At 34.3% G+C, this 416,884-nt stretch overlaps 4 protein-coding genes and 3 long non-coding RNA genes across 11 annotated transcripts; 3 read left to right on the top strand and 4 right to left on the bottom strand.

The window, feature by feature from the left end:
• Positions 1–44,070: 44,070 nt before the first annotated feature.
• On the bottom strand, positions 44,071–58,566 carry LOC113004440. Its single transcript, XR_005575355.1, has 4 exons — positions 58,349–58,566; positions 55,677–55,985; positions 52,036–52,153; positions 44,071–44,111 (listed from the first exon to the last, which is right to left on the bottom strand). It is a non-coding gene; the product is annotated as an uncharacterized LOC113004440 (long non-coding RNA).
• LOC113004441 lies at positions 46,508–56,791 on the top strand. 2 transcript variants are annotated; one of them, XR_005575354.1, is made up of 4 exons: positions 46,548–46,646; positions 54,662–54,803; positions 55,828–56,091; positions 56,552–56,791. It is a non-coding gene; the product is annotated as an uncharacterized LOC113004441 (long non-coding RNA). The 2 variants fall into 2 exon arrangements; XR_003269040.2 differs by lacking the exon at positions 54,662–54,803 and having other exon boundaries at positions 46,508–46,646.
• A 3,422-nt stretch (positions 58,567–61,988) lies between the features above and the next one.
• Positions 61,989–67,684, bottom strand: LOC105200672 (protein yellow). Of its 3 annotated transcripts, XM_026137715.2 has the most exons (4): positions 67,530–67,680; positions 65,454–65,575; positions 63,030–63,898; positions 61,989–62,701 (listed from the first exon to the last, which is right to left on the bottom strand). In XM_026137715.2, the coding sequence occupies exons 3-4, from the start codon at positions 63,797–63,799 to the stop codon at positions 62,182–62,184; spliced, it is 1,290 nt and encodes a 429-aa protein (XP_025993500.1). In that variant the 5' UTR covers positions 63,800–63,898; positions 65,454–65,575; positions 67,530–67,680; the 3' UTR covers positions 61,989–62,181. The 3 variants fall into 3 exon arrangements, with proteins under 3 accessions (XP_025993500.1, XP_025993499.1, XP_025993501.1); XM_026137714.2 differs by lacking the exon at positions 65,454–65,575 and having other exon boundaries at positions 67,530–67,684; XM_026137716.2 differs by lacking the exons at positions 65,454–65,575; positions 67,530–67,680 and adding an exon at positions 65,212–65,427.
• Positions 67,685–69,498: 1,814 nt separating this feature from the next.
• LOC105200673 (TBC1 domain family member 14) lies at positions 69,499–77,553 on the top strand. Its single transcript, XM_011168325.3, has one exon. It carries the CDS (start codon positions 70,059–70,061, stop codon positions 71,946–71,948), a length of 1,890 nt encoding a protein of 629 aa, XP_011166627.1. The 5' UTR covers positions 69,499–70,058; the 3' UTR covers positions 71,949–77,553.
• Positions 77,554–78,147: 594 nt separating this feature from the next.
• LOC120358522 lies at positions 78,148–85,840 on the top strand. The gene is made up of 2 exons (XR_005575465.1): positions 78,148–78,481; positions 83,872–85,840. It is a non-coding gene; the product is annotated as an uncharacterized LOC120358522 (long non-coding RNA).
• A 4,450-nt stretch (positions 85,841–90,290) lies between these two features.
• On the bottom strand, positions 90,291–399,636 carry LOC105200681 (netrin-1). Its single transcript, XM_026137706.2, is given in 8 exon segments — positions 90,291–91,463; positions 92,116–92,326; positions 98,449–98,517; positions 162,472–162,567; positions 163,815–163,964; positions 251,473–251,661; positions 397,444–398,113; positions 398,116–399,636. Coding segments are annotated over 8 exon segments (2,247 nt in total). The 5' UTR covers positions 398,833–399,636; the 3' UTR covers positions 90,291–91,318.
• Positions 201,661–206,361, bottom strand: LOC105200674. 2 transcript variants are annotated; one of them, XM_011168327.3, is made up of 3 exons: positions 205,663–206,361; positions 205,236–205,586; positions 201,661–205,020 (listed from the first exon to the last, which is right to left on the bottom strand). In XM_011168327.3, the coding sequence occupies exon 3, from the start codon at positions 204,930–204,932 to the stop codon at positions 203,088–203,090; it is 1,845 nt and encodes a 614-aa protein (XP_011166629.2). In that variant the 5' UTR covers positions 204,933–205,020; positions 205,236–205,586; positions 205,663–206,361; the 3' UTR covers positions 201,661–203,087. The 2 variants fall into 2 exon arrangements, with proteins under 2 accessions (XP_011166629.2, XP_011166628.2); XM_011168326.3 differs by having other exon boundaries at positions 201,661–205,586.
• Positions 399,637–416,884: the final 17,248 nt, after the last annotated feature.

The following is a 416,884-nucleotide window of genomic DNA, read 5'->3' as shown; positions in this document are numbered from 1 at the left end:
AAAAAAAACAATTTCACTCAAAAATTTCGAACTTTGACTGATATAACTCTTTCGTCTTGCACTTTAACGATTCGATCTATTATGATAAAAGGTAGAACTCTTCTGGGGGCTATAAAAACACAGAGTTATTTGAGAAATTCGCAAAATAGTTTTACTCAAAAGTTTCGTACTTTGATATAACTCTTTCGTGTTTATCTTTAACGATTTGATCTATAATGATAAAAGTTAGAACTCTTCACGGGGCTATGAGAACACAGAGACATTAAAGAAATTCGCAAAAAAAATTTCACTCAAAAATTTCGAAATTTGACTGATATAAGTCTTCCCTTTTTCACTTCAAAAATTCGATACATCGTGATAAAAGTTACAACTCTTCTGTGGGCAATCAGAACACAGAGATATTGGAGAAATTCGGAAAAAAACCAATTTTACTCAAAAATTTCAAACTTTGACAGATCTAACCCTTTCGTCTTGCACTTTAGCGATTCGATCTATTATGATAAAAGTTAGAACTCTTCTGGGGGCTATAAAAACACAGAGATATTTGAGAAATTTGCAAAATAGTTTTACTCAAAAATTTCGTACTTCGATATAACTCTTTCGTGTTTCACTTTAACGATTTGATCTATAATGATAAAAGTTAGAACTCTTCTCGGGGCTATGAGAACACAGAGATATTAAAGAAATTCGCAAAAAAATTTTACTCAAAAATTTCGAATTTTGACTGATATAAGTCTTCCCTTTTTCACTTCAACAATTCGATACATCGTGATAAAAGTTACAACTCTTCTGTGGGCTATCAGAACACAGAGATATTTGAGAAATTCGCAAAATAGATTTTACTCAAATATTTCGTACTTTGATTGATATAACTCTTTCGTTTCTCACTTTAGCGATTTGATCCATAATGATAAAAGTTAGAACTCTTCTCGGTGCAATGAGAACACAGAGATATTAGAGAAATTCGCAAAAAAGTTTCACTCAAAAATTTCGAAATTTGACTGATATAAGTCTTCCCTTTTTCACTTCAAAAATTCGATACATCGTGATAAAAGTTACAACTCTTCTGTGGGCAATCAGAACACAGAGATATTGGAGAAATTCGGAAAAAAACCAATTTAACTCAAAAATTTCAAACTTTGACAGATCTAACTCTTTCGTCTTGCACTTTAGCGATTCGATCTATTATGATAAAAGTTAGAACTCTTCTGGGGGCTTTAAAAACACAGAGATATTTGAGAAATTCGCAAAATAGATTTACTCAAATATTTCGTACTTTGATTGATATAACTCCTTCGTTTCTCACTTTAGCGATTAGATCCATAATGATAAAAGATAGAACTCTTCTCGGGGCTATGAGAAAACAGAGATATTAAAGAATATCGCAAAAAAAATTTCACTCAAAAATTTCGAAATTTGACTGATATAAGTCTTCCCTTTTTCACTTCAACAATTCGATACATCGTGATAAAAGTTACAACTCTTCTGCGGGCTATCAGAACACAGAGATATTGGAGTAATTCGGAAAAAAACCAATTTCACTCAAAAATTTCGAACTTTGATTGATATAACTCTTTCGTCTTGCACTTTAGCGATTCGATCTATTATGATAAAAGTTAGAACTCTTCTGGGGGCTATAAAAACACAGAGTTATTTGAGAAATCCACAAAAAAGTTTTACTCAAAACTTTAGTACTTTGATTGATATAACTCTTTGGTTTTTCAATTTAACAATTTGATCCATAATGATAAAAGTTAGAACTCTTCTCGGGGCTATGAGAACACAGAGATATTAAAGAAATACGCAAAAAAAATTTTACTCAATATTTCGTAATTTGACTGATATAAGTCTTCCCTTTTTCACTTCAACAATTCGATACATCGTGATAAATGTTACAACTCTTCTGTGGGCTATCAGAACACAGAGATATTGGAGAAATTCGGAAAAAAACCAATTTTACTCAAAAATTTCGAACTTTGACTGATATAACTCTTTCGTCTTGCACTTTAGCTATTCGATCTATTATGATAAAAGTTAGAACTCTTCTGGGGGCTATAAAAACACAGAGATATTTGAGAAATTCGCAAAATAGTTTTACTCAAAAATTTCGTACTTTGATATAACTCTTTCGTGTTTCACTTTAACGAATTGATCTATAATGATAAAAGTTAGAACTCTTCTCGGGGCTATGAGAACACAGAGATATTAAAGAAATTCGCAAAAAAATTTTACTCAAATATTTCGAAATTTGACTGATATAAGTCTTCCCTTTTTCACTTCAACAATTCGATACATCGTGATAAAAGTTACAACTCTTCTGTGGGTTATCAGAACACAGAGATATTTGAGAAATTCGCAAAATAGTTTTACTCAAATATTTCGTACTTTGATTGATATAACTCTTTTGTTTCTCACTGTAGCGATTTGATCCATAATGATAAAAGTTAGAACTCTTCTCGGTGCTATGAGAACACAGAGATATTAAAGAAATTCGCAAAAAAATTTCACTCAAAAATTTCGAAATTTGACTGATATAAGTCTTCCCTTTTTCACTTCAAAAATTCGATACATCGTGATAAATGTTACAACTCTTCTGTGGGCAATCAGAACACAGAGATATTGGAGAAATTCGGAAAAAACCAATTTTACTCAAAAATTTCAAACTTTGACAGATCTAACTCTTTCGTCTTGCACTTTAGCGATTCGATCTATTATGATAAAAGTTAGAACTCTTCTGGGGGCTTTAAAAACACAGAGATATTTGAGAAATTCGCAAAATAGGTTTACTCAAAAATTTCAAACTTTGATTGAAATAACTCTTTCATTTTTCACTTTAACGATTTGATCCATAATGATAAAAGTTAGAACTCTCCTCGGGGCTATGAGAACACAGAGATGATAAAGAAATTCGCAAAAAAAATTTTAATCAAAAATTTCGAAATTTGACTGATATAAGTCTTCCCTTTTTCACTTCAACAATTCGATACATCGTGATAAAAGTTCCAACTCTTCTGTGGGCTATCAGAACACAGAGATATTGGAGAAATTCGGAAAAAAACCAATTTTACACAAAAATTTCAAACTTTGACTCATATAACTCATTCGTCTTGCACTTTAGCGATTCGATCTATTATGATAAAAGTTAGAACTCTTCTGGGGGCTATAAAAACACAGAGATATTTGAGAAATTCGCAAAAAAGTTTTACTCAAAAATTCCGTACTTTGATTGTTATTACTCTTTCGTTTTTCACTTTAGCGATTCGATCGATTATAATAAAAGTTAGAACTCTTCTGGGGGCTATAAAAACACAGAGATATTTGAGAAATTCGCAAAATAGTTTTACTCAAAACTTTCGTACTTTGATATAACTCTTTCGTGTTTCACTTTAACGATTTGATCTATAATGATAAAAGTTAGAACTCTTCTCGGGGCTATGAGAACACAGAGATATTAAAGAAATTCGCAAAAAAAATTTTACTCAAAAATTTCGAAATTTGACTGATATAAGTCTTAGCCTTTTTCACTTCAACAATTCGATACATCGTGATAAAAGTTACAACTCATCTGTGGGTTATCAGAACACAGAGATATTGGAGAAATTCGGAAAAAAACCAATTTTACACAACAATTTCAAACTTTGACTCATATAACTCATTCGTCTTGCACTTTAGCGATTCGATCTATTATGATAAAAGTTAGAACTCTTCTGGGGGCTATAAAAACACAGAGATATTTGAGACATTCGCAAAAAAGTTTTACTCAAAAATTTCGTACTTTGATTGATATAACTCTTTCGTTTTTCACTTTAGCGATTCGATCGATTATGATAAAAGTTTGAACTCTTCTGGGGGCTATAAAAACACAGAGATATTTGAGAAATTCGCAAAATAGTTTTACCTAAATATTTCGTACTTTGATTGATATAACTCTTTCGTGTTTCACTTTAACGATTTGATACATAATGATAAAAGTTAGAACTCTTCTCGGGGCTATGAGAACACAGAGATATTAAAGAAATTCGCAAAAAAAATTTCACTGAAAAATTTCGAAATTTGACTGATATAAGTCTTCCCTTTTTCACTTCAAAAATTCGATACATCGTGATAAAAGTTACAACTCTTCTGTGGGCAATAAGAACACAGAGATATTGGAGTAATTCGGAAAAAAACCAATTTCACTCAAAAATTTCGAACTTTAACTGATATAACTCTTTCGTCTTGCACTTTAGCGATTCGATCTATTATGATAAAAGTTAGAACTCTTCTGGGGGCTATAAAAACACAGAGTTATTTGAGAAATCCACAAAAAAGTTTTATTCAAAGCTTTAGTACTTTGATTGATATAACTCTTTGGTTTTTCACTTTAACAATTTGATCCATAATGATAAAAGTTAGAACTCTTCTCGGGGCTATGAGAACACAGAGATATTAAAGAAATTCGCAAAAAAGATTTTACTAAAAAATTTCGAAATTTGACTGATATAAGTATTCCCTTTTTCACTTCAACAATTCGATACATCGTGATAAATGTTACAACTCTTCTGTGGGCTATCAGAACACAGAGATATTGGAGAAATTCGGAAAAAAACCAATTTTACTCAAAAATTTCGAACTTTGACTGATATAACACTTTCGTCTTGCACTTTAGCGATTCGATCTATTATGATAAAAGTTAGAACTCTTCTGGGGGCTATAAAAACACAGAGATATTTGAGAAATTCGCAAAATAGTTTTACTCAAAAATTTCGTACTTTGATATAACTCTTTCGTGTTTCACTTTAACGATTTGATCTATAATGATAAAAGTTAGAACTCATCTCGGGGCTATGAGAACACAGAGATATTAAAGAAATTCGCAAAAAAAATTTTACTCAAAAATTTCGAAATTTGATTGATATAAGTCTTCCCTTTTTCACTTCAACAATTCGATACATCGTGATAAAAGTTACAACTCTTCTGTGGGTTATCAGAACACAGAGATATTTGAGAAATTTCCAAAATAGTTTTACTCAAATATTTCGTACTTTGATTGATATAACTCTTTCGTTTCTCACTTTAGCGATTTGATCCATAATGATAAAAGTTAGAACTCTTCTCGGTGCTATGAGAACACAGAGATATTAAAGAAATTCGCAAAAAAAATTTCACTCAAAAATTTCGAAATTTGACAGATATAAGTCTTCCCTTTTTCACTTCAAAAATTCGATACATCGTGATAAAAGTTACAACTCTTCTGTGGGCAATCAGAACACAGAGATATTGGAGAAATTCGGAAAAAAACCAATTTTACTCAAAAATTTCAAACTTTGACAGATCTAACTCTTTCGTCTTGCACTTTAGCGATTCGATCTATTATGATAAAAGTTAGAACTCTTCTGGGGGCTTTAAAAACACAGAGATATTTGAGAAATTCGCAAAATAGATTTACTCAAAAATTTCAAACTTTGATTGAAATAACTCTTTCGTTTTTCACTTTAACGATTTGATCCATAATGATAAAAGTTAGAACTCTCCTCGGGGCTATGAGAACACAGAGATGATAAAGAAAATCGCAAAAAAAATTTTAATCAAAAATTTCGAAATTTGACTGATATAAGTCTTCCCTTTTTCACTTCAACAATTCGATACATCGTGATAAAAGGTACAACTCTTCTGTGGGCTATCAGAACACAGAGATATTGGAGAAATTCGGAAAAAAACCAATTTTACTAAAAAATTTCGAACTTTGACTGATATAATTCTTTCGTCTTGCACTTTAGCGATTCGATATATTATGGTAAAAGTTAGAACTCTTCTGGGGGCTATAAAAACACAGAGATATTTGAGAAATTTGCAAAATAGTTTTACTCAAAAATTTCGTACTTTGATATAACTCTTTCGTGTTTCACTTTAGCGATTTGATCCATAATGATAAAAGTTAGAACTCTTCTCGGGACTATGAGAACACAGAGTTATTAAAGAAATTCGCAAAAAAAATTTTACTAAAAAATTTCGAAATTTGATTGATATAAGTCTTCCCTTTTTCACTTCAACAATTCGATACATCGTGATAAAAGTTACAACTCTTCTGTGCGCTATCAGAACACAGAGATATTGGAGTAATTCGGAAAAAAACCAATTTCACTCAAAAATTTCGAACTATGACTGATATAACTCTTTCGTCTTGCACTTTAGCGATTCGATCTATTATGATAAAAGTTAGAACTCTTATGGGGGCTATAAAAACACAGAGCTACTTGAGAAATCCACAAAAAAGTTTTACTCAAAACTTTAGTACTATGATTGATATAACTCTTTGGTTTTTCACTTTAACAATTTGATCCATAATGATAAAAGTTAGAACTCTTCTCGGGGCTATGAGAACACAGAGATATTAAAGAAATTCGCAAAAAAAATTTTACTCAAAAATTTCGTAATTTGACTGATATAAGTCTTCCCTTTTTCACTTCAACAATTCGATACATCGTGATAAATGTTACAACTCTTCTGTGGGCTATCAGAACACAGAGATATTGGAGAAATTCGGAAAAAAACCAATTTTACTCAAAAATTTCGAACTTTGACTGATATAACTCTTTCGTCTTGCAGTTTAGCTATTCGATCTATTATGATAAAAGTTAGAACTCTTCTGGGGGCTATAAAAACACAGAGAAATTTGAGAAATTCGCAAAAAAGTTTTACTCAAAAATTTCGTACTTTGATATAACTCTTTCGTGTTTCACTTTAACGATTTGATCTATAATGATAAAAGTTAGAACTCATCTCGGGGCTATGAGAACACAGAGATATTAAAGAAATTCGCAAAAAAAATTTCACTCAAAAATTTCGAAATTTGACTGATATAAGTCTTCCCTTTTTCACTTCAAAAATTCGATACATCGTGATAAAAGTTACAACTCTTCTGTGGGCAATCAGAACACAGAGATATTGGAGAAATTCGGAAAAAAACCAATTTTACTCAAAAATTTCAAACTTTGACAGATCTAAATCTTTCGTCTTGCACTTTAGCGATTCGATCTATTATGATAAAAGTTAGAACTCTTCTGGGGGCTTTAAAAACACAGAGATATTTGAGAAATTCGCAAAATAGGTTTACTCAAAAATTTCAAACTTTGATTGAAATAACTCTTTCGTTTTTCACTTTAACGATTTGATCCATAATGATAAAAGTTAGAACTCTCCTCGGGGCTATGAGAACACAGAGATGATAAAGAAATTCGCAAAAAAAATTTTAATCAAAAATTTCGAAATTTGACTGATATAAGTCTTCCCTTTTTCACTTCAACAATTCGATACATCGTGATAAAAGGTACAACTCTTCTGTGGGCTATCAGAACACAGAGATATTGGAGAAATTCGGAAAAAAACCAATTTTACTAAAAAATTTCGAACTTTGACTGATATAATTCTTTCGTCTTGCACTTTAGCGATTCGATATATTATGATAAAAGTTAGAACTCTTCTGGGGTCTATAAAAACACAGAGATATTTGAGAAATTTGCAAAATAGTTTTACTCAAAAATTTCGTACTTTGATATAACTCTTTCGTGTTTCACTTTAACGATTTGATCCATAATGATAAAAGTTAGAACTCTTCTCGGGACTATGAGAACACAGAGATATTAAAGAAATTCGCAAAAAAAATTTTACTCAAAAATTTCGGATATTGACTGATATAAGTCTTCCCTTTTTCACTTCAACAATTCGATACATCGTGATAAAAGTTCCAACTCTTCTGTGGGCTATCAGAACACAGAGATATTGGAGAAATTCGGAAAAAAACCAATTTTACACAAAAATTTCAAACTTTGACTCATATAACTCATTCGTCTTGCACTTTAGCGATTCGATCTATTATGATAAAAGTTAGAACTATTCTGGGGGCTACAAAAACACAGAGATATTTGAGAAATTCTCAAAAAAGTTGTACTCAAAAGTTTAGTACTTTGATTGATATAACTCTTTGGTTTTTCACTTTAACAATTTGATCCATAATGATAAAAGTTAGAACTCTTCTCGGGGCTATGAGAACACAGAGATATTAAAGAAATTCGCAAAAAAAATTTTACTCAAAAATTTCGAAATTTGACTGATATAAGTCTTCCCTTTTTCACTTCAACAATTCGATACATCGTGATAAATGTTACAACTCTTCTGTGGGCTATCAGAACACAGAGATATTGGAGTTATTCGGAAAAAAACCAATTTTACTCAAAAATTTCGAACTTTGACTGATATAACTCTTTCGTCTTGCACTTTAGCGATTCGATCTATTATGATAAAAGTTAGAACTCTTCTGGGGGCTATAAAAACACAGAGATATTTGAGAAATTCGCAAAAAAGTTTTACTCAAAAAACCGTACTTTGATTGTTATTACTCTTTCGTTTTTCACTTTAGCGATTCGATCGATTATGATAAAAGTTAGAACTCTTCTGGGGGCTATAAAAACACAGAGATATTTGAGAAATTCGCAAAAAATTTTACTCAAAAATTTAGTACTTTGATTGATATAAATCTTTGGTTTTTCATTTTAACGATTTGATCCATAATGATAAAAGTTAGAACTCTTCTCGGGGCTATGAGAACACAGAGATATTAAAGAAATTCGCAAAAAAAATTTTACACAAAAATTTCGAAATTTGACTGATATAAGTCTTACCTTTTTCACTTCAACAATTCGATACACCGTAATAAAAGTTACAACTCTTCTGTGGGCTATCAGAACACAGAGATATTGAAGAAATTCGGAAAAAAACCAATTTTACTCAAAAATTTCGAACTTTGACTGATATAATTCTTTCGTCTTGCACTTTAGCGATTCGATCTATTATGATAAAAGTTAGGACTCTTCTGGGGGCTATAAAAACACAGAGATATTTGAGAAATTTGCAAAACAGTTTTACTCAAAAATTTCGTACTTTGATATAAATCTTTCGCGTTTCACTTTAACGATTTGATCCATAATGATAAAAGTTAGAACTCCTCTCGGGACTATGAGAACACAGAGATATTAAAGAAATTCGCAAAAAAAATTTTACTCAAAAATTTCGGATATTGACTGATATAAGTCTTCCCTTTTTCACTTCAACAATTCGATACATCGTGATAAAAGTTACAACTCTTCTGTGGGTTATCAGAACACAGAGATATTGGAGAAGTTCGGAAAAAAACCAATTTTACACAAAAATTTCAAACTTTGACTCATATAACTCATTCGTCTTGCACTTTAGCGATTCGATCTATTATGATAAAAGTTAGAACTCTTCTGGGGGCTATAAAAACACAGAGATATTTGAGAAATTCGCAAAAAAGTTTTACTCAAAAATTTCGTACTTTGATTGATATAACACTTTCGTTTTTCACTTTAGCGATTCGATCGATTATGATAAAAGTTTGAACTCTTCTGGGGGCTTTAAAAACACAGAGATATTTGAGAAATTCGCAAAATAGTTTTACTCAAATATTTCGTACTTTGATTGATATAACACTTTCGTTTCTCACTTTAGCGATTTGATCCATAATGATAAAAGTTAGAACTCTTCTCGGGGCTATGAGAACACAGAGATATTAAAGAAATTCGCAAAAAAAATTTCACTCAAAAATTTCGAAATTTGACTGATATAAGTCTTCCCTTTTTCACTTCAAAAATTCGATACATCGTGATAAAAGTTACAACTCTTCTGTGGGCAATCAGAACACAGAGATATTGGAGAAATTCGGAAAAAAACCAATTTTACTCAAAAATTTCAAACTTTGACAGATCTAACCCTTTCGTCTTGCACTTTAGCGATTCGATCTATTATGATAAAAGTTAGAACTCTTCTGGGGGCTTTAAAAACACAGAGATATTTGAGAAATTCGCAAAATAGTTTTACTCAAAAATTTCGTACTTCGATATAACTCTTTCGTGTTTCACTTTAACGATTTGATCTATAATGATAAAAGTTAGAACTCTTCTCGGGGCTATGAGAACACAGAGACATTAAAGAAATTCGCAAAAAAAATTTTACTCAAAAATTTCGAATTTCGACTGATATAAGTCTTCCCTTTTTCACTTCAACAATTCGATACATCGTGATAAAAGTTACAACTCTTCTGTGGGTTATCAGAACACAGAGATATTTGAGAAATTCGCAAAATAGTTTTACTCAAATATTTCGTACTTTGATTGATATAACTCTTTCGTTTCTCACTTTAGCGATTTGATCCATAATGATAAAAGTTAGAACTCTTCTCGGTGCTATGAGAACACAGATATTAGAGAAATTCGCAAAAAAAATTTCACTCAAAAATTTCGAAATTTGACTTATATAAGTCTTCCCTTTTTCACTTCAAAAATTCGATACATCGTGATAAAAGTTACAACTCTTCTGTGGGCAATCAGAACACAGAGATATTGGAGAAATTCGGAAAAAAACCAATTTTACACAAAAATTTCAAACTTTGACTCATATAACTCATTCGTCTTGCACTTTAGCGATTCGATCTATTATGATAAAAGTTAGAACTCTTCTGGGGGCTATAAAAACACAGAAATATTTGAGAAATTCGCAAAAAAGTTTTACTCAAAACTTCCGTACTCTGATTTTTATTACTCTTTAGTTTTTCACTTTAGCGATTCTATCGATTATAATAAAAGTTAGAACTCTTCTGGGGGCTATAAAAACACAGAGATATTTGAGAAATTCGCAAAATAGTTTTACTCAAAAATTTCGTACTTTGATATAACTCTTTCGTGTTTCACTTTAACGATTTGATCTATAATGATAAAAGTTAGAACTCTTCTCGGGGCTATGAGAACACAGAGATATTAAAGAAATTAGAAAAAAAAATTTTACTCAAAAATTTCGAAATTTGACTGATATAAGTCTTACCCTTTTTCACTTCAACAATTCGATACTTCGTGATAAAAGTTACAACTCTTCTGTGGGTTATCAGAACACAGAGATATTGGAGAAATTCGGAAAAAAACCAATTTTACACAACAATTTCAAACTTTGACTCATATAACTCATTCGTCTTGCACTTTAGCGATTCGATCTATTATGATAAAAGTTAGAACTCTTCTGGGGGCTATAAAAACACAGAGATATTTGAGACATTCGCAAAAAAGTTTTATTCAAAAATTTCGTACTTTGATTGATATAACTCTTTCGTTTTTCACTTTAGCGATTCGATCGATTATGATAAAAGTTTGAACTCTTCTGGGGGCTATAAAAACACAGAGATATTTGAGAAATTCGCAAAATAGTTTTACCTAAATATTTCGTACTTTGATTGATATAACTCTTTCGTTTCTCACTTTAGCGATTTGATCCATAATGATAAAAGTTAGAACTCTTCTCGGGGCTATGAGAACACAGAGATATTAAAGAAATTCGCAAAAAAAATTTCACTGAAAAATTTCGAAATTTGACTGATATAAGTCTTCCCTCTTTCACTTCAAAAATTCGATTCATCGTGATAAAAGTTACAACTCTTCTGTGGGCAATAAGAACACAGAGATATTGGAGTAATTCGGAAAAAAACCAATTTTACTAAAAAATTTCGAACTTTGACTGATATAATTCTTTCGTCTTGCACTTTAGCGATTCGATATATTATGATAAAAGTTAGAACTCTTCTGGGGGCTATAAAAACACAGAGATATTTGAGAAATTCGCAAAATAGTTTTACTCAAATATTTCGTACTTCGATATAACTCTTTCGTGTTTCACTTTAACGAATTGATCTATAATGATAAAAGTTAGAACTCTTCTCGGGGCTATGAGAACACAGAGATATTAAAGAAATTCGCAAAAAAAATTTTACTCAAAAATTTCGAATCTTGACTGATATAAGTCTTCCCTTTTTCACTTCAACAATTCGATACATCGTGATAAAAGTTACAACTCTTCTGTGGGTTATCAGAACACAGAGATATTTGAGAAATTCGCAAAATAGTTTTACTCAAATATTTCGTACTTTGATTGATATAACTCTTTCGTTTCTCACTTTAGCGATTTGATCCATAATGATAAAAGTTAGAACTCTTCTCGGTGCTATGAGAACACAGAGATATTAGAGAAATTCGCAAAAAAAATTTCACTCAAAAATTTCGAAATTTGACTGATATAAGTCTTCCCTTTTTCACTTCAAAAATTCGATACATCGTGATAAAAGTTACAACTCTTCTGTGGGCAATCAGAACACAGAGATATTGGAGAAATTCGGAAAAAAACCAATTTTACTCAAAAATTTCAAACTTTGACAGATCTAACTCTTTCGTCTTGCACTTTAGCGATTCGATCTATCTTGATAAAAGTTAGAACTCTTCTGGGGACTGTAAAAACACAGAGTTATTTGAGAAATCCACAAAAAAGTTTTACTCAAAACTTTAGTACTATGATTGATATAACTCTTTGGTTTTTCACTTTAACAATTTGATCCATAATGATAAAAGTTAGAACTCTTCTCGGGGCTATGAGAACACAGAGATATTAAAGAAATTCGCAAAAAAAATTTTACTCAAAAATTTCGTAATTTGACTGATATAAGTCTTCCCTTTTTCACTTCAACAATTCGATACATCGTGATAAAAGTTACAACTCTTCTGTGGGCTATCAGAACACAGAGATATTGGAGTAATTCGGAAAAAAACCAATTTCACTCAAAAATTTCGAACTTTGACTGATATAACTCTTTCGTCTTGCACTTTAGCGATTCGATCTATTATGATAAAAGTTAGAACTCTTCTGGGGGCTATAAAAACACAGAGATATTTGAGAAATTCGCAAAAAAGTTTTACTCAAAAATTCCGTACTTTGATTGTTATAACTCTTTCTTTTTCACTTTAGCGATTCGATCGATTATAATAAAAGTTAGAACTCTTCTGGGGGCTATAAAAACACAGAGATATTTGAGAAATTCGCAAAATAGTTTTACTCAAAAATTTCGTACTTTGATATAACTCTTTCGTGTTTCACTTTAACGATTTGATCTATAATGATAAAAGTTAGAACTCTTCTCGGGGCTATGAGAACACAGAGATATTAAAGAAATTCGCAAAAAAAGTTTTACTCAAAAATTTCGAAATTTGACTGATATAAGTCTTAGCCTTTTTCACTTCAACAATTCGATACATCGTGATAAAAGTTACAACTCTTCTGTGGGTTATCAGAACACAGAGATATTGGAGAAGTTCGGAAAAAAACCAATTTTACACAAAAATTTCAAACTTTGACTCATATAACTCATTCGTCTTGCACTTTAGCGATTCGATCTATTATGATAAAAGTTAGAACTCTTCTGGGGGCTATAAAAACACAGAGATATTTGAGACATTCGCAAAAAAGTTTTATTCAAAAATTTCGTACTTTGATTGATATAACTCATTCGTTTTTCACTTTAGCGATTCGATCGATTATGATAAAAGTTTGAACTCTTCTGGGGGCTATAAAAACACAGAGATATTTGAGAAATTCGCAAAATAGTTTTACCTAAATATTTCGTACTTTGATTGATATAACTCTTTCGTTTCTCACTTTAGCGATTTGATCCATAATGATAAAAGTTAGAACTCTTCTCGGGGCTATGAGAACACAGAGATATTAAAGAAATTCGCAAAAAAAATTTCACTGAAAAATTTCGAAATTTGTCTGATATAAGTCTTCCCTCTTTCACTTCAAAAATTCGATACATCGTGATAAAAGTTACAACTCTTCTGTGGGCAATAAGAACACAGAGATATTGGAGTAATTCGGAAAAAAACCAATTTTACTAAAAAATTTCGAACTTTGACTGATATAATTCTTTCGTCTTGCACTTTAGCGATTCGATATATTATGATAAAAGTTAGAACTCTTCTGGGGTCTATAAAAACACAGAGATATTTGAGAAATTTGCAAAATAGTTTTACTCAAAAATTTCGTACTTTGATATAACTCTTTCGTGTTTCACTTTAACGATTTGATCCATAATGATAAAAGTTAGAACTCTTCTCGGGACTATGAGAACACAGAGATATTAAAGAAATTCGCAAAAAAAATTTTACTCAAAAATTTCGGATATTGACTGATATAAGTCTTCCCTTTTTCACTTCAACAATTCGATACATCGTGATAAAAGTTCCAACTCTTCTGTGGGCTATCAGAACACAGAGATATTGGAGAAATTCGGAAAAAAACCAATTTTACACAAAAATTTCAAACTTTGACTCATATAACTCATTCGTCTTGCACTTTAGCGATTCGATCTATTATGACAAAAGTTAGAACTATTATGGGGGTTACAAAAACACAGAGATATTTGAGAAATTCTCAAAAATGTTGTACTCAAATGTTTAGTACTTTGATTGATATAACTCTTTGGTTTTTCACTTTAACAATTTGATCCATAATGATAAAAGTTAGAACTCTTCTCGGGGCTATGAGAACACAGAGATATTAAAGAAATTCGCAAAAAAAATTTTACTAAAAAATTTCGAAATTTGATTGATATAAGTCTTCCCTTTTTCACTTCAACAATTCGATACATCGTGATAAAAGTTACAACTCTTCTGTGCGCTATCAGAACACAGAGATATTGGAGTAATTCGGAAAAAAACCAATTTCACTCAAAAATTTCGAACTTTGACTGATATAACTCTTTCGTCATGCACTTTAGCGATTCGATCTATTATGATAAAAGTTAGAACTCTTCTGGGGGCTATAAAAACACAGAGTTATTTGAGAAATCCACAAAAAAGTTTTACTCAAAACTTTAGTACTATGATTGATATAACTCTTTGGTTTTTCACTTTAACAATTTGATCCATAATGATAAAAGTTAGAACTCTTCTCGGGGCTATGAGAACACAGAGATATTAAAGAAATTCGCAAAAAAAATTTTACTCAAAAATTTCGTAATTTGACTGATATAAGTCTTCCCTTTTTCACTTCAACAATTCGATACATCGTGATAAATGTTACAACTCTTCTGTGGGCTATCAGAACACAGAGATATTAGAGTAATTCGGAAAAAAACCAATTTCACTCAAAAATTTCGAACTTTGACAGATATAACTCATTCGTCTTGCACTTTAGCGATTCGATCTATTATGATAAAAGTTAGAACTCTTCTGGGGGCTATAAAAACACAGAAATATTTGAGAAATTCGCAAAAAAGTTTTACTCAAAAATTCCGTACTTTGATTGTTATTACTCTTTCGTTTTTCACTTTAGCGATTCGATCGATTATAATAAAAGTTAGAACTCTTCTGGGGGCTATTAAAACACAGAGATATTTGAGAAATTCGCAAAATAGTTTTACTCAAAAATTTCGTAATTTGATATAACTCTTTCGTGTTTCAGTTTAACGATTTGATCTATAATGATAAAAGTTAGAACTCTTCTCGGGGCTATGAGAACACAGAGATATTAAAGAAATTCGCAAAAAAAATTTTACTCAAAAATTTCGAAATTTGACTGATATAAGTCTTAGCCTTTTTCACTTCAACAATTCGATACATCGTGATAAAAGTTACAACTCATCTGTGGGTTATCGGAACACAGAGATATTGGAGAAATTCGGAAAAAGACCAATTTTACACAACAATTTCAAACTTTGACTCATATAACTCATTCGTCTTGCACTTTAGCGATTCGATCTATTATGATAAAAGTTAGAACTCTTCTGGGGGCTATAAAAACACAGAGATATTTGAGACATTCGCAAAAAAGTTTTACTCAAAAATTTCGTACTTTGATTGATATAACTCTTTCGTTTTTCACTTTAGCGATTCGATCTATTATGATAAAAGTTAGAACTCTTCTGGGGGCTTTAAAAACACAGAGATATTTGAGAAATTCGCAAAATAGTTTTACTCAAAAATTTAGTACTTTGATTGATATAACTCTTTGGTTTTTCATTTTAACGATTTGATCCATAATGATAAAAGTTAAAACTCTTCTCGGGGCTATGAGAACACAGAGATATTAAAGAAATTCGCAAAAAAAATTTTACGCAAAAATTTCGAAATTTGACTGATATAAGTCTTACCATTTTACTTCAACAATTCGATACATCGTAATAAAAGTTACAACTCTTCTGTGGGCTATCAGAACACAGAGATATTGAAGAAATTCGGAAAAAAACCAATTTTACTCAAAAATTTCGAACTTTGACGGATATAATTCTTTCGTCTTGCACTTTAGCGATTCGATCTATTATGATAAAAGTTAGAACTCTTCTGGGGGGTATAGAAACACAGAGATATTTGAGAAATTTGCAAAATAGTTTTACTCAAAAATTTCGTACTTTGATATAACTCTTTCGTGTTTCACTTTAACGATTTGGTCCATAATGATAAAAGTTAGAACTCTTCTCGGGACTATGAGAACACAGATATATTAAAGAAATTCGCAAAAAAAATTTTACTCAAAAATTTCGGATATTGACTGATATAAGTCTTCCCTTTTTCACTTCAACAATTCGATACATCGTGATAAAAGTTCCAACTCTTCTGTGGGTTATCAGAACACAGAGATATTGGAGAAATTCGGAAAAAAACCAATTTTACAGAAAAATTTCAAACTCTGACTCATATAACTCATTCGTCTTGCACTTTAGCGATTCGATCTATTATTATAAAAGTTAGAACTCTTCTGGGGGCTATAAAAACACAGAGATATTTGAGAAATTCGCAAAAAAGTTTTACTCAAAAATTCCGTACTTTGATTGTTATAACTCTTTAGTTTTTCACTTTAGCGATTCTATCGATTATAATAAAAGTTAGAACTCTTCTGGGGGCTATAAAAACACAGAGATATTTGAGAAATTCGCAAAATAGTTTTATTCAAAAATTTCGTACTTTGATATAACTCTTTCGTGTTTCATTTTAACGATTTGATCTATAATGATAAAAGTTAGAACTCTTCTCGGGGCTATGAGAACACAGAGATATTAAAGAAATTCGCAAAAAAAATTTTACTCAAAAATTTCGAAATTTGACTGATATAAGTCTTCCCTTTTTCACTTCAACAATTCGATACATCGTGATAAAAGTTACAACTCTTCTGTGGGTTATCAGAACACAGAGATATTGGAGAAATTCGGAAAAAAACCAATTTTACGCAAATATTTAAACTTTGACTCATATAACTCATTCGTCTTGCACTTTAGCGATTCGATCTATTATGATAAAAGTTAGAACTCTTCTGGCGGCTATAAAAACACAGACATATTTGAGAAATTCGCAAAAAAGTTTTACTCAAAAATTTCGTACTTTGATTGATATAACTCTTTCGTTTTTCACTTTAGCGATTCGATCGATTATGATAAAAGTTTGAACTCTTCTGGGGGCTTTAAAAACACAGAGATATTTGAGAAATTCGCAAAATAGTTTTACTCAAATATTTCGTACTTTGATTGATATAACACTTTCGTTTCTCACTTTAGCGATTTGATCCATAATGATAAAAGTTAGAACTCTTCTCGGGGCAATGAGAACACAGAGATATTAAAGAAATTCGCAAAAAAAATTTCACTCAAAAATTTCGAAATTTGACTGATATAAGTCTTCCCTTTTTCACTTCAAAAATTCGATACATCGTGATAAAAGTTACAACTCTTCTGTGGGCAATCAGAACACAGAGATATTGGAGAAATTCGCAAAAAAACCAATTTTACTCAAAAATTACAAACTTTGACAGATCTAACCCTTTCGTCTTGCACTTTAGCGATTCGATCTATTATGATAAAAGTTAGAACTATTCTGGGGGCTACAAAAACACAGAGATATTTGAGAAATTCGCAAAAAAGTTGTACTCAAAAATTTAGTACTTTCATTGATATAACTCTTTGGTTTTTCACTTTAACAATTTGATCCGTAATGATAAAAGTTAGAACTCATCTCGGGGCTATGAGAACACAGAGATATTAAAGAAATTCGCAAAAAAAATTTTACTCAAAAATTTCGGATATTGACTGATATAAGTCTTCCCTTTTTCATTTCAACAATTCGATACATCGTGATAAAAGTTCCAACTCTTCTGTGGGCTATCAGAATACAGAGATATTGGAGAAATTCGGAAAAAAACCAATTTTACACAAAAATTTCAAACTTTGACTCATATAACTCATTCGTCTTGCACTTTAGCGATTCGATCTATTATGATAAAAGTTAGAACTCTTCTGGGGGCTATAAAAACACAGAGTTATTTGAGAAATTCGCAAAAAAGTTTTACTCAAAAATTTCGTACTTTGATTTATATAACCCTTTCGTTTTTCACTTTAGCGATTCGATCGATTATGATAAAAGTTCGAACTCTTCTGGGGGCTATAAAAACACAGAGATATTTGAGAAATTCGCAAAATAGTTTTACTCAAATATTTCGTACTTTGATTGATATAACACTTTCGTTTCTCACTTTAGCGATTTGATCCATAATGATAAAAGTTAGAACTCTTCACGGGGCTATGAGAACACAGAGATATTAAAGAAATTCGCAAAAAAAATTTCACTCAAAAATTACGAAATTTGACTGATATAAGTCTTCCCTTTTTCACTTCAAAAATTCGATACATCGTGATAAAAGTTACAACTCTTCTGTGGGCAATCAGAACACAGAGATATTGGAAAAATTCGGAAACAAACCAATTTTACTCAAAAATTTCAAACTTTGACAGATCTAACCCTTTCGTCTTGCACTTTAGCGATTCGATCTATTATGATCTATTATGATAAAAGTTAGAACTCTTCTGGGGGCTTTAAAAACACAGAGATATTTGAGAAATTCGCAAAATAGTTTTACTCAAAAATTTCAAACTTTGATTGATATAACTCTTTCGTTTTTCACTTTAACGATTTGATCCATAATGATAAAATTAGAACTCTCCTCGGGGCTATGAGAACACAGAGATGATAAAGAAATTCGCAAAAAAAATTTTACTCAAATATTTCGAAATTTGACTGATATAAGTCTTCCCTTTTTCACTTCAACAATTCGATACATCGTGATAAAAGTTACAACTCTTCTGTGGGCAATCAGAACACAGAGATATTGGAAAAATTCGGAAAAAAACCTATTTTACTCAAAAATTTCAAACTTTGACAGATCTAACCCTTTCGTCTTGCACTTTAGCGATTCGATCTATTATGATAAAAGTTAGAACTCTTCTGGTGGCTTTAAAAACACAGAGATATTTGAGAAATTCGCAAAATAGTTTTACTCAAAAATTTCAAACTTTGATTGATATAACTCTTTCGTTTTTCACTTTAACGATTTGATCCATAATGATAAAATTAGAACTCTCCTCGGGGCTATGAGAACACAGAGATGATAAAGAAATTCGCAAAAAAAATTTTACTCAAATATTTCGAAATTTGACTGATATAAGTCTTCCCTTTTTCACTTCAACAATTCGATACATCGTGATAAAAGTTACAACTCTTCTGTGGGCAATCAGAACACAGAGATATTGGAGAAATTCGTAAAAAAACCAATTTTACTCAAAAATTTCAAACTTTGTCTAATCTAACACTTTCGTCTTGCACTTTAGCGATTCGATCTATTATGATAAAAGTTAGAACTATTCTGGGGGCTACAAAAACACAGAGATATTTGAGAAATTCGCAAAAAAGTTGTACTCAAAAATTTAGTACTTTCATTGATATAACTCTTTGGTTTTTCACTTTAACAATTTGATCCATAATGATAAAAGTTAGAACTCTTCTCGGGGCTATGAGAACACAGAGATATTAAAGAAATTCGCAAAAAAAATTTTACTCAATAATTTCATAATTTGACTGATATAAGTCTTCCCTTTTTCATTTCAACAATTCGATACATCGTGATAAAAGTTACAACTCTTCTGTGGGCTATGAGAACACAGAGATATTGGAGAAATTCGGAAAAAAACCAATTTTACTCAAAAATTTCGAACTTTGACTGATATAATTCTTTCGTCTTGCACTTTAGCGATTCGATCTATTATGATAAAAGTTAGAACTCTTCTGGGGGCTATAAAAACACAGAGATAATTGAGAAATTTGCAAAATAGTTTTACTCAAAAATTTCGTAATTTGATATAACTCTTTCGTGTTTCACTTTAACGATTTGATCCATAATGATAAAAGTTAGAACTCTTCTCGGGACTATGAGAACACAGAGATATTAAAGAAATTCGCAAAAAAAATTTTACTCAAAAATTTCGGATATTGACTGATATAAGTCTTCCCTTTTTCACTTCAACAATTCGATACATCGTGATAAAAGTTACAACTCTTCTGTGGGTTATCAGAACACAGAGATATTGGAGAAATTCGGAAAAAAACAAATTTTACACAAAAATTTCAAACTTTGACTCATATAACTCATACGTCTTGCACTTTAGCGATTCGATCTATTATGATAAAAGTTAGAACTCTTCTGGGGGCTATAAAAACACAGAGATATTTGAGAAATTCGCAAAAAAGTTGTACTTAGAAATTTAGTACTTTGATTGATATAACTCTATGGTTTTTCACTTTAACAATTTGATCCACAATGATAAAAGTTAGAACTCTTCTCGGGGCTATGAGAACACAGAGATATTAAAGAAATTCGCAAAAAAAATTTTACTCAAAAATTTCGAAATTTGACTGATATAAGTCTTCCCTTTTTCACTTCAACAATTCGATACATCGTGATAAAAGTTACAACTCTTCTGTGGGCTATCAGAACACAGAGATATTGGAGTAATTCGGAAAAAAACCAATTTCACTCAAAAATTTCGAACTTTGACTGATATAACTCTTTCGTCTTGCACTTTAGCGATTCGATCTATTATGATAAAAGTTAGAACTCTTCTGGGGGCTATAAAAACACAGAGATATTTGAGAAATTCGCAAAAGGTTTTACTCAAAAATTTCGTACTTTGTTTATTATAACTCTTTCGTGTTTCACTTTAACGATTTGATCTATAATGATAAAAGTTAGAACTCTTCTCGGGGCTATGAGAACACAGAGATATTAAAGAAATTCGCAAAAAAAATTTTACTAAAAAATTTCGAAATTTGATTGATATAAGTCTTCCCTTTTTCACTTCAACAATTCGATACATCGTGATAAAAGTTACAACTCTTCTGTGCGCTATCAGAACACAGAGATATTGGAGTAATTCGGAAAAAAACCAATTTCACTCAAAAATTTCGAACTTTGACTGATATAACTCTTTCGTCTTGCACTTTAGCGATTCAATCTATTATGATAAAAGTTAGAACTCTTCTGGGGGCTATAAAAACACAGAGTTATTTGAGAAATCCACAAAAAAGTTTTACTCAAAACTTTAGTACTCTGATTGATATAACTCTTTGGTTTTTCACTTTAACAATTTGATCCATAATGATAAAAGTTAAAACTCTTCTCGGGGCTATGAGAACACAGAGATATTAAAGAAATTCGCAAAAATAATTTTACTCAAAAATTTCGTAATTTGACTGATATAAGTCTTCCCTTTTTCACTTCAACAATTCGATACATCGTGATAAATGTTACAACTCTTCTGTGGGCTATCAGAACACAGAGATATTAGAGTAATTCGGAAAAAAACCAATTTCACTCAAAAATTTCGAACTTTGACAGATATAACTCATTCGTCTTGCACTTTAGCGATTCGATCTATTATGATAAAAGTTAGAACTCTTCTGGGGGCTATAAAAACACAGAAATATTTGAGAAATTCGCAAAAAAGTTTTACTCAAAAATTCCGTACTTTGATTGTTATTACTCTTTCGTTTTTCACTTTAGCGATTCGATCGATTATAATAAAAGTTAGAACTCTTCTGGGGGCTATTAAAACACAGAGATATTTGAGAAATTCGCAAAATAGTTTTACTCAAAAATTTCGTAATTTGATATAACTCTTTCGTGTTTCAGTTTAACGATTTGATCTATAATGATAAAAGTTAGAACTCTTCTCGGGGCTATGAGAACACAGAGATATTAAAGAAATTCGCAAAAAAAATTTTACTCAAAAATTTCGAAATTTGACTGATATAAGTCTTAGCCTTTTTCACTTCAACAATTCGATACATCGTGATAAAAGTTACAACTCTTCTGTGGGTTATCGGAACACAGAGATATTGGAGAAATTCGGAAAAAGACCAATTTTACACAACAATTTCAAACTTTGACTCATATAACTCATTCGTCTTGCACTTTAGCGATTCGATCTATTATGATAAAAGTTAGAACTCTTCTGGGGGCTATAAAAACACAGAGATATTTGAGACATTCGCAAAAAAGTTTTACTCAAAAATTTCGTACTTTGATTGATATAACTCTTTCGTTTTTCACTTTAGCGATTCGATCTATTATGATAAAAGTTAGAACTCTTCTGGGGGCTTTAAAAACACAGAGATATTTGAGAAATTCGCAAAATAGTTTTACTCAAAAATTTAGTACTTTGATTGATATAACTCTTTGGTTTTTCATTTTAACGATTTGATCCATAATGATAAAAGTTAAAACTCTTCTCGGGGCTATGAGAACACAGAGATATTAAAGAAATTCGCAAAAAAAATTTTACGCAAAAATTTCGAAATTTGACTGATATAAGTCTTACCATTTTACTTCAACAATTCGATACATCGTAATAAAAGTTACAACTCTTCTGTGGGCTATCAGAACACAGAGATATTGAAGAAATTCGGAAAAAAACCAATTTTACTCAAAAATTTCGAACTTTGACTGATATAATTCTTTCGTTTTGCACTTTAGCGATTCGATCTATTATGATAAAAGTTAGAACTCTTCTGGGGGGTATAGAAACACAGAGATATTTGAGAAATTTGCAAAATAGTTTTACTCAAAAATTTCGTACTTTGATATAACTCTTTCGTGTTTCACTTTAACGATTTGGTCCATAATGATAAAAGTTAGAACTCTTCTCGGGACTATGAGAACACAGATATATTAAAGAAATTCGCAAAAAAAATTTTACTCAAAAATTTCGGATATTGACTGATATAAGTCTTCCCTTTTTCACTTCAACAATTCGATACATCGTGATAAAAGTTCCAACTCTTCTGTGGGTTATCAGAACACAGAGATATTTGAGAAATTCGCAAAATAGTTTTACTCAAATATTTCGTACTTTGATTGATATAACTCTTTCATTTCTCACTTTAGCGATTTGATCCATAATGATAAAAGTTAGAACTCTTCTCGGTGCTATGAGAACACAGAGATATTAAAGAAATTCGCAAAAAAAATTTCACTCAAAAATTTCGAAATTTGACTGATATAAGTCTTCCCTTTTTCACTTCAAAAATTCGATACATCGTGATAAAAGTTACAACTCTTCTGTGGGCAATCAGAACACAGAGATATTGGAGAAATTCGGAAAAAAACCAATTTTACACAACAATTTCAAACTTTGACTCATATAACTCATTCGTCTTGCACTTTAGCGATTCGATCTATTATGATAAAAGTTAGAACTATTCTGGGGGCTATAAAAACACAGAGATATTTGAGAAATTCGCAAAAAGTTTTACTCAAAAATTTCGTACTTTGATTGATATAACTCTTTCGTTTTTCACTTTAGCGATTCGATCGATTGTGATAAAAGTTTGAACTCTTCTGGGGGCTATAAAAACACAGAGATAATTGAGAAATTCGCAAAACAGTTTTACCTAAATATTTCGTACTTTGATTGATATAACTCTTTCGTTTCTCACTTTAGCGATTTAATCCAAAATGATAAAAGTTAGAACTCTTCTCGGGGCTATGAGAACACAGAGATATTAAAGAAATTGGGAAAAGAAATTTCACTGAAAAATTTCGAAATTTGACGGATATAAGTCTTCCCTTTTTCACTTCAAAAATTCGATACATCGTGATAAAAGTTACAACTCTTCTGTGGGCAATCAGAACACAGAAATATTGGAGAAATTCGGAGAAAAACCAATTTTACTCAAAAATTTCAAACTTTGACAGATCTAACCCTTTCGTCTTGCACTTTAGCGATTCGATCTATTATGATAAAAGTTAGAACTCTTCTGGGGGCTATAAAAACACAGAGTTATTTGAGAAATCCACAGAAAAGTTTTACTCAAAGCTTTAGTACTTTGATTGATATAACTCTTTGGTTTTTCACTTTAACAATTTGATCCATAATGTTAAAAGTTAGAACTCTTCTCGGGGCTATGAGAACACAGAGATATTAAAGAAATTCGCAAAAAAAATTTTACTAAAAAATTTCGAAATTTGACTGATATAAGTAATCCCTTTTTCACTTCAACAATTCGATACATCGTGATAAAAGTTACAACTCTTCTGTGGGTTATCAGAACACAGAGATATTGGAGAAATTCGGAAAAAAACAAATTTTACACAAAAATTTCAAACTTTGACTCATATAACTCATACGTCTTGCACTTTAGCGATTCGATCTATTATGATAAAAGTTAGAACTCTTCTGGGGGCTATAAAAACACAGAGATATTTGAGAAATTCGCAAAAAAGTTGTACTTAGAAATTTAGTACTTTGATTGATATAACTCTATGGTTTTTCACTTTAACAATTTGATACATAATGATAAAAGTTAGAACTCTTCTCGGGGCTATGAGAACACAGAGATATTAAAGAAATTCGTAAAAAAAATTTTACTCAAAAATTTCGAAATTTGACTGATATAAGTCTTCCCTTTTTCACTTCAACAATTCGATATATCGTGATAAAAGTTACAACTCTTCTGTGGGCTATCAGAACACAGAGATATTGGAGTAATTCGGAAAAAAACCAATTTCACTCAAAAATTTCGAACTTTGACTGATATAACTCTTTCGTCTTGCACTTTAGCGATTCGATCTATTATGATAAAAGTTAGAACTCTTCTGGGGGCTATAAAAACACAGAGATATTTGAGAAATTCGCAAAAAGTTTTACTCAAAAATTTCGTACTTTGATTATTATAACTCTTTCGTTTTTCACTTTAGCGATTCGATCTATTATGATAAAAGTTAGAACTCTTCTGGGGGCTATAAAAACACAGAGATATTTGAGAAATTCGCAAAATAGTTTTACTCAAAAATTTCGTACTTTGATATAACTCTTTCGTGTTTCACTTTAACGATTTGATCTATAATGATAAAAGTTAGATCTCTTCTCGGGGCTATGAGAACACAGAGATATTAAAGAAATTCGAAAAAAAATTTTAGTCAAAAATTTCGAAATTTGACTGATGTAAGTCTTCCCTTTTTCACTTCAACAATTCGATACATCGTGATAAAAGTTACAACTCTTCTGTGGGTTATCAGAACACAGAGATATTTGAGAAATTCGCAAAATAGTTTTACTCAAATATTTAGTACTTTGATTGATATAACTCTTTGGTTTTTCACTTTAACAATTTGATCCATAATGATAAAAGTTAGAACTCTTCTCGGGGCTATGAGAACACAGAGATATTAAAGAAATTCGCAAAAAAAATTTTACTCAAAAATTTTGTAATTTGACTGATATAAGTATTCCCTTTTTCACTTCAACATTCGATACATCGTGATAAAAGTTACAACTCTTCTGTGGGCTATCAGAACACAGAGATATTGGAGAAATTCGGAAAAAAACCAATTTTACTCAAAAATTTCAAACTTTGACTGATCTAACACTTTCGTCTTGCACTTTAGCGATTCGATCTATTATGATAAAAGTTAGAACTATTATGGGGGCTACAAAAACACAGAGATATTTGAGAAATTCTCAAAAAAGTTGTACTCAAAAATTTAGTACTTTGATTGATATAACTCTTTGGTTTATCACTTTAACAATTTGATCCATAATGATAAAAGTTAGAACTCTTCTCGGGACTATGAGAACACAGAGATATTAAAGAAATTCGCAAAAAAAATTTTACTCAAAAATTTCGGATATTGACTGATATAAGTCTTCCCTTTTTAACTTCAACAATTCGATACATCGTGATAAAAGTTCCAACTCTTCTGTGGGCTATCAGAACACAGAGATATTGGAGAAATTCGGAAAAAAACCAATTTTACACAAAAATTTCAAACTTTGACTCATATAACTCATTCGTCTTGCACTTTAGCGATTCGATCTATTATGATAAAAGTTAGAACTCTTCTGGGGGCTATAAAAACACAGAGATATTTGAGAAATTCGCAAAAAAGTTTTACTCAAAAATTCCGTACTTTGATTGTTATTACTCTTTCGTTTTTCACTTTAGCGATTCGATCGATTATAATAAAAGTTAGAACTCTTCTGGGGGCTATAAAAACACAGAGATATTTGAGAAATTCGCAAAATAGTTTTACTCAAAAATTTCGTACTTTGATATAACTCTTTCGTGTTTCACTTTAACGATTTGATCTATAATGATAAAAGTTAGAACTCTTCACGGGGCTATGAGAACACAGAGATATTTGAGAAATTCGCAAAAAAGTTTTACTCAAAAATTTCGTACTTTGATTGTTATAAAACTTTCGTTTTTCACTTTAGCGATTCGATCGATTGTGATAAAAGTTTGAACTCTTCTGGGGGCTATAAAAACACAGAGATATTTGAGAAATTCGCAAAACAGTTTTACCTAAATATTTCGTACTTTGATTGATATAACTCTTTCGTTTCTCAATTTAGCGATTTGATCCATAATGATAAAAGTTAGAACTCTTCTCGGGGCTATGAGAACACAGAGATATTAAAGAAATTCGCAAAAAAAATTTCACTGAAAAATTTCGAAATTTGACTGATATAAGTCTTCCCTTCTTCACTTCAAAAATTCGATACATCGTGATAAAAGTTACAACTCTTCTGTGGGCAATCAGAACACAGAGATATTGGAGAAATTCGGAAAAAAACCAATTTCACTCAAAAATTTCGAACTATGACTGATATAACTCTTTCGTCTTGCACTTTAGCGATTCGATCTATTATGATAAAAGTTAGCACTCTTCTGGGGGCTACAAAAACACAGAGATATTTGAGAAATTCTCAAAAAAGTTGTACTCAAAAATTTAGTACTTTGATTGATATAACTCTTTGGTTTTTCACTTTAACAATTTGATCCATAGTGATAAAAGTTAGAACTCTTCTCGGGGCTATGAGAACACAGAGATATTAAAGAAATTCGCAAAAAAAATTTCACTCAAAAATTTCGAAATTTGACTGATATAAGTCTTCCATTTTTCACTTCAAAAATTCGATACATCGTGATAAAAGTTACATCTCTTCTGTGGGCAATCAGAACACAGAGATATTGGAGAAATTCGGAAAAAAACAATTTTACTCAAAAATTTCAAACTTTGACTGATATAACCCTTTCGTCTTGCACTTTAGCGATTAGATCTATTATGATAAAAGTTAGAACTCTTCTGGGGGCTATAAAAAGACAGAGATATTTGAGAAATTCGCAGAAAAGTTTTACTCAAAAATTTATTACTTTAATCGATATAACTCTTTGGTTTTTCACTTTAACGATTTGATCGATAATGATAAAAGTTAGAACTCTTCTCGGGGCTATGAGAACACAGAGATACTAAATTAATTCGCAAAAAAAATTTTACTCAAAAATTTCGAAATTTGACTGATATAAGTCTTCCCTTTTTCACTTCAACAATTCGATACATCGTGATAAAAGTTACAACTCTTCTGTGGGCTATCAGAACACAGAGATATTGGAGAAATTGGGAAAAAAACCAATTTTACTCAAACTTTCGAACTTTGACTGATATAATTCTTTCGTCTTGCACTTTAGCGATTCGATCTATTATGATAAAAGTTAGAATTCTTCTGGGGGCTATAAAAACACAGAGTTATTTGAGAAATCCACAAAAAAGTTTTACTCAAAAATTTCGTACTTTGATATAACTCTTTCGTGTTTCACTTTAACGATTTGATCCATAATGATAAAAGTTAGAACTCTTCTCGGGACTATGAGAACACAGAGATATTAAAGAAATTCGCAAAAAAAATTTTACTCAAAAATTTCGGACATTGACTGATATAAGTCTTCCCTTTTTCACTTAAACAATTCGATACATCGTGATAAAAGTTCCAACTCTTCTGTGGGCTATCAGAACACAGAGATATTGGAGAAATTCGGAAAAAAACCAATTTTACACAAAAATTTCAAACTTTGACTCATATAACTCATTCGTCTTGCACTTTAGCGGTTCGATCTATTATGATAAAAGTTAGAACTCTTCTGGGGGCTATAAAAACACAGAGATATTTGAGAAATTCGCAAAAAAGTTGTACTTAGAAATTTAGTACTTTGATTGATATAACTCTATGGTTTTTCACTTTAACGATTTGATCTATAATGATAAAAGTTAGATCTCTTCTCGGGGCTATGAGAACACAGAGATATTAAAGAAATTCGAAAAAAAATTTTAGTCAAAAATTTCGAAATTTGACTGATGTAAGTCTTCCCTTTTTCACTTTAACAATTCGATACATCGTGATAAAAGTTACAACTCTTCTGTGGGTTATCAGAACACAGAGATATTTGAGAAATTTCCAAAATAGTTTTACTCAAATATTTCGTACTTTGATTGATATAACTCTTTCATTTCTCACTTTAGCGATTTGATCCATAATGATAAAAGTTAGAACTCTTCTCGGTGCTATGAGAACACAGAGATATTAAAGAAATTCGCAAAAAAAATTTCACTCAAAAATTTCGAAATTTGACTGATATAAGTCTTCCCTTTTTCACTTCAAAAATTCGATACATCGTGATAAAAGTTACAACTCTTCTGTGGGCAATCAGAACACAGAGATATTGGAGAAATTCGGAAAAAAACCAATTTTACACAACAATTTCAAACTTTGACTCATATAACTCATTCGTCTTGCACTTTAGCGATTCGATCTATTATGATAAAAGTTAGAACACTTCTGGGGGCTTTAAAAACACAGAGATATTTGAGAAATTCGCAAAATAGTTTTACTCAAATATTTCAAACTTTGATTGATATAACTCTTTCGTTTTTCACTTTAACGATTTGATCCATAATGATAAAAGTTAGAACTCTCCTCGGGGCTATGAGAACACAGAGATGATAAAGAAATTCGCAAAAAAAATTTTACTCAAATATTTCGAAATTTGACTGATATAAGTCTTCCCTTTTTCACTTCAACAATTCGATACATCGTGATAAAAGTTACAACTCTTCTGTGGGCTATCAGAACGCAGAGATATTGGAGAAATTCGGAAAAAAACCAATTTTACACAACAATTTCAAACTTTGACTCATATAACTCTTTCGTTTTTCACTTTAGCGATTCGATCGATTGTGATAAAAGTTTGAACTCTTCTGGGGGCTATAAAAACACAGAGATATTTGAGAAATTCGCAAAACAGTTTTACCTAAATATTTCGTACTTTGATTGATATAACTCTTTCGTTTCTCACTTTAGCGATTTAATCCAAAATGATAAAAGTTAGAACTCTTCTCGGGGCTATGAGAACACAGAGATATTAAAGAAATTCGGAAAAAAAATTTCACTGAAAAATTTCGAAATTTGACTGATATAAGTCTTCCCTTTTTCACTTCAAAAATTCGATACATCGTGATAAAAGTTACAACTCTTCTGTGGGCAATCAGAACACAGAGATATTGGAGAAATTCGGAAAAAAACCAATTTTACTCAAAAATTTCAAACTTTGACAGATCTAACCCTTTCGTCTTGCACTTTAGCGATTCGATCTATTATGATAAAAGTTAGAACTCTTCTGGGGGCTATAAAAACACAGAGTTATTTGAGAAATCCACAGAAAAGTTTTACTCAAAGCTTTAGAACTTTGATTGATATAACTCTTTGGTTTTTCACTTTAACAATTTGATCCATAATGTTAAAAGTTAGAACTCTTCTCGGGGCTATGAGAACACAGAGATATTAAAGAAATTCGCAAAAAAAATTTTACTAAAAAATTTCGAAATTTGACTGATATAAGTAATCCCTTTTTCACTTCAACAATTCGATACATCGTGATAAAAGTTACAACTCTTCTGTGGGCTATCAGAACACAGAGATATTGGAGTAATTCGGAAAAAAACCAATTTCACTCAAAAATTTCGAACTATGACTGATATAACTCTTTCGTCTTGCACTTTAGCGATTCGATCTATTATGATAAAAGTTAGAACTCTTCTGGGGGCTACAAAAACACAGAGATATTTGAGAAATTCTCAAAAAAGTTTTACTCAAATATTTAGTACTTTGATTGATATAACTCTTTGGTTTTTCACTTTAACAATTTGATCCATAGTGATAAAAGTTAGAACTCTTCTCGGGGCTATGAGAACACAGAGATATTAAAGAAATTCGCAAAAAAAATTTTACTCAAAAATTTCGGACATTGACTGATATAAGTCTTCCCTTTTTCACTTCAACAATTCGATACATCGTGATAAAATTTCCAACTCTTCTGTGGGCTATCAGAACACAGAGATATTGGAGAAATTCGGAAAAAAACCAATTTTACACAAAAATTTCAAACTTTGACTCATATAACTCATTCGTCTTGCACTTTAGCGATTCGATCTATTATGATAAAAGTTAGAACTCTTCTGGGGGCTATAAAAACACAGAGATATTTGAGAAATTCGCAAAAAAGTTTTACTCAAAAATATCGTACTTTGATTGTTATAACTCTTTCGTTTTTCACTTTAGCGATTCGATCGATTATAATAAAAGTTAGAACTCTTCTGGGGGCTATAAAAACACAGAGATATTTGAGAAATTCGCAAAATAGTTTTACTCAAAAATTTCGTACTTTGATATAACTCTTTCGTGTTTCACTTTAACGATTTGATCTATAATGATAAAAGTTAGAACTCTTCACGGGGCTATGAGAACACAGAGATATTTGAGAAATTCGCAAAAAAGTTTTACTCAAAAATTTCGTACTTTGATTGTTATAACACTTTCGTTTTTCACTTTAGCAATTCGATCGATTGTGATAAAAGTTTGAACTCTTCTGGGGGCTATAAAAACACAGAGATATTTGAGAAATTCGCAAAACAGTTTTACCTAAATATTTCGTACTTTGATTGATATAACTCTTTCGTTTCTCAATTTAGCGATTTGATCCATAATGATAAAAGTTAGAACTCTTCTCGGGGCTATGAGAACACAGAGATATTAAAGAAATTCGCAAAAAAAATTTCACTGAAAAATTTCGAAATTTGACTGATATAAGTCTTCCCTTCTTCACTTCAAAAATTCGATACATCGTGATAAAAGTTACAACTCTTCTGTGGGCAATCAGAACACAGAGATATTGGAGAAATTCGGAAAAAAACCAATTTAACTCAAAAATTTCAAACTTTGAGAGATCTAACCCTTTCGTCTTGCACTTTAGCGATTCGATCTATTATGATAAAAGTTAGAACTCTTCTGGGGGCTACAAAAACACAGAGATATTTGAGAAATTCTCAAAAAAGTTTTACTCAAATATTTAGTACTTTGATTGATATAACACTTTGGTTTTTCACTTTAACAATTTGATCCATAATGATAAAAGTTAGAACTCTTCTCGGGGCTATGAGAACACAGAGATATTAAAGAAATTCGCAAAATAAATTTTACTCAAAAATTTCGAAATTTGACTGATATAAGTCTTCCCTTTTTCACTTCAACAATTCGATACATCGTGATAAAAGTTCCAACTCTTCTGTGGGCTATCAGAACACAGAGATATTGGAGAAATTCGGAAAAAAACCAATTTGACACAAAAATTTCGAACTTTAACTGATATAACTCTTTCGTCTTGCACTTTAGCGATTCGATCTATTATGATAAAAGTTAGAACTCTTCTGGGGGCTATAAAAACACAGAGTTATTTGAGAAATCCACAAAAAAGTTTTACTCAAAGCTTTAGTACTTTGATTGATATAACTCTTTGGTTTTTCACTTTAACAATTTGATCCATAATGATGAAAGTTAGAACTCTTCTCGGGGCTATGAGAACACAGAGATATTAAAGAAATTCGCAAAAAAAATTTTACTAAAAAATTTCGAAATTTGACTGATATAAGTATTCCTTTTTTCACTTCAACAATTCGATACATCGTGATAAAAGTTACAACTCTTCTGTGGGCTATCAGAACACAGAGATATTGGAGTAATTCGGAAAAAAACCAATTTCACTCAAAAATTTCGAACAATGACTGATATAACTCTTTCGTGTTTCACTTTAACGATTTGATCTATAATGATAAAAGTTAGAACTCTTCTCGGGGCTATAAAAACACAGAGATATTTGAGAAATTCTCAAAAAAGTTTTACTCAAAAATTTAGTACTTTGATTGATATAACTCTTTGGTTTTTCACTTTAACAATTTGATCCATAGTGATAAAAGTTAGAACTCTTCTCGGGGCTATGGGAACACAGAGATATTAAAGAAATTCGCAAAAAAAATTTCACTCAAAAATTTCGAAATTTGACTGATATAAGTCTTCCCTTTTTCACTTCAAAAATTCGATACATCGTGATAAAAGTTACATCTCTTCTGTGGGCAATCAGAACACAGAGATATTGGAGAAATTCGGAAAAAAACAATTTTACTCAAAAATTTCAAACTTTGACTGATATAACCCTTTCGTCTTGCACTTTAGCGATTGGATCTATTATGATAAAAGTTAGAACTCTTCTGGGGGCTATAAAAAGACAGAGATATTTGAGAAATTCGCAGAAAAGTTTTACTCAAAAATTTAGTACTTTAATCGATATATCTCTTTGGTTTTTCACTTTAACGATTTGATCGATAATGATAAAGGTTAGAACTCTACTCGGGGCTATGAGAACACAGAGATACTAAATTAATTCGCAAAAAAAATTTTACTCAAAAATTTCGAAATTTGACTGATATAAGTCTTCCCTTTTTCACTTCAACAATTCGATACATCGTGATAAAAGTTACAACTCTTCTGTGGGCTATCAGAACACAGAGATATTGGAGAAATTGGGAAAAAAACCAATTTTACTCAAACTTTCGAACTTTGACTGATATAATTCTTTCGTCTTGCACTTTAGCGATTCGATCTATTATGATAAAAGTTAGAACTCTTCTGGGGGCTATAAAAACACAGAGTTATTTGAGAAATCCACAAAAAAGTTTTACTCAAAAATTTCGTACTTTGATATAAATCTTTCGTGTTTCACTTTAACGATTTGATCCATAATGATAAAAGTTAGAACTCCTCTCGGGACTATGAGAACACAGAGATATTAAAGAAATTCGCAAAAAAAATTTTACTCAAAAATTTCGGATATTGACTGATATAAGTCTTCCCTTTTTCACTTCAACAATTCGATACATCGTGATAAAAGTTCCAACTCTTCTGTGGGCTATCAGAACACAGAGATATTGGAGAAATTCGGAAAAAAACCAATTTTACACAAAAATTTCAAACTTTGACTCATATAACTCATTCGTCTTGCACTTTAGCGATTCGATCTATTATGATAAAAGTTAGAACTCTTCTGGGGGCTATAAAAACACAGAGATATTTGAGAAATTCGCAAAAAAGTTTTACTCAAAAATTCCGTACTTTGATTGTTATTACTCTTTCGTTTTTCACTTTAGCGATTCGATCGATTATAATAAAAGTTAGAACTCTTCTGGGAGCTATAAAAACACAGAGATATTTGAAAAATTCGCAAAATAGTTTTACTCAAAAATTTCGTACTTTGATATAACTCTTTCGTGTTTCACTTTAACGATTTGATCTATAATGATAAAAGTTAGAACTCTTCACGGGGCTATGAGAACACAGAGATATTAAAGAAATTCGCCAAAAAAATTTTACTCAAAAATTTCGAAATTTGACTGATATAAGTCTTCCCTTTTTCACTTCAACAATTCGATACATCGTGATAAAAGTTACAACTCTTCTGTGGTTTATCAGAACACAGAGATATTAGAGAAATTCGGAATAAAACCAATTTTACTCAAAAATTTCGAACTTTGACAGATATAACTCTATCGTCTTTCACTTTAGCGATTCGATCCATTATTATAAAAGTTAGAACTCTTCTGGGGGCTATCAAAACGCAGAGATATTTGAGAAATTTGTAAAATAAATTTTACTCAAAAATTTCGTACTTTGACTGATATAACTCTTTCGTTTTTCACTTTAACGATTTGATCCATTATGATAAAAGTTAGAACTCGTCTCGGGGCTATCAGAACACAGAGATATTGGAGAAATTCGCAAAAAAATTTTACTTAAAAATTTCGAAATTTGACTGATATAAGTCTTTCCTTTTTCACTTCAGCGATTCGATACGTCATGATAAAAGTTATAACTCTTCTGTGGGCTATCAGAACACAGAGATATTGTAAAAAATCGGAAAAAAATCAATTTTACTCAAATATTTCGAACTTTGACTGATATAACTTTTTCGTCTTTCACTTTAGCGATTCGATCCATTATGATAAAAGTTAGAACTCTTCTGTGGGCTATCAAAACGCAGAGATATTTAAGAAATTCGCAAAAAAAATTTTACTCATAAATTTCGTACTTTGACTGAAAAACTCTTTCGTTTTTCACTTTAACGATTTGATCCATTATGATAAAATTTAGAACTCGTCTCGGGGCTATCAGAACACAGAGATATTGGAGAAATTCGCAAAAAAAATTTTATTCAAAAATTTCGAACTTTGACTGATATAAGTCTTTCCTTTTTCACTTCAACGATTCGATACATCATGATAAAAGTTATAACTCATCTGTGGGCTATCAGAACACAGAGATATTGGAAAAAAAAGGAAAAAAACCAATTTTACTCAAAAATTTCGAACTTTGACTGATATAACTCTTTCGTCTTTCACTTCAGCGATTCGATTCATTATGATAAAAGTTAGAACTCTTCTGGGGGCTATCAAAACGCAGAGATATTGGAGAAATTCGCAAAAAAAATTTCACTCAAAAATTTCGAACTTTGACTGATATAACTCTTTCGTCTTTCACTTCAGCGATTCGATATATCATGATAAAAGTTATAACTCTTCTGTGGGCTATCAGAACACAGAGATATTAGAGAAATTCGGAAATAAACCAATTTTACTCAAAAATTTCGAACTTTGACAGATATAACTCTATCGTCTTTCACTTTAGCGATTCGATCCATTATGATAAAAGTTAGAACTCTTCTGGGGGCTATCAAAACGCAGAGATATTTGAGAAATTCGCAAAAAAAGTTTTACTCATAAATTTCGTACTTTGACTGATATAACCCTTTCGTTTTTCACTTTAACAATTTGATCCATTATGATAAAAGTTAGAACTCTTCTCGGGGCTATCAGAACACAGAGATATTGGAGATATTCGCAAAAAAAATTTTACTCAAAAATTTCGAAATTTGACTGATATAAGTCTTTCCTTTTTCACTTCAGCGATTCGATACATCATGATAAAGGTTATAACTCTTCTGTGGGCTATCAGAACACAGAGATATTGGAAAAAATCGGAAAAAAATCAATTTTACTCAAATATTTCGAACTTTGACTGATATAACTTTTTCGTCTTTCACTTTAGCGATTCGATCCATTATGATAAAAGTTAGAACTCTTCTGGGGGCTATCAAAACGCAGAGATATTTAAGAAATTCGCAAAAAAAATTGTACTCATAAATTTCGTACTTTGACTGATATATATCTTTCGTTTTTCACTTTAACGATTTGATCCATTATGATAAAAATTAGAACTCGTCTCGGGGCTATCAGAACACAGAGATATTGGAGAAATTCGCAAAAAAAATATTACTTAAAAATTTCGAACTTTGACTGATATAAGTCTTTTTTTTTTTTTTTTTGTAACGGAGAGGAAATGCGTTACCGCATACCCCAGGCCCCGGGGGAGGCATGGTGGTTATGTGGGGCTCTTCCCCGCCGACGACGTGTCGGCGGGGACATACAACCTCTCCGGGTGTCCTGCCCTGGTCCGTGACTGGGGGGCTCCGGGAACGCGTGCAGCATGCTTCCGGAGCCCACCGGTCCCAGGCTAAGCCGATTCGACACGCCGGGTGTACCCTAACGTGGGCACACCCGGCAGGGCTTGTGGGCCTGATTTGCCCTAGGTCGGGGGAGGGGGACACCACCCCCCCCGCCTCTTACCCTGATGGTTTGGTTGTAAAGCCCGGGATATCCGGCCCCCGCCGCAGCCCCGGGCCTCTTCGCGCCGCGCTGACGGCGGCGCGGTCATGCTAACTACCCTGGGGGCGGAGAGGTAGAAACTTCCCTCGCCCCATCTCCGGCGCGGCAGGGGTGGGGGGTACGGCTCCGCTTAACATCGCAGAATCGTCCCCCCCGGACCGTCAGGTCGGGTCTGCCTCGCCGTGTTCACCGTTATAGCGATGGGCCACTCACCTCACGCGACTGCGCGTCATGAAGGCGTGGCCGGCAGCCGCTGGGGAGGAGGGTCGCCCCCTCTCTGTGTTAGCGCCGTCGCTCTCCTCCTCCTCCCTAATTGTGGGAAGGGAGCGGGCGACGGCAGCTGATCGCCCGCACCCCCGCCGCCTTTTGGCTGACGGGCCACTGGCTAATGATGGTCCGCAGGGAGAGATCGTAACCGATTTCTCTTCTTAGGACTCCGCGCAGCTCCTCCCACGCTGGACAGTGTTCCAGCGTGTGCTGCGCGGAGTCCCTTTCGGCGTCGCAATGGTGGCACTGCGTCGTCGACTCCTTCTTTATTCTGCACAGATACTCACCGAAGCAGCCATGCCCGGTAAGCACTTGTGTCGTCCGGTAGGACAAGCCGCCCCAAGGGCGGCCCACCCATTCGTCCAAGTGGGGCAGGACGGCCTCCAAGACCCAAGATCCCGCCGCCGGCGGGTCATTGGCGAGACTCTCCCGCCAAGACCTCATGGCCCGACGGCGAGCCCTTTCTCGCAATAGCGCGGCGACCCTGGGGGTAACCAGTCCGCCCTGCAGGCGGACGGCCTTAGCCCTGGCATATGACCATGCCAGGGCTTCGGCCGTGAATTCCGTCGGGGGGTGATATATGTCTTTCGTTTTTCACTTTAGAGATTTGATCCATCATGATAAAAGTAAAAACTCTTCTGGGGGCTATCAGAACACAAAAATATTGGAGAAATTGGCAAAAAAAAAAAATTTTACTAAAAAATTTCATACTTTGACTGATATAAGGTTTTCGATTTTCGAAAAGAGAATTTCACAAAAAAATTTTACTCAAAATTTCGAACTTTGACTGATATAAGTCTTTTGTTTTTCATTTTAGCGATTCGATCCATCATGATAAAAGATAGAACTCTTCTGGGGGCTATCACAACACAGAGATATTAGAGAAATTCGCAAAAAAAGTTTTACTCAAAAATTTCGAACTTTGACTGAAATAAGTCTTTCGTTTTTCACTTTAGCGATTCGATCCATCATGATAAAAGTTAGAACTCTTCTGGAGGCTATCAGAACTCAAAGATATTGGAGAAATTCGCAAAAAAATTTTACTCAAAAATTATGAACTTTGACTGATATAAGTCTTTCGATTTTCACTTTAGCGATTCGATCCATCACGATAAAAGTTAGAAATCTTCTGTGGGCTATCGGAACACAGAAATATTAGAGAAATTGGCAAAAAAAATTTTACTCAAAAATTTCGAAATTTGACTGATATAAGTCTTTCGATTTTCACTTTAGCGATTCGATCCATCATGATAACAGTTAGAACTCTTCTGTGGGCTATCAGAACTCAGAGATATTGGAGAAATTCGCAAAAAAATTTTACTCAAAAATTATCAACTTTGACTGATATAAGTCTTTCGTTTTTCACTTTAGCGATTCGATCCATCATGATAAAAGTTAGAACTCTTCTGGGGGCTATCACAACACAGAGATATTGGAGAAATTCGCAAAAAAAATTTTACTCAAATATTACGAACTTTGACTGATATATCTCTTCCGTTTTTCACTTTAGCGATTCGATCCATTATGATAAAAGTTAGAAATCTTTGGGGGGCTTTCAGAACACAGAAATTTTGGAGAAATTCGCAAAAAAAATATTACTTAAAAATTTCGAACTTTGACTGATATAAAACTATCGTTTTTTACTTTAGCGATTCGATCCATCATTATAAAAGTTAGAACTCTTCTGGGGGCTCTCAGAACACAAAGATATTGGAGAAATTCGCAAAAATAATTTTACTAAAAAATTTCGAACTTTGACTGATATAACTGTTTCGTTTTTCACTTTAGCAATTCGATCTATCATGATAAAAGTCAGAAATCTTTTGGGGGCTATCAGAACACAAAAATATTGGAGAAATTTCCAAAAAAAATTTTACTCAAAAATTTCGAACTTTGACTGATATAAGTCTTTCGATTTTCACTTTAGCGATTCGATCCATTATGATAAAAGTTAGAACTCTTCTGGGGGCTATCAGAACACAAAAATATTGGAGAAATTTGCAAAAAAAATTTTATTCAAAAATTTCGCACTTTGACTGATATATGTCTTTCGGTTTTTATTTTAGCGATTCGATCCATCATGATAAAAGTTAGAACTCTTGTGGGGACTATAAGAACCCAGAAATATTGGAGAAATTGGCAAAAAAAGTTTTACTGAAAAATTTCGAAATTTGACTGATATAAGTTTTTCGTTTTTCACTTTAGCGATTCGATCCATCATGATAAAAGTTAGAACTCTTCTGGGGGCTACCAGAACACATAGATATTGTAGAAATTCGCAAAAAAAATTTTACTCAAAAATTTCGAACTTTGACTGATATAACTCTTTCGTTTTTTACTTTAGCGATTCCATCCGTCATTATAAAAGTTAGAACTCTTCTGGGGGCCTCAGAACACAAAGATATTGGAGAAAATCACAAAAAAAATATTACTCAAAAATTTCGAACTTTGACTGATATAAGTCTTTCGTTTTTCACTTTAGCGATTCGATCCATCATGATAAAAGTTAGAACTCTTCTGGGGGCTATCAGAACACAGAGATATTGGAGAAATTCGCAAAAAAAGTTTTACTCAAAAATTTCGAACTTTGACTGATATAACTCCTTCGTTTTTCACTTTAACGAATCGATCCATCATGATAAAAGTTAGAAATCTTCTGGGGGCTATCAGAACACAGAAATATTGGAGAAACTGGCAAAAAAATTTTACTCAAAAATTTTGAACTTTGACTGATATAAGCCTTTCGATTTTCGAAAAGAGAAATTCACAAAAAAAATTTTTTTCAAAATTTCGAACTTTGACTGATATAAGTCTTTCGATTTTCACTTTAGCGATTCGGTCCATTATGATAAAAGTTAGAACTCTTTTGGGGGCTATCAGAACACAGAAATATTGGAGAAATTTGCAAAAAAAATATTACTCAAAAATTTCGAAATTTGACTGATATAAGTTTTTCGTTTTTCACTTTAGCGATTCGATCCATCTTGATAAAAGTTAGAATTCCTCTGGTGGCTATCAGAACACAGAGATATTGGAGCAATTCGCAAAAAATTTTACTCAAAAATTTCGAACTTTGACTGATATAAGTCTTTCGATTTTCACTTTAACTCAATGATCCATCACGATAAAAGTTAGAATTCCTCCGGGGGCTATCAGAACACAGAGATATAGGAGAAATTCGGAATAAAATTTTACTCAAAAATTTCGAACTTTGACTGATATAAGTCTTTCGATTTTCACTTTAGCGATTCGATCCATCATGATAATAGTTAGAACTCTTCTGGGGGCTATCATAACACAGAGATATTGGAGAAATTCGCAAAAAAATTTTACTCAAAAATTATGAACTTTGATTGATATAAGTCTTTCGTTTTTCACTTTAGCGATTCGATCCATCATGATAAAAGTTAGAACTCTTTTTGGGGCTATCACAACACAGAGATATTGGAGAAATTCGCAAAAAAAGTTTTACTCAAAAATTTCGAACTTTGACTGATATAACTCTTTCGTTTTTCACTTTAGCGATTCGATCCATCATGATAACAGTTAGAACTCTTCTGTGGGCTATCGGAACACAGAAATATTGGAGAAATTGGCAAAAAAAATTTTACTCAAAAATTTCGAACTTTGACTGATATATGTCTTTCGTTTTTTACTTTAGCGATTCGATCCATCATGATAAAAGTTAGAACTCTTCTGAGGGCTATCAGAACCCAGAAATATTGGAGAAATTGGCAAAAAAAATTTTACTCAAAAATTTCGAACTTCGACTGATATAAGTCTTTCGTTTTTTACTTTAGCGATTCGATCCATCATTATAAAGGTTAGAACTCTTCTGGGGGCTCTCAGAACATAAAGATATGGGAGAAAATCGCAAAAAAAATATTACTCAAAAATTTCGAACTTTGACTGATATAAGTCTTTCGTTTTTCACTTTAGCGATTCGATCCATCATGATAACAGTTAGAACTCTTCTGTGGGCTATCGGAACACAGAAATATTGGAGAAATTGGCAAAAAAAATTTTACTCAAAAATTTCGAACTTTGACTGATATAAGTCTTTCGATTTTCGAAAAGAGAAATTCACAAAAAGATTTTACTCAAAGATTTCGAACTTTGATTGATATATGTCTTTCGTTTTTTACTTTAGCGATTCGATCCATCATGATGAAAGTTAGAACTCTTCTGGGAGCTATCAGTACGAAGAAATATTGGAGAAATTGGCAAAAAAAATTTTACTCAAAAATTTCGAAATTTGACTGATATTAGTTTTTCGTTTTTCACTTTAGCAATTCGATCCATCATGATAAAAGTTAGAACTCTTCGGGTGGCTATCAGAACGCAGAGATATTGGAGAAATTCACAAAAAAAATTTTACTCAAAAATTTCGAACTTTGACTGATATAAGTCTTTTGGCGTTAACGGCAATGATAGCGATGAGGATGGCGATGATGGTGGCGATGATGGCAATAATGGCGATGATGGCGATGATGGCGATTATGGCGATGATGGCGATGATAGCGATATTGGCGATGATGGCAATAATGGCGATGATGGCGATGATTTCGATGATGGCGATGATGGCTATGATGTCGATGATGGCGATGATGGCGATTTTGGCGATGATGGCGATGATTATGACGATGATGGCGATTATGGCGATGTTGGCAATGATGGCGATGGTGGCGATGATGGCGATGATGATCGGGCAATCGTATTGTCACTACTATGACGGCTATGGAAATGGCAATGATAGAAATGATAACAATAGTGGGAATGATGGCAATTGTGGCGTTAGTGATTCAGAATTCCCTTGAATTTCTGAAAAATTATAAAGAACTTGAAAAAGATTCACTTCTGACATCTATTCTTGTCAAAAAATTGACCAAAGTTGGACTATCTTTCACCGTTTTTCCGCTAAAGATTATTCATGTCATTATAGTGGCAAAATATCGGTCACGACGTATGCAAGACTTACGAGCGTTGAATGGGTACCAGAAAATCTCGAGCAAGCCTACCAAAAACAAGTTACGTATTATAATCAGCGTCGGCGTGGTACAGTTTTTGTAGTGGGAGATCGTTTTGAAGAGATACCACGTCCTATCGTCCGCGGCTCAAAGCTTTACGGCAAAATTGTTACCGAAATTTTATGGACCATTCCGCGTTTTAATAACCCTTTCGCCTGTCGTATACGAAATGTCAGAAGTTAATTTTTTCCAAGTTTTTTTTAATTTTGAAAAATTCATCATTTTTCGTCAAGTTTTTGTCAAAAAATCGACTAAAGATCTCTGGTTGATTTTATCACCATTTGTCCGCTAAAGATTAATCCCAAGCAGAACAGTAAGTGAAAATGACATCAAATCTTAATTGATCGAAAAGTGACTTATAATAATCATTTTGATATTATTTTGATGTAGTGGTGACTCCCTGTTCTGCTTGTAATATGTGAGATAGTCTCTCATTCACAGCATTCCCATTATTGCCATCATTACCACTATTGCATTCATTTCAACATTTCAACAATGCACATGATTGACATCAGTGCCATTAGTCAGCCTATAGCCTTACAATCTTTGGGCAATGTTCTCGATAATTTTAATGATGGCAATGAAATGGCAATATGGAAATGGAATGGCACATTATGGAATAAATGCTTGGTAACGTTATCAAAAAGATGGCAATGATAGCAGTAGCAGAAATGGTGGCATTTGTGACAATAATAGCAATGATGGCAATTGTGATAATGACGGCAATCGTGGCAATGATGGCATTGATGGCAACGGCTTAGTTTACACCGGTTGTTTGATACGCGTACTAAGTACAATATACGTACTAAATTAATTTAATTCGATGGTGTTAACGATGACGTATAGTCTGGTACGATACAAATCAAACATACGTATCGTATCAAAATAGTACGCATTTTCAGCACACTTGTAACGGTGTAAACATTTCCGTATTATGTAATAGGCGATTTAGGTTTTCTCAAGTTTTCTTCAGTTAATAGTTAATAATGTCTTCGTCTTGTGAGAATAAATCTGCGATAATTAATATAATGTGTTAAAAAAGACAAAATTGGGAAGAAGAGACGCGTGTTTTTTTTTTTTAGAATTATGCACGGAAAAACAAATATTATCAATAATGGATGGAAAAAGACATAAACATGTTGAAATTTTCCGGCTACTTGTTTCAGAAATGGAACAAAGAGGTTACAATAAAACTGCAGAGCAGATGAAGCTAAAATTAAAAAATTTAAAACTTGCATACTTTAAGTGCTAAAGAGATCGGCCGCCGCCCTGGCACGTCCTCTCCCAACCTGACGAACTGGCGCGTCGGGGGGCTCACGCTCTGACCCCCGGGGGAAGGCTACTGATGAAATAGCGTATTGCTGGCCGGGGCCTTCCTTCGATCTGGGGCGAGGTGGATCGGTGAGGTTTTTAGTTGTTGGGCGGGTTAGGGCGAGCCTGGTCGCTGAAACTACGTGGCCGGGTTAGCACCGTCCTGACTCGAGTCCAACACTATCAGGTCTAGCCAACCTGTCGTGCCATGAGCATTTCCCTCATCGTACAAAAAAAAAAAAAAAAAAAAAGTGCTAAAGAGATAATAATGTTAGTGGAGCTGCAACTAAACGTTGTCCATTCTATGATGAAATGGAAATATTATATGGCTGCAGTACAAATACAGCAGCAAGCTCATGTCATTCAGGAATCGATAATTGCATTCCATAATTGCATTCTTTCCATCATTGCCATCCAATGGGATGGCCTACTTTTCATCTTTTCCATCATTGTCATTATTGCCATCGTTGCCATCATTGTCATCCCATTTTCATCATTGCCATTATTATTACGCCATTGCCGCCACTGCCGACATTGCCATCATTTTTATTATTGCCATCATTGCCATTTTTTTGATAACATTTCCATCATTGCATTCATTTCATTATGCCATTCTATTTCCATATTGCCATTCCATTGCCATCATTAACATCGAGAACATTGTCATAATTGCCATCATTTCCACCATTGCCGTCATTGCCGTCAGGCTATATATATTGTCATTGTCATCATTTCCATTATTGCCATTCCATTAACATCATTGCATTCATTCCAATATTTCCATCCCATTGCCATCCCATTTCCATCATTTCCACACTTGCCATCGATTAATATCGAGAAGAATTTGATTAAAATCCGTTACTTTACTGATTAACACTTTAATACCTTATATCGTATATTATTATATAATTCTTAATTAATTTTTTTTGTAAAGTTTTGATTAATCTTTACGTGATATTTCGTAAAAACTGTTGAAAGGTTGTATTAAAATCAGATCAATAATCTTCACGTTTGTAAGTTAGAGAATAAAAATAATACTCAAGTATCCATATATTTCATTGATTTTTATTACATTATTATTATTATTATTATTATTATTTATTGTGCCATATTAATCGCGCGTATTGTCATTTGTAAATCATGCGTATGCATGTATATGCCATTGTAACATAATAAAAAAAGAGTGGGCGCTTTCTAGTCTCTCTACGTCCCTGCGCAGAAATCGTCCGAAATCCTCTTTCTGAATTTTACGGCCTAAACGTAGCACGGAAAACGTGAAGGGTCGAGAGGGGAGTGAAGAGGAGGGTATCCATAGAGATAACATCGCCGCTTGCTCCATGTTTATCACCGCGATGCTTTCTCTCTCTAACTGAAGGCCTAAACAATTAAAGGACAATCACGTTAAAAGAGAAAGAGAGAAAGAGTGAGAGAGAGAGAGAGAGAGAGTTGTGTCAAGATTTAAAAAAATTAAAAAAGCTAATTTTTTCAAAAGTATAATTTGAAGACATTTAAATAATAAAGAATTATGTAAAAATAAAAAGATAGTATATTTATTCATGGAAAGACATTCATTTCTTCTTCATCATATGATGCGATGTTAATTACAATTATTTTTTAAGTACTGCGTAAAATGAATGTTTCTTTATTAAAGAACCAAATTCTCTCTGTTACTATTAAACATCTTTTTTAAGTAAAAATATGATTGTGCAAAATATGGGCATATACGTATTGATATGTATTAATATCAATGTTAATGTAAATAATTCAGACTATAATAAATAAAAAATTACGCGAAAGTAGACGTAATTAATCATTTGTGCACATTCTCGACCCCTGTTCTGGTTGCAACATACGTGATACGCGACAGATTTTATTTGCAGCAAAATGGATGTTAGTACGGACAACAACCTACACCCAAGGACTTTGATTCTGTCCATGGTGAAATTTTCCAAACTGAGAAGTCACCACTTTCTACATACTCGCAGTTCATGATTAATAAAATGACTAGAGCTTATTGGTCGTTGCGTTAATCATGAACTGTAAGTATGTAGAAAAATAGCGACTTCTTAATTTGGAAAATTTTCCCATGGACAGAATCAAAGTCCTTGGGTGTACATCCATTTCTCGAGAGATGGATGTGGGTTGTTGTCTGTGCTAACATCCACACTGTTTTTAACGGCGGGTTGCAAAATGGATGTGACACGTAGTTCCCATTCTGACCAGAATAGATGTGCGTCACTAGTGTACGGGAGTTTCGAAGCGTTATAGGAAAAAGGCCGCCGTGGCCGCTCTCAGGTTCCTCTCTGTATATATCTATTTCATTTTAAGTACACACTAATTCAGGGAGTTCAGGAACAGAAAACAAACGGCATGTATTGGTAACACATGTATTACTTAAATAAGCAGAACAAAATTGAAAGATAGATAATGATATCAGGGTAAATTAAGAAACAGTTTTATATCAAATTTATTATTTATAATAGCTATTCTGTAATAACATTCTGTCATATCCAACCTTCTTACGATATGTTGATACAAAATTTTAAGGTTATAGTTGTACATTAATAGATACGTCCGTGTAGCTTGAATTTCTTGCATGTAAAATGCTTTCTTTTTCTTAAACGCCTAACATATATTTATTTTGTTTTAAATATATAAATTTTTGAAAATTACAAGTTAGTACGCGTATCAAGTGCTCGGTGTAAACAAGGTATGTATGTACATACAATGAGATGCATTAATGAGATTCTTTTTCGGTGTAGGAATTCTAGCAATTTAACCAATCTTGTGTTGTTATCGGCTTAATGAGTTCATCTGATTGGCTAAGATTGTTATGACTTTTGCACTAGTTACACCAAAAAAGGATCTCATTAATGAACCTCATTGTACATACATACAGCGAATTTTTAAATTGAACTAGATAGTTCGACAAGTTGTATAGAAAAACGTACACGTTTAGATTAGTATTTAATTGTTTAAGTAAGATATTTTAAAGAAAGAATAAAAATAAACAAAATCTTTATCATAACTTAAACGTAAGGCAGATTAAAATAATAACTGTTTTATAAAATTACATAAAGCAAAAAGTTTAAATCTGTTTCTACTTATCATAGTTTTTTAAACATTCTTCTAATTTCATGTATCGCTTTTTACGACGAGATTTCGCACTCTCGTATACTAAATACTGAAAGAGGAAAATGTATTTACGAATAATACATTTATACGTCATGCTTCCAGACTGTTTTGAAGTTTTCTCGAGAGAACATTCCCGAAAACTTTGTCGTAAAATCAACAATTTGAATATACGTTGTAACTACAGTTTTTACATGCAAGTTACTCTCACATTAACATTAAATAATTTATTTACACGAAATATTTACAGTTATTTACACAAACAAGTGTTATAAATAAATGCATACAGAATTTACAGGTTTGTGAATATTACAAACTTGGAGTGAGAAACTCCGACTTTGAATCCGTGAACAACATAGTTCCATGGTCAGAATAAGCGATTCTGACTTACAATTAGTTTCGCAAACGCCGGGTAAAATTCAGCAACAAGCGATTTCTTGACTTATGAACGAAAAACTAATAAAATAAGGCAAATGTTCCACCATGCAGTATTTTTATAAATTGTACTTTCAGATTATTTCCGAAACTCTGTGAGTTTTCATTAGATTGCATAATTCTAAATTGTTGCAACATTAGCAGTTCCACATAAATTGGACAACTGTAGTTATCTCTTCTTTTTTTAGAATTTTTAACCTTTGGATGTCCCACAAGGTTTAAATGACTCACTTTGATTTTGGAGAAGTTTTTTAAAATAAAACCTCACGAGATGATGGAGCCAGTCGATCTAAAGAGAAACGTTCTCTAGCATATTTTATATACTTTGCAATAATTAACAAGATGGTAATTATGGAAAATCGCCATATGCTGGAATTATCTAATTAGAACCTAAAATAGAGCATGTGACATTATTATATTAATCTGCTTCAATTCGATAGCCCTTCAATAGTATATCAATAGTTTATTTGTATTCTTGTATTTTTTTTCGTAAGGATATCAGATAGTGTATCGCTTAATCCTGACTAGAAGTGTAGAAAGGTCTTTATAGGAAAAGATAAGGGTTGCTGTCTATTACGCTTTTATATAAAAAATCATAAAATCAAGTATTAATATTCTTCTTGTTTATGCCAGATATGTGACACTCATCACCTTTATTTATGTAATAATTGCGGCGAATTAAAATACATTTGCAAAATTTTATTTTTTAAAATTTTCAAAACCATTTGAGACTAAAAAAAAAGTTATCTTTGTACTGATTTTTGCTTAATAAATTCAATTTCTTTATATAAACGCAATTTTTCTTTCCAAAAATGGCCAACATTCTATATGTAAAATAAATCCATTTTCTTAAAGATTTACTAGAAAATTATTTTTAATTAAAGTAGCATATTTCAAAAGTATTACCATAAACTTTTAGTAAAAATATTGGAAAATTTATTATTATTTTGTGAAAAAATGTAATTTTTTCGGGACTTATATTTTTAAAAAATGTTATCATAATGTAAGTATAATTTTATTTGTTAATTTTTCATGAAGAGAATGCATTCCATGATGTTTAAACTTTACATAAAAGTTTTTCCGATCTAATTACACTGTCTGGTTTTATACGGCAATTATTTGAAAATTGATGTGGAATAAAATACTTAACTTTCGAAAGTTACTCAGGGGCTAAATTGATCCACTGTGACCACCAAATTTTAAATATGGTGTCATATTTCCTTCTTTATCGAACCACAGATCATATAAGTCTTTGAATGCTTGAGAAGCTTTAGAACCTGATGAACTTAAAATACTGGACACATTAGTAAGAGTTATTTTATTTTCCTCTAGAGATTTTAAATATTTTGTTTTATGTCCTTTTTCATCAAACCACAGATCATATAGATCTTTGAATGCTTTAGGAGCTTTAGCGCCCGATCCATTTAAAATACTGGAGACATTAGCAAGATTTATTTCTTCTTCCTCTAAAGATTTTAAATATATTGTTTTATGTCCTTTTTCATCAAACCACAGATCATATAAGTCTTTGAATGCTTTAGAAGCTTCAGCGCCTGCTGTATGTAAAATGCTGGACACATTAGCTAGATTTACTGCATTTTCCTCTAGAGATTTTAAATATTGTGTTTTCTGTCCTTCGTCATCAAACCACACATCATGTAAGTCTTTGAATGCTTTAGGAGCTTTAGCGCCTGATCCATTTAAAATACTGGAGACATTAGCTAGATTTACTCCATTTTCCTCTAGAGATTTTAAATATTGTGTTTTATGTCCTTTTTCATCAAACCATAGATCATATAAGTCTTTGAATGCTTTAGAAGCTTTAGCGCCTGATCCATTTAAAATACTAGAAACGTTAGCTAGATTTATATCTTCTTTCTCTAGAAATTTTAAATATTGTGTTTTATGTCCTTTTTCATCAAACCACAAATCATATAAGTCTTTGTATGCTTTAGGAGCTTTAGCGCCTGATCCATTTAAAATACTGGAGATATTAGCTAGATTTACTTCCTTTTCCTCTAGAGATTTTAAATATTTTGTTTTATGTCCTTCAGCATCAAACCACAGATTATATAAGTCTTTGAATGCTTTAGAAGCATTAGAACCTGATCGATTTAAAACACTGGACACATTAGTAAGAGGTATTACATTTTCTTCTAAAGATTTTAAATATTTTGTTTTATGTCCATTTTCATCAAACCATAGATCATATAAGTCTTTGAACGCTTTAGGAGCTTTAGCGCCTGATTTTTTTAAAATACTGGACACATTAGCTAGATTTACTCCCTTTTCCTCTAGAGATTTTAAATATTGTGTTTTATGTCCTTTGTCATCGAACCATAGATCATATAAGTCTTTGAATGCTTTAGGAGCTTTAGCGCCTGATCCACATAAAATACTCGACACATTAGTTAGATTTACTCCATTTTCCTCTAGAGATTTTAAATATTGTGTTTTATGTCCTTTGTCATCAAACCACAAATCATATAAGTCTTCAAATGCTTTAGGAGCTTTAACGCCTGATCCACTTAAAATACTGGACACATTAGCTAAATTTACTCCCTTTTCCTCTAAAGATTTTAAATATTGTGTTTTATGTCCTTCAAAATCAAACCACAGATCATACAAGTTTTTGAATGCTTTAGGAGCTTTAACGCCTGATCCACTTAAAATACTGGATACATTAGCTAGATTTACTCCCTTTTCCTCTAAAGATTTTAAATATTGTGTTTTATGTCCTTCGACATCAAACCACAGATCATACAAATCTTTGAATGATTTAGAAGCTTTAGCACCTGCTCTATTTAAAATACTCGACATATTAGTTAAATTTATTTTTTCTTTTCTTAGATTTCTTAAATATTGTGTTTCATTTCCTTCTTTATCAAACCACAGACCACATAAATCTTTAAATGCTTTAATACCTTTAGTGCCTGATCCACATAAAATACTCGACACATTAGTTAGATTTATTCTTTTTCTTTTCAGCACCGTTAGATAGTTTAGCCCTTCCCCTTTAATTAAAAAGTCTAGGAATTTATTAAATTCAGATGTTCCTGCTGTGTCAATGATACTTTTAGCAAGTTTAATTTCATTATTGATGTGTTTACTTTGAAATGTTTGATAACTAAATTTATTATTTTTTATTTCTTCAAGAAGCTTTTTCATTATTCCTTTTGTAAGACAACCGAATTCATGAGATTCTGACCAACGTAACGCTATTTCACATAATTCTTCATAGGTGTATGGGTAATTGTGTAATTTAGTTATCGCAGATCTAATATAAGTATTTAATGTTTCCTTATCTGGCTGGTTAACTGCAAATATCAATTTATCTAAAAACTTTTCTTTTTTTTCTTTTTCATTTTCATTAGAAAGTTTTCCTTTTTCTTTTTCTTTTTGCAATGAAGGTGGCAGCTGTAACAGATTTATGACCTTCTCTCGTGTTACTTTTTCCGAAAATTGATAAAGACCATTTTTATTTATAGATAAACTGTACGTTAAAGTTCTATATTTTTCCTCACAAATATTTACACTATCAAATTTTAAAAGACAGGAATCATTAGATAGCCTTCCTTTTAACCTCTTATTCTTTGTGAGATCTAAATTTGCATTAGTATAAATAATCAAATATTCTATATCCTCACCAAATTCTTCTATAAATAATGTAAAATACTTATTAATACAAAACACATTTTCTTTCTGTTTGAAGGAAAACAAGTGATTACTATCTATATTACCATCTGCGTTATAAACGTATAAGTAAGAAATTTTATTTTTGTTACAAATAGTAATGCAATTATCATTTTTTCCCAAGTTTACGGAAAATACATTTTTGTGCACAAACATATCATGCAGGAAGTGTATTAATAAATTGAATTGATATGTAATTCCGGATACATCAACTCCACATTTCATATAGTAGTCTGAAGTTTTTAAGTCACGTAATACTCTTTCTTGTAATGCTACATAATCATCTTGATCTTTACCATTTTTTTTCATTTCAATTTTTACAATGCTATTCAGTTTTTCTCTGTTGGGCTGATTAACTGCAAATACTAATTTGTCTAAAAATGCTTCTTTTACTTTTTTCTCACATTCCTGAGTAAGTTTTCTTTTCTGTAATATTTTCTTCGTAGAAGACAAAAATTCCAACTTCTTTAAAAGCTTTTCTCTTGTTGTTTTATCTTGCGAAAACCGATAAAAACCATCCTCTTGTGTATTATCATTTGTAAATAAAAAATTCTTTAAAATCTCACTTTCTTTAATGTGTATGTTATTAAATTTAAAAGGATAAAAAGTTTTAGATCGTCTTATTTTAAATGTTTTCTCTTTTGTAAGATCCAATTTCGAATTAGTATAAATAATGAGATATTCTAAATCTGTTAATGAATTATCTGTTTTTAATATACGTTTAACAAAAATGTTGAAATAACTATTAATTAAAGATTTATGTCTTTTTAAAAATAATTTGCTATAGGTAATACTATTTTCTGTATAATATTCATCTACATATTCAATTCGTATATGAATTGATTTCTTTTCATGACGAATAACAATATTATTAAATTTATCAATTTCAGAATCTTCAAACGTTAATGATAATGAAGGATATTTATGTTCATACGTAAACTTTCTAAGCAAACAAAGTACTGACAAGTCTAATTGATACATAAGTTTAATTAAGTGATTAGAAGAATGATGTCTATGGTGTTGAGTATGATGATCTGTACATAATATGTCCTGTCCAGACTCATCTTGTAAATCACTAAGAAATCCTAAACTCTCTCGTTTATTTAAGTCTATGCGTATTAATTCTATGCGCAGTCTCTTTAATACTATATCATTTTTGTCTGTAAGAGGACGTTTCCTTTTTTTAGTGTTTACACTCATTTTACAATTTTTCTTTCTTAAACTCTTTCTTTAAATGACCCTTTTATTTGTATGAAGCACTTCTAATATCTTGCAATAGATTGTACAAATTTTCTATTTGATATAAATGTCTCAACAGTTGTTTTCGTTATCGCTATGTTATTGACTGCATCATAATAGAAATAGTCAATAAAGTAAGTTATTTTTGTGACTAATTGTATAATTCCAACATGTTGCCCTTATATTAATTAATTTTATATATAAAAAAAGTGAAAGAAAAGAACATTTTTTTTTAGAAAAAAGTAATGAATCAAAATATTTAGAAATACAATAGAGTTAATAGAGGAATATCTACATTGTTATAAAAAAGTTTAGACATTATGAATTTTATATACTATTTAAAGTATTTAGAAATAACTATTGATAATTTTTTAAGGATCTAAAGAAGCTATCTAAAAAGCTTTTTCAAAATATGCGTAATTTTTCTTCAAATATTCACTTGAAGAGCAGTTTTTCTTTTTCTTGTTCCTTTCTTCACGTTACTAATATAAATTTTCTCTGTCTGTATGTCTCACGTATTATATTTATAGATACAATACATGTGTTTAGCCATATACGCATCCATTTATAAAATATATGTTAGTTTTTATAATTGGCGCTTTTTTCTTTTGCTATAAATTGACAACATTTGCTACACTTTAGATATTTTTATTTATGTTGGTACTCGCCACGTTTGGTGTTCCTGTTTTCTTCTTCTCTATCTGCTTTTGCGTGTCTCACGCTTTACGCATAATGTGACTTGCGATATACTTCTATCTTTCACTTTTGTAATACCAGTACCAAATAAAGTGTTAAAACTCACAATATATGTATTATATCCCGGCTGAATAATCATGTCTTGTGTCTTGTCTCCTTTTGTTTATTTTCTTCTTTTTCCTTCTTTTTTCTTCTTCCTTCTTATTCCTTTCAGCTAGAAATACCTTAAATAATTTTAATAATTTAATTAATATTTAATGTACTATTTAATATTTAATATACTTTTATATTATTAAAAATATTTTTAAAAACTAATATACATATTTGTACATTAATTAAAAATACTTTATAACAATAATTTAAAAACAAATAATTTAAAACATTTTTTTAAATTATTAATAATTAATAATTAAAATAATTCTTTTAATGAAGTGTCTTCCCATGTCAAATTTTTTGAACAAGTAGGGGAAAGGGCTACAACAGTCGTTCAATAAATCCTTAGAAAAAGATAGAAAAACAAATTATTTTGGGTTAATTTTTTTTAATTTTTTAACATAATCTTCTTTTAGCTCGATACATTTTTCCCAGTAATTCTCCAACTTTTTTAAGTCGTCCAAAAAATAGAATTTCGGGAGATCCTTAAAATAGGCATCTGTTTAGGGTGGGTGACACCCTTTTGGACACAGAGCGATTGGACACCGCCACTCACAGCACTTGACCAGTGGAAAAACTCTAGACATCGGCCGCTATGAGTGGTGGTGTCCAATCGTGCGCACCCCGTTTAGGGCGATGACCTAGCTCCTCATTCGACGTGAATCGTTTTCCATATTCACCAGATTTGGTCCCCAGTAACTTTTTTTTTATTTTCCTCAAAAAAATGGCTCGGCGGAAAACGACTTACGTCGAACGAAGTCATCGCCCAAACAGATGCTTATTTTGAGGACCTTCAGAAATCCTATTTTTCGGACGGCTTAAAAAAACGCTGAGAAAAGTGTATCGAGCTAAAAAAAAAATTATGTTAAAAAATAAAAAAATTTACTCAAAGTAATTTGTTTTTCTATCTTTTTCTAAGGACTTATTAAACGACCCTCGTACCAAAAATTCAACAATCCCAATCTATTTGATTTTCTAAAACAATCATTACCAAGAAACTCAAAAGTGTTTGATGCTCTTGCTCTACCTATCCATTAGACTGAGGATGAAATAGAGTAGTTCGAATCTTCTTTATAAAGAGAAGTATTTTGAATATACCAAGCAAGAAAAAATGTTTTTAAATTTATTTAAAAAACGTTTTGTAGTATATAGTTTGTAGTGAGCATCAAATTCGGAAATTAATATATTTCAATTCTGCGATGACTAAGAAATATTTTAGTATAAAAGTTTTGCAAGCACCAAATTCTGTGACGGTTTGACAATTGATTTTATGCGCTATCGGATGGGATAAATTAATAATTGTTATTGTGTTAGTAACAACTTTGAATCCTGTTATATTTCGATTAATTGTATTTTCTATGTTATATTAGTATCAAAAATATATAACTATAATAGATTCTAAGTAATGTTTTCTTAGATTGCAATGCAGCGGTGGATATATAGTAATATCTTTTAAACGAGTAGAGGAGAGGGGGGGGGTACAATACGACCTTAAGGTTTGTCGATTTTTGCTATTATAATTTCTGTGATTGTGTAAAAATAACAATCTATTTTTTTTAGATTCACTAAAACCTTGTTTATTATCAGTAAAAATTAGAAATTGTTAAATAAACTAAAATTTTTAAAAATTTAAATTATTTTAGGACATGTCAATTTTGTTATTTTACTCCCATATGCGGGTAAGATGACTTTTAATACCGAATAAAGTAAAAAACAGTTAAATAAAGTTAAAAATGTACTCTTATAAATAAAAAAAATTTATTATAATATATTAATCTTATACTATTTTGATATAACAACGTAGTTAAAGAAAAACGTAAATAAAACAAAAAAATATTTATGTAATCTACAAAAAAATCAGTAAAATTGTGATATACATTACTATATATATATATATTGCGATTAAAATTGCGTTATATATAATCAGAATGCTTAAGACCGAAAAAACTAATGCACAAATGCATTACCTTGTCTATGCACAACTTTCGTCATTTTACCCCCAGTTACCGTGTTTATTTGTTTATGAAATATAAAATATTGCATCATAAAAAATGAAAAATATAAATACATTATTGTATACGTTTTTAGCTATACAATATTGTGATTTTATAGAGAAAATAAAAAATATTTATTATAATTAAGTATGTTATTCCTTATAAACGAACACTAAAAAGTTATGGATAGGTACTTCCAAAACATATTTCCCATTATATTATCTCTTTTTATGGATAGATTGAAATCAAACTACCACAGATTATTTGTTATCGTCTAAAGTCTCTAATAAATTAAGCAACGGTTTGTTATTTGTTATTAACTTAAAAAAATTAATAATTCGTCATCTTATTTACTTCGTCATTTTAACTCCCTCGTTCCTACATTTTTAATTTATTTTAAAGCTTTCTTTGTGCACTAAATTAGCACTAACTTTTAGTGTACTTGTTTCGTGTTTGTGACTACTATATATCTTTTTTTTCATGTTAAACTGAATTTCTCGCATTTTGCCAAACTTTCTGTTAAAAGATTTGAGCATCAATATTTGGATTGTGGTACAAAATTATCATTTAAATAAATTTAATTAGGTGAGAACTTAATTTTCTTGATGGTGTGAGATTCATCTTAATAGAGGTTTAATAATGAGAGAGAGAGAGAGAGAGAGAGAGAGAGAGAGACAGAGGAATAAAATGCAGGTACCTCAGATGTTGCCGGAAGCTCATCGATAAAGTAAGCTACGCTCTGATTAACCTGGCTAAGTCGGGAGAATTAAAATTTTTACTGCTTAGATTTATTTTTAGCAGGCTTGGGTAGTAACTAGTTAAAAGATAAACGAAAAGTTAAAAAATTATTAACTTTTAACTTAATTTAGTTAATTTTAAATGCATTAATTTTTAACTTTAATTAGTCATTTTTGAACATTAACTTATTAACTGTTTTTATGTTAATTTTTTGTACTGTATAAATGACAGTTTAATACATCGGTACCATTCTCAGCACATGTAGAACGAATAATTAGTGCAGGTGGTTTACTATTGGTACGAATATTGATTGATAACTTACAAGGAAAATTAACTGATTATTTTGAAATAATGCTCTTATTAAAATTTAATAATTACTCTAATAATGAAAAATTTATTTAATAAGATTATATTTTATCGATATATATATATATATATATATATATATATATATATATATATATATATATATACACATATGTTATATTTTACGTTATATACTTAAAATATAATATTTTTAATAATTTAATCATAAAATGTGAAAATTGTAAAAGAATACGTGTCTATAAAAAAAAACATTTTTTTCATTTCATACAAACTTAAATTATGAGACAAAAAATTTATTTGATAATTTATGTTTCAATTATTTTATTATTTAGAATAATGCAATTTTAAAAAATTGCGATATTCTAATTTTATATAAATACTGATTTTCGAAATTAAATTTTATTTTAATTTATGTTAATTTAATCTTAACTTTAATTGAATTAATTTTTTATACATATAACTTTTAACGTAACTAAATTAATTTTATGTGCCATCAACTTTAATTTAATTTAGTTAAAAAAATTTATTAACTTACCCAACCCTGATTTTCAATCTTCCCTCTTTTCGGAGTTTTATTTTCCAAAACTCTCGGATCGTTTAAGTTCCCCGTCCAATAAATTCACAATCTGCTGATAGGCTTTGATCAACCGCTTCAAAACATGATTTGATCAATGGAAGGATTTCAGATGCACACAACCAGTCGGACACCGCAAGGTTTTCAAACGAAGGCAGCAGTCCCAAATCCCAAGGCCAAAATCCCGAAAAAATGGCCAAAATATGAAAGCGTTTTTTGATTTACATGAAATTTGATATCCTGGAGTTTTGGAGGTCGCTAATTACAAATCTGAAATCAAAATTGCAAAAAACAAAATGGCGGATTTAATATAGCGGATACATGTATTTTAAATATATTTAATGTAGTCAAAATTTGATATCCTGGGATTTTTGAGGTCGGTAATAAAGAAAAGAAATAAAATATATTAAATCGGTTAAACAGTATCTTTATTGCTGCAAAATAATATTTTTTTACTTAAAATATTTTAAAAAAGTTTTATTTGTTTATTTCCTAACAATAACAAAATTTTGGAAATATTTATTTTAATAATTATTATTTTAATAATTATTTAATATTAGAAATTTATTATATTTTAATAATTATTAAATATTAAACATTAAAATAATTATAATTAATTAATGTTTTTAAAATTATTATTTTATTGTTTTTATTTAAAAAACTGGCAATATATTTGAATTTTTTAAATATTTTTTATGCATTTGTAGAATTTTTTGTTCGACGTTATAGCATTTTTTAAAATTCGGCCATTAATCATATGAAAGTCAGAATTAATTTTTACTTAACTTTTCGACAATACTGTACCTGACTCTTTTATCTAAAATATTTCTTTACAGTACTGTACAATCGTATAATAACAAAAGCTCCACAAACAGAACGACTATCTGAATGCCGCGGCATGATCTGTTTATTCCATGGACTTAGAAATAGAGGGACGATGCATAACTTACAAGGATGAGCCACGTTCGCGGCCGGGGGGACCGCCATGTTGGTTTCAAAGATTGCACACATTAAAACATGTACAGTGCATGTGTGAAATAAACAGTACAGAATAATAAAGTTTAAAATTTTGTTAATCTTTTACATTAAATTTTTCTTTAATTATTTAATAACATACAATACATTTAGCAATGTAATAAGCTAGTATAACAAACATATTAAATAATATTTTGCATATAGAAACAAACTAAAAAATAAACTATGATAAAATAAAAAATAATAATTTAAAATAATTTTTTTCTTTTTTGCTTTAAATAAATAAAGCAAAACACATACATCAATTGTATCAACAAAAAAAAATAGTTTTTTATATTAATAAAAATAAAATATTACGTATTAATAAAATTAATATAATTTTTTACCTGTGGAAACTAATTTTTATATTTTATTCCAATACTTTCTGAAATTTATTTTTATATCTGTCTAAAGAATTTCTCGTGAAACATTCTTGTACTATGCATTTTACCATTTTTATTTTTAAAGAGTGAATTAACGTTGATGAATAAGACGAATGAGTTTGAGTATCTAACCTAACTTTATAGCTGTCACACTAACACAGTGCAAACGAGATGTCACTGACACATATCTATGTATAAGTTTTTTGAAACCAAGATGGCGGAGAACGGTTCCCCCTGCATGCCTGAGAGAACACCCCCTCTTGCCTAAAGTAGGGCTCCGTCCCTCTATTCCTAAGTCCGTGGTTTGTTTTCTGTTGAACTCCCTGAATTAGCGTGCACTTAAAATGAAATAGATATATATTTGAAAGTAAGTAAAAGCAAGAAGAAACGTTCTAATGCACTCTAGTGCAGGAACAGAAAACAAGCCAAATGTAGGGGAAAGTAGGTAAATTGCACGCACCTAAGGGAAATTTATCGCAGTGAAGTGATTTTTAAAGTTGAAATCGATACAAATACAGAATAGAAACTTTAAACATTTTTTTATCATTATGTGTTGTCATATTGAAGAATTTTTTATTTGGTAATGCTATATTCCGCAAAAAGAAGCAAGTGGATAAACAAAAAAATGTCTCGGGCCTTGGGTAATTGTACGTGCGGTTGGATAAATGGACGCGGAGGAAAAATGAGGTTATAGCCCATTCTTTTAACTACACTACACTGCACTACACTGTACTAGTGGAACTATAGTTGACCTCACGTGGTCTCACGCTTTTCAAGATGAATGCGTAAAATTGTTGATGACGGACTTGATTTGATAAGAAAACAATTACTTGATGACTATTTAATTAAATTTAATAAACAATAGCTCAAAGAACGCAGGAAAAAATGTACTTTTGTTAGGTATAACAAGATTAAATAAATAAAGTAAAAATACGGACTTATTGCCTTATTTTCTGAACGCCAAAATCGCAACAAAAATCGTGATTTTACTTTTTCTTCTTTTTTCAATTAATTACGTTTTTAAATGATATAATGTATGGTTATATATTAAAAAAATACCTTTAGCTTACAAATATCGTTGTGATATAATATGTATTTATCGGGAAGATGCCAAACTACGAAGCGTACAATTACCCAGTGCGTACAATAACTCTACTTTCCCCTAAAGCGAGTTCTAGGACCGTTGAATCCCGCTAGAGAGTGAGAGAGAAAAGAGACTTCAGGAGGATGCTTTACCAGAGATGCTTTACTCTTCTCATAGACAGGAAGGCTTGACGTTCAATGAATGCACGGGCAGTCAGTTCAATCCACTTTATTGTAGATTGTGCAATCACAGACGACCGCATGAACGGTTGCGGAAGGCAGAACCGGGACAACGAGCGCCAACACGCGCTTACCGGCTTACTTGAGATCACTTGAGATACAACTTATATCGAAATAGCCCGTATGGGTGCATTAGTGTCGCTGATCGCAGCCTTAAGGGCCTCGCACATGAAATGCATAACATAACATAAGCACAACATAAGACCAATGGACCAATGAGCATCCAGCATAAAGTCGCCATATTGATTTACATAAGATTTCTATTGGTCCAGAGGCCTTATGCTACGCTTATGCTCGGTTATGCATTTCATGTACAAGGCCCTTTAAAACATGAGAAAGGCAACTATGATTTTTTTTCTCACTTTCTTCGGACACATTTTAGTCTGTTATTCTGCTTCCATGTCTATATGTTCTAAGATCGCAGCAAACAGAACGCTCACAGAACATATACTATGAGAACGCTAGGCAAGAAAGGGCCACGGTGAGCGCTAGGTTAGGTTAGGTTAGGCTCGAGCGCCACTGTCGCCATGCTTGAACAAGTTTAAATTGGACAAAAAATTTACAGTAAAATTTTTCAGAAGGAGCTTGGGATATACGTCAGGATATAAGGAGATAGTTAACACAGTAGGCTTGTTTTCTATTCCTGCACGTTCCTTCTTGCTTTCACTAACTTTCAAATATATATCTATTTCATATTAAGTGTACACTAATTCAGGGAGTTCAGGAATAGAAAACAAACGGAGTATACTGTGTAGTTACCAGGTGTATGCATAAGTTTTTTCCGGTTTTTGATATAAAAAAAACACGTAATTTTCAAGGGAAATTAATTTTTTTTTATTCAAAATATTGGCCATCGGTTTCTACACATTTCGCCCATCTTTCAGGTAATTTATGAATACCATGCCAGAAAAACTGCTTGTCTTTTGCGGCAAACCATTTGTCGAGCCATTTTCCAACTTCCTCGAAATTGCTGAAGTGCTACTCTGCGAGCGCGTGCCCCATTGATGCGAAGAGGTGATAGTCAGATGGCGCCAGGTCTGGGGAGTACGGCGGGTGCGGAAGGATGTCCCATCCAAGAGATTTTAAGGTGTCTTTCACTGGTTTTGCTGTGTGAGACGGCGCATTGTCATGTAACAAAATCACTTTGCCATGTCTTCTGGCCCATTCCGGTCGTCTTTCGATTAATGCGTGGTTTAAATTAATCATTTGTTGGCGATAGCGTTGTGTATTAACGGTTTCGCCGGGCTTCAAGAGTTCATAATACACAATACCGCTCTGGTCCCACCAGACACAGAGCATGGTCTTCTTGCCGAAGCGATTTGGCCTTGGAGTTGATGGATTGGCTTCGTCAGGTGAAAGCCACGATTTTTTCCGCTTCGGGTTTTCAAAATAAATCCATTTTTCGTCACCCGTCACAATTCGATACAAAAATTATTTCCTTTCGTGGCGTTGAAGCAGCATTTCACAAGTGACTTTGTGATTTTCCATTTGACGTTTATTCAAATTGTGTGAGACCCATTTACCGAATTTATTGATCTTTCCCATTGCTCATAAACGTCTGCTAATTGTTTCTTGTGATACATGTAATGCTTCTGCTAATTGCCGTTGAGTTTGAGTTGGGTCATCATCCAATAATTCCTGCAATTGCTCGTCTTCGCATTTTTGTGATCTACCAGAGCGCTCACTGTCTTTCACATTGAAATCACCACTTTTAAATTGTCGAAACCATGTCTCACATGTTCTAATCGATGGAGCGTGTTCACTATATGTTTCTCCAAGCAAACGATGACTTTCAACAGCCTTTTTCTTTTGATTAAATAAAAAAAGCAATGCGTGCCGCAAATGTTGTTTTTCAGGCACAAAACTCGACATGATCACTGAACAATAAAACAAAGACGCTAGTTTTTGGCAGACTCAACTTGTGTGTGTTTGTAGTTCTATGTCAGACGAACAAAATGACGTATGTGTCAAATTAATACGCTGCATATTTTTCGCTGGCACCATCTCTTAGTGAAATCGGAAAAAACTTATGCATACACCTGGTAATTTAGCTACTGTGTTCAGTATTTTAAAAGAATCATGCGCTAAATGTTCTAACTAAAGCATTCAAAGACTTATATAATTTGTGGTTTGATGAAAAAAGAAATAAAACACAATATTTAATCTCCGAAGATCATAATACTGGATTAATTTAATTCTCATCAATTTTCATTAGCTGCCGTTTAAAAAAATTCTAGATAGAATTATGCATTTTAGAATATATATTCTCATTATAAAAGAATAACAGTTAAACCGACGTCATGTTTAAAAAAGTTCTTAAAGGATATAAATATCGGAAAAAACACGTTTCGCATAAATGTCTCCAATTTTTTATTTTTCAAAATTTTAAACTAAAAATTTATGTTAATACCTTTAAAATATGTTACTATATTTAATAAAAAAAATTTCATAGTAAATTTTTGAAAAAAGGTTTTATTTTACAGGTATTTATCTTATTAAAAATTGGCAATTTTTGAGTAGAAAAAATAGTACATTTATCTAGAGAAATTGAATTTATTATTAAAAAACTAATACAAAAAATTTGTTTAATGTTAAATGATAATGGAAGTTAAAAAAAGTAAAATTTTATAAATTTATTTGGATTTGCGGCAATTGTTACATAAATGTGATAAGCATTGCACATCGAGCGTAAACAGGAGGAACATGAACTATAATAAACGTCTAAATACAATAAGATTGTAAAATACAATAGTTATAGTAATTAAAAAAGTTTTAATGACTTACAGTGTTACTTAAATGTTAAAGAAACGTTTGGACGTTTCAACCTCAATTTTCTCAAAAATCTGAGATAGAACATTTTTATTTATGGATTCGGATTTAGCGTATCAAAATTTACAGGAAACTATTTTTTTTCCTAACAGTAGAAAAAAAAGTAATTTTGTAGAACTGTGTAATGTGTACTTAATACATTTTGTAGCGATTTCTTATAAAAATGATTCATAGCAGATTGTTACAAGTTTTTATTACATTAAATAGACGCGCTGCTGCCAATAATTCTTCAGATCCTCTTTACTCATTTCTTCTGATATTTCTTTTAAGAATATACTTTGGGTGTAAACCATGTTTTTAATAAGTGGTAATTTCAAAAGTAAACTTTATTTAATGCTGGGCCTTATTCGGTTCAGATATCTTCTATGTAATTTATATCAGATAATAGTACAAAAATATATCTAAAATTTAACTTTTTAAATCATATAAAAAAAATTTGATCTTGAAGCAATGGTATCCCAGCAAACACAGTTGTATAACAGCAATGTTAATAGAATAAAATCGGAAGTAACACGCAATATAACATGCGCGTTACATAATAGTTGTATCATATTTGTTATACAGGAGTCATATTAATAATTCAGTTTCATAACAGTTATATTATTAAAATAAAATGTTTGTTAAACTTAATAAATAGCAGTTATATGACTGTTATAAGTTATGATGTTGCAATATCAAGAATTCAATTTTACATAACTATAATATTGCTAGAATGTAAAAATTCGTTATATAACGTGACACACAAATTATATAACTATTATTTTCTGTGTTTACTGGGATGAGAGTAATTATTTACATTTATAAATAAACCGTAAAAACACATTTAAAAGTTAATGTGATCGATTGTTTTAACGTAGATTCGTAAATTCTTTGTATACGTAACGTATATAACTTTAATTGGATTTTAGTATAAACAATTACTTTGCGATAAGTATTAAAATGGTAGGCAACAGCGTGGCGAAAGCAATTCTAACAGAATCAGCACCGGCGGGATTAGGTAATTCAGGCGCCGTGCCATTTTCGTAATATTGATAACTTTTAACACCTACGTGTAATCGAATGAGACGATAGTTGGGCTCGTTGATATCAACATGACCGTTTAAGAAGTTTTGCAGCATATTGCTAACGCACCAAAAATATCCGTCTTCATCAAAAGCGAAGCTATCGGGCCACTGTGTCAGTTCATGATCGCGCCATATAACTCGTTGACCAATGGTAAAGGATGTTGTATTCTTGGTATCCCACATGGCAATGGCATCGTCAGCTAATAGACCGAAGTAAAGCACGCCAGTGGACGACATTGCCATGCCATCCGTTTGAGAAGACTTCCGTCCAAGTTCCCATACGTATCCATCAATAGTCGTCGCGTTGTACTTCAGAGCGGATGTCGAAATTGAATACAGATGGAAAGAAGACAAAGGCGAATAATAGACTTGCCTAAAACAAAAAAATTGTTTGTTAAATCTTACATAAAATTTTGTCATAGGAGAATGTTGAGTTTGAATATACAACGCCAATGATAGAGCATTTTAAATAATTTGAATTGTACTACAAGAACTTTTTTCATAAAGTGTATACAGAACGTAAATTAAGTTTATCATTTAATTATGAGTGAGAGAGTGATTTCATTTGTAAATGTGCTCTTAAAACAAAAACAGAAAATATGAAGAAACTTTATAATAAAAAGGATATTTGGTACCGATAGTTTTGGAAAAGGAAATCGATTTTATCTTGTACAGAAAAAAAAACATTAATCTGAGAATACCTGTTGCTACTGCTTGCTGGAGAAAGTGCTATGCCGTCCACGTGTATTGGTTTGATTACGTACTTATTTCCTACCATGAATTTAACTGCCTCTGATTTGGCTTTCATAGAGTTGTGTCGAACTTTCCAGGAATTGTTATCCTTTAAGGAGTATACAATGATGCCAGGATCGGTGTCGCTAGTGTCAGTGATATATGCCATACCGCCGTCCTCATGATCAAGAACAATATCATTGAGATACACATTTTTGCGACTAGTTACATTCTCAGGAAATTCATAAGTACGAAGAATCTTGCCATTATCCTCAAGGTCGAGAATAACAAGGCGCGGCGAGCAATCGGCTTTGGATTTTCTCAAAGACGTGGGGCGACCAGTATCGAGTACCCACATGCGACCCTTAGGATCAATCTCTATGCTATGCACTAATTGGAATGCGTCACAATTACCCAATTTTTGCATGTCCCAGTTGGGGAAGGCTTCCAACTTGGGCGCTATTATCCCGTTGATCGGTTTTGACGATGTAACGCCCAGCGTTACCGGTATGCCGTCATCCCATCGTGGTAATGTTAGATACATTTTACCCTTCCAAAATTTTACAGTGGTAATGAAGATGTTTGCCGGTATGTAACCGTTGTTCTTTAAATCAAATTCGTGTTCTTCTTCCGTCGGCCATTGGAAGTCAATCGACTTCCATTCAAATATCTTTAGAAACTGCTCATGGCATAACGTTACAGTGATTAGAAAGGCTAATAGCATCAATCGTTCCACCATTATTTAAATCGATGATCTTTGATATGGAGCGAATATCACTAAAGTTATCTTTCCTCTCTTCCTTGTTCACAGATCCAATGTTAAGCACCGCGCTTGTTTCTAAAAATGTAATAAGATGAATTGACATATAAAAACTTCGGCAATATACATATACATATATGGAGCATTCCCTGTGAAAGGGGTCCACCTAATTATATCCATTTTTTAAAATCTGAATAAATTCTCAAAAATATTTCAATACATGTAGAATATCGTACCATAAAGCAAATTTTGGGATCGCAATGGAATTTTCTCGAAAACTAATGTTTTTTCCAATACAAAATTATAATTTCAGCCAAAAGCTAGATAATATCAATTTTTATTGGTCAATTATTTAATACTACGTAAATAATATATTTTTAATAAATAACTATAGAATAAATAAATAGTTAAGTAAATTCTCTTTATATTCTTTAGACTTATTTATTTCGTAACAAAACGCAAAAATTTCACAACTATTTTTGATTTTATAGTTATTTGTTAAAAATATATTATTTATGGAGTATTAAATAATTGACCAATACAAACTGATATTAGGTATCTAGCTTTTGGCTGAAATTATAATTTTACATTGAAAGAATATTCCTTGAGAAGTTCCCATTGCAATCCCAAAATTTGCTTTATGGTACGATATTCTACATGTATTAAAGTATTTTTGAGAACTTTTTTAGATTTTTTAAAATAAATATAATTGTTCATTTCTTTATTTAAAACTATAAAATTAATTTTTTTAATACTATTAAATTTTTCTCATTAAAATTAACGTTTTTATCTGAAAGTATGGGAAAAATCCTAAAAATGTCATCATGTTTCTCAATCATGTTTCTAAAAATTTTAGCTACAAATGTTAAAAAACGAAAACTTTCTTGTTTTCATTTAAACGATAGCCATTAATATCTTTGATGCAAAATATATAATACTTATTTTTTTATCATCAATTTTATACAATATGTCCACTGACATGTTTTCATTATCATTTTAAAAATCCCAAATAGTTTATTTTTAGGTGGACCCTTTTCATGTGGAATACCCCATGTATGTGTATATATATATATATACACATACATGGGGTATTCCACATGAAAAGGGTCCACCTATATATATATATATATATTGCCGACGTTTTTATTAGTACATACAGAATGTACACTTGCAAGTTAATACATTCTTATGTATTATATGTATTAATTTCATTTAATTTCTTTTATGAATACAGGACTCAGGTCGAGACGCAGAAGAAAAAAAGTGTTCCAAATAGTGCCGGTCTCTCCTGAGTCTTCTATGTCTCTTGAGTCCTGTATAAAAGAAATTAAATGAAATTAGTAATTATAGAAATTAAGTGTAAAATATATAATTAACAAGAAACGGCATACCGGTCGAAAGCAGTTCTTAATGCTCAACATTTTTCTATGTGAATTTACAAACATTTACAATATTCTTCAAACTGCGCACCGAATTGTTTTTTTTGGACTGAAAACACAGACTTTTAAGAAGAACCTCGAATGTAATATCACAAAATTGCTAATCAATTTAATTATTTTTTATGCTTGTACGCGTCTCTGCTGTCTCCCTTAATCCAGAAAAACTAAAAAGAAATTATTGCAAAAAATATTACCTTGATTAAGATAGTTGGGTGATCCAGGTTCAAACCCTGGTTGCGTATGTCGTCAGGATATGCTCAAAATATTCGTATAACATCTTTATAAAATATCATTTTTTGTATGTTTCTAGGATAAGCTAAAAATATTATAAATACACTTTGCTACCTATGCTTATTTTTTAATAAAAATTTTTTTTAATTTAATTAAATTATTGTATCATATTGACCTTTTTTTATTTGTTATTTAAACGAATAACAGAAAAGTTATTCCAGATGCTATTTGGCATTTGTAAAAATCATTAATAAATGATAATTATATATATATATATATTTTATATAAATAATATGTTTCAATTATATGTTTTATCTTTTCAGTACCAGATATTTGATACTCATATTCTTAATCTAGCAGTAATATACATGTGTTAACACAAAGTGTTCTCAGATTACTGAGAATCAGAAGTTACAAAAGTCAAGCAAAGATTACGACTTAAATGGGTGACTGCTTCAAAATTAACGAAAAAAGTTCCTGAGAGAGGAATGTATTTTCATTACAAAAATTTTTTTTTAAATGTTACAAAAATAAGGTACTTGAGCCAAATAAGGCCCAGTACTAATTAAGGCAAATTTACCATTTAAAACGCGCTTTATGTTTGAAATATATGCTTAAAAGATATGTCATAGGAAGTAGATAAAGAGAGACTAGGGAATTAATACCGGTAGCAACACGTTTATTCAGTGCAACAAAAGCTTGTAATGAAGTGGGTAAATCAAACGTTTTTATATAAAAAATTTTTTGTAAATTTAATAAGTATACATTGCATTATTTTATAATTTATTACAACATATTACAATATTATTCAATTTTATAATTATAGAAAAAAAACAAATATATATGTATATATCAATTTTTTGGAATAAGTATACTTTTTTATAAATAAAGTATTATTAATTAAGGCCCATTTATACATTTATTGTTATAACCATTGCTATTTGTTTATTGTATATGTGGCTAGCAACAGAGAATAACATTTTTCAATGACGCTGACTTTTCATAAGCTAAAATTGCACTAAAATAGCCAGAATTTCTTAAAGTTAAAATATTAATTATAGACAAAATTAAAAATAATTATGATGTTTTACATTAAAATAGATCTTACAGGATTTCATATTTGTGATTAATAATCGTATTTGTAAATAATAATTTTAACAGTGAGTTGGAAAGTAATATTTAATTCTTTTGTTACTTTTAATTTATTTTTAATTCAGAACTTATTAAAAGCACAAGAATTTAATAACGCCCAATTTCAGGGTTTATAAACATTTCTTTTTTGTTTATTTAAAAATGTTTTATATAGATGATAATTTTATTTTAGCGAGTGGTTGAAATAAACATTTTATTCTTATTTAGTTTATTTCAATATCTTTGTAAATAAAATTTATAAAAAATAAAATAAGTTAGGTGGGCCTTATTTGGCTCGGGTATCTCGGGTATTGTTTTTGCTGTGAATGAAGATTCTGTACGTATGATATTCAGCGAGTTTTTAAATTTATCAATTGATCAATCGATCATGCGCAAATGCTTTACAAAACAAAATTTACACATAATGCAATTGATCAATCGATGAATTAAAAAACTCGCTTTTACTATAGATGTTATACGTATTATATACTGCAAGGTATTTTCAGTGTATATTTCAAATCACTGTAGAGCGCAAATAGGAACTTGTACAGTACATGTGAAGTATATCATAGCATATCAAATGTTTTAAAAATATCAGTTATCCACTTTTATGATATTCTTAAAACATTCTTAGAATATTGTTCTGTTACGAAAATGTAATTTTTTATTTCAATCTACGATAATTTAAAATTTTGTTTTTTTAATATATAAAACAATGCATAAAAAAATAAATGCGACTTCATGTAATGCTAAACAAATATCAGTTTATAAAGTTTGTTAATTACGAGTTAAATCTTTATTCTTTGTATTTCTTTTTGTATAGGAATCTATGAAAAAGAATTATAAAATCGTAGAGAATATTACAAAGAGCAGCGCATAATCGGAACAAGTTGCCAGGCTTTGCTTACATCTCAATGAAGTTTATTTTCGTACGCAGGTCGACCGCGTGTGCCAAGATTCGTATATATAAGTGCAATGTGTTAACGAATGATCACGCAACGACGATCGTGATTTGACTGAAGAGAGACGCGCGACGCAACGACATCGTTACTACCATCTCTACTACCATCATCGCCGCTACTGCTGCCGCTGCGCGTCGCCTCCACCGACGACGATGTTTTGAGAAATGTCGCTTCCACTCTCACTCATTTAAAAACTATAATCAAAGTCTGGCAAACGCGTAAATGCGATTGTCCATTTTTCGTTAAAATTATGTGAAAGAGAAAGACATAGGTATGCCATCTCATAGCTGTAAAGCAAGATAGCATATGCCTTTCTCTCTCGCATAATTTTGACGAAAAATATCGGACAATCGCGTTTGCCAGACTTTGATTAGGGTCATTACACTCATTCATTCAAAGTGTATTTATACGGCCGAAGGCGAGGGGAAGATATCTAACATCGAGCTTATGCAAATGATAAGTGATAAACAGTAATTAATTTATATATATATATATATATATAAATTTTGTCCCAGTCAAAGGATTCCAACCGCTACTATATATAACGCTGCAATAAGCCAATCAAGGAAGAGAACGTACGGTCTTCTTTGATTGGGTGAGAGTCTTTTGACCACGTTGCGATTAACCACCAGCCACTCACAGAGCTTGAACCGTAGAAAAACTCTAGGCACCAGTTGCTGTGAATGGCTCAATTGTAACGTGTCAAACGGGACGCTCTCATTCGCATAGAGATTTTTAGATATAGGCTCAATGCACATAAGCCTGTTCTACAATAGCATAAACACAAGACCGTAAGGTTGTAAGGCATGGTTTTAAGAGCTCGTAAGCAAATGAAAAATTTTCATTTCTTACGTTACGACCTTACGGTCTTGTGTTTACTGCTATTGTAGAACAGGCTATAGAACGCGTCAACGCGTTACGCGTGGCGAATAGCCAATCATTCTTTCGCTTTCTTATTTCTTGTCATAAAACCTTAAAATGATTGGCTACCTCGCCACGCGTAACGCGTTGACGCGTCCTGTGTGCATTGAGCCATATCCTATGGCTTATAATACGCAATATTACTTTTATATTAAATAATATTCATGAAATATTATTAAAAAATAGTTATATGTCTACTCCTGGCAATATATATGAATATTATATGAAGAAATAAATAATATTCTTTTTAATATTTCAGTATTTCAATATTTTAAATTATCAGAAATATTAGCACTTTTAAATGTAATAATTATAAAGTTTGTAAATATTTTATGCATAATTATTTACATTAATTTTTGACCACAATAATATTTGTAGAACATTTTCATAATATATTTCATGAATATTGAAATAATATAATATTCTAAAAATATTCTATGCTATGGGATATGTTTGAGACAAAAGTTTCATATCTTTTTAATCTAAATTAGCAATAGAAAGTATTATGCTTTCTTCATTTCAAAAAAGGTGTATGGATAATCTAGGATACTGCGTAATAAAGAATTCTAGAAAAGATTATTTTCACTTTCACATAATGTAGATTACTTTAATCTTAAATTTAAATTATTTTTTATCTTTTTCTAACTCTTAGAACTAAAAGAGAAAAACAAAAAATGAAGTTAATTTTGGTAGAAATGGAGAGTAGACTTTTTTGACATTTTTGTAAAGATTTATTTGAGCAAATAGTGTATAAACAATTTGAAAAGTTTTCTAAAAAATTAAACAGAACTTGTAAATATTTTAAAATTTATGTACAAATTCTGAGAAATTAGATGAAGAATTTAAAGACAAATTTCTTTTCTCTACAAAGAATGTGAAGAATTCGAAGAAGGTGACTAATGTACTTTATCGATGAATCACGTTGTGCCGTGCGTTTACATGTGTAGCGGCCTTTAGTGCGCAAGTAACATATACAACTAGATTTGTCGTGGAGTCAGTGGAGTGTGCTGTTGTGTGCTGTCAGAGTGTCAGACGTCAGTGGTCAGTGCCGTGCATGCTGGTGCACGTGAGTGCACGCGGTTCTTTGATCTCACGACTGATTTCAAAGAATGTGACCTTCCGTCGTCGATTCCGGGACTCTCGTTTAGGTTTTCTATCGTGCGCCGTATTTTTAGACGCGATTGATCAGTCTTGTCCAGCGGATATTGGCGACTCGATTACGATTTTACGAGGCGAGGCGTCTAGCGACGCGAGACCATTCAACATATCGCACGACATGATGCGCCTGTGACGCGGAGAACATCACCGTCTGGCACCGTCTTGAAGAGGCTGTACGGGATTGTCCGCGGTCACCGTTCGACGTGTCGTCGGATCGAGAGGGGTGGTTTCTACATGCCAGCCCGTTCTAAGTTCTCGACAATCGATAGGGAAACATGCATGTGCACGGACTCGTGAGCCTCGCTCGTCGAGGGACTCGGCGTTCGGGGAACGGTTATCCTCGACGCTCGGAGGCGACTTGGACGCGCCGGCAAGGTTAGGCGGCCGCGACCAGTCATGAAGAGCCCTGTGAACGGGACCAGCGCGCATCCCGTCTCGTCGCCGAGCCCGCAGACGTCGGGAAGCGGTGCGAAGTCCCGTCACAACAACATCGCCAGCAGCTTCCAAGTGGTGAAGATCGCCGGGCGCGAGTCTGGATGCTACATCGCCAGCAATATCGCGCCGAAGGTCGGCAAGCAGCAGTTGGTGTCTCTGAACGGCGACACGGTGCGCTGCGACAGCGTCAACGTCGACGAGGCGCTGGCGTGCGACGTAGCGCCCATACCGGCGGCAAAGACCAAGGCTCTGTGCGTGCACATCAGGGAGAACAAGTGGTACGACGCCGGTAACGTGGTCTCCGTCGGGGTGGCGGGCACCAGCCTAAATCATGCCCTCGAGAGCATGTCCTTGGCTTACAATCCCTCCACAAAGCAACTGTACTCCGTGGAGGAGCCCAGGATACCCAGCAACGCACAAATCGACTGTAATACTCTTCAGTATCTAGAATCTCCGTGTAACGGTAAGGAACGGACGTCAGGTGTGAAGCTTGACGGGGACAAATATATGAAGCTTGATGGGGATAAGTATATGAAACTTGAAAATATTAGCGCAAACAGTAGTCCAAGAAATAGTCTGCCACGTTCGTGTAGCAGCACAGTGTCTTCCCTTAGCGAAATATCACCTTCAGGCAGCTTTTTAGGATCCGACGAGCAGCACGTCGTAGAGAAAAGTGATAAGATAACTAAACGTTGGGGTCTAAACACACTTTTTACAAAGAATGTGTTCTCATGGAAGAGCAGGAGCTCTCAACATTCGACACCTACCAGTAGCCCATCTAGAAATATTGACAAGATAGGAGGTAGCACAGCTTTAATTCAGCAACCGAGACCAGCAAATTTACCAGCCAAAAACGTCCTGGAGGAGGAGCGCCACCGTAAGCAATACGATGCTATTTTAGAGGCAGCAAGGAAGAGGGAACTACGCGAGGAGAAAGAGCGTAAGCAACAACGAGAGTGTCAGCTGAGAGAAGAGAAGAGATTGGCCGAGGATTCCAACACATGGAATGTGCATGTTCTACCCAAGTTCGAGAGTGTTAGAAATACGAAAAGAGTAAGGGAATTGTGGTGGCGCGGTGTACCGCCGAGTGTCCGCGGTAGGGTATGGAAATTAGCAATCTCAAATAATTTAAATATAACACTGCACCTCTATAATCTCTGCTTAGAGAGGGCAATGTCGTGCCCTAACAATGAGTCATTAGCTGCAATCAGATTAGACGTATCTCGTACCTTTCCTACCTTATGTGTCTTTCAAGAGGGTGGACCATTATTTGATAGCCTTCAGGGTATTTTGGCAGCGTATGCCGTATACAGACCGGATGTGGGCTATGTGCAAGGTATGAGTTTTGTGGGTGCTGTCTTATCGTTGAATATGGAGCCGCCGGACGCCTTTGCCTGCTTCGCGAATTTGCTAAACCATCCTTGCCACAGAGCCGCCTTTACATTGGACCAAAAAAGAATGAATACTTACTACAAAGTATATTCTAGTGCTCTTGCGCATAAGCTGCCAAAAGTCTTTTCCCATTTTACCATAGCTGGATTAAGCCCTGACTTGTATCTGTTAGATTGGTTGTATACCATATATGCTAAAGCAATGCCTCTCGATGTTGCATGTAGAATCTGGGATGTCTTTCTCAGAGACGGAGATGAGTTTCTCTTCAGAACCGCATTGGGGGTGTTGCACTTATATCAGGAAGAATTATTGAAAATGGACTTTGTACACGGCGCACAATTTCTTACTAGATTGCCAGAGAATCTACAAGTAGAATCCTTATTTAACAGTATTAGTCAGATGTCTACTACTGTTGGGACGACAACGTTTCAGCAGATGTTGGTTCAATATTCTTCATAATTTAGTATATCAAAATGTATAGTAAAATTGAGAGAAGAAAAGTTTTCTTCTTGTGATAACTAAATCTGAGTCTTTGTGCAAAAAAATTTATACATTATTTAAAATTATTTGAATTATTATTTGAATTATGTGAAAATTTTGTTACAATAACAAAATTTTTGTAACAAAACATAATTCTACCTCGTGTTTGTTTGAGAATAACTTATGTTAAATATTTCAGAGATGTATGTAGAAATATAATCTCTGATCTTATAAAAATAATAATGTATCTATTATTTTATTATTGAGATAAAAGTATAATGTAGATATTAATTGCACAACAAATCAGAGAAGGATAATTTTCAAAAATTTATGATAAATATATTTTTGTTATAAATTTTTGGAAATTATATGTAAATGAATAAATTTGTTATGGAAATATTTTCCATGTAAATAATTAACTGTACTGTTCAGTTATAAATGTTTTCTTACAACGAATGAAATTAGGAAAAATGATCTGCAATTTACATAACATGAATGCTGTGTTAATAGATTTGTATTCGTTTTACATTTTCATTTAATATTTTTTTGAAACGTGATATATCTTATATCTTGATATCTTTTGAAAAGTAAATCAGAAAAAATATTATTAAGCTACATATCCATATATGTTGTTTTAGTTTTCATCAATTTTTATTATAGATATTTATGCCAGCTTATAATTTGTGATATTCGAATATCCGAAATATCCATCTTGCTTCACATACCATGTATATTACTATATATGCAATATTGTATTTCAGCTTTGAGAGATATATTGATCTATTCTTTGTGTATTCTCTCGATTTTTACATTCTCTTCAAGACTGAAGGGAGATAAGTATATACTCAAATGCAACAATATTATCCACCTGCAAAACTGGTATTATCCTCATAAATATACGTCACGAATATAGAATTAGCCGAAATTAAAAAGAGAAAAAATTCTTGATATGCATAATATTCAATTGCTACTTACATTTTGGACATGCTGACGATATATTATAATAAGTATCCAACAATAAATACTGAAACAGTTGAGATTACACACCGAGAAATATATTTTGTCCAAAATTTTATTTAATATTAGGTTAGCGAAGTTAAATAATGCAAACATATATGTAATGTATGATTAACACTAGAAATACCATTTTTCACTCACTAAAAAAAATCAAGTGAATAAATAATTATTATAAAGGAAATAAAGGAAAATAAATGAAAAAAATATTTCATCAAGATAAAAAAAAATTGATAAGTCAAAAAATTTTAGAATCTTGTTTTTAATACACAAGCAATAGGATATTTATTTAAAAAATAGTAATGGTTAATAAGCGCGATACTCTTGGTATTAAAAATTAAGAAATTTCTATAATATTGAAGGAGATCTTTAATATTTTAATATTTTACGTACTTGCTAAAAGTATATATTATTTATAATATTACATTTTTTGCTAAATAAATTTTTCTCAAATACGTACAGTGGAAGTTTTAACGCAAATCGATGCACGCCGTTTGCATTATTTTGCTTCGTTATTTTTAGTCTTTGGAAATTATAAATGTATTGAGTACGAGATTACTAAAGTGAAGCGCGTAATAAAATGTTGTTATGCAATAGAAGTTTTACTAATTTATACGTTTTAAATTAAGATATTTTTTATAATTACTATTGTCACAGTGTGTGATAATTTATTTAGTTTCAAATAGCGAGATCTTATCATGTCCCGTCTTTTGAGTGGCCTTCATAATGAAGATAAGATAAATTCGAGATTTAAGAATGTGCGAATTATGCAATTATTGAACTTTATTCTCTAAAGGGAAGTAATCTCACAAATGTATTTTCATACAACATAAATGCAATATGCTTATTGAGTGTGCTTGTCATACCGTATGTTTAATGAATGTGAGAACGAAAAGATTTTAGGGGTGTCCTACAGGGTGTTTACTAATGGAAAAACCTAGAAATTTTAGGAAAATTATTTCTTATTCTTGAAAATTAGGGATATTCATTGAATTTTATTAATGTTCAGAAAATTTTTGAGTTTTTACTTTTAAATTTAAATTTTATTGACAAAGTTTATTATTATTTTTTTATAAAATTTGATTTTTTAATGTTATGTAACTCACAAGTTTTTATAAAAATTAATGACAATATAAGACAATATATCATTCTAATGTGACGGTGCGTGTTTGGAGCGTCCCGTTGGACCACGTTGCAATTTACCACAGCCACTCGCAACGCAATTTTTCTCTTGAGACACAGTCAATTAGAAAATTTTATATTAAATTAACCAATTAGCGACGTGAGCAATCGAAATGTCACCCTGTGTGTTTAATCATTATAAGTTAGAGCCATGTATTGGTCAGATTATCACATGGTACATTTAGTTCACATTGTTTTTTTTTTAAATATTTTTTTGAATTTAATATTTAAAACTTAAATGACTTCTTTATGATTTTGTGATAAAGAATATTACAAAGAATAATAAAATAATTTTATTTCAAAGTATTAAAAATTCTGTGATCCTACCTGGAATTTTAGATAAAATTCCTGGAATATCAGAGAATTTTCAAAGAATTCTTTTATAAAATTTGAGTAAACACCTTGTCCTAACATTTTGAATAGATGATATCATCGATCGATCGGTCGGTTTTGAGGTTGCCAACGATATTTCAGGATGATTACATCAGGATGAGTACATTGCATTAGCTTCATACGTATGACACAGCTTAGGAGCTTGAAAATTATACAAAAGATATAGAATATTATCATATCTACCGATATTATATTCAAATATGTATCTCTTTTATATAATATGGACAAGTCTTAGAGCAGAATGGCGAAGGTGGAAGCATTTGCCGAAATGTGTACTAGTCGCTGAAATAAACAATAATATCACGGCTCGTTAAATTCGCATTTATTTTTACGAGACGAGATTATCCACGGTATAACGGTATACTACGACGTTTTGGTTGTACCTATGTGTTTTATACCTGTGCGTTTTTACAAAATGTTATGCGATAATTTGCGCGACCAGTGTGCAACCAATGGATGTGCTTCTCAATGACTATATACATATGTTTTATAGGAAATATATGTGATTCTCTCATATATTATGATAAGAATACGAAAATACGTCTTGAGATACGAGGCATAAGTGAACTCACGAGTGTAATATATATCCTAGTTTTTAATCGACAATACTCTCATTCCATCCATTATTCCAAACTACTACTTAGCGTTCATGAACAATACATAACGAATAAGTTTATAGATGTATATAAAGAGAGCACAAATGAATAAGACGTAATTAGAGAACACAATAAATTAAATTATTTGGAAACTTTTAATATAAAATTGTGTATCTACGTACATTGATTAACAGTTGCGTTTGTACATTTAAGTATCTGCAATAGATTTTCTTTTTTGTTTCTTAAAATGAAATTACTCAATCTTGCATATGGCAATTGCTAATAAAATATTAATAAGATTTTTAATTTACTCGATTGTACGATGTACTTACGTGAAATTATATTTTATATTGATTATTTTATGTTATTAAAATTTTTGTTTATTAAATGGTCAAAACATTTAAAAGTTTAAATACATATAACAATTTAAATACATGCGTTCTATATTTACTCCTGTTATCTCGTACTTTTTTATCTTTTGCATAGGAGATAAATTTTATAAAGAACCTTGCAAATTTTATTTCATGATGGTAATATATTGTAATAATTGTAATATAACTTAGCTTTATTTTCTGATCAGGTTTTTTTTAAATTAATTTTGTTCGTGTCTACGCTATGTAACATCATGTCTTGATTAATTAAATTGTTTTAATACGTATGACTATGTATAAATCGTATATGTGTGTATACCTTCTACTTTCGACATGACATAATTTCATAAAATGATTGACGATGATGTGCCAACCGTGTCGAAGTTGTAAAATATGTATGGGAAGACCTTTTATAAAAGATGTCTCCGTGCTATAAGCGCAAATCGATTATCAAGTTTTTTAATTATTAGCGTCACGTTATGCGGTTGGCTAATGTACTGAATACAATGCAATACAGTTATCTCATTTTTTACTGATGGATGGTAATGTGATTGAAACATGCAACACACGAAAATGCGACGTATATGTCCAAAAATAACTGTAACCGTCACACAATCGAAGTGGAACGCGAGGATCTTATAATTTGTCCGCCTTATCGATTTAATGATCGCGTTATAATGAATGCGAGTTACTACAACCAGAAATGTATGTATGTGTAATTGAGTACACGTGGCGTATGCTTGTGCATGTATTGATTGCATCGAATACTTATAGGTATATCTACGTTCTGCTTAGAAATTCTACAAGAAAAACATGTTTTAAATACAATTCTATTTTTTCCGATTACTGTAATTATATATATATATATATTTTTTTTTTTTTTTTATACAGTAATAACTCTGCTGTTCTGTTCGAGTTTATTTAATCTAAAATGTACTTTATTTTCCTATTAATATTTTATAAAAAATTTTTTTTTCTTTAACGATTTCGTCTGGTAATGTAACATTTTTTTCTATGAAAATTTTTTTATTTTTGTTTATTTCTTTAAAATCATATTGACGGCTAAATAATACAATAATATAGTAAATTTAAAAACAGCAGGACAAAAGAGATTTATTGTCTTCAAATTTACAAAAGACACTCCCATAAATAATAGATTTACTGAAGTTATATACAATATATACATAATTTTGAAATGTTTTGGAATACGTGATGCAGCAAATAATATTTGGTCTTGTGGATATACCTATGTTACTTGAATTTTTAAGTTCCCTCTACTTAAGGTTGAATAGATACGATGCCTAAAGGACATGATAAAATCGTGTAAATGCAAACGTAAAAAAATCTGTGCACAAACAACCATGCATCATGCACTATGTGACACTTCTGTGTTCCTTGTCATTAGTGCCTCGATAGAGGAACTCATTGTATATTTTATACGCGTTTTATCGTGTGTACATTTACCTTAAGTGCAATATTGTAATATATATTTTTTAAAGAATCGATCCCACAATATTTATTTTGTCAGATCTACCTAGATCAGTAAAACATGTAAAGTATACATAGAGATGTTAGCGAATTAGAAGAAAAAAAAAGGAAAGGGAAAAGACGATCTTCATATTTTTTAATACGAAATTTGAAAAGGAACTGGTTTTCTCTGGAAAAGATGTGAAGTTGTAAAGTAGCTAGTTTGCGTTACGAATTCCAAAAAAATCCCGGACGATTGCGATAAAATGTGATGCACAACCACGTCTCTATGACGCTTTTTATTAGAGGAGATCTCACGGCACCACGTGAGGACTATTATGTATATAACTACACGCTTGCTTCCTAATTTAATCGAAACATAAGGGTTAACGATATCTACCGCAATAGTGTAATGACCATTTTTATATTATGTAATGGATTACGAACGCAATTGTAAGCGTGCTAAAACGTGCGTGTAAGGAACATTGTAAATGACACCGGCAACATATCTCTATGACTTTTTTTCCTATACGAATAAAAATTATGCTCTATGACATCGAACTTCTGAGTTTTCTTCATTTATTTCGCAAAAATAAGAAAATTATTTTTGTTTCACGATGCATTACGCGTTGAATTTTGCAATTTTTTTTGACTATTTTACTTTTCGCGCATGACGTAGTCATACAAAATAATATTTAATCAATTTTAATTATTAATTAAAATGTTAATTTTTAATAAGTCAATAAGTTTTTAAATTATTGTAAGTTGCTATTTCAATTATTTCGTATTTATTGAAGCTCCTGTTTATTTATCTAATTTTAAATAATGAAGCGAATACGTCAAAAGCAAAAATAATAAAATTTCTTGCAAATTATAAAATAAAATATGTTTCAATAAAACAATAGTTACAATTGAGAGAATTAATTTATAAAATATACCGAAAATTTTTCTTTTGTTTCATTAATTTTAATAAACAATCATATTTGCAAAATTATAAATTATGTATAATTAAAAATAAAATAAAATAATTTCATAGATATGACAACTATCAAATTAATATTTCGAAATAAATGTAATAATTTTATTCCTTCCCAAAACAAAATAATTATTAATATATTTTATAAGTTTTATTGATTGTAAATTTTGTTTTACTTTTTGTTTTAAAATATTTCTATTTGAATATATTTTGTGTTGGCGAGTGAAAAATACAATTTAAACTTAGCGCTAGAAGCCATGTTCTTTTGATATCGATTCAATATCGATCTATCTCGACTCTATTACAGGCGACTCTCGCCGCTCTTGCGTTAGTTTCTGGTTCTCTGTTACTAACACTGTCATGTCTAACTTACAATAAAAGCTTTTGTATGTTCGTCGCAAGAGATTTCAATTTCTGAAATCTCCCAGATTTCTGTCTATCCCAGACCCAAGATTTTGCAAGAATCTTTTGTGTATTTTCTCGTTTCTGACGTGACAATCTGAGATTGTTGGGGTGAGTAAACAGAAACCTTAAAACACATGAAATTGTTATAAACGTTAGTTCTATTACGTTAGTTCTATTACGTGTGTCTATTTTATTGAATTATTGAAATCCCTGGATTATACTTATTACATTGTTAGAGGAGACTGGCTCGGTGGCACAAGAGGCAAGTATTGTTAGTTAAATTAGTTTAATTTTAACCGAGTTTAATTTACACGGATTTTTAATGTGCGCGTACGATCTCGTGTAAACATTGTTTGTGCATATTTTTTTGACCTTAAAGGTATCGGAAGCATCGAAAAGTACGAATAAAGCATTCGCTAAAAGCGAAAAAAAATTTGCCTTACGGCGCGGGATAGTGCGATTTAAACAATTCAGCCCCGTACGCTAACGCCCTCTTGGCGTTGCGGTTAAGTCACGAAACAGTAAGCTAAGCATGCATGGATAAAAAAGTTACGTTCGTTATTTACTGTTAATGTTGAAAATCTGTAGTACAAGAAACGTGTGTTATATTTATAGATTTTCAGCATTGATAGTGAATATCGAAAACAAGATTGGAGATTTACGCATAAATAATCCACATTGCGTGCATATAAATGTAAGCTGTTTTGTTTTTACGTATCATCCATCTAAACTATAGTCTATGAATCTCATAGAAGATTCAGATTTTATTAGGAATAGTGAAAATTATATTCGATTATTTTATTTTTAATATTATATATTTTTATTTTATATCATTACTAAGTCAGATATATTAACAACTTTGTAACTTAATTACTTTTTCCTGTGTTGTTCTATTCCGTTTATAATAATTTACATTACTTGTGTTGTTTACATAAAAAAGATTTGTGTAAACATAACGTAATAATCCATGCAGACGTAATAAAAAAAAATTATGGTACAACCCTGATCGGAACGCAACCATAATTGCGATAACAGAATCCATACATATCTATGATGTAATAATTGTAAAATTAATAGCGAGTTAATTAGGCTAATTTTGCACATTACTGCATTTTATATTAATTATAAATTTCATTTGTTTTTAAATTTTAACTGTATTAAACGATTAGAAGTGCCGAAAAGCAACGTATTGTTTTTACCCCAAAAAAAAAAAAAACAAGATGCATAAAAATGAACAATTGTACTGTATATAGATTAAATAAATAGAGCTTTTATACATTGATAATCTTTTTTTATTACCATGGATCTCATGGTAATAGAAAAAGAATGTTGATAACAAATTTCCGGAAATGTTATACACAGTTGAGAGGACAGGTAGTTCTTACGGATTGTATTTTTTTCTCGTACAACTAATCACATTTATTACACCACAATACACGACGGTACACTTAATAATTTAATCGAGTCTAAGTGATAATCGGTACAGTAGCAATCGATTAATACGGAGGTATAAATAGCATACTCTTACTGCGTAACATCGCGTACAACTATACGATATATGTACTTGCCGTTCGTGAATTCCGAATAAAAGTCGCACTTCTCTCGGCGACGATTCTCGGGAGGGAGAAACTCATACGTAATACACTTTTTAATCGTGATAAAGTTATTTTGTTACATCGAATTACGTACAGGGGCGTGGATAAGTTGCCCGTTAACATTATATCATGTCTATACGTGACAGTCAGGGATTAAAGTCAGCGAATTAATTTATGTGAAATCGAGCATGTGTAATAATATCGACCCTCTTGCTTCTTCTACTGTCAATCGCAATATAATTAATAATTGGCGACTTACACCGCACGTGAACGATATAAGTTAATAAGCAATGTCGTGAAGAGATTATTTTACGTTAATTTTCTTAGAGACTCTTTATTCGTTGAAAATAGCTACAAATTATTATTAAAAAGACTTTAGCAAGAATTTTAATAAAATTTTAATAAAAATCTTAATTTTTTTAAAATTGAAATTTCTTTAAATATATAAGGTTGTCTTATTTTAATTTATACGCCTAACTCAAAAAAAGATATTGTTCTATTAACAAATTTAAAGATTAAAATCTCAAAGACCATCTTCATCAAGAAAAAAATATGTGTTCATTAGAAACTGTCTCTCTTGAGACACAATATACTTGAAACATTTTTTTGAGTAACGAATTGTTTGAGAGATAATTACAATAGGTCACCCTATATAGATATATACTGTTATAACAACTTTCACACTCTAGATAGAGTCAGTCATAAATAATTTCTTATATTCAAAAACATATAAACAATATTATTTACGATACACAATAATTTCTCGCCGGAGAACTAAACCGGAGAAAGTTAAATTTAAAAAAAAAAAAAAAAAATTTACACAAGTGTGACTTGTTCACTAATAAATTAAAACAAACATAAATTGTTGTCAGGTAAACGTAAAACTGAACAGATAAGCTCGATTTTTTTTCATTTTTTTCTTGATCATGCAGTCGAAATAAAATGGGTGAACTTCTTTAATTTTCAAATTCCGAATTGTGCATAAATCAGGATTGCCATTCCAAATATAGTAAAATACTGAAATATTGGTTAATAGTAATTCTGACAATTGTTGTATGTGTCTAAAAGAAATTATTTTTTAATTTCTTTCTCTAAGAATCTCAAAGAATCATTCATATATTACTTTACATATATAACTACTATCTTTTTATCTGGATAATGTTCTACTAAAACCATCATTACCTTATATTATACACTGAGAAAAAAAAGTTGTTGATTTAAAAAGATATTAGTTTATTCAACTAAATGCGGCGGTCACGGGCTGTCAAGCAAACATTTGTTGATTCAAAGAAATGCGTATTGAGATAAGTACAGATATTTATTCCAATTATTACCATGTATTTGACTCAAATAAATAATATTTGAATCAAATAATTCATAAACAACTAAACGCATTTAGTTCAGTTAACAACTTTTTTTTCTCAGTGTATGTAATAACTTTAAATTTGCGTTTACATCCTATTTTAACGATCTTTACTTGTTTTAAGTAATTATTTCAATTAGCACACTGAGCATTTGAACTATGTTCATAATTCATTTGATTTTGATTGAAATTGTTTATGTCTGACTGCATCTAATGTAAAAAATGACATAACAAATACCTGTACAGAATAACCTATTATCTTTCCAAGCGATTACTGCATCTGCTGAAGTAGTTGTTATTCGAAAAAATGTTTCAAGTAAAACTTACTCTGTTTCAAGGGGGATATCTTATGATGGACACTCTTTTTCTTTAGATAAAGATGCCCTTGACATTTCAACCTTTTTATTTTAAATGAAAATTTTGTTTTTTAAAATTAGATGTATAAATTAAAATGGAATACTTTATACACATAAAAATGCTTATGCAATTATATATTGCAAATTGTATAATATTAATGCAAATATGTATTTTTTCATATCTGTTGATTTATCTCATCAAATTGTGCATAAAAATACGAGGGTTATTCGGAAAGTAAGATCCGATTTCTACATAGTTTCCATATTTGTTTTCGGACCTTACTTTGTGAATAACTCTCGTATAAAGATGCTATTATCAAAAATTCAAAATTTAATTTACAAGATGTTTTATATTTCATGTAAAAATATATTAGAATAAAATATAAAATATCTCATAAACTATAGATTTTTCAATAACTTAACCTAATATACTTTTATATGCAGAATAATTAGAAAAATCATTTTATGTAAAAAAACAATATAATTGCATTTAAAAAAAAATGGCAATGAGATTTTTAAAAAACTGATTTTGTTTGAAAAGATTGATATTATCATTATTTATCTTTCTCCAGATTATAACAACTTTTGTTTGAAACATGTTCTTTTATAAAATGGAATGCATATAAAATTTTAAGAGATGATAGATTAAAATGAGGTATCTAATATATATATATATATATATATATATATATATATATATATATATATATATATATGTGCGATTATTTTATTTTGGGAAAAAGAATCATTTTGCATCGCAAAATATATACCAAAATTTTATAAAAATTTGGAAACGTGTGATAATGCAAAAATGTCTCGAAATATGTTTTTCGATGCACTAATTAAATTGAAATAAAATCAGAGATTATTTATTTTGACATTTAATTTGAGTATAATGCCAAAATTTTACGTAAATTTTAATAATTTAGCGTATATATTAAAGTTAATAAAATTTATATTAATATTTTTAGTGACTTATTTGGACTTCACTTATAAGTAAATTTCAATTTCGATATTTAACACATGTTGCACGTGTCACTTTAAAAAGAGTTGTTAAAAATCTAAATCATGTCGGTATAAATGTATTCGATGTATATGCTTAACTTGTCGAGAAACATTCAGTAAGATTGAATATTCAATCCTCGAGAGATTGAATATTCGATCAAAGTGCCTTCGCACTTGAGAGTGCCTTCGGGTGCGCGATGGAATTCGAGTGGCGAGTTTATTGACTCTGAATTCTTCTCAAGCTCGTTTTGCTTTTTCTTTAATTCCTTCAACGATAAGCTGAAAATTGATTCCTTTCCTTACGGATGCGATAATAAATGATTTTATTCATGCATGTTTGATCTATTGGTTCCAATTGCATGCGAATAGTCCTCTTTAATCCCCGACTGTACGTATTATTCGCGAATAGATGATATAGTCTTTTAATCTTAATCTAAAGCTATCTTGAGTTGGTACATTTTATACATGTAATTATAGCGTAGATGGTGGAGACGACAGATCTCATTTCGAGTTAAATAAAGACGCTAGATCGATTAATATAAATATGTGCAATTTTGAAAAATTATTTTATGTAAATTTCAATTTAATTTTTAAGAAATCAAAAATAAACTTCTGTGTTTTGCAAAAATTTAAATCCAAATTTAATAAACTACAAAAAAACTCGAGAATGCAGTTATAGTTTAAAGCAAAATTTTATATGCAATGTATATTTGTGAAAAAATTAACATTTAATACTTATTCTTTGAGGAAAAAAATTTGTTTTTTTTTCTATTTTTCGAAAAAAATAATTTGATAATTCTGAATTTTTATAAAGTTATATATACATATATATGTATGTATAACTTTACAAAAATATATATAGCTTTATTATATATATACACACACACGTCATGTTCAGAATGACAAAAGCTTTATATTTTCATATAAATAAAATATATTAATAGATACTTTACAAAATTATATATTACTTAAAATATAAAGATTTTTAATATTTCCGCTTCGGTAAAATATTGTAGATTTAACATAATTCTCGAGTTTTTATAACAATTTGTAATTATGCAATTGAGAACACCTTTATCATAATTCATCTTGAAATAAGTAATTGCAACTCTGCGTTGTAAGAATTTCGATGCAAAACTCGGAATGCGAAAGTTCAATCGCCGCGATCTATGATTTCAGGGCGCATCGTGTTGTAACGTGAAGATCGATCGAGGATCGAGATCGATCGTCTCCGTAGTACGTGGTATTATTGGCTCGCGGTCGCAACGACGTGAACGTCCATCTGTGATGTTATCGATCGCCCGTCAGAATCGTTTCTACCGACATCACGTTCAACCATCGTTAAAATCGTAAGTACATACATACATTGTCAACTACGGCACACACGAAAGAGCGTACGACTGTTTTCTCCTCGTTCAAGAACAAGAGCGATCACATCCGATCTGTTTCCCGCGGGATTCTCTTCCGGAAAAGAAACGCTCGCACGTGATTAGCGCGGCTACAGTTCAAACATGACTTAATATCCAATATGTGTGTTTAAATCTATCAAGTGAAACATACATCCAAACATGCACACAAATAAAATTTCAATATTTTTTCATATTCAGCGTTTTTCTTTCTTTGTAATTTTGTTCATTTAGATGCAAACCGTAACATCCACAATTAAAATCGAATAAAATTGCTCTATAAATGTATGTAAGGTATTTCAGGTTTTCCGCCCATTTTTCTCCGTGTTTATAAATTATAAATTTTTTCAATTTATTGTGCATTGCTTAAAACATTTTTCTTTTAATATACATAAATGTATAAATAATTTTTAATTGTTGAAGGGATTGACAACGGGAAATTTATCGTTACGATTTATATTGATATCGATATGGTAGAAATTAAAGTCTTATTAATCACGCGGAGACTCGATATGCACTTTGCAATTAGCATATAATCGAATGAATGTCGATGCTGTGTCGTCGCGCTAATCCGATACGAGCGTCGATGATTAGTTCCTCCTCAGACATGCGACACGTGCGCTTTGCATTTTCCCCCCTTGTTCTGATTCTCTTGTTCTTCGTTCGTCGTGCTGGAAGGAAGAAGGTTTACATCGATCGTGTAATGAAAAAGGAGGCGGACGCATTCGGCGCAATTTAGGAACTTGGCTCGAAACGCGATGCGGATGACCCGCTTAAAGGCGATGCTGGAGTCTGTATTATAGACAAAAATACCATTTTTTTAAAAACAAGTTATACTTCGTATTGGTTTTACAGAAATAAAATTTTTTTACAAAACTAAAATACACATGCTAATGTATACGGCTTTGGTCCATTTTTTTGCCATCGACTTTTACTTTAATATGGCGACCAACACCGTTAATTCAGATACGTTTATTTCGTGGAAACGTTATGCAGGTTATTTATGCGAAATAAAGACAGAGCCAGGTGTAGATTAAATGAATGAATAATGTCGAATCGTTGGAATTAAGTCGGGAAGCCTAATTTAAGAAAATAGAACGTTTGATAAATTGTGCATGTATACGTGAGATCTCGGTGTAGTGGTACGTGGGATCTGTTGATGTTTCGTAAATCGCGTGTGAGTCGAGTTTATCGGTAAAACTGGCGACTCTAGCATCGCCTTAAACCTTAAACGTTATCGCAATCGCGTGGAACAACGTGTTCGCACTACGCGATTTTGCAGTGACATCCACATGCAATTTTCCATCGTGTCGCATCATTTTTTCATAGTATCGTAGCGTTGTAGCTATTATATGTACGACATTATGGCGCAACAATCATATATAATAGTTCGCATTTTGGTTAGCACAATTCAATACACTTTGTAGCGTAGAGAAACGATTTTATCGTAACATGATAAAATTGAGTAGCGTAAATTACGCTCCCGTTCCCTTCGGAGGATCCAATTAGTTTGAAAAAATTTCTCTTATCGAACCACAAAGCACGTGGTTACAAATATATATATAAACGTTTCTACAGATTATTTTATTACCTCTCTAAATAATGCGCTTGTGCCGTTTGATCGCGAATCCTCTTATCGTGCTGTCGCGAGAAAGACTTAACTCCGAAAGAATAAGTCTTCTTGCTCTGATGTTGATATCAGGAGTTCGGAAAGGATCAGGTGGGACGTAACAGGTGGGCTCCTTAATCGCAGCTGAGTCATCGGTTTACGTCGAGTAACACGCGTGATAATTCTCAAACAATCCTCTCACTGATCTTTATTGTACGCTAATGATCTTTATCGATATCTCGCGTCGCGCTCAATCCGTACTTACATCGTAGAAGTGTACATATTTTATGCTATAAAGATCAGTGATTTTCACGATCGACGATTAACCGAACGACGCCGCCAGCCGTCGCCGCCGTCACCGCTTGGAATCCGTGACGCAAACGATCCGGGAGAGTGTCAGCATTGATCGATAAACCCGCGACTCACGTCGCGACACGTGTCAGTGTGCTTAGCCTCTACTGTGTTTCTCTCCTCTTTTTCTCCACTACGTAATATAATATACCAGCTAGAAAAGGATCTTAATAATTTATATAGAAAATGTACAAGAAAATCTACATTCAACGAACGCGTGTGATATTTCTATATGAGTACGGTACGACGCGCGATGATCGAGCGAGCGAAGAATAAATAAATTAAAACAGAAGTCGCGAGAGAGGGAGGGGAAGCCCGGAGACGAGTTTTGTGCCATTTTCGATCGAGTAATCCGCCGTGTCGCAAAAAAGAACGACGCGCAATGCACCATTTGAGACTCTAATTTTTTTTTATCTTATGACACGCAGACAGCGTTGCGCTTAAATAATTTAAAATTGTTTAGATAAAGATGAGATAATTTACATGTGAACATATCTTAGATAAGATAAGGATTTAACTATAAATTTATTTAGACGAAAACAAAATTATATCTTTTTATATAATTTTGAAGTAATGTTGCTACTGAGCGAAAACAATTTATAAGAATAATATATGTTTATATTTTTATTTGTAAGTTCTTAAATCACTTGAAGGTTTGCAGCAACTTTTACACATTATTTAAAAAAATTCTCTCAGGATAAATGATGAACTTGGAAGTTGAAGCTAAGGATAATACTTCACTCGTTGTGGTTCACATTAATTTAGATTATATGAAAAAAAAAACCTCTTATCTACGATAAAGATGAAAATATTATACATTCTTATAATCTAGATAAAGATAAGATAAAGCCATTTCTTCATTCAGATGATTATCTAGATAATTTTATACAGATAACGGCACACACTGCGTACTTTAAGACGAGAGTTGAAGAAAACATTTATATCTACCTCGTCGAATAGATCATTTAACAAAGACACTCGTTGTTCGGTTTCTCCTCACGCCTGCTCAATCGAAAGAACGATTTGCGAAACGCGTGGTCCTGCGCGCATCACTTTCAATTAAATACGACATGCGTATCCGTCTCTCGGCGCGAATGCCATACGTTCCAATTTTAGATGAGCGCATCTTGCTCACGCTGGAAGTACCTAGCGTTTAAGCTGAGCAAAACGGATGCCCGTCGACGACTTAAATCCGTACGCCTCAAATTCCTAATAGCCACCCTAAGAACCAAATACGCGTTGAGGTCGATTTATCTCACGGACGAACCGACGTTGTACAAGATATGCTCCAACATGATCACTAAATTCATCCAATTCAAACAAATCAACATACCTAAACATTTCAAATGTCATTGATAAATCGAGTTTGCAAAAGTAGAGTGATATTCACGCTTTTGCGTTGATATGTACAAATCTTGGAAAATGTTCGCATGCGGAAGCTCTCTCTTGGTAAAGAGCCAAATAAAACAATAAAAGATTCTAGGTGTTTAAAGATCTCTTGTCACAGCAAACGTTTACTCAGCATTACTAAAATACGATCTTATCTTTACGACGGGAGAGGTTGTTGAAAGAGATTACAATAGAAAGTATATAAAGATTGTGCTAGTTTTTAACCCAGGATTATGTAATCCTAGAATGCTGTTACAGGTAAATTCTCCCAGGCACTTATCAACACGGAAAGAACAATTTTACTGTAATATCTCAAAATTTAGCTGGATCAGAAAAAAATGTTATATTGAATTATTAAAATATTCAAGCGTGATGATCCTGCTGCAAAAATTGCTTTTGACATTCTAGCAACTAGTTTAAATGTCTAATATAAATTTTTTAATGGTTCAGCATAATTATTTTCAAATCTGTATTTCAGTAAAAAATTGTTCTTTCTGTGAAGATATTTATAATATTTCGTCAAAAATTTATAACAAATAATCGCTTTCAATAACGGTCTGTTTCGGTACTTTTACTAAAGAAAAATGAAATGATTAAAGAGAGGTGAAACGTGATTCACTATATTCTGTGCCTTCGATGATGTTTAACGCCAGATAAACGAGAGTCACATTGGCTTTCTAGCAAGGCGATCAAAACGATAACGCTTCTCTGAGATTCCGAGGTGTGATATACCCTAAATGATAATATATAACGGTTAAATATATATATATTTTATGCTCGTATCTTCGTTTATCTACTTGCTTTACGTCCGTTTTGATTTCCCCTTTTTTGTCTCTCTCATGGTTTCATTGGATTCTCGCGCTGTTTCCCTCTTACGCCCACTTTCTCCGAGTGCACCGGCTCTCAAGACACAAGGCGGCCGCGAATAAATCAGATTTGAAATGGCTAGACGTGGTACATGTACGCACGCATTTTGCGCTTGTCTACTCGAGAGAGACTAGCCTTTTAGTACCGACGGCGATACGAGCCCTCCAGTGCTGGACGCGGTTGAATCATGCTTCCGTAGCAGGTGTGCCGCGGTTTTCTCAGGAATAGTTGAGGCGTACACATTATCACACGTACCTTCATCTCGCCATTACTACTCCGCGACATCGAAAGATCGCTGTGATGCATAATTTGCGGTCATACATTGAGTAATTTTATTACACGTAACTGTTCTTCATATATGTGCTGCATACATGTAACGTTTGAGGTAACTTTTGAAGAAAAGGATTAAATAATTAAATATAAAGCAATAATGAAATAAAGTTGCATGAAAGGTAATCAGCGATTTGTTACCGAGGAAATAAAATTTAGGATCGTAAAATTGAGATGAGTTTTACGGAGAAAAAGTTCACTGTTAAATTCGTAGTGCCGAATTTTACTCAATCCGAATTATTTTTGAACATTCTTGTAGGTCGTCATTGCTCCTATTTAATATGTCGTTAATTTAGACTAAAATAAAGAAGTCAAATAAGTTAACTATAAAAATGTTACATTTAACTCAACTTTAATTTATTATTTACTAAGTGCATACGTTAATACGAACATTACTTTCTTTGAAACTAAGGAATTTAACCACAGAAAAGGAGTGATTAGATGAGATTGTTTTTTTGACGTATTTTACGTTAAAATAATAAATTTCGACACACATAGAAGTTTAAAAATAACAAAATGTTATTTGACTCAGGGAATTTGATTGTTCAATATTTAACAGTGTTTATATAAGTAAAGATTACGTTTCGAGAAATGATTTTTACCCTATATTGTAGAATACTTTAGGTACAATTACAGTTCCACTAGTGAGCTGAACGCACGAAGAAACAAAAGGAGAAATTGAATTTTTCTTCAAAGAGTTGCTTGTGTGTCCCTTTTCCAGTCATCACTTCAATTTCTATTCACGAACAAAATAAAAGGGTACGAACAAGATGAAAGACATCGTGCATCAGCGACACGTGCGATTTTTGAAATTGATTTCGCTTTGCCGAATCTATTAAGCTTTAATGATAGTGCCTTCTATAATATAGATGCATTAACGCGCGCGCTCCGTTCGTACGTATCGCGCTCGCATCATATCGCGTACGATCTGTACATGTCCATGTTTTGTGTACAGCAAATTGATGTTGATGAATATGAATTACCATCGAAGCGTCGGAGAAGCGTTTTGAAAGAGCTCGATTATTTTATATGTTATAGCGATATTAATACCACGTTCTCTCGCCATCCACGTTGAATATCGTTGCACGCAACTTAATTAAAACCATCAATTTCTATTGATCGCGACAGTGACTGCGCTACGAACATTATGACGCGCGGAAATGAATATCTTCCATTTAAATCTGGTTTGGGCGTAGTATTTAACGGTACAGAAACGACGACATATTCGGGCGATTATTTGCCATTGAATAACGGGTGTACCGCCAGGAACACCGTACCGGCGGCGATTTGCGGTATTCCAGAGTAATTGAATCTGTCGCGTAAATTCGACCCGGCATTTATCCAGCGACATTTCTCACGGACACGCGATTTATCGGGTGCGAACGGGTACGACGGCGAGCCCTCAAAGATTCATGCCGTTCGATAAATCGCTTGTCACGGAGAAATGTCGCGCAACAAATGTCAGGAGTGAATCGACACCGAGGAATGCGCCTGCTCTACAGAGATGTTAGATGTTCAACCGAACAGCGAATTGCGGTGTTAAAATGAAGAAACTTGGACCAGTTTGCATTTCGCTCAGAGAACGTATTCTTGATGAAAGTCAGGGCAAATTCTGGTGAAAATGTTTTCCAGAATTTTTATACGCCTTTTTTTTTTGGAACACTTTTCAAGAGTACCGAGAAAATATATATCTTTTCTCAAAGTTTTTCATACATGTGAATTTGTATGAAAATGTGGAGAAATTTTCTAAAATGTCTTAAAATTATGCAAAAATTCTCTGAAAAAATTTCGAAATTTACATAAAAATTGAGTCTGTAAAAATTGTAAGGAAACTTTTATAATCCTGAAAATTTTTTCATTTCTTTTTCAAAACTTTTCAAAATTTCTATATGATTTTATATTTTTTTCTCAGATCTTTTATACAAATCTTAGAATATTTCAGATTTTATATTTATGAAAGAAATTTTCTTTCTCAATATTTCTGAAAAATCTCCCAATTCGTACAAAAATTCTAAGAAAAACTTTCACCAGTGAAGTTCTACTAGGGTTCTTTAAATCGACACAAAAAGAAGAAGACTAAAAAATGTATCGATTAATAATCGTCGGATCGTCTGAGATGTTGTTCATTCATCAGCATATGTCTGATCGATCGCGCCTGCAAATTGCTTCGAGATTTTATCTCGCGACGGAACGATCGTCTTCGCACTTCCTACAAACGTGCATTGCTCGCGTTGTATCGCGGGGCGGACGTGCTCGTCTTGGAAAAATCGCTGCTTCCCCTTTCGTCCTCCTTCCTCGTATCTTGCTTTCGACGTAGGATCGCTACGATGAGTACCGCGCGCAAAACAAAATCGGCACCCCGATACCGGTATTCGCGGTCGGGAAATCAAGATATGCAGGTTCCTACGAACACGGATGGGAGGGGATTGACTTCTCTCTCTCTCTCTTTTCCACTCTGTTTCTCTCCCTCTTTCTTTCTCTCTTTCTCTCTCTATCTCTCACTCATTCACACTCTTTCTTTTTTCCCTCTCATTCTCACATACACACGACGCATGCATGCACGCACATGCTTCCTCTTTCTCTCTCACTTTTTCTCTCGTTCTTTCATTTGCGCTCTTCTTTCTCTTCATCTTGCTTCCTATCTCTTCCTCTCTTTCCGCGACGTACGAGCATCTCAATGGCACGATCTCGCCCTTCGTTGGAAACGGCGCATTCGGCGGTGCCATTCGTCGCGCCACTCGATGACGATTGACCTCTGTGTCACCGTGAGTCCACCTTGACCACTGCCGTCGCTCTCTTGGCCAAGGATCAAGTACGACCTGCGAACATAACACAGCCGCATGAGTACAGCCGTTAACTGTGTACTGCCGACTATTCCGCAATTTCTGACAGGCAATTCACGGTCGTTGCAGCCGTGCCCGTCTTCATATTACCAGAGTTGCCCTTTTGGAAACCTCGACCACTTATTGTTAGATTGGCCTTTTAGATCTCTAGATGAAGACAAGTAGAAAGTCAAAGCATTGGCTATTCGTTACTTTAAGAATATGAAAGATTAGTGGCTTTATGTGTGTGTCTTTATTACTATTTTCTTTTAATATATTATCCAAGCAATAACGAGATCAACGAATAATGATAGTGATAAAATAATGATAATTGTGATTCACGAAGAATGTCGAAGAGCGAATTTAAATTTAGATGTATATAGAATTTTATAAAGAAATTTATTGCATTTCTACTTTTAAAAAAAATTTTGTATTTGGGAAAATACTTCTAAAAATTCGCTTAAACCTTAGTCTTATTATATTGGTTCGCGTATAAATATAGTATGTTTTTTTTGTTTTTTTAAAGTTGCGGAATTTTGAATTATTGAGTTTTTCCAACTTAATGATATATTCACAAAAAAAAATGAAATAATTTTGATTTTTTAAAGTTAAATAACTCGATTGTTTGATGAAGATGTAAAATACTTACTTATTAGGCTTGATTTTGGGGCATCTGCAAGCCAGATCAGCCGAATGAACATAAAGGGACACGTCGCCACGTCGAATCCTCGAGTTAGGGTTTTTCTTGTAGATAAAGTCGACGTTTAGAGTGAAACGGATCCAGGATGTGCCTGATACGCTTGTGCCGGCTTGCGAGCCGTCGCTTTTCTTGTGTCTGTCTGTTATTCTGCCCAGAATAGCTGCGGTGAAAAAGAACATATTGAACATTGTGTTTCAAGCGCATATATCTTATATGTACGTGTAATATTACAAAATTATATATATAATTGTGCTAGAAACAAAATATGCATCTTTTCATATATTTTTAATGTTTCATAAATTACTGCGAATAATTATTTGTAAATTTACGTCTAGAATAGCAATAATAATGCTATATGTAATCTTACATGAGTCAACAAAAACGGATTTGCAAAACTAAAAAAAAAATTTAAGGATTTCGTGTATTAAGGGTTAGTTCACAAATTATCAATGCAACAGTTAATAGATGAATTAATTTTGTATGTAACATGAATTTTTTGTTCTTAAAAAGGTCAGTGGTTAATTGGAAAAGAAGAGAAGACATGGATGTCTTATTAGATGTCTTATGTAGAATGCTTAATGTTCTTCCGTATCTCGATGGGAAAGTTCTGCCTTTCCCATAACATGATCGGATAATCTTGAAGCGCTCAAATCCATAACGTAGCTAGTTAATTTTAAAGTGCTCAAATCCAGAACATATTCAGTTAATTTTGAAGTGCTTAAATCCAAAAGATAATCAGTTAGGCTGCTGGCTAACGTTGGCTAAAGCTGCTGTTGGCTGCTTTATTATTAAACCTGCATAAATACACAAAGTAATTAAAGAAGAGGAAAAGTGTTAATACAATTAAATGCATTCATTTTTTTAAATGTAAACTAATAATTATTCTTTAAAAACACCTGTTTCTTTCTGTCATCTCATATAAATTGTTAGATGAAACTGAAGTTTGATTTGCTACTTTTATCATTTGGACTGGTTATCCTACATTTTTGTATAAGAATGATTAAAAAAAAGACAAAGTGCAAAATGTGACAGAAAAGTTATTTTAATTAGAGCTATATAAAACTATTACTTTTAAGAGCAATCTTATTAATCGGACATTTAGAAACGATCAAGTGTTAGCAATCAAGGTTCAAATACAATTTTGCGTTTGAAATTTATGTTAATTAAAATAAAAGTTAAAATTAAATTTTATACTTTCGCGTAATAGTTTTGCTCTCATGTAACAGTGTACGTTTAATAATAAATTAAAACTTTGTTTTACATAGATAAATTTTTAACTTAGAAAAAAGTTAATAAATTAAAGTTCATGTGTTTCAAAAATAACTAGTTAAAATTAAAAATTAAATCATTTAAAATTAACTTGTAAGATAGAAATTATTAATTTGTTAATTTTATTATTTAACTTTTAAATAGTTACTGCCGAACCCTGTAGAGAGATAAGTGTAGAGGGATAGTAAGGATGGAGTATAACAAAGTAGAAGTGTTTCCCTTTTGTATTCTTTGTTCTCGATATCTTGTATGTACATCTCATCTGTTTGGCACTTTTAGAGCATGGAATTAATGCCACAATCACCGACGCTTTGTGATTGGGAGGCAGCATTTGCGCCTACGCAAAGCACACAAAGTGCACATATTTCCATTCTACTGCTATCTACATAACTTCTTCAATATTATTTAGTATATTTATCGTTCTTATTCCCTAATAAACTTTGTAAACACATTTTATAAATTATTATGTCATTTTACATCATATTTATAAGCATCATTTGTAAATTATCTACGCGTCGTACGCGGTATATCCCCATGAATGGTCGCATATCTCATCCCAATGGAACACATAATAAAAATGTAAAGGTTTTTCAATTTTTTTTTTCAATATAAAAAATAAATCGTATATCCAATTTCTTTATAGTAGTAGACGGTGTGAAGTTTTCGTTGGTAGTTCATTTTCTTTTGATATAATACCAGATAAATTAAGTTTTGATTAGGTGCGACATATCGAAATTACTCTTCGTTCTTAGCGAAAGACATACGGAGGCACGTGCACCAGGCGTCGCCGTTTTCGATCGGTTTCGCTTTCGCGACGCGGCTATGGGATGCGCAGTCGTTTCGGCCGCTATTCTAAGTCGGAGACAGCTAAGTGCAGACCTGTTGAAGATTTATCTGCGCTGAATCAAACGAGCGGACAGGAGAGAGGAAGCAGAGAGCAGCGAAGCCGCTCTGCCCGGCCAAACCCGCGCCGGACCACGGCTCAAAGGCATACCATTCTATTATTGAAAGCCCCGGCACCGTTAAAACGCGAGTCTTTCATTTTTGAACGAGCCGTTATACACGTCACCGCGAGAGGAGAGAGCAATCGCGGCCGTACGCAAACAACCCTTTCCTTTCTTTCTCGTTCTCCTCAATGACGGGTTCAGCAAACTACGAGCCTTAAATACAAACCGGCACAAATAAGAAAATGGTTCAGAATTTTTTTGTATAGAGAAAGAAAGATTTGAGATGAGAGAGATGTCATTAATGTTTCACTTTTATTTATTACAAAGAACGATAATTGCAGCACACGAAACATCAGTTAACACACAAGTATCGTGAAAAATGTAGAAGCTAGAATAAGAAAGATTCTTTATGAAAGTTTTATTTTTTATTATTTTCTACTTAATAAATATCTGTTTTGATTTCGTGTAATTTCTTTTAAATCTTTTTCATTTCTTTCGCTAATCTTTATGCAACAAATGCAGGACTTTTTCTAAAGCAAAATCCGTTATTGCCTCTTCTCTTACTGTCTCTTTGTTTCTCGCTCTCCGTGTCCCTCCCTTTCCCGTGCGTACATTTATGCTCGACTTTTTCGAGGACTTTCGAGAGAGAGAACGGCACTCTAGCATAAATCGTTGTTTCACATGCGCCCTCCACACATTATTGGGGCGGGCGCACATCTATCCCCGATAAAAGCCGAAACAATTCCGGTGACTTTGTGCCGCGCAATGTTTTTTCACATCGGCCAGCCGGAAATTGACGATTGTCAACTACATCGCTACGTTTATCGTCGCTTTCGAGCATTGTCGTTTAACTAACCGTTGTATAACAATATTAGAAGTCATATGTTACCTGTCGATTGGGAAAATAACGCAACCACAGAAAAAATTTCTGGGTTCCATGCTATTAGTCTTCTAGGGGTAACCACTAGCTAAAATGTTGCCCCACAGATTTCATGATTTCATATGATTTCACCTAATTGCAAATGATTTTATTTAATTACATAATAATTTTTCGTGATTACATATGTAATTATCAGATTTCTTGTGGTTAAAAATGATTTTATTTGACTAAAAGCACCATTATTTGCTAATTTCTTTCAAATAAAATTAAATTGAGGGTTAACCACTCAGAAAATAGATATATTCAAGACTTTATTGGGATTTATTATGATTGATAAAAGATTTTTCTAATAAAAAGATCATAAAAATTTTTATGATAACCTTTTTTTTAAAGACAATATAAAAAAATGATTACAAAAGCCAAAAGCTTGTACTGATTTCATCACATTTTATGATAGTCATACATGATTTCATCACAAATTTCACGATAATTACACATGATTTCGAATGATTACACAGAAATCCAAAATGATTTCTTTTGATTTACATAATTTCTGGTGATTTTATTATAATTTCTGATTATAATTTCATCTGACTTTATGATTATATTTAATTGCAAAATGATTATACGAGAATTTCGTAAAGATTTCATGACTTCGGAGATACTGTCCCACGATTACATTTAAGTGGTTACCTCCTCGGTCTTCTGTGTCATAAAATAGGATTAACATAGCAACAATTATAATTATTATTGAATAACAATTATAATTCTTACAAGGAAGAAAATATTTTGTTCTTAAGTGGACAAATTCTTAAATCTGAAATGAAATAATCTTGACGCTGTTCCATTAATTTTTTCAGACAGATTAGATTAGAAAATAGAAAATAAATTTGTGATAAATATTTTTAATTTAACAATAGATTAATTTTAAGAAAATTTGAAGAATTTTTTTTTTAAATAAAATATCACGAAAACCACCTAAGAGAGCTCATTTCGTAGATATACCAAAAATATCTCATTTCAAAGCATAAAGGCTTGTAAAGACTCGTTTTACGCGTGGGCAAAGACTGCTAAGCTTTCTGCAGATGCGTTAATTATAATGCATTGCATCGCATTTTTCTTACGAAAGAGAACGTTTATCTGCACGGTCCTTTATAGATAATATCTCTGTGTAGTAGTTAAGAATTCTTAGTACTTATTTTTAAAATATTAGAAAATTAACAAAAATTTTACAGATTGTTTTCATATATGTTCAGAGGTTCATAAAAAATTCAGAGTCGATTCACTGAAACAAATAAACAAAATTTACAAGGATTTGAATTTGCAACAAATCTACCCGTGACTTTATGAAAAGCGTATGACGGCGTTGATTCAAATGACTTAAATAAATAGAAAAGATGAGAGAAATTAATTAAAAATTTGGAAGTATACAGTTTAGATACAGAAGAAATATTTGATAAATAAATTTTAACCAAATACTGTATGATTCAAAATGTATAAAAGAAATACTGTAACAAAATAGAGCCATTTTCGCTGCAAAAACCATTTTTCGTTATTTTCGTCTTTGCAGCTGGTTCCAAGATCAAAATTCAGACATTGGCGACCAAAACTTTTTTCTTATTAATTAGGAAAAAAAAACCTAAAAAGCCTTTAGTTTTTAAACTTCAATAACTTTTAGCTTGTTTAGTCAAAACATTCTTAATCATCGTACGTTATAACATCAAATAAATTTTTATTCTAAATATAAGAATATATCATTTGAAATTTATATATATGATTCTTGTCTCAAGACAATAAATCAATCTTATTTAATTCGATCGAGAAGAATAGAAGTTATAAATCTTATCTTTTTTTTTGTTTTATTTTTATACTGCGTAAGATTGCAAAGATTAAATACGTCAATAATATGTTTAGCCTTGTTATTAGAAATCTTTTCTGAAGAAGCGCAGCTAACAAGTAATATTGGATATAACATTAACTATTTATTTTTGGATACACTTCTGGTTAACATAGTTCGATTTTTTTAATAAGAATCAAAAAATATTTCTCTCAATATTACCTTTAGCTTTAAACATTTACCAAAATTACTCTTAATTATTACGGAATCGTAAAAACATATTAGGCTTTTATTATTAAACCCACTTTATACCATCTATAATTTGCGACAGAATTCAAGATAGATTTCTATTTATAATTTTGTATCAAATTATGTCTAGAATATTCAATTGTTGCTTTTTTTTGATATAGTTGGGTTATTAAAGAATATGACTTGGTTTTTAAGAAATACATGTAAATATAAAAAATTGTATTATGGAGTATTCTTTAATAATAACATTAGTTTCAATAGTATCCATAATTATAGCAATATCCGCTCGTAGAAACAAATTTCGTAAACATAAAAGTAATATTTAGTGTAAGTTACAACATATCAGAACAGAGCAGAGTATATTTAATATCTTACATAACTTTTAATCGAAGATTTTGTAGCATATAAAAATTTTTTAATATTAAATAAAAAAAAATTTTTTAATTAATTTAAGTAACATTTTTATTTTTATTCAGAAAGAATCTTTTCTAATGCATCGACACGAGCATATTTATTTTTATTTTTGTAATTGATAGATTTTACTATTGGCAAGGATATTTCTTATGTTGCGTTAATAAACAAGAAACTTGCTTCCGCGACATTGTCACATAGATGATCGGATATGACAGTAGGTTAAGTTGTAGTTTATGTTATTTACAATTCACGGATATTTATAGACTGCGCACATTTTATGCGTCTCGTTTGCTCACATAATTTTCTGTATAAAATTATGAATAAAATTCTGTTTCGAATTCTGTCACAAATTATAAATCGTGTAAAGTGGGCTTTAGGGAATTTTATTAGAGAATTAATGAATTTTTCATAATTACGTAGAGATAATTACATGATAGTTCTGAGTGTGTGTGATTTGATAAATCTCAAAGAAATTGTGGTGTACCTTTTTACACGATGAGCTTTTTATTTTTAGATAGGATTGTAATAGCCGATATATATAGATATAAGAGCACGAGTTAATTATAGAATTTTGTGATGGCGGGATCTGTGTTGTTTGGGTTTGGGTTCCATTATATCAGAAAGACGCGAGTGCGATTAATACGCTGTTCTTTGTCCAGAATATTGTTTCGTTCGGGAACACTTACCGTAGTCTCTTTTGCAGTACTTGTTGAGATTTAGCCTCTTCGTGCTGGCGCGACACTTTCCGCACTGATCTGCAACAAAACGAAATGGAAGACAAATTACGACGCTTTCAGTGGCTTAATCAATTTATGGCGGTGCGGGTTAACCCGCGCTAGTTAATTCCCTTGGTCGCAGACGTTAGCGAACGAGGAAACGCATCGTTAGCAGAGCATTCTTTAAATTGAACGTAGAATAGAATTCGGTCGGGTCGAGCAATTGTCGGAATTGATCCTTGTGCAGAGGTTATCGAAATGGCTGTTATTACAGTAATTGTGGTACACTACGCTAAAACCACATTAAGGTTCTCACGTACGAATTATTAATGAATAATCGTATTATTTATCCAGGAGTGATCGATATTATTGTTGTTACCGGCTTACAATATAAATCCAATTGCATTAAAATATTTATGTCTGCATTTATGAGAGACTTAACGCTTTATTAAAGTTCTCAAAACAACTATTTATTGTTCCGCACCCCCCTTTGAGGTAATCGTGTACCATTTGGGAATGAAAATATACATGTAGAGAAAGACCGTTGGAATACTTTGAAAACAAGGGATCAAAGGATCGACTAGCTGGATTTTTTTTCCTCGCGGCCAGTCGTAATCCGCAATGGTTTCCAAACAATACAGTGTTCAGGCAAAATGGTCTGCAAACTCAATCTACTATACATGCAATTTGTGTTATTATTTTTAAAATAAACAATCGCAATAAAATATTGAACGAGATTTTCGATAATAAAAAATAAACGATTTTTTCAGAAATTAAGTTTTAGAGCTGTTGAGATTTTACTTTAATAAAATGATATTCTCGATTTCTTTTCAAGTAAATGTAATTTTAAAATAATTGTAAATTAAGTCCTGCGCATAAGGGAGAAATATTAAATATTAGGTGTAAGAATTAAAATTGTAGAACCAGTTTCGTCATTGAATATTGAATGCAACGCATAATGGATATTAATAAGATATATCAATGTGTCGTATGAAACGTAATTTATTATTTATTTACAATGTTTATTGAGAAAACTGATTTTAAAATTTTAATTCCTATTCCTAACATCTAATATTCCTTCATTGTACGCAGGAATTAAAGCTGTGAATAGAAAAGCGATCATTAAAGTTATTTAAGATTAAAAGTATAAGCATATAGCTATGTCAACTTTCATATTCTAGATGGAGTTAGACATAAACAGTATTCAAAAGTATACCAACAACTGTTTATAAACTCGGAAGAAACTTTGGTAAATATACATATACGTAGTAACATTTTTTTCTGAATACGAATTTTTGAAATGTGGAATTTTACACGGAGTGTATTGTACCCACCAATAAACTGAGCCAAACATGAATTATCAAGCGAAAGTAACTGAATGTAGATTCAAATAAAAATATATAAACAAATTTGTGTATATCTTTATTTGAATCTGTAACACGTTGTCTACAATGGCAGTAGGAGTAATTTGATGAAGCTGTAACGTCACAGTAAGCAAAATGATAGAAATCCATTTTCATCTACTCTTATTCTAAGCCAATGAAAATTCAATAGTAATACGAAAACGCGCGCGATTGACTCATTATAACCTTTACTACATGCCATTATAGACACTCAAGCATAAAAGAATCTTAATTCTATAGCTTATGTCTAATGTTTACTCCTTAATCCAACATTACTACTATTATTGTAGACAATGTGTTAGTTTTGCTGCACTCAGATTTCCAAAAATTAATGATTTATAAAAATTATATATGTATATGTAATATTAATAAATGATAAATTAAAATAAAATATTAGTATTGGTATGTTAATACTGGTAAAAACATGACTTGTTTAGATAACACTAGTAATTTACAAAAAATATTTTAAGTAATTATTTTGCAGCAATTGTTTTACAAAAATTGTTTTACACTAGACAAAGTTTCTTATAGATTTTTGAATGCTAAAATGAGATGTTGCAAACAAAATTTCATCAGCACAGCAGGTTTCCATAATAATTGAGATTTAATGTATTAAAAAATGGCTTTTTTGCGATATTTGATACATATAAAATATTAGGAGACATAGTGTCTCGCGCAAAGCGCTCGTGCAGCGCGAGATCGCCTTTGTATTTGAACGCGTTAAAGTAAATACATTGCTATGTCAACGTTCATACTCTAGATGGAGTCAGACATGAATAGTTTCTTTTATTCAAAAGTATACCAATAACTTATAAATTCGGGAGAAACATTGATAAGTATATATACTTTGATAAGTATATATGTGTAATGTAAAATTTACTGTTGCAGTTGGAATCTGCTATCGTTTTCAAATAAGAATTTTAGAAAGGTGGGATTATACAGGGAGTGTATTATATCCAAACTGAGCCAAACATAAATTATCAAGCAAAAGTATTATAATTGAATAATATGCTCGAGTTTTTCAAAAATCAAAGTTAATAAAAGAATTGACTATTTGAGCTGATATTCATCGTATTCTTTCTAATATACATATTAAAAATTAGAAAAATTATAAATTAATAAAATAAAGTTATAAAGTCAAACGTTTCGATTTTAAATACAGTTATCCTTAGTATGCTAATTGAAATAATCTGAACTGTTCATGTTGTTATCATTATTAATACAGTGCAATGTTTAATTTGCGAGAAATAAGAGGCTGCCGCTTTACACCAAAAGATTTACACCAATCAGTACAAAATTATTTTTTTAAAAAAAGGTAAAAAAGACGTTAAGTACGTTTCCATACGTGCGCGCGGGTGCGTGAGTGTGTGTACGTGCGTGCGCGTTTCCGATCTTTTTTTTTTATAAAACTCAAGTAGCTTTAATTTTTTTTCAAACTTAAATGTTATTATCTTTGTATTCCTGTTGAAAGATCTTATTCCAATCCAAGTGGTACTATTTTTGTACTCCTATTGAAAATTTTTCCTATTCTAAATCAAGTGGTAACATCTTCATTTATTTTTTTAATCAAACCCAAACGACATGTATTTTTTTCTCAAAATATATAAAATTTTAAACTTAAATAATCTTTTTTAAACAAAATAATCTTCTTCTATTTTCACGAAAAACGAGTTGCTTCTCTATATGTTAATAATTCACTGATAAAAGATAGTTCAGCTTGGGATAATCTATGACTATATAGACGTAGCTCTGATGTCAGACGAGACAACGAGTATAGTGACGTCATGGACGGGGAGCCTTCGACCCTGTGTCGCGTACATATCGTTGGCACTTGGGTTACTTCAGCTCGTCTCGTCTCGTCTCGCACTTGACACGACCCATTATCATTCACCGGCGTATCCATCCATCTATTATCTAGCCACGACTATCCATCCATTATATCCCATACGGTCAGCGCGTCGTTCAATTAATTCCCCGGGCAATATGTTACAGTCCCGACTGGAGACCAAGAGAGGTGAGAGCCGGCACTCTAAAGTAAACTTTAAAACACTTATCCCCCAGAAGTTGAAGGAAGATAGCTGTACGACTATCTTTTAGCACAAAGAAACACAAAAATGAAAAGAACAATTTTATCGTAGTATCTAAAAATTTAGCTAGATACACATCAGAAAATGATTTTATGTTGGATTATCAAAATAATTATGTAAAACGTTCAAACATGATGATACTGCTCCAAAAAAGTTTCGATATTCTAATGACCAGCTTAAACGTTCAATAAAATTTTTTTAATGATTCAACATAATTATTTTCAGATCTGTATTTCAGCAAAATTGTTCTTTCGGTGCAAATATCAGAAAATCACGAAACTAAGAATTTTTATGTTTTTCCGTGAATTAGAAATACATGATAAATACGTTACATATTTATCGTATTGTTTCAATTATTTTCTACGCATAATATTTCCGTATTACGTCTTCTGCAAGTGTTATTTAACTACAATGATGCGATAAAGTTATATTCAATTTGGAATTTTAAAGTTTTAATGAACCAAGATGCTAAATAGGATAGAGCTAATTTTCATTCTACATATATCTCTACGAGAAAATGGAGTAAACTTGGGTGAATTTTCCAAACCCGGACATCAGAAAAGAAGGACGTATGACTTCAAATTTGATTTGTCTGCCAGTCGGTTTTGCTTTATATTCTCTTAACATTACGGCGGGGGTCCGATCTGTTCCAAGAGCGAGCGTGGGTAGGCAGATGCAAATCGACGACGAATGCCGGCCGCATGGGGCTAACTGGTGAATTAGCGAGAGCTGCCCACCTGGTGCTGATTCGCGATACCACGCTGATGTTCATTCGTTCGTTCGTACGCTGCGACGTTCGCCGGATCGCGCACGTGTCGGGGATTGAAAGCGCGTGATTGATCGGCTGGCCGGCCGGCCGGCCGGCGATCGAGGATTGCCTGCGAGATCGCCCGACTGTTGCGTTGATTTATCGGCAACGACGTGCTTGGATTTCATAACGCGACAGAGATATGGTAGCGACGAGGGGGTTTTCTTGTGTCGGAACTGAATATGTCCTACGAGCGGCAAACATGAGCGACATTCTTGGCTCGTGACGAACCAACAATAAGTTCCAAATATATGTACGTGTATACTGAATTAAAAGTAAAGTATATCATACTGACGCTTGAAATGACATTTAAATCGAGATCTTTAAATCAAATCGATAACGGGAAGATTATCGTAGAAATTACTCAAGGATATATGTGTCACATAAGCATTACCAAAGCATTACCAAAAATTTTAAAATTACCTAGATTATTCTATTATTTGAGTACCAGCATAAAATTCGTAAATAATTTTGTCATTGGTTGATTTTTTAATATTTCGTTTACTCTTGAGTTTTATATAAAGTCGCATTTTGTAGTATTTATTATTTTCAAATAGGGAAGTATTTATTAATCAAATTCATTAAATCAAATTTTTTACATATAGGAGAGAGTTGTCAAATGCGTACTACTTAAGTTATTTTTATTATTTTATTAATAATTTATCAAAAAAAGCAATCAAATATTTAATAATTAATAAATAACAATAATGCAAAGATAAGAACACGAAATAAAATTGGCTTGAAAATGTGGTGAAAAGCTCTATCAGTGCGGCTGTTGAAGATCGTAGATTTCTGCAGGATTTTATTAATGCTCAGGGAAAATTTTGGAATTTTATTTTTAATTTTAAATTAATTCTGTTTCACTTTTTGCAAAATTATTTCTTTGATCATTTTTTTTAATAATGCAAAATCAATTAGCAAGTAGTACAGTATATCCATTTATGTACATTTTCGCCTAAATCGCGAATTTTTATCAAAAAATTAGCAAAGGACAATGCGTCCTTTTAAATTGCCATCGTATATTTAATCACCTTTCGAATTCTGTTCAGTGAATTAGATTTGCATTTTGCGTACAGATCTGTCATATTTAGTTCATATTATTTCATTTTAATACTGTCTCTTTAGTATTTAAAATTTAAAAAGCTTTTCCTTGCGATTGTTTGCTTAGAAAACATTAGAAGGTATAATAAAGTAAATTTATTTCGAAGCTGCATTTGAAAAGTTCTCTAATTTTACCTGGAATTGTGAATAAAATTCCTGGAAAATTCAGGAATTTTTATGGAATTTTTTAATAAAATTTCAGTAAACACTTAACAATAAATATTCGTGCAAAAGTTTATTTGTATCGACTTACTCGTTTAAAAGTTACTTATAGTAGAGTTATTTTCGAACGTAGCCATTATAAGATAAATTTTTCATTGTTTCCTTTTTTATAGCTGGTTTCATAGCCAAAATTCGGATAGGCATAATCAAAATTTCTTGTCGTTGATTAGGAAAAAGAGAATCTAAGAAGCCTGTAGTTTTTAAATTTCGATAACTTTTAGCTTTAGTATTACATAGCTAAAGCATTCTTAAATATATTATCTTAAATGTACGTAGCATCAATGTTTAAACAACACCAGTTTATATGTATACCATATAATGTGCTTATATAGTACAAGTTATTAAATTATAACTTTATCTAGGTTAATTTCTGTGCAAATTTTCTGGGTATTTGCACCAGCGCACGTTAAGTGCCCCCAGCGAAATTCATTATTATATTTGTTTACACATTGCGAAGCGCGTCGATAAGAATGAGCGACATTGAGCAGGAAGTTAGTGCGAGAGAAACATGCGCCGGACGAAATATTTAAAGCTGCTGGATAGGCAACGAAAAATATTTGGTTTCCGATACGCGCGCGTGCGAGAGAGAAAGAGAGAGATAAAGAGAGAGCAACCGGTTCTCTCGCATGCGCGATGGTGGTATTTTACGACTTTGAGCGTTGCGCATCCGGCTCGCGAGAATGGTCGATGTACGGCAAAAAAAAGAACAGGATAAAAATGTGCTACAAGAGCAAAAACATTTTTTTTAGACCGGGTAACATCCGCGCGTTGCGAGACTGTTGCGCGGCGCGGCGTCTTTTGCATTCCGCTCGCGTGTTCAGAGTACAGCATCACTATTATATGAGCGCTAAGCCTTTCCTTATTTCTACAGTAAAACACCTAAGGATGTTTTGGTTCTACAATACCAGATAACAATTATCGAAATTGAAAAAAAGCTGAAGGCTTCTTGGGTTTGTTCTTCTTTTTGTTAATCAACGGCAAAAGCTTTGGTCGCGAATATTCGAATTTTGGTTCTGAAATCAGCTGCAAAGAAAAAAAAAAACAACAAAAAAGTAGCTTGTAGTAGCTTATGCAGCGAAAATGACTCTATTAAATCTTTTGCTGCAGTTTTACGATTAGTTAAATACTTTTATTGTAAATGAGTAAGAGAATCCAAGTAAACTTTTATATAAATATTTATTAAAATTTTCTTATTACATATAACTTTGAATTAATTCGTAATGCTGTTTTCTCAAATTTACAAATAAGTATTTATACGCGCAATTTTATACATATAAGAATCCAGAGTAATCAAAAAATGAAAAAAAAAAAAAAAATAATAAAACTTTTTAAATCAATGAGAGAATTATGTTCAAATTTTACATAAATGCTCAAATATAATAATTGAATAATCTACAAAATTTAAAAATTTCTGGGATGTTACTTTGAAACGTGACACTTACTTACGTCCTTAAATCAAATAATCTCATCATTTTAATGTTCTCTATTTACATTAAATGAATATAAAATAATTTTCTTCTGACGCAAAACCGATATATTTGAAATATTAAATCGTATACTACATATACTTACGCGAAGGGGTAATATTTTAGCTCGAGAAAGATATTCAGCTATTTAATAAGATTTCCCAGCTGGTTATTCATTGGACAGGACAACTCGCATACATCTATGCTATGTCTCGTTCGCGTGTCGTTTATCGAAGTGTACCGCGGAGTGGCCGCAAGAAGCGCGCCTGATAAATGTGAGAGAGCACGAGAGAGATACTTTGCACTCACGAGCGAGATGAGAGAGATGAGAGCTACGAGATCTTTGACCTTGGGAGTGTCGGACTTTTTGCCGGACATTATCATAGACTCCTATAATATACATCGAACAGCTAAGCTGGTGAGATATGATTGAGGCAGTACCACAGTACCACTCCACGCAATACAAGAAACAGAAGTTGTACAAACGACGAGATATATTATCTGCAGATATCTGCAGAGATTTTCCTCGTCACATTTAAATGTCGGAATTTTTTTTTTCTTATTAAAACTTGATTTAATAATCTTCGATTTTCTTACGTCGAGTTCCATAAATGAGAAAAAAGGTGAAAAAGTTAGCAATCAAATGTTACTTGTGACGATTGTTTTCAGTATCTATTGATTATAAATATTTGATTGACGAAATGTATTATATATTTCTGTAAAATATATCTTACTTTTCTTATTAATTAGTTTATTTGCTAGGAATAAAATTTTATTTTGCCATATTTAAATGAAGATTTATTTGAATAAAGTTATACATTTCATAAATAATCTTCATCTTTTTTTTTTTCTATTTTCAAGAATTAAAAAATGATAATAGTAAATTAAACCGAGGTCAAAGTTAATTTAAACTAACAATGAGAAAAAAATACTTAAGATTTTATTTGTAAGATATATGAATTTATTTCACTAAAATTACTTATTCTTAGAATCAATCTACTAATTCTTAGAATTAGAAAAAGATAAAGCGTAAATTAAATCGAAATCAAAATCAATCTAATTGGTGGAAATGGGTATTAACTCTGGAGTGCTAGTTATATTTTTCTTACATTTTACCCTGTATTTTCAACACTACTTTAGGTGAAAACTCATCCACGTTTTTAAGATTTTCTGCACTTAAAAAAATCTTTTTATTTTATTGCAAGGTTGCAAGGTGTTAGAATAACTAAATTAATTTTAATGTAGATAGAATCTTGAATATTATTTTAGCTCATTGATTAAAAATTTTAATAACAAGAATTTGAATTAAACTTGAATTCATACTTTGGAGAAAATTGACTCACAGTAGCGCTGCACAAGACTGATGAAACAAAGGTTAAATCCAAGATGAAATCGAGTAAATTTTATAAAATGAAATGCATTTCCGTGTTTTTGGAGGCGGAAGAGATCACATGTGACGATTATAATTCTATTTTATCCAAAAGTATTTTAATAAATTATTACATTATTTTCTTTAGTTTAACCCGTTGTGGTTACACTGGGTCTAGATGACTAAGGCCATTTTTAAGTTGCTGTAGCTTCCAAAATACGATAAATACTATTATAATACTAATAATACTATTAATACTATTTTTTCCTTAAAAGTATACTACTTCTGGAGTAGAACCCCGGTAATAACTTTGATTCTACTAAAAAATTAGAATTTTCAGGAATTTTTTAGTACAAAATGGCACATTTTTCAAAATTTTTTTTCTCGTGTCGTTTCAATATTAAAAAATTTAATAAAGGATACATAAACGATTTGATTACGAAGAAGAAGTCTTAAACTTCATTTTCGTGAAGGATTTGAGTCGATTCATCAAAAGGAACGCAAATGGCAACTGTTTTTTTGCGTCGGGTCAACTGGACCCAGTGTAACCATTACGTTATTTTTTGGAGGTGTAACCACAACGGGTTAATCTGGAAGTGCACTGAATGTTTTTCACCTCTAATGAAATGAGCTCTTGACTTTGCGTCGTTCTGCTCTTCTCAGGTGCGCCAGTCGCGTACGTACGCGCGCGTCGCGGTACCCACCCCGATCGCGTGCGCGAGAGCGGTCTATGTCGATCCCATAATCACGGTTAAACGCCTTCGAAGAAACTAATCTCTTTCTCGTGGCCGGTGCCCGTTTTAATGCTCAGTGTGGTTAGAGAGGTTTAGCGGTTACGCGCTGCCGGAGCCAACAAGATGCGCACGCTTTTCTTATTTGTCTCGTTCTTACCGCGATAATTCCACCTCTGTCGATCCCTGCCTCTCGGCTGCTCGACTCTTAACTTAATTCTAATTATTAGCAGCGATCTTCTCTCCCGTGAAAAGTCGAACGCATCCGTGATACTCGAGCGCGAAAAAAAAAAATAGTCAAACGAAAATAAGGAAACTGAAAAAGAGATGATTAGCGAGCGCGATTACACGAGCGAAAATGCACAAACGAACGTACGCAAATTTCAATTGCTCCCGGCTGTCGATTTTAACTGGATTCTCTTTTTGAGACACTTAACAGCGGAAAAGGGAAATGTAATTTTGATTTATCTGTTGTTACATATTAATGTTGTGTACAGTGGCGAAAGGAAATAATTATGCAAAATTATTATAATATGTATAAAGGCATCGGAAATGTATAGAAATTTCGTGAAAGGGATAAAGACTCTTTGTTAAATTAAATTAAAGGATAAAATAATAAATTGCAAGAGTAATTTAATATCCGGATATTGAAGTTTAATTCCAAAAATCCTATAGGTAATTTCCAATATTAAATATCATTGCAATTAGGTCATTCGTTTTTATAAAAAACCGAATTGGTATTATATTTTCCAATAGCAATCAGTTGCTTTATCAACAAAACACTCGAAAGTTTCATATTATACGAAAATAACTAGTTTTTAATAGAAAGGTTGATTGTCTATTTGAAGATACTATTGGTATAAAATATAATGGCTCACTTTTTTTTGTTTTTTGAAAATATTATCAACTTTATTTCATTTTTTTAAATAAATAAATATGTATATATATTTTGTATCTTGGGTTCAAATTGTTTTAAGATTATTAATTAATCATTTCTAAATTCCAATAGTTTGTTTCATAAAACAAGCTAAAAAATAGATAAGCTAAAAAATAGAAAATTTTGAATATTTCAATTTCGAACAGATTCCAATATACATAAGAAAATAATAGTAAACTTTCTTGATTATTTAGTGACATGTAAATATACAATATCGAAGAATGAATGATACTTATTAAATTATCGGATTTGTTGACAACTCGGTTATAAATCAGAAACTTAAAAAAAAGTGACATTGTTGTGAGAGAAAAGTGTTTATGGCTGTAATTGCATGGTAAAGTAATTATAGTTAGATCTATTTTATAGTTTTATAGTTTTATTACTGCTATAGTGTTAATACCTAATAATAATCTTAGTTCTACCTTCATAATTCTACCAATTATGAACAAATTTTACCATAAATTATGATAATTATCACTATTAACATCAAGATAAAAATAAAATTTGAATTTTTTGTAGTAAATGCAAGTACAATTATGCAACTATTTATTCAACATTCACTTACTGTTTGTATAGTAAAAATGGCTAAAAATTATAATTTGCATAATTAAAACAACTATAAATGTAGTTCCTAACTATATTTATTATTTGATATATACTAATTATTTTATATATAATAATAATGACTAAAAATTATTATTAAATACAAAATACATCATTACTATATATAAAACTAGTTAGCACCGAAAATAACTACAAATTGTAGTTAAATTGTGGTGATTGTAACAATGTTTCTTACTGGGGGTGGTACCTTACTATCTTGGTAAAGAAAATTTGATTTGAATCGAGTCAGGAAGCAGTCGCAATATCGAGCTTTCTTTGTGTTCTTGTATTTTCTCTGCTGCTTTTATCTTAATGCGTAGACATATGCTTTCGACACAGTTTGCGGGATCGCGTGTACGCGCGCGGTACAACCGCTGATACGCGTCATTCACAAACGTCCTTTACAGTCGCCATTCATCCTGGCCCATTCATCGGTCGACCGTCCCCGAGCACGGCGGCAATGCCACACGGAGGCAGTCGGAAGTTGTGCGATTTAGAACGCTGATATTCGCGTGTGCGCGCGCTTGTAATCCTCTTACATTCAATAGCTGGGTATCGTTAATTCGAAGCGTTCGATCGGAACTTCCTTTGTGCCTTAATCGTCGTCAATTTGTAATCACATGCGGCGCGAAGAATGCTTTGAGGTTTAGTATTAGCGTAAGACGGAGATATTGATTTACTTTCATTATTATGATTTTTTTAGGATACCCTTTTAATCTTTGTAATAATGAAATTTAATAAATTGATAAGATTATTTTTACAAATAGTTTCTAACTCGTTTTTTTTTATTAAAAGGAAATAGGTAAACTCTCTTAGAAATTTATGATTCGAAAACAAATTAAATTGAGTACGAGCGATTATTACACATTAACAATTTTAGGCGTTGTAATTTTTTGTAAAAAATATAAATTGTAAATTACACGCGAAAGGAAGATTTCTTTATTTAGTCTATTACAATTTTAGAACCGCAGGTACGATCTAACTTTATAACGTAGCAATGGGATTTATCCGATGTTAATTTGAGAAACTGACGTCTCGGAATCCGTTTGGACCAAGATAAATTTCAGAAGTTATTTTAACCTTGACTGTGCGCATATTTTTAGTCATCTATATTCTCGGCGCATTAATCGTTACTAGGAATGGTTACGCAAAGTGACGTAGAATTTTATGACACTTGTTTTTATTAAGCTGACCTAATACTATTTCCGTTTTATGAGAGCCATATTGCTGTCAGCGTGTCGTGTTAAACACGGACGTAAAGAATAGGGGAAAGATATATATTTATTCACATCTTTTAATATGGGAACATAAATAATGTTAATTAGTTTGAGTATAAGCAATTGTAAATGCTTAAAACTTTTTAAAAGTTATGTATAATACATATGTATTGTAATACTTTCGCACTGTTTCCAAAATATCATAAATAAAAGAGAAAAAATTGAGTAAAAAGTGAGATAGAAAAATAGAGAGAGAGAGAGAGATTATTATTATTTAAACAATTTAAAAATAAATAATGTATTGTAAAAGTGCAACAAGCGTGAATCATAAAAAACTTTGCATGTTTAAAGTAAAAAGGTTTTGTGATTTATATTAAAAAGTTATATCTTGGAAGATTAAATTTTAAGATTCAATTTTACACGGTAAAAATATGTCACAATGTTCTTTACTCGCAAAATGAGAAGATATAACAAAATATCTATGTTTATGAATATTGTACGTTTCTTGTTACATAAAAAACATTCTTTCAAACTTCATAATTCTATTGCAACTTCTTGTATATGTTAGAAACTTTATATTTGCTTGTTACGCAAAAATTGTAGGCGATACTACTTTTATTTTCTAAATCTTTATTGTGAGAGAAAAGTGAATTTAATCTTGTCTGTTCCTATGAAAATTCAATAGAGTGCACTTTATTCACTTAGCCTTACGGCGCCTATGGTGTGCGGATTCTTCCCAGGCGACGTCGTTCCTAGCAGCGGTAGATTAATCTTCCGCAACGTGGCAGTGTTTTCCTTGGCAGAAGGGTTACGCGCGCAAGAACGTGCCCGAGCTTTAAAGATGAATTTCGCAAATTCCCGTCGTAGCTGCGGCACTTTTAAAGCCGCCAAGGAAAACATCAATACTGGCGCGACGTTATTGCCTTCTCGCCGTAACAGTGGTGCACCCATAGGCGAATAAAATTTGAAATTTTTTTAAATCTTTCTGTAATACTTAGAACGAGAATACGATTTATTGAAAGAAACACTTTCTTTTAGCGCAACAATTAGTCAATGCTCTGTGAAAGTTTGTCTTACACTGAGAGAAAAAAATTGCAATTATCATAATTAAATAATTATAATTCATAATCATTTTCGATGGCAATTATATATTTATAATTATTTTAACCACGCAAATTACAGCTATTATTACAACGTAAATAGTAAAAGAATGTTAAAAATGTAATTATATTCACTACATTGAGAAGAAAAATTACTAAATTTTAATAAATATTTGTTTAAATATTTGCAATAAAATAGTTACTTACGGTACATAAATATTTATTCAATAAAAGAAATGATAATTAAATTATATTAGTGATTTTTGTATTAAATAAATATTTATTTATATTTAGTAAATATATCATTGCAAGTATTCAAGCAAATGTTTATTAAAATTGTCTCTCAGTGTATAATTAATTGTGAATTCATTACAATGTAAAAATGTTTATTTTACTTTTATCCTTTATATCTTAATATTTTATAGTGTTAATATTTGAATTTATATTTAAAACTTTGCAATAGTTAATAAAATAATAAAATAAGGTTTATTATTAACATTATAGCAATAACAATTATAAAAATAAAGTTTCTCAATCATATTTATTTTGTTACGCAGTTATAGTCACAAATATTAAATACCTTTTTCACAATACAAACTCGCAGTTTTCATTAAACAGTACATAGTTAAAAAATAATTTAATATGTTTCAAGCTTTTTAAATAATTTACTTTATTTTTTAAATATATAAAAAATATATATTTGTTTTGTCGAATTATAAAACAAATTGAAAACACAAATAAATATTGAAGAAAGAAAATGTATTTAAAATTATTTAAAAATTACAATTAAATTTTAATATTATAATAAAAGTTTGTTTGTGTCCGGATTTAGGTACATGTCCAGTCGTTCAGCAATTTTTGAAGCTAATGTGCAACTTTTTGAATTTCAATGCTGTATCCAAGATTTTTTATTTTTTTAAATAACAATAATTTAAGCTTGATCTCTCTCTTTCAATATATGGTAGTCTCATCGTCCAGAACATAGTAAAAGATTGTTTCTTTCGCAAAATCCTTCTTAGATACTCATGTGCTGCTTTACTTTACACTGGATATACGTGCACGCAATACGCCACGTTCGTGTGCGCGCGCGACTGATCCTTCTGCATTTCACGCTCAATCTGGCCGAGCACATGTAGGCGTCTGAAGGTATTTGCGGTGCGAGATGTGTACCGGTGTTCGTCAACTAAAATCCAGAAGTTCGCGAGGAAAGATTTCCTGGAAGCCACCGGGATAAGGAAAGAAAGCGCTGGCGGTTGGAAAAGAGAGGCGGCGCGAGATCCGCGCGAGAGATGCGAACCAGTATATTTCTCTCCACGTCCGCCTCATTCAGGTATTCGCGGAATAATGAGATTATATTGCGGCAGCCGTTTTAAAATAAACTGCAAGTGCAAGGCGCTGCCGCGGAAACTGGGACGCGCGCACAATACTCACTCGTGGAATATTTTAATACCTTCGCATTTGGCTAGACACGGCAAAGGATAGCTACGGGGGAAACTCTGGGATTAAATTGGAGAAAAGGGCATGCAATATACGCGTATGTACGTACGTGAACATATCTTATAATTCAACCAACCTTTGTCTCTTGCCGTATATTAATTTATTTTCAAATGGAGTATTTCAGGTTGGTCAAGTTCTTCTTTTGTTTTTCTTTTGTGTTTAAAAAATATAATCTTTAAGCCACACGTGTTAAGACTCCTTTCACGTTGAAGTTGAGACGTCCGTACACGTATAGACGGCAGGATATATAATACTTTTGAATAACGTCCAGAATCTTGGAGCTTTTCTCATAAATCCGACATCGCCTTCCGCCCGCAGGAAGCAGAACAGGAGATTGCTTCGAAATCAATTTACTTTGACGTAATTCATCTCCGCGGTCCGTTTGAAAGGGTCAGAACCATCCCTTGTCTCGAAACTAAAAGCTGGCCGGCTATCGCGCTTAATAACGTTTAATAAAATAGAAGTATATTAAAATTAACGATTTCGAGAAAAGCTCGAATGGAAACACGTGCGAGCTGGACGCTGAACAAAATGTCAAAATATGAAATGCGAAATTCAAAGTGGTGAGCAAATTCACTTTATTTATATATCAGATACGTTTACCATCCAAATTAATAATTAAAGATCACAAGAATTGGTTTTCACTGCATCGAGAGCGATTCGGGTCGTGTGAAAATTGTGTAAAATACGCAGAATGGAGAAAATGTATTATACGTTCGCGATCATAACACGAGCGAGAAAAGGACACCTAATATCGCGATTATATATAACGCAACAGCGAATTTTCCGCGAAACAGCCGAGTTGCGCGAGAAATCAAATATTTTCCGGATACGTTGCCTGGATCGCGCTTGCATATATTGCGACGCGCGACGCGACGCGCACGTAGCACCACCCTGGAAAATCCAATTTTCATGGGCCGAAATAAACCTTTATCGAATATCGCGGTCACGCGTGGAAATGCGCGATGTGGCTCGCCGTTTCGACATTTGCGGCGAAATTTCTGACGTACTATATTCCCCGCTCGTCCACACTCGCCGTATTATTGCATAATTACACGATCCTCATGGGTGTGGAAGCACGAGTGGCGGTAACAATATAAACGCGGAATTTGCGCCGGGCATGCACTCCCGTCTGGGTATAATAAGACGATTGTAACGCGCACATGGCATGAAAGGCACCATAATATCTCGTAAAGCTTATATAGTGGTACATTCCAGTACTTAAGCTTATTAACAGTCGAGAGACTACCAGTCCAGAATTCCAGAGAATTAATGATTCCTACATAAATTCGCGTTTGTTAACTGAGTTAAGTTTCGTTTCTTTTTTTTTTTCATCTTCGAGGACGAGAAATAAATTCATCAACATGAATTAGTGTGCTGCGCTTTAAAACTTGTTGTTAAACTTATCTAGAGAAAAATAAGAAAAATTACATGTAAACATATCTTAGATAAGAGAGATAATTTCATTTTAAATTTATCAAAATAATTTGAAAATGATATCGCACTAACATTGAGCAAAACAATTTAGGACATAAAAACAATATATTCATATCTTTATTTATCTTAAAAACAAGATTTCTTTAAATAATTCAATTGAACACAAAATGTTCCTTTGATTTGGATCAATACGCTAATAAAAATTAAGAAAAATATAGAGGGAATACAATGCCTAACAAAGTTCTTTTTGCAAAACTTTTCAACTTATAATTTTTACAATACTCTATTTTCTGAACTGTACATTCTATTGTCATCATTAAAAAAAATTCTCTTGTTAGAATAAATGATAACTTGAAGCTAGGGACAATACTTCATGTTCGTTAATATTCACATTGATTTAGATAATTTGAAAAGAACAATATTTTTTAAATCAATAAGATAGAAATAGATAACAATAATATTTATTCTAATAATCTAGATAAAGATGAAACCATTTCTTCATTTAGATTATGAATAACAGCGTATTGCAACCGCAGCAAAAGTCCGCGAGAAACGTTGCAATTGATCTTTCTCATAATCGAGTTTTCTCTTTTTTTTCACAAAAGATTACGAGATCAGTCCCATACATCAGTCAAATTTTATAGAAATTTCTTGCATGCACCGTAATATCAAGTCAGGATCACGTAACCTCCTTCTTCATCTTTCCTTTCCTTTTTTCCTCTCTTCGCCTTTCCCTCCCCCCACCCCTCCGCATGCAGTTGATAAGCTGAGTTCAAAAACATATCCAGATCTGAATTCTCTGAATGCAACCACATCACGCTTGCATGCGGTGCAATACGCGAGCGTGCTACATACATAGCAATAGACATGAAAACGTCGATTCCTGTGACGACGAATTTTATAGTTTATATTATATACGCCATACCACCGGGAATCACGTGCGAACGTGAACAGCAAAGAAGCACAAAAGCCATGGAAGGTGAAGTAGCGAATATATTTTTTCGAAATTTATCTTTTCTTGTTTCGATATATTATATTTATGTAGCTATAATTTAAAAGATTTATTTAAAAAATTCCACGAACCAGAAATACGTTATATTAATGTTTGATTGTACGATAAATTGAAATAGTATAGTAAGTTTATGTTAAAATAAAATTAAAATGTCCAATGATCTTTGTATTAATATATGATAGTCATTAAAGCAAGTAAAAAATGTCAAACCTATTGACAGATTAAAAAAAGGCAAAACAAACAGTTTTGCTTAATAATAATTTTTTGCAATAATAATTTATTAATATTATTATTGCAAAAAATTATTATTAAGCAAAACTGTTTGTTTTGCCTTTAATAATTAAACTTATTAACTTCGTGTTAATCTAAAAAAATTAATTTCTTGATCTCAGTCTTCTTAAATTTCATTATTTAAGAAGTTACAAGGAGAACCCTAAATCATCAGGATAGACAATATTTTTCAATAATGTATTTTTGCTTTGAAAATATGTATATTTGCTTTAAAAAAAGTGTGGTTAAAGCATGGAAAGCTTACAAAGCATTTTTCTCAAAATATTATTTTTCAGAGCGGTAGCCACGATAACTCAAACATGGTTTATCCGATTTGAAATTTTAAAACTTTTATCCAGTTTGAAATTTTAAAACAACGCTTTTAATGTTATAACATTCGGCATCAAAAACTTCTTTTGATTTTTTTTTTTAAAGTTATAACAAGTAGGAGAAAAAAGAATTTTTCGGAAAAAAACGCAATTTTCAAATTCAAATGTGCGCAGTTTCGCGAAAAATAAAATTAAAAAAATTTCCGCCTCCTCGATCCGAAAAATGACAAGTGTACAAAAAATTGTTTGCTTTTTAATTTCAAATAATTTATCGAGACTACTGTAATTACGTTCGCTTTGGCGCTCACAGCGCCTGTGAACATCATTTATCCTTGTTTACTATTTGTAAACAAGAAAGATGAAATAATGCTTACAGCGCTGTGAGCGTCAAAGCGAACGCAGCCTATGCAGGCCCGCGCATTTATTGCATTTAGACCGCTTCATTATTTATTTTCATATTTATTCTACTTTTGTATCTTACTCCTTTAAATAAAAATATACATATCTCTAAACCAGAAATACATTATTCATCTATCACTTTACGTTAAAGCTTTACATGGTGTTGAAAATATCCCTATTTGTCGATTCGCCAAGATCCTTAATTGATACGAGTAATTGATGACGAATAATGCGTGAATTGTTTTAGCTACATAACTGTATTATAACTGTCGCACTTCGCTCCCTCGTGACGCGTCTCTCAGTTAACCCCCTTTGTTGATGTCAACGACGGCATTGACGCCGGTTATCCGGAACATGACATTGGATTTACTTTGCCCGGATTGCTGATTGGGATATTCTCGATGCGTCGCGCGGGATGTAACGGTGGGGAACGATTGCGCGTGGTCGATTTCTCCGGAGCGCGTTTCGGCCGATCGATGAGACCGCTTGATCGGAAAGCTCGACCTTACGCCACGGTCGCGGTCGATCCGGCGGAGCGAATGGCTCGGGCGGATTGGCGTGGGTTAATCGACACAAAGGACGTTTCGTTAGTCGGGAATTAAACGGATTAGGGTCCTCCATCGCCCGCCATCGCGATCGATCCGCATTTGCGAACGCGGTCAGCCGTTCCGTCCCGTGCCATTTCAATCCCGTCCGGTTTCCGTGTCGTGCCGCTTCCGTAATAGTGCTGCTCGATAGCTCGATACATCCCGTCTCGGCGAGGAAATCCCCGCGAGCGAACTGTCCGACCGAGTGCGCAAACTTCACCGCAAAGATCGGGAGATTTGCCGCGAACTTGCAAGCGGCTTTATTCGGCTTTAGCCATCTCACTTCTCTCGAAGCGGGAAGTCCCAGGTCTATTCGTACGTTCCGTGAGTTCTCAAGCGCGAATCGTGATTCGAGATCTAAACTACAAGCAAGTAACGTCATTTTGGATCACTTGTTACGGCGGATATACTACATATATGTCGTGCATCGAATTTTAAATTCTCGCGCGTTCAATTTTTGCTAATAAGCTCGGTTCCCTGCCCAAATGAAATTGGTGTGTTCCTTTTCCTTCCAGAAAATAATTGCAGCAAAACTAAAGTATTAAATTATTAATATTTTATGATTACTTAAGTTAATGACATATTTCATTATAAAAATATGATACCAGAAATAAAAGTTTTGGGGCTCAACATCGTTTGAAGTTTCGAAATTACTCATACATTTCAGGGTCATTTTGAGGCTTCTTTTGAAGATTTTTTTTTTATAAGGATATAGAAAGTATTCTCTAAATTTTTTGGAGTAGAATTTCATCTAAAAGAGTGGAATTCCACTCTAAAAGTGTGAAAATCCTGCCACTCTTTATCAAGACTGGCAGGATTTTCACACTTTTAGAGTGGGATTCCACTCCAAAGATTTTAGAGAGTAACAGAGACTATTCGAAGATTAAAAAATATTTCAAAAATTAAAAAATTATTTGATTTTTTAAAATAAATAATATATTTTCAAAACAATAAAACAAGGGTTATTTTATTTTAATATATTTTCTTTAGAAAGATCGATAAGTAAATTGTACACCTAATATATAAACTTTAAAATTAAAAACATTTACGATAATTTTACGATGATTTTATCACGTAGTTTGAATTTGGCAAAATTTTTTTAGAAGAAGTGGTTATCTTTATTTTTTTTAGTAGAAGCTAAGAATTTTTGAAGGTTTGGTACATACACGTCCCATTTTTAATTTTTATAATTAATGGCATGCTGATTGTAAATTTGAAAATTCTTAAATCGAAATAATCAAAAAATTCACAAATAGAAGAATATATTTGTTATAATTGAATAATAATGTTAAGAAACGTTGGATGACAAAGCAAATAGAAACGTGTCGATTTTTATTCTAACGACGAGTGAAGTTTTTACTGTAGTTTCAATTCTACATCATTATCGAACTGTCGCCGGCGTTACTCATCTTGCGGCTATCTTCGTGTTCCACGTAGTATCTGAACTTCGTAATTTGGTCGATTCGATGGCTCCGATCAATAGCGCACAAGTTTCTCACTTTAATTGTCCGATGCGCGTTCAATTGTTTTATAAAGTTCGCTGGCGATTCGACAAATGACAAATTGCTTTTGGAACAGTATTGTCACCGTTAGCGAAGAGTGAGAAATATAGTCATGTTACGCTTAAAACGCATAATAGTTAAAGGAGTCTCGATTAAAACATAAAGATTAATATTTATTTAATATTTAATAATATTAATACTTTTAGATTAATCCATATCGCTTTCATTACACACCGGTTCTCCTTTAAAGTAATTTACGTTTAGAGCGAGTGATTCCATCAGTTACCGCAAAGCAACGGATAAGCTCGCTCAGCAGATAAGCAATAAAAAGATAATATTCGCGAATTGAGTTTCGTGTATGCGGAAATCGCGTGCTTCGGTTGTGAAACTAAAAAGTGAGAGGAGAAGATTGGGAGCTACGTCAAACAAAAACCCACTCTATTCCGCCTCGCGTCTGTCCGGCTTGATTTCTCTGTTTCTTTCTTCCGATGTACCACTCCATTAATCCGTCTCCCTCCGATCGCATCCGGAATTTCGGAAATTCCGTTCGGTAGCTTTGGCGGACGTGACCGTTGTGCCGTTGCGCGCGCGGAATTTTCGATATTTTTATTCGATAACGCCCGCCGGCGGGCGGGGCGGCCCGTCACGGGGCATCTCGATTGAATTTCAAACGATATTCAAATTACGTTTAATTTGGTTAGCTACCGGTGGATGCGCGCGCGCGTGTGTGTGTGTGTGTGAAAGAGAAGAAGGAAAGAGGGAGAGAAAAAGAGAGAAAACTGATCGAGACAGCCCGCGCGTGCATGCTCTCGACGCCGATGTTCGCGTGCGGTTCCAGGTTGGTTCGAAGCCGGGGGTGAGATATACGGATTCTATTATCGACCATACGGTTCATTAAAACGGCACGACATTTACAAACAGAGCATCGTCTGTTTCGCTCGATCGACGGCGGCGCGCGGAAAAACGGAAGCGCGATACAACAATCGTGTTTCACTGGTCTGCAAACAAAACTATCGGCCCTGTGTTGCAAACGTTACACAACATCAATTTTTTTTTTTTCGGGGAAGGAAGGAAGAAGAGGAGAAGAGTTACAGGTGGTAACGATTGTTTGACACCTGCCGAAATCTGTTGTTAAAACAAATTCTTTTTTTTTTCATCAATTTTCAAATATTTTCAAAGAAGTATGCGCTAGATGTGAAAAGAATGAGAACGTTATTATTTGCATTGGACAAACAGAATTCTTTTGCATAATTTTAATTACAATTTAAAAATTCCTGTAGAGGCTCCAACATACAGAAATAAAACTTTAAGAGCATATTCTGTTCATTGTAAGAATGAAAAAAAAAAGATTATATAAGCGTGGATTCAAAATCACTTCCTTTTCAAATTACAAATATTTTTCATTTACGGAAAAATTTTTCAAGTTACATATCGATCACTGGAGATAAGGACTAATTGCATGGTTTCTCTCAGTCAAAATTCCTTAAATTTTTAGTTATGGAAACATCTTAAGACTCTCGTTTGCGATACTTCTGTGAAAGTACTCCGAAATTGTATTATTGCTTTGTGTGACAAAATACGAAATATTTTTGGAATTTTTGAACGTCTTTGACAATGCAAGAAATATCAATGTGAGGCATGCTTTGGTGCGAAAGGAAATCATTTCAAGCAATTTCTTTAATAAAATGTTTTCGTCAAAGTCGGTGAATAAAAAATATTTATATCATGAAAAGGAAGCGTTTGCATGATTATATGACCTTTTTCACCTGATTTGCTCTTTCGCAGAAAGAAAAACCGAAATATTAGCAAGCAAATGTCATTCGTGACGTTTTGATATTTATTGATTATAAAAAATTTTATGTACATTTCTGTAAAATATAACTTATTTTTTGAATTAATTATTTTTTGTTAGGAATAAAATTTTATTTCTTCGTATTTAAATAAAGATTTATTTCAATGAAGTAAATTTATATTTTACAAATAAACTTTCAAGTATCTTTTTTTAGTGTTTGTGAGTACAATGTTTATCCAATTATTTCTGAAACAGTCTGCATGATATATATTCTAATTCTAAGATATTAAAGAAGCATGAATAATTAGAAATGATGTAAATGATAACACAAATTTACTTACAATACTATCGATTCTTTCTGGAAAATAAATTGTAAAAATGCGATCTGATTAAAGAGGCATGCTTGACAACATAATACGACGTGCAAGGGGATGAATTCACGTGATGTAGTAGTCTAGAGTAGTTCGTTTTTTGTTTTAATTCGGGACGTGAAAATGCGTAACGCTTCAATTTTTCAGCGGTACGAGTTCGAGGCCCGCGCCGCGGTTCGCGATAGCGCGGCTTTTAAAATTATTTACCTCTTCGATATTCGATAACGCGTTATCGGCAGCCGCCAGGAGCGTCCGATGGAGCCCGGAATCGCCAAACGCGGCGAGAGCTGTCGCTGTCGGAACAGTACGGGGTAAAAACTCAGGCGGGGGTGTGGGGTTGGCGAGAGGACCGCTCCTCGTTTATTGCACCACGGCACCCGGGGTGCCCGGAAACGAGTGCCGGGGTGCCATCGGGTTCATCGCGAAGCCGAGATAAAAACGTAAACGGCGGACGAGTCGATCGCGAATCGACGTTCCCGCCTGGCGGCGCGGCGCGACGCGCGGAGGATGAATATTTGACGATGTTTGCGGGAATTGTATAACGGGTGCTCCCGCGGGCGTTGTTAGCCGGGGTTAATCAACGTGGCTGTCTCGAAATGCAATCTCGCGGTCGCGTCGGACGGAGGGAGAAAGAGGGAGGGAAAGAGATCCCCGACCTGCAACTTAAAAATTTGTTTTATCGCCCGCCGCGGCGAGGATTAATCGTGAGATCTATATACGTCACAGTGCGTTCACTGCACGCTTTTTAAATCATATCATGATATCGATACTTGTGAAAACTTTAGCGTAGCTCTTTTTAACTCTTTTAATACGAAAAATTTAATTAATATAAATAATATTTTAATTGATATGATAATAATCATAAATTAAATTATGTTATATATTAGATGTATGTAATGAAGCTGTATTGCATATTTTTATCCAAAATGTGACGACTTTAATATAAAGTTCAATAGAACTTTTCATTAGAGACCAAGTTATTCATAATTAAAATATTTAATTCGTGAACTTTACAAATACCGTTTGTTCTTTTTCCACACCTCAGAAGTGAACTTCTTGCACGGTTTGCCTTTCCTCTTTTTTTTTGTTTCACGTTGGAGAAAAAAGAAGAAAATATCTTATGCAGAAAATATAACGTCCAATCAAAGTTTCATTGTAAAGTTTTATTTTTCCATAAAAAACACATTATCCTTTTATTTATGTAATATTAAAAAAAATTTTGCGTCTCAAATTTAGTTTATAGGTTAATAAGTTTGATCGAGTTTTCAAAGACACCGTGTAGAACGGTCCATGAAATCAGGACCGAGAGGCGTAAAAAGTTGAAATCTTATCGCGGACCTCTCTATTAGACACTGTCGTAATATTGCTGGCATCATCATAGATGTTGCAGACGCTGCCACCGCGTGTCAGTTGGCATCTCTTGCAATTTTGATAGTGGTTTTCGTTAGATATCTCAAGACACTCGCACATTAAATTATATATTATTAAGATTCTCATGCAGAATATTCAAAAATCTAGAAGCGTTTTTATCTGGGAATGATACAAATATGAAATGTATCGTAAATTGTTTTAAAGTGTGCAAATATATCTAATCGAATAAAAAAATTTTTATGTAAATTTACTTAAAGGACCAAGTGGGCTAATTGAATAAATTTTTGATTAGCCCATTTGGTTTCAATTAAATTTGTTTCATTTCCATTTTCAATTAAATTATTCTGACGCACATTGAAAAAGAGTTTGATAATGATAATCAAGCCTGGATGATAATTTTTAAGCTTTGGTGAATTAATTATAATTAAATGTTCAATTAATGTAGCCAAATATTTAGTAATATTTAATTTAAACATTTGGCAATCGTTTAATAATCAATTAATTACTATTGTTTGATTACACTTAATATAATTATTAAATATTATTAAATATTTGATCATATTATAATTAAGACATTTAATTAAAATTGTTTCACCAAAATTTGATTATTGTTAGCAAATTCTTTTTTTTTTTTAGTGTACATAACCTTTACATTAAATTACTATTAGTTTTTAATTCATTTAATTTTAAAAGAAATTCTAAGAAAATCTGTAACTATTAACGCTTTTCCGTTCTGTTATAATTATTAATATTTTTGAGAGATTACTTTTTGCCTTTGTTTGAAAAGAAATCAGCATGATTCGAGATTTTGAGACACCCTGTTGTGTAAGCACGCAAACAGGCGTATCGAGACGAGGCACTTCCGTCCGTTATTTGTACATCGCACCTCCCAGGTCTCTCATTAAAATCTACCACTTGAAGACCTGCGGACAGGCAACCCTGAAAATGAGCCCTCGGAGCGAAACTGCTGTCTCCGTTGTCAACGATTAACGATCTCTGCCCGTGCCTCGTTTAATTTTCGCCGTCCCAACGGACGAAGTTTCTTACAACCGTGGCGACATGGCGCAAAAATACTTTTTATTTTTTAATATTTAAACGAGATAAATTAGCTATTTTGTAAGCATCACGGGAAAACTTCAGAAATGTACTCTTTAATGAGACTGGAGTTAATTTTACCTTAGTGAAAATTTAAACAGTGACCTAATTACACAAAGTTACTTAATATTTAGGATCTCAAAGGCACTTTGCTAAAATAAAGATATTATATATATATATCTTACTTAAGTTTAAGAGAAGATGGGAGAGATAATCGCGGACACGGCATTTAATAATTATAATAAAAAGAACTTGCGAAACATATACTTTTTGTGTAACGTAGCTATAAAGAAAGTATCTCGGTACTATTTTATTGTCTCTTTTTTAATGTAATAAAAGTGTATGTTTAATTGAAAAAAAGTAAAAAAAAGCGAACAAACTTATGTAACAACGTAATATATATCTTTAAAATGCACTTTGCAGTTTATAATTGTAAATGATAAATGTTTCGCAAAAAATATTGCTGTCCATTAAACAAACTTTTTTTTCACCCGATCAGAATCTTATGTTTACTACAAATCTCTCTTATTTTATTAGAATTTTTTTTTAAATATTCCGCATAGGAAAGAAGTTGTTTAAGATTTTATAAAATGTTGAATTTTTTCCGCAGTCACGTTAAAAAGATTTCTTATTCTTGAGCTACTTCACGTTTGCGCTACGAAATACGAAAGTCTTGCTCGACAATCTAATACCTAATACATTATTCCACGATCTGGTCTAGGTATCGCGTCGTCGGGCAACTTCGGGAAATTAGTAAATTGCGTTCCGCGCAGCATCGTGAGTAAAGCCGAGGGCGAGTCTCACGAATCGACAGATAATCGTTTCCGCAATCTAGTTTCTACGATCGCGGAGCTACATACATCGTCCCGCCCACCCTTTCCCCCCTGCCGACTGATAAACTCCGAGAGTTTCTCCCATTCCGGCGAGGATTGTCCCGCGGGATCAGTTGGGAAGATTTAAGCTGCCGCGCCGAAATCCCCCGGAACTCGAGACAAATAGCCTGAAATAAGGATGCGAATGCAAACAGAAGGACCGGTCGATTTATCGGCTCGGTACAGTGTCGCCGATACTATCCTTCGGCAGAGAGACCTACGACGGCGCCTAAGGTCGCTCGTTTTTCTCGGGAAGCACTTGGATAAAATTCGCTTGATACCGTCGCAGTGGAGAGCGAAGATCTGTGACGCAGACAAATGCGTGATATTTTACCCACAACTTACGTGTTGGGGAAATATATTTTAAAGTAGAGTCTACAATTTTTTACAACAGCAATATACATTATTTTGTTGGAAAGCATTGATGCCAATAAGATGGAAAGGTATCAATAATATAAGACATGTTTTTTTATCTTATAGAAAGAGGAAAGTCACCAATACTATCACACTACATTAAATGAATTTTTATTAATTATATTATTTGATAAGTAGATAAATAAAATAATATGGATGAGTCACTTGGATACCCAAATTACAAATTGTGCTATGATAAATTGGAATTGCTATTTCAAATCAATAATAAGATATTAAAATAATAGCAATTCGGACAATTATTATGTATATCCAAAAAAGCTACTTCTTAGTGTAAGTACATATTTAAGAAAATTTATCCATGTTACTTTACATGTACAATCATAGATTATTTCTTAAAATTCTCGAGCTATTCAAATTCACAGCATTTAGACGCGAAACAATTAAATTAAATCGGATCCACTCTGTTCGATTCGAATTCGAACTACTCGCACACCTTTAGTACCTACATGTACATATATTTGCAGATTATAAATTTATGCAAGATTTTGTTATATATAATTTAATACAAAATGTTAAAATTAATACAAATTATATTATACACATTAAAATATTTGTTTAGAACATTTTACAGAATTTTATAATATGTACATTTAATTAATTTGTTTATAAATTACTGAATTAAAATACTAAATGTATAATTTTTATAAATTTTTCATTAAATATGCTTGGACGGTATATCAACATTAAACATTTTGTTTGTGGCAAATTACTTTTTGTGATTCTGCTTATTACTACATAATATGAATATCTTCCGTTTATTTTGTGAATTTATTTTTATATCACAAATATACAGTTCTCTTAATTATTACATTTAATTATTAGAACAAACATATAATTGATGCATTTGTTTGTATTTTTAATGCTTATTAAGTCTTATCACTCTTTAAAAAATGTCAGCGAGTACGTAGTGGATAGTTGTAATTTTCACTAATGCATATTATCGCTGATGTTTTCTTTAGGCTAACATAATTGAAACCAGGTATTCTGCCGAATGTCATACGCTAAAACCACAAGTTTGCGATCTTATAGAGGAATATAGATATCTGTGGATTCTTCTTATTTTCAAAGTATTTTTAAAATTATTTAAAGGTCAAAACAATTACGATTCTTAAGTATTAAAAATTGATATTGTTTATTAATTTTATTAATATACGAGTATTTTTGAGATTTTAGTCATGCATTTATGTTCTTACCTTTACTACTATCATAAGTAAATTTTTATAAGTCATAAATTTTTCAATATCTTTATCTGAATCTGTAAGTTCTGCAGCCTTTATACTGATAAAAATTAATGACTTATCAAATCATATATCATATATATATATATACATACATACATACATTTTATAATATTAATAATGGTAAATTAAAATAAAATATTAATACTATTAAAAACATAATTTGTTAGGATAATACTAGTAACTTACAAAAATTATTTTAAACCAGACGAAGTGTTCTTATAGTTTTTGAATGGTAAAACGATGACGTAAACGAAATTTCATCAACACATTAGGTTTCTAAAATAATTGAGTTTTACTGTATAAAAAATGGCTTTTTGCGATATTTGATACGTATAAAATATTAGGAGACATAGTGCTATCTCGCGCAAAGTGCTCGCGCAGCGCGGAATCGCCTTTGTATTTGAACGCGTTGAAGTAAATACATTGCTATGTCAATTTTCATACTCTAGATGGAGTCAGACATGAATAGTTTCTCGTATTTGAAAATATAACAATTGCTTATAAGTTTCACAGAAAGTACCTTACTTTGGTTAATAATATATATAATTTGTAAGTTTTTCTGTTTCAGAATTTGTTAATTAATGTCGTAATACTGTAAATTTTGAATTTTTGAAAGGTGGGATTATATTATACCCACTGACAAACTAAGCCAAACATAAATTATCAAGCAAAAGTAATTGAATAATAAGCTCGAGTTTTGATAAAATCGAAGATAATAAAAGAGCTAATTATTTTAGCTAATATCGTATTCTTTCTAATATACACATTAGAAAAATTAGAAAAATTATAAATTCATAAAATAAAGTTATAAAGTCAAATGTTTTGATTTTAAATGCAGCCATCCTCAGTATGCTAATTAAAATAATCTAAGCTGTTCATGTTGTTATCATTATTAATACAATGCAATGTTTCATTTGCGAGAAAGCATTTAAATAAATAGTTTGCATTTAAATAAATAGTGAAAATAAAAGCACAAATTATAAGACATGTTACAATTTAGGTTCCTTTATTATATACGTAATGTTGATTACGATAGCTTAACAATTTATTTAACGTTATAGCAGCTTTTAGAGGACATATGAAAAACTTTGCAGGTAGTCAAAAGTAAAAGTATTATATAATATTTAGAATAAGATTGTTTCGAATAGTGTACGCATATAAACTGATGTAAATATTGATTATCTTTCAGAATGACTATAAAAATGCTCTATTTAGCAATTACTGGAGAATTACAGACTATGGCCATCTTTTCCGTATGGCCATAATACCCCAATTTACCCTATATGATTTGTTTTTTAAATCACATAATTTCTCTAATTATTCTGTTTATGAAAGTATTGCAACAAATTTATCGAAAAATCAAGTTTATACGAATAGTGAAATATTTTATATTTTATGTTGAAATATACCAGAAATAAGCATAAAATATTTTGTAATACTTTCATATGCAGGATAATTAGAAAAATTATATCATGTAAAAAAATCATAATTCTATTTTTAAAAACGCGATAATCTTCATATGACCTTAAATGGATTTCTTAAAAAATTGATTTTATTATAATATTATTTACCCTTCAGATCATACAACTTTTATTTCAAATACTTTTCTCGGTAATGCTTTATTTTCGAAATATTTGATCATACCTGGATTTTTGGAACACTGTATATGTAGCTTTATGCAAATATTTGCCGTCATATTTATGCCTCGGTTGGCCAGTATAAAAGTCTAAATACGAAACTCTTTTCGCTCTATATACCTGCAGAAAAGGCTACTCGGAAACGTACGTACGTCGTTTGCATTTTATTCTAGCCTCGTCCACCGTCCTGGACGTCGCACGCGGAACGATTTAATTAATTATGCGCAAAATGCACGCCTCCATTTACCTGTCACATGCCCTCTTTTGTCCCTCTCGTCTCGTCTCGGGACAAGGCGGGGGGACGCACACGCGTGCGCTCGTGCGCGCTCGTAAAGTAACGTCTTAATTATAAAAGGGTCGACACGGTGTGTGTATGCCTCACGAGGCACCTTACGCACCTTATAGCGGACCGTGCGGGATTTTAATAGCGGCGTGGGTGACTGTCAGCCGAATGACGGCGCGGAGCGGCGGAGAAGAATCTACGGTTTTTCGCGCGGTCGCTCTCGAGACAGGAGACCGCCCCCTGCGGGGGTTTAAGGGAGCGCGGGCGCGCGCACCCTCTCTTTTAATGCGAGACACATTCGCCTCGAAATTAAACGGGCGCGATTAAGCGCCCGGTTGGCTTAAGGTCGGAATTTACGCGGCGAGACGCGGAACCGTTACGGTGGTGCTAACGCTGCCAGACGAGCGTTAACCGCAACGCTCGGTGCAATTTTGTAAACATTCCGAAAACCTCGTGCATTCCCTACGTTCTTGACTCTGTAACTTGGAGCTGTGTACCCTGTAAGATATACGTGTCTCTTTCGTTTCCGAGCGAAACTTTTATTTTTTTTTTGGCGGTATCACGTAAATTGATACTTTACCTTGCCGGTGTTATAAATTTTTATGAAGTTGTCTCTTTTTTTTTAACATTAGAAGCGATTATTATTTTTCGTTACCATTTTTTCCACTTAGCAATGACAAATGCTTCGAAGCATTCTTTGATTGGTCCATTTGTAAGATTCTTTTTTCTTTTTTTTCGATTAGTCAATCAAACGTTTCGAAGCATTTGTAGTGTCAAGTGGATTGCAATTAATGTTTCTGTAGGTGTATTCTGTAACTCTAGAGTCCCTAGAAGTAGAGGGTCTGGACATTTCGGGATTCCACGTGATTGGATGCACGTGATTGTGCACCTAAAATGGCAGCATCAATACGGATCCCTGTTTAATCCTCTTTAGCCAATGCGATAACAGCATACAACACGTTCAAGTGCACACAATGATAAACATACACACACACACACACAAAGCTCACGTACATACACTGACATATTCATCACCGACATTTTAGGGGCAGATGTCCAGACTCTCTACTTCTAGGGACTCTATGTAACTCTTAACGACAACTCGGTATCGTTACAGTGTCGTTGTGCAGCTTTTCTATCATATATTATATCTGCGCAACGACGGATTGAACGACACCGAATTGTCGCTAAGAGTTACAGAATAGGCCTTCTATCGAGTTTATAAGCAATCGTTCGTATCTTTTTGAATACGAAAAATTATTCATGTCCAATGCCATCTAGAGTATGAAAGTTGATATAGCAATATATTATACTTATTTGCGTTCAAATACAAAGGCGGTCGCGCAAGCGCTTGGCGCGAGACAGTACTGTATCTCTTGATATTTTATATATATCAAATATAATAAGAAAAAGCCATCTCTTATATATTAAATCTTAATTGTTTTGGAAACCTGAATATTGAATTAAAGAAGAATTAATGAAGTTCTAGCATTCAAAAATCATTTTAACATACAAAAATCTATAAGAAACACTCTGTCTGGTTAAATTTTTGTAAATTGCTAGTGTTATTTAAACAAATCATGTTTTTACTAATATTAATATGCCAGTACTAATACTTTATTTAAATTTAAATTTATTAATATTATACACACACACACACACATGTATACATATAAATAATTTTTATAAGTCTGAATATAGCAACGATTATAGATTCGGATAAAGATATACAAAAAAATTTCTCATCAGCATACCAAAGATGATTGCATTTAAAATCAAAACATTTTCATAACTTATTTTATCAAGTATTCTAACAAATAGGTTTAACTTATTTCTATAAAAGGATCAATAAAAGAAAGATGAGATCAACTAAGCTAAGCGTAATTATTACATAATTTTTGTTAATTTATAATGTCGTTAGTGTGCAATATTTGCAAAATATGCCTATCGGGATAGTAATTTATTTAATTGGTTCTTTTGATTAGCAAGGAAAGTTATATTTCTAATGTTAATGAATGGTATGTGTGCAATTTAATTCCTGCTAACATTATTTTAGTACATAAATATTATATGTATAATATAATATCAACTCAATTTTAAAATTAATATGGGATTAAGAAAGGTATGGTTTGCTAATTTTGGAGTCTAAAGAAAATTTATCTTAGCAAGAAACTATCATTAGCGAAATGAGAGAGTTGGGATACTGTATAAATCGCTATCTAATCTAATTTCACGCGTGAGGTAGTTCGTGTGCGACTACAGAAATAGTCCCGTGGGCTACCAAAAACACACCCCAATGTTCCCTACCTAACTACAGGGACAAATTGCGTTTACACGAAACTGTTCGCTGTTTACTTATACTGGGCTGACTGAACTCCAGAACACGAGTGACTTACTTTCCGCAACTATGCTAGTTTGCCTCCAAGCGATCTCCATGGACTAGCTACGGATGTTAATTGATCGTAGTTTCTTTTGTTTCTTTCATGTAATATAATCTTTTCTACTTTTAAATTATTGTAATCCAGTAATCTCTGAATGTCAATTCGATAAATCAACACGCATTATTATACATATCAATATTGTAAATAGAAATTTCGATGAACTTTTTGCTGATTGACAAATTTAATTTGAAATATTAGTAATTATGCACTATAGGAAACCTAGCTCCAATCATATTGACCTTGACATATGTTATAGAGGCTAGGATACTAAACTTTTCCTTATTAATTAATTGGCGTTCTACAGTTTTCGAGATATACTTGGAGAAAGAAAAAAGTTTTTCTTAATTATTTCCGAAAATATTCATTTTACATAAAAATGTATCAAACAAAAAATGAAGCTCATAGTGCACAATTACTGAAATATTCTAATAACAATTCTAATAACTATTCATATAAATATTACAATAAATATTCTATTTAAAAAAAACAATTATTTAAATATGTTTAATAATGTTTGTTATATTATTATATTTGTATTCTTCGAAATTAAATAATAGTTAATAATTTAAATGCATATTTTATTTTGATCTTTAAAAATTACGAATTTGTTACTTCTCGGCTGGTCTGACCGAGACCTCTTTTCAATTCGCAAAGTGTTTTCTCTTGGTTATCATGTTTCGACATGGTTTGATAGCTGCGGCAACATCATTAACGTGAGATTCTTGGAAGCCTCAGAGTTCCCAGAAATTCTCAAATGCAAATTTTCCTGCTTTTCGCATGAGAATACCTAGAGATAAAAATAATCGAAAAAAAATATAAACTTTGAATTAAAAAGCTCAGTAGAAAACAACTTTTTATTTTACCAATCTTGAAAGTCTTTTATTTGGATATGTATTTTCGTTCGACATTTGATGCTGTATTGTTGTTCTAGAATTTAATTTTTGCATTTATCATAAAGATTTCTTATATGTAAAGATCATGGTAAACAATTAAAATGTAACATAATAATGACTAAATGGCAATGGTCATGGCTATATAAAGAGACACGGTAGTGTCTCGTTACAAGTCTATTAAAAACATCACCTTATTTTACCTTTTTTTAAAAATATGATTTTGTACTGAGATCATTATTGGAAATAAAAATTGAATTCATGTTATTTAAACAAACGCATCTTTTTTATGTTTACTTAATCACTAATTAATATAAAAAGACACGATAAAAGAATATAAAAATCCTTTTATTTATTATTTATTTATTGATTTATATTTATTAACAAAAAAGATTTATCAATTTATTAGGTACCGCAGCAATGTAAGGACATTTTCGATTTTTCTCGATTTAAAATTATAAATAAAAAAAAATTGAATAATATCGAAGTAATATATCAATTATTTTAACGGTATATAGCAAGAAAAGTAAATTATATATTTTTTCTCAATACACTTTGATAAAAAGTTTTTTTTATAAAATACTAGATTTTTATTCAAATTTTTTTTTTGAAAAATTCTTGTTTTATCTCTGAAGATACCAATTTGTTCGTAACAAATTGTTAGACTCTTTACATAACATGATACATCTTTAGCTGCCATAGGTATCTGCAATTTATTTTCATCACATTAGGTAACGTTTTATGTAACGTTACATTTTATATAAACAGTTAAAAGAAACATAAGCTGCAAAAAAATATTTTTCGAGGTTATCTTCGTATTTGCATATTGCCCGTTATTGCAGAATAACAGAAATGTCCAAGTTTAGAAGTGGACCTAGAACGGACTTGAAATTCATTGTCACTTTTACGAAATTATACAATTGAGAGAAAGAGATGATAGTAATTATCATAATTTGACTTAGATTTAATGTATAAAAAATAACTTTTTTGTGATATTTGATATTAGGAGTATAAAATATTAGGAGACATATTCTTATACTCGCGCAGCGCGAGATCGCTTTTGTATTTGAACGCGTTGAAGTAAATACATTGCTATGTCAACTTTCATACTCTAGATGGAGTTAGACATGAATAGTGTCTCGTATTCAAAAGTATACCAACAACTGCTTATAAACTCGGAAGAAACTTTGGTAAGTATTATATAACTTTACTTCTTTTGTCTAATTATTAGACTTCTATTTTATATAATTTTTGAAAGGTGGTATTTTACACGAAGTGTATTCTACTCACCAACAAACTGAGCCAAACATAAATTGTCAAGCAAAAGTAATTAAATAATAAGTTCAAATTTAAAAAAAATCGAAGATAATAAAAACGACTGATTATCTGTGTAGATATTCATAGTATTCTTTCTAATATACAAATTAAAAGTGAGAAAAATTATGAATTGATAAAATAAAGTTATAAAGTCAAACGTTTCGATTTTAAATAGTCATCCTCAGTGTGTTAATTGAAATAATCATCTAAGTTGCTCATGTTGTTATCATTATTAATACAGTGCAACGTTTAGAAGATCTATACCAATCAGTGCAAAATTACCAAAAAAGGTAAAAAAGGCGTCAAGTGCATTCGCGTGCGTGTTCGCATTTTTGTGTGTGTGTGCCTTTCCAATCTTTATTTCTTTTATAAAATTCAAATAATAGTATGTTTAGTTTTTTTAGAAAACTTAAATGATATTACAATATCTTTGTACACCTGTCGAAAGCTCTTCTTATTCGAACCCAAGTGGTATCTATTTTTGTACTCTTATTGAAAATTTTTCCTATTCTAAACCAAGTAGTAATATGTTTATTTTTTTTAAATCAAATCCAAGTGATATGTATTTTTTCCCAAAATATATAATCTTTAAATTGCACCAATTACAAAGAAGATATATTGTTCTTTGAAATATATATGTTGTGCTACTTTTAACAAATAAAAACCAAGTGGTAGTATCTTTGCATTTTCATTCAAGAATTTTCCTTTACTTTACAAAAGTATATATTGAGAGAAACAGATGATAGCAATTATCATAATTTGACTATAATTTACGATTATTTTCGATGCCAATTATATATTTAACCAAATATATAGTTGTTTTAACCAAATGCCAATGATAGCTGTTAGTTATCATTACAACGTAAACGAATATTTAAAGAATAATTATATTCACTATGATTGTGATTGCATTTACTACATAAAAATTCTTTTATTTTTATCATCCATACATTTTGATATTTTACATATTAATATTTTAAATTATCATAACTTATAATAAAATTTTTTTATAGTTGATAGAACTAAAAGTACGAGAAGTTTTTATTATTAATACATTATAATAGTATAATAACTAAAAATGCAAAACGCCTAATTATAACTATTTACCATTCATTTATAATCGTAAATAGCAAACATTTTTTTTAGTATATCAGATAAAGTGTGCGTGTACGTGCATATGTGTGAGTGTAAGAGAGAGAGAGAGAGAGAGAGAGAGAGAGAGAGAGACTGGTCCAAGAGGTTTCGCCATATATAATATAACTTCGGCGAAACTTTCGTAATGCGAGAGAGCAGAGCGTGAGCGCAGTAATGACGACGGGGTGAGGCTCAGGGGACGGGTCAATTAGTCTTGATTTAAATTAGCCACGGCGGCTGGTAATTAACTTTGGTTTAGGGCGCTCGACTGGTAAGCCAGCGCGGTAATAATGACGATAATTATTATTGTAGGTTCGCCACGTGCTTGCGCGCGCGCACGTAACCACCGGGCGCTGCAGAAATTTTCGAAGAAGCCCGACGACGCGCGATAAAGTTCGAGAGCTGCAACGATAACGGATATTAGATTAAGCCGCTGATGGATTCCACCGGTGGTGAGTAAAATTTCCATACACTAGCTTATGCGAGGATCGGCAGGGTGGTAAGCGCCACGCCGAGCGGGGACATTCATAAATTTCTCGAGTCACGGTAAAAATCGAAGTTTCGGGTGAAGTAGAGGCACATTTTTAAACTTCGGGAACTCTACGAATTCTTCGGATCAACGAGAGTGAGTTACGTACTCGATTTCATTGGCATGCATCCCCGAAACTATTTGAGATATCGGAAAATTTTCTCGGATCCTCTGTATTTCATGCAGAAGTCTAAACCAGGCTAAGATGAGGAGACTGAAAAGTGCGGTCCAAGATCTTTTTCAAAAGCGTTAAGTATTTGAAATGGATCTTCGCTAGATTATCGGGTAACTTCCTTCTCCGATTAAACGCTCCCGTTCTCCGTCAAACAACCGCTGGGAGGTAATAAGTAATGATGGAACGACCTGTATAGGACGAGCGAGAACGAACAAGTGATAGCAGCGCAAAGCGTCAGCGGAGTAATTAGGCTTTTACAGTGATTGAGAATCTCAGCGTCGTCGGCGTCGCGTCGCGAATAAGTGTCGTTAAACCGTGTCGTCCGCCGAGCGAGGCATTAATCAAACGGAGTCGGTGGTTATCGATCCCAGTGATTTGTACTGTCGCGCGCGCTCGCGTCGATTCACGGTCGCTGGATCGGCCGAGAAAACGCGAGCAAATCGAACGTAAACGGTAGTTAATTTTGACACCGGCGATTATTCGTCGCGGCTGCTTAAACGCGCGAACTGGCGAAACTCGTTATTTCTGCAAGTTAACATCGATGTCCGATACCTTTGCGTTTAATGGCTCGTATTTGTCCTGCGACGTGAATGAATTGATAAGTACTTTCAAGTTAAAATTTCGAGTTGAAAGCGTTTGAAACATTTTTGGATATCTGTTGGAAATATTTTTTTATGAAAAGAACTATAAGTTTACACTAGTCTGTTTGAGGTTCCTGAGTAGTCGGCCGGGAACTCCGCGTTGACAGTGGCGACATAGTATCGCGGAAAAAATTAGAACTAATAAGTGTGAAAAATGACGTGTTGACAATGAAATTTGTCTTGTATGACATTTTGTTATTATGTGCTTTATTGTGAAAATGTGACTTATTTCAGGTTTACCAAATTCGTAAAAGTGGGCCGCAAGTAAAGTTATATCTTTGAATCTTATACGTAAAAGCATATTTTTCACCCTTTTGACGCTGTCCGTGTGTCTTCCTGCCTGAATAAGTTTTACTTTACATGCTTTCTACGACTATTAACTGATTGTCAGGTGAAAAAGGAGAGTTGAGGTCCATTTTTATAACTATTTCATAGTAATTTCATTATTTTATTTCATCCAAATTCCTTTTTATTTACCAATGGCACGCAAGAAACTTCAGCTTAACCACATGTTTTTCTGTCTGAATAGATAGGCTTTATTTCACATGCTTTTTATTATGACTATTGATTGTCAAGGGAGAATAAAATAGTTGAGATCTATTTTACAAGTGTTTTAAAGCAATTTCGTTATTTTGTTTCATCCAAATTTTTTTTAACTTACGAGTGGCACGAAAGAAATTTTTATGTGTGACAATATAGTTGCGGCGGTTATTTAGAACTTAAGCGAGACGTTGTCGAGATAAAAATTCTGGCATTTTGTCGCCACTTCTTTTATGAGAGATTGCTGAAATTACAAGAAAAAATTCTTTCTCTTTTATAGCATTTCACGAGTTAACGAAACGGATTTTTACATATGAATACACTTCGCGAATTAAGAGAGACGCGCGTCCTATTTCACGTTATCCGCCGTTTCATTCGCCGTCGATCGTTTGTGTCCTTTCAGCTGCCCGCATCAGCGGCAAAAGCTATGCGGGCGCAAAATTTCAATTATCTGAGAAAAATCTCCATTGATCCTTGGCGCGAGATTGAACGAGCGTCTATGAAATACGGACGAAAAAAGAAGATCCGGACGGTTTGCCGGGGGGAGGTGAAGGGGGGAGGCGAGAAAAGCACTAGAGAGCGGTAAAAACCTTTATCGGACGATATCAATTTTTCTCAAAGAACCCGCGTTGATGTACATCCTCGAAGCGGCTTTAACGGGTAAGCGAGAGAGATGCGCCGCCTTCGGGAATGCAACATCGTGAGCCGCTCGAATACATCGAATGGTGTTAGTTAACTCTTGAATGCAGTCAGCGTGAAGATTATGAGATGCATTTAATATGCGGAAATCTACATATAGCTAGACGAGCGGATAGGCGGAGAGATTTTTCCCGTCCTGAGCTCAAATCCCCCGGGGATGCTGAGGGATTACATAGAATAATAACTGACAGTTTAATACAATGATAAACATGTGATTTTGGGTTAATGCTTGATTGATGGAACGCATAACTGTTTTAGGATATGAAAGTTCCGTGCTTATAGCAACAAATTAATCGTGTAAGTGTCAGAGACTGATGATAAATTGATTGATGTATATCGGTTAATTTCAACCTATTTCGGTGAAGAGTCGCGCAAACTATAATTAAAATTATTATTATTATATAAATATTCATGATTTTTTTTCTCACAACATTTTCTTGAACATGAATTTTTTTCTTGTACGAACATTTATTAAATATACCGTTAGAAGGCAAGTAAAAGGACATTCATTGACAATTTAATCATTTCCAGTAAAATTTTAATATAATAATGCAATCTCCAAATATAAATATAAAACATAATTTTAATTCTTCAATAATTGATCTCGAATTTTACACCAGAATTTAGACTTTGATTGTTTGCCATTGTCCTCAATTCTTTTCTTTTAATTAATTCGATAAATAATTACTAAACGTATTATAAATGCATTATGTTTTTTTTACAAAAGTCACTGTGAAACTTTCAACGTGTTTTCTAAGAAAAGGGAGTTTCCATTGAGTTTCAATACGATATTCTTAAGGAGTCGAATTCAAGGCTGCATTCGCTTCGAGACGCGAATAATTTAATATACGGGAAAAATCGCGCGACGGTTGGCGGCAGTAAGTCTCCAAAGTTCCCTCGTTACGCGCAAATCGCTCCTATAAAGCTGTGCGTTCGAGTATCGCGTTGCTAATTGAGGGTAAGGAAGCGTAAGAGCAGGCTGCGGGGATTTTTGAATAATGCCGACTAGCCGATTCACTCGACCGGAATAAATTGCCCTAGGCAATTCTCCATTTTCATGTAGGCGCGCGAGCTGCGAGAGATTCTTTTTTCGCGGGGTGAATTTACATCGCGCCGAGCCGCGGGCGATGCGTATACGCGCATCACGACGTATACGATATGCGTAATTAGGTCGTGATTGGCCGCGACGCGCAGAAGATTGTCTCGTATCCGTCGATGAGGTCGTCGCTCGGAAATTTTCGCCGAACTCCTCGGTTTTACGGCCTGTACGAAGGATCTTTTAACACTTGCTTGCGATTAAGCTTAAATATTAGTTTGTTTTACGAATAAAGCCACTGTCTTGAGACGGCTCTTTACGCGCTCGCGGATAGCATGATAAAATCTGTTTTAATTTAGTGACGATGGTATCTAATTACAATATTTATTTAAAAATCGTTTTATAAACAAAACATTTACATTTAATAGTAATTAATCCACTATTTTCGGATGTTTAAAGATACGTGTATCGTACATATTAGAAGAGATTTGCTAAATGTGTACACTGACAATGACAGAAAAAAATAGTTACAATTATCGTAATTTTATTGTAATTTATAGTTATTTTCGGTGCCAATTATATCTTTATAGATGTTGTAATCATTCAAATTATACTTATTACCGTTACACAAATAAATGCAATTTTTTGTTAACATATGTTTATTATACGTAAACATACATTTTAATTAAAGATAATAAAAAAGAGCAGTAGCGAGATTTTGTAACTCTTAAGGATAATGTCGATGTTGTAATATTCGTTGCATATCTGTGCATAGTATAACGATACCGATAATGACGTTAAGAGTTACAGAATTTCGGTGCTGATTAACAAAGTCGATAATCATCGTGTTCTGAATAGTACGAAATCTGTTTTAATTTAGTGAAATGTTAAAAATTAGACAAATTACAAATTGATAAAATAAAGTTATGAAGTCAAATATTTCGATTTTAAGCGTAATCATCATCAGTGTGCTGATTGAAACAATGATTATATGAAACAAGTAAGAAACGTTAAAACAAGATTAAAATGTAAATTCAAAATTACACGTATGAAATAATAATAATTTTGCTAGGAAATTATCTGGACATAAAAAGACAGCGGTGGTTTATATTAAAGTAATACGAAGTGAATCTCTAAAGATTTAAATTAAAAAGTAACTTTGTTTGGTCAGATCGTACGATAATTTTCAGAATTATTCAAGTGTTCAATGTTTCAGCATTTTATTTGGAATGCCGATCTCGATTTATGATAGCACAATTCGGAACAGCACAATTTTGAATATCTAAGCCTCCTAAGTCTCCTGAGTCCTAAAAAAAAAAAAAAAAAAAAAAACGGAACAGTTTGAAAGGTTGAATTGTGCTATCATAAAACATAGGATTGTCATTCTAAATTGATAATAAAATTTTGAAATATCAATAATGAGAATTTCAACGATTAATATCTGTGTTCAAGGAAAATTATACATATATAAGATTTTAATCTGTAGGCTTAAGTGAAAACGATACTGTGTTTATAAAAATTGAAATCTCAGGAATATCGCTAACTAGAATAGTCTCCCTAGATACAAATAGTTTAAACAATAATCACGTGAAAAGATTATGATAGATCACCCTGCACAAGTATATACTATTATTCAACTTTCTGCACAATCTAGATGAAGTTGAAGAATAATTTTTCGTATTCGAAAATACACGAATAATGTTATTTAAAAGGTAATTTCGTACGATTCCTTTTTCTTTATATCCGACAATATTTTGATGATTATCATAATCGTATGCGTACAATAATTTTAAATTGAATAATTGTTTTAACGATCTTTATTTGCGTTGTATTATTACTTCAATCAGCACACTGAGGATATCTATAATTACAATCAATACATTTAACTCATATATATATATATATATATGTAGTTATGTCAACTTTCACACACTAGATGGAGTTGAATAATAATTTCTCGTATTTAAAAGTATACAAATTTCTTATATAACTGACAGAATTTTTTATTGTTTATTGGCTGTAGCTTTATTGGATTTAACTTAACTTTTTGGAAGGTGGGATTTTACAGAGAGTGTATTCTACCCACCCACAAATTGAAACGAACATAAATTATTAAGTGAAAATAACAGATATGTAATTGTGCTATCGTAAATCACAGGATTGCCATTCTAAATTGATAATAAAATATTGAAATAACAATTTTGACGATTATTATCTGTTTTCAAAGAAAACTACTTCTTGGTTTAAGAATTCAAATGTCTCACCCATGTTACACGGTATACAATCAAAGATAATTCAAAATGTTCAAACTATCGAAACTAAACTGATAAACTTGAATTCTTTATTTTTCGGATATCTCGATTATGTAATTAACGTAATGTGGTTGAGTTGCTTGGGTGCTCAAATTCTGAATTGTAATTCTGTATCGTAAATCAGAATTGGCATTCCAAATTGATATTAAAATATTAAAATATCATATAATAATAATTCTTACAATTATTAGGATGTTCAAAGGAAGCTATTTCTTAGTATTCGAATTCAAGAGACTCATCTATATTACTTAAAAGGTACAATCAAAGGTGAATTGCAATTATCGAACTATTTGTATTCGAATTTTTCAGATTTGAATTCCAATCATTCGCACACTTTTATTATGAGTTTAATTATAAACTTTTTCGTCACGCGTATTTGTAGATCTCTTAAAACATATCGCCTGTAATAACATCGACTTTATGAATAAAAATATAAGGAATCATTAATTGATACTTATTTTAAGTTTATCGAAAAAAAAATTAAATATAATATAACAAATAATAATAATGAAAATGGATGCGGAACAAACTGTCTTGAATTTTTTTTACATTTGGTATATTTTTATTTATATCAATTATTAGTTTTGCTCTATATTATTATTATTTATCAGTTTTACTAATAATATAATTTATTATAATAAAATTTGCGGTAGTAATGAAACTTAATGGATGTTAAAAAAATTTTGTTTTAATTTTTATAATAATTGCAAATCTGTATATATATATATATATATATTCAGAGAAGAGTTTCTTCAGTAAAAACAAATTTGTTTAAAATAAAAAAATTTGTGCGTTGCTATACGCTTAAAAAAGTTTTTTTTTATTTAAAAAAAATATTTTGGTTTCTTTTATTAGAATTAAGAAAATAATTTAATTATACAACGCAGATCTTTTTTTAAATAAAAGAAATATAATTATAAATCTGGAACAAATTATTTCTTACATTTCTGTCAGTAATTTCTTTGAATTAAAATTATTCGTTAAAATTAAACAATATATTTAAGTTAAATAACATATAATTAAAAAATATATAATAGTTTAAACAAAGAATGTATTTAATGTAAAAAAAGATTAATAATGTCATTTCTTAAAATAAAAAAAAATTTTTTTTTCTTAAAGGTATTTTCCATTCAATTAAAAAAAAAAACGTGTTAAAGAAACAATATCATTAATTTAAACTATTTTAAACACAGCTTTTCTCTGGGTGTATATGTCGTAGGCAAATAGTTATTTTAGGAAAATAATATCTGACTAGGCAAATGCTATCAGCCTTGTCAAATGTAGTTTATTTTTTTGTGTTTAAATGCTATTTTCCGAGTCAGATGCTATTTTCCTAAAATAACTATTTACCTACGACATATATAATATGTTCCACAATAAATCTTTTATGGAAATATAAATATTCAGTGGTATAAAATTGATTACATTATCGGCTAAATAATCTGATGAGAGAATAACATCAGTTGTGCCTGATTTTTTAAAAGTGTTAAGCGATTTAGCTGATCGGTTCACACACATACAACAATTCTCTCGTACATATAAAACGTTTTAACAAACGAAATGAGAAAAAATTTGTCGAGCAATTTTCTAATCAAAAGTAATGTGCCTGTTTTTTCTTCATTCAGCTTCTCTCGAATCTCTCCTGCTCGCTAATCCAATACTACATTTTATAGTCTGCCGAGGGCAATTTCTCGAGCTTAACGTAATTCCTTTTACGCCGAGTCTATCCGCCGCGCCGTAAAATTTTGCAAGGTTTCTTCCACCTCGTTTGGAAGTATCGATAGTGCGATCGGTCATTCCACCGCGTCGGCGTTGCTTTTATCGTCGACGTCGCGACGACGAAATCCTCGTTCGGCTTTAACAGTCCGCGAAAAACAGATCGATCGCCCGCTCGTTCTCGGCACGTCATCTCAACGAATGGAAAGGTCATTTCCTGCGAAAGTTACTTCCTTTCGTTGGCGTGGCCAACAATACGTGGTCGCCGGTGCATCGTATTGTTCGCATTGTAAGAAACGCGAGGCGGGTCGTCCTATCGCGATCGACGAGACGACGGCGAAATTGCTGGAAGAAATCGAGAGAACTGTTTCGCTTCAACTGTATCCTCGCGATATGCCGTCTCCTCCTACGTTCCGTCTCTCGAATCATCGAAATGAAGGTTCTCTGTTGCACGTTAAGTTTATTTTACATTCGCATGTCGCGTTGCACGAGCAAAAAATTTATATGGGGAGTTCCGCGATACTAGATTAGCCGGCTCTTTCGAAGAAAAGCCCACACCTTGCGTCGTCGCAGCCGGTGTTGTAACTCGCTCGAGGAGTCTCTCTCATTGCGACGTCTAAATTACACGCAAGAGCCGTATTCGCAAATACGCTCGTAAATACACGCGATACGTGTCGGGCGAGAGGGAAGCGCATCGCCGCTTTAAGGTGCGTCCGTGGAAAAGGAAGAAAACGAACCGGGAAAGAGAACGAACCGATGTAGTGTGCAAACAGTGCTCGGGGTATGTTTCCCGAAACGGAAAGACCCTCGGTGGCTCGGTTTATCCGAGCGCATACGCGCACGCAACACGTTTACGCGGCGGTACAGTCGTCGAGGTATACTTAAACGGCGACGCGCCACGCCATTAAAATCTCAAACTCCGCAGGATGTAATGCCTCGTGACAGAACTCTATTTCCAGACATATTTTGGAAATCTGCATAACTTTCACAATAGAATCGCTATCCTCAGCGTGTCAAAAATATATATTTTTATACTTTATTAAAACACTTTTATTATTCCCACGATCGTTTTAGAATGACATTTGTAAATTTAAATATAATTTATATTTGTAAATGTAAACAATTGTGTATGGAAATTTAAAAAAAAAACATTAGAATTACATATATATTTAACATAATTTTTTTATACATTTAGGATGATCCGCTGTTATATTTAAATGATGCTGTCAAAAACAGCAAAAAATATTTAAATAAGAAATATAGGATTTCTCAATATTAAAATTAGGACAGCTGTATTAAAATTACGAGATAAAATGCGCACAGAAAATTTAATTCAAGATATTTTCTAAAATAATTTTGTTTTATCAAGAATTAATGTGACGGACATATAAATTTCTTTATTACTTCTTGCTCAAAAAATATTTCTTATATTCTCCAAATTATGTTACACATAAAATATACAGATGAAGTAAACAATATATATAGATCTACATAAATTAATGTATAGATAAGTTTACATTTGTACATGCAATTAAATAAGTGCAAATCTTGAGGGTACTGAATCATATTAATATTTGCATGTGATTTTACACTGAATAATTTGGCACATTACCGTCTACCGTGTATTTCCAAAGATTATTACCAAAACGTTATTACAAATATTTGTGTACCGTGTATGCAATAATACTGTAATAATAGATTGTTATACTGTATATACAAGCATTATATGTTTGCGCAATACAGTATTCCCGTCATTTGAGCAGTTAGATGCTTGAATATCATCGTGTTCATCATATTCTCTATAAAATACATTTAAAAATCAGAACTTTAGAAACAATAACAAATACCCGTAAAAAAAGAACTGACAAGCGTTTCAATAAACCGATTATTGTATCAGTAACTGATAATTACTATTCAGTTAACTGATGAAATATTATTAGTAATTGATACACGAGTATAATATAATAATTAGTTTATTGAAACTTTATCAATTTTTTTTCAATGTATTGGTAAGCTGTAAAAAAAGCAATATATAAACAATGAATTGAAAGATACCTAAATAATTTAAAATTTAAATTATTTAATCGTCGCAAATTTTTTGGATCTTTGTAAGCACTTACATTATGATTTCTTAATAAATAACTATTATATTTTCTGCATTTTTACTTAAACAGGTCGTAGGCCAATAAATTTTTCTTCAAACCTATAAATTGCTCTTGTAAATCTTATTTCGTTATAAATGATGGTTGTGTGCATTTTTGAGTATGCCATAATTCACATATAACTCTGCCGGTTGTATTTAAATGCGTATTGCAAATTTCATTCGTGCCACTGCGATTATCGTAACGTATTGCTCGAAAATTATTGCGTCGATATCAGGAAGCAACGATACCGTTCACCATTTCTTTGCATCTTTGCGTCTTTTTGTGGAACATAAGTCCCTTAATCCAGTGAAAGGACAAACTGAGGTAAAAAAACGACCGTAACGCGAGCCGCAGTAGTGTATTATTACTCGCGTTGCTCCATCAGGAAATATCAAAATACACGACGACGATTATAAAGAGCCGGGTAATTATAATTAATCGAAATACTCGTTATTCGAATTAAACGAGCTGCAGAAATTTACGACCTCGGGATCCTTTCGCCTCAACAAATCACGTTAATCGGTAAATCAAACGTGTTGAGAAACATCGGCGGAAAAGCGATTCAGCGAAATTGCTGCGCGAAGAGAATTCGCATACCATCCGTGAATAATGAGGCGAGAGATCTACTTAGCTCCACATTTAAATAAAGTTACAGGATATAAACACGATTATATATGTATCAACCGGTAAATCGGGATGCGAATGAAAATGTTAAGACGTAAAAGTTACGACGACGTCGCGCTCCGACACGACGCGGCGACGACGCGACGTATCGCTTCGCTAGTGATCGACGAAGCGCGCGTACTTCGACAGTCGTTACACGGCCATGGAATTTACATCACGAGCAAAGTAGACGCGAGACGACTTTGTCCGCGCGCGGCGCGGCGCTTTCCGCGCTTCCCTACGATAACTCGCAGAAATAAACCAAACTGGTTTCCGCGGACGGTCTTAACCGCCGTCATTACCCATCCGCCCGTAACCCTTTACAGCGTTTACATCGCTCTTTTTTCCCCGGTCCATCGGCGTCGTCGATAAAACTATGTACTGTGCGAGAGCGATACGCGGAAAGAGCCACGTAAACACGTCTACGCGCGTAGAAGAAAGTTGCTAAATGCGTATTGGTCTGCTAAAACGTGCCTATTTAATATTTTGCATTTTTACTTGATATAAGCAATATTTAGTGACAAAAAAAGTAAATAAGTAACAAGTAATATAGACACATATTTAACAAATTCCATTTTGTTTTGTGAATGCTGTCAGCATTTTAGAAAATCAGGTACAGCTGATGTAAATTTTTCATCAACTTATATAGCTTATATAATAACGTAATTATGTATTTTTATTTTAAATTGTTATATTTTCATGAAAGAAGGGTTGTTAAATATTTTATATTCATTATATATACATGTTTATTGTAAAAATTAAATTGATATTTTTACAAGCTTTATCAAGTTTCTTAATTCGTTTTGTACCGCCACAAATTTCACTAGAAAGAAATAATATTAATATAAGATTGATAAGTGATAGTAAAATTAGTAATTGCTGTAAATAAAAATATGTCAATTACAAAAATAAATTTAAATCAGTTCTATTTCGGTACTCTTACCTTTTTATCATTGTTATTTAATAATTATTGAATATTCAATCGCTTTTTCGATAAATTATTAATAAAATTAATATTAATAGTTTCTTACATTCTTAATTACTTTAATTAATAAATTTGATATTATTAAATACAATCGATAAGAGATCACGGGTACACTCATTTTAGGCAATCGATTTTTTAAATCACACCTTTCGCAGTATGTTACAAAAAAACTTATAATAAATTATTTTGTTATTATTGAAAGATTTAGCATGTAATGATAAATGACTGAAACGTCGAACTACACTTTCGAACTTTAATTTGCAACCAAAATAGCACCAAATGCGAAATATAATAAAAAATATCTTATGTGATACGACAAAAGTATACGAATTTTTTATATAAGTAATTGAGGGAATTCTCTATTATTGGTACCTACATTTAAATTAATTTTTGTAATTGACATATTTTTATATTTTCGTCTATGTCGTAAAGGATTATTATACTAAAGCCTAGTATTATTATACTAAAGCCTAACTATATGTTATGATACTAAAGCACTTGTAACTTGAATTAAGTTTTAGTCTTAACTTTTTGGAAGGTGGGATTTTACACAAAGTGTATTCTCCCACACATAAATTGAAACAAACATAAATCATCAGGTGAAAATAACAGACATTTAATTGTGCTATCGTAAATCACAGGATTGTCATTCTAAATTGATAATAAAATATTGAAATATCAGATAATAACAATTTTGCCGATTATTATCTATATATAAAAAAAACTACTTCTTAGTTTAATAATAGACGACTGAAACATCGAGCTACATTTTCGAATTTTGATTTGCATCCAAAGTAGCACCAAATGCGAAATATAATAAAAAATATCTTGTGTGATACGCGTTCGGTATCTCTTCTCTATACGTAAATGAACACGCGCGTACTTGGCGACGACTCTCCCTCTCTCTTTCTTTCCCTTTCCCGTTTTGAAGTTGTGCCTCCCACGTCCCTTACGCCCATCTCGTGCTTTTCTCCCTCTGCACAAGGGAGGCCCGAAAGGAGGGTTCGCCCTCGAGTTATTATTATTTTGCCGCAGATATACATTCGCGTGGCTTCGCTTTAATGGTCTGACGTTTATTTCCTACCAGGGGCGGTTTTATCGCGAAACTGTGTGCTGCAGCAATTTATCTCGGAGAAAAGTCACGAGAGTAAGATCCATCATAAAATAGTGTATTACGTGTCGAATCGAAAAACAGGCGCGATTCATCGATTTCATTAAATAACGTAATATGATTCAACACTTTTCACAATGACACTGTGAGTGTGTTGCAATGTGCAAAGTACGTATTTTGAAACGTAAAGGAAACAGAGCTTGCTTACATTCTGCTTACATTGATCATAAAATTATCTATTATTAACTGCGCTGCACGTACGCGATCGCTGGAAGCTTAATTTAATAACAGGTCTTGAAGGATAATTTAATAACAGGCTAGTGCCTCTCTCTCTTTCTCTCGGATTCGCCAATGTACTCGTATAATACCCGATATTATCAAATTAGTAAACGCGTCTCAAAATCTCATTCCTGACACTCGTTTCAAAGTCCAAAAGTCAGTATTTGAGAAGCAGAATACAAATTTTAAAAAATCAATTTTCGAGATGAAACCTGCCTTTATGCATGCATGTGAATGGATTTTAAAATAAATTAAATGATGATAAATTCAATCAAATTGAAATTTATACGCTCGTACTTTAACAATCTTTAATTTAAGAAATGATAGAATTAATAAAAGACAGGTCAAAAAGGAGTAAAAATGACGTAAATTATTGTAATTAAACAATCAGAATTAATATTTAATGTTATAAAATTAAAACGAGATGGATGTTTTGGGCTCACTTGCCCTTCTCCAGTATTTTAAAATTCACCTTCAAAAACAATGTAAATGATACAACATATCTTTTCAAAAATTAACAAAAATCAAATATACAGAATGCTTGTCTATGAAAAATGGTAAAAAACAAAGTTTGGCTATGGTCAAGTCGCTTACACAAATGCATTAAAACTCTATATCTTTTCAAAACGATTTTTCAATGTCTTCGTTCAGTTATTTGCAGTATTGTGATTGACAATTTGTGTGGAAAGTAGCATCTTAAAATTTCTATCAATAGTATTAATTTATTAAAAGATGATGATAAAAGCAAATATACAAATATTCTCACGTTAATTACAGTTGCAACTTTATTTGAAATATTATTAAATAGACACACATTGTTATTAATTAGCAAAAATTACACGAGCTTCAGTTATTATTAAAGCTCTTATTAATTAACAGATTGAATCTTGGACAACTTGTTTCTTTGATGGAACATATAAGACTACTTTATAATTTACATCATTATATTTTTGCTTATTTTTTATCTGTCTCTTATAACACGAATTGCAATTGATTGAGTCAAAATTCTTTTAGAATTAATAAATTTATATAAAATTATATTAAATTTGTTGTTAGAACAGGACTTCCTGCGATATGAACGTTTCAATAATCGCGTTAAATATCACGTCATTATTCATTCTGTAATTATTGGAATTCGTTTGCTCGAATTTTCCGAATTGCAATCTGAATTTTGTATTTGATCACTTTGAACTTATCAAGCTTTAATTCTCGGACATAGAATCGTTGATCCGACTCTGTGACTTCCCATTCTGAGCACACAAGCGGAGAAAGAAAATTCTCAGAGCACTCGAATGCGTCACGAATGCCTGAGAGCGTGGCTTCTGTTAAGGGTGGAATCACACGCACAACCACGAGAAGGCACTTCGTCGACGGCAAAACGAGATTTTTCGGCTCCGCGTTGCCCGCGTATAGTCTCCTTTGTTCCCGTGAATACCAGTCGAGTGCTCGATGGTGGATCATGAATATCAGGGTAAAGAAAAGCACCCTCGATTTGGCAGATGATGATAAACTGTTCAAGATACTATCAGCTTTTACCCGATATTCGTTCTCGTGATTCAGGGAAATGGAAAATTGTTTTGACAAAGTTACATTTCACACATAGACAAATAATAATGTCGAATTGTCGGTTAAACGTCAGTTTGTAAAATCAATCAGCTTTTGTCGTTTATTGAGTGCACTGCGTCATGTAAAATTCTCTTTTTTATTAGAATAATTTATTTTACTTTCTTTTGATAGAAATTTTTAAAATACACAAAATATTTTAAATTGTTTCATAAAAATTATCATGCAACACACATTGTAAAATTTTTATATCTTTAAGTCAAATTTTTTTTACATATAATCGTACACTAAATTTATCTTTGATAATATATTAAGAAATGTTGAATCTAATACAAAATATTCAAATAACATTCACATTATATTAAATTAACACTTTGATATGTTAACGATTCAACACAAAATTTTAGCAAGGGTCGGTTTTAATATACAAATATTTCCTTCTGTGCATATTTTAAAACCCTTGAATTTTATAACTTTACAATGTAGTAAAAATAATTAAACACTATTTTACTGTGTTAAAATATAAAGTATATGTAATATAAATAATAAATCGCAGAGAATCACATAAAATTCTTCGAAATGCAATATGTTGTCTTACGATTACGATCCATGATATATTTTTAGGGTAAATTTTATGAGAAGATTTTCTCCGCGAGATAGGTATAGAGCAAACGCTTTACGTTCACCTTTACGACGGCCTCCCTGGAAGACGATTTGTCAAGGGATAATCTAACGTCATCGATTTGAAGTCATACGGATGTAATTTGCATCGTCTTACGATAATGGTAGGATTAGATCAAGTAAAAAAACTCAACGGATTATATCGAGTAGTAAAACTTAACGGACTCGAATAACGTCGTGGCGTATACCTATGATGATGATTAACAGCTAGTTCGTTGCTGATTGTTGACTACATTTCGTAGAAAGTTATTTGCAGATAGCTGTTTTGCAAATGGTGAAATATGTATGAACGTGTTTATGATGAATTATTCGGCTGAATAATTTATCGGTATAATCGCCTCCTTTCGATCTCATCATCGGCTTGCAATTTGCATCGCGGCGCCTTCTTGTCGTGCCAGAGAGATTGCACCCCGACCTGCTATTTATAGTTGCGTAAGAATACGCCGGCGAATTAAAACAGGAGCCGCGTAACAGATCGGCGTTTGACATAAGCCAAATAATTAAGATGAAATTTATCAGGGGTGTAACGCGTAGAAAGACATCTTGCACCTGTCCGCTTCGTAGAAATAGAGCAAAGCTTTCCGCGCGTGTTTATGGTAATCCCGACTGAATAATTTATCAAGATATACGTAATCACTCTTTTATCCCTGCCGCACCGCGCTCGTGATTTGCATCGACAAGTCGCGCGAGTCGCGCGGCTTGTTTAAAACTCGATCGAATAAAGATACATCGGTTTTCCTGCAATTGAAATGATAAATCAACCCTAATAATTTGCTTATCCCCCTGTGATTGCTCCACCTGTGTATTGCTCGATGCCTCCTAGGCCTTTTCCTCCATCACTTCTCCCTTCTCATAGATTCGTTCATTGCACAGACGAAGACATTACGTTTGCGCTCACTAATCACTGGAATAAAATAATTGCACGGCATTCCCGACTTCCGACGTTAGTTGTAATTAACATTGTGACGAAAGAATAACGCGGAAAAAGTACAGTGTGGTACAATAATTCGGAGAGCTTAATAGATGGCTGACTTACCGACGCCACAGTCTAGCTTATAATGTTAGACTGTGGCGTCGATAAGTCAGCCATCTACTAGGCTCTTCGAATCATTGCACCGCACTGTACGAAGCTTTGTGACTCGCTCGACAATCGTGAATCAAAATTTCAAATGGTGAAAGATTTTAATATAATCCTAAACACGATACAGAAATGTCAAATTTAGATTACGCAACTGACAAATATTAAATTATGATTAATAAAGTTGGGTTAATGAAAAAGTAATTAAAATATAATCGTATAGAAATGTACAATTAAAATTCAGCATGTAAATCCGAAAATATTGTAATAAGTAACTCGTATTTTTAACTCAGCGAGAAATTAAAAGCGCGACATAAAGTTCGAATCTAACCGTTAAAAAAAATCATTATCGATTATTATCACAAAGAAATATCGTAGTAAAACGATAATTTCTAGTTTCCATTCTCTATTGTTTCAATAAGTAGAACGAAATAAATCGCGCGAAACATTTACTTCGATGAACGATCGATACGTTAGGTTAATCCCTGGAATTAATTCGTCGTGAAGGTTAAGCGTTGCCAATTGTGAGAAATAATTGAATGCAATGATACTCGACATCATTGTGTCTCGGTAACGCGAAATATTGGAGCAACACGTGGCGAGTCTCACTGCGCGCAGTCGACTTTGCTTATACCGTGTCAAAACAGATACCGAGATGGCACGCTCTCTTCCGCGAAATATTTTATACTTTGAAATACGTAATTGACTAGCGTCAGTCGGACAGATCTTGTATTTTACATTAATTTCAATAACTGAAATGTTATTAAATTTTAACGTTTTGTTTTGTGGACTATTATTGACTTCTTAACTTGATTTTATCAAGTTTTATATTTTCTAATTTGTAATATTTATACTAGTAAGAGTACGATGAATCAGCTCGGCTAATCAGCTCTCTTTTATCAACTTCGATTTCTGAAAAATTCAAGTTTATCGATTTAGTTACTTTCGCCTGATAATTTATGTTTGTCTTAATTTATGGGCGGGTATATTACACTTCCGTGTAAAATCCCATCTTCCAAAAATTCAAAATAATAAATGGTACAGAAGGTGGACATGGATACAGATACTTACCCATGACACATTAAATATATTGATGTTTCTGTCACGTATATAAGCAGTTGAATACGAGAAAATATTTATCTCCGACTCCATCTACAGTGTGAAAGTTGACACATCAATATATTGTGCTTTCGTATACGAAAACGAGCGGCGCGGCGGTCTTTTTATATACCAGTACAATGATCACCAAAACCTTCACTGAACTCTTGTGCGATTTGATAAAATAATTTTTTCAAAAATTGTGTCTTTACCATCAATTAACCACCTTTAGACCACGGCTCAGCAAAAAATGCACATTTCGGCAGAGTTTCAACTAGCGCTATTGCCCTTATCACACCACCTGCACGCAGTCCAAATGTTAATCGTCATTTGGATTGCGCAGGAGGTAGTAAGGTAAGAGGAAAGCTATTGTTGAATTTTTTATTCAGCTCTGCTTTAGACCGTATAATTTTTGTCTGCATCATCTTGTCACTTGTTTCGTCGTGGAGACATTTTACTGTCCATTAAAATAGAATACCTTGTACATATGTATATGTGTGGCGCATTTAAAACAAAGATTTATCAATGATCAATCATCAATAATGAAATGATATAAATCATACGTGATCTATATCATTTCATTGCGTGTACCTAATATTATTGCTTGGTCATACGATATTTTAACGAGATTCAGATTACACAGAAATAATTGTTTCACGTTTCACACTCGGTTTAATACGCTCTCAATTTATTTCTAATCAAAATACGAATTATCCATATCTGAAATGCGATACTTTATCTCTTCCGCTACGCTTATTAAAACTAAAAGATATATGTAACGATCACGCAAATACAAATCTCCAAATGATTTTTTCATCTTCGACCAGTTCTGCTGGAAATCGAGGAACACTTGATTGTCTTATCCATCGATATCGTACGTCAAAGCCAGATCGATTTGCGCGCTTTTCGCGAGACTCCCGAGGCGCGCGCGATGCACACACGCACGCGTGGGTGCAGCGCGATGCGCGTTGCGCCGCGCGAGAATTACGACGCGCGCTCGCGGTTGCGCGGCGCGGCGGAGCATTAACATATAGATGCGATCCGTGACGCGGAATGCGTACGCCGGATATGCGCGCTTACGTTACCGCGCGATAATACGCGAACCGAGGGGAGTGGGCCGCCTCGGACGAGAAACACACGGGGGTAAGGTAGCCGAGGGCTACCAGTTCGTCGTAATTACCGCGCTGCTTATGAATAACGGCGGGGGCGGACACGTGAGATCGCGCGCGGGTCCATCCCCGCGGCGGCGGAAGGCCGCGCGCGAGAGAGAGATCGCGGGGCCCCGGTAACGAGCAGACCGCGTATCCGACCACGATCGCGCCGGTTCGCGGCGGGCCCCGCGATTTGCGGGCCCGCGTGGGTGGATCGCGTCAAGTGGACCTTCACGGCGATACGAGACTCGCCTTATATTGTAATAATATGTAGACGTTAGGCCTGGAACACACCTACGGTCCGCTTCGCCGACTTATAGCATCGCCGGCGAACGTGTTATCTAAGATTTTTTTCTTCTCGACTTGTACACGGTCTTTTTACCCCCCCGACTAGTTTTGTAAAAGTCGGCTCATTAACGTAGCTCGTTCCTCTTGCTCGTTTTCCACGGCTTTTAATATTGAGCAAATAAAGCAGCTTTATGTTGATGTGTCAACTTTCACACTCTAGATGAAGTCAGACATACAATCTGTTAGGTAAGGGCCTAAGCAGAATGGTTGACTTATAATATTAAGACAAGTTTCATGACTTAAAATTTTGTTTTTAGTAACGCACAATAACTGCCTCGTGTCTTAAGTTTTAAACTAAAAAGAGATTCTGTTCGTAACTTGAGACATAAGATAGTTATTGTGCGTTATTAAAGACAAAGACTTAAGTCGTAAAACTTGTCTTAAAATTATAAGTCAATCATTCTACTTAGGCCCTAACAGCGTGGTCGGGTTAATTTATAAAAAAATTTTCCAACATATACAGGATGATTATTAATGACTGTTCTCACTTTTTACCATAGGAGCACGCATTTGTAATTTCTAATATAATATGTTAGAAATACGTATTCGTCGGTAAATTATGCTCCTATGGTAAAACATGAAAACAGTCATTAATAATCACCCTGTATACATTCAACTTGACGAGGACTGCGATGCAATTACCTTAATGATGCGTCCAGTCACCGGCGTCAATAATCGCCCATCTTCGAGGCGTACTTTCAATTAAATTGACGGCGTACTCTAGCAAGGCCCTCCAGATTCAATGAATCTCGCGAGATAACTGCTTTAGTGTACATGTGCGTTTTCCTCAAAGTCTGTGCTTGATGTATGCATACATTTTTGATCGGATTGGCATTGGGCGATTGCGGCTAATCCAATGTAATGATGCTAATTTAATTGAAAATATGCCTCGAAGATGCCAGGCGATTATCGATCTCTAAAATATTCTAACAGTAAATATTTTCTAGAACTAAAAGAAAAAAATCATTAAAAATTATTCTTTATTTATTTACATAAATATTTCAGTTAAGCAATTTTTTTTTACTTTACTGTAAGTAAATAAGTATTAGGATCCATCGAGTAAATAATATTTCTATGTCAAGTAAAATTTTTTTTGTTTTGAGATATTTCTTCTTTCAGTGTAGCAATTTCTTTAATAAGATGTATCAAAGTCTGTGATAAATAAAAAAAAAATGTAACATAGAAATTTGTAACATAGAAAAGAAACGTTTGCAGATATTTAATACATGTTTACAACTTTTTCAGCCTTACAGCAAGTAGAATATGCTCTTAAAGTTTTCCACCTATTTCTGAAACACTTTGTATAATTATTATAATGTTATTTTATTATTCTGCAAGTCAATAAAGTAATTCTCATTACTTTCCAGATATCAAGCAAAAACTTCTTTACGAATATCTTTGCAAGTTTTGATATTTTCTGACATTCTCTTATCTCTCTTTCTACGCTCGCCGACTTTCTACGATAGTACGATAACGTAATATAAGATAGTTATGTAGCAGTACAGATTCCCTGTAGATCGAACTGCGCTAAATTGAGAAGTTAAAGTAGCAGGAATATTGGAAAAATAAAAAGATCAGCCCCACTTTGCCGTCGGGCGAGGTAACGAGAGAAGAAGTGCGCGAGAATGAAACTGGTAATGAAGTCTGAAACCTGCACGCGACGAGAGCGAAGCGTGATCGGCGAAGTTCTCGACTCCTAATGAAATTTCGAAGACGTGAAAATCAAGAATCGGCTTAATCTTGATCGTTCGTTTTTTTTTTTTTTTGAGATACAAACGGATATAAGCGCGAGTCGGCTGATGACCGGTTCGGCCCAGCGTTTTTTAACATTCTGCCGTCCAACGCGATTTAATCTAAAATCGGCTCGTTACACAAGATGCCCCAGATCTACCAGATGATTCCCACCATCGTCAAACAGACTTGTTAAAGCTTCATTTTTCTTTAGCAAAAACTCGATTTGAAACTAGTCTTCTTCACATCTTTCTATTTTCATAAAATCTTGTGGCAATTAAGCCAAAACTTAATTTTTTATCAAAATATAAATCCCACTTAAAAATGTTACAACAATAAACTGAAAAATAGGTCAATTCACGATATTAACTAATTATGACAATTAGAAGCCAATACATCGGCTTTAGACGACGTAAATGAATTGTATTTTTTATTTTGTATTCATATGCAATTATACATTATTTATTACAAAATAAATTGTCGTAACTTCATATAATATTTTTTATTATTATACATCTCACATTTCGGTATAATAATTTTACAATTCTTTTTTATTGCACACGCTATTAAATAGTTATTCTAGAAATATATATAATAATATTTAGTTTGAATACAAAAAAAAAATGTGTACACCCTTCCGAATCGGAAGCCGATATATCGGTTTTGGAGCGGCGCTGTCTTTTTCGTAGATCGATGCAATGACATGGTCAACAAAATTCCAAGTCTAAAACTGTAAAAGTCGTCGAAAAATTTGCCGGTCCTCAGGAGGTTAATCTACGATGCCAAACACCTACGTAACTATCAAAGTTTCTTCATTAAAGTGACCATCATTTTCTCAGTTATCTCTCTCCTTGCGTTATCTGCGTTCGAGACACCCGCTATACAAGAACGTTGACTTGCGGCGACTTATCGCGACGTTATCGAAATGTAGAGTCATGAGATCGTGATTTCGCGAGAGGGGAGGAGGAGAAAGAGAGAAGGAAGGGTATTTCCAGGAGGCCTATTACGGCAGATAATTTACGCGGGCCGTCCCCGCGGCAGTTTCCCCGCAAGAATTTACAGCGACAGTGCCACTCGACGCGACACTCGCCAGGTGTAAATTCGATTACGAATACTACTTGCCTTGCCGCGTCGATATTTCACTCCTGCGCGAGCGGGGTAGGTGACGTCGCCGCGTAATCTACAAGCGAAATTATGCGCGCCGCGTAGGCGGCGAAACTTCTATGCGTCTCGTAAAGAAACCACGAACGTAATAGCAAAAATCAAGCGAACAAAGTCGAACCCGAGCGCGATAATTCCGCCCCAATATGTAGACCAGTTAGCGCGAGAGTTTGGATCACCGAATGTCCCAGGATTGGCGAAAAGTGAGCACCTAACGTCGATCGAAGCATTTTATTAACCTGGATGTAGTATTTACCGTTATTTGTATGCGTAATTATCTAGAAATCTTAGCTTTATGGAGACTATGCTATTAGAATGTATATCTCTATCTTTATTTTACAAGGAATGGTACAAAAGTGTCTTTCAATTTTGACGAACCTTCAATATGTTGTAGTACGGATCAAAATAAGGAACACATATTTTTTTAGACGTGTCCGTTTTCACTTTTAAGGGATGAAATACCCGATTTTGAAGAAAATCGATATTTTTTTTCAAAGCAAATATCGTTGAAAAAATGTTCTAAATGAAAGTTGAATGACTCTTGAAGAGTACTTTATAATAGTAATAAAACAATTTTGTTTAATTAAAAACATTTTTTATTACTGATATAAAGTACTTTTCAAGCCATTCAATTTTTATTTGAAACATTTTTCTCTATCTCTTACAGTTTCAACGATATTCGCTTTGAAAGAAAAATATCGATTTCCTTCAAAAGAGGAGTTTCATCCTTAAAAATGAAAATAAACCCGTATAAAAAGATACGTGTCCCTTATTTTAATCTGTACTACTTACGACGTAATAAAAGCTCAAAATTGAAGGACAACACTTCCGTATTTTTCCTTGACGAAAGTAATGTTAACTTTGTCACATTATCTAAGTTAATAGAACGAGTATGAAGTATTATTCTTCGCGAGACCTCAGTTACCATTTATCCTAATAAGAAAATGTGTTTTAAATGATAACAACGGATTGCAAATCAAAAAATAGTGCAGTATAAAAATGTTTTCAAAATTATAAGTCCAAAAGCTTACGAGGAGTTTACGAGTCACTATAATATAACTTATACATTCATTCTAAATTTTTCAATTCTGATCTTTATTTATATATTGATTCAAATCAAAAGAGGGACATTTTTTGTCAAATTAAATTATTCGAAAAATTCTTATTTTTAAGAGATAACGATTTAAAAATAAATATTTAAATATTTTGTTCTCTTATATTTTAAATTGTTTTGCTCAATAGCGACATAAGCTTAAAATTAGATAAAATGATACATAATTTTATCTTTTATCTAGATAGATTTAAAATTAAATTATTTTTATTTTATCTAAGATACGTTCAATTTGTGTTATCTGTATCCAAATAATTTATTTAAGCTTAACACGGTTTGCAATAAAGTGTTGAGAATGAAGAACATTTACGAATTATGTGATGAATATCTCTTTTAACATCTTAATCTTCGAACTTAGAGCTTATGCAATATCAATACTGAAAAATGTTGCTTGCCTTCACGATAAAGAGACAAATTGTCGCCTATAAATTCTTAATTGTATCAAACGCTCTTATCTTCAATTCAAAGATCATAAAGCAAAGATTGTTTAAACAAGAATCATTTTCTCGGCGATCGCAATATCTGATAATTAGTATCATACCGTCCGCGGGGTGTATTTGGCTCCGGGTGCAAACTCGAGATCGCGCCTCTTCGCGCGTCAATATTTCACTCGCGTTCAAAATGCAGGGAGCGTCGAGGCGTAATCTGCGCTCTGCATATGGAGCACGCGTGGGTAGAAACGCGTGCATTCGATGCAACGAGAGAGCTTGAGAGGGACGACAACTACAAGAGCCTCTCGCTTTTCATGCCGCCAGTTTTCAACCTGGAAAAATCGCTCGATCCGCCATGAACGCGAGACGCATTGTCACTACAGTTTTACAAGTATAAAATCAACATCTTATCTGATTATTGTAACAGCGTTGTCGAGTGAAAGCCTGTTTACTCTGATTTCTATCGCACTGTATACAAATGGACTCTACGTCATTGAATTCTATATAATCGTGACATTGAGGTGCTAAAATCTTTCCGAACGACAAATTTAATACGATTATAAGATATAAAAAAAAAAAAATTATAAGGGATATTTAAAGAAGATGAAAATAATCTACATACAAATGTTTATCAATAAATTTTTTTAACTCTGATCTGAAAATAATCCAGAATAGTTAAATCAGGAAAACTAATTATATCCAAAATTTTTCATATTTTGGTCAAGGAATGTATTATTTCGAACTCTACATTTTTATCTAAGAGCTACAATCAGTGACATAAGAAACTAATTTGAATGCAAATTAAACCAGTTTTAAACGTAGGTAGAAACCATTTTTTTTTTAATATAAGATCGAAAGATACTCTCTGTAACGTCTTTAAGACAGTGTCAGATGGGGAGGACACTAAATTAGGAGATTAAGCTATCTCGTTAAAGTTCCAGAACAGTAACTACGTTAGTGTACGTCGACGGCATCTAGGGTTTAAGCTAGTATTTAATTTTTCCTTCTCCTTAAATATACGTATCTTTAATACTGATACTTTTTAAACATTCATTCCGAGCAACTCCTCATAATATATTAAAATAGAATTTAAAGCTTATAATAAATTTTTAGTTTTATCAGGTACTGTGTAATTTTTAAATAAGACATCTAAATATATATATTTTTATGCACACTAGAATTAAAAAAAATAGATTAAAATGTAAATGTTTTTTTTATAAGTAAAGTAAGTTTACAAGTTTACAATGCAAAACTAAGTTGTTTGGATAGAAATTAGATATATAAGATAAGGTTGCCGAAATTGCACTAGTTTTCGTATAAAGGTTTATAATTCAAAAATTTTTAATTTGAAAAATATTTTTAAGTTTTTATATCATAACAAAGTATAATTTCCTTTTCTTTTATATATATATATTTATTCATAATTGTTTGCCTCATTATAATTCTTTTAAATAAGGAATATTAATAAATACATTAGAAGACACTTATGTTCAAAAATTTGTGCCCCCGTCTATAATCAATTCCAAATAATTTTTTATCTCCACTTGTAATAGTTCTACTAGTTCTTAAATTAGTTACAAAATAACTATATCATGATTTTTCTATGAACGTAAATAACAAAAATACTATAGTGTTGAACATCCAGAATGTAATAGAGCAACTCATGATATAGATCTTAAATATAGATCTTAAATCCCATAAAAACTGTATAAGTACATCAGTCGAATTTTTAAGGGAGTTTCGCCAATCTTCTGTTATTGTTTAGAAGCTTGAGTAAAGTATATTTTATACGCATCGATATAAAAATTCGTGAGTTCCGTATTGCTTTCTCTGTTCGATTTCAATATTTGAGAAAATATCGCGAGTCTTGGGAACCAAATTTATCGAGATTGATCGACATCTGAAGCAAAGGATTCGCTCACTTGTTCGAGCGATTAAGAACAGCTCGCCGCTGAAAATCGTGCATCGTCTACGCGAGTGAAAATGCCGTAGTAAACGGACGGGCCGCAAGCAAGGGTAGTTTTAATTAAGCCATTAGGGGTGGTTGAGAGGCTGCGACCGAGCGGCTAGACGTTGCCAACCCTCTTTCTCCCTCTTGCTCACTCTGTCGGCTTAAATTAATATAGCGGTCCGCATTCCGTTCTACCACGTGGCGACGAAGCTCGTATCCAGATCGACTTCCTTCCACCCTGATCTCTGTTAAATTTGCGGAAATAATAACGCGAGCACGCGCAGACTCAGTCTCGATCGTAAGTCTACTCGGATGCGGTGCGTGTCGAAAGTTCAGCAGTTTGTCATTACAAACTCAAATTTCGAAGACAAATTCTAAATCTTTTTGCTGACGATTTCTCGCGAAGATATTACTATAAAGTTACGAAATAGAAGCTCTATCTTCTCTTCAACATATCGACATGTAACTTCGATATTGATGCTACTCGTAAAGTCAAAAACTTTCGAGTAAGAGCTTTATTTTTTATTTCGATAAGAATTTTTCACTTTACTTTGGACATGTTTCTAATAATACTGAATAAAATATCGTAGAATTTTGTATAATATATTTGCTTTTCAGTTTTTTTCGAAAAGTAATGTTTAATTCTTAAAGTCATGAAAATGATACAGATATGAAATACTAATGCAACGAGAACGTGGATTGCATTTGAAGAGTATCATTAGCAACCTATTTTAAAATATAACAAATACTCACTGTTTAGTTGTTTCTATTTTGTTTATAATAACTCTCAATTACAAAGTGCAAATTTCTCATAGTTGCACTTACCTTGAAAAGTGCATGTAAATTAATTTTAGAATATTTTGATATCGTAACATATATTTTCATTGTTTTGTAACAAAACGAATTTTACGTATATCTGTCTACGAGTAAATTGAAATAAACAAATTCTTATCTAAGCGAAAGAGACTGAACCAATAAGAACGACTTTTTCATTTTTTAGATTTCTTCTTGACTATGCAATTAAAGTGGCATAGATGAGATTTCCTGGATGCCAAAATTTCGAATTGTGCTGTCATAAATCAGGATCGGTGTTACAAATTGATAGTAAGGTACTAAAACATCGGATATTGGACAGACACAGTAATTTTGAAAATTATTCTGTCTGTCCGAAGAAAATTACCTTTTAAAAATCTTAGAGACTCACTCATATTATCATACTTTAACATGTACTACACTGTCTTTTTATATCCAAATATTGTTCTGGCAATATTATTACTATCTCTACGTACGATAACTTTAAATTTGCATTTGAATTTTGTTCCAACGTTCATTACTTGTGATAATTATTTCAATCAGCACACTGAGAATGACTGCATTTAAAATCAAAACGTTTCGATTTCATAACTTCATTTTATCAATTTGTAATTTTTCTAATTTTTAATATATATACTAGAGAGAAAGTGCGATGTATATTAGCTCGGCTAATCTCGGCTATTTCTTATTATTTTGAAAATAAACTTAAGTTTATCGGAATTACTTTTTGCCTGATAATTTATGTTTATTTCAACTTGTGGGTGAGTAAAATACAATCTCTGTAAATTCCCACCTTCCAAAAATAAGAAGTTGAGATATTTAATAGCAGAACATACTTAAAGTTATTTATAATTTAATAATATAATTATGATAGATGTTATATGAGAAAGATATCGTACCAAGCTACCTTTAAAATACCATTATTCGTGTATTTTCAAATACGAGAAATTTATTATCCAACTCCATCTAGTGTGTGAAAGTTGACATAATAGGATTCATTTACAAGATGTAAACATAACAGTACATACATATACCTATTACAATCTTTCTATGTGGTTATCTACTCAACTATTTGTTTTTAGCGAGACGTTTTATTTAAAGTAAAAATATCCCTAAAATTTTAACTTTTAACTTTTATTTTTTATAAATAAATCAGTCTTTTTTAGGTAAACGTACAGATTAAAATAAAGTATATTAAATAGTTTTCAATTTAGAAAATATTTAATTTCATTAAATATAAATATATAATTAAAATTTTCAAAATTAAATTTTATTTAATAATACTCTGCAGTTTTTTCAACTGATAGAGAGTATCTAAAAAATAAATGCAATACACTCTCTTCTTCACAGCATTTCTTATTCACTTATATCTCATACATGTGCGGTTGACCGCCAACTACTAATTACATTGTAATTGATAATAGAGGTGAGAGAAAAATTGATATTATTATAACATATGCTGTTATTATAGCATACATTGTTTATGACGTATATATATATATATATATAATATGTATTATATCTAGGTATAATATATATTGTTATGTCAATTTTCACACTCTAAATCAAGTCAGACATAAATAATTGTTATATTTAAAAAAATATACAAAGTATTTTATTATAATTGACAGAAACAATTACATTTATTATTATTGTATCACACTAGGGAATAAAATGTAACATATGAATAACACAATATAAACGTAAATAAATTTTTGGGTGGAATTTCATATGAAGTAAAATAATTATTTTTAAAATATTTTATTTAAAAATATGCAAAATACTTTTTTAAAATAAGGTAGTTATTTATATAAATATTTGTTTTATATTATTGACGTGGATGAATAGAGGTAATATTATTGGAAAACTTTTGTACAGAACGTTTTCTGATATCTTGAATGGTTTTGGTGATATAACAAAAAAAACCTGAAAACTGCTTCACATTAAGAATGATTTTGTGTCTGTGTGTGTGTGTGTGTGTGTGTGTGTGTGTGTGTGTGTGTACACACACAAAATTTTATTAAAGTTAGAATTTGACACTTCACAAAATTCCTTTGTCAGAATAGGACAAGGACATTTAGTGTTGAATACGTGACATTAGAATGCCGACCTACGTTAACATTGCTTGCCTCTCGAGACACGAGATGTTATTACTTCTTCCTTGCTCACCCATTCATCTTATATTCTTACGTTCCGTCGTTCGCCAGTGATTTTTATATCGCCCAGTGTGTCACTAGACGTGGCATCATAGTATAATGCTCGGAATGCCAAGTAGTTGGAAGCATATTTAAACGTAAACATAGTCGCGTGTGGAAGTGCGTATACACTGAACAAACTTGTCACGAACCAAAACGATTTATTGCGATTAAAGTTGCGATTAAAGGGATATGTGTGTAAAAGATATACATATACATAATAGTTGGAAATTTTAATACTTGTACACAGAAAGAACAATTTTATTGAAATACAGATCTGAAAATAATTTAGTAAGATTTCACAATAATAAATTGCAAATTAATTGATATTCCTTAGTTTTAGTTTTCAGACAGACCTGATTGAAATATTACTTTGTGCTCAAAAAATGTCACTGCATTAAGTTGCTCCATTTTTTATTTGTTCACTGATTGGTGCAGTGGTTCTATATTCTTCTAAATTATCACAGTTACAATAATTAATGCATCCTTCGGAAAAGCGCATCTTAAAATTTATTATTTAAAGAGAAAGATAATCAAGAAAGATTTCGCAAAACGCGAAAATTTCTCTGAAGGAATATTTTTTACAGCTTCCACTTTGCAAGATACTATTAATTAATTACTAATTACAATTAAGTGAATAATTTAATTCTATCCACTTGAAAAGGCCACGTGATACGGCCAATAGCTGCACTCCACTTCACAAAGCCACATGTAATTGAATCCGTAGAAGGTATGCAACGAATACGCGAAATCTAGCCGAAGGCAGCGAAGGCACGGTGCCAACTCGAGCGAAAACGCATGAACAAAATGAACGTCTGAAGATTCGCGTACGCTGTTCGTTGTTCATTTGCTCAGTGTATAACGCACCTCCTGAGTTTACTTTGCACTTACTTACCAGCTCGTCCATCGTATCCACGCTCGTCGTCGTCGTCCTCATGCTCGCCGCTCTCCTCGCCAGCCGTGCCCTGCGTCTGCACGACCCTGGGTATCTCTGCAGAAATACGCGAGATAAATGATAGGAACGAGCCTGAATGGGAAGGCTGAGTTAATCCCGCAGGTGTTCGTGCCAAGAACTTCGCGGCCGGATCGATAATTGTTACTCTCTCTTGCGCAGAAATTACGAAAAGTATTTACTCTTCCCGGAACCATGTAAATTATTAACAAACAGATTAAGGGAAGATCCTCTAATGGAGGATCCTCTTGAGCACATTTTAAAAACGCTCGTTACTTTATATCCGTGATATTTTTAATTGGAGGCAAGACCACGGAATCCGAGTGCTTCGCTCGCAGCGCAAACAACCGCGGTATTATTTTAATTCGTCTTATATTTATCGCGTGAGGCTTTTACGCGTGATGAAATTCCCAAGCGCCGTGTCTTCGAGGTACTCAGAGGCGGGCAACGATGTAATCTTTCGTGACACGAACACAGGTTCTTGATTGAAACTCGATTTGAAACTAAAAGCCGTCCGCGGCGGCGGAAGCGGAGGGTGGGCCCCGATCCGATGGTCGCACACACGTTTTCGCAAATTTCGCCTAATTGGACAAGCGCGAGGAGATCCGGCGTCGAGATCGTCGCGTGTTCCTCCCGATCGATCGATCGATCATTCTCGAGGGCAGTACGGGTGTGGTCGAGCGGCTCCGGTGTCTCCTTTTTTTTATTTTCCCCGACCTTCTTGCCACCCTGGTAGCGAGCTGAAAGATCGAACGTGAAGTGAAATCGGCTTGGCGAGAGACTTTTTGCACTCTCTTGCCGGTCAAACAACGTTGCGCGTTTTTGTAGCGCGGAGTGCACGCGAATATACCGATAACGATAAATCGCGTCGACGTCTGAAGACTTGCGATACTTTTCTCTTGCATTTTTTTTTTTTTTTTAGTCGTCCCCCGTAGTTCGCGCTCCCAGTAAGTTTCTGAAATATTGCGATAGAATCCAGACGGTTTCCAGAAATGTAAGAAATTCGCACAAAATCCGCTTCCTACGACGATCTATCGTTTCTCAAAATTTGTCTGAATTCATTACAACATTATCTTACGGAAAGATGCATTTCTCTTATTATCTCTGCAGTCGGAATCTTCGTCTTCCCCGTTGTGCCGGCGTGCCTGGCGTAGCTCGTACAAAACGAGCTCGGTTGCTCGAGGGGGGTGACGAGCGCCGGCGGAAACGAAATCGAAATAAAAGGTGAACGCGGCAATGAAACCGGGTATCAAGCACGGTGAACGCACGCGTGGGCGTGTACTTACTGATGCAAGGCGCAATATGCGATCTGCTCTGTTGGTAGCCTCTGGCGCATCTGTTGCAAGTAATACCGGTTACGCCGTCTTTGCAGGGACACTGGCCGCTGCTCTGGTTACAGGTCTTTCCAGAAGCTCCGATAGGATGACAGTCACACGCTGTAAATGCAACAAACAGGCGTTAGTTAACGGAACCAAGCGTAACTTTGTTGAAATGGATTTGTGAGAAAATTGAAAATGGACGCAGGGGAGAATTGCAAAATTCTCACCGAAAAACTTTGTGCCATTTTGCAAAATTTAGAAGCGATTATCGGATACCTTATATATACAATAATAATGTAAACTATTCTACAGTAAACCTTTTATGAAAATATAAAAAGTCAAAATATAAAATTGTACGATTATATTATTGTCAGTCACATAAGTTAATAAAAAATTAACATCAGGTGTCCGACATTTCAATATCTTATCACCAATTTATGCAATCAATACCGATCCTGATTTATGATAGCACAATTCGTAATTTGGGTATCCAAACTCACCCATCCTACTTTAGTTGCAAGATCAGAAAGAAAAATAAAAAAATTCAAGTTTATCGGTTCAGTTTTTTTTTGCTTGATAATAATTTACGTTTATTTCAATTTATTAGTGAACAAATACACGCTGTGTAAAATTCTTTCTAAAAATTTATTTATATTATATTATCTATGTTTGTGTTACATTTATCCCTATATTATATTTTATATATTTTTTAGAGATTCTATCAGCCAAAAATATTTGAAGATTAGTATTGAAGAGAATTTTATACATTGAGAATTTTAATAAAATTAAATAATTTTTAAATTGACAATTTTATAAATATGTAAGATATTTTATTTTAATCTATACATTTTATTTAAAAAGCTATCAATCTGTATAAAGAAAATAAAAGTTGAAATCTCAGGGATATTTCTATCTGTAATAGAAAAAAACCTCCCTATATCTTAGTATAAACGAACAGTTAAGGAGATAGTCGCATAGAAAAATTATAAGAGGTTACCCTGTTTAGATATATTAGATACAGTTATGTCAACTTTCACATACTAGATGAAGTTGGACAATAATTTCTCGTATTCGAAAATATATGAATGTTATTTAAAGAGTAATTTTGTACAATTTCTTTATTCATGGCACTTACGCGATACCCCAACATAGCATAAAATTGAAATTTTTGGAAGGTGGGCTTTTACCTGAGAGTATAATCTGGCCACGCACAATTTGAAGCAAACATAAATTTAGGTGAAATTTAACAGATAAATTCGAGTTCTTCATTTTTTTTTTTTTTTTATTTCTTTCTTAATCATGCAACGAAAGTAATAGAATCTAGTCTATATATACTTGATAGTCTATATATAAAAAACAATATTTCTTCTATATTTCACATAAACTTAAATTATGAAAAAAATAGAAAAATTATTTCATAATTTATATTATAATTGTTTTGTTATTTAGAATAATGCAAATTAACCGAGTTAATTTTTTATTGAAATAACTTTTAATGTGAGTCAATTAATTATAAATAACATCAACTTTAACTCAATTTAGTTAAAAAAATTTATTAATTTATCACGATACTATCATGTCTTAAATATCATTATTGGTATACTTTTGAATACGAGAAATTATTGTCCAACTCCATCGAGCGTGTGAAAGTTGACATAACTGTATATATCTATACAAGGTGACCTATTATAATCTTTCTACGCGATTATCTCCTTAACTGTTTGTTTATAGGAAAACATTTTCTCTAACTGGAGATATCCCTAAGATTTTAATCTTTATTTTCTTTAAATAGATCGTTAGCTTTTTTTAATTAAGCGTATAAATTAAAATGAGATATCTTATATACTTATAGAGTTTTCAATATAAAAATTATTTAATTCATATAAATGGTATGACTAATTAATTAATGGAGAAAATGTCACGTCAAAGCATAACTAGAGATCGGATGAATGAGAACTTTAATCAAGTTGGCCGTGTCAGATCCGCTCGCGTCAATCCGCTCGCATTAGTGCATAGTGTTCGAATTTACTGTCGACTGCATATCTTGTTATGCCGTTCCGTGCCTTAGAGATATGCTCATTCTATTAAGAAACAACGTAGATAGGCGACCCGGAAAATGATGGAGATAGCCAAACAGGCGTGACGATCCGCTACCTGAAATTAAGATAAAACGCCGACTTTACATGGCGCCTATAAAAGGACCTTGGCCATTGACTGCAACTCGATAAACGGAAGATCTTGAGCGGGATAAAAGCGGTTCATTCCCACGAGCGAGACACGAGGAGTATACTAATGCAGCGGAAGTGCACGCGATTATCAGCAAATTGAAAATAAGCGAAATTTTTGGACGACCTTAATTATAGGAATTAAAAAACTGATTTTTCGAATTTAATCATTTAAGATCAAATCGCCAAAACATATTATCATAATTATGTTCAACTCGTTTGTGCTTGTATCTCATTTAATTGAAAATTTTATCATTTTATCAGACGATAAGTATCGAGAAATGTGAATAATTGAGAAATATCTTGCGTAAAATATATAATTAATAAAATCAGACGTACAGTGTGTCCCATTTTTATCAAATTAAATTAAATTTTTGCTTAAAATTCTGTCTTAATTAATTTAAAATTTTTTCTATAGAAAAAGTATCAAGAAAAATCAATAAATTTTATAATTATAAATAAAAATAAAAGATTTTCATAAACTAAATTTCAGTGATGCAGATAGACGGTGGAATTATTCTTTTATCAGATTTAAACAAATTTGTGCACAGAATTTTAATTTGCGAGTTGATTACAAAAATATTATACATGAAAAAGTTGCAAAGGATGATGACACGCATTGAAATTTCCTCTGTGAGAGAAATTAATTTTAACATATATTAAAAATTTCATTAAAAATAAATTTGATAGTAGGACAGATTGCACGTATGTGATGTGTATTATACACACTGCAAAAAAACTTTCTCAAAATTACCCACTATAATAGATGTAAAATTTCACGCGTTCTGTAAATTTGCAGCATAAAAGAATAAAATTAATTTTGTAATTTGTAATTAAGCAGATTGCAGAAGTAAATTTACACTATGTATGGAAAATTATAGAAATGACGTAACAATGCGTCTTGCAGTTTATTATTATAATTCAAATAATGATTATTATTATACTTTTTAAATAAGAGAATGACTACTGTGCCTGCAGTGAAACTAAGCAGAGTTTTGACGCACGGTGAATGCTGATCGCATTACACAGCGATTGTATGGGATATTGTTATATTATGTAAAAAAGTTTGAATAATACATATAATATTTAAAATATTCTGTCATATACGTTTTCCATATAAAATGAGATATATTTACTCGATAAAAGCAAATCTAGATATATTTTGTGGAACTACATAAATTCTATAAAATTACATGACTTTTTTTATATTTACGAGACTATTGGTGTAATTTTTACATCTATTACATGTAAAATTTACCAAATCTTTTTACAGTGTATCGTAAAAGAAGACTGTGGCATCGAGATGAATGCATTCCAGTCTTATCCCAAGTTTACGGCCTAATCTTGCGTAAGGTATGCGCGTGCGAGATATTAAAGAGCCCTCCGCGATTGCCACACGTAGGACGGAGAGAATCTTCATAGGTCATTTCGGAGGATTTATAAAATCAATCAAACGCGCCTCGACAAATGGATTGCCATCGAGGTATACTTTCAAGAAAGTATACCTTAAGCCTCCCTTGAGAACTGATGAGAATAAATTTTTTTTTGAAGCTAGAGAGAAGAGCTAATAAATACTCACGCGACCGCACGTTTAGTTAGGTTATCCGGGATACTTAGCATAGGCACATGAATAAACAACAATACGATTATCTTTACGAGTTTCCACTTTCTCAAATGAAGGCCATTAATTTCTCTTTAATTTATATCAAGGGTTTATTGAAAATTGAGGGTGATGTCACTGCTGGTGCAGTTATTATACCTTGAGCTTAACAATTAATATCCCGAAAATTGCAGGACAAAAGGGAAGTAATAAATAAAATTGATTTATTATTACATATTGAAGATAACAGGTATTACTTGAATACTACGGGAATGACACCTTCTCTGCGCGTGGTTTTCCTGTGCAAATCATAAAACGCAAATAACTTGTGAAGATAAAAGGAGCAACATAAAACCATGGTACATGTTATCATAATTATACGAGCATTAACATTCCGTCTCTCGAGAGTCGCGCGTCGCCGGCTGCAATTTACAACCAATAATCGCAACAAAATTACGCTCATCGTAAAATAATAACCCGCGTGATTTACGACAACCATGTGTAATCAATTGTAGTCATATATCCTTCTCGTAAATCGTATCGTGTGTTGATAATACCGAGCAACGAAAAACTTATGTCATGCACAAAGGGCTGAAATTAACAGTAATGTGCGCAAAACGAATCTCATTATTCAAAATGCGAAACATGCGACGATTAAAATGTAAATATCTCAACGGATTTAAATTATTTTCGAGCGCGTTCAGAGGAAAACGTAGAATTTGTTGAATTAACAATTTAACTCGAATGATAAATTTCGTGGTATTATTTTCGGTTCACTTTGCGCAGTCATTCTAACGATATAGATTGAGGCGCATGAATTATGGATTCGTGATTCTGGTATTTTAAAAACAATGCACCTCAATCTATCACTAAAATGACAACGCGAAATGAAACAAAAATAACGCAATTAAGGAATCCTAATTATTTTACGTTGAGATTCGCCGATTAAAGTATATTAATTAAATGAGACTGACGTTTCATTGTTTTCCAGAGTTGATGAGTAGCCATGGGACAAAGTTGATCCTTATCCCCTTTCACAACTCGCTCGCCGAGAGCTAATTGTATCGCCGGTGGTGTATGTACGAGGCAACGTCTCGTTTAAATTTCCGTTCCCAGCATAAATTACCATCTGCTTCGCGGGACGGTCCACGAAAATTAACGGGGGACACGATTCACATAATTCTTAATCGTCGACACTGTCGTCGGCACAGCACATTGACGCGAATCGCTTGTTCGATCGTTCTCGAGCGAGCCCGTTGCTTAGATTCATGGCGCGCAATTAAAATACAATCGCCCAATAAAAATTTTATTGCTGCGGATACATATCTTCATGATTAGCGTTTGACTTAAATTGGACTCGCCAATATTTCGTGCAAGCTAATGCTGACGATGCTCATGTATTTTATTTAGCTATTCGTTAGCAAGGCGAATACAGCTTTGTTAAATGTCAAAGGATCAAATTTAAACTAATCCTTGGAGTTGAATAACAATTTTGTTATGTTTAAGTTTTATATGTGTCGAAATTTATTGTTTTAACATAAAATGTGTGATTAAACAATTGCATTTAATCAACCCATTTCTGTGGTTGAATTATTTATTTTCAAAACGGTGATAATAAATGTATGTTGTGTACGCTTCTAATAGATAAACTAAATTTAAGCAAAATTAATATATTTTTTGAGTTAAATTGTATAACACCATTGTTTGATTTAAATAAACGTATTTAATTATTTCTAAATAGGAATAATTAAAAAATAACTCAAACTGGACAATTCGAATTTAACAGTGAACTTAGGAATAATTTTATATCTACATATCGTACCGGGTCTTTTTTAAATAATAAAATTATAATTTTTTAATAATTCCGTAAATGAGAGACAATTACTGTCAGCCAATAAACCGATCTGGAAGGAATGAGAATATCTTCCAGTTTGTTTACAAGAGTTAGAAAAAAAGGAAACATTTTCGATAAAGAAATCGTAAAGAAACCACATTATCAAAATTTTGAAAAAAATGTCTTATCCTCTCGTTATCCACCAGATCTTATCATTTAGCACCGTTTAACTTGAACTGCGCGACGAATGGCTTAATCAACCGCGAACGTGCGCGAGCCAGTTCGATCGGCAGTGCCAGATTACAATTCCGCGGACGTGTGTCACGGAGAGGCCGCGACACGGTTTATTGGTCACGCGGCGTTGTCATTAGAAATGTCATAAACAGTGATTAGAGGCATCACGGCGGCGTGGTTCAAGGATTACCGCGTTTCTTGTTGCGACGACCGCCGTCGTCGCCGCCGGGTATATGAATTGCCGCCGTCTCCGCGGCTGACGTTGGTTGGAAACGACGTCCGACTTTCGACACCTAAATCGCCGTAACGGTTGTTTCGTATCCGCGCGACTTGTCTCCGGAGACAAGGAGTCGTTTGTTCCCTCGTTACCGGCCCTTTCGTTACCTATAAATTCGTTATGCAACTCTCGCCGCGAGACGCCGGACGTCGGAGATGAAAGCGGCAATCGCGCGGCAGTCACGATACCGCGTGGAAATCGTTCGAGCTAGGATTCTTGGATATACCATTGTAAAATCGATCGTCACCGTTATTGCAACGGTATTGCGCGCTGGAAACTAACTTTTCACAAAATTAGTGCCACCTGTTTTTGCTTCCGCAGCTAATTTACATGTACGAATCGCGACCTAACGCAACTTTATTATTAGACAGTCTCGATCAACTTGAATATTATTCAAGTTTTAGTATCATTACGTTATAATTTTCACAGTCAAGCTCAAAATAAATGTCTGTGGAAGAAGAGTCCATAGCTGAGAATAGAACCTCGAATTGCAAATTTTAATTTAGGTCTGCATTATATTAAAAATTATATTGTTACGTTATTAAAATATTATTAAAAATTATATTGTGTTACGTTAATAAAATATTTTTACTTTCTACAATATTTAAATATTTGTATAACGTTTTAAAATACAGCGAATATGCAGCGTGCAGTTCACGTGAGCTGAATGTGATAAAAATTCACCTAAAAATTATTAGGCAAGATTCGTATTGATTTTCTCATATGTTTGATATATTTTTAATGAAATACGTATACATGTGTAAAAATAAATAAGGATTAATTTAATAATCGTATTTTAATAGATTATAGTCGTGCAAAGCAAATAGATTTAATGATTTGTGATTTCTATATTAAAGAAAAGCCTTGAGCAATCTTCGCAGTTCTAAGAATAAACATGCAATGATGAAATAAAGGTTGTTTGAAAGTTGGACAATTAAATATAATACTCGTTAAATAAGGTCGTCAACTATGTTTTTTAGTACCACATATTATTATCTTGTTACACAACAAATTACGTAAGACAAGTACCTGAAAGATACTTCTTGCACGCGATTCTGTAAAGTTAATGTTACATTGGTTTGATAATGATTTTAGTAGAATAGGAACGAAACGTAGAAAAAAAAAACATAAACGCTGTAATGTTCTAATTTTTCTTATACATATAAATGAGGTGATCCCTAAATAAATGTAAAAGAATTTAAAGAAATATCCCTTGACTTATTTTATGAAAAAAAGATTCTATGAACATGTAAGGAAGATTCTTAAAAACGACTTCATAACAGAGTGATAATATCATTCTGTCTTATGAGGTTCTGTCTTTTACGAATCTTCGGACATTTAGAAACGACTAAGTGTAGCAATCAAAATAGACTCAAATATAATTTTGCCCTTAAAGTTTACTATAATAAAAATAAAAAATTAAATTAAATTAATTTTACACTTTTGCTTAATAATTTTATTTTCGTATATGTTTAATAATGAATTAAAACTTTGTTTTACATTAACTTTTGTGCCTAATACAATTTTAATCTTATCCGTATTTCTATGTAAGATTTATATTATAATAATTTCAAAATGTGGACATAATTGCGATCAAATACAATTTCGATTGTAAATACACTGTTACGAATATACCTTGATGAATGTTTACAACTGCTACATGTTTTTTGATTATTAATTATTTCGACACTGTCAATTTTATCTTTTTAATTAATCTTTTTATGTGTACTTACCTATGAACATTTTTCAAGTAAGAAATTAATGTCATTATATATATGTTTATTTTGCAATAGATTTATTACATTGTATTGTTTGCTCCTGTACAGTACAGTATAGTATAGTATAATTTAATCTATTTTTCGTAACTTTGAATGGTACAATTTAAATTCTAAAAATGTTAGAATTATAGGAAAAAGAAGTACACGAAGACGCGTTTGTTGTAAGACATTCTACATGTAGAATTTGCATTAATAACGACTACAATTTCTCTTGACAATCCTTCACTGGCACGCAAGTGTCTCATATCTCATTCGCCATCTCTTGGCATATTCCTTTAGATTGTAATGCTAAGAAACCAATTCGTTTGTCTCCTATCTCTGGCTCACTGGTAAGATCTAAGCTGGAAAAGACACTGCATGCGCATGGCTGCGCGGTGAAATCCATGTTAAGCGGAGGGAGAACGAAGAAAACAGCTATATGATGTCCGCGTACAATAGATCTCTCCCTATCTTTAGACAGCTATTCTAGGGGCTCGCTATTCTGGTGAATATTCTACGTTAACCTGATCGCCAGAATCGGAAACGAGAATTGTCGGATTATCGCGTTGGCGGTACAGGAGCTGTGCCGCTTGCGCCGTTTTCACGCGGAATCTAATCCAGGATTAAGAGTCTATTCAGAATTGTCTGTCAACTTAAACTATACTCTTATTCTTTCTCGTTGCTGCCGCCGGAATAAGATTTCTATTGTTAACACGTTTGTCGTGAGTAATAATTCATATTACTGTTAAATAAAGAAAAGGTTTTCACTTAATAATTACTTTCAGTGTCTTAAAAAATTATTTAGATAAATATATTCTCGATTGCATTCACACAACATATAAAACCGCATAAATAATAAATGCATACTTCAGTATGATTTGTCTTATATGCTGCATTTCACTGTTATAGAGTCATCGATGTTTTCTCTAAAAATTGAAAATCAACGACATGCGACACACCACACTGGATCAAAACGTAAAAAGAGCTAAAATTAAATGTTTATTCACATATAATCGAAACAAGTATTTTGTAACTTAATAGATTATTTTTGTTTACTTTTTGTTATTAATTTTTTACATTTTTATTATTTTTGTTTATTATTAATGTATTATATATTTGAATTTAATTTCTTATAAATGTTGGGTTTTAATTTCGTTTATTATAGTTCTCTTATTCTTTAATGCAGCGATTTTTAATATGTTTCATTAAAATTAAATCACAATTAGAATTATATTTCATACCTTTTATTGTATTTATGGAGATAAACAAGCCAAGATATAATAATTTCAGTTCTTGTAAACTTTCCTTAATAATTCCTTTAATTTTTTTATTTGTCTAATTAAACAATAGCAGAAACAAATCGTTTTGTAAAATGTAATGTTCATTCAATGATTTACAATGAAAAACTTTGACAACAATAGCTAATAAATGTTCCATTGCCAATTATCTAGCGAACATTGTATATTCCGCAAAACGAGTTACCACCATCTACCGCTTTGTTAGATAAATAACAAGTTTACAAAATAAATCATAAAGGAAAGTTTATGAGAACTGAAACTCGACACGCATTTCTTTACCAAATATTTTTCTACGTACATAGTTCGACTATGCGCCGTATCGAAAAAATTAAAACAATACACGGAATAATCATCTTTAATCATTCGTGCATGACTCTCTCTCTCTCTCTCTCCCTTTATTTCCGTCTCTCATGCAACAAGCCTGCTCGGAACTCAGAATGGGGCTCGTTCCCGGTGCGTGTACGGCCACGATAAGTATCTAGGGTGGCCGGTATTCAGATACGTTCTCGAAAGGTCAGTGCGCGAATGATCGGCGTGCGCTCAGGAAGCACGGCGAAGCGCCGTAACTCACGTTTACGCCTGCAAAATGAGCGGGCATACCGGCGTGTCACTTATCACCAGCTAATATAAACATGACTCTCCGAGACACCATATAGGTAGAGGAAAGTGCGCGAGAGGCCCGTAAATCATGGTCATTTTACATTTTGCCAGCGCGCCCGCGCCGGACGCGTCACGCCGCGCGGGTCGATTTTGGAAACTATTAACGTGAACTATCGTCTTCCGCCTCGTCGGTTGTGTACGGCCGTTCCGCTTCAGAGAAATCGCACTGCGCGATCTCTAATGGTTCCACTTGTTGTAACGAGCCGGGCCATACATACAGTAATGTCCGGCACGGTCAACCGTTCTGCTCGTTCCACATCAACATTCGCTCACGTTGCTTCTTGTTCACCTACGAATACCTTTTGAATCTTCGAATCTGAGATCACGCTCGTTGCATTTGGAGCATTTGGATTCATACGAATGATGGACTATTGTAGCAGTCGAATTAGTTTAGAAAAAAAAAAATTGATAAAATGTTTCAATAAATTAATTATTACATCAGTAACTGCTCAGCAAATGAAAGTGAATTGAAGTTAGAAATAATTAGAAATAAATTCATTTCGATATTTTCAAATTGACGCTTCAAATTTTTCGAATCCATTTGAATCCAAAAATAATATAATCGCGCATGAATCTACTCAAATTCAAAATAATGAAAAGCTCATTTCTTACTTCAATTCATTTGAATCCAAAAATAGTATCATGGGACGTGAATCCATTCGAGTTCACAGTGGCGAATTGCACATTTCAATCCATTTGAGTTCATTTGAATCCAAAAATACTCCGGGACTCTAAAACGCGAATTCGGATTAAAATAAATTGCAATTTTTAATTCATTTAAATTTATTTTCGTTTGCTAAATTTAAAATGATGAATAGCGCACGTCATCTTTCAATCCATTTGAGTCCATTCGAATCCAAAAATACTGCGGAACTTGAAAGTGCAAAATCGAATAAGTTAAAATAAATTGCAATTTTTAATTTATTAGAATTTATTTTCATTCGCTGGGTGATGTTTTTTTTTCGGAAATATCACTAGTTACTGATGCAGTAAACTGATGAAATAATTAATTGATGAAATATCACCAGTTACTGACACAATAATCAGTTTATTGAAACACATTAGCAGTTCACGTTTTCAAAGGTTTGCAAATGCTTTTTGCGTTACTAGTATTTTTTAAATATTTCTACTCAACTAGCTTACAAGTCGCTTTTTTTTCGTGAAGAATTCTCGTCTAGAAAATAAAGAACGTTTATCTTGACATTTGTATTCTACGGATTGTTACATTTATCTCTAATGCAACCGCGCACTAAGTCTCACAAATGTTTCAGATTCATTCGACATTAACCAACCCTATAACTGTCTCTAATTTTTTTTTTTTCGAAAGACGTAACTTTATATTTAAGGCGCAGCTTTCCGCGCGTTTCGCATTGAAAACCTACACGTAATCGTATTTTCTTTCATCCCTGCTTTTTCGTAATGTAATTTTCCCGCCGCCCTCCAGCGAGACGGAGCCGGTCGGATCACGAGTATCCGCTAAAATGAGACTTCAGAGAGACGAGCAAGCGAGCTCGCCGGCTCTTCAAGTCATTCCGCTCCTCGGCTGCTTCGTTCCCTGCTCTAGCGATTAGCATACCGACATTCATGGAAATGCTGTGTTGGAAAGGTTATCTCATGTCCGCAACCTATAATAGTGATGTTATTTTAATCAATAAAACTTTCGTTGACGTACCAATAACCCGCGTGTGAAGCTCCATCTGATCCATCTTCGCGATAAATGGATGAAGTCTAGTGCCAAGGAATTAATTGTACCGTTAGCGAATGATAGACTCATCGCGTGATTTGTTCGTTTTATCATAGAAAGTACAAGAATATATAAATTTTTATTTTATTTATTTGTACGTTTGAAATGGGAGATTGTATAAAAATTAACAATAAAAGGTGATCCAAACTAAAAAAATATAAAATATTTTGTAAATAATTAGTTCCACGTATTTAACATTAAAGATTTTTCGAAAGTAAATATTTTTTAGAATTTTGTTTGAACACATTCTTTAATTACTAACGTTTCAAAAAAATTTTTTTTAATTAAAAAAAAACATTTATAATATTACAAATTTATATTTAATAATATTTAACAATATTTATCTAGGTGGGTAGCAAAAATGCAGGTAGCAAATTTGCAGGATTTAATATAAATTTGTAAAAATACAAGGCTTATACTAAACGATCGCTAACAAAGGTATCAAGTTTCATATAGAACATCTGTCAGAGTCTTACTTTCTGTAGAACATAATAGAAAGTGCGATATCATGCAAAATAAAATAGAAATATGACGTTAAATCGTACAACACTTTACGAAGTCATCAATTGCCATAATACCACTCTTTCGCGTCGTCTGCCATAACATCTTGCGCTTCCGGCTCGGTTCAGGGTCTCCCCCATTCATGCTATTGATGTCGTGAAAGCGTGAACCGGTCCCTTCGACAACGTCTTCAAGATTAATCCGTTTCGCGGAAGTGCAAATGGCCCCGTCGTGCTTCTACTATCGAGGCTATGGATTTAGTCCTGCGGAACCATCATCCTCAATGTTATCCCAGAGCACCGTTGAATTCACAACGGTGTGCTTAAGCTTCCTCTTTATTTTCATTAGTAATATGATAACGCTAATAACTTGACGTTTAATAGCAGCGAGCAAACATATAAAATTAAAGTTTACAAAATCTTTGGCAATTAAAATGTCAATGAAACTGTAAAAGAAGATGCGAGAAGCCAGATAAAAAAGGATATATTTTAGAAAAGATATATTTCGTGCAAGATGCTATCGCGTCTTTTGATTTAAAATTTAAAAATAACTGAAATTAAATCAGGACTCTCAAAATTTGAAATTAGTAATTGAGAATTAGGTTAACGAGAGTTAGCGCGGGTAAAAGTGCGTAATCGTGTTAATATTATACAAATTATTTATTTATCTACGAATTACAAATGAACACAGTAAACAATTCTAGCCGTCATCAAAATCGTTTACTCTTTCAGCGTATATTTCTACGCTGAAAATGACCCCAAAACGAGTCGAAATGTTCGTTTGTAATTCGAAGATAAATAAATAATTCGTATAATATTATAATACGATTGCGCACTTTTATCCGCGCTGACTCTCATTAACCTAATTCCCAATTACTAATTATTTAAAATTTAATTGCAAAGATTAAATACATTTAATAAAAATTCTGAAAAAGTAAGATATTTATTTTTTATATAAATAGATTTTTTTTTAATTTAGAAAATTAGTATTTGATTATATAATTTGTCTCTAATATCATTATTATATTAAATACTTGATATCTTTATTAGTGATTGTTTAGCATAAGCCTAAATTTTTTTCCACCCAGACAAATATTGTTAAATATTATTAAATACCAATTCGTAATAATATAAATGTTTTTTTAAACCTTTCAAACGTTTTTCAAGGGTATAGTTACATGAAATGTTTCACGCAACAGGTAAATTGTTCCTCACAAACTGCTATGATAAACGTCACAAATTCGATTTTGACAAACTTCTCTCAAATTGAAGTAAAAACTAGTAAAGTTTTCTCTTTAAGATTATCCCCCTCATCATCCTATCTGCCGACGTTCTCAGATGGTGCGTTCGCTAACGTCGGTTTATGCAGCTTCCTTCGAGATTTCCATCCGGGAGATTTAGTCGATAAGTTGCGAGAAGCTCGGCTTTATATTACGAGCTTAAATCGTAAAAGCGACGCGATCGCGCGCCGCTTAGCGATAATCTCCTTCAGATTAAATCCTTCGATGGCAGCACGAACGATCGTCGCGTTCCTCTTTTGGAGAGGATTCCTCCTTATCGCGACAGACACACCGCTTTCACGGAGGAGACACCTCGAGAACCTTGAACGGTTCTTCGTCTCTCCCCGTGATACTGTTATCGTCGCGTCGATCGATCGACCTTGGTGCGTGAACGATCGTACGTTGGTGTGCATTCCTGGATAGTCTCGTACTTCGGAATCCAGCTGGATGTGTCTCTCGCTCGCGACGTCCAGACTGAGTAATCAGCCGTGGTCAATGACGTTGGAAAGTTTACCCTTGGCATTCTCATTTACCTTTCTTTTCTCTCATCTCTCTTTCTCCCTCGTTATTTCTTTCTCTTTCTCCCCGTCGCGACGAGGGATTAAGTATTTTTTGCATTAAATATGCATTGAGTCGTCAACATCATCGACAAATATGCTGCGAATAGATATTTATGAAATTCCTTATTTTCTACGTGGGCACAGAGCAGATTTTTCGCGACGTTGAAGCTGTAAAAGAAATAATCGATATTCCTGTCTCCGGATTAAAATCCAATCGGTATAAACGATCGCAGGCGCCGCTCTGCCAAAGCTCGTTTTACATAATGAAATTCCAAACCTGCTTTCGACAGCTCTTCGTTCTTTGGGATTGACTGTATCGGCAAGCGACACCAAAGTCGTTTTTTCTCTTTTTAAAATTTGATAGTATTTACTTCTTCAAGTTAGAATTGTGAAGCGGCTCCACACAATGCCACAAGTATCCGATTAAAAAGGGAATAGAAATAGAGAAAGACTTCCTCATTTTAGAATGAATTATCGTGCCGCAAAATGCGTCCTTTCTAATACGCGAGACATAATTTGTTCCTTATTTTTTCTCTCTAAAATATTTTAAATAAATTATATAGTTTATACAAAAAAATTTTAATTTAACACATTTCACATATTCCACAAATGGCCCACCCAAAGTTCAATTTAACACAAGACAAGTATGTTAGAAAATGTCACAAATATCAAAAGATACAAAGAATATAATGCAACATAATTGTAATTTAACATAATTTGGAAACAATGTGAAAGCATATTTCTTTAGTAAAATTAACATTTATATTGACACGTACATTTTATTCATTTATCGTAGAGTTTACGTTTCAAAATTCTAAATTTTTATGTTATCTGTTTATTTACCTATAAATTGTGATATTTAAATAAGAAATGTTGAAATTCATTTAATACAAAATATGCAAGTAATACAATCGCATTAACACTTGGATATGTAAAAAATGCAATACAAAAATTATAACAATGACCATTTTTAACACAAAATGTTTTCTATTGTATACACAGCAAAAAATTAGTATCAAATCAACAATTCATTGTTTCATATATAAGCAAGAATATAAAATCTTGGAAGAATTTATCTCTCTAAATTCTTTAGAATGGAAATCCAACCGACTGGTCGGATTTTTACTTTTTTAGAGTGAAATTTTACTCTAAATGAGATTTCATTCTAAATAATTCAGAGAAATAATATTTAAAAAATTTTCTTTATGTAAGTAAATTAGATCTGTTTAAGATTACAAATTCTTCCAAGAAGATTTTATATTCTTGCTTCTGTATGAAATAATAAATTGTTGATTTGATACTAATAATTTTTTTTCTGTGTCAGACAGCGAAAGAGAAAAATCTATCCGAAAAGGAATTGTACTCGTCTCCTCAAGCTATAAAAACAATTTGCATAGTGCATGCAAATCACTGAAGAAATCGCGTTCTCAATATCCTGATTACTTCGTTAATCAAATTCAACGTCAGTTTCCAAATAATCGTTTTGCATAATGAAATTCAGACGCAGCCTTTGACAATTTTTCGCTGCTCGTCGTGGTCGACAGACCGGCGCTCCGTAAGGACCACGAAAGGAGAGAAGGCTCGAAAGAAACGTGACATGTTCCTCTCGCCCACTTGCTTATGCACGCTCGTATTTTTCATGCGAGGGGACGTTGAAAAGCGGTTAATTACGATTGCATTCAGAAGCGAGCGCATATCTTGGTAAAAAATTAGAAGAGAAACTCCTCATTATGTGTGCCGTTCGTTTTCAAATTCTTCTTCGGTCTTAGAGCGTTTAAAAAGCTCGCTTCATATTGAATACTTTAAAATATATCATATCAAATGTGATTTTCGCGATACAAAAGCAATTTGAATAGAATTGATCGTACTTCCAGAATTATTAAAAAAATTGAAGCCTCATTAAAATGAAAGAATACTTCATTACATTTATTTATTTTAGTAAGAATTAAATCATACAGTTCCCTTTGATTAATGAATATAATTATTACTTCTTCTCATAATCGCATGTTAATTAATATTCTTTTCAAATTGTTCAGACGATTTAATCGTCTGCTATTTCTTGTATTTTTTATCTTACGTTTCTCATCCGTGTAATTGCATCTACCAATCTGCCATATACTGTTCCATCACAAAGTCTCTCTGTCGTGGCACGAGTCACTTAATTAATCCATTGCAAACGCACAGTAACCATAGACTGGTGGTTGTATCCTTTTAAGAATCGTGCAGCGCGAAATGCAATTGAAAGGTAAACGCAGCGTTCTGGATGGTGTCCCGACTTTGTGCGAAACATGCCCGGGTATTCCCTTCTAAAAGTATTTACGGCAGAACGCATGTCAAAACAATAGCCAACTAACAATTCGTTTATTTTCCATTGGCAGGATATCCTACGTCGTTGCACATGAAACGCGGTCTTTGAAAAATTTGCGTTGCATACAACGTATTTCGTGCTAGTTTAAATTCAATTTTAACCTTCCGTTGAAGATAAACATTGATACCAATTTCATATCGTTAGTTAATTTAATTTTTGACACTACATTGGAATAAGACTTGTTTGTATAAATTGGAAATTTGGTAAATTCTGCTAGTACGTCAATTACAGAACGGATAAAAATTCTTTTACAAATTAAATGAGCATCATATCAATTCTCTCTTTCCTGTTAAATATACAAAAATTTTTAATAATAATACTAAATTTATATTGAGTTAAATCATCATGATTTTTTAGTGACAGAAATGTCTACTGAATATAATTAAGTTTTATAGAGCCAATCGAAAATGTGCGCGCGTTTATATCTTATTTTAATGTTCTTTACTTGCTGTTTTAAAATTCTTGCTACTAATTTTCTCTATTAAAAATTGCAATACTTTATTACCTATGTTTTAATTAACATGTACTTAATGCAAATCTGAAAAAATTTAATTCAAATTTGATTCATATTCGAATCAAAGAGATTCGATTCGATTCTACTCCATAAATGATTGATTCGCACAACCAACGTATTTAAATTATTTTTCTTAGTATATTACTTCAATTATTGAGAATAATGCAGAAAAATCTAATACTATAATAAGTTTCTTTAAGTAATATTTAAAAAAAAAATTGAAAATTATTTTTTTTGCATTTATAATATGTTTCTTCATATATAACAAATATAACTTACTATTTATTATTTAGGGTAAGTCTTATTTAATCGTGAACGCAAAGAAGAGCCAGTTTCTTATATTTATCTGTATTCTTAATTTTGATCCCAACCTGAAGATCATTGTACATAAAATTCGCATAACGTGTCTGTGTGATTTACGAAGTTGGCGCTTCCACTACTAAAGCATTTCTCAGACTAAAAAGTCAAGCTCACTGATCGTGATGCACTCCTGAAGATACCGCATGGACTCGCATAATTGTGTCGTGTGGGAGAAGGAAACTGATTTTGGAAATAGGGAGCGGTTGCGTCCATCTAGATTATCACGGCCCAAATGCTCCGAGGTAGAGGAAAGCGCGAGAAAGAGAGACTGAATAAAAGAGATGAAGGCGAAGCTCTCTTCGGTGCGTCATAAATTCGACTTATCGGGTCAGTCTCACGAGCATACACATATTTATATTCCTATACCTATATGAAATTGTTAAGGCGCCCTAAGCCGATTATCGAGGAGGGTCAAACTGACCTTGAGAGGTTTCTTCGCCATCTTCTTATTCGCTCCTCTGTTCATTCTCCCCGGGTGTGTTAAAAGAGTTACATTTCATTGATCGTGTCTCTTTTTACCTAATTGTAAGAATTTATTGCAATCGCGATTGTTTTTCATTTTCGAGCAGAACATCTTTGTTATTTCGATCCATACTAATTATCTATTATCGAATAGAAACGTAGCAATTGTACATTGAGAAAAAATACTCAAATATTTATTTGTTTATAAATTTATTTCGCTGAAATAAATCTTGATTTAAATACGGCGAAATAAAATTTTGTTTTTAGCAAATAAGTCAGTTAATAAGAAAAAAGAGAGATATATTTAACAAAAATGTATTTCGTAATTTAATCAGCAATAAAATTAACCAAGTAATAAATATCGAAAGAAACATTTGTGAAGCAACATTTGTTTGCTAATATTTCGACTTCGTTTTCTCAGTTCATTAATATTAAATAATGCAACTTATCTATTTTACGTTTTTCGACTATTAATTAATTAAACATTTAATTTAAAAAATTCTATAAATTTAAGTTTTATTAAATTAACTTTAACGTAATACAGTTTTAATTTACAAGAATTTATTTCAATTTCAATTTTATTATAAATTGTCCCTACATATGATTTATCTATCTGTTTACTAATCGGCTTTATTTTACGCATCATTACCTATTACTAATGCATTAATGGATTGCGCGTGCGTACATAAATTTGAAGATTTAAACAGATAACGAGCGATGTAAGGAAAATTTCGACATCCAAATCGAAAAACAAAGAGTTATCGCGGCAATAATCTCAATATAAATAACCGTTGAATTTAATTCGATAGACATAATCCGATTATAAACGTGTAACCCCTTCCTCATTTCGAAAAGCTCTGCCGCGGCACGTCATCGCGTGGCTTTCGACTTCGCATGGTGTGTCTCGGATACAACCAGTTAAAGCAGATTCGGAGATGGGTGGCCAGATAAGGATCTTTATGGACCACGGACGTCCTCTTACAGATGGCATAAATCCCGCGCGACTAATTAGAATTTTATAATGGAACGAAAATGGGTATCAGATTACACGGCCGGCGCGCCGTCTGGGGGTCATAATTACAAAATGCTGGCGCATGTGCCGAATTCACGTTCTACACCCGGCCCAAGATGAAATCACGATGAAACTGTGATGACACGACATATGTACTAACATGTACTATCTAAAAAAATAATAAAAAAAAAAGAAAAAACAAACACGCAAAATCAAACTTTATTGAAAACTTTATGAAAAACTTCATTAACGAATAATGATGCACAAACGAAACTGCTATGTAATTTCAAAAACAACGGAACTATTTGCTGAAATACAAAATTTGATAGAGTACTTTAACACAATTAAATATTTATATATGTGTCTCGCCAAAGACAACAGTTGCGGTACTTTTGTGTTACGTAAGTTACCCGCGAATAAACATCTATGTACACTGCGGAATTACGGCGACGTAAATTGAGAGCGGCGCGGAAATTAAGGTACAAGCAAACGGTGAAGATCCAAGAGCCCTCGACTTGGTGCCAATGACTCTTCGTTTTCTTTTTCCTCGCGGATAAGTCGAGTCCCGCTTCCACGTAATTATTTCAGCGACGTCCATTTAACCGTTATGATTTATTATACGTTTCCGGCCGCTCGGCAAGTTGAAGTGCGAGCATTATAAAATTATGCAACATAATTTCGCGGACGTTAAAAGCTCTCGTTGAAAGCTATTTCCAAAATGTAGAAAGCGCCAAAATTTTTAAAAAGAAGAGACAACCATACATTTTTTAAATAAAATAATGAAAAATACACATTTGGTACATTTTATAATATTGTAATCTCTTTCTAATTAAAGCTTCTTAATTTCTACATCGAGACGCGTTACAAGTTCCAATTTAATTGTACCTCATATTGCCGATGGTTAGGAAAAAAAAAACACAAAATATATTTATTATTAAACATGTGAAAGAATAAAAAGTAATAAAGCAAAATTTAGATTTATAAATTAATAGCTGCTAATGTGCAATGAATACTATATTGTATCAATTTTCGATTCTGTTAGAAAAACTATTCATTGTAGATATAATAGCTTTCGCTGAAATATATATAAATCAATAGCAATTATCACGCTGACAAAATCATTCCTATGATTTCCAGTATAATGGATTTTAATATTTCAAAAAACATGTGGCATTTTTATATCAATATCCAATTTATAAAAAATCATATGTAATCGTTTGATTTAACGATAATGTAATTCTGATATGCTTTTAATTGCATTTAACGCTTATTTTATAAAGAAATAAACGCAAAATTATTATTAGACGTTTTCGGTTGCTTGGAAAGTGGAAGTGCGAGCATTATGAAATTATGCAACGTAATTCTGCGGAGCGCTATCGTTAAAAGCTAGCTAGAAAATTTAAAAAAACATCAAATTTAAAAAAAAGACAAACATTTTTTAATACATTTTTGATATACTTTAACATCGTAACATTTTCTTTTAATTTGAAACGTTTTTAATTTTTATGTCAAGAGCTGTTATAAGTTCCAATTTGATTGCATTTCATATTGCTACAGTAGTCAGAAAGAAAAACAGAAAATGTATTTATTATTAAACACGTAACAGAGTAGTAAAATAATAAAACTAACTACGTATTATATAAGTTAATAGTTATTAATACACGACAAATACAATATTATATGAATTTTCGATTTGTCAGAAAAACTATTCATTGCAAACGTAATAGCTTTCGTTGAAATAGATTTTATAAATCGATAACAATTATCGTTGACAGAATTATTTCTGTGAATTTCGATATAATGGATTCCAATATTTAAAGAAAACATGTGACATTTTTACATCGATATCGAATTTATAAAAACAGCAAAATGTTATCGTTCGATCTATAACGATAATCTAATATAATTCTGTAAGTATAATATGTTTTCAACTATTTTTAACGCTTTTTTCATAAAAAATAAACATAAAATGAGGAAAGTGATAATGTAAAGATAATATAATAATAAAAATAAATGCTGTATAAATTTAATTATACATATTATCGAATTTCAAGTCTCATTGAATGAAGCAATAGAAATTTACAAATACAAAGTTATGCCAATCTCACAATCATTTTACGGGAGTCAGCAAGCTATTATATCTCGCTTATTACGTAAGTAACTTCTCGTTTTTTTTTCACGTACGTGAATGATAAGCAAATTTTTATCAAAGCTCGATCATCGTGTGTCTGTTCGTGATCGCGAAGAGCATGCGAGGCGGATCCGGAGGCTGCATTTGCATGTCGAAATTCGCCCACTTGTTTCTTCTCGCAGCGGGTAGCTCATGGGCCATTTTGATGGTCACTTTCGGCCCACGTCCACGATCTTGCTGCAGGTTCCCGCCACCCTCTCTTCCCGTTTCGATAAACTGCCGTGCATCACGGGCGTCCGGTCTCAGAGATGCGCTGTCCCGCTGATGTGCTCAACGTGCCGAAAATAACGAAAAGAAAGACCTTCCCTACCTCCGTCCGGTGAAAAGTTTTTAATACGTAAGCGCTCAATTATGTCCGCGAGACGAGAAATGACTAACGTGCTATTAAAATGATAATGAAGAACAACGTGACGCTATGATACGAAGTTCAACAGCAACGAAAGGTTTGCACATCTCTGTAATCGAGTTGGATTAATACATTAAAGAGTTTAAAGTATGTGTTTATTAGATAAACGGGCTATAATTTCCGCGACAACAAAAATTCATTATTTTTTAATGAACATATTATTTCTATAAGAACTGTAATATTTTTAATCCTTACACTGTAACGTTCAAGCAAATCACACTATTGGCAAATAGCGGTCTGTAATCATGTTTTCGCTAATTTTATAAGTTTCTTAATGAAAAATGTATATTTTCAATTACTCTGAATACTTGTAAATAGGGGAGGTGCAGAAAAATGTTTTAATTTGAGGATTAGCAAAAAAATCTCATATACATATGTTTCCAAAGTCTGCAGAACTTTACGCGCTATATTTTGGAAATGGTTTAAACTTATGAAAAATCACTAAGTGTTTAATCATTTCGGGTGGCAACTATTTTAAGAGGATTACGGAGGTTAGGAACCCTCCCTTCTCCCTCGAGGGATGCACTAGGGCGGCGCCAAATTCAAATAAATATTTTAAATGGAATCTTCTATATTGTAATATATCATTTAAAAGAACATAAAAATAATTGTTGATAAAAAGCGGAGGTTGATACGTTGATCTGTTCGGGAATTATTTAGAGTTCAAAAATTTTAAAAATTCCAAAAGATCCGAAGAAAGTTCAATAAAAAATGTCCCTAACATTAAAATATAATGTAACATCAGTAAATAATATTTGAAATGTAAATAAAATGTGGCTGAAGAAATACATAGATGTCTTATACTGTGAGAAAGTAACGTAAACGGTAAAACCTCGGTCTATGGGACCGCTACAATTTTTCAACCGTTATATTACGCCTTCCCAGCGAATAATAATGGGATCACTGCAGTATTTGGTGGAAACAGATAGCATATAATATTCCTTATAATATTCCTGAGCATTTTAAGGGAATAATTTGTGCCTTTTAATTAAACAAACTTGTCGCTCAGTTCGCGTTGTTTGCTTTCAAACGGTTCATTAAGAATATAATTCACCCGCTTATTCTGGAATCAAGAGTCGTCGTGAAATACGTAGATGCACTACGGCGAACGAACATTAAACCGTGAGCCATGCAACGAAGGCGATCAATTAAATCGAGAACAACGAGAGCGATGTGCGTATAGATGCGGACCAATTTATTAATCGGATTATCTGCTTGATTTCCCTCGAGTAAACCTTCCCCAATCGGGCTGGTGGGGGCTCTACGACGATAAAGTCAATCCACCGAAGCCCGAATAGTTCCCCTCTCGTTCACGACGTTTCGTCCAGGTTCCTCGAGGATTCTCCTTTTCGTGCCGTTCCTCCGTCGCGTCGCGTCGCGGCGCGATGCCTCTTCTTCATCTTTTTTATCTCGTGTAAGGGGAAGGGAAGGAGGGAGGGGAAGAAAAGAAAATCGAGGGTTTCTTGGCGCGTCTTTGATCGAGAGAGCCGGATAGATTGACGGGATCGGGAACGTGCGGGGGTCAAAGCACTGGAAGTGAATCGAGGCTTTTTTTCCACTCTCACCTCCGAGATCAAAGCTGGCCGCATCACGGTGGCTCTTGACGCGCGGCGGCCACAAAGCGTTTATTCCCACCTTTCGGTGTGTCTGTGAACGTGACTCGTTTCGGATTTATCGCCGACGAGGATAAGAAAAGAGCGAGCGAGCGAATGAATGCTCTTCGCTAGCGAAGAGTGGAGATGAAATTAGGAGCGGAAGGCCGTTCGCGAACGAAGCGCGGGATACGACGGGGAAGTAGAGATCTTATCATCTTACCATGATATAAATTTCCACGGATTCTCCTTCTTTTGCCGCGGATCGCCTCGGGATCTCGCGATAACGCCGCGTACGAGCGGCACTTATTTTTTTTCGTCAGACGGAATTTAACTACCACCCGCGCTATTTTCGCGCAAAATTTAAGCGCGATCCTAATCTCCCTACAAAAGAAGTAATGAGTAAGACATACATGTATAAGGGCCAACGAGTCGAACACGCGCGCAACACATACACGCGCCTGATACAAATTTAATTAAAATATATAGGGTGAATCAAAATGATTGAATCAACTTTTTATTTTATAAGATAAATTATCGACTGCGTATCAAATCGAAATTGGGCATATATATAAAAAAAATATATATATCTCCTTTTATATTTAACAACATATTTCACAATTTCAAATTCGTGTTGAAGCAAATCATTCATATTACTTTAGTTGTATGACAAAGAAAGAAGTCCAAAAGTAAAATGAAGAACTCGGTTCAATATTTTTTGCCTCATAATTTATGTTTGTTTCAATTTATGTGTGGGTAGAATACACTCTCTGTAAAATCCCACGTTCCAAAAATTTAGATAATTAGAATTTCAAGACAATAATAGAAAAGATTAGTAAAACAGAATTTAAGGAAGTATGAAACTACCTTTTAAATAATATTGTTTGTGTATTTTCGAATACGAGAAATTATTGTCCAACTCCATCTAGAATGTGAAAGTTGACGTAACAATATGTACCTATACAAAGTGACCTATTATAATCTTTCTATATGATTATCTCCACAACTATTCGTTTCTACGGAGGTATTTGTTGTAGGTGGAGATCTCTTTGAGATTCCAATTTTTATTTTTAAAATAGATCTTTTTTTTTAATTAAGCGTACAAATTAAAATGAGATCCTATACATATATTTAAAAAGTTTCAACTTAAAAAATTTAAAGTAGAGAGATTTGACCGTTACTATGACAATACAAATTAAACAAGAATGTCTTCTACGGTCATAGCTAGATCTTAGTGCTTGTATTTATTCGTGTGATTTTATATACTTTCCTCAAATTTATTTAATTTTTTAAAATGATCAAGGTTGAATAATCTCTGATAATAATCTGCAGTTATTTTCAATTAATGGAGAGTCTCTAAAAAATATATAAAATAAAATATAGGTATTAATAACGTAAATATAAATAATTGGATATATAATGAAGAATAAATTTCTAGATAGAATTTTATACAAGAGTGAATCTGTTTATCATTAATTTGAAATAAACATTAATTGTTATCAAACAAAAAAGACTAAACCGATATTCAAGGAAAATCGAATTAATTCCAAATATTTGTGATAGGTTTTTAAGAAATATAGTAATCATACGTCCTTTATTGTTTAAATGAGCTATATTTGAGGGAGTTCTTTAAATATTTATTTTTTTAAAACTTAATTCTATCCTTTATTTTAATAATTACGAGAAACTTTTCTTATTAGCGTCCCAATGGCAATGTTTAATAGAAATTTTTCTAAAATTTATTTTTATATAATATAAATTGTCTTTTGTTAATCATATTTTTTAATTTTTTGAAATTAAAATTATTCAGATTAAATCCGTTTTCATTTCTGACTATTTCGTTACCTATTTCAGATTATTTCAAATTTAAATCAAAAGTTTATTCCAACACAGCCGAATTAGTTTTAAGCTATTAGACAAGTGCGCAAAATAATTTCGTAATGTGCAGATTCCTGACAGTTATAAATTAATTGGAAAGAACAAAACTCTAAAGTTTTTAGATTTGTCCTTTTTTCATATTCTCTAAAAAAATATAGCCACATGAGTGAGAATGCCACATTTTCTCGGTACATAAAAAAGTTAACTGCAAATCAAATACAATTCTTTTTAATAAAATCGATGTGAATCAGCCAATGGGACAAAACATTAATATTGACGTTTCGTTTCGAATTCTTCTATTAAAATAGGTTTCAGAACTTTCGACTAACTTCAAAACTTTTCATTGTGATTACATACTTATGCTTTTTACATTCATCAGCGACAAGTTTAGGAACAAATGTTAAGAATAATTTGAAAAATCATGTAAGAAACGAAGTAAAATGTTGACCTATACTGTATTATCGATTTTTATAAGTATATTAATTTTACAGATATTAATATAAGCTTCGAGAAAAACAGGAAAGTTTGATCCATTCTGGTGGATATATCTTGCGAACTGACACGATGTAAACCAAGCAACCAGTCGGAGAACGTGGCAACATAAAAACTGTCAACTGATACATTTTTATGTTGCCACGTTCTCTCTCGCGTTGATCGACTTGTTTGCGTCGACTGAATCCTCAACGAGACAGCTACATGGAACTTTTTCTGCCTTAGGTCTTGGAGAGAGCGCTTTGTAAATTCACATTGATTCAGTCATATTGATTTACGATTTCTTTTGCTAAATAACAATTATTGAATCTTTCTTGAAATTTTTTAAAAATTCATTACATTTATTGATATAAAAATGATTATTGAAAAAAGGATTTAAATATGTTCGCATTTTAACAGTCACAAATTCGGAATTGACATTTTATTAATAAAATATTCATTTTTGATGTTTTATTATTGAAATACGAGACAAGCTCAATATACGCTATATTCTTTAATTAAAACAATTTAACACATATTATTTCGCATCAGATATTCCCAACAGTATTGCGCAAACAGTTGATTAAATAAGACAAACGAACGTAAAGGCAATTTATCACGAAGAGACGCAATGTTAATTCAACATGAGCAAAGTTAGATCAATATCTCGACGTCAATCTTCCACGAAGGGAAGGCTTGATTTAAATCACAACGTGCAATCCTCTTACCTCTCATTTCATTAAGAACTTATTCTCGAGAGTCGATTCGTGGCGAATTAATTCCGTTATAATTCCGAGCGGCTAAAGCGCGCGGATTGTCTACGCCAAATTGCCAATATATTATAAAATCCAACTTTCCCGCCATGGCGCGAGGTCGATTTGATTTCCGGCCCGTCTTCGCGACTCGAGAAAAAAAGCACTCGCTCACGAAACGCTTAAACTTTGCGCGGCGGGGAGACGGGAGGGTATCTCATTTCGCTCATCGTCTCGGGAAGCGCACTCCGGGTGGATCGAATTATCCTCCGTCACCGTTCTCGCGGATAAACTTTTTTCCGATCGATGAAGCCGCGCGGCAATACCGTTTGGAAGGAGCACCCCCGCTTCGACATATCCTCGAGGATTCACGGCTCATTTGGCAGCCGCGTTTCGCGAAAATTCCCCGTGGCGTGACGGGCCCTGCCGTAGATTGGTTATTGAATAAAGCAATCACCATGAGATCCCATGGAATCGCCCGTTATTCGCCGGCCGCCTTCATAAATGAATGATCGAGTGATATCGGGCCGCGCGACCCGACGCGCGAGATAGGGGATGGAAAAATAATCTACCGCCCTTTGACACGTGGAATGCGGAGCGTGGGCGCGCTCGCGAACGAATTTGTTGGGATTAAACGGCAGGTTATCGAACTGCACGGGGCGTTATGGACCCACCGAAAAAATAATTCGGGGATGGATTCTTTTTGCGGGAGGCAATATCTCTCCCGGCAAAATTCTTTTCAAAGGAACCTAATTACGGGAAAAAATTCGTATTGGAAATAAAAAGCTGTTGTTAACTTTATCCGAGGTTTTAATTGAGGTTCACAAACGCTAAAAAATTTCTCTGGTAATTCCGGTTATTTTTACGCAGCGCGAGGGTTGAAAAAAATAAAGCTTTTTTTGAGTGATATTTTAATTAAAGTCTCGTTAATGTCATTGACGTCATGTTACACAATCAATTTGCGTCACAGGTATAAGGAAAAGTATGTTGCACATCACTCTCCCTTCGCTAATTTTAATAATTATAAACTTGCACTTTAGAGTTAGTTGCGTAGAGATGCTGTTGTCGTAAACTGCTCACCATTTGCATAAACTCTAGCAATTCAAGTTTTCCTAATTATTATATTGCCTGCATCTCGTGTCGCGCAATTATACCTTTATATGTAAACTTATGAAAATAAACCTTGCGATTTACGAACCACTCTTAACTTTTAATTACATTTATCGGATGAAGTTATCGAATGAAGAAAATATAACGGACAATAAAATAATGAAGATAGAGTTGACCTTAATTATTTTTTATTAACGAAACTTTCATCGAAGTGAATTTGGGTAATATATGTATCTGTAGAGAAACTTGTTAAGAATTCATTCATTCTTTTGCACAAACTGAATCCTTTCTCAACTTCTCAATAAATTTTAAAATAAATTTATTTATTAAAGCATTTTTAAATATTTCTGAAAACGCATAAACATTTTTCATAATATTATTTTCATAATGATACTTAATATTAGACATCTATGTTTAATAATTATTCAATATCTGTATACTTTACGCCCCAATCCAACTTTTCCTCTTATCAATAAATAGTAAATAATAATGATATTTTATTTTATATTTATAAAATTATTAAAACATTTTTAGGCACAAAATCAAACAATTAAAAAATAGAACACATTTTTTTTAAATAAAAAGCGCCTCTAGTGTGTTCCGATTGTCTAAAACTTCAACCAAAGACTCACTGCAAATTCAAGTATATAAAAAATGCCTTATTTAAATTTTAATTACTTTACCGTGCAAAAATAACATATATATTATAAATAAGACATTATTTTTATAAATTTGGATTTGCAATAAACCATAGACAAACGCATTGCATTAACAAAACAAGGATGAGTGAAATAAGATACTTAACTAATTTTTTCTTCAATTTTATTCATTGTAATATAAAAAAAAACAAATAAAATTATAAATATTTTTTTTAGTAATTAACTTTTATTTTACAAAATTCAAAGATTTCCACAAATGGTGAAATAATGTTTTCTGTCCTTTTTTATCTTTCGAAATTATAAGATAAACACGAAAACAAAAAATGCTTTAGTTATCTCAAAATTTCACGAGCTACACAGACAAACATCTCTTTAGGATGTATTCAATGGAAGAAATATAAAACATTTTCATGGAATATATTATATTTTATTGATAGACCTTTTGTCACCCACAATCATCCCTGTCTCAAGTCTCAGATGCGACACGAAAACCGCGAATCCTGTTTCGAGACATGCTCGGCGAGCGAGCGACTGATGTATTCGCGTCACGACGAAAGCCCGGCGTTGTCGACTTGTCGTGACTCGCCCCATGCGACTCGCCCCGTTTTTCTTTTCTCTTTTTTTACGCTTCCACCCCCGTAATCAGGCAGCTCGCGAAAGAAATTCGCATTCATAACTGAAACCGGTTCTCGGATCCTTCCCTGCCATCTCGTTTTTGGTCCCTCCTTCTTCAGACGACACGTGCGCGTCAGCAAATTGTTATCCCTCCGTGTACATAGGGTTGATTGAACCGCCGTCGATCCTCTCGCGATCCCTCGGTGTCGTACGTGCCGTGATCGACTAGAAACTTCACGCGGACGCTGCCGGAATCTATGACGGCTCAAGTATCTTACGTCCATTTTCACCAATCTAGATTCACCAATCTAATTTTTAAAATTAGAATAAGATAATGAGTAAATAAAACCGAAATCAAAGTTAATTTACATTGGTGAAAATGGACATTAGCCGTGTGAAACAAATGGATGAATTCGATAACGATCGATTCTTTTCAATAAATCTGCTTCCCAAACAGCACACTTTATCCATAGAATGTCCCAAAGGAGGTCTTTCGAACGTGCCACGGACATCCCACGGATATCCCATGGACATCCCACGAACATCCCACGGACGTCCCTAGGAAATCTGAGTTATATGGGGTTGAGTAATAATAAATTACTCGCATTTCTTATACGTTTACATAACTAATTATTAAAGAAGAGCCTTATTCGGTAATAGCTGTATCTTAGAGCTGATATTTCTTGTGTAACGCTAATTGTAAGAACAAGTTATATACACCGTTAAATTCGCAATGTCAAATTATTATCCAATTTGAGTTACTTTTAATCATTCTTATAGGGCGCTATTGCTTCTACTCAATATGTTGTTCAATTAAGTAAAACAAGGAAACTTAAACAATTTAACCATAAAAATATAGCATTTGATTCAGATTTATTTATTAGGTGAATACGATTAATACGGACGCTTACTTCGAAAGCAGTTTAATCACAGAAATGAGTTGATCGGATGAGATTGTTTTTTTAACTACATATGTGTTAAAATATTGAGTTTCGATACATATACAAATGAAAAATAACAAAATGTTACTTAACTCAAAGAATTGATTGAAATTTGAATTATTAATATTTAACAGTGCAAGACTCATCTTTAATTAGTTATGTTTTTACATGTATCTGTCTGTATTCTCCTATTATTTATTCGTATATTAAATTGTTTAAAATATGCAAGTGTGTCGAGCCGGTGGAGAAGAAATAAAAAGGATTAATCTTCTCTACGATATACATTCACTGGACGACGTGCGAACGAGTATGACCTCGTGGAACTCGCGGGGAAATAAAGCGTTTTCCCATACGATCCCGGAATTTTCTCGACACCTTGACGAGATGGGCCACCAGCGACGAGGTGTAGGAGTGAAGCTAGATCATCGGGCACCGAGGATCTCGTAAAACGACACGGCGGCGCGGCGGCAGGGCGAACGGCGCTGTAAAGTCTGGATGCGGCGCGCGTAATGTGGTGTCGGGTCGTGAAACCTGCCGAGATAAAGCGCTCGTAAAAGATGGACGGCCGAGGCGCTCTCTGGTCTAGTTTAAATACCGCGTTTATACGCATAACGTGTACACACTTCGGGCCGTAATGCTGTGTATCCTTAGACATGAGGTTCATCTCAAAGCCGCTTCGTGAACGCGCTCGTAACATTAATGAGATCCGTTTGCCGCGGCAGCTCTTGCACCCCGCCGATTTATCTGGTTCCATCGAAATCATCTATTTTAAGTGGAGGAATATTTTCTCGCGATTATGCCTTTTCTGATACTGATGGTGATTTAAAATTACTACTTGTCTTAATTAATATACAATTAAATTGGTAGATTTAAAGTGTTAAGTGTAAGCGTCGTTGATGAGTTCTCGTGATAAGCGAAATAATTCAAAAAGAAAAAGACATCAAATTTGAGACAATTTCTTATTATGTTAATGATACTATTTTGAGCTATAACTGAAAATAATTAAAGGATTTCTCCTACAAAAGTTGATTTTCAGGAAACAAAACTTTTCATCTTTAAACCGTTTATTGCATAAATATGATAATTTTTCTTTAAAAAAAAAACAATTAAAAAAATCTCTGGACTTTATTTAATTCTTCTCTCTACAAAAATTTCATATTTACTATCTATTTATCCCATAATATTCACTTTTTTAATAATATTAATAATGATAAAGACAAAGAAAGAAATATTATTTAAAGTAGAAAGCAATAATTTATCATTTCTATTTACAAAATTTTACAAATAGTTCTTACAACAAAAACATTCTTTTATATTTCTCTTTGTTTAAATATGGCAATTTTTCTCCAAACATATAATAGGTCTTAGAACAAAGTTAGACTTTGATTAAAATATCTTGAAGTTCCTTTTAAAAAAAGAAATAAATCTTTAGGCTCCATTAGTTTTTGCGGAAATTTTATTTATTTATTGACCATTTATATTTTCCGTTTTCTGTTTAATTTTTGTCAAAGCAAAATTGTTTATAATGTTACGATACAAATAAAAAATGATTTATAATAGCCATAATTAAAATTAGAAAAATGAATTTGGTTAGTCATTGCAGAAAATGCTTTCATTAAAATATTAAATTTATCATACATAATATTATATTATATAAATGAATGTTATAATAAAGCACAAAATAAGCAGTAACAATAACAATAAATTAACGTTAAAATATAAATCAAAAATATAAAATTAACAATTCATATTTATATTAAAACTATTGACCGATAACTACGTATTTAAAAAAACTTTTTTTAAGTAACATTTTTTTATTTCTAAGCCAATACATTTTACAAATGTGATTTTATTAATAATCGCTGTCGATATTTTTCGATTGATATAATTTGACTATTTTTTAGCTCAAGATTTGAAATCGTATATAACAGCTACGTTTAGCTCTGCGTAACATGCAGCGAATCGAGACAATGCAAATGTTCTGTGAAAAACGATCACAACATCGTGATCACCGTTGACTGTGAAAAAGAAGATATTTCGCGAAAGTTTCGTGTCTGCTATCTTCGATAAAACAAAGGCAATTCGCAAATCCTTGCGAAATGTCTGGCGGGATAAACTGTTCGGGAAGTATTTCGAACTTTCCACCATCAAACGAAACCTATCTAAAACTTGTAGTATAAGACATGTAAACCTGTCATGAATTCAGTGTTTTTGTGCGTATTCTCGAAGGCACAACGTACTTTAAAACTAAACCTTTCCTTTTTCAGTTTTGTAGGACAAATTCGAAACAGAACAAGTCCCTATTGGACGTGTAAAAAGAACGGTATAAATTCGCCATAATAATGCGATGGTTTGGCACAAAAGAATTGTTTTTTGAAATTTCAAAATTCGTTTAAAATCATAAAAAATTTCAAGTTTTGTAATAATTTCATGCAATTGAATTTGTATGTATTAGCAAACAGCAACTCATTTGTTCGTCAATTACCGCACGAAATAGTTCACTTTAATTCATGTTACTGATTTTCCATTTTCACATCTATTGACACTAGCGGATTTATCGACGTCAGCAGAATTTTTTAAATATTTTTTTACGTTGTTATAATAAATACTTTTTAGCAAACGCGGTGAGTTATCTCTGTATGTTCTTTTAGTAATTCATTAATTCACATTCATAACATTTTATATAAATAGAATAATAATTGAATTTTTAGTTCTCGTTCATTGTCACTCGATGTGTCGACGTAACTGAATAAATATCAAAGAGAGATCCTAACTGCTCTTTGCTATGGAAACTTAAAAGATCAACTGTTCTGTACTTGGTATATCAAAAATTGCGAAACGGTGTTGAAACGTTCAAGATCATTTAGGATTTGAAATAAAACTGGTAATTCTGAATAAAAAGAAACTTGCGCACTGAATACCGCGCGAACGTTCTCACTAGCACTTTAATTAATTATCCTTGGGAATCTTGAGTTTAATTTTCTTTATTCAATACTTTCGCTTCTAAAAAAGTCTTTAAATGACATAGATACCATTACAAAATAAATAATACAAATTAAAGGAATCATAATTAACAATTGTTGAAAGTAACAAGGATTGTCATTAAATTAATGCGTTTTAAAATTAATTTACTTTCTTAGATAAAAAAAGATAAAAAATTTTCTTCCGGATTTCTTTAGACCTTCATCCCCCGTCGACTTGACTAACGAAGCTCTTTCTTGTACAATTTCAGGTCCATCCTCGTCGAGAGTTTTCTTTACACGAAGATGTAAATACTCCAACAATATCGTCGCTATCTCGTATAGCGGCGGCCGTGCGGTTAGGTGCATGTGCTACATAAAATACTATAAGTCCTTCTGTTTGCTCCACCTCACACAAAACTTTGGATTTACCGGAGACATCGCCGTCGTTCACCAGAGGCTGATGGATGTCTGTAGCGGACAGAGCTGTAGCTGGAGAGCCCTCGAGTCTTCGTAGCGGCTCGTTTCCCGTTGGACATGCGTTTTAAAAAGCCACGTCAAAGATTGAAGTGGCGCCGTGTTTCCCTTCATTCTCCGGCACTTTCCTTCCTCCGCGGAGATCCGGGATTCGTGAATATTTCATACGACCGCGACAAGATTGTTATCCGAACAAACTACTTGAAGACATCTCGTTTCCTTTTCACCTCTTGATTCGACTCGAAGGCTTCCCGTCTTTGAAATCAACTTTACCCTTGGCTTTATAAATTCGTACAATCCGACGAGCTCTCGTTTCCACAGCGAACCCCGTCGTGATGTGTGATAACGACATATGTGTGTAACAAATAACTAAGAGTCATTTTGAAAGAATAAATATTACAAATGTCCATCCGCGATGAGAACGTAAAAGTGTTGAGCTTTCTCCGTGTAAGCTCTCCGCGTCTCGCTCACAGGGTCCCATTATCGGTGCCATCGAAGAGCCGAGCTCGAGAGAGCAAGGATAATTCAGTGTCTCGTATCGCGCATACCTATTCTCGTCCTCCGCATTCTCTCTCACTAGAGCATCGTGGTCGTCGTCGTCGTCGTCGTCGTCGTCGTCGTCCTCGTAGGGTTCCCTCCCCTCCCGGAGACTTTTCGAGTGTCCTCCGCTGTCGAGAGCGCGCGCACTCCGCAGATGACCCCCGCGAGATACACACATACCTGGGTGGACCCCGGAGGGAACAGGTTCTCCGATTCGCTCTTCGGCGTAGCTATACGTAAACGGGACATGGTGCGTGAAACGCGTGCGCGCGCGCGTATGTGGGATGCCCACCTGTGGCCGCGTGGAGATGTGTAGAGAACGACGACGACGACGACGACGACGCCCGGAGCCCGGAGCCCAGGTCGGACTTATGTAAACAGGCTTGCGTGAGGAGAGCCCCGCTGGCTGCCGTACGGCCGCGCGAGATACCGACACATTATGCGCTCGACGCTTTCCGCACGCTCGCACGCACATGCACGCGCGAGCGAGCGTTGTATCTCCCGTCTCTTTCGTACCTCGCACCATTGTGCGCATCGCGCACGAGACGCGAGGATACCACTCCTCGTTACCTCCTAAATGCAGGACTGTACTGTATAATGAGTCTTTTACGTGCGACGCTGCGAAGTGGCGAAGTCATATCTCGACTTCATAATTCTTCCACGAAGAAAAAATTTCAAAGCACAGTTTCATATGAAATAAGGTGAAGAACAGGCACAGTTTCATATATTATTCAACATTCGCGAACATAATTGCGTCTTTTTCTATAATTATATAATCACGATCGTGACTTGTGTACCATGTCGAAGTAACACAAGCCTATTTGGTCTCAAACAAGAAAAATAGATACGTCAAGAAAATGTCAATTAGAATTTCTCCAGAATTTACATCATATATAAAAATTATCATATCACAAAATGATAAATTAAGAAAAGGTATGTAGTGTCTGAGATTAACAAAAATCACTTAATTTTATTTTTTTACTCTATTTATGAGAACATTGAAATACACTGTATATTTTATTATAGGGAGCGGTAGTATTTAAAATAATATTATTTTAAATAAGTATTTAAAATAAAATAGTTATTTAGCATATATTTTAAATAACTTCTTGTAATCTATTTCCCATTTTAAATAGAGAAAAGAAAGCAATTATTTAATTCTAAATAAATATTTTAAATAAGTTTTTATTGCTGGTTAATTTCGTTTAAATTTGGCTTTTTTTATTAAAATCAAAAAACAAAAACTAATGTTGTAAACAGAAGTTAATCGTATTTCAAATAATATTATTTAAAATATGTATGTAAAGTAAAATAAAATAGTTATTTAGTATTTATTTCTTAAATAACTTCTTACGACCTATTTCTTACTTTATATTTTAAATAAGTTTCTGGGATCTTTTTTATATTTTTTATTTGAAATAAGAATCATATCAGTTATTTTACCGATTCTTATTTCATTATCTTCATAGAATTTTTTAAAAATAAAATAAATTAGAAACTAATCAATTTCTCAAGGTAGGCCAAGAATGAATAATAAATTGCGAATAGTTTAAAATATTTAATCTGTAGCTAGAAATATCATAAATAATATTAAAACGAGTTTCAACTTTACTTAGTTTTCTTTAGTAGTAAAAACATCTTTGTTATAAATCTTTGCAACTGTTCAAGTTTTTCCGATATTTGATTGTGGGATATTGATTTATATCATAAAACTTCTTTAGTTTCAAGTCGATGTAATTGACGACTGCATTATTCATTTTGATCAAAAGATACAGAAAGAAATCTCCGAGACGAGAAATTATTAGATTTAATTGTTACCAAGCGTACATTGTATAAATATTAATATGTATGTGAATCCGATCTATTTATATTTATTACTTATGTTTTTTGCGTTTAATTTTTTTTATTATTCGTCAACAGTTAAATTTTATTATTATGTTTTTGCGATTGAAGAAGACTAATTGTAAGTAAAGTTGAAACTCGTTTCTCTCGCTATATTATTTCTAGCTGCAGATTAAATATTTTTAACTAACACCCGCTAATTTGTTGCTCGTTCTTCGCCTACTTTAACAAATCAATTAATTTTATTTAAAATAACGAGCAAGATACAAGTATTTTGATTTTTAAAATAATCGGGCTTTACTCAGCTTACGTACTTTAATAATAAAACTTTAAATGTTATTATTTAGTTGCAATCTCAATATATTCGTAACAAAAGATAATATATTATACACGCGAAAATAGATTATTAAATATTAGAATTTTATGTAAATATATAAATATTGCATACAAATGTTTTGTACATTAAAGAAAAACTCATAATTGTTTACGTTGAGCACGATCGTTTTCGCAGAATATCCAATTATCATGTGTTATTATCATTTTTAATTCAAATATATGTACATTGGAACGTATTGTATGCAAAATCTTATTAGTGTCACGTGGTATCGATTAATGCCGCTAGAATGGCGAGATTCCATTTCAACCGGCAAACTGCATTAGCGAACTTTGTTAACGAGCAGTCGCGATACTCGAAGACCTTCATATTCCAAATTACGACGATAGTAACGATAGATTTCCCGCGGTGTGTGTACACACGTCTCATTATGCGAACCCGTGCGCGAGAATTCACTGTTAGGATTTGCGCACATTCGAACCCGCTTTAACCTGCGTTTCCGACCGACTTGATAGCGCAAGCGAGCACTGGAGCACGAGAATGCGTGCTCGTGCAAAGTTGCCCCGAGGCGAGCTCTGTTTGTGATAACTCTTGCCGGATACTGAACGGGAGAGCTCTCCCTTCGACCAGTTCTCACCGCTACACGAGACACATTTGAAACAACGCGAGAGCGATCGCGGCGGCGTTGGGTTTTCGCAGGTGGACAATGCGAAAATTTCTCGTGAAATAGAAAACAGATCGTTTTATTTCACCCTCGTAAAATTCTCGTAAAATCCATTTCGCGCGGAGACGTTCAATTAGTACGCTCGATCGAGAACGGCCGCGATGATCGTCGCGATTCATTCAAAGTTACTCGTGACGTGGTTGAAAAGCAGAAATCGGGTAATGGTTGAAATTTATTGCAAATCACGTTTCACACACGTTCCTCACAATTCACAAAATTAAATTACACGATACCATCGGAAAGTTTTATTTTTACCTCAAAAAAAATTTTTCATTTTATTCTGCCACCTAAATTTTACCGTGTGCGATGATAAGCTTCGAACAACTTGACAAATATGAGAAACAATAGAAATTTTTGAAATATTTATACAAAAGACATTTTATAAATTGCTTAATAAAAACTATGCAGCAATGTAAACCAGGCAACATTGTAAAATGTTCTGGCAACATTTTTATAATTCGAGAAAAAATTTTCTTATATTATGTCATATACGATATATATGATTACGCATATCACATATGAAATTTGTCCCCAGAAAAAAAATTTATATATAAATTATACATAATTATATACGAAATATGTCTATACATATTAAAATATATATAATATATAATTATGCATTATTTTATATATGTATAATTGTACATGTATATAAAAATGTTTTTCCTGGTCTTTATATGATTATATATTTAAACTTATCAATAAAGTTTTAAACAGTTTAAATGAATGTAAATTATTTACAAGTTTAGAAAGGCATACATCTGACCAAAAAGTGCATTTGACAATCACATTGTTAACTGAAAAGATAATTTTTCAAATTTTTCGATAAAAATTCAAGGGTAGATTCTTAAGAGTATGTAATTGCATAAAATACAACTTAAAAAAATTGATTTGTTTTTACCTTCCAAAGAGTCCTGCCCTCTTAATCGCGAGAGGTTGACGCAATTACGCACATGCGAATGAAAATCTGAGTGACTTCGCGATGCGCAAAATCGGACGACAGAGATGACGAGGAGAGCGGAATGACGCAAGAGGGATAAGACGACTTTTGCCTAAGGCTGTCGTTTATGCTTGACATTTATCGGGAACGACATTTCTATCCGATATTCTTTCATGCATTGCTTAGGCCCCTTGTTACTCAAAGCCGCGCACAAATTGGCGATCCCGAGATAACGCGGTCGTTAACCGCTGTATTGCACAAGCGCTCGTTCGCTAGGTAGGTATAGGTAACGACGGGGAGAGTGGACAGAGTATAAAAACCGCGAAAACACATGGGAAGATCCGCGCGCATCCCTTTCCTTCGTTTCTTTTTCCACCGGGCTTTCCTTCGCCCGCGCGCTGTCATCATTAACCTTCCCGTATCGCTGAAGGGTAATTTTGCGAGGGATCACTTAGACGTTTTTGCAACATTTCCTCGTACGAAATTAAAGCTTGGTAATAAACGTAATTTATAGTTTCGGATATCGTCAATTTCCTCGATATCTTTTCTTTTTCATAATTCCCTTTTTATTCAATTCTCAGTAGAATTATGCATCTTTTAAAAGACCTCGGTTAATTATATAGAAAATTAAGTCCAGAATGACTTGATTTTCGCATATGATGTATGTTTGGGATTGAAAGTATCTAAAAGCGATGCTTTGATGCTCTTACGGTTTATTAAAAGAGAGCTCTCATCTGAACGAACAAAGTTAAGCGTACATATATATTAAGACTGCTTGCGAAAATCAAAAGATCAAGAAATCGATTTTTCGACCGACGTGCGGTTGCTCGCTACTCGACTCAATGCGGCTCTAACATCCTGGCCGCCTTGAAATCTAAATTTTCAAACTAAATGGAATGATCAAAACGAAGAAAGATATTATATTGAGTTATGAATATAAGAATAAACTCTGGTTTAGGTAAACCAAACTAACTTAAAGTAATAAACTAAATTAAAATAATAAACAAAATTAGACCTTATCTTCCTAGATCGCTTCCTAGACATTAAACTCTCGCATGAACAATGTACTATAACAAACAACAAAGAAAGGAGACTCTCGGTAATTAATCGTCACATGGTAAAGTGCAAAGTTTTTTTAACTTTTTCGAAATTGTCCGTGCGATGTTTTGACATCTGCGACTCGCACCACGCCGTCCGTTCCTGGATAGACCTTCACAACTCGGCCCAAGATCCACTGCAGAGGAGTCTGGTTTTCTTCTGCTAATAATACGACTGTGTCAGTCTTTAAATTTTCCACCTCCGTGGTCCACTTGGTTTGGTTTTGAAGATGATGGAGATACTCTTTCTGCCATCTGTGCCAAAAGTGCTGTTTCAATTTCAGAATGTGTTGCCATCTCGACAAGTGATTGTCTGGAATATCAATGTAATTTTTCGAAACAGGCTGTGAAAGTAAGGCCCCAATTAAGAACTGAGAAGGAGAAAGGCTAAAAATATCGTTAGGATCTGAAGGAATAGGCATAAGTCTCGAATTTAAAAACTGATTCAATTTTAGTAGAATGTTATACTCTTCAAAAGTGTAAGTCAATCCTTTGGTTACAGTATATGTTTTTTGCTCGATCTTACCGCCTCTCACAAATCCTCGAAATGAGGTGATCTTCAGGGCAAAAATTTCCATTCAATCTTCTGAGTTGCTAGAATTGCCTGCTACTCTGAATTTTGATTTTTTCCTTAAATTATTATTCGTGAAAATAAAAGTCAATATCAATATATCTATATAATTGAAAATGTCTTATGAGAAAATTATGTAAAATCATACTTAAACAATAAAATTTTATATAACTTAAGTAATCTATCCACTCATAATTTGAAATTTCAAATAATAATGATGACCTTAATGCTATTGGAGTAAAATGATAAAAATAAGAATTTTGTATAATTTAAAATATAAGTAACATATCTGAATTTTACAAATAATAGAAACACTAAAATAAGTATGATATTAAAGCAAGAGTAAAACGCATATTGACTTGTCCTGATTTTTTATAATCAATTAGTTTCTTGAAGTGCTTGGGAGAATTGAACTTCTTTGAGATAACATTTGCCTCCACTGTTCTTCAGGAGACTTACTCATTTCTCTCATTGTTCTCCATTCTCTCTCTCATTGCTCTCTTATTTGCTTTCCATTCTTTCAACTTGTTTAGATCAAGACCAATCATTTCTGCTACCTTTTTCTGATTATCTGTATATTCAATATCTTCGTAAGTATATCTGGCATCAAGTGTTATTGCCTTTTCTATTAGGTTTGACACTGTTACATTCATATTAGGGGTAATTAGCTGTTGAAACGTCTCTGCACCAAAAGTTTTATAATAATGGACAGAAGCAACTGCTAAGTTCGGGAATCTGTTTAGATTGAGATCTTTATCTTCTAGATCCAATACTCTCATATATGGATATAGCTCTCCGAGCTCAGCTTTCTTCTTGTTGACAGTGTCAATAAAGAGTTTTATTTCTTCCATTATTTGTGGGTCAGAATGTGCGAGGGTTCTTTGATCTAATCGCAAGTCTATAAAGTTGCTCATGCATGTTACGGTTCTCATTCCAGAGTATGCAAGTAACTTTATCCCAGTCGCAAACTCTGGTATATTTTGATTGTACTTTAACATAAAAAACATGGCATGTCGTAACTTTGGTAGAGTTCTGAGTACACTCGAAATTTTAGAAAAGAAATTCTGATGTACTTTTATCTTCCCAATACGACACCCTAAAGTACTATAAACCGCTGATAAGCGCTTTTTTATATATGTATTCAATTGTGTGTCCCTCATATTTTCAGAGAAAGTTTTATTTATTGATATCATAATTAAATGACATGTAGCTTTGATATCTTGTCTATAAAATTTGTAACCCTCTTTATGTGGGCTTAGAATGATGAGATCAGAGAGGATGGCTTCGTCATCTGTCAGCCATATTTCATCATCGTGATCACAGATATACTCACAATAAGTAGCAACAAACAGATCCCCATAGACGAGGAACAATGAGAGCCAGGGTAATAAAATATCAGGTCCTGATGCGATAATGGCAGAATCGTTACTGATACAAATAGATTCAAAGAACTTTATTAGAATGTTAACTGACCTAGGCAATGGATGTTGGCTCTTCTTCAGTGGGAGTGGGCACGTCGTTGTGGTTGTTGTCAACATTACTTTCTTGTCCGTTTTCTTTCCCATCGATGACTCTGTTTGCGATTTACTTTTATTTGTCTTCTCCAGCATCAAACAACGCTTATCCAAAAAAGTCAGCATTTCTTCTAACGTAGGCATTTGATTATGCTGTTTTTGGCTGATTTCCTTTTCCCATTCCTCTTTCGTTGAGTTGTCGAATTTGCTAGTCATCAAATATATGACCACAGTATCCCAATGTTCTACTGGCTGTCTCAAAGCTTGGAGAGAACGAATGTGAGTTCGCACGTCGTCGACCATATTCCTGAAGCTGATGTGATTTGATTTGGTTATAGGCGTTAATTCAAATAATGCTTTCACGTGCGTGTTGATTATCAATCTCCTATTTTCATATCGCTTTCTTAGCAACTCCCATGCAATGGCGTAATTAGCATCCGAGGCTTCAAGGTCCGCGATAACCTCGAGTGCTTTGTCCCTTAACAGATTTTGAAGTACCTGAAATTTCTGATTAGCGGGGAGATTTTTACTGTGGACGCTCTGTAAGAATGCGTCTTTGAATGTCAGCCATTTATCATATTCTCCGTGGAAAGGTTGAATCGTTAATAAGAGAAGTTTTAATTTCAACGTGTCTTCTGCTTGCTCGTTTTGCTGAATATTTAACGTTTTTAATTTTGCTTGTGCTGTAGCCAAAGCTTCGTAATACATGCTTTCGCATTTTTCCTTGATTTGTGCGTGTTCTTCGATGGCTTGCTGAGTTCCCTCGTCGTGGAGGGCGTACTCCATTTCTTGATGCACTTCTTCGAATTGTCGCCAAATACTAGGTGCTCGATCATAATGCTCTTGTAACCGTGAAAACTCACCCTCGCATATTCTGGCGTAATTGAAAAAATTGGTTAGCTGTCTCTTTAATATAAGTCGTTTCACAGTTAATTTTTCATCCATGTTTTATTTGCTTGTTTGCTCTTGTGCCAAATACGATGTAATTGAAGTTATGATTAAAGTTAACTTTAGATAGGAATGGAGATTGTGAATTAAGGTTATAATTGCTTGCACGAGGATTGAATGTAGGAACTGGGGCTTACTAACCTGGATCGAAATCCTGAATCGTATGTTCAATTGCTGTTGAGTCTTCTTCTGGCCTGCGACCTCGCGCTGTTGCTCAGAATTTCTGCGTTTTACGAGAGGGATGTCTGTCGTTCTCGCGCCTTTGATTCCGTGCTGGCGCCGAGAATACTACTTTCTTCGAGAGGGTCGTCTGTCCTCTTTGCACCTTTGATCCCGTGCTGGTGCTCAGGAATACTGTTTTCTGCGAGAGAGTCGTCTGTCCTTCCCGCACCTTTGATCCCGTGCTGATGCCAAGAATACTACTTTCTGCGAGAGGGTCGTCTGTCCTCTTTGCACCTTTGATTTCGTGCTGGCGTCAACGAGTACTGCTTTCTGCAAGAGGATCGTCAGTCCTCCTATTCTAGTCTTAATCTTTTAATTTCTTGACGAATACAAAAGGAATATTTACGTGAAACGTGTGATCACCATAGCAGCGGTCTAACGAATGCCGAAACGCGTCATGTTGCATCCATGCCCATAGCGTTACTCACCGGTAACGCTGTGGCGCGATCTCTTACAGCCAATGATTTCATCTCAAGCGACCAATGCCTGAGCAAGTAGCCGTGGCGCGCGCAACTCTATCTTAAAGATATCTTACAGAAGGGAGCTCTTATCGGCACGAACGAACAAAGTTAAGCGTACATACACATATGTATCAAGACTGCTTGCGAGAATCGAAAGATCAAGAGATCGATTTCTCGACCGACGCATGCTACTCGCTACTCGACTCATTGCGACTGTAAAGCCTATTGCACAATGAAAAGCACAGGCAATAAGAACAGGGAATAACAACAAGTAATACATTTCAACCAATCAGAACGAGAAATATCTGCGAATCAATCAGAAGTTCTAAAATCTATTACCTGTTGTTATTCCGTTCTTATTGCTTGTGCTTTTCATTGTGCAATAGGCTTAACAATGTAGCTTATAATATGATGAATAAAAAATGTCACAGTCATAATCGATAATTTTTGAATTGTGATGTATCGAAGGAAATTTTGTACTCAGTGAGCACAAATTGAGCACATCTTTTTATGACGATATCCAATTAATTATTTTATATCTTTTACACAGCATTAATTATATTTTATATTACATATAGCACTCATGTAAAACCAAATGCATATAGAGTCGGTCATTTTTAATTGCGTAATTGTATAATATTTCTTGAAAAATATAAAAAAAAATACAGAAAAACGTTTCAAATAAATGTATCATGGTTTGAAGAGAGATAAATAATGATAAAATCAATTTTCAAATTATCAATTTTTCGTTAAAGTTACATAAAGTCATATAAATCCATTTAAAAAAAAGAATTATATGACTATATGAATGAAAAGTTATCACACACAATTCCATTTTTTTTAAATGTTAACTTTTATGTGATCTTCAAAAATCGAAAGATAATAAGATAATAAAGGTTATAAGATAGGAAAAGATAATAAGATAATAAAGATCAAAAGATATCAAAAAAATATAATGAATTATAAAGCATGACTATACAAAAACGTTAAATTTATTTCACCGGCCATTTTACCTCATCCCACACACGTAATTTTTTATATAATTAATGCGGGTGTCTTTTTTAATAATTTTATTTAATAATATATTATAAATATTTTATCAATAGACAGAGTAATAAAAAACACGATATTTGAATTTCAACCTCTTCGATGGTGCATGACTGCCTCCAATCGTTCAACAGTTTTTATTTTTTATATTTTAGAGCTCGTGCTCTTATGCAAATAATATATTTCTCAGTTTTATTCAATTATGCCTCATAATATAGCGTAGATAATTCATTATCTATTATATCTATTAATATAATACATTTTCATGATTAATATGTAAAACGAGTGCGCGAACAATGGATGCAGTCACGAACGTATCAATAGATTGATTTCAGATTAACATAATATTAGCAAAATAATTATTATTAAATTATACGGACGGGAAAGGCGTGATTCTACATTTTTATTTCGAGGATAAAAACAGCCATAGATGCAAAGCGTGAACCATCCGCTTACACGGCATTTTGCTCTTACGCGACATTCGATGAGCTCCGGAAAAGGGCAATGCTTGGACGGGGTGCCCGAGAAAGAGAGATTGCGGATGCCGATTAGTATAATAATATTCGTCTGGTACGAGAAAATGAATCATCGCGAACGAGCGTTGAATTAAGGCCAGCTCTCGCGAGAGGGGCGTCGAGACGCAATCGAACAATTGCAAGTTCAACCCGATCTCCATTCCTCTGGTTCAATGGCCTTAAAGATTCCCTCGTGTGCGACGATCCTCTTTCATTCTTACGTGTTTCCCAGATCATCGCGTTTTCGTAAATCACGAGCAACCTACCATGAGCGATGCATCGATTTTCATCGATTGCCGAGAACATTGCTCTCCGGTCGGATATCGCCGATCCAACAAATGCGCCATGATGCATTAACTCTAACAGGATCAAAAAGAAGTTATCAATTCTATCAAATCAATCCAGGAAAAAAATTTTCTCAGAATTTTTAAATAAATTGGAATACTTTTCAGAAATTTTAAGAATATATATATATATATATATATATATATATATATATATATTAGAATTTTTCATACATGTGAATCATGAATTGTTTTAAGATTTGCATAAAAAAAATCTGAAAAATTTTCTATAAAGTTTTAAAATTATACAAAAATTCCTAGAAATTCTGAAATTTATATAAAATGTCTGAAAATAATTTAAAAAATTCTGAGGAAAATAACTTTAGCGAAAACTTTTCTTCAATTCCTTCTTCAGTTATTTTTCAGTCTTTCTTTATAATTTTACAACTTTTTAGAAAATCTCTCAGATATTTTATACAAATCTTAAAATATTTCAGAATTCACATATATAAAAAATTTTGAGAAGAGAATTACAATAGATTTTCTCAGTATTTCTGAAAAGTGCTCCATATAAAAATTCTGAGAAAAATGTCGCCAGAGTGGAATGGCATAGCGATCAGATTATAAATAATATACGTCAGATATAAAGAATAATTTGATACGTATTATGAAAATTAACCTCTCTACAATCAAATATAATTTAATTTTGATATAATATAATATAACAATTTATATACAAATATTAAAATAAGTTTAACAAAAATACTTCAAGTTGTGCGAAACATTTCGTAAACTTCTAATCATTCAGATCGTCAGTATTATTTTCTAAATATCGGAAAATAAAATTAAACGGTATGTACATCAGATTGAATTTCGCACATCAATGAACAGTTCCAAATGTTGAATCGTCTTGTGTATTTACAGGAGACTTGCCTTAACATATACCATATATGGTATGTCTACATCGTAAAAAATGGAATATGAGAAATCTCGGCAGAAAATGCCGCGACTTGAGATGCCTCCGGCGTCAGAATATACGAATTCAGCACGGTCGATCACACGACGTAACTTTCCGTTACTCGCGCGCCGTGTTCTCGTTACGTGCCGATATTTCGCAGATAGCACGACCCGCCCGTCTGCACGGCCGATATTGCGGGGGTGGTGCGCGCTGGCCAAGTTGGTATGGAAAAATTATTCCGACCCTGTTCCCGGCGAAATCGAGTTGCGAGACGCGTCTTCGGCCTCGAGTTGCAGGGCTCTCTCGTAACGCGCCAGCCAGCAGCCCGATGAGCGGCGCGGCGACGCGACGGTGAGGGGCCGGAAAGACCGCGGGAAAAGTTGCGTCGCGGCGCGGAATCGCAAATTTGATTCTCACGACGGGGTAGCGCGTCACGCCGCCGCCGACGACGACGCGACGTACGGTTAGCTACGTGCGGCGGTTGAAATTCTAGAGACGAGCAGGGAAATCACGTAGGAGGCAGACCGGATAAAAGGTGGGCGAACGCCGGGAACCCCCGCCGCGCGATACGTCGCGGTAATTGGTACCCGAGAATACTCTCGTCTGGTTTCTCTTCTATTTCTTGGCCCGCACTCCCCGCGAAGCAAGCGCGAACGCGCGCGCGTGAGGAGTTATCCCGGGGAACGCGTCGAGGACAAGATGTCGTTACGGGTATTTTAGACTGAGGCCAACCTGTCATTTTCTAACGCAATTCGTTCGAATTTAATCGGGCCCAGCAGGTTTGTATTCTGATACGTCGGATAGAAACTGGGTCAGCAATTATGCAACTATCGTCATTGCGTTAACAATTTTTTTTTAATATTGGATCGCAATTGTCTAGACGAAATGTTTACTATAGGGAAAAATTGAGAAAACCTAGAATTTTGATTTAATTAATTTCAATTAATTTTTTATCCTTGAAAATCGATTTTGATGGGATTTTATTGGTACTCGGGGAGAAATCTTTAGAATTTTATTTTTACATTTAATTTCTCTTTTTGACAAAATTGTTTTTCTGATCTTTTTTTTTTGACAATGCAAAATCGATTAACAATAAATATGACACATTCTCATACAACTCGAAAATTTTTATAAAAAAATTTATTGACAATGGGAGAGAACATCGTTCTAAATTGATATTGCTAGTTTAAACCTTTCGAATTTTGTTAACTGGATATGTGTATTGCGGACAGATCGTTTGTAACCATATTTCAATCACATTTCTCTTTTAAAGTGCTTTTTCAAAATTTTATTTTTAATATTTGAAACTTAAAAGGCTTTTCTCTGTGATCGTATGATCAAAGAAAATTCATTTAAAATTTGAAAATTTAATGTACCTTAAACAATATAAAATAAATTTATCTTGACCGAGGTAATATTTTTCGCAATAAATTCTTTACAATTTTCGTGATAAGGGGAAGGGAGGATCGCAGAAATGCTTGTAAGCATCAAAATTATTAACAATTTAATTTTCATGATATTACATTCTGGAATCTTTTTAAAAGCTATAATAGTAAGCTCTGCTTTCGACCGACATAGCCATTCTCGTTCTTTAAATGTGTTGATACATTTTTTGGTCATATTAGGATTTTGTTTATATTAAAAATATTTAAAATTTCATCAAAGAATTCTCTTAGAATTTTGAATATAATTCCTAAAAAATTTGGAAATTCTCAGGGAATTTTTAAAATAAAATTTAAGTAAACATTTTCTCAAAGATCCAGAATCAATCAAGTTGTTCGTTAAATTTGTAAGTAGGAGAAAAATTTCATTTTATTTAACATATTCAAAGGATACATATGATGTATCTTCTCAGTTTCACTAAGATTAAAGCTAAGGCCCAAGATATTATCTTTTGAGTTGCGAAAGTCTATGTGTAATAAATTAACCGGTATAATTGTATGAGAAATGATTGGTCTTTCGACATTTTCGTTAAGATAAAGTCGAAACGCGTGTTGGAGAGAGTCCCCATAGATAAAAAAAAAGAGACGCGTGGGCATTCCGAGATGCCCCACGCGCACTGCCCGCAGATTGATGAACGTAGCGCACATCTGCATAAAAGCTGCTGTCCGACCGACTAAGCGCCACGGTGTTTTTCTGAGAAGAATCTTGGCTGCGGCAGTTTAGAAACTTGGGTCTTAGATTACTATTTTGCAATTCCGATAGCGAAGGAACGAGCGAGATTATTAATGATTATGGTTTCGCGTCTAAATAGCGCTACATGTAATTTGCGTTCAGGGCTATTGCACTTTTTCAAAGTTTGATTACCAAATTTAATGTATAGTCTACAGGTATCTCAATTCGTTTATACGTAATATATTGGAAACCAGTATGTATATTTTAATGTCGTGTTTTATAGATAGAAACAATTTAACTTGAAAGAAAAGATCTTGTAATTTTTTAATTAGATTTTAAAAACTTTGATATTATTAACATTTTTTAGGACTCTTTTTTTGCATATAAGACGCGTGGAAAAATTATCGTAATGAAAACTTTAAATTAAATATCGCGAGATAAATGTTTATCGCACACATTATCATTCGTTTACACTATATTGCAACCAAAATCACGAAGTAGGGCATCACGTAGCATCCTTTGGAAAGTTTATATTCTACAGGGCAAAGGTTTGAGAACTCTTGACTCTCGCATCTCACGAAAAGTTAACTCATGTCAGTGAAAAAACATTGTAGATAAGTTTCCTAACACATACTTTAAAAAGAAAATTTACATCTTTAAATCTATATTTTAATTCTATGATATTTTGTTCCTAAATTACATAAAATGGAAAATTGCATTTTTTGATAATATTTTTGTTTTACTTTGAAACGCTGTAGATCCATGACTAATCGATGAAACATTGATAAGTCACCGAACAAAATTTAACATAAAAGTATTTTAAAGTAAACCTTTCTAAAGTTTAAGATGTTTTTTTAAGAAAATTGATAAAATGATTTTTCGCAGATATCTAGTTTTTTATGTAAACTCACCTCTTATCAAATATTTTTGTTTGGACACCAAAAAGATTACAGAAAAAAGAGAATAAAAAAAGTATTTGTTAATGTGCGTTGATTCATATAATTTTTTTTTAATTCCTAAAAATTTTTTTGTCCTTTTATAATGATTTTTAAACAATATTTTTTATAGTTCCTTTATAATTTGATATTATTATAAAAAATTATCGTACCAATTTTTTAAAGAAGCATTTTAAAGCTTAGAAAGTCTACTTTAAAATACTTTTATGTTAAATTTTGTGTAATAATGTTTTATCAAGATGCGGCGATTCAATGTAAAAAAAAATATTGAATAAAGATACAAAATTTCTATTTTACGATAATTTTGAAACACAATGTGAAAACAAAATTAAAACACAAACAAGCTCTATCTTTGATTTTTAAAATGCGCATTTAAAAATTCTCCTATTTTTCTTATCGAGAGATTAATTAATTTTCGTGAAACACGATAAAACATGTGACCTGAAAGTTACACAGGCCCATAGAGGGTTAATTACATATTCTGTTTTTCTCATTTTATTTATGTGAAGTCTTTAAACAAATTGCAAACTGATCACGAAAGCGTAAGTTAACTTTAATTTCTGTGTACGCAGAGAAGAGATATTCTCGTTAAAATCACAAATATTAATGGAACTCCTCGACACTTCAGTTTACAAATTGGAATAAGTTGATATTTATCTCCATTTATCTCCATTTAATTTTCGCTTCGTTTTGAAATCCTTTGAACGCGCGGTAAAGCGGATTTCACTCAAACAGAATCTATTTGCTTAAAATGCTGAAGAAAAACCAGAGATTCTTAAAAAGTCACAAGATAAAAGATTTTCCGAAGCGATCTGTCGTTCTATCACTTCCGAAAGCCAAGATAATGAAGAACCGTCGAGCGCGTTTTTCGATAAGATTAGATAGGAGAAGAGCTAGGTCGGATACGCGAGGAACTAAACAAGCGCGAAATTTTTCTAACGATTTAGCTTCGTTAGGCTCGAACGTCTGCGAATCGCTGCGATCCGGATTGCGGTGCTCGGTATCGGTCCCGGGGCGAAGGAGAAACACGTATTCTCCATTCGATTCAAGATATACCGGCCGTAAGTACCTCCGCAGGCGAGCGATTGACGCCCGCCCGTCCCTGGAGAGGAGGAAGGACGAGAGTCGTCGCCGAAGGCCAGGAAACCTCTCGTCGGGATTATCGCGCCCGAGGTCGATCTCTTTCCTTCTCCTACCCCCCTACCCTTTGTTTCTTACTTGCCTTACTCGCGACACCGACGGATATTCAATTTTGGATATGTTTCCGGGCGGACGTTCTCTCGTGACGGCGACATTGTTGCGCGTCGCAGTAAATCAATTTGCGTGGCGCGTTTTATCGTGCGGCTCTCGATAAATCTCGGATAACGGGATAACGCGCCGGTTCTCGAACATGTTCGGCAATTAGAGCTGTCAGCATTGCCGATGTTCGATGATAATTGGCGATGCGTGTTAGAAGAGGGGGAGGGAGGGGGGCTAATCTTTAGGCGTTGAATAATGGAAAGGTTGATACGAGAGCTACCTCCCGTGCAGATACATCAACGCCACTTTACATAGCTGATTCTCGTTGCACTATTTTTGTTTAAGGTCATTGTACCCCCTATACGGCCTAAGATTTGTAATTTTTTTCAAATTTTTCGCTGAGTCCAAAATTAAAAACCGATGGTCAGATTCAAAGTAGGAAACATTTCTAAACATTAATTTAAAACACGGGACAGTTTCAAATATTTACGTGTCGATTTTTAAATGAAGATTTTTAGAAAAAGTGTCATTTGGGTCGTATAGGATACATATGCTCAATATGGTCCAATTATATCATTTCTTCTTTTTCACAAATGTTAAAAAAATTGATCAAAGTGATCTAATATTTATTTAAGTCCAAAATTAAAAACCGATGATGGTCAGATTCAAAGTAGGAAACACTTCTAAACATTAATTTAAAATACGAGACAGTTTCAAATATTTATGTGTTGATTTTTAAGTGAAGGGTTTAGGAAAAATGTTATTTATGTCGTGTTATTAGATACATATGCTCAATATCGCCTAATTATATCATTTCTTCTTTTTCACAATTGTTAGAAAAATGGATCAAAGTGATCTAATGTTTATTTAATATTACATTTAAATAAATTTATTAAAAATAATGTGATAATGTTATACAAGCTTATATAAATGAACAACAATAAAAGGTAAATAAATAGACCTTTGGACGAGCAGATTAAAAATAACGAAAAATATATGATAAATATTGATAAATTTATTAACGTATTGACATATTGTATTAACATATATGATTACACAAAAACTACTTTCGTCAACAATCCACCAAGTAAATAATTGAATTATCTTAACTTTCCTCCTCCCCTTTAAAATTGTTTATGAATCGGAGTTAAATAGGTAGATTAAACTTCATGATTTGAAATAATAAAAGTACTGGAAAAAACATTACAATCGATGTGCGTGTACTCATTATTAATCTAGGCCATATTGTTCTACATTACAAAGAGTCTTCTTTCTTTGACTATTTATATAAACAGAATGCTATGACGAAAATATAAATTAAATGCAGCGTTGTAAACTATAAACATAGAGCTGCAATAATATGAACTGCGAAACTAATAACCATCACTTGATAGTGAGAAAGCGGTAACTTTCATACGAAATATTAGATTATGAGAAACACAATCAAGAAAATTTTACTTTTGTCTTCACTGTCAACGACAGAATTGTTGACGGCCCGTATGACAGCGTTATTTGTTCAATTCACCATGTAACTACTTAGAAACAGCAAATAGGCCGTATTGGATACACTTTACCTTCCTTTTTTTTTTATTTTTATAAGGCTTCTAGGTCGCTCCGTAAACGTATTCGATTTGCTCTTAACTCCAAATTCACACCTCATTTATAACTTGCTAAAAGCACATTTGTAGAGCCGCGGAGAGATGTGTAGGTAGGAGGCACTTAAGTGCCTTTACACACATTTCAGAAAGTATTCGGACTACCCTTTTCAAAGCTGATTATGATTTACGATGATGACACACGTTTTAGGAAAAGCAAACTTGACTTTCACCTCGCGTACGAAGAAATGACAAATAGATACGTACAATCGCCGCTTCGTATCTGTTTTTCATAGAGAGTTTCACCATCCCGGGGGCATGCAGGCAGAGCTCACTCGCGCTTGACAAATGCAACATCTCGAGGGATTAATTGTCAAGTATCGCGAACGATACGAATCGAGTGCACACACAAGTGTCATTTGCATTGCTTCCGGCTGGCCCTCGAGTGGAAAGCGGTACACTGTCACGCCTCGTTCGCTTCGTCTGCGATTGCACTTCCTCCCGCGTCGGGTGTGCAATCCTTTCGTCGCATACGATCAATTAATCTCGCGTGTCACCGATCGTTTTTGCATCGCGCGCATATCAATTTCTTGTAGCGACGTCGTCATAATCAGGGCGGCACTTCCGCGTGAATGAAGACGTCGCGCTTTGTCCGAGCGCTCCAATTCGACGAGATTCACGAGATCCTCGATGAATCCGGGTGGGAGGGAGAGGGGGAAGGATTCTGGCGTCAACACGTAAGAAGAGGATCCGGCGCGGCGGAGGCTCCCCTTTGGAATGCTAATTACTTCATTTCTCATCGCTCGCGCATCATCTCGTTTCGTTACTCATTAAGCGATGATCGATCGGTCCCGCCGCTGTCGTGTGTCCGCGCGAAACAGACGCCGTAAACACCCCTCTCGAAAACGTCCCGCGTCAAACTAGCATTATCGCGCGTTTACCGCGCGATCGTTGTGAATTATCACCGATCATCGTGCCGAAGGAATTGGGACGCGGAACGGGATCGCTTTGTGCTTTTTACCGCGTCACGTCTACCCGTGAAATTTATGACTACCGGTTTAGCGTTCGCGATACAGCACCTGATATTTTTATTCGGCCGCGCGCGTTTATTTTAGATTGTCCGTATTAAAACAGTTGACGTTAGGATAATACGCGTCAGGAATTATTATTATAAATTAAAGTTTTAGCAATGATGAATAAATAGTACAGTGCACTTCTATGAAATATTTTCTATTCTTTTTTTCAGTGTAAACTTGCAATCGAAGGATTTTCTAACTCAACAACTAAACAAGTTCAAAAAATTAAATTTTCAGGAAACAAAAATGCTTCTTATCTTCAAACTATTAATTGCATAAATATGGTATTTTTTCCCAGACTTATGATAGATATAAAAACAAAGTTAGGTTTTAATTAATGCTTTAAATACTAATTTAAAATAAAAAAATTATCTGGACTTTTTAGTTCTTGCGAAAATTTCATATTTATTAATCTCGTAGATATTGTACATTTATCTTTTTTTTTACAATTATAACAATAGCAGTAGATACTAAATAAGATTTAAAATCAATAAGTAATGCAACAGAGCAAACAATTTTTTGCTGTACTGCTATTACTTGTTGATGTTTTGTAACATTAATAATGATAAAGAAAATATTATTTAAAATATAAATAAATAATTTTTTATTTTATATTTATAAAATTGTATAAGTTGTTTTTAATAAGAAAATTTTTTTGTATTTCTCTTTGTATAAATATGATAATTTTTTTTCGGACATATAAATATTAGAATAATGTTAGGTTTTAGTTAATATTTTGAAGATCCATAAAATAAAATAAAAAGCTTTATTAGCTCTTGTGGAAATTTATATCAAAGAAGTAAATTAAAGCAAAAAATAAATATACAAGCCGCGCTGGGTGCAAATCAATTTATATCAATTCTAATTATCACATAGCAATTAATCAATTCCAATTATTATAATTCTAATTTAATATCTGTTTGATTTCGAACCTCACCAAGCCTTCAATGTTATTTGTTATAATTGTAAATTTTATATTTACTACTATTTATATTTATATTTCCTGTTATTTGTTTAATTTTTGCTGGAACAAAAATATTGTGACTTAATGTCATAATTTAGATTTTGTAAAAATGGGCTTGTTTGATTTTAAAAAACTTTTCAATTTCTCCTGTATAGTCAAAATGTGCCCTAAACTTTTTTGAACTTATTACTTCAATTATATTAATTATTCAATATATTGTTATTTTATTCAATAATTTTGCATCTTCCTAAAATCAAAGAAGAACTAAAAAATAAGATAACAAATTATTAAGATTAAAGTTACAATCTTTAATTACAATTTTTGTTTGCATTAATTTCACAGCTACACGTATTTTTCTCTTTATAACATTTGAAGACAACAAAATAAATTTTCGCCCTCGAAAAAAAAAAATTTTAAACAATCTTGCGGCGCAACTTCTCGAAAAACAGATTAACCCAGCCGGTTCGATCGTACTCAACGAAGCAGCAGGTTTCGACGGATTCATTAGTCTCTCGCGAGGAGCAAAAAGTGGCGCCTAATCTTTCGCGCTCCGCGCAATTTTACGCCATGTCGCTAATTAACCCGTGAATGCGACGACAAACTGCGCTGCAAGTGGATTCTCACGGCGACGATAAGGATTCATAAATTATCGCGGCGGCGCATTACCTTTCCGGCCGGCGCGTCCCGGACGGCCGATTAATAATCGAATTTATTGGAAGCTGCCAATTGATATATCGGATTAGCCTCTCATTTGTCCACGTTTACGAGCGAATTCGCTCGTATAATAGCGGGTTTTATGAATGGTCGGCCAGCAGGTGGTACCCCGAGGGACGACGGGTCGCACCCACACGAAATCACCAGGCGCGTTTTTCTCTTTCCTCCTATCCTTTTCTTTTTCCTTCTCGTCGGCGACTCGACTGAGGTGCGAATCGATGTTGTTGTTAATTGTACCATCACGACGCTGTGCGACGCGACGCCTTGAAACGTCTCACGTTAATCTCGTTGACGTTAAAGTTACGAGCCGAGCATCTGGATATCGTCACACAAAACACGGGTGAGACGTAAGCGCGAGAGATCGCTCGTAAACGTTCCCGGGCGGAATACGTCAAGCGATTTTTAAACGTGGGAGGCGCGATGTGTCTGACATTTCCGCTTAAGCTCGAAATATTCGATTGATTTACGAGTTTTGCGACTTAAACTGTTCGAACGACACAGTTTTCGATGATGTTTGTAGGACTTGTAGGAGATAAAGTCGCCGCGAATTATGATACTACAAGTGATGCGTTTTGATTGAAAAAATTATCTTCTATCTGTTGCGACAAGATTGCCTCGTAAATTTCTTCATCTTTCTAGAAACTGTTAAAGTATATAACAGAGTGCATTTTATATATTACATACAAAAAAAATCAATTCTACTGTTAAAACAAACGATTACTCAATTTACTTTTTCTCTTTTAGTAAATAACAGTTATATTTAACAAAAAAATATGTTCTTAATAGTTGTCTTAAAATTTTATCACACATTTTAGAAAAACTCATTGTCATCTACTAAAAAAAATTTTAACCTTTTTTGAAAAATATTATAAAATTATCAAAGAAAAATCAGGCAATAAGCAAATCAAATTTTTATTATAATTTAATATTCTTACAAATTGATTAAGAATAGGCCGTAATGGTCTAGCAAGGTCTTCGTGCTGAAATAATGTTTTTGTTGAAATTATGTTTCAATTTATTTTGAACCGCGCGCCGTTACTTTTGGTTTCTAACACAGTTTCTTATTAAATTAAAACACAATTAAATAGAAAATCAATTTAATAATGCTGATGCTAACTTGCATCTTTAAAATCTCCCCACTTCAAAGAAAGTGAAAAACTTATTGTGAAAAATATTACTTCGACCAGAGTGTCTGAATTTATGTTATTTACGTACATGCATTTTATATATTTTTAGAGACTCTCTATCAATAGAAAATAAACAAATTATTATTAAATTATTATCAAAGATAATTCAACCTCAAAAATTAAAAAATTAAATAGATTTTTTTAGTTGAAACTTTTTAAATATATGTATAGGATCTCAATTTACATATTTGACATAGAAAAGAAAAATAAATGAATTTGGCTGTTATAACTATATAACACGTGCTCTTCGCAAAACTTAATTTATTACTTGAAAATGTCGCAATAGTAGTCCGAGTTTTAGTTTGCATTCTGCTGAAATCGTGATACTCTGGGAATTATGTGATAACTGTTGTGATAACAATTTCAACATTGCGTTAAAATGTGGTTGGCTTTCTCCTGTGGGAACGTCATCAACTTCCGGGAATAATAAAAATTAAAAAGAATGGGTAGTCATGTAAACGCTGTTGCGTGTAATTCGTTATTCGCTGAATCGGGAGCATAAAGTATTTTGCATTTTTATTCCATTATGACGCCGACTGTACCAGCGGCAATAAAACGCTCTGCAATTCCGCAAAATATCATAAATTAATTCGCCGCGAAAAAAAAACAGATATACACAGATTTGAGATTTTTATCGCGATTTGAATTCATATTATGAAATAATATGAAATTTTCAAAACTTCTAATTCTGGTAATTCTTCAAAATTCAAAATTCGATATTAAACTTATTTCTTTTCTATATTATATCAGAGGTACAACATTTTCTAAATATATTTGATAAGATTAACGGTCTAGTAAACAATTTCAAATACGCCCTTGTTCGCGGAAAGATGAAACCGCTTAATTATATACGTGCCTCGCGTTATTTCGCGTAAAAGCACGGCATAAAAAATTATGTGTGTTTACGCAAGCGGCGGAGTAACAGGAGAATATCATCAGGCGCCTGCTCCATTTTCCTCGAACGGCGTTCCGTGCCGCGAATTTACAGCGAATGAAAGATGAAGACCTGGGGTGCGAGCGCGTATGCATCGCGTATTCCAGCGCGGGAACGTGTCGACATTAAATCAGCGTCGAATCTAAACATCGCAACACGCCGCGGCGATCTGCACGCGTCGTTTAAATCTCCTTGATGCATCCCACGTTAGCCGGCGCGGGCGCCTACAGAGACACACTGCATCTCGGGCTGACCGCAGTCTGGCGCGAATGCGAACGTGGAAAAGTGCATTCGCGCGGCATCGTGCAAACAAATAGCGGCGGAAATATTTATCGCTCGCTCCCGTCCCGCTCGGTGTCCTTCGGTATTCCCGAAGGAATCCGGCCGACAACAGAGTCTCTTCATCGATCATATTTAATTGAAACCCAACACCTCGTCCCTCCGAGTGCCTCTCTATAAATCTGAATTCACCGCCGACCGTTTTCACGTTCCAGGAACCGTTTTTCGGTAAGACGCGGTGCCGCGAGAGAAGGAAGAAAAAAGTAATAAGATAGCTCGCGCGAGGAGAACTGGTCGAAATGGATTGTTGTCCATGTATTTCCGAAACGGTCCCGTTAATAGAAACAGTCTTAAATTGTTGCCGACAAAATAATTAATATTAAATAATTAAATTCGATTCATATAAACAGGATTGTCAAAATTTGTCAAAATTATAAAAAAAAATGTTCTTTAGTAACATATATTAAAAATTAATTTGGTGTAAACTTCCAAAGTATTACTTGAGTTTGATAATAGCTACCAAACGTTGAGTGAATAATGCCAATTAAACATTCAATTAATGTGACTAAAAATAATTATATTTTTTTAAACATTTAATAAGCATTACCAAACATAATAATGAATAAATAATTAACCGACTCTCGAAATAATCAATCAAAAAGAGGACAAAATGGCAAATGAGAGTCAAACGCTGTAGGTGATGCGCATATATTAATATTAAAATCATATTACGTATACAACAAGTTCAATGTCCGGACGTTTCGATTCTATTTCCAGTCATTTTCAACGGAATCGCAAATATTCGTAAAATAATCCCGTGAGGACTAAAAGTGTCAAAATGTGTCTTTCAACGGTTGCATGGCTGAGTGATGTAATTCGGTCCGTAATTATCCTATAAAATGACGCACTGGTAATAAATTAAAAGAAATTACTCAAATCTTAAAATATACTTAAAATAATCTCACCACAGGAAGTCAAACGTATAGGTATAAAAAAAAACGTGTTTGCAAAAACGCATTATTATACTATAGTAATTTCAAAGATGATATCTCAGTTCAATAAATTAATATCACAATGAATTACATTACTCGGCCATGCAACATGAAAGACACGCATTTTGATATCTTGGATCCTCACGAGATTATTTTATGAATATTTGCGATTCCGTTAACAATGATTAGACATTAGAATCGAAACGTCCGAACGTGGAACCCAATATATACGCATCACTTAAAGTGCTTGACTCTTAATTGCCATTTATCCTCTTTTTTCATTCAAATATAATAATATATCCAACAATATGGCTTGGTAATACTTATTAATTATATAAAAAGATATAATTATTTTTGATGAAATTAGTTAAACGTTTAATTGGCGTTATTTCGCTCAACATTTGATAGTTATTACTAAACCTTTTTCAATGTAAAAGAGAAAGAAATTTTGCTCACTCCCGAGTAGTCAATCGGCAGACAATCATTATTAACGATCATTCATAATAATTACATTACAAATACAATTTGGTTTGACAACACAATTTGGTTTCCTTCGCGTCATAAATCTTATTGCATCCTAAACGGGGGCGGTAGATAGACACCCATCGGGGTTGAACGAATTGAGCCTTTCGGAGCCTTGGTTACGCGCCAAATACGTCGCGATCGTTCATGCCGTTGCCAACCCGCCAATTACACCAAGAGCTGGTAGATTTCTTCCGTTGTATAAAGTAGGAGAAACAGAGAAAGAGAGATAGAGAGAGGGAGGGAGAGAGAGAAAGCCGAAGCCCGATCGGTGCCAATTATTTGCAACCGGTCGATTCTCCCGCTATCGATCCACGCTTTCTCATGGATGTACTCTCGAATGATGGATACCGCACCAAAGTACTTCGGCTTAGCCTGACTGTGTCATTAACTCTCGAGACGGTGCTGTTCGTCTTCGACACTCGGAGATCGAACGGCTGAAGAGGCCCTCTCCGTGGTCCTTCGTCAGCGCGCTTCAAACACAAGTAAATGCGCGAGATTACGATGCCAGAAGCGGATCGCTCGTATCGAGAAGCGTAAATTTGCATCGAGAAACCACAAGTCGAGACGGCCAAGCATTCTAGTCCTTCTTGAGTGTCTAGCGTTGTTCAAATTGGAAATTTTCTCTTCTCTGCTTGATGTACAGAAATCGTCATCATCATTAAATCTTGAGGAATGTGAATTGCGATGTTATGAAGCGGAACTTTAGAGACTTGAAACGTTTAACCTCTTTTGCGATAGTGTTTAAAACACAAGAAATCATGTGTTGCACGTAGAGATGAAAATAGTAAAAAAAAAAAGAAAAAAAAGGGAAATTTTCGGTACAAAAAACAGTAAAGAAAAACATTTCTCTACTTCGATTTTAAAAGTTATTTTTATTCAAATGTTTTTTCTTTCAATATTTGTATGTTATTGTTCTACATAGAATTCAGTTTTAGCATTCATCTAAAAGATTTCTATGCTGCAAACAATTAAAACGCAGTGCAATGAGTAGCATGATTAAGTAGCAATGGTCATGGATATACTGAGATCAAGAACTGAATTCAAAGCTCATACTGTTCGAATAATTATTTCTCTTTTGTGTTTACTTAATCACTAGGAATTAATAAAACGATTTCGATGAAAGTCTTTGTATTTATTATTTATTTATTAACGAAAAGGCGATATGAACTCATTAGAGTCCGCAAGAACGCAAGGACGTTTTTCATCTCGATTTAAAATGATAAATACGACAGATATTAAATAACATCAAAATAACGAATCGTAACAAGAAAAGGTCAATTATAGCGAGCAGACAACCAATGTTATTTGTATGCAATTGATTTATTTAAATACGAGACGTGTCGATTTAACTTGACTCTACCCAGCTATTTAATAAACAGTTTCCAAATTTTCTTTTACATTATTTAAGATAGTTAAAACTTTAGACAATTCTCAAATTTACTTTTAAATTTACTTTCACATTATTTAAGATAGTTAATTAAATATCAAACGTAATAAGCCACAAGTTCGACACACAAAAAATATATAAGAAGTCAATATTAAAACCGAATAAACAGATGTCCTCCATGCCAGCAATCCCCAAATAAATTCGTCTAAATACCGTTTCATCATTTTGAGGCGAGAAAAGGTGTAGTTAGTCAGTTAGACTTCTTCTAAGTCAATTTTTAAAATGTTTCCCTTTCTTTAAGTATGGAGGTTTTGATATTTTATCTCTGATTGGGGGAGATGTGTCAGAGCTGTATGAAGAGACTTCTTACTTTGCTCAAAATTTTAATGATGAATACCAAGTAAAATAAATTTTATATCTTTTCTTTAGTATTTTGATAAAAAGTAGTTTTTTCAAAAGTGAAGTAAAAAACAGATTTTTTGCTTCAAAGTTAAAAATACCAGCCTTTTCATCTCCAATTGTATATCCGCTTTTCGAAACTTATTTCTTCACGCAAATGATTAAGTAACGCGAGTTATTTTTTTCGATTAATCCTTCGTGAGATAGAAAGACAGACTTGTCAGACTGTAAAAGTTCATATTTAGAAGGGATGAGATTAAATCGCGCGGAACGAACGGTGCACGTGCAGGAATCGCTAGTCCACTCGACAACTCGATACTCGACCGAGTAATCTTCGGCTTTCCGGACATCATAGCGCTTTGCCACGCGACACCGCAGACTTCGCGGCGGGCACGGCTATCGGGTTTCGCCCCATTACACCTTCCATGTATTTATTACGGGTTCTCCCTTCTGTCGTCCCGCAGCAGCAGGCCTCCATCCCGTGCCTCCTCGGCTCGTCCGGGTCCCTTTTCACTCGTCAACGTCTCGTGTTCCAGCCACTCTACATACGGCCAATCAAAACTACGAGCGATGACGTCTCCATTCACGGGGACCGAGGCCCCGTTTCACGTCACTTTTTCTCGAATTCCCTTCTTTTTTCGTCTCGCCCACTTGTGCCGCGCGTTAATTGATCCTAAGTGGGTTTTTTGGAGGGGAAACCGTAGCCTCCTTCTCTCACTCCTTCTCTCAATCTGGCTCTTTCGAAGGTCGTAGCTACTTCAGACTAGGCGCGCTCGAGTTGAACGGGCTCGAGCAAGAATGGAGAAAAGAACGGCAAAAAGCTATGCGCGAGTACGCGTATCTATTTCAACGCGCGTTGGAAAAAACTTTACGAGCTTTAAGACGGAGCATTACAGATAAATTTAAAGAATCAGCGTGTGATACCAAATGCAGTGACTGTGGGAGTTTTATGCACGGTTTCCGGTACATAGACGCGTATTTTTAGCGATGTCAGAAGCTAAAATGACTTTCGGTTAAGTTTCCTATTAAATATCTCGGTGTTACGCGACTCCGCAACGCTGCATTTACGTAACGTTTAACAAAAGGTGCGCTGCATCAAATTCCGCGAAAGAACTGGCTCCTGAAGCGAGACGCATTCGCGTTGGAAATATCGTACGTAAGCGCTCGTAAATTAGCAGTAGCGCGAGAACCCATTAAGAGGTTAACACAGCGGGTGCGCTCGCATTTGCATTGCCTTAATTGTTTCTAAATTAAAACAACGCCTGGCGCGGCCGATTGATGCACGTTACGCGCTCGCTGACATTCGGGGTGTCGGACAGTGGAACGGATTAAAAAAAAAAAACCTGATCAAAATTCAATTTTCCAATTTCTTGTTGGAAAACTCAGATGAAATTTTTCAATCTGAAAATTGTTAAATATAAAAAATTATAATAGTTATTTTCTCTTAAAAATGTATTTTGATATACATATATTCTATTAAATATAATGATCAGTTTCATAAAAATTTAAAAATAATTATGTATCGATTTCAACGCTCGTTGGAAAAATTGAGAAACGTGTGGTTACAAAAGATACATCAAATTATAGATATAATCTAGCCTCGCAATATCTATGTCGCATCCAAGTCACGTTGCTCTACGTATTTAGAAAACTTACTTATTAATTTATGTTGAAAATTGCACATATTATAATTTAAAGTTGGAAACATTTATGCTTAAAAAAAAAAGAACGAAAATAACCTATCTTTTATTGATTTGTATCCTCTTCTATCTTTCCATAGATTTCTTTTTCAAGTATAAACAATTTATGTATCGTCATTATTTGACAAGTATTTGATTTTGTTGAACAACAAAAATAAATTAATTATGCTTAACAATATATATATATATATATGTGTGTGTGTGTGTGTGTGTGTGTGTGTGTGTGTGTGTGTGTGTGTGTGTGTGTGTGTGTAGCAAAAAACAAATTTTGAATATAAAATATTATAACCATAGTAGCGATTTGTCGCAAGACTATTATAAGTCTTCATTTTAAAAAAATATTTTGTTGACGTAGATAGATTTCTCTCTATTTTTGGTATCTGCTAAAACGAATTGTTTGTCATATATAAACTTTATAGTAACGTTTAACAATACCTTTTAGAAACTTTAGGTCTCATTGCAAATTATATAGTCAAATATAATTGAATAAGCGTCACAGATAAACTTCCTTTCTAAATTTCACAAACAGTTTCGACATAAATTCTGTCTCTGTTATTTAGATTGATTAAGTACCAAACATATGCGACATCACAAGATTTGCTAATCATTTACCTTAATTTTTTGTAATCAAAAAATTGTGGCTGTACTTGCAAGACCATTTTTTTTTAGTGTCCGAGCAGATCTTGGCGAATTCTTTCAGCAGGACGTTATGTTTTCTCATTCTGCTCAAGCCTTTCAAAAGATTCTGCAGACAGATTCTTGCAAGAAGCTTGCACGTTTCTACCGTAAGAATTGCAGCATTCTTTCGCGATTCACACGTCACTTCTGCTGAAAGAATTCCATGTTGATCTGCTGACGGACTGCTAGCAAACTGTTTACAGACTGCGGTTACGGGAAGAATCTACATCAAGATAGCTCGATTTCTGCAGCAAGTATCTGCAAATATTTCATTTGCATGTACAGTGCACGAATGTTGCAGCAGACTGCCAGCAGAGCCGTATCGGGAATAATCTTTCGCACGTCTCATTCAATTCCGCTACAATTAACTGCACGCAGACTCTGCATGCCCTGCAGAAAATGATACTACAGTAATTATATTATAATTTTTTACATTTAGATTTAACAAATTTCTCTGAGTTTTGTAACAAGAAATTAAAAAATTCCACTTTGACCAGATTTTTTCTTATCTGGCCCACAGTGCGTCGTTCGCATCGTCGCCGGTGTCGCACTCGGTCGCACGAATTATCGCGCGACTCGCCCCGGCCGCGATAACTCAGCCGTGTCGTTGGCTCGGCGACAAACGCCTCCTTTTTTTCCGTCTTCTTTCTTTCCGGAAATGATTTAAAACTCTCGCGTACACGCGTGAAAAAGCGCATACGGGAAAAGAGAGAGAGAGTGAGAGAGAGAGAAAGCGTCAGGACACGGTTTTTGTAGCCGACGGCGTCGAGAAACGTTCCTGGTCTCTTGGGCGCTCGCGTGGTGGCGAGCTATCAATTTAATCGTCCACTGATGAACGCACAGATCGGTTTTCTTAAAGTGCTCGTTTCTTTTACTCTCTCTTTCTTTCCTCTCTCTCTCTCTCTCTCTCTCTCTCTCTCTCTCTCTCTCTCTCTCTCTCTCTCTCTCTCTCTCTCTCTCTCTCTCAGCCACCATTTGTCCTCCTTTCCCCATGCTTCTTCTCGCGTCTTCGTCGCCTTTATATACCTCGCGACGTATGCGTTCGTTTCCCCCGTTAACTCCTTCGTTATCCATCGTTCTCTCCGCCCTTCTCTTCGTCACCGTGTCATCTCGCATTCCTTTTCCTCCGTCTGCTACTACATCACCGATTCGGCTTCCCCGCGTCTCTTTCACGCGTCCTCGCGTGTAGCAGCTCTTTGTGTTTCTCCACGTCTTTTCGCGTATCTCTCCTTCGTTCGCCTTCCTTCTTTGTTCCCTCTGCGCCCCCCTTTTCTTCCCTCCGAGGGTGAGGCGTGCATCCTTCGCTGCAACGCATGCCTCCTCGGCAGTCATATATCCATGTGCCGCACCCTTAAATTATGCGCGCAATTACGCGTACTCGGAACGCGTAAGCACATCGGCGATGCAGACGGTGCACAGGCGGGTAAGTGCATCAGCTGGCAGAGGCGCGAAAGAGGCCAAGATTGCCGGATGCGACCGGGCGGCCGCCGGGGCGTTCGTCTTCTCTCTCTCTCTCTCTTTCTCCCTTCTTTTTCTTTTTCTTTTCGCCTCCTCATCGTAGGTGCTAATGACGAAGCGAAGTGGCTGGTATCAGTAGTCAAAGTGCTCTCGACTCGGGCGCTGAATTGAGCCGCGCGCGAAGCGTATCGCGTGGCAAGATTGGCTCGTGTCACGTAACGCGTTTCGAAACGCGTTGCGGCTGTCATGTTGATGCCACGCAACCGCGCGGGCATCAGGTATAAAGTGCCTTCTTATAAGAGACGTGTATATCCGCGAGAGAAAAGCGAGGTCTAACGGGTATTTTTTTTTTTCTTTTCTTTTCTACTTATATCGACGTTCCACGCGCGAGACGCGCTGGAAACTCCGATCGTTTCGGACGAACGAATTCCCGTTTAGCAACAAATATATACGTATGTATGTCGGTCGAATTGAAAATATTTGACCTTTCAGTCAAGATAGTAGTGCCAGATATATACCCTGGACGTTTTATACGATTCGACTAAAAACAGACACCGGAGAGCGTCACCCGAGCGGGGCGACTTATGGTGTAGTAAAAAATGTGTCGCGCGGGGCGAGAATGGGGGCGTTATAAAAAGGCGAGTATCTGCATTATTAATCTTGTTGCCACACAATTTAGCGCGGCTGTGCGCCTGACGGCGCACGACTCGACGTACGTGCATCGATGTCCGATTCGCGGAGAGATTAAATTTGAACTCGTCGACCAGTCGCGAAGGTAATAAACGCTGCAGGACGACAAACTCGGAGCGGCAAATAAAATGGGAATTACGATCGTGCAGTTTAAACCGCAGAATATATATATATATAGTGTTCATTAATGATTGTCGCCACGTTTTACCATAAGAGCACGCATTTGTTATTTCTAATATAATAATATATTAAAAATACATATCCATCGATAAATCATGCTCCTATGGTACAAAGTGGGTACAACTATTAATGAACAACCTGTATATATGTGTGTGTGTGTGTGTGTATATATATATATATATATATATATATACGTATGTACTGTCAAGAGTTCTGGTCGATTAATTTAATTAATCGCTCCGTCGCGACGAGCGGTCCTTTAGTCGCGATCTCGAGCGAGATAGAGCGATCACCGCGCGAGCGGACATCCATTCCGCTCTTGTTTCATATCAATTAATAATCTCTCGCACTTGTCGCGCGAGATATTTATGTAATGCGCTCGAATAAACACGTTCTCGCGGTTGCGATTCTAAAATTTCTCGCGCGCGTGCGCGCGTGCGTGTTTTACGCCACGACAGGCGTGTAAGTGCTTGTCTTTCAAGGAGAGAAGTCCGGTTTGCTGACTGTGCCGATCACTGTGTTACCAATTGTGACGACGTTTCCCTTTTACGAGAGAAATCCCGACGACATTCGCACAGGTTGACTTCGGAACTTCGGAACCGGTGCGTTGCGCAAGCACGTAATTCGCGCACAATAAAAAAAAGGGGAAGGAAAAAACGCGTTATTACCGTGGACTTTAAATCTCTTTATCCTCTCACACGCGTAGGATTAATATCTCACCGTAACTCATCCTCTTAGCTGTAACTCGAACAACAACTCAACCTTATTGCGTCATCGCGTGCTGGGGAGATTGCTACCTCGTCGCAATCAAGGCGACTTGAAGCATTCGAGGTAAGGGTTCTCTCATGAGAGTGACATAGTTATGATTCGAATTTTACTGTTATACGAATTATCCTCCTTCTAGTGTTCATTAAGTAACGTTATCTCTTATTTAATCCTACGGGATTAGTTTCTTTTTACGTAAACGCCGATTATTTTATTTTTTATAGGGTATTTTTAATACACTAATTTCGTTTCTAATGTCGTTTCTAAAATTGTTATTAACTACTATTATACATATATTGCTGATCTTATAATTTATTAATATTTAAGGACATTATGTACATATATATATTATATTTAATCAATTATTGAAAAAAAAAAAAACAAAAAACCAAGAAAATATTAAATAAATTGAAGAAACAGCTTCTTATGACAATATTTAAAAAAAATGGAGAAATCAGTTAATAAAAAGTTTTTATATTGCAGGTTTTCGTTAGAATTGTATATTTAAAGGTACTGTATATTTAAAGAACAGTTGTTAGAAAAAACGAAACATATTTTATGATACTCATTTTATAGCAATTTAAAATAAATCTGGGTCGATATCATAGTTAAAATAAACTTAGGTCGATATCAAGTTATTTATATTATATTTGCTTTTGCAGCATCATTAAAATAGCTTTATTATATTCTCTTATTATATTCTCTTGTTTATTTATTTATATACGTTTATATTTTTTTATTATATTAAGTACTTTTTCAATAAAAATCAATATTATGGAAACATAATATAAACTTTTTATACTGTATAAACATACAGATATTAATAGCTTATAATACTTTGAACTTAAATCTCATTTCATATTATAATATTATTTTGAATTTATAATATAAATTCAACTCTCACCACACTTGATTAATTTTATATAATCATGTGTTTTTTATTGTAACTAATTTCCACAGATCGATAATATGGACATATGAATCATATCTTATTTCTATTGCACAAATTGTGTCCTGAAATCATCGAATAAAAGGTGGGTATCGATTTTGAAATTAATACAAATCTTTGCTGTGACGTGAACTTCATTTTTCGCACACTGGAATTTAAAAGAACTCTAGGTGCCTATTCTCGGATTAAAAGTCAGCATTTATAATCATTCTCGATTAAACTGTAAAAATCTTGTATATGTAATCGTTTATGCAACTCGTCTTTGTGCGGAAAATGTCTAAAAATGAAGACATTGACTGGACAAACATTATCCATTTAAACGTATCACTTCATAAATCACTTAGGCAAGATTTCTCATAATTGATACATTTCCTGTTTAAGTGCTAACGAGAGCTACAATCCCTTGAAACAAAGATTTATATCGTGCCTTATCAAATCGAGTGCGTCAAACTGCACACGAACTGGATCTAAGAGAATCAGCAAAATACAAATCGTGAAGATTCCATCAGACGAGAAGGAGAGAATGAGAGAGAAAGCGAGTACCTGCCGATACTCATCTGTAGCTCGCGAGGCGCTCCTCGGACATAAGAGTATCTTCCCTACAACCAACGGAGAGACGTGTGTGTGTGTGTGTGTGTGTTCAACGCTTATAAATTTCACCGCGTGCACCAACGTCGTCGTCGCATGCACATGCATAAATCGCGCGCGGAACCCTCGGGGTGCGTGCACCGCGCATAAACACGCGCTCGCACACATCCGTCTCGGAGCATAAGCGCACGAGCGTGCTTGTATCTGCGGAGGAGGAGCTCCTAGAAAGAGCGAGAGAGACAGAGTGAGAGAAAGAGAGAACGCAAGAGAGCGAATGAAGACGAGGTAGGGAGAGAAGGGAAGAAAGAGGTTGACTGCGTGTTCAAACAAAGGTGAGTCTGCAACCTGCACCTCGGCTGCACATAATGCGGCTCTTAGCTCCTCGCGCTCCGTGCGCGCTTCGCTACCTTTCTCTCATTCTCTCCCTCCTCGTTCTCCTCGTAACCGCCTTCTATCGCCGCTCTCGCGCTCTCCTCTCGACGCTGATTCTCTTCGTTTTGTCGATGTTCTACACCGCGGAGGTTACATCTGAGCGGAATGTCTTGTTGCCAGGTGTACCAGGAGAGAGAACTGCCGCCTTTTCTCCCCGTTGCTCTACGCCCGTCCCTCGGTTGCGCAACGAGCAGTTTGCTTTCGACGACAACACGCCTTTTACGCCAAATTGTCTCTTTCTTTTTTTTTCGTTCGGGCCAGTGTGAGCGGTGATGCGAACCGCACGTACATTTTATGCTGACTAGATCAGGTTGCACAATAAAAAAGAAAGGGGTAAAAATCACCCCAAAACAAAAATGAATTGAACTAGAAAAAAATTAATTTATTTCAACGTTTTCGAATTCGCGCTCAGATTATTCGAATCCATCTGTAAATTCAAAAATAATACAATATGAATACGAATACGTCGAATACATTCAAATACATTCGAATATATTTGAGTACATTCGAATACATTCAAATGTATTCAAACTCAAAATAATAAATAGCTCATTGTATCCAAAAATAATATAATGAGAGACATGAATTCACGCGAATTCAAAATGCTGACTAGTACATTTTGTATTTCAATTCATTTGAGTCCATTTGAATCCAAAAAAATACTCCGGGCTCTAAAGCGCGAACTCGGATAAATTAAAATAAAATTGCAATTTTCAATTCATTTGAATTTAGTTTTGTTTGCTGGGATCTTTGAATGGTTGCTACAACTGCCATGAGTGTAACGAGGGAATATAATTATAATCACTTCATTATTAAAATAGCATTAGATGCAAAATATAAACTGATACATTCGTCTAACTTAATCCAAATACGTTTCCAGCAAAAAAAAAAAATAAATAAATAAATTCGTAGTTGATTAAAACTTCCAGTTATTTATTAATCGAGAAGAGAGCGTATTTTATAAATTCATTCTGTAAAATACACGAGTTATGGCACGAAAAAAAAAAAACAGAACCAATTATGTATTTGTAAATGTTTACTTCTAAGATTGTAATTGGGTAGACTCTTATAAGACATTTGAAGCTTCAAATAGCTGATACGTGTTTAGGGAGTAGGAATATTCGCAGTAATGTTCATATATTCCCGAAGAACGTGTCTTTTCAACGGACATCTTTACGTGATATGCCTGAGAGAGTCGTGGCTACGAAGTTGTAAGCTCGTCATCAACGGACGGGGGACGATGGAGGCCCTCCACGTCGCGGTTACCCGCTAATCGAACAGTAAACTCGAGTTTTATTCGTTTGCGCATTGGTGAGTACATTCGCATGCAAATGCGCACGGTAATAAATGGAAGGGTTGCGGCGGGCGGGCGCGGCGCTTCGGTTATACGTCGTAAAGCTCGTCGGTGGGATTTGCGATAATTGCTAAGATTCTAGGGTGAGTAATAAAACGGAAGAAACGGAGAGAAATGAACGGGACAGTCAAATTGTTCAATAACGGGATAACACGCGTTATAACGAAGCATGAAATTTATGCATGCAGATAGTCATTTTATTAACGCTTGGTTTGCTAAATTTAACAGCAACTGAAATAATACATTCTAATTGAATTTAGCAGTCAAAACATTTTTAACGTTAAAATTGGAACAAGAGTAAACATGGTTTACAAAATATTCTCGCGAACAAAGCCTAGAAAGTACAACCACGTTAGCACGCCGCCAGTTGTTTGTGCATTATAATTAACATTTTTTATTATAATTAAAAAAGAGCTTAATTAATATTTGCATTATTTATTAAAAGCAAAATTCGAATTTATAAAACGTGTGCAAGATCGATATTTACATATGCGACCGAAACGCGTACAGATATTGTAAGAACAAAAGGAATTCTAAGGTGAACGAAATTCAACTGAAGAGATTCAACCGAACAAAAATACTAAGAACAATACGAGGGATCAACCTATGTGATCAAGTAAGAAGCGCGGTCATTAGAGAAGAATGCAAAATACAGGATGTGGTAAGATGGGTAAGATATCGTGAGTGGAGAGATCGTATGATCGCATGGAGCCCGACAGGCTAGTCAAGTGGGCTAAGCAAAAAAAAAAAATCAAATACTAAACGATCACCAGAAAGGCTATCGAAAAGATAGAGGGAACGCTGGACATCGACATCCCAAGAAGGCCGGATAGCAGAAGATAACAGGACATTGTCCTAATATAAGAGGAAGTAGACTGTTTACGGAATTAACACAAAAAATTTTGATATAATTCGGTAACAAATTGTGAAGAAGTATTTCTTCAGTAAAATTGACATTTATAATATATTGACGTGTACGTTTTATTTATTTATCTCAGATAATTAACATTTTAAAAGTAGAATATTTTTACGTTATTTGTTAATTCGCCCATGAATTATATTATTTTTTACGTTAAAAAATGTTAAATATTAATTTAACATAAAATATCTAAATAACATAATCACAAACACTCGGCTATAAAAATTCAACAGAAAAACTTTAACCCTTTTTAACATGAATACAAACATGTTTTCTCCTGCATAATTATGTTCGCAAATAAAAGTTTACTATGATTAATAACAGCAAAACGTAAATTTGTCTCTTGTTTGTCGTGATATATCTCTAAGGATCTTTCAACCGAATAAACACGATTTGATGAACGACGTGTCATGTCACGTATCGCGTGACACGAAGTAACGATATCTCGCGCGACATGTGATTTATAATTCACAGTATCGACGTCCCTTACACGTTTCTCATTATTCGCTCCCTTTCGCCCTTCTTCCGTTCGTCCGACAAATAATGCGAAAAAATCAGTTAGTTCCTGTCTCGTTTACGCTCTGCCCGCTTTTTCGCAGCCTCATTTTTCACGGGTGTTTATCGAGTATCCTCTCGGGAACGGTTTACCCGAACGTAGCCCAAGTTTCAGCACAGTAAGCTCTCCCGCTGATCTTTTCTGAAAATCCAAGACGAGCGACTCCCGCGAGGAAAGTTTACTCTAAGCATCTTATCCGAGTTCTAATTGGACGCGCGTTTCTCGTAAGCCTTAAGCGATTATGTCAGGTTGTGCCTTTACTACGAGCCCTCCGAGATTGCTGACTCCATTTTCGAGCACGTTAATTGTCCTAATCTGATTAATCAAATCTTATAGCGGCAATCCTTTTTGCTGGCGAAATCGTGTTTTCTCATAATCTCCGGAGATACAACGAAATACCTCGTCTTCGTGTTTAAACATGGAAGAATGGAAAGTCGAGACAAAATAAAGTCTAGTAGTATCGAAATCTAGATAATCTTATTATTGAAAATAATAATTTAATTAATAACAACTTCGCTAATAATCTAATTGTATTATCTGTTGCTTAAAATTGATTTACTTCGTTGAGTAGTCCAGTCACGATCTACGTTGTTTAACTTATCGTCTTATCGTTTCCATCGCAGTCTCACAATACAAAAGAATTAACACCCAGAAAGGGAATGCCAATGTTAATACTTCATCATTCGTTTCAAATTAATATGCTTAAAATTAGTAATCGTCTTTTTTTTAGTAAGCTTTTCTCCCTGTCTGCGATAAAAAGAAGAAGTCTAGCATCCAAAAGAACCGCATTTGAGAGATAATAAATTTCCGCAGGGAAAGCTCCGTAATTATCGAATTGTCTTTCTCGATGACAAAGGTGGCAGCGACGTCGACGCTGTTTCGTCCCGGCGCAGCGCGGCTGTTAAGTTCATGCGCGGCGGGACTTAATTTCAATGGGATTTTATACCGGGACTTCGTTAAAATCCCGGTAGATCTAGTGTTATAGCGCGACACTGGGGCAACGCGCGCGGCGGCAGTCTTAAGTGTGGCGTAAATGCACCGAAGGGCGATGTAAAAGAAAGATTACGAGCGCTACGAAGACCCTATTACGCAACGTCGCCTCGTGCGAAAATACACGCGAATAAATTAAAGGACAGGTATGTATGCCCACGTCTGTGTGCCCACGCGGTATATAACTATTCTCTCAGAAAGGATTTTTAATAACCGGACTAAAAATATTCGCAACGTACTTAATCTTGTTGCAACCTTTTGCAGTATAAAAATGATGCAATATTAAAATGAGATCGATTAATTTCTATTCTCATTTGTCGAATTAAATAAGACTGACTTATTGTCTTGAGACAAAAGTTAAACATATGCGGACCTTTGCGGGACGAAAAGTTTTTCATATTCATTAAATGAGCTTTCTTCGAAGTCTTCGTGGTATTTAAAATTCTCTTCAGATCAACTTATCGTATTGTTAATTTAAGAATATGAGATTGCTACAAATTTCCACTATCTAATATAAATTTGTTTGAGAAAAGTAACGAGATAGCAACAAGATTCATTTTATTCTAAACTTGAGAATTTTTTCATCCAACAATAAGAATAAAATATTGTTCTCGAATCAATAATCATGATTGTTCCTACATCAATTTTATTTTATGGTACATAAAAAAGAAATAACGTTGAATCTAGAAATCCTTTCTGTCGATCATCTCACACTTTCCTGATCATCGCTCTTGTTTTGTAATTTTATCTTCGCAAATCGGTTTTTCCTTTTACAAAAAGTTAACGTTCTTTCCAGCTAAATTGAAAGATTATTTGATGGGAGATTTAGTTTAGCGGAAAATAATGTTTAGAAGATATAAAAGATTCTTCTTGGACAGCTTTTCAGAACTGTGTCAAATTGAATATCATTGTAACATTTCATCGCGATAAATTTTTTTTATAAGTTTTTAGTTCAGCGAGGTCATTAAATTTAGCAAAGTGAAACTTCTTTTTTATTCGTGAAGATGAAGTTGCCTGTGTGAAGTGACTGAGGAGTCTTACGCTCGTGTGATAGATAACTATAAGCGCTGCTAGCTATCAACCGCGTTATAATTTACTAACAAACTTACGACTTAGTCCGAAACTAGATTATAACTAAATTGCATCGCCCCACATTCTTCCGCTACAGCAACTGCTGTTGCATGTTTAACTTCGAGAAACTAGTTAACGCCGCCAGCGTGAGAATTAGAGAGAGAATGATATAATCTTTGATTTAAAAGACGCAACGTAATAAAAAGTCAGGAGAAGAAAAACGTCTCTTTATTATCAGCGTTCAATTTTAACTAATCGAATCAACTGGGAAAAGAAATCAAAATAATATAACTTTTGACGTAACTCTTTTTTTTTTGTTTCTCTCAAAAATGAGAACACTCTTCTTCGAACGTAGAAAATCCAGTTGAATAGAAAAACAATGGAAATGGTTGAACAGATGAAACTTGCGGAGCACGTTTCTGTAAGTTCACTAGCAAATCCGCTGACTTCCGCCTTCTCGCGAAGACTGGCTTAGAAGTCTACTTGTGATTAAACAAAGCAAACATCACAAAGACCGCAAGAGGGACGTATTCCGAGGGAGTATTCCGAGGTGACGAAAGAGTCGATGGGCGGTGCGAAGAAGACCGAGCGAGGCACAAAGAAAAGGGCTGGGAGAAGGAAGAGACACTAATAGTGCTGATCCCACTGCAAGCTCCGGGAGGTTTAAGTCTCGGTTAAGTGGCGAGTAATGAATATGCTAACGTGTGCCGAGTACGCGAGGAAAGCTTTGCACTTCGGTATCGGGTTCAAGCACCTTTTACGGTCCGGGCGCAAACGCGGACGTACGCGCTCATTTCACAAGTTCTCAGAACGATCAGACGGATAGCGTGCAATATTTTTGAGCTTAGCAAATATTAAAGACAAGTAAAATTTATGGCAAACGCGAAAAATAGCGCGTTTATATAACAGTTAAAATCTTATCCCAATCATCGTTTTTAATACATTTATATATTTTTATTTAAAGGTTCTAAATATTTATGAAGTATTCATATTTAAATATTTATTAAAACACACTTTTTTTATTTAACATACTTTAAACACACAACACTTCTGAGATAACAAACTGACGTCGTTAGCAGACTAATATCGTTATTTGATACGAAAGTGACAATGGCTCTCTTGCTAGATTAACATTTAAATATATTCCTATAATACTTTAACTAAATAAAAATTATAAATGTATCTCTTATGCTTAGGTAATAATTTTTCAAATATGTAAAAATGCAGCGCTTTCAATTTGTACATTTCAAACAGAGAAATTTATTTTCGTTCTTCTATTAGATATAAAATTTTTACGTCGAGGATAAGTGGCAAGGCACGTCAGAGAATTTCACCTGCGATGCTGATGCATTTAAAGCTTCTATATCGCTGTCAGTGTACATTAAAGGAAGTACTTGTGAAACGATACGGAGGCATCTCGAGAAATTCAATTCCCTGACACTCGATTAATGTGATATAATGAACTGGCGAAGCACGAGCGCGACACTTCCCTTCTGCGTTCGACGACACGATATCTCGAGTGCGAAGTCACGACTACTACGACGCTGACGACGACGACGACGACTTGTCAATGTCTGCTTTAGCTTAGGTCATTGCTGCTTTTGAGCCCGACAAGCGAAGCGCGAGACTGGTTTATTGCGGCTGAATAATATTGATTAAGTTTTAAGATAGATAACGCCGATAGCTCCGCGCTTCATGGCCGGATTAACACGTATGTACGTCGCGAATATCTCATCGCTAGGATTGTAAATCGATCTCGTTATGCCGCAACTACGCTGGATAAATCGCCGGCGACCGGTAATTATTTCTCTATGGCGCGCTACGAATTTATTAGATCGAGATAAAAATCGCAGCCGAGCGGGTTACTTAACAAGTGCAGCGGGAAAAAAGAGAGATGTCGATAACGTAATAGGGCCAGTTTTAGGAATATTTGCACCGTAAGAAAGTGTAGCGGATCCATCAATTCGGTTACGTAAATATTTTCCCCAGATTACGCGTGATAATTTTTTTTTTATTAATGCATATATCATGAGACGTCGTAAATATACTTATGTCCCGGGGTACTAATGTCCATCAACTGTTATCGAGCTCCATTAATTATTGATATAGATTTTTCGGTTGATTTCTTATTGTTGGATTCCTTATGTACTATGTTTTGCAATTAGCAGTTAGCCAATATTGTGAACTTTTAACATTATTCTAATTAATTTTATTCTCTTTTAATTAAAAATTTAATTAATAAATCTATAATGTTAAATTTAAATTTAAAAACAAGTTTCATTTTCGCTTCATATGACCTCTCTAAATCTCGTATTTTTATAATGAAACGTCACTGTGAACAGAGTGAGAATTGGGTCTGTGTAATATTCACGAAAAAATTTGACAAAAGTAATAATAAATTAATTTTCTTTTTAATTCTCGTAGAGATTTAAAGAGAAAATTAATTTATTATTACTTTTGTCAATTTTTTTTAAATCAAAAGGAACAAAATTTTATAGTAAATCATTTCGATAAATCACACTAATAAATCTTTACAATTCTTTTTACGTTGATTCAATTTTATTCACTCAGTATGATAAAATCACGATTATTGGTTTATGAAAAATTACACAATTGTATTCTATTAATGATATAATATAAATTTAAAAAAAACCGGATAATGAAGTAAAAGTAACAGTGAATAATGAATTAGTTTTTCCATAAATACTTTTCCCAACCAAACAAAGGTAAATTTTATTTTCCAAATATCAAATTTAAAATGCAGTAATAGTAAATATAAGATAATGATACAATAAATATCAAACAATAATAAATATCGGATATGCGGTAATAATATGTAAATATTAGATTTAAGGTAACACCATAAAAGGGCCGATTCAAATTATGTTGTAAAACGTGAGAGACAGAATTTGAAGAAAATATATTTTGTAAGCCACCGAATAAGGAACGACGGCAAGTCAGCACACGGTCTTGGCATTTTACGGTATGTGGCGCGTTGTATTTACATAACGTTACAACCCTATCATTTGAACATTGGTACTCGAGCGAAGAGGTATCGCGAATCGCTCTATACAATATCGCATTTATTCTCCTCCTAACGCTCATCGCCTTTTGCGCCTTACAAACAACACTTACGAACAATCAACATTAATTTGTCAATCTATGCAGTTAACTAATTGCTATAATTAACGATTCATGAGCAATTCAATGACATCTATCAGAGAAACTCTCGCATGTTTCATGTTGCATGTAAGAATAAGACTAATATGAGAAGTATTATCTTATTGTGATATTTAGAGGTAGCAATTATTTCTGTAAAGACACTTGGACAAATATATCTTACATACGCACATCATTAATTAACGGAATGCGGGTACAAAACGAGTCGACTTCTTTCACTTTTTCGCTGTAATTTAATAAAACATATATGTGTACGAATTAATGTCGAGAATGGCATGCAATTCAAATGACATAATTAATTATGTATTCGTAGGTGTTGTGTAAGAAAGGAAGAAGAGATCTAAGAGGTATCAAGCGATAGTGAATCATGAGACAAGTAATTTATTATACGTTAATTATTTATATTTGTGAAATTAATCATTCATAATCATTTCGTAATGTGATAATGTGATAATTGTTTTTCGAAATGCGAATTGTTTTGAGCGATACTTCAATTTAAATATTTTTATATCGCAAATCAACTTGCAGTCACTCCATTGTGTACATCGTACCGCGAGAAATTAGAGCTTATTTTTATCTGAGACAATAGATTTGTGACATGTGCGTACATCTACATAAGTTAATGGTATAAGAATAATGTGGATAAGTACTTCATACATTTATCGCTCTAAAATGAATGGATTAGAACAGATTAGACTGGACATTTGTAACTCTGGGATATATAATTACATCGATTTATTACGCTTTTAGCATAATACATAAAGTTCACAAAATGGAATTTATTAACATCTAATTAGAATATTTTGGTGTTTCATGTTTATTAAACGAATCAATCAGTTGAAATTTACAAGACGAACTCTTTCGCAAGCATAAATAAAAAAGAAGAAAAGATATTTCACAAATAGAATAAGCTCGATAAAAAATAATAACAAAGTATTTTTACTATAAATTTGCCTTTTTCGAAATATAGTAAACATGTTATCTTTTATACTTTTTGTCAAGTATTATAAATGTATGTATTATAAATAGATCAGATTTTCAGGAATTTAATTTGTAAAACGTCATGAAGATACGATATACTAATAAGTTATTTGTGTGAATAACATTCGTGGTATTAAAAAATAAATATCATATCATATATCATATCATGTATCATAACTGATTAAAATTTTAAGTTGTCTGTTCTGTTGCTCATATATGTAAACAAAAAATAAGCTAAATAAAATGGAGTAAATGTTAATAATTTTTTCAAAAGATAAAGCTTCTTTACTTGATGATATTTTTTCATGGTATTTATACTTCTTGCACAATTGTAGGTCGAAACAAAACGTTTATTATAATGTATTATGAAATAAAAATAAATTAACATTTATAAAAAACGATAAGAAAAATTGTTAATATTCAGTGTTCTTTCCTTTTTCTTAAAAAATTTTTTGTTTGAATCTTATGTATTTATTTATATTTAATCTCGTTATATTCTTTTCTCTCTCTCCGGAATTAAAATATTACATAAATTGCAAGAAAATAAGAGTAATAAAAAATAGAGGTGCAAAAAAATAATTCTTAGAAGTTCAGTATGCATTTGTCACAAGTATTAAAATAAAAGATGGAAAAAATATTTCATTTGCATATTGCTTTTCAACCAACTTATTCAAAGTAAAAAAAAATCGACAATGAATATATTATATTTATTTTAACGTTCTAATTGTATTCTAATTATATTCTAACCTTTCCACACTATAAATCCAAAGTGTGTAAAACGCTTGGTCACTTTTTACGCATTTGTATATTTTTTATGCATTAAATTAAATTTATACATGTAATTTTTATATACTTTTTACACTTAGACGTGTCAATATTAAATTACACGTCTAAGCAAAAAAGCTTCGAAAATATAAGCAAATGCGCCTATGCGAAATAAACGCACGAATTACTTTCGACGGTCCAAGTTTACCCCTCGATCTGCGTACACCAACCGAACCAAAACTCAGTCACGTTAGGAATTCGCAGTGCCGCGCGTTAATTTAATACTGCGTGAAATTTCGCTTTGCGCGCCGCACAGATCGAAGTCTTGACAGAGTGGAAGAACCAGAAGGGTGCACCCGGGAGGGTGGGAGCGTGGTGAGCGTCTCGGTGACCGATTCTGTTTGAGAAGCAACCCTTGCCCGAGGGTGCCACCGGGGTTAGAATAAACATGGGGTAAGCCTTTGGGTGCCGGGGATGGTTACAGTTGAAACGCGTATCGTTCCGGGCATGGTCACGCGTATTGTACAAACAGGGGGAGTTTCTAATATATACCGACTACTACGTATGCAGCGACATTGGTCGACCATGTGTGTAAGGCTATAAAAATTATTGCCGTGAGATATATTATGCAGGGACAGTTTCTCGTTGAGCATACAATAAAAACTGACAGTTATTGTACTTAACAGAATGGAGAAAATTAATCATTTCTGTCAGAATGACGTAGTTCCGAATTAATAGGGTACATTGCATCTTATTATAAATGTACCTTGTGATAACAGAAGATTTCAGTTGTATTGCAGAGACATTTGAACGTTTTAATTAGGTATCATCACATTTGTAATAAGATCTTTTTTTTTTTGAAACGTTGAAATTGAATTATTTCGGCAACCATCTTGATTGAGATCTTATCTACGAAATCCTTCTGCAGTGTTGTATTTCGTAATATTACAAATGCAACATTTCAGAGATCTCTCAATTATCTCTCAACGCATATCGTGTTGCCGCGAAGTATTCATAGTAGATGTTGGCATGTGTACAGCTGTCATTCTGAACATTTACACTGTGAAAAAAATTTTCGTGATTCAAGTAAATATGTTATTAGGACCATTCAAGCAAATTATTTACTTTACATAAATAAATATCACTTGTTTGTAGAAAATATTATTTCTTTGAAGTAATATTTATTTGTGTAAAGTAAATAATTTGCTTGAATGGTCCTAATAACATATTTACTTGAACTACGAACATTTTTTTCACAGTGTAAAGATGAACATATTTGCTTTAAGAAAGATGTTTATAATAAATATGTATAAAAATACAAAAACAAATTGCATAAAGTATCGATAGCTAATTATTTTTAATGAAAAAAGGTTGTATATTCTCTATTACAGAATATTGTCTTGTATTTTATTTGTTTTTTACAGATTTAAATTAAAATCAGAATTTTGAAAAAACATGATATCGGTTAAAAATTTTAAACTTTTATGAATGAATGAAAAGGTCCCCTTCTGGTATAATACTTGAGGATGTATACTTAACAGGATGGTATCATAGTATAAGTGATATTGGTTTACAAAGGTTGATTTATTTGAGCAAGAATTAAGTTTTTACGAGTAAAAAGTCAAATATTAAAAAAAAATAATAATAATAAAATCACTTTTATAGCAGATTAATCATAAAATTTTTTTTATTTAAATCAAAATAAATAACATACCAAAACAGAAATATTCTGTAGCACAGCTTTTAATAATAATATGTAGAATGCTCCTCGCTATCAATTTGTCATATACAGCATAGCACTACAAAATTATCTTTAAAATATTTACTAACATTACTGAAAAAAATAATATAAAACATCAGAAAATATATTTTTCTATAAAAATATTTTTACATAAAAATTTGTACATGTATATTTATTGAAATTAATGTCAAAACATATAAAATACAAAAAAAAAACTGAATATTTATTTGTTTAAAACACGCGGTCGACAATTTAGATTTAACTTGCTGAAGATACAAATTGTCAGCAATCTAAATCTAAACAGACTTCTTTGTACGCACACAATGTCAACATCATTAAGTTTTTTTTTATAAGAGGGGATAGCGAGCCCCGCCAAAAAAATTTACAATCGAAATATCGACTGTGCCTTAAAAGATCCTGTCTTACGTAGAAGATTAAAACGCAATTACAAAAATAGAGATATCGTACGATGCAGGATTGACGATATAAAATCGTAGTGATGAATAATATAGAAAGGTCATGGTTGCTCGATCAAATATCGTCATTGAGAGCGCTTATTTTCGCGAGACTCAAGATAGAGATATTCTGCGTCAATGCAAAGCTACGCGCTGCATCAAAGATCACTTACATGAAAGTGACATTTTACGATATATATGTGCCCTCCGCGAGAAATAATTATCTGTGATTATTCTCGGCGTGCGCCGCGCGATTAAATCATTGGGTCGCTGTAATAGTACGATCGTTAGTGAGTCGTGACATTAGCGTCGGACGTTCCTACTATTCATGCAACATGTTGGCCTCCGTCACCATATGCATATCTGACAAGAGGTTTTAATTTTATTACAAATTTACTCCCAGTGGGCAGTTGGCATGGTTATTAAGAAACTGCAAAATCAGTATCTATAATAATTAAAAAAATAGTGTCCATAATTATCTTATAATTTGATTAAATTTTTTTAAGACAATTTTCTCTCTCTCTCTCTCTCTCTCTTTTAAATTACAGCACAAATATCTCATCAATATTTTATATTTCATTAAGCAATAAAGTTAGTGCGTAGAGTATGAAGTAACTGCGGACTCTAAAATATCAAAAGTCTACATTACGCCACTGATAGTTACCCAGGGGACTTTTTACTACAAAAGGCTTTTAGTCTACTGTCTAGTCTGACGGTTGCCCAAACGCTTTTCTTTATAACAGAGCGAGAAAACAAATCCCTATGAAGATTCTCCAAGGGGCTCGGAATAAGGGAAGAATTATAGAGTAGATGAAATGGAGAAATAAAAAGAAGAATACGATAGAACGCGTATGATTAAACAGAGACTTAGGGAATTGTGTCTAATTTCGGTCTCTAATATATTATTTAACTCACCTCGGAAAAAATGTTGGGAATTCTGAATAATTGCAATTCTGAGACCTTTTAAAACGCGATTTATCATAGTGAATAAATAACACGGTCTTAAAAAAAATCAAGCAATTCAGTGTTCAAATGATACTAAGTAATGCAAAAAATTGATACATATATTATTATTGCGTGTTAATATTCCTCGAATTGTAATAATAATGTCAAAATGTATGAAATTTTTACAAATACATTTCATGCATTTGACAATTTGATTTACGTCAACTTATACAAGACAAATAAATCAACGGAGGAAAATGCAGCAATTAAATAAACAAATTTAAATTAAAAGTAAATATTAAAATCCCGTATTATAAAACTTAAATGGATTTGTTAAAATAGATTAAAGATTCATAAAGTTGTATTATCCACAACACGGCACTAATAACGAGGAATATGTAGTTTCTCACCGCGTTTACGTGTAAAGCTGCTTTTAACAAAATGCTGACTTTATCCCTGGGGACCAGTCAAAGCGAAGGAGCTTACGGTCGGGGCAAATGGTAGTCACTGCAGACAAGTACGGAAAAGGAGTGAAAACGAGATACGAAGAGGGTCGAGAGAAGGAGCTCCCATTCGTCACTGTGGAAATCTCGAAACGAGCGACGCTGTTTCTGACCTGACGGTACGTCACAGTCGACACCGGGGACCGTATTTTCCCGCGGAAATGTCGAGCACGAGATTGAGGGGATGGTTTGCAGACGGTAAACGCGATGGGGAGATGAGAGGGGTTGCACGGCGAAGCCAATCCGGAGTTCACTAACCGTGGAAACGCTGCTGCATGTCACGGGGAGGGCACCGAGAGCGTGCGCTCGGTGCAACGATGGAACGTTGCAAGACGTGGCGCGGGATGAGAAATTGCAGAAATCTGCATTTTCGCCGCGCGTTCGGGTTTGTAATAACGGGGAGGATAGCGGCCGAGAGAGCAGCGCACGAACGGATATCTTATAAGGCACATCTTACAAAGTGAGCCGCGTCATCGTCGTTATCACGATCGTCGTTATCGTTGACGCTTTCGGTGCAGCGTGGACAGCGAATATTATTGTTGCTTATATTTTCACGTGAATAGGATTTCGAATTGGATGGAATTCGTGAATCTCTACACTGTTAAATATTAAGAGATGAAATTTTTCAACCAACTTTTTTTTTATTTTTAACTTTCACGTGTGTGTCGACATTTATTATTTTCAACGACAAAGTTTGTAATTAAAAAATCAATATAATCGACCTATTTCTGTGGTTAAATTGCTTAGTTTTAAAGTAATTAACCCAAATTAATATATGCACCCAAATGTAAATAATAAATTAAACTTTAATCAAATTGAATATATTTCTTGAATTAAATTGTTCAATCCTGTTATTTTAATTAAATTAATGACATATTGAGTAGAAGTAACAAAAACCCTTGAAATGATTAAAAATTATTTAAATAGGATATAATTTGATACTATAAAAGTGGATATTCCAGTCTAGAGCGCAGATAAGGTTTCCTTATCTTTGCGAATTTTTTAAAAGAAAATTGCTGCATATATTCTTCTACTTTTTATTTATACATTTAATAAATATCTACAAATTTTAACATAAATAAATATTTATTAACTTTCACATAATTTTATGTAAATTTAAAAAGAAATGCATTTTTCAAAGTAGTTGACGCGATTTCTTAAAAACTGAAGCTGTCAACTTTAATTATTGTACATGTAAAATAAATATATATTTTTCGCTTGAAATAGGAAAGATATTGCAAGTTATTAAAATGACTTGGTTTTAAAAAAACAAGTATCGATTTTTTAACAAAACTGATTAAACTTAACATGTGTAAAAAAATAGTTAATTTATAGTTATCGCAATAATTTTAGTTCGGGTAATAAATATACACGTATTTTACATGTAGACGAAAGCAAGTTAAAGTCAACAGCTTCAGTAGTTTTTGAAAAATCATGCTAGCCAACTTGAAAAACGTGCTCGTCTTTAAAAATGTATGTGGCAAAAAAACTAATAAACATTTAGCCAAAATTCGTAGAGGTTTACTAAATACGCACGTGTAGATGTGTAAAAGCGTAAAAAAAATATGTGTAGCAGTTTTCCTCGAAAAAGCAGTTTCCAAAAATAGGTAAACTTTTTCGCTCTCGGCACGGAGAAAAATAATTTGCTAACATAGCAGATTTAAGCTGTTGTAGCAAAACTTGTGAGTTAAGACGCGGACGGCAAAGAAACTAGTTAAAAGTCCTATTTAATATTTGTTATATATAAGTTTGCTAAAACTACAAATCATTTTGTTGTAAGAATAAATTCATCGAATCACAGGCTTAAGTCCAGTATAAGCCCATTTGTATGCACTAGTTTAAAGCAACTATATTTTTGCTCTAATTACAAAAGTACTTGATAAGAATATATATTACTTTACTTTATTAGCAAATTAACTTAATTGTACAGACAAGTACACTCAGCAAATTTTTGTTTCTATTTTGGCAACAAAACGGATTCTGCTCTACTAACAAATAACTTCTGAAATTAATTAAATCATCTAAATTTTGTCACTGTCACAACAAATATGCAATAGCAAAGACAATTTTGCTACAATAGCAAAATAATTTTTCTCCATGACTAAAATGTCCCTTTAAAGAATTTCTTCTATTAGCGTCAATTTTCACTGTTGCCGTGTTTTAACATAATATTTTAAATTTCATAAAAGAACATATAAAAACGAAAATTGTATTGATGTAATATCGACAAGCTGATGTTCATTACACAAGTACTCGTAATGTACAGTTTGGCATATATTATCTCGTTCGTGTATGTTCCCTTCTTGTAAGCGAGCGATTTTAATTAGCGTGCGTTAACTAGACTTAATTACTTAATTTGCGAGAATAGTTTTCCGCGAGAACGATAATATTGAGCCATTGCTATCTAAATAAGTCGGCAGGTAGCACAACATGCAAATGCGACCACTCGCGCTACTTAACACGATGTTAAATTGAAATTAATCCAGTGGGCGTGGCTAATTATTCAATCAGAGTCGCTTTTGCCTCGGAAAGATCTTATCTTTAACGTGCCACATTAATCATCGTGTAATAACGTCGTAATTTCGCTCTATCCCTATCTTGAAAACTAGGAATTAGACGTAGCCAGTTTTCTGAAAAGACCGTTGTAGGGATCTTAAATACACTAAGTCAAAGATAAAGCCTCGAAATTACAAGATCACAGCTTCATTATCATAAAACTTGAATTATAATATATTTCCTTTTTAATTTGCTTCTTCTGGAAAAAAAAATAAGATCTTGAAACTTTACCAGTGCAACTACCTTTTTGTCTTGTTTCGTTTTTGACAATTGAAATTTATTTACGCACGTTATTATGATTTTGCGTATATAAAACGCAATTATCGCTCTGAACCGTAGAAATGGAGAGTCTTCTACAACTTCATTAAACACTTACTCGCCATACCCAGCGAAGCGAAATCGGACCATCCTGTCACCCGACTAATTCCTAAATTTATCATCGTTACGGAGAGGCGGGAGAGAGCAATCTCAAGTTTCGAGCGCGGTTAAAGCTCAAACTTAAATTATGTATCAAAATGAAATTATACTCTCCTGCCGTCCCACGTGATCCAGCACCGATGGAGTCCCCACCGTCCCGGGGATTAATTTATGAAACTTATGCCGTCCTAAGACGAGCTTAAATCTTCTTTTCACGCTTGGCGTACGCTCGCGGTGAGTGTCGTGTCTCGTTGTTATCTTAACGGCTGCCATGGTCGCTAACGAGAATACAGACCGTTCGTTATCTCGGCGGCGAGAGCACGCGCAGGCTCTCGGTACTTGTGCTTTATATATTGAAACCAGAAACAGCGCACGAGGTGGATCGTATGCACGCTGCATTGTCGTCTCTATGAATCGCTAATTCACGCATACTAATATTATGGCAGCTACAAGTTCATTAATCGTTATTAATGCATATTACAAATTCAGACATTATACAGTCCTGTGGCATATGAATCTATCAAATGTATTTTCCATTTCTGCTGTCACTTTCTGTTTTCATTTTGGACAGAACGATCTTTTCATAATAAAGTCTTAACATCTTAAAAAATATTCAATTTCTGCAAATTGACAGCAAAAATTTCTTAAATAAATATGTTATTAGTACCATTTATATCAAATAACTTTTATATTAAACTAGTAATATTTACTACAAATGGATAATATTTATTTGTTTAAATCAAATAACTTTTTTATCAGCGTAGCAATGAAACGTGATTAGAAATCGATTAAACGGTTCATGCTAAAATATAATTATTTTAAAAATAATATTTCTGTTGATGTACGCTCGGAACACAAAATGTTTCATAGCACTTGTTGACAAATGGAATTATATATGGCGCCTTTGAATGACATACCTCTCGAGTAAAATTTTTTTTGTACGTTTATGCCGACATATGTCTCTTTTACAACTGGTCTTCACTGCGAGCATGAATGCCAGATAACGTAAAAAAATGTTCCAGACCGTAAAGAGTTAATTAACCTCGCAGCTCAACGCAACACACAGTCCTCGTTTGAGTACGCGAGTTGTCCAGTGACATACATAGTTAATCGCGCGAAACTCGTCCGTCAAGTACCTACGGTACCTACGGTAGAATCTCGCGAAAATTCTTGCGGTCGTAAGGACGCGTTGCGTAAATTCTCGTGCACTCGAACGACACGCACGATGGGTGGTCCATGAGAGACGGTCCGGTCCGTCTCTAATGTCTGCTGCGCGAAGGTTGCGTTAAAAGAGGACGTAGCAAAACGATAATAACTCTCATTATGGTAGAAGAAAAGGAGTTATTGGATTATTTTTTTTTTATTTTTTTTTTTAAATAACTTAAGAAGATATTTATGTGACACAATTATTTATAACAGAAATTTATTGGCATAGGATTGGTACTCATTATGCCTTAGCTAGAAATTCTTCAGATAAGCGGAATGAACAGAAATTGAAATAGAAAATTAAAACGAGAAAATATTAAAGTTGTTGTATACAGAGTGGGATAGTAAATACGATTATTTACACTGCACAAGGTATACTTATAAATCTCTAATTTATATCATAATAACTCTAACAAAAATGTTTTATGTATCTTAAAAATGATCTTTATTTTCGTTTTGACCTGACGGCACGGGTTTACTATGGTTTAGCATCTTGATTGTAAGAAGATGTTAGAAAACTGTGTATTAGAACTGAAATCCCTTTATATTGTTACTCCTTCAGCAATTAAAACTGATTTGCTGCTAAACCACTTCAGTTGCGAAATAGCTAATAATCCCTATCCTTATATACGTAGTATAATTTTATGTATTAGCTACAAGCACATTTCGTCACGAAATTTATTTAATTATATCATTTGAAAGCGACATTCAAGGCCTACAAGCTATCTAGTCGAAACATGTGTTCACTATGTAACATGTAGTTATTAGTATCATATTTTATATAACGTGCAAGTTGCAGCAATGTTGTAGTTAAATTATAATTTCGCTCTTTTTCGTATAATAACGATCGTACATTTACATCACCTCATTATAATTACTAACTACTTTTTTGAATAACGTCTATATATTTCCAATGTTTAAATTTTACATATTGAAGCGTCACATACGCGTTATGTAAATAATATGTAGCATTATCACATTTATCTTACATAAAAGAGAACAATAAATACAAGTAATTATAATGTAAATATCACGAAATATTTGTTATATAAAATATTATTCCCAAATTATACAGTATTACAATTACAAATTATGTTGACTGGGTAGATTAAAGTTACAAAATTAATATCTAAAAAGTACGTAAAGAATATGCATCTGTAAAACTTTTAACTGTTTCTAAACTCGAACTTTCGTTCCTGCAACAATGTAATAAGCACAAACCTTTAGTCGCCGTATTATTTAGTCTAATTGTAAGCAAAGATTTAGTTTTTACTGCCTTCACTAAAATGTAACGCACACTAGAGAAGATATCGCGACATCCAATAACTCACTTCCTATTCAACAACCACCTATTTTCCCCTATTGAATTAAAAAAAAAAAAAAAAAAGAAAGAACATTGTGCAACGTCAGGTTTATCGCGCCTTTTCAAGCTCCGACTTTCGCGACCGTATTTTCGACCAATTTCTACCTTATCACGGCATAACGCACCTATCGCGCGATATCCTTATGTCGTGGTAAATCGACGTCGGACAACGGCTCGTTCGCCGTACAGTTACGGACGACAACATGCGCTATGCGGACGCTCGTTCACGTAGACCGCGTGCATTCACGATGCATCGACGCGTGCGCGCGCGCGCGCTTTCTCACACCGGGAGATCGTTATCCCCGCGGCGGTCCATGAGCCTAGACAAACGTACATAAATTGAATGCGCCGAGATTAGGGGGTTGCTCAGCTGGTAACCACTTTGTAACAGTACCACAGAGGGACTGAGACGAATGGTAATGGCGTCCAGGTCTCTCCCGATAGCGTCGCGCGGACTGAAGAGAAGATGCGCTGACGCGATCGGAGATCGGAGGAGTCGCCGTGGTCGTTTCTCAGTTTTCTTCCTTCACCGCTTCGATCAGTCGCTTATTCATGATAAGCGACTCGATCAGATTTGCGTATCATGTTTTTGAATAAGCGGCAATAAGCGAAAAGATTGTATATAATTACCATTTGGAAAAATTGATTAAAAAATGCAGCAATAAACAATAAATATACTTGTATATGTATTACTTTTTGTTTTCAAGTAATAATGGCAATTTCCGAATGCGTTAATTAATATGCGATTTAAATATAGAGGATATTTTATTTTAAACTGTACGCATAACTAAAAATGACACTGATTTAATCAAAAGTTGAAATGTCAGAAATATTTTTACGTAGAAAAAAAATCTCTCTCTAGAAACGAATAGTTGAGGATATAATCGCGTAGAAAGATTATAATAGATCACCCTGTATAGGTATACTGTTATGTCAACGTACACACTAGATGGAGTCGAATTACGTATTCAAAAATATACGAATAATGCTATTTAAGAGACACGATAGTTTCATTCAAAATGATTGAATTCCATGATATATTCCATAATTAAATGTAAAATTTTGAAAAGGTGGGATTTTACAGAGTGTATTGAATACACTGTATTCTACCCACCTGCAAGTTGAAGCAAACATAAATTATCAGGCGAAAGTAACTATACACCGATAAACTCGATTTTTTTTATTGTACTAATAAAAAACTAAAATAATATGGACGAGTCGCTTGGATGTCCAAATTCCGTATTGTATTATTATAAATCAGAAATTTCCATTCCACTGATAATAAAATATTAAAATATCGGATAATTGCAAGTCTGACAATTATTATGTATGCGCAAAGGAAGCTACTTTTTACCGTGAGTATAAGAATTCAAGGGACTGTCATTCCCCAGCCAGAAATACTAATGAAATCAATGTCAATTCAATATTGAAATCATCAAATCGAATCGACATCGATTCCATTATCATTTCCGATTGGACCATATTACTTTACATGTAGAAGAGAAGAAGGCAATATGGCATCTCTGAACAAGAGATAAAACCTATTGAACTTTTCCTATATTATTTCACATTTATATAATCTTTCGTTATACTTAAGTATTGCTTATATAAAATAAAAATACGAAATATTGCTGAGGTATTTAGAGCGATCGGGACGTATTATGTTGCAGAACTCTCGGCTGCGCTCTTCGTCTCGCGCGCGTGCGCGAGAGATTCCCAAGTATTCTCTATCATCTTCTTTGGCGGGAATCGTGCTTTCAAATCGAAAGCGAATCGAATTATAGAGAGAAAGCTCCGATGACCCGCAGGATCGTCTAATTAGCCCGGCGCTCCGCGTTATTAGCGCTCCAGCGCGCGTGTACATTGAGAAACGCGTGAAGAATTAGAAATCCTACACGCCATTATCATCGCTTACTAATCCCGCGTGCGAGACGATGCCAAGTGCGCCGTGGCACTTCCGTAATTAAGCGTGGCACGGGTAATCGCGCGGGGTTACTCGACTCGCAGCGCAGGCGTAATTGCCCGGCGCGTCGCTGAGGTGTCTTTGTTGGATTTACATGTAATTGCCGGGCCGCGGGGGTACTTACGTTTGCAGGCCTTGCGATGCGTGATCGGTCTCGCCGGGTCCCTGTAGTAACCTTCGCGGCAGTAATGACAGTGCCTTCCTGCCGTAAAATGCCGGCACTGCAGACAAACGCCTCCGCTGACACGGCCCGACAGCTTGTACAGCTCCATGTTGAATCTGCACTTTCTCGCGTGGAGGTTGCAGTTGCACACTGAAACAGGTAACACGGTAATTTCAGTCAGCGAACGACAACAGAGAGGCGCGCCATTATTTTACGACTACCATTTCCTTTATATTTCCCCTGCCTCTCGCTCGCTCGCACACGCGCCCGCGATTTTGTTTCCTCCCGTCCCTTTTAGTCGCGCCGTTAATGCCGATATTATTGTCATTAAAACGCCATAATTTGCGATTGAAGTTCAACGCGGCCGCAATTATTTCGCTGAACGAGAAATATCCTTCATTATCATTTAATTTGCGTTGCGTGCGGAATTAATAATACCGTTCAAATATACATTTTCACCGTTTTCTTAAGACGAAGATGTAAAGAAGGTCAGTATTACATATTATTCACTTATGATATTTTTCAGGCGTACTGAGAAAATACTGTTACAAGGATAATGTAGTCTACACTCTTAAATTTGCGTTTATACAAGGTCTTACACGCGACAGAGTACGTTTCAGAGATATTTGATTTAAGGATGTTTCGGCTATACAATACGAAGTTATTGAAATTTACAAACTGAAGGCTTCTCTTCAAGGTTTATTCTTTTCTTTCCTAATCAACAATAAAAAATTTTGCTTAAAAATATTTGAATTTTGACCTTGAAACTAGCGGTAAAGAAAAGAACAATGAAAAACTGGATTTGTAATGGGTTTTGCAGCAAAAATTATTGTATTTTATTGCAGTTTTAAATAAATAACTTTTAAACGGGTTAGTAGATTTAAATAAATTTTTGCACCAATATTTATTAGTTTTATTATATGTAAAAATTTTGATTTTGTTGGTAATGCTACTTTTCTATAAAATTTGCAAATAAGCATTACAAAACGTGATTTGTGAAACACTTATTGTGAGAATAAACCTAAATTTTAATAAATATTTATTTGAATAGTACTAGTACAATATTTAATTAAAAGTATTTCAATATTTATATAAGAAAAAATTAATTAAAACTTAAATTAATAGTTCTTGAACTAAATAAATATTAATAAATGTATCTAATTAGTAAATATTCTATTAGTACTATTCGAATAAATATTTATTAAAATTTAAGAATTTTTCCCTCAGTATACATAAACCTCAAGAGCAAACAAAAAATTAAATAGCTTTTAAACCAATATACGAATAGTGCTCAAATTTTACACAAGTACTCAAACATAATACTAGAATATTCTATATAAAATTTTTATATTTTTGGTAATGTTTGGAAATAAGATCCATGCATCTTTAAAACGCGTATGATTTATGTGGGATATATTAAATGAGCTTTTAGTAAAAATGACACTCGTATAATTATTTTTTAAATTTACGAGATATGTGTAACGTGAGACACGTGTAAAAAAAATTTCAATAAGACTAAATTAAAAAAGTCTATACTACTAAGTTTCCTATAAATTCCCAAACGAAGATGGAGATATAGCTTATTTGTCCTTTAAAATGATTGATTTCAGTTAATAATTTCTCGCGCAAATAGAAACTTAATATCACGTATTCAAACACAGGTCTGCTTATATGCAATAATTAATAGTTATCCGGAGAAGCGTCTATAATAAGTAAACATACGTCCACACGCAATATGGTTAATATGCAACGACTGCTCGTATAAATCGCAGCGTTCTCTCATCGAGGAGAGAAAGAGATAGGGCGATATTTATCTCGCCAATGTCGGAGTCGGAATTGCTCAAATGCCATCTATTCTACTTTAATTACGCATTGCTGCAGAGTAATAAACGTTTGCGTCCCGCCCAGCCGACGTACAAGTGCGACGCAAATACATATTATCTCGCCGGTAACTGCGAGCAGATATTTCAGGCATTCCTGCGATTGAAGCATCGGGCTCTGTGGCGCGCGGCCACCACTCGTTAATATTACGTAGCTGCGTCGTGGAACGCACGATGGAGCGTGCCGGGGCTCCTTCCGTACTTATCGCGGTAATTAGTCTCGAGTTTATTCATCCGGCCGGAGGAAGGAAGACGTCTCGAGGGGGTCGTCTTCGTTATCGGACGACGGTCCTCGACTTCTCTCGTCGTTCCCGAACCGCCTCGCGTATAACGTTGTCAACCCAATGCGACAAGGGAAGTGCGGTAGCTTGTGATTTGAAAATTTTCAAACTTCGCAGCTTCAACTTTTGTCGAGTTCTCGTGACAGTATCGTCGAATCACGTTCATGAAAAGAGAGAGTTCGACAACCCGGAAATAAAAAGGTAAAATGTTTGTACACAACTTTTCACACAAGTAAAAGTAACTTAATTCAAATTCGTAACAATTGTTCGTCGTGAAAAAAAATATTTGTGTTCACTGAAACAATCTTATAATTGATTAACAGTAGAAACCCGGGACAAAAAAATATTTTGGTTACGGTAATAGTTTAATAAAAAAAGTGGATGTTTCAGTTTCGGTTTCAATTTCTTAGCCAATAAAAAAAAACCTAGAACCTTTAAATTATATAATAAATTTTTTTCATTGCGGTTTTTCAATTATTCTTTTCTATATTTTTCGTCATGCAATATAATTTTTTATCTGCTATCATATTTATATTCTATATATAAAAAAAAAATAAAAAATTTTAATTAAAACTAAAAGAACAAATGTAGGTTAAAACAATAAAAATATAAAAATATTCGAAATAAAACTAATCTTTTTATATTTTACATTTTTTTTTAATGTATATATTGATGCTGATATTGATTATCAGAATTAAAGCTTAAACATTCGTTTTCTTCTATTTTTTTATACTTGTGGAACTAACGAGCGCTATCAGTATTATTGCGTTCCTTTATGTTTATCGCTTAATACATAAAACAAGCATGGATAAATAAATTAAGAAATAGAAAGAGAACCGAAAAGAATCGTAAATCAAAAATAATTTTATAGTCTGATTATGATTCTGGTGTCAAAAATTTTATAAAATTTTGGTACCGTTTATGGTTTATTCAATTGAAGAAAGAGTTGTGGGACGGTTATCGGTTTCGGTCCCGGCTCGATCCAGGATTAAAAGATATATGTTCGGGCTAAACTACTCTGTTTTCATGCATTTTTTTATGGCTTGTAAAATTTTCCTTGTAAATGGAATTCAATGGATCTGTCATAGAATTTCGATAGATAGCAAAAGAAGTATGAATCTTTTATGTATTTTTTTTTTTCGGCACGCGGAATGCGATCGCAACTGACCAATCCGTCAATCAATCAATATATCGATAACAATTGATAGAATTTAATAAACGTCAAAGTTCATACTATTGTATGAAGATGTATCGACTAAATATAAAAGTTAATATCTATGAAGAATATCAGAACTTTTATATTGTATAAACAAAAATAATACGCCAAATTAAAAGTTTTACAGGGTGTATAGATGTTTCTTTGTTAAATATTTTCAGCTTGAACGCACTATTTCTCTTTTCAGCTCGTTTTTTTTTTATAAAATTAGTTTATAAACACAGAAAGGAAAAATTTTTTATTGTCTGACTAATAAATTATATAAAGATATTTTCTTAAAAATATAATTACGATTAAGAAAGGCAATAACAGAATTATATAGGTATTCCAAGAATTTTTTTACATAAAATCGATGTTGAGAATAAAAAATTTGTCAGAAAAATGATCGGAGTGAAACCGATAATTTTTTCCATATAATTTATGCTGTCTAGCGTCCCATTCAAGCTTTACATCTTCAGCTCATTTCCAAGTTTTCACCAAGCAATGTGAATTCTCATCTCTCCTACTTATCTCGTCCATTTATATACCGAGCTGTCTTCTCAAAAACGAACCAATTTCCATAAATCTGTCGAAAAAAATTTATCAACATTGGTATTATTGCTCCGATTATTCTTGCTCCCTCTTCTTTCCCCTTCCCCGTGTCACGATCGCTCGTTCATTGAATTCTCGAGGAGCTCAGGGGAGTGCTACTATTCCGGCTAGAGTCGTGCCGTAACTTTTTGTATTCGAGCACGTCACCCGTGATTTTTGGCGACAACTTGAAAACATAATAGAGTAATTGAAGGCGCCAAGGGAATTGGGATGAATGCCACGGCGGTGGAATCCGAGGGAGGCTCCGCGGTTACATCCATCTGCATAGTAGTTCCTCTTCTGAAATCTCTCGAGCCAATAATCCTGTGCGCCGAAGAAAGAGCGTGCCTTATTTCTCGTTCGCGATGACACTTGTTACCGCGACTCATTCTTTTCTCCCCCGCTGTGTTTTGGCGCGTGCTTTATCCTCCTTCTTCCATCTCGTTCGCGGTACTGCTGACGTCGCCGTACAGCTCTGCTGCCATAATTATATCCTTTTACAAGCTAGCGCCACGCTTTAATCGATTGACCCCGCGGTGGCGTGAAAAATGGGCTCCGCTTCAATTTAGCACGGTAAACGTATAATTAACGCTGGTGTATATTGGTAATTGAAAATGGAACGCTATTCATAAGAAGACAATTATATATAACGATTGTTTCTAAAGTAATAAATGTGAAATAATCAGGACATTCATGGAGATTGAGAGATAAAAGGAGCATTCGTCTGTTAACGTCTATTGTCGATATCAAGGTATTATAACGCACTTAATGATGTAATTGCAGGGTTTTCCGCAAAACCGAACAAGTTCGAGTAGTTAATTAATTTTCAAAAACAATAAACTTCTTATCTTCAAACCATTCATTGCGTAAATATTTCAATTTTTTTTTTCTTATAGATACACAAGAACAAAGTTATAAGCTTTAATTGATTTGAAAACCCTAGACTTGTTTGATTCTTTTGCGGAAATTTCATATTTACGACCCTTTTATATTTATATTTCCCATTTTCAGTTTGATATTTGTCGAAACGAAATTATTCACGATGTGACGCCACACTGAGAGAATGATTTAATACTATAAATCGGATTTAATAAAATGGACTTACTCGGTTTTTTATAAGAAACTTTTAAATTACAAGATTACAAAGAAATTGAAAACTGTAGGAATCAAGTAGTTAAAGAAATCCACTCGAAATAAGATCCTGCTGCTGCAATTTCGCGTAAAACAAACTGACGTTGATTGAAACGCAAGTTACGAGAAGGATATTGCTTCCGGACAAATCATCAAGAGTGGATGCTCGTTTCTTTCAATCAATGATTCAGTCTATAGTCCTGTGTACTCTCCAGTATGTTTGTTATCCGAGCCTTCGTCTCTTTGCCGGAAATGAAATATGATGGTTCAACGAAACAAAACTGGAAACGTTTTTTTTTTTTTTTTTTTATTCAAATGCATGCTTTAGTTTTTTTTTCTAAATGTTCCTTCTCATTCCGTTTCTTTCCGATCTCCTGGGTACCAAATTTTTCATGCATACTCGTATTGTCATTTTTATGTAAAATATTATTCCACTTTCTAACGCCCTTCGTAAAATAATTGTCCTTCGGCTAGTTATAATCATATCAGTTAATCAAACTCAAGCCCGAGACATTTATAATGCTTTACAAATATATGAAAGCTTGTTACGCAAGTTTATTAAACTCAAGATCGATAGCATTTCCTTGATGCACTCGTTGCGAGCCGGCGAAAATCTCGGCCGGTGATTTATGGGAACGCGGTTTGCGCGAAGCGCAGAATTTGATCGATGGATAAGAATGTTGTTGAATCGAAGTTGGCCGCTATGTATCGGGTCGATCGGATAACCCCTCGATAGTTAATAACCACCGTCAGCCACCGTCTGAAATTCCACGGGCGGTTCCTGTTATTAAGCCGTAGCCATGTCAGAACCTCGAGTCGTTTTCGCGGAGATGATCGCCGTAATTAGCGATTAATCGAAGTGGTATCGGCGAGTCCTGCGGCGTTTACCGTCGGCATTTAAGAGCGAATTAGTGTTTTCGGATCTATACGTCGGTATTAATTAGCTCCGACTGAATCCCACGATTTATAATAGTCGAGTTGAAGCTCCTTTTTATGGCGCCTCTCATAAATCAATACGTCTCCCCGGAGAAAAATAAAGTGTTACTAAAGCAAACAGTGAAACTCTACCCTAGTAAATCTATCTCAAGTAAATTAGTTCTTTGCGGAATACCTGTGATTAAAGGAAATTTAGTAGCACTTTATTCCTCGCTCAAATGAAATATAGTAATATTTTCTCGGAAAATGGATTCTTTCTCTGAAAATGTAAATTTGTAAATATAGTAATGCTTTATTAACGAGTAATCTCATTGAGATTTGTTTCAGGATATTCGTTTATATCGAGAATTTTTATTATTATTATTAATATTATTATTTTATTATTATTAAAGTTTACAACATTGCTGAAAATTGAAAATGGTAAATATTTGAAAAAAAAGCCTGAAATTAATATTTAAGAGTTGAATTAATAAGCAAATTTTGTAAAATTAAAATATTCTTTTTCATAATTAATTGACAATTGTTAAATATTTATTCTTTCCTTAAAATTCGTTATCATTGCAATTATTTTTCAAAAAGAAAGACGAACACTTTTTGTTGAAAAAAAAGAACTTGAATTCTTTTTGAAACAATATCAGTATCGGGAATATCAACTTTCAACGTTATTTTCTTTTATTTTGCTACCAGATACGTTCAAACTTTTAGTATTTTTTGACCCTTTTCCTATCGCGCGTGCATCGTCCGTTTCTCAGCTTCGGAACGTGTAAAACTTGTTCTCGACCGTTTCATTTTAACGAAAAGAGATGCACCCTCTTCCGAATTTCATTCGGAGAGGAAACAGCAAGCTTGTTCTCAAGCGATTATCTTTCGTCCCGACATAAAAATATCGCAGAACACTGAAATACGTGTAGATGCCTGATCTGTCTTTTGTAAAGGAAAGTCCTTAGTTAGTCCTCTTTTATTTTAACCATGCACCGATTGATATCTTCAACTTACTGCTATTTGCTGGTATAGTTTCGGTAAGTTTCTTGTAAGAATCAAACTTTCTTGTTTTTTTTCTTTCGTTTTTTTCTATTAGTCGCCGCATCTTAATTTTTAAGCATCTTGTCTGACAAAAACTGAACCTTGGCAGGAAAGGTGTTATAGATTAAATAAGCCTAAAGGAAACTAATCTCGCGTACCAATAATTAAAACAAATTTTATTTTGTAGAAACTTTTATTAGAAATATACCTTTTTCTTGTATTATAGGAATCCTTTCGCGTAATATTTTTGTTTCCAATTAAATTCAATAGAAATGCGTAAAATGTATTTTTGTGTGCTTTATTTCTTACGTTACATAAAACGGTATCAGGAGAAAGATTCCGTTATATTAATTAAACGTATTTTCATTTATGAATATGTAACGACCATTCGACGTGTGTAAAAACGATACAACTTCGTCATAAAAACATTTTTACTGCCTATCATCTCTCGAGTTCGATCTTCATTTCGTCTTTAATAACATTAAGTTAATCAAAGAGTTTTTACATTTCCAATTATTCCTGCGATATCTGCTAATTGAAAGAGTATGATATTGTCGTTTGCTTACGAAGTTAAATCGCTTTGTTGAAATAACTCGTTCAATCTTGAGTAAAAAAAAAACCCCTTCCGTGACAAGTATTTCTCTCGAGACCGAGCAGACTGAATGACTTCTTCGAAAAGTGTTTCGAACCTGTATTTGCGGTTAATCAAATGTACCTGTAAGCCTGACATAAAAGAGAAGAAATTACTGCTCCGCTTTTTTATCATGTCATAACTGATTATATAAAAAAAAAAATAAAGAATTTCGAAAGTGCATTTATTACAGATCCAGTTTCTTTTGGTAAAAAAATAGAAATCTAAATACACGCCCGAGATCTCTCCTTCCGCGTGTATGGGAAAATATTGTAGAATAGAAAATAGCGATAATTTCAAATAATTATATCCGCTGGAATGTGATTCTCATTTTGATTACAACTTATTTATCCCTGAAATTATTGCTACTAGTCACGCCAAGCGCACGCGTATTCAATCGCATTAACGGAGATTCGATTTAAAGTGTTATTTAAAATTGAAGTCGTTTCGCTGGCTGAAGCCGCGAGTAGCAAAACGTTGAAACTTCTTCGCGCGTTTCGCTCAGCTTCTTTTTCTCATCCCGCAGCGGAGAGAATTCCAGTGCCGCAAGCGAGCGGTCGATTCATACACTTCGAGCGTTTCGCTAACACGTTCAGGTATGCTAGGCCCTTTTATTGGTACAGTACGCGGCATCTACGTGCACGGAATTCCTCTCTGAAATCTTGAAATGTAACGAAAGGTGTTCGTTTGGATTGTTGCGAATAATCGACATGATTCTTCTTTATGTCTTCGTGGAACGGAACATTTTAATCTCGTCCAATTTCCGCATATCTTTGTTTATAAAATGTAAAATATATTACGTTGGAAGTTGGCAATAGTGAAAAAATTGATGCTGATATAAAAGTTTTTTAAATGGATATTCAAATTTAAAGTGTGAAAAGAAAGTTTATTTTTGATCATTTTTTAAAAGAAAACTGCTGCATATCCTTTTTTTCGTGCTTTTACACATCTACTTGTACACATTTAATAAATATCTACAACTTTTTTATACGGCTAAATGTTTCAATCAGTTTTTATATTATGTAAATTTAAAAACATACTTTTTCAAGTCGGTTGACACGATTTCTCAAAAACTACTACAGCTGTCGACTTTAATTTTTACATATATGTAAAATACATGTCTGTTTATCGTCTAAACTAGAAAAAATATTGCAAGTTATTAAAATGGCACGGTTAAAAAAAAAACAAGTATCGATTTTTTTTAACAAATTCAATTAAATTAGCATATAAAAAAATAGTTAATTTATAGATATTACAATATCAGTTCAAGCATTACATAGATATGTATTTTGCATATATGTATATGCAAAAATTGAAGTCTATGGCTTTAATATTTTTTGAAAAAGGATCATGTCAGCCGACTTGAAACTTGTATTTGTTTTAAAATTCACGTAATATGAGAATTAATAAACATTTAGCCATATCAAAATTGTAGATATTTACTACATTTGTACAAGTAAATGTATAAATGTGTAAATTTTCTTTAAAAATATTCCCAAAAATAGTTTCTTTTCTCGTTCTGTATACACAGAAAAAAAATTAATATTAAATCAACAATCAATGTGACAATTTGACAATAACAAAATTTTTTTCTTCATGTAAGCAAATTACATCTGTTTAAGGCTATAAATTCTTCCAAGAAGATTATATATTCTTGCTTATATATGAAACAATGATTGTTGATTTAATACTAAATTTTTTTCTGTGTACTAGAATATTCCTTTAAAAAGGAAATTTTTCTTTTTCCACATTGAATCACAGCATATGAAAACTAAGGAGCGAGATGACGCAAAAGCACATTATCGCTTAAGATAGAATTTATGGTAGTGTCACCGTAATCGTTATAAGATGGATTTTAATTTAAGTCCCACTTAAACTTTAAATAGAGTCGCCACGGCGGTGTCTGGACGTCTCGCGGTACCTCACCGTAATGCTACGTAAAGCCGTAATTACATCCTGTCGTGCCGAGGACCCTTTTATCCCGTCATTTGCGGTCGGAACCCACGCCGGCTTCGAACCATAGATAACGCGGGCTGTACGATTACCCGCGCCGCGTTCAAGAAGTTATCCCACAGGTGCCTCGTCTCGGTTTCCATCCGCTTCGGCTCGCTCGCGGATTACTCCCGGTAATCACGCGGATCGGCCTTGCCAGATGCGCGATAATTATCGCATCAGACCGATAAGTTTATTACAAAATTGCAGCGCTGGCGCGCTCGGAGCAGATGCGAGCGCGAGTTAAAGTCTATAGGCATATTTCAATAGTTGTTCCAGCCAAAGCAATTTCCGCGTGTAACCATTACAAAACGCCACAAATGGAACTAACTTTACAATCGCACAGTATCACAATTTTTGATACGTATTAAACATTACTCTAATTTACAAACCGTTTAATTAACGTAGTCGCCGGAAATATTGGTATAAAATTTTTTATAAAATACTTGGAATAAAAAGCCTGTGTGATGAGCGTAGCGAGAGAATTGCAACTAACTAAAAAAATAAGCCTTTTGTGCGACAGTACGTTTCACATAAAAGTTGTGCCGCTTGTGTGGTTTTGTGGAAAAAAATAAAATGGCGTAGCATGTTCGAATTTCAGAAATCACTTCAAGACCAACTTGTCAACTTTCTTTTTCTTTTTCAAATGGCAAATCTAATTTTTACAGATTTTTAAAATTGAACTCACGGCGTTTTCAAAACACTGGTTTTGATGACATCATTAACTACAAACTGTTCAATTTTTGCAATTAACCATAAAGCCATTTAAACAACTTAAAGAATCTGTTGAATAAAAGTTGTTTAAAACAGTTAACTTATGAAATAAAACACATTTTATCGTTAAATCACTTAAAAAGTCTTACGGATAATAATCACGAAAAGTAAAAGTTTCATAAATAAATGTTTTGAAAACGCCATGAATTCGTCTGTAAAAGAAAACAAGAATAGTCGTTAAAAAGAAAAAAGAAAATTGACGTTAACACAATCTTGAAATAATCTTTCAAGTTCAAACATGTTACACCATTTCACTTCCCCTGTTCCGCCACAAAACCACACTTTTATTTGAAACATCTTTTCGTAAAGAATCCTTTTTATTTGCGGTTCTCACGTTACGTGAATCATCTTGCATTACAAATATAATAACTGATATTGAAGACTAGCCAATGTTCTTTGTTCCCTGTTTTTTGCTCCTTATCTTATTTAACTTCGCGCATTATTTTATCCACGATCGTGTTTCTTGGCATGTGCTCGTTGTCTCTTCCGGAGTTCGTTAACTTTTGTCAATTTCGATAAAACATTGCGCGAAGAGACAAAAAGGCAATAAGCATAAAGCAAGAAACAGGAAGCAAAAAGCACATTGTACACTGCAAAGGTGTTTTGCATTTGTGACTATAATCGCGTGGTAAAAGAATTATGGTTGGGAGTTTGTTTCTATAGTTATTCTGCTGCTGTAATGTTAATAATAATCTTGTATTTATAATTTCATCGATTATAAAAAAAACTTTTACTATAAAAATGTAGTAAAATATCAAGATATTGATGGTAAAAATAAAATAAACATTTTTACATAGTAAATGCAATCACAATTACAAGGAATACAGTTATTTTTTAAACATTGGTTTAATATTGACGTAGTAACAATTACTAGCAGTTACAGTTTGCTTGGTTTAACAGCAATAATTTACATGAACAACTATAAATATGTGTAAATTAAGAATGTGACTAATTCCGATCGAAAGGAGATCTTAGTGCTCAATAAAATTTTCCTGACTGAATTAACATGATAACATTTACAGATTCCGTCTATGTGCGGCGCATGTTTGCCGGATTTTAAAACTATTAAATAAGAGCAGAAAATGTATCACAAAATTTTTTCTCTCAATCTAAATAAGTCTAAGAATATTGTTAGAACATTTCTGCACGATAATAAGAATAATGAGTAATGACTTACATCATAAAATATTTTCTAATCTATATAGTAGCTAATTTTCTTCCACAAAAATACTCATTCTGTTAATTTCGGCTGGCTCTTGCAAGCTTCATCAAATGACTTCTCATTAGCTCGAGTTTTATTTAATACAAGAAAAAATGCAAAAGAAGAAGAAAAAATCTTTAGAATCTTCTTTTTCACGCATCGGCAGAATTCTGAGGCACATTGTGAAAGCCCCGCGTGTCTAATATTTGACTTCTCAACTAATTTACATGAAAATAAGCAACCTTAAGATATGCGTGATACGTCTCGTAACATCGACTTCACACTCTCTCACTCGCCTCTTCCGTGACAATTTCGTATAGCCGTTACTAAATAACCAGACACCATGTCAATGCAATAAGTTACCGTATACGACTCCGTTATGCGTGTTGACGTGTCGGCGATATGCGCTCGTCGTAAAAGCGTGCGCGCGTCTCTCGCGCCAATCGCGGAATTTCGATTATTGCTCGCGAGCGCGATCGTTAACGAGGCATTTATTGCAGAGACGTAGGATAAAAACCGCCGCGGCCTCATCGTCGTTCGTTGGGCCATTAAGGCCGAGAGGGAAGGGAAGGAAGGTAGGCGCTTTGCTGATTCGAACGAACGAGCGAGTCGAATTCCCTTGCGCCATCCAGCGCGGCATGGGCAACCTCCTCGACGTGGTCCCTTCCTCCACGAAGGTAGAAAACCGGTAGCCGTCGTCACCGCCCTTCCTCCCTCCCTCGCTCTCCTCGCCCGGTCGGATTAGGAAAAAATTCCACGTAGCGCCGCTTAATGAACCGATTTTAATTTTGAGCGGCGCGACGCCCACGGAATAATTAATTAAGAGTGCCCCCGCCCTTCGTCGCGGGCCCTTTTTCCAAACAGCGGCGCTCGCTGTCCCGCACAGAAAGAGAACGGAGGAAGAGAGGAAAAGATGAAAGACAAAAAGAGAATGAGAGGGATGGTAAAGAAGACGCGCTTAATGTTTCCTTGGACTGAACGTTTCCTTCCTCTGTCACAATTGTGGCAAATTCGTGGACAAATTGAGCTTGTCGAGAAAGCGCGCTGAATTTCTTTTGTTTTCCACGCGATCATACAGATTAGCAACACCGTTGAATCTCTTTGCTGTCGGAAACGATTTTGGAATTTGTCTCGTCCCGACTAATGCGATGCTTTTACGATGCCGGTAATGATGTGTGAGAAAGCAGATTTTTACACTGAAAGAAGGGCTGGTAACAATCACACTTTTGTGACAGTTACTAAAACTTGGTGGAATAATTTCAATCAAATATTTGGTTAATATAATGAAAATCAACTTAATACTAAGTAATCGTATTGATTACTAGTATTATAGTAATCATAAATTGGTTGTAATAAGAAAAGTAAAATTAGTTAGTTTTGGTCATATTAATCGAAATTTAATCGAAACTATTTTACAAAGCTTTATTTTATTTAATTATTACTGTCAGATTTTTCTCAGTGTACCATTAATAAAATAAGATTATAAGCAGAATTAAAGAAATCAAACAATTATTAATACTTCTTGTTTATATAAAATTCGAAAGTCGTACAAAGTTAAAAATTATATTCATATACTTCGACAAACACTGAAAAAAGAATTTGATGATATCATTAATATCATTAAGATCATCAGACGCTTTAATCAAACAATTTCTATTAAATGTCATTAATATAACCAAATATGGAGTAATATTTAATAATTGTATTAATATACTAACTAATCAACTGTTAAACGGTTAGCAAACAATTATTAAACATTTAGTTATATTAGCTAAACATTTAATTGACACTATTTCGCTAAAGCTTAATAACTACGCTGGGAAAAAGAATTACTAAACTTTAATAAATATTTGATTGAATGTTGCAATGAAATATTTACAAAATGTAAATAAATATATATTTATTCAGTACAAGAACGGCTAATTTAACTATCATTTTTTATTGAATATTTATGTAGCGTAAATAAATATTGTATTCATATTATTCAAATAAATATTTATTAAACTTTTTCTCTCAGTGTATCATCTAGACTCGATCATTATTACCAAATTCTTTTTCTTTCGGTAAAGAAATTTGATATTTCGACCGCCGCTTAATGAAAATTCGATCAATCATTTTTTTTTGTGTGTTTGATACTCGGAGCTTGAGCCACACATACACACATGCGCGCGGAAAGCACTACGTATCTGTATTTATAGAAACCTCGTGCGCACTTAGAAACATGTTGCAACGCTGAAAGATAAAGAACACACGCTTTCTCCGACGCGTCATATCGCCGTCATCCATATGGAGGAGTTAACGATTGTTCCTCCTCGAGCGCGCGCGTACATAATTCAATCATCCGTTTTGTTGATCCTTTTGCCCGTGCTATTGTGCGTGTTCGGGCAATAACGGCGGTCGCTAATTAATATCCGTTTAAGAGGACCTCCGCCGGTTTGCGCCAGTGCGGTGGCCCGGGCTCCTTACGTGCGATCTCTCTCCTCCGCGAGTAACATGACCAAAGAAAGAGCGATTATTAATGCACCACCGCTCGCTCGCGCGGGTCGCCTTTCGGTCGAAAGTTTCGCCGGTGCAGCGCGCGTGGGACGACCCGCCAGCGGACGCGGAACACCTGTACCTGAAATTACGAGCTAATTTTCGTGCCACGGTGGGATACATCGACGCGATCATCGTAATCATGCTCGCATCGCTCGTTTCCGGGTGGTCGCCAGAATCGCTCGGTTCGCGCATGATCGTGACCCTCGCGCGATCTTTCGTATGTTTCGCCAGGATCGTAAAATTCCCGCGAAATTGCTGGATCGAAATTAAACATCATTGTTTAACTGCATTACGACGCACGCTACATGAGCGTGCGTGTTGCACTTAACTGTCTCTCTTTTTTCTCATAAAATCATTTAGAAGTAATTGCTGTTAATTTAACTCGTTAAGTTCTAGGAAGCTGCTATGCGCTTTTCTATTGTAAACCTTGGTAACTCGAGTTCTAAATAATCGACTTTTTTTTAGTAATTTTAGTATTTAGAGATAAAAAGAGTTGATCTCTTCTAGTTGGCGACGGGGTACATTGGAAAAAGAATTTGATAATAGCTACCAAACGTGTCATATAATGCCGATTAAATACTTGGTTAACCAAAAATAATTTTATTTCTCTAAATATTTAGTAGGTGTGATTAAATTTAATAATATTAACACTTAATAATGTTAATATTTGACAGCTGTTATCAAATTCTTTTTTTTTAGTAAGAGGGACAAAATATTCAACAAATAAATAATTTTGTTTATTTTTTTTTAGTAGAATAATAATTATATCAAATTATTCTACTCAAAAAGATGGACGAAAAAATCATTTATTTGACAAATAATTCATATTAATAAAAAGATTCTCTTACTTCATTTAATTTCACTTTCAAGTTTTACATTTTTTTCCACGAAACTTTAAAAAAAAAAACAATTTTTTACCTTTAAATATCAATTGTGATCTAAGGATTTTGATTAAGACTAGAGTAACAAAGTTTGAAAATATAAGAGCGCACAGAGGCTTTCTAATGTAAATCTTTTTTTTTTTTGAGCAATTTGAAATCAATATTTTTGAAAGAAAATTTATATCTCTGTCTTCTCGATTTATCTAACTTAACAGCTAGATTAATGAAAAAACAATATATTAAAAAATTTAATATTTAAAGTCTACTTTACATAATCTATAATTTGTGACAGATTCAAGACAGAATTTTATTTATAATTTTATATTAAATTATGTATCGAATGTTCAATTGTTCTTTTTTCACATTGTATTAAATTAAAATATAACATGGTTATATTAACTTATATTTTATATATATAAAATATATAAGTAAATATAATAAAAGTATATCACAAAGAATTCTTTAATAATAACATTTCAATATTATCCACAATTGCAGCAATATCTGCTTGTGAAGAGCAAGAACGCTATATTTATTCTTCTACAATCAATAAACCAAATTGTTACATAAAAATTTTAATAATTCATAACATTCATACTGGAAAATTTGCAAAAGCTCTTTAACTCTCTACAATTTCACAGCTGGTGGGCAACATTGAAATTATCGCTCTATTCTTCAGATCCTACAGCATCTTCTCGGGACAATAGCGTGACTTGTGTATTCAGCGCTTCGACTCTAGGCTCGTCGCGGCGGATGTCGAAGGTCGCAATTTTCATTGACGCGTGTCACATAAGGGACCCGATGGCGCGCGTCGCCCCCCGTAAGCGGGTAATTCCATCGCGCGGGCACATCGGCGCGCACTCACTCGGCTCCTCCGAAGGCAGCGCGGCGCGGCGCGGCGGCGGGCCGAGAGGAGGTTGCTTTTAGCGGACTAAACGCAACCTCTTCAATTACCAGCCATCTTCGTGGTCCTGATACCGTGTAATGAGGTCCATTGTGCCGAGACGCGTCCGCACGTTTCACACGCGGAGATTCGCGTCGCCCCGCGCGTGCACTTAGGGCGGCCTTAAACGGATTACTTCGCGCCTTCGTGTCCTCCCGCCCTCTCGTCGTCGCGTCGTGCCGAAGAGGCGAGCCGGATAGAGCGCGAGAGCGCCACGAAGCCTAATTCGATTTCGACGGGATGCGTGCCACCGTCGCGCGTCGCACCTTCGGCGCACTTACACGCGCCTACGTGTGCGCCAGAGCACGTACGCGGATCTTCGTGAGGTCTAATTGATCTCGTTACAGCCGCCCTGCCTGAGACAATAATGATGACGTAGTGAACGAAGCGGAGAACCCGCTTGGCCGACACTAACCGAGCCTGCTCGTCTCGACGTCGTTCCCTTAAACGTCAAAACATCACATTTTTCCTCATTTAGAAAAATAACAACCATATAACTCAAAATATAGATATGTACAATTTATTTGGATATAATGAAGGAATATCCGGGATTTGAAAGTGAATTTCATATTCCTCTTGTATTTCTAACAATAGATATTTGTTTTACCTCCCGCCCCCCGCCCCCCATCCCAGTGTGTGAAAAATATGTTAGAATTTTTTTACGGTAAAAGTCATTGTTCTACGTTAAGGGAAATTACTAAATTTCAGTAAATATTTATTTGAATAGTACTAATGTAATATTTATTGGATGTAAACATTTATTTATTTAGTACGAGAACCACTAATTTAATTCAAGCATCATTTTTTTTCTTATAGAGCAAATATTTATGTACCGTAAGTAAATATTTCACTGGTACCTTTCGAACAAACGTTTATTAAAATTTAGGAATTTTTCTCTCGCAAAAAAGACAGAAACATTCTCCTCCGATTTTGATGAGACTTTAATATGTTGTAGTTCAGGTCAAAATAAGGGACACGTATTTTTTTGTATGTACCCGTTTTCACTTTTAGGGGATGAAACCTCTTTGAAGAAAATCTTTTTTTTTTAAACGTATATCGTTAAAACTACAAGAGATAGGAAAAAATGTTTTGAATAAAAGTTGAATGGTTTGAAGAGTTCTTTATAACAGTGATAAAAAAGTTTTTTTTTTTAATTTTTTCATGTTAAAGACTCATCAAAATTGGAGGGAAACGCTTTTGTCCTTTTCCTTGTCAGTGTAAAAAAAAAAAAATACAATATGTTCAATCTTTTAGGAATTGTGTTCCCTATGTACGTTAGATGTATTGTATTCCCTATACATTTATCCGTTAAAATAATACTAGAATAATTTATATGACTTGTTAAAGAAACGTTCCGTATAATCGCGACAATAAAGCAGTGAGCGGCGCGTGTTTCGTCTTCAAGGAAATCGAACAAACAGGCCAACTTTCACAAATCCCTTATTTATTCCCAGATAAAGCTTACATCTTGGCTCGGCTGTTAAAGAAGATGCCGTTTCCGTTGATTTAAGACGATCGTATTACTCCCGCGAGATGCCGGATCGAGATTAACGATCGATCGGCCCGCGCACCGCGGATTATGCCACATTTTCTACACCGCTCCCTCTTCCCTCTGTTTCTCTCGCCTCTCGAACGAGAATGCCGACCTATAAATTACGGCGAGTTGCATACCTCGTATCGTTTACGATTTCGGTACAAGTGCCGCGCGATTTCTATCGCGTCGCGTTTTATGTGTAAGACGGATTCCGTTCGCGAGGCGAAACTCGTCGTGGTAAAACTATGACTTTTATTATCCTCCCGGTGACAGAGTCGAAACGTGTCCGCGAGACAAGTTACTCTCGCTACCGATTTACTGCGAGAGATTTCAAATTTGTGGTGACCTAAACTTACTTTGTTCTCACCCGTATTCTCAGTCAGTTACGATCACAAATGTATCTCTATGTATTTCTATGAAGCGATAAAACGTCGGATACTGTTATATGTAACTCTGAAACTACGAAATGATCAGCTAAAAATTCTACTATTAATCTTTTTAATAAATCTAATAAAAAAATTATTTATAATCATCACAAATATTTCGTTTGCCACAATAAATAACGTAATTCAATTTAAATTTGATATTTTATTTAGATCTCCAAAAGTATTATTTGCCACAGTCTTGTAACTTTTAACATTAGTAGCTAATGTTAAACTAATAATCCATACATGGACGGTTGATTTTTTTTTACATAAGGGCTCATAGTCAATTTCATCTATATTTTAATTAATTCTTTACATATAAATAAACTTTTTACTTTTTTATATTTTGTATTTTTGAGTCAATGTTCTTCTCTATTTAATTCAATGTTTATATTTTTATTCATGAATAACTGAGTTGTGTTTATAAAAATAAAATAATTTTCAAATCTTAAAAAAAAATGTATATTGAAAAAAAATTTTTTTACGCGATATTTTGATAAATAAACTCATAGATTGCAAGTTACAGCAAATACAGACATTACAAATGATCAAATAAATTTCAACTATTATTGTATTTAAAGCATAAATACACAGAAAATACGAATATTACTTAAATAATGTGATTAAAGTTTGTAATATTTTTGAAATTAGCATAATATTATTACATGTTGTTTGCATATTAATTTTTTACAATAGATTATTACAAAAATAACTGAAAATATTATTAAACATGTTATTTCATTTATTTTTACGACGAGTTACATAACTCAAAATGGTTCAAGGAATAAGAGAACTGCGCTCTCTATGGCTATGATTCACGAGCGTTATCAATACTATAATATTTCGTTAGATAGGAGAATGAACAGCGAAGGGAAGATACTGAAAGCATTAGTGTCGTAGACAAAAACGAAACGGAGAAACATTCATATTCTGGACCAGTTTGACGCCCATACACATGTTTAATTAATTATTCCAATAATTATTAATAACTATTAATAACTATTTTATCATAATTTTAATAACTGTACATACTTCATCATAATACAGTTTCATTGAACAATCCTCAATTACTAGCAAGTCATAAATATTTAGCGTTTTCACATAGTTTAACGCATAACATCTCTCGTACATTTCTCGTAACTCACAACTCAACAAAAATCTCGCAGCAACAATACTCCAAATCGTAACTAGCGTCGTAAAACCCAAAAATAAAAGATATCATCGATGTTAGCAGCGTTTGCAAAAGAATATATTTTCATCCGAAGGTTAAAAAACAATTTTTATTACCTAACTAAGCGTTATCACAGTAGCATACCTATATCGCGTCGTCCATGTATACACATGTCCAGACAACTGCAGCTTTGTTTCGAGAGAGTCGGCACGCACGTTGCTCACGCTCGACTATCGCCAGCCTGGCGCTAGTCATCGCGCGGGACACGATCTAGCCGGAGGGTTCGTGACCTATCGCCGGCTTTGAAAACTCGAGCGTCCGTGTCAGATCTTATCGATACAACTGGCAATCAACTCCTTCGAACGCGACCGATGATACCTGACTTAGGTCGGCGGGCCGCCTTTGAAACTCAGGCGGATAGGCCTCTCGCAACGTTTCAGTGTCTAGTAGCCGATCCGTGAAACGCACGTCACGTCGTCTGTGTCCGGCCTCTCTAACGAGCTCAAATCTAATGAGGGACCCTTTCGTTCGGGGGCGACGAGACGGAGAAATTCCGATCGGGAGAACTCGCGTCGATCACCCCGACGACGCTCGTTTCATTAATCCGCAGTAAAGTTTCTGTTAGAGGTGAACTTATGCTTTGGAGAAGGTGGCACTTTGAGAACGATACGTCCGAGATAACGGCATTTTCTAATGGAGATAAAACTGTTCCGAAGCTTCAGTATCTTGATTTATCGCCGGAAAATGAGGCTCCTGTCCTCGTTTGTAGAACGACATACAAAGAGATAATTTATTACACCATACACTACGTTGTTCAGGCTGATGCTACAATATGATCCAAAAAATATTTCACGCGAGAATGTATAAATATGGACTGCGATAAAAATATTGGTGCAAAATTTAATGGAAATCTCCTGAAATTATTTCACGAGTCTGACTGGCGTGTTGCGACAGGCGTAAAAAAAATATACGCGTTCGTAAAATATTTTTTTGCGAGCATATATACCGCTGGAAGATAATAGATATTGAGTATTTTTGGAAAATATTTTATTAAACATGGAAAAAATTAGATACAATATTGACATTTCTGAAAAGTCTTTTAAAAATTCTGCGAATTTTTGGACAATATAATTCCGATTAGGGATTTCTATCGTATTTCGCGCATATTAATTTTCTTCCTCAAAAGGCCTAAATAAATCGAAAATGCAAAAATATTTATAATAGGACGTGTAATACATAAAGAAAGATTATTACAATGCAATTTATGTTAAGTATTGGGTATGAAATCTCTGCTTTACAAACCAATTATCGTGTAACGTTGAATCAACTCAATTCAAAGTAACGACGCCTTTATGATGTTCAATCGATTATTCCGGCCGAGTAATTAATAGAAAAGGAATTTTCACTGCGTGGCCAGCAGGGCGTTTCTAAAAATGCTCGGTGATTATATAGAATTAAGTGCGTTTTAGAGATTGCGGTCTGCTGCGCGAGAGATGCAGCAAAACGGTACCGAGGGATAGAGAAGTCTCGCCGAGGGTGCAATTAACCCTCGGGTCAGCTATCAACAGCTCGTCGTGATTACCCGCTTAGGATTTCGTTCGTTTATGCACGCCCAGCCGCTGTTCCTTAGACTGGTCGAAATGTGTCAAAAATAGAAGTCTTTCAATTCGCCTTTTAAACGTTCGCCACGCGTTGAACGATGAGATCGATCACTAAAAATTTAATTAGCCGCATGAAGAACGTTTTAATATAAAAATTAAACAATTAAAATTGTAAGAACAATGTTTCGTGATAAATTAAAAGTCTTTTTTTCGGTTTAAACATTTACTGTAACTTCGAATTTTCTATGTTAAAGTTTAAAGAATTGGAACTAAATTATTTATAACAAATCTTAAAATTACAATTAAGTTTTTATTGATTGATTTTTTTATCGATTAAAAATAGATTATTAATAAATTGTATCCATTTATGAAATCATAGCAAAACCTCAAATAGTTTGAATTTGTTAGATCGAAATAATATACATATAATGGTTGGCGATGATTACACCGATGACAATCATTTAGAAAATTGCTACGGCTTATAAAGCCACGGTTATAAATTTTCACCTCGTACTGCCATCATAATAATGTAGGTGATCACTGCAGATTTGCAAAGTGCGACTGATTCTATTCTGAAATCTCGGGATTACCTTCGGGCAGCTCAGAGATTACTATGTGTTACAAAATGAAATTTCATAGCTGGCAGCTATAAATGATGCTGACTCTGCGTAAATTCAAAATCTGGATATTCTGACACAATGTTTTTCGCTAAAACGGCATTGAAAGATAATGCAGCGCGATATCTGTGCAAATTAACTATTCCTTTAGGATTAATTGAATTTACATATAATGTCAATTAAATAAACAATAATTTTACATTTCTGAATACTTAGCAAGTATTATCAAATTTAGTAAAATTTATTTAAAACATTTAGAAAAACAAGATTATTTTTGATTATATTAACTAAATATTTAATTGGCATTACTTCGTGCAACATTTGATAGCTATCATCAAACTCTTTTCTTTAATGTATACAATCGACGAGTTACCTTTGAAATAGTCAACCTATTAAAGCTTCGAGAAATCAGAGTTCTACCGCATTGTCTCCGCGGGAATTGTATTAGCGCAAGAATCAGCACGTAGAGCACGCTCCGCCAACAATCGGCAACAATTGCCGAGTTTCTCGGTCTCGCCCGAGTAACTACATTTCGCCGATTATCCAAGCGACCACCCGAAGTCACGCTCTCTCCACGATCTACCCTTATTCCCGCGCGAGTCCTAACTACGCGCTTCCGTCTGCCGAGATTGCTACGTTTCTGCGCAGAAACGGGACGAGACCGTGGAGAAAACCACGGCGATGATTTCGCCGAGAGATCCCTGAGAGATACCCGGCCGTGTGTTGGCGATGTCAGGCATTATCGAGTGCCGAACACGGCATCATCGTGCGCGGCAACGAACACGTTTCCACGTAGCTGCATCGCGCGTGCGGACGGCGCCGCGCGCGAACGGAGTACATACACGTCTGGAAATCCGAAAGCGTGAAATCGCCTTACGGGGAGGCACACGCGTGATTATACACAAGAGGGATTAGAATTGTGTGCCGCTACCGCCACGTTGCACCGCCCCGGGCGAGGACAGCCTCGTATATTCTTCTTATTAGTACGATGCAGCTACGCATATATACCTCGCTTCGGATTCTCCGTCTCATTTGGACCTGATTTCTCGTTGACAGAAATATTCAGTATAATCCTACTATACGCGAAGTGTATCAACACTTTTAAATCAAGAGAGTGGCCATACCGGTCGGAAAGCGGATCTAAGTGCTCAATAATAATTTCCTAGGTGAATTTACGTATGCGCATTTACATATACACTTGTGTGTATACATTTAGCTCCCCTAAACTGCGCGCCGCATATTTGCCGGGCTTTTAAAACGCAGCTGTTAAGTGGAACCAGAAATGTAATGTTACGAAATTAAACTGCTAATCAATTTAATAATTTTTATGCCAACGAGCATTTTCACGATCCCTCTCCCACTATCGCGAAAACTGTAAAGAAATATTCAGGTTTTAATTTGAGCTAAAAGTAACACAAATTTAAGTAATAACAGAAGAATATAATTTCCATCTGATCTCACAACTCTAAATGTTAATTATAATAAAATGTTAGCTTAATAATAGGACTTTGTTATATAGGAATATATACAGGGTGTAAACGAATAAATGTCAAATATTCTAGTACGCTGTTAAAAATGTCATAAAATTCAATGTATTTTTAAGTTAAATATAAAAAAAAAATTAAATTTAAATGTATCTATTCCTGAAAAGTATGTGCATAAAATTTAGTCCACTTTTGACAACATTAAATTTTTTTAACGCACTTTGCTTGAAATTGGCTTCCATTCCATTACACTAAATTTTTAACAGTATAAACGAATCAACTGCATTTAAAATTGACCAATCATTGAAGACAGTACATATAAATATGATTCTAAAAATGCTTTCTAAGATAAAAAGGATTTTTTTATTATGAAATACTTCAAAAACAAAGTAATTAGTTTTCTGTCGAAAAATGTATCAGAATAAAGTATAAAATATCTTGAACATTCTTTGACAGTACATACTACTTTGTATTTTTATATACTTTAACAGCTCTACTTTAATATTTTTATATGCAGAAGAATGAATTATATTATGCAAAAAAGCAATGCAGTTCCATTATAGAATGTATAATTTTTATATAACCTTGAAAAATCTCAATTTTGTTCGAAAAATGATTTTACCATTTTATTTATCCTTCTTCTAATCATACAATTTTTATCCAAAACATTTTTTGTTACTTACTGCTTTCGGTTCAAGATATTCCACTGTTTCACAGTAAATTCCTCTTATCTCAAAAATCAAGTGTTTCTAAACCCATGTTTATATAAACTTAATGTGCGATCGATGAAAATTCGTCTCTACAAAATATTTAACTTTTATATATATATATATATATATATATATATAATGTAAATAAACAATTGTCATATTTTCTGAGAACGCATTAACCAAATATTAAGTTCATATGAATATCCGAGATTAATTTCATCCACGTGTCACAATGCAAATAAATTTAATTAGCATTCTATGTAAATGTTTCATGTTACATGTACGCGAAACAAACGGTTTTGCTGAAATGTTTGAAAATTTAACTAGATACAGATCTGAAAATAATTCTGTTGGGCTATTAAAATAATTACGAAAAGCATTCAAGCACGATGAGCAGTGGTGTAAAAAGTTTTAATTATTTTGATGGTTTAACAAAATTACCTTGTATCCAGTTAAATTGTTAGATACTTTAGCATAAATGTTTTTTTTTGTATCATATTCTCATATCACTGTAATAAGACACAAAAGATACATAACAAAAACATCTTATTTTCCACTCCGTCAACACACATGACTCTTTATAACTTTTTTCCTTTTTCTACCAGTAAGTGTAAAATTTAACTGCAGCAGTCAAATCCGACGATCAAAAATTGAATGTGCCTCTATTCTACTTAATATTTTACATTCTTGCATACACGCGGCGTACAAGTGTGCGAAACGTGCGAGTGAAATTTTCGCATCGTAACTTCTCAGTTTTATTACTCTTCAGCTTTATTCCGACGCAGCGACAGGTGCCGATCACCGATCGATCATTTTGGGTGAAAAATGAGAAAGCCGGGGGAATAATGCCGCCTTTATTCAGAAAAATTCCAATACATGAAACCACCAACTCCAACTGTTGCGCCCCCATTCGTGTGCAACGCACCTACACGCGCGCACGAGTGTATCTCCGCAAAATTTATATCGGGCGTTCTCATCGCGTCCGCTGCAAATCATTCTCGCGCGCACGGTGAAAGCTCAACGATACGTGAATAAACGCACGACGAGACTGTTCGATATCGCGCGCGATACTCATGTAAAATTCTCTCCCGTCCATCGCGGAACGTCACGTGGATTTTCGAGCGAAATAGAAATTATCCCGGACGACGCGAGGTCGGCGTTCACGCCGACTATCGCCGCTAATTTCCCCGAGTACGAGTGCACCGGTCGATTTATTTATTATCGTATTACCGGACGACGTTTGCCCTCTCGTTCGCACAGTGTATAGGGGTTCTCCAGGCAAACCCTCGGCGCGACAAAACGCCCACGCGTCGTCGTCATCGGCGAGGAAGATGCGGCACGTCGCGTGCGTGTGCGTGCGTGCGCGCACGCACGCACACACGGTGCATCCGGGAAAGCGCAAATTTACGAGCCAATAAATTATCGCGCGCACCGCACCTATCGCGTCTAACGCGACGTCCCGCTCGCGAAACGCTAACGAGGCGTTAACGCCGCCGCATGTCGGGATCGCGCGGCTCGACGTTAATGAGGAGGAGAGCCGCGATAACCGAGCCCGCGTTTTCGTCGAGGCGCGGGGTGGCATTGTCGTTAACACTAGAACGAAACGGCCGATTCGTTCGCTAACGATGGCAACCAACTGTCCTAATTATAACCTTGCTAATTGCCCCGCTGCGTAACAAGGATTCCTTTTAATCCTTCTCTTCCGCGTGGCATTGTTCGAAAGAAAATCGTGCAAATTTTTATTACAAAGGCTCCTTCCTTCAACGTAATATACGCGGAATATGTCCAGAAACGAAGGAGTTATTAGTCGCATTAAAAGGGTTTAATTGCACGCGCTCTCAGACATTACGTCTTCCTGGAAATTAATGATGCCTACGAAATCTTTATTTTTCTCGTTGTTTTTTCCTTTCCGCTGCAATGCTCACGAGAACAATACAGGGTGGTCGTTAAGTATTCTGAAAGATTTTAAGGGATGATTTCTTACATTAATTCAAGACGAGAAAATTCTATATGTTCGAAATGGTTTATTGTTAATTTCAAATATACAGGATGTTAAAACTGAAAAAAAATTTTGTTTTTATTGTTTGTAAAAAATTTCGGATCTCATTCAAAATTAATATCGATTAACATCGACTTATATCGATAAAACTTTGTATGTTTGAAGAACATGAAAATAACCCAAGTGGTTTTCAAAATTAAAAAAAAAAAAAAAATTTCCTTCAACTTTGACAAAATAAACTATTTGAAAATAGTTATAAAGTCCTATATTTTTAAAATTAAGCCGTTTCAGATATATAAAAAGTTCGGAGTTCATATAAAGGTTTCGTCTTGAATTAATGTGAGGAATCACTATTTAAAATCTTTTGTAGTTCTCAACAACCATCCTATACACATAGATTAATAATTTTAAATATACGTTTTATTTCTCTCATATTGAGCATCTCAATTGTATCAAATTATTTTTTATATGCTTTAACTAATTAAAAAAAAAAATTACAAGTGTATATAAAAATTAAATTTTAACATAAATATATAGATAAAAAAGATTCTACTTAGCATTAAATAAATTTTAGTTTAACGGAATATTTATTTGAGACTTACGAATAACTGGTACAAATTAATATTCAAAATAATGTTAATATTTAATAAACATTGAAAAGAGCTGTTTTATTAAAATTTCATTAAAGCAAATCCATCGAAAATTGGCCGGAGAATTTGTGAATTGTGCACGATACCGTTCATAAAAAGCGTTTTAGTATAATAGCCAACCAATTGTGTTATGCAGAGCGTATTGTATATACATCGCAAAAAAGTGCATTACGTGCAAATGCAAATATTTGAGGAACGTAGTGGCGCAATCCGGAGCTTGTAAAGCGTTTATAATAGAGTTCGCGCGGGGTACGAAAGACTTCGAAACATCAGTTTGAGGCGAGAAAATCTCGCAGTGCTTTTCATCCAATTTTCAGAAGATGTGCGCAACTTTCGAAACTCCCGCGAGACCGGAACGCGCGTTCGGAAGATTTAATGAACTCCCGGATTAGAGCTTGATCAAGGCTTTAGCGGAGAGAGCTGACGGTAAAATATTTAACCTCTTATCTGCAAGCTGGTAGATCTCTTTTTTTTTAAATGAGACTTCCAACGCGGCTAATGAAAAAGATAAATTAAGGAAACCGCGTGCAAACTTAATAGTGTGTGTGAAGCTGGCACATCATTTGGTGGAAAATCACTAAACATTGACAGTTCTGAGTTTATTTTCAATAGTTCTACAGTTCCTGATAGATAAAACAAATAGTTCTGGCCTTTAAAGCGAAAAAAACGCATAGGACAAAGTGAGGTGCTAGGTTCACGCAGCACCTCAGTTTGTCCTACGACATTTTCCAGACCGAATTCTTGTAGGATTTTAAAAGATCTATAGTTCTAGATGAGTTCTAGAAAGAGTTCCAGCGTTTAACATAGTTTTTTTATTTTTTTTCATTTTTTTTTTATAAAACATTTATGTTATAATATTATATAATAGAGTTCCGTGTACAAAAAAATATTTTTCCTACAGTTCTCAACATATTAAAGCGCGTTCCAAAGAGTTCCGGGCGATTCCGATATTAGTTAATTAACAAAAAATTAATAACTCCCGAAAAAGTCGATTTTCCGCACATATAGGTGAGGTGCTGGACTTTTTCGAAGAGTTCTGTGTACGAAAAAATATTTTTCCTACAGTTCTCAACATATTAAAGCGCGTGCCGAAGAGTTCCGGGCGATTCCGATATTAGTTAATTAACAAAAAATTAATAACTCCCGAAAAAGCCGATTTTCCGCACATATAGGTGAGGTGCTGGACTTTTTCGAAGAGTTCTGTGTACGAAAAAATATTTTTCCTACAGTTCTAAACATATTGAAGCTCGTTCCGAAGAGTTTCGGGCGATTCCGATATTAGTTAATTAACAAAAAATTAATAACACCCGAAAAAGCCGATTTTCCGCACATATAGGTGAGGTGCTGGACTTTTTCGAAGAGTTCTGTGTACGAAAAAATATTTTTCCTACAGTTCTCAACATATTAAAGCGCGTGCCGAAGAGTTCCGGGCGATTCCGATATTAGTTAATTAACAAAAAATTAATAACACCCGAAAAAGCCGATTTTCCGCACATATAGGTGAGGTGCTGGACTTTTTCGAAGAGTTCTGTGTACGAAAAAATATTTTTCCTACAGTTCTAAACATATCGAAGCGCGTGCCGAAGAGTTCCGGGCAATTCCGATATTAGTTAATTAACAAAAAATTAATAACTCTCGAAAAAGCTGATTTTCCGCACATATAGGTGAGGTGCTGGACTTTTTCGAAGAGTTCTGTGTACGAAAAAATATTTTTCCTACAGTACTCAACATATTAAAGCGCGTGCCGAAGAGTTCCGGGCGATTCCGATATTAGTTAATTAACAAAAAATTAATAACTCTCGAAAAAGTCGATTTTCCGCACATATAGGTGAGGTGCTGGACTTTTTCGAAGAGTTCTGTGTACGAAAAAATATTTTTCCTACAGTTCTAAACATATTGAAGCTCGTTCCGAAGAGTTCCGGGCGATTCCGATATTAGTTAATTAACAAAAAATTAATAACACCCGAAAAAGCCGATTTTCCGCACATATAGGTGAGGTGCTGGACTTTTTCGAAGAGTTCTGTGTACGAAAAAATATTTTTCCTACAGTTCTCAACATATTAAAGCGCGTGCCGAAGAGTTCCGGGCGATTCCGATATTAGTTAATTAACAAAAAATTAATAACTCCCGAAAAAGCCGATTTTCCGCACATATAGGTGAGGTGCTGGACTTTTTCGAAGAGTTCTGTGTACGAAAAAATATTTTTCCTACAGTTCTCAATATATTAAAGCGCGTTCCGAAGAGTTCCCGTCGATTGCATAATTTATTAGTTAATAATAAATTGGTAACTCCCGCCAAACCCATATTTTGTCATATATGGGTGAGACGCTGGTCTTCATTCGAGAGTTCCGTGTACAAAAAAATATTTTTCCAATAGTTCTTAACGTAACAAAGCGCCTTCCGAAGAGTTCCGGTCGATTGCATAATTTATTAGTTAATAATATTTATTAGTTAATAATAAATTATGCAATCGACCGGAACTCTTCGGAAGGCGCTTTGTTACGTTAAGGACGAATGGAAAAATATTTTTTTGTACACGGAACTCTTGAATAAAGACTAGCGTCTCACCCATATGTGACAAAATACGTGTTTGGCGGGAGTTAACAATTTATTATTAACTAATAAATTATGCAATCGACCGGAACTCTTCGGAACGCGCTTTAATATATTGAGAACTGTAGGAAAAATATTTTTTCGTACACAGAACTCTTCGAAAAAGTCCAGCACCTCACCTATATGTGCGAAAAATCGGCTTTTTCGGGAGTTATTAATTTTTTGTTAATTAACTAATATCGGAATCGCCCGGAACTCTTCGGCACGCGCTTCAATATGTTGAGAACTGTAGAAAAAATATTTTTTCGTACACAGAACTCTTCGAAAAAGTCCAGCACCTCACCTATATGTGCGGAAAATCGGCTTTTTCGGGAGTTATTAATTTTTTGTTAATTAACTAATATCGGAATCGCCCGGAACTCTTCGGCACGCGCTTTAATATGTTGAGAACTGTAGGAAAAATATTTTTTCGTACACAGAACTCTTCGAAAAAGTCCAGCACCTCACCTATATGTGCGGAAAATCGGCTTTTTCGGGTGTTATTAATTTTTTGTTAATTAACTAATATCGGAATCGCCCGGAACTCTTCGGAACGATCTTCAATATGTTTAGAACTGTAGGAAAAATATTTTTTCGTACACAGAACTCTTCGAAAAAGTCCAGCACCTCACCTATATGTGCGGAAAATCGGCTTTTTCGGGTGTTATTAATTTTTTGTTAATTAACTAATATCGGAATAGCCCGGAACTCTTCGGCACGCGCTTCGATATGTTTAGAACTGTAGGAAAAATATTTTTTCGTACACAGAACTCTTCGAAAAAGTCCAGCACCTCACCTATATGTGCGAAAAATCGGCTTTTTCGGGAGTTATTAATTTTTTGTTAATTAACTAATATCGGAATCGCCCGGAACTCTTTGGAACGCGCTTTAATATGTTGAGAACTGTAGGAAAAATATTTTTTGGTACACGGAACTCTATTATATAATATTATAACATAAATGTTTTATAAAAAAAAAATGAAAAAAAAATAAAAAAACTATGTTAAACGCTGGAACTCTTTCTAGAACTCATCTAGAACTATAGATCTTTTAAAATCCTACAAGAATTCAGTCTGGAAAATGTCGTAGGACAAACTGAGGTGCTGCGTGAACCTGGCACCTCACTTTGTCCTATGCGTTTTTTTCGCTTTAAAGGCCAGAACTATTTGTTTTATCTATCAGGAACTGTAGAACTATTGAAAATAAACTCAGAACTGTCAATGTTTAGTGATTTTCCACCAAATGATGTGCCAGCTTCACACACACAACTTAATAACGAGCATTTACAGTTTTATGGGACGAGAAAAATAATGATATAATTAAAGCATACTTGCCAGCTATTTCTTACACAGTAAATAATTATGCCATTCGTAATAGAACACTGTTCTTCAAATACTTCACATCGATCTCCTCTAAGAAAGTTTAATCTGAGATTTAATGAGCTATTTAATGAGACTTAAAAGATCCTTATGAACAAAGTGTCCTATAAGAATAAATTAGTATGTAAATTAGTGCAATACACGGAGCGAGCAGTCAGAAAAGGAACAAAAAAAGTTCCTTTTCAAAAGTTATGTAATAGAAGAACTTGAGGGTCTCAAGAGAAAGAGCGGCCCTTTGCGTGATTAGCAGAATGTAAAATCAAATTTCTTTAAAAAGTAGAATTCCATTGTAATTCTAAAGATTCTAATTTTTAAGATTTTAAGACACTAATCGTAGGATTCTCATGCTACAGCATCTTTCTTTGGACAACAAAAAATCAATCTTCTCAAAATAAATTTGTATTTAAAGAACGCGTCACTTCTCAAAGTATTGCAAAAATTTTTAAATGTTATAGATTATTCTATTATTATATTTCAGTACCTACGTAAAATTTGAACATAACTCTCTTGCTGATTTATGAAAAGTTATTTTTAAAATTTGTTTTTAAAACTTTGTAGTGTTCACTTGCAAATTTAATGTTATAAAAAAGTTAATAACGTTAGTAATATGATTTATGCACAGAAAAAAAGATTTCGTCAGTTTTAGTATTCTTACTTATTCAATTAAAAGTTTCTGAAAGTTGTTTTATTGCAACAACATATGTTTATACGAAACATTAATTGTTTAAATAAAAATTTTTTTGTTTAATTAAAAATTATTATTTAATCGAAATAACACTATTATTAGTTGTATTTATTGATTGAAACATTTGTTTGTTTGGATCATTCCAAGTAAATTTATTTGGATACAAGAAAATTTATTAAGTTCAAAGAAATTGTTTTCTCTGTGCGTTTATATTTTAATGTCTCTTACATTTGTATTTTAATTTACTTTATTGTCATGCGTTGCAATATTAGTTTTGATTATGCGTTTTGGAAGTTTTCCTCTCTGTACGTACAATGCAACGTCTTTGATTCGCATCGAGAAAGTTCCTCCAGCCTCGGGATTTTATTTCGAGCTTGGAACAATAAAGCGTACGAAGACCAGCCGTAAACGAGGAAGAGGGCATCTAACCGCGAGCATGATAAAAATCCTCCGGGCATCCCTCGATCGTCAGCTCGCGAGCTCGCAGTCGCCGCGCGCTCTCATCGATCCGAGATGTCGTCGTCCCGGAGCAGAAGAGAACCAAGTTTTCGTGCGTGACTGCCGAACACGTGTCTCGCGTGCTGTACGCGATGAGAGGCCGGCTCGGATGTGAAACGACTGCTCTCGTATAGCCTCGGCGATACTCCGAGAATAATGGCTGCTGCGAGGAGCGCTATAAACGGCGCGCGTGATTCTTCGACGACGTCGTCGTCGTCGCTTGTTCGCCATTCTCATTACAAATGGTCTCATTCGCGGACACGTGTTTGTTTATGTCGCCATCAGTTCCGCGCATCGTGGATGCTACCAGCTCGGAGAGAAATGCTTACCGCGCCGAAGGTACGCGGAATGGGACAACTTTACCGTCTCCGCTCCGTTCGGCGGTGTCTTGGGTATACACGGTGTCTCGGGAGCCCCGTTATTCCTTTCACTCGGAGATCGAAGGTTTTGATTGTTTCCAGTAATAAGCGTTCGGTCGAAGCGTCACTTTTTGGTTATAAATATTTGAACGAAGGAAAATTTAGAGGCAATAAAACGCCACTCGAGATGAGCGTTATTTCAGCGGTTATTTGAGAATCAATTAACAAGATATTTCATATTAGGAATGAACAATTTATTTAATGAAGTTTGAGAGAAAAATGATTGCAGTTGCCATAATTTAATAATTTATTTTATAATTTATAGCCACTTTCGATGTCTACTGTATATTTATAATTGTTTTAATTATGCAACTTATATCATAGCTATTAATTATTATTACTAAATAGTGAACAAATATTAAAAGAATTATATTCGCTATAGTGATTGCATTTACTATATAAAAATATATTTTATTATACTAATATTTTTGCCATATATATTATAATTAATACTTAAAATTATATTATAAATTTACAGTAAAATTTAAACTATTAACACAAGCTTATTGTCACTAATATTACAGCAGTAATAATGGAGCTCCCAACCATAATTATTTTACCATGCAATTGTAGTCGCAAATACTATAATAAATACTTTTCTTTTAGCATCTTTACTGAAACTTAAGACTGAATTAACAAGAAAGTTATGAATGAACGAATTGTTTTGGAGCACACTGTACATCGCGCGAAGTTAAGAAGTTATTTAGTTGCCCAGCGACAAGTAAACTCTGGTGCACGCTATTATTTTCACGGAAGGTACATGTGAAATAATGTGGTAAATTGCACTCTCCGGCCAATAAAAACGTCAGTTCTTAAAGTATTACTCAATCGTGTGATGTCTCCTTGAAATTAAGAAATCAAAAATGCACAACGCGCGTCGGATATAGTAAAGATTTATTTTTTCACGTGAATATTAAAATTCAATTACATGTAACCAATGCGATTTTCTGAAAATTATCCTCGATAATAACCTAGTTCCCTCCGCCGCCGCGCCCTTCCTCCCTTTTAATAAACAGAAATTGGCTTCATACATTCTATAGAATAACAAAGAGAAAATCCGCGGCTTCGTATTATATTTATTATAAATTTACTATAACGTTGAAAGGAGTGGTGCGCCCTTAATTCGCATTCTATTCGCAAAACAAGCGAACGTCGAACAATCACAAGCGTTAAATATTAATCCTAATTTTATAACGCAGCGGAAAGATTGTAAATTTTCATTTGGATGACAGCAAACAGCTAAATATTGGACGCTACACTTGCATTTCTCACATAAGCAACAAGAGAAACGCGGAATTATACACTCCCATCGGTGGTTAACTTTAATTATCCCTGCATTTATCACGGTAACAATGAAGCGCGACGCGCCGAGCGTATATACAAGCCATTTACAAATAACATATTAATCGCACAAATCCCCGACACGGTCGTTCGAGATAACTCCTGCGCGCAAGACGCTTTCCTCGGCGGAGGATCGTAAATCCCTCATTCCCCTTATCGTCCAGGCGGGTGTAAAACTGACTGCGTACTGGTAAAGTCGGGACTTGCACGCAGTAAAAAATAACAAGCTCGTTTCGGGAAGCACGTCGGCTTGGAAAGGGTGAAACGCGCCCTTTTATCCCCGCCATACGATCGCGCTGGGTTTCACGTATGGCACGGCTCCGGCGGCGGCGGCGGCGGCGGCCGGTTAAATTGCCTGGAATCCGGAATTGGCCCGCGCTCTTGCGAGCAGAAGGGCGGACACCCCCTCTCGATTTGGACCGTAATTCAGTTCAATAAGGATCCACGAAAAACATCTTTTCATCTGGCGGGCAAAAACATGTGGAGAAATAGACGGGACGCCCGTAAACGTTCCCCCGGTCGTTGGGGGAAACATTTCCGCCCCTCCGACGCTTCGTTTTCTCACGCACCCGTAAACATCGTCTATGCGAGTTTCGTAGCCAAGTAATTCCCCTGGAAATCTACCTCGCGACTCGCACATTGTGCTCCGGCAAATGCCGATGGTGCCGGCTTGCCGCGCGCGCGCGTGTGCGGCCGCGCTTCGCCCCAATTTTCTCATGAAGCGTTTAACTTGTTAACCGACAATGTAGCGCGAGGCAAAATTGGACGATTTAAGCGATAATTATAAGGTAGACTCGCTTCAACTCGTTGGGTTCATTTTCTTCGATTATAACGCTATAAATTATGTCACAACCGATAATTCTATATTTACTGCCTTCTCGCCACTCGCGCGTGTACGTACGGACATTTCGACATGCGAAGGCTCGACAGCGCCGTGACGTGGCCCGTGTACTCTCCTACGCGTGCGAAATCGATTAGAAGGCGCAGCTGCGGATTTATATCGGCTAGTCAATTTTCGCAAGCGCTAGCTCCGTTACACGCGTACGTTAACTCGCCATGTACATAAATCTCATCAGTTGTGGTATAATATGTCATGCTACTCGATCGGATAAATACTTTTCATTCTCTCACGAGGCTGGAGAGCGTATCGTGTGCATGGAGGAGAGAGAAAGAGGTATACACGTATGCAAATTGCATCTTCAAATTATAAGATGCGGTTGTACACGATCTGAGTGTTGTTAAACTTACACGTTGTAATGTTTTTAAACATAGGTACTTGCAATACATAATATGTAGGAATAAACAAGAGAAACAATAGGACAAATGATTTTTGTGTTAAGTTTAATTTAGCGATAATGAGTTGAATATTAGACAGATAAGTGACTAACATAAGAATGAGAGAAGAAATGTCATTTTTCGATTAAAAACATATCTAAATGGTGCCTAACGATATTTTTAAATCAATTATTAAATTTTTAATTTTTAATTCAATTATTAAATTAAATTAAAAACTTTTCGCAATACATTTTTTACAGTTTTTTTTCTTGAAAATGCTTGAACATTATTATTAAAGATGTACGTGTCACGTCTCAAAGTGTTATAAAAAAATTTTAATTTTTATAAATCATTTTATTATTATATTTAAGGATAAAACGTAATAAAACGATCTATTATATGAATATATTAGTTTAAACACAATTCTCTTATTGATTTAAAAGTTATTTTTTACTTTTTATTTGTCCACGATTCTCACATAAAATCGCGTTTCATATTTGCACTTATTTGCAAATTTGATGAGAATGTAGCATTATGAATTAAATCGATTTTTTACGTATACTAATAAAGCTGTAACAAATATTCGTTCCGAAATTCAATTAATTATATTTACTCGTTTAAAAGTTTATTTAAAACTGCAGCAAAATAAGGTCATTTTTATAAGCGAATATAAAAGAAACATTTATTTTTTTCTTTACAGCTCGTTTCAAAACTTGAATTCAAATCAAATAAAAAATTTTATTCGACAATTTGTTAGCATTGAATAAGAAAAAAATAAATAAATCTAAGGAGTCTACGGTTTTAAATTTTAATCATTTTTAGCTAATTGTAGAGCCAAAACATTCTTAAAACCCTTGAAAAAAAAGTTGATAAACTTGTTTCAATAAACTGATTACTGATCAGTAATTGATGATATTTTATCAGTTAACTAACAAAATCTAATCAGCTACTGATCAGTAATCAGTTTATTAATTGAAACAAGTTTATCAACTTTTTTTTCAAGGGAATTCACAATGAAATTATTATTGGAGATTTCTAGCTTCAATTTACGATTGCATTTCAAACCGGACAATCTTTATCATCACGCAGTTCGTAGAACTAAAAAAAAATATTTAATAATTTATACAGAATTGCAGAAATATTATTAAGCATTTCTTCTCTCATACTTGTATTAATTTATTAAGTTTTATAAAAAACTTATTGAAGAATTAAAATGTTATAATTTCAAAATTCATCTACAACTTTTTTTAATTTTTTAAACAAATTTTGAAGAAAATTAATTTGAAGTAACATTACGATTTATGACGTATGATAATTCTGTTTGATTTGGATTTCGAACTTCCATATATTATGTAACTTAGCGGAAAGCAAATCGTAAGAAGAGAAAGTCTATGTTTTGAAAAATCTTATTAGTCTGCCGAGGATAAATTAACACGCGAGATCATTTTAGTACGTAAAATACACAGATGCGACGGCAAATTTGCGCGCAGATGTATCGACATAGTTACGGAAACACGTCCAATTATCTCGATACGTTAAACGTCTTACGTAGATACAGTACCTTAACTACTTACATTTTCAGATATTTTAACAGCGGACTGCCCTTCGGACGAGTCCGACGAGTTTGTACAGCGTGTACGCGCGCACGAATGAGTACGGGAGTACCTTACGATACGAGCGCGAGCCCGCTCTCGCGTGTGTACTTTCGCGTTGTGTGCTTAGGTTTCGTGGAGTGGAAGCGTGTTTGACTATTTCTAGAGAGCTGACAGAGAAAACAAAAGTGCAGATAGAACCGGGCGTGGGCCGGACGAGTTCTCGCGTTGAGTAGACGTCAATTAAGGCAACGAATGGCCGCGATACGACCGGCGTTATCCCCGGCCGACAGAGGCAACGAGCGTATTAATTTATGTCTGATAACTCGGTTTGCGCCGTCCGAATATAATCGTTCACGCTCCGCGCGTCCGCGCTTATATTATAAAACCCAACGCCGACCGGCTCACGGCGCGGCATCGCGATACCCGCCGCGTTATCGCCCGGCAACGTTGTCCGCGAGCGCCGCGCGCGATGATCGACAATCGAGAGATACGAGTGCTAATCGTGCATTTGAGCCGTTCCGCGCGAATTTACTGCCGTGATAAATGTCCGTTAATCGCGCGATGGGTGAATTGAGTGACAGCATCGTCTAAAGAATCCGGTAATCCGAAGTTCGCGATTAGACTCAGCGTGCGATCGACTCAGCTTGTATCCGTCAGGGAACTTTCTTTTCGTGTACATTCTTACTTCGCTTGTGCAATGGGACATTTTAATTTCTCGGAAATTAGAAACGACCGTTATAAGACTGAAAAAAAGAATTGTTAACTTGGCTAAATTTGCCAACTTGATAACATTTCTTTAGTTCAAATATTTATGTATTCGTATAACTTAAATATACAAAATATTTGAACTTCAAGCATTTAAATGAACTTGGAAAATTTTTTCACAGAGGATGGGTACACTGATCGACGTGATTTTTATACCACAATGTTATCTTATGCTACTGTGTATGTGTGTAAAATTTGGGATTGGATTACCCAGGGCAAAGTTTTCATTTTTGGAATGTGAGAATCAAATGCAGTTATTTTTGCATGAATAATTACACCAATTCAAGACTTATTGACAGTACAAAATTTTTATCCAAAACTTTTGTTTCAATTTTTGAAAATTTTTTTGTACTAAGCCTTGAAAATGACTCGAACTATAGCCAAAACGTTAGCTATGTAATCGCAGGATCTTTGGAAGAATTCATTAAAGTACATACATGGTGTGATTATTCGCGCAAAAATATCAGGGTTTGATTCTCAATATTTCTCAATATTTTAATGATTATTTTATATAAGAGAGTTTATAGAATTTGTCGGACATTTTAAATTTTGTTAAAGAAAGATAACTTGCTTATATGAAGAAAGTAAGCAATTATTTATATTTTACAAAAAATCAATACTCCTACATCTATTTTTTTCGCGTTCTTATCAACACATTTTTCATTAAGTATTGCCCAGTTGTATAACATACAGGTATCTCTTCCCTGAAGTTGGCTATCTTGTGAATAATTGACTTCTAGTAAATTTTGACAATTCATTATAATTATTTTTAATAGTTTGTAATATTTTTAAATGATTATGACATGTACAATGAATATACTAATTTATATTTAAATATAATTCAATCAATAAAGCATTTCAATATCGTCGTAATTACTTCAATGCAAGTTTACAAAAATGTAAGAGCATCCACTGTCATTGTATCGTCATTGAGCGCCCCGATCTTTAGACTACCTGATTCGCATATTGTAAATACTTCTCATTTAAAAAATATAGCCATGACATTTTCGTATTAGGATTTTCGTTTTATTTTCAAGTAAGGAATACGTTATTAAAATTTTGATTACGGATTGTGGGACACAATATGTATATGCACTGAGAGAAATCGTTTGGCGAGATCAATCAAAGTTTAGGTAAATAGTGATCAAATGAATTCTGAAGTTACTGGTACCAAAAACTTATTGTTAGTTACATTTAACGAAACTTTTTATAACTAGTTGTATAAAAATAATTGTTTGGTTAAGACTATAAATTGTTTGTTGTCAAAAGTAGTGTTTGTCAAAACAACTCCGCATATTTAGTAATTATAAAATTTATTTGATCACTATTTAACCAAACATTAGTTGACTTCATCAAACATTTCTCTCATTGTCAGTGTGAAACAATGAATTGTCGATTTGATACTAATTTTTTTTTCTGTATGTACAAGATAGATTGTTGTACAAATAACATTAAAGTAAAGCGAAAGTGAGATTCTATGAGTCTCTCGCTTTAACGACAGATTACAATTTATACTTTATACAAATAATTCCATCGTACTGCGAACATGAAGGGTTTCCGCCCTCCCCTCGGGATATCAATCAGTGATATATGCACCGCCTTCAGTGATAATACACTGATCAGAATCAGTGTACTGTCACTGAAAGGTACTCTTTTAAGCGGAATCGCCGAAGGATAGTGAATAATCACTGATAATCACAATTATAAATAACAGCACCGTAAATCAGTAAAACTTCATCGATTCAGATTTAGAGAAACACGAGTATCTCATACGCTCGTTACACTCGTCGTCATGCATTAGAGTGACGGTGAACGTAATCTCTGTGAAATTGCGTTGTGCCACATGCGATTGCATTACCACCCAATTAACGTGACGTTAATGCGATTCGAAGGGCGCGCGAAAGATGCGAGCACGTGCGCGCGCGACGTAACTCTGGACATAATTAATAATTGTAACGTCGCGTCGCGCCGTTATGCGTGAGCGACGACCGTTTATCCAATTATTCGTACGAATAATTCGACAGCTGACAATAGATACTTTTGGAATTGAATATAGGTTAATTGGATGTGTAATATTGACATATTAATGGCTTGTGATAATTAGAGAACGTCAAATTAACGCCGACGGAGCACTGATTATTAATCCGCTGCCAAAAGGAAAATCAAATAATATCAAAATTGCGATTTATTTTCGAGCACCCTATGTAATTCCGTTGTCGAATATCACTTACTCGAGTCAGCCGTCACGCCTATAATTAAATATTTTCACACATATGAATTTCACACGTACTACATAATGACACCAATAAAGTTGCTAAATTTTTCGCGTTTCACAGATCGCGCCCGAGTTTCCGTAAAAGCCCATTTGTCCGCATCGCATTGATAGAAAGTGTGGAGGAAAGTTTATATGGGAACTCTTAAAAATTCTTCGCATCGCGGCGACTGCCGCGGCACGCTGAATCCCACATTTCTCGGCGAAAAGGAGAGAGCGAAAAGCGCGCGAGAGAAAGAAAGAGGGAAGCAAGAAGGAAGGGAAAGGGAGGCGAAGAACCGACCGGCCGCAGCGCGCGGTTGTTTTAATGAGAGTTAAAGCTCGAGAGTAAATGTCGAATAAATCATTTCGCCGGGGCGGCAAAGTGCACCCAGCGGTCCATGGGGGAGGGCAACGTCGTCGGGCAACCCTCTTTATCCGCGCGCGTCGGCGACACGTGCGCAGATGTAGAGACGATCGCGGGACGCGCGTTAGTCTGCGTGCACACCGGCCCCCGCAATAAAATACAGAAAAACGAGCGACGAATGCGAAAGGAGGCGGGCGGTCGTTTTTTTTTCCTTCCGAACGATTTTTTCATTTTTTTTTATTTTTTTTTTTTTCCACGAGGCCCGCGTGCATCGCGCGGGGCGCGATTAATATGCGTCCGTCGTGCCGACGAACTCGTGAAAAACGACGTTCCCACCCCCTCCACCCCCGCGCGCATCCCGCGCGATGCACGCGGGGCTCATGATGACGCGCGCCCGATGCGCGCGACGTGTGCATTACGCGGCCACGATAAAATTGCATACCGGAGTGTTTCTGCCCCGTTCCTCGTGCCTCGTTATGCGCCCGCGTGTGTTTTCAAACGAGGGCAATTAACATGCGCGCCGCACGGCTCCGCTCCTCTCGGAATATTTCCAAATGCTCTCGCCGAAGGTGATCTCCCCGCGAGCGATGCCGGCTCGGGATATTTTGCGTACGCGGAATTTACCCAATACGCGCGATGGAGTGTTATGCGAAAGCGCAATTGGAATCGTAAAGGAATCTCGTAAAGGAAAGCGAGAAGCTTTATATCGACGACTGTTAACGGCAGAAGGATTTTTATATCTATAGGGGAATGTTACCGAAATCGCACCGTTTTTCACGAAACGGCTTGAAACTCAGAAATGACAAAAAAATACTTTTAAATCAATTTTTTTTACGGGATAACAAAGTGCAATTTCCCTCATACAACTTTTTTAAATACTAATTTTTGGCATCATTATATATATATTTTTTTTCAAATAAAGAATTTTAATCAACCTGCAAGTGGTGCGTTTAGGAAATAGGTCTCCCAATTGTACTTGAATTGCTGAAATTACAGTGATCTCTACTGTCCATAGAATTATCTACATTAGCTGATTTCTTTTCATGTAAATCGTTTGATAATGTCGGCACGAATTTCGAATTTGATTTATTTGATAATGTCACAAACATGTTTTTTCTTTTTTTTTTATATATAAAAATGGTGCGTCCTTTTTATTTCATTCAATCTTACTTTACAGTCTCTTGAGAGCAGAATTTATAGATTCTTTCCTCTCCGTATTTTCTCTTTTGGCTATTTTTTGTTTGCTGCAATAGGCCATTTATACCAAACGGTAGCCAAAATCGCGATCAAACGTCGTGGTGCGATTTAGGAGGCTGAGGCATTTCGTAAAACTTTGTTTATCTAGTCTACAAATAAGAGTAAAAAGAAAACTTTAACCCTATTAATCTAATTTTAACAGTATTGTGTTGTGTGTGTGTGTAATTATCAACTTTTACTGAATTTACTGAAGACCATTTACTGAATTTAGTGAGTGCAAAAGTTTTGGCGTTATTTTTGTTAAAGTGTCAACACGCACTGGCAGATAATATGGCGAATTATTTTTATGCTACTTGTTTATTTATCCATAAATCGTGTTATTTCAACACTAAAAAATGGTGAATATCAATTTAGCATAAAACGTTCAAGTAATACGGTCAGATTATGTTAAATTAATACATCGATATGTTAACAATTCAACTCAACAATTTTGAAAATGTTTTCTACTGTGCAGCATTCATTAAATTTATTTCCTTTCAAAACTCGGATATTTTAACCGTACACAAATATTCTTTCTATACATTTCTGTTATCACAAAATAACACAGTAAATAATTTAAATAATAACTTTTTCATAAATAGCTCTTGAGAATTGACATATTTCCAACAATATATAATTCGCCGTAATATCTGTAAGTGTTAATATATTCCAAAAGTAACATTGTAAATTACAGTGTGTTGTCTTTAACGTCAATCAAATTACCAGTTTTATCCTAACAGGAAAAGTTTTGGAAATAATAGTCTCCATATATCAGAGAAAGGGTAGTGCAATGTAAAGATTGCTTCAAAATTACAAGTGGTTCAAAAACTTTTGCAAGAAATTTTATCAGTCGTTATAATGTGAGTTTTATATATTTCCTTTGTTTACTTGGATTTTTATCTGCATATTGATTCCAATTAAAAGATAAATATTTTTTGTTAGATTGAATTATTTGAATAATTCTTGTTTTTGGAAAATAAAGATTTATAGAAAAACATGAATACGTTGTTTTTATATCCTGAACCGCATTATCTCTTCGAAAAGAGGCAAAACTTTTGCATTCATGTAATATCTTTTTTGGCAACTTAGCTACCAAATGTGTCGAAAAATAGTTACAATATCATGATTTTTTATGTAAATGTGTACAACAAAATTCCTACTGTGTCTAATGCCTCGAGCGTAAAAAAGCACCATTGCAGTACCTTGCACAGTTCTCAAATGAGCCCATAAAAACTGCACGCATACGGCAGTCGAGTTTTCAAACGAGGTTGCGCAGTTCAGGAGACAGCGCGATTTCGCTAATGTTCCTTCCCCTATTTATGTAACAGCGGCCTCCCCGAGCATCCCATTTAGGGTGAACGCTAATCCATAAAAATCCTACGGATTCTTCCCCTACGTGTTCCGCTCGATGCTCGTCTTTAATTCAGCCGCCTTGTCTCGAGCTGACGCGCGTCCGTGTCGCGGCGCATCTGCTGCGAGTCATAACAACGCGCGACGTACGGACGGACAGCGTAGCGGGCCGTCCCCGTTAATTGGCAAACGCGGATGATCGATGCGTAACGTAATTCGGCCGCCGCTGCCGCCGTCGCCGTCGCGCGACTGTGTCCCCCGTCGCTCGCTCCCATCCTCTGTGCACGCGTGGGTGTGCGACGCGCGATGCAACCAACCCCTTCCGCTTCGCAATTCCGCGCGCACGCGGTACGACCCGCCCGCGAGTTATTGCTTTCATTAGCCGAACAATGAAACCAATTTGTGACGTGGTCTGCACCCCTCCCGCTTTCTGTTCCTCGCGTTCCGCCTTCCTTTCTCTCCCCGTCTCGCTCTCTTTACATCTCTGTATGTCTCTCTCCCTCTCCCTCTCCCTCGCTCTCCTCCTCTGTCCTTGTCTTATCTGATATCGCGACAGGAGACAGCGTTCCTCGCGTCGACGACAGGTTGTCTCTGTCTCTCATTGTTCGGCGCGAGATGCATCGGGATGAAGATCCTGTCCCGTGCAGCCTCTCGCTCGGGAGATATTTGATTTAAGAGGGCGCGCGTACAACGTAAAATCAAAGTCTCGTTTTGTTTTCTACGTGTGTGATTGGCTCCCACCGATGTGTCTCGAGAATGCCTGCCTGCTCTTCAAACGAGATCGATATAGCGTAGTAGACCACCGTTTGTCTTCTTTCCGAGACTGTTTGTCATATCAATTTTCCGTGCGCTTGAGTAGACGTTGATAAATCAAATCTTAAACGGAATCTCCACCGCGCCTGATTGGATCGCGAGCTGTCCCATAAACAAAGACCCCATTTGTTGAGAATTGTTGTTTTCGAGAGTATTGTTTTGCTTCGTCTAATTAATTGTTTATGTATTTATTCGCCTCGCCGCTTGTTAGATCCATATAAATTGTTTGCGCACCGCGTGTGCATTATGCAGCTCTTTAAACATTCGCTGCTTGCAAAATATGTTTGAGGCTTTGGTTTAATCTGCGTTCATCGTTCCCGCTCTACTTATTTGCCGCAATCGCAGTTAGTTACACTCGTTCGCCTACTCTCCCATCGCTGCTATCGGCTTTAAAATCAATATCGCTACCTATAGAATTCAAGACTCATGCTGACTCGACGGTTTCAATATATCAATAGCACTTCTTGTTATGCACGCGTTGGATAACCATCACTCCCCTTCTCTCTTTCCCCTCCCCTTGCTCCTTACAATCCAGAATATTCAATATTTGCTTAGTTATCGCATATCATCTATTTTTATGTGCGACGTATTTGTTACATAGTCCTTTGAAACGCACTTCTTCATGTCTTCAAAGTACTTTCTCCGCGACTGTAATATTTCTTCATCCAACAGGATCTTTATGTAATCACCAGCGTTGCGCTTAAATCACTTGAAATTGTTTAGATCAACAAGAGGTAAACATATCTTAGTTAACATAGGAACGATTTAATTTTAAATTTACCTAATTAAAAGATAAAATTATATGTATATCATTTTTTTTTTTTATTTGGATTAGTTTAAGGTAATATCGCTATTGAGCAAAACAATTTAGAGTACAATACAAACAATATATTTTTATTTTTATTTATAAATCTTTATTTCTTAAAAACATGAATTATTTGAATAATTCAATCTGACAAAAAATCGTTTTTTTTTTATTTGCATAAATACGCAAATAAATATTAAATTTCAATAATAAAAAGGTAACATATAACTCACACTATGACTGATAAAGTTTCTTGTAAAAATTTTGAATCGCTTATAGTTTTGAGGCAATCCATACGTTACGCTATGCTTTTCTGATCCGTGCAATCTCTTGTTATTATTTCCAAAAAGTCTGGTAGAATAAATGGTAACTTACCTGAAGCTAAGGATTTCGTACTCGTTGTTCACATTAACATAGATAATTTGAAAAAGATTACACTTCCTTTATCTAAAATAAAGATAAAGGTAATATACATTTAAATGTGTAATCTAGATAAAGACAAGATAAGCCATTTCTTCATTTAGATAATCATCTAGGTAATTTTGATCAGACAACAGCAACACTGATAATCACGAGTATTGGATCCCCGCGTCCCTTCTCGCGCGCATCCTCTTCCCGCCGCGACTACCGCGCTCTCCCGAAACCGTGGGTGGATCGCGATTATGTTTGTTTCCTCGTTTGCGAGCGAGATTCCATTTGGCTAATGAATACGAAACGTGATACGCGCCCGGCGATTGATTATTCCGTAATTGCGCCCGAACTGGTGGGCAGTAATCTGAGCTCGGCACATTTCGAACTGTAATTTTCCGTTTTGCAATTATGGCAAATTATCCGTCTCGTGAAACCGTATGCTCGCGATACGCCGCGTATCCTTTATGCGATTTTGTTACGACGGATACGTGAGACTGCAACCGCGTGTGCCCGTCCAAGCGTGAAAATGGCGATCCTGCCGATGCGCGGCGCGCGCGGAATCGATGGTGCGACGAGTGCAACAAAGGTAACCCGCGATATTTAGTCATGCGTTTATGCCATTCATGTTTCTCCCGATCCCCCTGTGTGTCCTCACATAACAGTTCTAACCGGGCTCCGGGCAAACAAGTACGCTCGTGCAACCTTTTCTACCCTCCTTTTTTTTTGTTTAACTTTTTTTTCAACTTGCTCGAAAACTTCACAAATAAAGACATCCTACGGAATTGTCAATATTAACTTTCCACTATAAAATATTGACAGTAGCTTTCATAACATATATATCTTTTGTTTTAAAATATTTTACATTTCTCTCTCTCTCTCTCTCTTTCTCTCTTCGGTATTTTTAACTTTGCCGTTCTATTCCAATTTACTATACGATCATATCGTTTGGGTCAATACGAAAAAGCTCTAAAATAATACAAAATTTTTCATAGAAAAGAAATCTTACATTAACAGACGAAGTCACGAAGTTCCAAGGAAAAAGGTTTTTTTAATAAAATATTGGTAAGGAAATAAAGTACTTTGAGCCAAACGCAGAACAGAGTTAAATAGTTAATATTCAGCAAAATCCTTAGAAAGATAAATTGTGAGTCTTGTAAGCAATCACGAAAGAAGAATTGAAACAAGATACCGGGGATGCGCGTCCCATTATAAAAGTAAATATTGAATAAAATATCGGAAAGCGCGGAGAATGAAATTACTGAAGTATCCCCGGCTAATTATAATTCGTAATGCAATTTGTAATGCAAGATTGCGGGTGGTACGGCCCGATTACAATTAAGCATCCACGCAACCTTTGTAACGCACGGCTATTATCACGGAATTTATTAATCGTCGTCATTACACGCAAGCGCTACGAGGAATCACCCTAATCGTCCGACAACGAACGCGCAACCACCGGCGCGCCAAACGTGAATCTCTGACCTCGCGATGAAGTTTATTACCCGGCCGGGCAATAAAGTTTTTATTTCGCGTCTCTCTGTTGACCATATTGCGGTAGATCGTGCAGTTATGCCTCGTGCGCCTCTCCCGCAGGGAACAGGTGCCGGTGTGTAGGTGTGAAGGACGGCTGAGAGTATTCGAGTCGAGGATTCCCTCGGGGTGGAGCCGAAGGATGAGCAAGTATATTAGATCGCGTGGTTTAATACGTTACGGGGGAACATATTTACTAGCGTACGTGAAACGCTCGCAACATATGCGCAATGCATCGCGAGGTTCGCGTCGAATTTTAGTTAAGTTCCTATTTTGTATCGTATAACGAAATCGGACGTAATCTTGCCCGATAAAAACTCGGACGATCGACAATCGGAAACTAATGCTAAGTATAACAAGAGGAGAAACAGTAGGAATAATCATTTCTTTAAGGATGTATCGGACCCTGTAAACGGTCCCTGTAAAGTAAATAAAATTTGGAAATGTGTTAATATTAACATTGAAATGAACTATGTATATGTAAAAGTTGTGTGAATAAGATTATATTTTTACAGTTTATTTTCTCCGTTTTATTAAAAATTAAATTATTGTTTACAACATTAAGAAAAATCTCAATTTTTTGTATAAGTATTCAAGACGATTTATACAAAGTTTTATTGTAATTGTCTGTTAAGTTATTTGTAAATAAATAAATTTCGTTTAGTTTACAGAACTGATCTCTGTATCGCAATTAATGAAACTATACATACATCATCCTGAATATTTAAAGTAAATAAAAACATTCAGACTTTTTTCATTATTTCATTATTAATTATATTTTCATTAAAGCATCTGTCTATTTCTTATCGAAAATCTTATTATCCTGATAAAAAATTGACGCCAATTTTTTTCCACTATTTTTAAATGCAATATAAAACAATCTGTAAATTTTTTCATAGTTTTCTTAATGTTTTGAGAATTGTTTTATACATCTTTAATTCTTTCGTATATGACTTTTTTCTATGAATAATTAATATCTAATTTACGTCTTAAGCTTTTAGAGTCTCCGATTATCAATCTGTAATCAAAATTTCAGATTAAAAAATAATTTAACATGGCGGATAAAAATTCAACAAGATATATTCATTTTTAATTTTTTGTTTTTTTTTGCAGGTTCGTCATCGGTGATCTCAAAAACCTGTATATATCAACTTACAATAAATACAACAAAATTAGTGTATTTCAGCCCGCCACATTAAATCCGTCATTTTTTAAAAGTCAAATAGCTATTTTTTTATATAGCCTTTACGCGGACCTTCGAAATGAGCGTAGAAAGAGAACTCGTTATCTTAATTTTTGTGGAAGATACATTTTTCATTTTTACCCCATTTTATGAATATTAAACGAAGCATATAGATCCAGGGATGAAATTCATAAGGGCGTTGATTTCCTCGCGAAGAGACCTTCATCCTTTAAAACGAGCCCAGGAAGAACTCCCCATCCTTATTTTTGTGACAGATATAAAGTTTCGAAGGATCGGGACATACATGTATCAGGTACAACAGGGTCGTTCATTCAGTCATACCGCAAAGATACAAGAAGCGAATCGCGCGGCGAGCGCTTTCTACGATTGAGATTCGCTGCGCGAACTCTCGCTTATGTTGTCGCGTCAAATGTAATGAACGATGTAATGGGCTTTCACGCGCCGAGCTTTATTGCCCGAGCAAGTAATAAAGCTTTTATTTCGCGAGTTGCTTGTTGTGCACAGGTGCCGACGCGCGGGACTCCGAAAGCAATCTAGTATCCCCGTGGGAGGGGACTGCCGAAGGATGAGTGAGTATATTAGACCGCAGGGTCTAATACGTTATAAGCCGTATGTATTTACTTGCCTCCCCCCGCCGCGCCGGCCCGCTCACCCATGTACGAGGCTGCTGTATGCCGCGTGTTATCCTGCGGGAGCTCTCCGGGGTAGTGGTCGAATCTTGATCGAATTGTAACTCGGATAACGTTCGTAAATCTGCTTGCTCCCGGACATTACTCGGCGTTACTCGCCGGAAATTGTGAATTTTCGTCGAGAGGATTTTTGTTCGTATTAATGGATGGCGTCGAATGGCGGCGTATTTTACACACTCGCGGGTGTTTTCTAAAGCAAAGGAACCCCCTGAAAGGAATAGAGCTCGCCTCTCGAAGGGAAAGGAGCCAAAGGATGAGTGAGGATATTAGACCGTTGAATCCGCTGGCGCGGTACGTGCAGGATGCAAACGTCTGTGTGTTCATGTACGCGTGAGCGAGCGTGTATGCTGCCGAATATGCGACCGCGTGTTTACATGAGTCTGTGTAATATACGTTGGAATTAATTAAATCTGATCTCGGGCAATATTCGGGAAACTGATCCGTCTTATACCGTTGTAACGTTTGCAGTGTTCATACGTGCGCTAAACTTGTACGTTACATGAGAAATATTGACGCGAAAACTTTCTTTGAAGCCACAGGAATTATCTACTGATCACTTGCAAAATTATATAATAGTCAATTTTCATCTTTCTCCATTTCTACCCGTATAATATTTTAGCGGCAATACTTCAGTGCTGAGGATGCAAACGGAAAAAAATGTAAGATGAAATCAATTTAAATTTTATATTCCATTTTTCCGTGGCAGAGGAAGAATAATTTTTCACGCGAACGTGCGTATATGGTACAGTTTTATTTTGAAAACGCATCGTGTTACATTTACATAAAGAACAACGGGATGCAATATGCATAGATACACAAAAAATTTTTTTCGTGTTAAATATGAATCCGAGGAAAAAAAAATCAACGTTCGAAACGCACGGGTTCGTAAACGCGAATACAAACATATGCCAAAAATGTTTTTACTGTTGATTCATAAAGGTGTTTACCAGCTTTCCAATTAATTCTGCAATTACGCCGAGACAAGATATTCGAGAAATCCTTTGACCAAGAGAAAACTTGCTGATACTTATTGAAAAGAAATTAATTTGATGATGATTCTCCTTCTCCCTCCCTCTCTCTTTCTCTCTCTCTCTCTCTCTCCCTCTCGCTTTCGATTGCGTGTCGCTCGTGACATGCAATCGACGTGGAAAAAAAGCGAAGGACGTCTGAAAAGAAGTCGGGAATCGCCGAGAAAGGGAGGAGCCAAAGGATGAGTGAGTATATTAGACCGCAGGTTCTAATACGTTATAAGACATACGTACACGCGTCCCATGTTTGTTCCCCTTCCTACGTGACTAGGTGCACATAGGACTGGCTACATACACAGTATTTACAGCACGCACACACACACACGCACACGCACGCACGGCCGATCGGTGTGGTGGATTATATATACGCGCGAGCACATAGTCGGGATAATAAATATCCTTCGTCCGAGTCAGCATCGGCTCGCTTGATCTTTCATAGCCGCTCGTAAAGCCCCCTTGGGGTGGCCCGTAAAATTTGTCGGGTATTTGAAATATCTTTAAGTCCTCCCCGAAAACTCTTCTTGGCCGTGGATTCTCCTCCCTTTTCGAGCCGCGCGGAAAATCTCGTGCGCAAATCTGCGCCGAGTCCCGCGTCGCTTTCCCAGTGTGTAACGATGCGATAATAATGCGTACAGATGGTATTCCAGATCCGCGCGTTAAAATCCTTTAATATCCGGATTTTTGGATTAGATTGAGAGAAATCAGATTTAAAAAAAAAAAAAAAAAAAAAACATTTGAAACGCGCTGATAAATTAAATATAAGAAATTTTGCACATTAGAGGAATGAATTGAATTTATTCTTTATTCAGTCGCGAGTGATTCCGATACTTAATATTAGTTACAAGAACAAAAATGTTAAATATCTGATACATATAGCAGAAAAGATAACGTAACACATTAAATTGTCGCAAAAGTAAAATCAAATTAATATCAATTAGACAATTCGTAAAAAAGAAAAGGAAATCTGTGAAACTTTTCCTGAGATTTCTTATATTAGAAATACGAAGACTCCTTTGATCCTTCGAGAATCGTGACAATCAAAGAAACTATTTCGAAAGTTCGAGCAGCAGCGCGCGAAGAAATACTCTTGGGAAAATTGCGGATTGCTTATAGTTTATACAAGGTGTCCCAAAACCCGTAATCAAAATTTTAATAACGTATTTCTGATTCGCCTACTGTAAATACATCTTATTCAAAAAGTATAGCTACAACACTTTTGTATTAGAATCTTCGTCTTACTTTTAAGTAAGCAATATATTATTAAAATTTTGATTACAGATTATGGGACACCCTGTATAACAATATCGTTTGACTTCGCCTCATTGAAGGGATATTGATACGTAGGAAGTGAACGAAATATCGGAGATAAACAATTTGAGGAGTTGCTCGTGTAGAGAAAAAGCACGAAAAGTGCAATACATACCTTTCTCTCTGAGGTATATGAGATACATTTTTGTTATACTACCTATCATAAATGTGTAACAGAGTCTAATAAAACTATTATGCTACTGATTAAAAATTGTATTTTATTAATTATTTACTTAAACATTATTATGTGTTTTTATTATTTTTACACAGAAAAAATTAATATCAAATCAACAATTAATTTCATATACTTGTATAAGCAAGAATATTAAATCTTCTTGGAAGAATTTATATTTATGTCTATATATATATATAATATGAAAAATAATTGAAATTAAGCCAGGACTCTCGAAATTTGAAACAATTAATAATCGGAAATTACGCTAATGAAAGTCAGCGCGAATAAAAGTGCGCAATCGTATTAATATTATACAAATTATGTATTTATTTTCGAATTACAAACAAATGTTTCGACTCATTTTGGAGTCATTTTCAGCGTTTCAATAAATAGAGTAAATAGTTCTGATAGCAGCTAGAATTGTTTACTGTGTATATTGTTACGCTGAAGATTACTCCAAAACGAGTCGAAACGTTCGTTTGTAATTCAAAGATAAATAAATAATTCGTATAATATTATAATACGATTGTGCATTTTTACGCGCTGACTCTATTAGCCTAATTCCCGATTACTAATTGTTTCATATAACAATAAATTATAGATTTGATACTAATTTTTGTTCTGTGCATACTTGTATTTATAAATCAATAATATTAAAATATATGCATCGTTAAAGATAATTTTTTGGTTATACAATACCAATCTAAAGTTATCAAACTTTATAAAAGTGTAACTTTTCTTGTTGGGTTTTTTTCCTAATCAGCGACAAAAAATTTTAATCGTGAATATTCGAATTTTAGCTCTGAAATCAACTGCAAAAAACAAGATAATGAAAAATTGGCTTATAATGGCTTATAATAAAAACTGGAATCACGTTTTTTTTAATGATTAGTTTGCACGTTGCTTTGCTGTAATGTATGCTAGATACGTGCTTGCATTGAACGCTATACACGTTGATGCATTTCTATATTTTTTATGGTGCATACGAAGCGATATACGCTTGCGATTAAAGTAACAAGATATTGTATGCAAAAGAAGCCATCATTTCTGAATTTTATTAATTGAAAATAAACGCCGTTGTTTGTCTATGTTAACTTTTATATTGCGTATGTCACCATGTAAATGATCCACCGTCGTTGCAAGCTTCGCATAATGCACCATAATAAATGTAGAAGTTATTCATGCCAACGTGCCGCTTTCAATGCATGAAAGTACAGGGTAACTCCGGTATTTACACCGCGCCGTAACAAAAAATAGGAGTGAGAGTAATTTACACGTAAGTACTTATGCGTCTTTATGTCATTTTGCGTTGTAATTTCAATTTTTTATTGTTAATAAAATCATAGTGAGTTGAATAATTGATTTAATCGTCAACGTAGTAATTACAATCGTGTATTATAATCTACTTAAAATGATTAATAAGTAGATCTAAATAAACTTTTATATTTTTTTTATATTACACAAATATTTATTAGACAGTTTATCAGTACATGTGAAAAATTTAATTCAATTCGTAATACCATTCTCTCTCTCTCTCGAAATTTATAAATGATTACAAAACACGATTTTACATAAGAATCAAGACTGAACAAAAAATTAAATAACTCCTAAATTAACAAAAAAAAAAAAAATACTGAAATTTTTATATTTTTAGTCATGATTTGAAATATGATACAGTTTTCAAAACAGAAAAGTCCAAATTATATAATGGACTATTGTAAGCGTATATGTAGAAAAAAATTAATTAATATACGAGCATCATTTTACAATTAGAGAAGACACGTTCGCCAGGTCACTGGTTCCCGCTTACAAAGAGAGCGGGTAGTTTTCTTTCCAGGTATCACCTTGAGGATCGAACGTAAACCCGATTCTCTTTCGTTCTCCTTCATCAGGACGGACGGGAAGTGGCCGCAGGGGTGAAATCAAAATGCGTGCGTAAGGGTGATCGCGCCGGGAAATTAGCGAAAACGGCGCGCAAGCTACTCGCAGGACGGGACGGGAGGGGTGGAAAGGGGCGTCCTGACGAGAGCGCAGATTTGTCCCCGGGGGGTACTTACGATGGGGGAAACCGGCAAATTTTGACCCTCCCCGTTATTCGATTCGCCCAGCTACGAGATCCTGAATCTCTCCCGAGCTACCACGCCCGTGAACATCGGACCGAGCCGTGATTTCGATAGACCGGGCAGAGCGATGGACGATTACGTGATCGGATTACGTGGACGCTCTGTGCTCGGTTACACCGGCGACCGAGGTACACGACCGGAAGGTACGTGATGGAGGGAAGTCAAACGTCGCCGGCGCCGCCGTCGCCATCGTGTGCGACGCGGTGTGCGGAAACGAGAGGAGGACGGATGGACATTTTGAAAATCGATCTGCGATGCGAAGAGGCGTTTGAAAAATAAGGCTAGACGGAAACTCATTAAAAGATTTTTAATTTTATAAATAGCGCGTTTAGAGCAAAAGAAGAAAAATAGTAACGGAGTATTTCAAAATCAAGAAATTACTGTCTGTTCTTCGTTCGTAAGAGCAATATAAAAGCATTTTAATGGATTTCTTTATTCATTAGAGAATACTGATTAAATCTGTATGCACAATAATGTTCTCAAATATTAATAAATTGTAAAACAATAATATTACAATATGTCGTTAATAGCAATGACTTTTAATTGAGATATAGAAATCGTCTCGGGTGATCGCTTGTGCAAAAAAAAAATGGAATGACTATTCAATTAATTAAAAATCCTGCAATGCGGATAACATTAATCTACGATTGTTGCCCTTTTTTCGCTTGTATAGAAACCGTGGAAGACCAGGGATAAGCTATAATTCTAAAGAGTAATGTTATCTCGACGGATTATCGGCTTGGCGTCCGGTAGTACTAATCGCGACAAATCTGTTGCCGGTCCGACATCTCCACCTCTGTTTCCGCAAGATTATCTCATTTCGTTAGCTGGCGGTGCCTCATTATCGCCGGCAATAAATCAGTCATTCCTGTCGGATCGAACGTCATTGAATTTCGATTGGCTCGCCGATCAACTACCTGCTTCCTCCAATTTTATTAGACGCCACACACATACACACGCACACACTACCTAATCATCCTTTTACCCACGGCATAATTTTCTAGAAAAAGACAAAGAACTTTCTAATGAGAAGATAAACTACCGATAGAGAACAATAAATTTTCTACGTTTTATTTTATTTCAGATTACTTTGTCATTTTATCAAAAATAAAAACTAGAAATTATTTCAAAAAGAGATTTTAAATCCATAATATATTACACATTGTAATTAAATATTGCTACAATCGATTAAGTGTAATTTCTCTGTTAATGAAAATATTCGTCATATGCAGGTAACAGTTTAATTAATCGCAGAGATTTGGCATCATAATTGTTAGTATCTTCATCACGTTGCGAATTACCCACAATTGGCGTTTGCATTAAAATACGTAATACGCATCTCATAAATAATAATGTCCCATTCATATTAAATAAACCTATCTCCCATAAATTACTTTGCATAAATCGATAGTTTTGCGCGCTCATCTGCTTCTCGCGGATGCAATCTCGTCGCGTATTTCTTTCCATATTTTTTTAAATAGCATTCGAGAAGGACACTTTAACACAATTCGCCACCGCGCCGAATAAAAAAATGCCGGCTGTCAATAATTCCTATTACTCCTATTCAGAGGGTCGTGACAAATTTTCTCTCAATTTATGCTACAGATTCTTTCGCGGAACACGTGCTTCATGTACGCACGATCGCGCGGATATTACGAATATAACTACGCGACCGCATGCGTTATAAGTGCATCTGTGTTAGTAAACACAACCGCGGAAAACGTACGATACCCGTAAATTTATCGAAGCGTTTGCGTCGTAAATTTTCGGAGTAAACGCGGTCCATCATTCCGATCTGACTCGCACGCAAATGCGCGGGCGCTTATGTTCGCAATTCGCACCTACCAATTGGATGGAAACTCGAGAGACAAACTGCCTCGGCTGCAATCAAGAGCTTCTCGGTATGTGACCCCCGCCGTCAAATAACGTATTTACTGCCTTGTAATGCCGTTATTAATCCCCCACTGCAGCGTGTTGATTTTATGATAATTGACACATCGGGAATTGTTATTATTGTCACGCGGAAACAAAATGTGTTTTCATGAAATCGCCAGTAAGCAAATTATAATTAGCTTGTTAAGAATTTAAAAACTTAATCACATTTTAACACAGGTGTCAAAATTTATTAATTTACGATTCTTTAAAAATTAAAAGATCTCTGTAATTTTAAATTTACGTATTTCAAACTCTGGCAATGCTCTGACGTTTCAATGCATAATTATGACATAATTATTTGAAAATCTAAAACTCTATAGATTTATTAAATCAAATATAAACTATAAACATTTTTTACAAAAAATTAATTTAGTATCTTTTGTTATTATTCCTACGTATTTTCTATCAAAGGTAAATTAAAGATAGATTAATTAAATTATTAAATCTGTAATTTTGAATATAAATATCTCGAAATCTGACAATGCAACCTTTCAATGACATAATTATTTAAAAATTAAAAACTCTAGATTTATTGAATTAAATGTAAACTATAAACATTTCTTTTTATGAAAAATTAATTTAGAACCTTTGTTATTATTCCTACGTATTTTCTATCAAAGATAAATTAAAAATAAATTAATTAAATTATTAAATCTGTAATTTTGAATATAAATATCTCGAAATCTGACAATGCAACATTTCAATGACATAATTATTTGAAAATCTAAAACTACAGATTTACTGAATCAAATATAAACTATAAACATTTTTATAAAAAATTAATTTAGTGCCTTTGTAATTATTCCTGCGTATTTTCTATCAAAGAAAAATAAATTAAAGATAAATTAATTAAGTTATTGAATCTGTGACTTTTAATTCAAGTATCTCAAACTCTGAATAACGCAACATTTCAATGACATAATTATTTGGAAATCTAAAGCCCTATATTTTTATTGAGTCAAATACAATTTATAAATAATTTTTTTACTTAAAAATCAATGTATCTTTTGTTATTATTTCTACATATGTTCTATCAGACAAATTAATTTAAATTCTCTAATCTTGTGCTAGTCACGATTCAGATGCATCATCAGAAACATTTTATGATTGCAACGGATGCATACGACATCTTTTCTCTCTCTTTCTCTCTTTCTTCGGGACGTAATAAAAAGTATTATTTATAATGAAAAATCATTTATTTGCATTGTATTCGTAAATCACACGTTGGCAAAATTTATTTCTCTACTGAATTAATTTGGGCGCGGCCGAGGATCTTTCGGTGAGTAACTTTTAGCTGCGTAAGAGAAGCATAAACCACGAGATGGAAGCGAGACGTAAAATCTGTTTGCATTATATCATCTCGGAGATAGGTGTGGGCCCGATCGGGTCGTTACGAGTTTCGCGAGCCCCTGAACGGCTTGGTCGTTACACGACGACTCGGCGCCCGAGTAGCCGGCGCTCGAGTGTGTTGGCCGCGTTTACACAGTAAATATATCAATGAATTTACGATGCGCGCTGATCCCTAATGGCCTCACAAACAGATCTTCGTCGGGGAATGCGCTTTCGTTCCATGCTTTCGCTCTCGTCACACGAGACGGCGCGCGTTCGAGACTCATCCCCGAATGTCCGGGAATAACGCCGAGATTACGGCGTACGATCGAGTAATATCGAACGGAAGCCCGTCCCTCATTTCGGTCCACACGGGATCCGATGTTTCCGCTTGGATCTGGTTTTCGATGCGCGGCGGTGGACATTTCATCCGCGCAGGCAGGCGATGCGGAAAATTCGGGAAACGATTTCGGTCGGATGAGCGAAACAGGAGTGCGTTTTAATTGAACGAATTCGGCCGGTGATATCAGCGATTTTAAATGCAAACTAATTGACCCATCTGCCGTCCACGACAATGCGTGAGTGACAACGATTTATCGCATCGGTTCTCTCGTTTTTTTTTTTTTGCAGCGCGAACAAAGGCACGGGAAACTGCGCTCATCGATCTGTTTGAGTCTGAAGGCTCGAGATGGGAGAAAAAAGGGGCACGTTTTATAGCAAAAGAAATGCAAATATTGCAGTTACAGATTTAATTTTGTTCGCGACTAAATTGTATAGCAAAAACGGATTTTACACAAATTGAAATGAATGGATTCTCAAATGTTATCGTAATGGCTTGATTGTGTTTGATTGTATTTTGATAATTAAATTTATTCTGTAAGTGACGTTTAAATTTTACACATTTATTTCTGAAAATAACTGCGTTCAAAAATCCTTCGAGTTCATATCAAATCGATAAAGGTGTCATTTGAAAATCCACATGTTATTGTCTCTTGTGTAAATATATCTCTAAATTTATTAAAATGTGGTACGTCAACGTCAACGTTGTTAGAGCCTTTATTGTCCGTTCATTTGAAATTGGATGGACAAAACGGTTCTCTCCTCTGACAAAAAAAAGTTAGTTGCAAAATTATGATATAACAGAAGTGTTGGCGTTCAGTACCTCGAATCTCCTTGCAGCCTATACACCCCGGAATCGCGCGGAACGCGAAAGTGCATTAAAATCCGTAATCTCGAAATCGCCACTCGTTTCATTTCGTCCATTTTCTACGGTCGATGCGTCTGATTCCTCGCCGGCAAAATACGTTGCTCGTTACGCCCACTTTTATTTGTATACAACGGCGAGCGGATACGAGGCGTCGATATTTTATTTTATTTTTTTAATTTCGTTCTCTCTCTCTTTCTGTCTCTCTCTCTCACTGCTCCGCGATAGCGCGAGAAGGCCGGGGAGCGGAAAAAGGAGCTACAAGCGCAAAGCCGAAGCAGCATTAGCTTTTAGCACGCCGGTGGTGCGGGGGAGAAAGAAATAAAAAGCGATAAAAAAAAAGCGCGATGCAGCGGCAAGAGGGAGAGAGGTGTAGAAGGAGGCGAAAAATCATTTGAAAATTACCGTCGCGCGGCCATTAGCCCGGACGGCGTCCTGAATTTTTTACCAAGAGGTTTTACCGGGCGACAGCCCGGTCCACCCGCTGGTAAAAAGCGTATCCGCACGGACTCCTTTGCTTCACGCTGTGTCTTTTGTGAGACGACCGGCTCACGATTAATTTTCAATGAGAGTCGCGATTTTCACGGCGTTTAACACTTTTTTCCAAATAGAAAAACGTTTCTGTCTCATTCACTAAATCAGTAAGAGAAATATTGTTATAATCACCAACGACAAGTGCCTTTATATACTTATTACTATAACTCAAAAACATTTTGGACAAGATGTCCATGCATTAAAATATTACAAAAAAAAAAAAAATAACTGAAAAGTAACTTCTCATTATTTTTAGAATAACTATAATTGTAACGAGTTACTTTTTAAAGTCAGCAACTTGTAACGATAACTAGTTACCATTTGGTGGAAGGGTGAAGACAAAAATTGTAACTGTTACTAGTTACTTTTACAAAATAACTTTCCCAATCCTGAATATCGATTAAGGCTCTTGCTGGTATTCACAATCAAAACTTATATTTAAGATTATTTGAAGTGCTGTTTTAACACGTCATCAACCTCTCACAGAGCCGTATTAGCATCGTAAGATTTTGACATTACTCAAGACAGTCGTGAAGTAAGATTCGCTTATGAATATACCGATCTTAGTCTCACTACAAATATTATTTTTCATTACAAAAAAAAAATAATTTACGTAATTTTATTCTTGTATTTTTCGTAAGTAAAGTAAAGAACCAATCGGGATGGAATAAAAAGCACTGAGATTTTTCACTCTTATCCTGAATCAAAAAGATTTCATTTTATGAAGAATTCCTCGAAGTCGTGTTCCTAAAATTAGGCTCCCCAAAATGAAGGCAAATGAAGCGTATTTCGGCAGTACAATTATATTTACTTCTACTTAAAAGTTTATTTCGCAACAAAATGTGCACATTAATTGCCACTGTGTGCTTAAAGCGGTAATAGTTATGGCGGTCACCCTAAGTGTTATAAAATATAACTAAAAAATAAAATGTACGTTTCACATTAAGATTTCGACAAACTGAAAAAAATATATATTAATAAAATGCTAAAAACACGGGACATTTTTCTTAGTTTGATCTATACTAATTTCCAGTAGTTCCGGGATACTCTGTAAAGTTACGTTCTGCGTCTTGAACATCAGATTAACATACATGGAACTTTATCTTCCGTTATTTAAGCGTCGATCACGCGATGTCAAACACGATTTTTTACCGTGTCGAATCGCGGCTATATCACTTTGGGCTCATAACATACGACGACAGATAAAGCGCCATTTCATTTATACGATCTCTCGTAATGATCTGTTAGTCCGGACGTGAAAGGCGCGAGGAAGAATGTTTTTCTTCCCTAAACACGATAGCGACACGAGCTCAATGAACGAAAACCGAAAAACACTTAAGGGCTCTAATCAAGATCGTAAATATGTCCGTTACTCGCGTAGTTTCTTTTTCCGTTGCGCGGGATTGAGAAATTTTGCTTCAACATCGTGTGGCCCTTTATCGTCGTCCCAGACCTTTAAGAATTTTTTCATCATATACGAGTCAGTATGGGAGCCAGAGATTACGAGACGAGATACTTGGGGTGACGGATGACTCTCCCTGCCTGATAGTTTTTTTTTTTTTTTTTCGATTAGATACATCGGAGGCGAACGGTTATTGCGAGCCGATCACTTCGACAGTTAAATCATCCATGCTGTCCCCCTACATATAAGCGTTTTAAAGCGAACGTTTGATACACGCTAGAAGCTGAAGCTGGAAGAGATTACAAACTTGCAATTACGCATGAAGATAAAAATATTGTTACGTTATTATTACCTGAATAAATTAAAATACATTATATTTCAATTTTTTTTATGAAAATACACTGTCCATTCCAAAATTCCCATAGAGTTTTTAAAATATAAAATTAATTAAATGGCTTTATACAGCTTACATTGAGAGAAAAAAAAATCGTTCCAATTATTATAATTTAACTGTAATAATTCATCATCATTTTCAGGATTAACTATATATTTATTCTTGTTTTAATCGCATAAATAATAACTACTAACAGTTATTATATAACAACAACAACTAATAACTTGTAAGTATTATTACTATGTAAACAGTAAGCGAATACTTCAAATATTTCAATTAAAAATATATTTATATTTTTTGCTATAATTGCTATATTTGCTATAAATTGTTATATTTGCTATAATTTAGTACAAGTGAATTTACTATTTACAAATATTTATTTTATCTTTTCCATTCATATATTGATATTTGAAATTATAATTTATATTAAAATTATTTTACAGTTAATAAAACTATGAACATAAGGTTATTATCATTGACATTGATAACTCTAAAAATATAAATAAATATAAGAGTAATAACTATAAAAATAGAGTTTCTAATCATAATTATTTTATTATGCAATTATAATTACAAATACCAATACTTTTCTCTCAATGCAGATACCTTATATTTTAATTGAATTATTAATTGAATCATCAACACTGTACATATGTTGTTTTTCGACATCTTTTCAACATCGAGTCACGACACTTCAAAATTAATTTTTACTACTTTTACAGGTATAAAAACATTTTTCAATGAATTTTTGTATGTATTTTAACACATCTCTACAGAGTATTTATATAAATGTTTATTTAAAAAAAGAATGTAAATAAATGTCGTAACTTATTTCAGTGCCCTTTATAGTTTATCAAAGAAAAGAATTCGCAAAATAAAATTGTCGAATTGTACGCACAGAGTATCAGCGAAAAGAGGCTTTTCAAAAACGTTGGTGATCCAGATATTATTAGATCGCTATTATTAGATTCTACACGCTCAGTCAAGATCTCATCTAGTAATACATCCATTAATAAATTGACACGTACGGCTTTCCCGTAAACACGCTGCTTTCCGGTCGACCAAATCTATCAATAACGTAACGTTTATGCGCTTTAGGGACGGCTGACAGTCCGGAAGAGCTCTGGCAATACCTGCTATCCATCTGCAGGCCGTGTGTCCCCTTCCTGGACTGCGAATCCACCCATTGTTGTCCTCGAATAACAGGCTTAATCTCCCCACAATTTCTCGAATCGTCCCTTTTGCGTCTCTCCCAGTCACCCTCTCTCTCTCTCTCTCTCTCTCTCTCTCTTTCCCCCGTCTCCCGTACGCGATATTCCTCTTTCCTACCTTTATCCCCTACCGCGCACACCAGCACACATCCACTGACGTGTATCCACGTGCGCTTTTGCTCGCATAAAATAATATATACAATGCATCGGGAACCGATGCTCAAATTACGAGAGCAGGCGCGAGAGCGCTCGTCCAGAAAATTGCAGCTTATTTTCGCCCGATCATCGTGGATGGGGGCCGCATACGTTGCCCGTCCTGCGTTCGAGCGTTTCGACACGGGCTCCGTGGCCCCTGACGAATCACTAAACTCTTCCTCCCTCTCGTGACACCGCAAGCATCCGGAGTACGTTCCAAGGTTTCCCCCGTTCTTCTGCCTGTCTGCCCTGGATTCTTTCTTGCTCGCTCTTCCCGCTCGTGACACATACACACACACACGCACACACCGTGCGCCTCTGCGCGACAGGCAATGAATTTGCACCGTGACATTGGAAAATCGTTTTCGTTTTACAGTTTTTAAAATGCGGTGGCCGGTGGGCAATGTCGCCTTGCGTCCCGCAAGGATGACTGGACCGCGATCATTTGAGTTTAGTAAATGCCGATGGGATGCATTGCGGACACTCGCGTGCATTTACACATTATATATTCTTATTCATACGTTTGTCTGAATGGTAATACGAGTACGGTAAAGAAAAAAAAGCGAAACTAAGGTGCAATCTAATTTAAGAATAATAAGAAAAGAAAGAATTAGATCCACACACTGAGAAAAATGGAACGACAAATGATTTAATTAGAATGTATTGAACATAAATTGTACGAAAAGAAACTGTATTCGAATTACAACTGTTTCTGAGACGCTGCCACGTATATTTTACTTTAGCAGTGATTATTTTTTTGCTGTAGCTATATTTTAATAAATTGAACCTCAAGCAACACTAACTATTCCTTAAAATGAATATTAGGCAGAATTAACAAGCGAATTTTACTTTAATGGATTTTGAAGTTTACATAAATATATAAATATTTATTACGGGACATGTTTCGACCTTATTTGGTCCTCTTCAAAGTCGTTAATTACCAAAAAATTCACATGAAGTTGTAAATACTGTACGTTACGATAAAATGAAGTTATAATTATATTACGTCCTGAGACTAATTACATTTTTGAAATTACAAAATAAAAATTTTAGATCCATTAAAGCTTGCTCGTTAATTCAAACTAATATTCATTTTAATTTGTTGTTAACATGAGCGAGCGGGTTTTTTTGTTATTAACTATTTCTTTTTAAAGATATATCTTAGCTGCTGCACTGAAGAGTCTAGTAATAATAATCAAACCTAGATAATACTTACTAAGCCTTGGTGAAATAGTTCTAATTAAATATTTAGCTAGTGTGTAACTAAATATTTAATAATATTTAGTAACCGTCTGGTAACCGTTTAATAACCGATTGGTTTCCTGTAATTGTATTTGATAACTATTAACGTAATTACTAAATATTACTAAATATTTCATTACATTAACCAAACATTTAATTGAAATTATTTCATCAAAAGTATATTATTATTACCAAACTTTTTTTTTCAATACACACTTGAGAAAAAAAGACAAAATATTAGCGAGCAAATGTTACTGATGACATTTTTTTCATTATTTATTGGTTGTAAAAAAATTTGACTGTGATAACAAAATGTACATTTTAAAAATAAATCTCATTTTCGTGAAACGTGTCTTATTTTTGTAAAATATATCTCATTTTTCTTATTAAATCGTTTATTTGATAAGGATAAAACTATATTTAAATAAAGATTTATTTCATCCTAAGTAAATTTATCGCGCAAATATATTTTTAAGTTTTTTTTTTTTCAAATATAGCTATGCTATTTTTTATAGCATAGCTACATTTTAGTATCATTGGCTAATCCATTTTCTGCGTGTTTAATTAATACAAATAAATATTTTTTTTTTGTTTACACGTATTTCGCAGAAACATCTAAATTTTTTGTTATAGGAAACAAAGCAAAATGAATTTTATGTATTTTGCTTTCGACAAAAATTGTTTATTCGAGGCATTTTTTAATAGCAACCAAATATTCTGTTTTACGTAACAAAAAATTTTGCTTCCGTGAAATACATGTAAATACAACGACGTACGTTCAAACTAAATATTTATTCATATTAACTAAGTAATGTTTGTTTCGTACGTTTAATCAAATTATTTGTTGTCACAACAAAACATTTTGTGTATATTGAAAGACTAATAAAAGTTAAAGCACTTTTGTCATTTAATCTAAAAACAGAATGGCATCGATTTTTTAATAAAAATGCTCAATCAATCTTGCTCGAAATTTCAATGCAACAACAAAATACCGTCGTTTCGATTTTCCGTATTTCCCTTCGAAATACAGAAAACGCTAATACAGAAAAGATCGATACCCCATCATAGCGCGACTATCACTACCGTTATTAACTGATATACGGCCATGCTGCATGCGGCTGCACTATTAACTTCGAGAAACACCGAGTCCCGAATGGAAGCCGCGCGCTTCCACGCACGACAGATCGAATATAAATCACATCTAGGACGAGCCAGGCCGAAGTTAATGAATCGTGCGTTCCGGTCTTTAGATGCGGCAGCGCGCATACTTAACGGCGATCGCCGTAAGAGACGACGAAGGCGCGGCTGCTGCCCGTCGGAGAGAGAGACCGATCCTAATTTGCTCCGTGTCTTCGGCCCTGCCGCTGGGCATTTCCTCTTCACGCTCGAAAGGCGCGCGCGCCGTCCGCTCGTTTCACTGCGGCATTTTGCGTACCGGGAACGAGAGATATGCACGCGCGGAGTCGCGTTATAGAGACGTCATTAAATCGCGCGATATCGATAGCGGCGTGGCGCGGCGCTTTAACCGCCTCGCCTGTCCGCGACCAGCTTGTCCGGGCGGGCCATTGTTTCGCAATGACAAGCCGGAATCTTTACGGCCTAGGGTATTAACGGCGCGACGGCTCTCTATACGATTTCGATTCGGAGCCGGCCGGAAACGTGAAACGCGACGTGCATTCGCGAGTTGTAACGGCGCGCTAAAAAAGCGCGCCCGGCACTTTATTGGCCGTGTTCGGCGTGTGGCGCGAGGATAAAAGCCGTGGAATAAACGACCGGCCGGCGCGGCGGCGGCAGCGGCGCGGCGTGTCGCGCGATTTTGCGCGTTTAAATGGATTATCGCGAGATACACCGCGGATTTTCTCACGGCGCTTTCAGGAATTTCATTACACCATGCGCGAGTTCATAATATATAGAGGAAGTTAAACTACCGCTTTCAAATTAGTTTCTCTTTGCATGATGATTTTATACGTGGCGTTCAAAACTTGCGCGATATTACAGTAATTTTTTTATCATAATATAAACGCGGTTGTAGCTTACTGTTTATCTTGCGATATTAAATGTATTTTCCTAGTTACATTCCCGATTACAGAATTGAGCAATTTTTCAAATAAGAATTAAAGTTTTATTTGTACATAAAAAATACTTTTTATTTGAGTAAAAATTCATCTATCACGAATAAAACTCGAATGAAAATTGCAGAGGTGCTAGCGATGTTAAAAAAAAAGGAAAAAAAAATTAACTTTTTCACAAAAAAGTGTCAAAAGTGACGATAAATAAAATACATGGTAATATCGTTTAATTATTAATTTAAACGAATTCAATACATACACAGAATTAAAAACGATTTAAGCACGTATTTATTTTTACGAAAAGGAAAATCTTCATATATAACTTATTTTTTGGTATCACATTTAATGTAAGTTTTTGCTTAAAATAATTTAAAAATAGATACAATCTAATATGTATTTTATGTACTAAATACGGTAATCTAGTACATATTCTAGAATACAGTTCTTTGGCGATATTTTATTTAATGTCATATTTCATCTCAAAAAACAAAATAGAATTTGATAAATCATATTTTTACAAAATAAAATAACTCTTATTATATATTACGAAAATAAACATTTATATTTTCACTAGAAAGAATTCACAAATACATGCATATCATTGTTAGTTACAGCTTCACTCTCAATTTGAACCTTCTTCAAGGGGTTACATACATCTAGAGATACCAAAAATAATTTTATATTCATCAATTTTTTTCCGAACATATTAGAGGTATCAAATCAGAATTTGTATAAATGTTGTATATATAGTTTCGTTTATAAAATGTAATTTTTTAGATAAAAGATATTAAAAAATTAAAGAGATGTCGCCGTTGACATCAGATATGTTAGCTGCTGTAGCTGTTTACGGTAACCATTGTAGAATCTATGCGGTTCATCCAAAACACAAAAATGCAGTATATTTTTGAAATATGTAATTAAATCTAATTTTTATCGTAGCCGATTTTAAAAATTCGCATTTATTGCAAAATGGCGCTCATCTACATTTAAAAGTCTGAATTATTGCCTAAAATTAAAACGGTTTTTTGGCTGTTAAAAAAAACTAAGATCTTAAAAAAAATTCCTATGAACAAACTGCGTATTTTCATGCTGAATAAATAGAAAAAAATCTGAATCCGATCTATCCATTCGTTTTTAAAATATTTTGAATATCGATATGAAAAACACGGTTTCGAGAAAAAACGATATCTCTTTAATTTCTTAACATTTTTTAATTAAAAAATTACGTTTTATTAACAAAAATATATATAAAACATTAGTACAAACCCCGATTTGATATCTCTAATAGGTTTGAAGAAAAAAATTCATGAATACAAGATTATTTTTGGTGCCTCTAGATGTATGTTAACCCCTTAAAAAAAAACTACTTATAAGAGTAGTTTTGTGCGTCTCTAATTTTTTATATAGTGACTCAATCTGAGAAGTATCTAAATTTGGTTTCATTACCCGAGTCCCTTCAAGCAATCCGTGAGCAATTTGTAATTTTTAAAAGTTTTTTTTTTCCTTTAGAGCACTTTTAAGCCTATTAATTCCCTTCGAATTGTTTTCCTCTAGCCTTTGTATTATTATCATTTTCTTGTTTCACTTCTTTACATTGAGTCTCAAGTACATTTCGTTTCTCCTTTTTATCTGGTCTTTTATAAGCTGTTCTTGCATTTTCTTTTCTCCTCTTTCTTTTTCAGTTTTTTTTTTGTTCTTTTAAATAGGCTTTGTAAGTTATTTGACGCATTTTAACCTTGTAATAAAAAAAAAGGGAAAAAGTAATCAAATTTGAAAAAAAGGTGAGCTAAAAGTGACCACTTACAAAAAAAGAGACAAAAAAATGAAAAAAGAAACTCGCTGGCATCCCTGAAATTGTATTTGTATAATACATTTCGACGAATAATATTTTATTTAAGGGATTCTAATATTCCAATATAAATCTGAACAAAAAATAAAATTCTGATTATTTTTATCAAACGCATGATAAATAATATTATATTTGTTTATTATAAAAAAATTCTACAGGATTGTAAAAATTACAAAAAAATACATCAAAATGTTTTGTTTTAAAATTGGAAAAAATGTCAGAAATTTTAATTGGAAAGTTTGCATGTTTGTATTTAATATTTGCTTTTCAATAATAATTTTATTGTTTAATAAATTTCTCATCATATTTAAAAATGACAAACGATTAATTAATAATAATAATAATCATCTGTCTTTTTTTAAATGTTAGTCAACAATCATAAATATCCCAAAACATTGTAAATTTATTATGTAGGATATATGCAGGAAAATTCTTTTGTTCTTTAACAGGCCACTAATTACCACCACTTTCAGAATGATTTCTTATCTATGTCGTAATTTCCCTATATCATGAACTCATCGTAAAAAATTTTATATGTTAACAAAGTTTTTTATATTTCATTAAAATAAAACAATACCATAATATCATATTCATTCGCTTACATGAAATGTAGAATATTTTATAATATTTTCAAAAAATTTTACATTTATTAAAAATGTTACAGAACCCTCAAATTGAACTTTATATATTTCTGTCAGTCACCCACGTTGACTCCAAATTAAATTTCAATTAGTTATATAACGCAACCAACGTTTCCCGTTTGTGACAGTGTAGTTTCATTTGCGACGTCATGTGTTACTTCTTATAACCCACGCGAGAATACGGATGGTAATAAAATACGTAAAAGCCACTAATTTCACGACACGATATAAATAGAATCCGCGCGGTTCCTCCACGTCGGAGGCAAATCTCCTTGCTTTTTTCTCTTCTTCTTTCCGGTATTATTATCTCTCATCCCGTGTCTCTCGCGTGCCATTACGAGCGTGCACACCGATAAGAACCGTATATATCCACGCGCGCGCGTGTGTGGCCCACCATGGAACATATCTCGGGTGCGACAAAGAAAAGGGGACAACCGTAATTCCTTACACGACGATTCGACGCCTCTGTTTCCCCTCGACGCGACGCCCACGCGTACACGCGCTCTTATGCAAGCGGATTGCATGGTGTCCCGAAGCGTGCGATACCGCCCGGCGAGGGGACGATCTCTCTGATAGTCGATAATTAGAAAATTTCTCGAGGGAAATGTTTGAAAGTCAAATACGTGAAAAGCTTTTATATATATAGTTTCCCGACATTGCCGCCGCGGCGCCAACTTGATCGCCTTGTTCATCGGATTGTTTATTCACGTTTTATCTCATTCTTACGTCTCTCAAGTAGAGATGTGATATGTATAAAATTGCGCATCGCGATCACAATCTTTCTCAAGAATCGCAGTGAATGTAATATATGTACATACATATCGCAATTTTTAGTTTACGCTGCAAATTGTGCGTAATTTTTTAATAAACGCAAATGTGAACCACGTTTTATTTATATCGCAAATATTTTGAAATATATGTAATTTTATGAAATTGAAAATAATATATCATTTTTTAAATCGCACGTTAGTCAAACTGTTTGTAAAAGAAAGCATATAAAATATATTTTGCTTTATAAAATATTGAATGTTTATAGATAATTAATAAAACTGTCGAAATCATTGAGTTAAGTTAGGAGAAATAAACTATTTATAAGCATATATAAATGTTTATTCGCAGTATGAAAAAATGGCATACGTTTCTTCCACATTTTGACGAAAATAAAAAATTATGCAGGACCAATTTTAAATTTATATTTTTCCTTTGTTCTATACGCTTAAATTAGCATTTTTATAAAATTTCCACAAGTTAATAAGAAGAAACAAATTTCGAGCAGATTAATTTAACCACGTCTAGTTAAAAAAATAAGTGTTTGGTAATCCAAATATTAAAAATTTAAATTATGTGAAGTAAAGATATAATTTTTACCTTACAATTTTTTTTATAGAGTAATTATAATGACAGGCCCAATTATAATGACAGTCTCCCAAATACTGAAAATTCAATTCTGAATGCTTTTTTTTTAATTCAAAAATTGAAATTTTATTTTTAATCAGAATTCAAGTAAAATTAAATACTATTATATGTAATAATATAATAATATAATTTATGTATTCAAAAAAGCATTTCTCAAATTGAATTTCCAACATTTGGAAGCCTAGCAGTAATTGGATCATTTACCCTATGAATATTTATAATGAATAAATGACTGATTTACAAGTTCGATTTTGAGTTGTATTCGCGATTAAAAATTCAATTGCGTATCGCGTAATGCGATACAAAAATAAAAATGAAAAAATCGTGGTGCTAGCGATAAATCGCAAAATCGTGTCTCTCTACTTAAGATGAGCGCCACTATTAGTTCTCCAGTAATATCGGAAACTGATTGCAAGTCGTATAGAGATTAAATTATGGGATCAACTGCTCGAACCCATATGTATCTTCCTTTCATCGCGACGTAGAATCGTAGAGTAACTTCCTACCACCGATCTGTCACCGAAATGCAGTATGTACCAAAAATAAATCTTTCAAATTTATGAATGGCATTCCGTCGACGCGACGGCACGGAATGCGGAGGTGCCCGACGACGAGTATTCATTGTTGACTGCATTGCAAATCGTCTTATATTGTTATCTTATGAACAGCTCTCTTTCTCCCACCTTAAACCACTTTGCCCGTTTCCTGTGAATCCTCACCGATTAATTCAGTAGCTTGGAATACGCGCGGTCAAAGTAAACCCGCGTGAATTCTGATTTGTAGGTGGATCCCTTAAAAATATAGGATCGTGTCGGGAATCGTATTCTCGTCCTATCGATTTGTTTATCCGCGAGGAGTGTAATCGTACTCTCTCTTTCCCTCTCATCCTCCCTCTCACTCTTTCTCTCTCTCTCTCTCTCTCTCTCCATGTCGCCTTTCGAATCGATGCGATCGATTCTGGGTCGGGCCGTGAGTACGCGACTAGCGTATACATATTTATGCGCGCACACGTGATCGAGTGCGCAGGCGGATGCAGCCGATGGAGGATGTATATGGCATCTACGGGGGAAGCCAACGAGAGGTTTAAGCTTCCGCTCTCAGCTGTTGAGTGATTTACGAACAACCTAGGTGAATTATTAATTACACAGTGAGAGTAACAAGCTGAAAATAATCGCAGAATGATCTTACTAGGAAATCTCCGATAATATTTTGAAGTTTCACATTGCGCGTGATAGAAGACTTTTATACTTAATTTAATGAGATTTTTGGAAATTTAAAAAATAATTGGATAATATTATAAATAGCTTCGAAAAATTCGGGAGAATGCCGGGCTAAATTCGTATCAATATATATATATATTTTTTTTTATTTAATATAAAGAGCAGAAATATAAAGTAAATAACAAAAATATAAAATTAATAATAGATAAAAATTTAACAGATTTCATTTCGTTTTGTACATGCTAACAACACTTTAAAAAATTAGCTTGCGATTGATGTTAACTTTTGTTCACTTTATTTAGACAACAATAATATAATCACGAGGAGTTTATACTGAAAACTTTTATATTTTTATAAAAAAAAGTTTATTTTGTAGAATATATATGAATATATATAAAATATATATTGACATAATTATAAAATCTGTTAAGTGATAATAAATTAATAACTGATATGAATAAAAATATGTCAATTGCAAAATAAATTCAAACCAGTTTTATTTTGACGCTTTATCTTTTATCATTGCTATTTATTAATTAGTAAATATTTAATCATTTCAGTAAATTTTTAATAAAATAAGAATTAACTGTTAATAAAATTAATAATAATGTTAATAAAGTAAGTTAATAATTTTTTATATTTTCAATTATTTTAACTAATAAATTCGATATTTTCAAAGACAATATGATTTAGAAGATTGTACTTAAATTGTACCTTTTACATGTTTACATAAACGTCTTAAAATAAATTAATTTGTTATTAATGAAAGGTTAAATATTGTTGTAACAAATACCTATAACAAACTTTAATTTATAACGTCCATTTACTTACAAATCGGTATATAAAATAAAAAAATTTAATTACAAAAAAAAAACTGAAATGGTACACATTCTCAGCAATTCTCCCTTAATACTAAATTCTAAAAGTTCATTCATCCATACGAGCCACGCGTGTGCAGAACGAACGTGGAAAGACATAGGAAAAAGAAAGCAATAAAAGCGGAGGCGGAAAGAGAGGCAGACGAGGTAGGGCTTTAATGTTTCGCATAAGATACGTTTCTTGTCCTGGGTGCGAAACAGCGGAATGCGCGCGAACGCAGTCGTCCGATGACTCGCGCGAGTCATTGCGAATCGCATTAGCTCGGCTAGGTGTTACAAGAAACGCCGAGAGAGGAGGTGCGCCGTCTGCATACTTTGTGCACACAACGACACTTGTCAATTTTAAATTACAAATGAGGAAACCCATAATTTCTATCTTAGACGGCACTTAATGATAATAACGATCGTGGCCGGCGACGAAGCCATTGAGAAACAGCTCTATTAATAACACTTTATTTAATCGGAAAGTGCGTTAAGCGTAAAATTATATAGATCTCGTGTGCTTAGCAATACAACGTTTTCTCGCGTTCACGCGCTGCAGTAACACCGAAATTAAGTACTTATCAAATTTATTTAATTGTATTTTTATTATATACATTTATATTTTTATTTCAGATCTCGTAATATTTTAATAATTCTAAATGACGGATTTAATGGGCGAAAGGCATTTCCATGTTCCTTGTTCTAAAACGTTTCGATTCAAATTACGTAATAGAACCTAATAAATATATTAGATTCTATTTACGTATGTTCATACGCATATAATAAAAGTTCATGTATGTACATCTGTTTTTTCAATAGCCACTTTATTACTATTACCTGACTTCACTGCGTGACATTCAACGATTAGTTTCGTTCCAGTATAATGCATACAGTACGCAAATATACGCAGCAATGACAACAGCATGATTTACGGTTCACGTAATAACTTTCACTAAATAAGAAAAATCGAAAACGCTGAGGATCAAAGACAATAGGCATTATCATATTGTACAAGCACATTCTAATTTGCGGCTAGCAAATGATAACTTATTACATAATTTATCGGCCTTTTATTCGAATGCAATATATTTTGAAATATAGAAAATGTGTTGTGTGCAGAATTACGACATTTGTATTTATTATAAAGAAACTATATCGGCTAGCAAATGCCGAGAGAATATAATGTATCAACGGTGTAGTATGAGTAGATTTTACGTTAATTATGATTTCATTTTCTAAATTAATAAATCAAATAATTTCAATGAGAAACTTTCATCAAAAACTGAAGACTATGATACTGGAATTAAATAATTGAAAAATACTATTAGAAAATCGATATCGATAAACTTATCTGATATTAATAAAACTTTGTTATAATATTGCAAATTATTGTTCGCATTCACGATGTGTCAGATTATTCAGATTACTTGTAGCATAATCAGCAAGTCGGCGGTGCGTAACTAAAAAGACTTGTAAATCGTATCGTTCGACAGGAAAACACTGTGATACCGAGTTTTCTAGTCTAGGCACGGTCTCGTTCACTCTCACCCGGCACATGCAATTTATCACTCGTACGCGCCCGTGTCAGTAATCAAAACGGCCGCCTGCGATATTCCAAATTTTTATATGTAAAGTGTCGCGTAAGAGATATACGATTGGCGGCCGATTACACGCACACGGGCGTCTAAAACCGTACGTCGAATGAAATACTCACGCTAAACTACGTCGTGGCCGTAAATCTGGCGGCACATAAAGGAAACCGATGTCGCGTCGACGAGACTCCGCTTGGATTCACAAAAGTACGAGGATAATGACGAAAAACGCGTCAAACGAGAAACTCTGTGAAATCTTTTCTCCTTTCAGTCGCGCTTTCTTTAAATACCTGTGCTTCAAAATAAAAACAAACTCACGTTTAAAATGTTTCTCAAAATTTATCTCGCATTTTAACAGAAGAGAAAAATTCAGCGCCAATAATAGAGCAGTAAAAAAAAAATAATTCTTCTATATGTGGTAATTGAAGCGGAACGTTGGAAGCTTCTTCCGCCTTTTACACGCGCCGCGTTTTATTTTAACATGTACGGGACGTAAGCTTCGAGATTATTCCTGTTACGTTTTACAGCGATTCGGGGCGTAAATCGCCAATGTTACGCTTCCAATCACGCTGTGCAAAAAAAAAAGAGAGAAAGGAAAGAGCACAGTAAACATCAAAGATTCATCTTTCGGACTCGCGCATGCTTCAAAGCACGTTTCCGTTTTTCCTGACGATTCCGCTCGTGCCAATGGCGAGCCTTACTTTGACGTGTTTTTTCTCGGGGGGAGATTCTGCAAATGAAATTTTGTGCTATCGGCATTTTATCATGGGGAAATGCAGACTATCAACAAACTGAATAGCGCGTCAAAGGATATCGCGCAAATCCGCAGACGAATGAGGAAGAGTGAAGCGATTACGAGAAACATATTTATTCCCGTGGCATTCTTAGAACGTGCGAGTTTAATCATAGACTCCGCTTTCTCCCGCTTTAAATCACGACGTTTATTGTGCCTAATTAAATAGGATTGTTGTACATATTTCAAAATTATGTCTCTCTCTCTCTCTCTCTCTCTCTCTATGCAACATATATCCTGCAGTGGCTTTGACAGTTATTTGAAAGTTACTTTCAATTCCAGAAACATCTCAAGCTATGTAGAAAAGATTTTTAATAACAAGATTAAAAATATTCTTGATGTAGTTAATCTTGTGCAATATAAAAGTAAAACAATATTAAGAGATATACACAGAAAAAAATTAGTATTAATTTAGCTATTTATTGTTTCATGTATACAAGAACATAAAATCTTTTTGAAAGAATTTAAAATCTTAAATAGACGTAATTTGCTAATATGAAGAAATTTTGTTTCTTTATGTGAGCAAATTATGTCTGGTTTAAAATTATCAAATTTTATATTCTTGCTTATACATATATGAATAAAACGATCAATTTAATGCTACTTTTTTGTATATAATTCTTATTCTCCTCCATCGAATTAAATAAAATTGATTTATTTACTTTGAGATGAGAGTAACATAAATTTCAACTTATATATTCTTACATTTAGAATAAAACTTTGTTCGATGGAATAACGCACGATGATTAATCGTTACGCATCGGGATATCACCGATCGGAGATCAAGCATTCTGTCATAAAAAAGATTCGCATGCAATGCACTATAATTGACGTATACACGGAGATTCAGTAGCCTTTGCGAGCAACGTAAATTCTTATATATCTAATGGATCATTTGGCTATGAGACGAGATATTTTTGTTACTTATTAAGCGAATACAAAGTTAACAAATTTGTGTTAAATTTAACATATATCGCGTGTCCTCGCTTCACTCAAATTTTTGTGTTATTTAACACAAGATAAATATGTTAAAAACTAACATAAATATCATGAAAAATTAACATAAAAAATTTAACGCTTCGACACAATTTGAAAACGAAATATGGGAACATATTTATTCAGTAAAATTAACATTTATAATATGTTGACATGTACATTTTATTAATTCATCTTGAACTTTATATTTTAAAACTACATTACCTTTATGTTATTTGTTTATTCGCTCATAAATTGTGTTATTTTAACACTGAAAAATGTTAAACAATTTAACACAAAATGTTCAAATAACATAATCGTGTTATGTTAAATTAACACTTGAACACGTTAAAAATTTAATACAAATGTTATAACCGGTTTTAACATAAATACAAAATGTGTTCTACTGTGTAGCTTGTGAGCTTTAGTGATATTTTATCAGAAAGAACATTTTTCAAATTTTCTTCGAATCAGTCTATTGTTAAATCGAGAATATTATGAGATTCATCACAAATTTTCATTGTCTAATCTAAATCTGTCTGAGAGAAAGTTAATGAGAAAATTAATGAGATGGAATCAAAATCATTTTATTCCAGATTAAGAATATAATATTCCCTTCCCAATGACAATTATAATTATCTCTATATCAATCTTATTTTATGATACATAGAAGAGCAAGAGCATTGAATCCAGAAATCTATCCTGTGAGCGTAGAGTTAAAATACGGCTTTCAATAAAATCTCCGGCAGAGAGGGAAAGGGTCGCGGGCACACATAGTCACATAGTCACGTGCGAGAAGTCTAACTGTTTCATCTATTACGTTTTAAAAAGCCCTTTGAGGCCGGCAGGCCTAGACCTGTCGGTGACCGTCGCGAGCAGTGGTTGCGCCTCGGGCGAGTGCAGTCCCGATTCGTTCGCCGAGAGAAAGCATACGCCGCGTATACACGCACACGTGGCGAGCTACAAAGAGCATTCGGGAAGGCGAGGAAGAATCGCCCCTGCCACGCCAGGAGCGCTAATCCGGTTTCACCCTCGGGGGAAAGACGTGGTCCTGACGTGCAACGGGTGATATCGGGCCAGCCTCGACGAGGGTGCCCGGTCGCGTTGCTGCTACAGCTCTGCTGATGCTTCCTCTCTTATCCTCCGGCTCCGGGGAAACCGAATCAGCCCCGTAGACGGCGCGGCGTAGCCCCGGGCGTACGTCAATCCGCACTAACCTGTCCGTAACTGTTATGTCTCGACGGATGCTCCGCCTTGGATTCGCGGTAAGTTCGTTTGTCTGTTGCGGCTAATCGAAGGGGACGCGGACAAGACCATCGGCGCCGTCGATGGGAAAGCGGAAGAGAGCGCCGTGCCGGGCCAGCAAAAGGAGAAGCGAACGGTAATCCCTTTACGCGCGAGAAATCCTCCGAACGCGTCGGGAAAGGCGCTCGCTGGGACGTGCCGAGAGAAGTTATTGAGAAAAATTATCGGGCGCCGTGTGCACAGGGTGCGGTCGAAGCTGGGCCGGTTAGCTCCTTCACAATGGGTAGTAAAAGTGACAGCGAGAGATATGGTGGCTGTTTAAAAATTAAAGAACTTCCCGTGCCATTATTTAGAGAATCCCTCCCCCCCTCCCCTTTATGCAAGGATGTTCCACACGAATGGATCGATATAAAGAAATTTAGCACCTCGGAAACGAGAACGTTATAGCGCTGAGATTAAATTGGGGCCTGCCATTTAGGCTTAGTGTCGCGTGTGAGGGTCAAATGCACAAGAGGATTAAACCGAAAGCCCTCCCTGCGTTTGACCGGGATTCAATCATAGATGTTTGCCGCATTTGCAAATTAATAGCGGAATTAATTCGGATTTTATTGCGATGCGGAGCGCGTTGAATAATTAATGACGCATTGATTCCGCGCTATAGAATATAATGCGGTTTTTCAAGAATATACCTTTTCCCCCCATAAATAGCCTTATCTTTCAGCAATTTGCGGCAGCCGTTTAATGCTCATTTGCCATAATATTTTGAATATTATCCAATAATAACGCGAATAGAATTTATCATTTGCAATAATAATTAATTGAAATCTAATTAATCATAATTTTGTATATGTTAATCGTACATTGTGATATGCATTATTTTGGTTATTTGTCGATTAAAACAAGCATGAATGCATTGCACGCTTCAAAATCTGAATACGTAACAACGGCCATAACGCGCTCACATGTATATAACCGTGATTAATTCAAAAATCGGGAGATTTAATTTTCCACGTGACATCGTAACATCCACAATGCCGCGCAATAATAATTGTGCTCACGCGATCGTATCGGTGGTACAGGTAGTATCCAAGTCGGGAAAGGGAGGATGATGCACTCGCCTCCGTCCGGCGCGGCGTGCTGTTTCGCAAATTAAATATTTGTTCGCGCCCCACGATCGTGGACTTTCGCGGCGAGGCCGCGTGTATACGGCTCGTATGAATTTAATCGAAATATCGGCCGTGCGCGGTGATCATCAGTCATCCGCCAGCGGCCCGAGGGCAGAACGGCGGAAACAGGACGGCGCGGCGGCGGCGAGGAGAGGCGTCCGGGATTTTACGATCTCGCATCGCGGTCGATCGGGGTCTTCTCCGTTGCCCCTCAGCTTTTCGGGCTCGAAGCGCCTCCTGACTTCCCTCAAAGCAGGGACGATCTCGCTTCGGAGAAATCTCGTCGCGAGAAAGCAAATAAGGCGCCCGCCGTGATTTTAAGGGAACCGGGTCTGTCGACTATCAAGCGGCGATCGAGCGTCTCGTTTCGGCGCAATAACGACACCTCGTCGCAGTCCCGTTTGGAGATACGGTCGTCCAAAAATAGACGGAAATGCTTACGATAACTTGCGTTTGATAATAGTACTCGATCCCTTCATCTCTGCTTTTCTGATGATCGAATCGAATGATGTGGGAGATAATTCCTTCTCTTTCTCTCTGTTCCCGTAAAAGATATGTAAATGGTTATAGTTTTCAAAGACAGTTCGTGAAACTATATGTTAATAAAATAACATTATCAGTGTTAAAGACAGTAATTAGTTAAAAAGTTATTAACTTTTTTAATGTAACTTAAGTAGTTTTAAATAATTTAATTTTCAGTTTCAACCAGTTATTTGTAAAACATATAAACTTTAACTTATTAACTATTTTCTCTCTGTTTAAAACTTGCGTTTCTCTGTTAATAAAACAATAATTCTTTGTTATTTTATATGAACTTAATTTACAAATAAAATATTAAATTTATTTGATATATTGATTTGATGTATTTGATTTTATATTGTAATTATTTTGTTATTTAAAGTAATCTAAATTTTAAAAGTTACATTCTAATTTGACATAAACAATGCTTTTCAAAATTAACTTTTAATTTAACTCAATTTAATCTTAACGCAATTTTTGAGTCAGTTTTTTGTTTACTTATGCAACTTTTAATGCAACTAAATCATAAGCCATTAACTCAAACTTAATTTAGTTTAAAAGAAATATCAACTTGCTCAATCCTGATTACTATATGGTTGCGTAGCACTTTATTTTAAAAATGCCCCTCCTGTCATGTTCCACTGCCTTTCGAATCTCGACGTACGTTACGCATTGGAGAGATGCATAAATTTCTTTGTATCAGGGTAAACATTATCCGTCATTTTTGGCATTATCGGCCTCCCTACCTTCACGCTACTTAGTAATAACAAGTTTCGCATTAATTTCATTAAATTTCCGACGTGCATTCGGGAATCGCCGTCTGCCAGTTCGCCCCGGGGCGAACACGATCGTTTTGAAGCCCACGTCGCGCTTCTTAGTCCTTCCTTTTGCCACGGGTGATTAATTGTTCAAGATTGCGCACGTCCGATGCTCTCTCGAACGGTTCACTGCCTTTTTTATTCGGCCACTTACGCCGCCCTCGATTTGGCGCGGTATCGAGGAAACGTCGAGGAAGTCGGCGCGCGAGCTTGAAAAATCGAGGGTTTTCCACTGCGCAAAGCGAGGTTTCAATTTCGTTTTCCGAATCACTCGACAAAGGAGCATTTATAATCCCGGGGCCGCTCAACCGTGCGTTAAATTGCACGGAAGGATGAAATCGGTTTCCTCTGCAGTAATTTGTCGTAAGTAAATCCCCCTCGGAGAGGTTTTTTGGCTTCATACGTACCAAGAGTGTCAATATAACGCGTAGGTGTATGTGTATATCTAGTCGTTCGTGCGCAGAAATAAAAGAAAAAGTTATTCTTGATATCATAAAGTCTACAAATATTATAATTCCGTCTGTAGAATTATCCAAATAATCGTAAAAGAGGGCAAAGGAGAATCGTGATAATTTAAAGCCACCTTGAAATATAATATCGAATAGTTAAGAGACTTGAAGTTTCAGTAATTCTCTCTCTCTCTCTTTCTTAATCTTAATCGCATTCCAAGCAGTCATAAACACAGGCGTAAAATTCTCGTCATTATTTGTCAATTCATTTTGATAATAGAAAGATTTGGATGTCGAAATAAAGAGAGTAACGCGTGTGCGCGTTCCAGCGCGTCTTCGAATCAACATCGAGAAACAGTGTCATAAATTGGAGATTGTACGCGTTAGGATCGTCGCATATAAAAGGCGAGAAAACGGTCCGTTCTTCTCCATTAAATCCGACGCATCGTGCGTCGTCTGGAGGACGGAGAGAGGAGGAGGGGAGGAGGAAGAGGAGAAAAGAGCGCGGATCGGAGAGTCCGAGGCGCCGTAAAATTCCTCTTAATTTAGTTTTCAAAATCACTTTACGCACGCCCGCATCATTTCCGAGAAGGAAGCTGGCGCGGCATTTTGAAGCGTCGATACGCGCGCCCGGTAATTGAACACGAAGTTATTATCCGGACCACTCTGCAATTCAGGATAACCGGAGGCGTAAAAAATGTCGATGCCCGAGGTCGGGGCTGCTGCCCGAACCCCGTGGTTTCCGCGAATGGTGGTTCCCGGCCGCGCTTTGTGAGCGTGCGATCTCGCTGCATCTCCCACGTGAGAGAGGCCCGAGAGGTAATCGTGACGGGGTTCAAACGTTATTCGAAATCCATGAGAAACTCTACAGTAGTTGGTAAGTTATGTACAACCAGATAGCACGTAGAACATTTATGAATATTCTACGTAGCATCTAATGTACTCCGTTGAAAATATTTTCAAAGAATCAACTTTTGTATACATCTATAGAATGTCCTTATTCAAAAAGAATGTTCTTTTCACAATTTGATATACATTTTCCGATTCTTCTAACTGCACGTCGTTTCTTTTGATCTTGAAAACGCAGCTCTTCAATTGAACCAGAAGAGTAATATTACAAATATTAATATTAAATTGATAATTGATTTAATAATACTAATGCTCCCAAGCTTTTATAAGACCAAAAATACACGCAGTTCAAAGAATCAGAAAATGTATATAAAATCACTTAAGAAATATTATTTGAGCTAAGATCCTGTTATGATTGTCGTCGGTCGTTTCTCCATTTTAATTTATTTAAATTTTATATTATCTCTATCAATTTTTATTATCATCGATCAAGTACAAATACAAAAGTTTTTACAAAAGGAAAAATTAAAAATTAAAAACCTCAAAGTATATTTTATCATACACGTGAAATAAAAAATATATGAATGTCATAGACATTTCATCTCATCATAAGATAATTTATATTTATATGCATTTTATAAATTATTATATCAAATGCATATACTATCATTATTTCTACGTACGATAACTTGAAATTTGCATTTGAATTCTGCTTCAACCTTCATTACTTGTAATAATTATTTCAATCAGCACACTGAGAATAACTGCATTTAAAATCGAAACGTTTCGATTTCATAACTTTATTTTATTAATTTGTAATTTTTCTAATTTTTAATATATATATACTAGAGAGAAAGTGTGATGCATATTAGCTCGGCTAATCTCAGCTATTTCTTATTATTTTGAAAATAAACTCAAATTTATCGGAATTACTTTCGCCTGATAATTTATGTTTATTTCAACTTATGAATGGGAGAATACACTCTCTGTAAAATCCCACCTTACAAAAAATATTAATAAGTATCATAATATCATTGTCATGCGTCTAATTGTATAATTTTGATAGAGAAAGAAATCGTACAAAGCTATCTTTTAAATACCATTATTCGTATATTATCAAATACGAGAAATTTATTGTCCAACTTCATCTAATGTGTGAAAGTTGACATAATAGTATCCACATACAGGATGTAAACATAACAATATATACATATACCTATTATAATTTTTCTACTCAACTATTCGTTTTTAGCGAGACGTTTTATTTCAAAGTGAAAATGTCCCTGAAATTTTAACTTTTATTTTTTATAAATAGATCAGTGTCTTTTTTAGCTACGCGTACAGATTAAAATAAAATATATTAAAAAGTTTTCAATTTAGAAAATATTTGATTTCATTAAATATAAATATATATTTAAAATTTTCGAATAGTTAAATTTTATTTAATAATACTCTAGTTTTTTCAACTGGTAGAGAGTATCTAAAAAATAAATGCAATACACTCTCTTCTTCACAGCATTTCTTATTCACTTATATCGTGCATGTACGGTAGACCGCCAACTACTAATTATATTGTAATTGATAATAGAGATGAGAGAAAAATTGATATTATTATAACGTATGCTGTTATTATAGCATATATTTACAATGTATACATAAATATGTATTATATTTAGATATAATATGTATTGTTATGTGTCAATTTTCACACTCTAGATGAAGTTAGATATAAATATATATAAATTGTAAATTTGTATTAGATTTATATTTGTATTAGATTTATATTTTTTATGTATAAATGTGTGTACGATAAAATATAAATAATAAAATATATTTTAACGCTCTCATTTTTATTTTTTTTTTTTCTCTGGGTGTAACATTGGTTAGAATACTCTCTCATCCATAGTTGCTTTAGCCAAAGGATTATTGCAAAGGATTATCTCCCTAATCCCTGAAAAAATATAGTACGACCAAGAGATCTATAAGATATACAATTACGCAGTAATAAAATAGATAGCAGCGATATGAATTCGCGACGAATTTCCACATAAAATAAAGTGTATGTTATCATGATCCTCCTCATGAATATTATTTATATCTTGGTCAGCGAAATGCCTATAGTAGTAGATTACCATCAACTGTGTCCGCATTAAACTCGTGTTCTTCCGCAGAGTTCGCCGATATAACCTAAGCTAATCTAATGGCAGATTGGCGATAGATTCCACTCGATTTCTGCTGCCAATTTGCATCAAACTGCTGAACTGCGTGTAAAGCTGCTCTGTTTCCGCCATCAATTTGCTGCTAAGCGTTGCATGTGAACAGATTCTATTATATTCCTGATAACTACCGTCATCTAATAATGCGGTTATATTACAGTTAGATTACTGTTGTAACATTCATGTTGTAACAGTTAAGGCCATGACACACAGAAAGACTTGAACAGTAAAACGTATGTAGAAATTAATATGTTGTATTTGTTACTTGCTCACTCCACGGCCTTACATTCCCTACTGTGATTGGCTGATTCGCTAAGTTTTACTGTTAAAGTTTTTCGTTTGCCATGGCCTTTACACCTGCTAAGGTTAGGGCAACTATATAAGTCACTTCGAAGGTATTATGGTTCCCATAACTCTTTTATATGGATAAGCGCGAAAAACATTATTACTATTCTGTTGAGGCAACCTTGGATTTTTTTCGTGCACAAACGTTATTTCGTGTTATTATGATTTTAGGAATCCACAGACTGCGGAAGCGCACTGCGAGTTGCGAAGAAAGCATGAATGAAATAAAGAAATCCGCTTTCCCCGCTCTTCAAAATGTTTTCTAACTCGCGGTGCTTATGCCGTTTCTTACGGCACCTCGCGTTTGTGTTTCTTCTGCAGTATTTGATTTATTTACAAATGTTTCCAAGCGCTTAGACGGCAGTATATTTACGCACGTAAAGCGTAGTGTTGTGTACATACATGGCACAAGAGTAATTAAACAATTGTACGTATATATGTATCGTTTCCGGAGTATTATTATTAAAACTCTAAGCTTAAAACTATTAAATTATCATAAATTTAAAAAGTTTTAAATACAATTTAAATTTATTTATTTGCTAAAATTATTTCCGAGATCTACTGTTCAGCACTTCGTTGAATCAACGTTCAGACAACAGTTTCATGTAACAGCCGCTTATTGTTTAAGTATATTTAAGCTTGGGATAGATTCCCGAACTGTCTAAATACATTTAGATCTCTCAAAGTCAACTGCAAACATAATTTTATTTGAGTATCGCAAATAATACTTATGTGGTCGTCACTACCTGAGGAACAAGCGGAGTTGCCTTTACAGCCGAAGCGAGGTGAAAATATTGGAGCCGTATCGAATGCGGACACGGCCCCGCGGTCGTCCCGCATTAAAAATTCGCAATAAGAAATAGAAGCGGGACGCGAGAGAAAGAAGGGCGGCTCGAGGCTGCTCGGCTCGAGGCTGCTGAGATTTACGAACGGAGAAATCGAAAGGGTATCGACGAGATCGCTAGCCAACGGACACGCACATCTTCGGGAGAACGCAAGCGTTATTCGTATTAGAGGAACAAAGAGACATATATGAAAGTTAGTTGGTTTCGTCGCGCAAATGAAGCAACAGTTGGTTTCAATTCTTACACGACGCGGCAGCATTTTGTCGCGAAGACACGCGACATTCGCAAAAATCGCTTTCGACACAAAATCTGCAGTCACTTGGCTGTTTAACGCCATTACGAAAAACCGCATAATACGTCTTCGGCGAAGAGTAACGAAGAATAAGCGCGCGTAATAAAAGTGGCGGGACGCCGGCGTTAATAAACAAAAGAAGCGACGCAATTAGCGGGCGCTTCTACACATAACTAACCGGACATCGTGTCTTCATTCAGCGCAAGCCGCGCGCTAATTGCATCACGATTCTTCAAGAGATCTTAACGAGCGCCCCGGCCTTATTGTGCAAACGACATCGTAAATTTCCGGCTAAGCGAATCTAATCGACATCGCTCACAGCTAATCCTCTCCGAGTCGGCGTAATAATATTAATTGCTTTTAAAACCGCGCGCCTCTGCCATGTAAATTAGGCGACGGCGGGGCCACGGCGGCGGAAACGCCATTTTAATCGCGGCTCCTCTCATTCGAGCGACCGACCGTCGTCTCATTAATATTCAGGATCGCACTCAGTTTCGCGCGGACAAGTATCTCTCGCGCTCGCGCGCTCTCGTTTATTTTCGCTAATTAATTCCAATTTATCGATGCCGATAGCCGAGGTAGCGCCCCGGTGCGTGCCGAGGGATATCGCCAGTGACCTTCCAGTGATTTACACGCGTTCGGTAAACCTCTTTCCCGCGTCGTTAACGTCTCATTCGTCGATATATCGTTCCATTAAGTGTAATTTTAACGCGCCGTCCGAGCACCGCAGCGCGTGTGTTGCAATTACTTCTACGCAAGCGATTCCTCTTCTATAAACGATAAATTCAGCGCTTTAAGAAATTTAAAGATAAAGAAAAGACTCTGACAAGTTTTTCTCCTAGAAGTGTCTGTTAGAAAAACTTTCGTACAAAGAAGAGTTTTAAGTTTTAACTTGAAGGGCTCCCGTGGGTAAATTTTTACGGAACTAGTGCTAACAAAAGTTCAGTGTAGCTTTGTTATTAAAATTTTGATGTCTTAACCCATTGAAACCCAGGAGGCCTTTGCACAATTTTTTTGTTTTAAATCCTTATACTCGGATCTTGATCAAAATTTTTAGACTGTAATTGATATTTAGAGTTTAAAAAGTTATTCTTTAGAAAAATATAGATATCAGAAAGAAAGGTTTAAACATTGAAAGTGGAGGTAGAGAAGTAAGAGACCTCTGCCTTTATATTGACAAACTATTCAACAAATAAATGATTTTGCCTATCTTTTTGAATAGAATAATCTCATAAAATTATTCTTCTTAATTATTCATCTCGTTTCATATACTTAATTATTCTATTATTGTACTTTTAAATCTGATTATTCTGATGCTAACCAAAATCTTTAAACAATTTTTTATTTAGAGATGGATAAAGTTGCACTTTTCAAAATTAATTGGGGGAAAAAGGTAAAAAAAGAGATCCCTGTTTTTTACTAACAAATTATTCAACAAATAAATTATTTCGCTTATCTTTTTAAATGGAATAATAACTAACAAAATAATTTCATACAAAATAATAATTATATTTAGTAGAATAATATAAAATTTATATAATTATTACATAAAAATTTTATAAAATTATTCTACTAAATATAATTATTCTATATGAAATTATTTTACTAGTTATTATTCTACTTAAAAAAATAAGCGAAATCATTTATTTGTTAAATAATTTGTTAGTAAAAAGACGGAAATTCTTACTTTTTTACCTCCAATCTTTCAACCTTCCAATCTTCTTTTTCTATTACATTTTCAAAAAGAGAAACTCTTTTCATCTCTAAATATCAATTGCGGTTTAAAAATTTTGATTTTGAAGATCAAAGTAATAAGAATATTTAAAACAGAAAAGCGTAAAGATCGTCTGGAAACTCAATGGATTAAAATAGAATTTAATAAGATTTTGTTTACAATGAAGCGATAGATCAGTTATTCTATCAACTACAAAGTAGAAAAGTGTGTAAAAAATTTCTTAATTTTATGGATGAATTTAAAGTAGCGTGTAATGCGTAAGAAAAATTTGAGATCAGTACACTCCAGGAATACTCCAAACCTTATCTTCCGTACCTAATGCCCGCAGCTCTCGTAAGATATTGGGGTCATTGAGGCCTTCGGTCGAGTTATGATTCACTAACATCGCGCTAGGATTGTTATCGTCCGTATGCAGGCGAGCGGCGATAGCTTTCCTGAAATCGAGTCAATGTTGTTGTTCCACGACGCGCTGTCACCCACACCGCGCTCATATCTCAGACTCGCCACTCCGGTTCCTCGATAGCGACCTCCTTGCAGGTGCTCGGTATCGAAAACAGCCGTCCCGTGTTCCGGCTCCGCTCGGCGACCACGCGTGACCGCGGGAGCGCGCGTCGTGCGTAAACACGGGGACTGCGGCGCGGCGGCTTCTCCAAACAGGCTCTCGCGTATCGCGCGTCGAGCCCGAGAGGCGCGTTTATTTTCCTACACCGATCCCAAATCGTCGCTATCACGGTCGATCCGACACCGTACCGCCGCGCGCCGAGAGATCGTCGGAGAACGAACGAGCCGGAGAGGAGGCCGAGGGGATCAGGCGTTAAACGCGGACTTTAGCACCCGTGTTTATTTCCATGGAACGAATTTACGCTTTCGAGGACCTCCTCTCGCCTGTACAAACAGTGACACGGATTTTCCCGAAGGACCCTCCCGCCACCCTATCCCGAGGACGCGTCCTTCTTTCTTCGTATTTTCCTTTTTCTCTCATATGGTTTCCACGTGTGTGATTGCGCTGTGCGGCGCGGCGTGGTGAATGGCTTTTTTGTAAGATCGCGGGAGAGGACAATGGACTTCCCGGGGTGCTCTCGCACCTTCGAGAAACGACCGCCGCCGTCGCCGTCGCCGCCGGTCGATTCCCCGCATCTCTCCCTTAACATTCTGTGACACCCGGGAGCGACGTCGCGGACACTTTGTGTACGAGCGCGCCCTATGAATTTGAAATACGACCACGTCCCGTGCCCGAGGGGCATCCCCCGATCCCGGGGGCGCGGACTTTCCCGACCCTCCTTTGAAATCTCATAGTCCGAGCGAAGATTTTCTTGGAAACCGTAATCGATACAACCTTCACCGCCGGAAACGTTTCAAACGCAATATTGGATTTCGATTACTTTCTTTTACTCACATTACGTTTCTCATTGCGAAGAAATTAATTCGATTGTAAACGATTAAGCTCAATTCCTAGCAAAGCGAACTTCTATCTCTCTCTCTCTATTTCTCATTCTTTCTTCAATCGAATATCTTAACGATCAAAACCTATTCACTGTCGATCGTGGGTCAGCGATCTATTCAGACTCGCTAAGCTTGAGCTGGTGCTCCTTTGACAATTGGAACTTGTTCGGCGCCGGAGCGGGTGAATCGTGCCAAACGAAAGGGCAGATCGAATCGATCGTGATCGAGACGGATCGCCGAGAGGTAGTCGGAGAGGATCGACAGGAAGCGGTGTCAGAGCGACAGACGTAGCCGTTGTCGATCGCGCAGACCACCGTGCTCGGAACATTTTCGGTTGCGACGCAGCACGGGTATTTGTCATGTAGATCCCCCTTATTAGCATCGAGAGAGCGAAAGAGAGAAAGCAAAGGAACGCGCGGAACGAGTCGAGAAGGAGCGCACAGAACTTTCCATCGAAACGCTCTTGCGGAATGTATTATTTATGGAATAGATTTCTCGATTGTTCTGTAAAATATGTTATGTACAGGGTGAATCGCTAAAAGTGTAACGGTCTATTTTTATCTCTAAAACTATAAATAAAGTATGAAATTTTTATTTTCTATCGACCGTTTGATATTGAAGATAACATCGTTTGATGAGATTAGTTTTTTTTTTCCTAGATAGAGTAGCTTCGAAAATTTGAAGATCATCTTTTTTAATACAAAGTTAGATAATTCTTTTTTTTTACAGAACGTGATTCCTCTAGTTAGTCTGCAAAAGTACTGAGGTAGAGATATAAAAAAATTAACAGTTTACAAAATATTTTATACCTTGTTCTACATATTCTTTGACAAGAAATATAAAACAGCTTGTAAACTATTAATTCCTTGTTAATAATTTTTTATGTGCAGAATAATAAGATGAATTAATTAATTGTATAATTGTTTTTCAAAAAAACTATGCCTCTAACGATTCACCTTGTATGTAATTATAGTAATGAATTGATCGATGTATCACTGTGTATCTTAACACATTTCATGAGTTTCCTTAGGTTTCTATGTTGAACTTTTTGTTTGACACATTTTGTCTAAAATGAAACACAATGATAAAATAATTTCTGATATATGTGAATCTGTAATTAGTATGTTTGTGGCAATATCAGTGTGGCTTGATATGATAACGTTACTCTCTTTCTTTTTCATAATAACGATAATTTTTTATAGTTTTTAATCATTATGAAATATATTTTATTGAACAAAGGCCATTCTACAATAATGTAAATACAATCGTGAGTGTAAAATATTGTAAGGCACAGTTATATGTCCATTTCTATCAATGTAAATTAACTTTAATCTCGGTTTCTCTTATTTCTAGAACCAGAAAGAGATAAGAAGACAGTTGATGAGATCAATGCTAATCTGCATTGCTAAAAATGGACATACAACCAAGTCACGTAAGACTACGTTCACGTTATAGAATGGCCTTAATAAACATATCCAAAAATACCTTGGGTCATCGGTGACCCACAAGGTGTAATAAACAAGTCACCTAAAATTGGCGCGGCGTGGAACGTGTGAGAAAGAGAGAGAGAGAGAGAGAGAGAGAGAGAGAGAGAATTGTTGCCGTTTGAGAAAGTTATATCTTTTACTACACCGAGTTTCGTATCGAGATACTTTGTTGAAAGATCATAATATCCTTTATTTGTGGAAAAAAATAAAACAAAGAGAACCCTTTCAAAGTAGAATCCTAAGAACTTTTTTCGTCTTTAAAGGAACTTTTCGCTTTATGATTTCTTCAGCAGTTAAACAATATCCCATTCAAGCAATGTAAGTGTTAACGGTTACTAGTAGCTCAACCTTGGACAGCAGAATTCTTCGGCACTTTATTGCACGGCTATTTTTCCCCGGATGTTGTCGTAAATCACTACGTTGGTTTATATGGGATATGGTGCGCTCCGTACTGTAAATTGTTGCCCCATGCGTTGACCGCGCAGCTTCCTTTTTTTTTCGATAAATCACGTTCGAGAGAACCACGTTCGAGAGAACGCACCGCGCCGGAGCAGTTGGAGAAGCGTACGCATAGTCGCACGATTGACGTTCTCCAAAGAAATTCGATTCGTCGCGGTCGTCGGTTGTGAAAGGGTCGATTGTGGCGATTGATAATGATGTCGAGAAAAATTTCAGCGCGCAGCCGGAAGCCCATAAGCGCTGTAATGAGGAATGAAAAATGTAGTAGAGGTCGCGAACGTATTGCCAATACCGCTATTATTGAGCTTCTTTCTCTGATAAAATTTTCAGCGAAATTTACGCATCACAAGAGACGGCGCAACGGTGCAGTTACTGGCGGAAATATAATATTAAATTGGTGCAAAAATAATTGCGGTTTTTGTTATTTTAAACTTTGCTGCTTATTTTGGAATAAACTTTTTTTTAACTACGTTCGTATAAAATGTATTATTTTAAAACGCAAAATTCGCCGTGCCGAATGCTAGTGGTTCGTTTCCATTATTTATTTTTGTTTATCTTAGGCTGCCAAATTAAAGATAAAAAAGGCAAATTCGAGCAATTTTATTTTATTTATTTTATTTTGTGAGTACAAAATGGGGTCGTAAAACAGTGAAAATTGCTCCCGATATCGATCATTTGGCCAGAAGGCACCGTTAACGAGCGTACAGTGCAACATTTGCTTCCAAAAATGTCGTAACGGAGACGAGAGAATGAGGATGATCCGGCACGTTCCTTTTTTCATGTTTAATTTGACAGCTTTAAATAAGCAAGAACAAAGTGAAAACAAACCGTTAGCATAAATCAATACAGCGAGTTTCGCGTTTTAAAATGGTACATTACATGTACATATAACTTGAATAAAAGTTTATTCCAAAATAAGCATCAAAGTTAAAAATAACAAAAACTGCGATTATTTTTGCACCAATCTAATATTATATTCGTTTCTCGTATGAAATATATTTTGTTGTACCTAGGATAGAAACTATAATCATTTTCATCGGAAGAGAGAATCGGAAGGAATTAATGATGCAGAAAAATTAAACATTAAAAGACCATTAGTATCTCTTAAATTATGTAAGGTGTTCTGAATTATCCACACGTATAAATTATCTAAAGAGTTCGAAATGCGTCTTTTAAATCTATTTTAAGTTACTTAGAGAATTCGTACACGGAAGTGTGGCGCAAATATGAAGCAATTTACATACATACATAATTCGTCCATTAAAAATATTTAAATTCACAAAAACCGTTTGTCTGAACCAATGCTAGCTGTTATTTTTGAGTGAATTATTGAGTGTACATTACACTAATCAATATAAACTACAGATTGCCGAATGCGCATACATTTCAATCCTAATTCGGATCCTCTTCAGTGCATATTTAAGTGAAATTAAAACTTTATTCCATCCCCGTTAAAATGTGTGTCAAATCGTTGAATGTTATCGTGACTGTTGTCATTTATAAAGAATAAGTAAATGAAAAAAAATCCACACGGCCTCATATTGATGATTTGCTAGACAATTGATCAGTATAATTTACACTCAATAACTCGCGCAAAAATAACAGCGTTGACTCAGACAGGCAGTCTTTGTGAATTTAAAAGAAGAGCCAGAGCGATCATAGCAAAATCTTGATGCTAAAATAATATTTCATATGTGACTTTTCGTACAGTTTTCTAGTCATTCAAACTGTGCGTCTTTACTTTCGGTTTCAAACACAGCTGTCATGTGAAATGAACTAGAACTAGAACAATATTATTACAGAATTAAATTAAAAATCAATTTAATATAACCGATGCTAACTAGCATCTCTAAAATCCCTCCTCCCTCCGTCTTCCCAAGAAAAGTAAAAAATCCGTTGCAAAAATATTACCTCAGTCAGGATTTTCACTCAAGATGCTAATTCTAGGTCATTTCAGGAGCTGTGTTTAAAACCAAAAGTAACGGCGCGCAGTTCGAATAAATTGGAAACTGTAAAAATCACATATGAAACATTGTTTCATCACCAAGATCTTGATACGACTCTTCTTCTATTTAATTTGTTGAATGCAAATCACAGTCTTGGCTCTATAATACATTACTCGTGAATTTAATTATTATTCTAAGAGCCTTGTATCGTTTCTTAAAAATATTTATCATTTTTTCCTTCATTCACCGTGACCCGTGATTCTCTCGTTTCGGTCCGCGAATTTGCCGCGCCTTCTGCGCGCGATTGACGCGAAGAATTCAATTTTCTCGAAAGCAAATACGAGCGCACCGAGACGTCTCGGCAAGATTCTTCGTCGGTCGAGGGCACGGGTGGTCCCGCCGTCCTGACGTTCATGTTATGCGCCCACGCCTACTCTCGCGCGGGGCAAGCCTATCGCACGCGCGTAAATATGCATGTATGCGTCTGCATCGCTCGCCGGCTGCTTCTTCCGGTGTCGTCGTTTGCGCGCCGCGCGCACTCCGCGAAGACCAATTTCGCGGTCTTAGGGAAGCTTGACGGATGACAAGCGGCAGTCCAAGCAGTCCGAGCGGTCCGATAATCCGCCGGGATGAAGCGGTCGTTACAGTTGAGTTGAATGCGTTGGACCCTTCCAGGCAAACGATCAAATTTCATTGAGAGGCTCCGACATTATCAGGCTTAATCTCGAAATATTCGCACGTACGTTGTTTGTGAAAAAGTATCCGTTCCATTATCTTCTTAACATCAGAAGATAATTAAGGATTTTTTTACGATTATAAACGGTTTTTTACAAAGACGTGAAAAAATTTTAATTCGCCGAGAAGAAAAGGTATCCCCATTTCTTTATAATTCTCTTGACTTTTATAGATATTAAATTCGGAATTTATTTTTATTACAGATTAACTCTCAAAGATTAAACGGGGAGTTTAAAATTCCTAAATTCCTTAAATCGCACATTTATTTACTAATTTGTTTTCCATTTTACAAACATATCTTTATCTGTATTTTTAAAAAGGATTCACTCAATTTTTCTTAATATCAAAAGATAATTAAGGATCGTTTTCTTGGTTAGAAAGATATTTTTACAAAGATTTGAAAAAAATACTCTAATTCATTAAAAAGAAAAAGTATCCTCACTTCTCTCTCTCTCTCTCTCTATTTTTTTTTACTTTTATAGATATTAAGGAAATTATTCTTATTACAGAAATGTTTCTATCTGGATTTAAATAAAAACACACACTCTATATTTAATTTAAATAACGATAGAAATATAGTGAAAGCAGTGAAATAATATGACATGGACGATTCTGTAAAAATACAAAAGTAGTAGTGCAAATAATTTTTAACTTTTTACATACGCGTCTACGAACTGGAAGAATTTGTAATCTAACAATTTATCGGCGCTTGAACTTGAAACTTAGTCGCTAATACGATACTGCAAAGTAGTAGATATAAGTTGATACTCTAATTAAGACTTTCTCTGCGTACGAAGAAATGAATTCCTACTTAACCGAATGCTTTTCGCGAATGTTAATTTATGGCTTCTTCTTGTACCTAAGCGCGTTCCTCGAGTATTACTAATCCGCTTACGTATACTCGAGTACACTACGAAAGCGTCTGATTTCAATGGCACTTGACACTCGGGTCTCTTTCCCGAGAAGTTTTCTCTTCCGTCGTCATCGTTTCGTATTGTCTGAAACCTCCTGTGGGCAACATTGACCGGCTTAGAATTTCATCAGCGACGAGTAACGCAGCGGTAGATATTTCACAAGGATGCGTAGTGGCCAATTTGGCGAGCTACGTCGCCGAGGAAGCTTGTGATAGATGACGAGGAACAGTTGGCGCGACTCGTGTTCACCGCGCCAAGGGTGGGTCGTTATCGTTGTTATCGCGCCCCGAGTGCTATTGTTCTGTCAACCCGGCACTGCTACGTATTTTACTCCGGAGAATGGAATTTCGCAATGCGTATTTATAGACGACATTAATCATGACTATAATTTTATGATATTGCAGGCCACGTGCGACTGTTACAATTATTAAATCTCGCGCTCTTTAACGTTCGTGATAGTAGTGCAAGATATAAAGTAAATACTGCTGATGGAGCGCCAATTGAGAGAAAAAGAGAGAGAAAGAGAGAGAAAACGTTCATTCATATATAATATTCTAGAAGTTTGCACTGTCAGAATCGACAGTTCTCGAATCTCTGATGCGGATAATATCAAATTGATTGGTCTTCGACATGCCATTACGTTTATACAAAAATTGAACGCCAGACGCGGTCGCACGCGCACCCCGCAAAAACGCATAGACGACTAGAGGAGTATTTAGCGGAGGCATAATGTCCTTGTTATCCCCATTGAACCATGAATGCTTCCTCTCATCCGTTATTTTTGCCTCGCGCAACAAGACCTCATTGAATAGTAACCGAGCCCAGTGTCCCGTTGCAGATTCTGTAGTCATCATTGCCCACGTCATCGCGACTTCGACGATCTACGCTCGATTCTGCGACTGGTTATTCTAATTTACTACGTTATCATTTTATCTCGATCTCGCCGATGTTAAATCATATTTTAGAAGCCCTTAAGTGGTTGGGTGCTAACGTGAATACCCTAACTAAGAAAATATATTGAGAAATATATCTCTATATGCAAAAACTCGAGAGTTTCGAAAGAAATTTACTTGAATAATTTGGATTATAACAATATTACTATAAACATACTTAACCCTAAAATGTTAATCATATTTTTCTTTTCTTAACATTACTGTGACAATAATGAAAAAATAATAATTACAAATTTTTGTTACACTTTTATGGACTTTTTACATTTTTTTCTACTTTATAAATTGCAAGATGTTAGACTAATTAAACTAAAACTATTTTACTGTAAAAAGCTCATATTAAATATTATTTTAAGCTCTCAAGATGTAAATAATAAAAATTCGAATTAGCATTAGAATAAAATTGATCCACAATAGTTGGATGGAAAGAGTTTCGGTAGATGCATATCTAGCGTTTAAGGTTACTTAATCTTAGCCAGTGTAAAATAAAAAAAACTTTTAAATGCAGCTTTCAATTAATTGTCTATATTTTCTATATTTTAATCCTGACTAATTACTAGTAAATTTAAATAAATCATCCGTAGCTGCGTATATACTAATACAACGAGCACAAAATACAACCACCGCGGTGTAGCTTTCCTGCATAGATTTTTACCTCCAAAATGATATATTCGCAATATTAAAAATCACTCGAAAATGACGGGCGTGTTATAATTATACCTGGAATTCTTTTTATCGCGCAATCCCATTAACGAATTTTTCTGCTAGCATATCATCGCATCTAAATACGATGAAATAAATATCATTATGCATTTTTAACGCTCGAATCATGCGAGAAGCCGAGAGCTTCAATCACGCGTTCTCGATCGCTCGCGCCATATTATATCGTCCATCGTCCATTTAGATTCCTTGCCCGTCCCTCCTCTTCGATCGCCGAAATTATTCTGCTCGATCTTGATCGGCGATAAAGCGGATTACCGTCTGTTTCTGTCCATCCGCGAGGACTTCTCTTCCCTTTCCCCATCCGCGACGGGGAAGGGAGACAATTTCGCATTCGATCTCTCTCAAAGGTGCTTCGATTATTAATGGCCGATAGGCTGAGGAATGCCGATCCCCGATCTTATCGGCGCCCGTAACCGGCACCTACGCTTCGCGAGCTTCTCGTATCGCGCCGTATCACCCGGTCACACCATTCTCTCGTGCTGGTACACGCACGTACACGTGAAGAAGTATGCGCAACCGGGCGCAGGTATCGCTGATATCGACATGTCAAATTCCACGCAGACGAGCATACCTGATGAGATACGTACTTAATAAGCTCGTCGACTTCGCCGACAATTATATTATCGCCATTAACACTACTAGACATTTCTGAAAATCGTATTCTCTGATCCCTGGAATTTATATGGATCTTGTGCGGTAAAAATACAAGATTTACATTTACATTTCGCGATGCGAGCAAAATAATAATTTAATTCTTAATAATATTGTAGTAATTCAATTGATAGTAATTCTTGAAAAATTCTTTCTTTAATTTAAGGATGTTTTGGCTATACAATACGAACTAAAAGTTAACCAAATTTAAAAACTGAAAGTTTCTCAAGGTTTATTCTTTTTTTTTCTTAATTAACAATTAAAAATTTTGGTTGTGATTGCCCGAATTTTGGGGCAGAAAATAACTTTAAAAAAGAGAACAATAAAAATTTTGATTTATAATAATTTTTGCAATGAAGATTATTATATTTTATTGCAGTTTTAAATGTAATTATTAAACGACTAAGTGGATCTACATAAATTTTTGGGAGTATTTATTAAAATTTTACTAGTATTTGTAAAAATTTGGATTTAACTGGTAACGCAATTTTACATAAAAATTAAAAGTACACAAAAAATTAAATAACCTTTAAACTAATAAGTGAATCATGCTCATACTTTATACAGTACGCAAACGTAATATTAGAATATTCTATAAAATTTTTATAGCTTCAATAATATTTTGAGATCTGCTACATACACCCTTAAAAATAATTTCTCAAATCAATTCATGAAGTTGGGATTCAGCATAAAAGAAAAATTATTTATATAAAGTTTTAAAAAAGTAAAAAAATCATAAGTTATATGTATTATAAATTCATATGTTATCTAATTTCCAAGAAATTATGGAATTCTAATTTGAAAATGTTACTTTTAAGAAAACTAATTTATGTCGATTAAATTTAATATTATCTTAAATTAATTATATAAAGATAAATATTCAAAATACATGTAAATATATATTCTCACAATATATAAGTCCAACTCATTATTGTAATAACAAAAACAAGTCAACACATGGATTAAGGATGAGCAAATATAGAATGAGTATTACAAATGAATAATAATAATAAATTGTCTCCAGAACCCAGACCACAAATATTAATTAATATACCGACAAATTACATAATACGATGGATAAATCAGGAACAAGTTTCCATTTCACTTAAGTCTTATCTGTCACCAAATTAATAGATGATTTAAAACCCGATATAATACAGATACGTTAATATAAAATTAAAATAAATAAATGTAACTGCAAATGCAAAGTTATATCAATTAAAAAGTAATAATACAAATAAACATATTAACAGCAAACTCTATTTATAACACCCATTTCACATTTGCTTGTCCTTGGCCGTTTTATTGATTTGTTTTTAATTTCTTATAAGTATATTATTTTTAAAAGAACAGTTATTTGTGATTGTTACATGATGAAGCTCAGATGAAATACGTCTACCTATTTAAAATCAGTTTCTCTAGTCGTCAATGGCCCTTCTGTTTCAGACAGTTTGCTCGGCTGGAAAGCTTACGAAATCTCTAGGATTACAGAATATGTCGTCTATGTTTAAAGTGCCTCCGAACGCTCCTCGTTAGACCCTTCGGCTCGCGGCTTCTCTCAATGAGTAATACTCAGGAAGGAATTACTCTTCCGATGCGTCACGACGAGAAGCGGGCCGTGAAATATTACGAGAAACGTTTCGATTGCCGAGGAGCACCGCAGCGCGAGGTGAGAAAATAAACACTGTCGAACGTTTTCGGGCCCATTCTCGGAGCACTCGCGGGAGAGAACGGGAATGAGCTCTGTTTATTTTTTCTCGTCTACGTGCTCTCTCCTGGGAGCCATTCAGAATCCTAGCTTGAGCAATGTAACGAGAAGAAGACCGGAAAGGACACTGTTTACCGTCGCCGATAGCTGAACCAGTCGTGATTGCGAATCGTAGATTGCGTTGCGAGATCTCCTGTCGTTCGGGAAAAGCCAAAGGGCGAAAGTAGAGTCAGGAATAGAATGCCAGATAAGCAGTCGCAGGACCTTACTTTGCATCTCATTTCAAGCGACTTCTATTTTAACAAAAGTCTTTGGCAAAAAACATTTGATGCAAAAAAATGACTTGATACTTGCAACTACACTCTTTTTCGAGAGCAGCTCTGGAACCATTATTTTACGACAGTATCGATTGACTCTTGATGATAAGACACGCTCTAAGTAGTGGATTGATTTGTCGTTGGAATACTGAGGGACCCGAAGAAAAGGGAAAGGGGGCAAGGTGTCGATTCCATTAGATAAGCAACGACGAAGCGCAGCCGATCAATCCTGCCTTGAGCCTTTGATCCTTCAAAGGAAAAATGCTCTGCCTACATATCTATCGAGTCACCTATACCCACCATCTTTGAATTATTCCTCTGCGGGTGCGTGATTAAGCGGTCAATCTGTTCGAGACAATGCGCCACCGCCCACCCGACCAATTTATTGGACACCCACGGCGAACTATCCACGTGCGACCACGTGTAAAGATAAGAAATGGCCGAAGGTCGTGCGGGTCGCTCTTGAAAGAGAAAGGGGTATACCTTCTCCCATATTCGAATCCCGTCGCGAGAGGGATCGACCAAATTTGGTCGCCCCACCCGCCCGCGCCCGCCACGTAATGACGTGATTCGACGCCCTTTGTCAGGGCACTTAATCTCGGCTTCACGGACGATTAAGCGACGTTTAATTCTTCGCTAGCACGTTCTTTTGGGTAATGGAAACGCTCTCTCCTTCCTACTCCCCCCCCCCTTCCTCCCCAAGAGCGGCGTATCTCGGCGCGATCGCTCGTGAGAATTTGTATATCAGCGGAATTACGATCTGCGGGAATCCGGTTGCGCGCAAATTGGCCCGTCCCGTATCCGATTGGAGTGATCGGGAAATTCCATGAATAAAAAGCGGAGGGTATAAACGCGAACGATATTACACGAACCTTATTATCGAGAAGAAATTTATGTTTGTTTTTATTTAGGCGCATTTATCCTTACGGCACGATATGAAAAAGGGTACCTTATTGATCCAATCATGGCTATCTCGCTTTCACCACTTGTTTACCTGGAAAAAAAAAAAAAATAATGTAGCATAATTTAATTAGCTTTGCAATTTCGAAGAACTTTGATGAATAGAAATCGATCAGAAATGGATGATTATATATAAGTATATATAATCAAATAATGCATAATTATGTATGATTATATATATTTTAATATATTAAGACATATTTTGTATATAATCATATATAATTAAATCTAAATATATATCAAAATTATATAATAATTATATATAAATATATACAATTATATATAGTTATATGAAATTATATCTAATTATATATAATTATGTATAATTACATATCAAAATTTTTTCTCGGGTTGATGTATAAAATATTAGTGATCGTATAATTAAGCTATGCATTAAAAATCAAGGATTATGAATTGAGAATTAGAATTCTATCAATCAGATAATTTTAATTTTAATCCGTTTCGTTCCGATTGATTACATTCTAATTTTCAATTCGCAACACTCAATCTTCAATGCGTAGTCTAATATAGGCTTAAGAGATTACACACGCAATTTGTAATGATGTATTTTTCTATCTACCATCTTAATAAATGCATAATATTCATTAGACGAGAAACACAAATTTTTCAAGTTTCACAGTTATAAAACCATATAAGCCAGAAGCATTGCAATATGTGACGCAGGACGATATATGAATTTAAAGCAAAATGTGTGTACACATAGCAACGAAATATCCATTCGTCGCGGACGTAATTCTTTTCGGAGTCGTGTAATATGCAAAGCGCTCGTGATATTTCACTACATTACAGTACGATGCACCAGGCGGCGGCTCATTTTAATACCGCACCTGTATCACTTACATCATTTTCATCTTTTTTGCGAAGCGCGACGCGCCGCATAAAATGAAACCGAGAGAATTGCAAAATATCCTAATTACCAACCGACACCTATCTCCACCGGGAGGCAGGAGAAAGCGCATTTTTCTATCGCTGACATGCCGCGCGTGTATTTAACGGCACTCCTTCATCTCCTCTGACACCTAATTTGCCGCCGAACCTTCGATAATGTCCGATTATCGCGGTTAATCGCGGCACGTACGAATGATTTGCGAAATGAGGTGCTGCTTAACCAGACTTCGCAAAGACCTTCTGCAAATTATCGTAGTAGAATGTGCATTAATCTAACAGCGGTCTCGCAAAACCGCGCGTTGCGGTTTCCACTTTTGCACCTAAACATTTTTCTCGTTATTTACAGCCGCATGGATATAAGTTATTGGAATAAATCGATAATTAGCCGTTTACAATCTCAGAATCTTGAGCGAGATTTTTTCGTCTCTTTTTTGTATCAGTATATATAAACAGGGGAAAGTTGCTAAATGCGTAGCGATTTTCTAAAGCGTACCTATTCACCATTTTAAATTTTTACTTCATATAAGCAACATTTAATTTCAAAAATAAAAAGTAAATAAGAAATAAATCTAGACAAAGATTTAATAATTTTCATTTTGTTTAGTGTATATGATATCAACATTTTGAAAAAAATCAGGCCCCTCTAAAATTTTTCATTAACTTATGTAACTGATAATAACATAATCGTGTAATTTTATTTTAAATTGTTATATTTCCATAGCAGAAGGCTTGTTGTATAATATTTTACATTCATTGTATACACATATTTAAAATTATTATAAAAATTATATTGACATTTTCATAAACTCCATCAAGTTTCCTAATCCGTACCATTACAAACTTAGTTATAAAGAAATAATATGTAGATGTAACTTTGTTATAAAGAAATAATGTAAAATTAATAAGTAATAGTGGTAAAACTAATATTTGCTATGAATAAGAATACGTCAATCACAAAAATAAATTTAAGCCTGCAGTTTTATTTTGGTGTTCTTATTTTTTTATTATTATTGTTTATTAATTATTAAATGTTTGATCGCTTTTTTGAGAAATTATTAATAAAATAAATATTAGTTAATGGTTTCTTATATTTTTAATTACTTTAATTTATAAATTTGATATTTTCGATTGAAGAGACCACGGGTACATTTTAGGCGATTTTCATACCTTTCGGAGCATGTTACAAAAAAGTTTATAACAAATTAATTTGTTATTTCTGAAAGGTTCAACGTATAATAATAGATAACTATCGAGCTACAATTTTGAACGTTAATCTGCATTTAAAATAGAGAAATGCGAAATATAAAAAAATAGCTTAAGTAGTACGCATTTGGCAACTTTCCCCTATGTAACTCCTCCAAAAAGAGAAAGTACATTTAGCAGCACATTAAAAATCAATAAACTCAGCTTCATTTATTGTAGCAAAATACTTCCTCCTCTTTTATATTTTTCCTAGAAACATCGAGAAAGCACAAATTAGCATCTCAAGTATTAATTAAAATAGTGTCTAGCAATTTGTTTTTACATTCATAAACATGTTTATTTTAAAACGTCTTTTAAATTTGTTTAGCGTTATGTGAAATATATAAAGTATAATATATGTTTAGAAATACAAAAAAAAACATATTATTATTTCATATTAATACGAGTATGAGGCGGTATTTCTTTTCCCTCTCAAAAAAAAAAAAAAAAAAAAAAAACTTATGTTACTATATTGTAACTACTTGAACTATAGTTCTTTTCTCTCTCGTTCTTTTCTTAACCGTGAAATATACTTTATATCAACGATAACTCAATGCGCTGTTTATCCAATTATTTTCTTGCGTCGTACAAGAAGATGTCCCGTGTTTCGCTGGCGTGGGAGCAGAACGGCGTGGCGTACCGATGCCGAAACTTCTCACGTCCCTTTCTTCCCTCCGAACTCCGGTGCCGAAACGAGCTACGACTTTGCGAAACTCGAAACTCCTTGGCGCGAGTCCCGAGAGCGAAGGAACCCCCCCTCCTCCCCCCCCCCTCCTGTAAAGAATCCCTCACCGATACCCATTCTGTTTCCGCCGGATGGTTTGTCTTTCCTCCCGCGACGTTCCTTCCACGCTAAAAGTTATTTTTCGTCGGCCAGAAAACGTAAAGCCCTCCGCTGTAAGTAAGAGATCTCTGTGCCGGGGTGCGGAGTTTCGAAGTTTCCTAGTTACCCGCGCGGTGCCCCTCTTTCTTTTCCTCCGCCTGCCCGTGCCCAACCGCGCCACGATCTCCATCTGGCCCCGTACGAGCCCGGTTTACCGGATGAAAAAGGTTCGCCCATTTTTTTTTTCTCTCCAAATCCGTGAGTTCAATTGATCGTGTCTCTAAACTTCGAGATCCACGCGCGAGCGGTTATTCGCTTCGGATCCTTAAGCCGCTTATTGATCACCGAGATCTCGACTGCCTACTTTTAAACTTTTTTTTTTACAGAAGAGAAGTATGCGCATTTTCGCTAAAATAAATTCGTTAAATTTCCAAGATCGGCGACTTAAATATTCGAAAATACAGAAGCTATTATAGCAAAGAGATTTGAGGATTTACTTTTTACAACATAAAAAAACTTCGGTTGCAGGAGTAACGTCTCTTTGGTCAAGTGCAGTAATACTTTGGCATAAGAACCCGTTGGACCGAGGACTTTCCAAGTTTCCTAGTTATTCGGCGTAGTCGTTTCTTTTCGTTACCATTTCCCTCCTATACCGTTTGCTTTCGATCCCATGCGAGCTACGTTCACCGAACAAAACGGTCGTGTCGTTGCTTCAAAAAGCCAATGCGGTCAAATGGACTTTTTCCATGAGGACAGAGCTTGCGCTTCTTTGAAACGCAGCTCATATCATTAAAGATATTAAAGTTTAAAAATAAACTTTAAAAATAAACGTTCAGAATTATAATGACCATCGCGGATACAAAACAGTCCGATGTAAATTTTTGGAAAATTTTAATCTTCTTTTGATTTTCTCATTAAGATATAAAAATCGTATTATCATTTACAGTGTATTACTTAATTTATTATTATTTTCTATATGACACAAAATTTTAGACATACTCATATTTGACTCAATGATAAAAAATTTCAGCTGCATCACACAAGAATTAATTGATAATAGCCGAGGTAACATAACTGTCTTAAAATAATGTTATGCGTTTTTGACAAATTAACAGCGAATATGCATTTTCCTGTAATTATATCGTATTACACAATATATTTTGTTATTGTCTCAAGATTTTTATAATTTTGTCATTCAGTTTCATGCATAAATAATAATTTTACATGCTAATTTAATTTAATCTACATTATTTTACATGCTAATAATTTTATTCACATATGTATATATTTTAATTGTTTTCCATTTGCTCTTAATATTGTATTAATACATATTGAGAAAAAAAAGTCAACTTAACTAAACTTTTCAACTTGAGTTATTTATGTATTTGACTTAAATACATAAAATATTTAAATTTCAATTCATTGACTACATATATATTTAACTTAAACATATAAATATTTGAACTGAATAAATTCAGTCAAGTTAACAACTTTTTCTTCTCAGTGCACTATATCTATGCCCGCGTGTTAAATATCCGCTATCGCGTGGTAACGAAAATCTCGAACGATCTTAAAGCGGAGAAAAATAGACCGATAAAGACTCGTGTGGAAGCAATGTCCCTCCCAAGTGAATCGCTATAATCTTGGTGATCGTTCATCTTCGTCTCTCTCGCAAGAGACGCTTGCGACGTCGTGTAGAAGCGGACGATAAAGCCTAGGCCCGAATTCGGTAGCTATCAATCTACGGTCGAGCGCGCGAACAAGGAGAACAACAACATGAGAGAAACTACTTCGCCGAAGATTGAGAATCAAGTGGCGCGTGTGATTAATGCGGTTGACTCGCGTTAGATTTCGGCGGTCCTTTTTAATTGCCGCTCACCTCAGTCAATTGACTCTCATCAAAAAGCATTCTTCTTTGTAGCCCAGGACCAGCGATGGTATAGAATATTCTCAGACGAGGTATCCAAGTTCCGACAGTCCCGACACCACATATCAATCTCTCACAAATTTATAATCTTAAATAATCTGATCAAAGAAAGAGAGAGTGCGAGAGAGAGAGAGAGAGAGAGAGAGAGAGACCACCTCAGAATTCGGCAGAGAATAGAGAAAGAGAGAAAGAGAGACCACCTCAGAATTCGGCAGAGAATATCATCACATCGTGGCAAGCTTCTTGCATTTTAGGCTCAAAAATGACGCCAAGTTATAAGATGACGCGACGCTCCATACGATCATCGTCTCGAGATATAACTTTTTTTTATCCGCGCGAACATTTGCGAGTTAATTCGTCGCCGGCGAGAAAAAGCTGGGCGTTACTTGGCGGTAAAGTGCGAAGGTGATAGCGGCCACGAGCTACCCGTTCTGCTAATAGCTCGATATGCGCCGGCACCTTCTTCCAGAGACTCGCAAGACGGCGGACGAAACTTCAACCGCGTCACGTACTCGATCGCGAAACAACCTCACGTATACGGGCGCACGCCTTGATTCCCCGACGTAGAAAAACGATCGCCGGCATCCTATTGACCAAGATGGTACAGGATGTCCCACAACTCGTAATCTCAATCTTGTACCTTTAGTGCTTCCATGAAGGTCCCGATGTTAATTTCAGATTTCTATTCTATTAAAATACTTCTCGAGCATTTTATTATTTTATTCTTGCTGAAAAAAAAAGTTTGGTAATAGCAACCAAATGTTGAATAAATTAAATATTTGATTGATATAAAAAGAAAATAATTTTACTCCTTTAAATATTTAAATACAACCAAATTTAGTAATATTTACTAAATATCAGGAAAGAAATATTATTTTTGATTGTGCTAATTTTAATTGGCATTTTATTCAACATTTAGTTGCTATTATCAAACGCTTTTCTTCAATGTACAGAACTGGGCAAAATACATCATTAAAATATTTGAAACGCAAAATACTGACAAAATACAAAATACAACTTGTAATTTAAATACTAAGAATTGCAATTCAATATGCTAAATTGAAATAAATCAAAAATATATTACGTAATACCAATAAAAAGCCATAAAGTAATCGCGCGAACATTTAATGTATTCTTCATAAAAACATTTATATAGATGTCTCGGTTTTTACGAAGAATACATTAATGTGCATGCGATTACTTTGTGTTTGGCTTTTTATTTATATTGCCGTTTAGATTCGTTGACATTCATAAAAAACATAAATTTTAACATGCGCAATGATATAATAAATGTATTTTTGCATATTTATGCAAATTTGATCAAAAAAGATAAATTTAAAGAGATCTTGATAGTGACAGATAGATAGGCAGAGAAACCAGAATTTCTGGATTGTTATAAAAAGCAGTTGTCAATTTTAAAATATCGATTTGCTTTCCGCTTAATTCCATCGCTACCAGAAGGGGATCGACAATACTTTCCCAGCCGTGATCGAACTCCGCTTCGCACCGAATAGCGATTATCGCGCGACGGTCCAGATAGAGGCACCAAAAAATCCTCCGGCACATCTCGTCCCACCTCCTCGAGGCGATTCCAGGCATTACGTGGATCGAGATCCAATTACGCGGATCCGCTGAGGCCGGTCGATCCACGCGAGCGGCGCGATCCGATTCTCGAGGAAACGGGTAGGAGGTGTTAACCCTTACGTGCAAGGTGCAATTCCGCATTCGTGTTTCCGTACGTACATACTGCGCAAAATGGAGCTCACAGCGCTTTGAAATTGTTTGCAGTATCTTTATTATATATGCAACAATAGAAACTGAGAAATAACCGTTTACACTGCTACTTGTAATATGCCACGATTCTTAAATATTAGATTCTCCCAAATGAACGTAAGTTTCGCTTTGAACTAACAACATTAAAATTATAGCATTCTTTGAAAATTGAATATTTTCTTACTGTAATGTGTGATATCTGAATTCTCAACTAAATATTATAACTAAAATCTCGCTGCAAATTTACAATATAAAAATTATAACAACATGAAATTATATCATCTTTTGTTATTTTGACGCGAAAGATTACATTTATATTCACATCGAAAAAGACAATATTACTTTCGAATCTTCGATGTAGTCACCCGCTTCACATATTGTTACGGGAAAAGCCATCAATTGGCAATATCTTTTGGAAAAAGGAAAATCAGTTGGACAATAAGGAAGAAGCAGTACTATGGGAGATAAACCCATTCGACTGGTAATAAATTGCGTTAAAAGAACAGCTTGTTGAACATCGGGAACATTGTAAAGTGAATGAAACGCAAGATTGAACCGACAGATTTGGATTAAAAAAAGAAGATAATACCACGCGATAAAATGCAGTCCGCAATGTACGATTGCCTTCGATGACACAATTGTAGGACCTCGTAATAAATAAATCAGGTATAGACAATCAGATGCGATTATTATGTTTCTTTAAAGATTGACGTTGGATAGAACATTGAGGATGACCTGATATGAAAGTCGAAACATCAGTTTCCGATTAAAAATTCATGTGATTAATATTGTTAATTTTACATAAATAAAATTTTTAGCAAGTACATCTGACTTGGCTCGTATGCTCCTTTATTATACATTGTGTTTCATTTTTAATTAAAAGTCTTGGTACACAATATAACAACATTCTCAAAATTGTATTAATAATTTCACTTAATTTTCATTAATCATTGAAAAAAATTGTAAAAGTTTCTTTACATTTATACGTCTACAATCTATAATAATGGCAAAGACACAATCTTTAATTTTCCAAGTTCATCCTGCTGTGGGTATCGGTACAGAAAATAATGATACAACCGTTTGGCGTTTAAATTGATAAAAGCTAATTAACGCCAAGCCCGGCGTCGAGGCAGAAAAGCGTCTATATATTTCTTACCGAGCGGCAATTTGTTTTGCTTCTTGTTGTGCAACGCGATCGAAGGCGGAGATAGGAAGCTTCGATTAACACTTAATTGATAGAAGATAATTTATTAGAATCAATTCGAATCGGATAGCTCTTTTACAGCAGCGGTTACGTTTCTTCCATTCCTTTTTTTTTTCTTCGTCCAGCGCGGTTCGGCGAGATCGATTCGGCCGCGCAGCGATACGATACAACTCGTTTCAGACAACTCGGCGGTATTGAAATCGGCTTCTAAATAACTCTCTTGGAGACCGTCCGAGCAGACCAAAGATAAATCCAGGTGCGCTTTATGATGTATGATTATCAAGATACGCGGCAAACTTTGCCAGCCTCGAGATCCGAACTACTGGGATAACGACGCGGCGGGCGTGATTGATTTATGCGCGGTGAAAGGCCCGCTGAGAGAAACCCGCGAGCTTACGTTGGCAATTTTATTGCAAACATAAAAACGGTATATTAATGTATACGCCGATACGGAAGGGGGAAGGGGATATTTGTTACATCGCGTTTTTGGAATACCGGAGCGCGACGACGCCACGCGACGCGACGGCGGATCTTCCTCGCAGCCTGGACGCTGTGGAGTCACAGGAGTTACATTACGATATAATGTACCGTCCAAAGCTTTCAAAAAGTGGATAACGCTTCATCTTCGCGCCATTTTCCTCCGTACTTGCCTTGTTTGCTCATATTTGTAGTTGAAAAAAAATTGCTACGCGAAGAGCGTGGAAAAACAGCCCGTTACTTACCGAAATGGTTATATAATATTGTATTTTGCGGTCGCACACGTGTTTGCTCGAACGCAAACACGTTTTATGGCGAAAAAGAAGCTTTCCTCGAAATAAGTTTGCACCCACGCTGCGCTCATTTTCCTACGTACCGCGCGAAGCACTATGTTTTGAAGTAAATTACGGCAAGTTCATTGTTATTTTACCGCGCATAAAATTCACCGAGAGAAATGGTCATGTAAGAACACAATTTTATCACTCCGCGCATAATAAATGAAAGCAATTTCTTAAAACTTCTGTTTTAATCCCGACATTTCTGTTATTTTAACAGAAGCTTTTTCCCTTCTTCGATATCTTCTTTCATGTAAAAGTAATAAAAATAATAACTCATCGATCGATCGATCATCATGATTTGGAAAGATATTTACTCGATCATTTAATGTAATATATTAATGGACCAGGAGAAAATAAAAGCGTTATCAATTTTAAAAAGTTATTGAATCGCGAGGAACGCAAATCGTGCGTAAACGTTCCCGATTTGAATCACAAATCATTTGACTACAAACGCGACGAATATGTCACGAATGTCAAATAGGCTTCCGAGCTTTATCTATTGACCCGCGTCACGTCTCAGAGAATGAGTTTTGGCTGACTTGGTTACGACTACAAATACGGGCTCATCACAATCTCGTATTCTCATCTCTACTTAATATCATGTTTGCCGGTTAAGTGCGCTGATTCGATTCCGTGCTTTATTTGTTTAGCGTGTTCGGTGCCAAAACAATCCAATCAGCACACAGAAAAGATCCATATTTCTATTATACATAGATATTCCACAGCTCTTCTTCTTTCGCGAATATTTTTATTTGAATATTCTATAACATTGTTATAGAAATAACAATCTTTCTGTAATTTAATTTCAAATATTCGGAATTATATAATATCAGGTAATATGTTTCATAAGAAAATTATTCAAATTTGATTTTCCAAATATTTAAGAATATAATTGATTTTTTTTTTATTGAATATAGTACTGAATTTCAGCTATCCTTTAGATTCTTTGTTGAATTTAATTCTGTCCTGTATTTTAACAATATTACAAAAAATTCTTTTCTAATTAACATTCTAATGTCTATTGTTGTCTTAATAAGCGATTTTTCGAAAACAAAAAACAACCGACAAATTATTTTCATACAATATAATTTGTTTTGCCTTTTTTTATTTGAGCTTTTTAATTTTTTTTTAAATTATTCAGGTTAGATTTATTTTATTTTTTATTATTCCAAACCTATTTCAGATTCAAATCAAAAATTTGTTCCAATTCAGTTTCAAACGTCAATTGTTCCAATTTCAAACTGTCAAAAAACTCCGTAATATCTCATTTTTATATTACATGACCATTATCTTATTTTGATATTGAAGGAAAATTGTAATGCGCACAGTCACAAACTGATTTGGAAACATGTAAAAACGAAGCCGTAAAATTGTCCTTTATTTTCTCAAAAAAGGTTTATATGTACAGTAGAATATTCGAAAAATAATGATTACCGTATCCAATCATGCATAAAATATATACATATATTCCATTCTATTATATATATGGAAATACTCTCAAAGAATATTTATTATTAGGATATCTAAAATAGTGTATTATAAAAAACACAAGAACATTCTCAAAGTAGCTACCTTTTTAAAAGACTTTTATGAATTTTTAATCCTTTTAGCAAAAGATCTGACGATATTCATTGCACTAATGTGTATTAGAGTCGAGGGGGAAAATAAGAAATCAAACTGCTACGTATAGCGCTAGACGCGCGATAGGTGCCCGAAGAGTTGAAGATACGCCAGCAACGGTGCAAGGAACTCTGAGCTCCCACGCCCTATCAGCGTTTTCTCGATAAAGTTAAAGCTCCTTGACGACCAAAGTCGACCGAACACCGGCCACGTGAAGACGTGAAGTCCGAGTTTTTCGTTCACATAGCTGCGGGCTGCACACGCGCTATGCCGTTTCCGCGTCAGTCGATTGGGCTAGCGAGCTAGGAGAAGAATCGATTACGCACTCGTGAGATAGCGCATCGCGTGTGTCCCGATAGAAAACATTGGGAATCGCTACGTGTGTGCCAGGTGAGCCGCGACGAAGACAACGGGGCAAGATCCGATAATCGCTGTTGTCCATTTAGATAAGCGAACCGCGCGCGCACGCCTAAGGAGAGCTGCGCCCCTTGCAGGGGCGTCGTTCGTCGAATTCACTCCCACGCGGTGATCGACGGATGTTTACGAGCCGCCGTGATCTCCGAAGATTAGGTCGATATCTCCTTATCTATCGTGCGCGCCGCGTCATATATGGTCGCGAGAATGTATGGTACGCGCCGCACGTGTCCAGATGTGTGCGTGTGTATACGCCCCGTATCTGCAATCCGAAGCTGCAGGAAACCGTGAGATTGCGTCTCTCGAAATCGCGAGTTAGGGATATATTTCACGGGATGAAAGACGAGAAGGGTGTACGAAACGGATGGTCCATAAGTTTGGGAAAGCTCGAAGAATCTCCCTCGCGCGAAGTGTCAAAATCGTACTCGAACTTGCGCTGAGAAGCGGCTGATTTATTACGGTTAGACATAGGAAACAGTAAATCTGTGAAATGTAAACCGAAAGCGCAGCGAAAGGCCAAAACCATTTTGAAATAATGATTGAAAAGATTATGTTGTAATCGGAATTGGGTAACTAGTTAAAAAGTTAAAAGTTAAATGATAAAGTTAAAAAAGTAATAACTTTTAACCCAACTTGGTTAATTTTTAACTTCAGGTAATTATTTTTAAAATACGACAATTTATTTTATTAACTTCTTTCTCTAGATTATACAAAATTCATACATGTAACAGAAAACAATATTCACATATATAAAAAGCAATATTTCTTTGTCATTTTTCACATGAACTTAATTTGTAAATAATATATTCAATTGATTTGATAATTCATTAATTGTTACTCTGTACTTGTTTTGTTGTTTAAAATAATAATTCTAAATTAGATTTTAATTTAATATAAATAAAAATTTCAAAATTAACTTTTAATTTAATTTCAAATAATTAATCTAAAGACAACTTTTAATTAATTTTAGAAGCTATTAATTTTATTTTTTGTAATAATTTAATTTAGTTTAGTTTAAAAAATATAAAAATAACTTAACCGACTTTAATAATAATTAATTAAAAAAGTCATTAAATATTTTATAAATATCAGGTTTTAATAATTCAATATTTCAAAAGCAGAGATTAGACAAAATAATTAGAAATTTAAGGATGTATTTGTTATATCTCAAAATGCTATCAAAAATCTGAAAAATGTCATGGATTGTTTTATTATTACGTGTATAATTCTTTTATTGGTTTAAAAGTTATTTAATTTTTTGTTTGCTCTTGTGCTTCTTATATCGCGTAGTACTTATTTACAAATTTTGATAAAAAAGTAACATTACAAATTAAATAAAATTTTTACATAGGTATACTACTAAAACTGTAATAGATATTCATGCAAAAATTCATCCACTTGTTTAAAAGTTGTTTAATTTACCTATAACTATAGCAAATAAACAAAATTTCTTATTTTCACAACTGATTTCAGAGCTAAAATTTATGCATTTAAGATCAACATTTTTTGTAATTTATTAGGAAAAAGAACAATAAACCTAAGAAGCTTTCAATCTCTTAAATTTCGATAACTAGCTGGTATTGTAGCCCCCAAGACATCCTTAAATAAATAAATAAATAAGATATAAAAATAATATTTCATGAATTTTCGTTAAATTTCGTTTAGATTTCATGGTTTTTCGTGAAGAATCGTTTCTCCGTTTTCTTATCGTAACAAAGGCGCCAAAGAAAACGCTGTAAAACAAATAGAAAAGGGAAAAGGAAATGATAACAACCGTCTAACGAGTTGGGTATACTCGAAGATACTAAGCGCACAGCTGTGATCTCGCCGACTACACCGGCGCAACAGTCATTGATCCCGTTTGATTCGGAGGTTACGAGCCATTTAGGCGTTATCTTAGGCAGATCTCGGCCGCCGAGAACAATCAGCGGCGGGAGGCGGATTGCGCGCGGGATATCGGTGCACCTATAATAATTACCCCCGCCGGGCATTCCCCGGCGAGCAATTCTGCGACGCGTTTCCGCGGCGGAACCACCGCCGTCATTGCAAACGGCACGGAGATGGCCGATAATAATGTGGCAAGCGCACCGCAAGCGTCCGCGGCCCGCCTCTAATTCCTCGACTCCATTACGGGCCACCTGGTCCGCCAGTTAATTTCGACGCCGCAATCTTTGCGGAACGGGACACCGGGTACGTGAAAGAAGAAGAGACGATAGGTAGGGAGACTGCGGAGCAAGTTTATTCGCCGAGATTGTCCGAGATTGCAGCCGGAGGGACAGTCGCGAATGGTAGACAGATAGGAGAGAGAAAGAGGAAGAGCCCCTACGCAAAAAAAGACAAGCGGAAGGAAACGATATTTCCGAAAAGAAGTGGAGGGTGGGTGGGGGAGAAGAGAGCAAGAAAATTGGATGAAAGAATCTCGACAAACAATACGACGAAGCGCCGGGGATTTACGGAGTGCTCGCGTTTTTACGGCGGGAGCGGGGGAGAAAGAGGAGATGGGACTCCAGCGGAGAGATTTGATCGGACGCGGTGGAAAATATGATAGTGCGTAAATCCCGTCAAGCTTCCTCTGACATCGCCTTCCGAGACGCTTCTGACTTCGGGATGAATTTGTATTTCGCGCAACGAAGCACCGAGATTGGAGTGTCAAGAGGGAAAATGAAACGGCACAAACGAGGCACAAACACGCGCGCAGGCAACGCGCGCTGACATATTTATAGGCGTCTTTAATTTAATGCGCTGGCATGGACATCGATGCGAGTGGACACTCGTAATGAGTAAGCTCATCGTACGTTTGATAGAATTGCTGTCCTAATCTATTAATTCTCGGCTAATTAATTTGCCGCTTGCCCCTGCCGTCTGTTTAATTTTCCAGGCTATAAATCGGCTCAACAGCTTCAAGTGCTCGTTTGACGATAATTAAGTATTAAAATTCATAATTACAAAACGATGCGCATAATATTATACAATATTAATTACGCTAATTAAACATTTAGGAAACAAAACAATTGTATTATTGATTCTAAAATTACAGGCTCAATTGAAATAAAGCAACATCAATGTAAGATGTCACTAATGAGCCAGACACTAGACGTTCATGTGTAGAAAAATATATTTTTTATAGAAATATTACATAAACATTTTGGTCATTCGGTTTTGACCATCTTCAGCATGATAATTTGCGAATAATCTAATGTTATATTACATACAACCAGACTGTCAAGTACTATTATACGCCGTTAAATATCGAATGAATTATATAATTGCATCTAATTTGTCAAAATTCAATGTAAAACAGTCAATACAAATTTCACATCAATTTTTTGAAACGTGTTACGGCAGGAAAAAGAACGAATTATTAACTGTAATTATTAAACGATAATTTAATGACGTGTTGATTACTTATATAATTTATGAGACCTGTCAAAGCAACAAAACGGGCAAACAATGAGTCCAGGGCGTAAAATTATACAAATAAAATTGTCACGCATATAACAATATAAAGTACGCGAAATAATGTCAAGAAACATATAAAAGCTGAAAAAAATATTATTATTTTTCTGATGGATAAAAAAGGATTAAGACTTTAGTCACTTCGTTAAGTCAATTGACAAGCTGTTTCCTGAATTGCAAACTTTTTAGCAAAAATTTAGATTGGAAGAGTGTTCTTGGCAGAAAGTCACTTCGCGAGGAACACGAAGAGCTGGAAAAAGGAACCGATGAACGCGGGACGTGGCAAAAGCACCTAAGAGGAAAGCCAACGACGAGAGACGAGTTCTGCCGGACGGATTCTAAAAGGCGATGCCAACGTCGGGGCCATTTAAGGGTATCCTGGCCAAAGGCACCGACGACCACGTTGATCCTGCGACTGGTTTCGCAAACGCGCTCGTCGCGGATATTTTTCTCTTTTCGACCTTGCGAAATCGCAACGAAAATAGAACCGGCGTGCGAGATGATCCACATCGATACGATCGATGCGAAATTCTCGTATCGTCTGCGATCTTTCGTGCTCGCGGAGAGTAAACTATGATTTCCACGGAATACCAATTCGACCCCGAAAATATCGTGATCTTTGCTTCTCGGAATCGCGAGGAAACTTTTACATCTTATCCCGAAGTTTAATTCTGACTTGAACGAGCGGTATCTCTTAGAATTACATGAAAAGCCTACGTCTAGTTATACATAGAAATATGGAATGATTTACAAACTCAGTACATTGTAGATCTAGATTGGAAAAAAAACGACAAAAAAAAACTAAAAACTTTGAATAAAAAAACTACTTTTTTTATTTCGACCCTAATTTACAATGTGTTCTTTGCTTCCTTTTTTTTGCTTTGTGCCTATTGCCTTTTTTCCTCTTCGTGCATTGTCTCATCGAAATTGGTGAAAGCTGACGAATTCCGAAAGAGACAAATAATACGAGATCAGCTCTAAAAGTTTCTTTACTCAAATATTTTCTTTCGATCTTTGATGCCTTATTGTTCTAGAAATAGTTTTTGCATTCATTCTAAAGTGTTTCTACAAAGATAGCTGTAAAACTGTGAACAATTGAAAAGTAATACAATGAGTAACAAGTAGTGGCGACCATGGATATACTTAGATCATTGTCAAAAGTGAGAACCAAATTCATGGAAGCTTATGTTATTTGAACAAATATATCTTATTTGTGCACAGAGAAAAAGACTTCATTGGAATTAGTATTTCTATTTATTTGACTGAAAGTTCTTTAATTAAAACATCTTTATTATTTGATGAAAACAACGCTATTATTAGTCGTACTTATTGATTCAAACACTGGTTTGTTTGGACCATTCCAAATAAATTTGTTTGGATACAGTAAAACTTATTAGGTTCAAAGAAATCGTTTTCTCTATGTGTTTACTTAATAACTAGAAAATCGTGAATTAATAAAAATATAATAAAAGGCACATAAAATCTTTTTATTATTATTTATTAAAATTATGAATACAAAATGTATTTGATATCGAAATAGCGTAGGTATCAAATATTTTATATCAAGAATATCAAGAAAAATAAATTCTATACCATTTTCAGTAATTTATTTTAAAAAATAATTACTAAAATACAAAAATAGTTCTTCGCTCGGTTTTTTATTCCAAAATAAAAAAAAAATCTTTTTTATCATCTCTGATTTAAATAAAAGTATAATTTATTTATATTCCGGACTCTCTAGTTTTCTACCTCCCTTTGTCTTGTAAAAGCGGATAGAGTGCCATGTAACGTAGGCGATCATTAGTCGGCTGTTATACTCCTTACTCGGAGAGTGCGCTAATACTAATTAAAAGAAAATAACTCTTACACAATGTGCGCGGTCATAAATCTCTTTCCAGGAGCACGATTATCCCATTATACAAGTCTGTAAGGCTCACATGGGAGTAACTCTCGGGGCTGTAATAATTCATTTTGCGATTTCATGAAGTCGTCTGCGCTCGTCCGCGACAGTCTCTCAGTTTTGCAGCGAGGGGACAATGGGGTCTCGACACGCGCGCGGGCGTGGAGTTTCGTACAAGCAAATGAAAAGAATAAATTTTCACTACATGGCTTCCGCTTTCTCTTTAACCCGAGTCACACTTCGCTTCCCCTAGCTGACTGCTCGTTTTGCCGGCTCTCTGACCTCTCGTTTAGCTCTGGTCCGCGAGGACCGTTCGATGTTACATACGATACGAATGAAAGGGTAATTTCTCCATATCGAATAAATAACCACATTTATCGTTTTCAGCGAAAACCGATCGTATCGCTAAATTTTTCTACTACTTTAGCATGCAGAACAGTCTGAGACGCCCCTGTTTTACGAAATGCTTTCGCCTGCCGACGATCATTAATATGCGTGACAATAAAATACCAACATCCGGACGAGAGATTGCACGGGTTGACTTTGTCCCGTTTGCATGCCGCTAAAATTTCTGCCGAGGGAGGTGCGCAAAAATAAAGGAAAGAAGAAGGGGGAGGGGGGCAAGATTCCGCGATAAAGAGCGAGAGAATAAATCGAGTTGGCGAGTGAGCGAACAGACGCGGTCGCGAATGAACGCGAGTATGCGGTCGCAGTTTATTTCGGGACGACCGAAGAGAGAGAGAAAGAGACCTCTCTTTTCTCCTCACACCGACCGACGAAGGACCAGTTATTATTATTGTTGTTGTTAAATTGTTGTTGCTGATGTTGAAAAAAGTCCGGCTAGGAAACAAGACAGTACGCGTAAAGTTTGAAATTAAATATAAGCTTTCTTATCAGGAGAATGCTTCGCGATAACAAAATTGAAAGTTGCGATAACAAAGTCAAATGCAAATGTTGCTTTTCGCGTACGTATGAGAGAGAGAGAGAGAGAGGGAGAAAAATGCAAGGATTATTTATTATGTTTAATCACTCAAAAATGTATATTTATACAATTATTTATTAAGGATGCATTGAGGCTGGCGGAACTTTTACGAGGTTTAATTATTCCTTTCTTTCTACGGTTTCCTCTCTTCTCTTTTCATTGAGCTCGGTGGGAACGGTTTGTTTACCGAAATCTTCAGAACTTGTTTGGAGTAGAAAAGTAATTTAAAAAGTTTCAAAAAAACCTATCCTCAATATTTCATACGTTGTGTAATTAATATACTGCAATTCTCTCTATTATGATTTCGCTTGTACTTTTGTTTGTACACAAACTTTTAATTGCCACAATTTTTTAATTTGATTTTTTATATTCTTAATTCTTTTACGCTTATACGCTTATTTTCAGTCTTAGCCTCTTCAGTTCAACAATCCAAGTCAAAATATTCAGAATCACAAAAAATCAAGATTGAGTAAGTCAATATACTTTTTCCTTTAATTAAATTAAATTAAAGTTAATAGGCTATAAAATTAACTTCTTTACGTTGAAAAGTTATATGAACGAAAAACAAAAACCTAGTTAAAAATTACATTAAGATTAAATTAACTTCAATTAAAGGTTAATTTTGAAGAATATTATTCATATTAAATTAGAAGTGTGCTATACTTTAAACAATAATGGATCATCAAATACAAATTTAATATTTTATTTGTAAATTAAATTTATATAAAATATGAAGTAAAAAAATATTTTTAGGAATGTATTTTTTCTTTTATAATATTTTTAATTAAATAGATAAATTTTTAACTTGCGAAACAAGTTAATAAATTAAAATTTATACTATTTAAAAAATAACTAGTTGAAGTTAAAAATTAAATTGTTTAAAATTAACCAAATTAAATTAAAAATTATTAATTTGTTAACTAATAGTTACTATCCAACCCTGTAAAAAATATATTTATTTGAACAATAGGGATCATCTAATTAATTTTTTTAAATATAATTTACGATAAAGTAACAGTATAAACATTGGATTTTGATAAATTACTATCTTTATATATTATCTTTACATATTATAAGATAATAATATTATATTATTATCTTCTACTAATCTGTTTATTATCGCCTTTTTTCAACGATTAGTCATATCACGGTATTTCGTTTTATGCTGCGTATTACACACATGAAGATATCGTCTTCGCTTTCACGCATAAATATGAACACCGAGAAATTTACTTAGAAATCAACGCGTGTATTTTCCCACGTGAAATAACATCACCTACCCGTCGCCACCCTCGAAGAATCATCGCGAGAATCAAATGCACGCGCGCGCGCGCGCTCGTTCGAAGAACGAGAATATCCGGGGATCGCGGAAGCACCTGTGCGGCGAAGAAAATGCGTCCACCGGGTCCATCTGCGTGGCTAGGTGAGGCAAGGCGAGAGACGAGAGGTCGGTTCGCGCGAACGGATGGACAGCACGGCGACGGCGACAGCAACGAATGCGCGCAACCCGTGCACTCGCCGAGACGCCGGCAGACCGCGTGGCAGCTCGCGGATTTATTTATACGTAGCCAACACACGCGGCGATACTTGTGTGAGCCCCGCTCGGCTGACGCGATCCCGAGTGCACGGCGCAAAGTGCGGCCGGATCTCGTCGAGAGTATTTTCTCGTAGCAAATGTCTCGTTTATAAAATTAATCTAACGCGCATGATGCACGCAAGTGCACGCAATTTCGGCCAAATAATGAAAAACAAAATAGGATTGTAAGATAAAAGAGTGATTAGCAATAAAAACTTTATCATTAAAGAAAAAAGTTTTTACAAATATTTCGAAGTAAATTGGTGAAATTGCATTCATTAAGAGAAAAAAAAGAGTTGCAATTATTATAATTTAACTATAATTCGTAGTCATTTTCAATGTCTATGTATTTATACTGGTTTTAATTAATGCAAATTATAGCTAATACTATGTTAATAAAAATAAGCAAATGTTTAAAATATAATTATTTCACTATAATTATGATTATAGTAAATATAATTATATTTTAAACATTCGCTTACTTTTATTAACATAATAATACTATATAAAATATTTGGTGTATTTTTATTATCTGTATTTTGATCGTTTACTAATTGTTTCAATTATTAATAATTGAAATTATCATAATTTATAATAAAAGTTTTTTATAATTGATAAAAATTATAAAAATACAAGGTTATTATTACTAATGTTACAGTTCACAACATATAAAATAAAAATAAAGCTCCTAACCAGAATTATTGTTCTAAGTAATTATAGTTACAAATTAAAATCCCCTTTTTCTCTCAATGTACGTAAAATTGTCAAATAATACGAATTCGAGACCGTTTAGAGATAATCGAATAAGAGTCGTCAAATTTTCAAAGGGAAGTTTAAATTGGAATTTGCCCCTCCCCTTGGGTATTACATTAACATAAGCATTAATATCTTGTAATACCTTTCATCTTGTAATTCCCGCAACGTTTCAATGAAATTGTTCTGTCTGAATATAGCGGAATTATTTAAAGGTGATATTCTGCTACTTTCTTAATTCCTGACGTCATAACTTGAGATACCTGACATAGATATTATCGACCTTTGAGAGCATTTCGTGCAAATTCAATACAATATCGTGCATGCCTACACGAAACTCGTATATCTCAACGCGTAATTAGCTCTCTTAACGCTAATCTTACGTAAGCCTAAATTTTAGATTTTTAAGCCAACTATACAAACTACTACTTTGCTCGGGAACCGTTTATTATGTACCATTCGTATTCCGGTAAAAAGTTTACGAGATAACTGACGCACAGAGGTGGGGCTCTCTCTAATTTGAAACCGATACTTGCCGTAAACGCGAACGTTTTGCACGTACTACATTCTCGAGATTCACGACAGTTGTGCGCAATAGCGCAACAACAGTTACGCAATGACAATGTATAAGGTAGGCAGCAATTCGGAATGTCGAGAGCGTGTTCGCAAGAGAACGCACAGGTAGTTCGCAATCCGTGAATTTATCTATGCATGAGTGTACAAATGTGTATGCAAAGACATTACACGCGTTCACGTTGCCAGCCATCAATCGTTTAATTACGAAGAATATCGCTTCCGACGTAGGAAACAAAAAGTTTTAAAACCAATTAAAATAAAAAAAATTATTTTTATACACGGAAAAAAAACAATTTTACTCAAACATAGGTCTGAAAATAATTACGTTGGATCAGTAAAATAATTATATTGGACGCTTTAACTAGATGCTAGAATGTCGAAACTTTTTGCTGCAATATCATCATGCTTGAGCATCCTGCGTAATTGTTTTGACGGGCCAACGTGAAATTATTTTCTGATTTGTATTTATCTAACTAAATTTTCAGATTTATTGAAATTAATTGATCTTTTCGTGTGTCCGTTAAAAGGTCACTGCACCAGTCGCTGAACAATCAGCGACCAATGATTGACTATTTCAGAAAAATATTAAAATACTAAGACTTTAAAATAAAATTGCAAATTAATTGTATTTTTTATTATCTAATATTCATAAAAATGTTATTAAAATATAATTGTTTTATTTTAAAATGTAATTATATAATATTAAAATTTCATTTATATGTTTATTGACTAGTTTAATTTTTTATTTGCTCATTGACTCGCGCAGTTACCCTACACCTGTTACTTTTTTTAGTTTTTCAGAAATACATATGTATGTCTCTTGTGGAGAAAATTTTTTTATGCACATGTTAAACAACTTCGAAGTGTGCCGATTGTACATTGAGAGAAAAAAAATCTTAAACTTAATAAATATTTATTCGAATAGTGCTAATAAAATATTTACTTGCGGTACATAAATATTTACTTTATAAAAAAAATGATATTGAAATTAAATTAGTGGTTTTCGTACTAAAGAAATATATATTTACATTTAGTAAATGTATCATCAGTGCTATTCGAATAAATATTTATTAAAATTTAGTAATTTTTCCCTCAGTGTACATGTAACAAATGTAACAATGTTTACAAGATAAATTTAAATATTCCTTCTGTGTTGCGATTTAATTAACCTTCTAGCAGTCATAAACGAGTTATCTCTCGACCCAGTATCCGAGATACTCTACTCTAAAGCATTTTTCAGTAAACATAACGTCTTGAAATAAGTGGGTGACATCGGGACGCGAGATAGCCCGTTTACGAGCGCGCGAGGTTGACTGATAAAAACGACATATCTATGAAACTAAGCAATACATATTGTTACGACGTATAAAAGACACACTTTCTTTCCCGAGCTTTTAGGCGAAGCTTTCTCTCCGCGGATGGAAGTGCTCGATTCTTGGCAGAATTCAGGAAGTGTCTCGAATGACCCGGATAATAAATCGCGGATTTATGTCAAAGTAGCGCAAAAATGCAATACATTGTGCTCGAAACCGCAATTATGCGCGCGCACTCGCCTGTAACACGCGGCTAATTTGCGATACCGTTAGGATACGTTAGAGCCCCCGGATGATCAGGCGGTTCTGGAGCATAATGACGGCGCGTCTGTGCGGCGTGCGCGAATGCGCTTTATTCTCTGTTCTCGAGGATTTGATTTACGCGCGTATATCCGTATTTTATATTTTCGATATCGCTCGCTGCTATTAATCCCATTCTTCTGCGTTTCCGCCTCCGACGTTCGGCATAACTTTTCGTATCGCCTTCTAAAATCTCAGCGGTTAGAGTTTGGCGAGCCACCGAAATTTCACGTACGGCAAATACACGATGGTATTCAAATTAGTTAACGTTTTCTTGCGAGTCATCCAGCGAAGCTAGCGTAAACATTCATTTAGAAGTGAAAACTTTATTATGATACTGAATAAAATTTTTAAAAGCAATAAATTGAAATGTTTCGTTATCGTTCGTATTGCATTAATTTTAGAAAAAGCAATTATATTTTAATTAAAGTATGATTGCAGTCGCGATCTATTTGATTCGCTTCTGATTGCTGATAATTTCAGAAAAGCAATCTAAAATTTCGCGGTAAAAACCGTACTGTTTCCGCGATTGTTATCAATAGACGCATTTACGTTTTTTATTCCAAATTAATTATATCAATTTCCATTTATGAATTATAAATATTGATTTTTCTTGTCGTGAGAAGAAACATTATATATTAATTACTTCTGTTGTTTTTTTAAATAGCGAATCACCGAAACTCATGCACTGTCGCTTGCCGTATTTATGTTACTTCTTTCTTCTCGGATTTCGCGCGATATCTCAAATATTTATACAACACTCTGCTCAAAGCGCGCGCGTATTTCATGTTTGCATAAAAAGAAATTTGGAATAAAAGTAACACAGCGGCGCATTCGTTTGTAAACCCGGCGTTGTATATTCATGCACGTAATATTTCTTTCACTCGTTTGATGCCAGAGTGTAGAATAGTTTACTGGGATTCGTCTCTACCTACAGCGAAGTTTAAACGGCTCCCATTTATCTCCACGGCCGCTCTAATCGTCAATACCGTAAACTCCCCTCGAGACGTGGCAGCGTCTATGGCTGTATTGTCAGTCACAGTTTTAATGATTACATAATTCACTACAACATGCGTTTGATGCTTCTTTTATTCACAGGCTGCCTTGTGGCTCTCGATACAATAGGGTAACTGTCTCGATTACTGCCGCTTTAAGCACATAGAGACAGTTGATATGCTTATTTCGAATTTTTAAAAAAATATAATAAACCAAGTATAATATACACTAAATATATTTTAAATATAATATACATTCCTTTTTATAATTATTTACGTAAAAACTTTAATATACGCAAAATAAAAGTAACAAGTTCGAAAACAGATTAATTATTTTAAAATGTAAATAAAAGTAGAAGGTATAAGAGAACCCATTACTGATAATGTTTTAAAAACTACGTATCTATTAATATTGCCTCCCTATTTACTGCCACGCGTTTAGAAGATTTGTTAAAACATTTGTTAAAACAATTAAAAATTTTATTCAGCAGATCTAATATACAACAGCAAAATTTTACATCTCAATAAAATTAGAAATTGTAATTTGTTATAATAGCACAACAAATTTAATACAGCAAGACAACTTTCTGTGAAAATCAATCAAATACGTAGATTAAAATTGTTAACAAAACGTACTAGCTAAGATAGAGTGTACTTTTGCCACTGTAATGAATAAAAATTATTATATTTATAATTTTCATTGTGGCGAAAAATTTGTTCAATAAACATAATTGCTTTGAAAAAAAGCGGCAAAAATTGAGATACTGGCAGTAATTGGAACAGTTAGCCTATAATATTGTACACTAAAAGAAAAATTTGTCGAAAAACTAAAACAATTAGTTTAATACGTTCAACTAAATATTTCGTTGGTTTAGTTGATTCTAAAAATTTTATGATTGACAAGGATGGATAATATCTTTAATAATTGTTGAATCAATTCCAATGTTAAATGAATCGTCGAACTAAATATTTTACTTTTACAAGAAACTTTTTTTCTGAGTAAAATAGTGAAAAAAAATCATAATCAAAGCTTTTGTGCGTAATAAGTAATTGATTGCAGAGACTTAAGTGCATTTCTCGGTTTATTCATATGCGCTCTTACAAAAATATTTCACTGTTTAGCGAGAACAGTTAGTTTGAGTAGTAAAAACATGCATTTGACCCAATGAGTATGACCTCGTTTTTATCGCAAACTTTTCAAGAAAAATAAATGCTTAAAGCTAGCATACGAGTGCATCCGAGTAACGTATATTTATGAGCATTTTCGAGTGGTAAAAATGCTGTGTAATATGTGTAAATGTGAGAGATATAAACGTATATTTTGCTACGAGTACAAAATACTCGTTTAGCACTCGCAAGTACTCACATTGCACATTTTCAAACCGCAGGATTTAGTAAAGATTATAATTATTATTGTATAATAAAACGACAAAAAATATCAAAACAGCATCGCGCTATAAAAACTTTCGATGCAAATTTCTCGCGAATACTTAAATATTACGTCGTGCAACCCATGAATTAGTGGAAGATAAGTACTCAAATATATTTAAACTTAGACGAAATTCGCGAGTGTCCTGCTTGGTACTCTTCTTGTAAGTAAAAGAGGAACGTATTAATGTGTTGTCACTGATCAGCTGATGAATAAATATCGAAAAGGGCAATCTACTAAAAAATATTCATATGCATGCTCGTGTATACTTATGTATCCTTCGCAATAGACTGCTTAAGAGTGCTGCAAGAAATGGACATAAAAACGATAGAACGGGTTAAAAACAGTCTATAAAAGGTATAAAGGCAGTGAATTATTTTTCTAAAGGGCATCTTCTTATTCGTTTATGTTTTAAATACAGTTAACTTTTTTGACAAAGGTCGCATAGAATTCATGGCGATAAAGTTCGATCTTCGCGAATATTGACCGTATAGCGACCGTTTTCCATCTAGAGCACACTTCAAGAAATCCGATCTCTCTCCTCACGGTAGGCTGCGCGTCTATTCGTGAGATGAGACCGACGTCGTGATTTTAGATCAGAAGCCGAGACGACAGAAGGGTCCGCGCAGCGCGTGCACGACGCGCAGTTATGCGTTTTCAACAAGAACGAGGCCCAGACCAGTAAATCTCGGTCGCGCCGTATTTCGCGTATGCACGTGCGCGACTGTGCGTGAGGACCGCTTTCAATCGCATTTCCATCTTGACGCAACTGGTGACCTCGTGCTTTAACGTGCCTCACGTTTCCGGCAGCTAAAAAGCGCCGAGATGGAAATTTGCGGTACAACTTAAATATTCGAATTGCACTTCGATGTCGTTCAGTTTCGTTTTGGTTCATAAAAGTAAAAATGGAAATTTTATTGAAACGCACAGAATGGATTATTATTCTTCAGTAAAAGCTTGTGAAATAATCAATCCGACATATTTTTCTACGTTTTCAAAATATTAGAGAAAAATATCTATAAAAGTAGAATTTTCTATTTCTTACTAAAATTTATCAATGAAATTTTAATGATTTCAATGCTATACTTGTAACTATATCAATCAGTGAAATATGTCTTTCAATGATAATACACTGATTTCAATTAATGAAATTTCTTCCCCTTAATCGAAATCATAGAATAAACGATCAATATGAGCACTGCAAATCAATGAACAATATACTGATTCCGATTTATAAAGTATGACATTTTTATTTATGGAGTAAAACCTTTTTTATTTCTCAATCCATGCATGAGATTCTCTCTTATATTGAGAGAAAAAAATAATTACAATTACTATAATGTAGCTATAACTCATAGTCATTTTCGACGCCAAATATATATTTATAGTTATTATAACTATGTAAATTATTAGTCATTATTCGTGAGTTATTATGAGCTATTAGTGAGCTATCAGTTATGATTATTACGTAATTAATAAAGCAAATGTTAACAAGTAGTTCTTCATGTATAATTGTGATTGCACTTACTATATAAAAATACTCATTTTATTTTTATCACCCAAAAACGAACTGATAAATGTTTCAATTAACTGATTACTATATCAGTAATTGATGATATTTCATTAGTTACTGATGTAGTGATTAGTTTATGGAAACACTTCGTCAGTTCCTTTTTTTTTTTTAAAGACATCTTATATTTTAATATTTCAACAAATTAATATTTGAAATTATTATAGTTTATAATAAAATTTTTTCATAATTAATAAAACTGTTGTATAAATAATAGATTATTATTGCTAATTAATTACAGCAGAATTGTAATGAAACTTCAAACCACAATTATTTTATCATACATTTATAATCACAAATACCAAACACTTTCCTCTCAATGTGTGTAAATTAGAGAATAAGTAAAAGTAAAGAAAATTTTTTTCATGATTTGAATATTAGCGATTTGTAATTCTATAATATAAAGTGATGAAGTAGGTTCTCCCTGTAATTTATTTACATGCCGCGGTGTGAGTGAGGCTAATTAACACCTGTGTAACTGGATCTAAGTTTGGAAAACAGCTGTAACTCTCTGTGCTCTGATCCCACGAGCTATTACACACGTTGCTTTATCATTCCACCGGATATTTCTCGAAACACAACAGGCAACAGACACGAACAGCAGCCATAGGGGCTACTCGAGTTTCCCGCGCCCATAATAACCCGGCAAATTACTTTGGCAACACAAACGCGGCGTCCATATTTTCGGCAATTATCCGCGCGCATCCGCGAGGCCACCGCGCGCTTCCACAGAAGCGACAGGCCCTTCGTTTTCTCCTGGCCACCGCCACCGCCACCGCCGCTGCCGCCGGCGAGCGCACACGCACGCACGTGTGTGGGTGTTCGTGTGTGCATGCGGTCGCTGGCGACCACGGAACAGAGTTAGAGTCGGTCAGGATTCCTTCGAGAACCTCGCAGACATGTTGTCTGCGGCGGCCAGTGTGCTTGGCGACACCCTATTACGGTCCGACTCGTTTGAAGTCAATTAAGTTCGACCGCAGTTCAATACTCTCGTCTTTCGTCCCTATTTCAGAAATAGATCACAGAAAGGAACAGTTTTAGAAACGAGACTAACACATCGTTAAACTACGATTAACATTGAATCTGTTAATTTGAAAAATTGGAGAAAATAAAAATAAAATGAATTGTAAAAGATCCAGATTTCTGTTATTTTTTAATTTAAGGGAATTCTAGAGCAAATTATCGATCTTTTTATCAAAAGATATCTTTAAATTGGCTTTTCAGAGAGTTCCAAATTCTTTTACACACCAATTAAAGTACACATTAAAAAAAAAAAGACAAAAGATGATTTCATGCCAATAAAAAAAAATTTATAACTTTGTAATATATATTAATGTATTATATTTAAACAATTTTTTGTCATTAACATGAGTCGCTTCATTTTCGCGCATTTTAAAACAATCTGAAACTCTCTCTGCAAAACTAAATCAAAGATGTCTTCTCTTGAAAAAAAAAAAAAAGAACTAATAAAGTGTTTCAATAAACTAATTACTATAACAATAATGATATTTCAATTAACTGATACGTGAATATCATTAGTTACTGTTATAATAATCAATTTATTGAAACACTTCTTTTTAAGGAATTTCTAATAAAAAAGTTGGTAATTTGCTTTAAGGTCTTTCCAAATAATTAAAACTTCTGTAGAGTTTTGTCATAAAAATATGGTGCCGCAATAAATAATCAGAATATCTCATTTAGACTTGAGATTACAGTTCCCGAGAGTTTTTTGGGGGGGAGAGCACTTTGAAAGGCGCGCTTGTGGAAACTTGGAGATTTTGTTTATGAAGTACAAGCTTCGATGCCTCGTAAGTATCGAAATATCGGCTGCATCTCCATGAACGAGGGGAACCATTCATTTCGTGGTATACAGAGGACTCTTCCATTCATGCAGAACACGTCGCCCTCGCGCCGCGGGGAAGAATAATCGACGAAGGGGGCAGGGAACGACCCGGTCGACCGGCTGGGAAGGAGGTGGAGGAACGAACGTAGCGGCTATTCGCGGCATCGAAACGAGACTCGGCCCGTCCTCGAGAATTCGATGTTCCACGGCGGGAAAAAGAGGCGTCGAAGAGCGAAAACGATCTATCATGTCGACTTCGGCGCAGCGCCGTGCAGCGAAACATGTCTCGGTGAAGCTCGAACATAGCCGACACAAGAGAATTCTCGAAATCGGGGATTAAAGCGCAGCAAACTCCCTCACTAACGTCTAAACATGGAAGAAGCTGTAGAAGTTACGTTTAATCTTTTTTCTTTTTTTAATATTCTCTTGTTCTAAATTGAAATTTTTTGTATGCGAATTAAAAAATGTACAATTCTTTACACTGAAGGCCTTGCGTACAATAGAGAAATATTAGATATGATGATTAGAAATTAAACTTTTAGAATCAGTTTTCTTAATAAATGTTAAACGTGACGCAATGGATACGAATAAAACGAAAGATCGTGTCGTAATATGTGCCGTAGAAAATACAACATAACTTATTATTTATCTATTAGTGTTCATTGAAAAAACCGATTCTAAAACTTGAATTCCTATTCCTAATATCTAATATTTCTCTATTGTGTGCAAGGCCTTAGAAATGTTTAGTTTTGAGATATTAAAATGTTTATTTCTCGTCCCTCCATTTTTTTTAATACTTAAAAATATTTTAGTTTTAAACTGACAATGAGTTTTAATTTAAACCACTAATGTCCATTCCTACTAATGTAGATTAATTTCGTTTTAACTTAATTTTCATCTTTTCCTAGTTCTAAGAATCAGAATCAGAAAAAGAAAAAGATTAGTTAAACCGATTAAAGTTAATCCATATTAGTAAAAATGGGCATTAAATAATTAAATCTGAAACATTTTTAATCGCTTCAAACATTTTAGTGATTTAATCAGATATCATTGAAAACTGAAACATTTTTAAGTAAACCTTCTTCTAAATCAAATTATAGTTAATTTTAATTTAAAAAATCTTTTCTTCCACGCACGATAATTTTGAGATATTAACGTGTTTACTTCTTGTCTCCATCTATTATATTTATTTCTTACTTTCTCATTTTTTTTTTTTATATTTAGGAAACATTTTAATTTTAAATAGAATTTGGATTATAAGCACTAATGTCCATTTCTATCAGTGTAGATTAACCTCATTCTTGTTTTAATTTACTTTTTATCTTTTCCTAGTTCTAAGAATCAGAAAAGATAAAAAATAAGTTAAATCAATTAAAATTAATTCATGTTGGTAGAAATAACTATTAAACGTTATAATTAAAACTTAAAACATCTTTAATCCCTTCAAAAGTTTTAGTAATTTAAATTTAGACATTGTTAAAAATTAAAACATTTTTAAGTGTTTAAAAAAAATCAAAGATAAGAAATGAAAGATTTTAATAACCTAAAATTAAACACTTTTTAATCAGATTGCTTACGTCGTTTTTATATTACCAAAATTATTCATAGATTACGTATATTCGCACATAATAAAAAATAATAAAATTTAAATTAAGCGGACACACGCTTTTATGAACATACGAAACAGCGAATGTGAAAGAACGAGCGAAATCTACTATAGAAAATATAAAATCTTTATCGAATGATCTAAATATCGACTAGTTAAATCGAGTTATAGTTGGCTTTAATTTGGAAGTTCTTTTTTTCCCACGATAATTTTTACGCTTTTATTGAACAATAATAATCATTATTATAAATAACAAAAGAAAAGCGTATACATTTTCCATTTTAAAACATTCTAGAAATGTCAGATTATTCTACAGAATATTTCTACAAATATTCGCTAAACTTCCATCCAGCTCTGTTCCCATAGTCCAAAGAATCGCATAAAGATGTAAAGAAAGTTTCGACTTCGGCCAACAATTGTTTGCGATAGTTCTACAAACGACACTCTCGCATTTACAACACTGGCGTGATCGCACGAGCGATTTTTCGTACAAATTCGCAGACTCGCGGCCACGGAGAGGCTTTTTGCAGTCAGTGTCGGCGCCGACACAACGGAACCCCCCTCCGAGCCTGTCGCAAGAAGTCTCTCCAATTTAAAATGTAAATTGCGCCGGATATTTGGTGTATCGCGTCGCGCGACGCGCGCTTGCGAAATGGCCGCGAAATTAAAACGTAATTTAATTCCCTCTTCGCCCTGTCTACGATCCGTCTCATCCTTCTCTCTCGTTTGTTTCCTCTTCCCTCCACCCGGCTCTCCTTCTCGCTCCTTTTCCTCTTCTTCTTTCATTCGTGAGCTCTTTATCCGCACTCGTCTCGATTCCGCTTCGCTTGCAGAGAGAGAGAGAGAGAGAGAGAGAGAGAGAGCGTTTTCTTCTTCTCTCCATCCCTTTCTTGTATAAGTGGATCACGCTGATGATGACGCTGACGCTGATGATGGAAAAAAAAAAAAAAATACCGCGAGACGCGACCGCGCCTCCTGATTTTAGAACGTGGATTATCGTTCCCAAGACGTGAAAAAGCCATCTCTTTCACCGTTTGAGAGACTTCTTGCTCCGGAGGAGCGCCGAGAGACCCGAACGCGGGCGTAAAAGTGTCGTTTGCTTCGCTCGAAAGTGCAAAAGGGAGGTGGGAGGACGTTCGCGAATGTATTTTGCGACACATTCAAATTCCGCTATCTGCCTTACTTAAGAAAAAAGAAAAATGCTCGCGTATTAAGAAATTTTCGCCAACGTTTTCGCCATGTAAATCGCAACGCGACGTGACTAAAAGGAGGAGAAGGAGAAGGAGGAGGAGGAAAAGGAGGAAGAGGAGATTGACGGATGCGCGCGCTCAAGAAGATCCCTCGATGCAATTAGTAGTACTACAAAGTGCACAAAGCCGGTAGTCAGCAATACTGGGCTGCTGCTGGCGAAACACCGGCAGCGACCTGTTTTGTAATCTCGCGGTATCCACTTTACCGTCCTCCCTCTCCCCCGTCCTCTCTCTGCGCTGCCGCTCTCCTCTTTTTCAAGAGTCGTGATACGAAGGGGCGGGAGAAGGGGGAGGGAAGGAGGGTTCGCCATTCTCCCTCGTTCTTTTTTGCCTCGGCCCCGCGTTCGTGCGCCCGCAGCGGACGCAACGTGCACTCTCGGCGAGCGCTCGCGGACGGCCCCATCACCATAGCGACCGCTTAATTGGAGAAGGATCCCCGTAATAAAATCGTCGAGTGCCCCCGCGTCGCGGAGTGGAACAAATTCGCATAACATCCCGCGAGGAGGAGCGCGACTAATGTCAGAGATCAGAAGGGATGGAGGAAAGGGGGAGCGCAAGAGAGGGTGCGAAGACAACAGGCCCACCCACGTTCTTCGCTTCTTCTTCGTTCGGACCCGATTATCGCGTGAAACGGATCGCAGCTTTTTGTGTTTGCGTTAAAGTGATCGTCACCGAGACGCGGGAAGATGTGTTTTATATCCGGTAAAGACCAAGAGTTGACTGAGTACACGGAAGAAAAAAGTTTGATAGTAATAATCAAGCTTTGATGATATAATTTTAATTAAATATTCAGTAAATGTAATCAAATATTTACTAGTGATTATTTAACCGTTTGATAATCATTTAATCGATTGCTGTTTGGTTGCTGTTAATGTAATGATTAAATATTACTAAATTATTAAAAAAAGAAGTGTTTAATTTTTAAATATTATTATGTCTTACTTCTATATCCGTTTTTTAAACACTTAGAAACGTTTTAGTTTCAAACAATGTTAGCGTTTTAGTGTTTTAAATGTAAACATCGTTTAAAACTAAAATATTTTTTAAATATTTAATAAACGGTGACAGAAGTAAAACATTTTAATATCTTAAAATTAAACATTTTTTTTAGTGTGGTTATACTAATTAGACATTTAATTAAAATTCACCGACATTCAAAAAAGAAGTTTAATTTTAAGATATTAAAACGTTTTATTTGTCTCCGTTTTTTTAAATATTAAAGTTTCAGTTTTGATGTAAATTTAAACGGTGTTTTATCATAAAATATTATAAATGTTTAAAGCTAAAATCTTTAACAGCTTTAAATATTTTCGTGTTTTAAATCTAGTTTAACATCTAGTTTTAAACACTTTTTAAAACATTTTTTAAGTATTTAAAAAAGCCTAGAGAGAAATAAAACATTTCAATATTTTAAAATTAAACACTCTTTTGAATGCAAATATTTACTAACATTTAGTAACTGATATTATATTTGATTAATAACAATCAAACATAATAACAGTAATTAACAGTAATCAAATATTATAATAACAATAACCAATCGATTAATAAACAATTATCAAACAATTACTAAATATTACTGAATTAGTTATGTTATAACAATTAACTGAAATTATTTTTCAAAATTTAATAATTATCATATAGGTTTGATTATTACAAAACTTCTTTCTCAGTATTAAAAATAAAATAAAATATCATATATATATATATATATATATATATATATAATGTTTGTTCATTAACTTGCAGACACATTTTACTGTAGATCAATGAAAATAATAAATCTAAATAGGAAAATAAATCTTAAGCCGTTATTCATAGTCGTAAATAATTTTTAATCTTTGATTAAAAATGTAATTAATTACAAATTTATTCACACGTTCATTAATTTTGTTTTTCTGCCAATGAAAAATTGAAAATTAGTTATGATTCAATTAGTTACGACTATAAATACCAAACCAATCTTAATTAATGTCCTAATCCCCTTATGATAATACTAAAAATATTTTACGCACAGTTAATATCCACTCGATCTTTTTGTTATTCGACTAACAATGAGAAAAAAATATATCACTTTATTTGCAATCGCTCTCATCGTCCAGATGTAACGCAAATATAATATTCGGAACTATCCGTCCCTTCTAAACCCGATTCATTGTCATATCACATCATCGTACCCTTTAATTCGCGACCGAATAAAATACGCAAGTGGAGCGATAAATTCCCGTAATCGCCTTTTACATGGACTTCACGTGGACATTCCGCGGAGATATCCGCCCATATCGCTCCCCGACCGCAAAGGCACCGTGACGCAAATAACGTCCTAAAACGCGCTGTAAAACCCTGCGTACAATACGCGCACCCGAGGGGGGCACCTGACATCGCAAAAAACGCCGTAAAATCGCCATCGAGGTCGGCTTAATGTCGCGGGAGTCCGAGGGCTCTCGCCGCATACGAATGAAATGAAAGAGAACGAGAGAGAAAGAGAGAGAGAGAGAAGGGAGAGTGACAGAGAGGAAAGAGGGGAAAGAGGGGAGAAAAGCACACGCGGGCTCCCTGCACCCGTCGCGCCGTGCCGCGTGTGTAACTGCACGAGTCGCATAAACGTGCCCCCGAGAACATAACTCATTGCGGTAAACGGGCGCCGCGGCACGCCGCGTCAAATTAACGCCGTGCCTCGAGAGCAGGCCTTATACGTTACGGAGAGAAACCGGCCGGTACGCCTAAACCACTCGCATCCCCGTCTATATTAAGTTAACATCGCCGCGCGAAGGAAAATTACGACTATCGCAAAATTTAGTGCCATTTGTGCCGTTAATTAATCGCTCCATTAGTAGTTGCCCCATGTAGTTGCGCTGGGTTTTTGGTATTTAAATTCAGACGAGCTTGGACTGGAGTATCGAGCTTCCGCGTGTATGTATAGTATATGAAACTTGCATGCATGCAGTCAGCGGAAAAAACAATCGATATAGTGTCGAGTATGCAGTAAGTAAAGTGTCAGTGGAATGAATAGTGAATAGAGCTTTCAGAAATACAATGAAATAAAATTATCTCGTTCCGATTCTTTCGCGCTTACAAAGTTCAATTTCGTCTGTTCACATATAAATTTCATTTATTAAATCTATTTACTTGCAACGTGTTTATGTCAGCTTGATTCGTTTCTTATTTTGTATAAAAAAAAAAGGTAAGAGCACTTGATGTAATTAATTCAATTTGATATTATCAGAAGCTATCATTAAAATTATCGTAATATTTAATAAAATACAATTAATTCTTTTTGCACAACTTGAAATACATTGAGGCAAAACTTTTTTAATTGTTACCAAATATTGAGTAAAATAGTGCCCATGTATTTAGTTAATCAAAAATAATTTTGCTTTACTAAATATTTAGTAAGTATAATTAAATTTTATATAATACCTACCATACTATGTATAGATATTTAGGAAAGTAAAATTATTTTTGAAACAAATATATTACAATAACACTCGTTATTACAAAACATTTTTTCAATGTTATTTTATTTCAAATTATGCAAAGAGAATTAATTGTATTATTGCATTTAATTATTATAATTTCAACATAAATTTCCAACTCCAACAATATTATATTGAATTTATCGAATGCTCTGAATATTTGGTTAAGATAACAAAAAATAATATCACTTTTTTAAATATTTTTTTTAAGTATAATGAAATTTAATAACATTTATTATAAATATTTAGCAAAGTGAATTATTTTTGGTAACGTTGTATTTATTTGGCATTATTTCACTCAGCATAACTATTATCAAATTTTTTTTTCAGTGCAGAAAATTGTTTGTTCCTAATAATTAACGTTAAAAAGCTGAAAAACAATTTTCTATGTAACAAGTATTAAGCTTGTCATAAAAGACATTAGAGAGACAGTTATAATTGACTGTCGATTTTTCCCAGGAGCTCGTCGTGCGTAGCTAAAGATATCGTTCCTTCCATCGTGTTTGTTCTACGTAGGGCTATGTTGAAGAAACGGTCAATGTAATGAAGTGCGTTATACAGGAACGCTCGCGCGGCCGTAAAAGTATATTTTATTAACGCTATTCGCAGCCGTTGTAAACGTGTTACAACCTCACGGAGGCGTAATTATATTTTGTAATTCCGACGCGAGCACGCGGCCCCATTTCTTTCATCAGCGGTCTAGCGGGGAGTATTAATCACCCTAACGTATAGTTCTCCGGCGCTTTGTAGCATCGACCGATAAAAGATCGCCTTAAATCGAATAGCTTTTTAACCGGAACTTCGCTTCTGCCACTTATTATCTTAAGTGGACTGCTTAAAAGATAATTGTTGCACGCGATCGGCCCTCTGAGCAACGGTCTCATTTTCAATTATCCTCATTCCATTGCCAATTACGCCCACTCGCGAAATTACTCCCGCTTCCCCGTTGAGCGTATTATACAGTATCGTTAAGCGGGGCGTTATTGTAATTTTATTTCTAATTTTATAAGTATAATTTTCCTCACGCCAAGAGATTCGTAACAAAATTTCTCCACTTCCACTTATACTAATATCTAAAAATATACAGCAAAATGAAGAAGACCATAAAAATATTTCTTTCCCTTCAGAATGTTTTACCTATACGAGTTAAAAACTATCGAAATTTAGAAACTAAAAGCTTCTTTAGGCTTATTTTTTTTTCCTAATTAACGACAAAAATTTTTGTCGCAAGTGCCCGAATTTTAACTCTGAAACTGGCTGCAAAGAAGAAAACAATTTGATTTATATAGTGGTTTTTGTAGCAAAAATTACTATATTTTTATATAATTTTAAATAAATAACTTTAAGCGAATAAGTGGATCTAAATAAATTTTTGCACGAATATTTATTAGAGTTATAGAAATATAGAAATTTTGATTTAATTGATTATACTACTTTTCCATTACAAATAAATCCTGCAAATCACGATTTTATATAAGAATCAAAAGTAAACAAAAAATTAAATAATTTAAATCAATAAGTTAATTGTGCTCAAATTCTACACAGATACTTGTGATACTAGAATATTGTAATTTAATGATTTGTGATATAACCCATACATCATTTTTAAAAAGTTTCAGTTATTACTTTTACTCTTATCTCTATTGCACAAAAAGGATAGTTGTCAAGTCGAAAATCGTTCCGATCAATGTAAATTGGAAAAGCGTGCCCCGAATACGTTATCAATGTTTCGTCAGCCCATCGCGCGACCGATGTTTAAATTCAAATACTTGCCAAAGTACGGATTAAGCATTATTTATAACAAACATTTATTTTTAATATTTATGTAACTTAGAAGAATTCGTAATAACGAGGTCATGAGAGTTGAATCTAGTATATATAATTTTAATTTTTACTAGCTTTTTCAACTGTTAATTGTCTTTATTTTTTTTTAGACAAAAACATTTTTAATTTCAAAAATTACCAAAGCACAATAAAATTATTACAAAAAAATCCAATTTATATTTGCGTTTATTTTAAATTAATGGGAATTATTAACGACTGACAATGACTATATGTAATACAAGAAGATTAAGTCTTTAACAATAAAATAAGCATTAATTCCTTACTCACCGGCACGACGCGCAGCAGCGGAGTCGTAGTATTACGTTGATCTGCAACATACAAATACGAAATCTAGCATTCAAACGACACAATTAACATAAAAACACTAATATAATGTCACTCACCACAGGGTTGCTCCGCCGTTGCCCGATGCCTCCCGGGCCTCCGCTTCCTCTCAGATTACGACGATGCACGATACATCACTCACGAAAAACAGATTAATTACGATCGTGCGCTAATTATCGAAGCAACGCGCGACGGAACTCCCGGCGACATCACCACGTAGCGAAAGAGACGCACGACCGCGCGAGGTTATGATCCAGAATGCGCAGATCGATATACCGTCGGAACGTTTATTTCATTATCGAACACGAAAACCCGAAATAGATGCGTGTACCAAGCCAAGCTATTCGACATCGTTGATAAAACGTAAGCTGATCCGCGATGCGTTAGTCGGACGAAGCCCGCCGAGATTCGTGCGGGGTAAATTAGCCTTGACCCACACACGCCGTCCCGCAACAACAACGCGCGTGTCTCCGAGCAATCTCGCTGTCTCGTCCGAAAGTTTATTTCACTGCAGGTTACTCACGAAGACTCGAACGTATGTACGTGCAAAAAGAATTCCATTCGCGATGTCGATGACGTCACACGAAGGAGTACGCGTACGAACGGCACGAAGTACGCGGCGAGAGGAGCTCGTCGACCGTACACACACTCGACGAACTTCACACTGAAGCCACTCGCGTCCGTCGCCGCACGGTCCACGGCGAAGAATCAACACACACGTTTCACGACGAGCGTCACCTTGCTACACAACGCTGCGCATAAACAATCGACTCGTACGCACCGAGATACACACGGCGAGGTCGGAGCGATCCGCCGAAATACGTTTGCGTAGCCGCTGTACCGCCGCCGTCGGCCCGTCGACTGCCGACCCATCGACCGCTGGCCCGTCGCTCGTCGGCAGAGGAGCCGCCGAAATACGCACGTCGCGGCCGCTCCTCGTCGCTCGTCACACGATTGCCGGAATCGAAAATCGAGCTTCCTGCGGATCTACCTACCACCTACCGCGATGAATGCGACACGAAATTGATCAGCGATCCACCACACGTCCACCTGCCGCCCCCCGCGATGCCGTACTACTAAAGTGGCGCCGCGCAACGCCGAATTGACACTGATTGTGAGCGATGAACGATTCCGAAATGTCACGGTCGGTAAAGTGTGCACTTTCCAAGAAGAATTTTTTCCAGGAAAAAAATGTATACATTTTCGTACATCTTTTTCCTGAACACTCCTATTCGCTTCGAACTTTTACTTGTATACGATCGTATCGTTTGACTCAGTTATTTATTTATAGCGTTTATTGAGAAAACTGATTCTAAAATTCTAATTCCTATTTATAATTGCTTTTCTATGAGAATTCTTCGGTTTTTTTTTTTACAACTTTTTGACCACATTGAATCAATCGATACGATCGTACATATGTAAAAGTTTGAAGCAAACAGCAGAGTCCAGGAAAAAAAGTACTCGTTGCCGATACGAACGGCAATGTATACATTTTTTTCCTAGAAAAAAAAATTCTTTAAAAATGCGCACGTTACCGAGCGTGACATTTGGGAATCACTCATCGCTCGGCGTCAATTCGGCATTGCGCGGCGCCACTCTCGTGGTACGGCATCGCGGCGGGCGGCAGATGGACGTGTGGTGGATCGCGGATCGATTTCGTGTAGCATTCATCGCGGTAGGTGGTAGGTAGATCCGCAGGAAGCTCCATTCTCGATTCCGGTAATCGTGTGACGAGCGACGAGGAGCTGCCGCGATGTGCGTATTTCGACGGCTCCTCGGCCGACGAGCGACGGGCCAGAAGTCGATGGGTCGGCAGTCGATGGACCAACGGCGGCGGCACAGCAACTACGCAACGTATTTCGACGTGCGCGGATCGCTCCGACCTCGCCGTGTGTACCTCGGTGCGTACGAGTCGATTGTTTATGCGCAGCGTTGTGTAGCAAGGTGACGATCGTCGTGAGACGTGCGTGCTGATTCTTCACTCGTCATCGTGCGGCGACGGACGCGAGTGGCGTCAGTGTGAAGTTTGTCGAGTGTCGTGTACGATCGACGAGCTTCTCTCGCCGCGTACTTCGTGCCGTTCGTACGCGTACTTCTTCGTGTGACGTCATCGACATCGCGAGTCGAATTCCTTTTGCACGTACGTCCGAGTCTTCGTGAGTAACCCGCAGTGAAATAAACGTTCGGACGAGGCAGCGAGACTGCTCGGAAACGCGCGCGCTGTTATTGTTGCGGGACGGCGTGTGTGGGTCAAGGCTAATTTACCCCGCACGAATCTCGGCGGGCTTCGTCCGACTAACGCATCGCGGATCAGCTTACGTTTTATCATCGATGTCGAATAGCTTGGCATGGTACACGCATCTATTTCGAGTTTTCGTGTTCGACAATGAAATAAACGTTCCGACGGTATATCAATCTGCGCATTCTGGATCATAACCTCGCGCGGTCGTGCGTCTCTTTCGCTACGTGGTGATGTGGCTTCGCCGGGAGTTCCGTCGCGCGTTGCTTCGATAATTAGCGCACGATCGTAATTAATCTGTTTTTCGTGAGTGATGTATCGTGCATCGTCGTAATCTGAGAGGAGGCGGAGGCCTGGAAGGCATCGGGCAACGGCGGAGCCAACCCTGTGGTGAGTGACATTATATTAGTGTTTTTATGTTAATTGTGTCGTTCGAGCGCTAAATTTCGTATTTGTGTGTTGCAGGTCAACGTGGTTTTACGACTCCGCTGCTGCGCGTCGTGTCGGTGAGTAAGGAATTAACGTTTATCTTAGACTTAATCGTCTCTTTATTACATATGAAGACATCGTCAGTCGTTAATGATACCCATTGATTTGAAATAAACGCAAATATAAATTGGATTTTTTGTAATAATTTTATTGTGCTTTGGTAATTTTAAAAATTAAAAATATTTTGTCTAAAAAAATAAAGACACTCAACAGTTGAAAAATCTAGTAAAAGTCAAAATTATATATACTAGGTTCAACTAGCATGACCTCGTACGTTATATGAATTTTGAATAAGAAATATCAAGCAATATCAATTATCGCGTGTAGCTTTTCTTTTAAATATTGTAATCAACTAGAATCTATTTTACACATTATTGTTCTATGTCGCAATTTATCCGTGTTGAAAACATATTTTTGTGAATAGATTATATATATATATATATATATATATATATATATATATATATATATATATATCTAAGATTTAATTAATACATAATTTAATTCTTTATTGTGCGTTTATTTAACTTCATACGTTGTTACATACAAAATATTGCATTCTATATCTCTGGTCTCACAATTACTACAATTCTACGCTACATAAGACCATATATTGTAAGTATTAAAAATAAATATTCGTTAAAAATAATGCTCGTTTTGTAATTTGGCAATTATTCGAATTAGGTCGCGCGGTGGGTTGACAAGAGAGAATTTGTCTTAAAAATTAGGAGGTCGTACAAATTTGGTACTAACAAATTTTTTTTTAAATATTATTAAAGATATCAAATCGCCAAATTAGGTATTCGTTCCGTTTACCAAATATTGACTTTAAACATCGATCGCGCGATTGACTGACAAGAGAGAAGTTTATTTTTAAAATCGAATGATAACCATATCGAATACTAGCCGTATTTAATAATTGTAAAAAATATGATTTACTCTCTAAATTTTTTGGAATGGAATTTCATCTAAAAGAGTGGAATTCCACTCTAAAAGTGTGAAAATCCTGCCACTCTTTATCAAGACAGGATTTTCACACTTTTAAAGTGGGATTCCATTCCAAAGATTTTAGAGAGTATAAATAGTATAAAAATTAATGACAAAGTCAAACACACTTCTGCCTTTGTAAGAACAGAAACGGAAATATGTTTCTTATGTCGTAAGTATCTTCTCGACAACATTTTAATTTTTTTATAGAATTATTGTTTTACACACACAACTCGCGATAATTTCTAAATTGTATCGTTAATTTCTCAGTACAAAAAAATAAATAACTCTTACATAACATTACTCCTAATAATTAAGAATGTTGAAGTTCTTTTACAAATTCCCTTATGAAAAATCTTGTGTAAAATAAATTTATCAGATTATGAAAAATAAAAAGAAACAAAGTTGACGTGACCAACTTTAAGACCATGTGAATTGTCTTAACATGTTCGACCAAGACACAAAATCTTGCAAATTGCACGCTGTGAGGGGCGTTTTGTTTTCTATATAAACATACACGTGCACATAAGCGGATTATGAAGTTGGCACTACTATGATACAAAATAGTTATGTTAAGTGTTCTGGATTATTCACAAAGAAAGGAAGTGTTCTTGATAGTTTTTACACATAGTTCTGTCTATTGTAACAAAGAAAATAAATTTTGAAAAATGGGAGTACTAATTTCACTCTCAACACTAATTTGATGTCTTCTAACGAGTACACAGAAAAAAAATTAATATCAAATCAACAATTCATTGTTTCATATATAAGCAAGAATATAAAATCTTCTTGGAAGAATTTATAATCTTAAACAGACATAATTTACTTACATGAAGAAAATTTTTCTCTTCATGTAAGCAAATTATGTCTGTTTAACGTTATAAATTTTTCCAAGATTTTATATTGTTGCTTATATATGAAACAATGAATTGTTGATTTGCTACTAAATTTTTTTGTGTAGAGTTCTCGATATAAAAAAATTTTTTTGATTAAGAGAAAAAAAATAAAAGAAATAAAAACATGTATATGTCAAATCCGAATAATTTTGAATAGTACATACGATTCCTTTTGACGAGTTCTAGAATTCTTGATACATTTCAGTGGCTTTGCCCGAAAAAGTAAAAAAAATTGGGATTGAATTCTCAAAAATGAGAATTAAAAAAATAACCGAAACTTCAAAAATATCACTTACTTAATGTTCTCATTAAGATTTTCAATAGAATTGCACGGCGGCTAGAACTCAACAATATTATTTTTTGTTATATCGAGAACTCTAGTACTCGTTAAAAGACATCAAATTAGCTATTCAGAACACTTCGGTGCCAGTGTTGAGTGTAAAGTTAGCACCCTTATTTTTCAAAATTTATATTTTTTTGTTATAATAGACAGAACTATTTGTAAAAACCATCAAGAACTCTTTCTTTTTTTTGAAAATAATCCAGAACTCTTAACAGAACTGACTTCGTACCATAGGGATGCCAACTTCACATACCCGAAAGAGGAAGGTGGTGCGGAGGGGGCGCCGATCCCGAGCTCCTCGATTTCGCGCAGTTTCTCTCGTGTCTGAAATTAATTAACCGTGATAATTAATGACGACATTTCTTCGAACGTAATGCGGAGACACTTTTTTATTTATTTATCGCGCGGTTGACATTTTGCACGCATGCACGCACGCACGTATGCGTACATGCGGGGTATATACATCAGCGTCGAAACGAAGGGGAAACGGGAAACGTTTTGCGCGCGATAATCCGGGCAGACGTCTGCATGGGGAGATGCAAATACATACTTCTAACAGGGATCGACTGAAATTACGGGCTCGAAAAACAAGGGTCGGCAATATAATTGTTTTACCTGATTAATTTCAACGTTGCCAAGAGAATATCACTAACATTGAAAGAATTATGCTGTGAAATTATAAAAAGTAATCTCTTCATAAAAATTATCCAAAAAATTATTTACTCACTAAAATGCGTTAATCGATGTGGTATTTGAATATCTCACAATTATCTCAAGATAATTTTTGTTTGCTTAAAGTAAACAGTTCGAAATGAAAAACGTACATTGATACGAATTTTCTTTAATTTAAATTATTATGTTTTTATGCAAACAAAGCGCATCGATTTCATCATTAGTATCAGTTAATTATTCAAGCATGAACTCTCTCTCTCTCTCTCTCTCTCTCTCTCTCTGCATATTTGCAATAACTTTTTCGCAAAATAACGTAGATAATATCGATATGCTGAATCACATTACATTCGCCGTTCTGCGCTTTACGGAACTTTTTTCATTGCTCGCTTCATTGAAAAGTTCATTAAAAAAGTAGTTAGCTTATTTTATTTATATCTATTTTATCAAGGGTTAAGAAAGTTAATTTTTAAAAATGACTCATTGCCGAGTTAAAAGTAACTAATTATCGTTAATTCTAAAAAGTAAATTGTTATTGTTGTTACTACTTAAAAAATAGCGATTTGCTATATTTTCGTTACATTTTTAGTTAGCGTTAAAACAAATCAACAAGATTAAACATAAAATTTATTAATTTATGTTTTTTGTTAAAAACAAATTTAATAAAATTTTAATAAAATTAATATTATAATTTTCTGTGTTAAATTTGCAAGACTACCACAAATTTAAAGATATAAAAATGTTTGAAATGCAACTTAAAAAACTTTGGTTTTTATTAAATTTATGAATGCTGCAAAACTTATATTTATTACAATTTTATGTCTAAAAATTTTAACGTAATAGCTTCAAATTTGATTACGACAATATGATAGGTTTGTGACATTATAAACTATATTTATAAAATGATATTTTAAACTTAATAATAAATAAGAATACCAGTTGGAAATTGAAGAAATACATATATGTGTGGAAATTTACAAATAGGTTCAAAATGTAAAAACGATAAGTCTTAAATTCATTACCGTTATCAAAAAACTGTATTTATGTTATTGTCACTAAAAAAAAGTAACGCAATGAGAAAAAAATGTTTGGTATTTGACTACAATTACATGATAAAATAATTATGATTAAGAGTTTTTACAATTATAATGTTAGTAATGATAATCTTATGTTTAGTTTTATGACAAAATTTTACTTTAAATTATTAAAAATCTTAAAGTATCAAGATATGGATGGTAAAAATATTATAAAATAATCATTTCTATGTAATAAATGCATACAATCACAATTATAGTAAATTAACAATTTTTTAAGCATATAACTATTTTCCTAACATTTGCTTATTATTTGCCTCGCTATTTACGTAGTAATAATAACTAATAGCTGTAATTTGCATGATTAAAACAACTATAAATGTATAACATAAAATGACTATGAATTACAGTTGAATTACGATAATTACAACCACATTTTTTCTCAGTATACTGTAACTGGAACGGTAATGGTATTACTTCCCAACCTTGAGTTTTACCGATAAAAGTTAAACTTAATATCGGTTTAACTCGTATTTTATCTTTCCCCAGCTCTAAGAATTAGAAATGGAGAAAGAGCAAATTGAGATTAAACCTATATTGATAGAAATGGATCGTTAATAGAAGTTTTCCATGATTTTTCCATGCATGTATGCATTTGTCTCTTTGAAGCAAGTCAACCGACGATTATCTACACGCGTGAAAGCGCAATGAAGTGGGGCGAGAGAAACGTACGACGAAGGAGAATTGGCTCGCACGCGACAGTTAGCGGGAACTCGATGCGCGGGGAAATCTGCTCACGGATGACCGATCGCTTCGAAATGCGTGGCCGGAACCGATCGCGACGGACGCGGCGGACTCGTCGACGTCGACTCGATCGATCGTTCGAAAGTGGCGTGTCGTTTGTTACGCATGATTATTGTCCACCGATCAATTCTCGCGCGTTTCGCATTCGCAGGACGCGCGACAGCTGTCGTGTAATTAATTACCTCGATTCCGCGGTTTCTAATCGCAGTTATCGTTGAACCGACACACAATTCACCGACTCCTCCTTTCCTCGCGATTTCCATTTGCGGAGAGCATTGCGTTAATTTACGCAAAGAGAGAAAGAGAAAGAGTGGCTAGCTATGGTTCGTTGCGAGTCAATTATTTAATTAATTCGAATCGAAAACGGATCAAATATTTCGAGCATTTGCATTTCTGGCGTTTACGTTTGATCAGCGCTCTAATTTTCTCAGCTTATTTGCCCTTCGAAAGCAGACTCTGAAATATGCCTTAGCTTCGCGTTCATTGTCAATATTTTTTATCCTATCAATATCATTTTTAATGTCCGACTGAAGGAAAACCAAATAGATTTTCTACGAAACATCCTTTAATAAGTACTATGAATTAAATTATGCTTCGTAGAATATGAATTTAAAATTTGTTTCTCTATATAATCTGTTAGCTTCTCATTTAACTATTTGTCGTGCACTTTTTGACCAGCTACTAGACAGTTATGTTGCTTCTGTCTAGTAATTATAATTGACAGTAAAACTACTTGGGATCTCAATCAAAACGCACTGCTTTGTCTGCAGTTACTGCGTACAAAATGTACAAAAGGTGAACTCATTTGCTAAACAACAAGACAATACAATGGACTATTCAATTGATTAAACGCAAGTCTGAAGGACTGTATGTGTCTATTAATACTAGACAATACCTGGGTAGGTGTTTACCACATATTTTTACCATGGGAAAACTGCTTCAGCCACTGAATAAAATTCCAACAAGTCCTTGTCTATTTCCTACGCAGTGTTGTTATAAGTAATGAAAATGCAGTAATACTGAACAGTAACTGGATGCATGTCTGCACTAAAAAAGAGTTTAGTAGTAATCCAGCTTGCTGAAATAATTTCAATTAAATGATTAATATAATGAAATGTTTAGTAATATTTAGTAATTATATTAATACTAATCAAATATAATAATAATACCTAGTCGGTTATTAAACGGTTACTAAATATTACAAAATATTACTAAATATTTGATTACATTAACTGAATATTTAATTGAAACTATTTCACCAAGCCTTAGTAATTATTATCTTGTTTCATTATTATTACTAGACTCTTCTTTCAGTGTAGGAAAACTACATTTTTCTCAAACAGAGGTATATAGAATAAAGAAAAACGGACAAAATCGTATAACATTTACATTTAGATGCTACTTCGTTTTAGGAATTAATTCAGAACCAGCGATACAAACAAGCAATAACTGCTACAAGAACATCACTGAGGAAATATTTCAGTCTAGAGGGCAAAAAAGTTTGCCTTTTTTGGGAACTTTTTTTGAAGAAAGCTGCTACGCATATTATTCATGCTGTTACACATGTACTTGTGTATATTTAGTAAATATCTACAAATTATGATGTGATTAAATATTTATTAGCTGTTATGTTTACGTGAAAGTAAACACATTTTTCAAGTTGACAGACGCGATTTCTCAGAGACTACCGCACCTATCGATTTCAACTTTTGCATATATGTATTGCATATATGTTTTGCATATGTAAAATACATGTCTGTTTAGCATTGTGATACTTGTAAATTAATTATTTTTTCGTGTACGTTAAATTCAATGATTTTGTTAAAAAACTTGTTTTTTAAAACTTTGTTCCTTAAAACCGCGTCATTTTTATAACTTTTCGTTACTCTCTAGCGACAATTCATGCATAAACAAACACTTATTTTATGAGTATTCAAAAGTTGCTTTAGTTTTTGAGAAACCGTATTTGTTCATTTGAAAAATATATTTATTTTTAAGTTTACGTAACAAGAAAACTAATGAACATTTAGACATACCAAAATTTACAGATGTTTATATTGCAAACCGGTCCTTGTTAAAAATTTGTGCTGAATTTTTAACAAATCCAAGGGTTAATTTAACATAACGTGATTATGTTATTTGAACATTTTGTGTTAAATTGATATTTAACACTTTGTAGTGTTAAAATAACGCAATTCATGAGCAAAAAAATAATATAGTTTTAAAACATGAAGTCCAAGGCAAATGAATAAAATGTACATGTCAATATATTATAAATGCTAATTTTACTGAAAAAATACGTTTTTATATTTTGTTTCTAAACTGTGTCGAAGTGTTACATTTTTTCTATTAACTTTTTACATAATATTTATGTTATCTTCTAACATATTCATTTTGTTAAATTAACACAACAGAAGTTTGCAACGTGCGATACATGTTAAAAATTCAACACAATTTTCTACCTATGTGCATATATAGAGGTAAAAAAATGTAAAAGTGTAGAAAAATATTCGTTCAGCAGTTTTTTTTCGAAAATAAGCAAACTTCGCGCTTTATAACATTCTCCATTAAAATCTCAAACTTGAAATTGAAATTCATCCACAGCCCGAAAAGAATCGTGCGCACGGAGCTCGCTGATAACGACGAAAACTGGTAGTTCCCAGGAGCCCAAAGGCGTCTTCCATTTATCGTGCTCTCTACCTCCCGGCGTGCGCCAAGCACCGTGTCTCTCGAAAATAAACAAGGGTGGTGTTCCTTCGCGATCGCCGATCCAATTAAATCCGATTACATTTTTGTGCCGCGGCGCGGCTGCCCTCCCCCACCTCCCCGACCTGCGGGAGAATCCGGATCGCCGCGCGGGACGCGCGTGCGGGGCGCGCGAACACCCGGTGGCGTCCCTTATCGATTCGAAACGATTTTAGAGGGTGGTTTTACCCTCCGACGTTTTTGATTTCGGCTACGCGGCCTCCGCGATACCGGGACTCCGGGGCAACGCTTCGCCGCTTCGAATTAAGGGGTGAGCCTCTGGAGTACGGCCTAACCCCGGGATCGCTCCGAAGAGAGACAGAACGCTGGGAGCGAGAAGAAGAAAGGGGAACAAGGGGGTAAGGGGAGGCCGGAGGGGACGAATAGACAAGAAGGGACGCGCAATCGAACGAGTCTCTTCTCGATGTTTATTTTTTACTTCTCGAGAGAGCCATACGCGCACCGGATGCGCACCCCACGGGTCCCCGATCCCAAATTCAATAAATATGGCTCCGTTGAATAACGTGGCGTTGGATACGCTCGGAGAAAGAGAGAGAGAGAGAGACTCGTGATACGAGATTATTGTCGTAGCCTTGAAATCCGTGACGAATCGAGAAGATCAACGTTCGCAGTACGAACAAAAAGAAATCGCGATTTGACGTATCTGCGCTAACAAGAGCTTTGAAACGCGGGCTTTGCGATACAAAGAGAAACCCTGTAACGAAATATTTATCGAATTCGCCATACGAATAATGAAATTTTAAAGGTTCACTGGCTTCATTTAAAAGCCTGCCCTCGATATCCCGCCCGGGAGGTCTCGTGTCGGGTTGAGCATTCGAAAGTTGCGAAAAGGTAACGTTCAGTTGGACCTTGCCTTGAAAAACAGAACTGACTGCGAATTTGATTGAAGAGTTTGTAGTGTAAAAGCATAACGATATTTCTGAGTCACTTCGTATCCCGACGGTACAGAATATAGCGCGGACTTCGAAGCATCGCTCGAGATTAACGGGAGAGAGACTCAGAAGTTAATACTCTGCATATCGCACACAAACACACGTGCGCGCGCAATTAAGCGTTAAGTAAAATATGTGTCTGTTTTATGGAAAGCGCCTCCTATCCGTGTTAAAAAATTTTAATTATGCCGCGCGAGATCGTAAAATTAGAAACGTAACATTACGCGGCGCAGAGATTACTTTTCACGGGGCGGAATTACGGAAAAATGACGACGTGCGAAAATATAGGGCGAGGCCGCCGGGCAAAAAATTAGTTACCGTGATATTGCAATCGTAAAGTGATAGATACCATTTTAATATGCATGGCAATCTCTCTCTCTCTCTCTCTCTCTCTCTCTCTCTCGTCGCTGCCGTACGGTCAAAAGTAATATGTTGCGCGGAAGTTACAACGAATTAGTCCAGCTTCAGAGCCGGCTGCATCTCCGTCCATTTAATATTGCAATCGTAAACATGATACTCAGATATTTAGTCCACTACAAACATGGCGATTCCAATAGGAATATTGGATCAACTAATGGTGTTCTAGCTCTGTATTTCGTAATATCGAGGCACCCCTGATATTAAAGCGAATGCATTGAACCTTGTATAAAAGGGAGCAGGGATGGGAAGTAACTCATTGCAAGTAACGAATCTCCATTACTTTTATTATTTTCAAGGTTGCATAAATAAATGTACTTTTTTAACTAAATTAAGTTAGAATTAATGGCGTTCAAATGAATTTAACAAGAAATTTAATTACATGAACAAGGAAACTAACTAATTAAAAGTTACATTGAGATTAAATTAAAAGTAAATTTTGAAAAACGTTATTCATATTAAATTAGAAAGTTTTCATATTATTCACATTAAATTAGTAAGTTTTTAAAGTTAGATTAACAAACAATTATAATATGAACCAACAAATTTAATATTTTATTTCTAAATTAAATTTTTATGTGTAAAATAATAAAGAAATGTTTTTTATGTGGGAATGTATTTTTTCTTTTAACTTTGTTCGTTTTTACGCGTTTTTTTACTTCTTTTATAGATGAATTTTTAATTTAGGAAAAAAGTTAATAAATAAAAGTTTATGTGTTCCAAAAATAATTAGTTAAAGTTAAAAACTAAATCATTTCAATTAACCGAGTTAAATTAAAGTTGTGTACTTTGTAGCTTTATTATTTAACTTTTAACTTGTTATCTAGTTACTCAACCCCGAATTACTTTTTTTGTAATAACGATTTGGTAATAATGTACATTACATTTTAATATAACAGTGTAATGATAGACCAGAGTTGGAATAGTCACTTTTAACAAGTAACTCGTTGTCGTTATGTGTATTCATTGGAAAAAATAACTCGTTACTTTGACTCGTTACGTAACGAGTAAAGTTACAAATTAGTATTTTTCAATGAGTAACGCATAATGGTAACGAGTTAATTGTCAAAAGTGATTATTCCAATTCTGACTGTATTTTTATGGAAAATTATAATGTCATCATCAAATTATAAAAAAGTATTATAAAAAAGTGATGGCAACGGCGTTATTATAACTCTTTACTTCCCATCTCTGAAAGTATCTTAATTAAAAGTATCTTAATTAAATCGTGCAGCATTACATAGGAAGTCCAAATTCGCGAATTAAAATACTATAACAACAAAGTTTCCGAAAAATTAAATAAAATAATTACGACTTGTGATTGTCTAAATGTAATTAGTGATTAACCAAAATTTAAACATCTATATCTAAAAAAAAATTGTTTGAAATAAAAATTTAATTATTTTACATATTTATATTTTTTAAACGCTTTCTTGTTACAATATTTTGATTCGCGAATTTCGAAATATCTTGTATATCGCATTTGTAATATAAACATAAATGTAATGTAAGTTGATTCAAATTTTCGCGTAATTCAATTAATGCAATTTAAATTAGACATAATTTTTTTAACTCTTTTGCAACAGGATTGCATTGCAAATTAAGTCACACAGAAAAATTTTCTCGCAAAATATTATGGTATACGATAAAAAGTTTGGCAAAAAGTAGTATTTTAATGAACAATACGCTGCGTAACAGACAGTTACAAGATCACCGTCATATTCACATTCATCATATCATATTTCATCTAATATATGTAACAATGATATAATTGGATGCATATTGCGTTAATGTACCGCGTGCCCTAATTCCCGTAACAATGGTATTACGGTCAATTGATTCACACAATCGTACAACAGGACGGACATCGGTACACCTATCAATCATTTGCAGATCTCGTAGCGTCCGCTTTCATTGCGGAACTCGTATGCACGTATCGAAGATACACATAATTCTATTCGGCTTTGGATGCCCCCTTCCCCCCTCTTCCTCCTTCAATCGCTCTCTGCAATCGTAATATGCGTAATTACCAAAATCCATGTAACTCAACTCAAATTTCTCCGAAAATACATCCGCACTCGCGCATACAAATCCGCATTCCGTCTCGGGATCAAATTGCAGTTATACATCACGATTTGAATAATCGTTAGCATTCAAGCGCGTCTAACTTTGATTGGAGCTTATTACTCAAGAAGGGACCAACCGATGCATTTTAATAAACCGATTTATCAGAATGAATTCAAATTGCTCAGCAAAAGAAGTATGTTGTGAAAATATTTGGTGCGCTGAGTTAATTTGCAATTTGTGCGAGCAAAATTAAAATTAAAGAATAGATTAAGCTGACGAGGTACCAACACGAAAATAAAATGTTGGAAATTTAATGTCGGAAATGATGTTGTCGAATTGCGGTTCCAATTTTTAATTGTTCTACCTGGGAAATTATAAACTCCGTCCGCGTAGATGAAATATATATACATCTACGAGGACACACATGGTAACACGTTGCAAAATATTGATGTACGAATGAATTTAAAAAAATTCATGTGAAAGAAGAACAAGAAGTAACAAAGCGTAGTAACTTTTCGGGTCAAGTGTTACGACGACATCCATTAGACTTTATCATAAATATACGCGGCCAATTCGAGGGTGCTGCTGATTTTTAGCTGCATTCAATTATCGCGGCCCAAATCGAATCTGTACCGACGCATTCGTCATGCTTCGAATTTATTGCGAATTTAATTCGAATCTATCGGAATTAATTTATGTTGGACGAACCTTTGCACTCGTTGGCGTCCCTGGCAGTGGCCCTGGCCCACGGCCGGTCGAAGTGGAAGGGCCGGCATCGCTCGCAGTCCCTGCCGGCGGTGTTATGCCTGCACTCGCAGACGACCTCGCCGTCCTTGCCGGGGATGCAGCGCGCCGCGTGTCCGTTGCACTTGCACCTGCCGCCCACAGCGAAGTCCGAGACCGCGTAATGGTGGGCCATGGTGGCGGTAGCCGGGCCGAGGCCGTTCATCGCCACGCTGGCGAACGTGGTCGTGGTCGAGGAGATGGTGACCGGTACGAAGCCCATGTCCCGGACCGCGGCGTCGAGCGCGTCGTTCGATTGCATCTCCTGGGGCGCGATCACCTGATGGACCGAGGGTAGCGCGGTCACCAAAGGATCGATCTGCGCGTGCAGGATCGCGTTCTTCTGGCTCTTGATCCGTTCTTCGAGCTCTCGCTCGCGCTTTGTTAGTTCCTCCAGCCCAATCGCCGCCACGTGATGCTCCTGTTCGCCGTTGTGCGACGATCCGATCTGATCCGGGCCCTGCTGCGGCATGTGCAGCCGGTTGAACACCACGCGAATATCGGTGGCGGTCACCCAGTCCTGCAGCACCGGCGAGTTGTCGAAGTCGGCGGCGGACGGCCGGCCCTCCAAGGTGCTGAAGGCGATCCTGCCGACCGGCCGAGGCCGTCCCCGCCGGTGTAACGATGGCTGTCGGTGCATCGTGCCTCCTGTTCGTTCGCCTTAGTGATAGTTGCGCGATTCGGCCTGCCGTACACCCGGCGGCACTGCGACGAGTAGAACTGGAACGGTTGCCAAGTCTTGCCGTAATCCATGGACTTGTAGATCGCGATCGAGTCCGGCTTGGCAGCGCGCGGACAGAATTGCAGGCTGACATACGTCAGCTCGTACTTCTTGCCAAGCGAGAGGGTGAGGGTGACGTTGTCGGGCGGCGCCGAAAAGCTCTGCGAGCTGACGAGCGGCTCGCTGCGCCAGCAGGTGACGTTGTTCGGGTTGTTCAGATCGGTCAGGTAGTTGGCGGGGAAGCGTCGCCGGGGCGTGCTGTCGTCGCACACGTGGCAGTGGCCGATGCCGGTGGTGCCGCCGGGCTCGTCGGTGACGTCGCAGTAGCGGGTGGGCCCGCCGGTGCCGCACGTGGACGACGCCTCGACGGTCGCGCCGAAGGCCGCGTTTACGAAGTCGGGTATGCATCGACGCGGCCGATCCTCGTCGTAGCACGGGTCGCTCGGGTTCTGCTGACTGGAGAACATCTTGCCGGAGTAGGTCTCGCCGTGGGCCTGCTGCAGGAGCGGCAGCTGCCCGGCTGCCAGGATCGTCCACGCGAGGACGATCCACGGACGTCGGCAGGGTCGGCGCGAGCTCCCTTCCTCCGTCATGTTGCTCCGTTTTTTCTTTTCCACTCTTCGCTCGCGCGCTCTCTCTCTCTCTCTCTCTCTCTCTCTCTCTCTCTCTCTTTCTTTGTTACGTCTCTCTCTCTTTCTTTGTTACGTCTCTCCGCGACGACGTTGACGACCACAGCAAGATACTCGCTGCTCCCTCCTGTCCTCCTTCTTTACTTTCCCCTTTCTACGGTAAGGGACACTCTGCGATCGTTAGGATATGTCCTAGGCCCCGCTTCGCGTGATCATGATGAAACCGGAGTGCGTTTAAATTTCTGTTGCTTGTCACTCTGAAGAATTCGTCTCTCTGTCACTCACCAACTGCTCACATTATATTGGCACTGGCCAAGACTTGGAACGCGACACGACGACGATTTTATTCATACGCGATTTAGTCTCGCAAAAAAAAATAAGATGAAACACACTGTTCACACAGAAACCGGACTTCTGTCTGAGGAGCCGGCCCGGCTCTCACTTCTGCTCCGAAAGTTTTTTCTTTTTTTTTTCTCACACTCGGACAGATCCGCGAAAATTTATTTCACCCTCGCTACGATCTCCGAGAACGCGTCTCTCGTTTCTCGAACGGCGGAAGCGAATCGACGGACGATGGTCCGTGGCGCGAACAGCGGAGATTAAAGAATCGACTGCGATCGGAAACACCGTCGAAAACCGGCGACAAAACGACCCTACCTCGACAGCGGCTCGCCGCTAACTGAAACACCGTCCGCGCACGATGCGCATCCGAACTGCCGCGAGTCCCTCTCCGGTCGCGGGCCCTCCGCACCCCGCAACCCCCCGATGCGTGCTACCCCCCCTTGACCCCCGCTCTCCGTCTCCGTTCGACCAACGACGCGTCACTCTCGCTCGCACGCTTGCGAGAGATCGCGCGGGCCAATCGGACGAGACATTGGCCCTCCCCCTCCACTCGAGACGATGGTCCATGGATCGTGGATCCAGCGCGGAGGGATGCTGCGCGTGCTATCATGGACCAGAAACGGTGGACTGGCCCCGAGGGTGCTCCTTTCGAAGGATACGACGGGACAGGCGTGATTTTTCTTGTTTCCTTTATTTCGCCCGTGTTTCGGCGCCTTCAAACGTTAACCTGTTGGCTCGTTTGGGTTTGGGATTCCGTTGCTTTTGAATTGTATGAGGATTGCACCGTTCTCTAATTGAGAACGGAGACAGCTGCGAAGTGACCAATGAATAATGATGTCGTAAGATTCTCTCAGGCACTTTACGATTACTCCAATATGTAATGTATGTAACAGTTTCTTTTTGCACACGCTTTCGAAAGGGTCGTCGCATTTTGAGGAAAGAAGAATATTCCTCGTATTTCTTTATTTAATATTTTATTTAATGAACTCCTCCGTGGTCGCACTTTTAAGAGAATTTTATATATGTTAATAACGAGGGAAGATATTTTTCTTTGCGTTCTCGTCAAAAGTAGCTCACTCATCTTATGCACGTTTTATAAAATTTATCTTTTACGTTTGCATACAGAAAGTACTTTCAAGTATTTCCCCACGATTAGGATTTATATATGTATGTGACGCGTAACATTATATAACGTTAATCCTCTACATCGCCTTTGTTAGTACATAATGCATATTCGCATTAGTTTGTCTACTCGCTATTGCATAGTGCATAGCGTGTTCATTAGTTTGTCTTCTCCCGTTCCACCGTCGTCGCCACTATATATTCAGGCATAATATTGCTGGATGTAATCCATTTCCATTTACACTGCAACCTACCGCAGAATATCGTCTCCATTGATTAATTCGAGTAATGCCTTGATTAACCCAATATAGTTAAACGGATTCACCTTGTATTTACGAACGACAATCTGAGTTTTAAAATATAACGTGTTAACACGCGGAACACTTCGTTACTGCAGTAAGGATATATCATCGCAACTTCGTAATATATATCATAAAGATGCAAATAGGCTATGACAACTCAACTGACTACTACTGAATGATCAATGCAAATTGACCGATTGAATAATAAGTAAGGAGATACGTATTCAATTAGAGATATGTATATTCCGAACTTCAAAGTTTGTGTTCGATGAACAGAAATGGTTTTCTTTAGAAAGAGGTGGTGGTGGCATTGCTTTTTCTTCTCTCGAGATTCTTTAGGACTCCAAAATCAATACGTTTTGGAGTTTTGCTATCTAGACTTTAATTTATGTTTTTCTTTTATGTTCATTTTATTAGTGTACAGTTACGAAACTAATTGTCCAAACACACCGGATGTTAGGATATTTTTTATGCTACAAATGCATCAAATATAATTTTTTAAGGAGAAGTAAAAACTCTTGCAAGTGATACATTTCCATTCAGAGGCAAATAGAAATAGAAAAACATGTACTTGTACAAATAGAAAAAAATTACTGATCTGTTTAAACAAAAAAATTGGAAGATGTACTCAAATAAAATTGCAACGAAGCATTCCGATTCTGCTTCATTTTTATCTTTATTTGTTTTTACTTATGTCTAAAAATGTATGCGAAAGATGATAAAATTGAGGCGGAATAATAAATAAGATAATCTTAGATGTTAGATGTAGTCGCGAAATGAATTGCATAAAATATAGGAAATTTATTTTATGCTACAAATCGAAAGCATATCTTTGATGGAAATGCATCACTGGCAGCAAAAGTTTTCACTCCCAATTGTGTTTTTTATAAAAAATTATAATATTTGATGAATTCGTAGCATAAAATAAATTTCCATATTTTGCATCTGGAATTAATTTCACGACTGTAGATCAATTTTAATCTCGATTTAACTTACTCTTTATCTCATTCTAATTTTTAAAGATAGAAAAGTGAAAAGTAAATCAAATCTAAATCTACATTGATAGAATTGATATTAAAATCTATTTAACATTTATCAAATATTGAGATCTATTGGCTTAAAATCGTCAAAAGTCCTCTTTTGCAATCGCTCATAACGTTAAGTTATTGACGTTTCAACACATCTCGGGTAAGATGGTATTATTTTAATTTCCGGCTGTACGATCGTCGTTCGTGTTCAAGAAATATTATGGGCCATCTCGTATGAATATTGCTAATCCAGGTAAACGCGAGCGGCATCGATGAAGCAATCGAATGTTGCTCGTCAATGGGACATGTTCATTCAAGGAACCGACTGCCGCGAGCGGGATCGTAAAGAATCGCTCGCTTCCCTGCCTTTCCGCCGCGAGAGGGAGATCTTCAAGGAATTTATCAGCGGATTATTTCACGGCGATCCCCGCGGGCGAGAGGATACCTCTTTCGTTGGAAGAGGACCCGGTCCGCCTGCGTGCAGAGCTTATAGAGCGAGTTTTCTGCCGCTCGATTGGTCGGCGCCGTCGAATTGGCGGTCGAGGAGGAAAAGAAAGGTAAAAAGAAAGGAGCAGACGAGAAGATCAGCGGGAGCGAGAAAGGCAGGAAGGAAGAGGGAAGCTGACGAGGAGGAACGAAGTGAATGGAGAGAGGAGAAAGAGAGAGAGAGAGAGAGAGAGCAGCGGTCTGTTGCCGTCACGCAAACTCCTGTTGGACGGCAACGTGGAAAGGCCTCGTTGGCTCGTCCGACTTGACAGCTCAAAATCTGGTATCGGATACGATAAATATAGGTCCTGGGGAATTAAGTCAGAGCCGCGGATCCCTCTCCGCAGCGAGCCGCGTGAATCCGGTTGATCTGAAGTATCCGTTGTGTGGTTTTTTCTCCCTCGTGAATCACGCAGTTTCGGTGCAGCCTCTTTTTTATTAGCGGTGATTCTAGCGTCCGTAAGAGTGATAACCATGCCTTCAGCACCTCTCGCGACCGCTCGTTTATTTTTAGAAGTGGCGTAGCCTCGCCCTAGGAGATTGCCTGCGCTAGAATCAGGCGACAGCCGCTAATTATTATGTATCTGCGTGTCAATTATGCTGCATCTATGCAGTCCGCAATTTTACGTTGCACGAACACATCGTTTTAAATTCTCTTCGCCGGCGTCAGTTATATGCGATAAGAAACGGCACTGAACTTCTAAACAATTTAAACGATCTAATTATTCAGAAGTTTTACGGTTCATTATTAACATAAGTTTTACTTCAATGCATCCAGAGAACAGTTTCTTCGATTAAAAAAATATTTGTTTGAATCAAAGAAAGTGCATTACGGTACGATTAAGGATGTTTTGACTAAACAGTACGAGCTAAAAGTTATCGAAATTTAAAAACTAAAGGCTTCTCTAAGTATATTCTTTTGTTTTTTTTCTTATCAACAGCAAAAAATTTTGGTCACAAATGCCCGAATTTTGGCTCTGAAATTACACAGAGAAAACGATTTCTCTGGATTTAAAAAATTTTATTGTATACTTATAATCAGATTTATTTGGAATGGTCCAAACAAACTGTTTGGACCATTCCAAATAAATCTGATGTTTGAATCAATAAGTACGACTAATAATACTATGATTTTCATCAAATAATAGAAGTAGTCTGAATGAAACAATAACGTTTTTATTTAAACAAATGTTTTATACTCGTATAAATATATATTGTTTCCATGAAACAACTTTCAATCAAATAAATGGAAATACTAATTCCAATGAAATCTTTCTCTCTGTGTAACTGCAAAGTAAAAAAATGAAAAATTTGATTTATATAAGTGATGGTTTTTGCAACAAAAATTGCTATATTTTGCTGCAGTTTTAAATAAATGACTTTTGAACAAGTAAGTGGATCTAAATAAGTTTTTGCATGAATATTTATTAGAGTTTTATTAGTATATGTAAAAATTTTGATTAAATTGGTAATGGTATTCCCCTTTCTTTGTAAATAAGTACTGAAAAACGCGATTTTACATAAGAATCAAGAATTAAATAACTTTTAAACCAATAAGTGATTTGTGCTCAAATTTTACATATAAACTCGGACGTGATGTTAGAATATTCTGATATTTTTATATTTTTGGTAATATTGTGAGATATGACTTGTACATCTTTAAAGAAAAACTTTTTTGTTTTGCAGAAATTTCTTGGTTGTTCCTTTTATTAGGATTAAAGAAACAATTTGGTTGTGCAACGTAAATCTTTCTTTAAATGAAAGAAATATATTTTTCTAATTGAAACAACTAAATTATTTCTTACATTTCTGTCAGTACTTTCTTTAAATTAAACAAATTATTTATTTAAATTAAATAAATAATTTGGACAAATAATTTATTTACTTTGAAAAAGGCTAATAATTTCTTGATTTCGAATAAACATTTATTTTTCTCAAAGATATTTTCACTTTAACTAATAAAAACCAAGTTAAAGAAACGATCTCATCAATTTAAACATAACTTATCTCTGGATGTGCAATCTTAATTTGTAAAACTGTGGAGACTCATAGAACGCTCAGTGATTTTTTCTTTTTTTTTTTGAAATTCGAAACTTGACTCGAAAAACGTCGCTTCCATTTTCGACAAGGAATATCGAGTTAAATCAAAATCTGTGAGAGCATCGCGAGTGTATCTAAATCCGTGCTGAATACGCGTAGAGTGTGAGGTCCAAAGCGCCAACTACAAACGCGTTGGCGCGACGCACACGCGCGCGAGATGAAAGGCGCGTAGAAACGAAGGGCCACCGTTTAAAGGCGCCCTGCAGTCTAACAGAAGGCGTTTACGCGCTAAAAGACCGTCCTCCGACAGGCAAAATATCCAAACGCTCTCCGTACCAGAAGCAGGCGCACAAGAAACATAATTATGGCGTACGGGCGCAGGTGGTGGCTGGAATGCTTTTCACACAGGGCGCTACCTCGTCGCGTTAAAACGCGCTCTTCTTTCGGCGGCCTTTCGTCTCCGCATTCAACGCCGAAAATCAGGGGCGAAGGGAGGGGAGTGTTATTTAGGACGTGCATAAGAGCCCGTCTTCGCACGCAAAGGAATACTTCGCGACTGAAATAATAACGCTTAATAACATGTAACATCCGACGCGAAAATCTTATTCGCATTTTCGATTACAATGCTTGGCAATTTTCTTTCGAGGCACACTGCGTATACATATTAATATTTAAGCGATTTACAAAAATCTTATTTTTATCTTATAAACTAATTCTAATCTTGATAATCGATTACGGAAGCGAAGACATCAGGTTTTATTTATTTCTATTATATCCTTCGCTTCGCGTGGGTTCACCGCTATAGTCGGTGTCGGTATAGAAATAATGTTGTGTACAGTTATAAAACAATTGATGAAATAGTGAACGCAACCTTCCTTAGATCCACTTATTTATCACTAAAATTGTGACAGAAATAATAACTAATCCTATAATAGTGTACAATATATAATGAAACCAACTCAGAGTTTTTGCATATAAGGTTCTCGTTTGGCGATGCTTGTCTATCTCATCTGCTCTCTTGTATAATTCACTCAGACTAGAGCTAGCTGTTTTCAGTAAATTAATATCTACGTAAGATGTTTTACTAATATTTAATAACTGGGAGTCTGAAATATTAACGTTATACTTCTTGATATTCTCGTACAACTTATTCATACTAATTGTAAGATTAACGTTAGGAATGAAATCTTTCTCGGTAGCATCGACTGTGATTACAGTCTGACTATGAAGGTAAGCGTAATCCGTAAAAGCTTGACATTCCGGAGATAGTCGAACTAAACCAGTCGAGATTAGTTGAGTTTGATGCGGATTGTCATCGTTACATAAAATGTGAAGAGTTTCCTCACGCGGCGCAGAATAAAGCCAAGAGTTTGCGGTTTTTAATTGGTACCAAAAAGTATTATGCATTTTCGTTAAGCGGACGTCGCATACTTTCAATATGCTTTCTAATCTGGCAGTTTTTAACAGTATTGATTCACAAGTGTGGGTCTTTGAAGTCGGGTACAATAAGTCTGATTGTCTGCAGATCATCGTATCGTTAATCTTTTTACATTTGTCAATGTCTTTCTCAGTTAGATGTGTATATAACTGTTTGTCGGTTCTAAGCCCTATGTACTTATGTGACGGGTTTACGAACGCATAAACGTTTTCCTTATTTTGTTTGACGGGTAATGGGATCGCTTGATATAAAATAAAATTATTTTGTTCGATCAATGGAATTTCGAGTACATAAACTAATCTGTGATTTTTATAAAATACACTTAAATCGCTAACATCGATTAGATTATTGAATTGATCAGGCTGTAATTTTACGGGGAATATTTTGCTGTTTATCTTATAATGCGAATCTTTCAGCTTATTAAACAGTTCTCTAGGTGTGAGTATTTTTGGATGGAGCAATCCTCGGCGCGCTAATAATATTGCATCGGTAAATGTTTTTAATTCCAGTTCGTATTCAAATAACATTCCAGTGCATTCCAACAAATACGAATTTACTTCGGTGTTTATTTGTACTTGAGTTAAGTTTCTAGTATTTTTTAGCATCAGTTCTTCAAGTTTGTTCAAATTGTAGTCAATTTCTTCAAACTTCTTCTTATTTTCGGTAAACTGATTACTGAACTCGTTAATGGTCGGTTGCATGATACTGATTTTCTCTTTGTAAATATTCGTCAGATGTATCAAGTTATCGTTAATAAAATCTATCTGTGCATTGTAATAATTAGCGTCGGATTCACTTAACGTGCCAAAAAGAATTTTTGCAAGTTGCCCCACGAAATTGAATACGCCACGTACGACTCGTGCACCGCGGTTATTGAAATGGGTTTCGTCATCGAATCGTCCTATCATGTCGTTAATGGCTTCGCTATCCGTTTTTAGCATTGCTAACTTTTGTTTAATGCGTTCTAACTCTTGTGATCCTGAACATGTTACATCATCCGCAAGAAGGCTATAGCATAAGATATCAATTTTTTCCACGTAAAATTTTAATATCTTTCCTTTTTCTTCCAACGACGTGAGATTGACATAAGTAATAAGTTTCAAATGATCCCTAAAGATAAGAAAGTCGCCTAAATTTTCAAAGTATACTCCTGCCAGTTGTTCCAGCGGCTGATTTATAAAGGCTTCAAAAGACTCCGAATTAGTCGCCGTTGACATCAACAATCTGTAATGGAAAATAAGCGTGTTTTCATTTATTGATGTGCAAAGTTTGATTACGTTTGCCTCTTCTAATTTCATAATTAACGTCATTTATCTTACGTATAATTTGAAACGGTCCGTCGTATTGATTTGTTAGCTTTTTTTACTACCTGTTCTGATCGTTTCATGAAGTACATAAACATTTTCTCCTAAATTTAAAACTAACGGTTTTATCTTTTCATCGTAATGTCCTTTCGCGCCGGTTCTTTAGCTTTTATCAAATTTTTTTTGTGTTTTTCCTTAAATAATTTAATTTGTCCGTTAGATCTATGAGAAACTCTTTATGAAAAATTTCTTGCCGCGGTTCTATTAATACGAAAGGTAACCTCGATCTTCTTCCGAATATTAATTCGTATGGGGATATTTTAGTTCCCTCATGAAACGCGGTATTGTATAAAAACATAGCGGCATATTATCTATTGGCGGTTTAACTTAATGCCTTTTGGCATGTATTATCTGTAGACAATGTTTTTTAAATGTTTTCTAAATGTTTGTATTTTATTAATATTTTCTCAACTCATTAAAAAAAAATAGTTATTTGACACTTATTTTATATTTTTTTATTAAATATTTATTAAAAATAATGATTTCTTAAAAGAAAAATTATACATTTGAAAAAATGATGTTAGTAATCATATTTTTAACGTTTATTTCGAGGGGAAAACCGCTGAGAGCAGTAGGTGTACAGATTTTAGCGAGGTTTATTTAATATTTTGTTAGGTATTTATTTTTCGTGAAATATATACACCCGAGAAAATTATTTCAGTCAACCTTTTTAAAATTTTTATTTAATATTTACTTAATATTTATTTAAACTATTTATTTTTTAAATAGAAGACGTTTAAGTTTTAATTTATTTTACATAAATACTTGGAACGATTTAAAATTAAACAATAAAAACTTTTTTATGTGTTTAATTTAATTATTGTAGTTTCATATTTAAATATTATATTTTACTGATTTTCACAATTAAATAGCATCTGGAGTAACTTTCTGTTATTTGTTTCAATAAGAATACAAATAGAAAAATGTCAATGATACAATAATTGAATTAAGTATGAAAATAATTTTATTATTTAATTTTAAATCATTATTCCAAATAATTAATGTAAAATAAACGTTCAATAAACGTTTCTTTCATAGTTATTTAAAGAAAAGATTAATATAAAATAAATACTGAATTAATGCTGAATTGATGTTAAAAACAAATATTTTTTTAAAACGTAATTTCAAATGATTAAAGTAATTAATGTAAACTAAATATTAAATAAATGCATTTTTTTTCTAAATTGTTATCTTAAATAAAGAATTAATTTAAAATAAATATGTATTATATGTATATTAATACAAAAAATGTATTATTTTTACAATAAAGCTGTACGATATGTAATTAACGAAAAATAAATATTATAAAAGACATCATTAGTATTTAAAAAAAATTATCATTGGTATTGTGTACTAATCGCGAAGAAATTAAGTTTAAATTAATGCTAATAAAAATTAAATTAATCTTGAAAACATTTAATAAAATACATTTCTTTAAATCGTTATCTCAAATTAATGTTAATAATTTATGTAAAATGTTTCTTATCTCGATTTACTTTTTAATTTTAAAAGATATAATTTGTAAGAATGTACATATAATATCAAAAGCTCTGTAGCGCGCGCCTGTTTAGTTCTAGTGCTAAGTAAACATCAAGTTAGTATTGAAATAAATAATAAATGTTTTTCCGTAGCGATCGTGGCACAGAGGGTTGTGCATTTGTTTTCTGTGCCGAAGATCGTGGATTCAAATCCCACTGATCTAAAATATCAGTTTTTATTCGATCGCTACTTCTCGGAAGGCAACAGCAACAAACAACCGAGAGTAGTACTCTCTTACCAAGAGAGAAAAACCCCTCTAGATAAGACAAGGCCGTTCGGAGAAACGGCGTTTAAACTGTATAAACAAGCGCACACCATAGCAATACGTCGTCGAGCAGAGTCATTAAATGCATAATTAATATGAAATTAATATTAAATAAATTAATATTAAATAAAATTAATATTAACTATTTTTTTCTTTAAACCATTATCTAAGATTAATAATTAATGTAAAATAAATATTTAATTAATATAAAATAATTATTTTTATACAATAAAGCTGCACAATGTACAACTAATGAAAAATGGACATTAAAAAACCCTTTAAAAAAATATTGCCTGCTTATTGGGGCCCTAAAATAATAGAGCCTGTCATCTGGCTTAACTTAACTAAGAATTCTTTTACAATCAGCCGTGAATTGCGTTACTGGAATATTTTTAACATTAAAAACAGACAGGCAAGAGCGGTAGACTACGACGAACAGAAAAATAGCCACAGTTACTCGTTACGAAAAATTTCTTTGACTTTGATTGTTTATATTAGTATAGTTGTCATGCCTTTTCCGATTCTTCCGATTCCACATACATTCATTTTGATCGTTGTGATTGATAATTAAAGTATCAAAGTTAGTATCGCTAATGAGTTACTTTCCAAGTTATCAGTATTGTAAAGCGCTTTTTATTTCTATAATTTACAAAATTCATAGACTTACAATAACACGATGCGCAGCATGTTGAAAGTGGTTTTACGCTGTTGTAGATGAAATGACGATAAGTTGGTGAAAAAGCACGATCTCAGCAGGTTGATTGGAGCGTGTCGCTAAATAAATTCATCGGGATAGCATCAGATTTTACTTGACCTCGATTCTTCTACTTCGACAACTTTGCTAGACTGCAAAGTTTTCTCAAATTCTAGGTCTTCAAATCTTCTTCGCTTCGGAATCAGGAGAATCTTGTACACCAGCCAGTTCAGAAATTTAATAAAGAGGGAAAAAAACTTTTGCACTTTTACACAGAGTATCCCACCGCTGCCACCAATTGTTACGTACGAATGCGATACTGTCCATTAGAGCTCTGAACGAGAACTAAACTTAAAGATGCACGAACTAGGTATTCGTTCCAAAAGTGTGTTTTAGAAATGGAGATAAGCCAGAGTGGAGGGAGTTTTATGATAAGTTTTTATAAAAGCAGGACACAGTAAGGATGGAAGTTTCACTGGTATATTAGCTTAGTCTAGTTTTATTAGCTTATTGATGTATTGTGTGTTTAGGCCGAAAAAAGAAAAAAATGGTGTACCCTCCAAGATAACGAAATTAAACAATTAATAAAAAAGTCTTAATAATTGAAAATTTTAAAATTACAAAAAACAAAGAGTTAATCCAGTCAAGCAATTAACACCTTGCTTGACTCGACTAACCCTTTGTTTTTTGTCATAATCAAATTTTCAATTAGTGAACTTTTTTTATTAATTGTTTTATTGATATTAATTGATGTTCATGAGTATTACGATACATGACAGTACACGGATTTGGTTCCTATAGACGCATTCTACTTAACACTCGCAGCGTACGCAAACGTTTGTCCTTATTTAATATTCAATGAACAAGAAGGATGAAATGATTCTAAGAGTGTTATATGCACTGTCTTCAATGACAATACAGTGAGAGTATCCCCTTCTTAATCGAAATCACTGAAAAACTATGAAGTCAATGGTGATCACTGTTATAAGTATAGCACTGCAAATCGGTAAGATTTTACTAATTCAGATTTAGAGAGGGCATTTAATGCACAGCAGTGTAATATATTTGCTCACTACGAATATATTTGCTCACTACGAATAAGTGATTAGTAATCGATTATGATTCGCTCTTACTTTGAGATCTAATCATTACATTAAATTGATAATTTGAAATATGTAAATAAATAACCATAAAAGTAACTATTATTTTGGTTGCTAGTTACTAAAAAAAATGTAATTAACAATAAGTTAAGTTATAGTTACAAACGGAAAAAGAGTAACAAAATTAAGTTACAGTTACAAAAAAAGTAACTCTAACTGTAACTTTGTTTAACGAGTTGCTTCTCATCCCTTCATTTAATAACCAGGTAAATGAAATCATTATTACCTGGATTGCCCATGTTACTTTTTTGTTCTGAAAGTAAAAATCTTCAGAGACTCCGGGGAAACCAATCCGCGGGAGTATGGGATTCGACCACAGCGAATGCAATAAAGTCGGTTACCCACTAGAATCACCCCCTCTCCTTTCCTCAACTCTGGGGAAGCGGCTCTGGAACGTTGACAGACAACCCATCACGAATGCACAACACAACTGTAGACTGATTCACAAACCTAGACACTACAAGTGAATTAAAAAAAGGGTCACCCGTTTCTCTGAATCTCTCTTTCCCTTTTTTTTTAGAAACTTTTTTTACTAAAAAAAAGCATATTTTTTTTGCTCTGGCGTCGAAATAATATATGGCTAAGATATGGCAATACATATGGTGTTGTAATAACGATATGAACCTACAGTGCCTACTTCAGAGACTTTACTTAAGTTCAAATTTATTACTAGGTGACTGGAAATCGAACCCGAGCCCCAGTCTTGCATATCTCGCTTTTCCTCGGAACCGCTCCTACCATGTTATTATAACGATATTAAACATGTAACGTTTTTAAATAAGTCGTATTTAAAATTGTATGCAGCGTCAATATGAACAAATTTTAATCATAACTTGGAGGTAATGTTTTTGCAATGCAAAAACGTTTCAAAAAATCATATATTATATTATCTTCTTGAAATGTTTATACAATATTACTTTAAAGCGTTATAAAAAATACACGTGAGAGCAACATTTCTAAGTGTTACTTCAATATTTCTTACTTGCTGGGGCATTTAATACCCCAGTAAGTATGAAATTAACATTTCTAAAATGTTACTTTAATGTTTCTGTGGTTCAGTCGGGCATTTAATACCTTCAAGTGCAGAGGTGATATTTCTGGGTTGGGCGAGCTACGTATTTTCTTCGATACGTACATAGACGTTAGAAACTGGACTAATACGAGTAACTGACACATTCACGTGGAGATATTAATAATTTTTTAATTGAAAGCCCGGTTTCGATTCGACTCGCACTCTTTACGAGTGTTCTTGCTACTGCGACACGCTACGAAATGCGGAAGAATACCAGGAAACGCGAGAAGTGTTATTTACACTTGTTCTTCCGCGATATATCTATAACAACTATAGAACGTGTATAATGACACGTAACGTTATATAAAGTCACACGTACAGATTATAGTTTTTACTACCTATTTTATGTGTGTGTATGCGTGCACCGATCGCGGTGCAAATCACGTGGTGTAAACGCGAACGTAAAACCATGCAATTTTTCGCTTTAATCGTCCGTATCGTTGAGTAACGTATGTAAATCGTGAGTATATAGATCGTCGATCCGAAAATAGCGACACGGTGTCATATTCCTTGTGAAAATGCTGTTTTTGGGTCGCGGTACGATCTCTCGATCAATTATTCATCTAGCACGACTAATGGACTAACGGATTTTTGCCGGAGATTACCGTCGTTATCATCAACTATTCATTATTCGCGATGGAATGAGCGCTCCATCTTTAAAGTATACATATAATACTTTGCTGGATGACTCTAAATATTTTACTTTGATTTCAACAGATTTTTTTAACGATTCTGCAACTCATTTTTTATTAAGTAATGCAGCGTAGCAAACTACTTTATAATTTCACAGTATTGCTCTGACCGTCCGTTTGTCCGTGCGTTTACGAGATTTCTCAGAAACAGAATTCAACAGAAACTTGACTTTTTCAAACTTTGTTTTCACCAAAGACCTTAGCTTCACCGAGGCAAAATGTAAGTCAGTTGACTGCAAAGAGATCAAATGTTTTAGAGTCAATGAAATTTTTTAAACACGTTTTTCCAATTACGAGAGTTCTGCTGCACTGCTCACTTATATTCGTTGCAAAGTTTTTTTTTTTAATTTGTGGCTAGAATAAATTATAATCATTATTGTTCCGTTTTCTATTAGAAACGTGGTTATCCTCGTAATTTCAGGATGTACAGCGTGTCACATTTCGAAGTATTAAAAGCTTTAAAGAAATAATTTAAGACGCTCGTTTGTCTAAAAAAATAGAATGATCACAAAGAAGGGTCATAGACGAGCTTTTTGAGGATGTACATTTTAATTGAAAATGTGTTTAAAAACATTTCGATTTAAATCACATAGAAAAAAAATTAATATCAAATCAACAAAATTCATTGCTTCATATATAAGTAAGAATATAAAATCTTCTTTGAAGAACTTATAATTTCCAACTGACATAATTTATTTACATAAAAAAAATTTTTCTCTTTATGTAAGCTTTATGTCTGTTTAAAATTATAAATTTTTCCAAGAAGATTTTATATTCTTGCTTATATTTATTATTTATCCTTAATCCGTTTGCCTTGCGACTTAAGGATGGCTTCCGGTTACATTCACTTTTTTACATTACGTATCCTTTTTAATGTCTATATCAAATCAAAGTAAATTAAATTCAAATTACATCATATTAGATCAACTAGCACAATCTTAAAATTAGAAATTAAAATTAAAATAAACAATTAAAATTAACATCAGCGTCAACATTATACTCACTCAAATCAACATCAATCAAATCAACATCAACATATTCTTGCTTATACATTGAAACAATAAATTGTTGATTTGATACTAAATTTTTGTGTAGTCTTCATCAGCCTTACAAAAAATACCTAATTAACAATATCAATATTAAGAACAATATTAAAAAGGATATTGCATTTAATACACGGCTCTCTAAATGGGAAAAATATTGAATAGTCTGATTTCAGTGATACACTTATAATTACACCAATCAGTGATATATACACTGTACGATGATTTGCGTTTCTGTCAGATATCTCGCAACCAATATGTTTTTCGTTACGTTGATGACGCGTATCGCCTCGATCACGAAATGTCTTCCATTCGAGACTCGGGACGGACAAGCGAGAGAACATGGTAAGCGAAACGGGCCGGAGAGAAATCCAGCGAACGCGCCGCGCGGCCACCACCGACGATGGACGGCATCCATTAATCGAATTAATGTAATCTGGAGGAACAGCTGGACGGGCACGAAGCGGCCGTGATGACGTCCGCGGCTGCGGGCTTTTCGGCTTAGGCCTCTCGCCCTCTCGCGCGGATTAAAACTTGAAAACCGTCACCGTCGCCGCCACTGACCGCGATCGCAATGTCCTCTCGTCCTGCCTGCGAGAGAGAAAAGAGAGAGATCAGGATACTCTTTCTTCGTGCGCCTTCCGTTTCTACGGATCGAGTCTTTCATGCTGCTTCCGCCGCGCGGAAGTCGAGTGCCGGTCGACCGTAGATGGTCCCCATTCGACACGCGCTGTTATCAGTTTTTGCTGTGAAGGAAGACATCGCGATTATAATTGCGATAAAAATCATCCCACTTATTTCTCACAATTTTATTTTATGAATTAAGAGTTGTCCGAAGACACACTTGGATAGTAATTAGGGACATGCTTGCAAGAGTGACTTAACAATGATTTCAAGAAGTTAAACTTCTTTAAGGTATACAGACAGCGAATGAACAAAATAAACATTTCAACAGAAAGAGATAACATATCTTACAGAAATTTCTAAAAAGAGATAACTATAACATTTCTTTTGCTTTAGTCATAAATTTTTCCACATGTAAACATCTAGAAGATACGCCTTTTTTTTATTAATATATGAAATTGATTTTTTATGTGTCTATAATATAGATTTTATCCTTGTTGGAATGAAGTTATACTTAAGTGGTCATTAATGGAAGGTTGTACTATTTTTTAGCAGAACATTTTTCAATTATATCAGGTGTACAAATAAATATTCCAAATTTTTCTGTTAAATTCAAGGTCTATTTTGAAAGAAAGTAATACAAATTTTTCAAAATATTTGTTGCTTTTTATACAATTTTAAACCGTCTTTTGGGACAGCTTATAAATTCCATTCCGGAAAAATGCTGCCTTTGATGAAATCGTCAAGTCATTTTCGAATTTCATTCACTAATTGGAAGTGCGTAACGGATAAGGCGTGTAGCATTGACCAGAACCAGAAGTGGCGGTCCGAAGAAGCGATATCTGGTAAATACTACGTCGGGTGCTACAAGACGTCTCAGCGAAGATTCATTATGACGTCTTTTGTCTTCGAAGCAACGTGTGTGGCCTGGCAGCCTGACAAGACGTTCTCCTTTGTCAGTATATGAGCGTTTTTTTCATTTCAATTTCTAACTCAAGCGGTTTAATTGATGTTAGTACAAGCTGTAACTGTTTTATTCGGTTCTAACAGCTTGAACTAAATCACGCTCTTGATCAGGCCCTTCCGAGAGGGTCTCCAAGGTATTGTTTGTCGGTCAGATTGAAATCGCCGCTTTTAAATCGCTTAAACCACACAGTGCATACACATTGTACAATACAACGGCTTTCTGAGAAAAGAACAAATCAATTCAGGATCGCAGCATTTTTTCTTTTTTGGAATTCGTAAAAAATACAGTGTTGGATATGCACCTTATCTGTTGCCAATTTTTACACTAGTAATTAAATATTTTTTAAAATTATATTGAATTTTCAGCAGTTTTCTTTTTTTTGCGATTCTGTTGGAGAAATTTGCCGTTCTTAATAGTTATATGTCAACACTACAAAACTTCAAAAGAGCAAAAGTATTAATTAATTTTAAATTAATTAACTACTTAAAAAAATTTGGATTATTTTTTTGTCATCACCTGATGTTGAAATGATGTTGAAGGAAGAAAATTGCTTCCAAAAATTACCCACTGTTCTTCGACATTTCAAAACTTTTTCCGATCAACATAACATCAGAGTTTGTCACAGACAATGAATTTTAAAACTTTCTAAAGTCATACTTTCTAGACGACAATGGAGACTTTCTTCCATCTTCAATAAATAATTTTAAAAGAATATGTACGTCTAGATGGGTGTAGGTCAAAACGAGATCAGATTCTGCAAATTTACGGAATAATGGAAAGAGATAGAGAATACTTTTTTCTAATCGACATTTAAATTCTATTTAAAAAATAATATAAAATTATGTTGCCATTCAAATTTTTTAAATCATGTTCTTAAAAACGGTGTTTACAGTGACCACTACTGTTTCTATAGGATTCATCGAAAAGTAAAATGACACAAAGCTTTTATAAATTTAGTGTTTCATGTAGCCATTTTTAGAAGTATCGTATTCAAACAAAAAGGTAATTAAGTTTATAAATTTTATTCGTTTTTTGGCTGCGACAAAAAACTGAATATCGTAAGAGAATCCCATATCAAGCATTGCATGGTTTTTAATATGTAAAAGAATACGTGTAAATTTACAAATCGATAGATCGAGCTGTCTTCAAGATATCGCGTTTGAAAATATGATTTAAAGCGACATTATGTATAATTTTTTCATGACATTTAAATGTCAGATAGAAAAAAATGATCTTTACAATGAAACCTAAACACCACTTCTTTATGTTCTTATAGTCGGGGAATCAATTGTAATTGATCGTTTTTCTTACTGCTTGTTGTTGTTATTTCTTACTGCTTACTTATTGCTTTTTTTTTCTACATACCACAGTTCTAACAAAAAAAAAAAATTATTTGCAAAGTGCATGTGTTTTGTACACATTTGACTATTAAAGAAATGTTGGATATAACATTTAAAAGATCAAGACTAATACTTCGAAAATCAATCTCACAAGAAATTGAGAACAAAATGTGGGAACAATAGAACAAATTCGTAAATTCCTTGAGCGAGTTCCCACGGAAATTCCGGGTAGCTGAAAGGACGCAGAACGCGAACGATTCATCTTCCTCGGTTGATTAACGTATGTACATGATTGCTCCTTTTTTTTCGAGGCGGCGACGATCAGCGGCTTTCCTGAAACTGCCTGTAGCCGGGATGGCTCATCTTGCGTAATCCTCGGGAACGAGCAAAGTTCGTGCCGACATTCACGATTCTAGGATTAACCCCACGTGAAGTCGAAGAATTTATGACGCCCGAACAGGCTACATGCAAATATTCCCCGAACGAAGGGCTCCCATC

Source organism: Solenopsis invicta, chromosome 8 (assembly GCF_016802725.1).
Source record: "Solenopsis invicta isolate M01_SB chromosome 8, UNIL_Sinv_3.0, whole genome shotgun sequence".
Classification (NCBI taxonomy): domain Eukaryota; kingdom Metazoa; phylum Arthropoda; class Insecta; order Hymenoptera; family Formicidae; genus Solenopsis; species Solenopsis invicta.
Note: the sequence above shows the minus strand (reverse complement) of the source record. Positions and strands in the feature narration are given on the sequence as shown.

What these genes read in the sequence shown, in the direction of transcription:
- LOC105200673 (XM_011168325.3), top strand. Translation starts at nt 70,059, where the DNA reads ATGAAGAGCCCTGTGAACGGGACCAGCGCGCATCCCGTCTCGTCGCCG.
- LOC105200674 (XM_011168326.3), bottom strand. Translation starts at nt 205,091, where the DNA reads ATGGATGAAAAATTAACTGTGAAACGACTTATATTAAAGAGACAGCTA.
- LOC105200672 (XM_026137714.2), bottom strand. Translation starts at nt 63,799, where the DNA reads ATGGTGGAACGATTGATGCTATTAGCCTTTCTAATCACTGTAACGTTA. An exon ending in CCAGCAAGCAGTAGCAACAG is followed by an intron (nt 62,702 to 63,029) that starts GTATTCTCAGAT and finishes TTTTTGTTTTAG; the next exon opens with GCAAGTCTATTATTCGCCTT.